At 37.4% G+C, this 545,364-nt stretch overlaps 21 protein-coding genes and 5 long non-coding RNA genes across 53 annotated transcripts; 15 read left to right on the top strand and 11 right to left on the bottom strand.

Moving 5' to 3' along the window:
• Positions 1 to 54,660: 54,660 nt before the first annotated feature.
• On the bottom strand, positions 54,661 to 93,225 carry LOC149692023 (uncharacterized). Of its 2 annotated transcripts, XR_016382577.1 has the most exons (8): positions 92,748 to 93,225; positions 80,876 to 81,061; positions 80,065 to 80,809; positions 71,421 to 71,601; positions 69,780 to 69,919; positions 67,928 to 68,254; positions 57,932 to 58,343; positions 54,661 to 56,394 (listed from the first exon to the last, which is right to left on the bottom strand). XR_016382577.1 is itself a non-coding variant. In XM_089867651.1 (6 exons), the coding sequence occupies exons 2-6, from the start codon at positions 81,020 to 81,022 to the stop codon at positions 67,989 to 67,991; spliced, it is 1,479 nt and encodes a 492-aa protein (XP_089723777.1). In that variant the 5' UTR covers positions 81,023 to 81,061; positions 92,748 to 93,225; the 3' UTR covers positions 67,743 to 67,988. The 2 variants fall into 2 exon arrangements, 1 of the variants encoding a protein (XP_089723777.1); XM_089867651.1 differs by lacking the exons at positions 54,661 to 56,394; positions 57,932 to 58,343 and having other exon boundaries at positions 67,743 to 68,254.
• A 39,347-nt stretch (positions 93,226 to 132,572) lies between these two features.
• On the top strand, positions 132,573 to 134,962 carry LOC149692021 (uncharacterized). Its single transcript, XM_089867650.1, has 5 exons — positions 132,573 to 133,191; positions 133,462 to 133,731; positions 133,805 to 133,985; positions 134,088 to 134,227; positions 134,554 to 134,962. Exons 1-5 carry the CDS (start codon positions 132,573 to 132,575, stop codon positions 134,832 to 134,834), a joined length of 1,491 nt encoding a protein of 496 aa, XP_089723776.1. The 3' UTR covers positions 134,835 to 134,962.
• On the bottom strand, positions 132,645 to 133,468 carry LOC149692022 (uncharacterized). The gene is made up of 3 exons (XR_016382595.1): positions 133,260 to 133,468; positions 132,861 to 133,187; positions 132,645 to 132,779 (listed from the first exon to the last, which is right to left on the bottom strand). It is a non-coding gene; the product is annotated as an uncharacterized LOC149692022 (long non-coding RNA).
• Positions 134,963 to 137,942: 2,980 nt separating the features above from the next.
• Positions 137,943 to 139,128, top strand: LOC149692020 (uncharacterized). 2 transcript variants are annotated; one of them, XR_016382597.1, is made up of 4 exons: positions 137,943 to 138,407; positions 138,497 to 138,737; positions 138,840 to 138,977; positions 139,039 to 139,128. It is a non-coding gene; the product is annotated as an uncharacterized LOC149692020 (long non-coding RNA). The 2 variants fall into 2 exon arrangements; XR_016382596.1 differs by having other exon boundaries at positions 138,840 to 139,106.
• A 1,113-nt stretch (positions 139,129 to 140,241) lies between these two features.
• On the top strand, positions 140,242 to 143,573 carry LOC149692019 (uncharacterized). Its single transcript, XM_089867636.1, has 2 exons — positions 140,242 to 140,937; positions 141,022 to 143,573. Exons 1-2 carry the CDS (start codon positions 140,931 to 140,933, stop codon positions 143,367 to 143,369), a joined length of 2,355 nt encoding a protein of 784 aa, XP_089723762.1. The 5' UTR covers positions 140,242 to 140,930; the 3' UTR covers positions 143,370 to 143,573.
• Positions 143,574 to 143,693: 120 nt separating this feature from the next.
• Positions 143,694 to 147,143, top strand: LOC149692018 (clathrin heavy chain 2-like). Of its 2 annotated transcripts, none has more exons than XM_089867667.1 (9): positions 143,694 to 143,874; positions 144,715 to 144,815; positions 144,896 to 145,020; positions 145,089 to 145,238; positions 145,301 to 145,416; positions 145,496 to 145,660; positions 145,735 to 145,851; positions 145,922 to 146,095; positions 146,153 to 147,143. In XM_089867667.1, exons 1-9 carry the CDS (start codon positions 143,821 to 143,823, stop codon positions 146,261 to 146,263), a joined length of 1,113 nt encoding a protein of 370 aa, XP_089723793.1. In that variant the 5' UTR covers positions 143,694 to 143,820; the 3' UTR covers positions 146,264 to 147,143. The 2 variants fall into 2 exon arrangements, with proteins under 2 accessions (XP_089723793.1, XP_089723792.1); XM_089867666.1 differs by having other exon boundaries at positions 145,086 to 145,238.
• On the bottom strand, positions 146,553 to 147,159 carry RpL27 (ribosomal protein L27). The gene has a single exon (XM_089867679.1). The coding sequence runs from the start codon at positions 147,041 to 147,043 to the stop codon at positions 146,633 to 146,635; it is 411 nt and encodes a 136-aa protein (XP_089723805.1). The 5' UTR covers positions 147,044 to 147,159; the 3' UTR covers positions 146,553 to 146,632.
• Positions 147,160 to 147,732: 573 nt separating this feature from the next.
• On the top strand, positions 147,733 to 149,200 carry Slimp (Seryl-tRNA synthetase-like insect mitochondrial protein). The gene has a single exon (XM_089867652.1). It carries the CDS (start codon positions 147,814 to 147,816, stop codon positions 149,191 to 149,193), a length of 1,380 nt encoding a protein of 459 aa, XP_089723778.1. The 5' UTR covers positions 147,733 to 147,813; the 3' UTR covers positions 149,194 to 149,200.
• A 116-nt stretch (positions 149,201 to 149,316) lies between these two features.
• Positions 149,317 to 152,115, bottom strand: blw (ATP synthase subunit alpha blw, mitochondrial). Its single transcript, XM_089867645.1, has 9 exons — positions 151,954 to 152,115; positions 151,494 to 151,572; positions 151,254 to 151,423; positions 151,024 to 151,197; positions 150,793 to 150,959; positions 150,565 to 150,713; positions 150,006 to 150,490; positions 149,782 to 149,926; positions 149,317 to 149,721 (listed from the first exon to the last, which is right to left on the bottom strand). Exons 1-9 carry the CDS (start codon positions 152,017 to 152,019, stop codon positions 149,486 to 149,488), a joined length of 1,671 nt encoding a protein of 556 aa, XP_089723771.1. The 5' UTR covers positions 152,020 to 152,115; the 3' UTR covers positions 149,317 to 149,485.
• A 999-nt stretch (positions 152,116 to 153,114) lies between these two features.
• LOC149692014 (uncharacterized) lies at positions 153,115 to 161,750 on the top strand. Of its 2 annotated transcripts, XM_089867620.1 has the most exons (13): positions 153,145 to 153,300; positions 153,390 to 153,498; positions 153,606 to 153,690; positions 153,748 to 158,434; positions 158,496 to 158,572; positions 158,635 to 158,699; positions 158,765 to 158,835; positions 158,915 to 158,978; positions 159,072 to 159,198; positions 159,271 to 159,512; positions 159,571 to 159,705; positions 159,773 to 159,877; positions 160,052 to 161,750. In XM_089867620.1, the coding sequence occupies exons 4-13, from the start codon at positions 153,819 to 153,821 to the stop codon at positions 160,331 to 160,333; spliced, it is 5,784 nt and encodes a 1,927-aa protein (XP_089723746.1). In that variant the 5' UTR covers positions 153,145 to 153,300; positions 153,390 to 153,498; positions 153,606 to 153,690; positions 153,748 to 153,818; the 3' UTR covers positions 160,334 to 161,750. The 2 variants fall into 2 exon arrangements, with proteins under 2 accessions (XP_089723745.1, XP_089723746.1); XM_089867619.1 differs by having other exon boundaries at positions 153,115 to 153,498.
• Positions 161,751 to 161,798: 48 nt separating this feature from the next.
• LOC149692013 (treslin-like) lies at positions 161,799 to 166,724 on the bottom strand. The gene is made up of 9 exons (XM_089867621.1): positions 166,569 to 166,724; positions 165,745 to 166,461; positions 165,427 to 165,683; positions 165,159 to 165,363; positions 164,511 to 165,093; positions 164,307 to 164,446; positions 164,138 to 164,238; positions 163,908 to 164,072; positions 161,799 to 163,846 (listed from the first exon to the last, which is right to left on the bottom strand). The coding sequence occupies exons 2-9, from the start codon at positions 166,438 to 166,440 to the stop codon at positions 161,899 to 161,901; spliced, it is 4,095 nt and encodes a 1,364-aa protein (XP_089723747.1). The 5' UTR covers positions 166,441 to 166,461; positions 166,569 to 166,724; the 3' UTR covers positions 161,799 to 161,898.
• Positions 166,725 to 166,857: 133 nt separating this feature from the next.
• PIG-L (phosphatidylinositol glycan anchor biosynthesis class L) lies at positions 166,858 to 168,960 on the top strand. Of its 2 annotated transcripts, XM_089867671.1 has the most exons (3): positions 166,858 to 167,232; positions 167,330 to 167,460; positions 168,489 to 168,960. In XM_089867671.1, the coding sequence occupies exons 2-3, from the start codon at positions 167,332 to 167,334 to the stop codon at positions 168,540 to 168,542; spliced, it is 183 nt and encodes a 60-aa protein (XP_089723797.1). In that variant the 5' UTR covers positions 166,858 to 167,232; positions 167,330 to 167,331; the 3' UTR covers positions 168,543 to 168,960. The 2 variants fall into 2 exon arrangements, with proteins under 2 accessions (XP_089723797.1, XP_089723796.1); XM_089867670.1 differs by lacking the exon at positions 166,858 to 167,232 and having other exon boundaries at positions 167,320 to 167,460; positions 167,624 to 168,960.
• A 213-nt stretch (positions 168,961 to 169,173) lies between these two features.
• Positions 169,174 to 179,623, top strand: LOC149692011 (NBAS subunit of NRZ tethering complex-like). Its single transcript, XM_089867616.1, has 41 exons — positions 169,174 to 169,279; positions 169,349 to 169,510; positions 169,585 to 169,718; positions 169,792 to 169,883; positions 169,945 to 170,302; positions 170,364 to 170,492; positions 170,559 to 170,678; positions 170,756 to 170,899; positions 170,957 to 171,129; positions 171,213 to 171,282; positions 171,365 to 171,490; positions 171,559 to 171,710; positions 171,781 to 171,900; positions 171,979 to 172,057; positions 172,121 to 172,362; positions 172,433 to 172,850; positions 172,915 to 173,088; positions 173,160 to 173,233; positions 173,449 to 173,508; positions 173,577 to 173,639; positions 173,698 to 173,820; positions 173,884 to 173,986; positions 174,050 to 174,255; positions 174,315 to 174,427; positions 174,501 to 174,580; positions 174,637 to 175,163; positions 175,767 to 175,887; positions 175,960 to 176,092; positions 176,170 to 176,414; positions 176,494 to 176,708; positions 176,784 to 176,891; positions 176,973 to 177,339; positions 177,402 to 177,503; positions 177,577 to 177,690; positions 177,752 to 177,828; positions 177,894 to 178,280; positions 178,351 to 178,543; positions 178,673 to 178,815; positions 178,875 to 179,068; positions 179,132 to 179,196; positions 179,272 to 179,623. The coding sequence occupies exons 2-41, from the start codon at positions 169,459 to 169,461 to the stop codon at positions 179,542 to 179,544; spliced, it is 6,669 nt and encodes a 2,222-aa protein (XP_089723742.1). The 5' UTR covers positions 169,174 to 169,279; positions 169,349 to 169,458; the 3' UTR covers positions 179,545 to 179,623.
• A 98-nt stretch (positions 179,624 to 179,721) lies between these two features.
• LOC149692010 (voltage-gated hydrogen channel 1-like) lies at positions 179,722 to 183,870 on the top strand. The gene is made up of 4 exons (XM_089867672.1): positions 179,722 to 180,289; positions 180,361 to 180,468; positions 180,541 to 180,778; positions 181,037 to 183,870. Exons 1-4 carry the CDS (start codon positions 180,131 to 180,133, stop codon positions 181,240 to 181,242), a joined length of 711 nt encoding a protein of 236 aa, XP_089723798.1. The 5' UTR covers positions 179,722 to 180,130; the 3' UTR covers positions 181,243 to 183,870.
• LOC149692009 (HEAT repeat-containing protein 6) lies at positions 181,579 to 187,139 on the bottom strand. The gene is made up of 21 exons (XM_089867626.1): positions 186,702 to 187,139; positions 186,523 to 186,633; positions 186,311 to 186,451; positions 186,132 to 186,247; positions 185,945 to 186,065; positions 185,778 to 185,873; positions 185,263 to 185,712; positions 185,065 to 185,190; positions 184,927 to 185,009; positions 184,735 to 184,864; positions 184,577 to 184,676; positions 184,254 to 184,509; positions 183,888 to 183,969; positions 183,587 to 183,811; positions 183,401 to 183,523; positions 183,209 to 183,333; positions 182,992 to 183,146; positions 182,295 to 182,449; positions 182,007 to 182,222; positions 181,815 to 181,953; positions 181,579 to 181,728 (listed from the first exon to the last, which is right to left on the bottom strand). The coding sequence occupies exons 1-21, from the start codon at positions 186,840 to 186,842 to the stop codon at positions 181,604 to 181,606; spliced, it is 3,216 nt and encodes a 1,071-aa protein (XP_089723752.1). The 5' UTR covers positions 186,843 to 187,139; the 3' UTR covers positions 181,579 to 181,603.
• A 32-nt stretch (positions 187,140 to 187,171) lies between these two features.
• LOC149692008 (uncharacterized) lies at positions 187,172 to 212,355 on the top strand. 3 transcript variants are annotated; one of them, XM_089867624.1, is made up of 22 exons: positions 187,172 to 187,774; positions 202,602 to 203,163; positions 203,559 to 203,754; positions 204,316 to 204,369; positions 206,301 to 206,399; positions 206,506 to 206,651; positions 206,714 to 206,774; positions 206,842 to 206,940; positions 207,000 to 207,107; positions 207,169 to 207,303; positions 207,367 to 207,424; positions 207,508 to 207,591; positions 207,662 to 207,818; positions 207,896 to 208,061; positions 208,380 to 208,658; positions 208,723 to 208,967; positions 209,030 to 209,150; positions 209,230 to 209,282; positions 209,583 to 209,854; positions 209,934 to 209,983; positions 210,425 to 210,537; positions 211,242 to 212,355. In XM_089867624.1, exons 1-22 carry the CDS (start codon positions 187,627 to 187,629, stop codon positions 211,456 to 211,458), a joined length of 3,423 nt encoding a protein of 1,140 aa, XP_089723750.1. In that variant the 5' UTR covers positions 187,172 to 187,626; the 3' UTR covers positions 211,459 to 212,355. The 3 variants fall into 3 exon arrangements, with proteins under 3 accessions (XP_089723750.1, XP_089723749.1, XP_089723751.1); XM_089867623.1 differs by having other exon boundaries at positions 187,173 to 187,774; positions 203,559 to 203,790; XM_089867625.1 differs by lacking the exon at positions 187,172 to 187,774 and adding an exon at positions 199,952 to 200,098 and having other exon boundaries at positions 203,559 to 203,790.
• Positions 211,603 to 215,773, bottom strand: LOC149692007 (E3 ubiquitin-protein ligase RNF10). The gene is made up of 14 exons (XM_089867642.1): positions 215,639 to 215,773; positions 215,418 to 215,575; positions 215,158 to 215,345; positions 215,035 to 215,090; positions 214,687 to 214,721; positions 214,099 to 214,426; positions 213,778 to 214,022; positions 213,541 to 213,706; positions 213,322 to 213,455; positions 213,051 to 213,168; positions 212,865 to 212,966; positions 212,629 to 212,789; positions 212,361 to 212,562; positions 211,603 to 212,250 (listed from the first exon to the last, which is right to left on the bottom strand). Exons 1-14 carry the CDS (start codon positions 215,730 to 215,732, stop codon positions 212,174 to 212,176), a joined length of 2,064 nt encoding a protein of 687 aa, XP_089723768.1. The 5' UTR covers positions 215,733 to 215,773; the 3' UTR covers positions 211,603 to 212,173.
• A 299-nt stretch (positions 215,774 to 216,072) lies between these two features.
• On the top strand, positions 216,073 to 218,775 carry LOC149692006 (CST complex subunit STN1-like). Of its 4 annotated transcripts, none has more exons than XM_089867678.1 (6): positions 216,073 to 216,209; positions 216,782 to 216,951; positions 217,064 to 217,150; positions 217,787 to 217,864; positions 217,942 to 218,088; positions 218,439 to 218,775. In XM_089867678.1, the coding sequence occupies exons 2-6, from the start codon at positions 216,897 to 216,899 to the stop codon at positions 218,504 to 218,506; spliced, it is 435 nt and encodes a 144-aa protein (XP_089723804.1). In that variant the 5' UTR covers positions 216,073 to 216,209; positions 216,782 to 216,896; the 3' UTR covers positions 218,507 to 218,775. The 4 variants fall into 4 exon arrangements, with proteins under 4 accessions (XP_089723804.1, XP_089723801.1, XP_089723802.1 ...); XM_089867675.1 differs by lacking the exon at positions 216,073 to 216,209 and adding an exon at positions 216,397 to 216,537; XM_089867676.1 differs by lacking the exon at positions 216,073 to 216,209 and adding an exon at positions 216,399 to 216,537 and having other exon boundaries at positions 216,791 to 216,951.
• On the bottom strand, positions 218,401 to 222,219 carry rho-4 (rhomboid-4). Its single transcript, XM_089867665.1, has 6 exons — positions 221,908 to 222,219; positions 221,778 to 221,801; positions 220,985 to 221,329; positions 220,053 to 220,195; positions 219,780 to 219,993; positions 218,401 to 219,291 (listed from the first exon to the last, which is right to left on the bottom strand). Exons 1-6 carry the CDS (start codon positions 221,989 to 221,991, stop codon positions 218,977 to 218,979), a joined length of 1,125 nt encoding a protein of 374 aa, XP_089723791.1. The 5' UTR covers positions 221,992 to 222,219; the 3' UTR covers positions 218,401 to 218,976.
• An 82-nt stretch (positions 222,220 to 222,301) lies between these two features.
• LOC149692002 (uncharacterized) lies at positions 222,302 to 226,650 on the top strand. Its single transcript, XR_016382598.1, has 2 exons — positions 222,302 to 222,719; positions 225,906 to 226,650. It is a non-coding gene; the product is annotated as an uncharacterized LOC149692002 (long non-coding RNA).
• Positions 222,735 to 224,731, top strand: LOC149692004 (uncharacterized). Its single transcript, XM_089867669.1, has 5 exons — positions 222,735 to 222,941; positions 223,005 to 223,121; positions 223,186 to 223,475; positions 223,537 to 223,713; positions 223,985 to 224,731. Exons 3-5 carry the CDS (start codon positions 223,193 to 223,195, stop codon positions 224,362 to 224,364), a joined length of 840 nt encoding a protein of 279 aa, XP_089723795.1. The 5' UTR covers positions 222,735 to 222,941; positions 223,005 to 223,121; positions 223,186 to 223,192; the 3' UTR covers positions 224,365 to 224,731.
• On the bottom strand, positions 224,580 to 225,837 carry LOC149692003 (uncharacterized). 5 transcript variants are annotated; one of them, XR_016382587.1, is made up of 3 exons: positions 225,621 to 225,837; positions 225,447 to 225,557; positions 224,580 to 225,368 (listed from the first exon to the last, which is right to left on the bottom strand). It is a non-coding gene; the product is annotated as an uncharacterized LOC149692003 (long non-coding RNA). The 5 variants fall into 5 exon arrangements; XR_016382588.1 differs by having other exon boundaries at positions 224,580 to 225,365; XR_016382586.1 differs by having other exon boundaries at positions 224,580 to 225,557.
• ais (DExD-box helicase 52) lies at positions 226,130 to 229,132 on the bottom strand. The gene is made up of 10 exons (XM_089867648.1): positions 228,924 to 229,132; positions 228,717 to 228,815; positions 228,466 to 228,651; positions 228,313 to 228,393; positions 228,098 to 228,257; positions 227,932 to 228,004; positions 227,265 to 227,468; positions 226,580 to 226,944; positions 226,424 to 226,499; positions 226,130 to 226,351 (listed from the first exon to the last, which is right to left on the bottom strand). The coding sequence occupies exons 1-10, from the start codon at positions 229,005 to 229,007 to the stop codon at positions 226,150 to 226,152; spliced, it is 1,530 nt and encodes a 509-aa protein (XP_089723774.1). The 5' UTR covers positions 229,008 to 229,132; the 3' UTR covers positions 226,130 to 226,149.
• Positions 229,133 to 229,536: 404 nt separating this feature from the next.
• Rbp6 (RNA-binding protein 6) lies at positions 229,537 to 440,421 on the bottom strand. Of its 10 annotated transcripts, none has more exons than XM_089867658.1 (17): positions 439,906 to 440,417; positions 439,182 to 439,222; positions 438,646 to 438,727; positions 434,840 to 434,924; positions 430,327 to 430,368; positions 364,918 to 365,010; positions 327,491 to 327,539; positions 252,457 to 252,538; positions 251,723 to 251,790; positions 249,983 to 250,015; positions 249,445 to 249,516; positions 242,961 to 243,215; positions 239,669 to 239,728; positions 238,216 to 238,269; positions 236,543 to 236,724; positions 235,880 to 235,958; positions 229,537 to 235,267 (listed from the first exon to the last, which is right to left on the bottom strand). In XM_089867658.1, the coding sequence occupies exons 1-16, from the start codon at positions 439,965 to 439,967 to the stop codon at positions 235,917 to 235,919; spliced, it is 1,302 nt and encodes a 433-aa protein (XP_089723784.1). In that variant the 5' UTR covers positions 439,968 to 440,417; the 3' UTR covers positions 229,537 to 235,267; positions 235,880 to 235,916. The 10 variants fall into 10 exon arrangements, 8 of the variants coding, with proteins under 8 accessions (XP_089723784.1, XP_089723782.1, XP_089723785.1 ...); XM_089867656.1 differs by having other exon boundaries at positions 251,702 to 251,790; positions 439,906 to 440,416; XM_089867659.1 differs by having other exon boundaries at positions 251,723 to 251,786; positions 252,456 to 252,538; positions 439,906 to 440,414.
• Positions 440,422 to 473,647: 33,226 nt separating this feature from the next.
• LOC149691999 (uncharacterized) lies at positions 473,648 to 504,909 on the top strand. Of its 5 annotated transcripts, XR_016382584.1 has the most exons (6): positions 473,648 to 476,501; positions 479,171 to 479,572; positions 492,689 to 493,161; positions 493,225 to 497,419; positions 503,772 to 504,175; positions 504,241 to 504,909. It is a non-coding gene; the product is annotated as an uncharacterized LOC149691999 (long non-coding RNA). The 5 variants fall into 5 exon arrangements; XR_016382583.1 differs by having other exon boundaries at positions 503,772 to 504,909; XR_016382585.1 differs by lacking the exons at positions 473,648 to 476,501; positions 479,171 to 479,572 and adding an exon at positions 479,730 to 480,535 and having other exon boundaries at positions 503,772 to 504,909.
• An 834-nt stretch (positions 504,910 to 505,743) lies between these two features.
• On the top strand, positions 505,744 to 511,194 carry LOC149691998 (uncharacterized). The gene has a single exon (XM_089867526.1). It carries the CDS (start codon positions 505,744 to 505,746, stop codon positions 511,192 to 511,194), a length of 5,451 nt encoding a protein of 1,816 aa, XP_089723652.1.
• The last annotated feature ends 34,170 nt before the right edge of the window (positions 511,195 to 545,364 follow it).

The following is a 545,364-nucleotide window of genomic DNA, read 5'->3' as shown; positions in this document are numbered from 1 at the left end:
TCGTTGGTTCCCTTTTCCGCAACTTCCTTCCTCTTGGGAAACATTCGTCTTCATTTTGCAGGAACCCAAACGAGACTCTCTTTACAACTACTCGCCGATTTTTTTTACTTGTACTATACACTTTTTAAGTTCCATTCACGTGCGAGAATTGTCAGCGTGTCTCGTGCATTTTGTGCAACTCAGAGGGTAGAAAACCCAGGGATGTTCGTACTTACCTCACTATTTGATGGTGAAACTGGTATTTGGTTTAGTGTTCATCTTGTTTTCTTTCGAACGAACTCTCAGTTGTCTTCGAGAGGAAGTCAGCTTTTCTATACCGATGAGTTAGGGATTAAGGTCATAAGTTAACTTCCTAACCCCTGAGGTCAACGATTTGACCCTCACCGTGAGTTTTCTTTTTGCAAAGATTTTTATCCTTGCAGAATTTTACAGAATCCGGTTTGCCGCGATAATTGATCAATTGTTTTATATCCAGAACTCTCAGAAGTACTCTTTACCTATTTAAATTGGCTGAGAACCATTAAGAAAGTTTTCCCCGTTGAACAATTAGACATTGGTAAAATGTTACAGAATATGCTAATAACGTGAAGAAGTCGTGATAACATATGTAAATGAGTCAAATATTGTTCTACACCTCGATGAAGTTGCTTTTATTTTTGTTAGTTCTTCATTTCTTCAAAAACAAAACCAAAAAAAATTATTCTCAATTGCTTTCTTAATTAGGGTTAATCGCTAATTGCTAATGTCTTTAGTATGGCGTAATTATCGAATTTCCTCACATCGCGTATCCAAATGGCCTGGACTTTAATTATTTGACCGTAAGTAAGCTTGCATCGCCTGCTTTTTTGGGCTGGAAATTTCGGGTCTCTAGCCGCGAACGTAAATAAACATCGATAAGGGAATTTCACGAAAGCTTTCCTCGGCAAATGAAGACAGATTAAGCGTCTATTACTATCGTAATTTAAACTAATTATCCCGGTATTAGATATATATATAATACGGATATTAAGTTTCAATAATTCATCGTTATATTTTCTCCTCTCCAACCATGTTTCATCCCGTCATAACCCTTTTATTCCGATAACCTCTCCCGGCTATATAGGCGAGAACTAGGATTTTCCATTTTCAGTTTAAATCCCAGCAGAATTCTTCGCAGAGTAACTGGAGCTTTATGTTACGGGATGTGGTTGGAATAGCTTTGAATTTTGGGAAATTTGGATCAGAAGTATACGTGTTGCGCGCAAATCTGATTTCAGGATAGTTTGAAATGTTTCAGCTAATCCGTAGGACTAATGGGTTTATTTTAAAGGGAAATTAACATGCTGTTGAACCGTTTCTTTAACCATGTACAGTCTTGTAAAAACTCATGGGCGCTTTGACTTAACAAGACGCAAGGAGAACTTAGTACATCAAGGTCATTCAAAACTTCATGGAACTGTTTAAGGCTATGAGAGTGATGATATTATAACTGTAGGCACATATATTTAAATGTTATTGTCAGCTGGGAATAGTGGCGCATTCCTGTAACCTCGCTTCTGGGGGGCTGGGTTAGGGGATCGCACCGCCAAGGCGAAGTCATGTTAGACCGGTGCATCTCTGTGTCATATCCGCGATACTGTTACGCTCATACTACCGGAGGAAATTTGACCTGAATAATCACATAAGTTTGAATCCATACTAAAATGGGTCTGCCAACCCGTCCAAAAATGATCGGTAACAAAGGTCCACGGTGTATAGTATGTTAGCGGCAGAGGTTGAGGCACAGGCAGTTGAGATGTCATCGGCGTTGAATTCAGGCACGCGAGACCCTAATCCCTTTATTTTGAAACCATGATGTTTTTCAAATAGTTCAAACGTGAAAATTTTGACGAGATAGGCAACATGATCAACGTTGAACCTAACCTAACCGAACTTAATTTAAACTTTAATCAAACATAAACACAAACTAACCGAAGTTAATTTAGACACTAATCAAACATAAACCTATTGAAACCAACAAACAGGAACATAACAGACGTTATCAGAAATTGATAAGGTCCTGTCGTAATCTTTTTGAAAATTGAAATTACTATTTCATCCTTCCTTTAAATGATAGTAACAATGATGGGAAGGCAATGACATTCAAATTTATTTCTATAATCATATTGAAGGCGTGGCTTGATAACACTAACGAATTTCCTTCCCTTAAGAATTAATAACTATACTCCTGAGAGAATAGGAAAGGGAAGGGAGATAGCGAAGAGAATTTGACACCTTTGACGCGAAATCTTCTTAAGTAAACTTTAATGAAGCGAATCGAGAAGAATGTAATGAAAAAATCAATTTATTCAACCGTTTTTTTTTTCTACCAAGAGAGTGATACAAGCTATACCGAACAAAAATGATACCACAATGGCCGAGCATCCACCATCCATGCACACCAAAATGGGGGATTGAATTTAAGTTATACCTTGGCCTGAAAGGCGGTACTGACGTATATACCTCTCTTTCTCACACACACACACACAGTCTGCGTAATTAAGCGAAAGCTCATTAAGGGTTCTCTTCGATTGTTCTCACGCGCTCTTCCTTCATCCCTGGCGCACGCGAATCTTCTAACATCTGGATTCTGATTGCCACCGTTCTCATCAAATTTGATAAGAAACTCCGCGACGTCCTCCCGCTGCAGCCCTCTGATGATGTATTATATATCTTAGTCTCTTCTCTTTGGGTCCTTTGTTCGATAAAAGAATGATACCAATTTGCCACTATCGCGTAATTAGTCGATAAGAATAACGATTTTCAACTCACTTTTTCTTTCGCCCTTTCTTTTTGCTTTTCCTCTCCCGGAAATGATGGAATTATAAGCTGTTTAGGATTTTCTAAGATTTGTTTGGCTACACTTTGTTTAACACAAAGAAATACCAAAGTATAACATTTAAATTTGTTTTAAGAATTTAAATGGCGATCTTCTAAGTACCTACATAAGTTCATAGGTTTGTCACTGGTTACTGAGAGCTTGTCATGAAGTGACGTAGGTCATAGATTCTCGTAAAGTGACGCCTGGTGAGGCGCTGTCAAAGACTTAGTACAGACTAAATAAGAAGATGGACTGCAAAAAAGTATAGGAAGTGTCATACATAGTCCCATGCAGGTTTGAGGTCTGTCTTTTTACGATGCTTCGATTAATTTTTAATTAAATAAAATAAAGTTTAAGTCAGACCGCCTTTTCTTGTTTGAACTAGGAAGATTTATTTATCCAGTTTTTCTGACCCAAAATCTTGTATTATAACGCATTGTTCTCTCGTTTATATTTTCTTACTAAGTGAAAATATTAGAGATTTAAGACGTTTGCCTATAGATTTTTCTATATTCTTCCCATCAAAACCAGAACAAATATTTTATAAGGCCTATATATTTCTTGAAGAATGGGATCGAGTCTTGACTTTAAACAGGCTTTGTCCGGTACTTCACACTATATAGCAGAAAGAGAGCTTGTGTGTTCAATTCCATCTATATTTGTTCAACACTTCAAATTTGGTTGAGAGTATATATACTCTGGGCGCGCAAATGGGAACTTATGGTTGGTTACTGAAAGGGCTTGCAGGATTAGGGTTAACGTTTGTTATATTGCCATAGCAAGCCAAACTTCCATCTAAAAAATAAATTGCAAGGAGATCTAAAACTTAAAGAACCCGAAATAAGGCAGTCACTTTGACTTAAACCAATCCTTTCGAAGGGGTTTTCATAGTAGGACAAATGAAGTTTAGATAATGAATGAAATAAAGAACATTTTAAAGTCCTTTTAAACTTCGTGCTACAGGTACATTTTTTTATACAGTATAACTAATCGAAAAGTGTGACTTTAAAACGTGTCGTTTTAATTATTCCGATCGAATGGCTTCGCGATTTGCTTAATTTTCATTAGGAAAGGACCTAAGACTCATTTCCGAGGCAGTGATTCTGAAAGAATCTTGGAAGTCCTTTTCCTCTCCGCCCTCTCTCTTTCTCTCTAGCTTCCTTTCTTGAGAAAAGATCGCGATCCTTAAAAGAAAACGCTCTCGTCGTGTCTGGCATATATATACCATCGGTCCCCGACGTCCGTATAGAGGTGTCGATTATGCGGAATAGGGTGTTCTTGTCGTAGCCAGGCTTCGCTTCGCCAGTTTCCCAACATCAGCGTTTCAATCACGCCCTAGAATCGATCTCGGTGTTAAGCCTAACCCCCGCTATATACCCCTAATTTTTTTTAAAAAAGGGACACCCTATACCCATTTTGACGAGAACTGGGTGCCATTTCGAGGGGAAAGACAAAAGAAGCGCTCCATTTCCCATCTCACCCGCGTCACCCATGGGGCGAACGGGCGGGTACTTTCTTCTAACGTCGCTTAACACCGTGGTTAGACAGCTTTTTATTACAACCTTCTTTACCTCCCCCTCCCCCAAGAGAGAGCACGATATTATTTTTATAATTTTTTCAAGCATCAAGAAATTTTAATACCGAATTATATTTTTAATAGGAGTTTGAAAAACTGTGGAGCTCGAGGTATACCTCCGAAGGGATTGGATGGAGGAGAGAATTCAGAACACAAAAGGATGAAGATGACAAAAAAATGGTTAGTTTTTTTTTATTTCATTTTACTTTGTTTTTAGTGCATATACTTTTTAATGGGGTATTAGTTTTATAATTGCGTATATGGTCTGAATTTTTTTATCTTTGCTGTTCATCATGTGACAAAAGATAATCCAAACCTAAAGTTCACATTCGTGTTGTAACATATGTATACTTAAATGATGTGAGGGGAAAATCGAAGCTTTAGTTTTGATAACAAACGAACCATTCTCTATCGGAAGGAACATGTAGTTTTTCATTTCCTTTAAAATCCCTTCAGGATATATACCAACGTCGTTAGTTCCGTTTTTGGCACCTACACACTTTTAGATAAATGACACATCCGTAGTTTCATTGCTGTGACATCACTGCTACCATTTTTAATATAAGCAGTACCAATTTTCGTCTATTCATCAAATTCAAAATATGTTTTAAAAGAGCTATAACCAAATTAGCGAAAATATTATCAATATTATAAATACTGGTTAGAGATTCTATATACAACTTTCATCTCGTACATGTAAACTTCTGGTACGTTTTTGGTGAATGATTTTACGCGATATAATTGGTCTTTGGAGAATTGCTAGCGCTTGCTTCCATCCCGCTCAGCCTCACCCATCCCAATCATAAATGGTTTCTTAGAAAAAACGGCCTAATCGATTTTTATATTTATTCGAGGGGCATGCCACTCAGTGTAATTGATGTAGCTTTGACTGTACTAGCGGAAAGCCCTGCCTTTTATAGTGCTGAAATTATTCCGCAACAGCTGTAGAGGGAATGTGAGAGTGATTAGCCCCTCGTATGTTTTTCCGCGTGAACGGCAAAGAGGGGACAGTTCAAACCCCCCCAACTCAGCTCGGGTTCAAATCAACCCCACCCACAAGAAACTTTTCGGTTATGCATATACTTCTTTCGAAAAATATATAAATTTACATACGGATTAAAAAACAAACAAGAAAGTCATTTTTGAAAGAAAGGCCTTCGACCCCCTCGTATATGGTTTTTCTCCTTCAGGGGTTTCCATCGATTTTTAAAAGAATTTTTTCGGATCGAAAGATGGAGAATATGTAAAAGAACAAGGAACCTTATAGTATTCGGATCCGAAACGAGCTGCAGTATAGGTCACGTTTTCGACCGCCTTTAGTTTTTGGTTAAAACTGCATGAACCGATTAGAGAAATAATCCTTTTCCCATCGCTGATTTTTTCCTTCTCTGCATTGATCATGGAATTTAACGGTCAACTAAGTCTATATTCTTTCGTATTGTTGACCGTGGTTAGACTGTACTAGCCGATATAAAGAGTGTTAAAGACAATAGGCAAATTTCGCTTACGCCTTGCAAAATCGAGCAGTGCTACCAGTTCGAAAAACGGTTGTGTCAATATGTTTATAGAAATATATTTAGCGATCCATTCAGGGAGGTTTTCTCAGCTGTGGTACATTATCCGGAGTACCCGGGAGTTCCAGCAACTTCAGTGGGTGCTCTCATACATCATACTCGATGTCACCTTAGATTTTAATTCAAATTTCAGGTCCTCTTATAACAAACAATAAGGGTTCCTTGAAAAAATAAAAAAGGGAAAATATACAGTAAATACCATCAAAAAATATTTAAAACTTCAAAGAATAAATATTTTAACGATAAAAGTTGAAATAAAATTTGCCTTAAAATGCGTGTCAGTTGCAGACGGAGTCGCTAGCTGTTATCCCGTCATTTCGTTTTCCAGACCTTAAAATGCGGATTTAATTAACTTTTGTCTATCCAATTATTTTTACCTTTGGTAAATGAAGTTTTGTCTCTTTCGCCGCGGGTAAACTTTGGCGTTTTTAGTCAATGATAAGCATGAACTATTTTAATAAACCTAATCCCAAAGCAGCTCGAGCGCTGCGCTGTCTTTGTCAGATTTTTCATTTTTCGCTTGTCTGAAAATTGTTTTAGCTCAAAAACGTGGCGCAATTTTTGCCGTTCGGTTAACTTTTTCGAGGAGAATTTTGTCCTTTTTTCCACTAGATTTTAGCTTATTAATCATTTTGAAATCTGGCAACGTCGCCTTATCTCTACAACTCCATCCATTATCAATTTAACATATCTTAGATCGTTGTTCGTCCTTGTTTGGAAGATCAGCGTGTCGAAAGCTCAAAGATGCGAGAAAATATTCCGCACTAAATTTCAAAAGGCATGGATGGGATGCTAACGTCTATTTGCACTAATATTTATGATAATTTAATGCGAAAATAGGATAAACTGACTTTGATAATGGGGACAACTAAAGTGGGAATCTGTGTATAGGAAGGGTGTACTTTTTCCATCAAAGTGAAACCCGGATTTTAATATAACACCTTTTTCTACGAACAAGATGTGATGTTTGAACTTTACGAAGCAACTTAATTTGATCACGTTAACAATTACTTATCAAAAGCTTTCTCTTCATAAATATCTGTTCATTGGGAAAATTTGTTTGAAATGTTGCTAGAGAAATAGTTTTCCATTGCATAAGGGCTTTTCATTGAGAGCATTTGTGAATGAGCTGTTCTAGTCCTCTATAGAAAGTTCAAAGTTTACCCCGACAGTGGAATGTTTTCAGAAACTAAAATTTTTCACATCTCCAAAATTTCAACGCGACAATACCTCGGCTGTAAAAAAAATCTTCCAGCGATGCAGATTAAAGATTACGAAAACAACATATATGAAAATGAGTAAAGAAGGGGACAAAAAGGGGTGGGGAGTCGATAGTCAATTACCAAAGGACGGAGGGTCCCCGGTATAGTGACGTAGTTGTAGTAGTAGTTTCGATTAATGACCTTTCTCATTACCGCGTCCGCATTTCCTGCCATTGACTCTAGCCACGCAGTTCCATAGCGCGCGAGCCATCGACAAGTTTATAAGGTCCCCGGTCACCGCGCGAGAAGAAATTGCTCCGACGATATACCGTCATTATATAGTCTAGCCATAGCTTTCTTTCTACCAAGCCTATTAATATTACCAGCTTCTATATGGAACTAGGGGATCTATGTTTGTCAGCCTCATAACTCATTGCCTTAATTGAAACCTTTTTTTTTTCTTCCTCCACCCTCCTGTGTCCTCTTGCCTCGTGCGCTTGCTTTCTGTGTACACGGCTATATACTTTTCTTTCGCTATTGCGCAAGGAATGTCTTCTATACGGACTAGAAACACTCTTGTATGATAGATTGAACGTTGTAGTTAATTTGCACCGTTTTGCATCTGGAACCTCTGTTCATCTGAGGTAAACCTAGCTAGCATATCAGGAGATTATAAACCAACACCGCCTCTCATGTTGTACCTAACGTAATCTTAGGTAAACTTTAATAACATGCTAATAAACCGTAGAGCATTCTATATTACAATGTCAGAGTTTAAAATTAATGTATTTACGCGCGAGATTTACACGTGTCTTTGCCTTGTACTTCATGGTAACAGAAGGGGATAATAGAAGAAGGATGACACTATGTATCTCTTAACACTTTAGTTATGTAACATAATTCTTCCCAGGTTCACCATTTTTGTTTGCTCTCCTGCTTATCAAAGTTCAGATGTTTGGTACTAAATCCCCAGCAATCAACCCACAAACCTCGTCTTGACGTGGATCAAAAATCCACAAGCGTATATGTGCCCAGACAAATAGTTAAGCGCTAATAGAATAAAGATTAGGGAACTATTTATAGCGAATAGGATTCGGTTTATAAACCTTGTTCCAAATGAAGAATTATGTTACAATTACCCCCCATGTGTGGTACACTTCTGATGATACCCAATTCAGTAGAAATCCTGGCATTCAATGAAGGAAAACTCAAGTCCCTTATAATAGAGTGTCGCTGACGTTTCTTCCGCGAGTCTTCGGCCAGTGACAAATTGCTCGGAAGCTTAGGTCGCCTCTAATAATGCCAGCGCACCCTGGAATATATATATTCTTCCCTTTTCGGACAACGTTATAAATCCGTAGTTGGCACGTTCCCCGGCAATCTTTTTTCCTTATTACCCCTTTTTCCTGGTTCCTCTTCCGCCAAAATATCCTTTTAGACAAGGTTTTAGACATAAGAGGGGGTTAGTTATGCTTGTTTTATGCTGCTGCCCTTAGACGAATACGATAATAATTATAATTTTATTTTTTATTATTTTCTTAATTTCCCACGCAGTTCTATAATTGTTGAGTCAGTCAAGATAAGCCGGGCCGGAAGGTTTTTAATTAATTTTTAAGTGGCACATTGTGACACTTAGTTAATCTTTGTAAACGATTGGTAATTATCCAAGATATACAAATTAGCGTCTCTTTATACCTATCGCCCATTTTAAAAACGTTTTAAACTATAAAGAATTCAAATAGAATGACTTAAATCTACAGTATGAAGAAGTGATTTATTTATTCTTTTTGAATTCATTTTTTCCTTTACTCCAGTGACGTATCCAATCTTGTTCCCAAGACGAATGTTTTTATTCGCACCACTAAACTCACTCTCACTTTTAAAATCAATAAATCCCCTTTTCCCCAATCTTTATATAATATATTAATTCAATGGGGACATAAGGAGTAAGAGAAATCGTACAAGAACCGGATCAGAAATCGTTTACGATTGGGATCCTTTACGCTAAGGCCCAATATAATACGAAGTAATTTATTTTCCACGGTTAAATAAATAAATTGAATTTTGTTTTACTTATAGTTTTAATACCAACGCATATCTTTACATTTTCGAATATTAATTCCAATAGATATCATTCCCTCTTCTCAAATTGTTTTTGTTTTTAAAAAAATAGACGTTTTTCGAAGTGATATCCTTCGTTGCTTGAAATGAAACTCACTATTTAGAGTGTGTTGTAAGTGATAGTAGTTGTTTACTGAACTAATTAATTCATAAGAATCCTCAAATACTTCACCACTGACGACAGCCAGTTCAGAAATTTTATTACCTAAGTCGTTAGACAATATTTGCACATCACCGGGTTGCAAAAATTGGGTAATTATATTTGTCTCTCTGTTTGACTTTTTTTATTTACATAAATAATATTCAATTTTGAAATTACGAATTCACGAAGAGAGACAAAATAATGTGTTAATTATGTTTCTGTCATCTTGTTTCTTCATATTATTTGAGCAGGAGAGAGAGAGAGGCGTTCGTAAGTCGGAATATCGACTATAGTAAAGTTTGTGTAAACAAAAGTCGACAGTTTTCTAATAAATCTTCGTCAAAAATATCCAATATTATTGGATGTGGGAAGACGGCGGTACGCAGGCTACTGCAGGCTACCACTATTCTTATGACGAAAAAGTAAAACATATATAGAGAAACCGTAAAAAAGGGAGATCATAGACTCCTTTTTTGAGGGAATTTCGTAGACTTTTTTACCCCTTTTCCAGAATCTCCCCATACCTCTTTTCCAACCCTAACTTCTACCCACCCACCCGAAAGCCAGATTCTTGTTTAAACAGTCGAAAAGCGGTAATCTATCTTCATTTCGCAGTCAAAATCGTCGATAGCCTCAAGCCTTTGACAGCCGCGTTAGTTCCCACGCCTTCCTTTTTTTTATACCGTCACCGGGAGCCACCGTCCCTGGGAGGAAGATGAGAAAGAAAAAAAAAATCGGAGACGAGGAAAAAGAATGGAGTTTTCTAGATGCTCAAACGTATATACACCGCGTTATATTGTAGGGATGATGGGCTTTTAGAAGTGGTGTACTTCGTCGTGTCCCCCAACGGGAAGACAGACACTTTGGGCGACAGTTGCCCTTCAACCATGGACTTTGTAAGTCTATAGAGGACCAGGAAAGAATTTTCTTGCGACCCAAGCTTATAGGGGAATGCATCTCATGCTTTAAACAGTGCTTTGAACGTTCAAACGACCTTGATATTCCATAAAATTACAGATTATCATTTAGATAGTGTATACAGAAAAGTGTTACCAGTCATAAGCGCAATCCAACCGCTATCTACAACAGACTGCGAAGCTTGTAGACATTCTGTTCGATTCAGATGATTCAGTTCCAAACCTGAGATGCTCCCACAAATTTCTGGTGGCAACCCTGGAACGTAGTGTGAAGTTTACAATGACCATGAGAATATCTTAACTAGTGCCACGGTTTTTGCATCGAAAGAGCAAACAGTTTTCCTATCCCCTGTAGGGTTTATGGGTTCCATTCTTAAACACCCTCGAAGTGGACCCCCTTGTCTCTCTCTTTTCCGGAGAGGAACTAACGCGACGTTTCGTGTTACATAATGTACCGTTCGAGAAGAACATCTCTCTGAGAAATCTGAAGAATTAATATATTCCATTAAATATAACGTCTTGTAGAATTTTTATTAAGTGATGTAATATGGCTGGCCCTCTCTTGTCATGATTCAGGATTTCAGATGTCTTAACGTGGTCCTTTTTTGGGTGGTATTATTTTATTTAGGAGGGACTAGTGTAGAGAAATTGTTTCAAAGTTATTTTTCCTACAATTAACAGAAATACGTAATTATGACAATTGCATCAACGAGCCTCGAGCTCGCTAATTACTCTCGAAATTGCGTAATATATAAGACTAAACTTTTACTGTTATACAGAGATGCCCAACGTGTATGGACAAAATCACACCACAAACGCCTAAACACGCCATACAACCATGTTTAGGTGGAAGCAAACACAATTTTTTTTCCGTATCGAAAAAAACAAGTTAAAATATTTATTGCGCGTTATATAGACGAAGTCTTGTTCGCGTGTAGTTTATCTTTATTAGAAGTTTGCGGGGGTCAAATTTGACGGAGTGTACGTACATCTTTATCCGAAGGCTGTAGTTGCAGTTATTTGACGATAAGGGAAGGGAGAGCCATCATTTATGGCCAATATAGTTAAGTTCTTAAAAATGACGTACAAGAATGTTTGGACATCACTATTGCGGCGGTGGCTCTTTATACTCTCTTCCTTTTCCACGAAACATCCCTTTTCTCTCTTTCTCCTACACTCGGGAAGATTTCTTTTCATGGCAGCTCCGATGTAATCTAAAAGGTTTAATCGATAGAAACAACAAAAGGAGCGGACCGCTTCGGCTGCTGGCTAGCTCTTTTATCCACGCCTGGTCGCGCCTTGCTCCAGCAACTCGTCCTCTTCCTTGGACGCGTGTTTCTCCCCTTTTATGATGGGTATAACCCTCTAAGTATAGCATCATCCCAAGGATTCAGTGGCATACGTCTCTCAATCCATCTTCAATAAAGTATCAAAACATCTTAGATTAAACCAAGGGATTAAATATTACATTCGTTGTCTTCTCGTATTGGGATGAACTCCAAACATTCCCTTCTCCACCCCCCATCTTCCTCCTTCTTTCTTAGTATCAAAGCAATGTTATTTATATATCTACTATAGAAACGGTTGGTTATCAGAAAGAAAAATATCTAACGTAACAATGTTGTTTTATCCTCTTTTTTTCTTCTTTGGGTTTTTCTTTAATTTAAAGGCCTTGAAGTTGCGATTCTTGATTGAATCTTGCCTTAATTTTTAAACTTGATGCTTAATTGTTTAGAAATTTTAATCAAGGAGTAAAGATAGCTGAGGAGATAGTTGAGTATATAAAATAATTTATTTCTGATAAATCTGCCATAAATTAAGGGGAATGTTCTTTGGGAAATTTCGAGTCGAAGGATGACGCCTTAATTAAATTAGAAATCATTGTCTTTCAGTTTCTTAATTAAATTTAAGGGGTCATCCGTAAAATACTATGGACAATCTTAACTTGAAAACAATGGCCGGACGCAAAAATAAAGATACCTAAATATATGGGAAGATTAACTAAACAATTTCGCTTAATTTTTATTAATGAAAATTGAAAAATTCTAGTGTGGTACTCAAAAAATGTAGGCGATAGCTTCTTAACTATTTCATTTATAATACCAAAGCGGCCTTTAAGGTATTTTAAAGCGCATTCTGGAATTTGAAGTCTTAATTCTTTCTCGTTGAATAACCAACTAATTAAATTAAAATTTTTTTGGAAAGCATATTTTTTTATTCGTCGTTTAGTTTTATAATACATTTAGGTTTTTTCAGCTTATAACTTTGCAAGCGTCGAATGAATATCGCTCCTCTTCCCTTTTTGAATGCAAATTCGTTGGTTTTAAAGCCATTATCAATTTAAGTTCATATACGGACATGCAGAGTCGTATAAAAGTTTCCAATTATTTTCCTTCCCGAGCTACGTAGGTACGTTAACTGTGTGTAAACGGAACTTGTTCATTTTCCAAAGTGAAAGGAGAAGACTGTTGGGGATAAAGGTATCTTGATTAATTAAATATCGATTTCTCTTTTCAATCCACGTTATAGAGAACTGCTATCCTCTTACCATCCTTCAAACGAAAAAAATAAGTCAATAATTTCATATATCCGTTAGAAAAAGAACTCTTTATTTTTCTTACGAAGCAATTTTTTTTTTCTCTTCTTTACTCCGACAGTGGGTATCGAAAAATCTGACGCGTTATTAAAAAAAGATTGCTTGCTACGTTTTTTTTCTTCACCCCTTTCCTTCCTCAAATTTGAATTTAATAATCAGAAAGAATGCTAGTCGTGGCCGCTGGTATTAATTTTGAGTAGAAAAAGCTGCGATCTAAAAAAATGACGTTTTACACTGGCTTCTTTTTTGTTTTTAAAGTTTTTTAACTGTAAAATTTCGCTTCGATGCTATCTACAAGTAATGTTAATGAGAAAAATAATTCATTTATACCAACTGGTCGGTAGGAGAAAGATCAGGGACTCTACGTTCTCGACAGGAGAGAGAAGGGTCTCGTAGCTGCTTCTTCAAGTTTCTTTCGTCTACCATGGAGATTTGAAATTACCCTAATTTATTAAAACGTTAATTAAATTACCAATTTGGACAGTAATTTCTAATTAGGTTTGTTTAGTACGACACTCTCTAATGAAATACTTTAATGGAGGTGCGTTTCCGAGTCAAACAAAGACGATTTTCGTCAACCCAGTTTGATATAACTTTGTCAAAACTTTCGTAGAACTGATCCCTGATGAGTCTGAACCGATAGATTTAAATATCAAGGAGTAATATGGTTGTAGATGTACCCTGTAGTTGTCCAACAAGGCATTTAACAATTCCTTAAGAAATAAGGCATGGGACGCGATATATTTATTGTTAATACGATTATAGATTTAAACTTAAATTCAGAGACCAAATTATTTAGAGGACAAGCTTGGAATTTTTACAGATCTCTTCACCGTAATCCTGTTGTAGTTGGAGCGCTCAATTATAACGCTCGACTTATACATACCTTCTCTCTTCCGCGGCGCTAAATATTAACTGTATAAATCTCCAACGTACCCTTTATCATCCGTATATTCGCAGTTCTCATTATTCTCTTTCACCCTCCAATCCCCCCGGCGAAGGCACGATTCCGTTTGTTTAACTTAACTTATATAGAAAGGGTGCGGAGAGGACCAAGAGGAATATAACGGCGTTGGCGTCGTCGTTTTCAGCTCCGGTTAACTTCAATTTAGTAAATCATATTGTTAGAAACGGATATTAACTGCGAATATGATAGATTTTGGCTTACTTGGATACAAGGGGGGAGATTTGATAAAAGACCGAATATATTTCTTTTTTTTTTTCATTACATGCACCATTCAAAATGATTCTCGGTATCGATTTAATTCATTATTAATTCCCTCTAAAGTTGTTAAACTTACGTCTTTCAAAGAGTGACTATAATTTTAGCTCTAATTTATGTTTGCACCAAGTAAATAAAGTTACAAAATATTAGCCTAAAAGGACAACATCGTAAACTTTAGAGTAGACGAGCAAGCAAGCACCACGTCTATTTATATATATATATATATATGTATATACACACTTGGGTATATATATTTTAATTAAAATTTTATATATGCAGCTAGTATATAGGAAATGTTTTGGGTTTTAAAAAGTAATAGCCGGAATCTAAATTCCCGTCATTCCATTACATAAATCTTCTCCCAGTATAGCGTATTTTTGAGTCTAAAGGTATAGAGGCAGGTGCATTTCACTTTTATCCAATGTCCCCTGTTCCCAAAGGATGCGTTTTCCATCCACCATTTTTACATCCCAAAACGACGTATCGTCCAAACGGAAAACAAACGACTTACAACGTCTGGCCTTTTAAAAATTGCCAAAAATTCTTCTTTTTAGGAATTAACAACTCTAATTAAAGCCCTCTCTTGTTGTTCGTAATCAGATATCCGTGAATGGGTGCACGCGCTCGAGATTCACTCCCCCTTCCTCACTTACTCCCACGGATCCTCTCATACAACTAAATCCTCCTCCTCCCTTGCACCCCTAACTTCCCATTTAGTCGGATGGATTAGGCGTTGATGCCCCCTCGCCGGATGGCTTGATAAGAGGTTTTAATTGGAAGCGTATAGCGTAATAGCGCAGAGAGAACGTATATGGCTTTACTAGGCCTTGGCCTAACGGTCGTTTCCCGTCTATCGTTTCTTAGTTGGGTAGAAGGGATGGCGAGACTTGTATGTCCGCGTCTAACACTCGTACATGTATCGTACTACACGACGTCGAATCATTATGCGGGCTTAAGCATGAAACATACATATATATACACATACACACACTCAGTCTCCCCTTCAAATCTAAGGTCTCGAAAATTTTTCCAAATTTCGGGTTGATGAGCCCGCTAATGAGCTGATTAATGGTGGGTGGGCTGGATGGATATGGGTATCCAGTTTGAGAGTTACCAGAGGCTAGCTGGCTTCCTTGGCTTAAAATATAAACGTGGGGTGTGGATTTTTGGGTTTCAATTACTGAGGAAGGTTCGGATCAGCTGTAAGAGGAGGTTGGGAAAATAAATTAATATCGTTTTCTCTATCCGACATTTAAATGACGTCATTAGTTTCCCCCGGTCAGCCACCTATAGTAGGTGGGAATGGGATGTGGGTGCATGAATTTTATTTCTGCACACCACGAAATTCCTCACAGATGAAATTCTACTCTACTTTATGTTCTAGATGTTCGACCGGTATAGTTCTTACTAATAGTTCTATATAGCTACTACATCTTAATTGTAACCATAATGCTTTTCAACTGCGTATGTCGGTACCAGTTTGAAACAGCAGTGCCAGGAGCGTCCTTACGCAATTTACGCTATTTTAGTTTTAATCAGGCAGTAGAGTGAGAATGCAATGTAGCTAATAGCCAATCCCAATGGTAAAAGTCAATAATACTTGGATTAGGAATAGAGAGATACACCTTGTTATGATGAAAGTAGTTCTGAAGTCTCGAAATGGGATTTGCGAAAGGTACATCATATAAATTCTCTCATTGCTGAATTTTGGATCAGAAATGAACTATTACGCTTAATTCTCTGCTGCCGTTTTCAACTTTAGTCTGCTAATGATACCTCGGTTTAATACCGACTGCGAAATTGTTGCATAATAATTTTCCAGGAAGGTTTCCGCGCGTTGATATTTTTAATCCTTCATTGCGTAGTAGGATGGTTCTAATCATTACCGAGTGATAAACACTACGATTAAAATTCGCCATTGCAGCCGAATAAATTTCCATTTTCAAATCGTTATAATTCGTTTCTCGAGTCTTCCTTCTAAAGTTCCTCGATAAATGTGTAAATTAAGTCGAAATCAGCAGACTGAAGTTGCAAATGGATTTATAGCCCTATCAAATAACCTTAATGGTCTTAATATTAAAAGGCTCGAATTTATTAATTTAATAAGTAGATATATTGATAAAGGTTTTAGTCACTTTTAATTCCTTTTCTGTCTGTCTGTCTCTAATAAAACTAACTGAACTGAACTGATATATATTTAAACCGCGTACAGTATTTATTTGTCGCTGTGAATAATACAAAATACGCAACTCTGAAACGACCCAGGAAGTTTAAAAGTTACCGTATATTTTTCAAAAGAGAAAACAACACTTTAGTTGAAATGTTGTGTTAAAACTAATTTTCCCTTTTGTAACATCCTGGCTTTTCTCTTATAAACTAAAGCTTTTGAAGTATAGATAATGGTCGACTGGCAATATCAAATGTCGTTATACCTTCCCTTTGAAGTCGAGTATACATATATACTTTGAAAAAATATCGCTCAAATAACAGTCGTGCCACGAACTTTGAATCCATTTGAGAGTTTGAAGTCTTCTATAATCCACATCACGTCACACTTGGCAATAAATACGCTCTAGTCACCGGGAGATAAACTTCATCCGTTGTAGATGGCTTTTTTCTATACACAACTACACAAAAAAGGAAGTAAAAACTCGCCTACGTTGCTCTTTTCCGGTATACCCTTACACGCCGACTTGTAGTATACTATAGTTTGGGATCTTGGAGATTTCAGCGGTACTTTATTTTCTGGTGTCCGATTTATGCCTCTCTGGGGAATGAGTTTTTCCCGAACCCTTTTTCTAAGAGGGTCGAACATTTTTATTCTTCTTACCTAGTTTTCCTGGGGTTTTAGTCTGACCGAGTTTTCTCAATAAACTCACAGATTTTTCTTGTAAATGTTAGAAATTTGACACAACAGCTAAAATTCTTATTAGCGATGTTTCAATTGTTTTTACTGAATGCAATTAGAAAATAATTTAATTTTAGTATAAAATCATAAATTACTTAGTTGAATTCGAAACCACGAAGTGATGGTGTAGATAATAATCAATTAGGCTGCATGACAACAAATTGAAAAATTAATTAAAAAAATCAGACGTGCTTTATTCGAAATCTCTTTCAAAAACAATTTAATTAAATTCGCCAAGAGTTTAAACACCTATCTAAAAAAAAAGCAGTTGAAGTGTTTTGTTTTTGGTACAAGTGTTGGATCGAGTCTCTACTCAATGGAGAGAGATGAGAATGCAGACGCTCTATACCCCTGGGTTTTGATTTCTCAGATTGCATTAATACGAGTAGCTTCTTCCGCGATCCCGGTTCTCGTTCTTTTTATTTTTTCATAACGGTATAACGGTTGTTTGACGCTTGTTTTCTTGGCTGCATAAGACGGATCGTGAACGGCAAGCCTGTATCCTTGCCCATGGGCATGAAAGATATCCCTGCCCAAAAGAGATAACGCGGCCAAATGTACATACCCTGTCTCGCCATCTTTCCGGGATGCTACGTTTTATCCCAACGTTAGACTTCGACAGAACCCAAAGTCAAATCCATTGTTTTCGGATAAGAGAGTTAGAAATATAGATGGCTTGCTTTTATGAATACTGTATTCAAATCGTGGGATGGATTAGATATTCTTTTCTCTTTTTTTTATTGCTATGGACCTATCCTCTTCCCCTCTGGCTAGCTGTCTCACGAACGAAAGACTACAGCACCACTACACAGGGTATTGACACTGGGCCATTAGCCCAGATCGCCATTCTCCGTGTCCTTCTCCTTATAAATGGTCCTAACCGGCCCTGTCATTCCTTTTTCTCATGAAACTGTGAAAGAATAGTGTTCGAAAAGATGCAGTTCTTCTCTGTTCGTCGAACTCTTTCGGTTTATCGTCTTTCAACTTCCATTCTTTGTTTATAACCTGACATTAAATGGCCTAATCTATGTATTTCGTCCAATACATTGGCCTATTTTCACGCGCAAAATAAGTCAGACAAAATTTGAACAAGCAGACGAAAAAACTAACAAATATTTGAATTACGTAATGAAAACTAAATTTCTCATATTGATTAAACCAGAAATTCATGATATAAATATAAAGGCATCTTCACTAGTGAATTCTCTTCAATATAAAGATAGTTTCATTAGTATAATTAGATCCGTTCCCAATTTTATTACGTAAATACTCCAAATTTTAATTAACTTCGACGAGACATTCTCGTACGTTTCACTGAAAAAAATGCTTGTACTTTTTTCTCCTTCCTCATTTTGGTCAAGAGGGAATTGAAGGTACCTGAAAAATCCCTAACAACTCTTAAAACCTATCCGGAGCTTGAATTCCGAGACTGCATGCTCGAAAAAAGGGGGACGTGCGATTCCAATTTTCGAGAGAGAAAGAGAGAAGAAAATAGGGTGCTTTAAAAGTGACACCAAAACCAAATTAAAAATTTTCCCCATCTCTTCCATTTTAGATTTAAAATCTCCGTGTACCACGAGCCGTCCTCCTGTTCATATTAATTAAAAAACTAATTAGGGAAAATTCTTGAGGATCTTATATACATGTCATTTGAAATAAAAGAAAATTTCCCGAAAACTTATGACCCCCGGGTGGATTTTTCGAACATTACATTCCGGTTCAAGCAATTTCTTCCTCTTTATTAAAGAATGGTAGAGTACACGTAATAAACCTAAAGCTATCAGAAAGGTCACGTGGCTCATTATAATTTCTAATTTACAACGATTTATTTGATCCTTTTTCAACTTAGCAGACCAACTATTAAGTCAGTTAATATTATTTTTTCCAAAGTTCACAGTAAAGATATTCACCTTAAATGAAAGATAAATTATAATCTTTGAAGTTAATCTATTCTCACCTCAAGTTAAACCTAAAATAAACAATACACCTGCCACTTGTCTACCAATACATCGTAAAGATATTCACCTTAAACTTTTAAGTTAATCTATTCTAAACTAAAATAAACAATAGGCCTTGGACTTGTCTACCAATACGGCTATTGTTCTTAAACCAATACAACTTTGAAATGAACAAATTGTGCTTACTTACAAGTTATGCAGTTTCACTCTTCCTTTTAAAAGGGACCTTTTTTGTTTAGCGAATGGGCGAGTCGTCGCGTGGGGAATAAGATATATTTCCAGAAGAGGCTTTCGCGCGTCTTTTCCTACGATTCTGTATTTCCTCTGTCCGCTTTCTTATGGCATGGTAGACCGGTAAGGAATGATGACGTAATTGATAGGCCCAAAAATGATTGATATCCCGGGCCTTTTCGTTATAGTATTTCTTTTCGTATATAAGTCAAAGATTCGAGCACCATCAACGATATTTTTATATGGGTCACCAAAGCTAAACGTTGCTTACTCCGCTCCCATCAAAAGCTACTTCTCTCGTTTTATTTCTCGATGTTTTTCTACTCTTCCTTCTACCTTCTCCCTCCCTTTATAGCCGTTAACCTCTAGCACTAACTCACTTTTTGCTGTTTGGTTGAGCTATCAATAATAATTTAGACTGTGGGGCTTTATTACGTTAGGATATATTGGGATCTATCTAGTGCCATTTTTAGGGCGTATTCTTTCTACCCACTTCACTATACGTTACTATATGTCGCTCCATACTCCGTTCGTTTTATACAGTATAACGTGTTTTTCGGGTAACGCCTAAAAAAAGCGTAATTTAACGTTTAAATTCGTCCCCACCCCCCAAAAATAGTACTATAATATAATACCATGCATGCTATTTTACGTATATACAGGGTGCTTCTGATGAGTCTGGCATTAATTAAGGGAGGTGTTCTTTAGTTCGATTTTGAGTCGAAAATGTAACTTCTATCTCCATTTTGCCGTCCGGGCCACTGTTTTCGAGTTAAGATTGATTTTAGTATTTTATGCATGACCCCTTAAATTTAATTAAGAAACTGATTTAGAATTGATTTCTAATTTAATTAAGGGGTCATCCCTAGAACACACAAATCATAACTCGAAAACAGTGACCCGGACGTAAAGAAATTACATTTTCGACTCAAAATCACCCATAGAACATCCCCCTTAAAGTTATACCAGACTTATCAGAAACACCCTGTATACTACGCCATGTAAAAATTTTGGACAGGAAACTCGTGCCACACGGAAATTAGTGACCTAATTTAATTTTGGATTATTACTGTCAAAAGTTCAGATGGATTACAAAGTTTTAAGTCCACTTATTAAATTTTTTTTGTATTCGTTAGAGCATTCTAATCTCTTTTATGTCAGAACGTGAACGAATTCCTTGAATGTTTTCTTCCGAATGCTAATTGTCTTGTAGGTGTTTAAGCCTAAATCCAGAGACCAGTAGCAGACGATGCTCATCTACTAGTGAAATTGCCTAAAAGAGAACTTGTGATGCGTTTTCCCGCATTTCTTATTTCTGATTATTCTAATCCCATGGTTTGAAAATGAATAATTGCACCTATGACATTTTTAAAGAATTTTCCTGTAATTCTTATACTGCTCCATTAAGAAAAAGGGACAAAGTCCTAAATATTGATTAGCCTGCCAAAAGCAACGTTCCTCCATACCCTACACTTCCTTATTCCCATTTGGCGCGAAAAAGAGTGCATAATTTTCCCATATTTTTCTTAGCATCTTTATTCGTTTTAATTCATAGCCCTAATTTATTTTTACATATAGAAAGAGTTGAAAAATTATTTAAGCTACAAACAAGGCTTAAGGCTTGCTTGGTCTGGCAATATACACAGCGCAGCTTAAGGAATGTTTTTAGCTTAGAATCTTTAGCTCAGATTATTCTTTTTTGGTCCATTAACCAGATTTATTTTCGGCCCAGTTGGAATTTAAATTATTTGAACTATTAATTCTTTTATAATCTCTTTCCGGGCGATGCTGTTGGTCCCTTTAGTGTCTAAAGGGGTTTAATCTTGAAAGACTTTCTTAGGCAAAAAGGAATAATAATTCTAACTAGCAGTTCGAGGATAGGAAGCCTTTGATGTGTCCGGCAATATCCGCAACGAAAAAAGACAATTAATGAATTGGAATTCATCTTCTAGACGGCCAGTCTGCGATTAGAAACATGAGATGATACCCCTGTCCCTCTTTCACTAATTTTGATCCTTTTAAGTTTATATTTTCTTTCTACTAGACTGAAATAACCCTATAGGATACTGTTATAAAAGAGAATGATTTTACAGCCTAAAGCTACTTCTACGATTAAGACTCCGGAAGGACCTTTTTATTTCGCTTACTCCGCACCTTTTATTTAAATCGAATTAGTTCCATCCTTCCTTTCTTTCTTTCCTTCTTTTAGTGAAATCAATAAATCCAATTTTATGTTACAACGACAGTGACATAGGAATGTCGGTAGTGGAATTATCTTTAAAGGGATGGTAAACACCTGAGCCTGAGCAGCTAATAGTTTAACTATTTAATGCGTTATTGTTTCACTTACCCTTTGAGATATCTCTAGTCGTGTCGTTTTATAGTTATATACAACTATAGTACCATCTTTAAATACTGTCGGTTGGTTATAACCCATGTTGAAGATAACCGGGATAACTATAAAACGAAATGGTCCATACGTGTTTAAGATCCTCGATTCTCGCTCGAACTATAAGAAAAGAAAAGTCCCCACTCAGACATTTAGATTACCATTTATTTTTTCGACTAAAGTCGGCGGCGACTTAATTGATCTTGACCGTAGGATATAGTTTTTTCTCCTCTCATTTTTATATAAAAAGGAGAGAGAGAGAGAGAGAGAGAGAGAGAGCGTGGTGCTACGAAAATGTGGGAAAAAGAAAGCGAGGAAAAATGTCGTTAACTAGGTCAAGCTGGCTTTCCTAATGTCTTTTACATGCTCGTAATCCTTAAAAGAGAATTATTTTTCCTTTTGCCTCACTGCCTAAATCCTCTCTTCTTATTGGACACTAAGCCATGATGTTCAATTTTGAGGAAGTTTCTTTCTCTATCCGTCTAACGATATTGATAAATCTTCTCTAATTAAGGTTAATTATGTGATTCGAAATCATGGGATTGTGCTTTACAATAAAGACACTTCATAATTTAATCTCTGCTCAGGTATGGAGTAAAAATCTATCCATGCGACAAAACGATTTTCGATCTGTGTTGCACTTCTTCAAATAATATCATGATCAATTGCTCGACTGTAATATGACTTTTTTCCTGAATCGGAACTCTACTCGATCTTGTAAAACCTTCCGCGCTTAGCTAAAATCCAGGCAACTATGGCATGCAACGGACAGGACAGTATAAGGGGTTCGCGCCATCCCGTTTGGCAGTCACGTCTTTTGGACGTTTTTCTAGTCCTCTTTTCCACAACCCCCTCCGGTTACGAGCTCAACGTTCAAATTCCAAATAGTCTTCCCTTAGCTCGGCACCAAGCTTCGGATAATGAGAGAGACGCTACCGCGAAAGAAAATCTCCGCATTTACAGTTTCGCCCCATCACTTCTCTTCGTAGGTTGGCGTTGCGCTCTCTCTCTCTCTCTCTCTCACTCTGTTTTCTTGGGGGGATGGTTTTTGGTCCTTAACTGTTGAATCTTAACGCCACGCTCCTTTAAAGCCCCTTAATACGTTTCCTAAATCCGGCGTACTCTCTTAATAGTTCTTTTTCTACCCAATGCAGTTTTTAGTTTCATACCGTTTTTTGATAATGATAACCTTCCGTGGTTTTCCTGAATCGCCCCGCCGCCTAAATGCCAGCCTTTTTCACGAGCTTCTATGTGCAGCGGGAAAAACACTTCTACAGGCGCTACGGAGAAATACATTAGAGGTTTGCCCCTGTAGGCACGCTTTCCTTGGAGTCAGGATGAAGACCGAATGTTTTGGTTGTATTATCTAGATACCCTTTGTTGTCACTAGATGGCGGTAGTTACCTTAAAACAAGCTGTTCTATGGCCATATTCTTCCCGCAGAAGACGTGTTTTTTTTTTCAATCTCTTTATACTCTCTTTAAATAGACACATTGTTTATTTATATTTTAACCGTCGTCCCACTTTCGTTACATTAAATCGTTGGGAACTAACCTGAACTAACTTAATTTAATAACAAGCTAGGCTGGCATCGGTATTCCGTAAATAAGACAATGAAAGAGTGTTTCCCCTTAAATTTAATTACTCGGAATTGAAATTTAATTTCAAATCCGCGACTTTGCAAAATTTCCCCCCATAAATTCTCGGGAACATATTGTTAAAATTGCACGCGTTATCCAATTATCTAATTTTGGAATTTGCTCTAATAACGAGGGCTCGACTGATTTTCGATTCGCCAAACAATTCACTTAATGAAAATATGAATAAGTTCCTACTAGCCTTTAACGCACAATGAATTATTTTATATCGTTGCTTAATGTTGCGATCTAATTTAATTATCAAAGTAATTAACTATACGTGTTTTGATAAAACCCCCGCGTACGACGGCCTCCCCTTCTCTCTCTCTCTCGTTGATCTCTTTAGCTTTAAGGAATGGTTGTTTGGAACTCAACTTTTGGCCTATTAATAGGTCCCCTTCATTAAGGAAGCATCAGGTATCGATTGTAATTTGGCTAGCATGCAGGTTTCTCTCTCTCCTTCGCCTAATCCGTATGATATCAGAAATTTGGCGTGGAAAACGGCTTTTCAAGCTCTGATAACGAGCTCGACTAGACCCGTAGCTGAATGTTTACCAATTACAAATGCCGTACATATTAAGTTAATTTAACGCTACCGAACCCGAAACCAGCTATTAGCCAATGGAAGTGGAAACCGTACCGTACACCCCATGGGTTAGTTAGCAAATACTCAATATATATATATATATTTAGGTTGTCTTAGGTCTAATGATGTAAATTATTATAATCAAACGCTTTTAAAGGGAAGATGAATACTTTGGGAACAATTTCGACTAATTACGCTTAATCATCGTTAATGAAACTGAGTCTATTCAACAACTTTTCATGATTAGTTTCGCGCGAAGTTTATTTCGATTTTATTATTCACCTTTGGTGTGATCTTAAAAGGAGTAAGATTTGTACCATACCTATACGGGGTGGCGTATCGGTTATCGCTTTCGTCTCGCAGCAAGAGGGTCCCGGGTTCGGTCCGGGCCGGTGGTAACTGATGAAAACGCCTTCTGCGTAGAGTTTGAAAGTTCTATCCTTTGTGAAGTTACCATCTAAAAACTTGCTGAGGTTAACGGTCGGTTAGCTGTGGCGTATGCACTTGCAACCGCCCTCTATACATTGTAAAAGAGACCTACCTGTAAATATTACGCACTCTTAGATGATTAATAAAATTAGGCTTAATTTTTACGTTTCGATAGTACAAGAAATGTATGTCAATCTCACTTTAATCTTGGATCACGCTACCGGCATGAAATCTATGACGCAAGCGTCGTGTATAAAATTTGATTTTAAGCGATCAAAATTATCGGCTATAAATTGACGCTTATTAGTTTTTGCATTCAACTAGAATTCTGTAGGCCCTATTTCCTTCCACACGTTGACTTAATACGCGTCATGAAAACGGAGCTAAATTTCGGGCGACAGGCTTTTATGAAATTTAATCGTTAAGTAGCCAGTGCGGAAACCTTTAGGGAGAAACTAAAACTTATATAGTGTTACGTGTAAAAGTCTAATCCAAACCGGGCCATTTTCCATTAAAATTTGAGATGTTAAAATTATAAGTCGAATCCACGTGCGCGAACACCAAGAAATGTAAAGGAACTTTATCGCGTTTTAATCTTAAATCTTATACGAATCTTATAGAATAGGAGAAAATTTCCAATTACAATTTATACATACTGGCAATATAAACCTATTTTCCTCCTCCTCCTTCCAATTCGAGTATACATTTTAAATTTTCCAACTCCAATTGGTTTTCCCCAGTCAAATTTATCCGTAGGCCTATAGCTCTATGAATCGAATTTATTTTGAAGTATAAGAGTATAGCAATTAAAAGGGAGGGGGAGGGGTTCCTGCAATCCCAAAGTCTTTTGAATTTTCCGGCTCTTGTTAAGTAATACCACCCGCTGGGAAGAGGAAGAGTCGGGACCAACAGGAGCTCATCACCCTGGAGCGAACAACGAAAAACCTATTAGCTACATCCGTTTTCACTATGGTACTGTTTGAACGCACCGCAGAAAGCCTAGCTCTTCGATGTAAAAAGGGGGTAGGCAACCCACAGTATAGAGACAATTTCAAATAAGAGGGCTGACCCAATTGCACTTTCTGAACCCAAAACGCCTAGACTGAGCGCAGGCATAGAAAAGCGAGATGGAAAGCAATGTTTTACACCGCACGGCAGCGAACCCCTTTCCTTCACTTCACGGGGGATGAACTCTTGGTTCCATCTTATTATACGATTTTGGAATATTATTCCGGAACGAATAACCGTTACGGAGTTTCTATTAAAATTTGACTTATCACTTCCTCGGAAACTCGGCGCCCTAGGCACTATTAATTTGTAACTTATAAAGGAGGGCTGGCTGGCTAAGGTAGAGTGTAGCCTTCGTGACTCTCGATTAGATTCAAGCCTTTCCTCCTTCTTCTATACCCATTTCCTCGTTAACTTAATCCCGTGAGGGAGGGTCCGAACTACTCGTTATTGCACCGAGTAGCTCGAAATTATTTCGGACGCCATGGCTCTGTTCTAGCTGTCGAACATTTTTGAACTTAGTCCTTTACTTTTAATTATTATTAACTAAGTTTAAGGTTAAAAGTTGAAGAAAGAGTTGTTAGTTATACTCGTGGAGGTGGCGGAAAAGTTTCGGACCATACATTTTCTCTTGCTCAAGATTAAGTCTAATTTTGGACAGAGTATGTAGGTCCTGAGTTGATTTCTGCTGGACATATTTAATTAATTTCGGGTCTACTATATTAGAGGCATAGAGCTCGGGCAGGCCCCGCGATAATCACATACACCTCCAGATAAAATGGTGACACGTTTCACGGGCTAGCTAAATAATATGTATACTGCTTATAACAAAGGCAAAAGTTCAGTAACTCATTTCCCTGTTATGCCTAACAGTATACTCGCTTACGCGGCTTCAATTTCTGTTCATTGTCCAATCTCTGACGTTTCTCTATCGCTACAAGCCTTGGCATAATTAACATATGAATAAAACACCTGAAATTCATGGGTTAAATTAATTAATTCATTAAACTACAACTCAGAAATACGCAAACATATCTTTAGTTAGTAGATAGAATATTGTTTAGGAGTTATGCTACAAAACCTAAATCATAAAATGAGTTACTTTCTGTTGATGACGTAGTTTCTACGTCAAGTTTTTTCTTTTTAAACTAAATGATGCAGAAATGTCTACAAATATGCACAGCCTCTATACGTAGGTGTTGTCTATGCACTAAACTGATTATAAATGTTTTGGCTAAGCTAGGTTAACGTCAACGTTGGAAATTTGTTTAAACCCGAGTTGAGATGCAGAGAATGCAATGCCCGTACATGGAGAGTAACTTTGGCCGAGGATAATTAATTAGGAATTAATGATTAAACGTATTCAAGCACTACGGTGTATATAATCGCGTTAGAGATGGAAGGAATAGCTACACTATATGATGGATGATGAGAGTGCCCTGGGTAAAACAGATTGAAAATGATACAGGGTCGTCGTATATAATCCGTTTCAATCCGATTGAGTTTGTAGCGATTTTTGGGGTACCATTAATAAAGGTATGAGAATTTGGGAAATAACACTTCGCCACAAAAAGGTTTATACAAATTAGTGCTGGTCCGGGTCATGTTAAAGGGGGAGAATTGAATTAAATAGGATTTGGTCAGTTTGTCTAGGGGAATTTTGAATAGGTTCATAATAAGAAACAGTATTGAGAGTTACCAAAAGCACGTTTAATCATTATTAAACACCAATTCATTAACGATAGCAAATTAATTAAATTCGGTCATGACCTTTTCACTAAGTACAAATAATATAAAACAAATAATCAAATATCATGCGCAATAGATTGGGATCAACATAAAAATTTAACGAAATAATAAAATAAAATAAAATAACGGCCAACGTTACGTGTCCTTTTGGCAGTAGTTCATTTTCGCGGCGGATGTCCGAAACACCACAGCATCGCGAGAGTCCGGTTCAAGAATTTTCGCTCGTCCGGCTCGAATTATGCGGAATTAATAATATCTGATGACGTCAGGAGGCGGGCGCCCAACGCGACGGATAAATTCAATCGCGAAATAGCCGTATCGGCTATCGAGCCTTTTTGGCTGGTGAGGGTTATAGGTTTACCCTCCAACGAAAGGACTTAGCGGTTTTCGCCTTCAACCGACATTAAGTTTTAGCGCGGAGTCGACACGGTACCATCTTCTCCGTAGGTAGATAAGGTAGGTTCTCCTCTCTGGTTAAAAGTTCTTTCTTTTTCGTCAACCATGAACTTCGAGGTTGGGCTTTCCCACGAGGGAACAGCTACTCTCGGCTTTTAAGTCCTTTGATCTACATGGCGCCTCAGGTTCGTTACCTTATATTTTAGTTCGGCGACATCGTTCCCGCACATGTGCCTTCCGATCTTTTTCGTTCTAGAACCCATTACGGCGGGCCAATACTTTCATTCGCGCACAAAGGATGACAGATACTATTTACAACTTAACGATAGGCAATATATATACACACACTATAACATATACAATATATACACAATGACCTTTATTTTTGGTAACTCTCGGTAAAAATATTCAGGTGGGGCACTTAAAGATAAAGATCGAGGAGTTTCGAGGAATACCAGATAAAAACTAGGGGGGTGCTTAGCGTGATTGGGAAGGCTTGGTAATTGCTTTGTAAATTCTCGTGGCCTTTGAGAATTTAAAGTTGTCGGTTCCTTTCTGACGATCTTTGACCAGCAATAGAATCGCGCAGAAAGGTTCCAAGAAAAAGATACAATTATAGGAATATGACTAAAGGGATCATGAAATGGTAGAAAATATCAGTTTTAGGGAAATGGCTAAGTTTTATCGTTACAACTCCCCCCGGACTGGCTTCGAACGTCCTCGGTCGACCAAATTAAAATTAATAAACAAGGAAAAAAAAATAAGTGAAATCAATGGCAGGGCAAAAAAAATTTCACGTAAACAACACTTTAGTACGATTAGAAAACATCATCTTTTAAAAGTAATAAGTACGAAAATTGGTAATAACAAAACAAATCAATTAAACTAAATAAATTGGGGGACACAAGAAATTTTAAACACGAAAACCAAAATTTTAAACACAAAAACAAAAATTTTAAACACAAAAAAAATAATTTAGTATGAACGAGATATCTCAATATGTACAAGTGCACTTTTCATTAAACTAACAAAATTATATTAACTGGGTAAAATTCATACACGAGCAGTGGCTCTTCCAGTTACGGGATCCCTGGGTCGCAAAACACGACCATTAAACTCATTTGGTTCCAAGTCATCACCCTGCTCACTATCATTAGGTTCCGCTGGGGATGGATCAAAATCACTCTCTTGAAGGATTAACTCCTGCCGCTCAGTGTACGGTTTTAATTGGGAAATGTGAAACGTGCCAAAAAGTACCTTTTTCGTTTTCATATTTTCTAACCGATACGTTCGTGGGCTTAGCTTTTTAGCTATTCTATAGGGTCCTTCATATTTTTCCGCCAATTTAGCAACAAAATTGTCGCCTGCGCTAGAGAGGTGATGGGTACGTTTTAATACTAAGTCTCCTTCCTCCAACTCAAAGTCTCTATGCCTCTTGTCATAGTTAGCTTTTTGTCTAACCTGAGCCTTCTTAATGTTTTCATAAGCAGTTTCCACGGCTTTTTGTACCTTTGGAAACAGAATGAGGCCATAGTCGCTCTCGTTGGCATCAACTAACAAATTAGTCGCGTTGTTGGGGGTGATTAAATTGCACACGGTGCGAATTTCGCGCCCAAACATCAATTCGGCCGGGCTAAAGCCGGTGGATTCATGGACCGCGCTTCGGATGGCCATCGCATATTGCTGAAGACCTTCGTCCCAGTCTTTATGGTTACTAGTGACGTAGGAAGCTATCATCGTTCCTAAAATCTGATTAAAACGTTCGGTCGGATTTTCTTGAGCATGATACAATGATGTATATTTCTGCTTTATTCCTAACCTTTTAAAAATGTCGCGGAAAAGTTTGCCGCAAAATTGTTTTCCGTTATCACTAGTTACAGACGAGGGCAAACCGAAACGGGTAAAAACGTCATCAATTAAATGTTTAATAATTGGTTTTGTGGTAGCAGAACGGAGGGGAAAAACTTCAACCCATTTCGTTAAATAATCCGCTACGACAAGGATATATTTATATCCGCGTTTGCTCCTACAGTACGGGCCTTTTAAATCTATTGAAATAGCAGAAAAGGGTTCAGTCACGTCACTGCTTTGCATTAATCCAGCCGGAAGTTGGCGGGGAGTTTTGTGTTTCTGGCAAACCGTACATGAACTACAATACTTTAAAATATCAAGGGTTATGCCTTCCCACGTGAACTGGCTCTGAACTCGTTTCATAGTTTTTCGAGAACCGAAATGGCCGGCGGACGGAATATCGTGGCTTAAATACAAAATACGCGCTTTCATCGCCTCGGGGACAAATATTTTAAATGACTCCCATCCGTGGGTGGTTTTTCTTGTGTCTTTGTACAAAATCTCATCACGAATATCACATAAAGGCGCTATTTTCTCAATCCAGTCCTTTAAGGATGAGTCATCGGGTAAGTGGCCGTCGCGTAAATAACTAAGTAGAGGACCAAGTTTGGGGTCCTTATTTTGCGCTTCAATCAATTCCTTAGTTTCGTATAACACTAAACGTCTGTCGGGGTTGACGTTTGAAATTGCGGCCACCTGGCCATCTGATAAGGAAACTGGTGAGACAGAGTCCTCCGGAATTCGGGATAGGGCGTCAGCCACCGAATTGTTTTTACCGGGGACGTGGTGAATATCAAAATCAAAAGTTTGTAAATGCGCATTCCACCGTGCGAACTTTCCCGTGGGGTCAGGAGCACGGTGAAGCCATTTTAGGGCGCTATGGTCAGTATAAATTTCAAATTTAGTTCCCTCGATATAGGGTCTAAAAGTATCCACTCCAAATTTCACGGCGAGACATTCTCTTTCCGTGGTGGAATACTTTCTTTGTGTATCATTGAGAGACTTACTCGCGTATTGTATCACGTGTTTTCGTCCGTCAATGATTTGAGATAAGACGGCCCCCAACCCCACGTTAGACGCATCGCAGTGTACAATAAAGGGGTAACGATAATCAGGGGCGCTGAGTATGGGGGCTGAGGACAAGTGATGTTTCAACGTATTGAAAGCGGATTCCTGCTGTGCGGTCCAGTGCCAAGCGACGTCGTTTTTCATCAATAAATTAAGGGGGCTGGCTATCTTCGAAAAATCTTTTATAAATCGTCTATAGTAAGACGCCATGCCCAGGAAACGACGAAGCTGTGTTAAGTTTTTAGGGGTTGGATAGTTGCGAATGGAATCCGTTTTCTCCGTATCTACTTGTATACCGTCGTAACTAACGACATGTCCCAATACGCGGCATTCCTGCCTACAAAATTGCGTTTTTGACGCCTTAACGGTTAGTCCTGACTTAAATAATCTTTGAAATACCTGACCTAAAGTAGCCAAATGGGTATCGAAATCAGACGATGCTATGATTAGGTCGTCTAAATAGGCGCATACGCCCGAATTAAATAAGTCCCCGAAAATATTGTTTACCATTCTCTGGAACGTGGCAGGGGCATTGGTCAGGCCAAACATTAATACTTTAGGCCTAAAAAGACCTCTATGTGTTACGAAGGCAGCTATGTCACGATGTGCCTCGTGAAGGGGTACCTGCCAATACCCGCTGCGCATGTCCAGAGTGGTTATATAGCGAGGCTTGCTGATAGATTCTAATATATCATCAATTCGGGGAAGGGGGTAAGCGTCCTTCCTTGTTACGGAATTTAGGTTGCGATAATCTTGGCATAGTCTTGGAGCTCTTGGGGGTTTACAAATTAAAACACTGGGTGCAGCCCAAGGACTATCAGAGGGTTCTATTAAATCTAGTCGCAACATATCATTGATAATTTCGTCGATTTGAGATCGTTTCGCGGGGGAATATCTATATGGGGCGGTAGCTAATGGCAAACTATTTCCAACGTCGATGTAATGCTCGACTTTGTTTGTTTTACCCGGGATTAAAGAAAATATGGACTTGTATTGATCAACTAAAGAACTTAATCGCGACTTTTTGTTGGCATCCAATGGAGCGTCGTCCAAAGCCTTATTTATACCCTCGAGGTCTATGTTATTGTCAATATTTTGTAAAGATAAATTAAAAATACTGCCTTTACGATCAACGGCAGTGGTAAAGCTTAACTTTTCCGTAGGTTTTCCGGGATAACAAAAGGTATTTCGACCATAGTCGATTACCATACCAACATAACCCAATAAATCACGTCCCAGTATGCATTGATACGGGATACCGGAAACGTACGCTGCTTCAAACTTTACTTGTTTTCCGGGTAAACAAAATGGAACGGTGACGGTTCCATGGGTGGCCAACAAAGTCGAATCGGGTTGATATAAAGCTAGATTGTAATTAGAGGTTAGATAACCTTGTCGTTCTAAAAGGGGTTTAAGGTCTTTATGAATTAAAGTGTTGGTGGAGCCAGAGTCAATTAAAGCCAAGCACGGTATTGTACCTAAAAATATTTGCAAAAAATCTCTACCCTCCGGCAAGGAGGGGGCCTCTGGCTGTGATTTTACCGTGCTTGGTTTGGGGGTTTTTAAGCTGGCGACATGGGCGGTCCCGAGACGACGACCCTTTCGCCGCTCGCGTCGCCTCTTTGCGCGTTTCCCGACCCCGATTCTTGATTCAAGAGATCAGGACAAAAGGGACGTACGTGGCCTACCTTTTGACAACCGTAACAAGTCACGTTAGGGTTGTAGTATGCACCAGAAGGGGGGTTAACTCTTTCGCGCGGAGGATTGCTCTGCTGGGAGTTATTTCGGACACTGGAATTATTCTGGCGAGGTTGAAAAACGGTACGGCTATTATTTATGGGCCTATTTGAAAAATTATTTGATCGAGTGTCAAAACTATTCGATCTAGAATTGAAATTATTGGGCCTACTATTATCACGGCCTGAGGCATTAGAAGGGCGCGACGAGTTGCCGGGACCACTGTTAGGTACCGAGACGCTATTTCTAACAATAGGAGGATTAGGGTTGATTTGGTCCCTACCTTCCCTTCGGACGATAGTTTCTACGCCCATAGCGTCGTCTAAGAGCTCTCGTACACTCGCGTAGTGATCCTTTACCACTATGTATTTTTGGATATTGTCCCTTAAATTGTGTCGGATCACTTTAATCTTTTTCTCTTCTGAAAAAGGCTTATTCAATTGACTAAACAGTTTCTGCATGTTTTCTACGAATTCACAAACGGATTCATGCTGTTTTTGTTTTCTATCATAAATTTTACTTTTGACGATTTCGTCTTGACCCTTTCTCTCAAACTTCGCTCTTAAGCTTTGTTCAAAATCTGAGTATGTAAGAAAGGGGGCGTTTTCTACGTAAAAGTCGAACGCGGGACCGTGAAGAGAGGGACAAATAAACCTTTGTAAAAATACTTCATCGGTTACGTTATGCGCATATCTTAGCTGTTTCGCTTTCTGTAAAAACTCTTTGGGTCCTGGATCTGTCGGATTCCCTGAGTATTTCAGAGTGGGCATGGGGGCGGAATAAACAAAAGGGGTAGCTTCCACATTTAAACTAGGAGTAGGAGTATTATTCACTACTGGATTTGGAATGGACGCCTGGGCTACGCCGCTACTGCCGCTATGACTAGCACTAGCTATTGATAATGCGCTCGGAGCAAATGTAATGGGTGTAGTGTTATGAGCAACAACACCGGTATTGGCCAAACCAGGATTAACTCCAGGAGTTGGTTGGGTAATATTTAATGGCTGAACTAACGAGGCACTAGAAACCTGAGGTGGACTCGCCACACTAGTTGAGGACGAAATAGGTGCCTGGGGCACTGTAGGGGTTATATTCTGATTTTGAGCATTTAGCAACTGAGTAACTAGATCACCAAGCCGTTTTTGTTCGGCAGCCTGCTGAGTTAACTGGGCCATGATAAGAGTTAAAACATCAGGCGGGGTAGCGTTAATATTTGCATTACCGCTCACACTAGCGTTTAGTGGTATGTTAGTGTTCACAGCGTGCGCTGTTGCAACCGTCGGGGTTGCCGTATTAATATTGACCGACGAACTCGGTGGAATATTTTGGACATTACTACCCGCTAGTAACGTGACATTACTTGTACTAGTACTAGGGATAGGGGAAGTACTTCTATTCGGCGAAGCACTTCTAGAAGAAGGATTGCTACGAGTTACTAAGCCCATGTTCGTATTTCGAATATTATAACGCTCGTTTCTAGATAATCGACATAAAAGCCTATCTTGGGCGCTAAACCGAGAATACGGACTGTAATTTTCCTCACTCATAAAAAAAATTCTTGGATACCAAAATAAAAGAACGACAAATAAAACAAATAAAAAAAACGGGGATAATTTCAAAAACCAATTAAAACTTGGAACCAAATATTAAAAATAAAATAATCAACTTTTCAAAGTAAATAATCTACAATACAACCTGGAAAAACCAATGCCTAAATCTCCAACCAACTAATCAACTAAATAAACAAACTAACAAACCTACAAGATTCAGATTGGCAACCAGGAAATAATGAGATAAATTCTTAATTCAGTTTCATACGTATCTTAACTTCAGTTTCATTAAAATTGTAATCCCGGCTGGGCCCCCAGTTTGTAGCGATTTTTGGGGTACCATTAATAAAGGTATGAGAATTTGGGAAATAACACTTCGCCACAAAAAGGTTTATACAAATTAGTGCTGGTCCGGGTCATGTTAAAGGGGGAGAATTGAATTAAATAGGATTTGGTCAGTTTGTCTAGGGGAATTTTGAATAGGTTCATAATAAGAAACAGTATTGAGAGTTACCAAAAGCACGTTTAATCATTATTAAACACCAATTCATTAACGATAGCAAATTAATTAAATTCGGTCATGACCTTTTCACTAAGTACAAATAATATAAAACAAATAATCAAATATCATGCGCAATAGATTGGGATCAACATAAAAATTTAACGAAATAATAAAATAAAATAAAATAACGGCCAACGTTACGTGTCCTTTTGGCAGTAGTTCATTTTCGCGGCGGATGTCCGAAACACCACAGCATCGCGAGAGTCCGGTTCAAGAATTTTCGCTCGTCCGGCTCGAATTATGCGGAATTAATAATATCTGATGACGTCAGGAGGCGGGCGCCCAACGCGACGGATAAATTCAATCGCGAAATAGCCGTATCGGCTATCGAGCCTTTTTGGCTGGTGAGGGTTATAGGTTTACCCTCCAACGAAAGGACTTAGCGGTTTTCGCCTTCAACCGACATTAAGTTTTAGCGCGGAGTCGACACGGTACCATCTTCTCCGTAGGTAGATAAGGTAGGTTCTCCTCTCTGGTTAAAAGTTCTTTCTTTTTCGTCAACCATGAACTTCGAGGTTGGGCTTTCCCACGAGGGAACAGCTACTCTCGGCTTTTAAGTCCTTTGATCTACATGGCGCCTCAGGTTCGTTACCTTATATTTTAGTTCGGCGACATCGTTCCCGCACATGTGCCTTCCGATCTTTTTCGTTCTAGAACCCATTACGGCGGGCCAATACTTTCATTCGCGCACAAAGGATGACAGATACTATTTACAACTTAACGATAGGCAATATATATACACACACTATAACATATACAATATATACACAATGACCTTTATTTTTGGTAACTCTCGGTAAAAATATTCAGGTGGGGCACTTAAAGATAAAGATCGAGGAGTTTCGAGGAATACCAGATAAAAACTAGGGGGGTGCTTAGCGTGATTGGGAAGGCTTGGTAATTGCTTTGTAAATTCTCGTGGCCTTTGAGAATTTAAAGTTGTCGGTTCCTTTCTGACGATCTTTGACCAGCAATAGAATCGCGCAGAAAGGTTCCAAGAAAAAGATACAATTATAGGAATATGACTAAAGGGATCATGAAATGGTAGAAAATATCAGTTTTAGGGAAATGGCTAAGTTTTATCGTTACAAGCCGACTAATCGACGGGTTAGTTAGTTCAATTCTGTTTAGACGAAAATTAACGTTAGACCTTTGACGTATCTAAGGAATTTAGACTCGATTTCTCTTATCTCAATCGCGGCGCAAGTTGATCCGATTATAAGCTTTTCAGCATACCATCAAGATATAATTAGGCGATTAAATTAGTTCAGTTGAATTAATTAATCTTTTAAGCCCATTTTGCAAACGAGATTTTTTCTTTTCGAAATTTCTGTCCTAACTAATATTGAAAGTGTCTTTCAAATTTAAGTTCATTTTTAACCCGTTAAATCTTTGCCACACCGCAATGTGCATGCGTGTTCCCGCGTCAGCAACCCATAAATTCGACAATCATAGACCATACCTTTATCTCAGAACCGTTTCACTTCGTGTAATGAACTTGATTATTGATGGGCAAATTTACAGCAATCTGACATTATGAATTACGAGACTGTTGGTCTTGATGTTAGCAAATCGTTATTAACCCGAGGAGTCAATCTCGATTCAATCGGAGCAGTGCTCGGTGGTAAATTGAGAACATTCAGTTAGCGGAAATAAATGAGTCTTACGGAGATCAAGCGAAGGGAATGGATATAATCCGTTAAAAAATACACTACCGCTAAACCCCTTTATACAGCGTTTAGTAAGTTTATTTTATTTATAGTTTATAGACGCGCGCGGGCTAGATTCTTTTTCTTGTCCATTATTTTTCAGTGGCGCGCGCGGGAGGTTTCTACAGAAAAGATGTTTTGCTTTTAAAAGCCTTCCATCTGTTACAAAAGCGTTACGCGCAATTACTCCCACCGTAGCGTGTCGTTCGTTTAAACCTTTTAGGCACACAAGGTGTGTTGCTGTTGGTGTTACCAACACTAGCCGAGCGGACCCAAGCTCTTTTGGAAACAAACTATACGTTTTTCCCGCCTTTTTCTTACTTCCAGAAACAGTCTCTTCCACAAGCGAGTCTCTTCGCGCCAATAAACAAGAAGTTGTCCGCTGAGAAATGAAGATTTAGCCTCCAAAACCATCCATTTCTTGCCCCAAGAGCTTACATTTCTTTTTCTTTTATCCTACCAAAGATTCTCACAGACTCTCTCATTTTTTAACAAAATATCCTTTTTTTGTAGATTCTTTTTAAGGAGAAACTTGAGAACTCTTTTCGTTATCTGCGGCTAGAGTGCCTTATTATTGGAATGTTTTTATCGATGGCAGAACGACAGAAATTGTCATATTTTCGGAGAGAGTGTATAGACGTTTCCAGAATTCGTCTCGAGGCCTAGTGGTTCTATTCGTTCCCCTCTAGGCTCTAGTAATTCATCGGCTCATCCGGTACTTCAGCGGAAACGTACTATACTACTAGACAAATAGAGAAAATGTTTTTTGGAGAAATGAGCTAGAAACCAGTGGAAACCGCGCCGGGGATGAGAGAGAAAGGGAATTTTCGAGGCTGAAGCGTGAAAATCTCGACTAGCAATTTGCCTTTTCTTAACCCTCCTCTTCTCTCTCCTTTAACACAATTTTCTCCAGTTCCCTCGAGACTCCTTCTCCAAAAATTCGAATCATTTCGTTAGAAGGAAAACTCTACGCTCGCGGCGATAATTTAGACCTAAAACAGAGCCATTTTGCCCGGGGTTTCACGAATAAATTCCAAAGTTTTATTAGAAACGAGAAGAAGGAGGCGAACGTTAAGTAAAGTTGGACAGTATAGCAAACTAGAGCGAAAGACTTACTAAACATTTTCCAGACAATTTTATACAGCTTAGATATTTACGTCGTAGGCTTATATTTTAAAGATTGGAATTTACTTTATCAAAATGTCAAGTGGTTGTAAAAATAAATAGTTTCTAATGCTATACAAATTTAAGTATAGTTTCCAACAAGTTAGAAAGTTGCTCCTTCTAACTTATTTTAATCAATGAATACAGGGCTTGGGAAGTAATCAACCCGCTAGGGTTTACTGAGGAAATTAACTTTGAACTCATAACATCATCATAGTTGAACACTTGGCCAAGTGTGTCTGTTTCAGACGTTTTAGTGTACTGACCTATATTCAGAGAGCATGCATGGCTGTCGTAAAATATAGTCTCGAAAGTTTTAAGACGTGAAAATTTTACCTGCGCGGTAAACGTCAGAGAGCTTTGAAAATTACAAGGTAGAGAACTGTAGCTTTACTCTTCCTATTCAACAGTAGACTACTTTTATCTCTATGCGATTTACCGTACTATATTAATTAGCTTCAGCTCTCGCTATGCTGAAAACTGTCCTTGAAATATCATAAATTAGGTTAATTTTTACGACAATTTTTCGCCTTTGTCGAAACTACGGCTTCAGTAGTAATATTTCTAAAGCTTCACGTTACCAGCAAGTTCTCATGTGAAACTGTTTTCGTGAGCGGTTCTACATTCTTAGGACCAAGCAAAGGCAAAATAGGAGATTGGGATGAAATTTAATATTAGCAGAAAGCTGAAAAATGTCACGTCCGATTTCAAGAAACTTCAATCCCTTGTCTCGCTCCAAGAAATATGAGAATGTTTTTCTGACAGCGTGTAGCGACTAGATTCCTCATCCAACGCGAGTCCCAAAATTTTTCAAAGAAAAAAACCCCCCATTGATAAAATGAATTGAGGAGAGAGTGTCGGTTGGTTCCAAGACCGAGAGAAACCGAATAATTTCCCGGAATTTCTTCTTCGTTTTCATCGAAATGACGGAAGTTAAAAGTTGTAAAAGAAACCGTTTTTAAGCCGTCGTAGTTTAGAGTTCACAGTATACGGTTGTACTCCGAAGAAGATCACTGTAAGCACTGGCTCGAATATCACTTATTGGGAATTTCAGAGGTTGAAGTAACGGTCTGGTTCATCTTGTTCAATTTCACCATCTATAACATTTCCGGGTAACTTCTTCGTTCTTCGTTGTGCATGTACACCGTCTTAAGGAAGAGTTTTTGAGGAAGAAGATGAAGGAAGAAGCGTACGCCCTTTGATAGTGGTCGTCCCAGTTTTATTGTTCCTTGTCAAATTTAGGTGAGAAGTGCCAGCGGTGGATTTTCCAATTTCTCGCTCGGTCCTCCCACTCTTTGAGAAGACAGCTACTTAAGACTCGAGGAGGCGTTTGGCTTAAAACTCAAACTTTGAGCTTTTTCGCTCCGTCGTCCACGAATCTCTTTTTTCAACTCTTTCTTTCTCTAATAGACGATGACGTCTGGCGAGTACACGTCGCCTAAGTGTTTTCTAACCTTTTAAAGGCTAGTTTTTGGTACTCCATATTCAAAAATTAGATTTTTCCATCGTTCATTCGTTCACTCGTTACTGTTAAAGCAAAGTTTATGAGTCCAAACAGAAATTTTCAAACTTTTAAACATTTTAGCGTCATTTTACGTGGTAGACTGGGCAAAAACGAAATAAAAACATTGGTGTTATTGGATGTAATGCAGTTTAGTAGGGCAAAGTCAAAATATGAGAAACTATCGAGACTGGTTTTGAAGTCGAGACGATATTTACGCAGTTGTTATTTACACGTATTTGGGGAAAAATATCTTGTTTATGGATGCAAGTGGAGGCGAAACATTGAAAAGTGAAACCGTATATAGTAAATTTAAGGTTTAGTAAGTCATGCTCCATTTCAATACGGATGAAAAATATCAAAATTAAAATGTAGAAACCGTTAAAAGCATCCTTTGTACTTACCTTGACGTAAATTTTGAATTAACTATTCAATCTGATCTTTGACATCTTGAAATTAAATATAAGAGCAGACGACGTGAATTGTATTTAGCATAAAATTGAAATTATTACCAAAGAAAGTCAGGAAACCTCGAGGCGAAAAACTTTCCATTGGAACCATACCTTTAAACCGCGCTTATTTCTCTTCCGTATCTGTTTCATCTCTTCCGTAGTTAGTAGATCCGTAGCGTAAAGTGAAAATGAAAGAATCCGCGAGTTTACTTCTGGATAGTTTCCTCGTCTGGAAATTTCTGTCAATAGAAAGAAGGTTCCCACTTTCTCAGTCTACCTTTCTTTCTTGTCTCTCTTTTCTTAATACACCTGGCCATCTCAATCGCCTAATGGCTAGTTCTTTTTCCAAATAAACTAACCGCGAGTCCATTACTTCTTTCCAGACTTTGAGGAAACCGAATCCTTTCCCCTATTATTATTTTTTATCACAGAATCCTTAATGACCAACAAGAACCACTAAGGGTATCACAAGCAATTTACGATGAAATCTCATTTCCGCTTGGCCAAAATTGAATTTTTGATCATGACCTTGATTTCTTTTGACGTTTCCTAACTTTTAAATATTGGTTATGGTTGACTTACAGCAACTATATTGTAACCTTCCGTAGTAATTAAGGGACCTCCTGGGTTTCTACTCCAGGGGTGTAAGGTTACATAGAGGATTAACACCCAGTGTTACCTCTGACCTTTCCCGTACTATATAAGTATCGACTGCTTATCATTATTAAGTCAGTCTTTCCTCACTACTAAGATGTAGTAATTCGCTCGAGCGAAGGGCTTTGCCCTAGTATTGGACTTCATCGTAATTAGTAATTGTTATTTAATTCTTTAGTTGTAATAAATACAAGTCGGTATTTAATTATCATTTAGTAATTAATTTAGTTTAATAAAAGTATGAATTAACCTAAGGAACAGTGTAGTTATTCTTAGTAGTAGCCAAGGCTTTTATGGCCACGTGGGGCGAGTTTAGTAATCTCGCAAGCGTGGTTACAATATGTCTCGAGTTAAGTCACTAACTGCAGGAAATGCTTAAAGAAAACCACGTAATAGAGGTTGCAAACTCTTTCCTAGAATTCCCTGCAAAATTTAGTCCTTCCGTTCCAGTAATTCGGTTGGTTTACCACTTTATCCATCAAAATGTGCTGAGCTCTAGAAAAAAGAACGATCTTCAAAGTTGAACACGAGAAAAATTATACACGTTTTTGCCCAACAACTTAAACTCTCTAATCTTAGAAAATCTAACCAATCGTTTTATGCTTATGATCGATTTTAAAAGGATAAAAATACATTTTTCTCTCTCACTCCAAAAAAAAAGAAAGGTTAAGAAAAAAATTGGAAAGTAAGAGGTATATGTAAAGAAATTTGTTCACTTTACGTTACGTATAGGTACTTGCCAGTATTCTTCTCTTTAAAAAAAATTAAGCGAAAAAGAGCTGGGTGGTTTAGTGGGCGGTGCTCGAATCTCGAGAAGAGAGAAAAGCGCCGGACATTTTCATGAATATTGAATGCGCTAATAACGGGGGAAGGGTGGCGGGAGCTGTGGGTGACATTTATCACGAAATGGCCTCGAGGGAGGAATGATGCGAATGTCTACACGCGTAGAAAGCTAAAGAAGGGAGTCGAATCGAAGAGCTAGAATACCCCGGCCACGAGAGGGATGAGAAGGAGGAATTTTCGAGACATTCGAGTAGTTGCGCGGCCCGCTCCCCTCCTCTTTATAAAAGTCAGAAGGAATGGAATAAAAGGGTATGGATCCGGAGAATTTCCAGAGCGAGTGTCAAAGTCTTCATTTAAAAAAAGAAAAAAAAAAAACAACCAGCGTAATATGACTGTTTGAAACTCTCTGACAGGAGTAATAGTATAAAAACTTTCAATATTATTAACAAAGTTTCCATTGGTGTGGTCAGTATAGCAAAGATCACTACCACTGAGCCATGTCGGATAGAGTTTAAATATTATATGCACATGTCATAAAGTGCATGATAAGCAATTATTAAGCGTAATAACTTGAAAACCCATGATAATTAAGAGTATAGTGCACTGAAGTGTGTTAGTACTAAATATCAGCGCCTAAATATCCTAACTACTTAGGTAACTGTTTATGATTAAAAGATGCTGATAAGAAGTAAATAATTCCGTTGTGTCTCACGAAATTCCCAGGGCCTAACTAGTATAGTAGAAGTTACAAAGGAAGGACGAAAGTATAACGAGATGAATTGTTGGAAAACTTACGAATCGTTTAATGCAATGCAACCAGCGATGTCAAAGCTGTATCAAAATGTATCGAGAACAACGGTTCCCTACCTTTTATCTATTGGTTCTGTTCTTATTGTCAAACTTAAGGGAACGAGGTTGTGGGCGGAAAAATCTTACAAATACAAACAAATGGTCGATTAGGAAAAGCCCCGTCACGGAATGAAATATCGAGCTGGGCTTCTCACGACACGAGCAGGAGCTGCACAGGGCGATCGGAGAAGAGCGGTAGAAAAGGGACTCATATTTTTGCTAGAAGCTAGAGGTCCCTGACTCCCCGCTTTTATTTGTCTCGCCACGGTGCCGTTTTGAATAATGAATCCGAATGAGTCTTCTCCCCAAAAACCTCTCCTTCCTCATCTCCTTGCCGCTTTAGATTGAATAGAAATCCATCCAGAAATCCCATTAATTCTCAATATCGCGTTTTGACGCTAATAAAAGACGTTTATTTTTATTTACGTAAATATCAAAGCATGTCGTTTTGATTAAGCCATATAACGTTATTTAAAATTATACTCTTTAAGAGGCTTGGAACGACTGGGATAATTCTGGTCCCGTTGGTTGCTTTCTGGTTGTCCAAGATGCTGAAAAAGTATAGAAGAACATCCATGTAAACATTTTCAAGAAATAGATGTGAAGTTTTATTAGGGTTAAAGTTTTTTAAAATGATATAGACCAAGGCTGCAAATTCAATTGGTATATGAGATTTCTATGCCAGTATTTCACGTAGGGATGTGTCATAGTAATACTGAATGATCTGAATAATGTTTGGCTAATAATATGGATCAGTATTTCGAAATTTAATTACCATTGAGCCAGAAAGGTATAGGTTTCTCCGCTTCAACCAATGAATGGACCCATTGTCTTCTCTCTCGGGTATTTTATAGGGCCTACTTGGCCCCGAACATATCGATAATTCCCATGGGATGAAGACTACCTGGGGGTGGCCAACTCAACGAGGTCTAAAAGGCTAAAAGGAAAGAGGTACCCACTACTCTCAGCAGCTTCGAGAGGAAGTAGCCGCGTGTGCTGGGGTTGGCGAGACGTCAAATGAACGCATTATCGATAGCCGTTAAAGTGACGGGAATTGGTCATTAAAGTGACGGCCAAAGGTATAATCTGGGCCCTCTTTTCTTACCCTAGCTGTTCGGGGACCCCAACCTTTACTTTCCTCCCGCAAATCACGCGCTCCCATCTTATAGACCATCGGTGTACCTAGTTGGATTTTCTCCCAAGATTGATTACCGCTTTTTCTTCTTCATCGTTGATGTTTTCTACAAGTCGAGAAGAGTGTTTATAGGTTTTCCGTCCGATGAATTCCTTTCTTAGACGTTTATACGCGCTTTTAACTACTTTTAATTGCGATAAGAATGTTTATTTAAGATGAGTCAAGCCGTCAACCCGATGGGAGCGGCTTAAGAAATTAAGAGAGAGAGACCTCTCATACCCCTTGAAAGTTTTCTTCCCTCTGGCAAGTTCACGGGGTTACGCTTGACTGCCCAAAGACAAAGCCCTACATCTACGGCTTTGACCGGGGAATAAGTTTTAGCCATGGTCCTCATGGGGCACCCAAGGTGATGCTGGGTTACTGACGGTCCGCGTCGACTACCTTTGTGGTTTATGTAGTTGCTTAAACCCTTTGAATAGTTTTTGACAGAAGGTAATAGGCCTGTCAAGTAAGCGGATGAAGACTCTAGTCTTAGCTCTCTAGGTTGCATAAGGCAAGATCAGTCAGTGATGTAAATTTGTCTTGATTAGCAATTTCGTTAATGTTTATGGATCACTTAAACTACGTCTTTTGATAATAGTAGGTCATTTTAATATGACCTGTTGATGAATTGGTACAAGGAAAGTAGTCCTTATAGTCCATATACGAGAAATAGACGAATCCTTAGAAAAACAAGATGGCCCAAGGGCTGGGCCTTAATAGTAATTTTACACGGCTCACGTGACCCCCCGTATAGTTGATCTCCAATAAATCGTACAACTAAAAACATTTCTGAAACGCAATCGTGTATCCCCTTAATTTCTAATAACGTCACATTTCAAATAATATTAATGAAACTAAATTGTGCACCCCACTAAAGTATAATTTTTCAAAACCATACGAATCAAATAATGTATCTAAAACCAAATCCTGGATCCCCTAAACCAGAAATCACTATGACCGTAAACCGTCCCCTCTATTTTACGAAACCTAACCTAACCTAACCTAACCATTCAGCATAATCTCTGATGTATCACGCGCATGGTGCCGTTTCTAAAATTTTAACGGAATAAAATTCCGTGTAAAATTAAAAAAGTGCAGTAGTGCACGAAAATTATCATCTTGTTTCCCTTCACTCAAAAAAGCCCGCGAGATTTAAACTACCTTTCTTTCCTCTCTCTCCGAGCGGGATGCCCCCTCTCCCTCTTCCCCCTCTCACTAATATACCAGGCAGGCAGTTCTCTCTCTACGCGGAGCTTCGTATCGCCACCGCGTACGCTAGCGATCTCTCTCTCTCATCGTAAGCGTACGTTTCGCGGACGCGACCGGTTTCCCTCTCTTATCGTAAGCGTTCGTTTCGCGGACGCGTCCGGCACAGGGACAGGGACAGGGACAGGGACAGGGGTTTTGGTGCCGTTTCTTAAATTTTAAACGGAAAAATTCCGTGTAAAATTAAAAAGGACCTCTTTTATTAGCCTTAATAGCTAGAAATCCATTATCGGGTAATTGCCCCGCTCGACTCTCTATACTCTTTCTTCTACAATTCCTCTCCTCCTTGCCCGAGTCCAGAACCTTATAGAGGAGTCGTTAGAGTGCAAAAAAACCTAATAACAGACTTCGATCACCCCGTTTTTGCTCCCCTTTTTTTCTGTCCTGGCTACTCCGAGCAACCACGGAGCAACTCGAATTCCACCAAGCGTAAAACGTCTCCCAGAAGGCTAGTTATATTGCATAGTACGTAAGCGCTAGAGGTTCTACGAATTGGTAGAAAATTATTGTCAGGGTGTGCACAGGGAATGACTTGGACGAGGTCAACTTATTGATAGAGAAAAAGGTTATATATTTAAAAGTCATCTTTTCCGTGGGTGGATGCTCAATTAGTATTATCCGCGTACGTGCGGGAAAATGAGTTTCGCTCTATTAGATAATGGCGTGAAATTCGATTGAAACTTTTGGCGGGAAGAGACTTATTATTTCCCGCGTTTTCTTTCTATATTTTTTTTTTCGTGGCAGCCAAAACGAACCTTTCAATTATTGGGAATCAGTATGTCGGGGGAATGTTGGTTTAATTCGAAAAGATCTTTTCCGGCTAATTAGCTCACCCTCTTGCTTTTTAACCCGCTTCTGCAGAGTGGATAGTAATTGTTTCAGACGATGAAGATCTTTTAAAGAATCCTTTTCAATTTTTCCCGCCTCCAGCTTCACCGTCTCTTTCTCTCTTGTTGGTGCCGTGGTTTAATTGAACCGATTTGATATTGATTTTGCACAACAGCTTTTGCTCCGGAAACTCTATACACTCTTAGCTCGCGCCATATTCATAGGGATCGACGTGCGAAGAGTGCGGGAACTTTTCGCCAGACATTTAGGCCTATATATCGCGCCTTTTTCGTCCCCCCCCCCCACAACTTAAACAGGCTGAGGAAAATTTAGGCCTATTGTTTCCTCAGCGCCAAAATTACTTTAAAGGGACGGTGGTGTCGATCGTGCATGCGCAAACAGCATTCCCCCAGACTTTAATTAAAGGTCCCTGAATGGTGCATGGTAGATCCTCCATCAGGTAAAGAAACAATAGGTTTGAGATTTTTCTTCCAGCTTCACTTCATAAACGAATTCTTGCCTATAGGCTTATATGCAAAGTTTCACTCACTAAACCTAGCCTAGGACCAGACAAAAAAAGAATTGAGGAATGGATTTTTTTTTTGATAAATTTCTTTGCAAGTTATAATGGCTTCTACAACGCGATGCCCCATGCAGCATGTTTGTTTTTAGAGAAAGTACTTTTTCTCTCTTCTATTATTTTCTCTGAATCCTTTTGAATCTTTTTAATACACTTAACGCGACGTCGAATGGAAAAAAGGGGAAAGTAGGCTTTCTTTTTATATATATAATAACACGAACCGCAATTTCTATAAATAAAACCTTCATTTCCATAAAGACTAAAAAACTTGGGGGGAAAAATAACTTTTTTTCTTCTCATTCTAACACTTTCAGTTGGCGCGCCGTGCGGTGATTTTCTTTTTACTTCGTCCGAGTCGTAACTAAAATATTTCCGAGGTTATTTCCTGCTCTCTTATTTCTTCGGATTACGCCTATACCGGTATACTGTATTAAGAATACGGAGCTATATACTCTTTTTTTCTGGGGTAGGCCTTCCCCCTGCACAAAAAACGAAACATTTTGGGCTGGCTTCTCCTTTCCTAGTGCGCCATTATGTCGAGCCTATTCTAAATAATCGCCTTCCTACGACGGAAATTGCGTTCAGCGCCAGAGACCCTATTTAAGGCGGAATTCTCCTAACACGCTCTCGCGTTATCTATATCTACGCCCCCGCATCCCTCATTCCCTTATATACTTCTTAAGAGTTTTCTTTACCGCTGAGAACAGCCCCTCTCCTTTTTTTAAACGTATCTTACAGATATGTTATTACCTACGAACCTCCTTCGAATCTTGCCACGTGCATCCTTTCAGATGAGTATTCATGTTGAAGAGTAAATGGAACAGTACGTTGTGCAAAGAAGTATATTATACTTCTCTTCAAGAGAAGTATACCTACCACAAATCTGGGTAATTGTAACCTGATTCTTCCCAACATCATTTTACATTTGGAGCAAGGTTACTAAACCGAATCACATGCATACGCGATAAATACTCTATTAGCGCTTAATTAACTATTGACCAAAACGCATGCGCTTGTGGATTTTTGTCCCACATCAAGACAATCAAGGCTTGTGGGTTGATTGCTGAGTATTTAGTACCAAACAGTTATAGAATTAACCCTAGCACGGTGCGATGCCCATCTAAATTAAGTTTGATGAGCGGGAGAGCAAACAAAAAAGGTTAGCCTGGGAAAAATCATGTTCTATAACTAAAGTTTTAAAAGGATACAAAGTGTCATCCTTCTTCTATTATCCCCTTTTGGTTACATTGATTGATATCAATCTTTTAAAGCAGAAATCTACCATAAAGAAATAAATTTAAAAGCAGAGATAATTGTAGTAAGAAAAGTAAAAAAAACGTGTGTTATCTTTCGACTCTCCCTTTAAATAATAATCATCCATAGTTTGGATCCTAAATATAGCATATTTTGAAACGATAATTTTTCTCTAAAATTATGATTGATTTTTCGAATAAGATTTGAGTATAATTTTAATATCGTAGCAGCAGACTAGACGACGCACCTATATTTATTTCTTAGTTATCTGAGAGTTTAGCATTTCCTCCTCATTTATCTCGAGTGTAACGGGCGTAAAATTCAACACGGTCTCCTCCTGTACGGACTGAAATAGAAACGGCTTGGCGAATATTTTCTCCATTAATTCGCGTTACACCGCAAAACGGACGGACATCTTCTTTTCCATCCACGAGAGAGAAGATGAAAGCCGCATCATCGTATATAAGAGGGGAAATTTTCAAGATTAATATAGAGAAGAGTGTTTATCCCGAACCAACTTATATACGGCCGAAATTAGTGTTTAATTAAAAGCGTACCACTATATACCAAGAATTTGTTGAAATCTTCCTAGAATATGGAACTTAATCTTTTGAACATTGTTATCAAACTCGAATTACGTCTAATTATATTATTCGCTTGGGACGATTCCTTGAATAAGTTAGCGCTTGAGCAGTAGCATAGGAAGATCCCTGGAAGATGGTTACACGCTGTTAGAGTAGTTAAAACAGGAAATTATTATCTCTCCTTCTCGACTGCATGTTTAAGGATGAAACTTGCTTGATGTCAGTAAATGATGTGATACAAGTTCTTTTCACCTTTTATTTTTATATCATCGCGGCGCAATAACAATTCCCATTGTCAACTCTATAATAAATTCTTGATTTAAGTTTGCCTGACGTTGCTAGAAATGATGTCCATTCAGGAAAACCCAGAGAATTATAGTCTAGACTTCCGTCTGGTCTTAAAACGAAAGGTAATTTAAACAAAAACAAAGATCTCAATTTTCTTCTTCAAAAACACACGATACTGTAAGTGATAAAACTTTCACTCTCCCTATCGCTGTTGAGAAAGTTAAATTGGGAGGTTTTATCTATGAGACGCAATTCATTTATCGGCTTAGATCAGGGGTCTTGCATTTCTAGCACAGCGAAGGGATTATACATAATTACTGCATAGTTCCCTCGAGAAACTCGCATCCGCGTTAAATTCAGTTTGTCATCGACGATTATGGCAAAATTTTAATAAATTCATATATACAGTCTAAGCCTCGCGCACCCACTTTTCATCTTTTGTAATCTTTTGAATGTTCCTTTCTCTAGCGATTTCGGGGAGCATTTTCGCTTGACCAAACAATTTTGATATTCTAAGATTGCACTTGATTGTCGACTTTCATTAAATATTTAGCCTATAGCTCCGTTTTGAGAGAGCTAGAACCCACCCTCTCTCTCTCTCTCTCTCTCTCTCTCTCTCTCTCTCTCTCTAGATGCTTTATTGTCACTTCAAAAGCGTTCCTTAGCTCTAATAGCTCCCAATGCCGAAACTACTCTCGTAGGATAACGAATGGGGGTCGAAAAGGGGGTAGGTAATTCCAAGAGTCGCGTTATACCGTCAACCCCTGACTAATTACTAACCGCGGTGGTACGTTAAACATAACATCCTCCAAAGCAAAGGCTCGCGCGTTCCTTGCCACCGTCCGTCAATCCATAATTCAAAGCATTAGCTTAGCTCCCTTTTGGTCAATTGGCAAAAATCACGCAACGACCATATGGAGAAATTAAACAAACATACTCTCACTGAGTGTGTATACTTCTATGCTTTTACTAGATCGATCAGGATAATGCTACTTCTGGGGCACTAGTTTTGTTTAGTTTTGTTTGCTTTTCTTAGTTACAGCGGCAATAAAGTTTGTTATTCATTTATGCCAAACAAATTATTGCATTTTATGTTGGGTATTGAATTGGGTTACTTCTGAATTTTGCCATGCAGAATTGCAAGTTTTTTAGCTTTATTTAACATTGAATCAAAGTTTCGTGTAACACGCTCTAATAACTTTATTACGAAGGGTCGGACATTTTATTAGGATTATCATTACGCAACATCTGAACTCAAAAATGGCTACAAAATCAAAATTAGAACATAGGAACTTTTGTTCCATTATATGCTGCATAAAACCAGTGGCTTCTTCGGATCTCTTCTTTACATTCAAGCTACAGATGTATATCTATAAAAGTTGTAGGAAGTTGGGACGTTATTAAGTGAATAGTTGCTCATTAAGACACATTGTCACAATCCTCAGCCATCTTGGAAGATGGCGACAAGAAAAATCTAATTTTTTAATCATTTTCAAACCAGTGTTATCAATGTAACGTCGAAAACCATTTCTACTAGTTTTCTATAAATGGTACATTTCATTCCACAATTTTACGCTTTGACCTTAAAGTTCAGAAACAGTTTCAAAGTGTCTCGTATATAAACGCGCATAAATATCCGACCCTTCGTTGAGAATCCATATTCGCCCTTTAACACAACATTTATATTATATTTACGTCCGCAAACAATTCACTAGATTTTGGAATCTCCCCTTTGGTCATCATTCGCGACCATTAAAAATAAAAATAAAACAATGAAGTAAATCTAGCTCTATCCGAGATTATGTTATAGGTTATTAGGGTGGAAACCTTTACCCTAGAATACTACTAGGGTATGTAGAAAGCGTGTTTTCCCTTAATGTAAACCCTAAAACGCGAGTCATTAAGAAGCGGAATCGTTAAGCGGAGAAATGGTAATATCACTCACTCACTCGCGCTCCGTGAAAGGGGCGAGTAACAACGTTTTGTTGGAACGCTATTATATCAAAAACTATATAACCCCCTTTGAAGTAAAAAAAACCTCGCTGTAATCGATATGTGGCTTTATTATAAAATGCTTTTTGGTCGCTGGAATTTAAGAGCGCCATACAAACAATTAAGGAAATAGTTTTAAAGAGAAACCGAACTGTATTTGAGTTTTATTAAAAATATAATTAGTAAGGTACGAATTTACGAGAGAATAATTATTGCAAATAATTAAATGCATTATCCACACTGCTGTTTACGAAAATCTCAAAGTGAATATAAGAGGAAAAAAATTAAGCGAGATAAAAAGAGAAGCCAACATATAGGCGTTAAAGTCTCAATGTATTTTCAATACGCCCCTGTAGAAATCTTCACCCGCAATGCATCGGTGCTCAACGAGTCGAACCAAAAAATAAAAAAAACCTCTGCTCAACAAAACTTTAAAATTATCTTAAAAAATGAGTTTAAATATATTAAACACTGACTCATTATATTATATTACATAAATAAGGCATCTGAATATAATTAAAAAAAATTATCGATATAAACTTAAAGTTTGTAGCTTTTGTAATTTTGAGTCTAGCTAGGGAATAATGTTTTTATTTAACATTTTATAATATAATACCGCTAAAAGTATGATTAGTTCTTCACTGAAGAAAAAGTAGCGAGGATTGTAGTATCGGTGGAGCGTTTTTTTTTTATTTTTCGTGTGTGTCCCAGGGCCAAAAACAATTTAGAGCCCCTTTCGAGCGAATTTCTTTCGCATAGAGCAACGGGCCGTTCGTGCAATGCGCTTTCCTATATTTCCTTTTCTTATCTAGACCCTCGGGGTATTTCTTCTGATTGCAGCTCTGGAAAAAGATGAAACGTATTATTTCCTATATATTTTTCTTAAGTATATCCACTTCCCCGAGTCCTATATCGCGCGTCTCTTCCAACTATACCTTAGCTTCTACTGTTCCCCGTACCAACTTCTTTATACGACAATTCTGTCGCCCCCCCTTTTTTTCTATTTTTTATTCCTCCGTCCTCTGGAATAAGTAAATTCTAGAACTACTTTTTCTTTATACCCTATCGAAGCCTGTAACTTGAAGTAAAGTCCCTTCCTAATGTGGATCCCATCCCATTTTTTCTTGATACATATATAAAACTTTGTTTAATTTTATGACAACGTTACGAACGAAGTAGGCTTCGCGCAAAATTCTAAATTGTTTTCGTTATTTCATATATTTTATTTCGTCGAGCCATCCATGCATTAACAAAATACATTTATTAAAATATAGATATCCTCGAGGTTTTTCTGCATATCTTTTAATATGGAAAAGCTCTAACATTTTATTTAACCAAATATCGTTCAATAAAAAAGAATGGCATTTCAGACGTTGGCCACTTTAATATCGTTCAGAAGAACTTGTTAGAAATTTAACCTGTACATTTGGAAAGCATGAGTAATATTTTTAGCGAAAGCCTTAAAAGATCTTATTTTCACACCGCTAAATCTGCAAGTCAGTACTGTAAATTTAATCATTTCCACACTTTCACTTCGGTTTATCGGTTTTAACAATTTTACACTGTGACGAGGTGGCTTTCTCGCTCAAGCTATATGGCTTAGCTAGGCGGGCTCGCTTGTAATAACTCATTTCACGCGAGTTCATCGTTCTGTTCTCGAAATTTCTTTATAACGTGGAAGACCTAATATCCCTGTAGGCAATCTAGCCCTAGAGATTTTTCGCTTCTTCTTCTTCCACACTCGGGAATATAAAAATGAAAAGGGTTGGCGTTTTCCATTTGGTTTCTTCACCCCACAATCTCGTAATAGATTGCGACAACCACGCCTTACAGTTTTCCAAGTGTTTTTAACGGCGGGATTATCCCGAGTTTTATTTCAATTTTCATTTGTAATTATTTTTACATTTTTTTCCAAGAATTATGATACGAAACTTTTGTAGTTTTCTTTCAGAGCATCGCATTTTTAGTGTTAAACTAAGGAAAATATAAAATAGTTAATCCATTTATTTAAAAAACCGCGTGTATTTCATTACGGTAGCTATCCTGGAGTGACAAAATGAAATTGGAATTTCAACTAAGCTCCACAATATTTTTTAGAATTAATACTTCTAATCATAAATTGAAGAAAAAAATTAGGAGCATCATGAATGAAGGAGAGTATGAAATCATGTTCCTATTTTCCAACACCCGTCAAGCTGCCTCTCAAACGCCAATTTTAAGAATTATTTTCATGTAGGAGTGAAAAATACTGACAGTGAGTGTCTTGGATGATCTGAACCGGGACATTTTTCATCCTCCGCGGAACAGGTATAGCCAAGAATGACATTTTGTGATGCTAGGCTAAGTTTCAGCAGTGTACCGGTACAATCCCCGATAATTTTTGTATACGTTGAAAAGTTGAGAACGAATGCTGAATTGTTAGAAACTTTGAATCTCAGCTTCACAGTAGGACGTATATATCGTTTCGATTTTGTATCTGTGGCTTTCCGTGACTCGATCCTCTTTCTTTTTCCCGCCATTTACCGACTCTTTGGCGCGATTTTTGCAAACGTCAGATCAGTTGCGGCTGAAGCGAATGGGTTATACTGTTGCTGCGGGTTTCCATTATAAATCAATTTTGAACGACTCCTTCCGCGTGTTAAGCCTTTTTTTCTCTTTTTAACTCGCTGATAGGAAAGTGCTTGGCATGGCGCGCTGGGTGTTATAGCTTCTCCTTAGTCATCTCCTTTTTTACAAAACTAAGAATCTTTCGCAGCCCTGGTTTTAATATTTGGAAGATGCAGTCCTTGCAAAGAGCCTCTAGCTACCACCATCTCTCTCCCACCCACCACCCTTATCAAGAGTAAATACAAAATTGAGGTCGTTTTAAAAATGCATTAAAAGTCCGTGTTGCTATAGAAATCAGGTTTTCTATAGATGTACAAACAGAAACTGTACATAGTGAAATCACTATGTACACTCACTCGAACTTTTGAATCCGGGCACTTATTTTTATCAACTCTTGCTCATAGCTGGTCCCCCTCAATCTCTCCTTTATAATAGTTTTCACCCTACCATCCATTTTTTCTCAATTTTTAAGATTTTATAAGCTGCTGAAGGATTTTTACGAACATCGGGTGCGCCCCCCATTTTTTGCTGTAGAGTGGTATAACTCGCCTCGATTTCAATAGAATACTTCTATGGAAAGCAGTAGCAGACTTGTTCTCGGCGTTAACATTCAATTCCCTTCCTTCTGAAGCAAAATAGCTCTAGTATAGACACGTGTTTTCGACTGAAATTGCCTGTAGAGTCCATATCACTCTAAAGTTTCCAGGAAACCAAAATTAAGCACGCTTTTAAATCTGGTAAGACGCTAGTACGCGTATTGAACTATTCATTTGGGATGTTATTCAGCTCCAAGTTCGCTCCCTTTTGCTTTGTATTTTATTCTAACCTTTAAAACTATAAAGTAGGGATACAGGTGCGTCCGATGGGACTGCGAAAAGAAACGAGAGTCATTCTCAGGAAATTTCGTTTTACTCGAAACTCGAAAGAAAGCCAAAGAAGAAAGTTTTCACTTAAATTGATACTACAATATTAGGCGGCGACAATAGTTTATATATAGCCATTTAAAGATAATTCTCCCTCGCCTTCGAACGCGGTAGAAAGTTATCTTGAACAATACTTTGATAGCAAAAGAGAAACTGGAAAGTTGGAAGACCGAGAAAGAGAAAAATACCTTTCCTATATGGAGGTATAAAGGTATAAACCGAACTTTTTTCTTCGGTATACCTTCTTTTTCTTAGAAAAAAAAGTACCACGGTCTTCTTTGCAATCTTAAGTGCTTTTCAAATGGATGATATACCCCAAAGGGCACCTTCAACCTTCCCAAAGCTCTTGGTATAGTATTGGTAGACTCGGCCGGAAGAACGTTCCGTTTAAAAACCTTTATCGCCACACCGCGGATTCGATCTATATTGCAGACCCCAGTGCTGTCTCAGAGTGAAATATTGCGAGAAATAAAAGAATGCTATTCTATATTGATAAGCCTGAATTTAGATTAAGTTTTAACCTTTAGTTCTTATTTGTGGATGTTTAGAGTTGAAACTAAACTTTAAGTAGCTTTGGAGGTTTTATTGGTATCAAACAGTTCGGTAAAATAATTGTTTATCGTATATGAAAACGTCTAAGATCTTTCAAGTTAGGCACGAGAAACAAAAATCATACGTGTTTTTCAATTTCTCATAAAAGTTCATGTCCAAGTTAGGCCTAAACTTAACGAAGTTGAAGTGCAATACTTCATCTTTTCGTCCAAAAATAAGCTTTATATTTATACCTACTAAAGCGTATTATGAAAATGGTTAAAAGTCATCAGAAAATCGTATTTTTATCATTTCAAAAGAGTCACTTTGCGCTGACCACGTAAAAGACCGCCTTCGTAATTCCCGCCAAAACTGTTCATTAAATATTATCTAAGACATATTGGTGCGCCCTCTATGTGATTACGTTGCGTAATAATTAATTGGGCATTTTAATTTCATTGTCTCGTGTGAAGCGCCGCTTTTTCTTTCCTCTCCGACCGCATTGACGAAGTTTTCTTGGTAAATTTTATCTTTCCAATTTAATAGGTCAAATAACAGATTATTTTAGTACGTTAATTATTATTAGGTTAATTATTTAATAATTTAATAATAATAATCTGTTTTAATTTATTTTCAGGAAAATGTATTCAAAGCTGGGGGGAAAGATATTTCGTCGATCGCGGAATATTTTCTCCGGATGGGCGTCAGACACGTGGCATCGAATCAACCGGAAGACCTACTAGGCCTAGTTCATTTTAAAAAGGGTAAGTTTTTTTATTTCCATATCATTTTAATTAGAGGTTTTTAATAACTCTATGGGGAAATTATTTGCTGTTTCTGATGGGTACCAAATTTATTAAGGAAAACAAATAATTCATTTAAGTCTAGTTAATTGAGTTAGGAAATTACGTGAGCCTAAGCAGATCTATAATGAATTTTAAATATTCATACCTACTGAGAGTTGCAAGGCTCTGGTCTCAAGAAAAAGGAAAAAAAAGCATTTCTTATTTATTTGTATCTCCACTCTGTGACGTCAGAATTTGTAAAAGATTTAGCCCATTCTGCTTCTCTTTCCAATGATGCTAAGTATACTTGAGTGTTGTGTCTTCAGTTTACTATGTATTGAGAGAGGACAGGGGCTGCAAACTCAAAGATTGTATAATACTATAAGAAATCAACACAGAAATCATAGCGTATTTTTTGACTTAACAAAAAAATTTAAAAATCGAGACATACTTTAGAAAATGAATCAAATTTAATAGCATGTTTTTCGACTATAATACCTATAACAAATATGTACAAAACGTACCCCAAACGAAATAGAAAGAAAATGAAACAGTTCCGGAACATTTTGGTGGGAGCAATTCGAAGAGCGACTATATTATATAAGTTTTGATATATATTTTTTATAAGTATATAACTTTTTTTTTTCTCTCCCTCAACAAACGTATTTTGATTCGTCCTTCGTGTATTTCCAATGCACCACATTTCACCACGCATCGTTGTTACTTACGTCTTTGGGTATATTGGGAAGGGGGTTTAGTTGGTTTTTGGGGTCGAGCGTGAAAGTGGTCCGACCAAATGTACCAATGGAGAAATTTTCCTCCTCATTCTCTGGGTTTGCTTTGTACCGGAGATAGTTTCGCGTATAGATGGGAGCTGGGTGAATAAGTTCGAGACATGGTGCCGCCATTCGAATCACTCGCGGATCTAAAGAACCATGAAAATCACGTATTCGCGAGAGGTCAGCCTGTTCAAGACCCTTTTCCAGTTATACAGAAAACCTTAGCTGCAATGGGCGGACTCCGGATGAAGGTCGAGCGAGGTATTATAAGTTAAACCTTGGGGAAGTGCCACGACATTGTGTCCTGACACATTTTAGCAGCGAAATACAATTGGTCACAAAATAGGAAACACTTAGGCTTCAATATTCATTAAAATACATTGGACACAGGCCAAGGGTGATAACTATTATGGCTCCTTTGTATTATTCATCTACAGTCAACGTATAAGCCCATCCCACATTTCAAAGGCGGCACATCCGTCGTATGCCAAGCTTGATTTGTGTGTATTTGTGACGTGATAGTGTCAACGACATTCCAGTCATAACTAATCGATTATCAAGCCTAGCAAACGACGGAATTGTTGCCATTTAAATGAATGTGTCTATAGTTCATCTTGAAATGACAACTGTAGCGATAGATCGCGTAAAGAAAGCTTTATTACTGGCAATACGAGGTGGATTAGACTATAATAATTAATAATCTGACAATTTTTAAAACCATAGTTAATATAAAATTAGTAGGTGTTAACTGAGATATCATTTCCCCAAAGTTTAACTTCAACACCTCGCCAAACTCTGCACGGAGAAGAAAAGGTTTCGTTTTGGTATAAAAGAAAACGAAATGCGCAGGACACGACTAACCCCATTGCAATAACCCCTCACTTCGCGCACCACCACACAGTCACACACAAAACCAACGGGCGTATATATATTTTTTTATGTATATATATATATTTATATCCTCGTCATCGTATGAAGAAGAAGAAGAAGTATATATACAGAAACGTAGTGGTGAGTTTTTCTTTAACGATTACGGTTCCGGGGGAACGCTCATTGCCTTCCTTTTCTTCGGGTAAACCTTTGGGGTAAACGCCATGTCAAACGGGGACACCGATCTACTCATGAAAAATTCATGAGATATACCCGAGATGTTTCGGCCAGAGACGGAAAAAATCGTTTCTAGAAGATGGCAACCATGAGAACCCAGCGCGCGCGTATAGTCTAGCATAGTAGAAAGATCGGAAATGTTCCCTTTATATGCATATTTTTTTTGGACGAAAACCTTCTTTTCCTTCCCATTTTTTTCTCTTTCTTGTTCGTTTTCACTCCTTTTTCAAATCCTCCTTCCTTTTTCCTTCCATCTGCATGGGGTGCGGGCTCGTGCTAGCTGCAATTGAACCTTGTAGAACCACTAGAGCCTCATGTCGATTTTTCTTTCTAAAGATTTTCAAAAAAATCCGCCCAAGGAAAAAAAATACATAGTATCAATACATTGGGCAAGAAAACACGTTCAGGGATCGGACACTTCGATCGAAGTCATGAAATATTAAAAATGTAATTTGAACCCCTCTTTGCAATAGTAGAAAATATTTTTGGGGAGATTTTAGACTTCAATGCAAATACTAGGAGATATTTTCAAATTTATAATTAATTTTAATCGGGATTTCGATATTAAGATACTATAGATAGATTTTAATTAAAGGGGGCAAAGAAAACTCCTTCCCCCTCTCTCTCTCTCGTGGGATAACTTCAGTGCAGTGTTGTCAGATCCCATGTGAGCCAAGTTGGTTATACTTATACTGATTCAAACTGAATTGCTAGCCTTGCTCTTGGCTTACCAACGGTCTGGCAACACTGGAGGAACCGCAAAATAAATCCCCAAAGAGAAAACAAACTATCACAGATAATGTTTGGAGATACCACTAAATTTCACGCAGTGTCCGATCCCTTGAAGGCAAAAAAAAAAGTTCGAATGGGAACTCATTGGTCTGAATTTTTCTTTAGTGTTATTATTATTGCCCATTTCCGAATGTTTCGGGGTGGTTCCCTCTGTGTTCGCATGATTTGAAGGAAAAAGAAATCGTTCTCGTATATTTATATTACTAAGATATGAAAGGTATACTGCAAGTTGTATCTGTAACCCCCGTCCCACTAGTTCTCATATCGAAATGGATTATTTATACGACACAAATGGCCGAACTCCGGTTGGGTCATGCGAAAAAAAGGGGTTGTAATGTATCCTTTTCGTATATTATAGCTCGTTTGTTGCCTCCCGGGACAACCGAACGTTGTGGTCAAATATGTTTTACTTTTTCGAAAAGAAAAAAAAAATATGTAATATAGATTTTTTTATTGAATTTCTTAGAACTAGCAAGAATGGTATAGATAAATCGTAATAGTGTACTTTAGTAAATATTGCGGACACGCCAGTGTACTGAATGGATTCGTTCATAGTATAATTCATTAATATTTAGTTCCCGGATAAGCAATATCGTGTTTTATTTATAATAAAGAGATACGGGAATCGGTTTTTGAAGATAGCAAGAAATACCAACTTTCTTAATTCAGTTAAGGCCCTTTCAGACGACTCAACTAAATGGCTCAAAAAGTTGAGTAAGCAAAAATTGGTCAGTGATAAATTTTTGATTTGGTGGTTTACTCAACTCAAGTTGACTCATCTAAATGAGTCAAAAACGTTATACCGTCTGAAAAGGCCTTAATATAACGTTTTATTCAGGGATGAACCTCTAAGATTAGGATAGTTACCTACATTTTTTTGAAGTATAAGAACTAAATTGAACTGAACCGTAAGAGCTAGGTCAACTGAAAAAATGATCCCCATATTATCCCTATCAATTTCGTATTATCCTATAACAATGCAAAGCCTTTAATAGCAAATTTTGGGATAAAAGAAAAGAGGGTTTTCTTCTGTTCTTCGTCAATCAGTCGAATCGAAAGAACGAAAATGACTTACCACTAATGAAAAAAGAAGTTTTCCGCCTTTCGCGCCACCGCCGCTGCCGCCTCCGTTCTTGGACCATGCAGCAAACGTGTCGGGAAACGTTAAAGATTGATCTCGAGACTAAGGTTCTTGGTTTGTGTCGGTTCCTTTCCTCTTTTTTTTCAACGTTCGTTCCTGGCTTCCTTCCTTCCTTAGTCGTATTATTTTTTCACCTCTTGTTCCTCCCAAGTTGTGTGTAAGACAGAGAAAGCGAGAATCAGAGGCTTGAAAACGAACAGGAGCAAGAAAAAGTCCCCAAATTTGCAGAAAAGGCATTCATCAAGGTTTCTTTCTTATTTTCGGCTTTATTTTTCTCTCTCTCTGTTCTTTTTTTTCTCCGTCTCTGGAATTATTTTCGCGGGTTCTTTCCCGGTACGGCGTACAACTGTGAGAAAAAAAAACACCAAAAAGAAAAAAAGAAATAATATAAAAGGTGGGAGTCTGCATTTCGTGCAAAGCGAAAAAAAGTCACGATAAAAAACGATTCGGAATAGCTCGAAAGAATCTCCGCACCTTAAAAGTAATTTTGTCCTCCTCCCCATGTAACCTTTTTCTGTACTTCTCACGGGGGTGTAGATACCTTTCTTACAGGGTTTTAGGGAGGTTTTGATTTTATTTTTTTTCTCTAGTTCTAGCTGGGATTGTGTCGCGAATGTTTAAGGTTTTGTAAGCACCACCTCCCATCGACTCTTCGGTTTGAGTCAACTCTTTTTCTTCTTCTTCTTCTATTTTCTCTTTTCTACTTATCCCACAACGGGAGAAACTCAAGATGATTGTGTTAATTAGATTTTGGGAAAACCCATCCGAAATTCTTTTGGCGCTAAACCCTTTCTTGTTAAGAACCTCAGCACCTTTAACCCTCTTTCCAAGAAACTTCTCATTGTTTTTATCGATTAAACGATTCGTTGATGTAAACGAGTTGTTACTGGATAGATTGGTTGGGGATTGCACAAATGAGAGATGAATTTTGCAAATGTCTGAATGGAGAATAAGACTTGAATTGAATTATCCGTAAAAGGCCCACTTGACTATTTGTTAAGTGCGAACAAGGAAGCCAATTTTATTTCAAATTTACGTGTTGATAAACTAATCAACAAAACCCTTGAGATTTTCGTAGTCCAACTCCATCTTTAGGGATGGAAAAAATTGTAAATGTCTTCCTGTAGGTCAATACCAAAATGATTGTATTTTAAATTTTTTAGCACTCGGTAGTACCTACTCAAAACGTTGAGCATTAACATTTAATCTGGCCAAAATCTAAATATCCAATTTTCCGTCGACTCTTGATGCGGAAACCCGGAAGGCAACGTTAGGATAAAACCCCTTTAACTTGAATTCAACTTATATTAAATTAAAATCCCCAACAAATCTTATTTCGTCGACCACCAGCCGCACCACCTGTTTAATATTTATTCAATCACGAACCAACTTTAACAAAAGAATTTCCCCAATAAGAAAAGGAAAAGAGTGTCTAGAGATAGAAGGGGAAAAATCCGTCTATTCTCCCGAGAAAAATTCACCCAAAGAGCGTATATTCTAATGAAGGGCTTACTGTAGTATTTTCCGAGTTGGAAAAGATGCATGAAGGTACCTTGAAAACGTAGGTAAGCTAAAAAGCCTCCGTATAAGAAAGAAGTCGGTCCAAAAAAGGCAAAAAGCCGTTTCCATTTATGCGTTCTATCCTATAGACTTATAGTCCTAGCACAAAATATAAACATTTAAATTCGCGTTTTTGTCCCGCCTTCTCCTTTTAAAAGGGTTAGAGACAGCACACAATTTCAAAAATTAAATTATACACTCCTATCTGAAAGAGTAAATCTCTCTTGATTCAGAATACATATTTATACAGTAAATCCTTAATTTATATTATTATTCTTTTATTAATTATTTAAAACCCGGCTTTCGAAAACTACTCACTGAAATATTTCCTAACGCTCCCCTAATGACGTCACCAGGAGAGCAAAATTTAACTTCAACGTTATGAGGTACTATCCAAATATCCGTGTTCTGTTTAATATTACGAAAAGAATGAGTTTCTTTAAGTCGTTTTATAACTCAGTAGATGTTTTACAACCAAAACTAGCCTCTTAAAAAGAAAAGTGGTACTACCCCTTTAAGGTTCTTTTTCGGCGCTTCCGAGGAAGCTGGGAGAAGGCGCTGGACATATTCCCTTATATTCCTACTTTTAGATCCGCACCCTTTGCATCTTTCCAACCCCCTCTTTCTTTTGAAAATCTAGCTTCCGTATCGTTCGGGATGCCTGAACTGGAGAATGTAATTTTCCAGCGTATAGAAACTGTACACAAGCAAGACTCGTAGAGCTAGAAAAGAGTAGATGGAAAGCGAAGCTAGGCCTAACGGATCAATACGCGCTTAGCTATATCTAGATCTTCGTTTCTTCTTCTTCTTCTTCGGGTTGAGAAGCTTCTTCCGTGGTATAAACGAAAAAGAAGGCGTGGATGGAAGATGGAGGGTGAAAAAAGAACTTTTTTTCCATCGTCTTTCGGACCTTCTTTTTCGCCTTTCTTTATCTCGCTTTCACAGCAAAGTTTCCGCGAGTTGGCGCGAAATCCGGCTGTTGGATGAGCGCGTGACCCGGTCGTCCAAAAATCTTTGATAGCTTTTACAGGAATCCTAGAGTTAGATGAGGCACTAGCTAGGATTGGGTCCCATTGGTACGTGTAATACTATCTCTACTGATCTATTATGAGTCTATAACAACTTGTAGGTTAAACCTCTATAGCTTTTGCTCTACTAGGGTTCAGGAAATTGTACCTTTTCATCTGTATAGAAAAAAAACTGGTCATTTTCATCTTCTCTTTTCTATGTTTTCTCTCACTTTTCTCTCTCTCTCTCTCCCTCCCTCCCTTGAATGTGCTTGGATGTGGATAAATGGCGTCTGCCCCGAAGCATTCTTGTACCCGTAGACTATTATTTTGACTGTTTCCACGACCCTGTGTAGCTTACACTATGTTTTATCACGATTATATGATGGTGCTGAGTTTGCTCGTTTTATGTTTTTATTCTTATATTTTTTACGGAGGAAATCGCGTTTTTGTTTGGGAAAGATTATCACTAGCTAATGGTATTAACCTCCAACAAAGATCTTTTCTTTTTTCGTTATCAAAATTTAGTAAACGTGGTAAATACTTTTATTTTAGTTGAACTAAAACCAAAAATGGGTCAACCAATAAATCCTAAAAATTTGACATGAAACCCTACTCGAACTTCTAATGATTTATACTAGAATTTTTGGAGTTAATTAAATTGGGTTTAATCAAGGAAGATTTGAGTGGTTTTCCCATTTAGTTTCGCAATTAAAACCTTTTCAATTTTAGATTAAGAACATTTTAATTTTGTAAAATGGAAAGTCGGAATATTCTACCCACTCCAGGGGCGGTCTACAATTAATAAATCCTTAATTTATTTTAAGCTTAACATTAATTGATTGCAATTAAGGTCTAATTTCGCTCTTAATTTACCAATACGATGTTACTAATTAAAGTATTTTTCTCTCTCATTTAGTGATACTAACTATACTTGAGTGTATGACGCCTTGTTGGGTAGCAGACTGAGTGGGAACTACAACTACAGTTTGGTAAGTCTCAATTTTGACTCGATAGTTTGCCTTTGGCTTATAGTCTTAGCGCTCTGGGGCTATTCCAATATTGCGTAAACACACTTTGCTATATAGCTCACCGGGCTTGTAACATTCGATTGAAACGCGTTTTCTGGTCATTGGTCAAACTCGGCCGGAGTTATCCAGTGTAAACAGACGTAAGGTAAATCTAGACATAACATACACGATGTTATCGATCACGGAAAATATGTTTGTTTTATAAACAAATATTTAATTTAACTATCGTATAATATCACTCGACTGCATGGTAGTATATACTCTACGTATACTTTATGGTAATAGTCATGGTTTGTATTAACATATCACGTGAAAGTATTGGTCAATGGTGGTATGAGCTTGGCGTTAGGTAAGAACTGAAACGGATACGTATTGACGTCGCGTGATGCTTTTGCACGAAACGTTCGCGCTCGTAAATGCACAAATTGGTCTCTAGTCGTCGTTCGAAAGATTTAAGGCGTTAACGCGACTTTTTGCAAAAATTAAGAAGTACTAGGCCTAATTTGCGACCGACTTAACGTGAAATTTCATTATTTACTCGACATCTACCGCATTTCGCGCAATTCCTTACTTTCCACGTGAATTGACGTCACTTTAATTGGACGAACGTTGCGGACGACAATGTGTGCATCCACCTTAAGAGAAACCCAAACATTACTTGGTCAATCGATGGAGAGAAACTAACCCCTTTTGGCCTTGGCTATAAGCGGCGACCCGCGGGAAACGAGGGTCATTCCTAAAACATCGAAACCTTTCTCCTTAAGTGCCTCATTTTAAATTCAGCCAAGTCCCCGCGTCGGAATCGACCCAAGCATTTCCATTGAAAAGTAACAAATTCCTTAGCCACCGCTCCACTCTGGCTACCAAGAGCAAGCGAAAGTGGCTCGTTTTCAATTAAATATACGGATACAAACATCCATATTTAAGCAGATATAGGAAGTCACATTTTTCTTTGGATATTATTAATTTATTCAAATAACAACCCAGGTTAGTTGGAGAAAGGTAAATACGGGATTTTTCAAAGGGAGGTTGAAATTGATATCGCTATATATAAATGAGTTAAAATTTAAAGTAACTTCGTAAGTACTTGGACTGATGTCCGATTTGAAGTGTCACGCGGAAAAATTTGGTATAGATGTTTTGAAAGGTATTTTTATCGGCGCTGCATTTACGAATTATCCCTTTTGAAGCGATTCAAATCCGTATCGAGGGAAAGGAAGGTAAACAAATCGTTACTTTCTGTTTATCCGCTTACTAAGCGATTCGGATGGAAAGTGAAAATCCGGGTCATTTGTTTTTCTCTTAAAATTTGTTTAGGTCACCTCGAAAACGATAAAAAAAAACAAAAATCGCTCTCGCTTTTCCAGCAAAGGGCAGACTTTAAATCGATTAACCTGGCTCGGTTATAACAGGCTTGGTGTTATTGGCAATTCTTTTTTTTACTTATTCGACCCTTTTTCCGCACACACGCTCCAAAAACAGCTCAAAAAGGAGGACGGTTTAAATAAAAAAAATCTTGGGCGTGATTTTGTATCGTTGGGCGTGAATAAAAAAAAAAGAAAAAGAAACAGATACAGGGTTGCAGGAAAAAGGGCGAACCCGAATTCCCAACCGACTCTAGATCGGTGAGAACTTTAGGCCTTTTCGGTGTAAGTCGTGCTCAACGTTCTATGGTATATTTAACACAGTGCGGAATTTAGGATGAAGTATCATGCATGCTAGGTGTTTCTCCTGGCTTTCGTAGGACAGGCCCTTCTAGGTTCGCGGCGTGGCATCTTCTTCCCCGGAAGAAAAATTGTCAGGTGCTTTTTTCGATATTCAGAAATCTTCGGGTCACCGCTTCGTATTAAAGCGAGAAGCGATTGTGTTTTCGCTCGCTCCAAGGATTGGGAAAATACGCGGGAGGATAGGAAGATGAAAAAATATATATATAAATCTATTTTTGCTTGCCAAAGAATGCTATACGAGATTGGTTCCCCCTTTTTTTTCACATTGGCTACCCTCTTCCAAGCTTCCCATCGTATCGGAGATCTCATAAGGGATATAGAAAAAGCTCTCTCGATAACCCTGTTCAAGATGCCGTCGCTAAGTAGGCGAAGAGCCACATCCCCATCCTCTTTACCCATCGTCCTTTCTCCTATCTCTCTCTCTCTCTCTCTCGCTACGAAATATGTAAGACGTTTCAAGTTGCTTAGAGAAGCGAGAGACGGCCGCGGCGATGCGACCGCTTCTCTTCTCTTCACTCTTTTGCTCTTTTTCGTCGTCGACCCGTTTTCCAACTGTTTCTCTTTCGCCTTCTACACCGGCTTTGGCATCATCCCCAAATTGTTCGATCTGGACGGTCTGGAATCGATTGGCGACCACGCAGTTGGTTGGGGTTTTAGTACTAGTTGACTTTTCCGTTATTAGTTTAAGGAAAAAGGGTTGGGTCTATTAAATTTTTGTCTTTGCTCGCTTTTTTCTTTTTGAGGGATACGAAAAATTGGAATAGGACCTCTTTATCTTGTCAAGAAAGAGAAGGATGATTCCACTTTCATCTTTTTATGCTTACTCAAATCATTCCAATGAAATGAGGAAATTTTGACTTCTTGCGAAACTCGGAGTATCGCGGCCAAAAATCAGAGTTCAGCGAAGTATAGTGCAAACTCCAAGTTTGTACAACAGTTCTGAAACTTTCTGCATCCGATTCATTAATCCTTTCGCTGGAATTTGGAATGAAAATCTCTTCGCCAATGCCCAATGCACACTCTACAAATATTAGTATCGCTTCTTGACGAGAATATTTAGATACGCATCTGTACGCGAAGTTCTAAAGTGCCGTATATACTAATTGTGCAAGGCTTTAATTTACGTCGTACCAACAAGAACATGCATGGTCTAGTCTTCTAATCGGGACCAAAATTTACGTCCTAGATTCCCGCAGGCTAGATCTACTATTCCCGCTGTTCGTTATGTTTCTCGCTCGCTGATGTCTGATGAGTTTTGGGACATAGCTAGAGTATGCCAGGCGTAACGGACGTCTAAATCCAGGACTTCATGCTCGAGTATATGAATTGAAGCCTAGTCCTAATTCGAGGCTTAAGCTTAGCTCCGCGTTGGTATTGTACTGTCGGGACAGCAGCCTTTCGTAATTAAAGAAGCGTAGAGAAAAAGCTATTCTCTATGGACTACTGGAGAATAAAAGGGGACGAAATCGTATCATAAATGAAGATCGTTAGAGGCAACGGGACACAAACACCAAATATAGGAGTCTCTCTCTTTCTCTCTCTGTCCCTCCCTCTTTTCTCTTTGCGTCTCGTTTTCCTTCATTTTCTAAATATTCCGGCTTGAAACTATAACCCCGTAAAGAATGTCGCTGGCTCTGGCGTCTCTCATTTAATACAGTCGGCTCGTTTCGTCCGTATTAAATGTCTTTATCACCGAGTAAAATCGCCCAATGGTCCTAGCTTCTGAAAGGCGTCCCCTTTAAGTGTATTTTTCTGGCCGCATCAAAGCGAACCGACTTAATGTTCATTCGTTTCGCCCGAATTACTGGGAAGCGCGCAATTTGAAATATATATATATAACAAAACACCGGTTCTATCCGTTACTCTTTCGTAATCTATAGCGGGGTTGGGGGTGCATGATTTTCTCTCCAAGTTATATAATAATTATTTCCGATTCGTTGATTTAGTCAAAATGAGCAAACCCCGGTCCGATTATATAAGTTTTCCGGACCTCTCTTCTCTCCAGGAACTAAGGTTACGGGGTTTATGTAGGAATTTTTGGGGTTTTCGGATTTCACGGACCACCACACCCAAGAGTTACGAGTTGCATGGTTGGTTATAGTACCAGTCATACGTTCTGAACCTCGCACTTAGTGTATAGTTAAACGAATAAGCACCACCAATCGGATCCTCAATTAAAAGGCTCTCGGAAGTTATTCAACATTATTACGAGGTACTTTTAGTTTTTCGTGACGTCGCGTCCTTACCTATTACCATACATTTCAAGGTTTGGTTTATCTGTCCTAGAATGGGTATATGCCTCAAAATTAATTCATTTGATTAACTTGCGCGATAAAAATGTGCAACTACTTAATTAAATGAATTATAAATTTAGCAATCATTTCACGTGGTATTAACGAGGATCTTATGCACTTCAAGAAATGAGATCATTTATTTTAATTGTGGCAGTAATTGGTCTTCCTATAGTTCGTCAACAAAATAGGTGTAGCCTCTCAAAAATTTATTTTAAATATTCGATTGAATTTGTGACCTCGATTGCAAGCTTTAACTGCTCACTTATAGATAAAATTGTCACACTAGACCGGAAATTATGAAGTATCAAAACTAAAATTTTCAGTGAAGCGGCTATAGCGTCGTATCATTTCGTATTACAGTACATACGCGTACTTGTAATTGGAGTCGCCTCAAACTCAATGAGGAGTTTCCCCATGCATTCCATTAATAATTAGTAAAAGCCTATGGGGGCCCCTTTTATCGTCAACCCATAACCCCTCCCCCCTCCTCTCCTTATCAAAGCAGTACACCGCTCTGATTTACCCTTTCGAAAGAGTCCATTTTGATTAATTTAGCAAATTCGTCTGGAAATATTCGAAGCGATACTAATCGGTGGGAAATAACGGGCAGACTCCCTTAAATTTATTTCGGTATAAAAAAGGATATAAAGCAGACTCGAATATTTTCAGAATTACTAGGTATAATAACCGTAGCGACTGTACTCTTCATTTTAATTCGAAACCCCCTCTCTTCCTATTATGTGTGGGGTTCAAGAAAAAGATATTAAATGTTCATGGAAAATAAACTAATGGAACTCAATCTACAATGGTTTGTAATATTACACACGTTCCACGGCTAACAAGAATTTTAATTATACTCGAAAAGGAGACTCTCGGATCACAAAGGCGTATGAAACAGAGAGTGAGAGAGAGGGGGGCGCGAGTCAAAATTTAAATTAAAAGACAGTGAAAATACCAAAAGAGGTCCTTGTCCCCGCGCTTTACAATCTTACAGATCAATTAACTTCGTTGCCATTTCGCGATACACAGATACACGTAAATTCAACATTAGCATTGAAAGTGGCTTAGACGTTTTGACAAATTTTCGAGGTGAATACTTTAAATTGTGCCGCACTCTGCCTCGTATAGCTTAAATTCTGAAATATGTTTGTGCTAGTGACAACTGAGTGGTGTTAGCCGGAGAACAAAGCCGCATTGTTGCGTAATATTGTTCAGAGTGGCCTTGTTGCGTAGTTCAACTTCTCGTACCAAAAATCTAATCGTGAGCTCGAGTTAGTTTCGATCTGTCATCTTTAGAATTATACAATTCCGAAAATTGAAACGCTGCTTATATTGTACCACTTTAATAGCGAATTCCACCGGGATGCTCTCTAAATGCAACTGTTAGGTCTCTATTTGCACCATCTTTCTTAGTCCTGCTCAAAAAGAAATTTTGGTCGAGAACGTGGAATCTAAGAGTTGCTTGATGATGCCCTATAGCCTTCCCAGTGGGTTATAAAAATTTGTTCTAGACTTACGTCTGTTGCTCTAAATATTAGAGTGTATAGCACCCAGGAGATATGATTAAAGTACCATCTCCATGAAAATATTCATGGCACCACAACTTTTCGGTAGGACTGATGCACCGATTCTTGAAATAGTTTCAACGCGTGTTCAAAACGAGCACGAAATTTTGTAAACGTCCCGATATTAGAGTAAATGATCACAATTGGATTCAACCAATTTTTCAGAAAGAGGTTGTAAAAATGTAACGAAGTACTTGAAGCGTAAAGTTAAACCACGCTTCTTGAGGTAACCCCGGTTTGATTGTTGAACAAGATGCTCGTTCGTTTTATCTTAGTTCCGTGGAAAAGGGGGATGGGTACTCTATATATATCCCTTGCTCATCTCAACAGCCTATATAATTAGTTTTCTTGTTTGTACCGAAAATGCCGTTATAGGCTTTTAAGCCCTCTAGAAAGTTATAAGCGCTGGTGCATGCTTGGTAAAGGAAGCGAGAGAGTGAGTCGCGTTGGGGTGCGGAGATACCTTTTAAAAGTTTGAATCGTAAAAGCGCTGCCTGATATGCTCTTAATCCTTTACGGACCAGGAACCTTGAGGCCTTGTTTTGATAGTTTTAGGAGAAACGGGATCGACTCTTCCTTTAGGAAACTTTACGCTAAAAGGTTTATGGCTTCCCTTATCCCCCGAAAATGCGTGGGCCTTTTAAAAGTCTGAATTTTGGTGTTGTCCATGATCCAACCATCTTAAGCCTAACTATGTCGCTATACGGTATACCCTGGATTAAGTACAGACACATAAAATGTTTTACCTTGGCACATCACTCTCTCGCTATGATGATTCATCCATTTTTATCATATCATGGCGTACAGTTAAAGCCGCCGGAATTTGTAACCTCTAATTCGTGATGCTATGTAAATGGCCGTGATTGAGACCGCCAGAAGTAGCACCCCAGATTGAGGGTTGCGGGCCGAAGCGCAGACCAATTGTCCGGAAGCCAAATCGGAGATGGGATGGTTAACTAGAGGTTGAGGGGACGAGCACCGAGTTTCTTTTGGCATGTTGACCACCGATTGTTGCTGGTCGTTGATCCAGTCGCGAAACCAGGATATCCGGCAATCGCAATGGAATGGATTATCTGAAATAATCATGGAAAAAAAAGTATTTGAGCCTAGTTACAATCGGAAAAGGGTGGAGATTTTGTTCGATGGCTGAAGGGGTATTCCCTACAGGAAAATGAATGCGAAATATATTGCCAAACTATAATTTGCACCATGGGATAAATTTGCGACGTTCTTTCTCGCCCGCAGTTTTAAATGGAAATTTGAAAATTTTTATTTCTGTGGAACTGGGAATAAGGCTTCCTCCCATTTACGATTACGACAGGAAAACTCCATTAAGAGGTTTTTGAGAGGAAAAAAAAGAGAAACAAAACTTTCAAAATGATTTTTATTTTAAGGAAAGAGTTAGGCCAGGATACCAATTGCACGACTAAAAATAGAAAAAGAATAGAAACCTTTTTTTTCTTCTGGTAGTTAATGGCGTACTTGTATATTTTTATCTCAAAGCCATGTACTCTCCCCCCCCCCCTCATAGAGTAACATAATTTCATTATTAAAAGACGTAAATAAATTGTTTATATATCACCAAAAAATCTTCTAGCCTTTATAAACAGGGCAAAAGTAGTGAAGGCGTAGTGGTACAGTATACAACCATTGCACAAGTTATATCTTTCGAGCCTATAGCTGTTATCAGATCGATTTATTTGACCTAAAGGGCGGATCTCGAGATCTAGCTGCGGCGGCAGAGGCCCTTCGTGGCACTTTAAAGGTAGATTCGGTATTTCTCTCGAGCTTCGAGCTTCTCCTCTTATTCTGGAATAGAGCACGTAATGCTTGGCCTAAACATAAATGACGAAACGTGCTCGCCATGACCATGCAACGCGGGCTCGAAATAAAGGAGAGCGATATAACTCAAGGTTTTCTATGTGTGCCATTTTTTATTTCTTTTTCTATTTCCCCCTCTTTCTCTTATATATAGCTATGTTCCTAACCAACCATTAAAATTAGGCATCCAACTACTTGAGAAATAGAGAAAAGATAAGGCTCTCATTTGAGTATAAAAATAGAATTCTGATTCTCTGGTATCGCTTTATAATATAAACTTCAGAGAGTTGTTGGACCCGAGGGGGTAGACATTTGAGAACTCAGGTGTACAATATGTCTTGAACTCAATGCATTGTCAAAGCTGAATTCTTTTGAACTCAGGTGTACACAGAGATCCAGAGCGTCTACCCCCTCGGTTGGACCGACTATGTCTGTAAAAACTCAGTCGTAGACCTCTTGTCTGAAGGGATGGTTTGAACAAAAGTGTCTTTTTTCAAATTTTGTCTTCATAAAGATGTAATTCTCAAGATTTTTCCATGCAAACTTAGTAAAGTGGCCTTTGTAAGCTACGGTTACTCGCATATCTTCTTGAAATATTCCTCTCAAGAATGGTAGTTCATTTTAATAATTCCTCAATTGAGCTTAATATACTTGCGGTAATGTCAAAGCTGGTCATTTTATTTTATATTAAAATCTATTGTGCTTGGAAACCGAAGTATACGAATCTTTTTTGTCTGTATATTTTATATATCGTAACGGAAGTGACATAGATCTTACCGTGTAGATCCAAGACTTGAATAGTGTCCAAGACGTTCATCAATGTCTCGTATTGAATAGTACCAAGCTTGTTCGAATGTAGATAGAGCCATTCAACGGCGTGTAAGTTATCCAATGATCCAGGCTCTAAACTTTCGATACTACATGGAAATATGAAAATAATGAACCGATATTTAATTATTAAAAATATACATTTTTTAACACATTGCTGAAGGATGAATTTTTTTGACACGCTTTGAAAAATATATTAGGAAATCCACCCCTTCTATAGAATCTCTTATTTTCTTTCGGAAAAATTGGATCATGAAGTACCCGGAGGCTTTTGGGAGTCTAAATAAGCTTTCCTCCTATAGCTTTTTTATACTACATTTGCCCTATACTGGACTTTGAGTGTTTTCTTTTTCGGCGGAGGCACATGTAGGCCTAGTTCTCTTTCAGCTATCCTCTCTGGGAAAAGATCGATGAAAGAGAAGTTTTGTCGCGCTCGTACGATAGGGTCTTAGCTATATATACGACAGTATCAAAAAGTAAGCCTCGTCCGATGCAAAAACATCAAAAACCGGGGTTATGCCTTATATACCTAGAAAGGGAAAAAGAGAGAAAGGGGAAATATAAAAGTATGAAATTTTTAGCCCTCTAGAAATCGCCAGGGAAAACTACCGCTTTTTCTGTTGTTTGCCCAAAACTTTCAGCTGGTGATTGTGTTGTGTAATCATTCTAATGTATGTTTGTAAGCTTTTAATACGATATAGTTTGTCCATTATTTAAAATTATATTTATATTTATTTATTACAGTGCCTACTAGTTCAACGTAAAAAAATAAATAAATCAATAAAGAATAGGCAAAAACATTTTCTCGTTCAATACATCCATAAATTCAAGTTATGATTGGAATGTTTTAGGGATGACCCCTTAATTAAATTACCATTATCTTTCAGTTTCCTAATTAAATTTAAGGGGTCATCTGCAAAATACTCAAACCAAAACAGTGGCCGGACGGAAAGATGTCATAAAACATTTTCAACTCAAAATCGCCCAAAGATTTATGGCAAACTTATTAGAAACCACACATTAATTTCGTACGTCACGCAAAACCTCAGAAACACTATAATTATCTTAAATCATCAAAATTATACTCTAAAATATAATCCTGCATGCCCTTTTTGAAATTTATATACATATTTAAATACGCTAGAGATGTAATATAAGGTTTTAAAGTATGGTATAAGTTAGTTTTAATTTCGTGCTCAGAAAGGAGCTAGTAATTTGAATATAAATGAGCGTGGGATTTTTTTTTCTTCTTCCCCCGCCAACCAATTTTGTCTTTTGTTCTTAGTGGGATCGCGCGCGCGCGCAAACTCGGACCAATTCAGCAGGCTATGAGTCCCTAGCACGCGCTTCTCACGCAGTCGGTGCGCTTTTGTGTTTTTGCATCGTTGACCATGCGTTAATAATAGGAAAGGAAGAAGTAAAATGGGCGCCAATGTAATACCAAAGTAGCTGCGGAGCTATAAAGAAAAAAATCTCCGACACGTAACAACTTTAATTTATTCCCTAAATCGTGCCCAAATTTGTTCACTATTAACGTGTCGATATACGCAAGTTTTTTCGATAAATCTTTTTCTCGTTAAAGTTTCTTACCTGTTTTTCTGTAAGTAGAGGTATTTAATATTGACGCCGAAAGGATAGAATGCGTCTTCTCCAACGTAGGATATATTATTTGATCTTAAATCTAGCTGTCGTAGTTTAGTTAAGTTACGTAAAGCCAGCGTTGGTACCGCCATTAATTGGTTATTCCCTAGTTTAAGCCATTCCAATGAACCTGCGGGCGATAAAAATGAAAATGGTATAAAACGTTAGGGTTTATGTTTAATTGGTATTTCCGTTTGATAAGTTATAAGATATTATGCTAAGTAGGAGTAAAATTATGTAATCTATTATAGAGGATCTAATTAGTCAAGGGTAATTTAACCTCAGTTAAATAATCTAGTTAGGTATGTATCTTTATACCATAAAATCCGTAATTTGATGTACATAAGAAGCTGACATATTTCCGGTTTTTAATTGGACATGATAACTTAACGGAGATATGGGCTCCCAAATATTGAGTGGCCCCTAAAAACAAAGGATATGGTCACACACGTGACCCTTTTTTAAATTAACCAAGCATTAAAAAAAAAATAAGAAAATTCAGAAAATGAAGAAGGAAAAACCGAACTTCAATTATACACTTAACTTTCACCAATTTCGACAATAATTCATACATATAAAATCATAATTTCCTTTTAATTTCACTTAGGACTAGTCGGTAATTCTTTTTCCTTTTCTTGTCGAAACCTTTTAATCACTTTTATCTCGAAATGCATGCGCAACTGCTTGTTATACGCGTATCTGAAGTTTATCTGTAACAGAAACGAGCTTCTTCGGAGCGAAACTAATATCCTCGTAATGGTTTCTGCTCGTCGTTAACGATAAGTTTATTTCCAGACCTTTTTTTAGATAAATATATATCCAGAACGTTGTCCTTTTTATCAGCTACACAGCTCTTAACCCTTTTTTTCCTTCTCAAAATGAGCTCCTAAATCATATAGTTTCTTGACCACTATGGTCCATTGTTTAAGTAGATAGGGGGGATGACAACGGTTCATCGTTGTTACAATACGTTTGGGAGAAAAACTTGGCCACTATCACGAGTTTTATCTATTAATATCCTACATAATTAGCCCATGATGCTCGACGAGAATCGCGGTGTCTCTTTTTCAAACTTGATAAAACAATAATATTGTAGACGGAGTACTTAAAGTACAGTTTTTGATGGGAGAAATAAAGAGTTGGGTACTCGTCTCAATTTGTGACAGTATTTGAAAGAAATTCGTATATAATTCGAAATCACGTTATCTTTGTTATAACAAATATAAACAATGCAAGCTTTTCTATATATCATATCCACCAATCTGAAATCACTGCCTATTTAAGTGAGCAGACCGAAATTTAGGCCAATAATATTGAAGGAAATAAACCTCTCTCTCTGAAATGGACAACGGTCACGGGACAAAGTCAGTCCGTTGTTTATCATTATACGGTGCAACAAGAGGTTTCGGTGTTCAGTCTCCGTTTGAAATTTCATTTCCATGTGGGTTCCTCTATGGATTTAATTTTACCGTTCTTTTTGGGGGGACCATGCTGGCTCTATCAGATGATCTCTCAGTAACTCTCCGGTGACAAGAATGATGAGAGGTTTTGAGGAGAGGTTAGCGGTACACTCGGGCACTGGTGGGTCCCGGGGCTTCAGATCGTTATATTTGGAAAAATGGTCTTTCTCGGATTCATGGCTGGTTAAGCGTCTCTTCTTTCCGAAATTTTCTATCCGAGAAACTTCATTGTTTCGCGGGTATGAACCCTTAATGTCCTACTGCCATCGGCATGAGAGATAGCGAACCACCAGCACCAGCGTCGCGAGTTCTTCTCTTCTTGAATAGTATAGGGGTGGGCTTAACTATATCTTCTTGCGGAAAGCTCCCGCAAAAAGCTGGGTTTATATCAACCCGAAATAAACGAGCTAGATCCAAACGTATATGGTATAGAGACGAAGAAAAAAACCCTTTATTACCGTTATTATCTTTGGACTAGCTTGCTGCTTGACGATTTTATATATAAAAAGAAAGGAATAAGTGATTTCATTTGAGATTTTATTTTATTTTTCGCTTGGAAGATGTTGAAATTTAAGGAAAAAAATATCTCTCTTTAATTTTTAATCATTTAAGAGAATCATAAGTCGTCATGTATCGATTATTTTATTGCGACGAAGGATTTAGAATAAATTAGCTTAATAGCACGTTCTCCTAAAAGGTTGTACAATTTTTCTTCCTATTTTTTAAATTAAAGATCAAATTTGGCGTATAAACACGTTTATACAAGAAAAATTTTCATCTAAGTTTTAGAAATTTTATAGGTTTACAAAAATAGATTGGGGCTTAAAATTAATGGATAATTCGTGTCCATTTTTGTTTAAATAGTCCTCGAAGCTGCTTTAGGAGTAAAGAAGAAACAACGCAATTTTTAGAAAGTACAAAAATCTCTTTGGTCATGTCCGCAAACCTTTAGGCCTAACCATCCTTGCCTTTAGGGATTTTCTTTTATCGAGATGGAAAACTTCCCCTGTCGCTAGTTTTAAGTCCAATTACCTTTTTATTTCAAGAGAAACGGGAGAAATGAAGACGGAAAAAGGGTTCGTTTCGAAGAATAATCAATAAAGAATTTGTCATTTAAAGAAATCGCAAATCCCGGAAATAAGAAAAAGTAAATAAGAAGAGAAAAAAAAATTGGTGGTACAGAAAAACCAATGAAGTGTTTAATTTTAACGAACTACATTTTTTATTTGTACCCCTCCGCGACGGCCATTTATCCATTCTTATCCTGCCAGGCACACTTTTTAATTAGTATGCCAATTTTATCTCTGAGGAGAAAAAAAAAGAGGCTTAATTCAATTTTAAACAGAACGATTCATTCCGAGAAGAGAGGAGAAAAAAAATCGATGCTTGCTTTTTGATATATTAGTCGAGCTAGTTCTAGGCCTAGCTCATATACCGTCTAGAAATTAAATTATGGTTGCCAAAATTAGAGCTTCCTAAGTTCGTAGTTTTTTGGCGAGTACAAAAAAAAGTTCCGATGGAAAATAAGCTAGTCTATCCACGTAACGTCTAAGAGTTCTACGGAATCCAAAGTATTAGTTTGCACTAAATGTTTCTCTTTAATGGAGAAAAATACAACGTGTATCTATCCGCCTAGCTTCGTCTGTACAGTAAACTAATACGCGTTAGTGTATGTAAGAAGTCGTCCAACGCGCCTTCCAGCGTTTCTTTTCGATTTCTCCTTCTTCGCAATTGTTTTACTAAAGTATTACGGGCAAAGTTTATCCAAGGAGATCTTTCTTGTCCAGTATTTCGGAATTTCTCTCTTTTTTTTCTCTCTCTTCTATTTTCGTGGAACCGTATAAGACCGTGAATTTATTCAACTTAATCATGAATATAAGGATTCTAAAATAAACCTGTAAAGTGATTCAATTAGTCTTTGCTTGAATATACTGTATTGCTTCGAGTTTCCTCGGAATTTCAGTTCGAGTACTTGTCTATTTGTTTTATTAATTCTGAATTGAGTAGTAAGTAGATTGACTCAACTGGGTGTATAATGAGGACGAATCACCCACTGAGATTTCTACTGCCTTTAAAGTTGGATATATACATTCATGGTTAACAAAAATAATTTCATGATATTACGAAAGAAAGAGGAATAAGTCTTAGTCTAGGCACCGACTTCTTTTCGCTATCGCTATTCTTCTCTGATCCAAATCGATTCTTATAATCAACTTTGTTTGTTTCTTTTCACAAAAGTCTTCTTGATAGATTAAAACCCTCTGATTGCTAGGTGTTTCGATAGACGAACGTATATGCCCTTTTCTTCTCTTGCCATGTTAAGCCTTTGTTTCGGAATATATTTCTTTTAATCTTGCGTACAATTCTGCACGTGAATACTACCTTCCTTTCAAGAGAGAGAGAGAGAGAGAGAGAGAGAGAGAGAGAGAGAGAGAGAGAGAGAGAGAGAGAGAGAGAAACAATCTCACGAGTCACGGCGCGCGGCCTGATTCTTCGACAAAAGGCTTCCCGGCTTTAATTATAAACATAATTGACATTTACCGGTGGAAAATTAATGCCTTTGTGGCTTCTATTCACTGAGGGGGAAATACCCCACGGTAAGGAGAGAGGGAACTATAGGAAACTTAAATGGAAGAAGCGGGGGAAGGCCTTCTAAAACACTCCATCTATTTTCAAGTGCGCCACCATTGATTTCGGGAGGTGGTACGTGCTTTGAATTTAATATCGCTATCGCGCTATTTTTAAGGCGTCTTTGAGCTAGCCCGTATGGCCCCAGCAGCACCAATTTAAAAAAAAATAGGGTTAGGTCTAGCGCGAGAATTCTCTCACTTCTTTGTTGCTGTTGTAAGTTATACTTTCGAGATCAGGAGCTGGGCAACCAACTGTTTTTTTAACGAATGCGGATTTCCTCTTTCTGTTAAGCTCTTGTGTTGTTACGTACGTGAGTGATGAAAAGTTTGTTGAGTTTCTTTGAGGGTAAAACGTAAATCATTGGAAAAGTTAAGATATGAAAGGTGACCGCTTGTTCACGATTTTATACGCAGTTATTTCAAAATACCACGAAGGGAATGCGAGTTATGTAAGCTCTGATAATAGGTGTTTGTGTAATAAGGGAGGTGCTATTAGGGAAAATGTACCACTGGCGTCATCTATGACGTTGTAGCATCACATGACGTCCCTCTCGCGAATCACGACGGCACGACTCTACCACGTGACCTTTCTCTCGCCAATCCATAGATAATAAACACACATATTATCTATGGCCAATCACGACGGCACGACTCTCTCTCTAATCTCACGTCTGCTTTTAACCTCAATATTTCTAATGAAAAACAAACGAAAAACTCTTTAACCATCTGTATATACGTGGGCAAATTTTAATCCCTTTTAAAGCTTGTTAATTAAGTTCTCTCTCGCAAATTTTAAAACCAAATTTCTTTCTAATCCCTTTAGTGTAATTTCCTTTGAGAGCATTACATTCTGGTCGTCTTATCAACCCCATTCAGATTCTTCTAGGAAAAGATGCACTCTCCTCCTGAAAATTATCTTCTTTTCTTCTTTTATAGAACCTCTATTTTCCCTTAAATATTGATTACTCGATTACCTGGCTGCCGACTTTATCTAGAGTACGCGCCAAAAAGGATGGCCTAGTAACACGCTTTCTCGAAAGTGTCTAAAAAAACATGACAAAAATAGCTTTTTTTCTTTCTTTACTCCGAAATTTTCCTGATTTTTAGGTCTGCGCCTATAGGTCTTTTTACATTATAAAAAAAACTGAGAAACTCGACTATACCAAATTTTTGATGCTGTTCGAAAGTATCTTTATCGATTTTGAACGAAACTTAGTGTGCAAAAAACCTCTTTATTTGTTAAAATAGTTTCATTTTTCTATCTTGAAACGTTGAAGAATATTTGATGATGTAAAAGGTACAGTTTTGTTTTCTTTTTCGATGGATTTTTGCTGTTTTCAGCCCTCTTGAAAAATATTTCGTGGATTTAAATATTTAACGTAGGGATTTTTGAAGTACCATTGGGTATAATTTTAGACTTTAGAGAGCTATTATTTTTTTGTTTCATGTTCAAGTTTTGATATTATTTTATTCGAAGCCGACATTTAGGGGTAAACTCCTCCATGTATTTGCTACGAGCCCCTGTAGAAATGTTTACTCTGCTGTACTTCAGTGTTCAGGGTAAGGCGATTTTGAGTAGAAAATATTTTATTACATTTTGCCGTCCGAGCCACTATTTTCAAGTTGATATTGGAGTATTTTATTAATTACCCCTTAAAATTAATTAAGAAACTGAAAAACAGTGATTTATAATTTATTTAAGGGGTCATCCCTAAAACACTCAAACCATAACTCCGAACCTAAATTTTCAATCCGGCTTTGAATGGTTCAGTCCTTAAGGGATATACCCTTATCCTTAGACCTAATTAATATTAATATGTATGTTCCATATATATCGTATAGTTAAGTCGGAGCTCCTGTTCTCCAATACGTATTCTCAATGCCAAGTAGATCAAATATTAAGTATTCAATAATTATACATCTACAATCAAAACCTCGGGATTTCCGAATATAAAAAAATGTTTACTGTCTAAGCATTATTAAGAGGGGATTATGCTCAAATTCTGACGTCAGTTCCATAAGCCTAGACCTGACTAAACTATAATTCGTAGACTTACAATGTAACAGAAGCCTATTTTGACGTGATACTTATACTAAAACAAAGCCGCTCCATAAATATAGGCTTAAGACTTGTAGAACGTACGTCCCTAAGCCTAATGTAGATAAGAATATAATTTGCGGAAATTTAGTTTTGTTGGAAAAAAATTATTAAAAAATGATTTCTTCCTTCCGAAAAACGAGCATTATTAACGTTAATAATCCCATATATTCAAACTAGCGCCAGGCGATTTTTCAATCGCTTTACAATAAAACCTCCCATCTAAATTAATTCTTATCTGGTACGCCCCGAAAGGTCATCGAAAGAAGCACGCAGGAAGAGAAGCTAGTTGTAGGAAGGAACTATTGGAGGGAAATAGTACAAGGCTTAGCGATGTATATAGTGTGGCTTTCGCCTCCGCCCCTGATAATTCTTCCAGATAAAAAGAGTCTCTCATTTATTGCCGTCTACCACTTCCACCAATATCCAACAAAAGAACTCTAGCTAACCGAGGCTTTATCTAAATTAAAACCCTCTGCTCGTAACTATCCAGAAGAGAAAGGGCTGCTGGAGAGATTCCCATCGTTTTTCCGCCAAACGTATATAGGAGAACCGGCAATTTTAAAAATAATAAGCTTCTTTTCTTCTCTTTATTATGTTTGTAACTTTATATAATCCAATTTATAATTAATCATATCCGTAAGGGGTATTGGATATAATACGTTGTATACGTGTGTGTTTGCGAGTTGGTTGATAAGGATGTCCACATTTCGGTAATCGATTGATTTATATATATGTATATATATATATATATATATATATATATATATAGATGATATCTGTAGCAGACGTTATTGGCAGTATTTACACACACCCCTCGCTACCAGTTCGCTATACACAGCGTTTTCTCCTTCCCATTTGTCGAAGGACTAATCATTTTTACAATTTCCGGGATGGGGAAGTGTTCGAACGAAATGATAGGTAGTTATTGCAGAAATTTGTTTTAACTCTCATCTATGTATACAAAGTCCTTTGGCATTTAGAAATAATCCTAGCTCGTTCTCTTCATTTCCGTTTTGATTGAATTTTGAGTAATTAATTATTCCAAAAAATTTATTTCTCCGTTTGCTTTTGTCTCGATTATTATTTATTATTATAGCAATAGCCGGATTTAAATTTAATTTGAAATATGTCTTTGTATTGTAATGTTAATTTAATTTAATCTAATCATTTTTTAATATCAAAATATTGCAACGACAATTGGTTTAGAACGTCACGTCTGAACTCATTTTAAGAAAGCTTTTGGTAGGATTTTTTTATTTTTGTAAGAAATTTTATTTTGGACATTCATTTAATTAAATTTAGTGCGCAATTATTTCCTGTTATTTTACGAAATTATTAAATTAAAATGCGAGATTGCGTTTTGCCGCTTAAAAGGTTTAGTAATTCGAGAAGTTCGTGCTAGAATCGTTTCTCTCGTTTTAGGTATACATATAGGGGCCGAGTTCGAGGGTTTAACGTTCAGCCCCACAAAAAATGGGAAAAGAATTATAAACGACCTCAACCCAAACGTAAAAACACGGCGGATATAGAAAAGAAAAGTGAAAAGAGAAATGTAGGTTATACCTATAGTTTTGTAACGCGTTTTACTTTTTGTACTCGTATTTTTGCTCGCGAAGAAAAAATGGATTCCTAACTACTTCGGAGTCTCTTATAGCGAAACGTCAACGTTGGAACATGGCCGATCACGCGAACCTCGTAGCTTTCCTTACTGCTCGATTTTTCCCGTTTTTTTACAGCTTTCCCAATAATATATCTTACTTCTTACAAAACTTCTAACGAGTTTTTGCTTACACCAAGCCACGCCACGCGACGCTAAAAAGCTCGAAGCATTTTTTGCGCCGTTTTTAGTCGAGGCAGTTCGCGTCTTTCTTTTTCCGAGAAAAGTGCTTTCGTCTTATAAACTTCCGGCAATAGCCGAGCTCTCGGACGCTATTGGTCAGACGCCCGCTTTTAAGGTCGAATTTACGAAGCTGTTAAAGAAGAGCGGGGCCCCTTTCTGGTCGCTTTTTGGCCAAAGTGCCCTCCGCTTTTCTGTCCTAATTTTTCACCGGTACCCAGAAATATAAAAATTTCTGCTTTTTTTATATCATTTTTGGGCCTTTTGCTCGGCATCCAGCTTTAGTTTTTAATAAACCAGGAGTTTTTCGTTCCGCAAAGGATTTTTTTTACACGAAGGTTTTCGATAGGAAAACACTTTTTTCATTGGCGTGGCTGTGCGGGCGATATATATAAAAAAACGTTGTTCGTGAACGGATATCGCCTTACATTAAGGGAAATGGATTTTTCTTGGTCAACTCCGCTTTTAAGAAAGCGGAAGCGACGCTAACCTCGCTATAACGAAGGAGATGCAGCCTTCAAACCTAGTTGAAGATCAAAGGGATAATAAGGAAGACGCCTCTTACCTTCGATTCCCCAGAAAACGGCCCAGTCAATACTATCTATGAGATTTCCTTCCAAATCTAGCGAATTGAGCGCCCTCAGGGCCCCGAATGTCCTAGCGGGCAGCTCTTGGAGCATGTTGCGCGCCAGGTTGAGCACGTCCAGACTGTCGCCCATGCCTCGAAACTCTTCGGGCAAGACGGCGTAGATCTGGTTTTCGTGGAGTTGCAACGTTTGCAAGACGGTTAAGTTTTTCAGCGCTTGCGATGGCACCGAAGTCAATTGGTTACCGCCTAAGTTCATGCGCGTCAAATTACCGCCGATGCCAACGAAGGCCAAGTCGTCGATGAACTTGACGCGATTGCCCAAGAGAGATAGTCGCAGGAGCGAGATTAGGCCTTTGAAGGCGCCGGCCTGGAGAATCTCGATGCGGTTGTAGTTCAAGTTCAACGCCACGAGCACGCGCAGAGAACGTAACGCTTTGGAAGGCACCTGAGTCAAGGAATTCTGGGACAAGTCCAGCGATTCCATTCTGTCCCCGAGACCCGAGAAGGTCATTTCTTCTAACGACGAAACGTTCGCGTAAGACACCGTCACGTGACGGATATCCATACCCTGGAAGAAAGAGTTCTCCAACGATTCCACCGGGACGTTTCGCGCTTTAAGGAACCACACCGTTTGTCCCAATTGGGAAACCACCGATAAGGGTTCGCGTAACAGGGCCAGCGTCCCACCTTCGCACGACACGTCCAATCCTTTCGGTCTCTCCTGAAATAAATAAAAGACATCATGGAAAAACCGCAAAATTTTGATCTTTAAAAGGTTTTCACCAACCTGACAGACGCAAGGTCGGATGTGAGACCGACTGGGACATCGGAACCATGGAACGACTCCGACGGGTGCGGGTAGAGGTGGGACGCCATCAACGAGGCTAGGTAGATAGAGTAACGCTTCAAGGAAAACCAGCAAAGGCGAGAGCATGTTCGGCAGGGTACGGCGTTGGTCCCAAGCCTAAGCGAGCTGACAAAAAAACCACCCAGTATAATTACATTTCCGCGTACGACTTAATAAATTGACGAAAGCTTTTAAGCTTAATTCCGTAAGAAACTCGGATACTTTCGCTGTAAATTACGCGAAAAAATCTAGAGGAAGTAGAGGGGGTTTAAAACTTTGGATTCCTGACACCACACGCGCACGCGAACGATAATCAACCATTAAAATGTCGTTAAAAAGTCTCGGGTAGGAGCTGGCCGATTTTCTTTTTGTCGGCATAACACCCTCTCCTCTCGTGTCCCTCCGCTTCATATATATTCAAATGACCATTAAGGCGAAAGCCCTTTAAAGCCGGCTTCAATTTGTCTCCATAAAATTTTGGTGGAAAAAACACGCCATCCGACGCCTTTTTTTCACACGCTCGACTTAATGCTCTAGATTTCCCGCGCTATTCTGTAATGTTGATAATGGCCGGGGAAATTTAAAACCGCTAATCCTTTCCCGAAGAATTCGCCAAACTACTCCCCACCTCCCATTCCCCATCCATCCCTGTCCCGTTTCAACCAGTCTTCCAAATTCCTACCCTAGTTTTCACCTCGAGAACTTTAGGGCATATACCTTCATCCCTCGCGTTTCTCTGGTTGCCCGCGGAAATCGATATTTCCTACGGTATGAGAAAGCTAGAAACCTCACTTTTCTCCGTCACCATCTAATAATAATATCAAATTTTATCGAAGTACCCTTCTTTCTGGCTTACAAATTATTAGAAATCGTATACCTCTAATATAACAGTGGAAAAAATAAAGACATAAAATGGTTTTTAGACGTTCGTAAAAGTCACGCTTGTATCTGAATGAAATCTTAATTCACTTTGTCTTTCATAGTAAGTGGGATCCAATTAGAGACGGGACAGATATGCACTTCCCGAAACCTTTGTTATTGTCTACTGTTTGTAAAATGTTTCCTATCCCTCCCGTTGCGCCTTTAAGGAAGAGCCAGAGCTATAGCTGCGAACTCCGGGATTAGTGTCTCTCGTTACAGGATACCTTACTCTCTGGTTCTCTTCGGTTCTCTTTCTCCTATGACCTTTTCATTCTTCGCTTCCCCGTTTCCTTATTCTGATTTGAGTGTTTATCGATAACCCGCGAAGACGCGCTCCTCTCCTCTCCTCTCATTTATTTTGACCTCTATTCAACAAATAATACGCCTTTTCCCGGCCACTAATTACGTCAAAAATGCGCCAGGGAACGGTCCTGAATTTTCGGAAAACCCCAAATATCCCGTAACTGGCTTAGCGAGTCTACCGTGCACCCTAAACTCGATCCTATATTCACGCGAGTATTCTAAAAGACTTACTGGGACTTTGGCGCTTATCTTTATACTTTAATACTATGCAAATATCGTTAGAGCTGCCCCCCTCCCCATATTTTAGAATTTTGAATAAATACTCAGCTTCTACAAAACCTTTGGGTTTAACTGTATATACGTCGTTTTGTTGCGTCGTTGCTTTAGTTTAAACTTATTCTAACGAGATTGTTAAATTAAATCCGATCTAATCTTCAACAAGATTAAATCCTATAATTGGAAAGAATATGTAACACTAAGTTACTTGATATATTATTCTGTTAGGCTTAACTTAGAAAAAACCAGTTAAGTGCTAAAAGAGGAATTTAGATCTCCCAATAGATCTTTTCGACGTAAAATAGTGGATAGGCAACCTTTAATATCGGGACATACAAGGGGGTTGATACATTGCCATCTCTGGCCAATCTCGTGATACAAAATACCTACAGCGCAGGCGCCAAAAAGCGATATGGAAGGTGGAGTTTTACCCCCTCCCCCGTGTCTTTCCCTCTTAGTTACATCAAAATGGTCTATTATAGGCATTTAGATTCAATATATGTCAACTATGAGAATTTACGACGTTCCACCTACGTCAGATGAAGTTATTTTCACATATAGAACCTTTGATATTTAACATGTTTATTTAATGCTATTTTTTATTATTTTTATATTATTTCATTATGCAAATAATATAAGTAACCTTCATAACTTCCTGAACTTCAAGATGAAATATTCATACCGCCTTCAATCATTTATGTTGAATGTCACGGAAACGCGGACGCAAATTTCCCCCCACCTCGTAAAAATTTAAAAATACTTGACGCTGGCTATTGTTTCTCTTTCCTACCACTTAACGAAGCCAAACCACTAGAGGGGTATTCAATTTTGAAGCTTTTAAAACATTGGCAAGCGTCACGGCACGAAATTCAATATTTTTTGGCGCGTTTAAATATTTACGTCTAGAAAACCGCCGCTAAAGTTTCCATGCTTCGCGACCATGCTTCTTGTTGAGGGTTTTCTTGGTCATCTAATATTAATGGGATCATTTCCAAAATGCCTGCTCGGTTTCTTATTTTCCTATATAATCCTTTTTTTTTGTTTTTGGTACCCTTCTTTTTAACTCTCTCATTGATTTCTCGGGTTTCTTCGTAACGATGTTTAAAGCTAGCACAACGTACTTATGTTAAAAAGAACAGGATGAAAAAAGTACATTTGCTCCAACAGGGTTCATACAAACCTGGAAAACAAGGAAAACACAGGGAAATAAATAGTTGACCAAAAAATTCAGGGAAATCAGGGAAATTTCTCAGGTTTGATTAAGTTTGCTCTGAAGAATTTGCTTCAACTATACAAAACCACTCTGTTTGTTATTACTTGACACGCGGAGGGCCCCGGGTTCGAGACCACGAGGGTGCAGAGAAATTCTTTTATGCTCGTTAGTTTAAATTCACAACTAAATTAGGTTAAAGAGTGTTCATCATCGTGTATCATGGCGCAGTTGTTAGCGCCATTGAATGCCGATGCCTAAAATATCAATCTTCGAAGATGGTGAGTACCCGAGGCTTCAGAGCGTATTGGCATTTGGAAATTTCACAGATATATATGGAAAACTCAGGGTAATATATGGGGAAAAACCCTGGAAAACTCGGGGAAATCAGTTTTCCCAAGGGTTATATGAACCCTGTCCAATCGCGCGTGCTGTTTTCTAACGCCTTCTCTCACCCTCATTCCTTTCTTCTCTCTCGAGCTTCTTTAGTCCGTAAATTAAAGTTTCGGATTTCCATTTCAACAATTTTTTTTAATCATTTTCTTGCCTTTTCTTAGTCTCGATGTCTTTCTCTAAATTATTCCTTATCTTTTTTCATTCCGTTTTTGGATGCAAAATATCAGATTACATTATTTTTAATTTTAGTATTACGATATTTTTTTAGTGGAAATTGTATAAGAGTATAGGATAATTTAAAGTGTTCCTTGGAATTACAGATTTAATTCACGTTTTGGAATTACAGATTTAATTCACGTTTTGGAATTACAGATTTAATTCACGTTTTGGAATTACAGATTTAATTCACGTTTTGGAATTACAGATTTAATTCACGTTTTGGAATTACAGATTTAATTCACGTTTTGGAATTACAGATTTAATTCACGTTTTGGAATTACAGATTTAATTCACGTTTTGGAATTACAGATTTAATTCACGTTTTGGAATTACAGATTTAATTCACGTTTTGGAATTACAGATTTAATTCACGTTTTGGAATTACAGATTTAATTCACGTTTTGGAATTACAGATTTAATTCACGTTTTGGAATTACAGATTTAATTCACGTTTTGGAATTACAGATTTAATTCACGTTTTGGAATTACAGATTTAATTCACGTTTCGGAATTACAAATGAAAATTGAATTCACGTTTCGCTTGATTTTTTATAGTTGCATCTCACTCCAATTTTCGTTGTTTTGAGGGAATTTGAATTGGGATTTAATAATCTCAGCATTCCTACTTTTAAAGTTCTTATTTACGTTCCAGTATAATTCCGGTATAATTGATTACATTTTAAAACTCTACATTCCTCGAAATTCAACATTTATACTTAGATAAATACCACACCCTTTAATAAATAATCAAACTCGCGGTTACTATTGTAGTTCTGATGTATGCAAACACGAATATCGATTCGTTTTATAATTTGAACAAGTTGGTTAACGATGAATAGGCCTATATGATTGATTTTTAGCTTTTATATACGAGGTCAAAAACGTGACGCGTCAGGAGCGGCGTACAACCTCGGAATTGATTATTTTAGGTACACATTTTTCTTTCGAAAGTGACGTGTTTGTTGATTCCCTTAAAACCGAGCTAACCTCTTTGACATTTCTGCGAAACAGTTTATTTACTATTTCTAAAATCAACTTTAAATCAATTCCTTAATAGCGTAACAATTTGAAAATCGATTATGTATCAAATATCAGATGTGTAAATTTATCCCTTGACGTATCTTAAATCGTATCGTAACTAAAACCCAAGGCTTAATATTAAGACAACACTAAACGTACGTTATATTATAATGTCTAGATAGTTTGACGTTCAAACAGGATTTTACTGTTATCACGCGAGTCTGGAGATTGTAACTTCGACGTCATTTGGGTGAAATAATACCACTACCAGTTCTGAGGTGATTATTTTAATCACCTTTTCAAATCCCTCTAGTCTCACTGGCTAGAATTACCCCGTAGACATGAACGATTGTTACTATATTATACTAAGTACTCGGAATGAAAGATATGTTTATTTTTGACGAATGTTTTCGCCGTTAAACCTAGATAATGGATATAAAGGATTTACGAGTTTGAAATGACGCTAGTCACGCGAATATTCCCTTAACTTATTGATATAATAAACAGAGTATCCTCTTAATACTTTAGTTATGTAACGTGATTCTTCCCAGGCTATCCCTTTTGTTTACTCTCCTGCATGCTCATAAAACTTCAGATATGCATCGCACCAGAATTCTATAACTGTTTGGTACTCAATCCTCAGTAATCAACCCACAAACCTTGATTGCCTTAACGTGGTATAAAAATCCACAAGCGCATGCGCGTTGGCAAAACGCTAATGATGAGGGAATTATTTATTGCGTATACATGTGATTCGGTTTAGCAACCTTGCTCCAAATGTAAAATGATGTAGGGAAGAATCATGTTATAATTACCGCCGCTCCTCTTTGAGATACACTTTTCTCTAAGAGAAGTATTATATACTTCTGGTTATATGTAATTATTCCAAGCCAAGTTGACAAATTTTTCTTCTATGTTAGTATGGAAGTCGTGTTATTTGAAAACAATTTTCTTAATTTTTGTTTATTATATTTTCCGTTTACGTTTGGATCAGTGTTATTTCTTTCTCTTGGGAAATCACGTGGCTGGATCCTATTTGTATTCTTACACGAGAAAATGTGTTATTTTTCTTGCTTTTGTTATAAGGGTGCGAGGGTGAAGAAGGGGACTTTGTCTGGCTGCATGGGGTTAGCGGTGTTTAAATAAAATATGAACTATATAGGATTTATTCTCTTATTAGAGAAAAGAAAAAGAGTGTAAAGAAGGCGTTAGGTAACGTTATTAGTGTTAGCAGGCTCGGGTACACGCACGCCACTATGCCCGCTTTAATATTTAATCTTGCAAGAAGGAACCCGGGCGGCAACTCTTTTTTTCTTTTTTGGTGTTGACGGTTTTTTTTTTTTTTTATTTTCGCTCCTTGGTCTTCATACCACCAACATTAACGTTGATAGAAAATCCAAGGAAACTGAGGAACATTCCCATAGTTGTTGTAAACATACCTAGTTCATGTTTTATTCATTTCCCGCAGTCAAATTATGAAACGGGATTGCAATGGCGTTTTTTAAAGGTTTCATAATGTTTTTGAGCAAATTTTTGGTTTATAATTTATAACTCTAATTTCATATTTAATCGTAAATAATCAGAATACCTACCTAAAACTCTCTGGGTAGGTAGAAATGTACAATTAATCTTAATTATTATTAAGATGTACTTTAAAAATGTACAATTAATCGTAATTATTATTAAGATGTACTTTAAAAATATACAATTAACCTTAATTATTATCAAGATGTACAATTAATCTTAACTATTTAAAACTAAACTTAAATACGGACATAAATGTCTTCCAGAACTGCAATTTAAACTCTAGAAAACTATAGAAACTCTTTCAGAATTTCTGAAAATCTCATAATTCAAGCTATATACGTAACTTAAAACTGCAATTTCAGTGCATTAAAGTGTCATTTCTTTCTCCATATTTTTATTCGTTCGCATTTTTTATTTTCATTTTTATATATATAACATCAGGCTCATCTTGGCTTCCGTTTTTGAAACGAACGGATATATCGGTATCCCCAAAAATAAATAAAAAGGGAAAACAACTTAAGAACGCAAAGTGCCTCCGGGATACCCTTGGCTTTACGTTTAAACCCGAAGAAAGTTCATGGTTCTTTAGTTTTCTATATGTATATACCGTGCTACATAGCGCGGACTTCCAAACTTTATCCGCCTGTAGACCGACCACTCCTTCGAATAAAGAATAAACTTGAAGGAAAGAAAAACGAGACTTTGAAAAGGGTTAAAAAAAAAGAAAAACACATACACAATATATCCTAGCTAGCAAAGTCTACTAAATTTCTATCAAAGAAGATTCGCCGTATATCTTTGCTTCCACTCTTGAATTTCATTTTCTTTTATCCTATGGCTTTCGGTTTCTTTTTAGATACATTCTCGTATATATAGAGAGGACGCTTTTATAATCCCTAAAGAGTTTCACAATATGGCCTATAGCCTTACATGACTAAAGTAAATAAGTAAAAAGTTAAATAGAATAAAGTAAAATAAAAGTTGCAGCTCTTCTCCATTATCAAGATTGAAACTGGTCTCCTTCACCAAATGGTTTAAAATAGACGCCTGGGCGAAAAAAAACCATCTTACTATACAGGGTGAACATTCCTGATAAGATAAGGTGTGGAAAGTGTCAAAGAACATGGGATGTACGGAGATATGTGCTACCAAACATTGATTGTCCCCTAAAACAACGAAATAGTCACACATGTATAACATGAGATATTTCATCTAACAGAAGTATACTATTAAATGAGTGAAGTTAATCACTCCATGCTGTGACTATGCCTATATCCTTGTTTTAGGGGCCAATTAATGTTTGGGAGCCCTTTTGCTCGTAAATAAATGTTGTAAACCTCATGTTCCTTGACACTTTCCACTCTGTTTGGCCCAAAAGAACACATAGACCATGATTTAATTTATGGCAAACTTATCAGTAACACCCTGTATAGAGCAACTCTTGAATTCTACAGGGACCAAAACTGAAGAGAAATTTAATTCGTAAATATTTGAGGAAAGAAATTAAGGGCTAGGGCCAAAGGTTTGTATGCTAATATTAAGCCTTTGTGCGAAAATCTATCGCATTCGCGTGTTTTTTATTTCGTTTCCCGTTTGATATTTAAGTATTGGATAAAAATTCAACAAAGACAGGAATTTTATTATGGATTATATTGGTTTAACCTTTTTCGGTTCTGAGAAAATCGGCCTTATTTTACCTATCTTAATGTTTATTTAACTCGACAAGGTAAATAGACTTAAAAAAATCTCCTAGAGTGTGTGTATTTTTCGAATTCAATCTCTAATGCATATAGTATTGGAATAGAGCTATAGTATATGCATATTCTTGTCTGAGACTGGTAGGAAATCGAGAAAACACTATCGTGTTTGCTTTATAGACCTTAAAAATTTAAACGGGAAGCTTTTAAAAAGTGTATTTTGGTTACAAAGTGTGTAAATGTTGGCAAATTTATTTTTGCAACTGTATTTTGAAATTTTAATGCTCTATAATATTAAGGTTTATTTTAATATCCGTCTATAATACTAAGATTTTTTTAATATCCGTCTAAAGTATTAAGATTTATTTTAATATCCGTCTAAAATATTAAGATTTATTTTAATATCCGTCTAAAATATTAAGATTTATTTTAATATCCGTCTAAAGTATTAAGATTTATTTTAATATCCGTCTAAAATATTAGGATTTATTTTAATATCCGTCTAAAATATTAAGATTTATTTTAATATCCGTCGAAAATATTAAGATTTATTTTAATATCCGACTAAAATATTAAGATTTATTTTAATATCCGTCTAAAATATTAAGATTTATTTTAATATCCGTCTAAAGTATTAAGATTTATTTTAATATCAGTCAAAAGTATTAAGGTTTATTTTAATATCCTTGATTATAAAATTACGCATTTTTAACCTAAAAATCTTCAACTAACACTTAATTAACAGTATATACAATTCCTCATCCTTATAAGTGTATACAGCATAGTATAAACCTTGGAGTCTCTGCTTGCATTACTCTTTCCTTCCCATTGTTTAAACTCAATTTGGGTTGCGAGACAGTAAAAATAAAGAGCAGCCGCTGTGTCGAGATTGATATTTTGAAATCTACTTTCTCGGTGAATAAGCATTAGAAAGAGCTGATAGAGGAGAAACGAAAACGATCCGACTTGCGTGAGAGGAAAATAAAACAAGAAAAATCATAAATACGAAATATTAACATCTACGTGTGTTAGCGTAACTGTAAAAACGAAAACCGCCCTACAGAAATTTTGATTAGCCACAACGTGAATCCTATAATACACCATTTCAATAAATTTAAAAGGGAAAGGCGCATGGGTAAAACCAAGGAATATGGAGATAGGGAAGTTTCGTGTAACGCTATAACTCCGGTCGCCCAAAAATCCCGTTTTCGGCGTGGATGTGCATGTGCGCATGCGCCGCACCTTTCTCGCGCATCGTGCTGAGGATAGGCGGCACTACCGGTTTCCTGCGCAGTTCAAACTAACGCCGAATATAAGTCACGTGACCTGCTACATTTCGTGAAGAGAGATTCCTATACTGACCAAACTTCCCTATCTCCATGTTCCTTGGTAAAACTCTGCCTAATTCCATCCCGCTTTTTGGCGCCTGCGCTGGATGCGTTTTGGACCTGAGATTGCGCAGAGACGGCAATGGATAAAACCCTTCAGGGATGACTACCCCCTTTTTACGTCGAAAGGGTCTATTGTACCAACTCTTTCTTTCGCTCCTTCTGGTTTTTCGTGTACCCGATGGGGGTCACACCCCACAAACACACTCAAGGCCCTTTCAAAACTCCGTTCTAATAAGCTACGTTGTAGTTATGCACCCACTTACGTAGCTAATAAAATGGAAAAATAGAAATGGGTCCCAAACGTTTGCCGTGACTCCGAAATGAAGTAATAAAGTCGGTATTCAAATCAGGCCCGTAGCCTTGATTCTTCTTAGGGCGCACGCCGTATGGGGTCAAATGGAGTAAGTTATAGGCAATTCGTTCGTCGAATGGTATTAGGCCTACGTACGTGTACAGATTGCGATAATCGTTTTTATTCGACTGCTCTTGGGCCCTTAGCTCGATAATCAACACGGTGCGGTGCCCACTTTTTCCCCCAAATAAACGAGCTGGCAAAATGTTGGTTGGTGAAGTAAAGAGGGGGGGGGGAAATCGAAGGGAGGGCGTAAAGAATACGACCCTGTTTCCCGCGAAGCATCAATCACGCTATACACCCGTGCCGATGACCCCCCCTCTCTCTCTCTCTCTCTCTCAAAGAGAGAAAAAAATACTCCACCTCTTTCTCTTTTTCCGATTTTCTCCCAAAGTTTTCTGGGCATTAAATCCTGCATGGGGCTCGCGCTGTATTCCGTCCGTTGTACAGCTCCGTGTAGCTCGAAAGAGCTACCTATGGTTAGAACTGTATTACCGGAAGTAAACAATAATGGTCCTTAACTAATGGTTATTTCGCCAAAGGTATACATGGCTTATGTAAATACGAACAGAGGTTGACTCTCCTGTTTAACACGGGACATAATTAATGCGTATTGTCATTGACCAATACGGAATTTACATTGCGATGGGCCTCGTCATAACTTAGTGGTTGACATTCCAAATTGGCAAATCGCACTCAGTAATTTTGACAGAAACGGTCGCGTCAAAGAGAATCACTAGCCATATACCTTAAGTAATGTACTTTCTTCAGACGAATATGTTGAGTCTTTTTCGGTCTTTTTCTTTTATTTCTTTCCTCCTTTAACCCCCTTAACTCTTTTTTTCGTTACCCTCAGGGCCTCGTGGGGACGGTTCTTGACTCGACAATCCCTTACGTTTGGTTTCCCTGATGTGCCGGGGTGTGTCCGGTTAAGACTAGCTTTCACTCACTTTCGCTCTGGCTTCTCTGCCTCTTCTTAAAACCCTAACCCGTCCATATACCATCAGAGGTCGTTCTGTTTCGCATCGTCGACTATCTTGCCCACCCCCTCGTATTTGACCAAACGGAACGTCTCTTTTTTTATTATTATATGTGCACCGGCAATTGTGGGTATTTTATAAAATGACAATTACTTCGACCCGGTTTTTACGCATTTTATTATTAATTTATAGGTTTAGCTAGTTATGACATTTTTTTTGTTCATTAACATTAATGAAGTTAATATCAAAAATCGTTTATTTTTGGAACCGCAGTCTAATGATCGACTAATGGATTAACGTTCGGAATATTTGATTTAATGGGAACGAAGCTTAACGGAACATTGGTTTAATTCCAAGGTCGAAGTTAATCTTTTACATAATATGTCTTCATTGTTGGAAAGAAACTGAACGGAATATGCACCCTTCCGATTTATATTAAATTTATACTCAAGTTCCGCGCAATTCGTGTTTGAAATTGTTTTTAGAAAAAAAGGAATTAAATTTTTGGATACATGACTTACTCTTAATGGATTTTAAGATAAATTTCCAGTTAAATTGTTAAATATAGTCTGAGCTGGTACTTTTGTTCCCGAATATCCGGCATAATTATTTCAAAAATACGATTAAGTTTCACTCGAGCCGTTAAGTTGAATAATTTAAGGCCTTTTTTTGTTGTATCTCCACTCCCCTTATAATAGCGCGGTGGCGTGGTTTTGGGAAATATATTTTTAAACCTTTAATGTATATAAATCTTTATTATAACGCCCACTTTAGTTTTGTCACGTACGAAGCTAACGCCTGTAGCAATAATTTTTGAAATTCGCGCTCGTGTTTGTAGGAAATGCCAACGTGTAGGGTGAAGCGGTCTCATGTATTTCCTACGAGCGCCTGTAGAAATGTTTTCCCTGCTACACATCGTATTAGATGTTTTTAACTTAATTTTGGAATTATTAAATTTTAACCTTAAATCATTTTGACTTTTTATAATATTTGTTTATATAAGTTTAAGCATTTTATATTTTTAATTCATTTTCAAGTCAAACTAAATTTCAAATTCCCATACAGCAAAATTTGTGATTCGTTTTGACAATTCTTTATTTTATTTAGCTTTCTTGTTAGTGGAAAATTTCTATAGTTTATAATTTATTTTCGTACTCCGCCGTCTTTTAAATCTCTGGAGGCAAAACTTAACTTTCCTTGAAAAGTTGTTAATATTGATTTAGGTATGGAAATTTAAAACCTTGAACGCGAAACGCGCCAGTTTCGGAAACGTTTCCGTTCACACTAGAAAATGCTAACAAAATTAGGAAAATAATAATGTTTTCCCTTGTAAATATACACGTATCGGGATTACAAACAATTAAGTGGAAACAAATGGTCTTACGCTCATTGGTGAATTTAAACTTTCTGTAGTGTAAACGGGACTCTGTTTTCTATTTATTCCAATTCATTCTTGAAGGTAAAGGCTAAACCGTTATTTAGTCGCGAAGAAATGTGATACAAAAAGCGTTAAAACTTACTAAAGTTGCACAGTCATGGACCTAAACGGTTAATAGTCCGAAGCAGCATGTACATACACAGCGTTGAAAACTTTCGAAATCACGTAACAGCGGGATACATATTGTAGAATGGGAAGAACACGTTGAATATTTTGCCTCTAAAGTGTCTTAAAATGTTAAGAAGGGTGAGAGAGAGAACTTTTGACGTTTAGTAATACGCGTAAAAAGCGAGAGAGTGGACTACGCGTGTTTGAATCACGCTTGGCCCTCTTAGCCGGCCGAGCGGCTTCTTTCGATTGAGCGTCGGAAACGGTAGTGAAGCCACCCACCTTTCTCAGTCCATTCCAGTCCCGCATCTTCGGGTCGAAATGGAGAAACGCCTCGGACATGGCGCGTCAGCTGGTGTTAGAAGGGCGAACTTTACTTCCGCGTTCAAAACGTTCTTTTAAGGTTTCCCGACAGTCGAAACGCGAGACTCTGCGCGCGCGAGGGAATTCAAGTAGATCTAAAAGAGGTATACAGAATGCCGTTTACCCAACCAAAAAGAAAAAAGTTTGTTTAAAGTGATATTCCAGACGCTTCAGCGAGTAGAAGGACCTAAACAGAAATAGAGATTTCATCTACCTTAACCTGAAAGAGAATGTGGAAAGAATTTCTCCCAATTTTCTAGTTCAGGACATAGTCTGAACTATTCATATATTTACATAGATGTCGGTGCCAATCTTAGAGGAGACTAAAATTTAATCTTCTATTGATTCTGTAACATTAATAAGTTAGACTTTGTTTAGTTCCATCATTTAATGATAGATATACTCAAATAATCACAATGAGACATACTTAAGTGATACAAATATTCCTGTAATTTTGATTATTGTATTTCAGCATCCCTTTATAACTCTTCTTTTAACGAAATTTAGAAGTTGAAGGGCTCCAGAAGACGAGAGGAACGGGGTTAAAAAAAACCAAAAGAAAACGTAAGAAATAGTGAAACTCGATTCGAGTCAGGTGTTTGGGACAGCGGTTAGCGACGTGTGAAACTAGTCAAAAAATATATTGCTCGGATGTCTTCTTCTCTTCTTCTTCTTCTTCCCTTCTCTTCTAGGGTACACATATATATATATATATATATATATATATATATATATATATCTTGGTCTATCTTTCGTATTTTACGGGGTTACAGTTTTTGGGGGTGCAAGGCGTTTTGCCATGGCTATAAAAGGATGACGTCTGAGTACTCCACATTTGGAAACGGATATTGTTTCTTTAATTCCACGAATCAATCACCAAATAGATGAAATGAAACGAAAGCAAAAAGGGCGCGCCCTAGTTATATACCTAGCTCTCTGTTTTTATCGGTATAGTGGACAAGGGTCGCTCCATTTGACACAAGTCGAAATCCAGGGAAAATTAATATTGCAGCAGTTGATAATAACAAGTTTGGACGAAGTGGTGCCCAAGGTCTTGTATTGAAGTATTACGTTTTTACGTGTTTTTCCTAAAAAAAATAACATAAACACTTACGTGTATGCATCCACTAACCTTTATTGAAAGTCAAGGAAACCTTTTCTTTATTTATTATTTTAGATAAATGGGCCTAGATATAGAAGCTTTATTATTAATGATCATTCAGTTTTATAGTCTGTAAATTGCTATCGCAATTTTAGGTAGTTTCCGGGATTGAGTTCAAGAGGGTTTTAGAGAGTCTAAATGGGTAAAGTCAGAAGTAAGATAAGGGACTAGAAGTATCGAGGTAATCAAATTCTTCATTTGGCGAAAGTGAATATTCGTAATATCACACCAACGGTTGGCCCTCTGGTAGCGGTTTCTGAATTTTCCCTCCAAAACGTGAGAAGCTCGTGGCGGTAGACGGCCGAACTAGATTCAAGCACGGGCGTCCGTGTTCTGCGGCTTAGTTTGAGGGGAAGGGGGTAGGATCAAATTTGTTCACTAGTGCCAGGATCTATTACCAAGGCTAGAGCACTTTACTTCTAGTCCCTTATCTTACTTCTGGTAAAGTATAATACACCGCACGCTTATTAAAAACCCGATAATGGTCCTTTATAGCTGGGTTTCCTTCCACGCAGCTGCGTGCTTTAAACGTAAACGTTCCCGGAGCGAAATTAACTTGCCCTTAATTCAATTAACGAGCAATTAGGGCCCTTCAAAAACCCACTCGTGCTGTACCCCTATTGCTGTAATACCTACCTTCGGGTTTGAGTAACACCCCAATTTGTTCGCTGACTGCCTCCGGGAAAGATTTTTAATTTAATTCAATATAAGTCATACGGAATCGTCATGGATAACTCGAATATATTTAAAAATAATTAAATTTGTGCTTAACCTTGACTAGAGACCGAAATGGCTCTCTCGGGATTTTTATATTTTAGTTTAGTTTTCTCTTCTCAAAGTAAAATCCAATATATTATTATCTTTTAATTTCTCTAAATAGTTTAAGCCAAAATAGTATTATATATGAGCATTGATTGTCCTATATTTTCCTATAAAAACACATTTTTTCTCCTAAAAAATCCTATAATTCTGGAGAAAAAAAATTATGAAAGCTTATCAGTCACTGTGAGTGAATTTTCCAATTTTCACTAAGCCTATATACCAAGAATTTTAATAAACAAATTTCATGGTTCTATGTGAAATACGATAAAAAAGTAGAATCAATATTTTTAACAATCAAAAGAAATATCTAACGTTTCTGCCACGATTGAGATGTACGTTGGAATTTAGGAAAAGCAGCTAGTTTTCTGTGATCTATCGTAATGTTTTGAAAATCCTCTCACTGTTGGATAGGATTTTTTTTAGTTCCTCTATACTCCTACCTTCTTTTCTTCTAAGTTCTTTCCTTGTTATCAGCGGATTTCGGGAGAGGTTTAGGCTTCGTAGCGTTGAAGAACTACGGAAGGGAGAAACTATTTTCCTTGAAGCGAAATATGAAGCTTTCTGGGGCAGACCTAATCCGTCAGGAATAACAAGACAGTGTCAACTCTGTTTTTTCTCAAACCGTATATATATACGCGCGCCGGCCACGTTGTTCGTTTTTTATGTCTTGCTTAATACTTATTTTTCTTCGACGCTCTTAAGCTATAACCATCGACTGTACCCTAACAACAAAAACCGCAACCCATATACCTGAAGAAGTATAAATAATTAAGAATGTGCTTCATACCCAGGGGAGGATTTTTTTATCACTGAAAATCCAATTTCTTAAAAAAGCGACTGGTTTTTCATAAACTTCACATGTTTCACTAGCATTTGCGAAAAGAGCAAATCGATAAGAGATTCTAAATTTTTAAGTGATTAATTTAATTATCATGTTTATTTGCGTAAAAACGGTTCAGGAATCCATTGGGGACAGTAATTTTTAATTTGAGCATGATTAAACCAGCAATACCTTCACCTTTCCAAAAATACCTAGCGAAACATCTGTTTTTTGTCCTTCAGAACATCGGTCCTATACATTATGCCCCACTATTCAGATTGGTATACTGTCTGCGTCTGTAGCTAGAGGCCAAATTATGAAGTATTTTCAACTTCCGTCATTATGCTTTGTGGGAGAGACAAAATGGGTACTGTTTCAATCATACAGTCTGCCACGTCCCTGAATTCCGATTGATCCCTCGTACTTAACAAGAGCATGAGGCTATCTGTAGCTTTTCCTAATTAAATCCTGAACCATGTATAGTCGATTCCATCCTCGTTCGACACGTATTTAATCTCCTATAAATACCCATAGTCTCTAGCTTCTTCCTATATACAAGATAGAGGCAAGAACACATATATAAAAAACTATGAGAAGAGTAAAAGAGTAAGAAATTACGACTCATTATAACGTTCCGTTCTCTCTCATTCCGGAGCAGATTTTTCCCTAAGGTATTCGCCCAGTACAGGGCCTCCGGTTTTCAATTAAGCGGCGCCAAGATACTAAGAGTCCGTCCCAAAATAAAACTCAGCGCAGGCCCTAGTTAGATATACGCTTCGATATAATGGTGAGCTTGCCCTACTCTCGAACTGAGATGGTCTACTATGTCCCGATAGGACACTATAGCGTTGCCTATCGTTTCTGGGGGAGTTTAGGACCCTCACGTACTCGGGGCTTTCTAGTTCACTACCACTACCTATACTATAGCGTACCAGCACTAAGAATAAAGTATGTGGCCGGGATTTTGGGACTCTCTTCCTCCCACCACTCTTCTCATCTTCCTTCGGAGGTTTCGCCAAACTAGATTACGCTATCCTCTTACTTCCCATCTCCATCCACCTTTTCTCTTTCCATCCAGGTCATTTCTGTAGAGTGTAGAGTTGGTCTCGACGCGTTGGCCTTGTTTCCGAACCTGGGAACGTAGACTGTTCTATAATCTTACAGGGACTCGAATCGACGAATACGTCGCTCTCGATTAGATAAAAGTCAGGTGTTTAAATACTTGTAACAAAATTCCAGTGTATTTAACTCTATAGTTATAGACTCCACCAAGGCTTAACGCGTTTATTTCCTCATGAACTTTGTTCGACTTTGTTCCATCTCGCAACTAACTGTTACGCAACGTCGAAGAGTGGAAGACCTTGATGAACTTCGTTCAACGCCATCTGATTTGAGTCCCTGTAATATTTAACTTCCTTCCCGAGAAGAAGGAACAAAGTGGGTTGGAAAAGGGGGGAAATAACTATAAGAGAAATGTGTAGGAGGGTGCTGGGCTATCGACTGTTATTTCGGTATAATCGGCCACCTCGCGTCTAGATAGTCTATCCTTCTTTCGGACTCACTCTATGAAGTCCCTAATGGTCGCGTAAATAGGAAGTCGTATTATAGTCGACCCTTTCACCCTGGACGACCACCGCTATTCCTTCTTTTGACCCGGCTATAGGTGTCACTAACGCTAACGACCGAGAAGACCTATATTTTCCAACGGTTGTATGTACAGTCAGTTCCATTCAGGCCAAAAATAAAATAAAATTGCTTGCTTTTTATAGCTATACGATCGTAATACAAAACCGGAAACATTTTTTTGTTTTGGAGCTTTTTTTCGGTAAAAGACAAAAATTAATGGTTTCACTATTGACTTTTGGTCGTTACGCAGTTTCCCATCATAAAGTACCACGAATATCATAGATACAGGGTGTAAAACACGTATATAAAACCATTTTACAAACATGACTATATGCGAGGCAATTTATCACATGCGGAAATTTCGTTTTTCTTTTGGTTGTGAAAATACGAAAGCAACACGTTTTTCATAGAATCACTTGGCAACATTTATTTGAGGAGTAGAATTTGTTTAAGAATTCTTTGGAATGCCTCCTGCACGTCACCAAGGAAGAAAGCGCGAAGTTCAGTGGGTAAACCTTGGGCACCATTTTGAATTTATAACTAAAGAAAAATCGACTCAGTTCAATTAAGTAGCAAAAACCTAATGTGAAAGTCTACGAATTATAGCACGTGCCAAGTTTGAAACTCGACTCGAGTTATAAGGTCCCGTCTTTCTCATATTGAAGACTGATGCCTATGTATGCGTGTATATTTGGGATGGTAAAGCCTGCTAGTGCCCATTATCTTAATCAAATCCGGAAGCCTTGGTCGACGTATTGGAAGGCTTAAGCGTCTTGACGCCTACTTTGGCCTGATTAGAGTCGGTTTATTAATGAGACGCAGTCAGTAACACATCCTCTTCGTAGCCTGCAAATGTTATACTTTACAAAGAGGGGATGCATCGTTTCCAGTTAAGGTTTGGGGGATAGATCTCCCCGCCGGATTCCCGAGTCGTATACCCTTCGAATTTGATGGAAAATCTCGAAGGAAGGAAGATCCTAACTTTTCCCCTTTCACGATATCCCTGAGGTATATTAAAAGGGATATAAGATTCGCCGAGCCCGGTCTTAGTTCCTCGAAAATTAGATTTCCCGTGGTTGAGAATTAGATTTTATAGGGCTTTCTAACGGCGTGGGTTTATACTGGTAAAACCATTCTTGTACTTTTAAGAAATGGCTTGCAAAATCTGTTTACTATGTAGTAATTCCCTTTAAGGAAACAGCGTGACGTCAAGAACGTACATTATTCGCCCACGTCGTTTTAAACACCTAATGTCCTCTGCAAAAGCAACACTTTCATAGGAGACACGGTTAATTGAAATCATACGGCTTGAAATGATATATATTCTTGCTTTAGAATATGTAACGTTTAACTTACCTGACTTCACGACTTATGATGAAAGATTGTCTAACATTATGTAAATTAGTGTAAATTGTAATCTCCTACGCACTTATTGTATCAGAGATCTATACTGGATATAGGTCTATAGAAAGTATAGATTTTTTTAAGTGAAATCAAATTTACATAAATTTTGAAGGCCTTTGCAATTGTTTTCTTTGTTTTGGAAGTGGAAAAGAGAAAAAGATATTTTATCCGGTTTGGGCCATTCAGCGAACCAACTCCTACACTTTGGAAGAATACGCTATTTTCACTCTCGTAAATTATTCATTGGCAGCTAATTTCTAATCTCGATATTAAAGGCAGTATATACCTTAGTCAGTTCTCTCTTCCAGCTCGAAATCAATCGAGAGCACGCTTCGGAAACTTTTACATAAATTTCCCCAAACTAAATTCGCTATAAATTTCAATCTGCTCTCGGAATAAGCTTGGAGGAATGGCCAAGTTTGGGCGTTGAGAGTGTGATAGGGTGGAAAGTAGAAGATGAGGTAGATGGGTACGAGGGTGTAGAAGCCCCTCCAGGGAATCTAAAAGGGGCGATCGATGCATTCGTAATATTCGCATCCCCTCGTCTAAAACTATAAATAGTCTTCAGTAACTGCGTATTCTGGCTTAGAGTAGACTCCTCTTTGAATTTTAAATGATAACCCGGACATTTATTGAGACAATTTTGCCTCTTATACGCTGCGAGCTCCGTATTCTCGTACAATATCTCGACTCTCTTAAGTTTCATTTTGAAGGATTCCATCTCACGTATCAAATCGAGAGAAGCGGCTCTACAGGAAGTAGACGAACATACATTTTATTAATAAAAGTTTTGTCGAGAAATTCAACGAAACTCCTGAGGATTTTAGACTCGGTTTAAGAGTTCCTCTTCTGAGAAGCTTGGGAATTGTACTTGGGGAAAATAATCCTCTAAGCTTTATACGTTCGTTGTTATTGAAGGAAACGATCGAATCGAAATGTCGCAATTTACTATACAAGAACATGAAAAATATTTTGAGAGTTAAAAGCGCTTCCATTATTTGGCTAACGAGGTTATTAAGTTTCATGCTGGTTTTCCGCGAAACTGAAAAATGTTTGGTATAAATATTTCTATTAAATTGACATTTGATTCAGCCCTATTAAATATCGGAAAGCAAATAGAGCTTTCGAATCATAATTTTTTTCCTCTTTTATTCTGGATGTCATTGAAATAGTTTCAAAAAATGTATATAAGGGTTCCTCGGGGAGTTCTGACCATATGTTTTAGTAAATATGATAACGTACAAGTTACGCCTAAAAATCTAGTAGTCAAAGTAATACGCATCTCAGGGGAAATGAATGACAGCAACTCGGTAGGCCTAAGCACTGTAGAAGTAATTCCCTCTAGATTTTACTCATTCTAACTTTGCTCGTAAAGGTGTAGTCGAGTTAGGTCAGATACGACTAGGCCTAGCTAGCTCTTCTATGCCTTTTGGTCAGCGATAAGATGGGACAGATGGGCCTGGGCGGAAGGGGTATTGGGTTGTTTGTTCATACGTGCTTCGCCTCTGTTAGATTACTTTCCCAAATTCCTTGGCCTCTAGACCTACAACATCATAGTTTTTATTTCTTCTTGTAGGCCTTGAGATTCCTCTCTCTTTCTCCCTCTCCCTGGGAGACTGGGACCTTTCTTATACCGATCATTTCTTATTTTTCCGGATGCTCGTGGCCTCGGTTTCGAATATAAGAATATAGGCCTAGCGGCCAAAGAGATAGTATATATATTTCTCCTTAAGGAAAAACTGAAACAGATTTTTACGTTTATCCCGGACGAAGATTGCTTTTGAGAATCGGTGATTCACCCTTTACTTTTTTTCTTTATTCTGTATCGTTTTTTCTTCTGTTTATTCGTAGTTTGCGCGGCTTGGGGGAAAACTATGTAGAGAAAAAGAGAGAGAGAGAGCTTCGAATTGGCCAACGTCGTTTTGAATAAGTCAAAATAGGCTTAGAAACGTAACGTTGAGCACTAGGTTCCTCACCATTTGCCGATCGAATACGAAATGTGGCCTGGAGTTGAATCGTGCGCTGAAAGAAATTGGATTGAGTTGAAAAAAAAACCAACCCAACAATACTTGGCTTTCCACTTCAAGTTTTATAATACGAAAAGAAAAGAGGGTGGGAAAAAATATGTAATTGAATAAAATAACCAAAATCTAGGTCATCTAAACAATGGGATTATTTTTAAGATTTAGTTTGTGCAACCCTTTTCAAAAATTATAACTACGTTAAGAAACTTCCGGTAATGAACTTGAATTACATAAGAATTCAATAAGCACATTTGCTTCTTCCAAAGGAACATAACCGCTGTTAAAATTTGGCACTTTCCGTAGAAACGCATCAGGTTATTTCATATCTCTTATTGCACCATTTCCTGCGCAAGCATTTCTGTTATTGTTCATTTCTAGAGCAGAGTTGAATTGTCCAGTTTGATGTGGAAACATTGGTCTATTGTTAATATTTGGTCTTCCTTAATGTACCCTGCAATCTTTATGAAACTCCTCAAAATAATTTTTGTTGTTTCATAATGCGGGTCCTTCGAAAGCTTGACACGTATACGGTGTAAGAGCCGGGTTCCTTGAAAACTATTAATTCAACAGACAGCTTGACAAAAACAGAGACAAAAGAGGGCTCGAGTTTGAAACGGCGGCAGCCAGAACCTTTTATTCTTTTTTGATAATACACAAAGAAGAGTGGGATGCCCCGGAAGAAAGGGGTAGTTGCCGTCGACTAAGATGGCCTGTAGCAAAGTTTTCTTTATAAATAGTCGTGTACAAGAGAAAAGAGAAAAGGTTTCCACATTTTGTTGCGAGGACAAACATTTAAAAAAGATAATTTCCTAGAAACCTATACACTCTCTGCCAGATGCAGCCTAATTTTGTTTTTTTTTATTTTGGGAACAAGTAAGATACAATGTGACGATATTAAAACAGTATAACTCACGACCTTTGACACGTGTATACCATTCACCGAAGACTTCTAGCTTTTTGTAAAAGTATTCTAAGAATTTCCATTTACACCATTAGTAATTAATCGAAAGTTCCCTCAATTCGGAAGCAGGGTGCGGGGGATTTAGGATTTGTCTGTCAAAAAAAAAATAAAATTCCTTGTTTCCCAAAAAGCCACGTACCTAACCGTTCAGTGGCGTTTTCCAAAACTTTTCAAGGTAAGAAATGAAGGAAAAAAGAAAGGAAGTACAAAGGAATGGGGTCTGCAAGCCCTGGACTTTGTCCCGACTTTTTGGTTTTGTGGAAGAAATTAGGAAAGTTCTCTTAATGAAGTCCCTTGGGGTTTTTTCGATACCGCCTTTTAAAAAAATGCCTTTCAAATGATGATGATTATGATGATGAGAAGAGTGTTGAAGAAAGAAAAAAAAAACGTGCCATATAATGTGTCCAATAAAAATGAAAAGGAAATTCCGCGTTTAAAAGAAATTTCTACCCTAAGGAGGAATATATATATAGGGAATACTTTCGAATGCTTTTTATTAGCCATACCAAGTGATCCCCGCGGACACCGTGACGCTATCAAAAGTGAAGTACCGCAATGGCCAGCTCGTAATATTTTCTCAAAGAACTAGAAAAATATTGTACGTCAAAATATTCTTGAACAAGTTTGCAAAATAATTCCAATTGTTTTCTTTAGTACTTATTTCCTAGTTTTCTTTGGTAGAATAGTAAATGGTTTTTTATTTGTGTGATTAACTTAGAGTTTAAGGACTTTTCATACTGGTTTTATGAAAAACGGAATGCGATTTTTAATGAGAAAATAGTGGTAACATTTAGACCATTATTTCTGTGGTAGATCAGTTTGTCAGCGTTTTACCCAATTAGTTAAGTACTTAATCCCTTTTTTAAAAAGCTCTAAGATGTAATATTTTGAAATAATTAACTTTTGTCTTTTTCTTTCTTTCTTTGCAGAAAGTCAAATTAAAAAGCTCTTCTCTCTTTGACGTAATCCCGGATGAGATCTTTCGGCGCATCTTGACTTTACACCCGACCGGGTTTCCTCAAGTTCCTCTGACAACCCACTTTCCGGAACGCTGTGTTGCTCGGAGCAACCGGATGGAGGGAGTATTGATCTTTACGAGTCTCTGTAACAAACGCCGTCTTTTGGACGTGGGTAAGTGCAAATGTTAATTAAAATAGTGCAATATTATTCCGCAGAGTTACGTTTAAAACACGAAACGTTTATTGCATGAGCAACCGGTATAGTCTTCTGCCTTTTATAATGAAATGTGGATCGGCGCGTTTACAAATTTATAATTGGATTAGACTCAGTATAGATGACACTAAAAGGATAAATCAGGACGGGAGATAACCCTTTACGATACAGGTGTTATTCATATGGTAGCATTTTGCATTACCTTGGGTGTTTTCCCCTGTTCAACACGAGCAAAATAGGGCTGTGTCAACGACAAAAATAGATCTTAAATGTGATGTTTCGGAAAAATCTCTTGCATTCATGACTTACTACACTTAAAATAGAGCGTTTTCATAAAAATATATTGTGACATAACCCATGATGCCTAAAGCAATAACCACAATTGCCGCGTACTACTTGGCACTTCTGCATGCACCTTTTACATTTTGGTCTCACGCCAAAACTTACCGCATTATAACTTCTATTAAGACCGCTTTCTGATTTTAACGCAACATTTGATGTTCCTAGAACTCAATTGTTTATAACTATGTACATTTCTGCCTCTAATTATAGAGCTTTGAAAAAAAGATTAAGTATGTCTATAGTCCTGTTAAAACCCTATTTACATTTCAAGTCGGATTTAATGGTGAAGAGGCGTATGTACATACACATAAAACCCTTCAAAATCGCTCTGCAAGGTGAAATCGATCCTTTATCGATTATTCCTGAAAGGTTTTCATACCGTTTAATAAACGTGAAAATATATTCGTCATAAACGACCTTAAATAGCAGCAGCTTTGAAGATGCCAAGAAGGGAGAAAATGGAATCCTCTTTGAGGTTTTATAGGGTTTATTTCGGTCTCAAAGTTGTAGAGTGGATAGAAAAAGCAAGTTTCTTTTCAACCAAATAGAAAAAAAAATAAAAAATTGGAAAAATAGTTTTCAATATTTTCATAAGACGGTTTTTTCCTTGGTTGAATCTTCAAAGTTAAGCCTTCTGAATGGTTGAGAGTTGACACCGTCTTTATGAATTTTATAACTGGGTAGCTTTATACGTGTTTAGGTTGTATTCCTAAGGGACGTATTGGAAATAAGTCTATGGTGTTAGCCTTAAGAAAGCGAAAATTGCATCGTGAATTTCGTAACCTTTTGAAATGTTAGAAAGTTTATCTTTTTAGGAAATCACAAAAGGATATTGTCAACAATTCACAAATTGGACCTAAACGTTCGCTTCTTAGGAGTAGCATGAGCTTTTTTACAATCCAGTATGGTCAAAGCCCTACCATAGACAACGCAAGCTAAAATGATTTCACGTACTCCAACCTCCAAACTCAAGTGTACAGGCAATTGAAAATAATTAGCCTCAGCCCCCGGGTCCTCAATCCCTAGCCAAAATCGTGAAATTGTGAATTTCTAGCTGATATCGGCAAGTTTTAGCTATTTCATTTTTAGAGAATGAAATCAATCGATATTACTGGCTGATATCGATTACCATATATTTTCGATAATGTTTTTTTCACTTTCTCTTTTCGTCTTTTAAGAAAAATGGTTTCTTTTTACGTATGGAGCACACAATCTTCATTTTCCCCCTCCAAAAAATCTTCCAACTGGAAACCTTTTAAAAAGAAATATAAGTAGAAAGTATAGTGGAATGATTTTTCAGTCTGTACTCTATTCTATATCGATTACCTTTGGGGCACATCAAATGCATTTTGCCGCGAGTTTCCTTATCCAGCCATTTCAATTTTGGTTCGAGTAATCCCCAACCGACTTTCTCCATCTGAACAAAGATAACATAAAATTTAATTAATTTCCGTTGTATATAGATGAATAGACATATGTTAGAAAAAGAACTAACTTCTTTTTTTTTTCATTACAAGCTATATAACAAAATTCACTTTTTAAAGAAGAAAAAGTATGGGATATTTCAATTTTGGAGCGATTTTTTTTATTTGATCCCTCGAGAAAATGGGTTGGGTATTTTCTTTTCTAAGTCTTTTATCCTTGGATTAAAATGGGATTTTGTCGTGGGTCTAATTACATTTTTCGAAATTATAAAATTATATATTATACCTTAAGTTTGTAAGATATGTTCCATAGGTTTGTCACTAGTTACAAACTGGAGCTTGTCATGGAGTGACGTAGGTCATAGGTAAGGCGCTGTCTAAGGCTTAGTACAGACTAAATAAAAAGATGGACTGCATCTCACTTGTCGTTCTCGAACTAGCTCAAGCTGTAAGTCTCTAGCACATTTACGAAGTATAGGTAGTGTTATACTTATAGAACATACCGTATAAGCTTATGCTTATATAGATATAATGTTTAGTGCGTGTTTAATCATTAATTTCCATTGTCTCCATCGGAGCCTCCGAAATGAACTCGGTCTCCATGGTTATAATTAACTTTTATAATAGACATATTATTAAATACGTTATGTTTTTCCGACAAAAATAGACACGTTTTTAAGTTTTTGTAAAACTATGCTGAAGAATGCGCAATTCCTTACACTATTAATGGTTATTTTCCCGGAGAGCTTTATCATTATATAAAATCCGTAAGAAAATATTAATGACTTTTGCAAGGCCTTAAAGAAAGATTATACTCTCGCTAGGTTTCCATTAAATTCGCCAGACGTTTATTTAAAATCTTCGCTGGCAATGTCTGCTATTTTTTAGACGAAAATATTTTTTTTTTCTTTTAACCATGTAATGGATGTCCTTAATGGATCTCCGGGGTATTCTCTATTTTTCGGCACCCAAATTTGTTTGAAACCATTGGTTTAGTTCACGTTGTGTGCAAACCAACCTTTCTCTCCATTTTACATCAAGTTGAATTTGAAGAAAACTGTGCAGTGTTAGTTGCAAAAGCTCATTACTCGAAGTGAAGCAATTATGGGAAAATGTATAAAGCAAATGGGACAAGTGTGTTAGTATATATTCACACCAAAAACAATACAATTATACTAAAATATAAGTTCAACGTACGCCCACTTTGTTAGTCAAAACCTCACTCTACACTACACCAATCCTCAAAAAGCAATAATGGATTAGAAACTAGGCTACATTATTAACGTACAATCCAACTTGTTTAAGCTTCTTGGTTTGGTATAGAAGAAAATTCTCAAAACAAAAGAAACTTTTTTTTTTCTTCTGGTATCCCAAAAAAAAATTGCCTTTGAGACCTTAGCGTCTTGTAAAACGTTAAAGAAATAGTCCTCAGTATATCTTTATTTGGGATAATAAAGGACATTTAACGCGATACGAACATTACGGTTTTCTCGTACCACTTCTAGAGAGTTCCAGCTGGTGTTTTTTTTTTACTAGATCTTGACACTTAGGGTTAACCCTGTCCCTACTCGCTGTTGGCTCCAAGGCTTAGCTTCATATTTTAAAAGAGAGATCATCCTTCTCTCATCAGGATGTATTTTTTCCCTTTTCTTTTTATTTCGTTCCTAGGCCAAAAAATCTGCTCTTTAAGGGCAAAAATGGGGTTATCCTTCCTTGTCCTTCTTTATAAACGCCATAAATGTGGCGGCGGCACAGCCTCACAGGCGTGTGTATTGAATTTAATCCATCAAGTAAAAGCGCCAACTGCAGGCTCGAGTCTGACGTTAGCTTCCTTTCCTATAAGCTGATTTTCACCCTACGTTCAAAAACTTGGGCTATTCCAGCAGGCAGGCTCTTCTTTTTAAGGGGCCAACGTCTTTTTTGAGCCTTTTAACATAACCAAACAAAAAAGATAGGGTTTTTTCTTCAACGTCTTATTTTAGATAAAAAGAAACGGAAGTTAAAGAAGTTCCTGCATGCAAACTGAGATTTTTTGGCTTGTTTTTTAAAACTAGATCATAGGTTTATAAGAAACGTTCCATAAAAATGACACTACATATACTTCGTAATGCTAGAGGCTTACTGAGACCTAGTTCGAGAACGACAAGTGAGAATTGAAGTCCTACACTCGGTGGTTATTTTTCCTATTTAGTCTCCATTACTAAGCCTTTGACTGCGCCTCACCAGGCATCGCTTTACCTCGAATATATGACCTATCGTCACTTCATGACAAGCTTCAGTTTGTAACCAGTGACAAACTTATGAAACATATCTTATGAACTTATGCTCTATTTATTTTTAAAAAGATAAAGATAAAGACGGGCTCTGTATTACGGTTTGAGGGTTGAGACAGCTAGGCGCTTTAGCAACCAACGTGAGTGAATGTAATTTATCTCTCTTCGAATTAAATTTCCTTTAAGACTTGGGAAAACTCTATTAAGATGAAAAATTGAGAAAACCCTTAAGTCTTATCTTATATAGATTAGAAGAAATGAATATCTTTCTGACGCAAAAAAATTAATGTAATAAAGGTTCAGGTTATATATAATTTCTTACGAGAACCCATCTGTAATACGAGAACGTACAGATTCTTACGTATGATTGCCAATATGGAGAGAAAGTGAAAAAAAGATTTTGGGGTAAAAAACCTGAGATCACGTCGAAAGTACAGACATTTATTCTTATCTTTGAATGCTATTTTATCTACTGAGCAGGAAAATGAACTTTTCTTAATGTGTTGTTAACCTTTGCTTCAACTAGAATTTATTTTAATTTTGAAAAGAAAATTAATTTACAATCAATAATAATGTTTTATGTTCATATGAAATTACATAGAAGAGAAAAATGCATTTCATATCCTGGAAAACAAATCAAAACTTATCTACTGGAATTCTATGGATACTTCATTTATCACCATTCATCTTGTTATTGGTGACTCACTGCATCATCCCTTTTATTTCATTAAGTTTCTAATAATGGTCTAGAATTCTGGATTCCCGGCGTATACATCACTCTTTTTATCAATCTTAATTGAGGCCCATTGAAAGAACTGTACCCGTAACGATTGTTTGATGTGTTTGGCAACGAACTCGGACTAACTCCAGCAGCATCCATATAGCCTAGCCCTAATTCTCTATATATCCTTGGGAATCTGATAGCAATTTACCGGGAGACGGAATGTCTGAGCAAAATTGGTTCCCGGGGGTTTTTGGCCTTCCAATTTTGGTCTCCTAAGAAACCTTCCTGCAACCGTTCTTTTCTGTAGACCTACAATATCTTCTTTTTCGATTCTTCCTCCTTCTAAATGCTGGTTAACCCTCGGCGCAGTCTATCTTATAAGATGGGAGCTAGAACATTGATTATAAATACCGGTGTTTCTCGTTTGAACAAAATCAATTCCCTTTGAGTCCACCGTGTTTTACTTCACCCAACTTCCTCTTACGCTGCCGGGATAGACTGAGATTTGTTTAACAAGATGTAGAACAAGCGGGCTCTGATCTAGTCTTTACTTTTGGTGTAGGCTCTCTCTCTACTGTCGACTCGCTTCCAAGCCAAGTCCTACTGTAGCTTCTAAGTTAAAGCGGTTTTTACCCTAAGCCAAATAAGAAGAAAAAAATTCTCCGAGGAGTTGTAGCGTCGATTCGGGCGAGGATAAACGATGAAAGTCTTGATATATATATATAGCTAAGAAAAAAACCCCGGGGTTAGGTATCGAGTACCGGGAGGGAAAGTTTTCGGGCCTTCCAAGCTTCGACAAGAAGTTCCCTAACCATGTCTGAAATTCAACATCTAAGTAAGCAAACGTGTGTACGGACCAGAGACTTTCTACCAACCGATTCGAGTACTGGGAATACACGTAATATCTACGATCGGTTTATTCAATTTTGTGAAGTATAAAGTGCATACAATAAAGTGCAGCGTTTTGGGCTGTATATGCTTATAATTAAAATTGCAGCTTTCCCTCTCAGAAATCTAGTTTTCTATCAAAGGATTTTTGTTAATTCTTGAAAACATAAAATTAGGAAGGTTTGTTTGATCTTGTAGAACTTTTGATGAAGATGATAGTATAACACTGAATCGTTGAGATGTCGGCCTGCAAAAGGAAGGGTTATAAATAATGTATGTACCTTTTTGCATAGCATATTTCTACCATTCTTATTTGTAGCTATAGGATATAGTTGTTGTCACTATTAGCCATAATTTTATCGAAAAAAAGAGAAGGAATTAAACTATACAGGAAGCAATAGACGAAAAGCATAATTAACAGCATCATTATTTTCTGTCAGATACGCCCGTCTTTTCCACTATATTATATATATAATTAGCGAAACCCTTGTTATCCTGATAAATTGTTGGAAGTAACAAGTTTTGGGGAACAAAAATTCTCTTTTCTCCAAAACTTCTCTCACGAGACAAGTGATATATACGTAATGGTGGTTGTTTCCGTTGTTTCATCGCGTTGATTGGGGGTTTTGTTTTACAGCTAGTGTTTCGCTCTACAAAGAGATTATTGTTAGATCTAACTTCATCGGCGTCAGGAGATGGGGGGTTCGAAATAATAATGGAAGTTTTGGCCCTTGCCGTAAAAGTCTACTAATTATAACTAGTCGAAAACGAGAGATCCGTATAAGTAGGGATTCTCGCCTCGAAACTAATTACTAGCCAACAGCGTTTTCCTATTGCTAAAACTAAGGGTTACAAATTGGCGAAAGGTCTAGAGGGTTTCCCCGCGCCCACCCTACTCTCACGCTATTCCCTGGAATCCCTTTTACCATCTAACAGCCCTGAAGGGATTGCTCTGGAAAGCGGGCCAAAAGTGGCTCGTTCCCAAATGCTCTCTGGCGAATTTCTCTAATTAAGACTTCCAATACGGTTGTTGCGTTTCATTTTACATCAACGCAGTTAGAACAAAACCCGCTTTCTCATCTTAACTCCCCCCCTCTTTTGCGGGATATTTCTTTTTTGGGCATCTTTTAACAATGCTCACGTCGTCTTCACGTCTTCTGTTTGCAATAGCGCCGGAGTAAACGGAGCTATCAAAAGCCCTCTTCGACAAAAGAGGAAACGCGAAAAGACGTCGACGCTCCTATCCATTGCTTTTCACGATCGTTTCAAACTTCATTCCGTATTCTCTCTTTTGAGAATCCCATCTTCCACCCCCCCTCTATTTTACTCTATTTAAATTTTTCACCGATTTTCTATCCTCACGGCTTTCGGAGAAGTTTGAGAAGATATGAGGGGGAAGCAGCTGCGATGAAAACGTCCAAAACCGTCCGTTGGGGCCCACTAACAATATTTTATCGAAAAGTATTTTTCAAAAACCTGGAAAGCTTGTTAGAATAAGCGCCGCAAGGGGGAAAATTTTTGTTTATTCGGATGGTCCAATGATTTCTCTAGTTTAATTTTGATATTGCGCTCTATTTTTCAAAAATTTAGAAGACAGTATCCAATTTTAGATAGAACAAGAGGAATGTAGTATTTACTTGGCTTATACAGGGTGTCTCTGATAAGCCTGCCATAAATTAAAGAGTGTTTCTTTTGGATAAAATGAGTGAAAATGCAGAACAACATGTTCTTTGACACCTCCCACTCAGTTTGACGCTAAGAACACACTCTTTAATTTTTTGCAAATTTGTCAGAAACAACCTGTATTTTATAGAGGTATCCGGATGATTAAATTCATTGTTGTCTTTGACCTTCGTACCTGACTACGATCGTAGATGATGTCATTTTTGCGTAAATGACCTTTCGGCGTATTTGGTAGACTATTAGAGATTTGCTCCATCAAGCACGGTGTCGTCGTTCGTCGTTTTCGCTGAGAGTTTAACAATGATGGAAACCGCAAAGTCTTCGAACTTAGCCAGTCGATAGTCGCGGGGTTGAATTGCCGAAAAGATTCACCTTATCTCCCGTGATATAAGACGTATAGCGAGGTCGTTTAGAAAACCTCTCCCATCTCAGCGGGAAACAGGGTGAAGAAAGAAACGGACCCTAGATGACCACCGTGTCCCAATTTGACACTACTAGTAGCTATCTATCAGGACTCGGTCTTTCCCGCGACTATCCACCATCCCACACAATTACGTACGTAGTATGGGAGACTGAAGGGAAAACCCCGAATAGCTTTTTGGAGAGCCGATATCCAACAGTTTCTTTTCTCAGGGAGCGAGATACAGGGTCAAGCTAAGATCGAAGTAAGGATAAGAACGGGGAAAACTTCTCCCAACTCTATGGTTTTAGGGAGTCTCGTTTCCTAGGTTGCCGAGATCATTCGACGTCCTCATTATTACCGTACGACCTCACTTTTACCCCGATAGCCAAGGCCCAACTTTGTACGATACTTTAGCTCTCCTGACTTGTCCTATACGATGAAAGTAGCCGGACACTACTTAGTGGGGTTGTTTCGAGGTCGTGAAGGAAAGGTAGGGGTGAAAATTCCCGCTCGCTGCCAATTTCATTCGACCTAACTTCTAAACCTAAAGTCTGAACTCTATCGACACGCGCTAGGAGGGCTTACCCTTAAAGCCATCTAGACCGTAGGGAAGGTTATAGCTTCTGTTATCGTGTATTTCTTTAAGGAAGTCTGTCAGTTAGCTTATGTTTTTCGGAATAGTCGTGTGGGACGATTTGTTTCCTTATTTTGGGCCAACTTATAAGGAAGACACGATGTTTATCGGGAGAGTGTTTCGTCTTCAACTTGTACTTCGTCTTCGTTTTCTTTCAGGTTCTTGTGAAAAAAATAGACGAAAAGCAATTTATCTCGCCCTCATTTAAAGGTTCTTGTCTTGTTTTCTGTTTCTTTTATCCTTATTTCGCGTGCTCGAACCCGATGATGTTAAACTAGATAACGTTCAACCGCAAGATGAACTGCTGAAACGTTTTATCCTTCTTTTGACCTTTGACCTTTATCCATTTGTTTGAAGACGCTATAAATTTATAAAATAAACTGGGAAATGTCAGACTGTCGGACGCCGTCTTTGTTTGGCTAGAAGGGTAGTTCCAAATCAGTATTATTGGTGCTCTTAATACAGACCTCAAAGTGCAGTAAAGAATGAGACAATAGTTGAAATGGAATCGTTATGTTTTTGACCTTCAGTTTATATCCATCATTCACGAGACCCTTTGAATTTGTTTTTCTTTTCCATTATTCCGACAAGTTACTCTTGAACTTCATCTAAATATATCTTTTGCGAAATTAACCCTCAGTTCCACTCAAAGTTAATAGCGCTGCCGTATTACCTATCAAGCTACTGACAAAAACGCTTTTAATGAGGTAATAAAGTAAGTTGAAAGTTTAGAAGATGAGGATAGTTAGTTACTCCTTGGTCAGCTATTTCGCGTCGCGCCATATTTGGTTGAAAGCGAAACTTGGTGTTATCCAAAAGAACGCTCGGTATATAGTGGAGTGTTACGGCCCTATAAATAGGGTATCATAAACATGTTACGGTGTTTTAGCTGGCTCCAAATAAGACGTCGTAGGTTTTTTACGTTCCTTCGGAAGTACAGTTATACGAGCCTCTTTGGGATAAACCAGAATGCCTTTTTATGGCTCTTTCTTGGCTTAGCGAGAAACACCTCCTAGAACAGAGCGGCTTAGAACTATAACCTTCCCTTCCACTCGATCCTAATATCGATTCGTATATATATATCGATGTCCATACTGAAGTTGCTGACCAGCATGTGCTAAAGGAACAATTAACCATAAGTGGGTCTTTGAGTTTAATCAAGGAGTTGTTGCAACTTGACATTTTTTGTAACTTCTTCTTCTGAGTTATTCTCACAACAGAGAGTGTACAAAACACGGTTTTTATACAACAGCCATTGTCGATAGTGTGTAATACTTAATGTTATTGTGTTATTTATGGTTTACACATGTCTACGAATAGGGGAGTTAAGTAAGGTGTACCAGCATTATAGGAAAAAGTTCCCGTCTCTAAAAATTCCCCTTATATTTTATAGATAATCGATAACCAATAAGATCAACAGGGCCTGCAGCGTAGCTTCTTTTATTCTTAGCCATCTAATAGAGTCATGGACGCAGTGTTTTATATCACTGAAGGCTTCCATTACACCTCTACTAACACCGGTTAGTACTTACTTTCTATGTTAAGATAGTTAAAACTAATATTCTCCCAAGTTAAAGTTAAATATTAGTTATAATGTTTCATTCTCCAAGTTTTTTTTTCCAAAAACAATTGGCGAAACTTTTTACCTAATTAGTTTAAGTTTTCTGGTGAATTATTTTGCAATCTTTTTTATTCCCGTAGTGCAGCCACGAGGTTTGACGCAACACCTTTATGTTATGTCAATTAAGGTTTGATTGAAAGTGGGTAGGGAGCAAAATCGCATTTGATTTTTCAAAAAAAAAAAAAAGAAACCTCGTTCGAAAATTTCCTATTAAAATTTATTCATACGAACAAAGCAGCGCGTAGAACGAAACTTCGCATTTGTTATTAATGAAGCTGCCACTCTTAACTATAGAACAGCGTAGGTAGTTCATAGTATGGTTGATGTGAAAGACTCGGGTAGCGGGTATAGTTTTTTTAAAACATTCACAGGCATATCCTATACGTCTGCTGAAATGAAACTCAAGTTTTAGAAACGTACATAAATATTCAACTAAACTTTTTTTCTTATTTATTTATTTTTTTGCGCTCGCGCTTTTGAAATGGCGCAATCATCACGGGTACATCAAAAGTCTGAAAGTTTTGCTGGACGTTTGTTAAATTGATATTTATATTGGACAAAAGGGACTGTACGTATATCGCATCCAGCTTTTGTAGTCTCGAATATAAAACCTCAAAAAATTCCAAAACATTTCCCTGCACGGCCGTTTTCCGTTTCACTTTTTGACTGTCTCAGTTTTTGGAAAGGCCTTTCTCTTTCTTGGCATCATTTGGAGAAAACCTTGGAAGAAACTATATAGGACTCGGTCTGTTTCACGTTTAGTATTCAATAAGTATACTAATATTCCGGTACTCTTGGCGCGACTGCGGTAATGTTTAATGCCTGGGCGAAACGTATTTCTGACGGGTTTTGTAATAGAACTTAGAAAGCCAAGTCCTTTCTGCGTTGGTTTGCAGACTGTATCTGGGACGCGTTTTGGGTTAGAGGAAACGAAGAATAACTACCGCTGGACGGAAGAGACGACTGTAGGGGTTACGAGAAGAGACATTTATTTATTAGGAAGCTCACAATGCCGCCCAAAGTTTTCTTAGGGAACCTCGCTTTTTCGAGTGATGAAGGAAAGATAGTAACTATGGGAATAGAGCCAGGGGAAGATAACTTTTTCTCTTCTTATTTCTCGTATTTTCCGCCCGTCTTTTACCCCATCCGGGTTATTTTTTCTTTCTTTCTTTCTTCATATTCTTCTACTTTCCCTCGTCCTTATTACGAATAAAAGCTAAAGCAAACGGACTTAGTCTTATCATGAGTAAATCAAGAAGAGAAAGCAACTCCACAGCCTCTCAACCAATCTCGCATCGCGCCTGAATCAGGAGAGTACGTTTCTTTGAGCAGTGAGAAATCGGAAGTAGAGATGGCAAGGAGAGGAAGTGTTAGATAGAGGCGAGAGAAAATTCGACCTTCGCGAGTTTGCAGCCCCAAACTCGACTGAAGTAATCTCAATAATAAGTACCAGATTGGACGCCGCACTTATTATTTTACAGGCCGGCCAATGGCATAATTAAGGTTTTTTTAGTCTTTTCATTCCAAAACCTAAATCAGTTCAACTTAAAAGACTGCCAGAGAAGAGAACTGAACTCGCTTTATTTATATACTCTTAGTTTTACTCGCTACAGTTGAGAGATTGCGTATTTTCCAAATGCAGTTTTTACTTCTTTACCCTCGTTTTGGTTGATGTTCTCGGTTTTGTTTAGTCCGTTGGAATACTCTAGCTCAAGAGTCTCAATTCACGTATGCGTATGCGTATACGAACTGGCTTAGCTCCAAATCCCATTGGGCTAAAACTTCTTGTTGGCTATATTATTCTTTTGTTGACGTTACTTTTATAGTTTCACGTGTAATAACTATAAAGGAAAATCCCAACTGTCTTCCAGAAAAGAAGGAAAAAACCTCCAAAGGCGAAATACGTTAAAAAATTCCTTTTCTTTGATGTTACGTTTTGAATCCTCGTATATTATCCTCTTGACATTTTTTTATCCCTAGTTTTTATATCGGCCTCCATCCCATTTTCGATGACATAAAAATCATAATTTTGTAAAGTACAACGTCTTTCAAGGGATGCTGAAAGAGAGATAGTAAATTGAAAATGATATTTATATGCAATTAATTTCATAATTTGATTTAAAAATCAAAACGCCTGTGGAAATGAAATACTTGAGCCTCATCACAAAGGTGTTAAGGAATCAAGCTTACTTAGAGTTTTCCACCTCTCTTTCGCTTTTATGGTTAACAATTGTTGCAAGCAACAAAAATATACCTCTTAGTGGCTTCAAAGTGACTCAAATTTCTTCTGAAAATCCCTTTTTTAATGGGACTGCTCCCATTCCACTTAAATGCTCTAATATTTACTTTTGTTGAAAACCCTTCCAAAATGGCAATGAAACCCAAAACCTTTACAGAATAATTTTAGTTTTTGTTATAGCAGTCACGCGATTTGAGGTAACGTGACCAAATTAAAACAGAAATTATTCAAATTATAATCATATGGTATAAAATGTGGGTGAAGGAGGCTATTTAGGGTAATATTTTAGATCAAACTATATAATTTTTGCATTATAAAAAAGGCGCCACACCCTCCCTTTAGGATATTCCATTAAAGTGAGGGTGAACAGCTATAATTATTATCATATAAATTAGTAGAAGCATCTATGGGAATACGTTCAGAATGTATATTACATTACTTGTCGAGGCGATCGTAGAAGAATCGATAATAAGCAAGGTTATTTTCATCTTCAAACCCTCCCTTGAAAGAAGTTTTATACCACGGTTCAACAGTCAATTTCTCCTGCAAGATTCGTGCGGTAAAACTTGACAATATTTCAAATTCAGACCTCGTATAAACCATTATCAACTTGGAGCTTAAAGATTGAAAGAAGAAGAAAAAAAAATAAAGAAGTCTTCCCCTTTAGCCGCCTAACTAGGCGGTTATTTTTAATAGAATAGGGCGCTATAGTACCATGGTAAAATACTTTTAGAGAGTCTAGGGACTCCGGAGCAAGCAAGGCTTTAAAAAGAAATCGCTCCAGGTTTTACTTTCCTTATTTTTTATTTTTTCATCGCTTCCTTTTTCCTTTTGGTAAATTGCCGCTAGGTTAAAGAAGAGGATTTATTTTATTAAAGGGTGAAAACGAAACTGAACTATAGCTGCAACAATAGCGTGAAAAGGCCCGCGAGCTGCAATTTTCTTCGTTGCTTACTCGAGCTAAAGGAGTGATTTACCTCGGGCTTGGCTCACTAATAATAATAAAGGACTGCGTGGCCTAGTTGATTTATATGAAAAAGTAAAAAAAAAAAAGAAAAAACATATAAAAATATTAAGAGCGGCAGAAAACCCACCCTTTTTATTAAGGGCGCCCTTTTTGAATAATTGAGACCCTTTTTTATGTTTTTTGGTTCTCCGGTTGGCCTTGGACCTTCATTGCACCTCATTTTCATTAGGCGAGTGTGAGTTTAGGTCGACTATCAAGGTTTATATATATAGACAAAGAATTAAACAAGGCGAGCCCAACGAATACTACTCCTTCATTAAGTAATTGTTTTAATCGTTAATTAAAATTGTTCGACGCCCATTTTATAGATGAATTCGGAAACAGAAATATTTAAGAGAACTTTACAGGGCAATCATCCATACCTAGGTGTTTTCCTACGCTCCAAGCCAATTGCAGTGTATGTTATTTCAGGATTGGTCTATTTGTTCAATAACTAAATGAAATCCCCCTTGGATGCCGGCTAACTTTATTCACGCTTAACGAACTTAGCAAAAACAACAGGTGGGAAACTCAAAATTGCAATGTTTATGCGCAATAAACGCGGAAACCCATCGAGCGTCAACGGTTTAGAAATTAAAAAAGAAAAGGATGAGCCTTTTGGCGTATCCACCCTTGCCTCCATTTTCGAATTAAGGAAGAGAAAAATACGTATATCCAATAATACGAAACCGTTTATTAGAGCATAATGAGCCTTTAATTAGAAAAGCCCGCCCGATGCGTCAGTCGCGAGACGGAATACGTTAGGGTCAACGAAGAAGGTGTGTTCCTCCGTTTACATAATGAGTTTTCCTTTACTTAATTACGAAGGGGAAGGGGATCGAGTTTGCCAAGGCTTAAAGGAAGGACTCGATGATTTTGTAAGGAATAACCCTCGTGTTTACCAGCCGCTCGTTATCTCTAATAATATCTTATATTTTGGGTGTTATATTTCATAATTTCTCCGCGTTGAAATGAGGAGTATACGCGAGTAACGTTACAGAGTTTAGTCTAGCTCTTCCGATAACGTTTCATCGGATGTTTTACGCCACAAGCAATTAAGTCCTTTCCGTTAACCATCAGTTGGGAGGGAAGAAACCGGGAAATTGCGCTCGAAACGTGCCAATATGAGCCCTGCAGATGAGTCTGAGACTCGAATACGATCCAATCGGGACAAGAGTAATGACCATCACTCATAATATGACGTTGGACGAGACAGAATTTACCTTTGACCTTTTGAACAAATTGGCCCATTATAGCTTCCCTATGGTCCTTCCAGGACTGTTGACACTTGTTACAGGGCAAATGGGCGATCGGATTACCTGTAGAGAGCTTTTGTGGGCTGTGGAGGATACTTAATGGTAATCTCTAAAATGCGCGAAACGCGCACGTTTAGAGATGAGGTCGTTATGTAGCCACCAAACTGTGATTAATACAGTACCGTTGGAATGCTTTCATCGGAGAAATGACGAAAGCAAGTTTGAAATGACTAACATTCCCTCCCATTCTGCGATTTAACTTTATCGTCTTTAGTTTGAAAACTAGATAGATTCAGATTAAACTGCACTTCGTTTTACAATTCCAAAAAAGCCGTGCTAAAAGTCTGAACTTTATTGCCTTCATAATTGCCATCTGCTATGAGAGAAACAGTTCGAAATATTTAGCAAATATTTAAACTCCCGTTTTCGAAAATTTCGCTTAAACAGTAATTTCTGTTGCATTTTAACGCGAAGCAACAACAGAACTCTCCTCTTTAAAGTTCCCTAATTGTCTAGAAGGCCATTTAAGCTAGATATAAACAGGGTAAAAACCGCGTTCCTGAATAACGAGACAAGTACACAATGGTCCTAAGGCAATTATAACGACTTGTTTTCTCCCGTCGCTGTTAACTGGCGTGTTCGTGCACTCCTCTCTGGAAATTGACCGCTGGTTCTTCCTTCGAATGGACAGCGGCTAGGCTATGACGGCGGTAAAGTTTAAAAGGGTTGAAAAATAATTTTAGTTTTTAAAGTGGGAAAATGAGAGAGTTGCCCGGAGATCGTGCGAGGAAATAGGGAAAGGAAGTTAAACCAATCGAAGAGAGAAAATTCTCCACCGGACCCGCCTTCTATAGAAGTAATTCTCCCTCGACGCGGCGCCTAGCGTTAACTATACGAAACGACGGTTTTGGGGGCGCCTATCTCCGAAAAGCTTCTCTAGTTTCTCTGGCAGATCCGTTAGGAGACTGTTGGCTTTCGGATCCCTTGTTTTATCAAAACGAGACCTAGAGACCTAGGTATAAGGTAGGCGCGAGAGTATAGTTGTCGCCACACCAAAACTATCAGTTTTTGTTTTCCCTTATAGCTGGCGCACATTTTCTCCTCGTCTCTCTCTCTCTCTTTTTTACTTAGTTTCTCTTTCAGTTTTCTCTATTTATAACTTTTCCCCCGGTTTTTTTTTTCTCGTTGTACCACCACTCGGGGAATGTCCGCCTCATCTGTCGCGTTTCTTCGAGCTACCGAATCCTGGAAGCTATGTCAAGTGAGGAAAATATATATCTATTTATATATCTGTGCTTTTTCCTATGAAACGTTCCTCTCTCTTCGCTTACAATCTTAAGGTGCATGCACAAAGATGAGAGAAATAGTTACAAACTAATGAGCAATCTTTCGTCTGATAGGGCATCGAAACCATTATGCTAATGAGACTCCCAATCTGGAGCCAAGTTTAAAAATACAAACAACTACCCACAACTTATCAGATTTTCTGCAATATTTGTGCAAGCCCCTTTAAAACTCATTTTCATGCAAGCACGTTATATTCGAATCTAGTTTTGTTTATTGTTTAAAGTTATTTTATTTTTAAGATTATATCCTTTTTAGATATAAAAACAGAGTGATTTTGGTTAGTATTTGAAATATCTAAGAACTTATGATATAGTTAACGCTAGCTAGTCCTCGACGTATATGCAATATTTGAAAAGTAAAACGGGCGCTAGACGTAGATGGTGTATATGATAAAGGGAAAAGAAGCCTTGTCAGCTTATTTTCTTTTGATGTAAAAACTCCTTCGTAGGCAAGATGGATAGGTTTTATCCGAAAGCACGCTTCTTTATAAAGTATAGACGGAGAGATGTAGGTATAGAGCCCGGGATTTAAATCTTGATCCTCACGTCATTAGTTTCTGCCCGCAAAAGGGATGGGTAGACTAACTTCGCTGCTTTTCCAATGGTTTTTACCGCCCCAGCTTTGAGATATAGATAAAGAATGAAAAATATCTGATACACTTGCTGCTTGTAAATGTATATGTTTTTTGAACCACCTAGAACTATTTGTAGGTGGGTGTTTTGGTAATTCTCTCTCTCTTTTTTTTGATGTTACGAAAAATTTGATTTCTTATCGAGAAGGAAAAACCGTGATATTTTTAACGCTTATCTACTGGATGATTTTTTATATAAATATATAGAAAACCATCATTATATTTTCAAAAATATTCCTCAGCCTTCCTAGCATTACTGTGAAACTTGCATATAAAGATCAGGAGTGCAATTAATACTAAAACCTTGTATATTTGATTTTAGTATCAAGGAAGAAATAGCAAAAATTTTGCATTTTTTTAGACCAAAATTAAGTTCGTCTAAAATTACCTCTGTCAACTTTTGTATATCAAGTTCATTTGCATACTTTTTTAAACCCTTCCCCCTTTGAATCCTAATCCTAAGTGATCCGACGTTATATTTAGCTTCGGGGTCAGCTCTAGGGGTTAAGGGGTGAAAGTCGAACTTGGGCTGAACATAAGAGGATTACCTCTTTAAGTAGAAAGTGCACTCTTTTTGGGATGGAACCCACCTACCTTTTCCTTACTGGTACTTTTTTTTTTGTCCTATTTTTCTCCGATCTACATCTCACCCCCATTAAAGAAACATATTATTCCAACCCGTCGTGCATAATGTTGCCAGTTTCGACAGTTTACCATAATCATGGAGAGAGTATCTAGAAAGCGTGCACCATGCAGACTCCGATCGAGGAAGGTTTCCTTTCTAAATAACGATCGTTTGCTGTGAGCGCGCGAGTTTTGCGTAATTTTGCAATCTTCTTATCTGTCTCTCGCTCTCTCTTTTGCTCTACAATCCTGAATCAGTTCAATTCACCCAATAAAACTATACCTTTTAAACCCTTTCTTTAGTCGTTTCTCAGGAAAGAGCTAAGCTTTTACGCGTGTCCATGCTCTAAAGACCGAATTTAGAATTGTGTTTATAGGCGTTAGAAATTTAGTGCTATCTCTTCAATAGTTCTAGTTATATTCGTGTTATAATAGAGTTTATTCACGGTTCAACTCGTTTCCCGCGCGAACAAAATTTCTCCGTTACTCCGTATCTTTAACGAAACTCCCTTCGGTAGTTTAGTTTACGCGATTGCGTAGGGAATCTTTAAACGTTTCTATCTCATTTTCTAAACGTAAATCGTCGAAATAAGGAAGGTATTTGGAACGAACGAAACGTATTAGGTTTATTTTAGGCCTACTTTATCAAGTTTTCACGGCTCCCCTATCTATTTTGAGCTTAGTCCCGGCGAGTTTTATGTAGTTTTCTCTTGGCGCTAAGCGAAAATGAACCACTTTTATAGACGTTTGAATTTGATCGATGATAGCGTTATACTTTTAAGCCTTGGCTATAGGCTTTATAATCGAGAGCGTGCATGCATGCGTTACATTGAGAGAGGGTGCAAATAGAAGCCCTATATCGGGGGACGAATAAAGAGGAGCAGGCTCTAAAGGGTTCATTCACCCGTAAACAATTTTCCTGCAGACCTTTTAAGACTTAACTTTGATCTTGACATACATATAGAAAAAATTCGCTTCATTAACCGTGCACCCTTCTGATTAATCCCGGGAAATCCATGAAGAATATTCAATTTGAGGCGGGGTATGGATGCCGACAGCTGTCTGCAAACCAGACAGTTTTCTTTGTACATGGCGTATCGAAGAAGCAGTACGTTTCTTTAATCATACAGCCCTCAAGTTTTTTCAAACACAGTAAAACCTTTTTAAATGAAAACGAAGAGTTGGTTCTTGGTTCTTCGATTTAAAAATCCGTAATGTTTTTAGAAAAATGTCAAAAATCTATTTTCTTTTATGTAGTTTTCAGACTAGGAGGATTCATACCATTTACACAAGGAGGTCAGGTTTCAGGTCTTGCATAAGGACGCCAGACTCCCTGGTGGAGTCAGAAGCCAGGCCTCCCTGTGTAAATGGTATCAATCCTCCTAGTCTGAAATATGCTATGTGCTAAATATGAGAGAGTAATTCATGTATTAGCTAGAACATTATCTTAATTCTACATAAGTACCCGACAAAGGGGGCGTGTTCGGCCTTAATTAGAAGCATTAATTTGTAAAGAAAATAATTTTCCTTCGCTATAAGGTTAGTACTGGACCTGGTAGGAAATATAATGAAGTATAAAGGGAAAAAGAGGCGAACTGAGATGAGTATATTTGGCGGGATAACCGGGGCTAGGAAAGAGAATCTACTCAGGCGCGCTGGCTCTTCGACGTTTTAGGGGCCAAAAAAAGTCTCTCTTTTATTCCCGAGGTCCTGGTTCTGGCAAGCTGTAATGACGAGCTGTCGCGTCCTGTCTCACCGTGTGAAAAGGGAAATGGCCAATTAGGAGGGATTTCTTTCGGGTGAACCGTCCCCGAATTAGCCACCGCGTGTGCGGAAAACTCTTCCTAATCATCGACCTTTATATATATATACTTTGCAACCCAGAAAGTACCCAAATAATACCTTTTTCTTATTAAAATATTGGTTCTTTCCAAGCCTGCAAAGAGGGCAAATAAGCGTATACTGATATTTAAACATTTTGAATGGTTTTTTTTTCTTCTTTTAAATTCTTAAGTAATTGAAATTCCAGAAAAAAGTATAGTTAAATCACGTTACCTATAATCACTAAAAGAATAAAACTGAAACTGAAAAAAGTCCGGCCCTCTTACAAGAAACCTTAGACTGATTCCTAGGTTTCAGTATTGATTTTTTAAGAGCATGTAGTCTGGTTTCAAACCTATTTCCTTTCTACACCACCCTTTTTCATTTTAATATAAAAATATTGTTATAACCTTGATCATGCACGATTCGATAATTTTTAAAATTTTTCAATCCCTCTCCAATTTCCATGAAACGCGGGTGAACTAGGTCTATGGTTCCCGCCAAAACTTCTGAACGTTAATAGGAATTCCCGCTTCATTAGGTTTTAAAAGCAAAGCCTCGAAAGGAATAAGGTTTGGGGGGGGGGGTTCAGGGAGGGAGGTAAAATTTACCTTTAAAAGCCTTAAAAAGTTTTAGTCTAGGTTTACTTCCTCATCCTCCTCTTATCAACTTTCTCATTTTGCGTAATCAGAAAATTTGGGGAAAACGAGTTGATGAATAGAGCTACCAGGCTCGTAATTGTGTTAGTGCTACGCTTGGCTCGTTCATCACTTGCCACTTAAAAAAGATCGAGACTAGAGAGAGAGAGAGAGAGAAGAGGATGGTCGGAGGATGGAAAAGCAGGGATGGAGGATGAGAGAGGAAGAGGTTGTGGAGAGAAAAAAAAGATCAAAGAGAATATACTTTCAAGGGGAAAAATTAAGGGGGGAGGGAAAGCCTTCGTTTTATATCGCTCCCGGGAAGCGAACGGAAAATTCTGTCCATTTAGTTTTGAACGAGAAAAATAGTCTCTCTCGGATCGTTCTGTTGCATACCGTCCGAGAGGTTGGATATTTGTTACAAACAGAGAAACCAATGCACAGGGGCGAGACCGAGACCACAATTGGGGAATTCTCCCACGTTCCAAGAAGCAACACCAGACGGAGATCGAGTTCATTACACACGGAAGGCTAACCAACTCGCACTGCCTCTGGTGGAGCTTTTGGGCTAGAGGGAGAATACCCCAGTGGCGGTCTCGCCCCTATGTGTTTATAATTTTCGAATTTGTTTATTGGCATATTTAAACTGTAAAATAATAGCCTCCATGGTGTGCTTAATGTGATAGTTTTTGTTTTACGTTACTAGATCTTATTATGGGTAAAAATTTACCGCTAATGCTGATTGCGGAATAGTATGATGGCATGCGAGTGTTGCGTGGCTCTTCATTCAATCTGTTAAAGATAAATATTACACTAAAAAACTATGGTTTCCAACCCCTCTATCTTGAGAATGCACGGTCGACAGGCACGGTTTGCCCATCGCACCATGGGATGGGGTCCCATTGGTAGTTTTGTTAAATTTTCCCGACCGAAAATTTTTCCCTCTCATTAATCATCTTTTCTTTATTATTCATCTCGCTTCGTTCATTGTCGCAAACGTAGAATCGCTATTTATTCATCCGCGAAAATTTTCGATGTGGGAATATTCTAATTGAGTCTTGTGTATATACGATAACGACGCGTTTCTCTATAATTTATTAATTCGTATTACGGACGGCAAAATTGAAAATTCATAAATAATAAAAGCCTTAATTGTTTATGTACCCCGCCGGAAACCTCCAAATAATTAATTTGGTTGTAGATATAGTTTGAATAGACAATATTGAAGCCCCTGTGATCAAAACGTTGTTTATAAATATTGAGTTTTGAAGGCTTGGCAACGGTTTGGAATTTTGCTACGAATTAATCTTTGTGAACTTTGATATCAAACTACGGCCAATGGGCGGGCCTGTAACTGTAAAACCGCTCTTGTACAAACACCGCGAAAAACGACTGTATACTTCCTCAAAGTCATAAGTTTATAAGATATGTTCCATAAGTATGACGCTTCCCATACTTCGTAATGCTAGAGACTTACAGCTCGAGATAGTTCGATAGCGACAAGCTAGAAATAACAACACTCGGCTAATTTTGCAGTCCATCTTCCTATTTAGTCTGTTCTAAGCCTTTGACAGCGTCGCTTTACGATAATCTATGACCTACGTCACATTATGACAAACACAAACTTATGGAACATATCTTATGAACTTATGTTAAAATCAATAGTGGATTGATAACATTTTAGAAACACCCTTTATACGGATTGCCTTGGTTTTAATATACTAAATGTGTCAAGTTAGGTAAATAATGTATACCCATAGGAATATTTGCTTTCCAACGTGTGTAACGATTATGGTGGCGGAGGGTTACAGGTCGCGTGAAATAACCTTGTCACGGAAAATAATTATACTAGAATCGTTTTGTTTCACGGCGCGTAGGGTTGAAACATTGGTTACTTACATTTTGAACACGCGATAAACAAGTTTTTTTTATTATAATTAACATAATAATATATGCCTAGATTTTTTGTTCTAGTTTCTAAAATTTTCCTTCACCTTACTAAAGGCCAAAGGCAATAAATTGGGTTTAAGTTAGGCTTAATAAATTAAATCATGCATTAAGGAACTATGCACTAATTTATGCTAGGATTATTAGAATGAACGTATAATTAAATACAGAAACTTTTCATGGTTATAAAGAGATCCACAAGTCCCTTTGCAGGGATGAAATTATTTGTTGCTCCATTGCCGAAGTAAGGAGCAACAAAGAGGTTATGCAATAGGGTGCCCGAGGTACTTGTGGAACTTTTATCTGGTGACTTTAGACAAGTCTGTAAGGAATCCGAATATTAAGGCAAAGCTTTAACCCTGTTTAGGAGGTCAATTGTTAAAACTCTGATGCAAATTGTTAAGCCTAAATAATTACAAACCAAGAGGATATACGTGTAATATAAATCGTAGTTGAAGTTAAAAGCTTTCTGGCTTTATAGAGTGAGTTTGTGGCGTCTCTGGTCCGGTTTTTGTTGTTCCGTTACCATGGAGACCACGCATCTAATGACCGGGAGAGAAATCGTCGCGCCTGTGCTTCGAAAATAAAAAAAAATCTGTTAATATTATGCAAAATCGTTTGCGTGTAGGGTTTATTATGGTTCCCCTAAATCGACTGCCCCGAACACGTTGCTTTTTTGTTGTTAACGAACTAATTCATTAAAGAGAGACTGAAATATCCAAGACTGACCGGTAATTAGGTTTAAAATAGGTCAATATATCGTAGCGACTTATTTAACCCATGTTAAACGTGCGCATGGCACTGATTTCACTGTCAACTTCTGTTCAAAATGTTTTGGACATTAACAGTTAGAGTTGGTGCGAAATAACATTAGTTTTATTTCATTGTCTCTTTAAAGAGTGAGAGAATAATTTTAAAACAGGATAGACTATAGTGTGGGGGAGTTGGAGCACGGTTGTACCTCGTTTATAATTCCCAACCATCCGAATTACCCATTTATTTTGACTTTACTGAGATAGGGCGCTTACTGGAGAACGTGCCTGACGTGCCACGAAGCCAATTCAAACCTCTAAAGGGGTTAACCAGGCGAGCCTTCTTTATTGTTGTTTCGCCTTGTAAGGTCGGTGGCGCCGAGCTTTTTTTTTATATCGTTGTTTTCGAGAGACAGGGTTGAGAGAAAGAGTTAAAGGAGTGACTTAATATCCGCGAAAATTCCTTTTTAGAAAATATTTTCGTACTGTTTTCAGTCGTTTCTTTTTACCGGACGATTTAACCGGTTCTAACTGGAGTCTTTCTCGGTGAAAAACGTTCACGTGTAATAAACTAAGACTCTCTTAGGAATCAGCTTGGAATTATTATCGTATATAGAGAAATGCGAGTCGTTACTTGGCGGTTGAGTTTGGAAAATTTATGGAGCGATGAGAGGAGGAATTCAAGACGTTATTCGCGGAAATATCCTTAACTAGTCTTCCAGAATTACCCGCAGACCAATCAAAAGAGGATGCCTTCTGTAACGTAATACCCTTAACACCCCTTTCGTTCATTTAACGCGAAACTGATGTTTAGGGAAAGACGCCATTCAGGGTCATTATGCTTAATGCATTTTCTACGAGCGCCTGTAGAAATGTTTCACCCGCTGAACATCAATCCCCAAAGGCAAGGCTCTCTAACTGTATTTCATATATATTATTGGAAACGTTGTTAAATATAATATTTAGCTTAATTGCAACTTTAAAGACACGAAAACAAGATTAAGAAAAAAATTATCCTCAGTCACCATGTAATGGTTAGAGGCTCTTTTTTTCTTTTGGTTCAGTATATCGGCCAGTCTCCGGTTTTCTCGAGTAATTTTTACCGTTTCCGCTCACGTCTGTGAGCTATTTCACTCTCTACTTTTTTTTTTGTCCGCGCTCGTGACTAGTGCCCCGGGTCACGCTGAGCCTCCTAACATCCAATCAGAGCACCCGACCAGATAAGAGAGGTCACGGAGACAAAGGCTGGGGTTTTGCGGCCGTTTTCTTCTTGACAGAACCCTAGCCTCTCTGTCTGTCTCGTCTCTTTATTTTTTTCTTCTCCTCGATTCATGGTTGGGAGATTATGAGCCCGGAACTCCAATCCTTTCTTTCTCTATGATTTTCTTCTTTTTACTCTAGTCGGGGACGGTTTCCTATCTCCCAAATTTTCTTTCTCTGTTTCTCGTTCGTCATCGCTTTCTTTACTCGTAAATCACGCTTTTCTCAGTTACGTTCCCATAGTCCATTTCTATTCCAAGCCTAAGCTACCCCGCTAGCCCCTTTATACTCTTCTTGAAAATGGTAAACGAGGCAAAGTTAACTCGAGAAACACGAAACCTTCGGAGAAAATGGCCCTAAGAAAGGAAGAAACATAAAGAAAGAATATTTGCGTCCGTTGAGGCGAAAGAAGCGGGCCTAATCTAAACAACGTTATCTCTCCGCAAACCCGGTTGTTAGATACGAGAAAATGGAGACAAATCTTTGCTCATGCCCTTATTCCAAACATTCATTCATTTGTTTCCTTTCTTTTCATTATGTAACCAAAATGACCTAAGTTAGACTACAAGGAGTCGTGTATACTGAACAATTTTTATGGAGACACTATTAAATAGGCTTAAAAAATTCGTAGACGTTCTCTCCATCACTTCTTTAATATTTTACATATTTAAGAACCGTAAGGTCAAATCTATACTTAACCAGATTGAATATTCACCTTATATAGTTAAATTTCCACCCATCAATTTTCAGTTGGTCGGAAAATTTTACCCAAGCGTATATTTGACGTAGATTTATACCAGCGCGGGCGATTGAAATATTGGCCTATAATTCTTGGAAAGACTTTTTGGCTCTCCTACAACATATTCTCCCGTCTTTCGAAAAAAACCCATTCAGGCTTGTAAAAAAACTATGTTGATGGAAGAGGGGTTAGATCTCTGTCCGTTTTGGTCGGTTGAACTTTTAAGGGCGTCCCATTGCGCGGACTGCGGCCTACCTCTTTTCTTTTCTTTATAGCCCCGCGCCATCGTATGGGTGCTTCACTGGAAATCATGCAATATTCAACGTGAAGCCTCTCTTTTCTCAGCCGCACGTTTTTCCGCCCATATCAGCTAGGACCTAAAACGGAAGAGAAAGCTTCCCATGTTCGGTTCCCCGACCGGATGAATTTTTTACCCATAGAAAAAGAAGGGCTTTAGAGAGGTAACGTTAAAGGAATGATATCCCCCCCTATCCATTTGCTATGGATGAGATTTTTCCAAGGCCCGACGTTAGCAGCGTGCCATATAAGATGTCATTTAAATACGAAGGGCGCTGCTTATGGGTTTGCTATGGTTTTACTCTGAAAAAACGCCAGCATTTAGAAGTTTTTCTATTATACGCATTTTTAGAAGTCCATTACGTGAAGTAAAACACGCAGGTCCCTCTCTAAATGGTGTCAGATTACTTTTTAGTATTCTACTTTTCCTTTCTCCAGTTTAATAATTGCACGTATAATTCGAGAACAATGTATAGGGACGTATACATTGTAACAATACATCAGTTCTTTATACTACTAATATAACAGCTCGATAAATAAATCTATAATAATTGCACGTATAATTCGAGAACAATGTATAGGGACGTATACATTGTAACAATACATCAGTTCTTTATACTACTAATATAACAGCTCGATAAATAAATCTAAACTTACTACAATAAGGTATCGCTGCCAGTATTTTCCCATAACACGTACGGAGCTGCTGTTACTTTAAACAAACATCTTCTGGCATTACTGTACAACCAATATTCTGTAATTATTGGTGAGTGTTTGGCCCATTTTCAATATTTAAAGCTAATGGTACGTACGAAAGGGAAATTCTGATTCCTTTTTTATAAAAAAAATCAGATGCAGGAAGGTAATTTTCATGTAATTTTCATCAAGCAAGCTTGCATCAAAACAGATTTTGTTTTTGCAGTTCTTTTTCTTTCTTCTCCCACATCTTCTTTTACTCGTCTCATTCAGTTTGTTTTACTTATTAATAGCGATACAAGGAAACAGGGGAAATCGAAAACCCTGCGGAGAATTGTGGTTAGATACTAGCAACTTTCATCATTACACGTATTGCCTCAATTTGGTTTAACTAAATAATATAATGCAGGCTTTGTAGCGTAATTACGCTAGAATACAAATAGATTTTATCTGTAATCATCTTCAGTTTGTTTTCAGTAAAAAAAAAATATATATTAAAAAGTTAACGCGGCTGTCTCTTAATGACCGCATGTATTAGTTAGGGTAGCTAGTGCATGGAATTATCTGATAGAAAAGAAAAGTTTGATTCCGTGTAGATGAACGGAAGGCGATAAGAGAAGTTTCATTAATTAGAGTTTGCAATCGGAGCATGCAGCACCAACCTTGGAATTAAATAAAAATGTTCATTTCCATCAAGGATTTTATCTTATTATTCAGAGAATCTATCGTTGCTCGAAATATATGAGAGGTTTTTGTTCCATTCGTATTTGTTAGGCCCAGGAAACTGTAGGGAACATTTTTTATTTAATAATGGGGATGCGTGCATAGTTACTTGAATTTCGTGGTTTGAAATAATTATCTTAAGTGTAAGCGGGTTGATGTCCATTGTGAAATTAGGCTTTGAAATATAAATGGGTTTAGCTCATTAAAAGATTCTAGACTGATAATATCTCGGATATTTGCTTCTACTAAATAACCATTTATTCGAGGAACCCTGAATCGTACAAGAAAGCTTTTTTCGAATTGGTAGCTTCACTCTGTACTACGAAATGACGTAAAATCGATAAACTCAAGCTATAATAAATTGCCAGGACCTTATTAGGGTGTTATTTCTATTGGGAAGGAAATAAAAAATGCTTGTTCCAAGTTTTGTAGTTTAATGCAAGCACCCACCGCACTTTGTTAACTAGTGTTTGAAAAGCGTTTGCGGCAACGCTTCACTTTTTCCGATGATTACGTATTGTTAAAGTTTCCAATATATATTGGTAAGATTTTTCAATGTAATTTACTCATATTTACTCCTACGTGGCGTAGATTTTCTCTTATTATAGACTTGGTATTACAATATTTGTTAAATGAAAATCTCTATCGCGATCAATCGGAACGTTTACTTTGTCTAAGGACCGACCAACGGTTTTCGATCCCTTGCAAGTTGCTCGTTCCATTAAAATGCAAAATCTAGATATCATTCCATTGAGAAATATCGACCGTTTGTGGTAATATCAAAAATCATTTAGTTCGTCCAAAATTCGTCCTTTATAGCCCGGGATTTTGAAAGCTCTATTTACTTTAAACCGTATTTGAACTAAAATTATTTTGAAAAATCTTTTCGCCCTGACTCTTTTTGCGTATAACAAACTCTTTCTTCAATTAAGCTTTTCGCTTCAATTACTTTGTTGATACGTCTTGTTAAATAAAAAAATTACGGGATTATAGGAGAGGTTTAAGGTGGTGGTTTCTTATCGGGACCTCCGGGTCCCATCTCCCCAAGTTAGCAAAGGCTCCAAAGCTCCAACTCGGCCCTTATCGTTTACAGAGAAGGGTTTATTTCCAGGTTCAGTAGAAGCCAAATTCCCTTCACCTTCCGTCGCTTGTCGGCACGAGCTTAAAACCCCAAACGTTGGAGCAAATTCATCGGGGGATTTTGGGGCTTGAATTCGACGCGAGTGGGCCCCCAAAGGGGAAGAGGGATCTTTATTCCCGCAAAGGGAAAAGGCTTTTACCGGGATTTGCATTAATAACGCTAGGGCCTCTTTGAAAGAGAGATGCCCAAGATGACAGGAGGGTGGATGAAGCCACGAGAAACGGAGATGGCCCGCTCAACTGAGAGAGATGTATATACATAGCAGAGTTCCTCCTTTACAGGTAGCCAGAAATCTTGAGAGAATTTAGGTTTCATGTTGAGCCGGATAGCAAACTTCCATGTAAGCTTATTGAGATGGGTTTCGAATCTCCACAAGTGGCTTATATTTGTACTTATTTCGCTGTTGGGCAGATCGTTTTCGAAGGATGTCTTAGACAGGATGTGTCTATGTTGTGATTTTTGTTTAACAAAGCTTTATTCCATATAATTTTCGAAGTGAAGGTTATCTTTTAAGACTAATTAATTTTATAATAGAATTTTCAGACTTTCAAAGTTGATCGTGTAAGGAAAAACTTCTTCAGTCTATTTCTCTGGATTTTAATCAAGATGAAAGCTTTATTACCCCGAGACGTTAAAGAAGGGAATGTCGACAGACTACCTTTATAGAGTTTTTAGAGAAGTCGCCGCCGCCTTTAACTTACTTTCACGAGTTTTAGTAAAGAACGAAGTAAAATAATAATAGCTGGAAGATGAGGGAAAAGTCCCTGATGGAATCTCAATTTAGGTTAATAGTTTTCGGGGGAAAAACCCGGGAGCTCTAGCAACTAATAATAAGTCTTTCGCTAATCTATTCATTAAGGTTTGGAGGCCCGCGTTTAATAGTCAAAACCCTTACTTCCTTCCTCAGTTTTGAAAGAAAAGCCGACGACGGCCCATCGCCAAATTTGTTAACGGTTCTCTCTCGCCAAGTCTCGGGTCTCACTCTCACCCTCTTCAAGAAGAACTCATCTCATTTTGACTCCTTCTACTCCCACGCGTTGCACTCCAGAGGCTACAATAACGGTTTTTCGAGTGGGTAAGAGCCTAAAAGGAGACGAAACGAAGAGCTAGGGATTGGGAAGCTTAAGAGCACCGTCCGTCGAGGGATGGAGATGACGGGGAGTTACTTTCCCCCACCCCGATAAGTCGTCCTTGTTGGCCGCCAAAATGTTCTTTCGCTCTAATTAATTAGCCCGGTAAATTCGTCGTTCGAGTTAAGCCGTCTTCGCTGATGCCATGCAGTTAAGCTCTTCGGCTTCTCGCGAAACACGAAATATGTTTAAGTTACTTTTTTCATCTCTCAAACAATCTCGCTTATTATACTTTTTAATGCACCTTACGTTTTATAGCGAATAATAATAGCCGGTACAAGTTAAGGTAGAATTTGGCGCTCTTTTAAACTTGAAAAACCTCGGTGAGAAATTGTTTTCGATTTGAAATTGCAAATTACTAGAGCCTATACCGCAGGGACATCTATAGGGACATTTCTTTGCAGCAAACTGTTGCTACCTTACATCAATGCACAAATATCTACAATATTCCAAGGATATATTGGGAACATTTTCCCGCCTATCTTTACTAATCTATAGATAGAAAGATGTGATACAGCAGAGTATACGTATAGAACTTGTGTTACAGTGTATTCTATTAATTTCTCGCGTGACTCTAACTTCTAAGGCAATTGCTTTAAACGGGGTTCCTTGGTAAATTTTCCCCCGCTTTTAGCTTTTTAGCCTAGCGATTCCTAATCGGATTAGCTAGACGGACGTTGTCTCGCACTCGAAGCCTAGACGCCCTTTAAAGTTTAGAGTGCATTTTAATCCACGAACAAAGGCTCAACTCGCCGCGGTTTTCATTCGTTTCGGCTGTTAATCCCTCTATACAGTGTTTCGCAAGTAAAATATATAGAATTTAATGCAAATCGTCGAGGTGAAGAGTTTCAATTTAAATGCCTCCATTTGTTCTAGAGTTAAATAATTTTTGTACTACGACCTTTACGCAAAGTTCAGTTACAATTTCGACTGTATTCGTGGAAAAATGGTGTACTGTTATCGTAAATCGCTCTGGAGCTTAGCCAAAAGGGTTAGAAAGAAATAGAGTTCTCGATTATTTCGAGATTGGGTAGTGTTTACTCTTTATTGAGTGATTCTTCATCCCATCTATCAGTGACCCTGAAATTAGGTTAAGGAACTGTATTTAATTTTATGTATTTTCTTTGCTCTTCCCTTCCAATTGAAAGCAGAACGTTTCGAAACGGCGATGATAAGAGAGTCCTGATTTTCGTACGACGCTAAAGATGCGAGCTCGGTTTTTGTCGAGCCATCCGCGTTGGATTTTGGCTGGCCTTCTCCTTCTTGTCTTTGAATTGGGTTTGCTTTCGTCGGTCGAAGCCAATAGAGGTTGTCCCGCTCGAACATTTATTCGACCATGCTTGTGTCAGGAGAAAAACAAAGGTTTGGATATTTCTTGCGAGCATACGAGTCTTTCGCAGCTGAGGGAAGCCCTGGAACAGTTCGGTCAAAAGAAGGAGACCATCCAATACTTAAAACTTCGAAATAACAACCTGAGCACGTTTCCGTCGTACCTTTTGGACGGCTTGGACATTCGACACGTCATCGCGCTTCACAGCAACATCTCCAGCATCGACGACACGGCTTTCCACGGTCTGGAAGACAAAATGGAGTCGCTCGACCTCTCCTCGAATTCCTTGGAGCAAGTGCCCTCGAAACCGCTGGAAATTCTATCGGCCCTTCTCTCGCTGAATCTCAACAGTAATCTAATCGAAATTTTGCAAGCCGGCGCCTTTAAAGGTCTCAGCTCGTTACTACGCCTCAGTCTCTACGGAAATCGAATCAAGTTCATTGATAATCTGGCCTTCGTCGGCATCGGCGGCAACTTAACCAGACTTAACCTAGGTACATTTTACGTATTAGATTATTAGTAACTTATCCTTCCTAAATTGCATTGCCGAAATTTCGCTTACTTAACTTGGAAAGTAAAGTTTTGCTAATGGCTGTCTGCAACGAAGGGAAAATGCACGATACGTATAAATGGATTGTAGCCCTGGTTATTATAGATTAGGATATCGATCATTTCGAGGGGATGGTGTTAAATGTATTTCCGTTTTGTCCATACTTGATTACTATCGCGTAACTAAACAATCTAATTACTATTGTTTTGTATAGGAGGTAACCAACTTAAGTCCGTGCCATCGCAACCGCTGAGAAACCTGACAATTTTACAAAGATTGCAACTGCAGGAGAATAATATCGTTGCCGTTCTACCCGAAGAATTCAAAGGCATGGGAGAAGGTTTGGACGTTTTAAACCTGGCCTCTAACCAACTGCGAGACCTACCCGCTAGAGCTTTTTCTAGCCTGAGGATGCTCAGCTCCCTAGATCTGGAGGGTAACCTCATTCAAATTATTCATCCCCAAGTTTTTTCGGGAATCGAAGGTAAAGTAATAAGTCGTGATCGGGTGATATTGATGGACTAATTATGTAACACGGCTATTGTATCAATTGGAAGGTACTTTGGAGTGGCTAAAATTAGGGGACAATCGTTTGAACGATGTGCCGACGTTAGCTTTATCTAATCTTACCAAATTACGACAGTTGGATTTGAGAGGAAATAACATCTCCGAAGTGCCTGTAACAGCTTTTAAGCCATACGGCAGCAGCCTCAAATTCATTTACCTACAGAAAAACTGGCAAGTTTTGCCATATATTTTTACTTTGAGCAAAAATGATTGAGCTTGGGTTTAAAATCTAAATAAAAGAGATCGTTTGCCCTTTTCTCCTTGATATTACAGCATCAAGACCATCGAGTCTGGTGCGTTGGATATTTTAAATTCCGTCGAGTGGATGTATCTACAGGAGAATCTGATGTCCAACGCTTATCACGAAACTTTCTTTCCTATTGTCAAAACACTTCAGGTTCTAGATCTTCACGGTAGGATCATTGAGTTTAAAAAATTGCACTGCAAGTGGCGGATATTTCTTCACCAAATGCTAGTGCTTATGCTTTGAAAAAATATTATACTACATTTTGTTCTGCATTAACCACTGCATTAAGTCGAAGAACAAAATGGTCAGGCATAATATTATTCAATCTCGCTGCCGCACGCCTGCGTTGTACTGCTTGTTGTAGAGACACTTGCATGCCCCGATGCTGATAGTTGGGTAGTCTCTTTGACCGTACGAATGTCATGTATGGAGGACGATTATTTTCTTCGTAACTGAGAAGTTCTCATCTGTTTTTGCGTCTCAATTTCGCAGCCAACCCGTTCCACTGCGATTGCGCAATCGTTTGGCTACGGGAATGGATGCAGGGCGAAGGCGCCGAAGTGCTGAACCTACCCAAGGAGACCAAGTGCAATTCGCCCCCAGAATTCAAACATTTGTCTGTCAGCGAAATTCCCGATACCCAACCATCATGCTTGTCGTCGGCGACGTCCGTTTTGACTAGGAGTCGGCGTTCCAAAGACTGGCTCTTGTTGTCCCTCTTTCTCGTTCTTACGACCGTTTTATTACCGTCGTCGCTGTTGTTTCCATTCTAATATATAAAAGTAAATCATTCGTTGTTCGTTTAAAATCGGAAAACGAAATCCCCTCGGAGTATTCCCTCAAAACTATATATATATACATTTTGTAAATACATATCATAATAAAAAAGAGAGATAAATATACGGGTTTTGTGGATAAGTGGCTAATGAAAAGAAATTACCGATGTCTGCTGGCACTGAATCACTTAGACAACGTCTATCTGATTAAACCTTGATCATTACCCGGACAAAATAGTCAGGAGAACTCTGGCGAGATTAAAAGTTATTATCGAATTATTGCGGACCGATTGAACCTGGAAACAATCGCTTCGGTAGCTTCGAAAAGAGCTCAGCCGAGGAGAGATATTTGATAGTTGGAATCCAGGGTTTTCGCTTAAAGCTAACGAGAGAGCTCCACGGCTGTAAAGCGTATCTATGACAGCGGGGGCTATTATTTAATTCCCGCCCGATAAACCGGGTCATTATTCTTCTAAAATAAAGCGAGCCAACCGCGTTATACCTTGCTTAGAATCGTTGAATTGTTATAATTTTAAACTAATTAAGGAACGGACTCCCCATTTTCGAGAAAGAATTAAAATAAAAGATAAAATATGGTAAGCCTTTTAACGTTTCTCGCGTAATCCTATTAATTCTTTACCGCGTATAAATCCGTTATCTTTAACGAATTGCGTCTTATTTCAGAATCGTGCCTGGGAATTCATTTTCACTGGTTTGTTTATAATACAGTCCGCTTCCGCTGTATATAAGATACAACTTGAGAGAGATAAAGAAAACGCGGTCGATTTGTTTTTGCGCGAGGTCAACGTTGAGCTAGTTCCTGGAGAGTTTGGTGTCAATGTGACCTGGAATAACCTGACTGAATCAACAACCAATAATCCAATTTTCTTAGTCGAATATAGGGACTTAAGAACCATGACGTATTCGAGACTTTTAACCGATAATTGTTACAAATACGTCTTTAATCTGACACCTGGAACCACGTATATTTTTTGCCTACATTTAGGGACTAAGTCTTTCCGACGGTTAATAGATGCTAACTGTCAGATCGTGACAACCCTTACCTCTATTGGCCATTCCTCCATCGAAAAATGGGTCATTTCTGCCGTGATATCTTCCGCGATTGGTCTGTTATTGGGATCTTTAATCGGTTACTTTTACAAACACTTTCGGATGTTGAAAGGACAGAAGGAGGATTCGCCGGATATTCCGCCAAGACCGTTCTGGACTCTCAATTTCCGGGCTCCATCGTATAAAATGAGTGCGAGTACCGGTTCTTACATCACGGTTCAAGATCAAACTATGCTTCGGAATAGAAAGAAATCACTCTTTGTTAAAAATGATCCTACGACTCAACGAATTTTATGGCAACATAAACCGACTGGTATCAGAAGATACTCTTTACCAGCTATCGGAGGAACCATGGACTCTACTAATATTTATATGGACGTCATACCTGATGGAAACGACTATGAATCGATAAAATTGGGGAGTCTGGCGAGTTACGCTTCAGTCATGGTCCCTGGGATTGAAGGACAGACGATGTTTAGAAGGATGACCTCTTTGAACAAAGCTGGAAAGGACCCATCATTAAACCGAAACGTGAAGAATTTAAGCGTAACGACCACACGGACGGATGACGTAGAAAATCAAAACGTTTGCGAAAGATTATGAAACAATAAATAAGTTTATAATATTTTAGTTTTGATTTTTATTTCAAATTTTATCAGCGGTGATATGAAGCGTAAGTACATAAATATATAAATGATAGGACAAAAATCCCCTTCGATCTCTTTCTTTTATTGCACTCGTCAAGCTTATCACAGTGATAATAAAAATACTTTGGTTTCAAATACCAGAATATTACGCCTCTATAGTTTTTATTTTTATAATTTCAAATAAATATATGAATTACTGAAAATATCGTTTCAAAATTGATCTCTATAACTTGGTGGTTTCGATCGGCATTAATTTTTTTTTCAGGCTATTTGTCATCGTATGATGTTTTCGTAAACTCGTTTCGGGTTTCCTTGTACATGTACAATCATTCATGGAATACGATTTAGGCCTATTTTTATTTTGCTCTTTATTATCCGATAGAAATTCATCGATCTGATGTTTCGAAAACTCTTCTAGAATTTGAAAAATCGAGGTAATTGGGACGAATTTTCCAGGCCCGATCGATTCGTAGATATGGTTAACGTTCCATTGGTTGCTGTCTATTATAGTTAGATAGCCCGGGACATCTATCGCTGGCAACTTTTCTTGGCTTCGAATCCTGAACTTTGTAACCAAAAACTCAATTTCGGGTTGGTTTTGGCAGCTCATATAGGTATTGTCGCTGTCGATTGAAGGGCGTCTAGGCGGAGTTATACTTGGTTTTTTGACTTTGGTCAATACCAGGTACACCGCCGATATTGCGAAGAATGCTAATACTACGGAACTACCTATTGCCACTAACGTAAAATTCGGAGATGATTCACTCGTCATCGTTTGCTTACTTGGACCGTTGGGCGCTCTAGACGCCAGACAGTTTTTGCCCAAAATATCGTAATCTAATAGATCAATACAAATGATCTTTACCGGATCAGAATTACTATCTGGGAACAAATAATCGTAGTAACCTTGAGCGTAGTTAACTATGTCGAACGTTAAGAATGAATTGTTCTGTAGTATCCATTCTTTGACTCTGACAGTCTTGTTTTGTTTAGAAGTATCATTAACGTTCCACTTAAATGTGGGTATGGTTGACCCAGTGCTGTTCTCTTCTATCGGTTTCTCGTTAATGGCAATGCTCAGTCGCTCGATGAACTCCTCGTTGAAACAGATATTTTCAGGTATATCTGTCGTTGGAATAAATATCGTGGATGTAGATGTAGTCGTTTCTGAATTAGGCGTCGTATTGGAAGTAGGTGTACTCTCCTTTGAAGAACTAGAAACTGTGCTTTCAGATGAGGAAACGGAAGTAGTGCTTTCAGTCGAAGAATCGGAAGTAGCGCTTTCAGACGATGGATCAAAAACTGTGCTTCCAGGTGCAGTACTATCAGTTGGTGTGAAAGTAGTTGAAATTGTAGTAGTAGTAGTGTTAGTTGGATATTCGCAAAATTCTGTTTGCATAAAAGGCGTTCTCCTAGTTCCATTTTGACACTGAACAGTGTCAAATGTAGTGCGATTTTTCAATGTATCGTAGTTGTCTTTAATCCATTGCGTTTCGCAAGAGCAAAGAAACTTGTTGCCTAAAATGACATGAATAATTGTCATTATCAGGAATCATTTAGTTTACATACATTAATGATAAACTTTATACCTGAAAGATTCAGTTGCGGTGGAAGTTTACTTCCGAAGGCACTTCGAGGAAAAGATTTAATGATATTTTCGTTTCTGTTTAAATCTAATTGAGTTAGACTCTCTGGAAACACTCCTACACCTATTTTAGCTATTTTATTACGGTACAGGTCTATTATTCGCAACGCGGAACATTCTTTGAAGAAGATGTCGGGGATTTTTGGTATTTCACTATTATCAGCGTTTAAAACTTCCAATCGGGGTAATTTCAGTTTACCGTTTAAGGTAAGTTGATTGTGCTTAACGGATAATTGAACTAATTTTTTCAAGTTGTTTAATTCCGGTGGCAATCTCGTCAAATTTAAATTTTCTAGAGCCAGAGTATTGAGCTGGACCAAAGCCGAAAACGCGTTTGTAAAAAACTTCCCAACATTGAAATCACTAATTTCCAATCGTATTAATTTTGTTATATTAAATACGAGTTCTTTCCGGTTCCAAATTTCAGACGCGTATTGTAATTGTCTTATGGTGAGAACTTTCAAATTCTCCGCTCTTGAAAGGTCATTTAAAATTTTAACTACGTTAGCCATCTTTAATTTCACTATATTTAACTCGGTAAGCAAATGGATAGGGTCAACTGACGTTACTTCATTCGACTGAACGTTTTCTTTGGATATGGATGGCAGTTTGATATTTTTTATATTTTGTTTTCCGAAGCCATTGCATTGTAATAAGACAGAAGTTTTCCCTTGACATACGCACTCGCAGCCACTTTTAATTACAGCGGAAAAACTTGGAATTTCGCAAATTTCACATGATGAGAACGCGTGCGTGCTTTTTATCGAGAGCACGAGGGTAAAAATTACCATTTGCTATTAAAAGAAATAATTTTCATCATTAGCGTTTCTATTTTTAGATTCCTCGTAGAGGTAGGGACTCTTTGCCGTATTCTTGATCATTAAACTTACCAAAATCATCTTTGCCATCTGCACTAATTATTTATAAATGACAACTAAACTCATCAAAGTTCGTCAAGTCTTTGGATAAGTATCATTTCGAGGGAGAGAGATAGAATCCTATACCTATAGAATCATAGATAATCTCTTTGGTTACCGGCGTTACGTACCGTATAGATCTTTTTATATACGTGTATGTAGATTATAATATCAAATATCAACTCTTAACGAGATAAAATTCCGTATGTTTGCCTATTTACTTCTCTACCACCTTCTCTTTTATCAAATACATATTTTTCGCTTTAATTCGAGGGTGAGTGGCTTTTGCCACTTCAGTAATCTTTAACCGTGAATTTTATGTTTGTTCTGATTAGGAGAATAGGAAGTATCACCCAAAACTTTGACAAAACTGCTAAAATCACTCCATTATTATGACTGGAACCCAATTACGATTGAAGAAAAGCCATTATCTGTTATGACTGTAAATTTACATTATGATTCCAATTTTTTTATTTGAGCACCGGTGTTTAGCGGTTTAACTACATAGACAAATTTGTAAATTACGAAAATAGAAACCAACACACAGGGGCGAGACCGCCATTGGGGTATTCTCCCTCTCGCCAAGAAGCTCCGCCAGAGGGATTGCGAGTTGGTTAGCCTCCGGCGTGTATGGAACTCGGGCTCCGTCCGTCTGGCGTTGGTTCTGGTCGCGAGGGAGAAAACCCCAATGGCGGTCTCGCCCCTGTGTGCTGGTTCCTCTGTATGTAATTTCCGAATTTGTCTATAGGTCTTCAGACGTCACATACCAATGCTACTTTGGATATTGAACTTCCGTTATGACTTTTACAATCCTTTCTATGAGAACGGGTTTTATTTTAGGTTATCTGGGTGAATTTAATTTCATTTTCTTATCTCTGTAAATTCCCCCTTTTTTCGTTGTCTAGTCAGCAACATGGAAATTAATCATCGGAAATTATTTACGTAAATACAAGTTGAAAGATAGGCAAGATGATTTTAGATAGTATATATTTAGCTTTTATTGAACAACACACCTTGACCTTTGTAGTAAAATAATTTCACAGGTACTACGTGCAAAGTTTAATGGCAAAACAATTAATCAAAAAATTAGAAAAAAAACTCATTTTCGCGGAACGTGTTGAGGAAAACTTTATGCGCTTCGAAAAAGGAGGGATTATTTGTAACCAATGGTATTTCACGAAATTCTAGAAAATATTGTTAGCGTAATCACATTCCAAATCCGAAACCAGTTTTGGTTTCACCCAAACAAGTCGTTGTAAGAGAATAACAACTGTACCTAATTGTATGCCTCATTACCCGCGAATAAAGTACCTACAGCACTGACAGAGAGAGCGTTTACATAAGTTATACCATTTGCTATGTTCGTAAAACGTTAATGATGTAAAATATATTCCAAAGAATACCTGGGTAATAAATTAAAGCTAGTTCGATGGCGAGATTTTGAGAAATTGAGGTTGAAAAAATTCCCCCTTCTACGTCTCAATTTTAAAGAAGTTTTAGCTCAATAGCTTTGAACAAACAACACTGAAAACGTCACACCTGCTGGGTTTACTACACGCCTTAGCGTAGATTTTTTCTACCCTCCTCCCATTTTAACCATCAAGGACATCAGCTTTGTTGAGGTCGTGCTTTTATACGCTTGTCAAGGAAGTTGAAATCTCCTTGTTGGAAAGTTTCCACGGGTTTCCCTGACCCATACAATTTCGGAATGTAACTCATTCGGCGTTCAGTTTCGACGCGTGTGGTACGACCGCGTTGTGTTGGGAAATATTACTGAGAACTAAAGAAAAGAAGTCGTTGCTACAGTTTTCATATGAAAGGTAATGTTATTATTCTTTTTCCCGTATAAATTCTTAATGTAATGTTTCTTAATGTAATGTTTAATTTGTTTATTTATTTGGTAGTTAAAATGATTTGGTCATCAATCGTAATTCTCTATTGCTGTCTTCCGCTAATCTCGCTGGGTCAAGACCAAAATATAAAGGTTTGGTTAACTACTCCCACGGATCGGAAGAACCTCTTGACGCGTCAACCAGACTTGAAGTGGACCCTTTCTGACCGAAGCTCCTCCGAACACGTTGTCGATATCGATGATTCCGCCTCCTACCAAGAGATCGATGGCTTGGGGGCAACTTTATCCGACGTTTCAGCCTGGTTGATTTCCCAGAAGATGGACAATGATAAGCGCCAGAAGCTTTTGATGTCCGTTTTCGACCGTCAGAAAGGAATAGGGCTGAACCTTTTACGGATAGCTATCGGACCGTCGTCGTTTTCCCGCAGCAACACGACCTACGCTGACGCGTGTTGCTCGTTAGATACATTTGACATCGCTCTCGACAGGGAGTATTTAATCCCCGCGCTTAAGGCAGCTCGAAGGATAAACGAAGATGTTCTCGTCTTCGCCATAGGATTTAGTCCGCCTCCCTGGATGAAAACTAGCGAATCGATAGTAGGTGGCCTACTAAAACCCGATCAATTCGGAAATTTGGCCACTTACTATACCCGTTTCGTAAGGGAATTCCAGAAGGAAAATGTTCCCATTTACGCTCTGATCGTTCAAAATGAACCGCAATTTCGTTCATGTTGCTACCCCTCCATGTGGATGGACGCGGATGACCAAGCTTATTTCATTAGTGACAAGCTTAGTGAGGTTTTCCGGAAGTACCGTATAGACACAAAGATCGTGGCCGCGGCTAATAACTGGGATACGCTGAACACTTACGGGGCTTCTGTTCTTCAAAACCCAGGTGCAAGGAAGGCCGTTTCGGGTTTAGCTTTCCAATGTTATCAAGGATCCGCTACGGAACAAAGCATTTTTCATGAAAAATTCCCGGAGAAGGAGCTTTACCTTATGGAGTGTACTGACGAGGTAGACGCGAATCAGAGCTTTGAGACGCAGTTTCGTCGAAACATGAATCGGGACGTTATCGGTCCGTTCCGAAATTACGCACGTGCTATCCTGAAGTTTAATTTGGTACTCGACCAACGCAATATCAAAAACTATAATGGGGGTTGTAAAACCTGTCTGGGTATAATCAAATTGGACACGCAAATAGGCGAGTTTGGTTTCACTTCTGCGTATTACGCCTACGGCCATTTGTCAAAATTTGTCCGAAAAGGAGCCAAAAGAATCCTCTCTTCTACGTCTACCTCGTACACCGTTGAAACGGTGGCGTTTCAAAACCCTGATGGCGAGAATGTTCTTTTGGTGTACAATAACTTGAGAGAATACCCTCTCATCTTCAAAGCTCAATGGAACGGACGATTCTTTGCATATTCACTTCCGCCTTACGGCGCGGCAACATTTGTATGGAATGGCAAAGCCAAACCCCGAAACGCTTATGAGAGAATAGAAGCTGAAAGTTATTACGAAGGCAAGTCAGTTTCTATAAGAAACTGCAATGACATTTCAGGATGTGGGAGTTCAGTGGGATCCACTGGTGGTGGTGCCTATTTGCTATACAAGAATTTGGACTTTGGATTGGGCGCCGACAGTGTCACTTTTCGAACTACCAGCAACGCATCGACGTTGGTAGAATTGAGAATCGATGACTTAATTGCATCGAAAAATATTATTGCTTTGATAGTAGCCGAAAAAAACGACCCCAGTCAGACATGGAAAACTAAATCAGTGGATATCAACAGTGTGCGAGGCAAGCATGATTTGTATGTCGTCTTCAAAGGAAACCAAAACGTGGCTCTTGAAATCAATTGGTTCGCTTTTAGCCACAAGAACAAAACATTATACGAAAGACCAGTAGATATTAGCCAGGATCATTTCTACAAAATTGTGGCCAGGCATAGCGATAAGGTCTTAGACGTGGACAGTCGAGACCGTAAGAGCAATACGCCTGTTCAACAGTGGGAATATTACCACGTCGATTGGCAGAAGTTTTCTTTCCAGAAATCGAGATTCGACAGTTGCTACAAGATATATTCTAAGAACAACGACTTGGTGCTTGAAGCCACTAGTGACGGTGACAATGAGCGTGTTCTGGTTAGGCAAAAGAGAGAAACTGGACAGTTAAATCAAACTTGGAAGATAATTCAGACTGATAGTAACTATTTCAAATTTGTTTCATGCGATAACAACTTGGTAATGGAAGTTGAGAGTTCTAAACGCGACAATGGTGCATTAATTCTATTAGCTAAGGAACAAAAGGTGAAGTTAGAGCAGATGTTTTCTTTGGTGTTAATTGAGCCTTTTCCTTTGGAAACGGATGTAACAGAATTTGAAAGACGCAGACCTTGAAAAAATGTCTTGTGAAAGACTTATTTATTTTTGTACAATCTTGGTTTATTTTATGAATTGTTTCACAATGTAATTTCATTAAACATGCATGTGTCATTGTACAAATAAAAAGAATTTTTTAATAACCCTTGGGGTTTCAAAACTTTTTAAGAATCCGAATTAGCAACATAATACTGTAATATGAAAATTTCAAAGTGTTTCCCGCCTATTTTATAAATTTCCCGCTTATAAGAATAGGACACTGATTGGACAAAAACAGACTGCATCAAAATACTAAGAATTCTTATAAAGAAAATTCTTAGTACTCTAGCGCACGCGCAGCACAATTCCCTTACTTGTAGTCTGCTTCTACCAAGCATAAAACCTTTCGGACAATCCTTAGATGGGTATCAACAAAAAGTAATTAAAATAATTAATTATGGGTAAATTTAATTAAATATGATAGTAAAAAATGACTTGCAAAGGACCTGTAAGTCCGCCGTTAATAGTAACAGAACTTCTACAGGTACGCATTATGTTTTTAGTAACCCGTTCTAATTGTTTTGACCGAGGCTTAACATTTTAATTATGCGGCTAAATTCAAGAATAGCTCCCGGTAACGGATTTTAAAAATTTTTTTTTCTTCTGAAAGAGAAAAATGCGACAAAAATTATGGTGCAAAAATTTTTTGGGGCAAACAATTATTAAGGAAGATACAGCTAGTTTTAATTTTAATTGCTCTGGACAGAAAACAGCACAATTTAAGCTATATTACCTTACTTTTATTACCTTTTCCAAAACGTTCATGTTTACAGTTGGTTAGGTTAGGTTTGGTTAGGTTAGGTTAGGTTTGGTTAGGTTAGGTTTGGTTAGGTTAGGTTAGGTTTGGTTAGGTTAGGTTAGGTTTGGTTAGGTTAGGTTTGGTTAGGTTAGGTTTGGTTTGGTTAGGTTAGGTTTGGTTAGGTTAGGTTAGGTGTGGTTAGGTTAGGTTAGGTTAGGTTAGGTTAGGTTAGGTTAGGTTAGGTTAGGTGTGGTTAGGTGTGGTTAGGTGTGGTTAGGTGTGGTTAGGTTAGGTTAGGTTAGGTTAGGTTCGGTTGGGTTAGGTTAGGTTTAGCCGAAAATAAGCAGTCGACATTTTTTATAGCATAAATTGTGCCATCTTCTACCCAGGGCAATTAAAATTAAAACTAGCTCTATCTTCCTTAATAATTGTTTGCCCCAAAAAATTTTTGCACCATAATTTTTGTCGCATTTTTCTCTTTCAGAAGAAAAAAAATTTTTTAAAATCCGTCACCGGGAGCTATTCTTGAAAACTCCCTAATTATGCTAATAAGAATTTAAATTATTAAATCGATTCCGTTTATAGTTGATAAATTTGGGAATTCCACTGGCCCACATCACTTGGCCAAGAGTGTCAATGATTTCAGATAAATGGATAAGTATTTGTCACAGTGGACATTCTAAAAGGTAGAAACTGATCTTCAATAATTCAATGGCTTCACATCATCACATGACATGTGTTATAAGCTTTTGCTCTGTTTGTTTAGTTTAACTTCGGGGCATAATACTGTGGTAACTGTATTGAATTTGCATCATTCTTTACCCGAAACATGGGAAACGAGTGCTACTTGTGCCAAAATGAATCCAGTCAAGCCAATAATTGCACTGCGTGGTAATATTTTGAAACTAGCCCATCTGGTTATAAGTTCTATAGGGCTACATTAATTTTACCCCAAGTAGCAGGCCAGCTATTCCAAATATTCAATTTGGAGACGAGAAAATGCTACCAAAAATACAAAATGTCAGCTCCTGTAGATTTTTGGACTTGGGTAGATCAAACAGTCATAGCAATTGTCACGGAATCAGCAGTACACCTTTGGGATACTAATTGTAACATCATTTACCCCCTTTAAAAAAAAAAAAAAAAAAAATGTGATATATCTTTGTTTTAGACGATGTTCCTAAAAGATTGTTTTATCGTGACCCGAGGTTAATCAATGCTCAAATAGTCAATTGCATAGTTGATTCTTCCTATAAATGGATAGCTGTATCGGGTTTATTTCTTGAAGTATTTTAAAATCAGAGCTATAAGCCTATAATTATATAAAAATCAATTAAAAGTTAGATTTTCCTTATTTTCAAATTAGGAAAACAGGGTTGCGGGAGTAGCTCAAGTGTATTCTGTTGATCAAAATCTAAGTCAAACATTTGAAGCCCATTGGGTTAAATTAATATCAGGAAAGTTGCAAGGAAATGCTAACCCAACTACCATTTTAGTTGTAGCCAATAGGTGCTGGGGAAAATCTGGAAAGGTGATATATTAATATGAAAAACAATCATCGTTAATTCAGAGGATTAAAAACTAAAGTCTTATTTGATTTATAAGCTTCATGTGGTGGAATTGGGTCCTCAAGTACCCGGTAATTTTGCTCTATCTGTTAGATCTGAAAGTTTAGAGTTTAATGACCCTTGGGATAGATATGATTTCCCAATTTCCATTCAGGTAAATTCTACATTTATAAAATTCAATGGTAAAACCAGGAAATATATTTTATATTGGTTTTAAATTAAAGGTAAGCCTGGCTATGGGATTGGTATACGTGGTCACCAAATTTGGTTATCTGTATATATGTGACTTTGAAACTGCCATGCCTCTATGTTGTTGTACTATATGCCCAGATATAGTCTTTAGTGCCGCTCTAAACCAAGAAACACAGGGAATAGTCGCTATTTCTAGAAATGGACAGGTAAATAATCATTATAGAGTTTGGGGCTTGATTTCAAAAGCATTTCAAACTCCGTAGGTTTTATCTGTGGATTTAAAAAGAGAGCATTTGATCAAGTATGTGGAGGAAGTGGTGAAAAAGCCTCATATTGCGGAACGGCTCAGCAAACTTTTTGTTACAAAGTCTTAGTTAGGAGTAATATATTTGTTCCGATTGCAATTTAGCATTTAAAAAAAAATTATTCTGATTCTTACTATATTTTAAATATTTAAGATAGTTTGTTTGTCTAACACCAATTGTGATATATTTTGAACACATTTATTATACACAGCTTTAGCTATAGATCTGATTTAAAGAAAGGCTGTACGGAATAATAATTACGATGCCTGATTAATTATATTTATAATAAAACTGTTCTAATTGTACACTTTTAAATGCATTGCATTTTTTGGTTTTGAAATAATGAAAACAAACAAAGTTTTTACCAAGTGAATTAAACATATTTTAATTCCAAGGCTGGTGCGAAGAGTTTTTTTTTTTATTTTTACATTTTAAGATTTAGAATCTTAACTTTTGGAAAAACCATTTATTTTTTCCCGTCTTGTATCTTTCTTCAAACTTGGACTTGACGTCTTGCCTGGCCTTCATCTTCTTGGAAGGGTCTTTTAGGATCTCCTTGTTGACGACGGACTTGTCGAAGAGGATATCCACCAAGTAACGGGTAGGCATCAAATGATTATAGTTTAGTACCTTGATGAAGGGCTTGATCTTGCTCATCTTGGCGATTTTCTTCTTTCCCATTCTCCTCGTTACTTTCCTGGGATATCTGTCGATGCCAGCGACCAAGGCATGTCCGTAAGGCTTATCCGTCGTACCTTCGTCGTTGTTTTTAACAATAACCGCTTTCCTTCCGGAATATTTACCGCTAAGGATTAAAACTACTTTGCCGGCTTTCATAATCTTCCCCATTTTAATTATTTTAATAGTTCGATCACTTGGTATTATGGATTGATTCGGATTAATAATTTTCCTCGCACACGGCGACGTCCACCACCATAAGCTAACGAAAGATTGGATGTGACGTCACAGTTTGTTTAAGAGACGCAGCACCGACCTCACAATACAGGACCGGAAATATACCCTACGTTTTGAACATGTAAGTCTTGTAAGATTAGTGTTAAGGCAATTTTTTAAGTAACAATTCCATAAAATATTTTATTTAAATTTAATCAAATTTTAAGGTAAAAATAATGAATTTTTAATGAATTCATAGTTTTAAAAATAATTTTGGCATTAAGATCAGTACTGAAAAATTCTTATTTCCTTTTCTGAAGTGCCTAAGCCAATAATATTTCAGCCGGTAGTTCGCGCCCTCTGTAAAACGATCGTCTGCTTAAGACTGGTACACGTGCTTTGAACTAACGTGGTTACGGTGGTTTTAGTTACAGGTTAACCATGTTATTGAAAAAAGTAACAATTACATCAAAAAAATTTATTTGAATTTAATCTAATTTTAAGGCATTAATACTGAATTTTTAATGAATTCATAGTTTTAAAAATAATTTTGGCATTAAGATCAGTACTGAAAAATTCTTATTTCCTTTTCTGAAGTGTCTAAGCCAATAATATTTCAGCCGGTAGTTCGCGCCCTCTGTAAAACGATCGTCTGCTTAAGACTGGTACACGTGCTTTGAAGTTTGAACTAACGTGGTTACGGTGGTTTTAGTTACAGGTTAACCATGTTATTGAAAATTCATCGTTTTAAGCCTTGTAATTCGATATTTACTTATAATTTGTATAAGAGGTTAAGTACGGCGCGATATCCTTTACTTTATTTACTCTCTGATATCGAAAATCGACCAAAAGGAGAATCATTTTCTTCTTTATATATTTCTGGCCGATATGGTGGCAAGCTTTACCCTACTGCCATTCCTCATATTGACCTTAAGTACTTTATATCCAATTTCGACGAAATATACGAAACTTGGAGGCGTCGCGACCCAAAAATAAAACTAACCGAAACTTTTAAAACCAAGATTAATCAATTAAGTGAAGTTAGTTTGTCTCTTGAGAAACTGACTGCGGAAACTAAACTTAAACCTCATACTAAAGAAAAGTTTGGGGTTGAAAGTCAAGAGAATGAAAATAAAATGAAGCAGTTATTGGAGGAGAAGTGGAACTTGGAAGAAGAAGTTATCCCCATTCTTCTCAATGCCCCCAATGAGATTCATCTTAGAGTAGATGAAGATAAAATATTGTATGAATTTGGTCCTAAACCTGATCTAGCTCAGCCTAAAAGCTGCGTTGCATTAGGCTTTTCAAACAGTTATCTGGAAATTACAACTGGTAGTCCAAATAGTTATTATTTAATCGGTAAACTTGCCAAGCTAGAGTTAGATATAATTAGGCACTTGGTGCTTAAATTGAAAAATGAGGGTCTAGAAATGGTTTCCCTTCCAAATTTTGCGAAGTCAGCCATTGTAGAGGCTTGTGGAAAAAGTCCCTTCAATCCAAATGACATGTTGCGTGTTAAAGAAAAAAAATTTAAATGGGGTAACTCATTGCACATTCCTGGAAGTGCCTCATTGGAAGCTTACGCGTCTTATTTTACCCGAACGCATCTAAATAGTAGTCAGCTTCCTCTAAAATTATTCAATATTGGAAGACATTACAATACGGAAAACATTGAATCAAATAGTATTCTTAAACCCTTTCAATCTAGTGAAATATTTGCATTCAACATTGACACAAATGAAAACCAATCGTTAGAGACATTTGATAAACTTTGTTTGGACATTCAGAATGTGTACGAAACATTACATGTTCCATTTAGGGTAAAACAATGTTCAGTTGTTGGTTTAAAAAATGTTGAAATGTTGAAAATTGAATTTGACCTTTGGTCACCTTTCCTTAATTCTTACATAAACTGTGGGTACTTGGCTTTGTACGGCAATTACCTTAGTCAGAGGCTGATGATTACTCACGAAAATGGTTTCCAAAATCATTGCGGTGGCTGTGTAGTCAATGTAACAGTTTTATTAGCATGTATGATAGAGAATTATCAAAACACCGATGGTGAAATTATTTTCCCCCAAGAATTAATAAAACTTTTGAAATGAGAGAGAAGCGTTGTTCGCAAGACACCAACATAATTTACAACTTTATTTAATATCCATCCATTCTATAAATCCACCAAAAATATACTAAATCTTGAATTAAATTACGAAGATGAACGGAACCAATTTAATTTAAATGTTTTATTTAGCATTTAAACTCTAGTGCCTTTTCTGACAAATCAATTTCAAAAGGGAGGTCTTATTATTATTAACTGTACAAAGTCCGATGATAATTTGAAATTTATTTTTCTTTCCACAGTAGAAGGGTCCCTAAACTAGTTCTTCTCGCACCACTTTACGCAGCATTGAAGGTAGCCAAGAAATCTGTAACAATCTTCTTTAATTTAGCATCAGTATCGTCACTGATCTTGCCTTCAGTAGCGATAGTAGACAATAAATCCTTATGGGAGGTGGTGACCAATTCCAAGAATTCCTTCTCAAATTGGTTGATCTTAGAGGGGTCCAATTTATCTAAATAACCTCGGACACCCGTGTAAATGACCGCAACTTGGTCTTCAATGGCCATGGGTTCTGAAAGAAATTTTTAATTAAGATTACTATAAGTTTTTCAAACAGACCCAAGAGTCATACTGTATTGTCCTTGTTTCAACAACTCGGTCAAACGAACACCCCTGTTCAAAAGTTGCTGCGTGGAAGCATCCAAATCAGAACCAAATTGGGCAAAAGCGGCAACTTCACGGTATTGGGCAAGTTCCAACTTCATGGAACCAGCCACCTAAGATAAAACACAAAGCCAGCCAAGAGTTAAGCCATCAAGCGGCTTTGTCTTACCATCAAGGTTGGGAGTTACCCACCTGTTTCATAGCTTTGGTTTGGGCAGCAGAGCCTACTCTGCTTACAGAGAGACCTACATTGATAGCTGGTCGAATACCTTTGTAGAACAATTCAGTTTCCAAGAAGATCTGTCCATCAGTGATGGAAATGACATTGGTAGGAATGTAAGCGGACACATCTCCAGCTTGGGTTTCAATAACTGGTAAAGCGGTCAATGAACCACCACCAAAGGTATCATTCATTTTGGCAGCGCGTTCTAATAAACGGGAGTGAAGATAGAAGACATCTCCTGGGTAGGCCTCGCGACCAGGAGGACGACGCAGCAACAGAGACATTTGACGATAAGCTACAGCTTGTTTGGACAAATCGTCAAAAATGATGAGGGCGTGCATTCCATTGTCTCTAAAGTATTCTCCCATGGCACAGCCAGAATAGGGAGCCAAGTATTGTAGGGGAGCGGCATCAGAAGCGGTGGCACTCACAACAATCGTGTATTTCATGGCATCTGTATATTGAAATCAATGTAAAAACAATCAATACCTAATAACTCCAAAAAAAAAAAAAAAAAAAAGTATTGACCTGAGTCAGTCAGCCTCTTTACAATCTGAGCCACGGTACTCCTCTTTTGTCCAATAGCAACATAGATGCAAAACAACTTTTTCTTTTCTTCACTACCTTCATTAAACCTTCTCTGGTTGATGATTGTATCAATAGCAATAGCGGTTTTTCTAAGTTTGAAGTTTGAAACTTGTTATCAGTACTTTTTTGGTCCAATTTTATGTTGAACACTTTGGAACACCATCATACCCAGTCTGCCTGTCACCAATAATCAATTCTCTTTGTCCTCGACCAATAGGTACCAAACTGTCTACAGCCTTAATACCAGTTAACATAGGCTCTCGGACAGAAATCCTGGGAATAATACCAGGAGCCTTAACTCCTACACGAGCCCTAGTTTTGCAACCCAATGCTCCCTGGGAATGGCTTTAATTAACATTTTTTTTTTCTAAGAATGTTTTTGGGGTTTATATTTCATACTTTTCCATCAATAGGGTTGCCCAAAGCATCTACAACGCGACCTAAGATTTCCATTCCTACAGGTACGTCTACAATAGCTCCGGTTCTTTTAACAATGTCACCTTCCTTGATGAGTTTGTCATTACCAAATACTACAATACCGACATTGTCAGGCTCCAAGTTCAAAGCCATGCCCTTGAAGGGAAAAACGTGTTAACTGGAAGAAAATTACTATATACAGTTAGAATTACCTTCAAACCACTGGAAAATTCCACCATCTCTTCAGCTTGAATATTTTTCAAGCCATAAACACGGGCAATACCATCACCAATTGATAGTACTCTACCGGTCTCTTCCAAATCAACCTTTGAGGTGTGTCCCAGAATTCGTTCTTCCAAGATGGAAGAAACTTCGGCGTTTCCTAATATTTGAGACGCAATTAATGACTGAACCCGACCTAAACCCCCCCCCCCCCCTCTTTTTTTATATACCAGGACCAGCTCCCAAAACCTTTGATGTTGAGAGTGATCTGATGGTGTATGATGGAGTCCCATTTAAAAAGCTTAGAACCTAGTGAATATAATTTTAAAATATAAGTCAACATAAAGTGACTCCGCCTTAATGGGTTAATTTTTTAATTAAAGTCAACATTATTTTCAGTAATAAGGGGCAAACTACTGGCACTCTGCCAAATTTATTAAACACCTTAAAAATTGTAATAAAAGATGAAATTATTGAGGAAGTTATGACCTAATGAATGATTTAGTTATTCGAGAGTTTACTTCTAAACCAAATTAGAACTTAAAACGCGAAGAATTAATGCAGATTTAGTTAACCTTTACAAATGAAATGACCGCCATTTGACCTACAAGGCCATGGACGACCAAGTCTTAACTAACTTTATTTTTCTCGACTTCTTTTCGTTAAACGTGCTTAATTAATTAAACTTACTTTTGGGGAAGTTCGGGGAAGCTGTCTAGCGAGAAGGTTCGCTAATCTTATCGGTACGAAAGCCATGTTAAACTAGTTTAAATTAATCCGAATTATTAAACCTGCTCACTTCACCGGCGCGACCTTTACTAGTCCACACCGCAAAACCAATCAGGGAAAGACAACACCGTAGGAGTAGGAGCTTCGGCTTAAAAATTTTTGCCGTGCTTATGCTATTGAAACCCCGTAGATTCGATCATCAGCCAATGAAAAGCGTCTATTTTAACTGGCAAGAGGGCGTACTTTACTGTCCTATTCTAATCATAGTATATCTATCTTTTTAACGTAGTTAAAAAAGTATAACTCGGTATAACTACTCTAAAAAAGAAAGAAACGTAATAAAACTTTTTACAAAGAATTTTATTCAAACATATTTATTATTTTTACATTTATAACACTTCGAGAGCAGCTTTTGCTCGTTCTATTTCGTGTAAAAACGAATAAAATTGAGCAAGTGTCAACTCCATTGTGACATTTTCCAGGCTGCCACTCCCCTTATCCAAAACTAGTTGCAGTTGCAGAAAGGTGCTTCCGACTTTTTTAATTTCGCTAGATGAGGCGACAACTCCGAATTTCCAATCCATATCCACTAAATTAGTAATTACAATATTTCCCACCGGTGATGCAGTATCTTGCCCCATAATTTATTTTGGGTTGGCTCCTCAGCCTCCGGAAATGCTAAGAGAAGCGGGGTTACAGTTGGAGGGTCACGAGGGTGGAAGTAGATTCAATGTCTGCAACACCTAAAATTTTGTGATGGTCATAATTATTCCAAAAAAATAATAACCAGTTTGCGACGTACCAAATTAATCTATTGAATTACTTAATGCGAGCCTTAAGAATGTCCAGATACTAGTTTACTATTGCGATTTTAATTAATGAACCCGGTCCATGTCATGGTCACAAGACGGTGGTGATGTTGATGCCTGCAGCGGCAGCCTGCGTTTTAGAAGTAATTTGCCGGATGTGAATGCGGAACTGAAAAAATACCAAATTTTTATATACTAAATATATATAAATATATAAAAAACGTTCAATATAATAATCATTGAACATGTTAAAACTTATTATTATTTATTAATAAATTACTAATTTGTGAATGCATAACTTTCAATTTTCAAGGACTACTTTTCCTCTCGATTCCGACTGGCGCGCCACATGTTGTTGAGTGGCAGAGTGCGAGTGCGAGATGGTGTAGCTGACTATAGCTTGGAAAGGCGCAATTTCGCTGTGGATTTGTTAAATAACAAAATTTAATAATTGCAGAAGTTATCATTAATTTACTGATTGGAAGAACCCTTGTTTATGGTACTAAAACATTAGTTAATTTAGAGTAAGCGTCCTTGTCATTTTGCAAGCGTTTCGCTTGAAGATTGTGTTGTTTATTTTTAATCGAGGCTTGTGCCTAAGCCTTGGCTTATTGGCCCATTGGTTTTTTTCATTTGGAAATCCCGCTGGTGTCCTGGTGATACCGTGATTGTGCTTTTCGCTTATTTTCTTTAAGCGGTGAGGAGATTGATAGTTATATCAACATTATTAATGCAAAGTTTTATTGAAATCAAAACATTTCCTTCATTAATTTTGCTTTGTTTTACCGCTCTTTTCATTAATAGTTTAAAGAGTATTAAGCCTTTGAAAACTGTCCTTGAGGATTTGAAGTGTCTTTCTGGTTTCTATGGAAAAAACACCTTTTCTTGGGTTAGATCTTTTAAATTGAAGCTAATCTCGTGTTACTTAAAAATTGCTTAATTTTAGATGCACCATGTAGTATTGAAGGATAAATTGCACTGACATTTTGGGTTGCAAATTGAATTATTTTTAACATAATGGAACACGATCAAGCTTCATCAACAACAGTGACCCAGTCAGGGGAAGTGATTATGGCTAAATACGACAACGCCCCTGGAGAGGAAACTATGGAGATTGAAGGAGGCCAACAAATGGAAGAACAGGTTCTAGGCTACTTGGAGGTACAACCGTCTCAACTCCAAGCAGTCCAAGAAGGAGGAACCATCTATTTCCAATCTGATGGGATTGAATTGAATGAACAGTTAATTCTCGCTCAAAGTGGGGAAGATGGAGAGATAATAGTTGTTATGAGAACGGATCAAGAAGGTGGTGGTGAAGGAGGTGACAGCTTGAGAGCCATGAAATTTGGGGATCTAGCTGGACTGGCTGAACAGATGGGTTTAGCTCCAGGAACTAAAATTTCCCTTCAAAGTCAAGATGGCAAAGAGGATGGAGAAGGAATAACTTATTTAACATACGAAGCTCCTGAGGGAGAATATGAACATCAAATACAAGATGAAGTTCAAAGCAATGAAAATATTCCCCAAAATTCTTATTTGCAAGAAGACCATGGTGAAATGACTGAAATTCCCGTTAGTGTATCTGAAGATGGAACACTGACGCCTCTAAGAATTATTGAAAAGCCAAGCAATGAGACGAACTCTGATGGAAATGAAACTTTAATTATTTCAGTGGATGAGAAGAATGCTTCTGAAAACTATTTACACGGTGAAATGACAGAAATTCCTGTTAGTGTTTCGGAAGATGGAACAATAACTCCCCTCAGAATTGTTGAAAAATCCGTCACTGAAAATAATTTAGAAAGAGAAGGAGAAGAATCACAATGTTACATAGCTGTAGGAGTCAATGGAGAACAGCTCAATAATGTTGAAGGGTTGAGTAATGCGGCTCTTTCGCAAGTTGTTGATGGAGAAAGGCACGTGGAATCTCCAATTGTGGTTCACTTATCATCCGCTGATGAATCTAGGAATGTTGCAGAGTCAGATTCCAAAACAACATCGGTGGAAATCTTGCATGATCCAGTTTCTATGAGTCACACCCAGTTGGAAGCAACTTCAAATGGAGAAAGTTCTTATCAGACAACCATTGTCACTGCTGACGGAGAGCATCAACAAGTTGAATATAGAATAGTTCAGGCTTCCGAAGTGCAGAGAGAACAAGTACAGTCATCATTGTCAGATGCTGAATGCTTTGGACAATGGTCTGCCATGGATTCCGGTGGTCAAGAGCTATCTAATGACATGATTGTCATTGAAAATCAAACTGATGAAAATATTAGGCAGGATGAGCAAAGCTCTATAAAGGTTACTCCTCAAGCAAAGGACTTGTCCAATAGTGTCGAAGAATCGCCAGTCAATGAGACCCTAAGAAGTATAGAGGAATTTTTAAGAACAGGGGATGAAAATAAAGAAGGTATCCAAGTGAAGAAGCTACCGGAAGTGTTGACGTCTGATGAGAATATTGCTGATGGTAAACCTGAATTGATGCAGCAAGAAGCGTCAAATTCCGTGACTATGGAAGATCAACAAGATTCTGCAATTCCTGTTGAAATATCACTTGTCAATGATGCTCAGGAGATTGAAGAAATGGAAGTTGTAGGAGAACTTCCTCAAAATACAACCAGTTATGTTGTTATCGATTTGGACAATAATCCACAGTTTTCAGATGCTATGGGTGATGGCATTCAGATGGAAAGTGTTAATTTTAAATCTGTCATAAATGAACATGGCCAAAGTGTTGGTATACTCGAAACTGCAAATGGGGACTTGGAAGTTATATTAGACTCTGATTCTTTAGTGCCTTCTACAAATTCACCCTTCACCAAATCAAACCAAAATGAAGAAATATCAGTAGTTTCTAATCATTCTTCTTTACAAGAAGTTTTAGCGCCGGAGATTCAAAAGGCGTTCCAAAAACTTTTAACTGCACCCGAGAAAAAGGCTTCTCCAGAACCAACTTCCTATTTAAGCAAGCCCAAAACCAATACTAAACTTCAATCAGAAGGTGACGCGTCAAAACGAGGAGATAAAAGTCCTACTAAAGCTCCTAAAGAAAGGAAACCTACAGTCTTTAACACTCCCCCTGAAGACCTCACCCTTAAAATTCCTACCAGGCAATATAGCAGAACTTATTCCAAGAAAAAATCTACACCTCCTCCAGTAGCTAGCACTAGTAAAGATGCTCCAACTTTAGAAGTCAAGGGCAGTGAATTCAACAGGAATGAAATAATTCTTGTTATAGAACCCAATGAAGAGGAAACGCGTGAGAAAGAAAAGGAGTTTGATGATGAGAAAAGAAGCAATGACTTGGAATTATTCCCTAAGAAACTTGAAATTGTGTGCGAAGATTTGGAAAATAAAGAGGAAAAGGCTGCATCCTCTGTAGACAATAGTGAAGTAGAAACAATTTCAAAATTGGACACACCAAAGTCATCAACTCCTGAAATTGACATTAATGTAACAACCGCGATTATGGATGTTGATTCAAAGGAAGCGGAATTTGCAAATCCAAGTGTCATCACCTCAATGTCTCTTGAACAGCCTGAGTCTGATTCAAAATCTAGTAATGAAAATTTAGCTGATACTTCTCCATTAGAGGAAAAAACATCAACAATTTTACCAGAATCCCTGGAAACTATCACAATGGTTCCTGAAAAGACTACAGTTTCCCTTGAAAACCCTGAGAAACTCTTGGAAACAGTGACAACTGACCAAGAAAAGGATTTGCTACATGATGAAGTAGCGGCTGAAAAGTCCGGAGTACCTGAAGAAAGTTCGGAGAACCCTGAAAAATTGGCGGCAGTTCCTCAAGAACTTTCAGTAGTTCCTCAAGAAGTGGTCGACCTTAAGGAAGCTGTGGAGACACCCATTGAGAATGTTTCCGTTTCTCCAGAAGACTCGTTGGACTCTCAGAAAGAAATTGCTGAACCTAAAGAGGATGTAACAATATCCCTTAAAGATGCTTCAGTACATGATGAAGGCCTTTCATTGTCCCAAGACTCTATTAATCCTTCTGAGGTTAGCAAAAGTAGCGCTGTTGACATGGAAGTTGATCAAACTGATGATGTAGAAATGCCAACTGACAATTCTGTTCTGGAAGTCAATGATGTATCTAAAACTGCACCGGAATTGGAATCTGCTGAGGAGGAATTGATTGTGAGGGAACCTTCACCGGTAATGGAAAAGTCAACAGAAAAGTCGCCAGAACATTCGGACATAGTAGAACTGACCAACATGGAACCTTCTACCTTGGAAACTTCTAAAGAAGTTACGGAAGAACAAGAGGGTTGGAATGAAAAAGGGGAGGAGAGTGAAAATGACAGAATGGAAAGCGAAGTTGAAAAAAGTGAAATTGATAATGACATTCAAGATAGTGTCCTGAGTGGTGGTAAATCAATCAGTGCTGATGAAGAGAACTCTCAATTTACTTTTGAAAGTATTCCGGATAAAGATATTGAAGAAATAACGAAAGAGACCATAGTTGTAGATGATAGTAATTTAGATAGCATTAAAATGACTACCAAAGAGGATGAGGTCAAAGAAAGGAGTCGCAGGAAGAGAAAGTCTAATCTTGTTTTGGAAAATGAAGAAGCCAAACAACCAAGAACCGGTGAACCAAGACAGAAAGTATCTACATCATCAACTCTGTCAGAAATTAAGGAAAAGGATATTAAGAGGAAGCTTTTCAATGAAAGTGCTGGCAAAAAAGTTGGTAGACCTAAGAAAAGCTCAACTGGTGGTAAAGCTTATCAAAGCCAAGATGAGCTCTTTGACGAGCTTTTGAAAGAATCTTTACCAGGCGCTGCCAAAAAACGGAGAGATAGTAAAGACTCAAGTCGCAAATCTAAAAATCTCAATTCTGATGTAAAAAGGAGACGAACTGTAACACCACGACTACCAAATGATTATGGCTCATCAGATGATGACATTGTTTTGAGTAATCAAAATCCATATTCCGAAAAGAAGTACAAGTCAGTCAGTCAAGGAAAACGTGGTCGTGGAAGACCTCGTCTTTTCAAAAATAGAGGCTCTTCCGATGAAGAAGAAGTGATGATGAGCAACCTAAGAATCTATTCTGAAGTCAAAGACCAAAAATCCAGCCACGGTGATTCTTCCAAGAGAGGTCGGGGAAGACCTAGAATAAGCAAAAACGTTTCAACCTCTAGCTATTCTAGGTTTGAACTAACTTCCAGGATAAGCAAATCAGAACCTACTAAAAGAGGACGCGGAAGACAAAAAACTGGTTCCTCTTACAAATCAAGAAGAGCGACGAAAGAATGCCAAATACATTACTGTTACCAGCAATCCAGTTCTGAAAAAGCCCACCAAATCTACACCTGTATAGAATGCCACTTTCGAACGTCTAGAATGAACAATATCGTCAGGCATTATAAAGACTGCGCACTTGATTTGTTTCCATTCAAGAGTAGTAGCATGGTAGAAAAGACGCCTAATCGCTTCAAACTTGACGGAGCGACTGGTAGCCAAAGCTTACCAGAGAACCGGTTTTTAAATAAAAGACTGGAAAACCCCAAGAAGCTATCGCCTTTCAAAAATGATAGTAGAAATATTAAAACGAGCAAATCAAAGAAAAGTGATGATCCAAATGCTAGCAAGGATGACAATTCCATTGGGTTAGGAAGTTATTTGCGGAAGCTATGTTTGAAACTAGCTAACTTTGTAATGCAATTGCAGAACTGACGATGCAGAAATGTCTGACGTCCTTCTAGATTCTGAAGAAGAGGATTCTTACGATATTGAAATGAAAAATAGTAAGTTTCCTTTCGACACCTCGCTTTGTTTAGTTCCCCTTTCTGACATTGAAAAATTTTAGCCTTTGGTTTTGCGGAAAACGACGTTGTATGGGCGGAATGGAGAACTCAACAATGGCCAGCTTTGGTAAAGTGGAAAAAAATCTTTCCAACGTCATAGAGATATTATTTCAATGTTTAGTTTAATTGCAGGTTAGAAAAATATACCCGAGACAGAAAAAAGTCTCTGTACTGTTCATTACAATTCCCATGTCATCAAAAGGGTAAGTATTTCGTTAAAGAAAAATATGGTAAAACCTGGACAATAAATAAAACAAAACGAAACATTAAAAATTCTTCTAGATTCACAATGAATGTCAAAAAAATTACGAATTTTGATGATGCTGCCAAAAATAAAGATTTTCTTGTAATAACATTGTCTTATTTTGTTAAAGCACCAACTATGAAAAAAGTGTTTCTTAATTTTAACAAAGGAAAAAATTCAATGTTTTAATTAAAGGAGAAGGGTTACGCTTTACCGAAACACGATCAGCTTGTAAAATCAGCTCAAATGGCTGAAGATTACTTAAGGAAAAAATGTCTGGGGCTCAAAATGAATCCAATTCAATTCTTTAATGATCCGGAAGGTAAACGTTAATTATTCAGAAGGGGATTAATACTTAAATAGTCAAATAAAACACAAATTTCTGTCGCATTAGCCGCTAAACAAATGCTGTCTGAGTTAGAAAAATCTTCTGAAAGTCAAGTTTATGACGCTGATAACAGTGATTCCCACCAAAATGACCCAATGACCCCGGTTACTGAGGTTAACTTAGACAGGATTACAAATCCGGCTCAAGAAGAGGAAGATAGCGAAATTAATGTTGAAATTGAAGATAAAGATGTGGCTGAAGTAGATGGAGAGAAACTCGCAAAGTTCATTTTAGATGGAAATGCTGATGTAAAAAAAACTCCTAACTGTCCAAGGCTCCAAGTATTAACGAAAAACTTCATTTCAGGAGCACCTTATAAATATTTTTGCCGGTATTGTAAGTAGTGAAAGGCACAGACTGTTCAACAGCGATTCAGAGTCTGATAGAAACAGTGTTAAAAGGGCATCTGATTATAAGGGATGGATTGCCGATGAAGGAAAAGTAATGTTTATCTAATTGCCAAAGTGTCTCCTTCGCTAAAGTTAACTTTTTCATATCTTTATTTCAGAAAGTAGAACTGACTCAGCATTGTATGGAACTTTTCAAAACCAAAATTGATTCTAATGAGGCCTATAATGTAGTAGGATACGCTTACGAAGTCATGGTCCCTGAGGTAAGATCTTATCACGAGTTAAGTGTTGCTACACTTGAAGAATTCTCTGATACATCTACCAATTTGTACAAACTCAAGATTTAGTTTTTCAGTTTTAAAATTCAGAATTTGTAGCAACTCTTTCGAGTTCTCGCCAGTGTCTAGAATAACCCCTAATAATTGACAATAATTTAGGGAATTTTGAAAGCGATATCAACATTACACAATGTATCATTAAAAGAAGCGGAGGAAATTTTTGCCAGAGATGATGTTGATAAAACGCAAAGCATTTTTTCTTCAACAACAATACTGGAGAATAAAGATGCTCAGGGTGTTGCGAGTGTTCAAGCTGATGTCCTCCTATCAGAAACTCTTCCCCCTGAATCAGTTGTTGAAAATAATCCTTTAAACACCTTTCCCTCAGCATCACCTCCTCGAGTGACGTGTCCAGAAGAGCAAACTGAATTACCCACATGAAAAAAAAAAAAAAAAAAAAATCGTCCTAATCGCGCATTGTCTGTAACCAACAAAAATCCAACCTCATTTGTTCTGACAAAAAAAAAATCATTCATTCATTCATTATTACAAATAAAATCATAAGTGACTTGATTGTTCTACGTTACACATTGTCACAGACAAAAAAAAAAACAAAGTAGATCTCATCAACCGACGACGGAAATATCAAATATGTTACTACTTGGTCTATTGTTTTTATTATCCAAAATTAATGTTTGTGCCAGTTTCGTTTCGTTTTTAATTTTTTATGTCATGCCGTTTTTTGGAACTCTGGAAATTCCTGTGCAATATTTAGGTAAAATTTACGTACTCTAAATATTTTTTTTCCGTGTGTATTATATTAGTTTTTCTTTTTATCAACCCCGTGTTTTTTGCAAAGCCGTTCGAAACTATTTAATTTTACGTTTATAAATTTTGATCTTTAATTAGTGAAAAAAAAAAATAAAAAATTCAAAAAAGTCTTAATTTCCCGCTTTTCAGTCCACCGTGACCTCACGCCCGTTTTCTCTACGCTCTTTTTCAAAATTGAAATTGTAGGGTTACTTTTATTTGTGTAATTTGTCTTAAGGTGGTTAATAAAAGCGGTAGACCAAAGAAAACTTGACCGATACAGTTTGTAGAGAGAAAGAGTTATTTTTCTTTCAAACGTTAGAAAATAGCTCTCCATCGCCAATTTTGGAAGTTAAATTTTTAATTAATATAAAGAGACAATATTATAAACAGTTTAACTCCAGAATGAACTGAACTGTGAACAAGAATCCAGATAAAAAACTGGATTTTCGACTGACAATTTCAATTGTTGGGGATATTATTAAGGACAGTGCTATTTTATCTCGTCAGAAAAAAAATGTTTTTAAATGTTTAGTTTTTGTTTCTCTTTCTTTTGCGTGCTCTGTTTAAAAAAAAATGATTCCGAGGCTTCGTTTAGAGGACTGGTGAAATATTTTTGGGGGTTTTTTTTTTCTTCAAAAATGGTTCCCACACACACAAACACACACACATAATGTAAATGTTTCTCTACCGTTCAGATAATCGTCAATCGTCAGATCATTTTTTAAAAAAAAGTAATAGGGTGGTGCAGTTTTTACACGTTTAAGTACATTTCTCAAATTCTCATGGCAAATTAATTAAAAGACAAAATACTGTATCCACTGAGTGACTTGGTTCGATAAGAAATTCAAAAAAACCTGTGTTTAGTCTTTGCAAATGAAACATCGGGATTAAGTGTGTTAAAAAAAATGAGAACTACTCTAAAAAATCATACTAGTTGATCATCACCCTCTTTTTCTAAAAATTATGGTTCATGAAACAAAAAAAAAAAAAATTGTAATCTTTGCTTTTTCCATTTATGATATTAATAAACACCATATTGTAACTATTGGTAAGTATGATTGGATGGAAAGTCGGTGATGGAAATGTTTCAATATGGTTTTTTTAAATATTAACTTTTATTATCATTTCTCCCTCAAAAATAGAACAAAGAAACAACTTTTATCCAAAGAGATAAGTTAAAAATTTGTAATAAATTATTCAAAATTCATTCCGATCTTTTTTTTACTGTTTAAAGGTAAATCTAAAATTGGAGACACTGTCAAATGAAGTAAACTTAACGCTGACGGAGATTTGAAAGAAGGAGCGTGAATTCTCTTCAAAGGCGGAGATACTACTAAGTTATTTTGTTCCCTACAGAGTGTTTGCTGGTTAGGAAGCTCATTTTTGGTATCCGTGTTGCGCGTTTGTTGATTCGAGTTCATTTCATTGATTGATGGCACTTTCTTGAAACTCATGGTCAAGGACTTGTTGGCTTTAGGTGAAGGAACGACTGTCCATTCTGTTTCTGTTTCTTTGTCATTGTCGATTTTACAGGAATAACTTAGACGCCTTTTTTTCAATTCCCTTTTCAAAGTTAAATCTTTTGGCGAAATGACTCCATTAGCATTTGGGCATTTGATAATTCCCGGACTTGAAATGGGCGTTGTTTCGTAAGATTTATATTCCTCAACAACTTTTGGAGTTAAGGTCTTCATTGGAGATTGGTGAAAGTGTGACCTCAACTCTCTTCTACTTTGAATTTCTTCAGGGGAAATGTGTAACTGAGAGTATAAGACAAGAGGAGTAGAGTAACCACTATCTTTTTTGTGAACTCGAGGGGACTTGCTCGGAGTTCGGGACAGCTTTCGTTTTTGACTCCTATTAGGTGTAGTTGGACAATGTAACTTTTGAGGAGTTAATACACTATTGTAAACAGTGTCCGAAAATGCGAGGCTTTTAGATGGCGTCTTTAATGGAGTTTTAGAACCTTGAGTGTCAACTCCTTTGTTTGGAGTACGCGTAATTGATTGAGGTTTTTGCGTGACTTTGTTATCACGTAATTCAGCGCTTTCATCTGAATTACAAACGTGATTCTCTTTTGTAGCACTAGGAGTGCCACTTAGATTCGATCTTGACCTAGTGTTTTTAGCCGGTGTTTCATCTAATGTCTTTGATTTCACTGGCGTTTTTCGTTTAGGACTACTGAGGTCATCTTTATCATTGGACACGCTTTTCATAGGTAGTGTTGAGGTATCCGTTACTTTGATGGGGCTTTGGCAAAATGAAAGATTTCGAACACAGTTGTTAGGAACGGGGCTAGGCTTTTTCATATATATACTAATTAATGGACTCTCAAGTCCGTAAAGCATTTGGGAATTTGATTCCCTCGCCTTGGGAACTTTTTCAGTATCAACTGAATGATTCATGATGGAAGAAATCCGTTTAGGTACGGGTGTGTTTGAGGGGGTATTATTTTCGGGCGTTTTTCCATGAACTGGACTTGTCATAAGATCTTGGAATAAAAAGGGTTCGAGTGATTTATTCACAGTCTTATTTGATTCCGGAGCTTTAACAGTTAGTGGTAAAAATGAATCCAGGAGACTCTTTCTCGTTGGTGTACGACCTTTAGTTTTGGGTGTACCTAATTTGGATCTACACGCTTTTCCACTTTTTGTAGGAGTCTTCTTTTTTTCACAGCTTGATTGAGTTAAAGGAGAACTTTTTCTCTTCGGTGTTAATGACTTTTTGGACCTTGGACTTTTCTGAAAGAGATTACGACAAACTTTCTTGACTTCGGACTGGCTCTCTTTTTTACGTTCGTTTTTCTTTAGGGAAGAAGATCTCAATCGCGATTTAACGCTGCGATGTTTGTATTTAGGAGTTCCTTTCTTTTTGGAGATTATTTTCTTTGCCACTTGAATTTGAATTTGAACTTGTGATCGTGTTTGAGCAAAAGAAGGATGTCTAACGACGCTCTTCCTCCTCCTATTGTCATTCTTTTGACTAGCAACACTAGTAGGTGAAGCACTACCTATAGAAGAGCGAGAGAGTTGTGACAGTGGTTGCTTATCTTCAGATTCAGAATGAGTGGTATCATCAAATAAAGGAATGCTTAATTCTTCTCCAATTTCTTCTACTAAATCCCTTAGAGTTTCGCCAAAACTATTTGAAAAGAAATTTTATAATTGATTCTCTTCAAAGTTCAATTCCATTAATTTTATACTTTTCTTTCACAACTTCGTGGAGAAACTTGTTTAGCTCTAATGGTCCTTCAACAAAGCAAAAAAATCGAAGAAGTGAAACTACAGTATCGATACAACTTTGCACCGTATTTTCCTTCTGCGGAAGTAACTGTAGTTCGAGTCTCAATAGTGTTTGCAAGAGAATCCTAGTAATTATACTAAGATATTAGAACTTAAAATTAATTTTGGCAAAAAATTCATCATTCTTTACTCTCTCGACTTTATCACTCTTTTGGAGGGTGTATGACATCTTTGAAACAGGATCTTTGAATCCACAAAGAAATTTTTCTCAACCAGGTCCTTTATATTTGCCTAAAACAACATTATAGTAAAGTGACTTTCATCATAATCATAACAGACTAATTCTAGGCAAATCTTACGTCGTTAGAGGTTGTTGATAAGAGAGACAGTGAACTAACTATGGTTTGAGCACACTGCAAAAGAGACCAAGTTCCATTTTCATTAGTAGCTTTAGTATACAAATCCTTTAAGTAAGCGATGACATTCTCCTCTTTGGAATCTAAGGATAAAAGTTTTTATTTTCACGAGTTGTTCCTTTCGCAACTCCAACAAATATTTTCTACCTTCAGTTATATTTAAAGTTGGTGTAAAATTTGCGTTATTTTTAAATGAATCCCTTTTTCTCGAAATTTCTGATGGCTTTTTTTGACTTTCCTTGGCGGGCAAACTTTTCATGGACAAACTTCTTTCCAACAAAAGGCAACTTCGTGACGATACATTTAAATTGCTGGAAGTGCTGCGTCTTTTTAAAGTGTGTTTGTCACTCGTTAATGGATCCATTTGAGGTAAAACATCTTCCTTGGGTATTTTCTTTTTGCTTGATGCTGAGGATGACGCACCCGCTTCATTCTTCTTACCAGTTAGGATAAAATTCTTGATCTTATTGAGTAGATCTTGATCTATTCGAGTGGTTTCTTCTATTTTTGCTGTTTCTCCTTCATTAATAGCCCATCTTTCTAAGCAACTCGTGTTAAATGAACCACTTGTTCTTTCCTTGGTGTGACCTGAATCTATTTGCAAATTTTGCGTATCTTCTACAACAGGAGGCAAGTTCTGTTCATAAGGAATAATAAAACTTGCTGCGGAAAGAGTTAATGGGCGTAATACACCCAATTTGGAACCATTTTCACTTTGACACTCTAAAACCTACGCAAAAGCAAAGTATTATGAGCAATGAAATTTTTGTTATTAATTTCATCTTTTCTTTATACAATTATCATATTCTGAGCCATGCTTTCCAGCATTAAGGCTGAAAATGGACTGTTATCTTCGGGTTTTGCTGGAGTAGCGGAGAAAGTGTAGCCAGTTTGGTAATTGAATAACAAAGGGCTATGTTTTATAGTGCATTGAATTTTTAAGCTTTTCCATTCTTTCATCTTGTCAAATAAGGTCATTGCTTGAAAATGTTCGTTTTTCCTGCCAAAAAAAACCTAAAATGTAAGATGGTTCCTGTAACGTAAAAGCAGTTATAAAGAGTACCATATTGCTGAAATAATCACTGAGCAATAAGAAGAATCATCCGTCATCTTCACAGGCAGCTGAATTATTTCATGTTTCTCCGTATTCTTCCTTTTTTGAAAACACCGATTTAACACTGTGGATAAAAGAACTGCAGCGTCTCTTTGAATAGTTATGGTCTTATTTCCAATTTTGGCGTTTTCCTTAGCTATGATATTCAATGGAATGAGACCAAATTTTGACGCTTGTTGTATCTCATAATTTTCGCATAGCTTGTACTGCAAGAATTGCAATTTAAATTCAATCCCATGAATGTTGAATTTATAAGAAGTTTCTTACTTTGTGGCAATATTCATGGACATTTTTATCCAACCAAAAAAGTTCAATTTTAGAGTCTTTCGTTAACATGGTGTAAAGTGAATTTGGGATTAGAAGCTCAAAAATGTTTTTTCTAGTATTCTTTACGTTTTTAAGCGAATACTTTTCTAATGGAGATATTACAAAGATATAGTTTTGTGATTTTTCTATACACATAGCTTGGTTTTTAAAACTTTTCTTAGATTCTACCACACGCCTCCTCGTTCTCATAGTCATAATGGGGGATGAGAAATCAGGCTTATCCCAATTATAATCAGTACACACTTGACCAAGTGCTTGTTTAAGCACATTTTTAACATGTTTCGGATCTGGATTGGTTTCAGGCTCAGCGTTTTCATCATTTTGGCGAATGTTGGTGTTAAGTAGATTAGACTTAGTGATCAGTTGTTCTTCAAATAACTCAAAACTACGTAGATTAAATTTTGTAAACAGTTGCTTATCCAAAACTTGTAGTTCTGGGCCTTCAGAATTAAAAATAGTGTGGCCCCACTGAAACTTTTCCGAGTCTTTTACTTCGTTTTCATTTTGTCCGAAAAATAAAAGCAACTGAAGGACAGATTGTCTAACTTGTCGAGTAATACGTTCATTGTCCACATGTTTAAAATTATTTACAAATGTTTGTTCATCAATAAGAATGACACACCGAGTAGAAGGCATTTTTAGAACAAATTAACTCCACTATTCCACAAAAATCACTTAATATTTGTTAACTTTTCAAAAGTAAAATGGCATACCACATTGGGAATGCATTGGGTAAACGTAAACAACGGTCGGTCACCACTCACCTTATCATAAAAAACTTCTTAAGCCTTTGCAACGATTCAAATTACAAACGAATCTCCCGCTAAATCTCCTCCTCAGTGGGCTAGACCTACGGCTAGACAGTAGACTACGGAAATGCAAGTAGACTTTTTCGATGTAAAAAGAGGGTAGGCAACCTACCATTGCCGTATGTGTGTACTCTCGCTCTACAAAAATCTACAGCGCAGGCGCCAAAAAGCGAGATGGAAGGCAAAGTTTCACCCCCGTGTCTTGCCCTCTTAGTTACATAGAAATGGTATATTGCAAAATCATCCCCCTTTGGAGTTTGAAGTTAATCTCATCAGTCAACTTCGTTATCTTCTTTCTTGTTTTACATGGAGTAGTTTTATTGGAGTGAGAATGAAAATTCATCAAAAGTGCATTACATTGTAGATGGGTCTTAACAAATATTGCTCCATAGTGGTGGCGGCCGATCTCTCTCGGACTCCCGCTGAGCCTGTATAGGGTAATGGCAGCCCTCTGCCTTCGACTGTATTAAGCTCTATGGGGAAATAACATGGGGTGCCATTAGTCTATGGGCGGTTTTGAATAGTGCTTGACTCTCTCATTCATAACATTATCAAATTCGTCACAGCTGTTAACTGCGGCAAATCCGTGATTGTTGTGGTCACTGTGGTGCCAGCAAAGGTCAGTGTGAGTGTGGTAGTGCCACGCGTCGTTATTAAGCAATCTGTGTGCTGGGTGTTGTGTTTGTAAAATGTTTTCTATATCTTAATAATTAAAGATATGGCGTGGACTGATGTTGAAAGTGAAAAAATTAGCGCAAACGAAGATAATAAAAATGCAGATGGAAATGAAAACATTTTATACGAAATTCTAATCTATTCGGAATGGGCTCAAGAACCAGAAACCATAGTAAGTAAACACACTAGTACAGTAGGTTCGATTGCTAATTTATGTTTGTTAAATTGTTATTGATATTTTGATAAGGCCTTAAGCCTTTGTTCTGACATTTCTTAAATTAACTTTGACCCCTCACCCCCGGCTCCGTTGGTGACCAAATATTCTATTTATTCAGCCATGCTGAGTGAGGAAAATATCGTTTAATGGTCCACTATTTGCCGGTATTAAGCTATCACAACTATAAAAGCAAAACTGTTGACTTAAAGAAATAAATTTCATTTACATTACCCCTGTGTGTGTGTGCTTAAAGACAATTGAGTTGGAAACATGTTTGTCACCATACTGAGCGGTTTTTTGATATTGTATGGACTGTCCCTTTTATTTTACTTCTTATTGACTCTATTTACATCGAGGAAAAGTTGTAAACAGATAAGAGGAGATTCGGCTTTGATTATAGTGGCGCATCCTGATGATGAGTGTATGTTTTTTGGTCCGGTGATTCGCTCTTTGGTAAAAACCATGGAGACAGTTTATATTTTATGTTTATCATCTGGAAACTTTTACGGTGATGGAAAGACGAGGAAGGCAGAGTTTAGGAGAAGTTGCGTGTTATTGGGAATTAATCCTTCGAATATATACTTGGTTGAACACACCCTGATGAGTGATAGTCCAACTTGCTTTTGGAAAAAAGAACTAGTCAGTCGTATAGTTAAACACTATGTTGAAACCTTTTCAGTTCAAGCCGTGATAACCTTCGACATTTACGGTGTCAGTGGACACGTTAATCATATTAGTTTGTATAATGGTTTAAGGCACATGTGTGCCAATGGCCACGTGGCTGTTGATTGTAAATTTTATATTTTGGAATCTGTTAATTTGTTAAGGAAATATATTGGATTACTCGACCTACCTTTATCCTATATATGGGCCTCGTACGCTTATGTCTGTAATATTCGAGATTTTATAACGGTACAAAGAGCAATGAGGGCTCATAGAAGCCAGCTCTTATGGTTCCGTTATCTTTATGTCCTGTTTTCCAGATATATGGTAATAAATACTCTGAAAGAGTTAAAACTGGAAACTTCCAGACTTAGGTACAAAAAGGAATAGTAAATATTTAAAACAAACATTCCTAATTTTGTTTGGAATAAAAGTACCCAAAAAGAGTATTGTTAAAACTCCAATTTGAAACTAATGCCAAAGATATACACATTCCTGTTTTTTACCAAAGGTCCAGTGTAACACTTTTTTCAGCGAAAATTATTATAAGCCATTGTACTGGCATAAATATTATTTCATTTTGTTAAAAAATATGTTTTTGAACAGTATCAAGTAGTTCAGTCTTCAGTGTTCTTCTGACATTGGTTATACTTAACGCGTTTCAAATTGTTTTAAGTCTCAAAACATTGTAAAATTATTTTTGAAAATTTTTTATGTTACTCTTGAGAGTTTTATGTACATTGTAAGTACTAAACTACAGATATTAAACCATATTTTTATTTACTGTATAAATTATCAATGTAAATGCTCGAAGGAGCTAGTACACGTAGTAGTACATTTGTTCAAATTTACGTAAGACTTACACGTGAAATTCTATTTTTCTTACAATAGGGCAGACTATTACGCGATAAAGAAGATGAAAATCAGGGTAGGCTTCTTTCTATACCAAAATCAACTGTACCTTCCCCTTAAATTTTTAACTATACATACCTATATTGGTTCTAGGGGTATTATGGGGCTGGTTTCCGTATTTTTCGGTTTCAAAGTCGATGCCCAGTAACCTCCAAAAGTATTACAATGCTCAAATGCCATGGCAACTGGCAGTTGGAGGGTAAGATACATTTTTCACAAAAAAAAAGGGGAGTGGAAAATGACTTGTATGGTTGCCATTATATTTCAGTGAAGGAAGAGTTGTGGCTATTGTTCAACATGATGTTGTTGAAATAAGGTTGGCCTGAATTACATTTTTTCCGCTACTTAGATACTTAACTAAATAAAACTAATTAACGTATGCTTAGATCTTCGCGCGAAGATTACGCTACTGTTATTGGGAAAGGCTCGAGTAATTATCTCTAAAACTATAGGCTCTCTTAATTTTCCAAGCTTATTCTTTTTTCCTATCATTTCTTACTCAAGTTCCTCGAGATCCGTGTCCTCAATGGAGGAAGACACAATGGTCTCCTGACTGTAGCTTATTGGCTGTAGCTAGTAGTAAAGGGAATATATATTTCTTTGATCTACTTGGCTCTAATATATTTACTATAACACTCGTAAGATTGAATCTAACCAATCTTTGAAAGTGTGACAAAGACTTCAAAACGAAGATTTCTTTACTCTCTCTAGAATCAAAATGAATCCATTAATAATGGATGCGATGTTAGCGATGCTATTGCAGGGATGGTATTTGCCAGTTCAAGAGTTAAAAATACTCAATGGTATTCACTCTTGTAAGACATGATTACTGTATAAAGAGAAACTTACACGACGTGTTTATAGGTCTTCGGAGTTCTTAGTAGTTACTTTCAAAGGAATGCTACATAGTTTTTTGGTTAGCTGCGACGGGTATCAAGAAAATCACGTCTTTTCCTTGGCAAACCAATATTTGCGCGGTGTTACTGGCATAGTGTTGCACCCTTCTAATAACTTATTAGTCGTATCTGGAATTAACACTAATATTAATCGTGCTAAGAACGAAACATTGGCTAAAGGAGTTCACTATGGAATAACCACATGGAGACTTTTATCGGATTATCCGCACTACAAACTCTCAACATCTATCGAAGGTGACGATGTTGATGGCAAAAATACGTTTTTAAGTCGGATTCCATTACCTTTTCGTTATAATTGCGATTCTGTAAGAAGCGATGAAATCATTTTATCCATCTTGCGATTTATTAATATATTTGTACTTGTAGAACTATGTTGTAAAGATGAGTTTATCACCTAATGGTCAAACATTGGCTGCTATACATTCTTCGGGTGCTCTTAGTTTTTGGAACTATCCTTCAATGAGATTACGCCGTTTATGGGAATTAGTTGATCAGGTTAATTGGAATTAAATGAAAGAAAATGCGTCTTTGAGGTTTTTTTAGTAACTCTATTCGATATAGCCGGGTTTTGATGCCTTGAATCCCCAAGTATGTGAACCGGGAGTTAAAAGAAAATCGCCAAAAATCGCCACTGATAATTTTAGGTCCCAAATTGCTGACTTAAATTGGTGGTCTGATGACGTGCGTTTATTAAAATTATTTTAATTGGAACGTTAATTTTGAGTGTTTTAGATTATATAATCATTCTGTTCATTTAGAAACTAATCGTAGCTAGATTTTCTGGAGCTGTAGTTGTGGCTTCTTCGGTCAGTTTGAGGAATTTATTAGGTCAGTCGCCTGAATGGTTTGAACCAGCACCGCAAGTCAGTTTAGCTCACGATAGAGGATTTTTAGGCTTAGAAGTAAGTGAAGAGCGCAAACTCCAATGGTTTGACGATGAACGAACACATTTTTAACAGTGTGAACAAGTTACTTTGTCAAAGAAAATTACCCCAAATTTATCGAAACAAGAAGAAAGTAGCGACGAAGAAGAAAATGCGCCTTTGCTCAAACAGAGCATTAGGTCCATGAAAACCGCGTTATATTATTTAACAGATAGTGAACGATTTCAACCACCCAAGAAGAAAACTAAGTATGGATGACATTTCACGAATCTTTACAGGAACGCGCGATGTATACTCGCGCTCTGTTTTTAACTTAGATAATTTTCTATAGGCTTATTACTAAAACATACAGGCTTTTGAGCCTAAAATCAACCACTCCTGATGAACTCTTTCTTAGAAAGGTGTGAAAAATTGCCCGTATTTTCAGTTCGACACACGCTAACACCACCTTGATATTCCTGTGTGGTTTCTATATTATTTTAGCTTGATAATGAAGAATACGGGGAAGCTTTAGCATTGGCTAAAGTCTATTCATTAGATTGTGATTTAGTGTATCAAAGGCAATGGAGAAAGAGTTCGGTTTCAGTCGCGTCTATTCAAGATTATTTGGTATTATTAAAAACGACGCGTGTTCAACGTACGACATTTGCTTAAACCTTGAATACAAAACTGTTTAGAGTAAGATAACAAAAAGAACATGGGTCCTGCATGAATGCATAGAAAGAGTTCCGGAAAATATTGACGCGGCTAGAGAACTCTTGCTCTATGGGTTGAGAGGCTGCGAATTGGAATCTGTGGTAGATATTGGATTGGGAAAGGATAAAGGGAGGTATGTTTAAAGATGTCCAACGTAATTTAAAGCTTGGGGTAGTCCGGAACTATAAGGTTAGTCTTTGTAGATTTGTAGCGGCTTCTTTACAACAAGCTTTCTCTTTTGACGAATCTGAAAATGAAGATGGTAAAGATGATAAGAGTAAAAAGAGACTTGAAGCGTTATTACGGAAAGTTGATTTTCAAAAGTATAATTGCACAATTATTTTATAAAGGACTTACATAGCGGACACTCGAAACTAAATTTTCTAATGTAATTACTGTAGCTTAACTTTGGAACAAAAACAACTTTGTCAATATCGTTTGACACTTCTAAGCTATCTCGATCGTTTAAACACATACGAGGTTTTTATCTTTTGTAATATAAATGTTAAATGTTTGTTACAAATATGACCAAATGTTTTATAGATTATTTTGGGAGGAGGGCAACGTGCTTCTGATCATTACAGCCACACGTTTTTCAAAACATTCAGAACACAATCTTGTTTAGAATCTTCAATAAATTTTGCCCAAAGAGGGGACTGGCGCGCGGTTTCTCACATGTTCACTTACCATGGCTCTGACACTCTTACGCACAGATTACCAATTATTTCAAACATTCCTGAAACAATATCGCCTTACGATTATAGAGATTTATTACCCGAAGCTGGGCAAGTTGCGATATTCTTCTTACTTCCTGAAGAAAAACGTTCTAAATCAGTTTATTTAAATGCCATTTAGTTTCAGACCCGACGAACCGGAAGTTTACCCTTGGGATGAAATAAGCGTTCGAGAGCCAGATTGGGTTGAAACTTACTATGAAAGTTTGAAAACTTCCGAAGATGATTTTGAAACTGATTTTTACGAGAGCAATGATAATATGCAAAAATACAAAGTGGTTTCTTTAACCACTGATTTGTTGACCAAATGGTACACGGAAAGAGCGTTGGAGATTGAAAAAATGAGTGATTTGGTTGACAATGCGCTAGAACTTGTAAAGTGTGGTAGAGAACGAAATGTTCAAGGATTGGAAAAATTACACGATGATTTAGTTTTGCTCGAAACATTGGTCTATGAATGTCATTTAGAAAGACCGATTAGTTACCAAAACCTACAAGAAATGAAAGATATTGAGAAGCTTAGACTTCTCATGTCGTCGGTAATAATGTTATTTAAATAATTTTTGAGCGTTCATTAAATTGCTATTGTTGGCTCTTCTAAAGAGTAAGAAGGAAAACTTCATCAAAAATGTTCGACAATGGCTTATCCCCTTCTTGAATAGAACTGATAAACATAATCCTGGATCAAAAGCGACTCTTCTTAGGGATTATGTCATGGGTTTGGCGAAGAGTGATATTTTACAGTGTAGATTGTTACTTGAAGCGTCAAGACCCGATGTATGCATTACATTAAGCGTTTTACATATGGTCAAATATTTATTTCCTTTTCATTTTTCATCGATACTTAGTGTCAAGACCCAGTTATTTCAAATATAGAGTTACTCATTACAGTAGCACTTGATTCAGTTTATTCGTGCGAAAAGTAAGCCAATTATAGCTAAATAACAAGGGCTGATCACGTCTGCGTAATCTTGTCCTACTTCGCGTCACACTCTGCGTAATTTAGGCTTCATATCAACGTCAAATCGATGTAGTCCACGTGATATTGTATCCAAAATTATGTAAACGATGTATAGGCAAACTCAAGGTGATCAGCCCCTCGGTATGGACTGATTAACAAATAGCGTAACATTTCAGAGATGACGAGCTTGAATCTTGTTGCGCTATTCTGGAATGCCTTCCTGATAGAAACGCGGAGTAAATGTTAACTTCCAAATATGATATTTATGTTCTTGATAAACTGATGATTTCTTTATAAACTTAAGAAATGACTCTGAGGAACTGAATGCTCTTCATAACAGAGTGGATGAACTTGAGAAACATCTAACGTATAAAGTTCCAAGTTTTTCAATGATACGCGTAGTTTGCATCGCATTTTCTTTACAGAGTCGCGAATATTCTTCTAAAACACGGATTACCTACTAGCCCCGCGTTTATAAAGAATTGCGAAGATAACACCGAGGAAATAAAAAAGCTCTTCATTGCTTTGTCAAATACAGCTTGTTCAAAGTGATTATTATTATTTAGGGATTTTTGTAGGTTCAACTGTTAATGGTTGCTTATACGTAACAGGAAGCCACCTTTAGAAGAAAAACGATGGAAGGAACTGTTGCAAAGTATATTAGAAATGAGAAATAAAGTTTTTGATAAAATATCTATTGATGATTGTTACGAAGTGAGCTCTTATTGTTAGGTCGTATTTCATGATTAACTTTTACTAAATTTTTATAACGTTTAGATTGTTATAAACGCTCTTCTGTGTTCGGGTAGCAAGAAAAATATTGAATTTTGTAGCGAGTTAATGGAGAGATCAGTGAAAAGTTCTTACTCATCGAATAAGAAAAAATTACCACTTTCCAAAGCAATTGACTTGGTCATAACTGCGGGTCAAAAGTATTTCAATATTTCTTCTTCCCTCGATGATCCGAGTATTGCATTAGCGAAGTAAGTTGATTAATTTCTAATTAAATCTTCGTTAGTTAAAAATCCATCTGTTCATTCAGATGCTGTTTTTCGTTGATTGAAGATCATAACCCTAATATTGAAGAAGAACTTGATCTAATTCTCTCTCTTTCCTTATTGAAAGATTTCAAAGTCAATATGATACCTTTGCAAGGTTGAACGTTATTATTAGTTTTTTTACATACAAGTATTGTTTGTACCTTCAACACTGCGATATTTGTTTTTAGTTCGTCTTTGTAAAGATCGCATGCAATTAATTTTGAAGGCAATTTCCGCAACACCTAATGCTTACAAAAACTCGCAAAAGGTATGGTAACTATTTTTCTCGTGAGACATTTGAAGGAGATAGTTTATTTTCAACAGCTTTTGAGACTGGCCACTTTGGTTCGAGTGAATGAAAGTGACAAGACAGAGCGAGAAGGAAAGGTTTTACGTTTAGTTGCTGAAGCCGCGTATCAGGCGGAGGATTTTAACCAATGTTACCAAGCCTGTCAACAATTAATAGAACTTCGATACGAAGATTCTTGGCCCATTTGTTATCAACTCGGGTCTTGCGCCGAGTTTAAAGACGTTTCCGCCAGAGGACAACTATTGTCTTTCGCTTTGATTTATTGTTCGGATGACTTGATAGCGACTTTGATTCCAGCCAGAAGGGAGTTGGAATTGGAGGAAATTAACTCGCAAATGAAGTTGTCCGTTGAAAATACCAGATCTTTATTTTCAAACAAGGAGGATGACGACTCGGACGAAGAAGAATCTGACAACGCAGTCCTCTCTAGTTTGAAACAAACGAAAGACAAAACCATGAAAGTTCTTCAAACAACTACCGAAACTACTAAAGCGGTATTGGCCACAGTTGGGAATCATAACTTTTGGAGGGACGCCGTCAAGTAAGTCTCGTGTTTTAAAATTAACATAAGTTTTAAAAGCTATTATATATGATTATAATTTGGGTTTTGTTACCCGCCAATGTGTAAAATCGTTATATATTTTAAGTTTCGGCATGCCCTTTTTTAAAGAAAATTTAATCAACGTAATTACCTATAACTACCTTGACACTCGCAAAATATTTTTCCAATAACCAGCTTGACATACTTGTTGGAGGGGTTATTTAGGACTTTCCCCCCTTTCTGGTGGGCTTTTACCACCGTCCTGCAAAGGTACGCCGCCCTATATGTGTCATGATTCATGAAAAATATCACATTTTTTACTGTTACCCCTCACGCTTTCATTTTATTTACAAAGAAAAAAAAAAAAAAACAAAAAACAATTTTGAAGTGTGAATTATTTTAAAATTTATGGCGCTATGATTTTAATAGGCATGGTTGGTTTATAATTTATCGTACATAAACGTGTCCCTTGATGTTGTTGTGATAGTGATCGAATTTTCGAAAGGCATTTATTTGTTTACTGTACATAATTTTGATTTGAAAACATTTTAACACTCGCTGAAAGATCATGATAAAATTGAGTTCGATTTAAAATTCGTCTAGATGGGTTGGATCTATATCGGAAGATAATGACGAACTTAATAACATTGAAAACAATAAAGAGTTCTCTAAGATAGGAATCGACGCCTTTCGCTGTGAGAATGAGGATTCTCACATTAGCAAAGTTAGTTAATTAGCTCCTATCTTGTTTTTAAGTTTCGTAATTTCTTGACCGATGGTTTCCCCCCCCTCGTAGTTCCACACTAATTATGATAAATATTCAATGCCTGATATCCCCAATCATCTTAAAATAAGTCGGGATATTTTTCGTGCTGCTATGATCGACGAAACTCTGGAGAAATCGGTATCTCAACAACTTACTTCAGAATGTAAAAATTTAATTTAACTGAAAAGTTTAAATGCTTTATATCGATAAGGAACAATTAATTTCTTGTATAACAAATAGTTATATTAGATATCGCGAAGCATATGATTCCCGAAGATACAGCTTTAGGTTTGGGCTATCTTCTATCATTAAAGCGGGCTAAGGATGCCGCAGTTCTATTTGATTCATTGCCTCAAAGCGTCGTGGTTTTGGAACTAGCTTCTTTTTACTTTTGTTTGGCATTCTTCTCTCAAACGCTTCAAAAATCGAAAGATTTGGTCATGGAGAAATTATTGAAAGAAGAACCAGATAGTTTAATAAGAAAGGTTAGATTGATTAATTAGACCCCCCCCCCCCCCCCGATACCAAGTATAATTATAATTAAAATTAATAATTACATTTTAGTGTACTAAAATGATATCTAAAATTGATCCAACTGATTTATCCGAAGACGCTTTAATGTGTCGTAAATTATTTTTGAAGTATCATAAATTACATTCGGAATACGTGCAAGCCGAGTTTTTAACCAAACTTAATAATGAAATGGATTATGATGTTGATGTTGAGAAATTTTTCAAAGATGACGAGTATAAACATCAAATCATTTTGAAACTCGCGAGGTATATCGTATAGTTTAGTTAAATTATTTATTTTCAATCTTCCAATACTCAAAAAGGTTTATTTACAACCTATAGTTTCTCCGAAGAACATTATTCAACAGCTAAATGTTTAGCTTTACGATACGAAGTTAATATGACACATTTCTACATTAAGAGGCTTTGTTTTCTGTTAGAAAAAACCGGGTGCGTCTTCTTTTTCATTGCGATGTTCTGTGTAATTGCTCGAAGTTAATTAATTATTACCTTCTTAAAAATGAATCGCAGTTCCATTTCTGAAATTGAGCGTAAACTCAAGGAACCTCAAATTAAAGAAACGCTCTACTCAGATCCTAAATTATTTAGTCAACTGATGGAAAATGACGTACTTCCATTAGTTAACGGATTAGATCATGGCAAGATGGTCTTTTATTATTCCCTACTTATGGATTCTGGAGATTTGGAAGATTCATACGGAAATAAACCCAGTTTCCATATAAAATTGCTTCAAAAATTAAAGCATATAAATAATTCAGCCGCTGTTAACTATGCAAAATTAATGAGTCCTTACAAATCTACCTCTGTGCTGGAAGAGGTGTTAAATAAGGAGAATATACACGCATTTTCGAAATTCGCTGATAGAATTCCTGTTAGCGTAAGTCTGTCAATGCGACATTGGTAGAACCATTTACCATATTTTACTTTGGGAATTAATAGGACTCTAGTGGCTTTAAATTCCATTCTTCAAGTTCTATATTCCGAATTTTTTGCGAAGCCGAGTTTTTTGCCTTTGAAATAGAAAAGCCCAACTGTTCAGCTGTTCGTATACTTTTCTTAGATCATTCTGTTTATTTGAATTCGAAGTTATATTAATTTTTGTTTTAATAATTAGAGAGAATGGATTCAACGGTATCAATCATCTAGCTCGTATTTCTGTAAAATGACCGCCAGTGATTACTTGCAATACGTGAATACAATTACCTTCAACATATTCGCTGTTACTAAAGTACGCATGTTAAAAGAACTTAATGAAGAATTTGAATTCATGGTATATTTTTATTTTTAAGCTACCCTTGGAGTGTAGAGTAGAAATTAATCGACGGGCTTTGAAATATTGCCTCGAAAAGGAATCCAACGATGAGAGGTTATAGCAAAGAAGCAATACCCACCATGTTGTTACTAACTAATCATGTTGTTACTTTGTTTCAGTTTGAAAGACGTGATCAACGAAATTAATCGAAATTTAAATCATTTGAAGAAATTAGATGATGAGATTGTTTTGTCGTTGCGCGAATCATCTGACAAAACGATTCAAGTTTACGCCATACAGTTTGACATGACGCGTTCCGTTCCCGAAAAGATAGAAGCCATGCTTATACAGGCTGTAATGGAATGTCTCCCGCTTCCAACTGTCCAAGATCTCTTGGCTTTAGCACCCATGGAATTGGGTTTAGATCCTGAGGAAATTTACACGAAATCTATAAAAACGGTTGTAAAATGTATTTCGCATCCTAATGAAAAACCTCCCGATTTCCTAATTGACAAAGATGCTGTCAAAATATTGCGAAATATTTTGGAATCCGTCGTTTTCGATAAGTAATTTAATTATAAAACTTGTGGTTATTAGTAGGATTCGTTTATTACACTACGTTTTTTGGTATTTTAGCGAAATTTTATCAGAGGATAGCATTTTGGATATTCTAAGACCATTTCTTAGTGATGAATCGTCACCAAGTGACAATAGAATAGCTATTTCCGTTTACTTAGAGCAGACTTTCATGCTTTCGGAAGAAGACTTGCAATCGATATTTTTGTATAAGTCCCAAGCTCTTTTGAAAGCCCATTTTCCAGATGTCCAGGTTAGTTCATAAATATCTTTCTATTATGATTCATTGGGAACTCTAATCGGTGGCCAGGAGTTATGGAATTCAGGGGGGGGGGGGTTAAATTTTCATTGACACTTGACAATTACATTTTTCCATATTTAGGTCTCGGAAAATGATGTCCAAAGCACAAACTCCTTAGCAGAATTATATAAAACTTTAATTCCTCGAGCTAAATCATCTAACCAGTTATTTTCTTTAGCCAAGTGGCTTTTATGGTGGCCGAGTATACCCAAGACAACTAGCCTGTATGCATTTAATATTTAGTAGGCTTTCAATTAAATTAATCGGAACTGTTAAACAATAGCGAGCCTAGTGATAATATATGGATTCCTCTTCTGAGCGCGCTCATAAACTATGCTGGACAAGACAAAAGAATGGATGAAGTCCTTAAACTTATTGAATTAATTTTTGAGTCCACCAAATTTAACTTGCAATGTATCAATGTCCTCTATGAAAGGATTTCGGTGGTGGGAAATATTTGTCACGCTTTGAAACTAGGTAAGAAAGTAAAGGGGAACTGAAAAGGACCCTTTACAACGATTTTTTTCTCTTTTACAAAAGTGGTTTTAGCTCAAGAACCAAAACTATATGGTGTAGTAAAGGAATTGGTCCGGTACAAAGATGAGGTAGTATTTACTTAAGCCCATTTTCGTGATATACGTATATAATTTTATGCCAAGCATGTATTGTTGTGTTTCTAGCTTATAGAAGGTTCTGATTTTGACTCTCAAGTTCTGAATTGGATTGTTAATCGTCGTTTGACGACAGTTTTTGTCTCTACTCCTCTGTACCAACATATTTCAAATTATTTATTGAATACTGCTTCAAAAGAGTCTTGTACTAAAGTAATTGGGGAATTGGAAGCCGCGGGTTTTAAAGAAGAAGCGAAAACCCTCAGGCAGATGTCAAAAAACCCTTCAAGCCTAACTACTGCAATATCAGCTTTGAGGCATTGGTTGCCTAAGAATGAATAATAAAAATATGTTTTGTATGATAATTTCGATAAGTTCTATGATTAAATTAAAGTTGAATAAAAAAATCTACAAAACAATATTATTGATTATTAATTATGTTAAGAATTTGCCAAGCTTATGAGTTTAATATTGAATGAAACGTTTTTATTTGGGGGGAGGTGGGTTGTTTTTCCAAATTTCGGGGGAATCCCGGTCTACACAGTGGGATGTCTTTCCAATTTCCGGGAAAACCCGGGTTACACAGCGGGATGTATTTCCAACTTCCGGGAAATTCCCAGTTCCCACTTCCTTGTCGTCTGCTATTTTGTAATCGCGCTTTTAAATTCATTAGCTAGTTTTCTAATTACGGATATTCTAAATGAAGGAACGTACGGGAATGTGAAGTTTATTTGGTACTTTGTATTTAGAAACAGGATAGATTTAATATTTTTGCAGCTCCTGTTAGGATTTGTTAGTAATGAATTCTTGGAATAAGCAAAAGGCCAAGGCTTAGGAACTTTAATGCAAAATTAGCTTAGGAGTGAGGAGATACGCCCACCATAAAGATAATTAAATTAGCAACGACAGTTTCAATTTATATTTAATCATGTCAAGAGAAGAAACCGAAGGTGCTTTGGAGAGGGAGGGTGACAATGGAGTCCAAACCGTCCATTTTAACCCGAATCATCCGGATATAGATGATATAAGACCTATGGTTACATGCAGGCAAAAAGTGGCTCATGTGCTTCACTCCCACAAGTTTCAGGTAAAGTTTGTTTTAATTAAAAATTACCGTTATATTTTCAGACAATGAGTCTAATTAGGTTTTATATAAAGCTTTGCGTAATTGGCCTTGTAATATTTGATTGCCTTCTGGTACTCTCTGAGCTTTTAATTGAAGTTCAGTATACTAATCATCATGATGAGGCACACACAGCCGCTCATGTATGTAATACTGTAGTTTTTGTAGGTAATAGTATTAGTAATTAACTAATAGTCGCGTAATACCGTACTTAGATTATTCATTACATCAGTATTGGGGTTCTAAGCATCTTCTTGGTAGAATTAGCTGTCAAACTCTACGCATTTCAATTGGAGTTTTTCAATCATAAGCTTGAACTCTTTGACGCTATTGTAGTCATATTGTCATTCGCCTTAGATGTCGCTTTTATAAACTCTACAAATCCAGCTGCTGGTAGTGGTAGTGGGTTAATTATCCTTTTAAGATTATGGAGAGTTGCTAGGATTCTTAATGGTGAGAAATACTTAATTATTTGTGGCTTATGCAATATAGAGTTATATTTGCTGAGGGGGGGGGTGAGACGTCATTGGTTTTTCAGCCAATGAAATTAACAAGCCAACAGATGGAGTCACCTTCTGGTGGCTATAGAGCTCATGTTAAATTCTGCCTCCAAAATGGCGAATGGGCGGAGTTTAATGTCACCCTCCCCGTAACCGATATAACTCTATAGATAAAGGAAGATAACAAACAAATTGAACTGTGAAATTTCAGGAGTTGTTCTAAGTGTAAAAACTCAAGCCGAACATAAATTTGCTAAGGAAAGGAAACTAAAAGAAGCCCTAGAACAAGAAGTCTTTCAGTGTAAAGACACAATAGCCAATTTGGAGTTACAAATTAGTAGTCTCCAGAAACTTTTGAAACAAAATGGAATACCTGTTCCAGGGTTTGAAATACCATTGAATATCGCTGATAAGTAATTAAGAAAATGCCTTTTTTAAACTATAGATCCAGAATAATGTTTTTTACAGAACAACTTAAAATTAATTATACGCTTCCAAATGATTGAAATCGAGTATTTTCAGATTTTTAATATACATTTTTGGATATACATATATATATATATTTATACTTTTTGAGAGGAGAAATAATGGCAAAAATATATAAATGGAACATTTTTTAATCAACATCTTAGGGTTTATAGAAAAAGTACAAAGCAATTAAAATTAACTTGATTGTGTTTTTGATCAACATATTAATTAAATTAACACACTTTAAAAACTTAATTAATTAATTAACTGAAACAAATGAATGTATTCCATTGCCAAAACAATTTTTTATTCAAATCTGAGATAACAAAGTGATATAAAAATTCTCTAGTATTAATATACAACCGGAATCATCACCCTTTGAATAAGAATGTTTAAAATTTTCAAAACATGTCTTATTTGCCTTTAAAATTTCAACTGAAAAGAGATTATTAATTAGTATTTTATAAACTATACAAAAATGAAGTGATAATTGGTAATTATTAATTAACTAAATAATTTACCTTTATCATCCGGAATTAGGGTATTATATTTTGTTATTAACTTTGAAATTAGTTCCTGATAGTTTATGATGAAATCATTTAATATAGCAATGTCACTCGGAGTTAAGAGACTTGTCATGTGTGAAAGACTCAAACAAAGCTATGTAAGAGAATATATTAATTAAAATACTGGATCAGTTAGGGATAAATTACCTGTATACATAAAGAATCTCTATGGTTAATTTCACGGTAATCAACACTTTCTTCAGTAACTACTAAAGCATCCAAAAGGCACGACCAAATACTATAAAATGAGTCCCCATACGGATCACGTTCCTTTATACTGCATAATGTAGTTATGGCGTTAATTTTAACTTTGAAATTTTTTGAGGAGTTTACTGTTTTAACTAAAACACTAAAAACGTCTTCCTATAATTTAATTAATAATTCAATTATAAAATAATTTATGTTATTAGTTTTGTTTGTGCGCGCAGCTGTTACCAATTTGAAAATATTGGATGCCACTAGCTCTTTATTTTGCAATACCATCCCTAATGCGTAGCATACATTCCATTGCACTTTCATCATTGATTTTCCTAAGCAAGATATAAGTAGCTTAACGGAATCATTTATGAAGTTTTGCATTGACGAGTTTTCTGATTGTTAAAAAAGATTTAAAATGGATTTAACAATTAATCAATTAACTACGTAATTGGCCTTATTCCTGATCAACGCCACCGAGGCATAGCGGCGATCTTTGGAACTATAATAATACGGTAGCCAATTACAGGTGGCGGTGGAGTCGATGGACTCTTTATTTTCTATGTTTTGTTGATCTTTCTGAATCATGTGAATAGCCAAGGCTTAACAAGCGATATGGTTTCAAAAGTATTAAAAGTTGATTTTACCTTTCTTATTCTGTCTAATATTATGAAATAAGACTTTCGGAGTAAGTTTTCATTCGATTTTGGTCTATTTGGAGATTATTAGGTTAATAATAATTAGTTAAAACATGTTTTTTGAAATTGAAGCGGTAGCGGTAATAATCAAAACATAGAAAATAACAGATCTCCATCAGAGTACATCGACTCCAGCGCCACCTCTGATTGGCTACCGTATTATTATAGTTCCAAAAGTCGCCGCTACGCCTCGGTGGCGTTGATCAGGAATAAGGCCAATTGCGGGAAATAAATAATACCCAGGGAATTTCCAGGAATATAATTTAACAAATTTCCAATTGCACGAACAATATTTGCTCTTATTTTAATGTTATCTTGCGTTTTTGAAGCTTTAAGAGCTGATGTTCCCAAAGAACATACAAATAAGCTAGGAAAGACGTCCAATATTTCTTCCCTAAACGATTTAAATTGGCATTAAGTACATAAAGTACTAATAAAGGGTATAAATTAATTAACCTTTTAATTAAGAGTGCGTCACTTAAATTTCCCAATGCCCAACTGGCTTTAAGACAAGTATTATAATTAGAGTCATCCAATAATTGTTTTATAACATCACCAACATCCATTAGAAATGTTACAGTCTAAAGATGTTCAATTAAACATCCGATATAAAATAAATTGTGTTAATTTGATGCAAATTCAAATTACATCATTCATGGATGAATAGAGTGTGTAAATTCCTAAACAACGAACTGCCGCTCCTCTAACATTGGCATTATCATCATTTACAAGTCCCAAGAGAACTGATACAGACAAAACTTGAAAATGACGCTGTTAAATTTGTTAAATTTAATTTACATGTTCTTAAAATGAACAATTATGATGATAACTAACGGGTAATAGTTGGAAGACCTCATTCCCTATATTAGAGAGGCAATCACAACCAAGGGCTCTTATAGAGTGATTGCTGGGATGTTGTAGTAATGAAGGAAATGGACCATTGAACATTTTGGTCCACATTTCTAAGCTTAATGCGATATTTGCACTCTTCTTCTCTTCGTCCGAGTCATTTTCATTTGATCTCTCGTCTAAGAAACACTTGCAAAGCGCCTCGAAGACCTGAATTATTCAAATTATTGTATTGTGAAGAAAAAATAAATAAATACATTGTAAAAAAAAAAATGGTAATACAAACTTTAACACCGTGAAATTGAATGGAATTATCAGAGTCTGTTACACAAATTGTAATAATTTCCATTATGACTGAAGGATCGTCCCTGATTGATTGATATTTTCTATATAGTATTACACCACTAACACTGGTCATGTAAGTAGTAATAGCTATACGGATATGCAAGAATCCAAAATGACCGCCACCACCAAGATGGCGACCATGACGTCAAATCAAAACTTAAAAGGTCAGGTAGATGCTCGAGCTTGACCTTTTGAGTGATTTTAAATTTTTGTTTAAGTTTTGGGGAGACGTCATGGTCGCCATATTGGATTCCTGCATATCTGTATAGGTATCACTACTCATCTGTACAATGGGTACTCAAATTACTTGATTTTAGAGTAAAAATTGGATGTAAAAGATGTCAAGACTTGCAAAATTTCTAACAAAATAGGAGTTGGAATTCTGCGCTCATCTTTTTGTGTAATTAAAGAATGTGAATAGGAAATTAGCCAGCAAGTTTTATTTGCTGGACGAGTGGCAGTTAGATTCCCTTGGAAGAAAAAGAGCTCCAGATTTCTAATTGGTTTATCAATTCTTGTTAAAGACCCCAATAAGGTCCAGCAAGCCACTTGCACCTGAACATCTATCAAAGTGGAATTGACCCTGTATTTTCTTAATTGATTGTTCAAATCACAGCAAGTGCCATGTACCTTTATTTTGGAGAACTTTCTCCATCTCACTTAAAAGACCCTCTAAAAGATCCTCACCCAAACGGTTGTATGAACAATTATCAATCAATATTGAAAAACACTAAATTTTAATGAAAATAATGATTTTTCTGTAGGTTTGTTTTCTTTATATAATCAACCTTTAAGATTTGTGCCAATAATGCAGACGAAACTTCTTTTGAAAGTGCTAATGAAAGGCATCTATGCAATTCACGGATTGTACCAGCCAATATTAAAGACTTTGGGATGAAGGAAGTGGTCGCTCTTGCACTGAGAAGTCAAATGTATTATTCTGCTCAATGGACAGATAAAAGTACTTCCAAACACTATACCTATTCCTTTCATCAGCCATTGCTAAATAGATTTTTGTTCCATCTAATATCTCGGTTAAGAAACCCAAAGCCGCGCCTCTCACCTATTTAATGTATGTTTAATAATTAATTAATTAATTTAGTTAATTACAAATATACCTGTGGGGAAGTATCTTTAAGGATGGTCCAAAGTGCACTATTATCATCTTTAAATTTATCATATTGGGTTGGATAATCGGGTACAAGTGACGTAAGATAACCAAACATTATTTTTTTATCAGTAGCCTAAGTTAAAAAGAACAAATTACTTCAAACTTAATATATGCCTACCTTAAACTAAATTTAATTTTTAATTACCCAATTAATAGCTTGCATAACTTTATAAGAGCAATAGCGAACTTTAGCTTGGTAATGGTTAATTTTAGCCGCGTGGCTTCTTTCCGAGTCTGAATATTCAGAGTCAGAACTGCTACTATACATCCAGGGTAATCGATTGAAAGTATAGTTTGAACCCCCGGAATCGTAAGAAATGTTAAGATTTTCAAGTTTTCCCTCAGTTTTAGTTTCTTTTTCATCGTTTTCATTATCAGCTGTATTCTTCTCAATCTTTTTCCCGGTGTTTTGCCTCTTTTTACGATTTTTTCTTTTGGACGAAGTTTGGTGTTGGACTTTTTCCATTGAAAAGGAATTAGTATTTACACTTTTGGAGGTAGTAGCTTGTGGTAAGACCACGTCAATGCTTATAGGGTAAAGACGCGAAAATTTTAGAGGGCTTTCAGCGTCTTTTAATCCAAATGATATAAGGCACTATTAAGTTTTTTCAAAGAATATGTTATTTAGCTATTTTAGAATTAATCCAAAATTAGCATTACTTTCATAATTCCTAACAATTCTCCAACATTATTGGAAGGCACATGTTTCCAGCCTATTATTATGTTTTTCAAACCATATAACGCTGCTAGTAAAGTCTGAATAGATTGTTTTGCTTAAATGCATGTTTTGTTTATAAATTATATTATTTGAAGATTTCGATCCTAACCTTAGTTCTTAAAATATTCTTGGGGTCATAAGGAGAGTTCAAAGTTTCCTTTAAAGTATCATAAAATGCAGTGAAACATGGGATTAAATGGTCTTCGGTTAAATATGGGTCTGTATTTTTTCTGAATGAGAATTCAAGAGTTTAACAAACCAATTAAATTAAATTCAATAATCTCTAAATTAATAACCTAAGGCAAATATTTTGTAGGCATTTAAGAGTTCCCAGATGAGATTCAGTATCATGTTGACATCTTTTCACTGTTCTGATTAGGAAACCATCTGCCCCAACTAGTAAATCCCAATACTGAAAAAGAGGGACTTCACTTATTAGCCCTCTAGATGGTTTTCTGTATCTGTAAACACCCACTTTTGATAATATCCCCACATTTTCATATAATAATACAGAGAGGACATTGAGTATTTCAAGTAATGCCCATTCACGACAAACTGTGAGACTTCGTAGTGAATAGTCCACCAATTTTTGTATACATTCGTTTGAAATATTCACCTTAATGATTGAATTTGTTTCTATTTAAATGTCATTGTAAAATAGGTGATGACCCTTGAACTTAAGATTACCTGCTCTTTAGATCTAAGTGTGTATATAAAATGATAAAACTTTAACAATAAATGCTCATTTCCAGATGGTTGTAATATATCACATATCAACAATATTAGTTCATTAACATTCTATAGGAATAATAATTAATATTTAAAATAGAAAATTTGACAGACCAAGGCTTAGCAGGAAAACATACTTCCAATTCTCTGAAACTCTGGCTTCTCGCATTTAATTCATCTAAAACCTTATTTAATTCACTACCCACATCTACATTATTTGAATCTTTTAAATCTTTAACTTTTTTAAATAGTTTTAAATAAAAATCACTATCCGACATTTTACACCACAACTATGGAGTCTGGTCAGACTCAGAAATAAGGCGGTGGCCCTGGGAATGTCAACTTTAAAAATAAACTGGATCCGTTTAAAAATTAAATGATTGGGGGACTACTGGCCTTTTGGTCACTTAATTAATTAAAAACCTTTCAAGGTTACCCATTTTGAGTGACCAGTGTCCAGTTTTTATTAATCAAAGTGCCATATATCTAGTTTGAAACAAATACTTATTTCTCAGCCTGATTGTATAGCATAAAAATCGTCTGCTTATGACCCTGCTAAGTGGACAGCTAATGCTACTCCAGTAGTTAGTTGTTGTACATCCTCCTTGGTGTGTCGCAGATGCAGTTTGTAAAATTCGTTTCGATGTTTCGCTATCATTATATTTTGCTTCATTTAAAGTTTTACCAGTTTAATTCAAAAAATAAGGTTCTACACGGGTAACTAATCTACAAAATCTCAATGTGAAAATGATAACGTAGAGATATCCAATAGAAAAAATATCGTTCAGTCCATTCGTATGTCGCTTTAAGCCTTGCCACCAGCTTTGATTTGCCCTGTGAATTTTTGGGGTTAAGCCGTTGCTCTTCTTGATGACCCCTGTGTGCGCCACTTCTGGATACACTTATAAACGCGTCCTTGTGCAGTGATTATTGGTTTAAAATTAATATTTCGGATATTCGTTGAAAAGTGATAAAGAATAGGAAACCTAAACTTGTGAAACTTTGTGTTAATAAGGTTATTAGCTTCACATTTTTTGTTACAACAAGTGCAATAATTTAAAAATGAGTGACCCCAACGGAGCTAAACCACCTCAATCGGGCATCAAAGCTCCATCTAAAATAGGAAAACCCTCATCACTACCATTGAGAAAAACCTCCTCAATAGCTGGTTCAACTTCTTCATTAGCCAGCTCAGTTGTCAATGCAAATGGTAAGCTTCTATTTTTATATACTGTTCATGCATGTTTATTTGTGTCAAGGTAAACCTTGGTTGTGTTGTCTTAAACAATAGTGTAAATTGTATTGGAAGCATTCCTCAGTGAATTAATAGGAATGCTAATTTTGTAAGGCATAATCTGACTACAGTTTAAAATTACCCTAATGGGTACATTGCTTCCAAATAAATTGTTTATTTTATGAGTACCTATAAATTTTGGTAATCAGCCAAGATAACTGTATAAATTTTGGAACTAGAACACATTGTATGAAAACTTTGAAAGTTAAAATAATCTACAAAAGATGGCAGTAGTTTCAGCTGTGGGCTGGTGTCTTTTGGCTTTAGTGAAATATTTTAAATTTGCTAAAGATAGCTTGATTGTTGAAAGACAATTATAGGAGTTACGATTTTGTCGTAATTTTATAATAGAGCCCCCATAATGGTGACCTAACCTAAGTGGAGGTACAGAAAAAAAAAATCACCCCTATTTTTACACTTACTATTGTTTGAAGCGCTGTAACACCTTTATTTACAGCACCTCCTGCATACCTTCTGTAAATACACAATTATAGTTTTAAAAACTCATTTTTCATTTAAAGGGGAAATAACCCCATAAGTTTCACAAACTTCAAATATTAATTTGCTTCCCATCATGGGGCACCTTGAATTAAAGTTGGTTTACAAATATAATCAGAAATGTTAACCAGGAAGCTACAAGATGTTACTAAAAGGGGCTGTCCGACCCCCTCTCCTTTTTCACCCACGTAGTTTCACCCAGTGTCCGAACAGCTCCTTAAATCTAATTTGCCATAACCCTCCTTTGAGCCTAAGGGTTTTTTAAAAGATAAACAATTAACCAACTCCGTTAGAATTAAAGTAAACATCTTCAGAAGATGAAATTAATTATAATATTGGCATCCTCAATTATAATAAAGATTTAAAGAAAATACTAAGGGTATAAGTCATTGAAAGCTTTCTTTTGGTTTATCCTTCGAATGAACGGGAATCACTTCCTACAGGAAAACGCGCGTCAAACGTATTTCGCGCTAAAGAAACCAAATCCACGCGTTTTTACCTTTTAGGGAAAGCGAGGATAAAGGGAGTGCCCCTTCACAAAAAAATCAAACATTTTTAAAGACAGTGAACCTCCAAAGAAAGAGCAAGATACAATTTAGTACTAGCTTAATTTTACCACGATTCGGTGTATCGGATTTCTCAGTTTTATTTTAGAAAAATAGAAAAATATTTTTAAATCTCAAATGTTAAACAACCATATGTATTTGGATAATAGTGGTAAGTTTTGAAATCCAAATATAAATATAACTTCCCAAGAATTTAGTTTATCGGTAATTTTTTAAATTAAAGAAAAAACTAAGGGGAAAGAAACAAAGATAGAAAGAAAGAAAATAAATATCAAATGATTTCACGGTTAATTAAATGTTGCCCTTTTGGTAAAAGGAGGTTCATAACGTGCTTGATACGTCTGAGAGACTGGCGGTGAGCTAATATACAATTGAACTCGAATAACCACAACCAATTTCTCTTTTCGTGCGTAAAGGGTGTTTATTAACAATCTCGGACTAGCAGGTGGTCATCCAAAGATTTATTCAGTCATTCGAAATTATAATATTGCCCGGGCCATTGTTTTCTTAAAAACCAGTTACAGATATACAAATTCATAGATAAGCAAGCGCATTTTGATTTGATAGATTTTTCAATAACGATATATAAACTTCCTTTAAATAATAATAATAAAGATAATTATACCTTATTATTAGGTGAAGGTTTTAAATTTTAGCAGGGCTCCCACCATGTCCCTGATAGTCCCTATTTTCCCACAAGGTCCTTAATCTACACTAAAATCGATATTTGGTCCTTAAATCGCCATATTTTCCAAAAATCCCAGATAAAAAGCATTTATTTAGTACGTGCCAGTTTAAGATTTTTTTTATGGATGTACTCATTTTGTTTTACCGGTGGTCCTATTTTTGTTCCCACTTTAAAATTTTTGGTCCCTATTTTACCCTATTTTTATCGTGAATAGTCCCTATTTATTTTTGATATTTTAGTGATAAAAGAGTTGGGATGGAATTTTCTAATTAATTATGTCAGTTAGTTAAGTAACATTATTGTAATATTTAAATATCAGATAGTAGTTCGGCGTCTAGATTCTTGGCACGTTCCTAACCAAACCAACCAAATGTCAAATCGGCTGACAAGCGTTTATACTGAGCACAAACGGTTGTTGAAATATTTAAAAGGTTTTTCCCCCTATATACCCGTTATGAAATCTTCCTATCGATGATAGATTGAAAGGTTTTTTTGTATTAAATAATTTCCCTCCTGTACACCTTGAGGCATTTAACTATCAAAGGACGTTAATCTCTATTGAACGTTGCTAATGAAATACCGTAGGTCTAATACACCTGCCGCGCCAAAAAAATAGACCTAGATAGCGATGGCGATCGTTTCGTCAGAAGAGAGCCAATTACTATTAAGCCAAGCTACAAATAATTCAGCTCGTGATCGTTTCTGGCAGGGCCCGAAAAACTATTGGAAATCGTGAGGTTTTTATTTTTTTTTTCACTGGGATAAAGTCGTGATTTATACTAGCAATTATTCCATGGGTTATTGAAAAAAATTATATTCTATCCCTACTGCGAAAATAATTCGGATTTAACCCTTTCTTTATCGGAAACAAATCTATAATATCTCCGGTGTACTAGAAAACACTCCCTCCAGTTGAACGTGAATGTCCAAGTTTGATTGCTTTAAAAGCTTTTAATATTCATAGTTTTAAAGGGAAATTGCGAAAGTGTTGTCTGATTTAATTATTCTCAAAGTTCTACGTGTATAACTGAACCATAAGTTCATAAGATATGTTCCATATGTTTGTCACTGGTTTATTTTCTGAGAGCTTGTAATTTTGAACTGACGTCATAGAAGCGACGCCGGGTGAGGCGCTGTCAAAGGCTTAGTATAGACTAAATAGGAAGATGGACTGTAAAATTAACAGAGTGTAGGACTTCAATTCTCGCTTGTCGTTCTAGAACTATAGCTCTCAGTAAGCCTCTAGCATTAAGTATAGGTAGGGTCATACTTATGGAACATGTCTTATAAACTGATTATATGTCTTTAAATTACAAATAAAGTGAAAATCTAGCCACCTCGTAAGTTTTCCTTGTTATGTATAACGTTTGTTAACCCAAACCAGGAAGATGATATCATATATACACCCGTTTGTTGAATTAGTCTTAATTTAGATATTTAAGTACCCTTTATAAGTTTAAGGAGATACGACACACGCGTGACGCGTTGGCGTATAAAGTGTTACGAATTATTACCCCCTTCCTTGCCATAAATGATTAAAAAAGAAATAAATAAAAATCTCTTGGCCATAGTTTCGAAATCGGCGGCGTTAATATATTCAGTCTTCCATCTGCCCGTTTTCTTATTCATAATGTTATCTCATCTTTCTTCGTCTCACTCATCCCATCTTCCCCTAAACCCCCTTTTTCTTAATTTTCCGAGTAGAGTTATAGAAAATTTTGAGTCGAGTTTTATTCAATCGATTCGTTCATCACAGTGTGAAGGAATTGATATTTACAGGGTGTTACGATTAGTCTGCCTTCCATAAATTATTGGTGATGTTCTTTGGATGCACGAGTTTGAGTCGAAAATGTAACTTCTATCTCCATTTGATTGCCCCAAGGGACAATGTTTTCAAGTTAAGATTGTCCAAAGCATTTTACTGATGACCCCTTAAGAAACTTAAAGACAATGATTTATAATTTAATTAAGGGGTCATAAATAAAACACTCTAATCTCAACGTCAAAAAAGGGAAATTGGCAAGATGGAGATAGAAGTTACATTTTCGACTCAAAATCGTCCGAAGAACCATCCCCCTTTCCTTAATTTGTGGTAGACTTGTCAAAAACACCCTGTATATGTATTGTACATATTTTGACGGAGATTTTTTTTGATATTTGCAAAGCTTTCCCCCCTTTCCTTAATTTGTGGTAGACTTGTCAAAAACACCCTGTATATGTATTGTACATATTTTGACGGAGATTTTTTTGATATTTGCAAAGCTTTCCCATCTTTATTATTATTATCTCTCAACTATAGGGATACACTATATATATACTATATCATCCCGGAATTTTATAGCACCCTTAAATCAAAAGTTATTACCCTACTTTTGGTTTTTATCTTTTTAATAATATTTGGGCTCGTCATTTCCATTACAAAGCAACTATAAATAATTGTTTCCAATTTGGCCTAAATCCTTAGTTGTTAATTTGACCCTTACGTAAGTGAGGTCGGGTCTGTTTTCCCAAACGTTTATTTTTCCAAAACCCCCTCTTTGTTTTTCCCCTCCAGTTTCGTTATTAATACGATGATCGTTCAACTAGGAATAATTTAGAAAAACAAAACTGGTATTTCCTTAGTGGGGTTTCGTAACGGTTATCGCTTTCGCCTCTCAGTAAGATGGACTCAGGTTCGATCCCGAAGTGTACTGGCTCTTCATAGGGAAAACCATCTTTGTTAAATTGTAGGCCTAATGGTCTGTGTTGATAACTAGCTCTGGAAACTTATTGATTATGTAATATAATGCAAATTTTGCTATGTTAAATAATGATATAATTTGGTGATTTGGTAAATGGCACTGATGAATTTGTCTTTTCAAAAAATCCATTAGACATGTAATACAATCCCCCATCGTCCGATTAGCTCTATGTTTACGTATGTTGGAACGTGATATACCGACTTTTTCCATAAACCATAGTTTTCAGGCAAGGAGCATTCATACCATTTACACGAGGAGGTGTATTTTTTTTTACTCCACCAGGGAGTCTGGTCCCCTTGCGTAAATGGTATGAATCCTATTAATCTGAAACATTGCTGGTGATTTGACATGCAGCTAGGGTTCCGTAACATTGAACAAAAATGCTACGTAGAATTTCCCATATATGCGGATGTGAAAAATAATAGGATCTTTTAGATACCTCTATTTAAACATCACGGCTGGAAACTGGCGCTATTTGGTCCAGACATCGTCGTTCTTTAAGATTACGAAGTCTCCCTCTGTAATTTACGGCATCCTATACGTAATAAAGAGGTAAGAAGAATGGGGAGAGTTAGAGGCGAGATGTGTCAAGAATATTATTATAAAAGATAGGCGCTAGATCCGCCGTAAATCTTTTAATAAGGCAATTTACATTTAAATGGAAATTATGGCATCCCCTCTAGCGACCATGTCGAGGTTGCATCTTTTTCCCTCAGTTTTAAGAAATTGTTTGTGACCCCCTAACCTTAAATTTGCGCTAAATGCAAACATTCAGACTGCTAATATCCCTTGCATTTGTACTTGACCTAGCCACCTTTTCGAGGAGTCGGATATTTGTGATTTTTTTACGCGAATTTTCATAGAGGTTTTTGAGATTCACTGTGAAAACTAACAGACTTCAAAAAAGGAGTATAAAATAATGTAAATTCGAAACTAACTATTCGTAAATTTTAACCAATGTCAGACCTCTCGTGTATTTTCAATCATTAAGGATTATGACGAGTTGGGAATTTTTACGTAGCTTAGAGTAGCCCCTTTGGATACCTTTGGATCGATAAGTGACCGAGTCAAGGCTGTATATACACTAGTTACTACTAGGGTTAGTCATTTATTCATAAAATGTGAAGGGTCCGGAGACTCCGAAATGGTCATTTAATATTATTATGGTAGACGCGGCGTAGCCATGAAAACAGTGTCCTGGGGAGCGGCTACAATTTTCTCCATTGTGGGGATGCCTTGCTATTACCGTTTCTACAGTGAGTTTAAACTTATCAGCTAGCGAATAGAATGTTGGCGCCTGTAATACTGTTTCACGCGAAGATAGCTAGCACTAAAACCTTAACTCAAACATAAGCATTAAACGCTTTAATTAACTTTGATGTTTATGATCTCATGTTGAACTTTAACCCTATTTTTACAAATCTGCCATAATCTAGAAACTTAGTTTTCCACGTGACATTAATTAAAATTGCGTTTTAATTTCCTACGCGCGAACAAAAACATTATTTAGGCAAGACAAAGCATCAAAAGAGACTGTTTAAAATGAGATATAACGAATCTAAAGGGGCCATGGAAGCTTTCGATTTGGGTAAGCCTCATTTTGGAAAATGCGCATCTAGAAATAAACCAGAACGCACGGCACTCTTCGTGGCACCAGCGTTCTAAGTTCGGTTAAAATCTAAACCGAATCTTAACAACGTCTGAAGTACCGTATACCATGAGATACTGTATTTCATACATAGAACGAATGATATGCACCAGCACACGCTAAAATGTTTTTATTAGATTCTGGGGGTCTTAAAATAAATCTCGGTAAGGTCACGGGGTCCATCTTGGGTATATAGCGTAAAAGAAATCGGGTTTAACAACTTTTCTCCAACCGTGGTATCGAATGACGAGATGTTATGTTGGGAGCGAAGTTTAGCGCGATAAGGGTGAACGCCTCTCTCTGTACGTTTCTTTTCTTACAATAATACGCTGATCCGTTGTTTTAATATTATACAGTCATTGTTGAAAACAAGTGACTCAGAGGTCCCAGAAATGACTTGGTTTTAATGATGAGTTTTTGGATAAATTTTGAAACACGTTCTTGTCAATCTCAGAACGATATATGCTATAATATGAGAGCTCTAGAGAGAGGTGAAGGTTGGAGTAAGATACGCTTCTAATTATCAACTGCATAACTAAACTGGATATGTTTTAACCCCTAAATATTGTTTGGTACCTTTCCAAATTATTGCTAATAAGCTTGTTAATTGCCACAATATTGATATTTTTGTTTCTTGCTACCCTAAAAAGATGCGCACTTTTAGCCACTCTTAAATTTTCAATAATTTGTCAAAAGTTGTAGTGTAGATCTCCTTGAGTGTTATCCGAAGTTTATTGCAATATTATGCAAAACATTTTAATTCTCCCTCATTAGTATTAAATTATGAATGATACGCTGTTCCGATTTTAAAGTATATTGTCATTTGATGCCGTAATGGAATGACAAGCTTATGGCATTGATATTTATTTAAACTTCTCTATTCTGGTTATGTTGTTAAGGAAGTAATATGTTGCGTAATTTAGAAAATGTTGTCACTGTACCAAACTCTCTCTTTTTTTATGTAAGAGTTGTTTGTTTTACCTCCCATATTTTCAATTAAGCAACGGTAAACCTTGAGTATTCATTTCCTATATACGATTGTAACCAGTTTTTCGCGCGCCGAGTCGCGCCCCTTTTTAGTTTAGTTTCAGTTATCTTTTTGTCAGTGGACGTTTTTCAAAAGATATAGAGAGAGATGTATTTCGAAATGCTTTAAGAGGGGAGTGAACACCACCACCCGTAATGTTACGTGCTATATATTCGTATAGTTATTACTACCTTATGCTCGTTTTTAGCGCGTCTTGAATGCCCCATTGTTACGTTATTTTCAATTGACGTTGCTAATATACAATGGCCAAGGAAGGGCCTTGTCATTTTAGCAAAAATGATTGGAGGAAGTCTGATTTCGCGATTTTTGTTTTACAGTCAGCGTGTAGTATACATAGTTTTCAGACTAGGATTGTTGATATCATTTACACCAGGGGGCCGGGCTATTTGGTACTGCACTTCGTCTGCCAAGTAGCCTGGCCTCCTGGTGTAAATGGTATCAATCCTCCTTGTGCGAAAACTTCCTCTATCATTTTATTTACTCCTTTCCGAAATAAATTTATTATCGAATGGGTTTTCCTAACTTTTGATTATGAAATCTGTATTTTCATTTTGTATATTTGATTTAAAATCGCTTGGAAATCCATGAATTCCAAAATTGTGGGTTGATTGCTTATGATTTAGGCCTTGTACCAAACAGTAACAGTTATATAGTGCGATGCCTACCTGAAGGTTGATGAGCAGGAGAGCAAGCAAGAAGGAGCATGAGCCTGGGAAGAATCATGTTACATAACTAAAGTATTAAGAGGATACAGAGTGTCACCCTTCTTCTATTACTCACTTCTGCCACTATTTATCAACTTTCGGCTCTTTATGGATGCGATAACCCAACTATGCCCCTATAGGTTATCGTCATAGTTGACATATTCCAGCGTATGTGAGTTAGGTTTTAAAGTATGACGAAATCCGACTTGCCCATTTTCCCTTGGACTTTGTAGGGTTAAAATATTTTTAATTAACATTCTAGAAGGTTAAATCCGGGGCCTTATAATGGCGGTTCCGCTTGCGAGCAGGTGTTTAATTGTATTTGGCGCGTTTTTTTGTGTATTTTAAAGAAATTATTACGTGAATATTCAATGGCACGAAAGGGTGAAATATACTGCGCCCACTATATCTCTTACACCGTTCCCTGCCTTCGTTTCCCCATTGATAAATATTAATTATTGGAGAGAGAGAAAAAACTAAACGGTATAATAAGAGCAATGGCGGTCGAGGCCATCAGATAGGCTGCAGAATCTCCGAATTAGAAAGTTTGACTGTAGATGTATTGTTTCTCTGCTGGGGTCAGCGCGTGAGGTTTCCTTGTTTTACGGCGAAATATTACGTTTTTCATAATGGATAATGATCTAAAATATCCATCGCAACAAGATGTACCTGAATTATAGGCAAACAACGTTCGATTTTATTGTTTTTTGCTTGAAATGCGACAGAAATGTCTCGTTGGAATTTTTTATCGGTTCAGTCTTATCACAAAAGTATGAGGGAGGAACTCCTTGCGCAGTACAATTGCTAGGTTTTTGTTTTGCGCAGTACATTTGCGAGGGTATATTGTGAGATTCTGTTTGTTATAGCAAAACTTTGAAAGTGTATTTGTTAGTTCGAAAAGATGCAATTGCCCTCTTACACTTAGCGTGAGAGTTAGAAGATTGTCCATGCTATGCCGCATTTTAGTCTTGTTGAAAACCTGCGCTATTGTAAAATAGCATTGTGCAAATCGTCTTGAGGTCATTTTGTTTTAGGTAAAAGTAACATCGCACAAAAGTGACGCATGTTTTAGAACTAGGAAGTGAAATTTTCATCTTGCTTTTCAAGATCGCCTTTACGAAAGACGGACCAAATGTAAACGATCCATCCGTCTCTCCAAACCCCTTCTTTTTTTTCTGACTAAGTAGAACTTATAAGCGTTCTAGAATTTTAAGTGCTTATTTTGGCAAAACATTACGAAACGATTATAGCTAGCGTGCTGAAGCCTTTTTTCAAGCCTTCATATATATATATATATATATATATTTTTTTAATTTTGTAATAATCGCTAGTCCAACCCCCTGTGTATTTTTTTCCCCTTTTGTTTTCGCATGCATAAAAAGGGATGATTTTCAACCAATTTCCCCCTTTTTGGACCGTAACTCGCCGTTTTCCTTTCCCAATGGGCCAAAGTAATGAAAACAAAAAAATCTCTTTCGCTTTTTTAAGGGGCGGGTTACATTAAAATCCTTAATATAATTTCTTATTCCGAATTAAAGGGGATCTAGAATAACAAAAGCTTTGTAAGAAATCGGATTTAGTTTAGAATCATGGAAGACGGGGAGGATCATGGTTAGTTCGATTTTTCTAGCTCCTTAATTTGTTAAAAGAATTGTTAAACGCGAATCCCAATTTGGATAACAATGTTTTAAACGCGGCACAATTAGGGCTTCGATAAATATAATACCAAGTAAGTCAAATTCGGTCGAGGTATTTCTTTAAAAAAGTTACGAAAGAACAATTATATTACTTATATAATTTGTTAATTAGGAATGTTTTGTATAATTTTTACGGTTAATTAATGTACAATTTAATTGTTAATTTGTTTATAGTTATATTGTTCTAATTCTTGCCAATTAATTGAATTTAATTGATGCACAATTTAATATATATCTTAATTTTTAATTTGTTTATTGTTATATTGTTCTAATTCTTGCCTTGAAATATTAATTAAAACTAATTAGATAATTATTCGTAACTTTCTTAAAAGTAATCATCCGATTTTGACTAAATAATTGTAAAATACTCGGTGCCATCACTATAGTACCCAAGCTATAAAATTCCCGAAACTTTTTTTATATACAATTCAATTTATACAAAATGTGCGGGCGCAATGTTTTTTTAAGCCTTTCTTTCTCTTCATCGATAATATCGTCTTATGATCATCTTAGGTTACGAAATGAGTGAGATACGTAATTAATTGGCTTCGTAGGTTTCGTATACATCGTACTTTTGCTACGGGTATATCGCCATGCACTACCATTCCATTTAAGGATGCGTGGCTAGCTTAGTTATAGGCGTCCCACCTTTTAAGAAACGTTTTGGAAAAGGAGCGAGCTTGTTGTACAGGGCAAACCATTTAGCCCGCTTGATTTTCTAGTTACTCTTCTGTTTTAAATCTCTCCACTAGCGTGATGATGAAATAGAAATATCTAGAAAGAAAAAAAAAGTCTTATATCGTTAGCGTGGGAAGAATTATTCAACTCTATGCGTAATGCAAGCCTTTATTATTTTTTATTTTAACTTAGGAAACCCTCGTTTATATCCGTATTGGTCGGTGTTTTGACTCTCTTTTAAGTTTCCGTATTTATCGGACCACGATCGAAAATTACTAATCCCTTAGGTTAGTTTATATGTCCGAAATGGGAAGTTGAAAAAGGAAGATTTAAGAGAAGGGTTAACGTAAGATTTATCATAGCATGCGTAGGAGAACTGGATGAATTGATTCTTAAGGTTCATTTTAGGGTTGTTTTCAAGGCGCTAGCTTTTAGCTCAAGTTCAAATGTTCATAATCGTAACTGACAACCGTGTATCCTTAGTTTTATTTGTTTTATAATTTACGTCAGTTGTGATTTTTAATTTAAAAAATGTAATTTGTTCGTAATGTTTGCGCCCGAACCCTTGTTCATGAATAATAAGAAATTTAAATTGTTTCATAGTGCTTTGCGGAGGAAAGATTACTTACTTTTAGCGGTCGTTAATTTATTCGCGTTTTGAGATTCGCTGTATTTTGGGAAAGTATTTTAAAATCAGGATTATTTCAAAAAATTATCTATTTGAACGTGATTCTGAAATATGCATGAGGAATTACGCTTTCTAGGTTTAATTTAGGGCTAATTACATTCCCATTACAACGGTACGTCACAGAGAGGCCTAACGCGTAGGATTCTATAACAAAACTAAGTTGAGCGGTTCTCCTTTAATATTGTAAATAGATATTTGGTTCCAAAAGAAAATTTTCAATATTTTGTAGCTTCTTTCAAGTAAAAGTGTAACATATTTAGTCTGGTCCTTACCTCTAAGTTAAATACTTTTAGATGCCTGTCCATCATTGAAATTCAAGTACTATTAAGTACTTCTTTCTCCTTTTTTTTTCTCTATACAAATTTTACATCCTATTCCACCACTCGAATCGTAATTACATATTATTTTCTTTTATCTATTATTCATCATAGACCTAGGGGCAACCCTTTACAAAAATGTTTTTCCATTGAAATATTCGACCTCGCCGCTAGCTATATACTAGTACTTTTATTAAAGTATACAAAACTTGGACCAGTTTTACGCGGTAAATCCTAGCTTTAGAGACCCAACCAGCTAAGCAACTTTTAACGAAGTTGGGAAAAAACATGACGTCAGTTCCCTTAATTTATTTTTTATACATCTGTTGCTTTATTAAGGATATTTTGTCCTTAGCAAGATGATAATTGTAATAAAAGGGTGTCTTTCTAAATTCTTTCGTTTGAAAAAGGCCCTGAAGGCAGAGTTTGGGCGTTTGGTACCCCGTGGGGCTGAATTTATCCGTTATATTTTAAAGTAATTATCAGGTTAAGAGTGCATTAGATAGAGTTGCTATTTAAATTCCAACAATCATCCTTTTTTTTCGCAGCCTTTTATTTCTTTCTTTATTTTAAGTCGTCGACTAGTCTCGAGTTCCCTCCCTCGATCTGTATGTTACGTATTTTACTACTTGGGCCGTCGGTTCGCCCCTCTCATGGGTACAATCTAAAATTCCCCCAGTAATTTCGTAGGAAAGTTGAAACAAACGGCGGGAGCACCGAGTTATAAGCGGGAGGAGTGTTTTTTCGGTGAAAAATGTTTCACTCATTCTGCCCCTCTCCGTGTTGTCGTCGCCAGTTCTAGCCGCTAGAGGCGCCCTATTCGAGCTATGGCTTTTGATTAAGTAACTTTATTATATCCCCCTCCTTTGCTAGGGTTATTTAGTAATTTGTAAAATGCCTATTTCCATCATACGGATGCCACCTTCGCCAATGCGCTACAGGCTGTTCAAAGAGACTTGCTTCGACGGTATTTTTGACCATTTATTTTATTATTATTATTCTAATTATTTTGCATTTTTATTTATTTATTATTTTAACAGACCCGCTTTTAAATTTAGATAGGTACGGTACCCCCTTTATAGATTCGATTAACGAGATAACGATAACATCTTTCGGAAATAGATTAATTTATTAAATCGGATATATATTTTATAGGAAGTAAAATTTAATTTTAATTTAACAAAATTATTATATTGTTTCCGGTGTTCTGTTCAACTTCACGCGCTTGACAAGCCAAAGTTTGTTCCTCTCTTCTTTTTTGTTTAAAAAGTTTAACGATACTTTAATATACGGAGTTTTACGTACTTTATTAGCGAGAGTGTAAATATACTTTAAATCTGTTAATAAGTAGGCGTTAATACTAACTAAACTCTTTGAACTTCAGAAAAAAACTTATTTATTTAAAAGTAAACCGTGTGGGAAATCGATTCGGTTAAAATTATTCCATTTTTTTTCTCTTATTTTAACAAAAAAAAGGAACATTTTAAAATATTTTTTGAAAGATGAGGCGGATCTTTATTTAAAACGGTTTTTAAATAACTGTTAGGGGTAGGTAACAAAAAAAAAGTGTTTGTTATAGAAAATATCTTATTTTTTCATTTTTTACTGAACTTAAAGGTAAGCTTCTTAAAAGTTTTCGTTTCTTAAACTTTCTTTAAGCTGTAGGACAACTCGCGGTGGATATACAAAAGTTGTTTTTTAAAAAAAAGAAATATTTTGTGTGGGATGGAATTTAACGAACAGAAAAAAAATAGGCGTTTCAAAAATCTTGACGTGTAGGTTATATATATATATTTTAACTTAAAAGGCTTAGCTAGTATAACCAGAAACAAGGGAAAAACAGGTTTGATTACTGATCTCCGTCCGCATCTTGTAAAAAGAGTATATTTTTTTATTCACCTTTATTTTTGCCCATATAATATTGCAGTGGGTTTCTAGAAAAATTAACTTGGCATGCGATATTAATTAAGAAACGGTATAGGGGAGGAGGAGAAAACAAGCGTTTAAGAGAGATAGAGATAGAAGACAAAAACGACCGTGAACGTAAGACTTTATCTCCATTAGTTAGCGGTTAGATTATTTTAAACAAAATTGCGCCCGAATCCGAAGGAATTAAAAGTGGGAGCTAACATTTCTTTCTTTTCGGTTACGCGTGTTTAGTTTATAAGTTAGCTAACACCTACACCTTTTATTGTTTTAACAACACGGAATATAGTAAATTTTACGCGTAATCATTCTCTCTGATTTTAATTTCATCCATCCTACTCTCACTATACAGGTACTCTTAAATTATTTGTTAATGTTAAGTCATAATCACGGTTTGTTTTTTTTTTTTGGCGATTCATTGCTTCGGTTTATTTTTGTCCAGGAGTACGTTTCTCTACGCGGCGTTTGAACTTTTCAAAGTGGATTGTTTTTTCGGGATATGCAATTCAATCTGTAGTTAGTTACTCTCTACCTTTAGTATCAAATTTTTGTCCCATTTAGTGAATTGGCAGTACGCAACTTATCTCTCACGTAACTCCACTCGGAGTTATGCCCAAATTGCCAAATCATTTTATTTATTAAGTCCTCAATATTACGCCACCGAATATTACAGCTAGCAAACGTTTAGATGAATCTATTTAAAAAAAAAACGAAGTCTATTTGACAAAACAATTGCGGTATTGTAAGCAACGCGAATAGTTTAGTCTCCGTGCATGTCATAAACGTCGAAGTGAAAATATTTAACAACTAGAGCTTTAAATTTATTTGGTGGAAGCCCACTTAGCTCCTGGGCAAATTAACTTCTGGTTATTTCGCAAGATTACCTTGTCCTCTAATAAATATTTCTTAATTATTTTTTCTTTTAATTCGGTTTTGGGCCCACACGTTTGTCCTTTAGGGTTTTATTTTGAAGATCACTATCTTTAAAGGGGGAAGGGGGGCTTGATTCTGATTCTAAACCGCACCAACCATGTGTAGGAGTTCAACAAGTTGACGTTATCGCTTATGACCGACCTATATAAAGTTTTGAGAAACCCCTTCTTTCTTTGCAAGTCGCAGTGGATAATATAAAGAATCCTTAAAAAAAAACCATGAATCTACGCGCGGCAAGATATACATCATTACTGCTAGTTACAAAGTAATTAGTCGCGTATGAACCTCCTTTTTTGTTTTGTGTTATGTCTCTCTATTTATCTGTTTGTACAATTTTTCCGACGCCTAAGCGTTTGGGTAATTATATCCAACCACCGCGTCGTATCGTAACGGACTTGGCTACCGAATTAAACCCCTATATAGACGTATGCACCCACGCCAATTTTAAATTTTATAATTATTAAGCCCGCTTTATTGTTATCGCCAGGAAGAGATAAAATAGGTCGATTTGTACGCGTTTTTAAGTGAAATTGTTTTCCCTGAAAAAGAGTTAAGGCTTGATTCTATAGGGGTCTTGTTTTCTCTTTTTTCTTCATGACGGAATTATTTAGATTCGTCTGAAGTGTTGACCGTCAACACTGATGACTTCATTATCGGTGACAGAGTGTTCGTCAATGGCACAAAGGCAGGTTACATTCAGTTTATTGGCGAGACTCAATTCGCCCCCGGAGAATGGGCGGGAGTCGTACTTGATGAGCCAGTGGGCAAGAATGACGGCGCTGTAGCCGGTGTCCGATACTTTCAATGCGAGCCCAAGAGGGGAGTTTTCGCTCGCCTACACAGGATAACCCGTTTTCCGATGGCCACCAACGGGGCATCCACGCCAAACTCGTCCAGTATGGTCAGGAGTAGTCGTCCTTCCAGCGTCACGTCGCCGGCCGGTAGCGTCAAGGGAACCCCGGCCTCCGTCCGTACCACCACGTCGACTACCACGACTACGACTCTCAGTCCATCCATTAAAGTGGGCGATCGAGTTATCGTTAGTTCCACCAGCGGGGTCAAAATGGGCACTCTCAGATTCTTGGGTCCTACTACATTCGCTCCGGGTAATTGGGCCGGGGTTGAACTCGATGACCCCGTTGGCAAGAATGACGGATCGGTAGCTGGAAAGAGGTACGGCAATCGACCACCGAAGTTCACTCGCAAGCAAAATCTTACTGAGGGTGTAAAGTTTAAGCTTGCTTGTGGATTTAAAGCGCCCTTTAACGCGCAATATGAACGTTGAACGGAAATCTGCTCTTGCGTGAAGGAGCGCGTGGTTTTCGAATGAACCCCTGTTGAAATGTTTAACCCGCAACGCCCTGTTGCTTGTATAAAAGCAAACATTCAGGTGTTTATTTATTTAATGTTTTGGTTACTGTTAATATCACTGTTTGGAAGACTAAAAGTTCCAACTATGTTATATTTATGAAGAGTTGATTTCCCTAAAGCGATTGCGCGTGTAAGGGCTGCCTATGATGCGACCGAAACATTACTATAAAATCACTTATTCCTCAAAACAACACCAGATATTTCGATTGTAAAATGAAACACGGTTTATTCGCTCCCCTTCACAAAATCTCTAAAATCGGAGGTGGTCGTACCTCAACGACGACCAGAGTGACATCGGTGACCCCTAACAACTCTCCGCTTCACCGAAGAACCGGCAGCCACGAATCTCTCAACAGCTCCATGAGCTCGGCTTCCAGCGCCTACGCTGGAAAAGTAAGGCTCGGGGTCAAAGCTTTAACTAACACTCAGGTACCTCCGCTGACCTTACTCATTAACGAACAAAATCCTTAACCGGAAATCCTCTAAACAGCGACGCTTACGTAAATTCCCGCCCAAAATCTAACCATAATAACTCGGTCTGTTCAGAAAACATAACATCATTTAATTCCTTTTTAATGTTTGTCAAAGCGACCCCGGCATCCATCTCCCGTATACTCCTTGATTTCCATCACCACACCGCCGAGTAATAAAGAAATGAATTCCCCTCCGAGCTTTTTAAAGTTTTTAATACCATTTGCAATGGGGTTTTAATTATAACGTTACGCTTTTTAATTGCCAAAATCATTAAACTTCGCGGCGCGAATTTTGGGCTCGCTGTTTTATGGTTTTAGAATTATTTAATACTTTAAAAGAAATCAGCGAAACCCTTGTTGCGGATATAATTTGTCATTAAAAGTCCCTTAATTGAAGTACATGACAGTTTTTCGTAGCGAGGGACGCTGTTTTCCCTTCAACCCAATAAGGTTGTCTTACGTTGTGAAAATCTTTATTTAGAAACCCCTTCGTCCAGCCACCACAAGTGCCACAGCTACCACAACCGCGTTGCAAGTAAGTATCATTGCTGGAACCCAGCCTGGTGCACCCCTTCTCTTAAATCGTGGCATATCAGTCGTTAAGGAAACTGCCGTAGTTCATTCGTAAAAAAACCATTATACTACAATTTTATTTAATTAATTTTCAGTTGAACTTATATAATTATATATATATATGTATATTCTAATCCGGTGATAATTTATTCGAGAAATATACGCTAGCAATCGCGATGGTTATTAACAACATTATTTCTAAAGTAAAGAAATAATATAGTTTAAAAAATGGTACAAATCATGTAATTTTTCAACAGGTTGGTGATTATATCCCGTATCAAAGGAAATATTAAGCGCATTGCAGTTATGTTTAAAAAAAAACGCGTAAAAAACACGATACAAACAAAATAATATAAAATAGATTAATCTTTCTTATTTTTAACATCTTTCTTATTTTCCAATTTCAAATAAACAACTATCTAGGTATAATAATTAGCTAATTAAATCTAACCATACTATTGTACCTGGACAATAACGATTAATGACTGTTAAACGTGCAATAAGAGATAATATTTTTTTTTATTACCAGAACATTGGAACAAAAAAAAAAGCCTGATTAATTTATTTTAAATTCACTTACTCTTTTTTTAATAATAACCTATCTAATTCTGCAATGAGCTTTATATCTCGTTAATTTAATTTAATTTAATTGGCTTAATTATAAACGCTTTTTGACTGCGCATCGATAATTTTTCTTATGGCTGCTAAAAATCTTTTCTTGCGCTTCTTTTTTTTTTAAACAACTTTTTTTGCCTTCGGAAATTTTATTCTGGCTAAAATGAGTTGAGTAATAATACAATGTAGGCCTGCGTATTAGTTAATGTCAAGAGGATCTACGAAGAACTGCAGATGGAGAAGATACATATTGACATTTACGCCGAAAATCAACCCTGAGGAAAATATATATTTAAACTTTTGGAAAATACTGGACTTTTTTAACGAAACTGTTCTTCCCTAATTATACTTTTCAATTACGCGTAAGCTTACCAGAATGGTTGCGAACAAAGACTTGTTTTTTTGTTTTTATTTTTTTTTTTAATTCATAAAAACATGATAGATATTTTTTTATATACTTAATTATTTTTGACCTTCGGGGAATAATGATGATGCCCTAATCTAGATTTGTTTGGGAAGCACAAAGAGGGATCTCAGTACCACTAAGCAAAAAAAAAATAAAATTTTGCTACCTTAGGCTGGCTCGCTAATTTCGTTACGTTTTTATTGCAAGTTTAAATAATATATAATTTTAATTTTTTTTATTACGGTTTTGTAGCTTAGCTCGCAACCAAGCTGTTTGCATCAACACGTTTAATGTATTTTGAACAAAAATTATGTTTTATGTTTGTATTTAAAGGCTTCCACAAGTCTCTTGTACGTACCCTTCCCCGCTGGCTTATCTTTTAGTTCTTGGAACATCCGCCATCATTGCAAGTGACTTGTGGGTACCTTTAATCACCCAGCTAGCGACGCGTTATTTAGATTTGTTTATATATATATATTTAAGGAAGTTGTTTACAAATGTAGTACTGCTATTTTTCTAACAATGTAAATAAATAATAAAAGGGGGTGACGGATTTTTTAAAAACAAAAATATTTTGTCAAGTTTTTTTAACAATAAAACGATAAAAGCTTTTTCGTTACCTTTTTGTTTTTCAATGTACATTTGCTTACACAGTTGTACACAAAAATGATAAATGCACATACAGAACTTATTAAATTGAAACATTATTGGTAAATACCTTATATCTTACACTTAATTGGTTTCGTTAATGAGCTGGCAGTTTTCTTAACACGTGTTATAATATTAAGAAATGAAATATCTCGCGTAAATAAAGGGGTAGGATATTTAACGCTTTAAGGATCATTTTAACGACAAGTTTTATTCGTATTCAGGTTGCTTTAAAAGAGAAAGAGGAACACATAGAACAACTTTTAAAAGAAAGAGATTTGGAGAGATCAGAAGTAGTTAGAGCAGCCGCCCAAGTTGAGGAGGTCAATTAATTAATTAATTAATTTAGTCATATTAATTAACTAAATAGTTTAGTCATATTAATTAACTAAATAGTTTAGTCATTGATCGACCTAATTAATTTCAAAGATTGAGGCGAAATTAGCCAGTGTCCAACAAGCCCGTAATAAATTGCACGATGAAAAAATTCAAGTTGAAGCCAATCTCAGAGATCAATTGGAATCTTTGGAACTTGAAAAGAACGAGTTACTTTTATTGCTTGAAGATGAGAAAAAGTGAATTTACTTTTAAAAATATTTGAAAACAACATTATAAAAAAATTATAAAATTATTTTAGGAAAATAGAAGATTTTCAGTTTCGTATTGAAGAAGAATCTATCATGAAGAGCGAACTTGAAGTTGGTTTTTAAATTATAATTATTGTCTCCGTTCAATTCATTATTGTTAAGAATGATTATCTTATAGAACCAAACTGAACAATATAAAAAATCTATTTCTGAGCTTCAACAAGCTTTAAAAGACGAACAAGATAAAACTTCAAGAATGTCGTCGGAGTCTGATCATGTAAAACTTTAATATTTCAGTCGTTAGTATTAGAGTTGACAGTTTTTCGCGTACTGTAGATTAAGGAAGCCGAAAAAATAATTAGCACTTACAAGGATAGTGTCGAAGTTCTTAGCAGTAAAGTCACCCAACTTGAAGACACTGTGAAAAGTTTAGAATCCAAAGAAGTACTTAATGTTTACTATAAAGCGATTTAAGAATATACTTTAATCTTAAATTTAATATTAGTTTGAAAACAACGAAAAAGTCAGTATTTTGGAATCGGAACTTCAAACGAAAGATGAGAAATTACTTCAAGTGGAATCGAATTTGGAAAGTCGAAAAAATGAACTCAGTAACTTGCAGTCAAGATTAGCTGAAATCGTCAGTGTATTTTGCGTTAATTTATTCAAATTATTATAACTAACATTATTTCTATTTGTAAAGCAATCCGAATTAGAAACGAGTAAAGAAAGACAGCAAAAACAATTGGAGGTTATTGATAGTAAGATCTAAATTTTATGTTCAAAGAAAGTATAGTTTTGAACTATCGCGTCAAACAATTGTTTCACGTTTCCCAATATATAGATCTTAACTTGAAAATCAGCAAGTCTGATTCATTTTCGGGAGGTTTAAACGAAGCTGTTCAAAATTTGAAACTAGATTCTCTTGGTAAAGTTTGAACTTCCACTTGCGCTTACTAAATTAGTAATACCAATAATAATAAACGTTGAATCACCAGAACTTGAAAGAAAACTAAAAGATTCCGAAGAAAGAGTTGAACAACTAACTTCTCAAAAAACGAAATTAGAACAGCAAATTGCGGAATTAATGCACGCAACAGGCGATAATGCGCAACAGTTGGTACAAATGAACAACGATCTACGTGAGAAAGAAAGGTTTGTAATAACGGTTTTTTTTTTCTACAACTTTGATGGTATTATCTTATAATGCGTGATATTTTTTATTCCAATAGAATTGCTGATGATTTAAAGCAACAGTTGTCTCTCAAATCTCAAGAACTTGAAAAACAGCTAGACATATTTAAATTATCAGAAGAACAAAAGACTAATGAAATTAAAAGATTGAATGAAAAATCTGAAGAAGATATAAACCGCGTGAAAGAATCTTTAAAAACCAAAGTATGATTTTAATTATTATTTTTCTTTTTAGCGTGTTGAATTAGCCTTATTCCTTATCAGCGCCACCTACCCATAGCGGCGACTTTGAGAACTACTGTAAGCGGCAAGCCAATCAGATGTCGCTAAAATCTGGTGACGTCACTGACTGGCACTCTCGGGTCTTACCAAAAATGACGTCACCAGATTTTAGCGACATCTGATTGACTTGCCGCTTACAGTAGTTCTCAAAGTCACCGCTATGGGTAGATGGCGCTGATCAGGAATAAGGCTAATTGATGAATTTATGTTTTTGCGTATATTTTTATACTTTTATGAAAGGATCTTGAAATTGAAAAGCTCAAGTCCAAAATAACTGAATTGAACAACATTATTAGCGAATTAGAAGCCAAACATAACAAGAAAGGCGGTGAAATAGGAGAAATAACCAAAAAATTTAATGAAAAAGAAGCCCAGATTTTGCAGCTTAACGCAAAAAATCAGGAATTGTCTCTTCAACTCGACAGCTCTTTGCAAACATCCAAGAAAGTTATCGAACTTGAGTCAAAGTTAGATAGTTTGCAACGAGACTGTGATGCAGCTAGAAAACAGAAAGAAGAGGTTTGTCGATATTAATTGTTTTACTTCATTATAGTAATTATTTATTAATGAAATGTTTCTTTAGATTTCAGCGCAAATGCTGACTTTACAGGATGATAAAAAGAAACTCGAAGATAATTTCAATCTTCTCAAAGATGAAAAAACCCAAAAGGAAAAAGCTCTAAATGAAAGAGAAACGCAATTAACCAATTTGAAGGAGGAAACGGAACGAATTAAAACCACCTTTTCTCAACACAAGGCGGAATTGGAGAAGAAATTATCTGAAACCGTTTTGATCACGAAGAACATGAACGAATTACATAGCCAATAGTACGTATTTACTGTTTTCTAGCTTTTTTTTATTAAAGTAATTGTTTTAACCCTTTGAACAGCGAAAGCGAACGCCTGGCAATGACTGAACTGCAATCGAAATTACAAAAATCTGAAGATGAAAATCTAGCTTTATCAAAGAAGCTTTTGACGTTTGAGAAAATAGTTGATGAAAAGAATGAAGTAATATAGCTATTTAAAATAATGTTAAATGTTATTCTTAAAGATTCTAATCGAAGTTGAATCATTTAATTTCCTTTAGCTAGAGTCTTTGGTTAAAAAAACCAAAGATGAAATGGATGAACTAGAGAAAAGGTGCAATCAATTTTTCAATTAAAATAATCTGTTTATTTTATTTCATAATTAGCCTTATTCCTGATCAGCGCCACCTACCCATAGCGGTGACTTTGAGAACTACTGTAAGCGGCAAGCCAATCAGATGTCGCTAAAATCTGGTGACGTCACTGACTGGCACTCTCGGGTCTTACCAAAAATGACGTCACCAGATTTTAGCGACATCTGATTGGCTTGCCGCTTACAGTAGTTCTCAAAGTCACCGCTATGGGTAGGTGGCGCTGATCAGGAATAAGGCTAATTTAACTAATTTTTTTGCAGGAAGGAAAACGATATTAAGTGCCTAAAGGAAGAGAAGAGCTCCATTGAGAACGTTTTGAGTAAAACCCAAAAGCAGTTGGAACAAAGTCAAGATGAAATTGATAATCACAAAGCGACTATCGCGCAATTAAAGAATAAAAGTAACGAAGATAACTTGCAGAAATTCAAAGCTTTAAATCAAAAATTGGAGGAAGAAAAGAAACACCTCGAAAATAAAGTTGTCGAGTTGCAGGTTTCGTTTGCCAGATCCCAAGCTAATGTAAATAATCCAGGTAATTAATTGTTTTATCATTCATTATTAATATTAGAAAGGTAGAATTTAGACTTAGAAAACGTAATTAAACCACGTAGATTTGGAACTGGTAGCTCTTAGAGAGGAAAAGGATTCTCTGACTGGCCAGGTTAGTAAAAAATTACGTTCTATCATACGTGTATTCTCTCCTTATAATTTTAGTCAGGAACATTATTTATATATCCGAAAACCAACCAAAGTTGAACGTCTCACTTCTTTTGCCTTTTTTTAAATTTTATTTGCAAACGCAAAATTCGCATTGCCGTCTTTCTTATCCATCTGTTTTATTTTATTTCAAACTAAAACTTAATTAATTAAACGTTACATCGCGCGTTTATGTATATATATTTTGTCGGCGCCTAAAACTAAAACTGATAGCACAATTTTATTTATTGGCTGCGTTTCTTAAGGAGCAAACTTCTTCAAATATTGCGTTACTCTCAAACGGCTTCCCACCGTTTTTAAATAAGCTGAGCACCATTTTCGGTTTTATAGTTTGTCTTTCAATTTTATTTTTCGCTTGGCTTCTCGTTTCTTTTAAAATATGTAGATTGAATTTTTAAACTCCGTCATCGTGGATATGCAACGAAAAAACGACGAGTTAAACAACAAAGTCAAAGTTTTAGAAAATGGCGATTCCCTGGATGCCACAGACTTGAATTTGTAAGTTAACGTAAACCATCCCTTTCACGGCTGGCTTCTTGCGCTTTTTATTATAGTTCATAAGTTGTATTATTTTTCGATCGTAATTAATTTTAAGGTAAATCTAGGCCTAGCTAAGGGCACTGAAACTAACTAATTTCAATTGGCCTTATTCCTGATCAGCGCCACCGAGGCGTAGCGGCGACTTTTGGAACTATAATAATACGCTAGCCAATCAGAGGTGGCGCTGGAGTCGATGGACTCTGATGGTGGTCTGTTATTTTCTATGTTTTGTTGATCTTTCTGAATCACGTGAATAGCCAAGGCTTAACAAGCGATATGGTTTCAAAAGTATTAAAAGTTGATTTTACCTTTCTTATTCTGTCTAATATTATGAAATAAGACTTTCGGAGTAAGTTTTCATTCGATTTTGGTCTATTTGGAGATTATTAGGTTAATAATAATTAGTTAAAACATGTTTTTGAAGTTGAAGCGGTAATAATCAAAACCGAGAAAATAACAGATCTCCATCAGAGTACGTAGACTCCAGCGCCACCTCTAATTGGCTAGCGTATTATTATAGTTCCAAAAGTCGCCGCTACGCCTCGGTGGCGCTGATCAGGAATAAGGCCAATTTGACGTGCTCTCAGCTAAACCTGTAGAGGACTACCGCGTTTACGTTGGAACTTATTTGAATCATTGCGTTTTTGTTTACGTTTTCCCAGAAATGGCATTAAGTCAGTGGTAGCTCCCCGTCTCTTCTGCGACATATGCGATAGGTTTGACCTTCACGATACGGAAGATTGTCCCACTCAGGCTGGAGAAGATGTGGAAACTCATTCCTCGCATCATGGTACCAGAAACGAAGAAAGGCCTTATTGCACTGTTTGCGAAGTTTTTGGACACTGGACGACTGATTGTGATGATAACGAAACTTTCTAAAAGTCATTTAATATCGCTACAAAACAAAAAAATCATATTCTGTGATGAATAGTAACAAGTAATATATAATATAAATGTTTGTTTCTAAAAAAAAAGACTTAGCCCCCCCCCCCGCCTTAATATGTAATAATAATAACAAATAGGTAATGTTAAACACTTTTTATTGTTAACCGCTATTTGATTACAATCAACTCTAAAAAATCAGAACCTCTCTAAAGTTTTACTTTTTATTGTTAATTATTAAATTTTATCGATAGCTTATTCGCTTAAGCGCCATCATATTTTATAACTTACGAGAGGGAATATTTTTAATCTATAAGATGGTTTAATTATTTTATTTTTTAATTACAAAGAGGTTCTTAATTCTTAATTATTCGGATTAGTTTGGTTTTGAATTAGAAAACAAAAATTTTGCAACGTTAATTAATTAATTTTGTTGAATAACTTAACTAATTTTAATTATAATATTAATATTAATCTAAAGAGAGTTAGAGGCAAATTAATTTTTATTATAATATTAATCTACAGAGAGTTAGAGGCAAATTAAAGTTCTTATCAGGCAATAGAATGAAAAACAAAACATTTCAGTGAAAGTTGAAAACCAACCAAGTTTATACAAGAGAAATTCAGAAAACAAAATATTTGTCATTGTTTGATTAATATTTGGGGATTTTCTTTTTAATTACGTTTGGCTAATCAAAAATTAAGAAATAATTCACTTGCTACGGTTCATAGTAGTTGTAAATAGAAGAGTGTTCTTGCTCTTCTTACGTTTCCCACGTTTACCTTTTTCTTCATTAGAAAGAAAAGGGTTAATTTATTGTTTGTCAGTTTTGTTATTTAAAAAAAAAAAAAACATTTATCCCATAAAATAAACTACAGTTAACTGTTATTTTACTTACCATCTTGATTATCCTCGACCTTTAAACTCATAACGTTCATAGCTTCTTGGATAGCGTCTCCGAAAGAAACGCTATATTCAGGAGCGGGAGCATCCTCATCAGAATTGACGGAAGTTGCAACAGCGGAGGCCAAAGTTGGTTCCTTTACTGCCTTTCCCCAAATTGGAGCGCTGTTTGGACGCGCTTTACCAGTTCGAAGCATCTTCAAATAGAATTGATGACGATTAATTTCTTTTCATTTCTTTCTCTCAGAGTAACAAATTCTAACTTGGGCGAAAGAAGTCTGATTATCAGCTTCGGGATCTGGAATATCGGGAGAAGGAGTTGGTGATGATAGTTCTCTACCAAGGGGAGGGTCTTCATCCGTGCTAACACTCTTGTACGCTGGGAAATGTTGCATGCTGTCTAATTTGTATCGCGCGGATGGAACTGCAAAGGGAAGACTTTATTTCAGTACCATGTTTCAAAGGTCAAGTTTCTTTAGTAATAGTCGTAACTAAGTACATTTTCCAATTTTTTTATTTTCTTCCAGTTCAATATGTCTCTCGCGTCTTCTTTCTTCTCTGGCTTTCCTGGTACGAGTTTTACGACGTTTCTCAATTTCCGCTAAGAATGTAGTTTAAAAATGATAAGAGTTAACTAACTCTACAAATACAACCCGACTCAAAAGTAATTTAGGGGTAGAGTTACGTTTGAAAAGAGATAAGGTAGCCATTGAAATCAAAGGCCTTTCAAAGTGCAACTCAACCATTTGGAATTGACAAGTAAGTGGCAAATGTTGTAAATATCTAAGACGTTTTCTCAGAGCCTAAAATTTAAAGGGGAAATCCAGGATTGAAAACTTCTTCGTGGTTTTTAACATGTCTTATTGTAATTTTGCGCAAGTGCACTTGATAAAAACACCTCAGGAGACACAGAACTGTTAAGTGTACTTGCGCATGAATATCTTAATACTAATTGCCTCGGTCATAGTTGCCCCTTCTAAATTGACAACTTCCGCAGTGATGGTGTTGGGGCAATTTTCTAATCCACCATATTCTTCAATTAGCATTCGGACATTTAATGAATTCATATAGATTTGTTGTCCATCAGAAGCTAGAAAAAGGTACCGTTAAGCTTTTCCAATTAAAGTAGTAAACTTCGGGAACTAAAACTCCTTTTAGCAAAATCAATTGTTAACCTTGATAAAAATAATAACAATTTTTCTGTTCCAAATGATTAAAATTAGCATTCTCTGGTTCGAGTAAGAGTAATTCTTCCGGTATGTCTTCAATCTCACTATCAGCTTCTACTAAGCCAAGTTCTGAGAAGGATTTAGAAAAATCCTCTCCCTTTGCGCACGCGTACTAAAAATAATCAAATTATTAAATAAAGGATTGTTTTTAATTAGACCTAGCTTTAGAAAGTATTTGGTTACTTCATCTTGAGTCTCAAAATGGGCCATTTCAGTTTTATTGGCGTTCGGATCAAGCGTAATGTTATTCATCAATTTATCTTTTCTTTCTTTCAGTAATTGTAAAGCTGATTCAATGAAACAAATCTCTGGATTGTTTTCCTCCTCTTTCAATTGCTCGTTTAGTTCTATAGTTTCGCGTTCTATAATAGCGAGAACTTCGTCTCTCGTAGCAATGAGCAATTTCTGAAAACAGGTGGTTTCCGAATCTGGAAGAATTGAAATGGAAGGTTTTTTTTATTTCTGGTTTTTAATAAGAAGTAGAACCGATGACTAATTGATTACCATCAGAAAGAGATAATGGGTCAATAGGGCAACTCTTCCATTTGCTAACTGGGATTGCAAATAGGGAGCCCTTTTCGCGTCTCACCAAAGACAAAGTAATTTTTTCTCCAATTATAGGAGCTGGTTTTGAAAGAGAGACGCTGCTTATAAGATCAGTTTTATGAATAGAATCGTAACAAATTGGGCATTTGTGCCAGCTTCTCTCCGAGAGTGCCAAATAATGTAATATGCAAATCCAACAAAAAACGTGTCCGCATCGAGTGATTTTTGCCACTTTAGCAGGGTATAGACAGATAGGACAAGAAGGAACTTCGTGGCAAGGTAGCAACTACGGGAAGTAAATTTATTTTATTAGTTAAATAATGAGGGTTATATCTTGACGAGATATTTCCCGCCAGGTGGCGCTAGTTCAAACGCGTGTATCAATCACGCGATAGGCGATATTATAAAGTACTGTCCATCAGAGGCGCCTATATAGATGCTTTTCAACCATTACACTTTAACAAGTTGAGCGAGAAAACCTATTTTATTTACTAGCGCCATTCTGATATGATTATTCTATATAACCCTAATAATTTTTTTTTATACCACTTGTTCCACACATGCCCAGTCTACTAAAACATCTACATGAAAAGAAAAACAGTTTAATTATGAGAAATTAATATAACTTCTAACAAAAGTTCATAAGATAAGTTCCATAAGTTTGTCACTGGCTAATGGGAGTATGTCATGAAGTGACATAGGTAAAACGTCATATTCTCCTAAAGTGACGCCTGGTGAGGCGCAAAGGCTTAGTACAGACTAAATAGGAAGATGGACTGCAAAATTAACCACCGAGTGTAGTCAATTCTCAAACTATCTCTCTAGCATTACAAAGTATATATAGTGTCACACTTATAGAACATATCTTATAAACCTACGCTTCTACTCTTATACCAGGATCAACAGTATGTACAGAGTAGTTTCCACCTTCCTTCACAATAAACTGGCAACTAGTTTAATGAAAAATCATTTAAAAAAACTCCCTTCGATCTTTTCTTGAAATATCTAATTACTAACTTTGCTTGCAAAAACTGTTCTTTATTGTATTTTGCAAACTTTATTCTCCCAAAATGATTTCCACCCCGATAGGTCTCTGAATTAAATTCTCTTTTTGCAAAGGTAAAATTTAAAAGATGGTTCAAATTGACTTTTTTTGAACCAGACTTAACCGTGACTCCCGCGTCAAGTAGATCATCTACTACTACCTATTTAGTTAAATTAAAATAAATAAATGAATAATAATTACGCAATGGAAGATGGTAATTAAGAACAATCACCTCACTCCCGTCTTTATCAAAGTTAACACTTCCTCTGGGTCTGGGACGTTTGTCATTAATAATTTTAGTTTTTTGTGGGTTTGGTTTCCTAGATGATTCGGAACGAGGGTAAGAACCCTCTCTCTTACGAGAATTTCTAGCAAATTTTGATACTCCATCTAAATTTAAGTATTAAGCTGATATATAACATGTAAAAGGGGCTATATTATGTTGATTTTTACCTTGTTTGAAGCGAGAGTCAGCTGTGGTAGATCTACAACTTTGTTGGGAGGTGCGGAGAGCCGGTTTCTTTTCCATATTTGATTCCTCTAGCATTAACTTTAACTCCAACTGGAGCTTCCAAGCAATTTTTAGAAGTCATGATATATGAATTTTATAAAGACATAATGGTACTTCAAATTCGGAAAAAAAACTCGGGGACGATAATTCGTTGCTCAAAAATTAAAAAGGTCTAAAAAGAAGTAATGAATTCTGGCTCAAGACAATTCTCCAAACTTAGGAAGGACTCGGATCACAAGAATTAATATTTCACGAATTGGAATAGATAACAGCGCAGTGACGATGAGTATAAAATGTTACTGCCCTTACAACCTAGGTAGTCGGCTTCAGTTACGTGTAGTCCGGGAAAGCTGTGGCTAACAATAAAGTGTAACAACTTTAAAACAAGGGGCTAGGAACAGTTATTAATCACCCTCGGTCGTCGTATTGACCCTTGGCACTATTCCTTTTGCGTCGTCTGCTAAAATTAAGGATTGTGTAAAATCAATATAACTTCGACCAAAGGTTCATAAGGTAAGTTCCATAAGTTTGTCACTGGCTAATGGGAGTATGTCTAGATTCTAGAAGTGACACAGGTTAAACTCATATTCTCCTAAAGCGACGCGTGGTGAGTGGTGAGGCGCAGCATAGCCCACTTGATCACGCTGGCTGCACGCGCTATAGAAGCCCGCTCAATCGACCCTAAAAATGAGAATAACATAGGTTCGGTCTAAAATTCAAACCCGTCTGGTTTTAACATGGGCCTCTATGGGAGGGGACCCGTTTTTTCAACGTTTTTGACAATATTAGTGCATCTACTGGTTCAAATCTCTTGAATTTTTAATGAGACGTGTATTGAAAGGTTTGATATTATCCTGTAAAATTTAAAGTCTTCAGCTATAATAGTTTTTTTTATAAAAAAATAAAAATCATCACGTAGTAGAGAAACTGAAGGGGCAAAATTCTCTACTATGTGAAGGTTTTTATTTTTTATAAAAAAAAAACTATTAAAGCTGAAGGCTTTAAATTAATAAACTAAGTACTGAATTTACAATTGTGACATTGGAAATTAATTTTTATTAAAAAATCTATTTATTTGCTTTGAGTTATTACAGATGATGTTATGCTCCATAAAGATTAACATTACGAGTTCGAATAGAAAATCCCTGACGTTGAAGATAGGGAGTTGCAGACTCATGTCAGTCAATAACCCTGTAAACCATGACTTATACTTTAGTTTTTTTGAGAGAACTAACAGAATGGAAGAACCTGAATCGTAAGTAACTATAATCACGAATATCCAAACAACATTGAGTTGATAATGGGAACTTTTGGAATGGAATCATGTGTTATATGAAAATAATTAAATGATTAAATTTTCATATCAGTTCAAGGGAATTTTGAAGGTCGAAACTTTCGAATCTCGGGAGTAGTTATAGGAAAGCAGGTTTTTAGAGCCTTAACCAAATTAAAAGGTAAACCATGGTCCATGGATGAAGGATGCGCGTGAGGAAATTTGTTTTCACTCTACAGGATAGGCAACTCCCTATCTCGAACGACAGAATATTCTGTATATACTCTGTTACAACGTCGGTTGTCAGCACGCGCAAAGCTATTTCTCTATGTAACGTAGCTTTGTACGTGCTGTCAAGAGACAAAAAACTTCAGGATCTTCAGGATTAAAAATATCCGCGAGTTTTTTAGCTCGAGTGCACGGACCTCTAGACCTTAGTTTCAAATGCGTGTAGTAGACTGTATGCAATTTCACACGTATTTGAAACTAAGGCCTAGAGGTCCGTGCACTCGAGCTAAAAAACTCGCGGATATTTTAAATCCTGAAGATCCTGAAGTTTTTTGTCTCTTGACAGCACGTACAAGGCTACGTTACATAGAGACCTAGCTTTGCGCGTGCTGACAACCGACGTTGTAACAGAGTATATACAGAATATTCTGTCGTTCGAGATAGGGAGTTGCCGATCCTGTAGAGTGAAAACAAATTTCCTCACGCGCAGCGGCGCATCCTTCATCCATGGGTAAACGAAGAATGATTAAAGTTCAATTCAGTGAATGAAAAGTCGTTCCAAATCGAAAATATTTACAAATTTATGTAGTTGATGATGGAACTGGAGTTATAAACTGTGTATTGTTTCCCTTTGGCAATGACCTGTTAACAGAAAACCAATTAGAATGTAACAAGTTCAATTAAAGATTATTTGATATTTGTAGTATGACGGTAATATAAAGTATCCTTTTAACAATTTTTAAGGCATGAAGAAATGTTACCTTGGTACAAACTTCGCATCTTGTCTGGAGACGTTAAATAACCCAGAGCTGAATGTTGGAGATTACGCGCATCTGTATGGGGTTACAAACATATATAATGGAGAAATTCAAATTAAAATCCATTTTTATAGTAAATAAACATTAGTTAGGGCTGCATGAGTACTACATTACATGGAGTATCTCATTCAAGTATTGAGTCAAATACTCCAATAGGGAGCTAACAACTGGCTAGGGGGAAGAGATAGTCTGACGTCACGCAGCCCCGCTCTGGTTGGCATTTTTGCGCGTAGAATACTGTTTCCAACCGTTAGGGGGATGAAACTATAGTAAGAGATAGAAGGGTGTGACGTTTCAGGGTCAGAACTGTTAGCTCCCTATAGCATTTGAGAGGAAATTTTGGCGGTACTCGTCCAGCACTAATATTAATTAAATTAACAAAACATTTGCTTCAAAGTAATATTTAACTTTATTTTAAAACAGATATCATCAAAGATACAAATACAGAAACCCAGACTATATTAGAAACATTGTGTATGAAAAATAATTAAAATTAAGTAACCAATTAATCAAGCTCATTGAAACTAAAAAAAATTAAATAGTAACAACGTGTAACATTTAGTATAAATTAAATTGTTCGGAATTATCTTCATAAAAAATTCAAAACTTAATATTTATCAAGTTTGCGAGAAAATCAAATTCCTCAAATTGGACGGATAGCAAAACATTTTTAACTTAGTTTTTATATATATAAAGACTATCACCAGAAGCTATCACCCTTTTCGTAAAATAAAATTGTGCAACTGCATCTTTATAAAAATTTTAAAATCTTACTAATTCATCGTTATTCACTATAAGCATACATTTTAAAATAATACTTTTATTTTCCAAAATACCCAAACTGGTATTAATTTATATCCTTTAAGGCTTTCATTGGCATATAATTGTACGTTAAATTTATTTATTTTATTAAAAATTAAAAAAAAACACCCATTAAAAACATATTTTTTCTCCCGCATTTTTAAACTTCTTGAACAGGATAAAAATCCGCGTAAGCCGCATTCCATATGACGGCAAAAGCCATTAACAAAATGTAAATGGCTAACATGACTCTCCCTAGAATTACTTCCCAACGATAGACCCTGATATTATGCAATGCTACTATTCCAACCAAAAGACCAGCCAAAGCTCCAGCAAAGTGAGCCGCGTAACTAGTCTTGTTTTTATCCCCGCCTTCATCAAAGTAACGGTAATACAATGCCACTCCAATATCCATTCCAGCAAATGATATTAAGGCAGTTAAACGGGCCCATGCAAATTCCATTTCTTTGAAGTTCTATTCAATTAGTTGAAGAGTATCATCAGAAGTATATAATACTTCTCTTCGAGAGAAGTGTACTGCACAAAGCGGGGTAAGTGTAACGTCACTCTTCCCAACATCAGATCATTTAGAGCAAGGTTACTAAACCGAATCACATACACGATAAATAGTTCCCTCATCATTACTCCATTAGCATTTAAATATTTGGCAAGACGCATGCATGCGCTTGTGCATTTTTGTCCCACGTCAAGACAATCAAGGTTTGTGGGATGATTGCTGGGGATTTAGTGCCAAACAACTATAGAATTCACCTTACGGTGCGATGCCCATCTGGAGTTTGATGAGCGGGAATGCAAACTAAAAGGGATCCCTCGCCTGGGAAGAATGACGTTACATAACTAAAGCATTAAGAGGATACAGAGTGTCATCCTTCTTCTATTATCCCCTTCTGGTATCATCTACAAATCAGATTATTAAAAAACATTAAAACGATAAAAACTTACAATGATGACATTGGCAAGATGAGCGGCGATTAGAGCGTAAACTCCTCCCGAAGCTCCAGCCAAATAAGTGTGGGGATCTGATAAGGATGATCCCAAGGAACCTGCCAAGACACCCGCTAAATAGACCAGCGCGATTCTCCACCATTTGTGCACCATTTCCAAAGGAATACCCAAAACCAGTTGAATGAGGATGTTAAAAATGATGTGAACTAGTCTATTTGTAAAGGCCAATTAAATATAAAAGAAACTGAGACAGTTTAAACTAATTTTTACCCCGCATGAATGAACATGTAAGTTAAATATCGCCAGGCTTCTTTTCTACGATGAGGGTTATATATAAGTTTACTGTCAATGGGCACTGGCTTTGTAGCTCCCACCTCTTTGAATTTGATACAGTAATATACAAATATTCCGATCTATAATTATTTCCAAAGTATTACTAACAATTCTACCCTAATTTTCTATAACAGGGTTCGTACAAAATTTTTGGAATGAAATTCCCTGACTTTTCCAGGTTTTCCCTGACTAAATTCCACAAATTTCCCTGACCATTTGCAATAACGTACATTCACTCAAATAATCTTTGCACGAGTTATTTTTATAAAAATTAGCCAATTAATTCGTTTAAATTTAATTTAAAGTAAATCATAAATAAGCTGAGCGAGCGAAGCGAGCTCCGCGAATTTGGGGCTTTGCTCAAATTTCAGACAAAAATGTTTCTGATCACCATTATACTTTAAATTTCCCTCCAATATATTTTTCCCTGACATTTCCCTGACTTTTTAGGTCAATTTTAAATTTCCCTGACTTTTTAGGCCCATTTTCAATTTCCCTGACTTTTCCAGGTTTTCCCTGACTAAATTCCACAAATTTCCCTGACCATTTGCAATAACGTACATTCACTCAAATAATCTTTGCACGAGTTATTTTTATAAAAATTAGCCAATTAATTCGTTTAAATTTAATTTAAAGTAAATCATAAATAAGCTGAGCGAGCTCCGCGAATTTGGGGCTTTGCTCAAATCTCAGACAAAAATGTTTCTGATCACCATTATACTTTAAATTTCCCTCCAATATATTTTTCCCTGACATTTCCCTGACTTTTTAGGTCAATTTTAAATTTCCCTGACTTTTTAGGCCCATTTTCAATTTCCCTGACTTTTCCAGGTTTTCCAGGTCGTGTACGAACCCTGTATAAAACCTACTTCAATTAAACTAAACAGAACCATGCACAATGGTGGTGGACAACACTTATATTCTTCTAAGTAATACCGAACCGTTGTCGCTCTCTGTTTCTTTGGGACCACCGTAAACGCGGCAAACCTGACCAAACGTTGGAATCTTGGTCTTGCAGCCCCTAACTCAGTAGCGTGAACCATTCTAAGAAACTCCTCATAGCTTAAGTTGTCATCGTTATCCCAATCCGCTCTTTCCAAAATTTCCTCAATAACTTCTTTAGGCATATCAGTATTAAGCTCAGGGCTGCGTCCCTCATGGAGCAACTGCTTAAACTTCTCTAAAGGTATCAGGCCATCTCCGTCGGTATCATACTAATTAAGATATATATGCGTTTTAAGACCTAAACTATGAAAAGTTTAAGTAACATAACATTACACCCTAAAAAAACGGCCTTTTTCTATATATGAAACGAAAAATATATAAAAAAATGATCTCTTGTTACAAAATAGTTAGAAAACGAGGACAACTGCGCCGCCATTGGCTAAGTGGCGTCTGCTAAATCGAACCACTTACTCCTACAGGATTGGTTGAATGCTCAGAGCGCTCAGAGGCTGAGAGGTAAGGTAGGGAGGGAGGGGTCAAAGGTTCGGTTTGGCAGAAATGGCGGTGCAGTAGTCTTGGTTTTTAAGACTAATTAAATGCTAATTATTTTGTAATAAAAGATAATTTATTTTTTAAATATTTTTCCGTTTTATATTTAGAAAAAGGCTGTTCTTTAAAGGCGTAATGAATAAACCACATTTTCATTCAGAAGCTTACTTTATCAAAAATGGATCTCCATTGCTGTCAAAATTCAAAAAGCGAAATCCAATTAATAAATCCCACAAACAAAATCATTAATAAACACTAAAACATTGATTTGCCACTGTCAGTTTTGGATTTCACTTACCCTGTTCATTTCAATCGTATCATATTCCTGCTTTGGAGGTCCTACGCTTTTACGATAGAAAAACTTTCCTTTATTTACCGACATTTTGTTAAACTTGAACAGAAATAATTAATCTAACTGCTTTACAAAATTTATCTAACAAAAGCAATCGAACAACACCTGTATTATCATCATACAATCAATTACCGTATCGAATTGACTCATGCCCCTTTTTCCAGGTGTTTCCAATGAGATAGAATATATATATTAAACCTAGAGTCACAACGTGAGATCTCGAGATCGACGTTTCGCGATACACTATTTGTTGAGCATGAATCTTTATCAAATACGGGTGGCGCCACCTATTTATCACTCGATGAACTTTTTTACTACCTTCTGCTGCTATAATCTGTGTAACAAGCTGTCAAGATAGTTTTTTAAATGTGTTAAATAAAATACGCGAGTTAAATGATAAAAACTAGTCCTTTTTAATCTAATAAATCGATGAAATAAAAATCATAACGATGTTTCTGATTGCAAATAAGCGAGTAAAAGTTTTAATTAGTTCCGCTAGAGGCTCACAGATGGCGCTGTCATGTTTTGATAAACTTGCTTGATAAAAACAATGTGTATCGCGGTAAGCCGATTTTAATTGTAACTCTATCTATCTCATTGGTTTCAACCGTTGGAATTTTCCAGGGAGTAGTTGGTAGGGAGTGATAATCGGTTTCATTACAAATGCATAGTATCACAGATGGATCTCCCATAATATTACTCCATGGTGGAAGTTTCAAGTGGTTCCAGGAAATAGAGAATGTTAGGTAACGCCATAGGTAAATTAGCCTTATTCCTGATCAGCGCCACTAGGGTAGTGGCGAATTTTCGAACTACTAACTGACCATAGCCAATCAGAGGGCGCCAAAAACGGAAAGAAATTCTTTTTTACATTTCTGCTTTTTTTTACGAGTTAGCGGGCAAAAATCGTCGGTAAACGAGTTTTACGCGTGATTATTTCGTCCTAGAAGAGAAAACATCTTTGAAATGTCTGCTTTAAGGTATTTTTCACGATTAAAAACGATTTCAAATGACTGAAAATAAACTTTCGCCTTTAAAAACAGGAAAAAAGCAAGTTAACACGTTAAGCCTTGGCTCAATATTGACAGTTGAGTTGTCACAGTTTCGACCATGGACATTAGAATACTATAATGGTTTCGAGAAGTGGTTGAGCAGAGAAAGTAAAAGAAAGCTCGTATTTTTTCTCATTCAAACAAGACGGTGAAATTTAATCCTCAAATTTAGTTAAGAAATGTCAAAAAGAAACGCCGAAGAGAGTGTGAGGCCTAAGAAGCGAAGTGGACTTGTTGCTTCAACGTGTTTCGCTGAAGAATCTTCGAGGCGCTTATTCTGTATATGTAAGCAACCAAAGGACGTTACGCAAAAGATGTTACAATGTGGGACGTGCTTGGAATGGTATCATCCAAAATGCGTAAATTTAGAGGAAGAAGTACGACTTAATTTAATGCAAGATGAATGGTTATGTCAAGCATGTATTGATGTAATGGCGGTTAATCCAAATATGTCAAAAGAAGGTAGGGCAATAAATACGCCTAAAAGGTAATTGGTCAATTGATTATGCAGTTTTTTAATTAGGTTTGCTTAGACTTCAAGGCCGAGTAACGCCTAAGAATGGTTGGGGTAAAAAATTAGAGCTGACCGACTTGTCTGATGGTATAGCGGAAACTCATGCTACAGCAAAGCGTGAGCAAAAGCAAGGGTTCATGCTTTATAAAGAGGACAAGATTTTAGGCATTGAATCAAATCTTCAAGGTTTGTATATAAAATAAAATGTGAAGTAATTTACCATAAATAATACATACACATGCTTGTTTATATACATTGTTTTCAGGCTAGGAGGGTTCATACCATTTACAGGAGACCAGGCTACTCCGAGGAAAAAGTAGTCTGCACTTTTCTTCTACATGTAACCTTGTGCCAATGATATGAACCCTTCTAGCGCCAATGATATGAACCCTTCTAGCCTGAAAATATTTAGCCCCAAAATTATGAATAATGTATATAACACGATTTTCTGATTTAGGAAACTTGCTTTACTTCCGTGCAACTTGTGATGCTGAGAGAAGACCAACTTCTTATAACTTATTTAGTTGTTTCGTTATTGATGAAGAGCCCAATAGACTCAAATGGATATCATGCTCATGCCCAGCCGGAACCAATGGTGATTGTAAACATTCTATCGCGTTACTTTATCAGTTATTGAACTGCGTAAGGGCAGGAGAAGAAACATTACCTCTACGAGGTGTTTGTACAACCCGCCTTCAAATGTGGCATATGAACAAACCAAGAACTGACGAGCCTCTATTGTTCAATGATTTAGAAATAGTGAAACACGATCCCGCTTACACTTACCAGCAAATATTTTATGACTCTCTTACCCTATTTTGCAATAGAATTATTTAATAAGCCTTCCACAACCTCTAAGTGATGGTTGGTGTTATGTGTTTGTTATATCTTTTAAGTCGGAGACAATTACAACACGTCAAGCTAATTCAAACTCTTGACAGTCAAGTTGGATTCACTATCTACAGTTGCAATGTAGATATTGAGAAGCTAGGAGCATTTGAAATATTCCAGCGCGAATTTTTGATATATTGATCCTATGAACAAAATAAATCTTTTCTGGTTATAAAATACTTCTTTAATGACTGTTTATATCAACTTTTGTCAACATATTTAAAGGTTTAACATATGGGTGCTCTGTTTTGACATTATTTTGTACATTAAATATAAATTAAATAAATGACCAAAACGCTTCATAAGAACGAAATCCCGTGTAGTATTTTACTGATTTATCACTATTAATAAACTTTGTTACTGTAAACTTCTCTTTACTACGCAATAACAATAACTCAAATTCATTTCTTAGGAGTTTTTGTTTACGTGGTGTATATGGTGTATAAGTGGATTTCAATGATATTCCACTACTTGCTTTTGATGATGACACTCTCAAATAACAGCTGCACCAACTTGGGGTTGAACTTCCGGAGTTGGTAGTGGTTCTTCAGGATGATTAGGATAGGTACGCAATTGATTAAGTTCCTCTGGATCAACATGTAATGCTCCCATTTCTTCCAACAACTGCGTTCTATCTTTTGGACTCATATGTCCAAATGCTTCTTTAGGAACCGTTTGGCTACGAGTAGGGGAATGCGGCATTGCATCCAAAACTTTTGTATTTTCAAATATTGATGGAATTGCGAATGGCTTGAGACGTTTACATTGAGAACCAATAGTTGGAAACTAGTCTGTCTGTAGAAAGTGTTTGGAGCAAATTCGTGAACTATTCAGGTCTAGTGGTTTAGTTCCTACCCCAGCTGCTATAGCGCCTAACCATTTCTGTCTCATAACTTTATCTCGAGGGTAGGCGTGGTAAGAAAGGTAACTTTGACTGTTTCTAAAGACTTCTATGACACAACGGTTGTTAATCTTGGAAATTTTGACTAATCTTGAGTTACAACTATTATATTTAAACTAAATCTTACGAATTGTACATTATATAATGCAATTTCTCCAAACTGTGGCAATATACTACACTGTCAGCAACTCAACTGTCAATATTGAGCCAAGGCTTAACGTGTTAACTTGCTTTTTTCCTGTTTTTAAAGGCGAAAGTTTATTTTCAGTCATTTGAAATCGTTTTTAATCGTGAAAAATACCTTAAAGCAGACATTTCAAAGATGTTTTCTCTTCTAGGACGAAATAATCACGCGTAAAACTCGTTTACCGACGATTTTTGCCCGCTAACTCGTAAAAAAAAGCAGAAATGTAAAAAAGAATTTCTTTCCGTTTTTGGCGCCCTCTGATTGGCTATGGTCAGTTAGTAGTTCGAAAATTCGCCACTACCCTAGTGGCGCTGATCAGGAATAAGGCTAATTTCCTGTGTCAGTGACTCGGTGTTGATCCTTGTAAGATCAACTAACCTTAAGCGCAATTATTTACAGAGCCAAAATACCATAAAGCCTAATTATTTTAAGGTCGAATAAATTACGCCAAGAAATTATAGAAGCGAGAAATTATAGAAAAGAGTGGGAGAAACTTCAAAGGAAATAAACTAGAATACATTACAACCTTGGAAGAAGTAGAATTTAAACATAGAATAAACAGTTTTCTACTCCTTTCAAGACTGGATTCCACTAGAAATTTCTAAAAATAATATAGAAAGAAATTCAAGTTTCAATCAGGATTTTATTCATCTTTTAATCTTTTAATTTTTGAATCATTCGTTCGTTTCTTCTTTCTCTTAAATTTCTCTTTAGGAATTGTTGAGATTGATTTTCTTTTTGGAGCTTGTTTCGCTAATTGTTTCTTTTCTCTTCTAGATGGTTTTTTCAAAGCCATCATATAATCCGGAACTTCACAGCCAGAATCTTTCATTACTTGAGCAATTCTATATAAAATAATAAATAAAATACGATCTTTGCTACAAAAAATTGCACTACATACACTTATTTATACGTACGTTCTTAAATTGGAAACATCATCTTCAGTGAAAAATGTTATGGCTTCTCCGGGTCTTCCAGCTCGACCAGTTCTCCCTGTAAATAAAAAATAAAAAATAAATATTTATTCTAAATTAATTAAAACTAATTAAAATTTGTAATAACTAATAAGTTACCAATTCTATGAATATAAGACACGGCACTTGGTGGAAAATCATAATTTACAACCAGATTAACACCTCGGAAATCAATCCCTCTTCCCATCAATTCGGTACATAATAGCACCCATATTTTCCCAGCTCTAAAACTTTTAACAACATTGTCCCTTTGCGTTTGAGTTCTTTCAGCGTGTATAACATCCACGTTTATTCCATCATACACAAGCTCCGCGTATAATTCCTTCACTCTCTCTTTTGATTGAACAAACACCAAAACAGGAGGGGAAATTCCTTTCTTGATTAAATCCCGGAAGGCCACCAATTTACCACTTTCATTTCCCACAAATATTAAATCTTGTTTGATTATGTTTACAGCGGAATTTCTATAAGAAAAAACAAAAGATTAGTCCTATCAAAAACGGATTTATGGGATAAGAACGTCGGAGTTAGCGAATTCACTCCCCATCCTCGCATACTTTATTGAGAAACTTCGTCTGCTTATATTTTGACTCCACCCACAAATTCTGTATATAGCTACTAATCTAGAGATCGAATTTGTGGGTGGAGTCAAAATATAAGCAGACGAAGTTTCTCAATAAAGTATGCGAGGATGGGGAGTGAATTCGCTAACTCCGACGTTCTTATCCCATAAATCCGTTTTTGGTCCTATTAACGAGTACTATTATTTAATTTTATTCCTCACCTAGCACCAACAGAAACAGTTACAACATTATCCATATTTAATTTACACCAATTCTCAACTTCCGAAGCAAATGTAGCGCTAAACATTGCCCTTTTTAATCCAGGTCCATTGCAAGATTTATATATAACCGCTAATTGATCTCTAAAACCTTGTTTGCCTGTCTCAAAAAGCTTATCAGATTCATCAACAATCAGCCATTTAACCCTGAAAATAAATATCAGGGATTCAATAACGCACCTTGCTTCTAAACAATGAGATAGAATATATATATATAAACCTAGAGTCACAACGCGGGATCTCGAGATCGACGATTCGCGATACACTTTTTGTCGAGCATGAATCTTTATCAAATACGGGTGGCGCCACCTATTAATCACTTGAAGAACTTTTTTATTACCGTCTGCTGTCAAAATAGTTTTTTAAACGTGTTAAATAAAATAAGCGAGTTAAATAATAAAAACTCTAGTCCTTTTTTAATCTAATAAATAGATGAAATAAAAATCCTAACGATGTTTCTGATTGCAAATAAACAAGTAAAAGTTGTAATTAGTTCCGTTAGGTGGCGCTGTCATATTTTGATAAACTTGCTTGATAAAAATAATGTGTATCGCGGTAAGCCGATTTGAATTGGAACTCTATCTATCTCATTGACAAAAAACAATCTTACGTGTTCAAAGAAACTAGCGGAGGCTCTTGATTAAGTAGAAATACTAATCTGTTCGGAGTTGTAACTAAAATATCTGTTGAAATACTCAAAAAACAATTGAGAAATGAAACACTGCAATAATATATTTCACTTCCTAGTTCTTAAATATTAATAGACATTCCTATACCTTGCTTTTTTGATATTGGTTTATTGGCATTGGCCTTTTTAATAACCAAACTGGATATTCCAGTCCCTTCGGAAAGTTTTTGGCATTCTCTTTGAATTTGTTTAGCTAATTCTCTTGTTGGTGCTACTATAACAGCTCTTATTCCACTTCTTTTTGGTTCCTAAACATTTTTAGTCTTAGCTCTATGTTGGAAAGATACACACGATGAAGAATACCTTCAGGCTATGCAAAATAGGAATCAAAAAAGCAGCTGTTTTCCCAGAACCTGTAGGAGCGCAAGCTAAGAGTTCTCGATTCTTATAATTAAAAAGAAGTGTTTAAAAATTTGGAAAGCTTAGCCTTTCAATTTACAGACTGGTGTATCGTACCTCTAACAAAACGGGTATCGCTTGCATTTGGATGGGGGTTAATGATTCATATCCCATTTCCTTGATATTATTAAGAATAGTTTCACTAACTCCGTATAAAGAATGAAGGTCCTTAAAACTCGAAACTGGGTCTGGTACATCGGTTCCCCAAACAAAAATCTTACTTTTCTTTCTAAATTCATTTAACTGAACATAACAAATGTATTTGAGAAATTACTATTTGACAACCACTGACAGAATATTTTGCAAACCTTCTCTTGTTTCATGTTGTTAGCTTTAAATTTTTTGCGACATGGTTCAATGGCTTCATCTTTACTGTTTTCAATACTTTGTGATTTCTCTGTAATCACCTAATTCCAATAAAATATAATGTGCACCAAAACACGTGGTGCTTAAAACATGTGGTGGTCCTGGCGGCATAATTTTTGCCAAGGCTTAGAACACCATTATTGACTTACCGTGTTTATTTTGGGCTTTCTTTTTACATTTGAATTGAAATTAGCCCCACTAGAAAGTTTCTTATAAAAGTAGCCAGCGTCCATGATCAGTAAACATAGAAAAATCAATGTTTCATATATATATATATATTTAAATTTAAATAGAAAGTGAAGGAGCAAAATTCGACAAGAACTTCCAAAATAAGCAAGCAAAGTAGCAGACGAAATCCCCTGTCTACTAAACAGGCTGAGAAATAAGTATTTTTTTTAGACTCGTCGAGTCATGGAGGAAAGAGTGGAGATGGAGTAAAAAATGATGGGCGATCCGTGGCAATGAAGTTCTTCTAGTACCTTATGCTTTGCTAAGCGAAAACTTTCTCATCGAGAACTGATTTTCCGTTAATTAAATTTTACTCTGACAATATAAAGTCGAAAATAAATATAATAAACTTACCACTTTTTTGAAATCCTCTACAACTAATAATCTGCATCCACACACACAAACATATATATATATAATCACAAGTTAATTTACTTATATTATGATATATTCTTATTCCAATAAAGTAATTCTGCAACAAAGCACTGATATTCCAATATATTATACTTCAAATAACCCAAAAAAAATTACGACTTTTTTTTTCAACCATAAAGGTATTTAATTATTTCCACTGAGCATGTGGGAATTACAGGACAGGTAACATTACAAACCGACAATGTATAACTATTATGATGGAGGGGTTTTGGTTTATCTTTTTGTTTGTTTCATGTTTTTTATTAAACATTTCCAATTTAATATTTCGGTCAGTAGCATAGAGATACAAGAGGAACAGTTGAATTTTCAGCGTTGAGTACGGCTCTATGGCAGAACCCCTTCGCACGCGTAATGGGGTGAATAATTGGTGGCGCCTCTACACGCGGCGAAGTAAACTAAAATATTACCAACTCCATGTTAACAATGGAAGTTAAACAGCGGTTACCGGGTTCTAATCCCGCTGGGGAGGTTTTTATTATTCAAGGGAAGGAGAAGTGTTAGTAGGATGTAGAGAACTAAATCATTTGCAAGTTGCAACGTTACAGTATTTGTTTAGTGTTAAAACTCAGTAACTCCTTCGCTCGTCAATAGGGTCGCCACGTACCATTCACCCTATCACATACGCGAAGGATGGGGGGGTTGAAATTTCCGTCACAAAAAGTCACGAGACCCGCCTCGAAATAGTTTGTCTAGGTTCTTAAAACATGTTCTAATGTCTATGGTCAGTAGTATATTATCGCGAGACTCCAGAGCCTCGAAATCAACACCTCGTGATCAGGCTTCGCGATATTACAGTTAATTTTCGCGGTGTTGCTTATCGGCTTGCTTTTTCTTTTTTTTTGGTTATAATAGTAAAAGAGCACCAAAATACAGAGAAGGCGAACACTTTTCTTTAAATGATTTCAACCGAATGACACGAAATAGAGGAAATAATATAGCGGCGAGTAACTAACGCTCTTAAAATACGAGTTGCGTTGGAATGTATAAGGACTCCGATATTTAAAAAGCTTTAGAAACGAATAAAAAGCCCTATGACTTCCGACAGATGACAAAATTAAATTAAAAAAAACCATTTAAAATTAATTTATATAGCTCAGTATCTTGATTCGAGGCGTCCCGAGTCTTACAATCATTTTATAATCTTGGGGATGTATATTTTAGGATCTCTGTCACATTTTACCATTATTTTTTTTTTTTTACTTTTTTGAAATAAAGTAAAAGTTTTTAAATTACCAGCGTCATGAAAGTTCGTGTTTTGGTTTTCTTAAGATGAAAGAGCCAACCAATTACTTCAAAGTCGAATCTCAAATTAAAAATGTTAAGAATTTTTAAAAGTTACGAGAAATCTTTCGAATAATACTATCTTTCTTAATATTGATTGATTTAATTTTGACGTAATTAGTTGCACATAAAAGCTCTCTCACTTATAATTATCTAAAATATAAATTAAAACGACATTTCACGACACTTAAGAAATATTTTTCTTTCCGAATAATCTTGTAAACTTTTTCGTTTTTCCATAATAACATTTTTTTTCTTCCAAGAAACCATTTTTTTTGTCAATTTAATTTTTTTATATATATTTATATAATCACCGATTACGTTATATATCCCAAAAACATTTTTTTTTATTTTCAATATTATACTAAGTGAAATTTTCTAGAGACCTTTTTTATACATTTTTTTTTCTTCTTCCCGATTGATGGGTATTGCAACAAGATGACGATTTTTTTTATACATTTGATCATCAAAACAATAATATTATAAAAAAGAATTCTAACTATGGCAGTTTTTTTATACAACTTTTCGTCAAATCGAACTAACCAAAAAAGCTTGCATATTTTACATATTACAAGATCATTTAAAAATTACGGAAAATTTGGTTCATTTCTTTCAATTTGGTTTCATTTTTCGTAGGACCTGGATTTCGATAAATTTTTATACGTATCTTTAAATATATTTTCGGTTCGTAATTAATTTAATTTAATTTAAACGCGGCCAATTAATTAATTAATCTCTTTAATTTATACGAATCGTATCACGCGCGTTCGAAACGTTACTTTACTAAATTATTTTACTTAGACGAAATTATCGAAAGCCCTAAAAAAACCCAAAATTTATTCATTAATTCGCAAAAATTAATAAGGGAGATATATCATTCTTTTAAAAAACTTACTCGTTTAAATAGGGTACATATTTTTCGTTGGGTTTCTAATTTGTTTTGGTTAGTGTTTTTTTTTTATTTTATGATTTTGTTTTTATTTATTTCCTCGTCGTATTTCAGTGATTGTTTAATATCTAAAGACCTCCGCGAATTTTCCGTAGCATTTGGAAACATTTTTTTTTATCAATTTGCTCATTCTTTGTTTATTTTTTATATAGATGTAAAAGCGTGTATAGGCATTTTTTGTTTTTTGGTTTTTTATTTTATTTTTAAATATTTTTAGTGCATATTCGTGAAAACGCCTTAACATTAGGCAATTTTCAAGTTTTGTTTTTGTTTTTTGTTTTTTATTTTATTGGGGGAGGGGTATTTCACATTTTTCTTTTGGGATATATTCTACTATTAATTACTTTTTATACTTTTGTGACCAATTTCCAATTATTTTTAAACTATTTGTTTGTATTTTTTTTTTGTTAAATTTTTGTATTTTTTTTATCTTTTTAAAAAAAGGCCACGCAAAGAGTTATTTTATTTATCATACACTATTGCTTAGGACCGAGGCCTGTTCGTGTACACATTTTTTTTTAATAGGCCACTCTTTTTGAGGCAAAAAGAATCCAGTAAAGATCACGTTATTTTTCTCTTTTTTTTTGTATTTTTCGTCTGCCTACTAATTCTTACATATATTTATAATATTTACACAGTTTTACACAGTTGGGTTTGTTTTCTTTGTAATTTTCTTTTATAATGGGCCTTCAAGTAGAGCGTTCATCAAAAAACCTCGCTTTTATATACCCGAAAACCTTTTAATAATAAAAAAGACATACGCGCCAGAACTTTTTTTGTTTTTGTTTTTGTATTGTTTTCACACACACAATAATAATAACAGTTGATACTTGATGTTTAAACCTTTGACACAGAAGCTCTGAATACTTTCCCCCCCAATAATTTGGTTTTTTTTCATTCAAATATTTCAAATATGTTTGCTTTTTTTTCAGAGCCTATATGACAATACACGAATTATTTTTGTAACGCAACACTTTTTTTTTATAGAATGAATAGGTTATATATATGTATATATATAATTTTTTTCTTTTACACTCAACTTTATATTTACAAATTTGTATTTTTAATTATTATTATTTATTTTTTTTTTGCTCGCCCAAAAATGAGCAACTATATTGCTTTCAGAACGTTTGGTAAATTTTTTTTTATTCACGATTAAATTTTTTAAATTTTTTTTTCGTTAATTATTTGCGATTTTTTTTCAATGGACTTTTACCGTAAATTATTTAATTACGGTATTATTATTTATTTATTTATTATTATCATTATTTATTATTTATTATTATAATAATCATCATTCTTATATTTATCGGTTTAATACATTTGTATTTTATTTATTTGTTTTTTTTTTTGGAAGATAGCGTGGTGGCCAAAAATTAAACTTTTGTTTTTAATTGTTTTAAAAATTAAAATTCTCCCCGATTTTTTTTACTTCTTCTTTACTTAATTTGTTATTATACACTGATATCGGAAGCAATATGGTTTCTTTGTTTAGTGATTAGGAACATCCTGAATATTTATCCTAAAGATTTGTGTTTATTTTTATAATTAATTACCTTTTTGATAACGTGAGGAAGGGCATTTTTTGTGTTTGTATTTTATCTTCGTTTTAACAATTCTAAAATCATGGGTCAACGTTTTTGATAAAAAACTGGTTATTATTTTCTTTCATTGTTTTAAAAAATGTAAAAGATTATTATTATTATTATTATTTGTCATTTATACGCTAATTAAAAGAGCATTAAATATAACGAAAAATAGCGTTTTTTATGTATGTTTTTCTCTTTTTTTTTGACTTATACTAATTCATCCGTTTTTAAATTGCAAATTTATCTAATTTTGGTATATAATTAAATTTTTTTTTTCATGTAAGATCGCACGCTTAGCATGGGCTTCGAGATAGGCACGTATAATACAATGATAATTTATGAACAATGACGATTAAATCATATTTTGATAAATAATTAAACAAAATCGGCTAAATATAAATCGCTTGCCTATTGAACAAGAAATTAAAATTAAAAAAATTAAACTAAAGAATGCGTACATTTTTCCCCGCTTCTTTTTTTAAAAAAGAAGTTGAAAAATTAAATAAAAAGAAAAAATTCTTCTTTTGTCTTCTTAAAAAGCGAGGATGAACCCGTTTGAACATCGATGGTTGATTTTATTTTTTTTTGTATTTTTTTTCTTATGTTTATATAATTATATTCCAACATCACTCGCATTTACTAATATCCGTACGAAGTTATTTGACTATCTTCTCGTATATTCAGTTCTGATTTATTATTTCAATAAATTTGATAAAAGTTCTTGTTAAGTTTTATCACTCCAGCCATTTAGCGCAATCGCGGGATTTTTTTTTTGTATTTTGTGTTTTATTTTTTTATTTTTTTTCACCAATAATATATATATATATATATTTATGTATTTATTTCGACATAGGAGTTTTTATAGGGGGGATTGGAAATAGAGTTTATTTTTATAAAGTATAGGACGTCGATATCAAATTTTTTTTATCTCATTTTCATTTTTCATTTCATATCAATAAGTAACAATTTATTTCGTTCGCGAAATTTTTATTAATTCATTTTATTAATATTATTTTCGTTTGTTTTTCTCTTCTTAAAGTACTTTTTTTTGTATTTTCTTTAAATTCTTGTCGGTTTGAAAATTTTGTAAAAATAATTAAAAATGTTTATATTTTCTTGAGGTGGGGGAAATGGGGATCGGTTATAGACGGAAAAATATGACTAATTAGTTGTTTTTAGGATGGTAAGGTTCTGGTAAAGGGGGAAAGGGGGAGGCCATAAACGGATCACATCAAACCTTAAATTTTTAACAAACGCGCGTTGCTGAAATTAGATTTTGATTGATTTATTAATGCTAATTATTATTAATTTTGGAATGAATGATGGGAGAAAGGGTGTGTGATGAAAATCAATTAAAACAAACGCCGTTAAAATTACTCGGATTATCGGATATTAAATATTAATTATTTCTTAAAATTAAAATTAAAAATAAATCACGTATATTGAAAAAAAAAAGGCAAATATATAATATATATTTTTTATATATATAAAAAGGGAGTTACGGTTTTAAAAATAACCGGTAAAATATGAATAATTTCTTAAATACATAATTAATTAATTAATATTATTTAATAAAGATTAGTTTTTAAATACGTTAAGGGCGTGTGGGGGAGAGGGTATTGAAGGATTTAAAATAAATCAAAGCTTTGTAATATCGCACGCGAGAGAAACAAAAAAATGGTAATAAAATAGCCGAGTGTTTATTTTCGGCAGAGTGAAAAAGAGTCATTTGTAGTATTTTTGTATTTTCTTTTTTTCTTTGTATTTTTTTTTTAGTTTTGACGGTAAAATGTTTTCCGGGGGAGGGGGACGATAATATATATATAAAAAATTAAAAAAAAAGGACACCGGGATTTTGTAGATACAATTTCACTGGTGTCCCTCAGGAAGCCATCGAAGGGACTTGTTTTTTTTCTTGGTTTATATATTTTTTTTATACAATAAACATAGGTGATTATGGCAGAACTCAGCCGAAAACTAGTCCTCCCTGAGTACAGCTGCCATATCCTGCCTGAGATGGGAAATTAACAAGAAAATGGAAGCCTTAAAAATAATGTTTTGGTAACCCGCTTGTTTATGTTATGTTATATCGTATTAAGTTGTCGAAATATGACACACGTGAATTCTCCTCTTTCTAGTTAACGACACAAATGAAGCTAATAGAATTACAATTAAATTTATTTAAAAAAAATAAAACCAGGGATAGATTTAATTTTAGAAGTATGAATGGAGAAAGGTTAGTATTTACTTCAGTCCGACTTATAGCCCAGTGGAGAGCCCCTCCCTCCAATACGTAACGAAAAGTTTAAATTATCTTATTGGCTCACTTAAACTACGTTATGATGACGTTTCTGACGGGGACGGCGAAAAATAAGTAATTCCATTTTACCTCTGTCGCTATGACCCGCCTTTCTTTGAGGCTCACCCAGTTTACTCTGTTCTCTATTCCTACTTCTAAAATTAAATCTATCCCTGATAAAACCCTAACATCGACACAAATGAAGCTTGTAAAGCTTCGTATTCATTTAGAATTATAATTTAATTTGTGAAATAAAACCCCTAACATCCCAGTTATAATTAAATTAAGTTTAACTAAAAGGTCAGGTCTAATGCAGCGTCTCACCTTATATTACAGGTCGCAGGCCACTTGTGATTTAGACTCAGTGGTAGCCATTAGTGAAAGCTGCAGCAATCAATGGTCCCTATTTGAAGAAAGTTTATAAAAAAAATTAATTAATATTATATTTTAAACAAAATTCCTTAAACTCAAATTTTGTTAGTACGGGACGAATCACTCTTAGAATTAAGATAACCTTTTTTAAGTATAACCTTTTTTCCCCCGCCGCTTCGAGGCGAAACTCCCAAATACCTAAATTACGTAGGCATGCCATGCAGCAAAGCACGGCGTCCCCATTTTAAATCAGTTAACGACTGATTATATTTTTAATTATCAGCATTAATATCATTTACGTATTTCTAAGGAGCTGTTTATATTCTAAATTTTCTTCGACCAAAATTAAAAAAAAATTATCTAAAAAAAATATATTAATTCTAAACCTTCCTCGAGCTCAAAACGTCAAACATTCCTAAAGTTAATTACAATTATAACTTAATTAGAGTTCTTAATAGGTAAAGCGTTCGAACGTTTGACGTTTTGAGCTCGAGTAAAGTTTGAATGGTTTTGTTTCCTAAGTTAATAAAGGAATTCGAACGCAATTTGTCCTATTTCGAGGGTTTTATGTTTAATTTTTTTCTTCGATATTAAAATCGAGCTGTAGCTCCTCACCCTGCTGACTGCGATCGGCGGAAAGCCAGATGGTTGGGGACTCGTAGCCTGAACGTAGCCTACATTATCCTGGCTGGAATTGTACAACTCAATAGGTCCGGGACTATTTGTGGCCGGGAAACCACGGCTGTTTGCCGGGGACGAGGGTGGGGCGAAGCCTTGTGGACCGTAGTTGTTCATCACTGAGTAATATATTCGAGGCAAGCAAAGTTTTACTGTCAACTAAGTAACCTTTAAAAGCCCAACGTGACGTCATAATGCCTCGCATTTTAAAGTAATAATTAAACAATTGCAACTGGAAATTTATCAATGTCTGAAATATTAAACGAGATAGAGGCCAATTGACTATACATAGTTTACAGTTTAGGGGGAATCACACCATTTAAACAGGGAAGCCGGGCTTCAGGTGTTACACAAGGAAGCCAGGCCTACTTGTGTAAATGGTATGAATCCTCCTAGTCTGTAAACTATGTATAGACCACCTTATCTTCAAAAACATACAGACAGAGACGTACAAATAATCGCAATCGCTTCCAATAAAATCACAAAACGTTACCTTGTAACCTCGATTTGCGATTGCGATTTAGGATTTGCAGTGATGACGTCACGATTGCGCCTTTCCTTAGTCTATTATTGTTAACCGAGTTATCAAGTGAACGGGATCATATTCTGTTACATTTTTTGACGGTTTTTGATATACGTAATTTCAAATCAGCACGCGCACGAGTCACGTTATTTTCAAATCAATATTAAGAATTACAATTCTAGGATTGGAAAAAAAAACTGAGGTATTGCTTCACGCGAACATCTCCACGAGAAGATGAATTCCCAAAAATTGCGTTTCTGTATCTGGGATTTGAACAAAATACGATCCCTCGTGTATAGGGAGGAGAAAAAATATAAAACGAAAACTAGTGGTCTAACGAATTTGCATGGATTTAAAAAATATATTTTTTTTTTCAGCTCTTAGGATAAAATTGATCCTAAATTAATCTTTGATAAAGCAGACTATTTTTTTAGTATAAAAAATTCGTTGCAAGCGTGTGTGGTTTATAAAAATCAAAATGCGTGCAAAACGGGAGCAAAAAATATATCTCGATTATTTTCAAAATATGAACAAAAAATTCATGCAATTACGTTGGACAAAAAAAAAACGCGACACAAAAATTTAAAAAAAAAAATATTTTGTACGTTTGTAAGAATTTGCCCAAGTTTTCGTATATAATTTTTGCAAAAATTGGCAAAGATAAATACAAAACGCTGTCAAATTCTCTTCAAACGTTCGACTGAGGCCAATTCATAAGAAAGGAAAATATATAACAAATCGGACAAAATTTTTTCACGGACGAGTGTTTGTACATTATGATCAGAGCTAGGCCTAGGCCAACTACTAAACAACCTCGTTTGAGCTCCAAATTTTAATTAAAAGTAAAAATATGCGTTCTTTTTTCAACTATAACTATCGATTCATTTTCTATCACATTGAATTGGTAATAGAAAACGTAGCTTACTGTCTTCCTAGATTTTTAATTTCAATTTTTAAAAAGGTAATCTATGAATTAGCCCCGTTTTTTGGATAAAAATAAAAAGAATATTTGATCGTAAAAATAAAAAACCTAATTTAAAAAAAAAAATCAAAAAATGTGAAGCCTTGGTCGCTTGGTTTTTAATACCTGAGAGAGCTTGTGTTAGTAGTGGAGGCGAAGTCTGTTGCCCATTTAGCTCGACTGCAATCAAAAGGGGAGGAGAAGATTATTAGTTTCGGTATGACCAATGGTCAAACATATCATGCCACAAAACACAAAATATCATCGTTATTTTTCGAAGAAAAAAAATGTAAAAAATGTAAAAAAATACCAAAATAAAAATCTACGTACTAAAAAAAACTTCGAAAAAACAAAAAAAAATGATAATGTATTATCAAGCGCATCTAATCAAATTGTAAAAGTGGTGAAAGATTATGTAAAAAACAACACGGTTAAAAGTGATTTTTTTTCTGGTTATAAAACTACGATCTACGGTTTCGATTTTAGAAGAAAAAAACGGTAGGTAAATTTCGCTTTCACGAGGGGCTATTCACTACACGATTTGGTTATATTAATTGAGAAATATCGCCGTTAAAACTGTTACAAAACGTCGATTTTTGTTTTAAAAAAATACGACGGCACTTTAAAAGTTTTGTTGGCAATAGATAAGTGAATGATAAAAAAAGTACAGAGAAAGCAAAAGAGATAAACGTTCGGTAGAGTATTCGGAGAAGAGCACAAAAAGCGTTCAAAAGTCTTGGTTTTCTTTTTTTTTACTACCATGCTATATACCGGTTTGGTAAAAATACTACTACGTTTTGTGTAAACCGTAAACTACTATAAAACTACGAACGGATGTTTACAACGCGACAAAACTACGGTTTGCGAGAGAAAAAAAAAGAAGATAGAGTACAAAAGGTATAAATCCCAACTACGTGTAAATTTCTACGAAAAATACTACGACAAAAATCACTACGACATATTTAAGTTTGTTTTTGTGGTATTACATTGCGTTTCAGTTTCGAAGACTACTATTAAAATACGCATCTAAAAACAGAATACATTTTTAAGAGAAAAAACAACGGTATAAATATTATAAATATTTATCAATAGAGATTACGAGATTTTGAAGCGAACTACTTTTCAAAACTACGGTAAATAGTATAGAGATAGAGACAGGTATTAATTAAGTTTTAAATTGAAAAAATGCATCTATGAGAATTTGGAAATTTTGTACGGTTCTACGAGAGATTTCTACTACAAAAAGTCTACCGGTTGAATTCGAATTGAATTTAGTAATTAAACACCGGATAATATCAATTGAATTGAATTGAACCAGTAACTTTACAAATGGGTGAAAACTACGAAGAGAAATCAGTTAGTTTATGGAAACAACACATCGAATTGGAGGTGGTAATGCGGTGGATTTTCTAAGTTTTTCACTCAAATTGTTCATTTACGAATTTTGAGAAAAAAATAAAAGGTTCTACTTCTATTAGAGAGATGAGCACAGTGGTTGGTAAATAGAGAGAGGGTATTGTTTTGCCCTAAATTCTGGCAACGTTTTGGTTTTTCCTCCATTTTGGGGGATAAAACTTACCACTGGCAAGGAGACTATCAGCGCACAGAGATCGGAGAATCACCTCGGATAATTGAGTAGCTTAAATAATAGGATGGGATCCAAGGGGACACTATTATTATCCATTTTGATATACTAAAGATTTTATAGATTTTTTGTTTTTTGGTTTTCAACGTACGACTCTAAAGTTAGGCCAAATTTACCTAAATTACCTTACCCTGTACTTCAAAAAATATTTTATACATAATGGGAAACGATTAAACTACACATCTTACGGAAAATTTTTCAACCACTGAGCTTTTAAAAAACCCGTTTCTTTTTTTGGTATAAATCTAATTAAAAATGAGAGATGGGAAGAGTGGTCAAAATTGGTTGTAAAACTTGGAAAAAAATCACGGTTTTTTTAGGGTTTTGTTTTGTTCACCGTAGTTCAAGCTCCAAATTTGAAGATTATTTTATATTATGATATATTTCGTAATCTGATTCATAAAATCTTTGAAAATAATTCTTTAAGTTTAAACTAAATGTAAAAACCGTGATTTTTCACGAGTTCTATCCTTATTATCCGTGATATAATGGACTAGAGAAATGGACCGTAAACAGGTAATATTTATTTTTTTTAGGATATTTGGATTTGTTATTTTTTTCAATTTGTTAAATTTGAGTCTCTCGAAAACCAGGCGAGAGAGAATTTATGTGTTATTATTTTCTCTTCGGAAATAAATTAATACTTCCGAGATTAAATTAACATTTACACAATGTACAATTTTTTAAGTTTTTTTTTACGATTTTTTAAGATTTTTTTTCACCCATTTTTTTTTGGTTATTTTGTATTTTCGCAGTCTTCAAATTTCTTTTATACACATTTTTAAATATTTCGTAGCAACATCGTTATATATATTTTTTTGTTTTTCTTTCGCAGCCCGTTCTTTTTAATTTATAATTCGAACCAAAAAACCCTTATCGTCTCGTTTGTTTTATCTTCATAGATTAATGAATAATCGTAGGTATATTTATGTTAAGAACAGCGTGTGAGTGTAACCCGCGTAACCTAAAAAGACATTGTTTTCTTGTATTTTTTTACGCAATGAGGTACAAAAACTGATTCTAATTTAGCGCGTGTAGAACTTGCGAGAAAGAAATCAGAGATCTTGAATATATAATTTTGATCACGAGATTTTTTTATTTTTTATAAATTAATTTAATAATAAAAAATATTATTAAATTAATTATTTTATAAATAATAATTCATTTCGGCATTTTTATTTTAAAATAAATAACTTTAAATTTATTAATCAATTTATGTTAATACTCGATTAGTATTTATTTAAACGTAATTAAAATTAACCTCTCGTGATCAAAATAAAATGATCAAATCCCAATTCATTTCTTCTTTCAAACTAATGCTCTTGTATTGTTAGTTAAATTTGACAATAATTTTTATCCTTTCTATTTTCGTCCGTTATTTGTTATTATTTTTCTGAATTTAATAATTATTTATATTTTAAGCAACGTGACGCGAACGCGCGTTAAACCGTTATTTATTATTTTGAATTTATCGTATAAATTCTCAATCGAAGAGAATGGCGTACCGTATAATGGCAAGAATTAAACTTTAAAAATAGAAATATAAAATATATCTCAAATAACAGGGAATATTAATTAATATAAAATAGTTGATATTTTTTTGTTTTTTTTTCATTATCTTCAAATTTTTTCGTTATTTATTTATCTTTTTTTTAGCGTTTGAATTTATTTATTTTGTTTTTAAATAGACGGAGTTTCGATTGAATATTTTATGTTAATTAGCTTTAATACTCGCCATATTTTAATTAAATTATAAATACGTCGCTTTATGGAAAAATTACATAACGTATTTTGAATTGAATTTTATAATAGGATTCGGGATAAAATAATAAATGTTATGGATGGATTTATAATAGCGTTGAAATTATTTATTTTTTGATAAATCGCGAGCGTTAACGATTAGCGAATAAATTTTTTTATTTATTTTTAAATACAATTCGATATAATTAATTTCCAAAAGCGAGGTATTTATATTTTTTATACTTTAATTACCCATAATCTAACGTAATTAGTTTAATTTCGCAACGAATCTAAACTGAAGGCTAAATATTAAGCTGGTGACTCATTCCTCAAATTTTTGCGTTACGTTAATTACGATACTGTCATTAATATTATCCTGATAATATTTTTATAATTATTATTATTAAAGTTTATAATAGTTTAATAATGTTATTATTATATAGAAAGATTTTTTCGGAATACACTTGTTTTGTTAGTTATCTTTGGATGTTTTTTTCGTATGTTTCGGTTATTATTTTAATAATTTATTAGTAATTAGTAGTAGTAAAGTTACGATATAGAAGATAGTGCTAAGATATTAGGTCTAAAATACCAATTCTACCCTACGAAATAGATTGACGACATTTACGAAAGTCTAATAAAAGCGTAGTAATAAAACAGTGGCGTACTCAATAGGCCCCTATCAACCAAATTTTGCCCATCACTTAGAGATTCGAATTTACCCGCTGTTGGTGTATCGCGGGTTAAACATTTCTACAGGCGCTCATAGGAAATGCGTGTATCTCATTCACCCTGTAAGAGGGCTTTTATGAAAACACCTTCATTTCTCTATGATTGTTTTCGCCTTGATTTAAGCGTTCGAAACGTTATCGAATCTAAGGGATTTGAATGTACGCGACAGTTTTAAAGATACCCGGATCCAATTGGATGAAAAACCCCACACACCGAATATAATTACTTATTTTGTTATCATTATAATGTACGTGATACTTCTAGAAGTCAAATATAAAATTGCTTTTTTCCTTTCATTGCTTTTTTTACTTATTAAGATATAGAAGTGTGTTTTTATCAATAACTTCGATTATAGATTTTGTTTTTAAACTACCTAATGTGATTTATCCCAAGGTAGGGTCAAGGAAGGTCAAACGTATGTACGGGTATCTTAAGGGGTCTAAGGATCTCGATGAAACTGATGGGGGTTATCTTAATTTCTAGAATACCAAAATGGGAACGTTCACTCAAACCTTTTGCAAGATGTTTACGTGACAATCTTTTGTTCGTTATCGTGATTCATTAACGCCATGCCAGAAAAGGCTTAACGTTACGCATTGTCATTTCTAACTGCCAGTAGCGTAAGGATTGGCTGTCACAGGATGGTAGAGTATGCAACGCGTAGTGGCATGTTTGGTAAACGCTCCCTTTGTATTCGTTGGTTCGAAATCGAATGTCGGATGAAAAATTGGGTACGATAGCTTTTTGGTCTTACCTGCGTGGGCCCGACAGGTAGGTTGGACGAAATGCTCCCTCGGTATGGTAGCGTTAGAAATGGGTTGGGCCGCCGCTGCCGCCACAGCCGCCGCCGCGTTGACCCCGGGGTCATTAGGGGCGACGCTAGTTAGGTGGTGGTTAGCCAGAGTGGCCGGATGATAAGCTTCGGCGTAATAAGCGTGCCGATCAACGGGAGCCCCGGTCGGGGGTGCGGCCGCCGCCGCGGGAATGTAGCCGTACCCAGTCGTGAAGCCTGTGGTAAGAAAATGCCAGGGGGAAGGACAGAGTTGTCTTTTTTTTTCTTCATATTTTTGTTTAAAGAAGGGCCTATACTCTCTACACAGCCGATTCGATCCAGGTATAATTTTATATTTTAAAATTTTAACTTTAAAAATCATCAGAAAATATAATTTAAAATCTCGGGACTGTCTTTTTTAAAATTTCTCATTTGAAATAAATCGTGAAATAATAAATTCGCAAAATAATAATTAACGATTAAACTGATTACGTTTGCCTTCCCCGTGTAGCAGGCTTCACTGGCTTCACGTCTTTTGCGGGTATTTAATATTCTTTCGCGTGTCGGGCCCCCATTCATATTTACGCATCTCGATATTCGATTTCTTTCTAAAGGTTTAACTTCTGATATGTTTCCCCTCGATAAAATTAAAAAACAGGCGTCTCTTTTTTAAATACAAATTTACGTTATATATATATATATAAATATTTACGTCACTCCCGCCGCTCAAAAGAATATAAAACGCCAAAGAAATTTTTTTGAGATTTTTGAGGGTCGGAAAAATTCATGCTAATATATCAAATTCTTTTTAAAAGTGAAAATATTTAAAAAAAGGTTCCGAATAAACTTTTTAATAGGGGATTAAGTAAAGATTGGACTTAAAAATAAAATAGATAATTATTAAAGAGATTGTTAATATTAATAAAAAATGTCATGCTGCGTAAAATGAAAATTCAAATGGAAAAAACGTAATAATATATACGAAAAGCCACATTGAAACAAAAGGTGAACGTTAATTTTTTTATGGTTATTTTAAAAAAACGAGGCAAAAAAAAATATTAATAAAAAGACAGAGCAAGAAAAATCTGAAAAAGACAGTCCCAATTAAAATAAAAGACCTTTTTAGATTTTTATGGAGAAAGAAAATAGGATGTACAGAGAGATAGAATGATAGAAAAAGAGGTGAGGAAAAGTATATTTGGAAAAACACATTGATCAAGTTAGTTTTACGCGACGTAGAGAGAGAAAAAAAACACAAATATTTAAGGAGAAAATGAAAATAAGTGTTTTCTGTTTCGTCTGAAGGTGTTTGTATCATTTCCTTCAAACCTAATTGATTGTAAAACCAATTTAGAATCTATAGAAATGATTCTATAGTCGGTTATACCTTTGATATGTCAGGATAAACTACGGTGGTGGTTGTTTAATTATTTTGGGATCATTAAAAAGATTTCGTGAAATATATGGATGTACTAATTAATTAATCCTTATATGATCATCACCAAATGGAATGTCTCAATTTTATCAAAATAATAATCGTATCGAGCATATTTGATAAATCTGATTAATTAGTATTATGATAAGTGCTACGGCGTTTAATAATTATCGAACTGCCTTCTAAAAAAATTGGCATCTTCGTTTGTGGTAATAAACAAACTACGATTTACTTTATATTTTATCTAAAAAGGCCACTCTGTATTATCTACCATTTAAAAATGTTTCACTACGACTATTTTTAAGACGCGCTTTCTGTAACATTCTTAAAAATACTCTCTATATGATATTTAAAAATTTTTAGCCAATTGTTTTATATATATTATATATATATATATATTGGTGGCCCCTTGTACTATACTTATATATAGTTCTACTAAATTTGTAATTTGTAATTTTTAATTTTTAATTAAAAAGCGAGAGAAAGAAAATGCTTTTGGTGTCCAAAATATCAATTCTCCTAAATTTTACGGAGAGTACAGGGGGTTTGGCTAAAATACTATAAAAAAGAGTCAAAACTAAGGACAAAAATATACATTAAGGGGGGAGAGATGAATATTGTACAACTAAGCATAGCAGATAAATGTGGTTGGTTTGAAAAAAAAAAGGTTTTCGTTATCGCTAAATCGAAAGAAAACCTTTTGTCGGATTACAAAAACCTCATGCCCCATCCCATATAAGTAATAGATAAAGGCCAATTCACCCCATTAAAAGATTTAGGCTTAGCATTTTTACGAAGTCACGGTTTTCATGAGAGATATTAAACCATTTTGAACATCGATTAAAACCTTCAGAATGAAAGCTTCAATGAAGTTTCATACAACACCCCTCCCGCCCGTGGATGTTATGTTAATGTTTAGTAATATTTCAAGCCACACTATTCGTGTTAAAAGTATATATAGAGAGAGATTGAGCACATTGAAACTTGAATTAACATGCACTAATCTTTTGAAATGTCTAAAATAAAACCCATAATGCCATGCAGATCTAAATATTAACCGAAAAAGCGAAATTAAGCAATTTTTCTTATGGCGGGCTCGCAATTGCGCAACGGAGGAGCGAAAGTGGATTAAAAAAGGAGGGAAATTCTTGCAACCAAGAGACGATTGCTTATTTTGGATAAATGGTTTGTAATTTGGCACAAATGAGTTGCGCAATGGCGATACCATCGCTTAATTACCGAGTTATTGTTTTTGTTTTGCGAATTAATAATATCGATTTGGTTTTGATTTCCAAATAATTTTTAGTCGACGCGGAATTTCTACATACTGCTGAAGAAACCGTGGAAATTATTAAATGAAACAAAGCTTTAACAGAAATGGTTTTGATATTAATTGATCTACATTAACTATTTAACTAACTAATTAATTAGCGTAATTATCTAAATCTACACCCGGTTATAATAAATTATAAATGAAACAAACTGGATGATTTTTATCCGTATAATAATTGGAAAAAAAAATAAGAAAAAAAATATTAAACAAACATGTTTTTCTTTACTTAGAAAACTAAAATTAAAACTAGTAACTTATATAATAAAGTTTGTGGTTCGATTTCCCCTGATTATATTGACTAATTAACAATCTAAAAAAAATAATTACTAACAATAGAAACGATTAATTATAATGGTAAAATTCGATGGCTCGGATTTTAAGTGTATTTTGTGATATTTTGATTCGGGACTTTTATATTATGATATTTGTTTGTTTGTATATATTCGGCTTCGGTCGAAGGTCCCCGTACGATCAGGCATTATTTTCATCTGCCGTCCTTACCGCAAATGTTTGTAAGAAGCACCGCTGTAAACAACGAAAAGAATAAATGGTCTGAAAATGAAACGTCTTCCCTTAATTACACATCGCGGGGCCAATTTTATAATTAAGACTGAAGAAAAGAATTAAATTTAAAAATTAATTATGATTCTTACAGATCCTCAAATGAGCTTTAAAATTATCCTAAATTCGTCAAAATCGAACGGTAACTAAGAATATTATGAATTTTCGAAGAATCATTATTTTGTAATTCGATTTTGAAATATTTAGAATAGCTCGTTTAGATTTGTTAGAATCTATAATTAGTTTTTCTATAATCACGTACGCGATTTGAACGGGGCTATCTAATTTCATTAACGCGCCTACAATTAATTGTTTAATTAAATAAGCCTAACACTTAAGGAGCGTATATCAAATCCACTTATCCTTCAGCAGTACGAGTTTCAAAACACGAGGGAAAAAGAGGTTTAAAAAAAAATGAAAAAGATTAAAAATTTTAAAAGCAAAAATATTGGGCTTCTTGCTTAGCAAGTAAAATTTATTAAATTTTTTTTTCAATCAAAAAACATTGTTTTTAATTTAAATATATATAATATATTTTATTCCGTATGGAAATTTCTTTTCTTTTCTTTTTTTTTTTTCAATAAATATATCACTAATTTAAGCTGGTCGTTTGCAAAAATTTTGCTTTTCCATAATTAACCAAATTTTGTCATATAGATTTTAAAATCTTAAAAAAAAAACAATTTTGAAAAGAGAAAAAAGGTCAAGCGCACTTATTCTGTTGATATTAAGGTATTTAAAATATTTAAAAAAATTGAGTATGTCCAAAATAGAAGACATAATTGTTCCACAACTGCCACGATTTTTTTTTGTTTTTTTTTCAAAAGAAAATTAAAAAAAAAAAAAAAAAAAGGCAGGAAAAAAAACGGTTCATTTCGGTGTCTGTTTTTAATCTCTCCTTTGAAAAAAATCGGAGAAAATTGGCGCGAACCCTTTTCTTTTAGTAGACTGTTTTTGATTTTACAGTGGCTATGCTTAGTTGTTCCTTTTTCTTATTACCCTGTATCTTTTGTTTTTAAATCCAGTGTTACCGTGTCGCCATTTTGGATTAGTTAATAAAAAAAAAATTAAAAATATCGTAATTTGGTTCGTGCGTCGTAAAAATGGTCTTAGGAGCACGTCAGAATCCCCATTCCGCTCTCGCATACGACAGCGCAGGGCCACATATCTAAACAAAAAAAAAGTTGGACAATAGTTTTCCTTTCTCTCGTTTTTTTATTTATTTATTTATTAATTTTTCGACGATTTGTTTATTTATTTTTTGATCTACTAGCGCAAAAATATTCTCTACTAATAGGCCTATAAACTACTAAGGCTTTCCTTGTGTAACTAAAAGTAAACCAAGAGCTAAAAATTGTATTTCTATTTTGTTCATCATAAGGAGTGTGGTAAAGATTTTAATACGTAATTATTTTAAGTCGTTCAATTAGGCTTAGTACGCGTTTCAAATATTATGAAAAGCAAGCGTTATGGAGTCCCAAACTGGCCGGAAAACAGTGAACTCCTCCTAAGCCTAATTATTAAATTAAAACCACACTCATTCTGATTATAAATTGAATTAGAAATTTTATTTTTAGCTCAAAGTTTACCCCTTTTTTTTCTAAAAAAAAACGCGCGATTTCACCGACTAGAATCTACCCGTAAAATACTTAAACTACATTTATGTTTTTAAAAGGTTTTATGTCCGAAAAAAACCCTCTATCAGGTCTAAAAATGCTATTAAAAATATCTACACGTATAGAAAATATTCCAAGGCAGTTTTGTTATTTTCTCGTTCATCACCGGTGTATAATACTCCTAAACTCTAAATATTGATTGCTATAAAATATTATTGCTAACTATTACCTAATTATGGATGGATTTAGTTACGTATCTAATTGGTTTACCGCGAGCCGCAATGTCACAAAAAAATTAGGGTGCATCGTGTTAATTAAAGGGATTGTTTTTGGCACTGTTTTTCGAAAAAATAAAAATTTGTATATATAAATTAAAAAAAATCAGATCGGTTTTCCTTTGTTTTCTTTGCATATTTTCGAAATTGAGGAAAGAGAGGGGGCATCAAAAAATTAACGCGATTTTTAAACGATATTAACGATAAAAATTAACAATATTTACATAAAAATATCGTTTTTTGACGCAAAACGATGTCTTGGATAAAATATAATACAAAACTACCAACATAACGAATTCCGGGGAGAGCTTAATTGTTTTTGATGTTTTTGTTTTTGTCTTCAACGTAATTAAAAAAGTTCTACCCCGCAAAAGAATTAATTTTTAGTAAAAAATGTTCGAAGTTTGAGTTCGAGAGCTCGAATTAAACGAAGATTTAACTTCCAAATGATTCCCGTGGAAGATTTCTCGCGCGAATTGGGCCCATAGGAGAAAAATAATATTACAGAACGCGGTTTCCAAAAAAAAAAATTAATAATAAAAAAAAATGTTTTTTCCAGGAGAAAAAATTATTGGAAAATATTTCTTGATTGTTGTTTTGTTTTCTAAAGAAGGATTTTGATCTGTGTCGTTTGAACTCTAAATTTTAACCTTTGACGCCGAATTTGTGTTTTGTATTTACGTGGAAATATATACGCGCTGTTACGAACGGATAGGCGCACAAAATACGAAGGATAATGGATAGATTAAGGGATGTATCGCGAAAAATGACCGAGGCCCGTTTTTCTAAAACTCTGGGATTAACGACTCGTCATTTTCATTCCAAAAAGGGGAAGCGTACGTTTTAAGACGATGATATTATAAGAGATAGATAGTGATAGATTAAGAATAAAAAGCAAATATAGCGGCGTGTGATTAAATTGATTAAGAGATAGATTAGAGAGAGAGATTTTTAAGCGTGATTAACTTTTTTTTTGTTTGTAGGTTTTTTCGTTTCTGGTAAATATTTTCTCGTTAAAGGTTAAAAAGTGACTCAGAGACACAGGTCGCCGAGAGTGGGCCTGTTCGCCTTCTTAAGTAACATCCACGGGTAGACGCTAGTAGGAGGTAATAACGAACTTTCCCTTTGAGCGTCCCACAAAATGACGGGTGGCGCGCCGTTCAAATCTGCATGGCATGCAGGTTGTAGACATTCAAGTGCTCCAAAGGATATGGAATGCAGATCTGCTGCATGTTTAAGTTCATACCTGCGAATGGATAGCCGAAGCCCGGGTAGCCAGGATAGCCTCCACGACCGTAGCTGTACGCTGGGAATCCCGCTGCACCGCCGCCGTCACGTCACGTCGTACCAACCAATTCAGTCACAGTTCACGTCGTCGTCGTATCGATCCAGACGGTTCAAAGCGATCACGAAACGGTTCAGAGATTCGCGTCGATGAAAATATTTTCGAAGACACGGTCAAATATAAAGATGAAATTCAGATTAGTTCAAAATTAACTTTCGTATAGAATCCCATGCTCCTCCCAACCCAAGACTGGAAGATTCGCAATCACCGCATGCCATTCTTCCAGCTTTAATCATTTAAAACGCGAGTGATTCGTATAGTTTTCTATACCTTAAGCGTTAATAATAAAAAATAAAAAGAAAGCGAAAAACCAAAAAATTGTTTACAGCTCTAAAATATGGGATAAAGCGTATAAGAATTATGGTTACATTTCACGAACTACTAATGTTCTTTTCTTTCGATATTTACGAAATGGAAAATCGTAAGAAATGAAACTTACCGTCGGTTAGCGCTCCTAGTGGCCATACCAAATCTATAGTCGAATTGAGGATGGAAAAGAAAAGAAAAAAAATGTTCAATTTAAAATAGATTTTATAACGTGACTCGTAGGAATAGTTTCTAAATTGGCCTAAAAATCAATGATGTTACTAAATCTAAGGAATCAGGAGAAACTTTTAATTTTTTCCAGGCGAACGAACGTTCGATGGTAAAGCGAGTGGGGTTTAGGCTACTATTTTAAAGTATTTTCAAAGAAACTTCTGCCATAAAATAAGACCGACCGAGGCTTAGAAATTTGTCATTTTGATTTTACGATGATAAACGATCGAAAGAAAATTAAAAGAACCAAAGTCCCCATCAATATTCGTATATAGTATATGGAACAGGGATTTTTTTCTTCTCCTTTCATCCCATTGCTTGCAAAGGTACAGCGAAATTACGAAGTTTCTGGAAATTTTTCGTTTTGTCGAATGTTGTACCTATAGGTAGTTTGGGTTAGGAGACGTAGGATTAATGACCAAAAAGCTTACGATTCCATTAGCAAAAGGCAGTTTGCTTCTTTTCCAACTCTCTATTCCCCCGAACTATAGTAGACTTACTAAGTTTCCTAAGGCTTTCTTTTCCCCGCGTCTTATTTCCAGGTGTTGTCAGAAGAATCGTAATGTTCTTCTCTCTCCGCGAAAAAGCCAGTGTGTACAAAAAAGGAGAACTATGGGGGCCAAACCCATATATTTCACTTTACCATCGAAGGATATAGGAATAATACAAAAAATGTAGAATTTTTTTGCCTTTTTTTTCTTATACTATATATAATATATATACTTTTTCTGGAAGATGATATTTTTAGCTTAAATATATATATTTTTTTACGTTTCGATAAATTTTCTTCTCTTTTCCAGAAGGTTTATATACATAGTTATATATACTTTATAGTTTTGTATAAGTTGTAGGAAATAAAATATAAAACTAATGGGTGAAAAACGGATCAGGAAAAGATGAAAGGTGCTTAATCCGAATACAGTTAATAACCAGTTTAAAATAAAAACGGAACATATATATTATTATATACTATACTTCCAACTATTATTCTTACTTGGAAATATATTATATTAAATGTTAATATACACTCGTGTATTAGTAAATGTTATTCCATTTTCAAAAACTGGTGGTAAATTTGGGAATATGGAAAATCGTGTTATCACGGACTAAGGAGTTTCCTGGTCAGAAGACCAGTGAATTTAAAGAGCGGAGAAGCCTTTTTCTAGACTTAGTAAATGTGAAACTCTTATTTCTTAATTATACCATTTATAATAAATTCAAAGTCCGAGTGTTAATGTCGATTTTCCAAGAGTTGTTCGAAGGTAGAGTGAAAAACGAAAAATCATGGAAGATAATACTTAGTTTTCAGACACGAAGGATTGATATAATTTACACCAAGAGACCGACCAAGTAGCCTGGTCTCCTGATGTAAAAGGTATCAATTCTCTTAGTCTGAAAACTATGTATTAAAAGTCTATTTATCGTTTTCTGTTGACGATTTCTTATTTATTTACAATTTATTTTAATTCATTTTCACTCTACCAATAAATGTTCTACGGTTACTATTAGGATATATAAATAGGTAGAAAAGGTTGGTATATATAGATCAATAGGAAATATATAGAGAGAGAGATAGAGAAAGACTAAGAATTAAGTTGCCACCACTAAAAACCAAACATGCCATAAATGTCTTGCCCTGCACCTCTGGCTCGTGCTGTATTGTTTGGCATCATGACTTCTTTGGGCTGAGCCTTTTTGCATTCCACCTGCCACATGGGGGGAAAGAGAAAAAGAAAAGGCACAAAATAAAGATGACGCGGATGCTACGCGACAAACGCTACATTTAGGCCTACGCTAAGGGGAGGGGCAAGGGCAAGGGGGGAGAAACTAAGCTGACGCGCACTCATTGTACGCTATACGACCACTCGCGACTGCTGGATTATCTCGCCAGGGCTTACGGAGACTGACGGCGACCATAATAATCCTTCCGACCTTTCCATACAGTACTTAGTCAACGAAAAAAACCTCTACAAAAGAGCCTAAATCGCCAAGGATTACCGATAAGAATGCTTCAAATATATATTATTTACCGAGGGAATACTAGTATTTTTTTTTCTTGTAAACAATAAGTACACCGGTACTACTAAAACCCGAAACTAGAGCACGATTAATTTCAGAAAATTCATAAAGATAGTAACGATTTTAACCGAACCTCAATAAAATTTAAATATAAATATTTTATGCTATAAACGAGACCCTAGTACGCGTTACTAACAACGTATTCCTACGACCGTCTGTATAGCTCTTCGTTGATGCTAAGAAAAAAGCTTCCATTTAGAGGTAATCCCGATTAATTCGCGATATGTTCAAAACTAAGGTTTTAAAAACTAACGGAAAAAATTATTGGTTAAATACACCTCGCGTATAATACTTACCATTTTATTATTGATTTCGTGGAAGTGGATTTCACATACTTTATCTACAACGTCTTCATTTTCAAACGTTACAAAACCAAACCCTGAAAAACATAGAAAAAAAGGTCGATATTTAGTTATTTTTTCTTTTTTTAAAATAGTAATAAGAAAATCATTTTTCATCGGTCGAATTTTTTGGAAGGAGGTCGACATAAATATCTATTAAGTTTTTATCCGGGATACATTTTCCTCCCTTGACTAGAATTAAATCGATTCTTAATCGATTAGAGATGAGGGAAAGTTACTAAAAATTGACGTAAAATTTTTAAGAAGAAAGTAAGAAAATAAGAGAAAGAGTTTTCTGGAACTTTGAGACACGCGGAAGAAATAGGCGGGGGAAATGGAAAGAATCGAAGCTAGCAAGCCTATAGTACCGATAAATCTTTGGCTCGAGCAAATACTTAATCTCGCGTCTATTAACTTAAAGCCGGAGCAAAAACGATAAATATTGTTTGACATTTAGATTCCGAAGAAAGTTTTCTTCTTAAAGGATGAAGAAGAAGTAAAAACTGTAGAGAAATCGAAGGAAAATGTTCCCTACTGGGGTTGTAGGGAGAGATGGAAAGAGAGTCGGGGGAGCTGTTACCGAAAAAGAATCGTCGCCATCAGAATTTCGGCATCAGCATCTAAAGTCCGAAGAAGCTAGGAGAAGGAAGGGGGTGTAATAAATGGGGCTACGCAAAAGTGTCAACGGCAGAAAATTTTAAGAAAGAGAAAAATCGGAAGAAGAAAGTGCCGTCCGTTTTCAAGCCCACTCCCCATGCAAGGCGCTCTATCACCTCTTCTGTCTAGTAATCAATCAAGATTCGGACCATCTTTCCGATACAGACAACGATCAATAACTTCTCGGCTAACTAGGTTTCAGTCCCCTTCTTCCGCGTGATAGGACATGATAAGGAAAAAAAGTCTTGACATTTTCGACTGACCCAGATAATATTTTAATCACCATAATGAAATTTACAATTTGGATAAAGTGGAAATCTCAATTTTTAGAGCCAACCATACTTACTATAATAAGTTACGAACTACTTTCTGAAACTTTCATGTCCATAGAGTGTTATCAGTGTTGGATTATATTGTTAAGCTACGTTCACAAGATTTCAAATCGTGCAGAATTAACTAATGAACGCAATATTTAACTTTTAAGAAACTGTTTATTTTTAGGAGCGAACTGCATGGGTGTCCCTAATATTTTAATTCCACCGAAGGAAGCATATACATTATCCTTCGATCATCGTCTTGTCAATTAGACCTCTCTCTATTTGTTACGCGTAACATATCTATCGAAAAATATATTGATTCAGTATAGACTATAGAAGATCGTCCACGGGTAAATAATACTTTGCTAGGCCTAATCAAAGGTTGGATGGGAACTAGAAAAGAGATGGAAGACTTAAGAAGGAAGGAGTCTGTGTGTGTACGCGAGAAGAGGGAGAGGCGGCTTTCGAGTTCCGTCACAATGGGTGATGGATTAGGACGGATAAGAGTGACGCCTCGGGTCTAATGACGGGCCCCACGGTTTTTGGATGGCAACGCCTAATCCTCGATATCCCCGTACTAAGGTACCAAACTAGTATACCTACATGTGGGACATGGGACTATACCCATGGTGGAATATAGAAAGAACTCTACTCTTCTTGGGTCGAAGGAAGAATGAAAACTGGCGCGAGAATTACGGTCAGCTTTCCACGGACGAATAGAAGCTTGGCGTATTGAGTATATAATATAGGATTCGGACTTCAGCCTATCCTATCGATGGGCGCATCGCTTCCAGCATTTTAAACCTTTTATTCCCAACTAGGCACCTTTTCCTTCTGAGAAAAGCGGCTGGAGCTGACTTTTACGTTTAACGTTGCATCCGCTGCCGTAGAAACCGTATCGAAAACACAGCGATGACGGATCCAAAGGATCTCGTAACTTTGTAGCGCTGACTAAAGCGAGATTTAGCTCGTATTCTCGCTTCTTGGTTAAACTGTCGCGGTGGATCAAAGACGAAGGTGGGGTATTATATATAGATGGTCGGTATACTGTCACAATTAACCGTCTGACTTGGGCTGGATCGGTAAAGACTAGGAAGGCCACCCGGCGCGCTTCCAATTAGTTGGCGGAAGACGACTGGGATGTTGAGCTGTATGGGAGGAAGTGGAGAAGCTAGGATGAAAGGAACGGATAGTTGTTCCTCCCAGGGATGTATGGTGAAAGAGAGTGGTGGTGGTGGTTGGCTGGCAAGCGGGCATCATCTATGATATCGCCGATAGCAATAAGAAACCGAAGCAATTCAGAGTGTTTGATGAACTCTTTTACTTATAGCATTCGTGACTCGTCCTACGGATGTATGTCGCTTGTTATTAAGGTCTCGGGTCTACTTGGTCGACTCGGAAACGAATAACGAATGGACTCGGATAAATGACCAAGGCTTAACATCGATATTTAGGATTTGACAAGGAAAAGGCGTACTAAAGCCTCGTACCATCTACTAGCAATAATATTCAGGCTAGGTTTAACACTAATACTCATATTTGAATTATTTATCTACAAAACTAGGCCTAGTTCCGCCTTTTCTAACTGTAAAATCGAGTTATATTTACACGGACAGATAATCAAGTACTTTAAAGTTCAGTAGAAGATGATTATACTACTGTACAACACTTCCTCTTTAGACATCGTCGCTTCCTATTCTTTAAGTAATCAGCGTATTAAGTCTGGCCTTTTCTCCGGCTAAAGAAATCACTTTTCTCGAGACTCGAATACAAATTGAGTATAAAGGGGTAAGGTGTTAAAGCGAGATATAGCCAAGAACCGGGGGATGAGGGAATTGGCAAAGTAAAACGAAAAGAGAGCTAGAGCTATAGGATAGGGCAACGGGGGAAATGAAGTTAACTAATTAGTACTTTTAAAGCGCGGTCCTGCGTTTCTTTTGAAAAGAAAAAGAGCCGCGTTCGCTGCACGTCGAGAAACGAGCTTCCCGCTGATTCCAATAGATTGGCCTTTTAAAAGGAAAAATCTCCGCCCGCTACGTTAATTATTCAAATTTTTTGAAGTCTTAAAAAAATTAGAAAGGAAAAGGAAAACAAGAAATCTTTGAAAATTTAACGATAAAACGTGCTCTAAATATAAGAGATAACATTTTTTTAATTATCGATAAGTTGTTTTATTAGATAAAGTGCAAAACTATTTTGAAAAGTATTTAATGGCAATAAAAATCAAAATCCTTAAATTAAAAAATTCTGAATACCATTTTTAAATTGACCCTTTATATTTATGAAACTAAAAACCCAGGCAAAAAAGTCTTCATCACTGATTTATTAAAATACAATCAATTTAACATCTAATTTTCTAAGAAAAAACCACTCCTAATAAACCTTTAGACAAGTCCCTAGCGAGTTTTCTCAAATTAAGGATTTTTCTATCGGGTCCCTGACTAAGCAATAGTCGAAGAATAAGAGTCAGCGTAAATTAGAATGGCACTCTAAACCCTATACAACATAGAACCTAAAACGAAATTGGAGAAGTCGAGCGAGAGACGATGATAGAGCTTTCTTTTAGTCAAGGGATAAAGGTTATTGGAAAAAGAGAAAGTACCCAAACGAGGCTTAGCGACTCTAAATATCAGTCGACGTGAGCCACCAGCCAGGAAGGTGACGTTGGAAAATTAGAGGAAACGGGTGGGGAGGGGGGAGTGGGATGATGTGGAAGGGGATGCGGTTAATGAAATCTCTTCCTCGTCGAGTTTTAATGAGCTAATTGAAACGAAACTGAACACGGACGCTCCGGAAATCAACGGTTAATGTCGTTGACGTTGAAACCCATCCCTCTCTTTCTCTTACTCTTACTCTCAATCTTCTCCTCTTCTACGCCGCGTGCGTGTCCAAAGTCCCAGCTAAGCCTAAACCCTAGTATCAAGAATGGGGCCTCCCGCGGGATCGAGACGCGACTAAAGTTAGCGTTTCTCATAGATTTAGTAACCGCAAAACTATCTGGTCTGTGGTTTCGCGAATAGAGGGATAGGCTCTCTGACCGCGTCTCATACAGCACGTTCTCCGTTTCTAACAAGGTTATCGTCATCTTTACCAGTTTAGCTTAAAGACTAAGGGAAATCTAAACCTCTCGTAAGACGAAGGAGGCTTCCTCGGTCTTAACGAAATACGTTTACTTAGAGCCCTCCTCTCTTATACCAACCCGACCGGGATCGGGACGTAAGCCTCGTTTAATTAAGACCTAGCTCGTTAACGGCGGTTTTGACCGTTCATCGGGAGTTTTAGGAGAAACTCCGAAAGCGCTTCAACTTTTGGGAAGGCGCGCGTACCCGACCATCTCCTCCTCCCCGTGGAGGCAATAATTTGGTTATGACTTTTTCGGTGGCGGCGACGCGCTCCTTTTCGAGACAATGAGATAATGCGCGGATTTATGGCCCCTCTTCGATAAAGATGAGGAAGAGGGGGCAGTTTTGGGGTCGCGTACTTCAAGGGAACGGGGAAGAAGGAAAATATAATTACCAGCCTTTATTTTAATAGAACGATATCGTTTCGAATGTCATCTTGTTGAAGTTGATACGTCAAGGAGCCCGGAAGGGAATTAAGTAGAGGGGTTTGTGACGCGGCCTGGGGCGGGAGGGGTTGTTACCTCCTCACCGCATATTTTAATCGCGTTACCATTACGTATATACAATATTAACAAGAACCCATACAGGACCCGAGGACGTAAATTCATAGATAGAATTGGGCTGTCCAAACATTTCCGGTTCTTGAAGTATCGCTGTCATACTGGCAAACACGTAACGACCCAATGCAAAAGAATGAGCTCATGGAAACCTTATATAGCTATTATATAGCTATTTGTACATTGTCGGGTCTATTACGGGTTCCTAATAATATCAAGCAGAATGGTGTCGCCACCGCAACATAGGGATATTCTCTCATTGTTAACAAATAGGTCAGTCGAACTTAATTTAGCAGATTCATCGAAAAGAATCGCGAATTCAAAACAAACATCCTATAACCCCTCTTATCTGACGTTGCCGAAGACTGATCGAGCCTTCCAATTCGATTCTTCTTGATACGTGTGCTCAGTTACGAAAAACAAAAAAGTGGGAGGACAGCTTAGGAAAAGAAGGAAAAGAATTTCTCCAATTGGATAAAGACGTAATTATTTTAATCGACTTCTTATAAATGATACGACCGGGACCAAAAGGGCGGAATAAGAACGAAGACGGATTTATAATAATCATTGATGGAAGAAACCCAGAAAGAAACATCAATTCGAATCTGAGCAATGGCCGTAAATACTAGTACTTTCGACGGTTCGTTCGTTCAACTTACCGAACCCAATGAAATTACTTTCGGAGGAATGGAAAAAAGCCTATGGGTTAGAGAAAGAGAGCTTCGTAGACACGGACTCAAAAAGTTTAACGGATTGAAGGAGAGATACAGAGTGCTTTTGGGAAGAAATTCAGGCATATTCCCTTAAGAGATAGCCTCGCGAGTCAGATAGTGATGGCATACGGGGTCTAAGACTAGTCCGTATTTCTTTAACAAGCGTCGCGAAGGACTATAAGGTTAACGGGGCGAGGTGGATTTGTTATAGGGTGCGGCGTCGCGGAGACTCCTTTAAGCCTACGTCATACATCACCAGGTTTTTATCAGGGAAAAACTCGCAAAGTTTCCCACCCATAAACCGTCCTTTTTTGACTCGCAAATCCGAGCTGATCTAGAGCCCATCCTGGTCCTGGCCTTTCCGAGATGAAAAACTTTCCACTCTTTTCCACCTAACAAACCTAAAATATGACGTCATTATACCTTTAAGGCTCCGCACCCAGTCGCCCACTAACATTTCCGTAACCTATTTGATGGGCGGTGAGCAAAGAGTGTATGTACCATGCACATTGTACCAGACAAAAAAGAAAAAGAGAAAAAAAAGCTAAAAAAGAGGAAATACCAATATCGATGATTGACGCCGATGCGAGTAGACAAGGCTTAAGGGAATCTTTCGAGTAGAACAAGAGTATATACGAATCAGAATGGTAGAGTGGTAGAAGGAACGGACGTAGCCCGCATTTTTAAAGGGTCTTTCAAAATAGTCTTTGTTTTCTTCCATAAAATCACCGCGCGGTAAATCGAAATAAGAAATTCGCTTTTTTCCATCGCGTATTGGAAAAACAACTCGGAGAAAAGAAAGAAACAAGGCGTACCGCGCGTGATAGACGGACGTTACTTTCTCCTACCATGCCCTAATAATAAGAGAACGTGTCTGAGGAATTGGATCGAAATATTTGTCATTTGTCAGCCTCGTTCACCGCGACGCTGAAAGTAGAAGCCTGACTGACAAGCCACGTACGTTACCCTAAGCCTTATCTGAAGAAATAACATAACCTGCCCGGTGTTTCGAGGAATTCTACTAAGGTAGGATGAAAGGAAACAACTTTGCATTCGGCGCAACACCACGAACGTCAGCTCCCAAGAAATGAGTTGAAACCCCCCACGCACGCCACTTTGTTTTAAATAGTCAGTCACTTTTTCTCATTTCGCGGTTACGATTTCCCCATTTTTGAGAACCCAATCAATTTCAAAAATAAGAAATAGTGGACTGAAACCGTAAACAACCTTATTTTGGAAGAAGAAAAAAAACCTTTATGATGACAAAAGTATGAGCTGAGATGTTGAGTAAAAAGTGGTAATAAATTTTAAAAATTTTATTTTCTCCATCTAGCTTTCCTTTATAAACTATAATACTTTATACCATTTGGGTCCCAAGATAGCGAGCGAGACTAGCGTTAAAAATAATATCCAGCTCTTCTTAACTCTTTCTTCCGAGGCTAAAAATACCTGAGAAACTTTATTGAGCTTTGTATTATACCTATATTTGTCTCAACGCAAAGAACTCTTCCCTTTCTCTCTCTCTCTCTCTCTCTCTCTCTCTACTTTTTCTCCTAATATTGAATGATTCTCCCATAATCTAGAAACTGTTTTTCGAGAGAAAAAAATCCTCTTTGGTAGCGAAGGAAAAAAAATAGAAAATACAAAAAAATTCAGTTCTCAATCTTCAAACCCCCCCCTTCCCCCAGTTTTTTAAGATGAGAAGCAAAAGAGGGGAGGCAAGGAGAATCAATATAAAAAAGGAAGAAAAAGAGGGGAGTAGAAACGACTGACATGAAGGATTACTGCAAAAGAGAGAGGAGAGGAACCACCACCACCACCATCACGCGCGTGGACTTGGAAGTTGAAGAAGAGAAATAAAATGGAGGATCGTATATATTACTATAAAACCTATAAACTGTACTTGTATATTATACATTATCTTCCTTTCCTTCATCCCTCCCTCCCTCCCCTTTTGCCAAAGGGAAAGAAAAAAGAAAAACACTGTTTGGTTTGACAGCGCAATTACTCCGAAGCAAAATTCTGACGGCAGTTGGAGAAGGAGTAAAAGAGAGCTAGCTAGCTAGGCCTAACACTCGGATATGTATCACGGAGGCTAACGCGATTCCTAAGCCTAACATAACAGTACGATACGATATAAGAAGGGGGGGGGCGGAAGGAGGTTTATAACAAAGCTTCTCTTTCGGCCCTTAGGTGAATAATGATAGGGCCAGTAAGTCAGTTGATTTTTCTCTTTTCTTGTTTTTCACCGTGTATAGTGACTGACCTATTCTCGATCTGAAGTCCTATACCCCATCTCTTCTCGTGTTCCGTTACAAAACGGGAGTGCGACAAACGCTGGAAATGATACCACCCTCTAAGATACGGCCCAGCAAAACTCAATACTAAGCTTGGTATAAAATAAACTAGTTCTTCTTGGGTTGGGATCTAGTATACCTGCAGGGTTGGACTGTGTTTATCCCTATGGGTGTATTAGGATGACTTGGTTCAATAGGGATAGGTGCATATAGGAAAAAACAATATATAGGGTCTGTTCCAATAGACTAAAACGAAAATACGTTGATTTATGTATCCAAAGTTCGAAACGGATGGCGAAAGCTGGCCAGGAGGTTTTATACTTTTTTAAGTTCAAAATGTGCAAGGAACTAAACTGAATAAGGCCATGTAAGAGAATGGATGCGAAAAGGCTTAAAAGGGATTTGAATTCAGCCATTCAAACCTTTAACTCTATTCGACTTTACCTAGTGGATGAAATACGTAGCGAAAGAAGTACGTTTACCATAATATTTCATGCTGCTATATACGTATTATATATTATATATAAATAGAAAAATGGCTGAAATGGAAAATCTCATTTCAACGAAATAGATTTTATTTCATTCCTTTTTTATTTTTGCTTTCTCTCTCTCTCTTTCATAAAACCAATAATACCAATTTCATTTTGTGTTCGGAACGGATTTAAGATATAATTTTTGCTAGGAATGCGGCAGGGACGAGTATATTCCATTCAAGGTATTTGAGTTACTTCCTACAAAGGCGGAAGATGTAAATTTTCTATCACAGCGTAACTTCCACGCATTTTTTCATTTCCTACGTTGATTGAAATAAATTGAAAGTATACTGTAGCCAACCGACTTTCTAGACGGTCATTTCAAGCTAAGCCTAATAGATTATAAAGATCGTCGAGCGTGAATAGTGACCGTGTGATGATAAAAGAAAACGCGCGGACATCGTTCGGTCGTTGGGTAGTGGCGGCGGCAGCGATAAAGGCGGACACGACTCATTAAGAAACGAATCTTTCTCTCTCGCTCTCCTTCTCTAATCTTTGAGGCCGCGTTCGACGGAAGTTTCCGAAACGTATTACTTCCGTAAAGAAAACCGTGGTAAGAAAGGAAAGAGAGGATGGTATACATACTAGCTCTCTTTTCTCCTTGGTTCGTTCAGGGGAAGAAAATAAATGCGAGACGGGAAAGGGTGAAACAGCGAGGAACCATGGCCAACCCATCCCAAAGTCATCACTGGGTGTTTGGGGGTTTTCCCCCAGCCAGATCATAGGAACCAAGTCTCTTTTAGGATTCAGGATGAAGGGAGGAAGTGAGAAGGAGAAGGATGAAAAAAATCCTGTGTTTCACGTGTTAAACAAGCCAATGAAGGAGGGAGGATGTGGAGAAAGATGTGTTGTTTTTTCTTTCTTTCTATTTCGTCATCAAGAAATAACCCCCCCCCCAAAAGAGGAACAAAGCCAACCAGGTTCCAATCATCTCAGTACAGACTGTTTGGTCTAAAGTTAAGGAAATGAATAAGGAAATATTAAAAGCCTTGATACGTCTGGTGTAGAAAATGTATTTAGTAAATCTTTGCCGCTCTAAAGTTTTGGGCTTTGATTATGGAATAAACATGCTATTAAAAATGCAGACTACAACTTAAACTGTATTTTGTACAGACTATGGAACAATCAATAGCTTAAATGGCATAAGAAATCGATTCCCGAATCCAATAACTTTCTCGTAACGAACCCAAATCATTCTTCATTCCCCAAAACGTTTGCAGTCCGCGCACTTTTTGCTATATAAAAAGTCATCCAGTTAGAAGAATTCTATTCGAAACGAGGCAACGAACGCTACGCTAATATGCAAATTTGGGGATCAGAAAGAAATTTCTTCTTTACCTTAATAAAGAGGAAGCAGGTATATAGCAATTTTGACGTAGAAGTGGAATTTTTTTTTATCTTACGATCGGATTATGGACCGGAGAAGATCGTGTTTTATAGGATTATCGAAGAAATGAGAAAAAGTGAGATGGTGGGATAATAAGGAACGGTCGATAAAGAAACGAGGTAATACGTCAAGCCCTTCATTTTAGTCTTAAAAAAAAAAGCAACGAAGAAAACTTGTAACCTGAAGGTAATTCTCTCTTGAAACGCTTACATCATAAATATCTTATTTATCCTTTTTTTTTGTCACAACAACGATTTTCTTTTTGAAACAAGAGCGTTTTGGGAATTATACACTCACTCACGACATACACACTACGTAATCAGCAACAGCGTTTTCTCCTTTAGGGTATGTTTAGTCATTTCAGAAACGAATATTTTGAAAGAAGAGTGTAAGAGTGTATACTGGAAGAAAAGAGGAGAAAAATGCTAATTTGGTAGCGAGCCACCAAAAGACGTCACGCAGTTCCTTAATTTGACGACACAATTGGGACTTTGAACTAAAACCCAGCGTGTTTACCCCCGAATAATGAATATAAACGATAAGAGAAATTAGCTAGTGTTAAGTAAAGCGGAGAAAGTTCAAGTCGTAAAAATTATGTTTTAAAATAAATTTCTAAGATTAAAAGAAACCCCCAAGGGATTTAAGATATTTTTCTTGTAAGGTTTGGAATCGTTCAATCTACGAGAAATCTATAGTACATTTCTCCAAGTTAATTAAAGTAGATTAGGCTATAAGATAGGTCAACATTATCTTTTTTTTCGTTATGTACAATTACAGACACTATAAACTACCCAATGACGGTTAGAGAAGTATTTTTCTATTTATTCTTCCTTCCCTAATTCCCTTGAAAAATAAAAAATAATTGATTTAGAAACAAGAGAATTAAGACTTTGTAAAAATAATAAAAAAAAAGAGTGCTAGAGTACAGAAGGAAGGTGGTGGGGGTTTGGGGTCGGAAGATGTTTCCTTCACGCCTACTTATAAAAAAGCTATTTATTCTTAAAGAGAAGCGAAGATGGAAGCGAAGGCGGCAACTAATGAAATTACTGTCATTCTTACAGAGAGTAAAACTAAAAGAGACTAGCTATTTGTGGACTTTATTAACGCTATCTTCCGAGACTTTTGGCTGTTGTCTTAAGCATTGCCCCTTCCCACCCCCACCCTTCTTTCTCTCGAAACCTTACCCTTTTCTTAGCTCTCTTTTTTTTACTACATCGAAAAAAATGGGCAAAAGGCTAAAAGGAGAAGCCAAGAGCGCGAGATATAAGACGACAGTATACCACCACCATCACCACCACTACCACCGCGATCTTCCCAAAACGATTTCTACTTCTAAAGAGCAAAAAAATTGAGGGAAGCTACGACGTACTTTGAACGTTGTATTAGCAGTTTTATACTCTATCCTCTCTTTCTCTCTCTCCCTTACGGCCTTCACCCCTGCACCTCCTTTGAAAATTCCCTGGCCTGGTTTGCGATTAATTGCGACCGTTTTACTCGAATGCTTCTCCACTACTATATACATCCACATCCACTTTCTTATCTCATTCTTTCCTTCCCATCCTCTAATTTTTTTTACGCGGCAAACAGAGAACAGAGAAGAGTAGCCTAGGTTCTGAGAACGTATCAGACCATTTTTGTAAAGGGAACGACCAAGAATTCGACAATTTAGAATTTGGCAAAGAGTTGACTGGATGGAGAAAATGGCAGGGACAGTGATAAAAACTTTTTAACGCGAAAGGTTAAGGTTCTTTAATAACGGTACCCCGCGGAAATGACTTAACATTTCGAGGAACAAAATATGTTACACGTCTCTTGAAAAATTCCAATTACGAGACATTTCGGGTGACTTCATTTAAAGGCTATATGCCTATGCGAGATTTACATATTTTCCTTTCCTTTAACCGACTTTGCGATTCGTATAAATATCATTTTAATATATCTGTCAAATTAGCGAAAAATCAAAGAGTATGTAAGTTCAAAATTAGAATTATAAACCGAAATATGTTCGACTTCTACGTCTTCAATTAATTTTAAATGCGTTACCGATCATTAAACAGTTTTACAGGGTGGTTTACCCGGAATGCACCATAGCACCTTATCTAAAACACGCTGTAGATACGGAAAACAATGACCCTTGCGAAGCGTAAAAAAACTAAAAATAGGAACAGAAATTCTGACAAACAAGAACCGTCCGAAATGATGCGATTTAGTTTCCCTTCAAACTTCTGTTTAAACCAAGGCTTCGCAAACACAACAATGACGGGTCAAATATATATATATATACACTCGAAATAGGTAATCTAATAAAGGCCAAGTATCTGAAAGCACGAACTGACTGAATTTCTTTATATTCTACACATTGGGTGTGTATTCTCCAGGGTATTACCATAAAAACAATGCCTTTTCTTTAAATGGAATACAAGATTTACGTTAAAACTAGGCAGAGATTTTGTTGCGGCAGGTGTTCGACTCGGAATCAGAGGGTGGGAGAGAGTAAGAGAGTGAGTCTAGAGTTCAAAAGATCAAGGGAAAACTAACTTACACAATTTCCTATCATCTACCGTGACTTGCCAAGTTTCGGTATAGCACCCTCTCAAGCAGTTTAAAAGCTAAGAAATCAACTGGTTAAGTAAAAATGCACCTGCTATTTTTAATATCCTTCAACAAAGCAAAGGGGGATGGTATGGTAAACCTGGGAGATATACTTTAGCTCATTTTCGGGGAGTTATCGCGTTCCAAATTGACAACCTCGAGAAGGTAAAGGGGCACGTTTGTTTAATCCGTGATCGAACGGATAGCTACTTGAGAACAAGAGTCAAGTAACTTTTCAGACTTTATTTAAATAGAAAAGAATTTCAAGATGCATGGGTTTTCGGAACACAAGGAGGTACACTTCAACTCGGAATATTAAGTTTATTTTCTATTCATATATTATTAGATCGTCTTTTTTAAAATACTTGAGCGTGACTTGATTCCAATATTGATCGATGAGCTTTGAACCATATACGATATATATATATCGAAATCTATGATTTAATTCATAATCTTTTCACCAAGAAAGACCAAGTCTTAGATACCAAAATTATTCACCCTTATACATAGCTTACAGACTAGGAGGATTCATACCATTTACACAAGGAGGCCAGGCTTCAGGTGTGAATGGTATGAATTCTCATTGTCTGTAAACTATGTATATTAATTAGTTCTTTCTATCAGGGCCAAAACGGAGCATATTTAAATGAAATTAACCAAATTTTGCTGACCACTGTTTGCACTTTAAATAATAAACACAGTTATTTTAAAAAATAACCATAAACCAAGTTACGTTGTTTTCATTCTCAAATACTGGTTCATACATTAATAATTTAAAATATTAAAATAACGAGGTAGCTCCTTACATTCAGAAACGCACCTGCGTATAAGCAAACTTTAAGTTTACATTATGGGAAAAATGGGCGTATTTTCGCGACGAAGCGAATTAATTTATCAAAATCATTACGAACCATATGGACTAGGTTTAGCGTGCGTTCAGTTAAATATACACGAGCTCATCTCAAGCGTACATCACGTAACATACTGTATACTTGAAAGAATTTAATTCAAATCAGAAGCCGAAGGATCCGGGCCGTACCGGATCCCTAGGGACGTTTAACTTACATCCCATCGTCTTTAGAAGTTTGAAAGCCCCTTTTAAACGTAAAAATGGCCCCAAGGCGTGTATAACTCTCTCGTTTAAGATCAGTTTAGAAATTTCATACGAGCTCGTAAACGTATATATTTATAACTTGACGTTGATATTCGCAGAATTTCGCTATTATAGCCCCCTTAAGCGGAAGATATTATAACGCGAATCTGAAGACTAGGGGCAGCTGTCAAAGCTACGCTGACGCAAACTTATCCACGAAACGCGCAATCTGAAGATTTTCCCCGCCTTCTTTTTCTGTCTATCTGTAGGGCCCAATACCGAAACAAGGAGACCACTGTTCAGGTCCGTGTCAAAAATTTTGGCGCGGAAAAAAAATCTGGCGAATATCTAGGCCTAACGGGTATAAGATAGGAATGGAGAGAGATAGATAGAAGGCCCAAAAACTGCAAAAATGATGACTCTGCAAAATTCCAATCTCTTGTTTCGCGCCATTTTTGTCGGTTAGTCGCGGCGCGAGACAGGGATAGCGGATTGCTCGATCGGAAAACGCGCCATAGTCGTCAAAAATTCGCTGGCCTCTACGATAGCTTAAGAGTGGATGAGAAAGAAGGGGAATGGGGCGCGGACCAATAACTGCGGAATGCCGCGCTTGTGCTATAACCGTATACCGTCCCGAAAATCACGAGGAACTAAAGGGGAGTGATTGGGGAATCCTCTCCCCAAGAAAAGAAGATGAGGATGAGAAAACTGTGCACAGACTCCGAAAGAGAATGGAAGAAGAAGCTGGGCGAAAGGGATAGAGGGAAGTCGCCATTATAACTACCCCCTACACATCGTTCCATTCTTAGCCTTATTCACAATGACGCGTACGTCCCATCGTCCTAAATATCGGACGGAGAACGAGCGCGGGTAGTTTTCTCCTTTCTTCCTTCCATCTTCCCTTTTCCTCCTCCTAGCCCTTCCTTTACCGAAAAACGAAAAGGAATTCCTTAAATCTGGTGCCAAGATTGCGGTCATAAAAATAACGTGTCAATAAAGGAAGACAGCTAGCTGCCTTAGTATAGGAGGCAGAAATTCCCCCTACGCGTTCCGACTTGAATGTCGAAGGACACCACCTTCACCCCTACTCCAAGCGGCGGGACCTACGACTAACACTTAAAATCATCAGACATTCTTCGATTAAGAATTCTAAGCATTCGTTCTCCTTTTCTTTTAACGAGTCTAACGACGATTTAATACTATGGGTATAAAAGGAAAGAAAGGAATTGAAAAACGTGTCTTGAACGGGGTAACTTACATTCGAGAAAGTTTTAAAAAGGGGCGTCCTAGCTTGCGGTGCTCAACCGACTTAAGAACTATAAAAAAGATTCGTATTTATATGCAAATGATTTCGCAGGGACTTTATTTCCAGGTATAATAACTTGGAGAGTATAAATAACGCGGATTAAACAGACTAGGCCTAAGGAAGTGAGTGAGATAAAAGAAATCCAAGAGAATAAGCCCAACTATAGAGGAAGAGACATCTGGAACCAGTAAAAACTTCTCTACCAATTGCATCTTGGAAACTACTTAAGTTATAATGAAAATTTCTCCTCAGCGTAACCGGGAGATATTTGCTAACCTCATTTCCTTTCTTGTCTTCCTGATTCTCTAAACCATTAAAAATACCAGTACAGCCACGAAATTATTCAATTACCTCGCAAATGTTTGGCTGAAAGATAAAACACCTTCGTAATGCTAGAGACTTACAGCTCGAGCTAGTTCAAGAACGACAAGCGAAAATTAACTACATTCGGTTAATTTTGCAGACCATCTTCCTATTTAGTCTGTACTAAGCCTTTGACAGCGCCCCACCAGGCGTCGCTTTACGAGAATCTATGATCTACGTCACTTCATGACAAGCTCCAGTTTGTAACCAGTGACAAACTTATGGAACATAAACCAACGTCTTTCGCAGAGGCAATATTCATGATAGAATTATGGATATTCGGGCACTAGAGTAGTGGGTTTTGTCTTAAGAAAATGAACCCAAATATTAAACCTGGCCATTAGAACGACAATTTATATAGTATTTCGGATGAATGACTAAAGAAAATTCGGCTCTCCTTCTCGATAGAGAAATAAAATTCAATTAAAAAACCCTTTCTTTACGACAGACGAGGTCAAAACGAAGGAGAAAAAATTGTACCCTTAAGGCGGGCCTACTTCTTGAAAACTTTCAAAGATAATTATTAAGAATGAGGGATTGTAATGATGACTTTGATGGGTAAGGTATAACAAGAATAACTCTAAAAAATACTTCCTAGAAGGTTTCGCCCATAGGAGTGGCCTGTCTTTTTTTATAAGCACGGTGAATTTTTTTCTTATCCCCGAGGCTTAACGGAGGGACGTGTTGGCCGGCTTGTATTTAATGATAATCAGTAAAGGTTAGCTATTAAGATAATAGGGTTAAATCCATTATGGTTTTACGAGAAAAAAAAGTGCCTTCATATTTTTACGTTTTCATCTCGTAGGTAGAAAATTTGGCTTATGTCATTAAGCTTATTATGGACGTTGTTTAAAATTAGCGCCGCTACCCAAATAACGCAATATTTCATTAAATTAAGTAAATAACGCGATTAAAATGTATCATTTTCCGTTATTTTTATGTATGGTGCAAGGCTTAATGGTTTTATTACGAAAATACCGGGGTTAGGGGTGTAATATATTTTCTACAAGCTCCTGTAAAAACGTTTTCGTTTCTGGACGCCAGTGTTCGTGAAGAAGCACGATTACGGGCCTACGTTTTATTTAATCTTTCCATCAAAATATTTCATTTCCACTTTTCAAATATAAAGAACTATTTAGTAACTTTTCTCATCAGAATTTTCTATATATAATTAAATCCCTGATTGTGTCGTTAATAACGTATTTAAATACTCCAATGATATTTCGACAGAATCAGCTAGGTTAAATTGTCGACTTAAACAAATCTTGGAGCTGAGATAAGGGGTTGGCTGGATAGCTTTGTACTTGCCGACGTGTTCTAACTTTACTAGATTCTCAAATTAAAACTAATATTTCTCGTAGCAACAAACAACTTTAGAGGTTTAAAATGTGATTTAAAGGATATTAGAATCGCATTTTCCAATATATAACGAATTCCGTTCCCTCTCCGAGCTAAATTACTCGTTGTCGCAAAGGCGCAATCAACTTTGCTTTCCTAAATATTTTGAGAGAATGTACAAGAGGGCGAGTAAAGTCAATGTTTACAGTGGATAAGCCAAGGCTTAAGATCCTTCGGGCCCGGGTACGAAAATTATAAAAGCAAAATGGAGATTTTGGTATAACACCCCAGAGGCAAAACACACCACAGTCTATTGTATCGCGCTTTCCTCGCTCACACATACGCTATACACCAAAACGAATATAAAGGAGCGTGGATTAATATCTAGGTCCCAGTTTTCCCGAGCGCCTTGAAAAGTCACCTGCGAGAATCGGAAACCTTCCGAGCCCTAATCGGGAAATCTGTTTTTGACAGCAACAAACCCCCTCCTCCCTTCTACTTTCCGCCCTTTTACCACCACCATTATATCTGAAGCGACCTTCCCCCACCCCCGCGTTGATTTTAAAAGGGTTTCCTATGAAATGGCGCCAAAAAGTTTCGCTTGAAAAGATAAATAATGGGCTGAAGAGTTGAGACAATAAGCTTCTACTATACCCCTTTTCCCGCGTTATCTGTTGGCGCCTTTATTTTAGAACTCCATATAACCCCTTCCCATTCTGTTGATGGGAAAACGATGTTACGTTACCGGTACGGAAAGGAGTGTACCGAAGTGTAATCAAAGATTTATTTAAAACTACGTTGTACCTAACGGTAAGAGAACAGCTTTGGCCTTCGAATGTTTGTCGTGGTTTTCCCTCATTATTTAAATATTATTTATTTTCTACAGAATTTTACAGCGGGGATTGGGAAAAATTGTTTTCTATTGTCTTGACTTCCTAACTTGTTTCATCTGATATCGACGGGAGGTCCCCGAAGTTTCTAACGACTATCTGATTAAAAAAGGCTTAAATATTATACTACGTACAACTTAGAAGTACATTGCTTGATCGAACAAATTTCGAAGATTTTACCAAGATTCCATCATCAAATTGATTGAGCTACGTGTTCAGTAAGGCTTGTAGGTATTTCAAAAACGATAATTCATATTAAATATAACATTCCCGGTCTTAAATATAACAGAAAGAATATTCTGTTGTCTCCATTTTACGCACTAAACGAACTATAAATCTTGAAATTTACTTCACTCGAATAAATAAATATGCAGAGCGTGAAACCCGGAAAGTCGTCAACGATACTGGAGTTTCAAAAGTGGTGAACGTCTTTGGTTAAACTTGTCACTAAGATTTTCGGCGAAACTTTTGTAAGCAACAGATAAGTCGAGGCCAACGGAAAAGTAATTGTCGAAAGAGTTTGAGAGCGACAGAGAGAGAGAGAGAGAAAGAGAAAGAGAAAACTTCTTTTAAATATTTCCATTTCTCCAGAGGGGTTTTCCATAAAATTCTATATTCCTTAGGATCGACATTTTTCCCCGGTTCCTCTTATCTAAAAGTTTCTTCTCCGTTCTGGGTCCTTGGATAGAATTTACGTTATACGTTTAACGCTTAAGCAAAGCTTTTTCAAAGCAAAACTGGCGTCACCCTGCTCATCCCAGAGGCGTATAGTATGTAAGAAGTGGCTGGTTTTATTTTCCAAAAAAATAAGAGATAAGACCCAGTTTGGTTATGGTGGAAAAAAAAAGGGAAAAGTTGACTCGAAGATTCGGTCAATGAGAACCAAATAAGAGGGGCAGGGTAAGGGCGGAAGCGGGGCTCTAGCTGTTTCCGGTTCATTCGAGTAAAGCCATCGGAAGTTGGCGCTGCGTGCCTACAAGCAAACGCTGGTTTCTCTCCAAATTTCTATTTTTTCTCTCTCTCTCCCTTTTGCTTCTTTTCGAAATCGTATTCCGAGCGTCCAGGCGAAACGAACTAGCGAAAGAAAGGTTTTTGGACCCCTAAGCTAGCTAGCTAAGTCCAACACCAACCCAAACTAACGCGAAATGTTAAGGACACAAAAGAAGTCTGGTCTACCAACCATCCTTCGCTTCCCCTAAACCTCCACACAATTTCAAACTGTACACTCTCCTTCTAGTTTTATCTAGCCCGAAGCCTTTTGAGTTGGTCTTAGCGAAGAAACCCGAGATTGTATTGAGGGTAAAAGAGTTAGAACTGGCTTTGACCATTATTGTTTAAACTAGAACACCCTTTTTTATGTCGACACGGAACAAAAAGTGTCGCTACGCCGAGTTTATTTGAAAGAATTCAGGAAATGAGACACGGCTATAAGCCTTGGTTCGAGAGAAGTAGTCTTAGAGTGAAGGAGTATACCAAAAAACACCCCCGAGGGTCTACTAACATCTTCGCGCATTTCTCGGTACGTTCTTCCATCGCGATATATGGTTCCACTTTAAAAGCGACCCAACATCTCGAATCGAGGTTTATACGCGCGCGAAACTTTTCGTTGGGTGGAAAACTTTATTCCTTCCTTATACCGTAAGGAAAAAATAAAATAAAACATGTCTGATTTTTCTTCTTCTTTTTCTTATTCTTTACTCTTTTACTCGCAATAAGACAAATCTTGGAAGCAAATAAGGGCAAACTGCCGAAGAAATTGGCAACACTATGTTAGCTATTCACGAAACAACGGAAAGCTCTTTCGAGTTGGCGAAGGGTTAGGGATCAACTAGGGAACCGTTCGAAACGATGCTAAAAAGAAGAGGTTGATCGGAGGAAGGGGTTAAGAAACAAAATGGTCAGTTATTTTATAGAGAACAAGGATCAGCGGAGCTTGAATGAGTTAGTTAGTTAGTAAGGAACTTAGGGAAAAGAGGAAATAGTATCCAGTTCAACTAAGGAAAAGGAATAAAAGAGAAATTGAAAATGAAAGCTTACGCTTAATTTATCTATGTTGGCTTTTATAAATGAAAGAAAAAAATGAAAAAGGCATCGGAGTGAAATATCCTACTACAAGGTGGTCGTAAGGGTTCCGACTATATATTTTCGCCGTACGCGCTTTCCGAAAACTGATTATAATTGGGTCCAGTTAAAAGCTCAAACCCTCTTTCCCTAACAACGTGGATAACAAAGATAGTGTAGGGTTAAAACGGTTGCGTGATACGGGAGAGAAGCTAGGTCGGGTTCCTATTATACGAGAGGAGAGTGACCATAAATTTCGGAATTTCCTGGCATTTCATTTCAAAAGCGCTTGTCTCATTTTCCGTCGTTTTCTCGAGTTCACAATTGGAGAAGGAGCTAAGGGTGGGCCCGCGCCTCCTCCTCCTCCTCCTCCTTGCCGCCAACGTCGCCAGAGCGCCTAATAAGCTTCCAAAATTAATGAGTCCGACTTCCGCGTTTCGCTTTCGCGCTAGTTATATACCTCGAGAGAAACGAGTAAGCGAGCTAGGCCTAAATTATGTCAGGATCCATGAAAATCTAAGGAAGTCGGCCACTAAGCCCTATTCTATTCCTCATCTGGATAGTTCTAGGCTAGGGGGGCGAAATCGTCCTTATATAGCCCAGCTAGGAAGGAAAAGCCGCGACGGGCTCGGTGTGGCAGGCTAATTGGCCACCGCCAACAAAGGCGTTCTAGGGATACGGCACTCAACGCCGACTTAATTCGATTCCGCCATGGCCAACTCGAGCGAAGCCTAGTACAGCTTGCGGATCCCCTTCGTGTACGCGGGACTTTAAAGGGGAGAAGGAACGGGCCAGAGGCGGGAGAGTGTATCAAATAGTCGCTCGTCCGGGACTCTTTTCTAATTATAGCCGCGGCACAGCCAGCGCGCCAGGCCAAATGAATTTATTTCGCATTACCGATCGAATTCATCATTCCGGAGAATTCGCTTCGTCGCTAAATCGCTCCCAAGGGAGTCTACTAGCTATGGCTCTACTCCGAAAACTCGGTTTGAAGCTTGGCACGCGGCGAGTTTCTAGTCCAACCTCCCCGTTTCGAAAAGTATCGAGTTTAATGGTTGGCCGAGTATACACTTCATTCAATCTCCCTCCTCACCTTTTACTCCAAATTGTCCCTTATTGGGACATTTTGCCGCTTCCTTAATAGCCAACCAGAGTTTCCTTCCGAATAAAGCTCCGCGGTAAACATTTTGGTGTAAAATCCCTCGCGGGCTACTCTTTCCTCCATACTCCTAATAATAACAATTCATTTTAAACACCGACAAACTTTCCCAGGTCCCTTCAAACGCGTCTAGATATATATAGTTCAAAACGTTTAGAGTTCTGCTCAAGTCCCTCGACCCCCGTGAAAAATTACGTAGACTGCCACTATCTTCCCATGAAGAAAGTATAGTTATTTTTCGAACAGGATAAAAATAAGTGTAGCTAGCCGGCCGGCCGCGTGCAGGAAAAGAAGGAAATTTTCTGACGGAAATGGATCTACGGTTTATTGGTCAGTTATATTGCCGGAGTGAATCCGAAAGTAAAATGAACTACGAGTATACCGAAGGGTGCTGCTAGGTTGGACGGACGGACGTACGACTTGGACAGGTTGTAGAAAAGACAGCCATGATGGGATTGGATATAGAGGAATATATGGAGAAGGAGAAGAGCGCGTGCATTTTCTCGCATCTTCCGCGCCACGAGCTTCATCAATCTCCATCGGACGGGATCGCCTGTCGATCGGGCAAATCCTCCGCTACAAATTATCGGTCACGGGAAAGGATAATACCCCTATCCCCTTCGTACCCCCAACCCAGAGTTATCTTGGAAGGAGAGCGCCACTCCTACTCCCAACACGGGCCTATGGCTCTATATAGATTCTCGATAGACGTAATGGATAGGACGAGAAAAGTTCGCCGCAGTCGCCAAAATTCCTAATAGGACTTGATCTATTCCCGACGAAGGAAGAATATCGACAATTTTCCCTCCTAAAGAAACTTCGCCCGGGAACGCGGCGGACTCTATCTTTAGAGGAAAACCCGAAATTATAGTCTAGAATCTCGCAGCTACGCTTCCTTTCTCAATATATTAACTTGTATAAAAAAAAGGATATTCTAAGGCCTAGCTCGAAGATACGGAAACTGGAATATGACTAGAGGGTGGGACCAAGCGCGCGAAAACTTCGTGGAAGGAAAAGTGTCAGGAGACGAAGCGCGTTTATGTCACTTTAGTTTTCCTCCCTCTTCCTTTCTTTCTGAATATTCGCGTGCGACCAGCCAAGGTGGTGCTACGCATGAAGCTTCGCGTGAAGAACTCACACCAATCATTATCGAAAGAAATTTTTTTTCTCTCCCCCCCCCCATATATAAAACAATCAATTTCGCTTAGCTTCACTTTCCTTACTCATAGCTAAAACTTTTCTCCGGAAAAGTATATGGGGAAAAGTTTAAAAGGTCAATTTAGCGTCTTGGGACCTGACCTTATTCTATTACACTATTACTTAAAAGCTCATTTCCAAACGTTTCAAATTATAACGATAAATATCATACCTCCTTCCGATTGACACACAGTTATGTAACAAAATATATATAATCCATTGTAAAGAAAACTTACCTAAAAAGAGAGAAAAAAGATAACAATATTATTATTTGCGCAATTTTTTTTATAAAAAGTAAAATAAGTATATGAGTAGGTGTGATAATAGTTAGACATAATGATGTCATAGGCCTAAATTTTAAGGGATAAAGGCAAAGTTTGAAGTAAGTATAGCTTCACTAACAAAACTTTCTATCGTGAATACGGCAATAAGTCATACAAATCGTGTTCTTGCACTTCGCGAGGTGTACTTCTGCATACGTGAAAAGTAAAAGACGATATATTTCTTTTATATGGATTTGAAAAAGCCTCTCCAGAGTAGGTCGAAGCTGAACTCGAAAGCTTTTAAGCCCACCCCTACCGTCAACCCTCCATTTTAAAATTTGGCGCGGCTATAGGGTGAAGGAGAATCCACGCGCCACCAAATAGAACTTATAGAAGGTGGCGTAAAAGAGGTTAAATCGATTCGTAGGAAAAAGGACTGGGAAGAGGAGCAAACTTTGTAGGGTGGTACACTATCGTGTTTTTACGAGGAAGAGAGAGAATTTCCGGCAAAAACCCAAAGAATGAAAATAAGCCTTCTCGGTTTTTCTCGCCTTAGTTTAGGCAAGAGCTAAGGAGTAAACAAGATACTAAAGGCGTATGAAACTTTTCTTCATCTTACACGACGAGTATTTAATTAAATAAATTCAATGACATCATTTTTAAATTTTTAATGTCAATACTGAAACGCTAAAGATTGATCAAATTATCTCAGTTGAAACGCACACCAAAGCCTGCCGGCAAAGGAGGCTCTGATTAATAGTTTTCAAGAAGGTATTGGAAAATACAAGGCCGAGGGTTAAGAGGCAGAATGAGAGAAAATGAAGAATGAAAAGACCGAAAACAAGACCATGATTCCAACAGTTACCAGGACAACGAATACGTTCTAGAAGGATGCTAATAATGGAATCTCCGTACGAAGGAAACTATTCTCCACTTCTATACCGTGTATCCAATAACGTTTACGTAAGTCTCTGAGAGAGAGAGAGAGAGAGAGAGAGAGAGAGAGAGAGAGAGAGAGAGAGAGAGAGAGAGAGAGAGAGAGAGCAATGGCATTAGGTAATAAGAGTCACAAACAAGACGAATCGTTGTGTTATTACCAATCAGTTCCCTTTAACACTAAATGAGAGCGAAATCGACCAGCGATTTGCTCTGGATGAAATGGAAACAGGGGTTTCGTTCTGATTGTAAGGTTTCTACTACGCGTAGAGCTTTCAAAATTATAAAGACTTCACCACATGGCAAAGCCCGGATAAAAACTTAATTGAAAAACATTTTATTTAATCAAAAGAGGAAATTTCCTTAACAAAAACAAAATTTAGTTGGAAATTTCTCTCCTTTCCTACTACACATCCACCTTAAGGTTTTACTTTTTTGTGTTAGCTGCGTGGCTCCGGAATTAATTCAATTTAATCATTCTTTTTCTTTCGTAACTACACACCCCAAAAACTCGATTTTCTTTTCTTTGCTCTCGTTTTCATTCGCCGAGCCGCCAATGCATGCAGCCAGCGCGCGCTTTTCTCGAGGTCGACTGAAATGAAAACAAAATTCTAGCAAAAGAGAGCGACCCCTATAGTCACCCCATCTTAAGACTCCCGGGGTTTTCCCAGCATCCACCACGCGACGTACCACGCTTGTTTTTTCCTCTATCTCACTCAACCTCGTGCTGGAATAGCGGAAAAGAAAGAAGCCAAACGCGTGTAGTTAGGAGAAAGACTGAGGAAAAGTTGATGAATAGAGTTAGCGAGGATGAAAACGGAGCTCTTCCCGCGAAAAACCCGGGGCCAAGACGGCCCGCGGGTCCAGGAAAAAGCTACGGTGTATAATATGCGCCATTTCGACGAGCAAAGTACCCTCCTTTCGCTTCGTACCTACAATCAACTACGGTTAAAGTGGGGGGAACTCCGTCGCGTGAACCAATTCGAAAAGTACCTTATCGAAAACTCCGAGGACAAAATACACCGTCGAGGGTCGAGAAGATATCGACTGAAATTCGGCGCCAAGACGCTGCTGTGTGTGCCCGAAGAGAAGATTATACGCCTATATCGAAGAAACGGGTCGGTCTCGATATAAGAGACAATACCCCAGGATAAATGAGAAAGATGTAGTCAACGTAAAACGCGGGACCGGGTAGACGAAAGGAATGGGGGCGAGTCTTTTCTTAAAGTAGAGAAACTGTTTAGAACGAAAAATGACTTTCCCCTGGGGCCAACACCTCCCCAATACCCTCCCTCTCCCATCTTCAACTTCTTAACAAGAATTCTTCTATCGATGAATTGATTTTTTTCTTTTCGTTTTCCCATTCGCCATGTCACGCTGAGCTCCTGTTTTTCCTGTTCTGTTTCTTTTTTTCTTTCTTTAACTTGGGCAAAACTGATGCACTTTTTTTCTATTCTTTTCTCAAATTATGTTTAACGCTAGAGATGGTACGGGTGTGTGTGTGTGTGTGAGAGACAAGTGGATGAATCGTTTCGCTCAAATCGTTTCAAAACTATATATTCTTTTTTTTGTGTTTTTTTCTTCCACTTTTCTCGTCCTTCAATTTAGAATGTTTCTTTTTAAATCGATATCTCTTTGAATCTGTACCAGACGAAATCTAACGATGCGCTCGGACAGTTTTCAATTACGCGGGAAAATACGCTGTAATGGACCTAGCTGGTATGAACGACTCGAATATTATTTTTACAGTATGTAAAATATTTTGAAAGATTGATATATTACGAGTTTCAATTTTCAATCATTTTGTACTAAATCCAGAGCTAAAACCTAAGCTGAGAAAAAAACTAAGGGAAAATTAAAAACATCCTTCATAATTTAGAATAAATTGAAAAACGGGCGGAGTTAGTTTAAAAGTTTCGAGGCAAAGATAAGAAATATTAATCCTCGATTAAAAAGGAGAAGGAAGGGGTGAAATGGGCTCCTTGACTGGCCTCCATAGGAAGGGGTATATAACTCTCAAGAAAAAAAAAGACTAAAAGACTGAATGAGAGGCCAAATTTTAAAGCATTTCGACTTTTTAATAGACTTTAAGGCAACGGGGATAACTACCCCGAAATTGAGAGTATATAGTAGTATACGATAAAACTGGTAAGATCACGAAGTAGAAAAGAAAGCCCAGATGGGGGCTGGAAGAAGGGAGAATGCATGGCGGGAAAAACTTAGCGCGTCATAACTCACAATGATTACCGTTATAGCCCGAAAGATCTAGCTCACGCCATACCACCACTATAGAGAACGATATGAACTTTTTTTTACACCAGAGCCTACTTTAGTCCGGGGTATATACCCCACCCCGTTTTCATCCTGGGGTCTTAAGGCTTTTGGAAAAGTTAACTCTCGGAGCTTTGACGTACGCGTCTATAAAAACTTCTTCCTCCTTTTTTTACTCCTTAGGAAGAAGAAGAAGAATAGAAACGGGTAGCGAGAGAGGAGAGAAAGAAAAGGTTTTTCTTCTTGTACGACCAAACGAAATAGACCCCCGTGTTGGAGTGTATCCATCCGCGTCGTTATGATGGGGGGCTCCTCATCACTGAAAGCTATCAGAAGGGTGATTCCGCGCCCGCCGAAAAGGAGAAAAAAATGACGGAAAATTTCCTATAAAGCCGCCGATGTTGTATTATTGAGCCCCTCACTAAGTTGGGATATAAAAGATGGTCGTAAAGACGCTACCGCCATCTGCAGCGGCATTCGCCCACCCTACGCCCCACGCTCTTGCCCAACCAACCAACGTTTCTTTATAGCTCGACGGGCCACTATTTGCTAGGGTGTCATGAGGAGGGTTCAACGAGGAGACCGACACTTGTGGCATTAGGCACTTCTTCCTAAAAAACAAATTCAAATGCTATCAATTTAAAATACCTTATCCATAATCATAAACTCGTACAAATCCTTGTTGCCTGATATCATATATTCAAAACTATTCAATTTAAAGTTCCTATCCAGACCTATTACATTAAGTAATTCCGAGTGTCGGTCCCCTTGGTGTACTGTACGTACTTCGACCACCTCGCAAGCCTCCCCCTCCCCCTCCCCCTATTTTCGAGCTATACCATAACTACGAAGCCAATAAATCGCGTGACCTATAACGGTTTCTTTCTTTTTTTTCATCTTTTCATCGTCGATGTATTTTTTTCCTCTTCCTAGCAAATTAACTCTAGCCATAGAGGGACCAAGCCTGGGAAAGCGTGACCATCCATGGGAAACGAACAGAAAAAAAGCAAAGGGGGTGCTAGCTAAAGATGGTGTTATAGAAATAGATTTGTCCGTCATATAGTTAAAAAAAGCTATTTTGTTTTATAGTACACCAAGCCTCCTTCGGAAAAAAAGGAAATAACATTTGTTTCTCATCATTATCGTGGTATAAGGTCAGAAATATTTATCAAACGCAAGTCGCTAATGTTCATCTGTTCATGTATTTAAAGATCATTGAGCGTACCAGGTCATAAAAAATGGGGTGTTCGGGTCTAGAAAAGCTTTTAAGAGAAGCCAGCTTTAAGGGGCAAAATCGTCAATGTATTTTCTACCAGCGCCTGTAGAAATGTTTAACCCGCAGCACACCAGTGTTCAGGGAGAAGCCGCCATTCAGGCGAGGAGCTAAAAACTTGTAATATCAATTTTCCCAGCTCTTAAGCCAAATTATAAGAATAGATTTAATTTATCCATACTATGCTATGTTTACCGTACTTTTTAATTAAATGGTGATTAAAGATAAAGGGGTGATTAAAAACGATATAGTCTTTATATAATGGGATGAAAATAACCCTTCTTTTAGAGAGAGAACTAGAGAGAGAGAGATGCAACAACTAAGAGGCGCGAAGATGGCTTCTTTTAATTACCGAAATTAATTACAAAAACAAAAAAGGGAGCCTAAAATAAACAAAGCCCTCGCTCTCTCTCTCTCTTTATAAGATGAAAAGATGAACGCCTCTTTAAACTAAGATTAATGAATGTAATCCTGTCAAATTTCGTATAGGGTATAGAGAAAGAATGATTTCTGCAAAATTATTTGAAACTAAATTTGGCGCCTTTCTTTAATAAAAGGGTAAAAATAAAATGTCTCATGGGAGAAATTCGATGAACCTATAAACGATACTTCACCCCTTTCTAAGGTTTAAAAAAATACCTTAAATGTTTGTTACAAAAAACAAATTTTATATCGACTGATGAGAGGAGAGGGAGATAGATGAAAAAAATGGTAATAATAAAAGGATAAGTTCTTTTTTTCATCTTCGGTATTTAAATTTTTTTTAGTAAGATGATTTATTGCTTTTGAATTTGATTTTTGCTCATAAAACACGCTACTAAGCTTGCGTTAATCCTAGCTAAAAAAATACTCCTTACCTCCACCCATTCTAAATTAAAAACGGTGGGGAGATTTTTTTTCTATAACAAGTTTAAAAATTCATCCACCCAAAGAAGCGAAAAAATGAGCTAACACCGAAAGCTATTAATTACCAAAAAAGTTAAAAAGGCAAAAATCCAATATATTTAAGGGGTAGAAAGAGCTTGGGGTTCTCCCTCTCTCTCCTCTTCCAGTCGAATCTTCCCTAAAGAAATATAAGGAATAAGTTTTCCTTTTTTTATACACATATATGTGTATGTTATATAGAAGAAAAAAGTCATGGCGTCAGCTAAAGCAAACTAAAAGGGTATAGGGGAGGCCAGGAGAGATTTCTAAGCTAAGCCTTTGGTATCGCATTACGAACCTTTCTAGTATCCCTCATCCGTCTTTCCAAAGCTTTTTGCCGCGAGTTGGGCCCCCCCAACCAAACCGCGTTAAGACAAAAAATAAAAAAACGAAACACTTTATATATAAAATATACTTTGAAATGGATAAGAGGGAGATGTTTTTACCCTCTAAAAAGGTTGGTAAAATATTAAAATCAAGGTTTAGTTTAGTTTTTCCTTATAATATTAATGGCTTGCTTCCTTGTTCGAAAGTTACCTAATTAGGGAAATTTTAACATTTTCAAATCGCCGCTTGAAAAGATATAAGTATAGAAAATTGATGGAGGAGGCGCAAAATCAGTACGGAAAACCTTATCCTTTAGAAGAGAAAGTGAAGATGGCAAACATTCTAAAGGGCAGAAAGCTATTCGACGTCAAGTCTATCCACGCATGAATGATGGGTGCATGGGCTCCCTAACGCTCACCGAGTGAGATAAACATCGGCAGCCATTACTTCCAAATCCTAGAAGTAGAACCCGTACCCTACCACTATACTAAACGTTATACCGACTACGTACCCACCAATTTCTTCGCGGCAAAACGGCCAAAGAGGTTGCGGAAGATGGTACCATACACGAGGAAGGAGGAAGGGGGATAGAAAAAAATCCGTAAAGGAAAGAGTAAATTCGAGACAGCCCGCGAGAGGCTGGTGTTGGTTTTGTCATCAGGGCAGGAAATGGAGTTTCAGTGTTTTTCTTTTTGGTTTTTGCCCCTTTTCCTCCGTGAGCCATAAGCAAAGTCAGTGATTGGCCAAATAAAGCCAACGTCCTCACCCAAAGTGGACTGTGCCAGGTAGCTGACAACGCGATGAAATCCAGAACACTCAACGATATATAAAGTTCTTTATCTGACCAAAAAAAATATAGCCAGAAAATTGAAGCAATTTTTTGTCATATTCGCCAATTAGACCTATCAAAAATTAGATCAAATCTTGGCGTGGTCTTTTACAGGTGAGGTTAAGTTTTTCCCTTGATCTCACTTCAAATTTCGATAGCCAAGGTACACACATATCTCGGTAGTCAAGATGTACAAAATTAGGACTTAAACTAAATAAATACAGTGCACGATAAATTAATAAAAATGATAGGCTTAATTCGCTCGTATATCGAATCTTATTCCTAGAGAGTAGATCATATTCCAGACTACAATAACAAACCCCAAAGCAAATATGGCTAAGGAGGAAGAGGGAGACTGGTTACTTCCCCAAGAGATATTGGAGTAATAGAGGAAATTAATAGGCAACCAGTTTGGTAAGGCTGAATTGTTGGATATTTTTTAAACAAAAACGTTGGTGATAAAAAAAACCAAAAGCAGAGTTAAGGACTCGAGACCAAATTATCTCTTCTTTTCTTATTATTTTCTAGTTAGAGCTCTCTTTTCGTATATTTGGGTTGCTTTTTTCTGTTGGCGCCAAATCGAATATAGCCCGCGCTTAGGCAAGACGAGTGTGTAGGAGAGAGAGAGAGAAAGAGAAGGAATGGAAAGAGACTCGCCTCATCAATTCTACTTCCCTTTTCGCGGATTGCTTAGATTGGACCATTTTCCTTCTTTTTTTCTCTCTCGGCTCCTTTTTATCCAAACGTATCCTGCACCCTAACCCTTCCCCGCATCGCAACCTCCAGCATTCTCTCTTGCAGTCCCGAAAACCTTTCACCTCTTATTTTTGTTTCTTTTTCCTTCGTCTTTAACATTCACTCTAACAACTCAGGACGCAACCCTCAACACACGACCAAAAGACTGTATTACGCGGAAAAGTTAGATGTATGTCCGCAAACGTCAGGATCAGTTCACATTTCGAAGAATGACAACGAACAAAAACATTTAATTTATTCCAGGGACCTGAAGCGTGACCGAAAATTGTATTGTACTCTGAGTTCAGTTTGCACACAAATTGCGTAATTCGTGATACAGAGCAAACCCTACAATCGCAATTTAAAAATCATTCTGTAAGTGACGTGTGACACGTGGCTTCAAAGGAGAGGTTAATGTGATTGGGATCTGTTCAGATTTAAACATAAATGAAATTTTGTTAAGTAATAAAGTTAAAATTTCTTAAAATGCGAACTGAACTCAAAATGTAAAGGAATTTTGGGTTGAAAGCGTTTTTTTTTTCAGACTCAACATTCTCTCTTCTGAGAGTTTTGCCTCGTAAGGATTGTTTTGGAAAAAAGGGATGGTACCGTATGGGTAAGGCATCCAGGCTCAAGCAGCGTATTTCATCCTGATTTAAAAGGCATCCCTGGTTGAGAGAGCAACGCCGTCTATCGCCATTAGAAGGGACATACCCGCGGGAGTTAAGCTTTCACTGATTTCGCGCTCGAGTAGATTTTGCCAGAGGCTCGCTTTACCGCTCTTTTTTTCTCTAATCATATACAGGCACTGAGTGGGAAAGGTCAGAAAAGGCAGGGTTGAACTTCGACCTAGTTTACCATATTTTTAGAAAAATAAAAATAGTACACGTCTACTATCAAAATCATTCACTATAAAGATAAACTGAAAGTTAATATAATTTTACGAGTCAACAGAAAAGAAATGAATTACTTTTCTATTTGTGTCGTGTCAAATATTCATAGTAGTAGGTCAAAAGTTCCGCTTTTAAAATAGATTACTTTTGCACCCTATACAATGTAAATTCTAATAATAAAAATGTATTTATTTATAGAAACAAGGGGTCGACTAGCACGCGTGATATGAGCTAGATCTTTACGGTAAAATGAATATAAAGGTTATAAAAATAACGAGTCAAGTGCAAATAGTACCAGAGAGAGAGAGAGAGAGAGAGAAAGAGAAAAAAACGCGTCAAATTCATTTATAATCGTCAAAAAAACCCCGTCGGTTTCGTGATAAAACCTCATTTCCATATCACACACACAAGCTCTCCCACGCGTCTAAAAGTGAAAACTCCGGGTTTGGGAAATTTGCACGCGCCACAGTTATATCCTGTATGTCAGACGTACTAGCAGACTAGCGAAAAACATTCTTGCCAAAATCGTTCGAACTCGGCATCACACACGAGCTCGTTCGCGCCAAAATAAAACTAGAAACTAAGTAGAGATTTAAAATAAGAAGAAAGGAATGAAAGAAAGAAGACGAAGATGGAGAAAAAGAAAATATATATTGGGGGTGGCGCGCGAGAGAACCCCAGATTCCCTCACCCATATAAAGGGGTTCTTTGACAATTCGCGAACATTTTTGCGAGAGTCGGCTAAAAACGGCTCGCTCGCTTCTCTAGAGGGAGGAATGGAAGGTTTCTTCCTTTTTGCTATAGGAAGAAAAAGAAGATCTGGCAAAGGCCTAGGCCTAGGCCTAGCAGATGAGGGAGTCTGAGAAGCGGAGAAGAAGAAGGAAGTAGGAGGAAAAATCCCCTTGACTAAGCATATTTCTTTCTTCCGCTTACTTTCATCCGAATATAACACCATCAAGGGGTCCGATCGCTCTTTCTCTTTAAGTACTAAGAAAAAATGGCGGGAGGGGGCTGAAGATGCGGGAGGAAACAAGGGGAGAGAAATTCTGACAGCCACAAAAAACTTTATCTTTTAAAGGTTTTTCTTCTCACCCCCCATAACACTCTAGAATAGCTTCCTTCTTACTTTCAACGAAAAAAAATATTGCGAAACAACAGTCGAAAAACATTTGAAAGATTCGGGTTGTTAGGCTTAACAAGGTGTGCATTATACCACCGCGATCAGAAAGTTTGAGATTCTGGTCGTTTCAACATAAATTCTAATGTTAGAGGTCAAAACTACGTAACGAAGTTCATGTAGAGACAAAGGTTCCATGGGTTTACTAAGGTTAGATGTTACTATCTTCACAAGGTCCAATTATAATCCTAAATTAACATTGTCCTTTAATAATTCAAGTCAAATCGAAATGCCAGGTTTTTGCACTCTCATATAATTATAATCGCAGTCAGAGACAAGTCGGTGCCAACATTTATACTCTAAAATCCCCCCACACACCCTTGACGGTTATTTTAAAACCAGCTAGATGAAATCGTGGAATCCTTAAGTCGTGCCAGTTTTCATTTGAATAAAAAAAAATTCACTGATATGAAAAAATAAAAAAGGAATGAAGATTTCTAGTTTCTAGTACACGAACTCCTTTCTATTTAAATTTTGGCTTCATTAACATCAAACTAGATAATTAATTTAATTTTTGACAGAACCTTTTAAGAAATTTTCGTCTCCAGAAAAAACGATTCTTATCTCAAACTCGGCAGCTTCCAAAATCGAGAAGGAAGACTTTAAAAGAAAGAAAAACACCTTGGAATTTTCCAAAGAGACCGTGCATGTCTGTCTCGAGTTAGCTCGGGTATTTTACGCGCTCGGGGTAATTAAACGAGGTAGAATATAAACGGGGGGATACGGAGGAAATATATATATAGGTATATATTGAAAAAGCAGCGCGCGCTCACGAGAAGAACCGGGATACGGAACTAATACCCGAATAGGTCGACTAAGTAAATTGCTCCCTCAAGAGTGAAATTTATGGATCAACTCGTCCAAATTCATTAATTATATTTTCTTACCTCCCACACATCGTTACAAGTTAAAGAGTTGGGCGGATAGATTACGAGTATATTAGGAAAGTCAGGGTTTCGTTCGGATATCAACTTCCGCACTTATCATTTCATAATAAACATGAAGGGAAAATCCATGCTTGCCAGAATTTTGGTTTCTACGTCGTGCAAGCATATTTTAAAATATTATTCCTAAGCCTTTGTCTATCCTGGAATGTGCATTTTTAAACAAATAAAATTTCCAAACAGAATTCACCTTCATTCTTACGTAATTCCATTTATAACCGGATGTATTATGGTGTTACATACATCGGTAACTTAAGGACGGTAAATTACCAACTCACATCTCTACCAGCAGGTCAAATCTCACCTCCACACAGCTTAATTCTTAACTAATTCCATTAACTTCCTTATGTATTATGGCGTTATATAAACCGGTAACTTAAGAACGTTCGGTAAATTACCGACGTCCGTAAATTACCAACTCACATCTCTACCAGCAGGTCAGTTCTGTATAATCGTAAAACCCTCCTAGCCACCACCTCCATCCAAAACTTGACTCTTAAAGATAAATAGTAGCCTTATTTGAGAAGCGTCCAGCTAGGCCCATTCTAAAAAATGACCCCCTGTATAACGTTTTTCCCTCTCCCGGCATGAAAAAAAAGGTGTCAAAACGGCGAATGAAAAATGGAAGTTCGCGACTCTGGTAATACGCGTTTTTTGTCGAGGAGGTATCGACTTTTTTTCGTCGTCTCTCTCTCCCCCATGTATGCTCCTCTTAGCCGCGCCACACAACGTTACGAAGCGAAAAAAAGACCTAGAAAAATTGGAGAAGCGAGGATCAAGGGGACAAAAATTAATAATAAAAAAGCTCTAGGGGTAGAGAGAGAGAAAGAGAGTGAGAGAAGGTCGGGGGAAAAAGAGCTTGAACGTAAAGAGAAGCGGGCAAAAAACTAAGATGTCAAGAAGAGCTATTCCAAGCTGAATGACGTTTTTTAAAGACGTATGAAGGAGCGAAGGGAGAGTTTCCTTTTTAATAATTGTACCTTCAATTTCATGTTTCGCAATATCTATTAGAGAGTTAGGAGGGTAGGGTAAAAAAATGCTTTAAATCAAACGTCATACCATAGACAATTTTTATTGGCTGATATGTCAAAAGGATATTGCGTCTGTCGAAGAATGTACGGTACGCGTCGTAAAAAGAAAGGGTATGGTTTTTTTTTAATCGAAGAAGCAATCATCTCTTTATTCCTTAAGAAGATATTTTGAGCCAATGAAGACAAAGGCGGAATTATTGTAATATTATCCACATCTTTACCTTACATCTCAATTGGTTCAATCTTAAGGATATATATGTCAAGATATAAAAAAAGGAGAAAAGAAAAAACGTCTCCCATCTTTGGCCTTCCATCTCAATCGATATGTCAAAATTTTATAGGGGAGATATCTTTCTTAAAATTAATTTAAAAAGTTGACGCGAAAGTTACACGATTTTTTTTCTTATAAAAAAAAGTATCTTTATAATTTGTAAAAATTGGGATGAACCAATCCAATTCCACACGATATTTTGAAAGAATTTTATCTCCATGATAGTACAGTAAAAACTGCTGTCAAAACTAGGCCTAATATTTTATATTATTTAAAAAGAATTAAAATCATTAAAGTAAACGTACTCTCATTCCCAACAAGCGAAAATAGAGCAGTCTAGCTTAGTGTTTCCTTAAAAAAAGGTATATTGGTTTATTACCAAATAATTTTTGAGGGTCAAACTAGACTAAAGTGGAAGTTGAGTATAAGATAAACGATAAAAGTATCGTTTCTTATATGATGTAGCTTACGTAAGAGTAAATAAAAGAAAAAAGAGTATAAGGACAGTATAAAGAAAGTATAAGAAACTCTTGATAAAAGACGGTAGCTCCTAAAATCGGCATTAGGCGCTCCCTGAGAAAGCTTTTGGAGAAGTGTGTGAATGCGTATATAAAGCCTACACTTTTTGGAAGAGAACTATTAGTCATTGGAAGCTCTCAACACCAGCTGCCCCAAGTCCGAAGCTCTATATACTCTTCCAAGATCTCTCCCCCACCTCCCACCCCCTTATCCCACCTAGTTCCCAAAACTAAACGTTTATCCATAGTTTGGGGGGGAAATAAGGAGGCTTTTCTGTACTATAGAGTTCAAACTAGAGTCGCTGGAGGGCAGTAGAAGGATATCTATCGAGCCTTTTAGTACATATATATATATATATATATATATATATATATATATATATATATATATATATATATATATATATAGAAACGGAGGAAGATGGGTGACCTTTAGCGAGGCAATGACTTTAGGTAGAGAAACACGCGCCTCATATAGTATCCATAAAGGGGCGCCCAATAGGGGAGGGGGTATCTCGAGCTCACGATGATTAGGACGAAACAATGGGATAGGGACTCGAGCGGAACTATACAGGCAGCTCGACAATGGAGGAAATGCTATATAAGACGACTAGACTCTACTCTCCAAGCATTCCCCTTGACTTATCTTCCCCCTTTTCATCTAATTGGCTGTCAAATTCAGAACCTCAAGAACTATCTCTTATTTCAACCCTAAATCTTAATTTACGAATATTGACATATTTTGCTACAATAATAGAGTATTATACTTTTAAGAACTTGAAAATGAGACATAGTTAAGTCAGACGATAATTCTGGAAAATTAGAGGAAATAATCTATCTTCGAAATTAATATAATTATTGATTTGTTGAATGTAATATACCCACAGAAGAACCCCCGTTAACGAAACATTTCAATTCCAGCTAAATTAAGGCAAATTTGCGCATATTGAAAAGGGGTTGATTGAGTAAGTTTTAACGCGCTTCATTAGCTCATAACAATAGTCCATCAATTGAAGTAAAGCAGTCTACCCATATTTGTTGACGGATATTCATAAGCGACGGAATATATAATATTTCTTTACTTACCAATGCGTTAACCAGGTTAACTATGAAGGTTAAATACGGTATCATAACGCAATGTGATAATTAAAACTGTTGAATTTAATCGTTGTTTGAAGAAAGCACATTTAAGATAAAAGCATCTAACAGACTCGACTGCTTTTCTTTAACTGATTGAATGCCCTTCACTCGACATTGATAAATAAAAAACGTTAGGTCTATTAATTGATATAAAAATTATAGATAAAAACATTAGGTCTATTTTTAATAGCTAGTTTTTTCCCGCGTGTCACATTGGAAACACCTACAGATAAGCTTTTTTAAAAAACTGATCTAGAAATTAAAATTTATAGGCTAAAATAAAGTAGGTTTTAACGGCTATACTTCGGGTAATAGACTCCAACATGAAGTGATATTAAGTTTATAAGGGGTTAGAAAAATCAACACACTTTAACAACTTTTGCAAATTAAATTGACGCAATGATTCAATGAAGGTCGCGATATTTACCTTCCCCCTTTCGCGCCACTAATCAAACATTCAAGCTTGACTATTCAAACTGCGTATTATAATATTCGGAACCCAAACATCCAGTTCGCCTTTAAATAATACCCATATTCTGAACCTTCCACTCCGCCTCCCTCCCTCCCTCCCCCCTTAATCCTAAATAATTCTCGTTTAGTCTATTATGTCCGGTAAACATTCCACGGCCCCGAAAGGCCGGCGTGAGAATCGAATGTCTGGTATGCTAGGTCAGGGAAATGAGAGAGAGAGAGGCTACGGTACCGTTGGAATTCAAAATTCAACCTATAGAGGTTATGGAAAACAGAGAAAGATAGGGATGGTGCTGCTGTATGTATATCCATCGTTTCATTACAGAGGTCTCGACCCCCCCCCCCACTTTCCTCCGGGTTCCTCCCCCCCAACGGCCTCCCAGCTTTCCATCTTCTAAACTCTCGGTTCTAAACATACACCGCATCCTTCTCTTAATGGGTCACTGTAGTTTTGGTTCCGAAAACGAGGCGCGAGATTTTGGGCTAACTCTAGCATTGAAGGAAGCTCAAGGCATAGCGTGTTGGAAGCTTTGGGAATTAAAAGGGGGCTGGAAATAACAAACGGCAAAATAGGCGAAAGAGAGCTTGACTGCCCGACTTCTCTCTCTTTCTCTCTTTCCTCATCCGCTCTCAGTCTAATTGCGAATGAGAATAAACCACGAGTCTACCAACACTGTTTACTCTTAACAAATTTCGCCTTCTCTCCTCCGACCCTTCATTTACGTTAGGTTTTCCCGAAAAGTTACAAAATTGTCACGCCCCATTCATTTTGGTAAAGTATACCGGTTTAACGAAGCGTGGATACGTTTCCAGTTCGCGTTAACTGCGTGCGAAACCAATTCGTGAAAACCCCGTGAATTACGTTTATGCCGGAATATAGCGTCGTTTAGTTAGGCCTAAATCTAACGTCAACTTTATTAATCGACTAGTGACGGATTTTCCCTGTATTAAGAGAGAATAGTTATCATCAAGCTAATTCTAGAATTTTAAAAACAAAATACCGGCCAAAAAGCAATTAAATTTTCGGACGGCAGGGACCTAATTATCAGGAAATGTCGTAGCTTCTACACGGGATTCAGGTGTTCTAATTTTATAACAAAACGCGCGTCATGATCATTGGAAAATGCTGCTACTTTTCTAACGTCATTAAAACCCCGGTCGGTTAGAATATTCATTATACCATACGGTAATTGGAAAATTTTCCTGACACAAATCGCTATTTTTGTATAGACTAATATATCGTATTAATAATTGAAACAAATAAACGAGACTTACGAGGGCGGAAATATCGTATATATTATTATTTCAAATATTTCAAATGCACGAGGCCCTAATAAGTTTTAAAATTCACCTCCCATTTCGAAATATGGAATAAATAAAGAACAATTAGAAGATATCGAAATTATGTTCTAAATTTAGAGCGCTCAACATGTCGCGAAGCTTACAAAACGAAAGAGGGTGTTGAAATCGTCGTTTCTAGTGCGAAATTAAACAAACCCTCGTCATTGAAACAACAAACACAAATTTATCCAATGCTTTTCAAATCGGCGACGTTGTTTTAAAAGCGAATGTAACCATAGGCTAGGCTTAAACCAATTCTTCTTCCAAGAGCAACGCTTATACATTGAATAATGAACGGAAAATTTTGATAATGAATGAGAAACGCTTTTGTATATTTGGAAAAGAGTGGTGAGGATGGGTGGAGAGAGAGGCCAAGGCACACATATAGGATGAAGATTAGAGCTTTATTATTCATATACGAACTTGACTAATTACCCAAAATCCGTTGTCGCCATGGCCAAAGGGGAATGTAACGAGGGGGTTTTGGCAAACTTCAACCAACGCGTAAACGATGAAAATTCATGACCGAGTAAGAGGAAGGGGACGAAAGATGAGAGAGAAGTCTAGCCCCTAGCCAATGCCTATAAGGTTAACGGTCAGTTACCAGTTTACCATTACCATGCACCCAAACTCAAACAGCAGTCCGCGCCCATATGTCCGAAAAATCTTTTTCCTTCGTAATTATATTCGATTCAACAGTACGAGTGGTTTCGAGAAGGAATAAAGAGGGAAAGGGAATAATTATCCCGACAAATCCCGATGTGCTCAACACTCCAAGACGCTTGTCGTCGATTCCAAGAAAGCAGCCTTTGTTGGATAAATTAATTTGAAGATTTTTGAAAAGGTACCGTCAGGGTTAAGGATTGGGCACGATCCAATCGAGAAATTAATTACTCTTATTATTAAGAAAGGATTCTTTAACCGACTTCGCGGGGAAACTCTGTGCGATAATAATAATGAAGGGTATACGAAACCCATATAGAGACACGGTAAACATGATCCTTGGAACTTGGCATAATGGGGAAAGGAGATACTTAAAGTTTGCTCTATATAGTCACGAACCAGAGATATGAAGTGTACGCTGTTACCAATGCAATTACGAAATTATTTGGTACTTGTGTTGCACTCGAATGAAACCATTTTGAGTAATTAGTTGAAGAGTTAACTAAATTCTGACTGCAACATCAAATTACTACATGAGATCTAATTATGAATTGAAACAGAGACGTAAATTAAGAGACGTCAATGGATGCTATCGTTGCTTTGTTAATTTTTTTCTTTAGGTTAACTAATTCACACGGTATAACGAATACACTCAAGCCTGTAGAAATTCGGAGAAATACACATCAAGTTCGAAAACAAAACCAAATAAAAAAAAGGTGGACGGATGGAGGAGTAAGTTTCATTTGGTTGATCTAGTTCGGTACAATGGTATTACCGATAAGAGAAAATAGATCCCGAGAAAAGATCGGGAGGCTTTTTTCCCCCTCTTTTTTTATCCTTCATCCTGAAGGAGCTTAAATCCGGAGGATTACTAGAGTGGATAAATTCCCCCAAAGGAGCGAGAGATGAGAGAGAGGGGGGGGGATGGCGAACAAGAACGAGAGCGCATCCAGGCCACGTATGCTCTTCTAGATCCTCTATATTCTTTCCCCCCTTTCTCATCTCATATTTTTTTGCACTATTCAGTCCCTATACTCGGATGGAGTATTATTTTCATCATCCTCGCGTATATACGTAGAAAAGAAAGACGCGAGCGGCGATGGGTATAAGAAGGGATGCCGAAGATGACCCCGATAGTTCCATTGTTTAGCTATCTCTCTCTACTTTTCTTTCTCGCTCGCTTTTAGTTCGCCCTTGTCATATCACGCTCTCTCGAACAAGCGCTTTTCCTTGTACGCCGGAAAAAGGTCTCAATTCACACCCGCGCGAATCTTTAAGGAAAAGGCCCGAACGGACGCCATGGAGTAAAAGGAAGAGAAGGAAAAAAAATGCAATACTCTTTACTCTGTTGCCATGAAAAAAAAATATAAAAAAAATATTGAGACCAGCCCCGCGTGGAGTATATCGTTGAAAATTCGGAACACGAGCTGTCTCTTTAATTTGAAGAAAGTACAGGTATTATTTTTCACACTAGAAATATTATATAGAACTCTGGGGGCTGTGGGGTGTATGAACCGAGGCTTAGATCGGATCGGAACTCGTTTCCGCCTAGATGGAATGAAAGAATCGAGGAGAGAGCTTTAGAGGAGAAATGGGATGAGTTCGATGAGATAAGATCGCACGGTCGCGATATTAGCTACGGGAAAAAGTTATACAGTATATAAGTGATTTCGATTTTTACAACTCCACGCACGATTTCGATATTAATATAGAAAGACCAAGTGGGCTTTCTTCTAAGATTTTTAAAGCTTTCACGACCTATCTTATTTCTTATAACTTTCATCCATGAAAACTGTTATTAAAACTACCTCGTAACGCAGTAGTAAATAACTAAAAACGTAATAAACAAATTTTTCTGTTCAACAATAGGGCTACCTTAGGAATAAAAAATAAATAAATAAATAAATAAAACGATCCTATAACAGAGTAGGGTAAATTTTAGTTTATTTTTATAGGCGGCAGTTTCGTAAACATTTATATACAGAAATGATATTGGAATTTCTACCATACGGCAACCCTTCTCCCCATGGGGGTACTAGGCAGCTTTTAAAAATATCCGGTTTCCGTTTATCCCTCCCGTCATACTTTAAGATCCGCAAAAATCGAATTTGGAGGAAACGGGGACGGAGCCTAAGAGAAAAGGGCCTCGTAATACAGTTTAGGAAGAGCCAGAAAAAGAGGAGAGGAAAGTCAGAGAGTGAGAGTATGGGGATAAAACCTACCTTTCACACCCTGGCAGTTTTTAAGCCAGGGAGAGAGAAAGAGCGCGAGCGAGGATGGGAAGAAAAATCTCAACACCTCTCTAGCAATCCCCCACACCAAAAACTAAAACCGCTTCTCCACTCGCCTCCCAATACTTATAACATAACGGTTCTGAATCCGAGGGGAAAAAGGCTCAGTTTTGCTTCGATGTGTACCGTGCCTGATAAAACTAGTCATTTTTCAAAAATAGGCTTTTTTAGCTTTTCCTGTTGACTTTAGAAGCTAGAAGGAAAAGCCTAGCGTTAAAAAAAAAGTCAGTATAAGGGGCGCGAACTAGCGATGCTCCCTTGATAACGCTAATGAATGATTGGCCCGCTTGGGTTAAGAAGCAAGGCGGATAAGGGGAACGAACTTACGGAGGGTACGGTTGGGCAAACGCCCCCCTCCTCATCTTTTCTTAGCCTTAACTCCAATAACGAAATATATTGTCCCAGGAAATTTCATCCTTCACGTATACCTAAGAGTAAAAACTAAAGAAAGAATAATTCATAATGGCTGTAGTTCAGTTCAGTTCAGTTCATGCTGATTTACGATTGTGCCAAGGGTTGACGCAAAATTAGATGCCTCTTGACATAGAAATATTTATACATAGGAAGATACAATGTTGTATAATCTTGTTTGTTTTAGAGAGATGGGAAGCTCTATATTGAATTACAATTACGCACTACCAAGAATATCAGCAAATAAAGGGGGAAATTTTGGAGAATCGCAAACAACTATACATAATTCAAACCGAAATGAAGCGAGTGGTTATTTAGAGTTAATTAAACTTGATTCATAGTCTCCTTATAATTAAACCATACGTATTATTTAAATAAGCGGAGAAGAAGCAGACAGAAGTTAATTAAAATGTATAGTACATCAACTCGCACCTTTCCCTCTCTCTCTAAGTCATGACATACCACAATCCTTCTTAAAACTAATTTATATTTGAATAAAGGATAAAGGAGAGAGAGAGAGTGAAGACTAAAGCGCTTTATTATGAGTAAAGAAACGTAAGCCCACATCCCCAAAAATGGTCATATTATAAACCGCACCGCGAGTCTCTAGAGTCGAAACACCTCAAGCCAAGAGGGAGAAGCGACGTTTTAAAATATTCAAAAGGAAAATGAATTTTTAATTCACGCGCAGCCAAAATGTCGCGAGGGGGAATAAATTATGGAGAGAGGTATACACCGGATACCCTTTTCCAACGGTGTTACAGTTATACCTTGTTCGTCCGCCTTTCTACGTATTATCATTAGAGAAAAAGGGTGAAATGTCTAAAGGTAGCAAAAGGATTAGTTCAAAATGGCCCGTACCTTCGACGTTAAAGCATTTCGACACCACACAAGGGTTGGGAAAGAAGGAGAGAGAGAGTGAGTTCGAATGGGCTTAGCCGCAGCGATGCCGCGGTTTGGAAGGATTTAGGCCTAGGCTATGAAAGGGAGATGAAAGAGGTATACCTTCTAAAGCTCCTCGGGCAGCGGATTAAAAGGGAATTTTTTTTTATTACGTTTTATTACTCCAATTAAGATTTAAGAGTGGAGAAGACTATTAAATGGTCGTTGCGAATATATTTACTAGGTCTAAAAAGGGCTTTCAAAAGTGGCTGTTGGCTTCCGCTGGATTTAAAACGCGACGGTATATCGCGTAGACGGACAAGCTATTTTTACGAGGCGATGGATAAAGCTTTTATTCAGACCCTTTTACTCGCAAAAGCTAATAGCCTAGGCTACCATACCATGCCCTTATTTTTCTCGATAACGTAAAAGGGGTTGATGTAAACACCGCCTTCGTAAACGGCCGCGGGTCAGATTATCCTAACACTAAAACTCTTTTTCCTACCATACCCTCTCCTCTCCTCTACTCGTTATTCTTTCTCCTAACCCTATAACGTACATAAGGCCTACCACTCCGGGGACTTCCTACAAAGATAGGAACGGTTCTTGGGAGGATAAGGAAGGTCTAAAATTTTTCTTCTCTCATGGAGGAGAAGTTAATCTCCCTTAGTCCTAGCCAAGAAAATGGAAGTAGAAGGCTCGCCGGATAAATAATAATAAAAAGTCTTGTATACCGCATTTCAGATCCGTATAGACAACGGTTGTAGAACTCGATTAGGCTTAAACAAAATTTATACATTTTAGGCCTAAATTGGAACTGTGGAAGATTGTCAAGCTTCCATTTAACTGGTTCGGGAGGGGGGCTAAGTCCTAAACGTCAATTTAGCGTGAACGAATGCAATAAAAGAGTAAGAAGAAGAAGAATAGATAGCGATAATTAACAAGTAGAGGTTATGATCCGTTTTCATTGTCATTATACGCGGTTTCGTCTCGCGAAGTTCTGTCTTTTAAAGGTAATTTCGTGACTGAGAAACATTAGTTCTTAGGGTTGAGCGCTGCTCTTTTTCTACTATTCGGCGGAACAAAGATATAATTGTTCCTTTTTAAGTAATGGGATACTGGATGGGAAACTATATATTGTCTAAGAAAACCCCTACTCAGCAAAATTCTCCGCTACGTAATTAGCCCTTTTTTGCGATTGAAGCGGTAGGTATCCATATTGAAACAGAGAGATGTGGCAAAAAAATAAAAAACTGGTAGGCCTATACTGTTACAATTAAAGCCTAACCAAATATTCTTTTTTTAAATTTCTAACGGTCTTAAGGCAGAATTTAACTATTTCTCCCTCTCTTTTGGAAGTAGAATTTAAGTATTTAAAATAACTTGAAATGTTGTGGGCCTATTTGTAACTAACAACATTCTTCGTGAGAATTTCCTGTAAAAACTTCATAATCACACGATCTACTACGAGATAAGGGGTCCTCGGTTAACTTCTCTCCCTAAAATGGACCGGGGAAGAAGGGTTGATTTAAAATAGGAGCGATTTAAAGCATAAATGATATCAAGAAGCCCTTAGTTTTCTGGTTTTATAGTTCGGGGGGTCCTTACGTCTATAAATAGTAGTCCACGCGAGACTCGAGAGGTCAACGAAGCGTTTAAATGGTCTCGCCTCTCTCTCTCTCTCTCTCACTCACTATACACCCCTTTTTTGGTTTTCTAAATCTCTTTCCAAATAGAACATCACTGCGAGATGTTTATTTGATGATATTTTTGGACAGTCAGCAAAAAAAAAAAAAAAAAAAAAAAAATAAGTAAAAAAAATGCAGTGAGAGTAAGAGAGAAGCTAAGAAACTTGAAAATAAAAAATCTCAAAATGTATAAAAAAAGGAAACGGTAGCGAATAACGGTTTAACGCTCAATGTACTTTCGGTGAGGCTATAAAAGTTAGTCTTCCTTCTGGCTGTAAAACATCTTCAAAAGATTTATGCGACATTCGAGGGAATCTAGACACTTTCTACTATTTATTTATTATTATTATTATTATTTTTTTTTTTTTCAATTTTTATTATTATTTTTTTCTTTCATCTCCCGTTGCTTCCATTTCGCATAATTTAATCTAATATCCATCCTTATGCGTAAGAGGGCATAAACGTATAATGTTTGCTATAATATTTCTTAAGCTATCTTAGGAAATATTATATTTATAGAGATTTGCATCGCGTTCAAATTTCTAACTGTTAAAAACCAAGTTGTATGGTGTAGAGTGTTCTTTCTCACAGGCCAAAAATCAGAGACTAAAACCCACTCTAATTTTAACTGTACCTTTGAATATTACCGAATTATTATATCAATCAAGGCTCCTATGGGGAATTCAATGTTAATTAAATTTTTTCTAAAAGCTTTCATTTCATTATTATTATTTTGCAACTTCATCAGATCCCAGAGGATTGTTATTTTAAAAATATTTTGCGTTTAGTCACGTGATAGCCAATAAAAAAAGAGGGTTTCCTCGTGGAGTAGGGTATTTAATTTCCCACAAAAAAATTTGAATTAAATATTAAAGTCTATAAACTTTTCAGGATTTAAAACCTATTCGCTAGCTCATTCGTTAAAGATTCGAGCGTTTCTTTCAAACTGAAAAAGTAAAAAGAAATAAAAAAAATCGCTGCAGGCGCGTCAAAGTCAATCAAAATCATTTTTCAAAAAGATATATAGTATAAAAATATATATATTTATATATATATAAAATATCTTTGAAAAGTCTTTAATAAAGGTTTGGTGAACGAAAAGAACTGTATATAAGAGAAAATTTTTCGCTTTGCCATACAGAAAACCACGAAAAACGTCGAATCGGCAGATTTTAAGCTAAAGAGAGAAAGAGAGAAATATATTTATACTAGAAGACTAGCTAGCATCTCGGAATACGAAGCCCGGGAGCTACGAAATAATTACTCTCTCTGCCTGCCAATCTTGGTAACGTTTGGTCAGGGTCGCTTCTGGGTTCTTATATATTTTTTTTCTTTAACTTTCCTAGAGCTCTGAAGTAGAAATTCTTTGAAAAAGTTTTTTAAAAAAGGGGATCATATTTGAGAAAGAAAAATGAATAGAAACGCCACGTTGATGGAAAATTCGCCCCTAAAACTTCAAAATGATCATTAACGTCAATGTTAAGAAACATATTTTTAGCGAAAGAAACATTTTAACGAAAAATATATTGGAAATTTTCCATAACATCGCCTTTTGGAGAAGCCTGCATTTAGGGGCAAAGTTCTCAATGTATTTTCTACGAGCGCCTGTAGAAATGTTTCACCCTCTATACACCAGTGAGCTCAATGCGTTACAGAACACGAGATAACTACTAAAGTTAGGCTAAGACAAGGTCCTCAGTCAATTATGAACTATAATTATACGCTTAGCTAATTTAAAATGGACATCTGGACACAGGAGCTTTTGGTATATCTGAGATCCAATTCCACAGGTATTATTTAGGCTTTACTAACATTTGCGCTCGATGCCAATTGACAAGGGGAATAAGACGCAATATCTTAATTGCTTATTTCGTTAAAGAGAAACAGAAAATCAACTGTATTTACAAAACAGAAGAACAACAACAACGCTAGACTCTCAGGAGCATCGAAAGATGGCGAAAATGTCGCCAAATTCAGTCATCTTAAATATATACTAGAGATAGATTGAAAAAAAGAAAAAAGAAAATAGAAAAAACAAAAATGAGGTGAAGGGGGTTAGGAATGGAGACTCTAGAAAAGAGAGAATTGTTGAAGGTAGAGTAGGGTAGACTAGGGGGAATGAAAACCTCGCGGCTAAATCGATATCTCCTTCTCTCCACGAAGAGGGTCGCGAAGGAAACTAAAGGGAAAGAGCCAAAGAGGCCAAGCATCGTAGCGAAGCCGGCATCGTTTGATTTGAGTAGCTCTGTAACCATAGTGATGCTTTTCCTCCGGCTGAAACTGGGGGATGAGAGCGGGCTACGTAGATCGAGAGCGGGAGAAGCGGCGGAGACATTGGAACGACAAAGCGCCGCTAGAAATAGCCTTAGCTGATTAGCCAAGCTAGAGCTTTCCCGCCCCCCCCCCCAGAATTTCCCTCCCTACGCAATTATATACGGTGTTTGTGTAGGGAAAGGGGTTAACGGCTTTCTACCCCCTTCAGCTTCTAGTAAACCCCAATATTTCCCCACACACCTTTGGGATAAGGCCCGCGAGAAAAGGTAAAACGGAATTTCCTATATTACGGTGTTGGAGAGGTAAAAGAGGAGGGTGAAACGGCGCGCATATTTAATTCAAGAATTCATTTATGAGGGGAACCCCCGGAAAAGACGCGTGTCTTTTAACGCGTTTAACACGTTTAAGAGTCGAGCTCCGAGCTCCGGAGTTTCGGTTCGGGGGGAAAAGGAAGGATATTTCTAACCGCGAGCCCAAAGTAAGAAGAGATTGGACTGGTGGCTAACCGGGTGCTGCTGAAGGAAGTCTGACGCTCGCTCGATGGCTTGGACCGTTGGACGTTAATCGCGTTTGCCTACTCGGCGAACGAAAAGGTGAAAGCCGCAGAGTTGACCCCAAATCTGATTTTAGAACGTCAAAATCTTCTATTATTAAAAGCCTGGATGTAAACAGCGAAAGAGTTTTCGTTTTATCACGATAATTTTATACGTGCTTGCGTTTTTGACAAGCCGATGTTTCCTATAGTAGAGGAACGATTAGGCTCTCAATTCCAGACGATTAAACTTTACACGATTTAGGTCTATTTTTCATGGAACATAGGTTTTTTTCCTTACAAAAAAAAAAACGACACTGCAGAATGAGAAACTTTGTAACAAAAACAAAAGAAGCGATTATTTGAATTTACTGAGGGTAGCTTAGTACCATTCTCTGTTCAATATAGCTTAATGATTACCGAAATATAAAAAATGCAACTTAATTAGAAAAGACACTCTCTCGGGCATAAAGAATCGGAAAGAGAGAGAAAAAAGAGTTCATTTATTTAGGGTAAAGGGACCTCTAGTAACTAAAACTCTTTAGTTCAGGGGAGAAGAAAGGGTAAAAGAGCTACAAAAAAAGGGAACTAAGGATACACTTAGGTCCCTTAGTATTAAAAGATCATAAATGAGCCAGTCTTCTACAGGAATTAGTCCACAGAAAAGAAGAAGCTAGTCTAAAATAGCAAGGAATGCAGGTTCGAAATAAATATGTTGATAAAGACCGCTATCAAGTTCGCTCTCCTAAACACTAACACGTTTCATTTTATTTGAAGGAAAATTTGTAAAACAACCTTTGGGATACAAGGCTTAGGGAAAAAAATCAATGACCAAGCGGAAAAACGCGTGTAATACCAGGATTATTAGCGATTAAAATCCAATCGATCTCTTATGGGTTTCTTTATTCCGTGCTAAGCCTATTTTATCCAATAATAAAGAAAGAAGTTGAGAAAAATGATGCCTAATTCCATAATTACAGATCCCTGATCGGGGAGAACGTCACGTCACTACCGGTTAGGGCTTGGAATTTATATACAATACCGTACAAACAATAAACCAAACGATTCAATTACTTCTCGCTCCCTAGATAACGGGAGGAAAAAGAGGTCTGTTAAAAAGGAGCGGTAGATGTCTTGAATTCCCCTATACTCCCCGGCGACCACAGATATACTTGGCTGAGCAGAAAGAATTAAAAGAGACTGAAATAGGCAACGTAAAAGCCCTCGCGGATGCATTAAACACTATCGATTTTTAGGGAAGAAAAAAACCCAGGGTGGGGGGGGGGGGTTTGGTCACCCCTCAATCAGCTTCCCCTCAGCCATGGCAGGGGCTTCTTCTATCCCCCCTACTCACCCTTATATGGATCCGTCCTTGTCTTTTTTTCGCTTAGCCAAGCAGCTAGCTCCGCGCATTTCTATTCCAAATGGAAGAAGAAGAAGAAGAAGGAAGCTATTCCATCCCATCTTAAGAACACGGAACTATATTTTTATCTACGGAACGAATGCGTTAGATGTCACTTCACAAGTATTTCCCTTTACTGCACTTTACTAATGTCAGATGTTGACTATAGAGAGAGAGAGAGCTAGAGAAAACCCGAGGAGGGTAAAAATCTTTCGCGCTTAAAGAAGGAAAAAAAGAGAGGGCGGGGGAAGAGAAGGATTGAACTGGAGACAACATTAAGGAAAAACTCCTAGTCAAAAGTAGCTAAAAACTCCGTGAACGGGAAAAAAGAGCGGGATATATACGAAAACGGAGAAAGGGGGGATATTTTTCCTCTAGCCCAGAACCTCTAGGAGCACTGGATACCACGTATAAAACTACTAAACATTAAGAAAAGCCCTACTCGGCGCCCGAGTTGCAGAGATAATAAATACGAAACTAGCTAAGGTTTTTTCCTTCCCTCCATCTTCCTACCATCTCCATCTCTCTCTCTCTCTCTCTCTCCTCTTCATCCCTAGAAGTCCTATCCGATTTTTTCCGCTTCTACCATCTCTTTTTTTGGGGGGCGGACTCGGGAAGAAAGTTTCGTGAGATAACAGCTTGAAATGTTTCTAGATACATTAGAAGGAAGTGTCTTTTTACTTCCCTAATTTGCATATTACTCTCACCCACGCGTTTCCTTCCTCCTTCTCCATCTTTCTCTTTTCTTCCCGCCTCTCTCTCTCTTCTTTACTCCTCTTTCGCTACTTTACTTTTCCTGGCTTGGCGTCTTGTCACCGTTAAAGGTGGTAGGTACTTGGACGGACTTTCCATCCAAGGATTCCCGACGGGAGAAGAGAACCGAACGACAGAGGGCCGCACACGCGCGCCCCAGCCAGCTCTGCTTAAACGAAATTTCATATACCGTCGCTGATGGTTCTGTACCAATCCTTAAAGGGGACGTGAGCTATAATTTTGCATAAACCGTTTTTCCACGTTTTCTTTTTTTTTCTTTTTACATTCTTTACCCTACAGGCAGGCTGTAGTTTTCTTGGGTTTCGTACGACAGCAAGCGCAGGTTAAAGGTTAGGCGTCTGTAGTTCAAAGGTCACGTGACATTCCCCCCAAAAGCAACTCATAATAAGGTTCGTAATTAGTAAAGTCCTTCATTAATTCATCCGCGCTCTTTTCGTATTGGAGCTTATCTGAACTGAGCTGAACTAAGTAACAGAGATAAAAAAATATCACAGATTTCTAAAAGGGAAGCCAATATTTACGATTCTATCTGTGAAACATATAAATACACCATTCCCTTTTGTTTCAAAAACCTTAAAATTCTTCTTAGAAACTCAACCTCCAGCTAAAAAGTAGATAGAATATCAGCGTTGTATTAAAAATACCAACAATAAGAAGAAGAAAAAAAACACATCATTTTTGAAGAATAAGCAATATATAATGTACATCGAGGAAGTAAACAAAGATTATACCCAAAGGAAAACGTTGAGAGAGCAGAGCAGCCAAGATAAAAAAAATACTACTCTGTCTTTTATACTAGATTTTGAAAATAAAACCGTTTAGGATGATTCCCTAGTCTATTTACATTTATTTTTTCTTATATAAGGATTTTTATTTTAAGTTCAGGAGGGAAGAGAAGTGATACGATATAAAATATTAAGCTTCGGAATATTTTAAAAGTATAAGTAAATATTTATTCCACGAATATTTTAACGCATTCGTGAGGATTATTGAGCTTGGGATCGGGGAGCAACGGAGCGCGAGGAGAATGGCTTAAAGCGCGTAGAAAGAGCCTCATGAATATTACATGTAAAAGCCAATGATTTAAACTATGGTATAAGATCTTGCCCGCCGCGTGTTTAATTATTTACTTCCCTAGAAAAGCATCGTTTCTCTTCCCCTCCCCATCATCCCATCGCTTTTCTCCTCTCTCTCGCCAGCTCTCGAGCTTCCGACTCGCTCATCTCTCTCTCCAGCTTCCCCTTCTCCATCCCTCCTATCTAACCAAAATCAATTATTAAGCTCCCGCCATTCAGAATTAATTAAAGGGAATCATTGGAAATGCTAAATCCGTAATTGTGTTAAAACGCTTCCTGCCTTTCCCAAGTTTGCTTCAATACTAAATTCTATTTATTTATTTTTTTTACTCAAACATTGCGTTGATACAGCAACCAAATTAATAATAAAGAATTTGCGTGAGCCTAAAAAGTTTACTGGCGCCTGTCAAGATGCTTTCTAAGACTCAAATTTTGATTTAGGGATTTTTTTATATACCTAAATGTTTAAGATCTATAAGGGCTTTTATATTTCAATTTTTTTTTTTAATATTACGGGGACAAAATTTCAAGTAGGATTTATTTATTTATACGTATTACTAAAAGACTTCCGTAACTGTATAAGTATCGATGTTGAAAGCTCTTCTCTTCAACAACGATATAAAAAACCTTTTACACCTTACTTCAAGAAAGAAAAGGTATGGATGGAGGGGGGATTAAGGTAGAGACAGGAGTGAAAGAAAAAAAAAATCGCAGGTGGAAGAATTCACAGATAAAATGACACAAAAAAACCTCGATTCGCGGTTAGGGGGCTTTAAACGTCTTCCTACACTTTCCACAATGTCAATAGCGCGACACAAAACTATACTTATGGTATCAAGTAGGTAAAATGTAATAAAATAGATACTTTTTTCGACAAGAAATTAAGGGGGAAAAAATATTGCGATAAATACAATAATAATGGATTGAAACGCCGAGAGAAAATGTGTAAGGAATAATTATTATATCTAGATAGTCAGTAGTGATAACTATACAGATAGTCAAAAATTCAAGATGCCCAATCCATCTACACCAAATATCAGTCAGCTCTGGCAGCCATTTTGAATTTCTTTCTAACTGTATAGTCCTCACTACTATAGTCTTTTGTAAATGGCGATGTTTACTGTTTAAGTGATGTAATAATACCGAATAATAATCGTTGAAACACTCCCCAAAGAAGTATTTGAATTGATCTTCGCAAATTACTTCCAAATCGAAGCCTTTCTTTCTTCTTCACTTTACCTTGCTTCTTTTAAATAAGTAGTTACGATATAAAAAAAAAACCTCTTTTATGCAAAAAGACGGAAAAAGAAAGTAGGGTGTTAGGCATTTCGGAAATAATACTCGCCAAGATCAAGACAGCCTTGAGCAAAACTAAAGTAGAAAGAGAATTTAGCCGTCAATTTTCTCTTCGCATTTATATTCATTTTTTGGCGAGAGGGCATTTCCAATAGGTAGGAGAAATAGAAGTAAAGAAGGAGAGGATAGAGGAGTAAAACGAGAGAGAGAGTGAGCGAGAGCATAAAGAAAAAAATGTGATCTGTTTTGGAAAGGAACCGGAGAGAATAACGCGTTCCTAGCTGCGCGTGGGATAAATTTCCTATATATCTTTGCCCTGGAGGGAGCCAAGGCCCGACCGACTCTCCAAGTTCTAACTAGGAAGCTCACGTGACGGGGCGTTCGAACACGTTTCACGTGTCAAGCCCAGCATAGTGTTCGGACTGTCAACAAACGCCAAAAACCTAAAAATGACTTTTTCGCCCAGAGCATGCAGAGGGAAAGAAGAGGGAGAAGAAGAAAAAATGAAAAAGAGTGAAATAAAAAAAAGTCTCTCTCAGAGTACTCGCGCTTATAGATTCGGTTTCTTCAATAAAATATATAGATCTATAGGTTATAATAAGAAAAAAAACCCAAGCGAGTTGCTGTTGAAACTGTATTTGACAACGTACGTCCGGCGTATATTCAAGTACCCAGTATTTACTTATTTGAAAGCAAGGTTTCTTTATATCAATTGAGAAGTGGTTTCTGTTTCTCTTGAACTTAAGCCCCGCGTGTTTCATACATAATGAATGCTTAAAATTCAGTTTTCCATTTTGGCTAAAAACTAATTTTCATTAATGTCATAAAGCCAGCCCAAAAAGTAAACCAATTAAAATTAAGCACCGAAATCTTCTAGTTGCTGCCCAGTTCACTTTATAATATAAATTCCCTCAAAAAAAAAATTAGCCGAGCTGTGCAGCTTTAAAAACCAGAGGAAAGGTATATGGAGGGGCATAACAAAGAAAAATTACAATACCGGTTCCCTGTTAGCTAAAGCTTTTTCTCAGCGGTTTTAAACTAAATTTTCCTAAAATAAAATTTAAAACTACCCTATCCTAGCCTTAGTTTTTTAGCCAGAAGGCTCCTCGTAAGGGTTTAGCTCTGATATTATGAGAGAGAGTAAAAAAAAGACTAAACTTAAAGGAAGGTTTAGGCTAAAAGACATATTACGGTCCAAAGAAGAAGACGCGAAAAAATTTCCCGCGTTGGAAGAAAATTGCGCGCCAGCTGTACGCTTCATTTGCATCAGGAGACATTAAACCCAAATCCGCTTCATCGTTCGTTGGAAGAGCCTCGTTAGGCCCTTCCACCCCCTTTAACTCGAACTATCCAGGCTTCCTTCATCCCACTTCGTTCTTTCCTCTTTTACAGAGAAACGGTAGCGTGGCCGGGCCTTGGCACTAACTTTTCATACTCTAGGAATAATCTCTCTTATAGGACGACGAGAGATTGCGCAACGGGATTCGCGCGTAATGATTATTAGGGAGCCCACACCGCCAAAGTCCGATGGATCCGTTCGCGAACTGTAGTTGAATGAAGAAACAAACGGGGAAGGCGCCCCCTAAGGGTAACGGGGTTACTTGATATAACCCCATTGTAGCCTCGCACTCCATTCAACTTTTCCGAATAGATTTTCTTTCCTCTTTACGCTTTTATTATCTAAAACCGTACGTGCCCCCATTATGGTTGAGTTCTAAAACAACAGCGCGCGCGGCTCGACCTTCATATTTAAATTACGTCTAATTTAACCTTCCAAAACTCTTAACAACGGCGGTTCCTTTCCTCGCGGGCATGGGAAAATGGTGATGAAGACCATTTCAACCGAGTTATTTCATTGAAATTTATCGGGGAGGTCGCCCACCTACCGCCCTCGACGAACGATAAGGCCGCCCCCCTTCCTTAAGTATAAATTATTAAATTTGACGATGGTTCAATTTTAAGAAAATGAACGTCGTTCACGGGGAGTGGAATAAATCTAGACGTCTTTTTGTTTTAAAGACGTTCTATTAATACTAAGCGATTTTACTATCGCTATCGCGAGAACAGACATTTCCATTGATGGGTTTTGGACATACACTACGAGCGTGCGTCGTTTGGTTTCTAATGTAAAATTTAGGGCGCAAGAACGTGAGTTTCATGGAAAATATTCCCTAGCTCATTTCAAGCCTCTGACTTTCAAATATTTTTGGATATGTTAGTTTTGTCAAAGGCGGTATTCAAATTACAGTAGAAAAAGCCCACTAACTCCGATTTCAGACTGAACTTAATGCATACAACGTGTTAGGGAAGGACAGCCTCACTACCTAACCTATCCTATCCACGAATATATAAAATCTCCATTCTTGAAACTAGCCGGACCATGTATGGAACAAAAAAATGTATATTAATTTAAGCCATAAAGCGAGTGTGCCAGCAATAAATTGTGAAAATGACGTGTCCCTACGAAAATTCGTAATAAGGGTCCACCTACCCTCTAAACCCGTCCCCGAAGCCTTTGAAACATTTAAGAGCTTTCTCCTAGATTTCTATTTCACTCGACTCTTTGGGGCTCACTCGCCAGGGGTCGCGTAGCATTCAATTTACATTTTGGGGGAAAAGAATGAGGGTAAAGGGGTGTGGGAAACGACACGCGCTGCTCGTATATTTCCAGGGCGCGAGCAAAAATGCTTTATGCGATTCACGGTCGCAGCCTTAGAGAAAAAGAGGTCGATCCACTAGAGTAGTAATAAGGCCCGGGTTCGTCGCGGAAATACATTTAGAGCCAACGAATAAACTTTTCTGACGGATTTATAACTAGAAACTTTCCTTTTTGCCTCTGTACTCTTTTTCGAGAAACTATTTCCACGATAATACTCTGTACTCTTTTTCGAGAAACTATTTCCACGATAATAAAGCTAAAGAACATCTTGATTAGTTCGAAACTAATCTCCGGTTGAAACAAAACACAAATACTCTTTTATATTTTCTTTCTGCGGTAGCAGATTCGACGATTTTGAGGTTTCGGACTATCTCGGAATACAAATTAGACTTACCGCGCGACTTATAAAAATAACTAGAATTCCCCGTCAAACTATAAATAGGAGTTGAAAACCGCCCTAATTAGAGAAGCAACTCAGACGTGCCTAATTGCCAAAAGTCTTTTTTTATACCTATAGGCTTTGCGCCACTCCACTCTGAGCCTCGACACGAGTGCAAAGATGTAAAGAGAGCTATGCACCTAAACCTTGGCTGAAATCTATAATATAAAATGTCATCAAAAATTTACCCTAAGATGTTTAGAGAAGGAAAACTAAACAGATAAGTCATTGTCGCTTTGAGGTAATCCCAACAGTCATAGAAAATTACAATGATAATGGGGATCGACTAATCTGCTGAATGTCTGAACGTCTGAACTGCTGAAAATAGTAGAATTCCTACTATAAAATTCTCCCATCCTCCCAAACCGTAAACTGTCTGAACATTTTTGACTATTTTGCTGAAATGCCGAATTCTGAACACTGAACATTGAAATAAAAGTAAGAGACCGTCTGAACCTTTTTGACTATTTTGCTGAAATGCCGAATTCTGAACCGAAATTAATGTAAGATAGAGACCGTCTGAACTTTTTGGACTATTTTGCTGAAATGCTGAATTCTGAACCGTGAATTTTGAAATTAATGTAAGATAGAGACCGTCTGAACTTTTTTGACTATTTTGCTGAAATGCCGAATTCTGAACCGTAAATTTTGAAATTAATGTAAGATAGAGACCGTCTGAACTTTTTTGACTATTTTGCTGAAATGCCGAATTCTGAACCGAAATTAATGTAAGATAGAGACCGTCTGAACTTTTTTGACTATTTTGCTGATATGCCGAATTCTGAACCGAAATTAATGTAAGATAGAGACCGTCTGAACTTTTTTGACTATTTTGCTGAAATGCCGAATTCTGAACCGAAATTAATGTAAGATAGAGACCGTCTGAACTTTTTTGACTATTTTGCTGAAATGCCGAATTCTGAACCGAAATTAATGTAAGATAGAGACCGTCTGAACTTTTTTGACTATTTTGCTGAAATGCCGAATTCTGAACCGAAATTAATGTTAGATAGAGACCGTCTGAACTTTTTTGACTATTTTGCTGAAATGCTGAATTCTGAACCGAAATTAATGTAAGATAGAGACCGTCTGAACATTTTTGACTATTTTGCTGAAATGCCGAATTCTGAACCGTAAATTTTGAAATTAATGTAAGATAGAGACCGTCTGAACTTTTTTGACTATTTTGCTGAAATGCCGAATTCTGAACCGAAATTAATGTAAGATAGAGACCGTCTGAACTTTTTTGACTATTTTGCTGAAATGCTGAATTCTGAACCGTGAATTTTGAAATTAATGTAAGATAGAGACCGTCTGATTTTTTTTGACTATTTTGCTGAAATGCTGAATTCTGAACCGTGAATTTTGAAATTAATGTAAGATAGAGACCGTCTGAACTTTTTTGACTATTTTGCTGAAATGCCGAATTCTGAACCGAAATTAATGTAAGATAGAGACCGTCTGAACTTTTTTGACTATTTTGCTGAAATGCCGAATTCTGAACCGAAATTAATGTAAGATAGAGACCGTCTGAACTTTTTTGACTATTTAGCTGAAATGCCGAAATCTGAACCGAAATTAATGTAAGATAGAGACCGTCTGAACGTTTTTGACTATTTTGCTGAAATGCCGAATTCTGAACCGAAATTAATGTAAGATAGAGACCGTATGAACTTTTTTGACTATTTTGCTGAAATGCCGAATTCTGAACCGAAATTAATGTTAGATAGAGACCGTCTGAACTTTTTTGACTATTTTGCTGAAATGCTGAATTCTGAACCGTGAATTTTGAAATTAATGTAAGATAGAGACCGTCTGAACTTTTTTGACTATTTTGCTGAAATGCCGAATTCTGAACCGTAAATTTTGAAATTAATGTAAGATAGAGACCGTCTGAACTTTTTTGACTATTTTGCTGAAATGCCGAATTCTGAACCGAAATTAATGTAAGATAGAGACCGTCTGAACTTTTTTGACTATTTTGCTGAAATGCCGAATTCTGAACCGAAATAAATGTAAGATAGAGACCGTCTGAACTTTTTTGACTATTTTGCTGAAATGCCGAATTCTGAACCGAAATTAATGTAAGATAGAGACCGTCTGAACTTTTTTGACTATTTTGCTGAAATGCCGAATTCTGAACCGAAATTAATGTAAGATAGAGACCGTCTGAACTTTTTTGACTATTTTGCTGAAATGCCGAATTCTGAACCGAAATTAATGTAAGATAGAGACCGTCTGAACTTTTTTGACTATTTTGCTGAAATGCCGAATTCTGAACCGAAATTAATGTTAGATAGAGACCGTCTGAACTTTTTTGACTATTTTGCTGAAATGCCGAATTCTGAACCGAAATTAATGTTAGATAGAGACCGTCTGAACTTTTTTGACTATTTTGCTGAAATGCTGAATTCTGAACCGAAATTAATGTAAGATAGAGACCGTCTGAACATTTTTGACTATTTTGCTGAAATGCCGAATTCTGAACCGAAATTAATGTAAGATAGAGACCGTCTGAACTTTTTTGACTATTTTGCTGAAATGCCGAATTCTGAACCGAAATTAATGTAAGATAGAGACCGTCTGAACTTTTTTGACTATTTTGCTGAAATGCCGAATTCTGAACCGAAATTAATGTAAGATAGAGACCGTCTGAACTTTTTTGACTATTTTGCTGAAATGCTGAATTCTGAACCGTGAATTTTGAAATTAATGTAAGATAGAGACCGTCTGAACTTTTTTTGACTATTTTGCTGAAATGCTGAATTCTGAACCGTGAATTTTGAAATTAATGTAAGATAGAGACCGTCTGAACTTTTTTGACTATTTTGCTGAAATGCCGAATTCTGAACCGAAATTAATGTTAGATAGAGACCGTCTTAACTTTTTGACTATTTTGCTGAAATGCTGAATTCTGAACCGTGAATTTTGAAATTAATGTAAGATAGAGACCGTCTGAACCCTTTTGACTATTTTGCTGAAATGCCGAATTCTGAACCGAAATTAATGTAAGATAGAGACCGTCTGAACTTTTTTGACTATTTTGCTGAAATGCCGAATTCTGAACCGTAAATTTTGAAATTAATGTAAGATAGAGACCGTCTGAACTTTTTTGACTATTTTGCTGAAATGCCGAATTCTGAACCGAAATAAATGTAAGATAGAGACCGTCTGAACTTTTTTGACTATTTTGCTGAAATGCCGAATTCTGAACCGAAATTAATGTAAGATAGAGACCGTCTGAACTTTTTTGACTATTTTGCTGAAATGCCGAATTCTGAACCGAAATTAATGTAAGATAGAGACCGTCTGAACTTTTTTGACTATTTTGCTGAAATGCCGAATTCTGAACCGAAATTAATGTAAGATAGAGACCGTCTGAACTTTTTTGACTATTTTGCTGAAATGCCGAATTCTGAACCGAAATTAATGTTAGATAGAGACCGTCTGAACTTTTTTGACTATTTTGCTGAAATGCCGAATTCTGAACCGAAATTAATGTTAGATAGAGACCGTCTGAACTTTTTTGACTATTTTGCTGAAATGCTGAATTCTGAACCGAAATTAATGTAAGATAGAGACCGTCTGAACATTTTTGACTATTTTGCTGAAATGCCGAATTCTGAACCGAAATTAATGTAAGATAGAGACCGTCTGAACTTTTTTGACTATTTTGCTGAAATGCCGAATTCTGAACCGAAATTAATGTAAGATAGAGACCGTCTGAACTTTTTTGACTATTTTGCTGAAATGCCGAATTCTGAACCGAAATTAATGTAAGATAGAGACCGTCTGAACTTTTTTGACTATTTTGCTGAAATGCTGAATTCTGAACCGTGAATTTTGAAATTAATGTAAGATAGAGACCGTCTGAACTTTTTTTGACTATTTTGCTGAAATGCTGAATTCTGAACCGTGAATTTTGAAATTAATGTAAGATAGAGACCGTCTGAACTTTTTTGACTATTTTGCTGAAATGCCGAATTCTGAACCGAAATTAATGTAAGATAGAGACCGTCTGAACTTTTATGACTATTTTACTGAAATGCCGAATTCTGAACCGAAATTAATGTTAGATAGAGACCGTCTGAACTTTTTTGACTATTTTGCTGAAATGCTGAATTCTGAACCGTGAATTTTGAAATTAATGTAAGATAGAGACCGTCTGAACTTTTTGACTATTTTGCTGAAATGCTGAATTCTGAACCGTGAATTTTGAAATTAATGTAAGATAGAGACCGTCTGAACTTTTTTGACTATTTTGCTGAAATGCCGAATTCTGAACCGAAATTAATGTAAGATAGAGATAGTCTGAACTTTTTTGACTATTTTGCTGAAATGCCGAATTCTGAACCGAAATTAATGTAAGATAGAGACCGTCTGAACTTTTTTGACTATTTTGCTGAAATGCCGAATTCTGAACCGAAATTAATCTAAGATAGAGACCGTCTGAACTTTTTTGACTATTTTGCTGAAATGCCGAATTCTGAACCGAAATTAATGTAAGATAGGGACCGTCTGAACTTTTTTGACTATTTTGCTCTATCTAACATTAATTTCGGTTCAGAATTCGGCATTTCAGCAAAATAGTCAAAAAAGTTCAGACGGTCTCTATCTTACATTAATTTCGGTTCAGAATTCGGCATTTCAGCAAAATAGTCAAAAAAGTTCAGACGGTCTCTATCTTACATTAATTTCGGTTCAGAATTCGGCATTTCAGCAAAATAGTCAAAAAAGTTCAGAGGGTCTTTATCTTACATTAATTTTGGTTCAGAATTCGGCATTTCAGCAAAATAGTCAAAAAAGTTCAGACGGTCTCTATCTTACATTAATTTCAAAATTCACGGTTCAGAATTCAGCATTTCAGCAAAATAGTCAAAAAAGTTCAGACGGTCTCTATCTTACATTAATTTCAAAATTCACGGTTCAGAATTCAGCATTTCAGCAAAATAGTCAAAAAAGTTCAGACGGTCTCTATCATACATTAATTTCGGTTCAGAATTCGGCATTTCAGCAAAATAGTCAAAAGGGTTCAGACGGTCTCTATCTTACATTAATTTCAAAATTCACGGTTCAGAATTCAGCATTTCAGCAAAATAGTCAAAAAGTTAAGACGGTCTCTATCTAACATTAATTTCGGTTCAGAATTCGGCATTTCAGCAAAATAGTCAAAAAAGTTCAGACGGTCTCTATCATACATTAATTTCGGTTCAGAATTCGGCATTTCAGCAAAATAGTCAAAAAAGTTCAGACGGTCTCTATCTTACATTAATTTCAAATTTCACGGTTCAGAATTCAGCATTTCAGCAAAATAGTCAAAAAAGTTCAGACGGTCTCTATCTTACATTAATTTCAAAATTCACGGTTCAGAATTCAGCATTTCAGCAAAATAGTCAAAAAAGTTCAGACGGTCTCTATCATACATTAATTTCGGTTCAGAATTCGGCATTTCAGCAAAATAGTCAAAAAAGTTCAGACGGTCTCTATCTTACATTAATTTCAAATTTCACGGTTCAGAATTCAGCATTTCAGCAAAATAGTCAAAAAAGTTCAGACGGTCTCTATCTTACATTAATTTCAAAATTCACGGTTCAGAATTCAGCATTTCAGCAAAATAGTCAAAAAAGTTCAGACGGTCTCTATCTAACATTAATTTCGGTTCAGAATTCGGCATTTCAGCAAAATAGTCAAAAAAGTTCATACGGTCTCTATCTTACATTAATTTCGGTTCAGAATTCGGCATTTCAGCAAAATAGTCAAAAACGTTCAGACGGTCTCTATCTTACATTAATTTCGGTTCAGATTTCGGCATTTCAGCTAAATAGTCAAAAAAGTTCAGACGGTCTCTATCTTACATTAATTTCGGTTCAGAATTCGGCATTTCAGCAAAATAGTCAAAAAAGTTCAGACGGTCTCTATCTTACATTAATTTCAAAATTTACGGTTCAGAATTCGGCATTTCAGCAAAATAGTCAAAAAAGTTCAGACGGTCTCTATCTTACATTAATTTCAAAATTCACGGTTCAGAATTCAGCATTTCAGCAAAATAGTCAAAAAAGTTCAGACGGTCTCTATCTAACATTAATTTCGGTTCAGAATTCGGCATTTCAGCAAAATAGTCAAAAAAGTTCATACGGTCTCTATCTTACATTAATTTCGGTTCAGAATTCGGCATTTCAGCAAAATAGTCAAAAACGTTCAGACGGTCTCTATCTTACATTAATTTCGGTTCAGATTTCGGCATTTCAGCTAAATAGTCAAAAAAGTTCAGACGGTCTCTATCTTACATTAATTTCGGTTCAGAATTCGGCATTTCAGCAAAATAGTCAAAAAAGTTCAGACGGTCTCTATCTTACATTAATTTCGGTTCAGAATTCGGCATTTCAGCAAAATAGTCAAAAAAGTTCAGACGGTCTCTATCTTACATTAATTTCGGTTCAGAATTCGGCATTTCAGCAAAATAGTCAAAAAAGTTCAGACGGTCTCTATCTTACATTAATTTCAAAATTCACGGTTCAGAATTCAGCATTTCAGCAAAATAGTCAAAAAAGTTCAGACGGTCTCTATCTTACATTAATTTCGGTTCAGAATTCGGCATTTCAGCAAAATAGTCAAAAAAGTTCAGACGGTCTCTATCTTACATTAATTTCGGTTCAGAATTCGGCATTTCAGCAAAATAGTCAAAAAAGTTCAGACGGTCTCTATCTTACATTAATTTCAAAATTCACGGTTCAGAATTAAGCATTTCAGCAAAATAGTCAAAAAAGTTCAGACGGTCTCTATCTTACATTAATTTCAAAATTCACGGTTCAGAATTCAGCATTTCAGCAAAATAGTCAAAAAAGTTCAGACGGTCTCTATCTTACATTAATTTCAAAATTCACTGTTCAGAATTTAGCATTTCAGCAAAATAGTCAAAAAAGTTCAGACGGTCTCTATCTTACATTAATTTCGGTTCAGAATTCGGCATTTCAGCAAAATAGTCAAAAAAGTTCAGACGGTCTCTATCTTACATTAATTTCGGTTCAGAATTCGGCATTTCAGCAAAATAGTCAAAAAAGTTCAGACGGTCTCTATCTTACATTAATTTCGGTTCAGAATTCGGCATTTCAGCAAAATAGTCAAAAAAGTTCAGACGGTCTCTATCTTACATTAATTTCGGTTCAGAATTCGGCATTTCAGCAAAATAGTCAAAAAAGTTCAGACGGTCTCTATCTTACATTAATTTCGGTTCAGAATTCGGCATTTCAGCAAAATAGTCAAAAAAGTTCAGACGGTCTCTATCTTACATTAATTTCAAAATTCACGGTTCAGAATTCAGCATTTCAGCAAAATAGTCAAAAAAGTTCAGACGGTCTCTATCTTACATTAATTTCGGTTCAGAATTCGGCATTTCAGCAAAATAGTCAAAAAAGTTCAGACGGTCTCTATCTTACATTAATTTCGGTTCAGAATTCGGCATTTCAGCAAAATAGTCAAAAAAGTTCAGACGGTCTCTATCTTACATTAATTTCAAAATTCACGGTTCAGAATTCAGCATTTCAGCAAAATAGTCAAAAAAGTTCAGACGGTCTCTATCTTACATTAATTTCAAAATTCACGGTTCAGAATTCAGCATTTCAGCAAAATAGTCAAAAAAATTCAGACGGTCTCTATCTTACATTAATTTCAAAATTCACTGTTCAGAATTTAGCATTTCAGCAAAATAGTCAAAAAAGTTCAGACGGTCTCTATCTTACATTAATTTCGGTTCAGAATTCGGCATTTCAGCAAAATAGTCAAAAAAGTTCAGACGGTCTCTATCTTACATTAATTTCGGTTCAGAATTCGGCATTTCAGCAAAATAGTCAAAAAAGTTCAGACGGTCTCTATCTTACATTAATTTCGGTTCAGAATTCGGCATTTCAGCAAAATAGTCAAAAAAGTTCAGACGGTCTCTATCTTACATTAATTTCGGTTCAGATTTCGGCATTTCAGCAAAATAGTCAAAAAAGTTCAGACGGTCTCTATCTTACATTAATTTCGGTTCAGATTTCGGCATTTCAGCAAAATAGTCAAAAAAGTTCAGACGGTCTCTATCTTACATTAATTTCAAAATTCACGGTTCAGAATTCAGCATTTCAGCAAAATAGTCAAAAAAGTTCAGACGGTCTCTGTCTTACATTAATTTCAAAGTTAGCGGTTCAGAATTCAGCATTTCAGCAAAATAGTCAAAAAAGTTCAGACGGTCTCTATCTTACATTAATTTCAAAGTTCACGGTTCAGAGTTCAGCATTTCAGCAAAATAGTCAAAAAGGTTCAGACGGTCCCTTACTTTTATTTCAATGTTCAGTGTTCAGAATTCGGCATTTCAGCAAAATAGTCAAAAAGGTTCAGACAGTTTACGGTTTGGTAGGATGGGAGAATTTTATAGTAGGAATTCTACTATTTTCAGCAGTTCAGACGTTCAGACATTCAGCAGATTAGTCGGTCCCATGATAATGGGCTAAGTAAAAATAAACTATCGGTTATACAAAAAACCCCTGATGAAATGTTCCAACTGCTGTACACCGGCGTCCGGGGTGAAGCACCTATCTAGGGGAAAATCTTAAAAACTTTAGACCAGTCTTAGATATTGTCGGACCCTCTCCGTGTGACTGACAATTTTAAGAACCTAATATAAAGCATCCACAAGTTATTTTGTGCGAAGTATAGGGTAGTATAACGACGAATAAAAAATACCAGAAAGGTTAAAAAATAAAACCACTCTCAACTTGGCCAACTCGAGCCCCTGAATCGTTTTGTACAAGAGAGTGAGAGAGGGAAGAGGAGAGAAAGAAGAGTGAGGAAAAGTAGAGACCCAGAGAGAGAAAGAGAGAGAGAGGAAAAAAATCATTGCGAGAGGGACTTGCGAATTTGGCATTGGATTGAGTGGCCGTGATTGCTAAAAGCCAGTTCTGAATACAGTCCCTCTTTCGTCCATACTAGGAAGTATAGACAGAAATGGTGAGGGGGCGGAAGGGAGAAAAGTCGTCGAAAAAAGCCTTCCGCAAACGTTTCGCTGCCTATATTGCCACAGAGGAAGTGAGGGATTTTTTTATAGGAGTGAAATGAGGGAATTTATGGTGGAAGATTCCAAGGGATGAAAAAAAGGGGATGGCTCGCGAGGGATGGAAAGTAACGGACGTTGGTAAAAAAGAGAGCTTTAGAAAGTGTAGCGATTCGTCGGTATTCAAAGGAGATGAACTGTGTCATTCGCGTAAGCTCAGGACCGAGAAAACGGGCAAACTGAGGGACCCTGCATAAAGTTTGTCAGTCTACTACAGCGAATTCAATTAGACAGGAAAAAGAGGATTCCACACACTATGTGCACGCTAAAAATGTTAAAGAATAGAAGAAATGTAGGGCTTTGGATAGACTAGAGGTGCAATCAAATTAGGCTTAACTGGTACTGATTGTCAACTTATCTTTTCCCCTAACTAAATCCTAAGTTTGCCGTGAAACATCTCGTCTATTATTCAAATCCTCAATTGCGCATATAGTAAACTTTTTAAATAAACGTTAGCAAAATAATGCATGAGAGAAAAGGAAAGAAGGGTGATCTTTAGTGTCGCTCCCTTTTGCAGGCAAAACGTATAGAATTATTTATTGGCATAGCCAAATACTGTACAGGGGTGGGTGTATATATATATATATAGCTTACATGGAGGGCAGTTATATAAATGAGGCTTGGGAATATAGATCAGAAAAGGGGATGCAATACAGTATAGTCCCCGTGAAATGTTACGCTCTTCCATAGATCAATCTAGGGAACTGATAACCCCCATTTTCTCTTATCGTCGATAGAAATTGCCAAGCTTAAATAGGGGCCTACAAAGATTGCGACAAAGAAAAACTTTTTCTTAAAAAATCCCCGACACAGCTAGCAGCTAGAACCGATCGACGTATAAGGAAAAATTGGCAAATCGTTGTCTTCTTCCATAGCGCTTCTTCGCGGAATTGTTTCGTCCTGGTAACATCAATAAATATATACAGGGTGTAACAAATACTCGGAAGTTGAAATACCCTGCAATACCCATATTGTAATTTTATGATTTCATAATTCTCACCATTTCAAACAAATCAAACTTAAACGTTATACCTAAACCTTCAATGATTGAAATATTTTGAATTGAAAATATTTCACACCCTGTACATTGAAAAAAATCGAAGTATACTTTTGTTTCAAAACATTTCGAGAAGGAGGGGGAGGGAACAATTCGCTTCCCCTTCTAGCAAACTTTTCTAATCTAGTTTGCATGTAAGCCCAAAGAGTTTCGTTGGCTGTTGTATTTCACAACTTATAGGAGGAAGAGAAGCAAGCAACCTTCTCTCCCAACTCTTTTTCTTTTAGAGTTTTAGATCGCTATAGCTCCCAATAGACCATTTTTGTGACCCCCCTCCTTATCCTTCGTCTAAAAATGGTTCCTTTTTTGTTCAGGGGTGTATACGAGCCTACGAAACGAAACTGTTTCTCCTCATGGACCTCTTCTTTCTCGCGTGTAAGAAAATAGAGTTGGCAATTGGAAAATCGCGATATCACTTCTCTTTATTTTGTCGAGGATATATAAGGAAAAAGTTAAATAGTCTCTGAGGAAAGAAAGGAACAAAAAAGGGTTAAGGGGAGCGACTCGACAAAAATAAAGAGGAAGGGTTATTTTTTTAGTACTGATACTCGACGCTAGCTCTTTTTTTATTATTATTACTATTACTACATTCATAAGTTCATAAGATATGTTCCATAAGTTTGTCACTGGTTTCAAACTGGAGCTTGTCATGAAGTGACGTAGGTCATAGATTCGAGGTAAAGCGACGCCTGGTGAGGCGCTGTCAATGGCTTAGTACAGACATAATAGGAATAGTCAATTCTCGCTTGTCGTTCTCAAACTAGCTAACTTACAGTAAGTCTCTAGCATTACGGCGTATAGGAAGGGTCATACTTATGGAACATATCTTATGCTACTATTATAGCGAGCGGCGTTATATTCCGGGAAGCGAAAAGAAAATATTTTGTCGTGCGTTTATACCATCAAAATATAAAGAAAATATCTCCTTTGGGATAAGGAAATTTGAATATTTATTTACGCGATGGAAAAATTGATTGTAAATAGTATACGCGTTTTAAACAGAAGGTACTTAAATGATAATATTGATAGCGTGACGTACATTCATTTGATTTAGCCTCTTCTCAAGAGGGGGGAAGGGGGACTTGTGTTAGCAATATTTACTTATTAAATATTTATCTCACGACTGAAACCTTTTAGATTTTTTGTTCAATTATTACAGATAACTTTAGTTAAAGCTAAAACAAAACAAACCTTTTTGATTTATCTATGAGAGAATTTGAAAATGTTTTAACTTCCACTCATAGTAAAGTCCTACTGAAAGGATGAAGTAAAGAGTTTCAAACTTAAAAGTGTCTAATTATTCAAATTATATTTTTCTAGATTGGTTTGTTTCGTCAAATATTCCAACCAATACACGCTTAATTATTTAAAAGAACAACGATTCCTATTCTAGGTTTACACCCAAACTAAACTAAAATCGACAAATTTTATTGGCTATTCGTAATCCCAGTTTCTTTCCAAGAAAAAAACACAATATTCAAATCGGAACAAATTAAGCGATTCGATTGAGTTTCAAACTTAAAACTTTCAAAAGAGAAACTTCTCTGTCTATATCGAAATAAGCCTTACTAAAAATAGAAGACATTCAATGAAATGTTCCCGATTGCGAGAGAAGGACAGTATATACACTGAAAAGGAAACTATAACGTTCATTCGGAAAACGGCTCGACTCGACTCTACATTACATTTACAATGGGAGATGCGGGTTCTAAAAATCCGATTATAGATAAACGTACAACTGTACCGAAAGAAAGAGAGAGAAGCGATAGATAGAGTGGAAACTAAGATAGCGAAATAAGGGAGAGAGGGTGTAGGGAAGGTGAGAAAAATCTGTATTAAATTCGGCTTCGCTGAGACAGCACGTTCGCACCATTAGGTTCGGCTCCGAGACATTAACGGCTAAATCGCCTTGATAGATCGCCAGATTTATTCTTTCGCCCTGGGATGAGAGTAAGAAAGAGACCGGGGGAGGAAGGGAGGAAGAAGGGTCGACGAGGAGAAGTATCACCCTTCTCTTCCTGAAGAAAAAAACCTCTCTCTTTCTCTCTACACTCTAGGAATCGTACAGTCGCCATTAAAGCTTTTTGTTACGTTATAAGGAAAAAGAAAGGAACTGAAAAAAAAAAAAAAAATGGGGGCTTGATACTCGCTTCTCCGTTTGGTAGCTCATTACATCCAGAGGCGAAATAGATTCTTTCTTTCTCCTCTCCCTCTTTCTCCTACTTTTCGAGTCAACTCCTGATTTCGTTACGATACTCTCTAGGTCCCCAAAAATTCGACTACATCATTGTTTTCTAAGCTCGCGCGCCAAAGAGAAAAAAAAGGCAGGGACAAAATACCCCTGGCCGATCAAAAACGCTTTCTCTCTCTCTATATTGTCTTCCCGATTGTTTAATGTAGAATCAAAAGAAGATTTTCGCAGGAAACTCTCAAGAAAAGTATAACAGAGCTAGTTAAAATAAGTGAAATAAGTCTTGTGTTTGTTTTGACACTACTGTTACGTTTCTTACTCGGGGTTCTAGAGAGACTGAAGTGGAAACTAGGTCCCTAATCGGGTTTAAAAAGGTTGATGACAGTGTCGATAAGAAGCGTCGTCCATGGAAGTTCTGGTGGATATCAATCAGAGATTTTATACTAACTGAAATTTTATTTCCTGTATTTCTGATGGGCACCGATTTTAAACTATTTTAAATTAATAATTGGAACGAATCACTTCAATTGTAAATTCAACTACATCTTTGTGTTTTGGTTTTTGGGTTACGTGTCTTTCATAAATTTAGACCAAAAATAAATCCAAAGTGAAACTAATTGAAATGAACCACTTCAATTGTAAATTAAAATTTTAAACTATTTTAATTAATTAGTCTTAGTTTGTGTTTTCGGGTTACTTTTCCTTCATGAATTTAGAACAAAAAGAAACGCAAATATTTTTAAAAGTGAAACATTGAAAACCGTCACCTGAGAACTTAGAACTCCTTATCCGTATTCTCTCCTCGTACACACGCATACATCCATCCTCCTATCTACTATTTTTTCCCACACTCGAGGAGACTGAGATTTGATTCCAAAAAAGGAAAAATAAATTTTGGCACTTATGCTAAAAAGGAAACCGGAAGAAACTCTACGAACGAAATATCTTTCTTTCCCTACATACATGCATACAAAAAAATATTCGAGAGGTTGAAGCGAGAGAGAGAGAGAGAGAGAGAGAGAGAGAGAGAGAGAGAGAGAGAGAGAGAGGGAGGGAGGAAGGGGAATGTGCAAAAGTCCTATTTGCAATTTTAAATTCCTCGCTGTAAAATAGATAGGAAAAAAGGGATAAGAAATCGCGTGTATTTCTTATACATATCCTTTTGCATATAAAATCCTCTATAAGAAACGACGTGGCTTGTTATATTACGTTATCGTTTAATCTATTATTATTTTATTTTTCCTTAGTCTCATCTTGAAACGTAAAATTTTACAGACTATATTAAAACGGATGCCGGTATAGTTTGTTATTTAAAAACCCTAAACAAAGAAATAGATAGATAAAAAACAAAACCCTGTCTAAACGCGAGACAACCTCATATTTTCCAGTATTAATATGAATATATAGAAGCTATTGAAAAACAGGGAAAACAAAAATATATTAAAATATAAAAACAACTTTCATATCGTCAAGTGAAAACTATTTTCAAGTAGACAGGGCCTAACGACGTTTCATAAAAGCTATAGCTCTGGGAGTTAACTTTTACATTAGGGAGAAAATTTAGCTTGACAGAGCGGCTAATCGAGTCCTTTAGCTAGGCCTCATCCTGGATGGGAGTCAAGCTAGCTCGGAAAAGAGAGATACGGGAGAAAGAGAGGTGGTCTTCTCCTCTTTAGTGACCAAAAAGACGAGAATATAATAAAAAGAGCCAATTTCGCGGCGTCTTTACTCGAGATTGCCAAAATTCTCAAAAAAGAAAAGGCAATGAAAAAAAAAAGAAGGTTAAGAAGAGACCTCCTCCTTCACCAACGTCGCCGACGCTTAATGTACTCTTGTTTATAAAAATAAGCGCTTCCTTCTTCAACGGCTTATCATTCCTGCAGGGGAAAACATACCCCAACGCGTCGAGTCACCTTAAACCGTACTACTTTCCTTCTTTCGAGATTTACTATGGAGAATAACTCCGCTCTTAGTTTTATCAGTGTAGTGTTTTCCGACCCATTCCACACACGGACCATTTTCGCGAAGTTGGTGCGGGCCTTTGAGTAGTATCCTAATTTTAGGGGCTGTACAAGTAAGGGTAATATACAGCAATAGCTTTTTACAGAAATAGTAGGTTGATGGGGATGAAGAAGAGATACCGGGTTGTTAGCGTCTTTGCCTAGACGGCATTATTCTCGAGGGACGTTTTTAAAGAACTTTCACAGCGCAACGCACGCAGCTAGCGGGCAGGTATTTAGCCTCCCACCCTGGTTGGTGTCCCAGCTCCTATCCAACCCCGGAATACCCGTACTCCTTCAACAGATGACGCTGTTTATCGCCTTCCATTAATTCGCCATTTGCCTGCCAAGCTTTTATACCCTCGTTATCAGCGCCAGGGCTTTCACTCCTTGCTTTACCATGCAGACTGTAGCAGTGAAATTTTGCCATTCTCGTATATACTTTTCTTTATAAGTAGGGGTACTTCTACAACCACGGATTGATATATTAAGGACGCCTAATACCGTACCGTACCACGTATCGCCGAAAGCTGATGCACGGCGGCAAACTAGTGGATTTTTATGGCGAAAATAATTTGATAATACGGAAAAATTTGCGCCTTTTCCGGCTCTTTCTATATCAAAAACTTACGGGCGACCTGGGACGGGAAAAAAGATCGCTTTCCATCAAAGACTTTACACATTTTTTAAAAGGCGGTCGAACGAACAGGAAAATTTGAAATTTAAAAGGGAGAGCTAGGCGTGATGGAGTATGGGTAATGGTACTACACGTTCCAATCGCTGGGGATAAGATCCTTTACTTCTTTTGTACATTAATGCCTAGATTTAGTGACAGTTAAGAGGAATAAATAAACATCTTGTTGAAGCAGGTTAATAACAGATCCAGAACAGTGATAGTAGTGCTAGAATTATTTATACTCCTGGTTTATCCAAGAAGTTTTATTCCTCCATGCTAATATCCATTTTCTTATGCGCAAAACGATTACGAGGAACTTTTCCAATACTTAAAAGAGAACCCGCAACGATCTTTGATTTTGACAAAACCCTTCGTTTTAGTACACGAAAAAAAAAGAGAAGAGAGGGGGGGGCTTCCAAATGTGTCAACGGCGGAAGTGGTGTCACGGCAATACCGCAACATTTGACATTGACATTTTGACGGTAGTGCTGGAATTGAGAAACCGACTTGGGGTCGCGCCGTGGCGGAAGAAGTAAAGTATAGCGTGAAACCGAGACAAAAATGCGCTGACGTTGAAAATGCTTAAGTTTTCCCGCAGCTAGAGTTGGTAGACCTACATGTTTAAACCTCCTCCAATGTTTGAATGAACACTTTGACGTTAACACGTGACGTTCGATAGTAAGTGAAGCGAGTAAGAAAAATTTCGCAGCCGCGTGCCAAAAATTCCTGAAAATCCGCCCGAACACGACGACAAAAAAAAAATGGTTACAAACGCGAAATTAATTAAACTCAAATGTAAGTACTATGCAGAAACGCGTATAGACACTTTATATCCCTCGTTTACATATCCTAAACGAAACATGGTCGGTCGGTACTAAAGAAATAATTTGTAATACTTAGATAAAATATTTAGTAAAAGATTAATCCATTTTCCCCTCCCAAAACCCTAACGAAAGGTCATGTACCATGAATTAAATCGAGACTCTCATGAACCATAGCCTATTTCTGTGAAGTTAATCATTTGTGTTATTTTTCCAGTTTTAAACATAGTTGGATCGTCTTCACTAACTACTGAAAGTTTGAACGCGAAAGCAGGATTAAACCTTGCTCATATACTTTTGGCGCAATAACTGATTTACTTCGAGTAATGGTTTCAACACAACCTAAATTGAAGATTAAAGAATGATTGAATAGATTCATGTACGTACACATAGAGAAGTCTCACGCGATATTATTTTATCCCCACTTAAGCCACGCGGGGTAGGACTGGGTTGGGAGTAGATGGAATAGTGGGTATAGAACCATTATCATAACACGAGGAGGGAATAGGAGAAAAGAATGTAGCTTAATAAGGCTTAACTGTCAGTTAAGTTTTGTAGCAGCGACGTTTGCTAGAGCTGTTTAAGAAGTCCGATCACAGTGTACTAAGAGAGCACGATCGTGCGTGCATGTTATCACGCATGCAATGTTGTGTTTATAAAAGGAGAGAAAAATCCCCCTTTTCCCCATACTATACCTTTCCCAATAGAAAACTCCGGGTTTCTCGACCCATAAAGGGCATAGAAAAAAAAACCTTTTTCACACGTTCTAGGGAGGAAAAATTTATTAAATATGAATGAATCGGTCGGATATTACTTACTCTACGTACGAAATACGTGTACAAGCCGAGTCTTAGGGTATTTTTTACATAGTTATTAACGTTTAGGGAGCAAATTCCAATAAGTCGCATCATATGCCGGTATGTTGGTGTTAGATATGCACGGCGTTAACAAGCGGTTAAACGCCGACAAGTCACGCGATATGGATTTATGGGTTTATTTTTCATGTAAGACTAATTTCGCCTGTCTTTAGTTTATTCAGTAAAATTGAGTTTTCTACAGCTGCCAAATGCCATAGAAGAAAACGAATTTTCGAGTCGTTTTGGAGGCACTAAATTTGTTTACTGAAGGGGCCCTAGAAGCTCCAAACTAAAAGCTATTCCGAATTCTTCTTTGACGATGTATTTGCAACTAGATTCGTTTTCGTTTAAATCAAAATGAATCAATTTCTATATTGTTCAGCTTAAATCTGAAGACTCAAGTACAAGCGATAAATAACTTCGTAACGCCACATCGCGTAATCCACATTTACTAGTGAAGGAACTCAACATTCCGTCTTGACAGTCTAATTAAGAGTAAATACGTTAGACTGGAAATAAAATTTGACGACGGCTTCTTCTTCCACTAACTTACACTAACTTTAACAGGCAGTTGACCCAGAAAAAACGAAATAAAAATAAAAATAACTTTAAAAAAATGTTGCGCAATGAACTAAAGAAAAAATTATATATAGGGAGCGATAAATAGAGTTACAATGGCTGTGTAGTCTCGGTTTGTCGTATAAGAATGGTCTAAAATTAGAGTCGGGTGGTTATATAGTTTAAAGGGTGCTAGTGGATATGTTAGTAATGGCTTCTCTCTCTCTCCCTCCCTCTCTCTCTTCTCACTCTTTGGAAGAGCTGGCGAGAATGTGTTTGACAGGGAGAGAAGACTGCCAATGATTAACGAGGCGCTTTATTTCATTTTCTTCACTCGTGTACGGCGGACCAAGTGCGACAAACTGCGATGTACAAGCTACTGTTTAGGGTCTATCTTCGGATGCATGTTAGCTAGGGGCTACTGTAGAATCATCCACGCTTCGCGGCCTCACAAATATAACTAGACGTTTCCCTTATACGCCATGACGAGCAATTTCCAAACCTCATTTTATAGAAATGGGGAACGAAGCTATATAGAAGACAAAATCTTGCTGGTGGTTATAGAATACATTCCATTTATAACACTGTCCGGGCGACCTGGACACGAGGGAAGATATGGTCTTATAGTTCGTGAGCAGTAGACTATTTCTCTCTACCCATAATATCATTTTAGTCAATATGAGGAAGGAGAGTGTAGAGTTGGGAAATGAGGGAGTTTCAGAAAAACCTCATCATGGCGAAAGAGCAGAAGTGGGAGATGGTGGAAAACTTCGCATTGATCGAATTTGAAGAAATTAAAAAAAAAGATGGTTCCCAAAACAACCTGCCATACACTTTATTGGCTCAATGGTCTAAGCGGTTTTTTCACGAAATAGATATAGTTAACCCAAGCCGCTGTCTGATGAAATTGTTATTTAGATTCAATTACTCGTCGTCTTGGCAACCTCAATCCTAATAATAAAGTTACAGAGAGTCCTTTGATTGGTTAGGGCCTTAACTCGCGAACGTCAGAGCAGTGATAACGTATCGTTCTAAAGAACTAAATGGATTCCACTCAAGAAGGCAACTTAACTCAATCTCGGTTCACCGAGAAAAGGCCCGCAAGTATTTATAAGAAGATCGAGCGCGCGCGAAAAGAGTGTCATCTCGCTTAAAGCGTGTTCTTATCTCAGTTGGGCAAGTTTATTAGTTTATAAAGCGAGCAGTCCGTGACGTCAATCTACACCCTACTTACCCCTCAGTCTCTTACGTATAAAGTTAGGCTTAATATAGTAGACGCGTATCTGGCTTGTCATAAACAAGGGTCCCCGGCAAAACGGCAGTGGCTATATTAAAGATAGCTTCTTCCCCCCTACTTAAAAGAGAGTTTCAAAACGGGTCGAGAGATATAAGGTAGCTTCGGTAAGCAAATAGTCCCGAGTACTTGATGCCGGCCTGGGATACGAAGATGGAAGGAGGAAAAGGGTGGAATGAACGAACGCGGCGCGCGACCAGAGATCCCGAAACGAGAGAAGGAAGAGGTTGGAAAAGTGGAGAAGGAAAATGGGGTAAGGACTCACGCGCGGCCACTTAGGAAACCCCGGGAAAAGCCTTATCTCGCCCTACCACGCTCGCTTAAGAAGATCCTATGGGACCTTACGGGCGAGAAGGCGTTTAGAGAGAAACGACAGTGCCACACCATTCCCAGATTTCTAGCCACTTATAAAGGACAAGACGTCGTCTTACATGGTATACCGAAACGTAAGGTCCAAACTGGATAGCAACAACCATCAAGATTTTTTTTTTTTTAGAAAAATTAACGGTTAAGGGAATTCGTCCAGCGACACTACTTTCTGCACCCTTACAAAAAATGTTTCCTCTATGGGTATGGGTTTTGTCACGACGTAATTATTGGAGCGTTGGACGGACCAATGGGGATATTTGTACCGTTCCTATGGAAAGTGTATAACATTGTGTTCGAATTTTGAAAGTAAAAGTGTAAAGAACATATCTCTATTTAGCGTCTCAATAATGAATAACGTGGCAGGACCTTCAGATTTTACTTCGAAACAATCTTAACTATATAAAGTGGGGGAAGTAAAAATTGTCTTTCTGGCAGTAAATGCAGAAACGAGGAAAGACAGTCATATCGAGGTACAATATGCCATAGAAATTGTTGGGAATGAAGCAATACGTAGGCGGTATATAGTATTTTCTAAGTGTATACGATTCGTGAAAACAGCCACAGTTTGCAATAAAAACATTTCCAAGAATTCCGATATTCAACATATCTACGTATCTTTGACTCTGTGGTATATTCCGAATGCATTTCGCATGTACAGTAAAAGACAGAAGTTTCTCTATCTTTCGGACTGAAAGAAAAGGGAGCGGATCGTATAAGAAAAATGCGCGAGAAAAAAAATATATAGTGATGCAATTTCCAGCCTTTACGCCCTAGCTTGGCGGAACCCTTAGTAGACCTTTGGGGTAGAAGCCCTATAATATAAGGAAGGAATCTATACGCGAAGAAAAACTCGCGCCAGATGAAAGGAGAGACGACTCTCGGTAATTCTAGGGTTTCCTTCGAGACTACTTCTCCGAATAGCACGTGGGGCACGGGGTGAAGTAGTAGAGTTAAGGGTAGAGCCAAGGCGAGGAGTATAACTACCGAAATATAGAACAATCTCGAACTGGCGGAAAGGGCGTGATAAAAGGAGACCGGGCCATCGTTCCGCGACATTCGTATAGTGTCACAGACTGCCAGGTGACGTAAAAATGGCCCCAGGGTTCCTTCTCCTCCTCTCTTCTCCGCACTTGGCATCGAACGCTTCACAGAAAAAACACTCTCGACAAAGAAAAACGTAATCGGAAAGAGCGAGAAAGTCTCGGGTTTCGTTTTGGGGTGCTCAGAACGCTCACGCAGCCAATAATGCGGTACCCACCAACGAGTGTTTCTCGACTGAAGCAAAAATACAAGCCTAAGAAAGTGGGTTGGACCCCAGAAAACTAACGGTACCGATCGAGCATTTCGCGGAGTGCCCATGCAGTTTAAGGACAGCGCCGTATCTACCATATGAACGGCTATCGGAAAAACACCGGCCTATATTATAATGTACGTGTACTTATATGGGGAACGAAGGGCAGCGCGGGAGATAGAAGTCTCTCTCACGAAAGTTCGCAGTTTTCGTTAATAAACAACGAACTTAGAAAAGATACAGACACTCAAAAACAGATACTAGGCCTATACAGGATTCCCATCAAGTGAAACTATCGAGAATTTATGATATCTATCGCCTGATAAAGAGTTTTAAATTATTTTCCCTTAAACTAAATATTATCAAGATAAATTCGGTAGAAAAAAGTTCGAAAATATTTTGGGTTCGCGAACCCTGGAAGCCTTCTTTATTCTGAACACCAACGCTTAGCAGTTAAAACAGTTCTACAGGCGAATATATATCAAACTTTGCTCCTGAATATATGCCAGCCCTTGTACAACGCTGCTCAGAAGATAAGCCACACTTCCAGGATTCTGTTTGGGACGAAGTAGTAGTACAACGTAAATCTATTCTCAGTAACCTTAATAGCTCACCTAGTTTGACTATCTCCAAGTTTCTTAACCCTCAAGAAGTAATAAAAAACCAAATCAAAACAATGGGGAATTCCAGTGAAGAATAGAAGAAATAACAACACGAAGATAAAAAACACACACAAGGAAAGCCTTGCGGGAAGCGGCGGTGCTTTAATCGCTTCGCCAATTTCAGTCTTTACTCGCCATGGCATACAAGATTGGAATGATGAAAGGGGAGGAACTAAATAAAGGGGTTTCGTATAACGTGAAAAACACGCCGACAAAATTCTCGGAATCTCTACGGTTCTGATTTTTCCCTCTCGTTTTATATCAGAATCAAGATGGCGTCACCCTTCTGTTGTTTCTAAAAAGCTAGACCGTACACTCACCCCTTTCCCTCTTTATAGATTTTTTTTCTCTAAAATCGACGCCTTGGAGGAGATTCAGGAAAAGAAATAAAAAAAAAGGAAAATTCTTTTGTCCAAGAGAAGAAAGCCGAAAGGCATCAATCAGAGCACATTCTTTCACCCAATCCCGCACCCTTCGTTGAACAGTTCTTCCCTTCAATCCCAGAGCCTGCATTCAGAGCTTGCGCCTTACCACGGGCACAGGCTCTGGGTAGAAAAAAAAATCAAACAGGCCTACTTTTCTATTCAAAATGGGGAAGGTTGCCGGTTTTTTATTCTTTTCCATTCTCCAATGGATCGAACGAAACCTTACTCTTTCTAGAGTAAGCGGGAAGGGTCATGTACGGAATACGAAAACTTTTAGGCCTAACCAAGGCCTACTTCGAAAATGGTTGAAATCTCAGAATTTTACTGAGGCATCAAAATTGAAAAAACAAGTGTACGCGGTGGTGTATAAAAAAGTTTTTGTTCTTACCTCTATGTCGGTTGGTCTGTTTGTCAAACATTAGCATTGCATCTTCTATCTGAAATATATAAGAAACATTGTTAGATGTTGTGTTAAGCTCGCGCAAACATAACTTAAATTCGCTTTTGACTTGAGTGACAAACTGGAATTTCATACAAATTTTCACGTTGATATTAAGGATACATTAGAGTATGCAAGAAACAGCGATTTCAAAAGGTTTGGATATTTCAAATTAAAAATAATGCGCAAAGGCCTAAAACAAATATTTCCCCTTCGTTTATTCAGCTTTTTATTCGAATTTAGTTCATTCATCCCAAAGTAATTCTAATTAACAGGATATCAAGCAATTTTTAAGTCTAGACATACAATTAATAAATGGAGTTGGTATAATTTGTTACGGAAAAGTTCGGCGTAGATCTATGCAAATTTTTAAAAGAGGAAAGAGCACAATATACAGTATACGAAAACAAAAAACGTTCCCCAGCGTGATCAACGACTACTTAAAATAATTCTGAAAAGCCAATAATTAGTCCAGTATATGTATTTTGAGGTATACTGCCGGGCTCCGTTCTTGTGAAAATTTGAATGAACCCCTAACCCACCTTATATTAAGTTACTAGAGATTCTAGCCAGGCGCGGAGTTACCGAAGCTTCTTCCCCTCTTGCACTGCACGGCCTTCCGCAATTAAATTTCCCTTTTACATTAAACATTCCGTTCGTACAACTAGGCTTAGCAAAATGAAGGGTGTACGAGCTAGGATAAGCCTACAGCCCCGTTGTGGAAAGAAAAGGAAGAGATGTAAAAGTCGCGGGTTTTCCTCGCTAAATAATTCATCAGGAGCAGTCCGGGGCATTTTCCATAACTCCCCTAAAAGTCAACGCGCCCCGTATTATACACACCGAATCGGGAGCTCAGCTTTTCCAAATTTTATGACTTTTCATCGCAAAACCGCACTACGATTACTCCGACCTGAGTTTTCTCTATGGGGATAGGCTAACCCATTTACTTCAGTGGATGAAATTTACGAGCGTATTTGGGTTGACGCCCGCCCGCTCGCCCGGGCCTCGACCGCATCAAAATTCTGTAAACTATTATCCAGAGCGAGAATCTGCCGCTTAAAAAAACAATAAGCAAAATTGGTCGGAATTCGCTGCTCCATGCATGCACGCCGCCATTTTCCAACAACCATTCTTCTCCCCCATTCTCTATCCCGTATATCGCGTCATTCTTTAGTGAACTATACACCACACTGTCCTATCCCTTAAAATATCGGAATTTTATGATTAAAATGGGACAAGCGAAGCGAAATAATTCATCCCAGAAGCCAAGAGAAAAGTTTCCGCGTTGTTTCGTATTAAGAAAATATTGCAGATGGTTTAATAAAATTATCTTTTAAACAATTTAATTTCACCTTGTGTTTAAATTTATGTAGACAGTCAGTAATAAAATATCAGTGAATAAATAAATGATATTTTATCAAAACTAAGATAACATTATGGAGGGGAAGGTCACTACCGAATTTTAATTGTTTTTTATATTTAATAATTAGAATATGTCGAAACAAAAGGTTTACAAACGTCTAATAATGGAAGTGTTTCACCCCTCGGTTATAACACGTATAAAAATCTTCATATAATGTATTGGTAAAAGGCGACGTGGTTTTCTTTACTAAATTACGTAGAACACACTCTCGTAAAAACAACCTTATTTTGGATTCCATCCAATTTCTTTAATATACGACTTTTTTATCATTTACTAATTTTACAGTGTTTTCGACTCTCTTGGGGTTACGAAAAAAACTGCATTTTAACTTTGTATATCCCACTTTTAAAGATACGAGCTTGGTTTCATTCCCAGTACGACAAACACTAATTTAGCTCTTTAGAGCTCAATTTAGTGGTTCTTAAATTGTTTCTTCAAGGCTTTTAAATGTTACGTAACGTCATGGTTGTTTTACTTTATTAATAGTTTGTTATAAATATATGGGATTATATTTCCTTTAATCAGGAGTACAGGGAGGAGATGTAGAGAAAGAGGATGAGGATGGAAAGCATCCTTGTACGTAATATGACATATCAGCGGAGAAAAAGAGCTGATAGGAGCTTCTAAATCCGTATAGCGGCGCCATCCTTTAGTCATACAGGCCAATTATATGTCGCTGATGGCTGAGCAACCATCCACAGTATAAATATATACCCCACGTTCCTAAACTTCTTCCCCTCCTCCTTCTCGATGTTTGTAGAAGATGGGGAAAGATGACTGCTCGGATGTATAATTAAAAGCTAATACGCCCGTATCCCGGGTACCATATAACCTTTCTCCGTGTCCATATATATACTCCAGTCTCCAGGATTCGCTTGGAAAAGAACAGGGAGTAATAATACCAAGAGGGGAGAGAATGGCGTATAGTGAAGCAGAAGTGCATCAGCTCTTGAAGTGTGTAGCAACCAGAACTGTGCTGTTTATAGATATAGCCCAAACTGTTTTATAAAAAAATTTGTTCAAGGAGAAAAGTTCCGTTATGGAAATGAAATCGAGAATTCAGTTTCCAAGGTATGACGTCATGAAACGTCATATTTGTTTATTCACCTTCCCATTCCATATGCTCACGGAATGCACTATGAAATCACCTTAGAGTACACTGGATGAATTTGAAGAAGTTGCGACACTTTTCAGTAAAGTATATAGCGTTACTAACTTGCATTGGTTACTTGTTGTAATAAGCGTTGTATACTTCTAGGATCTAACTATCTCATACACTTTTGGTATGGGTATAGTAGTATATAGTGGAGGAAGAAAAATAAGATGAGAGAGAGGTGGATGTGGTGGTGGTGGTGGTAGAGAGAGATACTCTCTGGAAGAAAAACGGAAAGATTCCTAACCGTGATTGCTTGTTCGCGTTCTCGGGTTACTGGGCGCTCGATTTCGGCTGAGGGTACAGACGTTGAAGAAAACAGGAAAAGACGGAGAGGAGAAAACGCTAAAGGCAGACAACTATTGGCCAAGGCCTAGAGTAGTCTAGGGGGAAGGCAGGAAGAAGATGAAAATATAGTAGAGAAGTTGGGGAAACGAGAGACGGGAGTGAAGAGGGAAAAATCGGAGAAACTAACTTGGGTAATGAGAGTATACACAATTGTTATTTTGTTGTTCCTTCTAGACTAAACTTTGTTAGTGGAAAAGTATCAATATAACACGCGATAAAAAAAAGAATGCAAAGAGGCCCGCATTTTTGTTACAAAGTTCCCGAGAGCAAAAATAAATATCTTGACAACGAAAACTTCTACCTTAGTTGACGGATTTCTTTTTCAATTTAGATTGTGTTTACAACAAGACAAACATTTAAACTCACGCATTTAAATACTCTTTTTAAAGGTCAACGTTGAAAAATGCTCGCAAGCCAAAGCCTTGAATTCATTTCTATATAGGAAGGACGCCTTTAAAAAAATAGACCATCGATCCGACCGATATGAATTCACTTACTACGTTAAATACTTATGATTTGTAAGTGTTAGATATTGTTCCGATAAGGATAGACGTTTTAGTGATATTTTCGAGGAGGTAACAAAGTATAAAAAAGGATGGAAAAATGGAACTCTCTTGAAGTTTTCTTCATGATCAGTTTACAGAGCATAGAAAGCTGAGGCGGATTGGTAGACAACGTTAAGTTCAATAAAGGGGAAAAGTAATCGTGGCAAAGTAATACTGATACTGAACACGAGTGTATAAAGGTATAATCAAATAAAATATAACGCAATCGATAAATATCATACATCTATATATTGGCCAAAAATACTTAAAGGATTATAGAAAGAGGTCGCAATGGGAAAGGGCAATAGAGTCTTTACAAAAAAAAGATGCATTAATATACTGTAAAATCGTACATAAAATATACCTAACGATAAACAAGAATTACGTTGTATCATTAAAACATATGCAAAACTCCATTAATTACGCACTCATTAAAATCCCTCTTAAATCACCTCGTAATCTAATAGATATTTTCTATATTCGTATCTTTTTTTCAAAGGTAACTAGATATTTCATTAGCGCGTGCACTCGTGAGGAGAAAATAAAAAATGGCGCTAATTGCTTAAAACCTTATATCATAAGTCCGCCTGCACATCAATTTAAATTTTCTCAAGGTCTTATAAAGCTAAGTAAATCCTCTTTCGCGCATTGGTGTATATAAGATGAAGGAGCGAGAAGAGCTAGAAGAAAAAGAAATAAGCGAGAAGAAGGAGAAGATGAAGAAGAAAAAAAAAGAAAAACCAAAAAGGTCTCAGCCCATAAATCTTAAAGTCATTTCGACTCGAGCCAAGAATTACGGCATCGCGCGGCGGAGAAAAGCCGTACTGGATAATTAGTAACACCAACCTACGCTTTCTCATAAATAATTAAGTCATTGTATTCCTAAGGAAACAATGAAAAACGGGGAGGGGAGGGGGGTTAACACCTTACCCGTTCCCCCCCTCCTTTTCATTCTCGAATCCTAGTTTACAATTCCTTGCCAAAGCTAAAGTCTCATGCACGCACTGTAAAGAAATCTGTTAAGATTATATTACTAGACTGAACTCCACACTATACCCCTGTCGATCTAAGAGAAGTCTGTTTATACCCCTCGACGTATTTTTAAGAATAAACTATAAATAGCTATGCTTTCTCATAGTTCTGGAAAGCAATTCTGCATGGGGGAGAGGGGCTAGAAGAAATTCCAACGTGCCTAGGGTTCGAAAACGTTTGATTGACGTTCGAAAGAAAATATATATAAAAAAACAATACTTCATACATCTATACCAACAGCCAACGAGACGTTATATAACGGTCCTAGGACTGGTTAGAAAGACTATGAAGCATCGGAAACTTGATAAAATATTTGATTAATTAATTGTTTGGTGAATTACCATTATAACATCTAAAACAAAATGATACTACATATTTTAACGTGTCCTACATATTTTAATGTACACGTGTGGAGGATACGTCATTCAATAAAAAGCATCTATACACTCAGGTTGCAGAGGTAGTATCCGACCCCACGATGGTATAAGTACAGCGCAGCATGTTAAAGAGAAAGTTCACTATATGAAAATCTGATAGGGGAAAATGGAGGAGGAAGTGGGAATATACGCTATATAGTCCTATTGCGCGGGAGTTTGAATCTACGCTATTTTATGAAGACGAATAGTGGGAAATGCGATATATCACTCACCGGGCCAGTAATCTTATAGGCCATAAAGCGCTATATATTATATTTACACACAACCTAGCTGAAAAAAAAAGAAAAGAATAGAACGGAAAGAAATTTAAAACAAAAAAGTAAAGGGGATGTGGAAAGAAAAAGAAAGAGTTTCTTTAGAGCCGGGGTCTCAGGTTCGTACCAAAGTTCTTCAAGATCAAAGGTACTCTCCTAAATAAAAAATGCATTGGGTTTAAGATGACGCGTACAGTAAACTGAGCACGGAATGAACTGAAAAGCTCTTTTTTATCACTGGGTTTGGATAGAAGAATAGAACGTGGTGGGTGAGATGTACATCTATTTCTATTTCTACGACTAGCTCCTTCGTTTCTTTCAATGGAAAACAGTCTCCCCTTTCTCTTTTCCTCCGCACCAATTCGATACGTGTCCCTATAGCAACAGCGTGGGTAGAAAGCGATAAGGTATATACTACCACCACCACCACCACCACCATTCTCTCCTCTCGTTCTCCTATGGATCGTCTATTTATCGATCTGACACTATTTCCTTAAGACCGTACAGCTAGCCTCTATTCTTCCTTATTTCACTCCCTCTCCCCTTTTCCAGCACTTTCGTCTCAGTCTCAGACTCGTTTCCTCTTTGGCGTCGCTTCGGTATGCACGAGGCAAGCCAAGCACGTGCGATTTCTTTTCGATCTTCTTACTATCTTGGACGTACAACTCTGGTTATAACTTTCAAAAGAATGGCCAAGGCTTAGGCGGAAATATAGACTATGATATAACCAAACGTCTATTAAAGTTTGCTTTCATCATTATCTCTGCCTACAAATTGATTCAACGACCCAAAGTTTATCGGTTATATTGTTGCAGTCATTCATTCTTTCGTAAAGCAGTTAAATTACGGTAGAATTCAATCTTAATACCAATTGAAATTAAGAAACAAACACTATCTATCGCTTTTAAGTCCTAAATTTATACTATCCCCTAAATAATTTTAACGAATAATGCGGGTATCCGGTGAAAGGGTTATTGTCTAAAAATAAAACAAAATAACTTAAGAAAAGTCTAATTTAAGCCCAAATTTAACCCAGAAAAGTAATGTTGGCAAATGAATTTCAAGAACTTTATACAGGGGAAAAGAAGAAATGATCATTCTTTTCTTCCATGGGTTCCGAGTTCCGACAAAGAACGCGGTAGAAAGCCTAATTAGGCAAAATATTTTTCCAGCTCGTCGACTAGAGCGACAATGAGGACTAAAGGGTGATGAGAGAAAACCCGTTGAGGATGGAAAAGAGGAGAAGAAAACCGCCGCCGTTCGCTGGTTCAAAAGAGCGGAATAAAAGGTCGTGTTTTTGCCATGGCGCCCTAATCTCGAGGAAATCTTTTGAGGGGAAAAACCGGAAAAATGAGTACAAAGTCACGTGCGAGATTTTATTCGCTTTATAAACCTCTCCTTCTTCTCTTCCTTCTTCCTTTTTCTCTTATCCCTAAAAGCGACCCCAAAATCTAACTTCTCTTTTCTTCAACCTCGACTAACACTAACTTCCCAACCTAACCTAAAAAGAGGGTCAACAAAAATTTTAATTGGAAAGACAGTTCCCCAAACCCAAACTCCATCGTCATCAATTGTAAACGCAATACTACAAAGCTTACTAATGGTTCATTGTTAAGGTTCTTCTTAGCCACCACTCTCACCTTCCGGCCTTTCACTTCGATACATCCAATGACCTAAACAAGGTAACGATTTGACAGAGAAAGAAAGTCAAGACCTCCAACACGCTCAGTGGCTTTTTCCATCTCAGCCCTGTCCGCGTACTTAGCGCTAAAATTTAGGGGAACATAAAAAGTGTGTGTCCTTCGATACTATTTGCAAGCTAAGAAAGGGTCGATACTTCCATGGCGAACAATTGGTTTTCACGAGGAAATGATGCTCAACTTACAGACTGATTTTTTTCATACACCTACGTATAGGTCCAGGTACTCTTTTAGGCCTATAAAAATCGTGGAGTAGAAGGAAGCTCTTACATTATTTAACTGAAACGTTGCGGAAAAGTACCGACACCTTTCCAAAAAGAGAAAACTTAGGGGCAGGATAAAAAACTGATGGAGATGGTAACCATGGTTACAGCACGATTTTTCCTTCTCCAATTTCTCGCCAATACTCGACCTTATTTCTATTTTTTTTCTTCCTCTCTCGTTACCCACCCTTAACTTATACAAGTACAACACACAAAAAGTGTTTACTAAGGTTTATTTTTACTTAAAGTAGGACTAAAATTATTAGTTTCCATAGTATTGTTTAATATCAGTATCCCAACGCTAAGCCTAATCCAAGTTCTTAGAAAAAGGAAGCCTACAATGCACTCGTGTGATTGATTTAAGGAAGTAAGGGTTATTATTAAGGGATGGAATTGTTCTGTATAAAAAATACAGATATGAAAACTATAGGGAGATATTCTTGAATATCTCAATTTATTTTTCTTTTTTTATTTACTTGAGCAAGAAGAAAATGGCAATAAAAACTGTCAAACCATGAACGACAACTCTCACTGGGGTTAAAGAAACGTGAGTTGAGGTTAGATAAAAAAATTGGTGAGCTGCGACAACAGCGAGATCGTTTTGAATAAATAAATAAATGAGAGACCGCGATTCAGACGATGGCTTGTTAAATATGCATCAAAATCCAACCCTTCCAACGATTCTGCACGTGGTATAATCTCATTTTTAGATCGACATGAAACGAAGGATACTATATGCATAGTTGAATAATTCATAACATTTCGAGAAGAAACGTACTTGGACTACGTAACAATACGAAAAGGTCAAGTTACATTTTTAATCAATCATGATCCGATATAGTATACCATAAGGTGAATGAAATTATTAAGGAATTAATATTTTAGATCACGTTCATTGTAAAACTTCACTTTGGATATCAGTCATGGTGCGATTTACTTTAAATAATATATGATTTACGTGGAAAACTTTTTAATTTCCGAACAATGATGAATATCCCATAATTCAACCTTAAAACTACAGCTGAGCACGATGGTAAATGTCATAATAAAAACATGACTGTAGTAATTTATTTGTCTAGGAAAATTTCAATAGCAAAGCTTGAACTTTGCTATACATGTATAGTGCTCTGGGTTTTTATTTTTCCATATTTTTCACGCATGCGCGGAATCTCAAAGAAAAAAAAACCCAAAATATAAATACGCCATTTTTTCACAAAAAAAAAGAAGTAAAGAGATGGTCAGAGGGGTTGATAACAAAAAGTTTTTAGAACCCGAAGATGGACGGTCGTCTACACCTTATATTTCTCCCAGAGGTTTTTCTTTACACCCATATTCCGTACCAAACCTAGAATTCAGCAGTTACGAAGCAGGGCCTAACTCAAACTTCAAAGTATTTGAAAGTAAAAAATTAGGACAGAATTCTGCCCGTGAAACAGTTTGAAGGAACGTGCTCCATGATTTATTCTCAACGCCATCGCAATGTAACCACCACGCACCACAGTGTGACTTTAAAACTTTTTAAAAAAGAGGCTAGAAGATGGGTCTGGGTGGCTGCATGGTTAGCTGTTTGATATTCGAAGCAAAAGAAGTAGGAAGATGGGTATAGGGGTTACGCGTGGCAGGCCTATAGCTGTTTGAAGAACGACTCTAAGGCTGCGTATGCCTTTTGAAGAATCGCTTGTCACTTTGCAACATGGAGCGATGCTTTAGCCAAAAAGAAACGGCCAAGGCCTAAAGTAGACACGTTGCTGCTAGGATCGAAACACAATAGGAAAAAGGGTCCAATACCGTCTCTTCCACCTACTCTGGCACTGGACCAACGCCTTTTTCATATCGCAATATGAAAATCCTCAAAAGGGGAAGGTAGGACCACTGGTAATATTTGAAACCGGGGACCGTTTTTCCAAATTTATAGCTTGAAAAATTGGAAATATTGGCGGTTAGAAAAAGAAAATACGTATTTTTTTGTTAAGCCTTAGCTAGCTAAGGTGCTGGTACCCAGGGATAAACAAGGGCAAAGTGGCCAAGCAAAGGGAAAGAAAGGGGTTATTGGGCAAAGGGAAAAAATCCTCCATATCGAGTATAAAAAATTGCAACGACGATTTATTTCTACCTTTCCTATTCCAGCCTTTCTTTTTTCGCTTCGAAAGTTTTTATCTCGCGAAAAACACGAATAGAAAAGTCAGATTGTTTTTACAATATTTCATATTTTTTTGGCATAGCAATGGCCGTCGGTTGAGAGATAAGAAAATGTGCCAGCTTTTTACGTTTAATTCAAGTTTATTCAGACCTATACCCCAAAAATACCTTTAAGCCAAGACGAGGCTCCGAAACGCTTCCACCATGCACTGTCTTAGCCAAAGTTATAGTAACTAATTACTGGTCTACCAAATTGCCCGTAAGGTAGATTAGTACAAAATCCGACCAAATAAACTCAGCGAATCACGTGTCAGTCCTTTTTCCATGCATGGTCCGTGGTTAAGGAAGCTTCAATCACGGTAAGTAATAGCCGGTCGGGTCAAATTTGACCGTTCGTAAGACGGGGAATTAGCCAAAGGAAATCGGATGGCTCTGCTTGCTCTTCTGGATGTTCGTAGTAGTAGTAGTAAACACAATTAACGATTCGGGTTCCGAGCTTTTCGCATCGGTAAACAGAGCTAGCGATAGGCCTATTGCAAAAACTAAAAGGAAAAAGCTAGAGCATGGCATGGTGAACGTATATATACTCTTCCTCGCCAGCGATCGCCTGACTGCTCCAGTCACGATCGAGACAGCCTGTGTCATTCACGAAAAGAGGGCCATTTATTTTTACGTTTATTTTCTGGTAAAATGGGACGGCTCGTTAGAATGCCCGAGATATTCCAGTAAAAACATTACGGGGGTTACGAAATGTCAAATAACGGGTTGCTAAGCAACGGCGTCACCTAATTATCAAGCCTCAAATCATTAATCGTATATTCCGTTAATGCAGTTTGAAATCAAATAATGAAATTTTGACCATGGTTGTAAAAAACGCTGTCACTTTACATTGTTATATTAATTGTCACGATCTTGTCTCTTATACGCTACAGTCAATTTCAAACTAACGTTATTTTCCTCCAGCTGTCCTCGATCGAGTTCAATTTGACGCCCGAGGTTGATAACTCTCTTAAAGCATCTAGTTTAAAGTCATTTAAGCCTAGAATAAGGCTTAACTTTTAATCGAGAGGGAGAACAGAGGCGGGGAAACGGTTCAGCAAAGAGAGGAGTCAGAAGACTTTAAAGTTTCGGGCAAGGGTTCGGGTGGGAGCAAATTACAAGTATCCAAAACTAAAGGGGTCCTAATTGAAGGAAGCCCTAGCCCATTAAACGGTAAGTGATTACTCGAGCCAACTATCAGAATTTACGCGCCTCATCCTTCTAGGCAGTATACTATACGTAATTCGCAAACTACATTAGGATGATGAAAAGGGTACGGAAAGATTCGCGCTACGCAGTTTAAATTTAAAATAGGGGAACTCCGAATGTTTTCCTTTAGCTTAAAACTGTTTTAAACGAATCCCGTTGAAAGATATTTTCGGTAGACAAAACTGTACGTCTATTAGGGAAGCCAGCGTACGTCGGAAAATTTCTGCAAAGTTTCGAGACGAGGCCAAAACAAATCCGTATACACGTATATTTATCTCGGAAACTAGGAAAAGTAATAAGCGAATGGATACGTCGTTCCGAGGAAGAGAGAGTATAACTCCCGACCCCCATCCCCGGGTTGAGTTGGGTTGGGTTGAGGCGGGAGTTTATCTTTCAATTTAAATTATATCCGGAAAGTAGGGAAAGGACATTTTTCTATAGGACAAGCTAGCCAAAAGGATAGGGACCCCGGAAAAGAAAAGAGGTAGGAAGATGGGAGATACTGAGACAAATTACGGAGACTCGCGGCTGGCTGTCCTTTCTCTTCCAGCAACCGCCAGTTTATAAACGAAAGTCGGAGAGTGGGCGGAAGGTTGGACTGAACAGGGTCGCTTAGTTTTCGGCCCCTTACAAAAGAGAGAGAAAGACAGTCGTAGTGCAGTCCTGCAGCGTGCATGGACCTAGCTGGTGGCATTGAGTTATGGAGGGAATCCATTGGATGCCAGCTTCTATACTGTAAAACTACCACGCTATTCCATGGGTTACGTTGTCGTTAAGTCAAGGGGTCCAACAATCTTCCAGTAATTCTTAAAATCATTCGCAAAATTCTATTTCTAATATACAATTCCCCCGCGAAGTATTGATAATTCAAATGAAATCATTTCATAAATTGGTATAAAAGTTATGTAGTTAATTTCATTTGAATTTTTTCATGACGTGTCCATCCCCTTGGGACGACAAGACGCAAAAGAGGGCGTTGGTATACAGGGATCTTTTACTTACAGTCTGAACATGTTCGACTGGTTGGGGACCATTTTCTTGGAAACCTTAACACCCACTGCCAACTTAGAATGTCGATGAACAGTATCGTCAATGGTTTAAGAGTATATATATAAGGAAAGGTTTCGGACATCTTTGGATGAAAGAAGAAGAAAACGGAGTAAATAACGTCGGCTCTCTGGGATTTTAGAGATCAAAATCGAAAAGAGAGAGAGAGAGAGTTAGGAGGATGTTCTTTTTAGGTCCAAACTAAATTAGCCTTCCATTTGTATTCAATGTAGAATTCTCGAAGATTTTTAAAGTGATAGAGCGGAATATATTACTAGTCTCAAAATTTCTCTTTATTTGTAAAGAACGTATCCCTGTCGGACCATTTCTCAGAGAGTTCCAACCTAAAAGGGATTGTCAATGCTTTCTAGGGCCAGACTCAGAGATTCTGAGGTTTTCACCTCGTCTACACTTCATCACCTATATCTATCTTCAAGTATAGCCGGAGAGAATCCAAGAAAAATAAGAGCAAAGGGATTTGCAAATGTAAATTTGTTTAAAGAAAACCCTATGAGGAAATCCCGTTACTCGAGAGAGATGGATGTACAGAGACACTGTCGATATGGCGAAGAAAAGAGACAATTTTGATAAATTTTTTTAGCCATAACTTTACTGATTCGGACTACCAAAGAGTTTGAAAATTAACTCCAAAAGCCGAAAGTGAAACATTGTAATAAAATTAAGGTTTCGAGATATCCGGAATGCCATCTTACCAGAGGTACATTATTGGATATTAAGTCTGATTTATAAAAGAAATATATGGAAATACAGCCAATATTAAGTTTTTCCCTTGTAGATTTCGTGCTGAACATAAATACAAAACGCCTCCTGAGCTTTTATTCTAATAAAATCCAATATGCTGATTAGAATTATCTGATTTAGTTTTTCCTTATCCTCTGTGGTATTTGAAGATCACGAAATATACTAATAATAAATTTCGCTTTTATTTTTTAGACTGGTTATAGACTTAAATAGCCAGGTATTCTTCATAGATGAATTCGGGCCATTGAGGAGTCGAAGTAAAGGCAAAAAAATATTGGAAAAAGTTAACATTGTAACAAAGAGGTCGATAAAAGTTCTGGCATGAGAAGGGAGTATTTAACACGCCCTCTACAGTAAAACTAGTGAAACTTACAGAGCTTATAAATAAAAGAAACTATAAACTGAATAGAAATCTTCGTCTCTTATACGCAGCACGTTCGTAAATAAAACAAAGGACGAAGGGAAGAAAAGCAAATTACCGATCGATTTCGTGGGAGCCAAAGCACGACATTGCGATTTTCGGGTCCCTCCCTCACTCGTAATATCGACGACTCTCCTATATTGTATAGGAAATAATCCCTTTCATTCTGCCAAGAAAATTGAACTGAAACTATATAATACATACGATATCCTTAGCCCAACTCTTAACTCAATGACTACATGTGATACGTAATTCATTCAATATTTTCGAGGAGACGGAGTACATTCATGGTTTTCTGGGAAGCAAACGAAGCAGAGAGGTAAAGGGGATCTATAGGAGACTGTATGGGAGAGTGGGGTGAGAGAGTGAGGTGAATGGAGAGAGAGAGAGAGAGAGAATGCGTTTATATTTACCTAAGGCCTAATCGCGTGATAAACACTATTAGCTATCGCAATGAGAAGGGCATGTCTCACCCCCACCCTCGATAGAAATGTCGCCGGCTATTAGCAAAAAGAAAACTAGGTAATGCACTTAAAACGTCATATTACGAAAATTCGATGGCTACGAACGCCAAGGGCGGCGTCTTCCTTCCTTTCTTTATCCGTTCGCTATACACCCACGCCTCAATCCAGATGCGAGTGGAAAATAATTTGCGGAATAAACATGAAAGAATTAGGCTTAGCTACATCGTGCACGTCCATGGACGGTTTCACCTGACTGTCCTCATTACGTTAACACATAGCACCGAAAACCCCCTATTTTCTATTTTAATTCCCAGTCTACACCATCAAAACGATTACATTAATAATTGCAGCGTTTAATCCTGAATTTAACAACCTCCAAGCATGTTTTTTTAATAGATGAAGGTTTTCCCACAACAAAACAGAAACGTTATAACTTGAAATATGCCAAGTGCGAACGAAACTTATATAGGTGGCGTGGGTGGGCGAAAGGATGGGCGGAGAAGAAGGTTCGAGGAGGAGGAGAAGGGAGAAAAAAAAGAGTTCTTTTCTGGCAGTTTCTCATAAGAGCTTCGAACCGTGTCGCCCGCCTGAATGAGCGCGATAGTTGGCCAGCTCAGTCAGCTCAACATCAGACGCGATACAAGGAAGATGGAAGAGCATTACCCAACGGAGAAAAGAGAAAGAAGCAAAAATAAAAGAAACGGAAAAATAGACCTAGGCATACCCAAGATTCGATCAGAAAATTTTGCCAATATTTGGATCATGCAAAAAGTAGTAGGTCTTTCCCAGAAGAACGCTGAACGCCAGCAGCTTACGAAGACCCAAAACGTGGGAACTCCAGAATAAAAAGAAGTTCTCTTCACGGAAGATCGCACGAGCGAAAAAGTTTGTTAACAAACATTAAAGACTAACAAGAACATCCCAGGAGAATTTTGTCATCTTGAAACCCCATATACTTAAAGCCTTATACCTAAAACTCTAAAACAATTTTGTAATAAATCATTCTGTTTAAAAATTAACTTAGCTTAGAGTAAAATGACGCGGTTTTACATTAAATATTCATGGCGATAAAAAAGAAAAGAGGCGCGAAAAGATGATGGCTAATTTGAGCCATTTAATTGTTTACATAAAAAGGCTTAAGAAATACGCCGCCTAATTATAGGCGGCGGAAGCGTTCTGAGCAAATAATATGAATATTAAAAAGCCGCCTCGACTTCATAATTTGAATAATTGATCATTAGGGGATGGATGTCTTTTACGTTACGTTTCGCTAGCTGGAGATGGCAAAGGCTTAGGAAAAACCAGGGTTGTCTGAGAGTTAAAGTAAATAAGAATTTATTAGGTCTAATGATTTGGGACACAAACGGAAAAGAAAAAAAAATCATATAGGCCTAATTTTTTCTTTATTTCTTTTTTATTTTTGGTGAAAAAGAAATCAAGTATAGCATGGGTGTAACGGGCGAGAGGGTAGAATGAAAATGATATATTGTATAGAGTGGGTCACAATATCCTTCCGGGTAAAGTGGGGGGGGGAGGAAAATGAGTTAATGGTTATTTAATGTTTCTGAGATTCTGAGTGAGAGAGAGAGTTATATAGATGAAGGGAGTCGAGGGAAAATAGATTATCACAGGACTCGGCGCGTTAATCTGGTGCGCAAATATTTTCCCGGCGTCTACAACGCGCACTTTTTATACACTTTCGAGGGGCTAACAAGAAAGGAGAGAGAATACTTTCCCGCTAAAACGAAAAGATTTTCTGAATAAAAAAAAAGGTGAGGAAATATTTTGTCTAAACATATCAGATGAGAGTCATCCGACTTGTTAAGGAGTGAGAAGCGACGACGAATTTATAAAATATTAAGAAGTTGCATTGATTTAAGGGTTATTAATGACTAGCTAAATATAGTTAAACTAACTATAAATTGTTCAATATAAATTATATTAAATTGCGAACATAATGTAGTCATTGGAATGAAAAAATATCTAATAGGATGAAGAAATATTGAATTTTTTTAAAAAGATAAGAATAATATCTAATATATTTGGAGAAAAAAAACAAGAGACTTAAGCTGTTTATTCCATAGTCAAATATTATCTAATATAGTCCCTGTAGGTTGCAACATCTGTGGCGCATTGTTGTGCTAGGGTGAAGATTAACTAGCAGCCTATTTAATATACCTTAATTAAACTCCCGGAACAATGTATTTTAAAAGGTGCAGCTAATTTATGATAGCTGTTGCTATACGCTGGGAATCTTATGAATATATAATAAACGTCTCAACCTGTCGTTTTGAAGGCGAAATATTTATGAACCATCATATTTTCTACTTTTTTTTTTTTCAAGAATGGCAAGGCATATTTTTTTTTGTTAAAGCTAAACTGGTCCGAGTTATCATCGTTTTAGGATACAAGGTTGCATCGTCTCACGTCGTGATGCACCTTACTTCTAGTTCTAATCGGGCTTTTGGCGTCTTAAGTTACAAGGGAGCGTTGGTGGGGAGGGGGGGGGGGCAACACAGTCACGGAACTTCGTGAAGGGTACCCCCTTAAATGAACACAATAAAATCCGTGTTACGGCATAGCTTATGGCATGGAGTATGTCTGCCATTGAATTTTCGAAAACGTAAAGAAAGAAAATTTATATCAAGTTTTAGATTTTACCAGTGGATTAGATGGAGGTTCCCACACACAGATATATTACCAAAAAATATCGCTAAACCTATTTCAGACATTATGGAAACATAATGGTCGAAATAAAGGGGTTTCTATAGCTGTTCTAGAATCTCTATCGATTGTGAAGATCGGATGGTTGCTTGCTTGGTAAAACAGAGCTATTTCCACAAAAAACCGAAATATTTTCTCAAGGTTATTATGGTTTTGTTCGTATACATTTTTTTTAAAAGAAACTATAACAATTGTATCATGGTTTTTGTGAATATTCTGTGACGTGATGAGTTAACTATGCTTAATAATGTTTTTAAGGAATCTCAATTGTTTTTTGCCATGGATAATCATTAGCAAAAAAATGGAACATTTGTTACCATTCATATTTTGATTTATGTATTAAATATTAATACGCGATAGAATTTCTTTCGTAGTTTAAGTTAAAAGGAAAATAATATTACCCATTCTTTGGAACAGAGAAAAGCGAACAAAACCCTTTAAAAAGGTATAGAAAATGAGAAACATTAGGACTGGGTCTCTGGTAAAAACGGCGGCTTGGCCGGTGGTTAGGTAATAGATCACAGAGCTATCACGAGCTACGATATAGGAAGGAGGGTGATGTGTACTGGGAAACCAAAAACCGAGTAAAGGTTATAGTGGGGAGGCCCTCTTCTAGAGGTTACCACCTCGTAAGTCATAAAAACTTCTCTCACTCTCACCATCCCCTCCCTCCCGGCCTCCATCTCATTCCAGAAAGGTGGGAAAGATCATTTTAGGCGCGCGCATTGTACGGGTTCAGTAACGCCAGAACCCCATATTCACCTTCACCCCTAGCTTAATAGAACGATAAAAATCACGACGCGAAAAGCTAAAAATCCTAAGCCATTGCACGCTTTTTGGAGAGAGAGCCGTATAGAAGAGGAAGGGGTTTTAAAGAAAAAAAAATAACCGCTTTTCTTCGCAGGTGATTTCGTCTGTTATTTGGCCAGTAAAACGCGAGTAAAACACCCCTTTCTCCCAAATATCCCCCTTAAATTCCTCTGACCCGAAAGAAGCTCATTATGTGAAGTAAAATATTAGGGCTATGATGTTTAAAACCCAAGTGACTGTATATTTATTTAAGGCGTGACTATTTAATGAAAGCAACTTGTGTTGAAACCTACATCGTGTCAAAAGCTACAAATAGACAACAATTGAGTAAAGCTTTTAGGAAGGGACTAGTTGTTTTACTTCAAAATAATGACCTTTTGGGAAAGGTATTAAAATGTTTTTTAAATAAAAGGTCATCGAGGTAACTAGGGGTCACAGAGTCACTGAACGTCTTCAGGGTAAACCGTTAAAGGTTAAATTTAGGCTTAAAAGCGCGAGGTCATTTCATAAGATATTTTTTTATGCATCTTGACAAATTGCAAAGATAGCGCAGCGCGTGTGGTTCTAGATGATGTAAGTGTTCTGATAAAGGGGAATTCAAGCTCAATCTCCAAACCTAGCGTTGACTCAATCCTATATTATTCCACCTAAAAAGTAGGATAAGGTAAAGCTTAAAGGGGCTTTATGTCTGGTTATTAGGCCTAACTTTTTACCTCAAGACCGTTAACGTAATAGTTCTCGTCTAACAGACGACGGTCAGGGTCTTTAAGGCTTAAAGGAGAGAAGAAAAGGTAAAGGGGGATATTGTGAAAGGCGTTGGTGTATGTACTATGGGGTACCGGTATACCGACGGGTGTCCCACTTAGCGCAAATGATCATGAGTCGTCGTCCCACCGCCCGTCATGTCATTTAGAGCCAGGAGACCCTCTTCAGAATGTACATTTGGACCCAAACGGATAATACCTCGCTAGCGGTCCCATATCCCATCTTCCCTTTATATATTCTCCTTGGGAAAATGGATATCAGTTGGGATGAAGTGACATACAGGGTGTGACATATTCTTCTTGACCAAATACAACAAGAAATTGTTTAATGAAGAATAAGGTTGTACTTTTACTGTTTTAATAAATAAACAAAACGCTTTTCAACATGAAAACAGTCAAAAGTATCGGACTAAAACTGAAAAAAAGAATAGTGATTTCTAAAGGAAAAAGAGGAAACAAAACCATACTCCGTCATTATTTCTCATTATTTGAACTTAATAATAAAGAATTTATAAAGAATCAAAATGTCTAATTGATAAAGAATACCTCTGGTAAATTTTGAACCATGTACTGGGTATGTGTAACACGAAACACCCTGTATGCAATAAGAGTTTCGATGGGATCAGCTAGCTACCTACGAGTTCGAATACTACTCTTCGACCAAACCTTTACAGGACCACATCGGATAAAAAAATCTAAGTAAGAATTCTTAACATACAGGAGACGGCGGGTAAATGACTCTCTGTTTCCGAGACAACCAATGACTCGAGAAAGCCAAATACCGAAATACAGAGCTGACTGTAATCAAACGGGGCTCATAGATTAGTCCCCTTTTGCGGGAAAATATACGAGTCCTGTACTTCGGGGCTTCGCTTTGACTATTTTTAGACCAGACACTAAACTAGTGACGCGAATCGTCCGCGTCACCCGTTGGGATCCAATAAGCTAATCGCCTTATAGGCCTACTTTATATATACTAATAGAGTTTTTTTAGACCTAATATAGTATAGATTGTTATTCAGAGCATCGAAGCGGGAAAAACTATTAGGCGAGTTTTATGACTTTGTGATAAGTGTAACTTCCCACATCAAGGAACAAAGCTAGGCCCTAATGCGTGGTGCTGCATAATTTCGCCTAAATGATCCTATATACGTCATAATTGGCCTAATGCGAAATGGTTGTAAGAAATCAAAAAATTGGCTCCAATATACGATAGATAAATCATAAGTTCATAAGATATGTTCCATAAGTTACTGAGAGTTTGTCATGAAGTGATGTAGGTCATAGATTCGAGGTAAAGCGACGCCTGGTGAGGCTACAGACTAAATAGGAAGATGGACTGCAAAATTAACCACCGAGTGTAGTCAATTCTCGCTTGTCGTTCTCGAACTAGCTAGCTCGAGCTGTAAGTCTCTAGCATTACGAAGTATAAGTAATGTCATACTTATGGAACATATCTTATAAACTTATGATAAATGTAGGTGGTAACCCGGCCCCATCACACCTGTATACGAAACGAAGAACGAATGAACGATCGAAAAGTAATTTTTAAATTCGCCAGCGTCAGCTTTAAATTTTTCTAGTTCGTTCAAAACCTTTAGGGGTTCTTTTTTCTCATTCATATCTTTTTTTCTTCTGTGGAATTGGTAGCCCTAGCCCTGGTAGGTGATGGGCGCCTACTTTTTAACTCGCTTTCCAATTTCTCTCGCTTTCATGGCATTGGTAAAAAAAGGACTTTTAATATTCATAAGAGCAGGCCGTAACCATGAGGGAGAAACCAACGTCACGCGGAAAGCTTATAGATTGAGGTTTTGAAAATAAGCCATTTAAAACGAAAGAAATAAGGGGGAAAATGCAGGGTTGGAGGAGAAGGTTTTTTTTCCTTCTCAAGTATTCTAGAGTTAAAGGCAGGCCGCGGCAGCAACAGTCACCGTGATTGGGTGGCGAGAAAAACGGAATCTTAAGAAATAAAAAATATTCTCGAATGTTATTCCTTCCTGGTGAAATTTGCAGACCCGAACCTATTTAGCAATTTAAATCCGACCAAGCTAAATTCGCGTTTATCAGAAACTAGGGAATATCGCCTCTCTAACTTTTACTTTCCTTTCATCATTTTTGGTACGGTGATGAAATCCCTAAATAGTCAAATAAAATTTAAAGAAATTTATCACAATTTCCAGGCATTATTTCCAATAGTGTTCTATATTTAAATTACGTTAGAAATTTATAGCTTTCTATAAGACCAAATGCTTTTAAACGCTTCACTGCTAGTTATAATATCGTACGTAATAAATAGTCTCGTTGTTAGGCCTAATATTTAACCAAGGCTTAGTAATGCCCATACAAAGACGAGGGAGTCAACAAATATATCTGTAACGTAAACAATGCGTACATTAGCCACATATTATACCGTGTTTACAGGATAATCAAAATCAATATTGCCCTCAATTTGGCGATTTAAATTTTAAAATTTTCGCATAATCAACTGGTAAGGTCCCAAATCGATTATACTCGCGGCATGTATATACAGGGTGTTTGTGAAAGGTCCATCAATAATGAAAGGGCGTATTTATTGGGCCATTTTGAGTCGAAAATGTTCTATGACATTTTTCCGTTCGGGCCACTGTTTTCAAGTTATGATTGGAGTAATTTACGGATGACCCCTTAAATTTAATTAAGAAATTGAAAGACAGCGCTAATTTAATGAAGGGGTCATCCCTAAAATATTCAAATCATAACTCGAAAACCGTGGCTCGGACGGCAAAATGTCATAGAACATTTTCGACTCAAAATGGCCCAATAAATACGCCCTTTCATTATTGATGGACTTTTCACAAACACCCTGTATACTATAATATTTAGAGATTTATCTATCCACCTCGCGTTAAATTAATAACCCCTTCCCCTTTATGACGTCGAAATTCAGTATGTACATCTAAACCATTATCTAGATTGCATTTCTGAATCCTTTTCGACGTTCGAATCTTCGAAAACCAGGGAGGAGGGGGCTAGAGCTCCATTATATAAGTGTCCAATTTCAAAAGAACCAATATCCCAAAAAAGGTTAAGATTCCATGGGCCTAGCTCCATTCCTGATCACAGCAGAAGCAAACCCTTTCGCGCACCGATGAAAATAACCCTAATAGCCACCTATAACTTAGGAAATAGCCAGTTTCAAAAAGGAGGGCATGCGTGGGCCTTATAAAAGGCAAAGAAGGGGGGGGGGCTTAGAGATAGCGAACCCCCTAATGACATCCCATCGAAGTCTCGGCGACATCTATTAAGATCGAAATCGTTTTCGATCCAGTTTAAAGCAACCTAGAAGGATATCCCTATAACCAATTTGATTCAGGGTACGGGCGTGATTGTCCCCGCCTTCTATCAGCCTCCGATTTTAACTAAAGATCAACATAGACAAAGCCGGGGACACGAATATACCCTGGTCTTCAATTCAAACCCAACCGGTAATGGAAGGAGCGCCATTTTCGATGAGTTTTAAAGTCCAGGCATTTGCTTTCTTAGTAGAATATAGACGCGCAATATAAGGGGGGCATACCCCTGTTATAATAGGTCCACGGTAATAACTAAAGTTACTAAGAATCCCCAACCTTCCCTCCTCTAGTGGACCGTTTTTACTTTAAAAAGTCTAAAGTAATGGGTGAACTAACACTCAGGCCCGTGTCGCGACTTGGAATTGAAGCTATAGCGTGGTGGGATGATGTAAAGAGGGAGGTGGGCAAGAATTTATACAGTTCAAAGAAGCGTAATGTTCTTAACATTGACTCCAAACACGGTCGATCTTCTAGCTCTATAGAGAAGGAACGCCGTCGAGTTTTGGAGAGTATGTTTCGAAGGAAGCCATGTATGCACCGCGAGTCTCTTATCTATAGAAAGTTTTTCTTCACGGTGCATTGGCCGCCTTAATTGGCATTGCCAGAGAGTGATTGGCTGCTCCATTATAACCCTAAAACTTTCTCCTCGTTCGCTTCCTTCGCTATATACGAACGCTAAAGGCTATAAGACTTCTCTCTTTCTTTTTTCCTTCAAAACTTTGCTACCAGGAATATATTCGATAATAACATAAGTTTATTACAAACATCCGTAAGTCTACGTCAAGCAATTACAGAATTACAACCCCCTTTACTTCACTAAATAACACTAATTTCCCCTCCCCGACAGAAACACCACCTAAATAATACTAAGATTTTGTTATAGATTTATGGTTAGATACTTATGGGCAGACGCCTAACTCGGAAACTACGTTTCTCTCGCGTAGTCTCTCCCTTTTCGATTTAGGGCAATTTTTTTATATTTATATGAAAAATAGTACACGACGTTACCGCTAAAAATAGTTTTAAGAAAGTTTAAGCAGTAAGTGCATTAAAATTATATACAAGTTAAGAAAAGAAAATACTTTAATTGACAAGCAAAAAATTGTTTTAAAAATAAACCTTGTCTTTAGGACAAGCCAGAATATAGGGGTAACGATCCTAATGCATTTTCAACGAGCGCCTGTAGAAATGTTTAACCCGCAATACGCGCGTGTTCTGGGAAAAAACCACATTTAGGGGCAATTGAAAAATTATTTCTACATTTTAAAATCAAACTTAACAGTGTGTTTATAATTTATATTATATAATATAATTTGGTTAAATACTAAACTATTTACTTTAAAGATAATTGTAACTGTTTATCAAGTAATGCGCTAGATCGTTAGAGAAGAAATAAAATAAAACAAAATCCCTTCAAATAATCCCGAAGTTGTTAAGGAAATTAATATACTGAAGTCGGAACTAGAGTGGAAATATACGATTCTAGAAAACAGTTTTCAGAGCAGGGGAAGAGGAAAGTTCAATTAAAAATGGGGTTTGGGAACGTTTTCCGTCCAGATTTCTTTCTCTCTCTCTCTCCCCATACTTCCCCTCTTTAGCTTAAGCTTGAAAGTTGAGGGGAATAATTACATCCAATAGAAGGTGGGAGGGGATAGGAAGGTATTAAGCTTAACGTTGGGGGAGAAAAAAAAATAAAGCTAAAAAATTGGGGGCTGGACAATTGAGGCAGAAACCTAATAGGAAATCGAATTTGAAATCCATTTAAAAAAATCAAAGTGAATTCGGATGCGAGAGCGGGAGAAAGAGAGAGAGAGAAAGAAAGAGTTAGAAGAGACGAAGAAGAGAAAGAACCGCTACGGATAAAAGGACATTTCCAATCAGATCAACCTATACCAAGACGGAAAGGGGACTGGAAATAAGAAAAATAAAAAATAAAGAGAAACTCATTTCGAAACTAGAAAAATAGGGCTTGTTCCGAGCAACCAAAGGCGGTTCTGATAAAGAATATACGAGGGTTTAGGACGGCTACAGATCTAAAGAGAAAGGAACGCCGATCGACTATTAAGGAACCTTTATCCTCAAGTTTTTTTCTTTTATTTTCCTATTTTTTTTCTATTGTCTTTTAATGTCAAAACCTCAGTAACATCCCTTTCCATTTCTTTTCATCTCTAAGCTGCCACATTTTTTATTTAATTTTTTTTCTTCTTGAAATTGGAAGTTTTCTATTAAAATATCCGGCTAAATTTTTACAACAAAAAAATCGAAGAAAGAAGTTTCATTAAATTCAAATGCAAATCATTATTGCTGTAAATCAAGCGGAAAAATTGATTGCACGCGATCCGGGTTTTATATTTCAAAAACGTTTTCCCTTTTTTTTTCTAGTTTTAAAATTAAAACAGACCTGGCTGGTATTTTAATTTAAAAATAATTTAATAAAACCCATTAATTATTTTTATTCCCATATCGAGACAGTTTTATTTTTTAATTTTATTTTTTAAAGTAAAAACTGCGTATCAAAACACGCGCGAGACATTTCGAATTATTATTTTCTTTAATACAGTTTTAGCATGCGCTTCGTGTAACTCTAATAGCGGAATTAAAAAGCCATTTAAAAGGTTTATTTTTTATTTTCAAATCTCGGGTTTCGGAAAGGGGGTATAAGTTTTATTTTTAAAAAACTATTGAAAATTTTTACTAAAACAAAGTTTAGTTTCACGAAAACTTAAAACTTTGCTTCTAAAAATGAACAGATATGGTCGGCAGTAGTGAAATCTAAAATAAGAATTGCAAAAATAGAAATGGCGAAGGTTTTGGGGTGAAGGAAGGAAGGGGGGGGGGTTGTAATATTTTATGCTTAAGCACGGTTTCCATTGTTTCAAAGCTTGTACGAAGCCTTGATGTGTCTAACAAATCAAAACCTAGCTAGCCTTGTTCACGCTCGACCGACACGCTGGGGGGGGGGAATATTACCTTTAGAACGTAAATTATGTTAGAGAAATTTATCAAAGGCACGCGTGAAAAGGGGACTTATACGTTCAACTTTTAAAAGTCAATGATGGAAGTTAGGGTATCGTGCATTAAGAAACCTATAGTATGTAGTTTCGTTGGTATTAACTCACAGTAACTGAACTAACTATGGATACGTCGTACGTAGAATAGAAAAAAAAGTTATTTTAAAGTTTTAGAGAGAGAAAGAGAGACTTTGAGAGAGAGAGAGAGAGAGAAAAGAGAAAACGCGTGCGGTGTTCCGCGAGGGAGGAAAAATGAAAAACAGGGACACAGTATCAGTGTACTGAAGGAAAACGTTGAATTTCAGTTTTAAGAGAAGGAAAAATGTGGATGGGGGAGTGGAAACACACAGAAAGAGAAGAGCTTTCAGGGCAATCCCGGCGTACATAACCAGTTAATAACGGAGAGGTAAGCACGGTCTATGCAAAACCAAGGCCCGAACCGGCACTAGCTCCTAATTCGATTGAAGCGCAGTAAGCCTGAAAACTGCAGATAAAATAAGTTGCTCGCTTAAAAACGGAAGAGGAGAGAAGGAGGGTCTTGGATAACCTGGTTGTAAAAGAGAGAACGGGGGAAAGGGGAGGAAGGATAGAGAAATATACGCGTGGCCGAGGCTTAACGGAATCCTTCTCTGTTTAATAAGACTGAGCTTATAATCGCGTGAAATCTAATATATTCAAAAGGAAACGAGAAATTGGAGACTGGGGATGCGACCGGTGCAAGAAAGAGAGAGAGAGAGAGAGAGAGAGAGAGAGAGAGAGAGAGAGAAAGAGAGAGAGAGAGAGAGAGAGAGAGAGAGAGAGAGAGAGAGATGAAGAAGGACAAGGAGCAAAAAAAAAATGAAATGAAAAGAAAAGAGAACAAAAAAATCATCTCAAACGCTACGAATATCATCTTACCGTAAGTAATACTCAGAAAAGGGAAAATTAAAAATGTTTCCAATTTTACTTTCTATTTATAGCTATAAGCATGCACTCATTGTAATCTCACGCAACAGAAATAGACTTTGGGAATATATTCAACTATAGCAGTATCATTTACCGTCCAAAAATGCCTAAGTTTTAGTCGAATCGTCTTTAAATAATAATAAAAAATTTATAAACACCAAACACTATCTTTTAAGAAGATGAAATAGATGAGAAAGTTGATATTTTCATAAGTGACAATGTCGTATTTTCTTCTAATAAAGAAAACTTTCACTGCAGTTTCCGGATCTTTGCAAAAATTTCATTCACCCTTTTCCTTAAGATGACCTTTCTTTCGAATATTTCACTCCTCAATTTAAAGCAAATACAAAATTGTAAAAGGGGAAAAACTCCATTACGCCATCTCTATGTTTAACCAGAAGCAAGCCTAGACTACGCCAAAAACCCTAAAGAAAATAGAGGCACGTGGTCGCAGTTTAGGTAAAGAAAAAAGCCAAATTTTCCACAAGGAGAATCAAGAGGAGAAAAAGAAAAACGGCTCCTTGATTTCAATAACCTTTTTTAAAGGCTTAACACGAAATGGATAAAAACAAGAAAAATCTAACTCTTCTTCCCCATCTCTCGCAGAATCCCAAAAGCAACGCTGAATAAATTTTACTTTAGGACCGCGCCATGGAAACATTTTCATCAAAAAAGGTGATCAATACTCCATGAATATTGACGGTACTATAATATCGCGACTATTTAATCCCAAGAGGAATATAGACAAGAATAATCACGGAGAGAGAGTGAGTCGGTTCGTCGGAGACGGTGGCGGTCTGTCCAATATAGGAGGAGGAGGAATCTGATGGTAATCATCATAAATGGATTGACCTTATCTCACGAATGGGTAACATGGAAGAGACGGAGAAATCCCTCAGGAGTGAAAGGGTTATTATGGCGAACTAATTTGATGCTACGTTATATTGCCAAGAAATAATATATCTCTCGATTACGGGGAATGATAACGACCAACAAAGATTATGCATTCTCATAAACCCTCAAAAATAATAATAACAATAAACAACTTCATTTTTGTTATGTATGCGATGTAAAGAAAAAACAAACAAACTGGTCTACTATTAGGTCTATTCTCTTACCTCGTCTATGTAAGTATACTGTATAAAATTAAATAAAATAGTAATTTACGTAACAAGTCAATGGTCGTGATAAAATTAAAATAATTCTTATTTAAATTAATTAAATTAAATTAAGTAACTGTAAAATAAATTAAGGAAATCACACGCATTAACGAAATGAAATGAAAAAACACGTTTCCTCAATCACGTTGTGCAAAAAAAAAAGAACAAACGAAAACAGGAAGCGGAGTTTTCAAAAAAAGAATATAACAGTATAACGACTCGGAATTGTATTCAAATGCAGCTTGCAAATAAAGCTGGAATTTTTTTTCTATTTCATTTTTGCTTCTACTATAGTATACATTTCTCCTTTCCTCGATCCGAGAGTAGGTTAGAATAAGAGGAAGAGGAGAAAATGAAAAGAAGAAGAAGATGAGGATGCGGCGGGATGCTCCAAAAAAAAAGGAAAATATATCCTAGCAAAAAGGAGCTTTTAGCTTGGATGAGTAATGCCTTACTCCCTTATATAAAAGCGGGGATGGGTTAAGCTTATATAAGAAAGTGCGCCCAGTACGGTACGGAGCTTGCAAAAGGGGAAAAAAATACTTTTTCTTGTGTGTGTGTGTGTGTGTGTGTGTCTAAGAGCGAAAGAGAAATGCAGAAAAGGCGTCAGAGTCGTGTTGTTAATGTATACAGCATTGGTTAGCAATTCGAGTTATATTTCAATAACATACAGTACTTTGCGTGACGTCCCAAATCCTTTGGGATAGTTTCCCTTTGTACCATGGTTATTTTTAGATCAGATGTAAGTTAGTAAAGACTATTTTTTTAAATAGCTAACCCATACTTTACGCGGAATTCTGATGAAAAAAATGCTAAAATCCTTGCAAGAAAAACGCCGCGGGGAAAATTTTACGCGTCCAGATCAAAACCAAGTCTAGGTTACAAACGCAAGGAGAAAAGCCTTGATTAGACTAGAAAGGTGAGTGCATAGGTGTAGCCATTTTCAGGCGCTAGTGTATCCTGAGGCAAGATTCTATCAAAAGGGATAGATATCCCTTTAACTTCGCAACCCCTATACGGAAACGAAACCGCAGGCCCTTTTCAGTTCGGATTTAGACAATGTTGCTTAGCTAAGCCTAAATGGGCACCCCCAATTTTCCTACTTTACTCTACACGAATATACTTTGGAAACTCGATTTTTAGCTCCGAAACTAGAAGTGAGAATCTTTATATCTAAAGTTGTCCTAAAGCTAATACGAGTCAAGGTGAGTTTCTCGAAATTTTAAAGGTATTACCTTATAATTAAATTGAGGATCATAAAAAGGTGAAAGTAACTTTCCGAAATGGGGCGTAGTACATTGGGTTCCATGGGCCATTTTGTGTCGAAATGTAACTTCTATGACATTTTGCCACAAGGGACACCCTTCTTAAACTTATGTAAGAAAACAACTCTAAGTTAATTAAAGGGTCATCAGTTAAACATAACTTGTTCAGGATGGCCCTTAGGGCAAGTGTCATAGAAATTACATTTTTGACTCAAAATGTCCCACAGAACCCAGTATACTTAGGTCATATCTTTTCGAACCACGCTGCATGGCATTAAAACCTGCACCTTTTTATTAATTCTACTAAAACTTGTTAATATAACAAGTTCAATTAATTTCCATTTTATATTGCCTGTAACAATTTCGATGAAAAATATCAAACTGATTTTCTAATAAAGTTACGAAAGGGTGGAATGAACTGACACAACTCCTTCAATCAAAAATCCTGCAGCGAGGGAAGTTAAGGCTGCGCAACTTTACTAGGGTGTGTGTTTAATGGGACTTACAAAGGGGGATGAAACTAAAAAGGTATAAAGAGTTTTTCGTACGAAAGCTTAGGAAATCGTTTTAGAAAGCTGGTCGACCGAAGCCACAACGCCAGGCCTTTGCTTCTCGGGCCTCTCTTTACGAGACCGTGGAGATTAGGAAAAGAGAAGGAGGGTCCCGCGAAAGATCGTGCCCGGAATGAGTTAACCCCCTAGATAGATAGATATATAAAAAATCCTCTCTCAACTCTAGCCGTAGTCTGTATCGAGATAAAAAAGGACCAAGACAAAAAATCTATAAAACAATTCCTTCGGACTGTAAAACAATGAAAATTTCGATGAATCCCACCCTCCTCCCTTTCTCTCTCTCTCTCGCTCCTTTCCTTCGTTCCAATCTAACGACTTTACAGTATCAATCATGGGCTAGTCTTGTACTTCGTTTAAAAAAGGAAGAGGATAAGGGGACGGCTATTTAAGATTCCATACACGATGAAAAGATGAACAAAGATACGTTAAGGGAACTTGATTAAAGAGGGTAAAATGTACTTTGAATTACACACATTCTTACCCTCCACTCTATTCGATTATTCTCTAAGAACAAAGTTTTGGTTTAAAGAAGAATAGAAAAGAAGAAAAAAAATGGGGCGTTTGAACTACTAGATAAATGTTAACTCTCCACCGCTGAGAATGCGGCCTAGAGAGTGATAGACTCGTTCTCTCTCTCTGTAAATCACCAAGGAAAATAGAAGGGGCAGAATGTTTCAGAATTTTAATGTCCCAAACGAAGTTTGTACAGTTCCCCGAATAGTCCAGGAATTTCAAATGTTTATAAGGATTGCCTTTACGTACATTCAAGGGATTTGGAAAAGTTTCCACTCTGCGCTCCCCCCCTTCCCTTCCCCAGTCAAGTAAAATCTCCATTTTCCTCCTTCCTCTTACAACCAACCTCGGACTATAGAGTTCTTTGACGAAATGGTTAAGGAACTCTCATTTCAAAGAAGCACGCAAAAACCTAACTAAACCTTATATTTTTTTGCCAATATTTGAACCTGTAACGTTTATTTTTCGTTTGTAATTTCATATCGTCATTCGTTTTTACTTTGACTAGTTTAAAGCTAACCACACCTTGAAGAAACCCTGTTGAAACCTCGACCACTTCCCATCTGAACCGTGTCCTCGTATAATTGAGTCTCCGTGTTTTACGATAAACCATTTGGACCAGAAAGAAAAATGTCATAACCAAGGTCTAAAAATTAGATTCTCGAGATGATGGGAAATGACTATGTTACAATGATCGGAGGAGGTTGTAGAAAGTCTAAAAAAATTCTTGCCAAGAGTACGTAACTGTACTGTAGGGATGAGTTAAATTTTTAAACCACTTTCAAAATTTAGGGGTTTTTTCGTACACTAAAAAAAGGAAAAAGAAAAAACGTAACACGATAAACCTTAATGAAAAAAGATAAAAATCTCGGGTTGGATTTCTTCTTTTTCTAAAAATAAATTACATATTGGAGAGGTATGGTAGAGTCTTCGAAAGAGAGATAGAGAGAGAGAGAAAAAAATTATTTTTTACAGCTTGAAATAAAAACTTGGAAACATATTATGAAGAAACGAAACTGGACGAGTGCCCTAGCTACCCTACTAAAGTTATAACTTTACTGTTCAGGACATTTAGACTTAATTAGATTTTCTTGTTCTTCCTTAAAGTCTTAAGTTCCGCTTGGTTGGTCTTTAAAATTTAAACGAAGCGCTTGTTAAGTAAGTTGTACTTTTTGTACGGTTATACTCAAATTTTACGAGATCTAATCAGTTCATAAAATGGAACGAGTACCTATATATATATTTTAGATCATATTTAAAGCCGCACGATAAAAATCACACGAATTATAAAGATTATATCTTTCCGCTCTTCTAATTTTCTTCCTTGGTAAACTTCTGCAGGCTCCAAAAACCGTTCGTAACAGGATTTTATGATCAATAATATTACTTATCTATGAACTTATAATAAAAAAAAAGAAAAACCTCTTCAGAAAAATCGATATTTTGCTTTTAATAACCGAGTCTAGGAAACGAACAAAGCCACACCCTCGATAAAAAAGGAGAAATAAAGAATTTTTTTGGGGTTCTTTTTTTTAAAGTAAAGTATCCCGTCTACCAACTATTTTTCCATTTTTCCAGAAGAGTGAAGGAACGAAAAGAAAGATAAACTTTTTGGACCCAACCACGGCAACGCATCGGAATAAAAAAAAAATAAGTTTAAAATATAGAAGAAATAGAAAAAAATATTATACTTTTGAACGCGAGGATTTTATTTTTTTATAGATAAATTTTTTGTCAGATAGTGGTAGCTGCATGGTGGATAGGATATAAGGATTGGATAGGAGAAACGTCGTGGGATATTTCACGATAGTCTCGCTTCTATTGGGTAAAATATTTTCTCTCCGTCGCTATCCTCTACGAGAAGCTAGTTTGATAAATGACCTAACTGTTTCTATCTAAAAATGCCTCCTCTTTTCTAGAACTACGACGTATAAGACCTTTATTTTTACGCCCAGCTCCTGGAGCAAAGAAAAAAACCAAAAAAAGAGAGAAAAACATTATACCGGTACGTTGACTTATAGGGACTATTTCTATATAAGAAACGGGCTATGTTGTGGTTGAATGTTTTCATTTACAAAAGTGGTAACATGATTGAAGGCGGAGTCATTTTGGACTTTGTTTCCGTTGGAAAGATCTATTTCGGGTTCGGCGCCCACAAGCGTCAGACCCAGAAACTGCTACCATTAAGAGGAACCTTGGGAAAGATATAGTATAGGAGGAAATAAGAATAAAAACCTCTTTTTGCCCCCAACGTAACATCGCGTGCCTTTGGAATTCGGCTAAGCCCCGTAAGGTGCGGAAGTCCAACGTGGAAGGTGACTAAGGATAAGGCCGTATTCCACGCATTCCTTGGAGCATAGCCCCTGCCCTTGGTTCCAGTCACCTGTAAGGTCGTTTGGTCTAAATGCTGAACGGATCTTTTTCCTTCACTTCATCCCACTCCGTTTTTACGAGATGGTACGTTACATTCCGTACAGGGCAAAAGAATGTGACAATTACGAAGCAATTGTATTACTCGGGTTTTAGAACGCATGCCCGGAACGGTTAACTTTGCAGCCGTTATAGGGGGTGAGAGCTATACTACTTACGACTCGGGAGTCACTTTAAGGGGTTCTCCCCCCCTCTCTCTCTCCAGGATATCAACCTTTCTAGCCTATATCCACCCCCACGCATAAAAGTATATCCGAGCGCAATTTAACCATTATAAAACACTTACGAGTTTATTTTCACAGACCCTCCGAAATAGGTATGTATACGCAATATCGACTTTGTTTATCAAAATATGTCAAGGTAACTTAATCGAGAATTATGCTGTGTTCATTGGCAATAATATTCAAAACCTAAGTAAGTCTGCACCAAAAATAGGTCAGATTTTCCACCATCTTTGTACACAGAACATGTCTTATGTCTATTGTCATAATTTCATGAAGTGACGTAGGTGGTGATAAAAGAGAAATTTCAAATTGCAAAACTTTTCTTGAACAGGGATGTATGGATTGTAAACAATTGTGAATTATCTAAATTTTCCCATACCATTAAATGCTTTAAAATGATAATCAAACCATTTACCCAGAAACAAAGCGATTATACCGATTTAAAAGGTATAATTAGAAAGATTTTTAGTTTTGCGGGTTCCTCTAAGGGGAAATCAAATTTCTGTTTTAGCAAATCTCGCAACGCCAGCAGTGATACTTTGAAAATTTTAATCCTTTATAGAAGTTCTAAGACATTAAAGAACTTATATAAATATATATATATATATAGATGGATATAAGATTCGAGTCGACGTATCGAGATTGAATTCTCATTAAATCCCTCACTCCTTAAATATCTACGGGCGTTCAAATATATTATATAAAGTTTTAATTCCTCGCGCAGCATTAAAGCTTATAGCAAAATTTCACTCTTAAGTTAAGACTGTGGAAGATCGAAAGAGAATTAAGTCGAGACCGCGCCTTTCCCAACCAAACCCCAACCCGGGGAATGATGAAGGTATGAAAAGGGCCGGTTACGCCAGTTAAAAGGGGAGAAAACGGGACGGGGGGATCAATTATTAAAAGGCTTTGTTAAATATATAGGGCCCGATAGGAATTAAAAGCAACGTCTTAAATTGCTAGAGAATAAATTAATGCTTAACGAGAAGCAGCGGAGCTTCAGGAGAAAAGACCAGCTTTTCGTTCTCGCTAGAGGGCCAAAGACCGATTTGGTCCAAATTTACTCTCCCTCGCCTCGAAAATTACATTTTAAAGAAGAAGGGGATTTAGCTAGATCGAGGACACCCCCCGAATTTGACTTACAGATTACGAGTTAATGTTCGTTATAATCGAGGATTAAAATATCGTAACTTTTTAAAAACATTATTTGACGATGGAAACTAAATTTCTTTAAATCACCGCCGTGTTATTTTAGTACCTTACTTAAATGACCATTTTTCACATCTATTTACTTCTAATAATACATTTTTCTCGGTTAAATATACCTCAACTGAGCTTCAAGAAAACTGTAATCCATACTGCGATGAAGGTATAATTTTGCATTCCCGGAGTTCTCTGGTTTCATGGAATAATTAACGTAAAGCGTTTGAAGAAATTTTGCAAAAATTTAAGAGGGTGGACAATAAACGTAAATGACGAAAAAAAAGGGAAACGCTAGTTAATTAGCGATCAGGCGTTGATGACGTTAGGGAAGAGGAAGATGATATGAGTCGGGGATAATCGCCTAGTAATCTATGCAAAGTTCCGCTGCCGTTGACGGCTCTCTCTGCCCATTTGCCCCGGTGTATAAACGAGAACGGATATTTATAGGACGAGGGGGAGAACCCAACAGCGCGCTTAAGGAAAGCCCATCCTAGCCCCGCTCGCGTTATAACCTCGTCTATACGGGATAAGCCGTTTTCCACCGCCAAGGTTCGAAGATCGACGGAGCCCAGCGAATCTAGTTCTACAGTTCTATCTGAGTATAGGGTTAAAGGGGAACGACGAGTAGAAAGCGCCACGCCATTCAATTAGGGCTTTACCTTATTCCTAGAACGAGGGCTTACGCTTTCACGATTTCAGATTCGAGGGGCGCTGAGAGATTTCTCCGAAGAGGCGTAAAACCTTGGCGTATAAAACTCTCGCTTTTCCTCTAGAGTCTAGCTAGAACCCCTAGAAAGCGAGCTTATATAAAGCTTATAGAGTCGTATACAAAGTTACGTATAAACGGTCTAACGATTATTAAAGTAAAAGTCGTAAATATTAAGAAAACGTAAAAGACGCTTCCTTCCGACCGAGTCCGAAAACATAGTTTGGACGTCGAGACGAATTTCGACTTCTTGCCTGTCTTAGACCTAAGGAGATATATATATTTAAACTTTCCAGGCTAAGTTTTCGGAGAAGGGGAAAAGTTTGTTCGAATTAAGTGAAGGAAGATAGGAGGGAAGGAGGCTTTAAAGGAGAAGAGAGGCGTCTTGGAAAACGCTTCAATTCGTAATTAGCCGCGCCTAGAGACCGTTAAAGCGGATAATGCGCCCGAGTAACAGATGCTTTCCTCAGTTTTAAACACGAAGACTGCATACAAGGGTCCTGTATAAACTGGAATGCCAAAAGATTGCCCCCTCCCCTTCCCTTCTCCCTTTAACCCCCACGCGACTTTTCAAACTTGGCCTAGTGCAACAGAAAATGAACAACAACAAGAAGAAAAACGACTGAGATTACAACACGTCTTAACACGGCTAATCTTATCGACCCTTTTCTCTCTATCCAAACTTTTCCTATTGAAAAGCTAATATCTCACGTAAATAAAACAACTTCCTTATAGTCTATCAACATCACGTGTTTATTTACTACGCCTGAACATTGGGCCTTGGACCGTAACAAACCTCTGAGAAACACGGTCGAACTTAAGACTTAGAAATGAGCAGACCTATTTTCAGTATACACCTGTAAAAGTGTTCGAACCTGCCATACACTCTTGCATAGGGAGAAGTTTCCCACCAGGAAAAGTTAATTTTTCTTTTAAAATAAGTTTCAAACCTACTTTACGACCGCGCAAATTAAATGGGTTCAATATCCGTTTGCGTATAATTTAAGTTTCCGACTTATTAGCGGGCAATTTCGTTTAAAACAATTACGACATAAAACTACGAAAGTTTTATCTAAAAGTTATATAATTTAAAGGGAAAGTTTGCGACAAAAAGCAAAGTTTTAATAGATGGGTCCTAACGGAAGGAAGGTTTTTCCTCCTCTTTCCATACCCAAACATGTCCAGTTGGAAACGAACACTACTTTGTCTAGACCTGTACGTAAATCCATAGCTTTTTGAACTTTTTTTTCCATTTTTCTCCTCGATTTTTATTCAATATTAGGCTGGAATAGAGAAAGAGGGTGGTGGTCTTCCAAAAAGATACGATTGGTAAATGTCCCTGAATCGAGCGAGCGAGGGCCATGCAGCAGAGCACCGAGGTCGAAACGATGGCGTGCAAACGACTCTTCCGTTTTTGACTCCACGCGCGACTCTACCCTGTATGAATTCCTCTCTACTTCCCCTCTTCCCAAAGAAGAATTTCCTATTTCTAATAGAAAATGACATTTTCGGTCGACAGGAACTCTAAAATTGAAAAAGTGATCCCCCTTTCTACATTTTTTATTTTTTTCTAGCTTGCCTACGAAGCTAAGGTTCGATTCGTTGAAAACTACTTAAATATTTTCCAATTACCTTACCATAGGAGAGTAATTCAATAGTTAAAATAACCTAAAGGATATGAAGTAAATACATTATTCGAGAGCTATGCCATTTATAGATCATTCCAGTAAATATTCCAAGGGAAACCAACAGACAGGCGGGAGGTCACCCTCTTAGGTTACTTTCCTATCGCCAAGAGGTAACACCAGACGGAGTCGGTGTTCACTACACGCGGTAGGCTAGCAGACTCGCACTGCCTCTAGCGATGATTCTTGGCGCGAGAGAAATATCCCAAGAAAAGGGCCACGCCCCTGTGGTGCTTGCTTCTCGTCTAGAATTTTTGGCATGGTCTATTTAAGGAATATTATTGTCTCCACAATTTCGATCGACTTTCAATTTCTTTTTAATATATACATTATTGTTACGTAACGTTGAAGTTCTATCTATTGGAGTCAAAAATGTGCAGGGAAAGGCTTCAATACAAGGATTGAAAAATACCTAGACTACTTATATTTCGTTTTTGAAGAAAGGTAGTCATTTAAAGCCAGAAACGTCGTAACCATAATAAATAAATAAAATCAAAAAGAGCCAATTCTATAACCAATAAGACAATATTTCAACGGTTGGTACCTTATCCAATAAGGTTATAGTTTTTCGTCTAACTAAAATAACCCCCTTCAAATCTAAAACGCCATCTAGGTTCACCAACGATATATATCCGAAAACTACATAGGCCGAATTGGTACGAGAGGGCTCTAGCTCTTCTCCGGCGGCCACCATCATGAGTGGGAGCTTATGGGAAGGAGGGTAAAGGGTTAGGGATAGAGTTCTCAATTTAAGGGTCGCGTCCCGAGAAAGGAAGAAAAAAACAAGTTGTTCTAGAGCGAGATTTGTGCGGAAGAACGTGAGCGGAAAGCCTAAAACTAAGATTCTGCAGCAGCGAGCTATAGGACCTTAGGATATCGGGCCATCTCTTCCCCGAGCCGCCCCCCTGCCCCATTTAGGCTGCCCTCCCTGGTTGCGCGTACCAATGGAACTGGGGCAAAGGGTAGGCGAAAGGATATTCCCGATGCGAAGGACCAAAGGGGATTTTCTTTTCCTCTCTCTCTCTCTCGCTCTCTCGTGGCAGTCTCGTTTCTGAGTGAGAGGTTATTATAGGAAACCTCCGGATCGAACCCATTCCCATTGAGGAATAAGTTTCGAATCTAACGTAAACACGAGCGAGCACCCATACATCTTTTTCCTACAGTCCCTACTTCTAAGCTCGTCGAGTTAGGCATAGAAGAGGAAAAACAGGATCCATAAAAAACCTTAACAACTTACAAAAAGTAAGAGTACATGCCTGATGGGGAAGAGGGAGAGAGAGAAGATCTGTATTTTTCTTGGAACATTGGGTTTGTTTGTTTCGACAACTTTAAGAATGAAATTCACCATTCTTCAAAATAAGCATTTTGTTTAACAAGGGAATCTTAGTCTTTATCCATCGAGCTTTAAAAATAAAAGCCTTTTTTTTTTAATTCAAAATGAAAATATAGTTTTGTTATCGGTTAGAAAACTTTAGATACGTAACTATATATGAGAAAATGCAGTTAAATTATTGGCTGTCGGAACTAATTACCCAATGTAAACCTGCATGCAGCCTACGTATCAAAATTTGATTAATCACGTGGGCGCCATACCCTTAAAAGTAATTTTCAGCCTAAATAACTTTAAACTACAATAATTCATATTTTATATATTATATATTTAAGCCTATATCAATTTCGAATAATTTAATTTACTGAAATTATACGTAGGATATTATTTTCTAAAGATTATGTGTCATTTATAAATGGAAGGAGAATAGAGTATCATCATCTGAAAGTGTTATCCTCTATATATTTCTTTTATACGACCTATCAAAGTCGCGTTTTATATGGCTAGATTCGTTCTCCTCACTCCTAAGTTTGACCCTACAGGGGCCAAATATAAAAGAAATGATCTTCAATCTGGCCAAGCTTCTCGGTGCACTGATACTCCCGTCTCTCCCGGTCCGAAATTGCTTTTGAGAGAAGAAAATAAATGGAGCCAGACACCCTCCGAGAAGATATAAAAATTATCCCTTAAGAAAAACATAACCCTTTTCCTATATATGTGAGCCTGGAAAATTTACGAAGAAATGAAATGAAACGGCAGCTGGTTCTTCTAGCTCTGAACGGACGCTGGTTGGTTGCCCGAAACTGTCCTATCGTGATAAAAACTATCTGGCAGAAAATATTATGGAATAAAGAAATATATAACTAATACTTCTCTAACCTTGCTAAATGAAATTTCGAGACAGGGTTTTTACGACATACCTAGACACCTGGAAACAATGTTTTAACCCTTAAATTTTTCACAGCAAGTTTAATTTGAATATTTAAATGAAAGTTTCTCGAGAGTATAGCCTAAATGGTGATCTTTAGGGATGCCCCGTCAGCATCCACTCGTTATATAAAATATAATTAACTAACGACGGGTCAAAGTGTAAAACTTAATCAAACCTTCAAGGAAACACGAGAAATTGCTTTAAAAAGGGAACTTTTCGGGAAATTGTTCATATTTTGAATTGTGAGGTAATTAAAATCTCTCACAACACAGTAAAAAAGATCGCTGAAAATTGCATCTTTACAAAGTTATAGATATCACACTTAATTACGCTTAATTGCTTAAAACTGGACACTCACGAATAACATCTACAAATACAAAATTCAGGGATGAAATTCAAAGAATGGCGCGCAAACTCAGAGAGAAACCGGGAGTACCCAAAGTAGATGGCGTCATATTTTCCAGTTCGCCACTCGCGGCATAAACCATAGCGCGAATTTTTAAAATATTAAAAGTATGAAAAATGCTAGACTTACCCGGCCAAATTGCTGAAAATAGTTCTTGACGTCTTCCAACGTCGTAGGCGCCGACAATCCTCCAACAAAAACTTTTTTTGTCCTTGTGACCATCTGGAAATTTCAAAGAAAAGAAAAGGTTTTTTTAGAAAAATTGAAAATTAACACTGTTAAAATTAAGGAAGGGGGTGGGAGTTGAAAACAATTAAGAAACTTTATTTCAAGAGTGTTTTCCCGGGGAATGACGGAAAGTCCATTAATTTCTTTCCGTGTCTCGATGGACTTCATTCGTGGGAGTGGTTCACCAAATCTACAAGACGTTTCCTTTCTTATTTAGGCTTAGCCTAAAAACCTCTCTCTCTCTCTCTAGAGATATTGAGGGAGAAAATGGGGACGTATAACCGAAAGGAGAAAAACGATGGAACTTTTTGGTAACATCATTCATCTTAGAGAAGAGCATCTTAAGGGGCGTTGCCCCTCATCTACGTCAAATAGCAATTTTTCCGAAATTAAATATTACGATATTTCTTCCATCCATAAAATATAACTGTACCATCAGGGAACAAAATATAACTACCCTAAAAATAGATAGAAAGTTTTTACTTTCTTTAATCTTAAATCGATTACAACACCTTTCTGAAAAGGACGCTATGAATGTACGCATAAGTTTATTAGATAGGCCTACGTTCCACAAGTATGACACTACTAACACTTCGTAATGTTAGAGACTTACTGGGAGCTAGTTCGAGAACTACAAGCAAGAATTGACTAAATTCGGTTAAATTGCAGTCCTATTTTGTCTGTACTAAGCCTTTGACAGCGCCTTACCAGGCGTCGCTTTACCTCGAATCTATGACCTACGTCACTTCATGACAAGCTCCAGTTTGTAACCAGTGACAAACTTATGGAACATAACTTATAATGCACGTGATAGCTACGAATTGATAACGAGGTAGATGATGAATTTAAAGACTTTTTTTGGATTAGAACTGTTTAAATTTACTAAAAATGGTCGGGCCACTGTCACTATCGAAGTAATTGAAAAATCAGGCGGAAGTAACAAAACAAAACCCAAAAAACCTACGCTGTATTGCGCTGCTCGTTAGGTTCAACACCCAGATACCTGAATATAGATTTTTAACACCCTTTATGCAACCTTTTTGGCGTAAAGGAAGATAGAAAGAAGCTTTAGGCCTAACTCGTCTCTTATGCGGAGCCATATTGAATAAAATAACCACACCATATAGTCTATAAATTCTTAATGCCGAAATCTTTTTTATGTGTGTACGATATTTGGGTGTGGTACCCCGCGATGCGCTAGAAATTAGAAAAGCGAGGACCCCTTCCTTTTTTATACCTATACTTATATACATATATGTACTCGTGGGTTTGAAGTCTGTATGGTATATAGCAAAAGAGAATAGAAGGGGGTGTAGCTATTTCCGATCTTTTGTGTCAGAGAGAATAAAGGGGGGAAGGGGTACAGGGGGTAAAAACGACGATACTGGTAGAGTATACCCGTCTCACGAAACCCCCTCTAACCCTAGACCCAGACCCAATACGTAATGATTTTTTTCTAACGAGAATGTTCTCACCATATACGTACGCATCAAAAGATTTTTTTCTTCCCATCTTATACCTTTTGTTTTAGAAAGTAAGTGCAAAGGGAGAAGCGAAGTTTTCAAAGCCGTCGGAACGGAACATTATCGTTGGCGTCTTTTAAGCCTATTAATTATAATCCGCCTAATGGCCTCCCCTTTCTTCTGATAATAGGAATTCAAAGGAAAGTTTATGCCCCTTCCAATCCTCCACCCTTAACGTAAGAATAGCCATGGTACGCTAAGCCTAACGAAAAGGAGAATAAATTTCTTAGGACTCGGTTTGCTTTCTCGAACGATGGTAGAGGGAGAGAAGGGTAAGGAGGTTGAAAGAAATCAGCTGTTTTTGACAATTCGTATAATAAAGACCAGAGTTTTCAAAAACTATTAAAACGCGATTTCAAAGGTCTACCATGCGAAAAAAAGCAGCTATAAACGATGCAGTTTGAATAATATCATTGGTTAAAAAGGGACAATTGTTAAAGGCTTACCGGTATCGCGACGGCGCAGCTGTTGTTTACCAATTGATAAATTTCCATTTCTTTCCCCTTAAAATTTAACACGGATTTGGGACAATTTCCTTAATTAATTTAATTTAATTTCGACGTAAATTAAACTTGATACAAACAAAAGCCGACGCTAACGACCGAGAATCTAAATAAGCTCGCGATAAAGAAAATTCAACTTATTTGCGCTTAAAAAACGTTCCAACTGAGTATGCTGACACCCGAAAAGTTATTTTTTTTCTTCTCAGGTATCGTTAAAAGACGGCGGGCAAAAATAAGTATAAAACTAACACTCCAAATTTGGTTGGGTTTGCCGAACTTGTTCCCCAAGCCAGCCAGACTTATAACGCTGCGCTAGAGTAATGATGTTCAAAAATTTCAAGGGGAAAACCAAGCGGGAAAGATAACTGAGGTTGAGTTGAAACGACAATACGTAATCTAGTATGAAGCCACCTATTCCCTTTCAATGAATGGTTACAGAATATAAAAGCACCATTAGGGGAAGGTAAAATTAAGACAGGTACGCGGTTTGATTTCCAAACGAAACGGGGTTCGTTGGTTTGCCCCGCGAGCTTTGTCTACCTGCTTCAAAATCCATAGAGTGGGAGTAAAAATATTGTAAACTGCGAAGCTAGACTTGACTTTTTTTAACGTTCTCCCTATCTCCCCCATTTCTTGAATTTGTCTCGAGGCGTTTTGGTGGAGATCTCTAAAGGATCTTCTTGAAGAAAATATTTTTTTCTTTACCTAAAATCTAACCCACCCACTCCCCACCTAAAAAAAGGCCCCTCTTTTTGATATAACATTATGGTATATTTGGTCGAATCCCACACTAACAACTCTTGAATATTAACCCAAAGAGCTCAAAATGACCAAAGTATTGACGACATACTAATTTTTTTAAAACTAGTATTCATTCAACGATACTATACTTAAGTATCCTTAATTCATTCTGAAAATTTTAAACCTCAACCTCATGATCACACACTACACTGTTAAATTGGCAAGAGACGACTGGGGGCGGTTACTCGGGGTTTAACTTTAAGGTAACCTTGACGTTAAGCCTACTCGTAACGCTTAATGAAGTCTATTTAACTTGGCAACAATTTTCAGCATCTTCCCACCTTAGTAAATTATTTCTTGGCGCCCCCTTATAAAGCCAAGCTTTTTAAACTTTACGATTCGTTTACCTTAATCAAAAATTCAAAACTTTTCTCTTGTTATTTGATAATCACAGCTGCTCGATTGTTTCCTTTTCCAATTGTGGCAAGCGAAAAATGCTTCATCGATTGGTTCCGCGTGGTAGTGGTAGGGAAACAATCCATTCTTCATTTATTAAAAGAATACAAATCTAATATTTGCCTTTCAACTTTACAATACAAGATATTTCGAAGCTCTTTTTAGTTTCGCGACTTTTTTCTCTAACACCACAGCTTAAGAAATATAAATCACCAATATACCCAGAGGGAGCCCTTGCTGGTTAAATATTTGAAATATTTTATATTTATTATTAATTTTTTAAGTTGCACAGCGAATGGTTTATGTATTTTATTTTTTTTATTAAATATTAAATTATTCATTTTTTAATCCCGCAGTCACGTGATAAGCCATGCTGTACTCAGTATATAGTGTTAAACAATTATCTTACGCTGTTTCCTATTGGCTACTAGAAATCTACCACCATGGAGCAATATTAAATGAGACATAGATGAATTTGATGCAATATTACAGGGACTTTTGTTTTCAATCCAAGAAAATTACTCCAATGGAAAACGGAATTAATACTGAAATTTTTGTGGCTCATTTATCCAAATGGTTCTAATTTCGGGGTGGCGGCAAATTCAAAGTGTGAACTGAATTACAAATAAATGTTTTACCAAATTTATAGTAGTGTCATCCCCCTCTGTGAAAACTAACCTCACACTGATTAAATTACGTTACAATTTTAAACTTTTGTTCATATAATAAACATCCTCGAAAAAGTTTTTCTAGGTATAATAGTCTAGCGAAAAAAAGTAGCTTCACTAGCGATTGACCAAGCGTTAACTGAAAATTTCATTCAGTGTGGGATAACAAACTAAACCTCCCCATCCTCCACCACTTCACCTAACTCCATGTGTAAAATATACGACTAGATAAAAAAACCTGTACGCAAACTTTTCTATTCACACTTGGCGACGCTCGGAGCATTTCCCTAGCGACAAAGTTAATTCGGCAGTGCCCTTTCTTTTTCGTTTTCGGTGTACGGAATAATACTCCAAAAGATAAAATAAAATAACAAAATAACAAAAAAAAAGTTTAATTTCCCGGTGTCTCTTTCATTCTTTGCTGGTTTTCTCCTCTTTCCGGTTGTTTCTTTTATACATGCGAGCATAAGTTCATAAGATATGTTCCTTCCATAAGTTTGTCAGTGGTTACAAACTGGAGCTTGTCATGAAGTGATTGAAGTAGGTCATAGATTCGAGGTAAAGCGACGCCTGGTGGGGCGCTATCAAAGGCTTAGTACAGACTAAATAGGACTGCAATGCTAACCGAGTGTAGTCAATTCTCGCGTCGTTCTCGAGTCGAACTAGCTCTCAGTAAGTTATATAGGTAGTGTCATACTTATGAAACATATCTTATAAACTTATGATATATATATATATAATTTTGGAGGCGCAGGCATACGGCGTAAAATCGTGGACTCCTAATTTTAACTTTTGCATAATTGCGTTGGAAACAATTATTTCGTTTTCTCTCTTTTTATACTGCAAAGAGAGCCAGGGTTATATCACCGAGCATCTCCTCCCATTTCCCTCTCTCTCTCTCTCCGAATGTTACCCCCCCCCTCCGTTACACTTCGAGGTTACATTCGTTTTCTGAGAGCGCGGTTTTAATTTTCTAAAGTGGAAAAGTCGTTTATCTTAATTGTGTAAAATTGGAGATGATTAAAATAATTACGTGTCCCTCCAGTTAAGTCCGCGCTGATTTAATGTAGCATCCTTTAAATTTTTCTCTCAGCCGGGATTAACAGAAAATTAGAAATTATACGAACTTAAAATTAACAAATCGTGAGTTTGCGAAGTGGAAATTTGTCTCGAGTTTGACAACAGCGAGTAAAGATTATAGGCTCTATCCGCCTTTGTCATATTTATACTCTATTTTTGTACAAGAGATTTTCAACAATACAGCTTCCTCCGCCCCCCCCCCAAGAACCTATATAACAACTGAGAATATTCATGATAACATTGGGATTAAGTGTCGTTATCTCACGTTTTCTTCCCCCCTATCAAATCCCTCGATTCCTTCAAGCATCAACAACATATTGGCAAGTATATATCAACAAACATCAAATACACAAGTTCATGGAATACGTTCTCAGGTGTTATATGGGTTCTTAACATCCTCAGCTATAAACTAAAATTATTTCAGTTAACCTTCATTTAAAAAAAGTATAATAATTCCCATAATAACTGGAGGTGCTTTAATTATTAATGAAGCATAACCCTTCAGACAATATTAGAGTCAGCAAAGTATGGGTGTAGCCATTCCATTCGAATTAGGCCCACAGTTAATCTAAGCATTTGTGAAAGGGGTTAACATACGAACTAAGGAAAAACCTTGAAAACAAGATGCTTAAGAAATGAGAGAACAAAAAAATAAAAAGAAACAAAATAGAACTTTCATGTTTTGAAAGATGCTGAAGAAGAAGTTGGCTATTATAAGTCGGGGCGGAATTCGCTTTCATCAAGCGAATTTAGTAAATAAATGACTCTTAATCGTCGGGGTTGACCACATCCGTTTTATACTTGAAACAAACGAGCGTGTCTAGCGATATTACGAAGATTTAAAACGTAGAATCCATATGACATGCATTTTGGGGAAGTAAAGATAGGAAGAAGAGACCCCGCTCTCACCCATCCTAGAAAATCTTACGAGATGGCTGGCGTGGTTAGATTAAAAGTTATAATACATCCCCCTTAAAAGTTACGTCTCTGCATGGTCTCCGTGGGCGCAATTAAAAGAACATTAAGAATTATAAGTACCGGTTCACCCCATACAAGCCCCGCGAGCAGAAAATATATAGAACTTTCACCCCTTGTGGCCTGGGACGTATATGGTACGTACAATGTGGATGGATGAACGTATACAGGGTGTTTGGACCGAAGTAAGTACGCTGCAGTGCCCTCTGTGGGCGATGTTTTTGAGTGGAAAATGTTCTATGACACACACAAGTTATGATTTATTAAAGTGTTTTACGGATGTCCCCTTTAATTTAAATAAGAAATTGATAGATAATACTAATTTAATTAGGGGGTTATAGAAATTATTACATTTTCGACTCAAAATTTATTTCCCACAGAACCCACTGTAGCGTACTTCGGTCATACCAACCCTTTTTGCAACACCCTGTACACCACAGAGAAAAGCGAGTCTCGCTAATGATTTTAAAACATAAATTGTACACTGGAGCTAATTACAATTTAGGCTTAGTTTCCGTATCGTCATTAACCATTAGACTATAGCTCGAGCTCTAGAGTTCGTCTTCGTTGATCCGGAATTTACAAAACAAATGCACCGCCACCTACGAAAAAACACCGATTTTTTGTTGTAGTTTTTCCACGCACAGATCCTCGACGAAAATTAACATATTGACTACCGGATTCTAAAAACTAGAAATAGTAATGAAAAGAAAGCGTGATTGAGGAGGAGAAGGAGGAGAGCCTAAATAGGTAATTACGTTAGATTTGACGTCATTTGGTTAAGTTAACTCTCTGGTTCGACGAAAGACCCACACTCGAAATTAGACTTCCGCGTTCGAGGATTCGAGCTTCTATACAGAATTGAATTTATCGGCCTTGAGAATGAATAAATATTTTAAGCGTAGTTGTAGTAGATGTAGTAACAAGAGTGAGTTTAAATACAAGTGACGATGTACGGACTGGGGTGCATGGGGGTATATGTTTCCCGTCAACGTAAGATTGTGTCAGTGATTTGAAAAGTGTATTAAAATGAATGTAGGACATATTCACTTGAAGTCAAAGACGTGTAACTAATTCTTGATTTGACTGGTGTTCATTTCATAGTGTTTCAATATTTATTATACAAGGGATTACTTTGGTTCTACCACTCTCTTTTTTTAATACCCTGTATATGTAACTCATTCAATTTCAGATCAAAAATTCAATGCCTAAATAATGCAGATTCAAGTTCTGCAAGTACAGAAACTGTTTACACTAATTGTAATCACTGAAACACACGTCGTATGACAAGTACTACATATAAAGAACATTGTAATACAATTCCAAACACCTACGCGAAATGTTTGAACAAGCTGCTTGGCGGGATTTGCTTTTCGAAAGTGCCGAGTCTTAAATTTCCAAACTTCCATTGTTCAAAAACGAACTTATTATTTTTTTCGTTGCCACTGACTTAATTTACTCTCGCTCGATGAATTTTCATTGGCGTCAATTTCGAAACAGGCTCTGACGCAACAATAAAACTAAAAAGAGACGAGACCTAAACTCGATGAAAGGAAGAGAAATTGTGGGAGCGCCCGAGCTTTATATTTACCAAACAAGTCGTTACGAAATAAAATTTTCTTCCCTCTTTTATATTATATTATACGCGGTATAATAAATTCAGAAAACCGAAATGACTCCCAACATTATCTAATTAAGTTTTATAAGATTTATAAATACAGCGGGCGCAATAAAAGCGGAGACTATAATTAAAATTAAAATATTAATTAAATTAATTAGATCAAGACGGGTGGTAATAAAATAATTTTAGGCAGCAAAACTAGTTTCGGTAAAATTTTATGGTCAATACGGGTTTAAAGCCCCCTTTTACGATTTGCAATATGAATTATATGGACGAAATAATATTAATAAAAATATAATATCAAAATTTTTGGGGAATATAAATACGTTTGATAGAGACGCGAGTTCGAGTGCGGTATAGAAGCTCGCTTTAAGGAGTTTTCGAGAAACTGTCAAACAGGTCTCCACCACGGTGACACCAAGAAAAATACAGAGACTTTTACCTCACGGAAAAGAATATTTGAATGATTTTGACAGTCTAGTTATATTAGTCTACAATTTATAAGTGGGTAACTGCAGTCTGGGAAAGAAAAGGTGCGTTCAGACTGTCTCAATTTAGGTCCCAACCAAAACCAACGAAGTTTACTATGTTTAGCTTAATTTATAAAGGTAGTACCTCATTACAGACATATTTATAAATTCATTTTGACTTATATTTTCTATTTTGATACTGACAAGGGCATTGAATCCTATAATCGAAATCGCGATTAAAACGAAACGATACTAAAACTTGTCTACCACATTTGATCGATTATCGAGCGAGCCATAGAAGTATCGCGATTTGAGACTGAAATAAAGAAACATTGCTAGGCCTCTGTCACCCGAATATTACAGGTGTATCCTACTAAGAGAACAGTGACAGTAATTGCATCCGGGGAATTCATCAGAATTTCAAGTAAAACTGTACGATTCTTCGTTCGTACAACATAATCTTATACAATTTCTTTACACAAAGCTGGTATATACTTAGGGGTTGTGAAAGGCGTGATATAAAAAAGACGTCCCTAAAAACGCGTCTTATAAACAGGGAATTTGACAAGATGCTTGGAGCTTTTGGACCAGAAAAAATCCCCGGGACGTTTAAAAAAGAAACACGATCGATTCCGAATAATGGAAGAGCTAGTGTACGCCATACCATAAGTTCATAAGATATGTTCCTTCCATAAGTTTACAAACTGGAGCTTGTCATGAAGTGACGTAGGTCATAGTTCGAGGTAAAGCAACGCCTGGTGAGGAGCTGTCAAAGGCTTAGTACAAACTAAATAGGAAGATGGACTGCTAAACCCAGTGAGTCGTTCTCGAACTAGCTCTCAGTAAGTCTCTAGCATTAGGTTCATACTTATGGAACATATCTTATAAACTTATGCTGATACGTAGAGAAAAAATAATAAAAAATAAAGAAACGTCTGGGGGTGAAACTCCACTCACTGGCGTACATCTACTCGCTCATTCGAACGTCATCTTATGACAGTTTAGTAATAACACCACCGCCTTAACGAAACACCCTGCTCGAAACTCACTATTCACTACAGGTACCTTGAGAAAAAACGCATTCGTGTTTTCACCAACCGCGTTCCTTGTGTGATAACCGAATTATGTATGGGTTGAGTTAAACCCGATAAAACTGCTCGATCGCGTCAGACAACAACGTCAGAGAAAAACAATAACAGTTCTCCGTTAATGGTACACGCGTTCAATTTAAAAGCAAATTTTTGTTGCATTATGGTAACGCGCGAGTGAAAGAACATTGGTTACATTTAACAGGCACGCGACGCTCTAAATGCAGGTACATTGTAAAGACTCGCTATGAAGATTATGCGACTGTTTAACGCATTGTTTTGACAACCAAATAATGACAAGGCTTAGTTTAAAAGTTCCTTTTAACACCACGCAGGATTTCGAAAATTCTACGCGTGTCAGTTTATCTCCGAGTTTACTGATTTCTTCAAAAATTGGGCTACATCGTAAAATAGATTCCAATCCCCGAGTTCGTTGATGGCTTTAAATTTTACAAATCTGCTGAGACAGTCAAGGAAGGATGAACTCTTTGTCTAGAGGAGAAGTGTATATAAGTGTCTCGTCTCCTGCAAACATCTCTCGGATATTCCGAGTTCTAAAGCATTTGAGTTCCTCATACGTACTCATGACTCGAATGTTTCTGAGACGTTTTTCGGAGAATTCTCAAACCCCTTACTTATAACTAAGAGAATAGAATGAAAAGGGGAAAAAGGGATGTGAAAATAAGAAGAAGCCGAGCTGTCAGATGTCAATTAACGCTCATGTACGCTTTGGCACCATCAAGAACGAGCTAAGAGTATACATACACAGCGCACACGTTAGGTAAACAATCCTGCAGTGCACTCGGTTATACTCCTAGAATAATGCTTCGGATTCCACGGTGCAACAACAGCGTTTCGGTTTTCGGGTTTTTCTTTAGGAGTTTCGTCATTCCATTCCTCCAAGACGCTTGGGATTGGGAACGGATGCGAAAAGGGAGCCATTGATAGGCCTAGCTAAAGGCCAAATCCTCTTATACCACTATATCCCAAAGATAACACTTCTGGCTTCAGATAGCGTTAGGTTTCGAGAGCCACGTGCACAGCGCGCGCCTAGCCTATGCCTATCCTTCCCTTCCCTTAGATTTCCAATATCCTTAACTTCCTTCACTCGGATTAGAGTTTCGTAACACCCTCTGTGCCGAAGATGGTAAAAAATTGGCAAGGGTACAAAAAATATCGACAAAATAACTATAAATAAGTTCTTAGCGTAGGAAAAACTTCGCTTCTGTAGGGCTGTGAGAAAGAGGAAACGATATTTAATAGGACAGAGCTCCCAAAACTGCATGTACAGTATATTTACCAAGGATTCGTGACTAAAGCTATCGGAGCCATAGCGGTATCATCCAGGGATTGGAAATTACTTTTTCCCATATATATAAAAGATACACTATAGCTGCATGGTTTAAAAATATTTTACTAAAGTTTATCTCAGGTTGATGGTTCAACGTTTCTTCCTAACCATTCTCAGTGCGATATAGTACCGAACAAATTGTACACTGATACTGAAACACTCTCCACTCCTCTCTTCTAATAATTCTTCCGCTATCATCTCAACTTCTTACTTAGAAGAGTAAATTTTTGGAAAAAATTAAAACACCGGTCGAGAAATCCTTGAATTCTTAAGTTTGGCAGGTGCAAACGCGTCGGAGGAAAAGGGGGAAAAATGATTAAAAAGAAGAACTCACGCTCGCCTTCTTTTTACTTCATTTCGTGTTTTAAATTTTTGACTCATTTCGTTATATACCTCGGAAAAAATCCTTTTTGTTTTATTTATCGCTTCCCAAATTTCCTCGGTACGATTCGGGTCAGAACTTTAACTTCCTTTTATGGGAAACCAATTAGCATGATTTTTCGTACACGTTTGTTCGAGGTTACGCGCCTGTGCAAACAATAACCAAGGAACACGTCTGGTCGTATGTAATAACTAGTTTCGGTTCTTATTTCATTCTCTCCTCAAAGGGTCTTCGTCAAGGCCTCAATTACTGTCCGATTACCATTTCTCTTTTTTATAAACAGACACGAAGTTTAAAAGAGAGTAAGTAAAACACCTGTGCGGCTGACTCATTTCATGTAGCAGAGAGAAAGAGAGGGAGAGACTCAAGGCTGGATGATGTAGAGTGTGTAGACGGAACAAAAGAAATAAAGTTTCAAATATAAAAACTAATCTAACAATACAAAGCCCGCGGCAATTTGATTTAAACTAAACGTACACCTACAATTGCCGTAACAGCTTTTATGTCATTTACAACGAAAATTATACAATGTAGTTATTATCATGGAATTTTTCCACGTGCATGCGGTAATAGCTATTTTGTTTTTAAAAAGATTTGTTGTATAAAGGGTTAAAGTTTCACGCGCAAGTGATAATTAAACTTTAACTCTCAGTGGAGGGACAAAGAATCTTGGTATTTTAAAACTATTACGACAAAATGGAGACTGGACAAATGACTCGAATCTCGAAGTTATTCAACGGCGGGGTCAATTTTTACGATACAAAAGTTATTTGGGGAATTAAAAGGGAAGTACATTTCCGCTTGAGTTTCACATCCCCATCACCATCACCACCACCCGAAAGGACCGGACCGGGTCCTCTTTCCAATACCATTTTCCCTCCTCGTTGTAAATTAAAGCTTATAGGAAACCAATTGGAAATGGCCGCTCTATAACCCTCTTAATACGAAATAGTGGGGACATTTTTCCTTCCCTCTTCGGATTACATCGCTCTTATTTCCGGCATCGCAGCACCACCACCAGCACCAGCACCAAGCCGCGCGCTCCTCTAAATAGAGAGGACTGCACTGGATTGAGGCAAAACGTGATGTGATGTTGCCCCGTAAAAAAGAGAGAGAAGCGAAAAAAGAAAAACGTATATTTTCCCGCCATAAACTTATTACTATAGAAGCCAAAGCCCCATCGGGAGTTCTATATTTCACAGTACATGTAAAAAGGATAAGAACGTATAGGGCTGATGATCACGTGGAATTTCTAATACTTTTCCATTCCCTAGTTTCTATCTTCTTTTTTTATTCTCTCTCTCTATCCGGAAGCGTCTGATACACGTACTTATACACGTAAGCCTTCCCTTCCAACACCCATTTCGATTGAAAAAAACTAAACAAAATCGGGCAATTTCGTCAAGGCAACCTCTAAGTAAGCGATAGGCTCGGCTCGATTCGGCTTATACTGGTACTTCCATCCATTCCGTAAACTTAAGTATGGGGAATTCAAACCCTTCATCCTAGCTCTATGCCCATCTTTTCCCGGGCAAGGGTCGCGAAAAAGCGGCGGGGGTGTGTGTGGGTTTGGGGACGCGCGGTTACAGATATATATATATACCATGTCTCAGCCTCTCCGCTTCTCGGGTCCGAAACATTTGTCAAGATGGGAGAGAGAAGATGCGTGGCATGGCCAGGCGCATGCACCATCACTAACAGAAGTAGGTGGCGGTAGAAGAAGGAATAAGGAGTAGAAGAAAAAACAAAAAAAGCAAGAAAAGAAAAACTGTGGAAGAGCAAGAGCAGATAGAAGATTCGGAGAAGGAAGAAGGATGCTTGGAAGGGAATGGAGGTTGCGTTAAAATGCAGGAGTCAGCCGTAATGACGTTGTCCCTTTTTTTCATCCCCTCCTTCCCCTCGATGCACGCCGACCCCGTAGAGCTCTAAGACCACGTCGTATACCAGTAGAGAGAGAAAAGGCCACGACATCTCCTGGATGGCGTCTTCCCCGCAAGACCTTTTTTTTCTTCTCTTTTTTCCAGGCCTCATCCGGACCCAGAGGGTGCGGAGAGAGGGATGAAGGGGATGGCACGTATCCCGCGTATAAAATTCCGATCTATAAGGAACCCCGGGAGAAGTTTTCCGGCTTTTACAGAGATCTATAACCCCTTAAGAAACTTTAGAGAAGCCGATAATTTTCGGTGGAGCCAGGATCGTCCCCGCCCCATACTCTATGCACCTCCATGACCCTCTTTCACATCCCAGAGCCTCATTCTACAGATTTCGCGCTCGCTCTTTCTTCAATGATTAGACCTAAAGTCCCCTGATAAGGAACTCTCTCGGATGCCTGAATGCCGGAGGTAAAAGATAGAAACTTATCACGTCCTACGCAGTTGTCATTTCCACCTAAATCTCGAATGTATATCTCGGCCGCTAAACGAACTCGATTCGATTGGTCTTATATCCGGCGTTCATTTCTAAAAGAACTTGGGTCCGGATCAGCGAAGGTGCTATACTAAAATATAATTTACGATTTCACGGAACTTAGAGAATCAGCGTGAATTGGTTACGGAAGTGTGTGTGGAAGGGAAGGGTTAGAAGTCCACTCTTATTAGATTCAAAGTAAACGATCAACTTTAGAAAGTTGTACAGAACGCCTGTATAAATGTTTTCCCCTCAGCATAGGAGTGGTATAGCAAAAGCCTGCATGTTGGGGCTAAAAAAATGTATCTCTACCAAAAGACGACGGTCACGTGGTGTACTTGATATTCGAAAAATTTTTCACCTGATCTTATGAACGTCTGGTATCGCGAAATCAATAAGGGATGGGCTTAATAGGGCGTAAGATCCGAGGAAAATGTAATAAAAACTTTTCTAGAGAGAAGATTCCAGGATGGAGACTCGGGAAGAGGAATTAGGCGGAAGTTACTTCCACCCTGCATTTTTGTTGAGATTTTTTTTAAATGGGGAAAGCTTAGGGAAACAGCTGGACACTTTTCCCGGCACCAAAATATGGAAATCCGATTTTAAAATTCAAAAAACAACTATCCCGCCCCGCTGTTGTGTATGGAAGTTTTTTTTTAAAAAGTGGGTGAGAGGAAGAAGAAGGGATCTTATATCCCTCCTTGGAGAAATGGATGAAGAAAAAAATGTACATACATTTTAAAATCTATCTTTAGAAAAACTGGGCTAAAGATGGCAGCATAGCCACAACTTCTATCTCAATCTTTATCCTAAGGTTACTTCCTTTTGTCCATTACATGAAGTAAACCTAATTTGACAGAGTACAATAAAGATGGACCACAGTTGTCGAGTATAGGATCATATTCAGTTCAAAGTTAACTGTTAATCCTTAAGACGAAAATTGAACACGAGTTTTTAAATTCTGTTGTGAATGTACAAATAGACCAAAAAAGATTATCACTGTATAATAGGCCAAAAGGTTTTTTGGATACTAATAACTGATAAGAATTCTTGTATAAATATAGCTCACATAAGCCCATGCGGCATTCTCCGTTTTACCTACCGATCAGTCTGCATTCTGTTCCTTTAACTTTAAACGACTTGTTAATTATTCAACAATAAAGAAGTTTTATGCTTAGTTAATATTGTGTTTTAACTTGGAAATTATTACATTAAAACCCAACACGCAAACACAACAAATTCGTAAAATCACAATGAGAAGATTTCCCATGGGTTTTCACGTCACGAATTCTTGTTCTTCCGTGACAATGAAAACCAGGTGCGATTAAAAACAATAATTAGAAAAACAAAAGGCCAAAGAACTTTAGTTCGGAGTGTCTTAAGTTCTTTATGCAATATACTTCTAATTTTTTTATTTATTTTTACCAATTCTTCTTTTGCGCCTTTTCAACTTCAGGACCATATGCACAGGCGTCAAATATACATTACTGGTACAAGTCTTTCCGATATACCCAACCAAAAACGAAGAAAATAGAGGGGGGGGGGTCGAAAAAACTGAAATTTTTTACTTTTGAGTTCGATATTAGAAAGCTTATACAGTTCAGGGTGGAAGATCTAAAGGGTCACACGGTGTCAAAGGATCTAAAAAAATATATATATGAAATCTCTGGCTTGGTCCATGGAAACTTAAGGAACGGCAGACGATCCAGAAAAAGGAAGAAGAAAAAATATGGATCAGTTTGTAAGAAGTTCTAATCGATATATAAGAAAACTTTTGTTATATTTTTTCTTATACTTTAAAGAAAACAAAAATGAAAGAGGCCGTTGAAGAATTTCTCAAAAAATAATACATGAAAATATAAATAAAATGGAAACAATGCAAGAAAAGTTTTCCAAAGTATCGAAACTCTTCTCTCTCTGATTTTTCAAAACGAGATTAACTAAAATGTCTTTAAAATGTGTCAGATGTTCAGGAGACCCTCCATTTCAACTATGTCAAATAAGAAGAAATAAGTATCGCCAGGAAGAAAGATTTAGGGCCAATAATCGACTGAATTTTGCCAAATTACAACCATGAACTCCGGCCGAATTTCCATTGATTGAAATCAGGCATATAATACATTCAAACCACAAAATCCCAACAACAATAATTTCCACGTTTTCGTTCGTTTCCTGAAATAGAGGGCACGAAAGAGGTTAAAATTTAAATTCCTCAAGAGGGAAACGGCTGGCTCGTATAAGCCAGGCTTGCACCATCCATTTTATAACTTTACAGCCATGGAGAAGCTAGATCGTATTACGTCCCAAGCAGGGATCATCACGAGAAGAGAGTATTACCAAAGCAAAAGAGGAGGGGAAGCTTGGACGGACCTCGTTTGCATTTTTAATTGCGAATAAACCCCGGTTATAAAGGGAAAACCCTCCCCCACCCTTTGAAAGAATCTAAGATCCTAGTAGGATAGATGATGAGGGAAAATAGGGCTAGAAGAGAAGGAGAGGGAAAAGAGTGAGAGGAGATGGAGATGGAGGGGGCAAGCTAATATACATAACCGCCTGTTATTGATGAACTCCAGCCTTAGTTTAGCTTTAACACGACTAGGCCTAGTGTAGGGATATCTATCTATAACCAACCGAGGCTAAGAATCGGAGTAACCCAAAACCCCCTTTTAAAAGCGGCCAACTTATATTACCTTGCTTCGTTACCACCGACCAAGGCTTACAACTCCCAGATCTCTTCTCTAACCAACCCTCTCCGGCTCCCCTTATACACACTCCCAACTCCTCCACGTTACAAATCTTAATTAGGAAGACTAGTTCGCATGTATTCTACCCTTTATTACCCTAGAATTAAATCCCAGTCTGGAATAATAATGCGGGAGTAGAAATGGAGTGAAAAAAATGGAACAATAGTAGAAGGTCAGAACTAGAGGTTAATTGGTACTAGTTTTAAAAGGAGGGAACACGCACGTTTCGTAATAAACAAAAAAGGAGGAAAACGGCTATATTTACGAAAATAATCTTGAACAATTTAGGACTTCTTTCAAATTTAGTTTGCGAAGAAATTTACATGTTTTACTTCAAATGATTTCCTTCTGAAAAGATTTATCTTAATATCGAGCGAAAGCGAACGGGTTTAGACATATATTTTTTCATTCTCTCTCCCTCTCTTTTGAGTCTAAGATCTCTAATTAGCGTTACGAACAGTGGAGGTCAAAGCCTTCATACATCATTTCTTTCTTTCTTTTTTTTTCATTCTTCTGGTTGGTATCCATGGGTGGGAATGATGATGCTCTTTTTAGGTTAGGGGCATGGGCAAAACACAATGGAGGCGCTTATCTAACCGCGACAACACCTAAAAACCATAATTCTAGCCCCCCCCAGCTTCCTTTCCATCATAACCAAAATATGTTAATGAAGTCTATGGATCAAGGTCATAGTGTAGTTTTGACGTGATATTTACGTAGTTTTGACGTGATATTTACATCAAGTCATTTCATTATAATAAGTGTTGTTGTCAATCTACATTTATAAATAATAATAATAAGTCTATTAATATTGTTGTTCGAAAGTGTTATTTACCATTCTTAATGTTATTCAAAACATAAATTAAACAGGTAACTAATTACGGGCAGCTTACAATTCACTGATGAAGTAATCGAAATATTTATTATATTACAAGGATATAAATTATAAAAGCCCATAATTTAAAGTTTAATTATTTAAAATATACTGTACAGCTTATTTCCCAATTTCGTACGTGTAGCTGTGAAAATATAAATAGCATATATTATTTAAAATTAAACTTTTTATCAGAAAAAAAACTGTCCTTCCAAAAATATTTATTCATTTTAATGTCTGATATAGCATCTATAACCTTTTCTGATTGTGTTACGACATTACTAACTTCATGTAACCAAAAATCATGTAACCTACTTCCAATAGAGTGTATAGCTAAAATTTAACTGTCAATTTTCACGCGAGAAATAGATAAATTCTTAAAACAAATTAGGGGTTTACAAAAAAAAAAGAAATAAACCTTTAACCTGTCAAATAACGTGTTTTATAACCTCTCACCCTCCCTTTAACTATAATTAAGTCGTCGAAATTAAAGGTTGGAGATAGATTAAAGATATATCTCCATTTAACAAGTTTTTATTATCTCTCCATCAGGGTGATAATCTATTCGTAGTCTAGATGAGACTCCCCTATATGTATAGATTACCAACAGTGGTTTTTCAAGTATTTTTCTAGGTCTTAATCGAGACAGTATACGTTGGCGGTCTCCCTTTTTAATGACTAGTTTTAATAAGTAGACGCTGCAGCCAGCGACACCTGAAACGATTCCAACCCAATTATTTTCTAACAAATTTTAATTGATAGTCGCGAAACGCCAACTTTTCCTATGAGAATCGAAAAGACACCCCGAAGTCATTTTTCCTTGATTCAATCTTAATTAGTAAAAACAAATATTATAAAACCACGCTCTCCAAATTATACAGCGGGATGTTATTTAATACCTTTATTTGCTTAAGCGTAAATATTTTAAATCGCAAATGTTTGCGTAGTCGATTCAATCTAATTATTAAGCAAATTTAAAGCTTTGAATTTTAATATTTTTTAGCGGTGAATTTTATAAAGCTCGTTAAATATTAGTTTGCAGAATTTAATTATAATTTAATGCATTTTTCAAGTTTTATTAGTAAAGGTACATATAACTTTTATACGAAGTGGCAATATTCGAAATGAAAACTATCACGTACAATTTTCTCGAGTCTTGACAAATCTCGTGAAATTTTGTGAAATCACGTGAAGTTTTCCTCTTTTTTTTTGTTCAAATTGTGGTGAAAGTACTTTATTAAATTATGACCTTTTCCCGAACACAATATAATCTCGAATAGACTTATAGGCATAATTCATTTGAAATTGCGTCCGTTTTAACTTAACACGCGATTGAGAAGGTGCAGTATATGGTGTTGGAAAAGGGGTTAAACCGCCTCACGAGAAAAATTCGCCAAAATCTCATTTCCCGTATATAAGTAAAAAGTTAAGAAAGCAATTTTATATTAGTTAGGTATGGGTACAATATATCAAATAATGGGACCAATTCTCTACAACACTATACTCGTGTAGAGGGTGTTTCATTCGGACTAATAATTATCGTTGAATTTGAAACAATATTGTATACATTTAAATAAGCTGCTTGTTTCTTTGTACGTTTCTTCTTTATGCATGGCTACAATTCTTCGCCGAACTTGACCACAACTGCATGGTTCATATCAGTAACACAAGGGAAAGGTTCTATAATTCGTCAAAGTTGGGTCAGCGAACCTCTGGCCAATTAAAACGTGTAGCATTTTAGCTTCATGATTAACTAATTAGCATCGTTGTTATTAAATTTGAACATTGTATAAAAAAAGGTTTGTTTCTAAAAATAAATCATGGGGATAATTCATATGTGTTGCCACAAAGACTATTTTTAGACCAATTTTAGTTCATACAGAGATAGAGCTAAAGTAATATTTTAGAAGCATATTTGAGAATGTTAATTTTAGGTCAAGGAAATTCGAAACACCCTGTACAAAGAACGTTTTAAAACAGAAAGAGAGTACTTTTCATTCTTTATGATTGGACCCCCTTCGGAATAGAGGGAGAGGGGGAGTTGAATAGCTGGTATTGGATTAGGCTTAACTGAAACTGCATTCGAAGGAAATCAAATTTTCTAGGCAAGTATAAGAGAGAACTTTAAGAGAGAAACCGTGGTTTTAAAGCAAGCTCTCTTTTTCCTTTTCCTTGGGAAATCGGATATTGTAAGAATATTTTGCCCCCTCTCGCTCTCTTCTTCCATCCCCCCTGCAGTTTCTTTTCTTTTTGGTATTCTTAAGAAAAGAAGTGAAGCAAATTTAGGCTTATATTTCGTCGAAAGAATTCACTTACACGCGAAGGAAGAAGAAGAAGGGTGAGGGAAGATGGAGAAACCACTTTAACTACAAATTTAATACCGAGTTGTTTCAACTCCCTCGCCTTCCTCCTCCATTCGGTAGGTTGGTTCTCCGTGTTCTAAGGCTAATACGTAATTCACGAGCTCTAACCTCGTAGTGCATAGAATGGATTTTAAGTCTATAATCCCTATTCCCCATTGTTTCGACGTTACCTTCCCTGAATTTGATAGTTTACGACTATAAAACCCGGATTAGGTGCAATGGGGAACTTGCTTAAGACCTGACCATTGATAAACGATGTAACCTAATAATCGAGGAAGCTTCGGGGGTCGATTCCATAGACCTTATAACCAACCATCCTGTTCGGTGTGCAACGTCAAGATCAATCTTCGAAAATTGAGTTCTTATTTTTGGTACAATTTGCGTGTTATTATTCGGATCTTGTACTTGAGGTCACGAGGTGCAGTTCCAACTAAATACGTATTAATTCATTTCGTTCGAACTAGCTAAGCCTAAATCAAAATATTTTCTCATAAGAAATTAACCTGAAATAAATGCTTGAGACGTTTCAAGCTGGTATAGACCAGAATAATCACACACAAGTTGATTTTCATACTTCAATTTCAAAATTAGGCTTAAAGATTAAAACTTTATCGTGAAATTTAACCTGTACTTAAGTTTAAAACGTCTATAGTGCTTATTTGTGTACCGATATTGTCGTTTTCTGTCTCATATGTTTTTGATATTTATCGAAAAGAAGCTTAAATCGAATTAAATATGAAATATTTTCGAAAACATGTTATTGGATAATTTCAAGAATATATAAAGGTTTCTTTCTTTCGACCATGAGAAGATTATACATAGATACAAAGCAAAACGAGAAAATAATAGCAATAAAAATTGTCGAAGAATAAACAGTACAGAGTATATTATATGACTGTCAGACACAAATTTATCTCTATTACATTCCATAAAATTTCATCTTTTTATATTTGTCTCGATGCATCAGAGGAGCTATGGGTTATCTTCGAATTTGGTTCGCTCATATTATTTTTACAACCGTCGTCGTGGTGGTGGTACATAAATTATGAGCTTTGATGTATTATTAATTTCAATCGGTAACTAGAAAATAAACCGAGCCTTATCACCCTCCAACTAACCCAAAATCCCTTATCTAATATTTTAGATATCATTTGTTTAATTATGACAACTTCACAAAAAGGTCTAAGTTTTCAAGAATCAGAAAGATATTAGATAAAACTTTTCTAATATACAAACTTTCAATTTATATTGATGGAACTAATTAGAAACTCATATAGTGAAGTAATAAAGCTCCTTGTGTAAATGGAATGAATCATTCTAGTCTGAAACTATGTATAAACGACTCAGCGCAAAAGTACGAGCTCAAGAAACCTAATAGGGAGATGCCTATTCTCATGTTTTATCTATATAAATACTTGGCCTAACTTATGAAACGGGGGACGATGCAATTCATCCGTTGTTATTACATAAAAAACTGATATATCAGCCATTATTTAAATTAAATAAATAAATAAATACCAACATATTGTATAGTGGTATTTTGGAAAAATTTGCCAAACCGAACGACGTTGATAAAAACGCCTAAATTCCAAAATTTCACCCATAACAATAGGGAGGATGTTGGGGTGGTCTTCCCCTATTCCCCCAATTACGTTGATATTGTCCTTGAACTATTTACTTTTTTTTGCTTGATCCCTCTCTAAACAATAATAAACATCCTCTGTTCAAAAAATACAGCATGCCACGTACAAATAACCATATAGAAAAAATATATATTAAACAAAAGGTCTGAGAGGACCATAGATGGATGGATATAAATTTCATCATGAGTTTTCGAATGGGATTAACATTATAAGGTGAGTATTTCCCATCTATTTTTTTGCACCCCCAACTATTGGCCAAAACATATTCCGGTTTTTCTATGATATATCCTCGGTTCGTCCATTGCTGTTTTTATTTCAGACTATCCACTATACAGTCTTCTTTTCTCTTTTATTCATTTTTCCTGTAACGGATACGCTTGACAGCTTTTCAATGAAAAATACTGTATATTTCGCTATATACGACCCTCCAATCCATTGCCAGTGCAGCCAAATATATATATTATAGGAAAAAAGTAAAATAGATATGGGCTATTTCGATTGAATTTTCTGTACAATCGAACCAAGGCCTCGCGTATACTTTAAATGCACAGTATATATTTATACGAGTTGGAATGTGTAGGCCTAAATAGTATATGGGAACAAATTTTCATCGAAATAGTCTATTTCATGCTGAACGCAAAACCAAACCACTCTCGTGAAATTAGGTGAACTCGAAAACGAAGTCAGAGAAATCTTTATGAAGACTTTGAAAATTCAATTAAAGTCGTCGTTCAACGACTGACAGACATCAGGTGTACATCCCCCCCCCCTCGCATTGCAAATATAACCAAAGTTAAATCGAAAAATTCCATTTATTTTCTTTCTTTCTTTTCGATTTTGTAATTTATTCTCAATGCCAAAGAATATTATTTAAACCATTATCATTGAGGGGGCGGCAAAAAGACCGGAATTTTATTACTACGTAACAAAAGTCTATCATTTTGAAGTATTCCATTTATAAAGCAGTCTGAACAGAGGGGAAGTTTTCCTCCAATAAATATACACTTCTGATAATACTAAGGCTTCGATATAATGGTTTATTTTTCTTTTACGTTACGACCTCGTGCTCGTGGTAGTATAAGAATAATTTAGAAATTAGGTGTTAAGGGGGAGGATTTTATCTTTTTTTTTTTTTTTTTTTAAACTTTTCAAGCCTCCTTGCGTTTTCCATAACCTGGCTATTACCCGTAAGATAATAAGGTATAAAGGTGTATACCTCTAAAACTTGGGTAATATATACAGAAGGGATTATAAAAGAAAGAAGAAAAAAGGGTCGTTTCCTTTAAAATACTGATAAATACTTAAGTATTCCTATCAGGTACCCCCCTTACGATAAGAGACACTAGAACTTATTTCATTTTCTTCGCTAATGGAACTTTATAAGATTTTAAAGAAATTCTTTGAATAATATTAAAACTTCTTGAATCAAAATACCAGTAAAGTTCACTTCGGGTCCATGTAGTGTTTTTAAGCCAATAATCTCTTGAAAGTTTTAAAATATTCACGTGCAACCATTTTAAGACGCAATACCTTATACACTAATCCGTGTAAAATATAAACAAGATACAAATATAAATAATTTCGCAGAGAAAATGCTAGTAAACAATAATTTAAACTGATTTCCTCTTTAGATAAAATCCTCAAATTCAATTCGATAACGGGTTTAGTTAGGGTTAACATTAATCGAGTTATAGGGTATATTATTTTTAATAATGATAAATATTAACCAGTTTATAAAAGATAAAGAAAATTAAAGAGAAATAAGTAGATAGGTCAGCATAGAATGATTAAAAATTTCCCTGGACAATATTACGTCCGTTTCTCGTGCTAGGCCTATATCCGGAAAGGAGAATTTACGTGGTGGAAAATTTTAACGCCCTCCTCTATTTCCTAAGCCTTGGCTAGATCTTTTTTCCCTTTTCCGCTCTCTAATCAAATGAAGGTATAAGGTTTTCCATCCGTAGATTTCTCTCGAAATAAAGCTACTCGTATCTCTCCGGGCGAAACTCCTCTAATTGTTAATCTCCGAAGAGGAGAGAGAGAGAGAGAGAGAGAGAGAGAGAGAGAGAGAATTAAGGCTCGCTAGGCCTAGCTCGCTCTTTAGTTTCTGTACTGTAGTCAGTACCTTTTTCCTATATTGGGGGGGGGGGCGGGTCGAAAGGGGAGCTTAGTGGGGAAGCCTCATTACGATTGTTGGCCTTACAGTGGGCGACGTTTTTTCTCTTCTTGGTCGTCCCTTTACCATCAGACGGTTCGCCTTTACCGGGGGGCCTTTAAAAGCCCAAATGGGAAGTTTCTTCGCCGGGTATTAAAAGGGCCAGTACGTGCCCGTCCGGAATAGCACGATCTTATTCTGAAATATCAGAAGGAAGAGAGAGAGAGAGAGAGCGGAAAGCTAGGAACAACGTGAAGCGAGAGAGAAATAGAGAGAAAGAGAGAGAAAAAAAGAAAACTAGGTACAGGGACTAACAATTTAATAATTCCTTCGTGCCTACAAAGGGGAAGGTTGCGCCTGTATAAAACTGTCATTTTCAATTATTCATGATTGAAATAGCTTTTCGGTGCCTATACGTACAAAAGCCCATAAGGTGGATTCCGTAGGATCGTTTCAAATATACAGAAGGTACTTTGCTCATACAGATAGATATTCAAATAATAATATTAGTGAATATTATGCCACTAGCATTTATTGCGTTTTAAAAAATTAATAATATTTGTTTTATTATAAATGTTATGGCCCCTGTAAAAATGTTCAAACCTCGGTGCATTGGTGTTCAGGGAAAAGCCCGCATACAGGAGTTGTCAAGCTAAAGAATATTGGAACTGACCTATATTTTTATAAATAATACAGTTTTCTAAGGAAAGAAATATATTTTACAATATTGTAATCACATTTCTTGAAGAACAGACTTTTTCTTTCAAGTAAAAACACTAATTCTAAGCGTCGATAATTCATTTGAAGTTTCAATCATGAAATTATAAATATTAATATTAATATTCAATAAAAATAAGCATTTTATACACCCTTTAAGAGCTTAATTCGTTGGTGGCGGCGTGGTGTAGTTGGTGCTGTTAAGCGCAGTCTAGGGACATTGGAAAAGTACCCGACGATACATACATAAATGGAGGAGGTCGGGCCAAACCTTTTTAGGCGAAATTAATATTTACCCCCTATAGAAGATCAGGAGGCGTCGTATAGGTATAGTATAGGGTTTGGTCCATTAGCAATAAGATATTAAGGGAAAAGCCGACTAGCTCCGACTCGGAATATATCTTTATAAACAAGCTCCCGGCGTTACGGTCCGTATAGTAGCTATAGCTTTCACCTCAACATTACCAAGGTATGGGTTCTCCCTCTTCCGGGTCGGGGTGATAGGAGAAAAGCCAAAAGAGAAATTACTAGACTTTACTAACCGCGTCAGCATTAAGCCGGAGACTAATGTCCGCAAAATTTTTGGATGGAGGGCAGTTAGAAAAATGGGAGGAAGGGGGGTCTGGAAACTCCATTCCCGCTGATTAACTTATTATTAGACTTATAATAATATTTTAAAACAAGCCGATGTCAGCGAGAAAGTTTCGATTCTCGCAAAATATAAACTGTTTAAAAAAAACCTCGTCCTTTGTCCCTTCTTGTTTGTTTATATAGAAAAATAGTTTACCTTGAATATTTAATTTTTCTCTTTTTTTTTTAAATTTATTTTTGGCGGAAGAAACTCGCGGTTAAAGTATATAGCGTAAAATTTTAATTGGGACAGCTTGTGAAAATTAAGAAAGAAAAAAATAGAGGTTTTTTTATAATCAAAGCCGATCATCCGGATTTTAAGGATGTACGACATAGACGTTTACATTTTGAATTGAAGTAAGAAGGCCGGAAACTACAGGCCTTGAGAATTACCCGCGTTATAGAGCATTTTAAAGATAATAATACCTTCTTCAGTTTATATTTAACAGACAATCAGATCTTAATATAATTATAAATCTAAACCCGCAGCTAACTGACTCCCATTGTCACTACTATCTAGTACCATTGAAGAGGGTACTGGTCACCCTAGTGGCTTCATGACCCTTTCCCTCAGGCCTTATTAAACAAATAAATATTCATTATCATTTATATGAAAATTCGACAGACTTGTACGTGACACAAACTGTTTACCTATTTAAAACATCTTTCAATAATTAAACTTACAGTTTTATAACTTAATGAAACAATAGAATTCATTCAATTGGTGGGTTCGAATAAATATCCTAAGGTTTATTTAATTTTTAATTTCCAGTTAGTCACTCTAGGCCTAGTTGGAGAGTAAATTGAGAAGAGCTATAAAAGGGATGAGAAGCGAAGGAGAGGAGCGAAGAAATTATGCAAATAGAAAGATAAAATATGCAATTCCTTTTAATTATTTTCCCCTCAAATATTACGGGAAATTATCCGTCGTTGAGCGCTCTATAGGGACGACAAAAACCCGCTCTTCTCTTTAGTTTCTTATTCCGAGTCGAGCGGGCGATACCTTTTACATTATTCATTGGCGCCACCAAAAACCGAAGAACTCCCTAGCAGAGCAGCTAGGGTGTTGGGAAAACTTATCTAAGCGAGAAGGGGGAGGGAGGGAGATCTTTGCATAAATAAATACATTGTGACACTCCAAACAACCATCTTCCGAGCTTCAACGCTTTTCTCAGTCTTTATTAGTTTTGGGATCTTCTCGCTAGACTTGACTCATTTTCCCCCTACTTGCAGTCTGGCTTCTGAGAAACTAAACAATCTTCCTTTTTTTCTCTTAGCTTAATGGTTCAAAATTAAACCGGACAATCGAGTATTCTTATTCGATTCTATTTTAATCCTAATGATTTCCTCTCTTAATTTAGCGAATATTTTACTGTATTTTTTCTTCTTACTGCCCAGGCATCTTCATTTAATTTAATTTACTATATCAATACTGTAGACGAAGAGAGTTCAAAATCTGTTCGTATAGTTTATGCACTTTGAGATATACGCTATAACTAACGAAATTTTGGTTCAAATCCTTTGTCATTTTGAACATTACATAATGAAGAACCATACAAACATCTGCTTACATTACGGTGTAAATCGGTGAACATTGTGGTCTACTTTTGACCAATTAGAATAGTAAGTAAATATTAAAACCGAAGTGTAATTAGAACGAAAGAAATGTTTAAACGAATAATTTATGAGCGAGTGAAACTCTAAATGGAATGAATGAATGAGTATTAACTAACTCAACAAACTAAATTCTAGTTTAGAGTTATATCTATTGATAGGAAATATAGTAATAAAAGGAAACGTCTTTCCAAGATAACTTTAGTTGAATAATAGTTTCCGACAGTTTAGTAATTTCTACAAGAGCTTAATATAATTTCTATTCAAAATCAAACAATCCTGATGGGCAGTCAGTGCACGGCAACTGCAGTTGTAACTAATCTCCGCGAATCAGTTCAAATCAAGGGGGTTTCAAATTTGGATTTTGATAAAAGACCTTTCATTTGGCCATTATCCAACGTCATCTGGGTTTTGGCGCGAGCGGGGGTCTAAATGGCGCCTAGTCTTATAATTTAAAGGCTCGAGGTAATTAGGCCTATTTATAGAGTTTGACTAATACAAACTCATTGATTATCGATGCTCGTTCCGTATATATATATAAATTTAATGACCAAAATTGGGATTAATTATGTCCAAGAGGAAATTTGACGTAGAGAGTAGATTAAAGGTATAGGGGTGGCCAATGAGAGAAGGAAGGGTGTGTAAAAGAGCCCTAGGAAGATATAGTTTATCGTTATATTCTCTAACTGCAGCGATCTTATCATTAAATGAAAAGGCCTTGGTAAACAAACGATCGGGCAAGGCCCGCTATAGATACGGGGCGAGGGGGGAACTCTGAACCCGTAAACGTTAAGATATCGAGGCATTTGTGACCCCGTTCGCTCCGCCCCTTTGTAACTATAACTTTTAGAGACAGACGTTTCGATGATGGTATAACGGGCGTATTTCATTAACGTTCAAGAAGATTATACTCAAATCCTCGGAAAATCAAACAAACCCAGAGAGACCTGTATCGAATGACGTCTGAGACCCTTAACCCTTTTACAAAATTCAATAGGAAATAGGATTAAGCTAATTACATATTCCACTATTTAGAGTTGCTGTATAACAACACACACTAAAAATAAACAATGATAGAATAGTCTCATTCAATTTCTCGGAATTCGGAAATATAGCTATAAGTATCCCCTATGGCTGAATTCATAAACTGGGCCAAACTTTATACGTGTAACATCATTTGAAGCCCTGAATATTGAATTCGAAATGCAATAAATTCTAATTAAATGCATTTAAATTTAAATTTTTCAAAAAAAATAAACATCCCCAGCTTCTTAATGAAGCCATTACTGAATCATATAGGCAAGCGAGTTTCCCCCAAGAAGATTAATGTAAATAAATGAATAAGGTATAAAAAAATTCAACGCATTTAAATTAAAAATTAAGTCTTCGCCGCCAAAAATGAAACCTCAAAAATGAAATAATGAAAAAAGCATAAATTAATAGCAGAAACCTTATATACGTAACGTCGTCTGCAGTGTCCTTTTATCAGGACAGTATTTACAGATGTTTTTGCGAGTTAACTGAACTGAATCGACCCCCCATCATACCAAAGGCGATATTGGTTGGTCTATAAGGATCTTGAACCCGAAGGAAAAATTTTAAATGGCACAACACCGTGTGTTTTTGATATTTTGGAACTACCATTTTCTGACCGTACGTACTCTTATAATAGGCGTTTAGGGCCTGGGGTTCAAAGGAAGTCGAAGAAGCCTTTTATTGAAAAAAAAGGGCTGTTGGGACAACGGACAGAGACTCTGTTTCTCTCTCTCTCTCCATTTCGATATTGTCGTTAAATCGAAAGATAGAAAGAAGGCATTTTACTTGGGAAAAGCACCAAGGAAAGGAAAGGAAAAAAATACCGTTATCTTCGTTTCTGTAGGGTATTTTCGTGGTTTATTCTGTTTTGGAAGCTTAAACGCGCTGCTACCGAAAATAATCGAGGGGCATTACGGGGAAACGTTCAACATACAAACTTTCTTAGGCCATTTAAAGTTTTCTTTATTCCGTATATCTATTGAATGAATGGTCTCTGACTCCTCTTTACTTCCAACGGAGCACCCGAAAGATTCAACGACGAAAAATAAATATTAGTTAAGGTCTAAAATACCCCAATGGAAAAAAAAGTCAAAAGTACCAGTAACTTATATACGAATGATAAAAATATAAGAAGGGATTTAATAAAAGTATGAAATTCCTTTTTTAACAATAAGTCTAGACTGTTATAGCATAAATTCCACCGGAATTTATATAAAATTTAAAGGGGTGCTGCTGTATCGCCTATCGGGAGGAATTATTTTCCATTCTCCCATCTTGAAAATTGGACTAGATGATCCTCGTTAAAAGTTAAGGGAAGATGAAATATTTTTAGTTTTTTTTATGATTTAAATGATATATATATATTCAGTATGAAACGATATAGGTCAGTTCAAGAAATTGTCACTATTTACAAGCTTGCTTATTTCCATATCAACCTTTGCGCCCAGAAAATAATTTATTTTGGAATCACGAACCTATATATCATTTCATCATCCCTTTGAAGGCAATGATATCAAATAAGGATGAGATTTATATATATATATATAGAGAGAGAGAGAGAGAGAGAGAGAGAGAGAGAGAGAGAGAGAGAGAGCGAGAAAGAGAAAGAGAGAGAGTTAAAAAAATGGGAAGTATAAAAAAGATAAATCCGAATTAAGACAATTTACGAGTCTACAAAATACGACTTCTGAAAGTGATTCCTTGAATAAATTTCTTTTCGCTGATGTTTTTCTCTCTCTCTCGCTCTCTCTCTCTCACTCTCTCTCTCTCTCTCTCTCTCTCTCTCTCTCAATCTGTTTGGAAGGCGTCCAAGACATAAAGAACAGAATATAAAGTATAAAAGAGTTAAAGGAAAGGAAGAGAATAAAAAATTACAATGTAGAAGTAATATTAAGCGAATCTCATTGACGGTACTTCATTGGTCTTGGAAACATATGGATGGTTGTTAATGCGGGTACGGACCCGTATCTTGAATGAACCTTGGTGAAACAAAAAAAAAAAAAAACTACCAAGTCACCTAGCTACTACTTCAATCATAATCAAACATACACACACAAACGCCCAAAACTTTACTCGACGCTCGCCGCGTAATCGAGCAAGGACAAAGAGAAATCGCATTAACAACACACGTAATGGTAATATATATACTCGATGGTAATAGCTTAAGTAGCGTCGTAACAGCAAGTATGAGGAGATAAGATGAACGTACCATTTAGTATAAAAGACTTGACATTAGAATGGATCTAGCTAATGCTAAAGATACAACATAGCAAGCGGCCTGCTTAGGTAAAAGGTGATATGCATTCTTATTGACGAAGTCTGTTCAAAAACAAAGGGTTAATTGGGGTCAAAATTTCATAAGGCAGAACAAAAAGAAACAAATATTGTACATGGGCACATAAACTCGTGTCTATAGTGTCTGTTTTTATAACGTGACGTACATTGGCGGAACATTTGAATGCCAAAACATTTATTCATACATTTCCAATAATGTTAAGGACCCCACTTTGGGTAAGATGTGTTAAGTTACTTGGTTTTAGCAACGAGAACAACACGGTAGTGTCGGATTATTTCACAACAGGAAACTCGCTTTATCTCGAATGAGTTCCTAGGGTACGAAATTGTAACATTGCAAACCTACAGATATTACGTTACTAACACTAATAGGTGGTTTGAAAATCAAACTGAAAGAATGCTAATTTACCTAAAATTATACGCGCTTTCAGGGGTTGCCGCTAGGCATGGTAGAATGTAGCGTGTTAAAACAGCGTGACGAAACCGATCCGAAATTGTCATTTAGATTTTTCCACGTAACAATCGAGAAGCCACAGCTTCCGCAAGGCGGAGATTTTTTAAGTTTTATTTTTTTTATTTATTTCATTTGGCTAGCACCCTAACAAATCCCGCATCCTTTTCGAGAAGATAAGAGTGGCTTCTGTGGCCTTGCTACGGAGTATGAAACTATGTAAGACCATAAGATATATTCCATAAGTTTGTCACTGCTTGTCATGTAGTGATGTAGGTCATAAATTCTAGTAAAGCGACGCCTGGTGAGACGCTGTCAAAGGCTTAGTAATGCAGACTAAATAGGAAGATGGACTGTATCAATTCTTGCATGTCGTTCTAGAACTACCTCTCAGTAAGTCTCTAGCATTACGAAGTATAGTTATTGTCATACTTATGGAACATATCTTATAAACTTATGATAAGACACACATACGGTACACAACTTAAGGGAATATAAACCTACTTACCCTAACACTGATCGTTAAGCTTTATCTCACTAGCTTTACCTCCCTTACAACACACAACCCTCCTTTTAAATTTGAAATTAACGCCGTTAAACTTTAATCGTCTTTAATATAAACGAGTTTTAAAAATAGGGATTTTTACAGCATCAGCCCATCCTCTGCTGGAATGTCTGTTCTCTGTATATGGCTCGCGGGGTTATAAACTTGATAATTTAGAAGTTAGTCCCAGGCGAAACTGCGCGCGGGTACAGTCGACTATATTGTAATGGGCAATTAAGAAAGACAGATTCTCGAATTCTAAATGGAGTTTAAGACGCAAAACAAAGGAGAAGGATAATTGCAAAACGACTGCGAGAAAATGGAGAAGACATCTTGAAGAATTAAGTACACAACGTGGTAAATATATACTATACCCCAAGCTGGATTTTCAACTCTCAAAACAAACAAACTTCATAAACCTTCTCAGTTGAAATTAACAAAAGATCTTCTCACTGAATCATTTGGTTCACGAAAGGGTGCACTTTTTTCCTATCTGCAATATTTCCAAACATTATCATTTTCTCCAAAAGTATGCAATCGCAAAATGGCTAAAACTCCTTCAAACTACATGATTCTGCTTCATGATTCTATAAGAGTATCGTCTGCTAGAGAATCTATCGACCTTTTTCTAAACTTTTCGATATTCAAATCGTGACCTCACACCTGACTTTACCCAAATTACACTTCTGCCAAAATTATTCACCTATTAGTCCTAAATAAATATCTAGAACATAAATCGAGTAGAGAGATAGAGAAAAAAATACAATTTTAAAATTTTCTTATCAATAAACGTAACATACGCCACAGCGACTTTCAAAGGAATTAAACTAACAAGTACTTCAGTTTCAATATCCCTTGACAAAAATACGATTTTCACTCAAGAGCGAGAAAAAAATTAAGACTTGTGGTGGGTGAAGATGATGAGCGAGAAAAAATTGGTTCTTAGCCGAGTTGAATGAGACTTTAAAAAAATTATTATTATATACAGGGTGTTTCTGCAAAGTCTGCCATAAATTAAGAGGGATGTTCTTTGGGAAATCAATTTTGAGCGGAAAATGAAATTTCTATCTCCATTTTGATATCCAGGCCACTGTTTTCGACTTATGATTTGAGTGTTTTAGGGATGACCCCTTAATTAAATTAGAAATCACTGCCTTTCAGTTTCTTAGTTAAATTTAAGGGGTCATCCGTAAAATACTTTGAATGCAATCTTAACTAGAAAACAGTGTACCTTACGACAAACAAAATGGAGATAGAAGTTACATTTTCGACCCAAAAATCGTGCACACAAAGAACACGTACCCCCTTAATTTATGTCAGACTTATTAGAAACACCCTGTATACACGTATAAGACGCGGGTATCAAGGTCTGTAAAAACGCACATGCGCCGGAAGTGAAAAATGCTTTCCGAAAAATTCTATCTTTCCACACTTTTGCCTTCCTGTACGCTCGTGCTGTGTGAGAAGGGATATAATCCTGCCTAGCTGCTTGCTAGCCAAGCCAAGAGGATGATGGTGTGGGAAGAACGAAAAAGAAAAGGATCGTGCTTTTTTCTCCGTTACACCAGTTTCGGAATCAAGTGTGGAGGGAGGTGGGGAGGAAAGAACTTGAATATAGAGAAGAGAGAAGAGAACAAGGAGGATGGGTGGGTGGCTTCTTCATTTACGCGAGAGCACGGAATTCTTACATTTTTTTTTTAGTTTAGTTTTCTCGCTCCGACAACGTCTTTTTCTTTTTTATCCTAAATTTTTTCCACCCATGTTTCGACTATAAACCTTAGGCTACCCCATCTTCATCTCATTTCGAGGATACAGCAAAGTTTTAATCTCAAACAAGCGGATTTGCGTGAGAGACGATTTAGAGAAGGCACAAATCTCATGGCGAAAAATATTCAGAAGAATGTATTGTACTGTTTTGCGTTTTATTTTATTATTTTTTTTTTAGTACCAGACTATGCAGTGATTTCGTCATAGACTAGCTTGCTTATGACTTGACGGCGGGAATGTAAAATTTGTAAGCACACGCGGTTCCAGACGAACAAATTTGAAGAACTGAGTCCCATAATACGAGCTAGGGTTATGGGTAGACCCGGCCCGGTAAAAAAAACTGACTGTAAAAAAGCATTAAAAACTTGATGATATTTTCGACACGCGTGGTACACGTTTCTGCAGTAAATTAACAATAATCTCACTTAAAAGAAGTTCATTACCACTTCACGGGAATCTAAGAGCATAAAATTGAGAATTTTTGTTGAAAATGTCACCGCGTCGTAGTCGTCATTTACTATTTCTGGATTCGACATTATACGCATGCAGTCGTATCTCGAAGGGCGAACCGAGGGAGAAAGAGAGAGAGGGAGAGAGAAAAAATAGTTTAATTTAAAATAAGGAAAAAATTATTAAAGCGAGAGGCTTCGTTTCGGCACTCATCTCTATCCCAGAGTTTTTTGATAACTCGCGGTTGCTTGGGGAGAAAAACAACGCTTTTCATTCTGAAGAGCTATGGAGCTCCATACAGCAGTAGGGCCTTTTTGACTTTTTCTTTTAAAAACGACAGCCACGCGGCCCTCGTCTCGGCAACTATACTCTTTCTCTCTCCTTCTTTTCTCAATCTCCATCTTCCATCCTCTAACCTTCCTCCCGGTTCTTGGCCCTCTAAATAAAGACTCGGAGGCATTTTTCTCGAGGGAGGCTCTCTTATTTTTAGAATGAAATACTCGCGATTTTTACGAGTCTCTCGTTTCCTTCTTTTTCCCGCGTAGATGCCTCACTCAATATGCACTGGCAAAGCGTACACCTGTTTTCTTAAGCCAAGAGGAGGGTGAGGGTGGTGATGGTGGAAGATGCTGCATACACTGTTGTTTTTTATACATATATATACATCCCCCTCCTTATTATTATCTTCTTATTTTAGTTTCGTTTTCGAAAGAAAACTATTGGAACATTTCGAAGAAAACCGTAAAAATACTTCGAAGTAGAATATTTCTTCAATTCTTGTAAGAGTGTGTGAGAGGGAGAGAGATATTACACAGTACACGCTTCAAAGTGCTAGCCAGGAGGACTTTATAAACTTTTTAAGATTGGATTAAAATAGATAAAAAAAATTAAATTACATGGCAAACACAGACTTCTCTATATTCTTTCTCGATTAAAAAGCAAAAGAGCATCTCATTATATTTAGGGTTAGGAGTTGAAGAGAGAAATAGCGTGTCGTACGTAGACTGCATGAGGGATTTATTTATAGACACGAGTCCAACTGTATACTCCAAGCTCACAGACTCATAGGGTGCATGCTTGTCTCGCATCTCGTAATCACTCGTTACATACGCGCGCACGATAGTGGGGAGAAAGAGAGAGGATGAGGATGAAGATACGGGATTCCCCCTTGCCCTTTTCTAAGAGCGGCGCGGTCCTAATGGCTACCACCACTATAACTCCCTCTCTCTCTTTCTCTTCCCTTCATCCCGCACGAGCACGCAGCCTGCAGTCTGGATGACGTTGAGACTGGCGTCATGAGCATCCCAAAGAGGAAGAAGAGCGTCATCTCTCCATCCTCTTTGGAGGGACGAAGATGAACCAAAAACTAAAAAGATGCTAAGAGACTGAATATAATCGAGACGACGAATTCCGAGTGCACGGAGAAAAGAAAAGAAAAGAACAGTATGAGCTATTCTCTCCTAGCTCTCCTCTTTATTTAGACTTACTCAAAAGGACATTCCAATTATAAATAAAACAATAAGGGTACCCTCTTTTCCCGTTTCGATTGAGAAACTTATACCCCGTTCCCCGTGACCTTAACTCCTTCCATTCGCTAAGAGGACTGACTAGTGACTAGCCAGACTAGGAGCAAAATAATAGCCCCAGACGGATTTGGAGGAACACAAAAAAGGCCCAAGTATTTACATACGAAAAGTATATTTGCATTCGGGCCGTGTTTACATTTGTGGCATAAAACTGTTATTTTTTGTCCACGGTCAACCCAAAGGGACTATATCAACATACCTATCCGCTATATTAGAAATATATGTCATTGTTTATCTTTTTATTTTTAGAGGGATTTTCTCCTTATCATATTTTCGAATACACGATGAAGAGGTTATATAATGGAAAGCAATTTTGGTTCCATAATTTTCAAAAATGAAACTATACGATGGGGTAAGTTTAAAAATAATAATAATAATAAAGCCCGAGGATGTTTACAATAGCAAGTGATTTTCGTAAATTTTCCTTATATTGATTCTGTTATTTTTCATACGCTTTTAAACTTAAATACGGTGACTTAATGAAATAAAAAAAGAATTGGAAAAACTATTAGATTTTGTCACAAAAATCACCAGCCGGGTATTGAGAGGGTGGTAGGGCGTGAGACGGGGTGTCGGAATCCGATAGAAAATAGCCGGGGACGAGCGTACATGGTCATAGTCGTTCCGTGGTCTCTTCGGAATCCCGCAATGGGTCCGCGCCTGATAAGTATAGAACAGTACGAAGGAGGGATGGGGGTATAGGGCGCGTGACCCGAACGGACAATGAGAGAAAAAGTCGACAACGATTTCCGATTCTGCGATGGGCTCGGCCGACGTACAGGAATCAATAGGGGAATGGGTGGTGGCAGGTGGCATCGCAAAATGCCACGCCACGGACTCGGGAATCCGTTCGTTCGGACGTAACGGACGAGTGGTCCGAAAAATGCCTCCCCTGTGGTTCGTCTTTTCCTTTTTGAACAGGCCCGTCCTTACCACCGGCCCTAACTCTCTTAACCCTAAACCTAACACTCGCTATCTCTCAAGGGGAAGCGAGGGAGGGGTTATTCCCTTCAAAATAGCCAAATAAGTCTTTGAAATTGATTCGGAGCGATCCCCCAGGCTAAGCCTGGCTGATTCCGGGCTCGCTCTCCCCTTTTCCAATATTGTATTTTCTTATACAAGTCGAATCATTGATGGGTAAACTACCAATCTACCATCCGCCAACCTAAGCGTGCATGCAGCTAGTAGAAGCATTTCCCCCTCAGTCAACTTTTAATTAAAACGAATAAATTTGAAAAGCAAATGTTTGAGGATGTTTGTTGACTTTCTATTTTCAATTTCGGAGGGTTTTATTCGAACACGATGGATAGAAAAAAAGCTTTAAAAGCAGACGACATTAAAGGACAAGCCGTTTTCCGGAGGGCGTTGTCTGAGGTACTTTTTACACGTTTCAAAAATGACAACTTTCCAGGTTGGTAACTTCTTTCGCTGCATCTCAAAATGATTTAAAATAAGGTAGGATTGATTTTAAAAAAATGTGAAATTAAAAGCTCAATTTGGAAAATTTGCCAATGGAAGGAAATTATGAGATAAAAAATTGGAAGCTGTTACAAATGAAGATAATATCGTTATAAATTTTACCTCCAGGAGCTAATATAAGGGGTACCTAATCATCGAATCGCTTTGACTAAGAATCAGAACGTAATTCCGATGAGGATGAAAATGCAATGGAACGCGAAGGGATGGCTGAAGAGAAAGAGAGGATGAGAGAGAATACACCAAGACCTGAGGGATAGACGAAGGAGGAGGCACTCTAGATTGGAGAAGGGACCCCAAAGGGATACTCGCTTCCATTCTCGACAATCCCGAATTCCCCGTGGATTTGAATTGGGATCGTTCATAAAGGCCGAACTACACATTTTCACGCGCGTCAAGTTTAACACAAATAGGAAAGGTTCAAAAGTTGTAAAATTTTACGTTGAAATCAAATTAAATACCAAGATATAGGCATTCATTAACTTAAAAAAGTATAAGTTACTTCTTTTGTAAAAAGAATTAATAACATTTGTGTTGGTGAATCTTCGGAGAAAAACATTACTGCTCCTTTTCTCGTGGTAGAGTTAGGAGAGGATGAGGATCAAAGAACGGCTAAAGTTGAAAGCAATAAGAAAGCGAGAGACTCAGGCTGGCTGGGTTCGTTGTAAAAGCGAGTCTTGAGGGTCTCTATAGACCGCTCAGCTATTAGGACAGACACAAGAAGGGGAATGAAGAAAAATCGTTGTTTGGAGCACGTTTTGTGTGTTTCGCCTTTTCTTATTCGCATGCCAGGGAAGAGGCTGAGTATATATATGTAGGGAGGCAGGGGAGCCAGGCCAGCGCTCGGCATTTCGTCGAGGGATGCCTAGTTAAAGGATTACGTCGGGGACCATCCACCAACGCGCCATTCCCGTAATAATACAGGAAGATACGCGGCACCAACCGCCACTAGGCCAACTCCTAGACAACGTCGATATATTACGCTTCAACGAACGCGAACTGGATATAGAGAAAGGACCCAGGCAAGCGAGCGGACCGGGGAATTAGGAGAAATCCACAAGTCTACATATATAATCCCTTCCAGCTATCCGCCTGCTAATAGTTTAAGCGTCCAATAAACCGAATAGCATTAGTAGATTGGCGTTTCAATTTTTAAAAAACCGTCCCGTACTGGTATACACATCTACAGTTTCTTCGGGCCTATATTTTTAACCCTTTCAAGGGGGCCCAAAATATGACTGAAAAAACAACATCACGCGTCTCTGTTGTTTAATAAAGATTTTGCTGAATAAACTGACCCTTGAAAGATTTGGGCCAGATTAAGTCACAATTGGACAAGTTGTTTTGAAAGGGTTTAAACACCTGCTATTTTGTTCCGTCGTTTCAAAGAAAGATGCTATAGCCTCTCCGAGAGAGAAAAAATAAGAAGTCAAAGAGCAATGGGCGAATAAAAAGTGTTTGTTTCTTTATTTTTTAATATCAAATATTCATGTTGGGAACTGCTTGACTTTTCAAATATACAATAAAAAGATGGGAAAAAGGACCCATTTTTTAATATCAAACAAGACGAGGAGCTGGGAAGAGGAAGAAGAAGAAGAAGAAGAAAAAAAAATCCGTATATAAAGGGGTCCGAATAAACAGGAATGAGGAGTAGGATACCGAAAAACTGAATAGACTTTTTCATTTCTGTTTAGTCGAGAAAAAGGCGGGAGATGGTCCTCCACTCCCCATACACACACTGAAAAAGTAATAAAACTCTCACTGCCCCTTAACCCCCCCCCCCTTCGTTTATATTTCTATCGCATACCTTTTTCCTATTCCGAAGCTAGGATATTTCTTTTTATTCCTTCCTCTCTAAAAACTTTAAGAAAAGCGAGCGAGCGTTCGACGAGCGAAATTTTTACGAAGGTCTTGAAGCACCGTTTCCCGATTTACAAAAACTAACCTTTTTCCCAAGGAGGACTGATTTTGAGAGAGAGGATTGCCCTAAAGGTGACAGTGCAACTTCGAGTAGGTCATATTTGGGTCATGGACATAAGCAACTCCCGACTCGGAAATGGTGGATAATCTAAAATTATACTAATTTCTCCGTTTCAAGAAACATAATTGTATCCTATCGTAATTCGTGCAATGTCCGTATGAAGTATATTTTGTCCAAGGCTTAGGTTATGTCTAGGTTTTCTCCAAATATCGGGAGCGAACAAATATCAGCAGTAGTAGCGAGGCGCTCTTTTATAGAAGGGTATTTTAGCCGCCGCACACTATGGGTCTCTTCCCATTCAAGGCAATTCGGGCCAAAACTTTTAAGCCTCAAAGCTAACACACAATGACTTTGCCGAGTTTGCTCGAAAGCTTCAAAGTGATTGAACGTTCAACGCTTACGTCGAAGGCTTTAAAAAGAAACGGCCGGCGTTTAGTGGCCCTGGAAACCTTTCGTAGCAAACGATAAAATTTAAAATTGAACGGGAGCTAGATGGAAGAGCTTACGATCCTATAGGATCCAGGAATTTCATTCGAGGTATACGATGTTTATTTGACCTAACACTGGCCTGTATAGTTTACCGAAATGTCAGCGACGTTCCAACCTTTCCCCCCTCCCTAAACTAATGGAATAATTCTACAGGAATTTCGCCGAGCTAAGTAGATTAAGGGCATACCTCGACGAAACTTCGCGATATAATTAACCCAAATATCCCCCTTTCTATATTTAGCTAATTTTTTAAAGCTATTTTCTAATATAATGTTCAAACGCCAATTAAAATTTGATCTTATCCGCAATATTTAATGGCAGTGTTTAAGTAGTTTACCCCTAAAAGGAAGATTTCCTCCGAGCAGGAATGTATTGCTCGTGAAACACTTCTACAGGCGCACAATAGAAAGTATGTAAAAAGTGAAAACCCTGTAATACGACTTCTCCTCGGAACAGAGATATTTTAGAGTAAAAACATTGAAGGGGAGTAACAGAGGGGGGTCAAACTCGCCCTTTTAACCCCGAAGTATCCCACTAGATCCCGCCGCCTGCAGTTTGGAAAACATATCGAGTCTTAGGTGATATTTTGGCAGTTAACCCTTTTCGCCATCCTGATTTTTATACGCCAAGATATAGAGGTTGGATGGCAAATATTCTTAGCCTCTGGGTTAGATTAAGGGGACACATTTTTAGAACTAGGCCTAAAAGTAGTACGGAGAAAACAGAGAGCTAGGGGGGGGGGAAGGTGAATATATACATTTTTAGCGAGAACGACAACACACTAAACCCACGCAACCTATACGGGACTTCACACACTCCTCGTAAAAATAACGGCGGGGCAAGCCAGCACTTCCACTTCCAGCATCTTACTTTGCACGTTAAAAGTTCACCCGGTATACCACCCGTACATATACGTTCGATAAGGTGGTATACTGTTCGTGTAATGTACAGTTACGGTACAGTACATAAAATATAGTAAGGGGGTGGAGAGACGTCTATGGAATGCGGGCTCGTGCGAACGAGGCTTAACGGAGCTAGGTCTAGGAGAGCGCAGGGAGGATGATGGAGACTGCCAGAGAGCACAGAGAGGGTTACAGTGCATGTAGGGTGGGTTATACCCTATTCGAGCGGATTCCAGTGGTGCGCTAGTCCGTAATCTCTAAAATGCCAGTCGTAACTATAAACTAGGTTCCGTTCTATGGATCCGCCAAGTCGATTTTACAGGTTCGAAGTCTAGCTGCCCCTTTCTCCAAAAGAGAGAGAGAGAAAAGAAAAGAAAAGAAAAGAGAGAAGCTTTTCTCGATGCCGATATTATATTGGCTTCCCGGGGCATATCTACCTATAGTGGGGGTAAGGGACGGTGCGTCTTGGTTGTGGCCTCAGCGTTCCATGGTGCATCGGGTGAGAAAACGGAATGATGGTACATAGGGGGGGACAGAGGAGCGAAAGATATCTTCTCCTCCGTATTCCACGCGCGTGTATCGACACCAGAAGGAAATCAAAAACGAGCCACCAATAGAAAAAGAAGCGAGGAAAAAATAAGAAAAGGGTCTACTACACCAGCAGCATAGGGTTTCGACCGAGGCCCGATTTTCGTATGTTCGTAAGTACAGTAAAGGGGGCATTGGAAAAGGTCTAAAAGGTTTCAGGGTTCAAGACGAAGATTGCGCATTGAAGAATCGAACACTCTACTGCGCGTACCGTAGTATATACGTATAAACCCCAAGCTCTCTCTCTCCTAGTTACCGATAAAATACTTCACAGCTAAAGGGAGAAGGAAATAGATGGTATACAAAAGTTTCCGGAGAAGCTCTATCGACATATACTCGGAATGGTATATGGAAGAGGTTCTGAGAAAAAAAAGAAAATATTTTAGTAGTATAGTTGAGTGCAAGAGCCATCCATTCCTTAATATCTATACAGTTTCTTAGAAGGAATATAAGAAAAGGATATTCAAACGTTCCCGGTTGGGAAAAAACATCAAGGCTCAGTTAGGCCAAGTTTTAGAGGATGTAATCGTAATATGAACTATAGTCACCCTTAAAAATGGAGTGCTTGAAACAAAACATTACTTAAACAAGATCAACAAGGCACATTGTATAAATTTAGGGTTTCGGTTGGGTTACACCAAAAGGTACTTAACACTACGCATTTCCATGATAGATCCAAAGTCATTATCTTTTTAAGGGTTTAAAAAAAATACACGTAAACAAACTTTAACGCATTGATAACTCGACTCAAAAAAGGCGGGGAAATAAAAATAAAACGCCGGAGTCTTCTCTTTAATCTCTTTAAAGAATTTTGCAAAGGCTAATTTCTTATACAGGGACACAGAAAAGAAGAAGACTATCTGGGTGGTCGACTCTCTGTCACCCCCCCCCCCGCAACGCCACCCTCTGAAACGTCTTCGTATCTCTTTCGCGGGATGTCTCCCACTAAATAAAAGAAATTTCCAGCAGTAACCACGTTTCCGAAGAAAAAAAGAAATAGTGGAAAAGGCGTTTGAACGCAGCGGCCCAAGAAGAAAAAAAAAGTATGGGGAGGCAAGACAGAGAGCCACCGCCCACCCTGCTGGACGGACGGACGAGAGGGAGAAAGGTGGTGGAAGGGGGACTAAGTGGAAATCGATACCTTGACATATCGTTATGGCCGATGACATAGGCAAGAATTAATGAGGACCGTCGAGGGAACAATAGCGCTAGCACGCGGACCTCCGAAATGAAAAAGCGTCCAGTGTCCGGCACGCTTTATTAACTACCAGACTTCGCGACAATCGCCACCATTTATACCAAAACCCCGAACCAACCTTCCTAACACTACCAAGTAAAATTGACGAATACAGCGCCTTCCTCTTTACGTTTCACCAAGAACTTGCCATACAACCGAAGGCGTACTCCATTCGTCTAACGTTACAAAACCCAAACGAAACCACGGTACGTAACGCAACTTTTGAGTTGACACACGATGACGTACAGTCCTGACGAGGGTGCCGCGGTAGCTTTTTTAAAAAAAAAATTTGACAAACTTCTGACACCAAGAAGAAGGAACAGTTTTAGGACTCCCACTCCTTTAAGGTTCACATAATGTACCCTCTTCCCCCACTCCCCAACAACGATGGTATCCATTCTTTTTCTCTTAAAAAATGCGAGATACAATATATATTATGACGGGTTTTTCAACTTCCGTCAGGAGCTGCTAGGAATCGCATGAGCGTTCTTCATCGTATAACTATTCTTTTGCAACGTGGATAAAAAAGAAGAAATGGTTTTGGCGGGGGAAGGAGGAGGAGGGTTGTATTAAGTCACGGTCGGCCACGTCTTGGCGTCAAAGGCCAGATACTTCTATTTCTCTCTCGTCGACTGTTATATACACCAGGAATACACCTCCCCTATCTATAACGCTCTAAACACCCAGCACCATGGGCCAGACCACACGCTTCAGCCCTTCTTCTAAGTTTTTAAAGTAGTTTAAATCACGCATGAGCCTCAACGAGATAGCGTATAGCTCAGAAAAAGCTCTTGTTATATAATAAAACGCTTTGGTTACGATACTTGGGCGTATTGTACGTATGAAACGGTAAGGGAGGGTGTCAGGGATAGGGGTGCATAGCCTAGCCTGGCTTTGTGTTTATACTTTACGATCCTAAGCAGAAAGAAAAGGCTCTCGAGTGCACGAGCAAGGTCTGCGAGGTTGACTGAAGATTTTTAAGGTTAAAAATCGACCAAAAGAAAAGGTCCGGATAATATGTATTTTTTTCAAAAGAATTTGCATGGTTACACCTTTTGACTCGAGGTTGATTTTAATTATGAAAATTTAAGGCCCATGCAGCCAGAACCAGACTGCTGCGGGGTGGATATGCGGACACTAAATTTAGAAATGAGTTTCCGTTTTAATTCCGGACATTACTTCTTTGCATTAGTTAAATTAGACACAAGAGACCATTCTAATTTCGAATGCACAGCGCAGACCTTTTATACCTTCATGCAGCGAACCGAAGCAGTTATATTAACGGGGCAGGGAGTATTTTTCCCAGCCAAATGTATATACCATTCCACAGAAATTCTTTTTAAAAATACTCTCGCTTTCGTCAGCTTGTATAAGGAGAATATCTCTACACATAAAGCCACGTTATTCACAGCCCAAATGCAAACCGAATTCATCTACACATTCGGAAAAAGAAAATCCGCTTCATGGGAATTCATTTGGAAGACAGTTTTCTTTAAACCAACCTCGAAAAGTGCATGTTCTGAAGTTGCCAAAACACAAGAAAACTATTTTCACACTCTGTACCCATATTCTAATTGACATTCCAATTATTTTTGTGAAAAGAACACAATTTTGGAAGAGTTATACAGTTCCGTGAATGTATAGCATCTACCCTAGAAGGTCGGTGAAATCCCTTAGGTGGAATATATAAAGCGAAAAGAATAGATTATATAAAAAAATGTCTCGTCCCAACGTAGTTCATTTTTGAAAGATGAAGGGTAAGTTTTTTGCCTATGGCATAACCGGTGAAAAGAGGAATACACACACGCCCTTCTATATATAAATCTGTTCGTGAAGAATTCGAGAATGATGTTCGAAAGCTCCAAGGGAGAAAAGCGAGGTAGGCAAGGTTATTAGCGGTAGCACCCTCTAGAGCCTAGAACTCAATTAATTGTGTCGCGATGGAAAAACCTTTTGGGTTTGTACCATATATGAGCCCATCTTTCGTCTTTTTCCCAAGCTGGAGGCTGCGAGGCACGTCGAAAAGTTCACCTAGGGCTATATGGAAAACTCTCTCTCTCTCTCCTTCTGCATGTCTTTTTCTCTTTTCGACGCTCGGCGTGCAAGGGTGTTTCCTCGCATAAACTTTTTAACGCGAAGGGCGGTGTCTACTTCTTTTTTTAGGCCTTGGCATTAAGTCTTTAATGCATCGTCGAATTCGTACAGTATATTTCTCCACTGCACCCAAACCGCCTAATAATGTACGCGGGAACGGGGAATAGGCGTTTTTTGCCTGTTTTAAACCGCAAGAAATGAAAAAAATAAAAAATAAAAAGATATTCTGATTCGGTATGGTACGCTGTTTTCCGCTTGCAAATATCAAACGCGGATATACGCGAATGTCTGAATTTGTATAAAAATGTATGTTAATGTGGGATCGCAAATATTCAGATGAATAATGAAATAAATTCAAATATTCTCTCTATGAAATACGTAATAAATTTAAAGAATTTTTGTCTACTTTGAATCAATATGATAGTGAAATATCTAAATAATCTTTTAGAAGTCAATGGCATAGTGAAATACAAGGGATATTAAATTAAAAATGAAAGATATAGAGTAACTATACCGAAAGAGTTAAATATAAATAGAAAAAAATTTACTGGAGACTTCATTCGTGAAAAACTGAAAAAAGACACTATCTAATAAAAATTCAATGTAAGGAATTAACTCATTCATTTTTAAGTTTACACTATAAGCAATTTATAAATTCAAAAACTCCGGTCTATATATCATTTTTTTTAAAGTTATCGATTGGTTCTACAATATTGCAAACTTGAGTTTAAAAAATAGTGAAAAAGAAAATTGTGTGCGAGCTAGGCTAGGGCTACTGGTGTTTAATTCCAGTAATGTTTTCGCAAAGTTTCGAATTACAAAAAAAAAAGACCGGCCTGGCTACAGCCCCTACACCGAATTAAAACAGAAAGGGTATGTATGCGAGATGGAGGTCTGGCGACAGAAAAAAATACTGTCAGAGCAGAGAGAATGAGAGAGAGAAAGAGGGAGAGAGAGAGAGAGAGAGAGAGAGAGAGAGAGAGAGAGAGAGAGAGAGAGAGAGAGAGAGAGAGAGGGAGAAAGATAGGGACGTCTATTTCAATTTAGTCCGAGTGCTCATCCTTTTTAGAACAAAAGCGAAAGGAAGCGGATAAAGATTTGATTTGTACTATATGTACAGTTGAATACTAGGAGTAGAAAAAAAATGTAGTAGTGCACATTCTATATTAACCCGATGTAATGGTGAACACCGCAGTCCCTTTCATTGGCACAATGCCTGACCAGACTACGTATACAGAACCAAAAGAAAAAATTGCTTTGTTTTTTAATTTCGATTTTTTTCTTCAGTTATAACCATACAGACGAACTCTTACGTTCCGAAAGTTAAGAGTGCAAATAACTAGTTTTCTAAGGTTCTCAATTTTTAGCACAGTACTTTAGATTTCAATATGTTTTTGAATTTTTCCTTTTTCAGTTTTATATTAAGGTTTTTGAAATGACTTTCGAATAAGTTTCTCGATTGAAAAGTCGAACTCAAAGAGCAGTAGTTTGGCATTTTATAAATTTAAGAACTCCATACCTACCTCCATACATATGTATATATTCAATAGAATAATATTTGAATTTTAAAAAGGTTTTCTATAAATATATCTTAAGCATTTTCTGAAGTTTTCCCTAGTGAAGTTCACCACCATCTATGGCTCAAAACGAAAAACCACAATTAAGGTATTACAGGCCAAAAACGTTGGTGAAGCTTCAAACCCTTTAGAACCATCGTAAAACTACACTATTCAGTTCCGAGTGTGTTGTCAGACAGACTATATAAAACGAAACAATTCTGAACAGCGCGGGAAAAGGACGAACGAACATTACTCGTTATGTTTGTATTCAAAAGAAGAAAAATAACGCTCGGAAAAATGCATTTTTACTACCGTTTTGTCTTGTCTGGAGACTCTAGACACGCGGTGGCGCGAAAAGTTTTAAAAACCGGCTTCAAGTCTGCTCCATATCACACCACGCCTTTAATACTTTATTATTATTAAAAACATTGCTAGAAATATTTTTAACGTAAACAAACACTCAGCTTCAAATTTAGTCATAGAAACATTTTTTTTAATAAAGTTCTTTTAACGCGTTATTAGTTACGTAAGTTTGGTATTAAATTACTTTTCTATTACGCATATGTAAACCGCCTTTATAATTAAATCAAAGAAAACTCAGACGAAATATATAGCTGCATGCATGGAACTAATAGACCATTTCGATGTAACTACAATGAGAGGGTAAAACTTTGCCTTCCACCTCGCTTTTTGGCGTGTCATGAGAGTGCCTATAACCCTTTTTACGTCGAAAAGGTCTATTCAATAAACAGACCTTTAATTTTCAAGTGAGCATTGAATAAATTCAATTAAAACAACTATAGTATAGACATACGGCTGGTGTAATTTCAGAAATACCTAAAGTTGAAGTAAATAATTTGCACGCGATGTAAAAGGGAATAGCTTTAGATCGCGTGATCAGGGGATCTGTATTTTACTTCGAGTAAATTCACTTCCGGCAACGTATTTTTTTTTAATAATATACGGTTAAATATAGCGTTTTCACGCTTATTTCCCGCATTTACTAAAGGACCTAAGGGAGAGAGCGCGCGCGAGCAAAGGGAGGCAATATAGACTAGAGGTTTATGTGTGTCTACATAATAGGGTTTCGTAGGAATATATTTCGAAGGATTCGATTCAAGCAGACTCAATTTGTTCGAGTCGAGCGCCCCGGGGCCTTACGCGTACTGAAGTAATAGGGAGAGAGAGGACCTCGCGTGCATCTACCGACTCTAATTGAGGAACACGCGATTACTATCTTCCTAACAACCCGAATCAGAGACATAGACACTGCACGAATCAAAAATAATAATAAAAGAAAAAAAATCCAAAGCTCAATTCACGATTACGGTTAGGGTAAAAGTTTTAGCTGAGCTTTAAAGGGAAAGGTTCACCCTTCTTTTTCAATCATGAAAGGGAGCTTCAAAATGTTACTAAAACAAAAGTCAAGTCGATAAATAAGAAAAGTTTCGTCTAATTATTCAAAAAACCTATCGGAACTAAAAACATTTTAATTGACGTTTTTGTATTTTTAATTTCGGTGGTGTCATTGAGGGTTTGTGTGAATTAATGCGCTGGTTTAGCGTTTAAGTGCAAAGCGAAACTATGTTTTCGTATAGTAAACATTCCATAGAGTTGCATAGTTGTTTAAAATGAGTAAACAACGTTCCCTAGCTGTTTAAAATGAGTAAACAACGTTCCCTAGCTGTTTAAAATGAGTAAACAACGTAACATAGTTGTTTAAAATGAGTAAACAGCGTTCCATAGCTGTTTAAAATGAGTAAACAACGTAACATAGTTGTTTAAAATGAGTAAACAACGTAACATAGTTGTTTAAAATGAGTAAACAACGTAACATAGTTGTTTAAAATGAGTAAACAAAGTCAACTTAAGAAACAACAACAACAAATATCAATAGTTTCTGAAAAGTATCTGGTAAACTTTCAATTTACAGCGCGATTTGCACGAAATCATCGAATAACCATGGCATGTACACCAAAAAAAAATAGCACCCCAATTTTGCACCAGCCTATTCCTTTACAGTCCATAAACCATAACCCGAGGGCAGAAAATTACGTCGGTTAAAAAAATCAAAGAAAAAATAGATAATTGTTTCCCGTAACGCGTAGATAGGGTTATTTAATGGTGTCAAAATGTTATTGTACTCGTCGTCTCTAAAATACAACATGCAGACTTCAAAACTACGAAAGTTCGTGATCGAGTAACTCGAAATATATGGGTCATGAACGCCACAAAACAATGGATCTGGCTGCGGCTACAAGACAAAAAAATATATACTAACAAGTTCGCCTAGATTAAAAAGAACAATTTCTCCAAAACGTTCATTCAAAGATAATTCATTTTTTAAAAAATTTATATCCATTATAGCCAAAAAGGGGGTCACTAGCCTCTCTGAGATTAATATTCGAGTCTGTAACAAAACCTTTCCACAGAGGGAGGGTGGGTGCAGCCAAAATACCCCATTACCCCACGGAATCCCTATTTCCGCCCTTCCTGCCCCCCCCCCCAAAGTCCCAAACAAAATTTGAAAGCCATACGTGGCTGGCCGTGGTAAAAAAATGAAGGGGCGCGCAATATACACGCATGCTCCAGATGCTCCCAGGCCATAGGGTGTATACTGACATATCTTTCTCCCTCGCCGTCGGAAGTGCCAAAAACTGAGAGGGGATGTTATAAGGACCACTTCCCGTGGGCCGTCCCGTAACGTCTGATTCCGAGTGGAACCTCATAGACCAATATAGCCTAGACCTTTTTTTAATCAAAAGGATGCCCTATACAATTTAGCCCAAAAAGTTTCTCGAATTAAGCTTTGCCACATCTCGTTATACATCAACCATCGGTCCATCTGGAAACGTATACTTGGAAATTCTCATTTGGTCTTAAAAAGTATTTTTAATTGAATAAAATTGTCGTTGTATATTAAATTACGTACTTCCGAAGAGCTCGCATATACGCCTCATAACTAAGAGTTCTTCTAATATAAGAAATTCCTTGTACATAAACCAGGTGGCCCTCTTATTTCTGTTATGTTTTTAATTTTTTTTTTCTTTTTTCTTTTTGGTGAAACAAAATTTTTACAAACGTTAATACAAGCTCTATTACTCGAACTATAAAGACAAGAGTTAAACTCAGTCAAGAGTAAGTTACGACCTTGAATTTAAGGGGAATGAAGAGATTTTTTAGGGTATTTTTTCTTCTTCTTCATCCAAGAACGTCTGGATGGTGAAACGAGCTGGTGGTAATCTAAACAATCTCACCCACTTGACGAAAAACTAAAGGTATTTTTCACTCTGGTTCTGTGTGTTAGGAGGTTACGTAACATTCCTAACAAATGTAGTTTTTGAAGATAAAAAAGGGGTTTAGGGGGAGCTGTAAATCAAGTGAAATACCAACACCGCAAGAGTTTGTCTATAGCGATACAGGCAGTGGAACGTAAAAGAGCTAGCCTAGGTAATAGGTGAAAATTAGAGCGGAAGAAGACGGAAAACCAAAGTAAAAGCGATTTCAAAAGACTAGTCAAAGAGATAAAGCTGCCGTGTGAAAAGGACAAGTTGATTTTGGCTGGGAACCGTGATTTCCGACGCAGTGGAAATACATACGAGAAAGAGAAATATAACATCGTAGCATCGCACCCGGAGTATTTCTTGCCAAAGATTATCTAACCGGATGGAGCGTGCAATTCGATTCGGACGGGAAACGTCAGAAGCCGAGTGAGTGAGGTACTGGTTTAGCATTTGATAGACTTTAGGCCTAAGCTGCACTAACGACTAGTATGAAGTGGTATATTTTTTGACCTACTGCGTTGCAAGCCAGAATATTCCCAAAATATCTCTGATGAAGACTTGTGACGTCAATACATCAAAACGGGATAAGGGAGAGGGGGAATCTGTGACGCCATAATACACTTACGTCACTAAAATTCCATATCATTCCGAGAAAGAGGCAGTTAATTTCTCTATAAGACTGTATTAATTTTAAATTTGCTTTCAATATTTTTACTAACACCAACCCCAGAGGGAAATCCTCTTCACTTAGGTTTAACTTTGTAATCAAGGATACGTGAAATAACATTTTGTGACCTTTCAATCACCTTTATCCCATCAAAAACCTAGAATAATCTGGGACAAGTGAAATGTTGCATTTGTGTGAGTTGGTCAAAAATCAAAATGTAATATTATCACCCAAACACCTGGTTACAGTCGCATGGAAACGAACGCAAATTTGAAAGTATAAAAGAATTAACACTACTCTTCAATAACTGTCGTCAAACAAAGCTGGATTGTCTCTAAGATATGACGTTAATAGGACAGAAAAATAAGCTACGTCATCTTCAAGAAGATGAAATTACCTTATTGATAAGAACAGTCGTCACGTCTCAAAAAGAAAATTTAACCTACAACCGTCATTTCTGCTATAACTTCCTCTCTCGTAATCATGATGGGTGCATACGGCATGCAGACTTCCCTAAAATGTTTGTTCCTGTTTGTCCAATTCTCACGCGCGCGGGCGACAGCTAGTTTTCTTCCAAAGTCTGAAGAATATGGGTCGCCATGAAGAAAAAGAAATAATCTGCCTGTTTTTAAAAGCTCACATACGGAACGTATACACTACAGTCATCTAGAGAGATGATGAATCCGGAATTTCGAGGTATGATATATGTCCCGTAAACAATAGACTATGATAGATTACCTCGAGGGCGGCTAGACTCACCCTCCCTCCAACATTATACAAAGAAACGACCAAAGAAAAAGAAAAGAAAAAAACAACAACAAAACATGCCGAAAAATAACTCTTCCTTTTTTTCTTATCGAGGGATTTTTGTAGGTTGTAGACAGAATAGAGAATAGGGACCGCAACCATCGCGGAGGAACCCACATCGAAGATTTTATTGGACATACTAGTGTCTTTAATGTGGATGCTGGAATCTCCAACCTACAGCATTATTAATTCGCGATTCTACCACTCTGGCTTGCATCCAAATGATGAGATCGGTTTTTTTCTCATATATATTTTGTGGCGAACAATCTCTTCCTCATACTCATTCCAAAGAGAGAGAGAGAGAGAGAGAGAGAGAGAGAGAGAGAGAGAGAGAGAGAGAGGATATTATACTATATACTTGAATATGAAAAAGTGACCAAAAAAATAAAGATTTTAGAGAGTTCAGAAGTTGAGAAAAACCTGCCTATAGCTCTATGTTTATTTTAAGTCTGTGAGGGTTATGACCTTGCTCGCAATAAGCAAATCAAAGGGCAAGGCCCATGTCCTAGAGTTTCGACCCTGTAGACCATGATTGTCCACGAAAAAAAAAAAAAATAAAAAACAGCACTTGTTACTGTGGTAAAAAAAAAATTTAAAATTTTGGGATCTCCCTTAAAGTTGGCTCTACCTTTTTTTTTTTTTTTTTAAGAAATATCTCTCCTCATTCGTACCACCACCACCCCTTCTTTTTGGGCTGCGCGGCTTGACGGATGAAGTTTGTATAATACGGCTGGAAGGAAAAGCTATTTCGGGATTAGGCGGGCTTTTTTCGCTCAGCGATATACGCTGCATGGGATCCAAGGGAGTGAAGGAATGCCGAGTTCTCCGTCGCATCGGTGGTCCATTACACTTGGCAGAATTTAAATTCCCATTCTATATAAGACTCCCCCTCCATGCATGGTATACAGACAGACGCTGTTGCCCGCTTATTGTCACAAGTTATAAAAGTCTAAAAATATATAAAAGTTGACATTACGCTTTCGGGTCAAATATGAACGTAAACAATGAGGCGAAACTAAACCAAATCTAAATTAAAATGATACGCAGTGATGGATTCAGAACTCAAAATAATGACGCTTGTACAATTTGAACGGTCGTATCGTTCAGACAAGAGAGAACAGTACAATCGTAAAGGAGACCCAAAACTGGGCAAGACAGGTGAGATATGGGTACAAAAAGTATAAAACTTCGTTAACCACACGCGGCATAATTCGCGCATTGATTGATTAAGCGTAATAACTGAGAATAATCATAATTCAGAGCGACATTCGCAAGCTCTGCCTTGAATTTGATCATCGGCGTCGTAAATTTCAAAGTCCCTTCATTGAATATGGTTGTATAAAGGTTTTAACCGCGATGGAAGCTATATTCCCTTGACGACGTCGGAGGAGGAGGAAGCGGTCAAATAGGCGCTCGCCGACTAAACTTAAATATTTAACGATCTCGTCTAATAAAGGAGCGTATGTATATTCGACTGAAAGAAGGTATATACGAAATAAGGCTAAAACATTAAACGCTATTTATTAAAGGCGTTATAGGTCTTTTAATTAGCTCTTTTAGTGAGAAAGCGATCTATGCGGAGCTGCATCGGGTTTAGTCATTGAGGCCAACCAGAAGGAAAAGGCTAATAAGTATAATCCGGAACGAGCCAAGAACCTGGATGCTCCTTATATATATATATATATATATATATATATATATACAACAGTCGATAAAGGTTCGGGACAAGTTTCTCCCAAATTAGCCCCAGGATGTTTAACGACTCCGAAACTTCCAAAGATATTTGGAAAAGACTCTTTACCTCAATAATTAGCCAAACACGTTACGAAGCGTGATGGCTATAGCGAGTTAGGGGTTGCGGGCGGGTGCAAAAGGGTTAAAGGCATCAGTAAGACGTCGAGCTCTGCAGCTAAGGCTGAAACTTTATACCGCGGATATTAGCTCTCTCGAGATATTTAGTACAGTACTTGTTATTCTCGGTACCGAACGTTATTCTACACGAATTTCGCGATCGCCCAAGAAGGGATCCGAGAGAGGAGAGGAGAGAGAATGGACAACCTTATAGATGAGGGTATAACGCGACGTAATACGCTTTAATGTTGGTTTTCTTCTAATGATCCCGGAGTTCAAAGCGTAGCTCTGAATTTGCTAAAGTTGGCAGCGAGTAAAGAGTTTTCCCGCGCCTGAACTTGACAAGGCTAGGATTTTGCTAACGACAATTTCTGGTTACGTCGCCAGCCAAATTCTTTTTTTTTTTTGTCCAACCCAACGAACCGACAAAAATGTAACGTACAAGCCACTATATTCAATCTCGGCATCATGCCCTGTGCAGTGGAGAAATAATTATTTTATTCTGAGAGTATGATGACATTTTAGGGCCCGCTATTTATTAATCCAAGCTAGGCTGCAGTCGTTTCGGGCGCGAGTAGCGGGCCATATTCGGAAACAAGGGATTGCGGAAATAAATGAGGAAGATTTATCCGGGCCTATTATCCGGGAAGAGTGCTGGGATCCCGCCTAAAATTTGTTTGTAGAGAAACTATTTGGGATCTTTTCCAGAGGGAGCTACTGTCGGACGATATTAGGCTGGCCCTTTATAAGAAAGAAATCCGGGTCGAAGAGACAGGGGGGTTCCCAAATTAGAGGATAGAATGGAATAACGACTTCAACCACCCTCTTTTACTCCGATCTTTCCGAAAATTCGGTCATTTCGAGGCTTTAGGAGTCGAATAACGGAGCGCTCCGGCGTTTTGTAGCCGAAGCAGCGCGAGACATTAATTTAATTATAAGTTGTTAGGCGTAATTTAGAAGGGGCTCTCTTTTGACCGGGTTGTAAGGATAGACGAACCCTCCATCCCCACCCTTTTCTCGCGCTCTTATTTTAAACGTTATATCCAAAGGAGGGGGTAAATTTAGTTCCTTTAATCAAATGAGATGGCGTTTGTTACCTAGTCGAAGCTTTTACGGCTTCATTCGATAAATTTTAGCGCCAACCTCCGAGAAAGGAAGAGCAGAGGCTAGCCAAGCATTTTTGCCCCGCGTGCTTGGTGGACGAAAGAGGAAAGTGGATGGAGCGGGAGACTAGCCTAGCCTAGCCGGGATGATCGTTAAAGAAGATAAGGAAGAGCGAGAGGAGAAAAGAGAGAGAGGATAGATTCTCTTTTACGCTTTACGCCATTTAAATATAAAAGCCCACGCGCGGGTGTTGCGTAGAATGAGATATAGTGTAGAGTTCTAGGCGCGGGACAAACCAAGCTAGCTAGTCTTGACAGCTTTTACGAGGGTTTCCCGTTGTCGAAAGACACGGTAGCGTAAATACAGTATAGCTAGCAAAAGGAAAGAGCCGTACATAGTCAGTGTTCAAAGGAGAGAGAGAGAGAGTGGAAACCCATGGCTAAATAAACGAAAACCCGTAGCTTGAATGAAAAGAATGGCGGATACGACATTCTCCCGGAAGTTGGCACCCCCTGCCAACTTGGTCTTCTAAAGGAAAAGCCAACTAACAAGGGCGTCTATCAGTATCATCGTTGACCGAGCTAAATAACGAAAACGCGTGCTAGGCAAAGGACAAAGCAACGGTATTAAGTCGTGTGCATGGACTCGCCATATAAAAACCTTTGCTAAGCCACGCGGACTAGCGCCAGCAGAGGTCGGAACGAAAGTAAGGGAGGATTAAGTGGGGGAGGGAAAATATAATTGCGGAAGAATCAGCATCGAAAAACGATCTGGAGTTAGCTCGAAGGGAAGGCAGCCGTTTTTCCAAAAAGAGCATTTACTTAATCCTAATTGAAAATGATCTATGGCGTGGAAGCAACGCTTGAGGCCACATAGTAAGGAGAGGGGGTGAGGGTGAGGGGTGTTTCGTCTACTCCGTAGAACGTGTTGGGAAGATAAATGCCTAACGAAAGAAGGGGAGAAAGTCGGACGGTGCCCCCTCTAATTCGCGAACCCCTCTTACAGAATAGAGCAATAATAAGAGGCTGTACTAGTTCTATTTCGAGAGTTTTCCCTCTCTCTCTCTCTTTCTCCCTCTTCAATGTCCGGTAGCGTATATTTCCAGAGAGATGTTGAGGGATCAGATTTGTGGATGCTCACTCCCCGTAAATATCCTCTTCTCCCTCCCTCTCTCTTCTCCCTATTTCATCTTCTCTTATGTACTTTCTCTCTTTCTCGCTCCCCCTTTCGCTTTCGCAGCTGTTTCCAGAATCTCGCGCTAAAATGTCACCTTCGCGCGCGATTCTAGGTCTATTTCTCTCGGGAATATTTTCTCCAATTTTCCTTTCAGTTTTCCACACACAAGACCCAAAACAAGGAATCCCCCGTTTCGACTAGGTTGTTTAAAAGGCTACCTTCTTCATTCTTCATATCCCCCCACCCCCGGGTGTATATTTCTTCAATAATACTGGTCCAAAGGTGTAACTAAGAAACGCGCAAAATAAACACAATTTTGCTTGAGGAAAATTCCCAAACAGTTTTGAATGAACGAGGCCGCTTTTACCAATTACCCCTTACATAAGGCAACCCCTTTTCTCTCACCGTTTTCCGTCCGCCTAAAGATTCTTCCACCGCACTACGTTACCACGTTTGCTCTACCATTAATATCGAAATTGATACCCGGAGCTGTTTTGGGTTATACTATATATTATATAAAGGATCCCGCTCGCTTCGTAAGAGTAATATTTACTAATTTTCGCGCAAAAGTCTCGATTCATCTCATCCAACTTCTACATGAGAAATCTCGTACAGTTTAGAAGTTCGTGATTTAAAGTTGAAGAGGCGTTGGTCTTCCCATGGAGGAAAATAGAAAGGAGACGAAAAGACAGGGCCGGCTCTACTATGCAGGCATTTGATGCCAACCTTCCACAGCATGCGGAGGATTGGGGGGGGGGAAGGTGGCTTGGAAATGTCTTGCCCCCAGCCTGGTAAAATATAGTCACGTGAAAAACAACCTCGTAGCGCCAGGATACTCCCCCACTTGCGGGTGGAAAGACTGTCGGATGTATATAGAGAAAGAGATAACCCGCTTTTCCTCTCCTTCTATTGTTCCTCCATGCGGTCTTACCGAATCATCAGAGAGCAGTAAATTTTAGAGTATCGAGATATTGAGCGCGTTACTTTGTGTTACGTACTTTGGATTGTACATAGACCGATTTCCCGCGAGATTGCGAACCGCCTTAACTATACGAGGAATTCCATTCGGGGAATTATTACGAGGCTAGACTCGACAACAATAAAAAAGGAACGCGCTAGGTTAACCTCGCCTAGGCCTATATGGAGAAACCAGGGGCTTACGTATAAGCTTATATAGAATATATATATATATACACCATCGAGAAAAATATATATAAAACAAAAAGAAGCGTTTTCTCGCGGGGTGTACAACGGTGAACACAAAAAAAAGGAGCCTTCTCATTGTGTGTATTATTGCGTGCCAAACACATTTCTTTTTTCACCCGTACCCCACCCATACATCGATTTTATCATCTGGGTACTCACTAGTGGTGCGGGTACTTTTTTTTTCTAACACCCTGATACCTCAAAATGTCAAACACTAGCGGGCATACTTTCAGTCCCCCTTAAAAATGTTCTAAAAATATCACGCGTCATCGAATGATTTTCAAACAACGTATACCCCTCCCTTTGAACAATACTTAAAATCACCAGGGATCTACGAATGAAACTGTAACTTTACGAAGCGTCCCTAATAAAAATAAATATTAAATAAAAACTCCTTCAAGTTAAAGGGATAACCCCCTTTTTATAAAAATAAAATTCGGCATCATTCAACGCTAGCTCGACGTCGTTTCTAAAGAAATCGATATTTTATTATTTTCTTTTTTCTTTTGCAAAGCTAATTAAACTAAAAACCCCCTCCCCACACACATTTTATTATACACTAATTATATAATATAGTTGAATAACCTTTCTTCAAATTTAATGTTGTTTTTCGAAGTATTAAACTTAATTTACTTTTATAAGCTAGTGATTACGATAAAACATGGAGAAGTAGAATTGTTATAAATAGCTGTAAAAAACGAAGAACAAAAAATGCATATAAAATTAATGCTAATTAGGGAAAATTGTATGTGAACACTGGTATCTCTACTTCATCAAAATTTCCCCATTATCATATAATATATCCGCCTTTTTTCTTTTAATACAATTTCGTTGTTTACAAACCGGTGTTTGAGATCTGTTCCGTTTTTATTTAATTTCAAGATAGCGAAATAATTTTTAAAAAATATTCTAAATATAAAACATTTAACCCGTTCGTTGTAAAATTAACCATGATACAATATGGCATAAGGCACAATCAGACTGGAACCGTACGTCCGCATTTAAATACCAATACTCCCCCTTATAAACCAGTCCTAGGCATATATAAATATAACAATTCAGGTCTAAGATAATTGCATTAACAAAAAAAAATCGTTAGACTTGACTGTAATTATTTAAATTGAAATCAACAATCAAACATTGCCAGCATAAGAGGAAGAGATAGTTTTTGTACTAACAAACTGGCTAGACCGTCTCCAGCAGACCAGGCATGCAGGGGTATGGAAAACCGTATCCAAAATTAAAATAATGATTTGTTTTGTTCCTTTTTTATATACGATTTTTATCGAGCTATAATTATTATGAATTCCTTTTAAAATATTATACGTTATCTAGAATCAGATCAAGTTTCGATATCAATGATATATTTTGGAAAGAAAGGCTGAATAAAAAGTGTACGACCGCTCGATTATGGAAAAGAAAATTTCAAATGTGTATAACTGACCGAGATATAGATAGCGTTTGGTAGAATCCATTAAAAATAATGCTTTGAAATCTATTAGTTCAACGCCTTAAGGTATTTTAGAGAGAGAGAAGAAAAAATCGTGAGTCTCTAATCGCAATTTTTAATACCTAAATCATCGTATCTATTATACTTTTACCGTGAAATAGATACAATGTTTTTGATATAAACTTTTGGGGTAAAATCGATTGAGATCCAACCATATCTTTTTTCTTTGTTGTAGTTTTTGGTTGAAAAAGGCGGGACGTAAAATAGGCTTAGCTTTGGTTTCAAGTTGTGACGTGTTACGACGTCATTCCCTTAGAGATACAGACGATGTTCCCGCCTTTTAACATGCAGAGTGACTTAACCCGCGTGATAGTTATTCCAGAGAAAAAATTCATCTCGTGATATCTCAAAAAGAAAAATTCCTATGGCGCGCGTGATGAACGGATTTAGGCCTACATTATGTAAAAAAAAAGGGTGGTGTAGTGTTGGCGGGAGAATTTTTTTTCCAAGTGTAATCATGGCAACGCACCCAATTTTGATAACGATTTAACTCGTCATCGATAACAATAGTTTGATATAGGGGTGTTTAGTATCGGATGTACTGTCAACTAAGCTGGTTATAAAGCCAAGAAAAAATAAAAAAGGAACCAGGATTTTCAATGACTGAAGAATCTTAGCAGTAAGAGATACAAAAAAAAAAGAATCAAGAGCCAGCCGCGATGCTATGGGCCTCTCCTCGTGAATTAAGAATTTTTTAACCTCTTCTTTTCGCGGCTTGGGTATGCGGTATAAGTATTGTATACTCTGGAAAGAAAATATACCGGGCTTATCGAAAGAATCTTTTTTTTAAACCGTACTTAAGTTCAGAGTACTAAAAAAAATAGAATATATTGTAGAAAAATTCTACAGGTAAAGTATATAGGGTAATTAGGGGATTCTCAAATACAACTCGCTCTCTCTCTCTCTCTTACCCTCTCTCTTCTCCTGGCTCTCTTTAGGCTTCCGAGGACCGTGAAAAAAAGCGAAAGTTATGAAGAAAAAGGTTTAGAAAAACTCTAAGAGCGATTATAATTTTTTACCCTTTTGTGTAAGCTCTGCCTAAAGGTATAGTTTAATAAATTTGCACGCATTTTAAGTTTTTACTGTTACTTCAAATGGCTTGGTTCAATCGTTAAGCAAAACAATTAAGGCCTGGTTTAACTTATATTAAAAAAAATTAAATTTTTAAGAGAAAATTTGATTAAGTAATCTATTCAAATTTTGCTTTTATAATAACTGCAATCAGATTATAAAAGTATCCCAAATTTCCGGGGTAGTATATGACACTTTGCCTTTAACCATTTTCTACAGCAGGATGCACAAAGAAAAATAAATAAGAAAGAAGAAAAATACTGTTTTCCACTAGAGAGTTTTAGATTTCACTACAAAAAGTTTCTTTTTATTTTTTTTAGTAAGAGAGAGGGAGAGAGCGGCTAAACGCAAAAACGTACTTTGTGTCTGTTGGATAATTAGGATTTCTCCTATTCGGCCTTTCCCTACCTTAAATTCTTCAAAAGATCTTATTCTTTACCTTATACCATGAATTAATTTCATTCTCTAATGAATAAACCAAAACTTTAATCGTCTATTAAGAAATTTATCAAAATATCAAACTGCCTTTAAATTTTAAATTAATAAAGAAGACATAAACATGTTTCTTCGATACTTTCTTTCAATATCAAAACTACCCTTTCAATATTCTTCGCATAAATGAATAAACTCATGAATCCCATATACATTTCTTTGGGTTTTGAAACCAAAATTAAAGTGGGAATTAGAAAAAAATATATGTATATATATAATATAAAATAAAACAAACATGTACAGTTTTCATTTCCCCACTAAACCATCCCTTTAATATTAGAAGAAAAAAAAAAAGAAAAGAAAATTAAGATTAATAATAATTTTCTTTAATAACGAACCTACACAAGAAACGTAAACAAAACCAGTTTCGTAACAAACACGCCCACTTAATTCTTATTTGGAGAAGAGGTTAGGGTTAGAAAGGCTTGTAAAGATTTTATAAAAAGATTATATTTTAGCGTTTAATATCGTATGAGATTTCTCTAATTAGAGGAATAATCACGTTTCAACTAACAAAGAAAATGAGACGCGTAATAATATCCTCTTGTCTTTGTTTTCAAAATTAAATTGACCGATTTAATGTTACGCCAAATCGACCTTGCGTCGCCCGAATATATATATTTACTGTCAGGGTATAATTTACCTGCAACATAAGTTTATAAGATATGTTGGCCATAAGTTTGTGCTTGCCATGAAATGACGTTGGTCATAGATTCGAGGTAAAGCGACATACGCCTGGTGAGGCGCTGTCAAAGGCTTAGTACAACCAAAATAGGAAGATGAACTGCAAAATTAACCACCGAGTATGTAGTCAATTCTCGCTTGTCCTTCTCATACATTACGATGTATTAAGTGTCATACTTATGGAACGTATCTTATAAACTTATGCCTGGACGTTTTGAGCTCGGGGTAAATATTATTGTACATTAGCGTTGACATTTAAATTATAAAAACTAATGGAAAATGAATGCATTTTTCAGTTTCGGAAATCTAAATTTAGCATTTCGATTGTACGTTTGTAACATTTGGAAACTATAACGTGACGCAAAACGCAATTGAATTTATGAATTGAAATAAGAACAATATATTATTTGAATAGACCTTTATATTTTAGAAAGCGTGTTTTCCTACATGGTGACGAAATAGGGGCAAGTCTTCAACAGTAGTTGGAAAACACTCCCATTGATTTGAAGCAAAGGCTTAAAATTTATTTTCAATGGATTTCACCCCTTGAACACGAATGCTTTGAGAGATGAACATTTATCAGTGTAATTATGGTTGTTTAAAATAGAAACATTGGATGTCACGGAGTTGATTTAGTCAAATTATTTCAATAGCTATGTTTAGCATAAAATTCAAATTAAAGCAAATCCTGCCAACTAATTAGTTTAAACATATCCTGGGTGGAGTTTGTCGGTATATACTTAATATAATATTGGGGTTATACGTCGCTCGCTCTGAATCGTTCCCCAGCTCCGCTCTTTGTGAAACGTGACATTTTAACGTAAATAAAAAGGTCAAAGTTCGAGGAGGTTTACCAATATCGAACCTCAAAAGTTGCCTCTCTTTCCCCAACTATACTATATTTACGCCATAGCCTAGAAAGTCGGTTAAGATGTGAAAGTAGATTTTCGCAGGCAAGTAGTGCTTGATGTTGGGAGGCGTGCCTACAATCAAAATGGTATATATATACAGGGTGTTTCTGATAAGTCTGCCTCTATAAATCAAGGGGGATATTCTTTGGGTGCACGACTTTGAGTCGAAAATTTCATAACTTCTATGTCCATTTTGCCACAAGTGCCACTGTTTTCAAGTTAAGATTGATATGAGTATTTTACGGATGACCCCCTTAAATTTAATAAAGAAACTGATTAAGACAATAATTTCTAATTTAATTAAGGGGTCACCCCTAAAACACCCCATGAAATCATAACTCTAAAACAGTGTCCCTTGTGGCAAACAAAATGGAGATAGAAGTTACAATTTCGACTCAAAATCGTTGGCCCAAAATCCAAATAACATCCCCAGGCTTCATTTATGGCAACAGAATTATCAGAAACCCCCTGTATATAAGAGACCCTAACGACTAAGAAATTCCTAGCTTGGTCCTCTCTTTTTTTCTTTATTCCTACCAACATAAGAGAAAGGAAGAAAAAAATGGAAACTAAGATTTTTTTCTCAACGACAACGTACTTTATTTTTTTTTTCGGTTGGCGCGGGGGCAGCGCACCCCTGGGGACCTCTTCTTCCCTCACAGGCAATCAAGCTTCACGAGGACTTTCTATTATTCCCGCGGCACACTGATACTGGTACGCGCCAGTGGAGACCCAAGAATAAGAAGGGAAGACGGATTTTAAGAAGAACAAAAAAAAAAAAAAAGTAACAAGCGCACGATATAAAAATATCTTTAGCGGTAGAATTTATTCTACTTCCTATATTTTAATAAAAACAAAGACCAAAAAAAAAATTGGGCAAGAAGGTCGAGAACGACAAACGATCGTTAAGCATCTCCTCCCCCCTTCTATCCTTTTAAATATGGCCGACACAAAAAAGGTACACGCGATTTCATATATAGTTACAAGTTTATAACACGATTATCGAGCCAGAATATGAAATTTTCTTCAGTGCTTAGTTTGATTGCACTTTTGTGTTTTGCTAAGCATTAAAGATTTTTTCTTCTTTTTTTTTTTTAAAGAGTGTGCAGTAATTAATCTTGGAAAACGAGCTGCTGAGCGGAGCGGTATGATTATATTTGTCTTGCTTATATTCAGAGTATATTAGCTATATGAATTCATTCCTAATAAAGCTACATGTAGTCCACATATTTCACAGGGTCTATACATAGCGTATTTATTATGTTCCGCGCCTTTATGTTTGAGTTTACACAAGGTTATGACACGTGACTATATAGTCAATTCAAACCTAAATTAAATGTATACCGAATCTAAATCAATGCCAATATTGCACCCTTTCGAATCATTTAACTAACACAGTAATAAAGAGCAACCGAAACCACGTCTTGCTATTTTCAATACAACAAATAATTTTATACGTTAGGTAATATTTGCTTGTTTTAGGGGCACCAACTGGCATAATCTTGAAAAACTAATTTCACCAACTGTCATAACCTCAAAACTAATTTCACCAACTGCCATAACCTCGAAATTAATTTCACCAACTGCCATAACCTCGAAACTAATTTCACCAACTGCCATAACCTCGAAACTAATTTTACCAACTGCAGCCATAAAATCGAAAAAAACTAATCTCACCAACTGCAGCCATAACCTCTAAAAATAATTTCACCAACTGCAGCCATAAAATCGAAAACTAATTTCACCAACTGCAGCCATAACCTCGAAACTAATTTCGCCAACTGCCATAACCTCGTCAACGGTTACGTACAACAAAAATATTAGTCAGCAGTAAAATATACTAGTTTCTTACAACATTTTGATATAAGTTCTAATTATAAGTGAGCGACGCCGCGGGTAACAGCCTAGTGTTGTTATATAAGGACAATTAAGGAATAATAAATAATAACATTCATATTTAATTCAGTCCGACACAGAATGCACCAGCACCGCCATCACCACGAGTCAAACGCAAAGTATTTTATTTATGCGATTAATTATGAACGAAAGCTCTTGTTAAATTAAGGAAGGATTTAATCGCGAGGCGCAACGCGAATTAAATTTCTCATTTAAGGCGAAATATTCGCGTACACTTCCTCGTTGTCGGTTCGAAAAAAATGCTCAATTTTTGGCGAGTCACGATAGAAATGGATGACTTTTAAAAAATAAATATATTTTAACGGAATTTCTAGTCTAGGGCGGTAAAATACCGACGTGTCAGCGGAAACCGAATTAAACGTACATGGGCAACGCGATAAATTACAATAACGTGTACACCAACCGCGTTTAAACTATGCTTAGACGCTATTATGAATACAAGGAAGTCTATTATAACCAGAATACGCTCATTACACTCAATAATATTGCGTAATAAGTAAAGCTAGACGCGTATTACTAAGACTTAATAATAAAAAAATAATAAAAAATAAGGGCCCAAACGTAATATTCACCAGTCAATTAAATAAATTCATCCTCTTTCCTTAATACTTATATAATATTAAGCTATCAACTAGAAAAATATATATATACGAAGCCGCTTTACCTATACATAAATTATACCTAAGGCATAATATTCCGTTCAAAGTTTGGTCATCATAATGTAGACAGGACAGGGACATATTAGTCTCGTACACATTGACCTCGCTAGCTATATCTCGACCTATATTTGCACCCCCACCCCCATCCACCTTTCTCCCGGGCCACCCTTCCTTCTATCGCATGTTTGGTAACGAAAGGCGATTATGTAAAACACGGACCATCAACGAAATCACGTGGTCAGTCACCCTCCCGATGGAAAAGGGAGAAAACAGGTAATAGGAGAAAAGGTAATGGGAGGAGAGCGTGGGCTGGGGGGTCGACCGTGCGGCCGATCAATTAATAGACTTTTCAGGTACATTAAGTAATTAACGTAGAAGGTAAAGAGGGAGTTGGGTGGGTGGGTTGGTTGGCGCGAGCAGAGTTGTTTGCAAGGTTTGCAACCTATGACGACGACAGAGTTGTCCGTTCTCGCTGTAATTCGTATTAATCATGTATATATATATATATATACCTATACAGTTTTCGCTCCCTTTTATCTATAAAAACAAATTTATACTGTCGAAACCGATATGTAAATTAAGGGCTTTCCACTAAGAGTTATAGACCAAAACCTCGCCCATTGGGAATTTTACGAGTTTTCGACTTATTATTTGCGGTACCAGTTATAGGTTTAAAGTGTATAACCTCTAATTTTAACAATCCCCTAAAATTATTAATGGTATGTATATAAGCACTAATTTCAAACTTCGTTGGTATATATCATATAAATATATATTTTCCTAGAATTAATTGGGCGTGATATTTTGAAAATTATAAACTTCAAAGTTATAATTTTATGTCTACAGTCTCATTTCATCGAAGAAAACCAAAGTTTTAAAGTGACTTTATAAGTTTACAATATTAAGCCATCAATCCTACGTAAACTTTGGGAAAGACCTAACGATCTCTAAACTCTAATGGTCCTTAATTAAATTACATTAAATCTAAAACTTTGCCGGATTTTCCTTCCATAAGTGTAATGTGACATTTTTGGACATTATGAAAGACCAAGGACCAAACTTGTCGCGGGGTCTAAGGAAAGGGTCTGGTGACGTACTCGAGTTTATACTATCTGCAGGAAGTATCTCACCACCGCCACCACCACCCACTGTCCAATCAAAGGCGTAGAAAGAGGCCCATGCAGTGATGGTGACGATGGGGGTTTTGAGTCTTTAATGTCGTGTATAGACCCTTTATCTAGGAGAGCGTAAGAGACCAATTTAAAGCGACGACGCCGACGACACTCGAGGAAGAGGTCGCTCAACCCTGTTTGGAAAAGGCCAGGCAATTTCCAGGCGGGGCACCGGCCATAGGGTGCCCACCCGAAGGTACCCCACCCCTTTCAAGAGCGCCCTTTACTAGAGACTACCAGGTAAGGTTGTCACCTACCCTTCAGGATCTTTCTCTTTTAAAGTAGCCTCGCTTGGTCCTGGCTAACTCATTGGGTTTGCTGAAAACCAGGGTTTTTGGCAAAATGGTTCGTGAAATCTATTATAACTTAATTTATAGAAAATATTTATTTTAAGGCTCCTAAACTTCGTAATAACAAAAACGGATTTATGGGATAAGAACGTCGGATCATAGCTTTAGCCTCTAGTACCATCCTCGCATACTTTATTGAGAAACTTCGTCTGCTTATATTTTGACTCCACCCACAAATTCGATCTCTAGAAGTAGCTATATACAGAATTTGTGAGTGGAGTCAAAATATAAGCAGACGAAGTTTCTCAATAAAGTATGCGAGGATGGGGAGTGAATTCGCTAACTCCGACGTTCTTATCCCATAAATCCGTTTTTGGTAATAACTAAAGTCTGGCACTTTAAAACCTTACAACCAAGTGAAGAAATATAAATATTTCGTATAGCATGACGCACGTGAGAGAGAAAACGGGGCATCGCATCTGAACGCAAAATGGTGGTGAAGGCCAGCGTATTTACGAGGGCCATATTCTCGCCAACCATCTCTTCCAGTAACTTTGTGTCATAGCTTCCCTCTCCAGGCTGGCTCGCGAGTAATGACACTATTATCCAACACGTCGTCCAAATAAATTGTATCAGGCTGTCAGCGCGACTGTTCTGGCTCGAAAAACGGTAGTAGTCCCTCCCGTATCGGGAAAAATAGTGAGAAAACGTAACGAAGGAAGAAAAGCTAGACCAAGCGAGTGAGCTCCTCTGATAAACCAAACCGGGGGAAAAGGAGGAGATGGGAAAAATCCCTACACTATTTATCGGCCATCTTCGAAAACGAGAATTCTAACACTCTCAATGTTGATAAGAATCGACGGGGAATAAAACCGTTTCCAATTCGAAATAGTTGCTCGAACGGTAGGTAAACTGTTTCGAGATACTCGAGAGAAAGCTAAATAAAAAGGTAGCGAGATGGTGGCGGAAGGAGGAGAGAAGCTAAAACAAGATAAGAGGTAGCCGAAGAAAATTTAAACAGGGGGGCCTCCTCCTTTTACCTGGATATAAATTTTACTCCTAGACAAAACGAAGTGTGTTACGTAACTTGTTTTCAAGTTCTTCTTTAGACAAACCTTCCACGCAGACAATGCGCGTGTCCCTGGAATTGGTTGGGTTTTATCTATATCGTAAAACCCGCCAACAACTAAGTTACGAACCATTGTTAGAAAGAAGCCTTGGTCTTTTTCTTTTCACTTTAAACTCATTAAATAACTTTAACTCATACCTGTCCAGAAATACAACGCGATAGGGATTCGCGCGAGAATTATCTCTACAAAATAAGGTACTACTGTAGTGGCTACTTCTCCCTAATATTCCTACATCACTTCATTAATAAATTCACAAAGTTTAACAATTGTTTTTACAGAGGGGAAAATCTTGGCTAGGACGAAGTAGGTAGAGTATAAAGGTGAAAGAGGATGATTTTGAAATTTATAGATCCTCTTGAAACCTTTTATATTTTATTTCTTTTAAAAGTATCGAAAGAGCCTAGCTGTATAAAGGCTCTTCACTAGAGCAATTTATTAGGGCAAGATACTACTAGACTTAGGGATGGCGAGCTCCTTCACGGAGGAGCTAGTTTTCGCTTCGATTCAAAATCCTTTTCGAAGATTTCGACTTATAACCGAGCATCTTTTCCCTCCCCCCACCCGTTCATTTCTCGTATACAATATACAATCCACCTCAAAGTGAAACCGCCTTTCACTCGTCTCTCGCTTTCGAGTGAGTTGAGAAACGAGGAAAATTAATAAGTATCAAAAGGTTCCTCATCGCAACAAACCCCCCTTGGCCCCCAGCCGGTCGCCGCGCGTTTTCCAAAATTTATGCTAAAGTGATTATTGCCTTCAACCAAGAAGGTGTAGTATGGTGAACCTCCCCACTCTTCTCTTACTGAGTGAGTGAGTGAGTGGAAAAGCTCTTTAATAAAGTTTCAAACGTAGAAAACAATGGCGGAGGGATTGAATGGGATTTTCAAAATAAACAATATAAACATGCGATCGAGTACTCACCTTAGGATGCGCCCGTTTCGGAAAAGCTATCTTAGGATCAATCTGAAGTGTTGCCAAAAAATAATGCGCGTCGATATTCAAACCAATCGAATATATGAAAGAAATTGAAATGAAATTGAATTAGAAAACATTTCTCAGTCACTATAAGTGTAATTAAAATCATAACAAAAACAATTAATTTAAATATTTTCAAGACTGGTATATAATATCCGTAGGGCGTAGTTAAAATTTTAAACACGAATATCGCTTTTTAATTAACCTTCTTCTTTCTCTTAATTACTTGGAAGCGATATAAGCTTAATAAATTGAATAAAATAAAAATTAATAGTTTTGTTGTACACCTTAAAGGCTCAATTAAAAATTTAAAGTGCATGATTTTATAATGTATACGACAATTTAAAATATTTCATAACTGAACCCGAAGGGTACCTATACTGATTATATTATTTTTATGTAGATTTGAAAGAAAATTCATAATATTTTCGTTCTCAATGAAATTAATTTATCAATGTAGTAATTTAAACTAATTAAGTTTAAATTAATACATAAAATATTGTGTTCAATTACATATTTAGGAATTCAATTCGCATCATAAACTAAATTCATAAGATAAATTCTGAAATTTATAAAAATGAGCCTAAGGATTTCAATTTTTTTTCTTTTTGAACTCCTAAATACATTGAACCATCTGGGCCACACGGCACAGCGTTGAGTTACATCATTAAGTGTATAACATATACGAGAGCGTATCTTCACCATCGTAATAAAAATATCTGCGCAAATTCCGCGCCTTCAGCTATATACACTTAGGTATAAGAGATGCAAGACATTATATAAGCCATCCAATAAGATGACCACCTCCGATAAGAATAGTTTCATTTTTCTTACAAGAAATACTAGCAGCGTTAGTCAGTTTTTTAGGGTTTATTTTTTCGCTTCTTATCAGATAGTAAATTACGCTCTCTTAAATACGATCAAAAGTATAGTATCCGAAGTAAAACACTTCCACATCAGTCAGATTAATTACACATATTAATTAATTTCTAATCTACTCTGTCAAACGCACCACTATATTGAAACGCAAGCATGCACGAGGTCTACAGTTATGAGGACACTTATGGTTTGGCGTCTGGACTGTTTATTAAGGCGATGAATGTCAATAATTAGATGTTCATATCGTCAGTAGACCAAAATTGGACAACCAATTAAGTTTTCACTAAAGGGGGTAGAGAAAACTCCGCCCCTCTTTTACAGCTTCAACTTCAGAACTGTGTTGTCAGGCCTTAATTATGTGAACCATGTTAAGTCAAGTACTGATTCAAACTGATTCACTATAGTCAGACGCTCTAATGGTTTGGCAATACTGGGTTAAGCCAATCTACTGGGCGACAAAGTTTGAGGGAATACGACACATTTCGGTCCTACTATATCCAAGGCCTAGACAGTCCCGTGTCCATCGGATATGACTTGACCGGACCATCACCCCTTCCGTGACCTCCCAAGTAAACCTGATTTCCTTCCCCTGGTAATAAGCATAAAATATTGCAACCTTTAAACCAACCTAACCTAACTAATCTTTCTGTTAATTCTTGGTTCAATAATAAACCTTCTTCAGAGAAAACTATATATAGCAATTAAGACAGAACTAATTTACTACATCAAATTAATGGATTTCTATTGTACTATCTATGGCGTGTACTCTAAGAATTCGAGATTATAACGTAAGTTTATACCTATAAGATCGCATTATCTAAGCTTAGCTTAACCAAGGGTGGCCGTACCTAAAAATAAGGACGAAAAAAATATATTCTTCAACATCGGGATGGGATATCGAGTGAAGGGGGTTATGTTAGAAAAACAACCCCGGGGCCCGGGCTTCTGATATGGGGGCGGATTGAATTAATAAATAACAAAGTGGGCCCCTATCCTAGTGTTATTAGTATAAGGCTAATACCGTACCACAGCCACCCAGCACCGGGACAGACAGTATACCAACTATACGATGGAAAGAAGCGAAGAGAAGACGAAGAGAAGAAAAAAATGTCATCCTGGTAGCGGCATTATATATTATCGGAAGAATAAGACGAAGAAGAGGAGGGGAAACAGGGGGGATATTTTAAGCAAGGTTGGCGTTTAGCTCCTTTCCATATACTAAGAATTAATAAAGTCATCTCCGGAATATTGAACTTTGACCTTAAACAAGCTTGGCCTTGGCAATTTGTAAGACCATAAAATAAGGATGTCTAATTTGGGAATTCATAATATTACTTTTCCATTGGAAAATAAGATATGATAAATATCTTTGAATAATTAATTAATCATAGCATTGGAACTCGAGTGCGTTCGAGATCTTTCTACACGAGCGTGAAGTGGCGCAATGGTCTAGTACTGATTGACCATGTATGTTTCCAATTTATAATCAAATTGATAACATTCTTATAAACGAAGTTTGATTTGTTTAAATTGGGTCCTTTAACATTCACATGTCAATTGAATAATTTCACTATAGAAGTATATATATATAGAAAAGCGCGAGCGGCCACCGAGATATATTGGACGTTTTCGGCCTAAGCCAACAGCGGTATATAAGATATATAAGACGGTACGTATTTTCTGGCAACAGGACAAGCATCCAGTAGCCCGATAGGATACTATCCGAGTATCCCGCCTTTCTCGGACGCTGCCAGCTTAAACGGGGATGGAAACAGCTGGGCGAAAAATCGATACTCGACCCGACCGGCAGCCTTCCACTCGCTATACATACACCACGCGTGTGGCTAGCTATAGGAAGATCTACGCGACGCTGCTGAGGCCTAGGCCTTTCGCGCCCGTATATAATCTAAAACTTGCCGTATACGTTGCCGCTACCGCGTATATTGTATATCCCAGCCTTATATACGCCGTGGCCCCCGTATTATAAGAGTACTTACAGCGGGCCGAGTTTTAAAAGCGGCCCCAGTGAAAATTTTCTACTTAAGACGATACTTAAGGAAGAGGCTGGAATAATGTGTCCAAAATCGGCCTGAAAGAGCCTTGGAAAAAGAGTCTACACTAATGTTGAAAAATACAGCGCGGTCTTCTCCTTTCTCCGGAGAAGGAGAAGCTGAAAGGAAGAAGAGAGTGGCGATGCCGAGTTCATTTGAAGTGACGTAATCGTCATCAACAATAACAATAACTAAAATATGACGCACCATAATATTGCGGCAATAATATTCATTAATAAGATTTCAAAATAATCCGTAAAATCTTGTAAATTAGTCTTTATATAATTAGTCATCTTAATTAACCCGACAAGAATGTAATAGGTCCTGAGAATAAAGTGAACGACGTCAGAAAAAAATAATAGGCATTAACTGCTCATTTATTATTAACTAATTACTTATTTTTATCCATAAAGCAAATTATTCTAGTAAAATATCAGCTCTGTAACTCAAGAAATAGTCAGCGTTGCCTAACTAATTTAAATTCCAGGTATTTCAATAACCTATTCCAAAAATTAACTAACGATTGGAAAACTCCAAGCCACTTTGAGAATAACTTGGCATCACCACTCGATGGGGCATTTTGAGGCTTGTGGGGGTGGGTGTAAGGTTAGACAGACGACCGTTTTTGGAGTCTCTCGGAACATTGGCTTCCTCCTTGGGTATAATATAGGGAGAGAAGCCTAGCCTAACCCCCGCAGGATTGTTTGAGCAACAAACATGTTTTTTTAACATAGACGGCGTAATCGGGTAATCGTCGTATATACGGATGAAGCCCAAATTTCGGGACAGAGAAGCGAGAGAGGGGGAGGGTTGGGGTACCTTACTCCCCCCTTCTACGAGGAAAGAGACAAATATATGTACTCCTGGAATTGGGAAAAGGGTCTACGGTCGACCAGGGTATGTGTGTGTAAGAAGGGGTGGGGTTCAAATGGGGATTGCTCTTTATTTAGTTCGCGTCGGAGGGATCAGTTCCAGCCTCTCGACATCCCTACCCTAACCCCTCATCCCCTTATCCTCCTCGTCTTCTCTTATTCTTCATTGGTTTTTAAACACACTTAACGGAGGAAGCTATTCGATTTATTTTATGTCGTTTTTCGATGACTCTTCTTACTTATACGTACATACATAGTTTCAAATTAAGGAAACCAAAATGTATATTATTTTAAATTGATTCTATTTTGATATGCGTTTACAAAGTGGTGCGTTTGCTCTTGGACTAAGGGCTTGTTTTGCAGAGTTTTGTAGCTTTAAATTATGTAGTATTATGTAACCCCCAATCCATTGTTTCCTATGACTCTAGAGAACTGATGAAAATAAGCAAACACCGCGTCTTGTTGTAAAGCAACATTATAATTTTACGATAACTCTCTAATCAAGTCAACTTATATAGTGGATACTACTAGCCAATAGAAGGTATTTCACGAGTATTTAGAAAAAACCAGAGGTTTGGGTTCGAATCAGGCGTTAAGCGCACTTTTCCGTACAGTATTTCTTAGACAATAATTAAAAGAAAGTTCATCATATCTTACCTTTTTCCCATCTAGTTCGTGGGGTCCGTTAGCTAAAACTTTATCTACGCTAGCTGGGTCGGAAAACGTTACGAAACCAAATCCTCTGTAAATACAAAATAAAGAGATAACAACGTTAATTTAATTTAATTAAACATAAATACAAATACATCTTGATAAATATTTGAAAATGTTTGTTTAAGCGCCTTTTGTAAATGTTAAAACACCTGCGTTCTATACCATACACACACTCTGTATTTAAACGGAGCGCATTCGAATTAGATAAAACGAAATGAAAATTCCTAAAATCCCCAAATATGTAAGAGCGACACGTAAGCTGGTAAAAAGTAATTTTGTATTCTCGGCGGATTTTAATAAAACGGTTCGGGAGGAAAGGAGATTCCATAATATATATTATAGAGTAGCGAGTGAGCGAGTGAAATATTTAAAACAAAATACGGGGGCTATTTATACACAGACAGGTAAGCATTTGCCCTCCCCTGCAGTTGGCCGCCGTATAACCAGACTTTCCTAAATTTAATTGCAGCCTCCTCATCCTTCTCCAGCATCCATATACGCTCTGCCTCTTCCCTATTGCTCTTGAGCCTCCCGGATGGTCTAGCCTTCGTTCGTACATCAGGAGAAGCGAATTGAAGTGGGGGCGGCGGCTTACACCCCCTCTGCCCGTTTTCTACCCCCTTCAACCAAATTCCCACTGAATTTATGACTCAATTTAAAGAGCCGCTCTCGCCCCCTTCAAGGTATTGTAGGAGCCAAAAGCACCAGCGAATCGCGTATTCCAAAATTTTGAGCGAAATCGCCGCGAGCCTTTGAAAGCTTGCAGTAGCTTCGAATTTTCTCTCTCTCACACACACCGAAAATGAAATGGCGGAGCTTATATAAACTTTGGGGAAAAGGGGTTTACAAAACTAGTGGCGGTAGCAGCATCGGCTAAAGAGATTTGGTGCATGAAAAGAGGGAAGCTAGCCCAAGGAGTGTTTCTCAACAAAAAAAAAAGTAAAAAAATCAAATCAGAATTGAAAGAAAGATGATGGAAAGAAAAAGGAGATTGGAGATCTATGAAGTGAAAGAAAAAAAATTAATTTCAAACTCTGTTTGATGGTCTGATTGAGCGAATTAAGTCTAGTTAAAAAAAAATAATAAAATAAAATCCATTTTACCCAACTCCGTATTTAAATCACGTTCTCTCTATTAAGTTCTCTTCCCAATTAGTAGAAAACTATTTTTTACCAATTTTAAAATAACGTCGTATAAAATTGGAGAATATATAAGAGTAATGATCTACCGCTAATGAAGCTAAAAATGTCGATCAATTTTTCGCCCAAAAATACCCGTCGGCGACAAATCTCCGGCCGCACCGCGAGAAAACCACTATGAATTTTAACGACAAATTTTACCATACAGATTATAGCGCGTGATGCAACTAGGAAGGAAGAAGACATTATAGATAAACCGCTCGACCCAACCGCCGCGTAATTCTAGAGTGCTCGGGTATAAATTAACGCGCGCGCGAATTTTACGCTTTGATTAATAGCGTTTCGACGGGATTAAAATAAATATTATGAAAGAGAGAGATTGAAAGGGAAAAAAAGGGATAAAAATTAATAAAACATAATTTTCCACGAAATCAGTGTTTTGGGATGGGATTAAAGATTTAAACGACGTGCGGTTTTAGATTTCTTCGCGTACCTAACTTGTAATTTGAGGTTTCGTATACTATAAAATATTAAATAAGAAAATAATAGCGACGGTATAAGCAATGTCCGAGATACACGCGAAAAAGAAGTAAAAACAATTTTCCGAAAAGGTAGGGCCTTCAAATTTGGGTTAGTAAACGGTTATATAGGGGTGGAGACCCGGAATAAAAAGAGTTAAGGGAGAGGAAAAATGGGGGAAAGAATTTTTTATCCATTGTGCAAAAGAAAATACTCTTTTTTTTACGAGGGGCAATCAAAATGCAACTTATTCCTACGATATTATAGCGTGTAGGAAATTTCTTTTTACATATACATATAATGTTATATAATAAGCCCGAGTTTACGTATATAATAGTATATATATACGAGGGAAAGTCTAGAGAAGAAGAAGGGAGCTTCGCCTCTTGGCCCCATCCTCCTACTCCCGGGGCTCAACTCAGGCCTCTTTCCCTCGCCTCCTCCTCTCCACCCTTCCTTTCCCCCTTCTTGGGAGTCTAGGAGAAATCAATGCTAGGAAGAGCGCGAGAGAGAGAACCATCTTTCGCCTAAATTCCAGCCTCGCGACCCCGCTCAACGATTTTCGGGAGAGTTACCCGCCAAGAGAGAAGAGTGGGTGGAGAAATTGGGGGTCGCGGACCCTGGAAGGGAAATAGGAGGATAGCGGAGCGCGGGGAGAGGAAGAGGAAGCCGGGTATTCCATCCTGGATAAGGGGGAAGTGAGCTTTGCGAGCGAGCGAGAGAGAGAGAATAGAGTGAGAGAGAGCGGGCTCGAAGCCGGGACTAGGAGTCTCTCTACCAGAGGGGAGGGATGAAGTTAAAAAACGGGGGTTTTCTTATATAGGGAAAGATTTTGCACCATTGAATATTGCAGCGGCAGAGACTGGGTTTTTAAGCCTCTTTCGAACTTCCCGATTCCCGAAACGCGTTTTCACACCAACCACAACCATACCGCAAGTATAACATTTCAGAACGCTGACCCGGACCGATCGCGCGTGGTACAGCGAGAGCTACAAAACGGGCCCACGCCTAGAAATAAAAGGAAAAGAAAACTACCGGCTTCTCTTAGTCTCGCACAGTCAATCTCACGTCAGCTTTAAAAAAAAACCCTCGCGGCGAGAAAGAGAAAGCTAGATTCGACGAGTCTACGAACGAGATGAGTTCTCTCAAGTTGGAAACAATGGTGAACTTAGTCTGAAAACTCGACGAAAAGGCCCGAGCATCTTTTTTATATTTTTCCTCCTCCAACGCGCGCCTCTAGTCGGCGACGGCGGCCAAGGCCTTTTTGCACAAACTCTAGACTAGAGAATAGCAGACGCTCCTTTACATTCAAAACGCGTGGAGGCCTTTTAAACTTTCGCGGTCGTCAACTGTATATTTTTATACACACTCGGAAAAAGACAGTCTATAAGCTTACGCCCGACGCTCTAGAACGCACGTTCTATGAAAACGGATTATTTTTCATACCACCCGCGAAGGTGGCTAGTTTTTTTAGACAACAAAGATTTCTCCATCAATGATGGAATGTCTAGTAGCCAGAAACTAGAGATTATGCGGCTTTAAATAATAATAAAAAATTTATAATATCTTTATATCTTTAAATATTAATCCCAGTTACTGGGGTACCTGTTCAGGATATATATTATTCTTAGTGGCATTTATTAATAACAATGTTAAAATAACGCTTAATTTATTTCTTTACCGATATCATCTTAAAGAAAGAAAGAAAGAATCGTATAAAGATAAGATTGCAAAAGGCCAGGGTAATAATTAAAGTAAACAAAACTGAATTTCCAAGACGCATTCTGGTGTCTTATCGTAGCGGCTCTCACGGCTCTACTATACAGTACACTAAAACGCAACGCAACTGTAGGGAGTTAAGATTAATAAGATTTCCCCCTCCTTTATTACGAAGAAAAGACCCAAGATAGTGCGTGGAAAAGAGAGAAAATTCAAAGGCACTTCATTGAGGCGCGTAATAAGATAAAAAACTGAATGAAGATATTTATATTAATCCCCACTCCCCTGCCCTCGCCCTTATCCGCTCCCCCTACTATAAACGAAACGGTAATAATATTATAAAGAATAGGCCAATAAACTCGATAAACTCACCTCGATCGTCGCGTTGTAGGATCTTTCATCACCATGACTTCGGTGATTTCTCCAAATTTGCTAAAATATTCCCTAAGGCCTTCTGTAAATTGGAAAAGAGAAACGACGGGAATTAGAATGGAAAATTAATTTATTTTCTAGCCGCGTATAAATTTAACAACGAAAGCGTGCGAGTAATAGACTTAGTTTAATTTAAATTTACGTAATTGCGAAGGGAATAAATCGTATTCCCTCCTTCGTTTTACGTTATTTAAGACCAAAACTCCGACGAGATTTGAGGTTTGAAAGAATATTTAAAGAAGAAACACAACCTGATATATTTAAATGAGAGAAAAGTCTGTTGGCGAACAAATTTATTTATTTATTTATTCGTTTGTTCCGAATTTTAATTTAATAAACCGTTTCTTTGAAGTAATAATAATATAACGTCGATTAAGGGGATGAATCCCAAAATAGACTTTCGGGGGAGTTTTAGTCTTAAAGATTAGATTAGACTTGATGGTAAGATTTAGAAACTGTTGATTTTGTGTACTAACCTGGGGCAGTCTGCCAGCTTAGCCCGCCTATAAACATTTTTCTGAAATGGAAGAAAAAAAGAAAGGGAGAAGTTTGGTTAGGTTTTCTACGCTTTCAAACCAATTGGGGAAAACACTTTCAATTATGAAACATTAAGAATTTAAAAAGGTGGGGAATGCAAAACTCGATTTCGAAGCGACCACGAAAACAAAATGACCCGTCAACGAAGAAAAATATGAAAAAACCGACAGAAACGTAATAATTGACGTCAATTTTTCCTTTTCTCTGTCTTTTAATTTTAGTGGGTGGGCAAAAATCCTTTTTGACATTTGAAGGGAAAAAACCGTTCACGCGCACTGATTTATAATTATAGAAATGAAATGACACATTACGCGAAACACTTCTCTCGTTCTTATTGATGGCAGGTAACGAAAAAAAATAAAGAAGGTAAAAAAAATCAAATTCGAGCGCACATCATCGTGAAACGGACGTCGAGGTATAACTTGTGGGAAAAGAGGCGAGGTTTTTCTTTTTTCGTAATTCGCGCGTGGAAAAATCGGGGGCCCCGCGTCTTTCGGAGTTCCGGGTTTAGCCGTGGACTCAGTTTCTCCAGAGAAGCGGAGTTTTGACCGCGACGACAAACGGCCGAAGATTTAGCGCGGGCGGCGGTCGAGTAAAAGGCCCATTTTTCGAGGAGTTCGGATAGAAAACGGCAAAGGAGAAAAAGATGGTTTCAAAACCTACCCTGGATCATGGGGAGCTTCACTGGGACTACCCGAACTACTTTGTTGACTCTCGGACTCCATAGGGAATAGGTTAATATATTATATTATTATTATTTTGACGTAAAAATCTACTAAGTAACCCGAAACACTACAGCTACTACTCTAAAAACCGACAGCAGCGGTTCAGACCGGCACGTGTGTTCGGCGCGCTCTAAAACCCGAACGAAGAGAGTTCCACGGGAGGGTTAGCCCGGCCAGAGCCGAAATCGCGCCAAAGGGGGGGAAAGCAGAACCGAGTGCGCCAAAATGTTACGGAACCGAGCTCTCCGAGTGATTGATGGCCTCCGGCGAGCCCGACCATTGGACGAGAGACAGACGCAGGCGCCCTCGAGACCGATTCTTCTACGTCACCGCGACGTCAGACGGGAAAACGCCCTCGCCGCTCGCCATCCGCGGCGCTGCTTACCGAAGAACTCGGAGAGAAAATTTTCTCTCTCCCTCTCTTCAGTTTCTCCCAAGCTGGCAAAGAGTAAGGGCAACTGTCTTCCCCTCTTCATTTCCCCTCCCGTGGAATCGGGATCGGCGCGGGGGTGAAAAAATAGGTATGACGCTTGATAGAATGGGAGTAAAAGGATGGAGAAGACCCCCCTTCTCCTCCTCTATCTAACTATCCCTTTTTTTAGCCTCCCTCTATTCTCCTTTTTCCACAGGCTGGAAAATTTCGGGATGGAGAGTCCAGGCAGGCGCCTGCTCTCCCAAATCGTGATAAATGATCGGAGAATAGTAAATAAAGTTACGCCAATTTTTTTTGGTTCAAATCACAATGAAAAACAATAAAACGATTTCGTAAGTTGGCTTACGTAATATTCGCATTCGTCTCTCTCACTCTTGGTGTAAAATTACGCCTACCACTCTCTCTCTCTCGCTTCTCGGAATTAAAATGCGGAAATTTTTCCAAATCGCGAATATTAATGAAGCGTAATTCCCCTCCTAGATTAATGTAAATATTTGCCAGACTTTTAAATAATTCCGTAAACGTCAAATACGCCTATATAATATTTAATATCGAAAAGGTAGAAAGGCTCTTACGTAATAACACCCACACACACCAACGCTCGCCTTAAACGAGCCGCTATCGACTTTCCGAATATCTTCGATCTTTTAGAGAAGCAAAGAGAATTCGATTTTCCTTCGAAAAATCCTAGATGGCAATACCCACCAGGACCATAAAAAATGGAGCATTCATAAAGAATCGAAGCGTAAAATATAATAGAAAGGATAATTAGGTCTTCTAAAATTTAAATCTCAAACTTAATTGAATAATTAAATGCACTCATTATCATCTCTAATTTTTTTTCTTGGAAAGTCAAAGAGAGTACGCGTGGAAAAATCGTCTGCTATGACCACGAGGAAACTCGCGGTTGTAGGTAACTAACGCCCTCTAGATTTATCAGGGAAAATCGGGTGATTAAAGCAAAATTGGCAATTTTACGCTCCCTTTGAAGTTATGGAATGAATATTTATGAGTGAAACCTAATTTTATTTGCTAATACGCGAAACAAATTTTCCGGAATAAATTAGATCAAAATATCTCTTTTAAAAATAAAAGAAAGGTTTCCTATAGTGTGAAGATTAATAGCCTAAAAATATGTTCGCCAAATTTTGGCCAGTAAAGATATTCTTCTTCGGCCCACCACCAAAAATTCCTTAAAAGGGGAGGAACAGGATACTCCGGGTAAACAATATTTGCATTCTCAGCAGATGTTTAGGAACGCATCCTACCTCCCTACTTCCTCCGTTATACCCTCTCTCCATCCCTGGCTGCAGTTTCCTCCCGCCGCCAAATCTGCATGAGCTTCTCATTTAAGAGTAAGGCCTCACTGTCAAGAAAAATATTTAAAATTTTGGCTTTTAAACATTCTTCTACAAGTATACACGATGCATGCGGAGATGGCGAGGAGTACTAGCCTTCACCTTTCCTCACTCGTCTCTCCAGCATCTTCCAACATCAGAGCAGCAACATCCCCGTTGTCGCGTCTTTATAGGCATGGGAAAGGGGGGGGGGGTGTCGAAATCTCGTGGGGAATTTAAGCCTAAGTGAAACCGGTCCCTTTTACCATTTTTCAAAAAAGATGTAACTCGAATAAGAATTTTGCCTTCCCATTTTTTCCATGTCTCTCTCTTTCTCTCCTCTCTCTCTCCCTAAACACTCTTATATTATTGCTACAGGAACGCCAAAAACCCGTGGAAAATATTCTTATACCCCCTCCAAGCAACGCTAGCTGGTCGCTAGAGACACCGTGACATCTAGTTAAGTATTATGACCACGATATTTTTCAGCCTGCTCTTTTGTAGCAACTGAGAAAGAGAGAGAGAGAGAGAGAAAATAGAAATGCGTCGGAAAAAGAACACATAACCGTTGAATATTGTTTTCCATATGAATACTTCAAGGATTTTTGAAGTAAAAATATCAAAAATAACTGCGTCGCCTGTATAAATGTTCGAGCAGGATTGTTTACAGGGAAGCCACTAATTAGGGGCAAGCTCTTACATTGGAATAACATAGTGCCCCTGTAGAAATGTTTCACCCGCTTCACACCAGTGCTCAGGGTGGAGCCACAACACAGGGGCATTTTTATAAATTTTATGTATTTATATAATTGAAAGTAGCATAAGATATACGCTTCCATCTTTTCCTAACATAATATTACTTCCAGAAGTTCATTATCTGAGGTAATGGTTTTTCTTATAAACGCTTACAGTTTATTTAATTAATAATTAAGTTATAAGGTTAAATATTATATTTCTAAGTTATCTATTTATATAACTGATATTAGTTTTAAAATATGTATATTTAAACCATGCATTATCGTCACACTAAAATTTTCTTAATTACCTTTGCTTTTTAATTCAATTACGCACATTTCTGATACCGTAATTGAATCATTATTCATTTTAAATAATTAATGAGAAGTAGATCCCGGATTTTTCTTAATATAATACCAAGGCGTTATATTTACTTCAATTAATGGACATTTGATAAATATCTCCAGTATTTAAATATCAACTCCAGCATGATACTTTCGGATATTATCTTCTTTAGAAGTTTATAATACAAAGCTTAAGAGTAGGGTGTCAAAACAAAAAGAAAAAGAAAAAAAACTAACTCTCACCCGCCTTAAATTAATTAAACGATTCATTAATCCGGAGTTATAATTAAAATTAACCGGTGACGTCAGCAGCTACTCGACCCCATTCTCGGCTGGCTCCCTCGCTATTTTTTTATATATATAAAGAAGAAGAATAATTACCAACACGAATTCATCTAATAACTTGGCAATTTACACGGTTGGGTATCGTCTCCAGCTTTCTCATATCATTTTTTTTAAATAATATGAAAACCCTTCCCTAGCTCTTTTGAAAGTTAAAATAGTTTTTAGGAGGGTTACGAAGTCCTCGTCATTTACTAAATTGAGTCAATTTTTCTTCGGAAGGAATCAGTGAGAGTGTAGTCATATAAGTAACGCCGGAAGTTCATTAATTGAAGTTAATGCGAGTGGAAAATTTATCAGGTTATAAATTTTTCAGTTGATCATAATTTTTCCCACGTATTCGTTGACCGTTAATCTATGCTTATTAAAGGGATAGTAGCAAATAAATCTTTCATTAAATTTTGTATAAAATTGCTTTTTTTTAAGAAAGCATTTGAAGTTACAGATAATTCCACCAGAAGGCGACACTGTTATGACGTCATCACCAAGTTAAACAGCAGCTACTTCTACATTTTATTTGCAGTTTTAAAAATACTTTCGACCTCCAAATTACTATTTGAATTAAGAGATTAGACTTAATTTCCATATTTTAAAATATTTGAAAGAATCGAAATGAAACTATATGAAATATCCCTATTAGCTTTTGTTTTCAATTCAATATACAACAAAGTTAAGAAAAAGTTGGGAAAAATGACCTACTAAATCAAAATGTCACAAACAAGAGTGCAATCACTATCAGATTCCTGGTACACCTATTACGAATTAAGAGTAATCATTTTGGCACTTTCGAAGGAATGGCTTTAAAAAGATTTAATATAGTAATAGCCACAGCTAAAACTCTGAGTTACGAGCCCCTCGATCTTAAGCCTTGTCTTACGAATATTTAACTTCAATTTATTCACTTCTGTCGGGAATAAAACAGGGAGGAAAACGTAAAATTGGCAAAAGGGCGGATATAAACTCGTCATGGAAATGAAGCAGCTCGTTTTTAAGGACTGACTACAAACACATAATATCTAAAAATAAAAAAGAAAGAAAAAGGCTTAGGAGGAAAATTTTTGGTAGTACTACGTTGTTCAGTCCATGAACCGACTTCTAAATGAGAAGGGGTGCAGAAAATTTGGAGGTTATAATGAAAAAAAGACGAGGATATACGTAACTCCTCCATATATATATACACGGCGTTGTTAGATTATGCTCCTTCAACGAAACTGACAGATTATGTTACCGCCAGGGAGTTACGAGGCGAAGTTGCATGGTTTAAAAAGCGAGTAATAATAATACCAAGATTCCCCCCTTCCGCACTAGCTACTATTTAACATGCTAGGCATGCAGATAAGCGAACTATATTTAGGAACACCCAGGACTGATGGCTGTACAAGCTGCAAGGTATACTGTATGTACCTTATAATGTTAGCTAGGCACAGTATATATATGGTTATAATTGAGCCTCAACGCCCGACTCTGCTTGCTGTACATGCAAAGATTATCAGGAAGCGGACCTTGGTATAAAATATGACTTTTTAACGAAGTTTTATTATACTTTAGATTGACGGTTGTAAAAAAAAATATGCTGATAAAGCCGTAATAGTACAGTTGATTTTTGATTATATTGAAGTAAGTATTGATATAAATAATGAATTATACGTCTATTATGATTTGGTTCTGAGTGAGGCGGAAAATAAAGTAACATACATTTTATTTTTAATAAAAAATTATGGAGTTCTCCTAAGTATATATACAATTCTCTATAATTTAAACCAACACTTAAATGCGTTGTATTGATCTTAACTTTCAACGCATTTGGGCCTAAACTGTCAAATAATCGCGTCACAAATTATTGATTCAAACTCCTCCCACACGAGAACAAAATAATAAATTTTGAGTGAAACGTTAATTCACCTCGTGCTCGGATATAGTGACAATTCAAAAACCTGCAAAGAATACATCTAACAGCGCTTAAATTCATTTCCTCTTTCAACTCTATTCGCCTTGGGTTCTTATTATTAAACTATAGGTCTTCAATGGAGACAAACAGGATGTTTTTGATAAGTCTGCCATTAAATTAAGGGGGATGTTCTTTGAGCGATTTGATTCGAAAATGTTCTATAATTAAATTTTACCGTCTTCGAATTAATATTGGAGTGCTTTACGGATTACCCCTTAAATTTAATTAAGAAACTGATTTCAAGACAATAATTTCCAATTTAATTAAGGGGTCATCCATAAAACACTCAATTCATAACTCGAAAACAGTGACCCGGAGGGCAAAATTTAATTTTACAACATTTTAAACTCAAAATTGATTTCCCAAAGAAAAAAAAAATCACCCTTAATTTATGGCAGACTTATCAGAAACACCCTTTATATACACATATATAAAACTATAATATTAGTGGATAGCGAAAACATATATACAGTTATGGGCGACAGGCTTCTTTCTCTCTCACTCACTCTCACTCTGCTCCAAAAGTTTAATTTGCATATTTTATATTATTTTTATCGATGGATAGAACGGACCCCCGTCCATACTTTAATGTATTCATATTGAACGAGTATAAATTGATAGGGCTCTATGGATCGTTTTTTATCTACCCCCTTCCCTCCCCCCATTGCTCATGCCTCTTCAATCTACGAAACCGTAGCTAAAAACCACATATAACCACCGTATATGCTTCAAGTATTAATTTTTTGAGGGAAAAAGTTTGGCACGGTGCGGTGCGGTGTATTTTTCAATCGATTTTTTTTATTATTTTATCTCTGAACATTATTTGATTTTATCTTAAAGATAAGAAGGTTTGGAGAAAAAAATTATTCGAGGTAAGTTATAGTATAAATAGCCTATAACCAAAATCATAATTATTTTAATGGCTATAAATTAAAGTGATTGAGTTAAAAAAATTATGTATAAAATCAAATTTAATTTAATTCATACCGCGAATTCTTATCATTTTTTTATTTCCAAGTGTTCAAAGGAATAATTAAACAAAGCTCGAGGTAAGTTATAGTATAAATAGCCTATAACCAAAATCATAATTATTTTAATGGATATAAATTAAAGTGATTGAGTTAAAAAAATTATGTATAAAATCAAATTTAATTTAATTCATACCGCGAATTCTTATCATTTTTTTATTTCCAAGTGTTCAAAGGAATAATTAAACAAAGCTCGTGGTAATAATAATATAAAGAAAATGTAAAGCTTCAATTTCGTAAACCACGTACAGTTCCTGAGGTACCTCGTGTTCAGTTTATTTCATTTAATTCCAACGTAGTTCATTTTAACCTTAGAACTCGCACCTTATTCCCCTAATGTTTCATTATTAACCAAGTGTAAGTGAACAAGGGCAATGTAGGAGTGACGTATCATATACTTAATTCCATTCTCAGAATGAATGAAAAATATTCCAGATTATACAACGTTTTGAATTGAAAATTCAACACAATTTAAGGATGTAATTAAGTAAGGGACACCGTCTCCTTTTTTCTTTTCTATATAATATTTCTGGTTGGATTGTTGCGTTTATCGGAGGTTTCAAAAGCATTATGTAAATTTATATCAGACCATGGGGAACTCTTACTCTCACATACACAAGCAGGTTACAGTAAAAAAAACTGGAGGAAAAAAAAGTAGAATCGTCTCTAACGGTAAGCCTAGTGTCAAAGAATTTCCAAAGTTTTTTCTCCTTTCGCACTTTCTAAAAATCTCATCACGATGCAAATAGTATTCGACCCCTTCTCCTTTTCCTCCTCTCCTACCCTTTATCATGTTTTCCTTTAGAATAAGGCCAGGGATGGAGAGAGAGAGAGAGAGAGTGAGAGAGAGGAAGTGGCTGGACCAGAGCGGTGGAGGAAAAAAAATACAAATTTACTTTTTCCGATAGAATGAGGTTTGATTTGCTTCGAAGTGTGTTATAGAGATTCGATAGAGAAGCTGAAAAAAAATTTCACGTTTTTTTTTTTTCAAGAGAGAATTTCACTACTAGGAATTTTCTCATTACTAGGAGAGATAAATTCCATGGAGTGAGAGAGAGAGAGAGAGAGAGAGAGAGAGAGAGAGAGAGAGAGAGAGAGAGAGTGTAAAAATCTCGGATCGTCGTTTTTAAAAAAAAAAGGTTTGTAAAAATTTAGGATCATTTTGCATTTTTACTTTAGTAAAGGTAGTTTAAAAGGGAAATGTAAAAAAAAGCTACTATTCGAGTCCAAGCTAATGTGTTAATATGGTCACCTTAAATATGCCTTAATTTAACGTATGTGACAATGGACTGTACCACCCCCTCCCTTTTTTTGTAAAAGGAAGTTCAACCTTAATATTTTTTATGGAAATATCTCTTGGAAAATAACTCTAAAGCGACTCCCTTGAAAGAGGTAAAATTAATTTCATTGGAAACCAGAGAATCTAATTTTTAACCAGCTATTCCATGCAGTGGTTTAACGTACAAGAGACTAAAGTAAAGCGGAGATAATGTTGGTAGACAAAACCTAGTACAACATTATCTACGTGAAAAACTAATTCACTTGATCAAAAGTGGTTTAAAATTATTACTTATTCATGTATAAGCGTGCTTAAAGTCGAATCGCCAGTTTTTGGTAACTGCTAACTGCACGAACAAAATATCTCATCGTATGTTGACAAAGACTATGAACAAATTGAAGCATCTCGCTCAAAAAAAAGGTCTACCTTATGACCTTGTATTTCACCTCAGGGCTATAACTATGTCTGGAAAACAGAGTCGAACATATAGGCGAGATTAACTAAACTGAATTAAACCTTATTACTTTAGCAGTTAGGGGATCTGGCAGGGGTATAGTGTTGTTACTCAACAAACCCATCGAAAAGGTATTAAAAGATCGAAGAAGCCTTCGGGGGGGGGGAATAAGGGGAGGAAAGGAGACTAATTGTCTTTGTTTGTAAGATGAGATAAAACTTTCTAAGGCCTCGTGTATATACCAGTGGGGCTCTTCCCTCTTCTTCTTCCCCCCCCCTTCCCAATCGTCGGGATTAGAGATTAAAGAAGGGAGTGCGAGAAAATAGAGGAAGCTACCTTAGAGATGGGGTCACGATGGGGGCAAAAAGAACGAGGAATTTCTTCCTAATTGGATTAAGGCGATATATATATAGGTCTACAAGACTGAGGGGGGACTAGTGTATATATCATCCATCGGTCTCCTTGCCAACTCATCGTTTCTCTCCAACTAATAGTTCCAAATGAATGAACAGGCATGGTTGTTGGAGAGATACGGAGAAGGCCAATGATGATTTGTAAGCGAAAACTGTATCAGTAAACGTACACTAGCGTGATTTGCCTGGCGTTCACTTCCCCGGGCCAGCCGAAACCTCGACGAAATGATAATGTACAACCCCACTTGGGGGGTCCCGTATCATAGCAGAAGCGACCGGTAAACGCGCCCCCGGTTAAACATTACAAAGTCCATTAAGAATAATTACGCGTAACGCTTTTGATTAAAATTTGACAATAGGACATACAATAATATACGCTCGAGTGCGAGAAGGCGACTTTGAATATGAATTTGGGAAATATATACGAACGATATTCAATTAGATTTAAACAGAAGGCAGAGAGTTTGGGTTTGGGAAAGTATAATCTCTCTTCGATCTCGTATATGAATATGTATCGCGTTTCATAATGAATGACGTCATGGGGATAAATTTAAAGGTACTTATAAGGTATCGCTTATGGTGTTAACTTTTAAACTACCTTCGATCAATAAAGCCTTAGAAATTTCAACGTTTCTGTTTTTCAAGTGTTGCGTAAATACAACAATACAGCAATTTATAATTTTTCAAAACAATCCACAATTTCGAAAACTGACTTAAGTGTTTAGCATCGTTCCAAAAAGAACTACAATACTTGCACTGTTTTCTACTTATTTCCCTGGTAAACAACATCCACAAATATACGTCATAACAACAATATTTATAAAATGTTATCAACGAACCAATTTCTGTTAAAATTACTTCAGAGGAAACACGAATCACTTCGCAAAAGTTCCACATCATCACCACTGCCATAATTTGAACTTGATTTTACAAACTAACATTAAGGCTTTTGATTATTATAAATTATATACCGATATATACTTCGGAGTAAAAAAAATCATATTACAATGCTAATGATCATAATATCGATCGCCGAAAACGTTCCCTTCCCTTATACGTATAGTGAAGTGTAGCCGTGCACGATGCGCCACCAACCAATATTATATTCTTTATAGGTTTAGGCTTGGAAAACTTCCGCCTGACTCGTCTATGGATCCCATATATATACTGTATATGGCGTAGACTGTGGAAAAGGGAGAAGGAAGAGGATAGATTGGATACGTAGTGGCTGACAGTGTGGTAGAGCCCGTATCGTTATCTAGGGCGAGGACACAGTATAGGTCGATCACCAGAGATGAATAGGAGGGCTAAATTGAATCTTTCCGCTAAATCTCGGCTTCTCTATAGAAACGCGGACTGGATTCTTCCTCCCACACTCATCCCGCGCACATCTTCTATAGAAAAAGCGTCCAGGGAACTTAGCTCGGTGGAAGCTTCCATAGATTGTATGTGTATTAGAAAGAAAGCGAGAGAGAGAAAGACGAATAAAGATATATATTCCACTGCCAGGACGGTTTCCAGTTCTTATTCCATGGCGTAGAGTCTATGTCTTTGTTGTTTGGGGAATTCTACTCTAGATATCGGTCCCAGAGAAAAAAAGAGACCACGAACCTTTCGCGGATAGGAGACGGACGGCTCGGATCTATGGTATATATTATGGAATGGGAGGTGAGTTAGGCCTTATACAACCGGCATGTCCCAAGTTCAGAATTTGAAATGGATATAAATCTATAGGGCACCACCCAATAATCTACTGAAGATCCAAAATACTACTTCGCGAGAGCGAAAAAATCCGCTTCTTTCAAAATATCCAAGGGTTTCTTTGCGCTTCTTTTAATATAAACCCATGGAAAACTTTTTCTTTTTTTAAATTATTTTTGGAGAGAAACTAAAAAAGTATTTTACCCCTTAACTCTGTTTATAGGTAAATATTTCCAATGTCAATATATTTCTCTTATCAACAAAAATATAGAAATTATGTTCTTCTGATTGTTTTAATCTACATTTCTCCAAGTGTTTATCTTTCATTCTAATCCAAAAAATGGAATCAACACTAATTTCACGCAATATTGTAAAATTCCATAATTTTTGTGGGATGTTGAAGCTCTCTTACCACGAGTACGATCTGGCGTATAGCTTATTTACAGTACAATGAGTACATGGTTTAATAAACGAGACCGAAGACCCAAACGGTGGCCACCCGAAAACAACTCGTCCAAGCGTATAACGTCGTTAATATAGAGATAGTATATACCCGTTGGAAATATAGCGTCACACCACAGAAGAACCACAGCCTGTTTCGCCCCTATTTACCGGGAAACCATAACCTTAGGTGGCTTGGATGAAAGGTGTGGTGGAAACGAGGAAACCGCCAAAAGTGACCGCTAGCCAATCAAGAGTAAAGGCCGAACCGAAGGGGTCCCCGCGATTTCAAAAGAATGTTACTCAATAGAAAGCTATCTATTAGGGGTTTCGTCCTCTCATCAGCACCCAAGCCAAGGCCTAAGTGGGTATCACGTTCTATCAGTGATGGCTAGAGGGAATGTAGGAGCTGGCGAACAGGGGTTTTGTGGCGTTCCAAAGTAGAAATCTCCCAGAATTTCGTTGTCAAGAGAAGTGAAGGAAGAAGCTGGGGCTTTTAAAAGAGACACGAGGGGTGCAGGGTGACTCCCGCCTGTGATATGGGCCTAATAGTGGCAGAATGAAAGAACTCGCGAGACAGGTTACTGATCCGCTCGTTCAGCGAAGTTATATCCAATCTTAATCAGTTTCCCGCCATCCTGTACTTTTCAACCCCTACTTCCATACTCCCTCATCCCATCCCATCTTCACGTCAGATTGCATTTCGCAGCCGCAAGACAGACTTACGATTAAAAGTTGGTGTATGGAGGAATGGAATGATTCTCCAGGAATAAAAAAAACGGGAATGGAAAATTTCGAATGCAGCATTTATTCCAACATTACGAGCTCATTTTTTTGGCTCACGTGCAAGAAAACGTTCCCTCCCCTCTCTCTCACTCTCGAGATCCCGAAAATTATTTTTCGCAACGCGTTCACGCTATGGTCTGATGATGACGAAGCTAGATTTGGCTTTAAGACAGTCATACAGACACGCCAGTTATATAATTTGGGATTTTTTTTTAATACAACGAAGGGCTGTTAATCCGGGCTCCTAATTTAAGCTATGCTATTACGGTTAATGATGTTTTCTAGCTTTAAATACAAAAATATTTTACGGAAATTACAGCTTGGAAACAAATGTCTTAAATATTTTGTGGTGCTCGCCTGAAATTTCGCGACATTTTATAATATTCTTTGGCTTTTCTTACAAACATTCCGGATTTAAATGCGGATTCTTCAGGTTGGAAACCATTAATATCCGAGGCCTTCATTATTTTTAGGAATTCCTCTAATTTCAACTTCAATTTTTCCAGACAAATCAATAGATTCAATTGTAAACAAGTAAGTAAATAAAAGTTAGAAAGAATTTCGCCGCATATTTTAGGTATCTTTCATACCTTATCGAATGCGAACACGTCTAGTTAACCTCAGCAATCGTCAAGCCCACCACCATCCATCCGATTAACAGCGCAACAATTCAATTAGGGAACGCGAACCCAACAACATTGGTTATACTACGTTTCTTACCCTCTAAAAGATGGGTGGCTATATCGGGGAAGTGACTAAAGTAAAGTCAGGATTTCTTTCAGCCTTAGCTAGATCAGCGTCTAAAGAACATACATAACACGTGGGGAGCGCCTAGAACTAGACTACGTATCGAATCGCGATGGCATCACCCTGCTTTTGACAGTATTACAACTAAGAGGGAAAATAAGACAATCTGCCCCGAGTCTTATCCAAAAACTCCCTCGTAGGAAACACGAAAAAGGAAGACGCCCATATTCGATAGCGCGAGAAATTCGGGAATTGAAAAGATAGGTAACGATGGGAGGAGATTTGTCCTCCTAAAAAATATCGGACTACTACGATGCACATTTGAAAAAGAGGATGAAGATCAGCTAAAAAAAAAATCAAGGCCTGGGGCAATAAGGAAGCGCAAGAGGATCGTCAACTACAATCCCTCCCCTACCATGTATTTTCCTACATCCACGATTCTCTTTTTTATTCAATCCGGAAACGAATTAGTTAGAAGAGTGGACCCATTTTATGGAAATTGGCACGGGGACTATTTTTTTTCTTCCTTTCGTTTTAATTTGGCGTCGAAGCGTACTACAACTAGGAAATTCGCGCGCTGATTTATAGCCCTAAATGGATTTTGCAAGCGGGTCTCCCCCTTTCTCTCCGAATCCGATCGTACAGAATCTCTCTCGCTCTCTCTTCTCTAACTCGGATTTACAAATAACTACGTTAGAAAGAAATCGCTTACTCCTACAAAATTCCGTCTGGATTATTCAACTCTTACTGCAAAAAGGTTGTAAGTCTCAAAAGTCATGATTCGGGGAACTAGATGTATTTCTGTTATGGAAGTTCAGTACAGATTTCAATTGGTCAATATCGTTTGCTTTTCTTTTCATCACGAAGTAAATTATCCGTTAATGGAAGGCAAGTAGAGAATTAGCATTGTATTTCAGTTTCTTATTTAAATTTAAGGAGTCGTGTGTAAAATACTCCAATCTTAATTTGAAAATAGTGGCCCTTGTTGCAAAATGTCATAAAATTTACATTTTCGACTCAAAATAGCTCAAAGAACATCCCCCTTAATTTTTAGCAGACTGCCAGAGTTATCAGAAACATCCTTACTTAAACAGTAGAATGAACAAAATTTAGCAAATTGATCACAAATCTGGAGAAATACATAAGAGAAGAAAACCTTCCAGGGGCTCTTTCTCGAGCAGAAAATTCGAAAGTTTCTAGGTTTTAGCTTTAAGATTGCATATCAATATATAAGAAACGAAACTGGAGCGAAAATTTCTCAGGGCGTGACTCGCTTAGTTTAAGACCAATCCCTATATCGTAATGTTTAAATGGATGAGTTTTACAACACCATTATACCTACAGAAAACGTCGTAAAACGGAATCGAATATATAGTTTTCGAGTAACTGATCAAATGTTTAACGACCAGTATCCTAGATTGGAATTTTCGAGACCATTACACGTACCATTACATTTGGGTGTGGGCGCGAAAAAATATATATAAATCAGTACGTAATTTCGGTGTACATCTCTTCGAAGGGTCAAATAAAATATAATACCCTTGACGCCAGCAATTTAGTTTTGTTCTTTATTTTAATAATTTGCGTAAATCAATTACGTTTACAACAAATGCTTATTTTTGTTCTTCTTATTTGTGAAATTGTTTAATAATAGACAATAAAGTAAGAAAAGGCGGGAAAGCGTCCGTGTAGTTTAAGCCGATCCTCTTTGCCAGTTCATTCATAAATTGAATTAAATTAGTTTTGCAATAACAATTAAATATGCATCGAATTAATTCAAGGAAACGAAACGGTTTGAACAGCGTGTCTGTAAATTAATTATTTAACAGGAAATATTTTTATTTCAGTCGCTCTTTATAAGCTAGGTGGGTAATTTCAGATTTATAAGAGCATGCAGTTTGTCGCGTGATTATCAGAGCGATGAGCGAATGGAAAAGTGAAAGGGATAGGTTTAGGAAACTATACTGGTTATGTTTACGATAAATAACCTTCCACGTTTAAACCACAGGGGAAATCATTTGCCTTTTTGTTCGAGCTAGGGAAGTGTGGCTGTCCCTTAATTGGAGATTAGTAGTAGAAAAGGGGAAAGAGAGAGAGAGAGAGATCGCTCGGTGGTGGTGGTCGCTGTGATCCTTGGCGCCGCAGACGAGCTAATTATGAATATTAATTCGCATTACCGGGCAGGCAAATGCCTTGTCAAAAGTCGCCGAAAACTCTACGGGTACACCTAGATTATAAGCGTACACACCTCGACCGACTCGGTTATAATCCCCTAACCAGCAGTCCTCTTTTCCCCCCTCATCTCCCGTCGTTTCCTATATCTTTTTCCTTTTACAAGGGCGGGCGGGACTTAATGAAGGACATTTTCCCACAAATTTCGAGCGTCCTCAACGCGCTCTTTAATAAAAGATGTATTTCGCGACACCACGTAGGCCTAGCATGCCGTTTCCAAAAATAACCCACCAAAAACCGCTCTGCATGGCGAATTGATATAAAACTTTTTAAAAGTATTATACCTCAAATGAAAACTTTTCAAAAACGCGATTTTAATTGGCTTAAAACTTTCCTACAACCATAAAGGGCCTCCGTATTACAAATTCTCAAAAAACTGCACTTCAACTTTGGGAATAGGTGTTAAAATGTGATCCTATTAAGAACGTTTGAAAGAAGTTAGAAAACTTAGGTGAACTGAGATGGAATTCATGATTAATTTTTGGAAGAATGCTATAGTTCCATAGGTCATGCGAATTTCTTTTCAAATATCAAACGTTGTTGCACGTGAAAGGTGAGTTAATTAAAATGGACAGTTATCGCTCAAATAACGGACTGTACAATATTTAAGCGAGAAAAGATAATGTATATTTAATCTGTAAGGATTTTAAAAAATTAATTAATCCCCCTCATTACTCTCATCGATGTATCTTGAATGGTAAGATTTAAAACATACACGCGAAGGTGAAGCATAAGCGAGCTGCCGCAGGGAAATTTATTATCGGCTTTAGAAACAACGCGCTGGAGAAACCGTTAGGATTTTCGAAAATAGTAAATAATGGGTTTGGGCGTTCGTTCGTTCGTTGGCTCGGGTATAAGATGGTTTGTATACGAAACTTAGCTCTAAAATAAGGAGGATCGAGCAAAAGGGAAACCTTAAATTACGGATCGTGGAATACTGAGGCGTCCGGGGCTTTTAACCGGTATAGAGAAAGGGCTGGCTGGCTGGCATACTCGATACGTATAATACATTAAGGTTATGGGTAATGATAGAAGACTTTACATCCATAGGCTGCCCGCCAGAGAAGCCTCCCAGGTGATGCTCACGAGAAATTCTTTGGATTAGAAGCGAAGCAGGGATTAAACTGGCGCTTAAATCCTCTTGAATAATTGATAAGAATTTTCTTGGCCCTATGGTAGCGTGATATATACTTTCTCGATCGTTTTCGAACCAACACTCCTTCATTCCCCATTGGCCGCTTAACTACTATAGGTGGTTCTAACGTGAATTTATTCAATTCACGCTTTACGATTCAAACAAACATTTTAAAATACATTCTCAACGTTTTGTACTCTAATAGCAAACTTGCTGCAGTGAGCATGTATAAGAAAGAGCCCTTCTTTCAAAACAGGTACCGAGGACTGTTTACGGTCAGTTGGGATCACGAGAAGTCTGGCTCCTCGCCGAGGAAGGTGCGCGTGAGAGAGATAGCGGGCTGTGCCGTTATATTTACCTTCCCTCTTTGACTATCCTTCGTAAACGTGCTGAATGCTTGATGGTGGTAATCAAATATACTTCGAAAGAAGTAGGCAGTAAGAACTATTTGATGACCTATTTCTATGACCAATATTGTTAAGTGAATTATATATATTCATAGTTGTACAACGTCCACAGACAAAGCTTGAAATATTAACGTAAACACGAGTGGGCTGCGGCTTGAAACTGCTTAAGTCTCGGATTATTAAAGTTTTCCAACTTGCTGGCTTTGATCTTTTTTAAATCTAAGCAGGGTCGTTTGTAGGAAAAGCGAACTGACAACGTCTTAGGGAAACCTGGGAAGTCTATATAAGAGTATCACGTCTATACCTTCTTATTCGTCGAAGCCGGGGGGGGGGGAGGCGCCAAGGGAATTATTAGAGGGAGCCTCCTTTAATAATCTCTAGAAGACCAGCTTTGCTTTAGCAGTCCGCTCCGATGGATGATTTAGGGACGATGAGGTTCCAAAGTGGATTTAATATTTTCAACAGGAGGGAGTCAATTTCGAAGATAATCTCTACTAATATTTATATTTAGGGTCAAATTTTATAGATAACTCATGCTAAGGTAGGTCAAAAATAGCTGGGTTTACCATCAGGAAGGTTAAATCAAAATATGTCTTGACTAACAGTGTTTAATCTACAACAATCTATATGGTTTAAATATTAAAATTAATGGTTTTCCATGAACCTTTTAGCTATGGATTTTTACGAATCTCTGTTTAAGATACCATATAGTGTTCATGCGCTTGGTCACGTATGGTTGTAAATTAATATTCTCCATGGTCCCAACATTACCACGAAATTAAGGAAAAGCGTTAGAAAATAATAAGCGTGATATTTATATTCTTGAATTATACGCTACTTAACGAGCATCCCGAAATGACCCTCAAAAATGAACAAAATATATTAGAGCTTTGAAACGGCAATCAACTTGGCCCAAGCAAACCTAGTGTACGTATAAACTTTTAGGCGCACGGTTAACCCCCATTGGTCAAACTCAAAACAAAAGGCGAAGAGAGGAAGATAATTAGTAAGGGGAAAAGGAGGTCGGAAGCGGCTAGGATTTTTGACAGATAATTTGGCGAAACGCGCTAAAAATCCTCCGGGTACTTGTAATTAGATTTAACGGTACGGGGAACAAACGACGCTTTTCATTACTTTGAAAGTGTACGGGAGCGAAAAGTCACAAATCATAGCGGACAACCTTCTTTTATCCTAACCACCACGGTTACGGTATACAAAGCTCAGAAATCGGAGACTCACCGTCGAGGTTAAAAGGTCAAAAATCAGACGTAACTATACGGTAGACGGTCCAGAAAATCTCAGACACTAATCCGAAAAAAATTAACGCCCCGCGTCAAGTTAGTTGTCAAGGATAAGTCAACCGCTCCGATTAATTAAAAAATAACCTAGAAGATCTCGAGATTATGCCAAATAAAAGCAACGTTGCCTTCGAAATTGGCGTCAAAACTATCCAGTAAACATATAGATTACTTTGACGAACCCAAAGATACGTGGTGGGTAAAAGAGCGGATGCGAGTTTGACTGCAAGGCCCGTTGTACTTCAAATTTAGAGAAAATATACCAACAGAATGAAAGTTTCCAATGCAAAAACAGCGATGAGGTAAGATGGAGGCGTTTGGTAGGCGTTTGTTAAGTGCTGCCGCGTAGCGCCCTAGTATTGTATGAGAACTATCTTATATTTTTAAAACAGAGGGGGCGTCCTTTACGATTTCGTACTGTACGACCCGACCTAAACGCTGAGGATGCTGGAAGGACTTCGGTGCCGTTCCGTAGGTGGGGTTACATAGACAACGTCATAGGTATGGGGGTTTCCACTCCATCACTCTCTCTCCTTCAAGACAAAAGTAGAACTATCTTTCATTATTGTCAGAAAGCAAATATCTTCTGACACCAAACAAGTTAGAAGTTTTCAATGGCGTCATTGAAATGATTACCTCATAGCTCATTTACAGTGATTGCACCCAAGTATATGGATAATGTCAGGTGACAGTGAAATTTGGTGCGTAAAAATCTACATCATTTAATCCTTTTTAAAAGGGAAATGGGCTATTTAACGAGCGTGACATTTTTAGACGGGTGGAGGAAACCGAGGCCCCCCCCCTCTCTATCCGATATAATTTTCAACGCCGTATAATACTGGTCACGAAGGGAGTTTTTAACGAGATATTTTGTAACGAATATATATTTATATTCTTAATCAAATATAAGTTGTTTGAAACTATCTGAAAATATAAAATAGCGCATATTCTCGTGGCCAAAAGTGTCCTATTATTGTTTATTTTGATTTACGATAGGGTAAGGGAAATAGTAACTCTACGAGTTCTAGGGCGCGGGAAAGCGTCATTCTTTAACTCTTTTTAAGATTTCGTAAAAGATAACCTTGATGGGTAAAGGTGCGGCGACCTGCTGGCCAGGGGTCGCGTCTAAGCCCATTAGGCGGCGACGAGTGTTCTTTTTATGAGACTGAACTCGTATCTTAGAGGGGCACTTAAGGGCACGAGGGATTGCAATAAGGGTAACTGTGTTGTCAAGCCAATGCTAATTTTAGTTATATACCAATACCAATACCAGAGTCTTAAATCTCTTAATGTATAATTGTGACACTTTTATTGAACCTTGACCGTGAACTATGTATAACCATAGTAGGTATCTTTTAAGAAAACCTTTCTTATTGAACCTTTGCTTCACTTTTCAAAAGTAGAAGCAACCCGCTAATTAAACCCAGGTGTGCGCGATGGCGACTCGGCCATAAAAGTTCAAAGCTTGTGCGCGATGGAAATCGTGGGCATTAAAATCTAATTAAGCCCAAAGATGCGCGGTGGTGATTTTACCATGTAGGATGTGCGGATCCAACGGGGTGCATGGGAAACTTTAATACAGCCAATCATGGATGGCTTTGGGTCACGTGACCATCGAGCATGACCCTCGTGGTCATACTAGAACCATGCCCCATTGAATTCTATTGGGCCTACCTTTGGTACCTACAAGAGGTCAGGTATAAAACCAAAGGACAAGGACCTAAGAGATATACTTTTTTGAGTCCTGACCGACTGATCAGACTTGGAGCCACCACTGAAGTTGGAGAAAAACCGCTAACCTTCAAGAGTTCCTGAACTCTGGCACCCCGCTCTCTTCAAGACCGACTCACGGTAATGTGAAAACCTTAACTATCGGAACTTGCTAACGCGGCTCGAAATGAACGCGCTTTCAAACCTTAAAGGCCTTATGAGCCTGTTTAATTTTTAAAGGCCTTATGCGCCTAAATTATTTTAAAAGGCCTAATGCGCCTAAATTATTTTAAAAGGCCTAATGCGCCTATTATTTTCAAAGGCCTAATGCGCCTATTATTTTCAAAGGCCTAATGTGCCTATTATTTTTCACGGCCTAATGTGCCAATTATTTTACACGGCCTAATGTGCCTATTATTTTATACGGCCTAATGTGCCTATTATTTTATACGGCCTAATGTGCCTATTATTTTATACGGCCTAATGTGCCTATTATTTTATACGGCCTAATGTGCCTATTATTTTATACGGCCTAATGTGCCTATTATTTTATACGGCCTAATGTGCCTGTTATTTTATTATTGTCATATCAATTTGTTGGTTCAAATCATTTAAAAATATTGACTCTGGTAATTAAATATATTGGTTAATTGGCAACACAATTTAAGTTCCCTTGTCTTAACCTAAGCTTACACATCTAATGCATGAAAACCCCTAGACAAACTGACGTTACTTGTTTTAGTTTTTATCTCGCTCAACCCAATAGTGCAATTGACGCGAGCTACCCGGACCACCTAGTTTAATATTAGTAGCGCTCGTTAAACTAAGCTTAAATATAAAGCTAAGTAATATTATAAGTGAAAGTACATTAAACTTAATTAAATTCGCTACAAATTGGGGGTCCGTCCGGGATCTTAATTAATCTTATTAATTAATCTATTGCATGATAATATTTATTTATTTTTTTTTTTCACTTAAGACTAGTTTTAATGAACATATATAGTCGTTTTGATGACATAGATATAGCTATTTGTCGTAGTTCTCGTGCTTCTCGATATATTAATCGAACTGAGCGAATAGATCAAATTAATTCTGAAGCCATGGCTATGTTTCGTACCCCACCAGGCTCTAGAAGCGGTTCGCCAACTCCATCAATGGGCAATAATGACCCGTTAATTAATTTAAATGCTAACACAAATAGTACTGCTGGTATAAGTAATCCTCAGGGTAACTCTGGTGTTCAGGTTAATGTTGGTACTCCAGTTATGCCGTCAGGTGGGGCTGCTGCCACTCCTTTGAATCCTGCTTTATCTGTAGTTAATGGGGCGGCTAATGGTAGTGGAAGTGTAACTATTCCTGCTACGCTGTTACAAAATTTAATAGATCAGTTGACTCAGGTAACTAGTCAACAACAGCAGATGCAAATTGCCTTAAATCAAATGCAAGCTAATTTATCGCCAAATAACCAAACATCCAACGTAAATAATAACGTAGCTTTTTCGGTTCCAAATGCCATGCCTATTCAAAATTCCCCTTTGGCACCCGTTGCGCCTGTCGTAAATAACTCTACCGTTCCTAGTCTACCCGTACCAGGTAACCATAGTACAACGGGAGCAAACCCCATTATACCGAATAGTAATGCACCGGCCCTCGTTTCCTCAAACAACCCCTTCGGCTCTTTGAACCCTCCTTCTCAGGCTAGCGTAGTAAGTCAAAATACAAATACTAGTGGGATGAATGCGGCTAGTTCCTCTCACCAATTACTTTCGGGAGTACCGTTTTTATACTCAAACCCCCTGCCTACGCCCTGTTATCATGGGAGACCCACCGACCCTGGGCCGAAGGATTTTCTTCGGAAAGTAAAGCAAATGCGTTTGACAAACAAAGTACCCGATGACATATTTTTAGATCAGTGGATGCCGTCTTTATTTGATGGTCCGGCATTGGATTGGTTTTATGATAACCAACCATTTAGGTCTTATAATGAGTTTGAAGCTTCATTCACTTCTCGCTTTCAGCGAAAATCGAATGATGATGTCATTAGGGATCGGATTCATGATCGCGTGCAGAGACACCAGGAAACGGTGTACGAATATGCGGATGCCTTACAGAAATTAATTAGGCAACTTCACAGTCCAATGTCGGATGAAGAAGAAGTCCGCATAACATTGCGTAACATTAGGGAAGATATCCATCCCTATTTAACCACCAAAGATTTTAGTAATGTTAGGGATTTATTGGATGACGCTGCTGCGGTAGAACGATCAGTAAATAAGAAAAATCGTTCTGAAACCAAAATTGCCCCTAACAGTAATGCTACCCAAGTTAGGGATAGGCAAAATTTTAAAGGGTCTACCGGAAACGGAAGCTATCGAGGCCCGACAAACAATAGTAATCGTGGATCAACAAATGAAAATACCCAAGCGCGTAGTTTTCCGCCACCCCAGACAAATGTAGGTGCACCCAAGAATCCGCCACATAACCCTAATTCGCAACGCAGTAGGTCCTACTATAATCCAGACTACACTTGTCATCACTGCAATAGGGTAGGGCATACTAGACCCTTTTGTCCTTACAAAAATCAGCCGCCGAAGGGAAACGACGGAGCGGGCGGGTCCAGTGCACCCGCGGCGCCGCCCGCGAACAATTCCCAATAGATCAAAATGTAGATAGCACGGGGCCATTTTCTGTTAAACCAGCGCAACTTCTTAAAGTGGGAAACCAAGATTTTCTCAATATTTACTTAGGATCCACCCCGTGTCTAGCCCTACTTGATAATGGGTCCACCAATACTCTAATACATAGTCAGTTAAAACCAATTTTAGAAAGCCAAGGTTATATAACCAAAAATCAAAATTTGGCGTTGCGTCAGAGCGATAATACCTTATTAGCCACTTCGGGGTCCGTTACTGTTCCTATTTGTTTGCCCCGAAAACAGGTGGAGTTTGAAGCCGTTTATGTATCTAATTTAGTACATCCCTGCATTTTAGGGAGAGATTTTATTGGCCATGTTGGTCTGGTAGTGGACTTCGGGAAAAATAACTACTGTTTATCCGATAGTCTATCTTTTAAGTTACCTTTACTTACTTGTAAGGGTCAACCCCACTTGTCTACCTTAGCTTTGGAAGACATAGATACCGACGGCATAAATAAAGCCTTATCAAACGCTCCTTTAGAAGACCAACAACGCCAATCCTTGGAATCCCTAGTCCATAGATATCAAAATATATTTACAACCAAACCGGGCCGTACTAACATTATCGAACATTATATCGATGTAGGAGATAGTCTCCCCATTTCAAAAGCACCTTATAGATTTGCTCCTGCAAAACGTGCCATTATAGACGACATTCTCGATGAGATGTTGGAACAAGATCTAATAGAACCAAGTTGTAGCCCCTGGGCTAGTCCCGTGTTATTGGTTGGAAAGAAAGATGATATTTTGGATTTTGAAAAGGAAGATTTCTTTCAAAGAGAAAAGGATAAAAGTCATTGGCGTATGTGCAATGATTATAGGGGGCTCAATTCTGTAACTCGTCGGGATGCATACCCCCTCCCTAGGATCGACGATATCTTAGAATCGATAACTAAACCGAAATTTATAACTACCCTCGATATGAGGAGTGGATATTGGCAGGTGCCATTACATGAAGCGCATCGCGATTACGCCGCTTTTGTGTGCCATAGAGGTTTATTCCGACCGAAGGTTTTGATGTTCGGGTTAACAAATGCGCCCGCTACCTTCCAGCGCATGGTAAATAGTTTATTCTTGGATATGGCGACATCCGGAGTATGTGCTTACTTGGATGATCTAATCATTGCTTCTAGCGACTTCCCCACTCACCTCAAAGTTCTCGAGGAGGTTTTTAACAGGTTAATGAAAGCCGGTCTGACCATTAAAGCGTCGAAAACGCAATTTTGTAAACAAAAAGCCAAAATTTTGGGACATATAGTTTCCCACGAGGGACTTATGGTAGACCCAGATAAAACGGAAGTTATGAAAAACTTTCCGATACCGAAAAACATAAGACAGCTTCGCCGATTTCTAGGCATGGCGTCTTATTATCGCCGTTTTGTTAAAAACTTTTCGAGAGTGGCGAGCCCGCTGAATGATTTGCTGCACAAAGACGTCCAGTGGCGATGGACGGAGAAACAAGATGTCGCGTTTAACACCCTTAAAGATAATTTATGTTTAGCCCCGATTTTAAGTACTCCTGATTACAATTATCCGTTCATAATTCATACCGATGCCTCTAATGTAGGTTTAGGAGCTGTTTTGTCCCAAGTAATTAATGGCAAAAAGCATGTTATTCAATATGCAAGCAAATCATTAAGCACAGCCGAACGTCGTTACTCTACGACCGAACGTGAAGTTTTAGGAGTAGTCTTCGCGGTTGAAAAATTTCGACCATATATAGAAGGGACTAAGTTTGAGGTCTATACTGACCATAGCGCTATACGCTGGCTTCACCGAGCACCAGACCCAACTGGGAAATTCTCTCGGTGGAATACCAGACTTCAGGCGTTCGACTTCAATGTAATTCATGTACCGGGGAGGGACAATGCCGTAGCGGATGCCCTCTCGCGTATCTACGAAAACGAAGGTCAGAATGGGGAAGTAGGGGAACCCTTACAGGAAGGCAAGATATCCAGTATTTCGGGTGTCACGCAGCAAATAATCTTTGATAAAAATTTAATAATAGAAAGTCAAGTTGCAGATCCTAAAATAGGACCCCTTAGGTTATTCGTAGAAAAGGGTATTTTACCCACTGATAAAGACTTACTTGTCTATGTTGAAAAAGCAGCTCCTCATTGTGAAATGAGAGAAAATATTTTATATAAAGATTTTGGAAAAATGCTTAGTAATGGGTGGGATAGTTTCCGAATCTTGGTACCCCCCTCTCTTAAGCCCCATGTCTTACATATTTGCCATGACCTCCCGTCCTCAGGGCATTTTGGAACCAAAAAGACCTTAAACAGGGTAAGAAGCCAATTTTATTGGGATGGTCTCACCCTTGATGTAATAAAGTACTGCAAAAGTTGCATCATCTGTCAAAAAAACAAGGTGTCTCCTCAGCTACCCGCCGGTCTAATGAAGCCGAGCGATATAGCTGAGCCGTTTGAGGTAATATCTATTGATATTAAAGGACCTTTTGTACGAAGTAAACGGGGATTCAAATATATTTTAGTAATTACCGACTCCCTCACTAAGTGGGTAGAGATATTTCCCCTTCGTCAGGCCACTACGAGGCCAATTATTAAACACCTTGTCGACGATGTGTTTGCCAGGTTTGGTTTGCCATCAACCGTTGTTTCGGACAATGGTAAGCAATTCACGGGCAAACTTATGAGCAATGTCCTAAAAACTTTGGGGATTAAGCAGAGGTTTACTTCGGTGTATTCACCACAAAGTAATCCTACTGAACGAACCAATCGTACAATCGGTACTATGTTGTCCTCATTTGTGGGGGACAATCAGAAGGAGTGGGATTTGGGGCTGCAACAGTTCGCTATGGCGATCAGGAGTGCAGTACAGGAGTCAACTGGATTTAGCCCCTCCATGTTGATGTTTGGGCGGGAAATTAAGACCGCCGCCAATGTGATTTTGAATAAAGATCCTAATGATTATCTTAATGAAGATATTCAAAAATGTTATGGTCTCAGAGTTATACCTAAGGTACAAAAAGCCATTGAGATAGCTCGAACCAATATTAACAAGGCTCAACTGAAGCAAAAGTCCTATTATGATAAGCATCATAGGCATATGGAGTTGGCGGAGGGCGATCTAGTGTTAAAAAAAATCGCATTTTATCTCCAAGGCGGCTGAAGATTTCGCCGCTAAGTTAGCTGACCGATATGAGGGTCCTTTCCGTGTTTTTCAGAAGCTTAGCTCCCATAGTTACAAGCTTGCAACTATGGATGGTAAAAAGGTGCTATATGGGACTTATCACGTCTCCCAGCTTAAGCCTTATCATGAAAGAACGGAAAACAAACTTAAGGATAGTGATTACTTTCACGAGAACTTAGGCAAAGGCGATGTTAATTTGGTACCACTTGTAACGTGTGGTGGGCGCACATTGCGTCCACGGGATCCCGTTACAGGAAGAGTAATACACTAATGCTGTTTACTCTTGTTTTTTTTTTGTTGTTTGTTTGGTTGAATTATTTTTCACCATTCTTCATAGGCCTTATATTAAACTTCGAAGTGCACTTGTAAATTAATGATACTAGTATTTTTTTTATATAGGTAGTGTATGTTTGTTAGATGTATAGTTGTATATAGTTAATGTATATTTTGTAGATGTATAATTGTATATTTTGTGAATAGCTTTATGTTACTCGACTGTTTTAATTTCGTTTCAATTAACGCGGAGATTGAAAAGGGTCTCAGTGGACTTCGACAATAGTCGGGGGAGAATGTAACGAATATATATTTATATTCTTAATCAAATATAAGTTGTTTGAAACTATCTGAAAATATAAAATAGCGCATATTCTCGTGGCCAAAAGTGTCCTATTATTGTTTATTTTGATTTACGATAGGGTAAGGGAAATAGTAACTCTACGAGTTCTAGGGCGCGGGAAAGCGTCATTCTTTAACTCTTTTTAAGATTTCGTAAAAGATAACCTTGATGGGTAAAGGTGCGGCGACCTGCTGGCCAGGGGTCGCGTCTAAGCCCATTAGGCGGCGACGAGTGTTCTTTTTATGAGACTGAACTCGTATCTTAGAGGGGCACTTAAGGGCACGAGGGATTGCAATAAGGGTAACTGTGTTGTCAAGCCAATGCTAATTTTAGTTATATACCAATACCAATACCAGAGTCTTAAATCTCTTAATGTATAATTGTGACACTTTTATTGAACCTTGACCGTGAACTATGTATAACCATAGTAGGTATCTTTTAAGAAAACCTTTCTTATTGAACCTTTGCTTCACTTTTCAAAAGTAGAAGCAACCCGCTAATTAAACCCAGGTGTGCGCGATGGCGACTCGGCCATAAAAGTTCAAAGCTTGTGCGCGATGGAAATCGTGGGCATTAAAATCTAATTAAGCCCAAAGATGCGCGGTGGTGATTTTACCATGTAGGATGTGCGGATCCAACGGGGTGCATGGGAAACTTTAATACAGCCAATCATGGATGGCTTTGGGTCACGTGACCATCGAGCATGACCCTCGTGGTCATACTAGAACCATGCCCCATTGAATTCTATTGGGCCTACCTTTGGTACCTACAAGAGGTCAGGTATAAAACCAAAGGACAAGGACCTAAGAGATATACTTTTTTGAGTCCTGACCGACTGATCAGACTTGGAGCCACCACTGAAGTTGGAGAAAAACCGCTAACCTTCAAGAGTTCCTGAACTCTGGCACCCCGCTCTCTTCAAGACCGACTCACGGTAATGTGAAAACCTTAACTATCGGAACTTGCTAACGCGGCTCGAAATGAACGCGCTTTCAAACCTTAAAGGCCTTATGAGCCTGTTTAATTTTTAAAGGCCTTATGCGCCTAAATTATTTTAAAAGGCCTAATGCGCCTAAATTATTTTAAAAGGCCTAATGCGCCTATTATTTTCAAAGGCCTAATGCGCCTATTATTTTCAAAGGCCTAATGTGCCTATTATTTTTCACGGCCTAATGTGCCAATTATTTTACACGGCCTAATGTGCCTATTATTTTATACGGCCTAATGTGCCTATTATTTTATACGGCCTAATGTGCCTATTATTTTATACGGCCTAATGTGCCTATTATTTTATACGGCCTAATGTGCCTATTATTTTATACGGCCTAATGTGCCTATTATTTTATACGGCCTAATGTGCCTGTTATTTTATTATTGTCATATCAATTTGTTGGTTCAAATCATTTAAAAATATTGACTCTGGTAATTAAATATATTGGTTAATTGGCAACACAATTTAAGTTCCCTTGTCTTAACCTAAGCTTACACATCTAATGCATGAAAACCCCTAGACAAACTGACGTTACTTGTTTTAGTTTTTATCTCGCTCAACCCAATAGTGCAATTGACGCGAGCTACCCGGACCACCTAGTTTAATATTAGTAGCGCTCGTTAAACTAAGCTTAAATATAAAGCTAAGTAATATTATAAGTGAAAGTACATTAAACTTAATTAAATTCGCTACAATTTTAAGGCCGAGAGTAATAACTTTCAAACAGGTTCGGATTAAAAATTAAAAAAAGGTACGTTCTACGTTGGAAAGTGATGACACGGTGGAAGAAAAGGGGATTGCGCTCGCCTTGCTCGTCCTCGTCGTTGTAAAAGTCATTTTCAATTTCAAAGCCACACCCTAGTTAACTCATCTCACTATACTTGGCGTATGATGAGAGACCATGAAAAGTTAGGGACCAAGTATTTAGCATCGTTCGAAAGGAACGAATTAGAGCTATCACATACTCAAATAACATTTTCGGTATGCTATACATCTTAGAAATGCAACATAAGATATTGAGAGGAGGAATTCATAACAGTGACTCTTGTATGTCATTTTGTTTATTTTACTTTTCCAGCCCCGGTTAAGTATTGGTAAATGTAAAGGTTAACTAGTTTTTATTTTTGAAGTTTAACACGGTTTTTCTGTATACAGGAGGTTTATCAGAAACACCCTGTATACGCGTCGCAACGAAAATCAAACTATTGGTTTATTTATAAAGATTAATTAAAGCGGACAAATGTAAATATATCAAATGACTTTCACTACACCAGATTGTATTTCTTTCATTTATAGTTCCTCGACTTTGTATACTATACGGTTTGGTAAACAAAAAAAAATCTCGTGTTTCCGGGAGTTTTTAACGAGCCGAGTGACTCGAGACTCTTATTTGATTTCGAGGAATTTTAGGGAAACAAGACTAATTTCTCGCCTGACAGTTTGAGAGAGAAATAAAGCCTTCCGCTCACTTAAAATAAGTGAAAGAGACAATAGACGTTCAGGTTGTGGTATATCGTTACTAAGACAAACAAGCGATTTCTCGGGCAAACCGCAAACCGCTTCGAAACGTGCCAAGAGAACCGCCGCTAGCTAACTTCTACCGTACTTTTTTACCCCCAACACACAACCCTCGTGACGTTTTTCTTTTGTGGTATACTCTGTTATAAGATGAACCTAATTACTTCGCGCCTTTTTACTCAAAGAAAATATACGAGCACAACGCCACCGCTATGACTTCCATCGTCTTCCTCTTTCCCCTTTAAGGCCCTGTTCGGACAAAACCCCGTGTAACGTGATTTAGTTTAGCTTAGGAACATTGTTGCGAGAATTATATTTTCGTTTGCAAGTGCCATTTAGCATTGCAAACAAAACGTACTTTTTTAATTTTCACAGAATTATTTATAGAGCTAATATTATTTTTCTTAATAACCCGAAAACCTCTCTATTTAATTAAATGGATTATAAAGACAAAAGAATTTTAGTAGATGACCTATTTACTCATACACTTGTACCTGCTAAATTCGGTGCTAGTTAAATGCATACGCAAGTGGCTCCAACGCCACGTGTTTTCCGTAGCAGACGATTTTCAAATACTTAAAATTAATAAATATGAATGGGAGTTGAGTATTATATTAGATCTTTTCCTGTAAAAATTGTGGTCTGGTAAACAAACCACTTGCAGATACAATTTGTTCTGCCCTCCAATCAATATGTCCCATAAACACGTAAAATAATGATACAATCACGAAAAACATCTCCACAGTTACATGTAAAAGCCTGCATGGTAAACAAAATTAGGAAGAAAGATACTTTGTTTCAATATGGGGTGCGAACGATCCTATATTAGGGAGTCTGAGAAAAAAAAAGGAACGAGAGAAAAAAAAACCCCAAAAAAATCTGAGATTCCCAGGAAAGAGGAGTACAATGCGAGGGACTATTTGGGTCTCGTGCCTTGTCAACACGTAAAGGAGAGACTGATTAAGCGTCCGCGAAGTCACCCCGTCGGTGATAAATGACCGAGCAAAAGGTATATGTATACAAACACACACACGGTTCTAGATATAAGCTTAAAGAAGACAGCGACGCATGCAGCCAGCCAAAGGAAGAATCTTCGTGTGGATGCTGCGGATGGACCCTCCCTAAAAGAACGTCGTCGTCGTCGTCGTCATAAATGCGGTTACCCTAAAAAACTTTGAGAATTCTTCTTGCATGGTTCGGTATAGCCAGGCGAGTCTCATAGCGCGCCTGGTTTTAAAAACTGTAACGCTTCACGCAAAAATATATTAATCATAAAAGAGAAACCATTAGAAATAAATAATGATCGTCACTTACAAAAATTCGGTACAGGAAAAAATTTTGGTACTGTAAAAAAATAAAAACAACCCCCGTGTCTTATATTTAGAATGGCTGGTCTTTAATTAAAGACAGAGAAGCGGAATTTAGTCCTTGGATATTTTCGCACCAGCGAATTCCGCAATGCAATGCAATGCAATGCAATTGCAATTTAACGCGCGGGTTAGATTACGAAGATGATATAAAACTATAGCTACTATGTTTATGTACATACAGAAAAACATTTTTTTATGTTGTCATTATCAACAATTTTTCAGGGAGGAACGCTTCCTTAATCGAATTATCTTTCTTATATCTGGTACATTTTATTTTTTTGTTTTTTCATTTTGTCGTTGTTCCCCGGGTGATTACCGGTCATCAAAAACAAACCTCACGTCCCCACAAAAAGGTCGAAAGGTCAAATGATATAAACAACGCGTTGCCTTTATACCTCTAAGAAGAAGAAGAAAGACGACGAAAGAAAAGAATGTTGGGGCAAAACAACGAAAACGAAACACAAAAAAACACAGTTTGATATAGAATCGCTACTGACCACGTTAGAATAGGTCTGATCTGGTATCAGACAGGGTAGTAGTCAGTCAGTCGAACCTTTTAGGTACCCGGGGACGTAGTATAGTGGCCTATTTGTCTTTTTTCGCATTTGACTTAACCTCTCGCTTCGCTTAGTATCCGGAAACAATTTCGATTCCCATCCTCCCCCTTCCTGTTCGTTCCCCCCCCTCCGACGCCCCCTCAAACCGTGTCTCTTTTGATCCGCATTCTTCCCCGCAAACCCCAGTCCAAACCACCCCCGTAAACGTCCTCTCGCCTATACTCTGTCCACAAGCCATCACCGAATGGAACCAAAAGGTGGAATAAGAGATATCCGGTACACGGAAGTTCATTTCATGAAGTTGACAATACAGTGTTTTTTCATCAGCAAAAGTTTTGATTTGGGTTTCTATCCAAAAATTTAAATTTTCTCCCTGCATTTAATATTTGTGGTTGCCATGTCACAAATATTTTGAAAAACAATATCAGAACATATTTTAAATTATGGTGTAAGGCATTTCAGTATTCAAACCCATTGAACACCTCTAATGTTCAATCATTTGCGACAAGATGTTTGGCTCTTTATATTTAAATATTTGTTGATGAAAAATGGCCTTCTCTTCTCTTGCTGTTTAAAATTTCGCTTTATGTATGCCCCCCACAACAAATCACTATTTAAATAAATAGTTAGTGGTTTGTTATGGGGGACATCTATAAAGCGCAGTTTTTTAACAGCAAGAAGAGGGCATTTTCCATCAACAAATAGACTTTTGGTATATTGGAAAACAGCATTTGCTATCATTTCAATTCAGCGATGCCTAGTGGAGTATCTATAGAAAAGGAGTGAGTAGGTGACTTTACGGTGTATGTGGAATCGAAGAGGGAAGCTGAGGAGCATCAGAGACGAGAGAAGCTCGGGAGCGAGCCAGTAACTTTATACGCTGTTTCCTCTAACATCAGCTTTTTGCTTCGGCAGCTCTAATGACATAAATGATTCCCCGTGGCGAAGGGAGGGAGAGAGAGAGAGAGAGAATTCTCTTTATCAGAACCGTCCGCTTCATTAGTCAGGGCCACCGTCCGTCTCTCCTCCTACTACCACCACCACCACCACCACGCATCGCACGCACCTCCTACACTATTCTCTTTAAATTCAGCACCCCCTCGTTTTACCCCCTCTTTATTTGTTCCTATCCCCCCGCTTTCTACGAAACGGTACATACATTTACGGCCTACTTAGTCCAAAATGCGACAGGGGCATAAAAAATAAAGAGGGATGGAAGAGGAGAGAGAGGAAGAGGATTCAATATCGAAAAGCGCTTCCATTATGGCAAAATACAGGCCTATTGCTACGTCAGACTCTTATAGAAACCGCTGTAAAGGTCTAATGTATCGTCTTAAATATCGTCCAAGAAAGTTTAACCGAATATTTACGGTCATTGTTTAAAGATGACCCGAATCGTTTCCGAACGAAGGGAAATTATATAGTGTTACGCCAAGTATAAACGAAGCAGAGTGAAAAGAAAGGGCGGAGTAATACCCCATGTAAATCTTCCATAGATACTAAACTAGTTTTATTCATTTTCAAGTTTGCTTATGTAAAAATATCGATTTCGCGTTTAAATTCGTTCTCATCCCTTGTATATACATATATATATATATATATACTTTCAGTTTTTTAATATTAAATTTAAATACCGCGCTACGTTAAACTTTAATCTCGTTCGTTCGCTCAGTTTTCTTTGCAACGAATATCGATTGTTAATTTGATCTTCATAAAACCGTTGCTTTTACTTTAATTCGCAATCTCTCGCTACGAATCAACTTGGTTTTTAATTATATCACTGGCGTTTAAGCTTTTAATTCTTCATTATCTTATAATTTCTAATAACTTTTTATTATTTACGGGAATTGAAGCGTATAAAAAGGGGATTCGTTCCTTCGTTCAGCGATGGAAAGAAAAGCTAATTACGGCTAATGACTGGAGTTCTTTTATTTTTCTCGCTCCCTACACGCAGCTCAGCTCGAAGAACAAAAATCTATTCTATCCAATAATTTCTTTCGGTTAAGTTAGTGGCTCAGTCGTTTATTTCCTAATCTCTATTTTCATTGTATTCTGGTAGCTGGTTCCTTCTCCTCTCTATCATTAGGTCTATTCATTCGGCAAGCGGCGAAGAGGAAAAGGGAGACTGAACCCGGAGGAGGAAATGAGGATGGTAGGGAAGAAACTAATTTAAGTAAGAAACTCCGTTAAGGTATAGTCGGAACGGCGCGACTTGGAGTATAAAAAAAATTTCTCATCCTCATCACGAACCCCTCCTCCTCCCCGATCCCTGCCTCTCTTTTCGTCTCCTTTTCCTTTATGTTTCGTCGTTCATACTGGCGGTAGTATCCGATGTTGGGTCCCCTTATCTCTTCTCGGATTAATATTTGCGAGGGCTTAATATCGCGCTGGCGCTGGTTAAGCGCGGGAAAACTCGTAAACCGCGAGTGACGCCCGCTGCACCGCCGCTAGTATCCGCTCGGGGTACGTATACATATACGTAAGAGAGCGATGGCCTCTTTCTGGTCCCGTTCTCCTCTCGTTTCCCCGACGCGACAATAGGGGCGCTCATTAGTCGTAAGCGACGAAACAATGGCGGCACTTGTCGCGGTGCTTCGCTAAATGATGGAAACGAGAGAGCCCGATTAGCCAGGGGACTTCCGTGGCGGAGAAACTGGGCCCTATACCATCAGCCATCTACCCCCGACAAATATGAAACCTTGGAGTTTGCCTAGGTAAATTTACAAGTTCATTAGAGGTTTGTTCGCATCTTTCTCGCCTAGCTACTACAAACCGTTCCCATCCTCCTTTACAGATAGGCAAGCTATAAATCAAAAGACGCGGACGACCCTTCGTCGTCTTTAACGGGCCACCTGGATCCTGATGGAAGGCTTGGGAAATCAACAGTCAAGGCGAATAGATATACTTAATGCGAATGCATCTCTTCAAACGTTCGCTCAGAGTTGTCTCCGCGAATTAGCGGCCGTAGCTGGCGTATTAAACTTGTTTAAGCCTATCAGGTAACATTCCGCGAGAACGAGCTTCCCTGTCATCATCCCCACCGTGTCCTTCTCCTTTGGCGACGGTGCTGATGGTAGTAGCCCGCTAGGAGGTGCGGGTATATGACGGGGAGGGAGGGGGTGTGTGGAAGAGTTATCATTTCGGTCGGTATCGCGTTTCGTCTCCATCCTCCATTCTCTTCCTCAAAGTTGCTCCGAATCTCTCTCTTCATCCCCTTTCCCCTAACGGACGTTAGGTACACGCGCGCGGAAACCATGAGAACTCGCGGTGCTTCGACCATCCGAAACACGTGACTGGATATTAGCGAGAATATCTCTGGACTGAAGGAAGGAAGGAAGAAGCGTCAGAGACAAAAGGGACCCTCGGACAAAAGCGCGCGTTAGCGAGCGAGAGAAGACCCGCCTTCGTTGCCCCATCGCGAGAATAGGGCTTCCCTTTAGCTCCGAGCCGAGATACGACGAAAAGGGGCATACGGGGGGATATATTCATCCCGCACTCATTAAGGTGTGAAAAATCATTAGAGCAATTATTGCTAATGACGCGACAAAATTTAGCAAGTTTCTCGGGCACTACTAATTCGCCTTCGATATATTTTTAGGGGAGATGGGTTGCTTTTTCCCCCATCTATACTTTACACCCTGTCATCGTCAGTTTTCCATATTTTAGGGATATTTACAAAAATCCATCATATCCCTAACTCTCGTGTATAATCGCATTTACCGAATTTAAATATTAATACGGTATACTTGACCCTTAGTGATTAAACACTCTTTTTGCTATAGAGTAGTTTAAAATAATATTTAAACACATTTTCATTACACAAATATTATGATTATCAAATACAAAGGCATCGGGATGCTGCTCCTGGAGCATTGGTGTTTGACCGTAAAACATCAATACAGGCTGAAAAAGGCAATGCTAATTTCCATAGCCCCTGTAAATTGTTTTAGCCGTAATACAGAGAAACCATTCATTTTTTCAATTTAATAAAAAAAAAGTTTGTAAATATGAAAAATAAAAAGAAATTGGCAAAGTACTCTTAATAAAATATTAATTTACGTAAAAAATTTCAACACCTGACTTTTAAATACCTATATAAACAATGAAGAGCTTAATATCATATCATTGTTTATACACCAGCAAAGTAAGCAAGATCAAAGTAAGCCGATACGGAGAAAGACACGCGATATCTAGTGGAGAAAGAGGGGGAAGATCTCTCTTTATAAAATATGCACCAAAGCAGGCACTTAGGGTAAACTGCTCTGGTGAAGCCAGCTCGCGCCCTATGCATAATTGAATAGGAGCAGTGTTGCCGGCCAAAAATCTATTAATCATTCAAACGGTAAACACGTAAGAGGTAAGAAAGGAGTAGAGCTAGCAGTGGTGGTGGTTGCTTTCCGCTTTCTCTTGGAATACAGTTTGCGGTCTCTCCTTATAAGATCTCTAGGGAATCGCGTTGATTCCAAAAGACGAGTTTTAAAGAAAGAGAGAAAGAGAGCATGTTGGTACAGTCGAGGAGATCAAGTTGAAATTAAACCGCGGGCGAAGTTAAACTCCCTCTTATCTCTTCCAAACCTAACTTAGAAATAAGCTGGAGCCTTACTTCGTACACATTGACGTTTCAACCTGATTCCAACTACATTTAGAGGATGCGAGAAGAACTGAATTTTTAAACGATATTTTAAAACGTCGCCTTTATAAATTAATTTAGCCTCAGAACTAAGCGGCTTTAAATCAATAGTAAAATGGCCCTTTTCGCTTCCGTCGGGGTAAGGGGAAGATGAGAGGGGGGGGGGTTGCTTAATTAGATTCTGACGCGGTTTTAATTATTTAAAAGAAGTACTACGAAATTGAAGAAGAGAGAACGCAACGTCGGCTTTTGTCTTGACGAAAACGGTGTTTAATTTTTAACGAAAAGAGTACATTCTGCATGGGGGGAACCTTAAAGTATTATTTTATTTATCCACAAGTTGGGAAAGCCGCTAGAGGTCTAACTCCGTCGCTTAATTAAGATTAAATTTTATTTGCATTTTTATTTTATTTATCTTTTTTTCCTTACCCGCTAATGACAAGCAGGAGCCTATGTAAATTTTTAACGAATTTCCTCCCTCCCCATATAAAAAAATAAGTAAATAAATAAATAATAAATTCGCACGCTTTGGCAAACAAAATACTGATTTCAATTAATTTAATATGCATGAAGCTAAAGGGTTTTTTAGATTAATATAAATTATACCTCAAGTATAAGTCATTTAAAATTTAAAAATAGTTATAAACTTTGACACTTTGCCGCTGCTTTGCCAAAATTTTAATATTAAGTATATCACAATCTCATTTACTTCTCTTTAAGTTATAATGAAGCCAAAAATAAAACGGTTAAGAGAAAAAGGGGGCCAAGATTATAAAAAGAAAATTATAATAAAGTCAAAAGAGAATGGCCGAGAGTAACCTGTTATTTGTCGATCCCTCTAGCTTTTCTATTACGACCAAAAAAGAAAAAAAGGTATGTCTTAACAAGAACTGACGGGTATTAGCGAATAAAAAAAAAAGAATCCTTATTGGTTGAGCATAAATTGCTTTTTTCCTTTGGATAAATACGGTCGTCAAATTAAAGTCAGGTCTAACGTGACACAAGCGAAAATTTCGCCCCTTATTGGATGGATACTCCACCCTATGATCGAAAACCTTTCCTTATACCGAACCTCTGCGCTAATCTTAAACATTAAGACAAAGTCAAAAGTACACCCAATCCCTTCCCCTCTTTTAACCGATAATGAAGGCTGTAAATAGTCGATGGAAATAGCTCGTGATAAATTTGTAGATTTTTTTTCCACCACCATCAAAATGGAGGCGATGAGGTTAAGCCCGGACCTATAATCAGGACCCGGAGTATAGTAAACTGAAGTTTTCTTATCAAATGAATGGATTTATTAATGAAGAATGATTACAAGTTTTCTACCAGCTACATAACTTCGGATTAAGAGGCTTTTTCGTCCCATAATCGGTCTTATGCAAAATTCTATTTTAACACCGAGTTCTGGCCGTAATCAGAGCGATCGGAACAAGATTTTTTTTTCTTTCTTAGGCGTATATAACCCTCTCAGGACGTATTCCCCTTATCCCGCCGGTCTCACTCCTTACCCCAAGGTGGTTATTATTTGCCTTTGTCAAATGCGACCCCGGAGGGTTAAAAAAGAGAAAGAGAGAAGCGTGGATAAAAAAGCCTAACCCCCATATCTAAAACCCTAAAGAAGGTTCCAATTGAGGAACTAAGCGAAAGAGAAGGCGGAAAAGAGGATTAATCTACACCATCCGTAAAAGAAAGAGCCTAATACATTGTTCGCGTCGATTCTGGTAAGAGTCTGGTCTAACCTATCCTTTATAGCGGGGCGAGGCTGATCCGTTTTTGCTTTTTTTTAGACTTATACCCAGGCCAACCCATATATAGCAGGCGTGGGATCTCTCTAGAGAATACTATATAGCTCTTCTTCTTATTCTTGTTCTCCGTCGGCCATTGTTATGCTAGGGCGTTTGGGACGCCATCTATTAGACAATCCTGAAAATGATTCATTATCAAATATGTTCAGCCTCCTCTTCAGACTCGGATAGAAGAAGAATAAGGAGAAGAAGAAAAAGTACGAGGAGGGTGGGGATAAAGAGGATAGAAAAAAAGCAAGACTAAGGAAAAATTACTTTACCCTAAAGAAAAGAACACCCTCTTAGGAGAAAAGAGGATGGTGCGCGATGGAGAAAAAAAGAAAAAATTGGGAGATAAAAACGATCCCTATGCTGGGTTGCTTCGCAAGGGAGAGAGAGAGCTATGGAGTAGAGGGATGGAAAGGTTTATCAGCCCTGGAAGAAAGTGTAAGAAATAGAAGAATTGAATTCTCTCGCGAATATTTATGTATCGTTATCTTTAAATAAGGCATGCAGGGATAGATTTAATTTTAGAAGTAGGAATGGAGAACAGAGTAATGTGGGCGCGCGTCAAAGTTCCGGACCCCCTTCAACGGGACGGAGGGGTATGAAAAAAGAGGCGGGTCATAGCGACAGAGGTAAAAAGGAACTGCATATTTTTCGCCGTCCCCGTCAGCAACGTCATCAAAACGTAGTTTAAGTGAGCCAATAAGATAATTTAAACTTCTCGCTACGTGTTGGAGGGAGGGGCTCTATACTGGGCTATGAGTCGGACTAAAGTTAATACTAACCGTTCTCCATTCCTACTTCTAAAATTAAATCTATCCATAAAGGTAAAGAGTACATGACGGTTGCCCGTGAGATATGACAATCGCTATAGCGGGATTATGTAATGAAAGTAGTTGTTTAACCCAATATTCACAGAAATATTCCGTCAGTTCACGAGAAAACTAGAGGTGAAGGGTGCGCAAAATTGGAGGGTGAGCCCCTTGTCGCGTTCTTCTAATAGATGACCTTAATTAAGAACAGGGGGTAAGGAAAGGGGTAACGGAGCTAGCTAGAGTGAAAGAAGGGGAGGGAGGGGGGAAAAAGAGCCAAGGCTTAAGAGTTTCTTTCTTCCACGTAAAAGAGGGGAGAAGACGAATATTCACGGCGCGCGCGGGTATTTTCTCTTTAATTACAGTAGAATTAGCATAGTCTCGAGGGGTTTTAGAACAGTCCCTTGCCCTCGCTAACCCGTATCCCAAAAACCCTAAATTCTAACTCTTCCACCGTCGTCCCGTAGCGTATACTGCAGCAGCTCCAGTAAAGGATTACTTTTAAATACGTCGATGTGGTTAGAAGTTGAGCGCCATGATTTAGTGAGGCAATTTCGAAAGAACAAGCTTGGACTTTAAGCGGTAATTTCGCGGATTAATCTACGCCAGGGTACTCTTACTTCTCTTCTTTTCCTCCTTCCTCTCCTCTCCTCTCACTCCTAGCCCCGAAATTATTGACTTAGGCCTATCTACAGGGATTTAGAGCGAATAAAATTGAATGGGGATATTGGGGAACGCCAATTAAAAATGGTCGATAATTATTTCCAATTATTTCTTACGAAAAAAAGAAAAGAGTAAGATTCTTAATTTTGCCCCTTTATTAAATTTTAATCACGGCGTCTTTAAAGAAGATTAATGTTTGAAACGGTCGCTAAAATTGATGAAATTTCTGACTCAGAGCCCTTAATTGTAGAGGTGCAAATAAGGTATAAGAAAACTGATATGAAGGTATATAAAGCCGATAAGTGTTTCTAATTACAAAAAAAAGAACTAAATTCATTAAAATTTCCATCAAACTTATAATGGAGGATGATATAGTTAAATTTTTAATGGTTCCTTTGCTTTAACACGCTCGTAAATAATAAGAACCTAAATTAAAAATATATAAAATGAAGGTTTTAATTTTTCTTTTGTTTTATCGAAGGTAATTGGTACGTTTATATAAAATCGGGTACAGAAAAAAAAAACTCAAAACCGTTTTTTTTTTTCATACCATGGCAAACAATACTCGGCTTCGGGAAAGGAGTGAGAAAAAAAACCTCCGAACGAAATTAGGCTCATTTGAATTTCATTAATTTCTAGCAGGCAAAAATGTCATTGATTAAGGTGGCTGTAAAAAAAAGGTTTTTCGGCTAAAAGCTACGGATGGATGCGATGAAGGGAAAGACGGGGAGGTCCAGCCAGTACTTAGGAAAAGAAAATTTTTGCTCGGGTGTAGATTAGAGGCCAAACTAACGATACTTTTATGAAGGCAAAGATGAATTAGGGTGTGGAAAGGAAAAGCTGGAAGCCCGATAAGGATGGGTTCGCCAGAAATAGTGGAAAGGCAAAAGAGTACGTACGTAGCACTCGGAGAAGCTTTAGCAATCAACCCCCCACCTCCTCGATCCCTAACTTCCAAGCTCCGGACACAAAACTCTTTAATTAGCGAAAGAACGTCCACCCACACACCCAAGGCCTAGCTAGCAGCTCTTTCAAAATAGAGCTGGCGTTCTTCGACGCGAATCTGATAAAAGTCCGTAAATTTTCGCCTTTTTAATTCGAGAGGTTGGGACATTTGAAAGGCGAAGTAAAAAAAATGCTCTTCGGGCGTGGATTAAGCCATCTCAGTCTTTAATTTAAGAATAATCCATTAAAATGCTACAGATATTAAACTTAACGATCGCGTCGTCGGATTGAAAGGGTTCAGAGATTCTCGGGATTATTAAAGAAAGAGTTATGGTTAGTTTAGAAATAGAAAAAAATGGGCGGTGTTTGTATGCAAAAAAAGGTTTGGAAAGAGGTCGGACACGAAGATTGAATTGGTATTACTACTTTCAACAGCTAATACGCTTCCCTTCAACATAATGAAAACACAGGATTAAGGAAAATTAAATCTCCGGAGATTCCTTAATTCTAGAAATTAATTAAAATCTTCAAAATTTCCCATTAAATTTATTTTTATTTTAAGGCTTCAATTTTCACTTTTACTAAAATTAGTAAAAATTTCCAAACCCAATTAAATTAAGGATTAAAAATAAATAAATATAACGATTTTTCTAAATTTTCTTTCCGATTCATCTTTTCCCGCAAAATTAGGTTTCATCCAGGAAATGTCGATACGTAAAAAGGGATCAAAGGTCGACGAAAGATGAAGCTAAACAAGAGCCAATTAGGGAAACACGAGGCGGGAAAAGGAAGGGAGAGTTATAACGGAAAATAGTTTAAAGCCTTTAGCGATATTTCTGCCCATAAATTTCGACCCTTATCGCTTTTGCGTGTAACTCCGGGAAAAATAAACCTGATAGAGAGTAAGAGAGAAAGAGGAAGAAGAGGTTATGGAGAACTAAATGTAAAAGGCCACGCGGTGCGGTGGAACTCCCCAAACCCGATTGGCCTTTTAAAGTTCCTTTTATTTACTAGGGAATTTGAATATCATCGAAGCGCTAGACTACAACCAACGAACGAGAGAGACAGACCATGAATTTACTTAAATATCTCGTAAGTATTGTACTTAAAATAACAGGAAAGTTTAGAGGTGACACCTTGAATTGCTAGTGTGACTAGACGAAACTCATAGCCTTTATGGTCCAAGTGTCGCGAACTTTAGTTCATAATTACAGATAAATATTACACAGTACAATATTATACAATCACACAATTTCCTGATAATACCATGGGTTCTTGTCACTGGTTACAAACTGGAGCTTGTCATGAAGTGACGTAGGTCATAGATTCGAGGTAAAGCGACGACGCCTGGTGAGGCGCTGTCAAAGGCTTAGTACAGACTAAATAGGAAGAAGGACTACAAAAAACGAGGGTAGTCATCTAGCTCTCAGTAAGTCTCTAGCATTACGAAGTATAGGTAGTGTCATAGTTCTGGAACAAATCTTAAAAAGCTAGGTATGTTCTAAATTAATAATGCTATTACAAAATGGTAAAAGCAAAATATTCATAGGCGAGCTAGACCAATTTATTCTTGTTATTCCGTGGAGACCCAATATTATTCGTTAGTTAGAAAAGCTCGTCCGAGTCAGATAGGAGAGGAGAATTGGATAAGAGAACGATAGTTCTACGGTTCTACCGCTATACAACACACGCATACGTATAAGAGTTTAGAGAACTCGGTGGGGAGTATTTAGACCCGGGTCGTTCCATGACCGAAAGAGCATTTATTTAAACTGGAGTAGAAAGGGTCAGTTTTATACCTATACATCTCCCCGCATGCACCGTCTCGCAGCCTCCGCTTTATTGGTAATTACAAATCAGAGCAACTTGTAATACAATAGAAGAGCAGCCAGAGATGTGGCTAGCGGGAAGGAGAAATAGGCTTAGAAAAGAACAGGGAGAGAGAAGAGACGGGGTCCGGAAAGGTTCGGAATTTAAATCCCCGGCAGTTCATTCCGGCGTGCACGTGAAAGAGTTAAAATTAAATCTGAGAAGTGGGATGAGTAGTACAAAGAGGTAAACTATATCCCACGTTCTTCTTGTTTTCCTTACCGTATTTCGGGGAAATAAGGTATATCTCTTTCTACCATATATATGCTTACGCAAGGAGGAGGGAAGTCTTCTCTCTTTCACGCTCGCTCGCAGCCTAAAGTCCCATTCACATTATTTACGCTCATTGTTTTCGGTTTTGGTCTGGACATAAATAGCCGTTTCCAATAGTTACTTGATACCGTTTTTAGAAATCTCAATAATTTCTATTATAAGTTATTAGTATCACCAGCAACGGTCCCTCTTACGATCATTTTGACAAAATAACAACTGCTTTACTAGCAAATAAACCTTCATTAATATATTTCATTGAGTGTCATACTTGTTGAATTTGTGGTTACTTTACAGTAACTTAACTATGAAAATTTAAGCTTAACTATGAAAATTTAAGCTAAGTCTTAAGTAAAGCGGTTTGGGTTCAGCTTCAGTTATCAGTCCGAATCAATCAGTCACGCGCCTGTAGAAACGTTTTACCCGCGGCACATAAATGTCCAAAGTGAAGTCACCATGATGACTGAAACAATATTTATCGCTTTTCAAAACAAGAAAGATTTTGCGAACTGTGTTGGAAATGGATGTACGGAATAACAACTCACCGTGAGAAGGAGACTTAATTCAATATGCTTGGGGTTTCTGCATGTTATAGTTGTTGTAGGCGGCGAAAAGAGACTATTAAAGATAGTCTAATCCTTTCCGTGGCCCCTTACCCTCTGGGTTTTGAAAATTCGTAAGGGCCAAGGTATGCCTTTGCCTTAGGGGAATTATGGCGATATTTAAATTATCACAGACGACTCGGGAGTTTTATATACGCTTCTCAAAAGTTATATTCGCGCCGTACCGACGACGCTTATTTTAAAATGGGAAATTGAAAATTTAACGCGAAAGGCGAAAATTTTTAAAGCCGAGGTGTTATTTCTCATCGAAAAATAAGAAAAGGTCGGCGTCGTTTAATTACTAAACTATTAAGAAGCTAGACGCCTTTTTAATAACGAAATTTTCAACGCTTAAATATGTAACAGTCTAAGATTTCGAAAGATTGTAAAGTTTTACTTGAAACCCAGGCTCTTTATCGCGTTATTAATACGGTTAATAAAATTACAGACCTGCATGGTGGTATAAAGCGTTACTTTGAAAACTTACCTATTGCTTGTTAAATAAAGTTATATTTTAAATTTTAAAGTTATTTAATATTTCTAATAATGAAATTTGCGTACTTTCATTGATAATATTATGAAAGCTTGGAGGAATATTTATGGGGACCGTTAAATATTATACATAAAAGGTACTTTGAATATAAGTATAGATTATTTCTTAAGGAGAAATTTAGATTTAAAAATTATGAATTGTTGTGGTGCTAAAAATGCGTCCAGAATTCACTACTGAATGTGGAAACCTTACAGTACATGGGTAAAAAGTGTCAAAGGTTTAGAAATATTGGAAATTCAGCGAAAAAGCGTCCGAACATGTACCTAGTTATATTTAACTCTTAAACTCTCTGAGAATGAACCCAACTAATGCGAGTATTTATGATATCTTCTCATAAAACTGGTGCAGAGCGTTAAATTCTGGGGTCTAAAGAGATACCATAAAGGATGGTAGATTATGAAGAAGAGATAGAGAGGGAGCGAGATTGTGGCGTAAAAACGCGAATGTAGGTGATTCTCTCGATTCTGTTGGCGCCATTGTTCCCGGAAAGAAGTCGGAATTAAAAGGAGCTAAAGTGACAAGTTGCCAGCAGCGAAACCTACATCCCCATCCCACTCGTCATTGCCACATATTTCTGGCTTTTTTCCCCATCCTCCCCCGCTTTTAAAAAGGTGGAAGGACCGGCGTGAAAACTCAGGGCCTGCAAAAATCCTTTTGTGTCGGGCAAGCGTACGTAATTCGCTTCGCAATGCTATCGAGCGAACTGGGAAGCGATAGCGCGCGGGCAACTTCGGACGTTTCCTAAAGCCGACTAGCTCTTTTCCATCTCCATACACCTCCCTCCTCCTTCTCCTTTTCCGTTGTCTCTTTTGTACCCGGCGTGGCCTTTATCGCAAACACGGCTAGATAAATGATTCAGACTTTCCGCTTTTCTAGCTCAACATCATCAAGATATACGCGTTGCCCTATTATAAGGGGTCTAAAAAAGAAAAAAAGAAGAAAAGGATCGGAGCGAGCGCAAAAAAAGACGCCGCTTCTCTCCTCTTCCTATATAGTCGTCTTTAACCCTGGTGGATACGGGCTATAAGGCATTCAAGAGGAGAAACTTCGATCAACTCTCGCGGGCACCGTGTTCTAGAAGAACGTACCCAAACTGTAGTCCTTATTCCCCCAAAGGGATGGTGACGGCGACAAAAAATAATACATTTCCCCTATATACTACAGGTATAAAGCCACATTTGTTTCAACAGCACGAGAAACCTCGGAGAAATCGCGGATTTAGGTCTTCGATGCAATAAAAAAAATTAAATATTAAGTTTAAGTTGTTGTGAATCCCAAAATTTATTCACAGGGGATATTAGGGGAAATCAAAATTTGCTCCAGACGCGTACGAATAATGCAAATAATAAAAGTTACGTCTCAAACTAAAGAAAAAGAAACGCAACATTTTATCTTCATCCTCTCTTGAACCTCTCTCTCTCTCTCTCTACCAAACAGAAATCTAGGTACGGCGAGGGGGGGGGAGTAGAGAAAGGAGTAGGAAACGTTCGATAAAATTGGATTTGAATTAAAGCACGGTTGGATCAATACTGCATGGCTGACTATTCCGAATTTCGCCTTCCTTTTCTTTTCTCTTTCAGTATAAACGAAAAGAGTCGAAAGTCTAAAATGCCTTCCCCATGCAGCAGCCAAAGGACAGTTATTCTTCAATGTATGTTTTTTCTTCTTTCTTTTATTCGAATGGGTCCTTCCCATACATCAGACGTTTTTAACTCGTCACGAGGAAGAAGGATGGATGTTGTACGCATCTTAGAGCTCGGATCGCGCTCCAATGACTCTAGATGGACGGGTTAGACAGTGCGCATATATACTGGGTGTATAATCGAGAAAAAATAACGGAGGCTTATGTTTTTAATCGGTGAGCGATTGCCTCGAATCTAAAAAGAATTGGCAGGGGGTGAAATCGAATTGGATCCTAAAAAGAATGAAGCTTCGATATCGGCTATATCATAAGTTTATTAGATATGTTCCATAAGTATAACACTACGCATACTTCGTTATGCTAGAGACTTACAGCTCGAGCTAGTACGAGAACGACAGAAGCGAGAACTGACTACACTCGGTTTATTTTGTAGTCCATCTTCCTATTTAGTCTGTACTAAGCCTTTGACAGCGCCTCACCAGGCTATGACGTTCCACCTACGTTACTTCATGACAAGCTCTCAGTAACCAGCGACAAACTTATGGAACATAATGCCAAGTATCGGTTAAAATTATATTTGCAAGGTGGTGGAAAGTGTTTTGTCGGTCACAACTCGCAAGTCGATCAAGTTAAGATAGATTTGGGTAATTTTCGTTATTAAACACGCTATAAATAAAATAATTCAATCCTTTTCAACTCAGTCAAATGGTACTTGCATATAAAACACGCGGATTGAAGAGTCTCTTAAATATTTAACCGTATTAAAATATACAGTAAGCTACTGCAAGAGTTCAAACTTGCGTAGGTAGCAGGGAGAAAGTACATGGTCTTTAGTTCCGCTCTCGCCTGGCGAATATAGTCGCGCTTATGATATAATATGGTAAAAGCCGACAACTAGGCGTGCATGACGAAGTAATAAGTCTAAATCTGGGTTCCATACGCTAGGCTAGTACAAGAAAGCTCTGGAAATAACACCAGGACTTTGAGGTCTACCGCCAGCACCATGCAGCGAGAAGAGTGAGAGTCGACTATAGCCGCATCCAGTTCCTACGTCTTATATATTCCAGGAATAGGTATTATTCTCACGGGTACTATAATCGGGGAAACCTTCTTCGGGCCCATGCAGCTTTCCCTTAAATCTGTTTGACAAAGTTTACCTGATTTCGAGAGGACCCAAGGGTTAACTCTCTAAACGATACGTATAAAGCTAGGGTCGTTAAGAAAGCTTGGTATATTCAGCCTTCGCGTTTCCCAGGCTAAGCTAAAACCAGGCGAATTATAGCTATCTCGATTCTTAGCTAGCAAGTGGTCACGTTCAACTTGAAATAAGTTTATAAGAAGTAAAAACTATAGTACCAAGAGATGAATACGGAGCAGGAAAAGAGATAGGAGAGAGTCTGTCAGAGCTCAAAGAAATGACGTGAACTTTGTTTAGTTTTTTGTACTACGTATCAGGTTCCAAAATAATGTTAGAGTTTTTTTACGTTACATATGAGAAAAACTTCGCTAACCTCGTCAAAATCTGCCATTGTCGATTGCTATTCAAACAACAGAACTATCGCGTTTAAGTTTGGGTTACGTTGCTAACTTTGGCTGAAATGCAGTACGAAACAGAATTTCCCTCGATATAAATAAAGACCGTTTCGCATTCGCTCGTCTCCTTACGTCCGTTTCTTCTTTCTATAGTTGCCGTTTTAACTCATTTATACAAAAAGGAATTCTACTCTAGGAACTCGACTTCGTTAAGTAACAGTCGTTAAGGATAGACAGACATGAGAAAGAGAAAAGACACGCACCGGGCGGCGAGATGAGCGAGGGATAAAAAAAAAAAAACGAAAAACGAGACCGAAAAAGTTCAACTCGCGCGTCTGAAGCGGGAATAAAAAAGATTGTATCGTTTCTAAAAAGGTTGCCAAGGTAAACGGGTCGGGGATCTTATAAAAACTACCTGCATGGAGGTTTAACGAGCGTTTCACGTGAAATAGACAAGGAAAATTCACCAAGTAGCTACCTATAGCTACCACGCGTTCGGGGTAACTTTACAGAGATCACGAGGTCACTTTTATCATTCCTAATCGTACATTATATTTGTAATTGCGCAGTCACAGAAATATAAGGCTATACTCATTCGCTGGACAGAATCCAGACTTTCAGGATCCAAGGAAACTTTCTTTTCTATCACGACGACGTCGTCTATTATCCAATAATTTAATTTTCTACTTCAATAGGTAAAAGCGTTTATCAGCTTTGATCGAATTTGTAGGAGATTTTCGCGGCCCCAAAAGTTTCGAACTGTCCAAAAATCGCGACTTTCATTAGGGTTAATTCGACCAAACGAGAGATAAATGATTAAAAGGCTTCCCAAAAAGAAGCTCACGGTGTCATTTAGAAATGACGAGCTATATATTTTACTTTAGACCTGTGACCCTTTGTCCAAACTACCCTGACCATCAGCTCCGACCCTCCGCACTACTAAACTTTTGAAATCTACTATAACAACAAGGATATAGTTTAATAACACCACCTAGAAGAGCGCGGCGTAGGAGTCGGGCTTAAAACGGTGATGGTGATGGTGGTGGTGATGGTGGTGGTACTGGGATTCCTTTACAAACGAGGTGCCATCTCGATGGCGACGGCTCCGTGATCAACGAGCTCGAAAAGCGGAAAAATTCGAGACAAAATACTCCGGCAAAAGTTCAACAGCGAGAAAGAGAGAAAGCTAGAGAAGCTCGAGCCAAGAAGAAGAAGGCGAAGGCTATATTGCCTGCCGAGGAAGTAAAGAAGGAAGGATGGAAAAAGGCCGGAGTGGGCGTAGCGGGTGGGCAATCGGAGTAGAAAGGAGAACGGGCTCTAAGCGAGATTTATGCCAACGATCGTTTTCAAAATTCCCCTTATTAGGAAGTTAACGTATTACGGAAAAGAACCGAGTGTATGTGTGTATGAGCAGCTTGATATAAGGGATATATTTGCCGCTCGCTCGGCTACGCCGTTCATTCGTACGTTTCGTTTCGCTTCGCTTCTAGAGTGCTCTTTCATTAATCTTCGTCGAGCAAACTCTGTCCTCAACTTCTGTCCTTACAGAGAGAGGGTCTCCCGCTCTCTCGTTTTCTCCCAATGAAAAGAGACGCTCCTGGTACGGATTAAAAATGACAAAGAACGACAAATTCGGACGGGGACGAAAAACAAGAAATAAAACAGTCGGTCCGGCCTTAACTGATTGTTTCGCAGTCTCGAGCAGCGCGGCTATATATACGATTACGACGACGACGACGGACCCCGCCCCGTCCCTTCGGACCCGATTAAAAAAATGGACAAGGGGTCCCTCTCGTGACCATCAACCCAGATTATCGTCTCTTTTCAGCCTACGTTTTATTATTATTAATAAGACGAAACCCTTCGTTCAAGGCTTCACCGGTCCTGAAGTATAAACGCGTGCTATGTCATTGTCTCCGTTGTCTGTCTGAACAAAACTGGATACGGTGACCCATACCATAAATGTACATAGTTTATTTCCCCCAACGGCAATGTATTAATAAAAGAGAAATTTTGTATAAAGTTAATTATTTAGGAAGTATACCAGTACAGTATTCTAGCACCGGACAAGTATATATAAGAAACTTCTGGAAGATCGGTTTTCAAGAGAAAGACTGAGTTCAGAGCTCGATACTCGAGAAAAGTATAAGGATCTCGTAAAGGGAAAGCAAAAATGAGATTAAGAGGGTGGTACACTACCTAAGTCTCTTCTATCAAAAGTTGAAGACAATTAACGCCTCTTATTATATGGTTGGGAGAAGACGAAGGAGTCTTTGGCCGAATTGAGAAGACGCCAGCGCGAAATCCAATCAGCCCGGCTCGCCTCTCTCTCTCTCTCTCTCTCTCTCTCTCTCTCTCTCTCTCTCTCTCTCTCTCTCTCTCTCTCTCTCGCTCTTCGTTTTGCCGCTAATAACCCGTTTCCCTTTTAAGGTTACCGGACTTATTGTCTCGAGAAAAGTATAGAAGACGAAGGAAGAAAGTGTAGCTATAGGCCAAACCTATAAGGAAATGGCGGGAAGGAAAGGAAAAGGTCGATTGATAGAAGCGGACCAACTATAGAGGCTGGCAATTTGGCACGGTGAATAATGGGTAGCGCGCTGCTCTTTGACACGCTAGAACTGCTGTCAGGCTTGGCTTGTCGCGGGTGAGAACCAACGGCCGACTTTAAGGAGAACCTATAGAAGTCTAGAGCTAGAGAAAAGGCGAACCAGTCTCTTCCGCGTCAAAACACACTCGCAGTCCTGCAGGCCAGGCTGCCCTATAGCTATTGCTGCTTCCTTCTCAAACCCCCAGGATTTCTCTTACTTTGCACGAGCGGGGTTAGTTCGCACCCGCCTTCCTAGGGCTTTCATCAAGTACCCTCTTAATAAACTAAGCTAATTTACAACGGAACTCCGGTATTTCCAACTTCAAACGATCTACTCAGTATAGTCAGGCTCCTAATTTCAAGATTTAATCTAAGAGGAGTGTTTTAGAGCAATCCTGGGGTGGAGTTTGAAAGAAGGATTGTAGTACACGTGCGAACGAAACAGAGGTACATGATTATTTCTTTCGGGTGCAGCTATAGGATTCCGCTCTGTGGTGCATGTGTTTGGACTCAGAAAAGGTTTCACCGTCCGTAACGTTTCTGCCCTACATAAGTTTTCAAAATGGAACTCGGCGCTATACCAGGGAGGATGTTTTGTCACTAACTCTGTACTCACTCACAAAACACGTCATACACACATACCGTCTATCCCCCCCCCCCAAAAAAAGGACCATGTATCCTTTCCTTCAGTCTTTGCGAGAAGTCAGAATGAGAGTGTAATCACAGAGGAGAGAAAAAACAAAACCCGCCTAAAAGTTAAAAAAGCGAATCGGCGATTTCGAAACGCGCTTGTCGCTAACCCCTCAAAGTCTTCGAATAAAAAAAAACCTTGGTCTTTTTCGATCCTCATTCATTCGAAAACGAGGCTTCACTCGTATTAACTACAGATCCATCAGCGCCACTTGGACTAACGCGAAATCTAAGACTTAAACCAAACTAAAATCTTTACCTCCCGTCTTCAACTTGGTTTTTCCGTACAAAAAAGCCTTTAAGTTTTTTTTTCTTTTTCTTTGCACCTAGTGAGAGGCTGCAATCTATAAGGAGAAATTTTAGATAAAAAAGGAACCATTAGCGATCCGGAACCAACCGGACTTCCATTAACAATTTTAAAGACAAAGAGACGTAGCTATATAGTTCTTCTTTTCTTTATTATTTACTAACGGTCAACTTGACTTTAGTACCTTATCCCTTAGTCCCTTCTCATTCTTTACGCTTTTAAAGAAAGAGGCTTATATCCAGCACTCTTCTTTTTCAAAACGTTCTACGTAGAACGATTAAAACATTGGATCCAAATCATCAAAAGAACAAATGTTTGGCTGAATTTTCTCGATAAACGAGTAAGAAAGTAAAATGTACTAGCATATTTTAACTAAATTAACACCTCTGCTTTTTGAGATATGGTAAACTCAGGTAATTGTAGAGATACTGCGATATCTAGAGTTTGGTGAAGTATACCTTTTGAAGTTTCGTCCTTAGAAAAATAGATACGTTTGAAGCTCAAACCTTGAAGTTTCATATTTGAGCGATATCCTCTAAGCAAATGATCCTCGCTATTTGTTATCTATCTTATCTTTAACCAGTTTATGTCCATTTTTGACACAAAAAGCCTCTACTTTTTTTGGCGTAACAATATATTTTGCCTTTAGATAGTGACGGAGTAAAACAAAGAATATTCTACGTTCAAATCCGTGTATTAACAATCGTAGGATCAATTTCTACCTCTCACGATCCCTTCGAATCCTACGGTCAGGGATGAAGTATAGAGGATGGACGAGATGCGAAGGAGGAATGGTAGGAGCTCTCTAAGCTGAGGCATTGTGCGCGATTACAATTGGAAAAGTTGGCTCGATTCGGATTTTTATATATTAGGTGCCAGTTGAGAACGGGTAGGGATGAAGGAGGTGAGAAGAAGGAAAGGCTGAAAAAAAGGGGGAATAGAAAAAGAAATAGAAGAGACCAGAAATTGAAACGAAAAAGCGTATATCTTCGAAATTGAGGGGAAACCCCTAAAGATTTCCTAGCTATTTCCGTTTATTTTTTTATTTTTCCCCCTCACTCTTTTCTCCGACCCAACTCGCTTCTTTTCTATTCAGTTTGAAATAAACTTTTCTATTTGCTGATAGAATTAATCTCGCCTTTCCTAAAAAATCCAGTTTATCGAAAGAAAAAATAAGAAATAAGGCCTTTCCTTAAAAAATAACAATATCGATTTGTTCCTCCATTGTTTATCTATATTTGCTACACCCCCGAATCATTTCATAACCAATAACAAACCAAGGGCATACGTATGTTAAGTTTCTGCAAACTGATTTAAAAAAGAGAAGACTATGTTATGTTCCAGATTATAATTTTTACACATCATTTGCTGTACACGGAATTTGATCTCATTAAAACAAGTGATGGAAGACAGCGGAGTGATAAACAATATAAACGATCCCTAGATAATAGTAGGTATAAAAGTAGTTTTGCATTACGGAGGTGGGGATAGGAGCTTTTGGATCTAGAGAAATCCAAAAAGAAGATAAAAAAGAGAAGTATTGTGATGGTAATTTCTTGGTCCAAATCTTAAATAACGAATCGAAACTCGAAGAAAGCGTGAGAGAGAGGGGATCGAGAAAACGGTAATAGTCCCCCTGTTGGAAAATAAAAGAAACTCTGAAACGAAATAGCTTTAGTCGCGCTGGATGGCGATCGAGAGAAACTCTACGAATGGGGTAAGAGGATCCGATTTCTTTACGAGCGTTGAGGGACCGCGAGACGAAGAAGAAAGAGAAAGGGAAGCCAAGGATTGTAAAAGACGTCGGAGCGACTAACAAAGCGAACTTTTCCACGCTCTATATATCCGAATCCCGATTGGAACCTTCGAAGAATGTAAGAACTCCGAGTCGAGGCGATTAATCAGCGAGCGCCGCGCCAACCAACTATACCATTCAAACCCCTCAAACAGAAGGAGAAAAGTTTCCCTTTTAACTCAAGTTCTTACCACATTCCCAAAATATTTGTTTGTTACACTATAATATCCAGGATAAGTATATTGAAAAATGAAAATAAATGAATAAGCCTTATTCACTTCAAGACTGTGATGGTTTCTTTGAGTCAGTTTTAATAAGTTGATATTCGTTTTTCCAAAAGATGCAATATGCCTTGACACTCTTGTTGATACTATTTTTTGGGAATCTACGCAAGCGAGGCTATACGGTTTCACGCGCTCGCTTTTATGCTCGGCTATCTTCTCCTTTCCGCGACGCAATTCCTACGTGTTCTACTTCTTTCACAATCACGCAGTCACACTCTCTCCGGCAACCATCAAATCACTCTTCAACGAGATAAAGAGACTCCATTAAGTGAACATTTTAAGAAAAGGAATTCGGCTCCCGGTCTCCCGTACACGCCGCTCGTATAATAAGAAAAGGGCGGGAGAGAAAATAGGCTTAGGATATACCATTTCTTTTGTTTGTTTGTCTTGGATGCGGTATTAGCATCTCGTCCACACTGATGGAGGAAAACTAATTCCGCAGATGGTTGTTCCTATTATTTACCAGTTAGTTCCGCCTTTCAATGCTTTGAGATTCAGAGAGAATGGATTAATTAACCAGCTATCATTCACGAGTTAAATAGGTCAGATTAATTCCAAACTATAGCCGTCAAAATTAACCAAGGCTTACACCTTAAGTCTGAGAGAATTAACACGGATTATAATTTTGTAATGGGTGACATAAACTACTTTTAACAGCTGTTTAACAATACTATTCTGTGTAAATCGAAAGAAACCTTTTCAAACATGACTTAAACTGTTCCGAATCGCTTCAAAAATGACGATGTCACAAACTAACAGAGAAAGGCATTGATTGACATTTTTACGCTAGAAATGAGTAAGAACCAACATAATATTTTGAAAGGTTTGTGGATGCATGGGTAATTGCAATCTTCGAAGGTTCTTAAGTACAGACATTTACTCAACAATCGCATCCCTTTTAAGATTGAAAGACAAGAACACGGTTAAAAGAAATTCGCGGAAACTCTGCCAATTTACAGGCGTACAATTGTATTTTGCTAAGTCATCCCTTGTGCACAACGAAGCGACAATCAGAGTGAGGATTGCCTTGTTACGCTTAAAGCGAAAAAGAGCGGTATAGACGCGCTAGGTTTAATGTTGAACAGCGCGTAGCTAATGGGCATGTTGCATGTATCGACGTTATTATTAATACATTGTGTAAAAACACTAACCCTTAACCTACTTCCATATCTTATTAAGCCTAAAACAAATCCAGGGTTAGGCCTAAACTCCAAGATTATCAAAGACGATAAGAATTCAGTGGAAACGTGGGTGGGTAAATTATTGCAACTCTCGCCCAGTAATACAAAGGTGTTTATTGTTAAAGCACAGTTGGCATCAAAAGCCTTCCTGATTTTTATCATTTTGATTTTAGTACATCTTCTCTTACTTATTTTTTAAGATGTTTTTCTTACTCCCGGTTTCTCCGCTCGACTTTAAGAATAAAGCTTTATAATTTTAGCCTAACCGAGAATTACTTCAAGTGTTAAAGTTCGGCTGATGCGGTTTTTATATCACGAACAAACTCGATTAGTTTAATTTTGATGTACAGAGAAAATTTTGAAAGAAGTTGAGAAATTAGTTCCTTGATTAGTGGCGTTACGGATTTAAAGGACTGTAATTGTATTTCGGCAAGCATAAATAGCGAAGGCACCTTTTTGACTAATGATTGTTAAAATTTATTTGGCAAAATAACCGGAAAAAAGTTGGCTCTGGTTAATTAGTTTTGGGGAAATTTAATTAATGAATTAACTGAAAAGAAGAAGTATTTAAATTTATATTATGTATACCGAGGAGATAATTATTCTTAGATCACCTTAAGTGTTACGTGTAATCATTTTAGCACTTGAGGTAGAGTTGCAATTAACAAAAATTGCAAAAGAAAATGGGGGTTTGTTATAATTTTAATTTTTAAATAAACTCGTTTCTTAGTATCTATCCCCAAAACCAGTTTAAAAATACATTTTAACGCGTTTTAATACTTCTTTAATTTTGTACAAACCGCAAATCTGGCAAAACGTGTCAAGAGAGGGAAGATTAAGAAAATTAGAAAGTTGTCTCGTGAAATTCTTAACGTATTTAAACTGTTTCTTGTAGAAAAAAAATACAGTACTCAAGTCGCTTAAAAGGTTAAGGCAGATGACTGAGCAACGTCAAGCGTCAAAAAATAAAAAAGCGTAAAAAGAGAAATTAAAAGAACAGAAACGATCCGAGGCTTAAGGATCCGAGGATTGTACAAGAACGAGCTGATGGAGGACGGGTTCTGGAGGCGCGGCGAAGGAAAAGGTGCGAATAAAGTATTTCCTTCTTTTTTAGAATTCGAGCGAACTCTCTAAACACAACCTGGTTCCGCGTGTTCCAAGTTCGGGCTTCCGAGATTCTCCAGTAAAAAAATAGAAATTTTATAAGCGACGGCATATAAGCAGCGTGTGTGTACTCTGCCAAAACGGATCCATCTTAGTCAGAACAGTTTCGTACAGAAAAAAAAACTCATCTAATAAGAGGCCAAATTGTTCGACAAGTAGTAAATCGTCACCCTCCGCGCGAAACTAATCCCGCTTTTCAGGAAGGTATAGAAAAATTGAAATGTTTTTGGAGAAAAACTAAATTCAAGGCCTTTTTCTTTACTCTAGCTATAATGCCAAATAGAAAGTTTCTTCGCAGTAAGGGTACAATTTGCTATAAGTTGGAATGCATTTTATTTGGAAACAGGCTATTTAAATCGTAGTATCAGTTATAAGATGCCAAGTTTCAGGTATTAGCGTATCCAAGTTCACCTGTGATCGGCAAATTTGTACAATTAGAAAACCACAAACACTTAATGTCTCTGACCCCCTACAAAGAAAGAAAAAGGATCACACACGATCCTTAAAACAATAAAAATGCAATTAAACAAGTCTAAACGACATCAGATAAATTTGAATCCCCAACAAACAAAAAAAGAAATACAATTTAAAAATAAAATAGCGGTGGAGGTAGAGAAAAAAACTAAGGGGTAAAGAGATCTAAATAAACACAGAAACAATAGAAAGGAGTATCGCCGCGGCAGCGAAAAGATAAGACCAATAAAAAGCCCGCAGCATTCTTCGCGAATCATTAGTCCAATTTAGTCAGATGGATAAAAACTGTAGTCCTGAGATGAATAGGTCTAGGGCCTTAGGTATATCTTGTTCTTGGGGCTGTCCCTGAAGATATAAATTCGACGGCAGACCTCTGCAAATTAGCTGGAACAAAGCTCCGAAATACGTAGAGCGCGGAAAACTATTTAGGAAAAATTGCATAATGCCAGAATGTGGCCAGCCGAAGATAGAACATCCCTACAAATAATGAATTGCCCGGAACGCATTATGATGCTTAACAGTTGGCGTGAAAAAGGAGGTGAAGGAGGAAAAAAAAGAAGAAGACGAGAGAAGAAGAAGCCAATGGATCGGACATTACACAATTATGTTTGCATTTTTTGAAGGATTCCGGAAATGAAATTAAGCTAATCCTTTGCAGAAATATTAGAACTAATTGTCTAATTCCTCTCCAGTTAAAACTGTAGACCATTTGGTGTAAAAGCTAGCTTCAGATCTACTACGGGATAACGACAAATTAATAAAAAGCAATAGTTGAATCTGATACAAAAATTTGAACATTTCAGTGTAAAGACGTAAACCGCAGTCAAGTACTGCAACTATTTCCCCACTGAGAAAAAGTTTAAAAATTCATAATTCCTCGGGATAGGAAGAGGATTTTGACAAATATCCGACGTCTCGTTTGAAGATGAATTCATGGATGATAAAGACACAACAGAGCCAACTATCCTCATAAGGAGAGAGACAACCCAAGAATCTTTACAACAAGAAGGAATGGTTTCGGAATTATTAACTAGCTTTAAAAGCATGGGGAGACGCGAGCGATGGGGTGAGGGGTCGAAATTCTCACCCATTTAACTAGTCTAAAAAGACGGAAGTGAATGCCTAAACTTAAAATAATACTTCTCTCATAGACGGCGTGTCTTTTCTTTTGAGTTAAAAGGGTGGAGCCCTCTCCAACTCCGTTCTTAACCGCGATAAAAACTCTCAGGGTGTATTCTTAGACTTTTCGAAAGATTGGTAGACGTCCAACCGTGTCTACGATGACGTAAATTGAATATCTAAGACTTGGAGGAATGGGTTAAGGGAAAGGGATGTGACCAAAATATTATATCGATATAAAAACTTAAAATTAACAAGTTTATAATAGCTGAACGCGGTTGTTGTTGCGGAGAAACGCTAAGAACGTGGACAGGAGTTTCGAGACAAATATCAAACACGACACTTGAAAGCAAGAACAGCTCGGTTATTTTAACATTAATGAAGGTGCGTTCAATAGGGATAGGTTAAAAGATGCTTTCCATAAACTGGCTAACATCCAAATTGAGATGCTCTATTTTTCCCTAGCTCTTCAGACGTCACGAAAATAAAAAAGGGTTAGATAAAAAACAAGTTTCATAACTTTTTAAATACTTCCAAGGTTAAAGTCAACCTTCAAGATTAAGCGCGAGTCCGAGAACATTTTTAAATATGGGATATTCGTTTAAAATCTTAGTTGTCATTACATCACATTCCTACTTCTCTAACACGAACATTATCGCTGAAGTCCCAGCCAACACAAACTTTCCCCATGCAGACTTACTTAGTTAAAAGCAACTCAAAACTATCAATTGAATGACAGCTTTAAAACAAAATATATAGTAGTAACTTTCAAGGTTTGAAACAACGTAGCTAACAATAAATATATAAAAACACTGTTCTTTTTGTTCTTTGAATAACTCTTCTAAAAAAAGATATGAAAAAAATGTTCGCCTAGCGTCGGGGAAAAAGGTTGAAAGTCACGAAAGATTAAAATGAATCAACTTCTTGTCGATCTCGCCAAGGAATAAGGGTCTAAGAGAAAAAATGGGGCGCAGTAATTTTTCCTTCTTACAGCTAGGGCGCGGATGATAAAACTAAGATGAAAAAGTACAAGATTAAAAAAAAATATTCTTTGATGATAAATGATTCTGGGCATAGTTTCGACTTCATTTCACGCAACATTAACGTCACGTATCGTAACGCGCAATTAATGAATATCATTTCTTCTTGGCCGTCTAAATCTACCTTACATTTTTTTATATAAATTTGACGCCTTCGAATTACATACTCTGTCCCTGTACGGATCTTTAAAATGACTAAGGATTATACGTAGAAGATTAATAACTTAGGGGCCTGTCAATCATTCGGGTTTCTTTTTATCCAAGCTCGATGCGCGCGGTGAATTTATTTCTAGACCGCTTTGGAATTAAATCTATAACCCCGAAGTGTAACTGTATTAAAGATCAACAAGCTGAGGAATTGTACAAGTAATAAGATACGTCGTAAGACTATAAGTATGGATTTAACCATAAGTTTATGTAAGATTTGTTCCATAAGTTTGTCACTGGTTACTAAGAGATTGTCATGAAGTGACGACACTGAAACGTAAGGCTTAGTACAGACTAAATAGGAAAAAGATGGACTTCAAAATTAACCGAGTGAAGTCAATTCTCGCTTGTCGTTCTCGAACTATAGCTCTTCGTAAGTCCATAGCATTGCGAATCACAGGTAGTGTCATACTTATGGAACATATCTCATAAACGTATGATTCCACGTATGAACTTGTAATCTCTTCTCGTAAAAACGATTCAAAATAAGTCCAAATCAAAACTAATCGTTGAAAGTTGTGAATTTTGTTTAAAAAACCTAAAGTTACATTTCACACCAATTCAAAAAAACAAAAACGTAACGTACAATGTACAACGAAGGCTTCTGATGATTATATACCCTATTTCCATCTATCTTACGAGGAGCCAAACGATCAACCGATATATTAGTCTTCTTAAAAAAGTAATCATTGTCAAAGAAAGAAAAGAAAGAAAGAAGGAAGGAGAGAGGAGAGAGAGAGAAGTTTTTAAAACTTATTATCATCGTTCACTTTAAGAGAAAAAGACGGTAGTGAGGGAGAGAAGGGATGGAAGAGATTTGAAGAAGTAGAATAAGAAAAGGGATTTTTCTTCCTCTTTATTTTTTCTTTTAAAAAAAGGGGGGAGGGAGAGAGAAGGGAGGCTGAAGAGCGAGGAACAATTGGAAGGAATCATTTCGAATCTCCCTCTTCTCATCCGATTCAGTCGAGCGAATAGATTTCGATTTCTCTTTAACCGTAATCTCGAAAATTCTCTCGGGATCCACCCAAAGACCTTATAGCCGCTAACACCAGCCTAGCTAGAATCCTACAGAGGTATACACGGGAAACTTCAGGACTCGCAGAAAGAGAGAAAAAGATTTTTGGAGCATTATCCGAGTAATCGGTTCCCAACGCGTCCGGGTCAAGTACTCGGACTATTTTTTCCTTTTTTTTTAGTTCTATTCCGACTCTCGTACACTTTCCAGTACCGTCCGCTAGCGTCGCTTCGGGCGATGTGATACAGAGGTGAAGGGTATAAAAAAATAAGACGAGGGGACGAAAAAAAGAAACAAAAAGATGACGTACGATTCCAGGGTCAATAGGTGAGAATGATAGCCCGGCTCAGGGAATAAACCGGAGATATTCCCCGCGTATAGCGCTGTAGAAGCCGACCCAGATAAGCATTTCTTTCTTTCTTTCTGTCTTTTTCGACCGTTACGCTACTTTATTTTCAACTGGCGTCACCCTACGGCCAATGATACCCTCCAGGTATAGTTCGTAATGCAAAGAGAATGAAGGTAATAGTAATAAATATGCTGGCAAACAAGACGAGGAAACCCATAACAATTAACCCCAAATGCAATCTGAGAAGATATGTAGAGAGTAAGTTTATAAGATAGTCTATTTAGTCTGCACTAAGCCTTTGACAGCGCCTCATCAGGGGTCGCTTTACAAGACCTACGTTACTTCATGACAAGCTCCAGTTTGTAACCAGTGAAAAACTCATGGAACATATCTTATGAACTTATGGTAGAGGTCATGTTCTTTTCCAATCACATTAAATTTGTTGGTGGAATAAAATAATTTCATACATAAACATTTTCAAATACATCAAAAATGCGCATTACCATTACACTATAAATTAAGGGCCTATGGCTAAAAGAGGCCAAAAACCAGTTCGGGTACCCATTGCTCCTACTACAATTTGATATCCGAACAAAAAACGCGAGTCACTGTTTTGCTGGTATGATGGGAACAAAACAATATATTCCACAGGGTGCCCTTTACGGTTAAGTAACGTAACGTCTCCGAAAACACGTTTCTAAATATCGAATTCGAATTGTCTAGGGAAAAATGTGGATTCGTAACCACGCTCTATAGCTAGCGGCTACGTTATACGTCATATCGAGAAAGGACTGGGCCTATTTATCAAAACGAATTTTTGAAACCTTTATGCCAATATATATATATATAGGGGATACTTCTTTACGAATCAGTTAACTCATTCTTAGCGAAATCGCCAAGCCATCAAAATTTTCGGCTTAACTAAGCTAGTTTCTGACGGGCCAAGACTTTGCATTACGCAAGATCATTCGACGTACAAATTGTAAGTTCAGGGGGAAAAGGAAATAACTCCAATAGAGTTGGGATTTTCAAACCGAGAATAAATGTCAAAGTTCATCTTACAATGAACTCAGTGTATGAAGAAGTTTGTTTTACATTTCTGGGCGCCATTTCATTTTACAGGATGGTGGCGGATTGGAAAAATCTCTTTCGATGTGTGGCTACTACTTAAGAGTAATGTCCCTGCAAAATTTCAGCCTTCTAGGTAAAGCGGTTTGGTCTGAGAGTTGATTATTAGTCAATATGTCAGTCAATCAGAACTTTGAATTACATGAAAATATACTTAATTCTCTAAATCACAATATGTGAAGCTCCCCAGACGGGTTTCAAAGACCCTTGGTAAATGTAGTAGAGTATCGCGTTCGAAGTTCGAGATACGTAGATTTTGCCTTCGGGTCCTTTAATTGTTTAGCGTTTAAAATGGAATGATCGTCGTAGACTTTCGCGATGGTGTCTTTAGAATGCGCGATTAAAACGCGAAAAGCACGAGGGCGCGCTTGTTGACACAACAGTAACATTGAATCAAAGTGAAAACGCTTGATTGAACTTACCCAGCCGACTCCTCGCCGCTGTCCATTGATGCTTCGCCAGAATCCATAATTTCAGTCATGGTTAATCAATATTGCATAATCCGGGGGGACAACAAATTCCAGTAAGATAACGAATGACGTATTAAAGTAACCTGTATGAAGACATAAACGAAGCAAAAATTAGTTTTTATTAAGCATATCCATCGTTCAAACACTATCTATAAATAAACGGGGTTGAAGTAAGAGCAGCTTAAAACGTGTTGCGTCTTGAGTTTGCCAAAATACTACACAACCCCATGGTCGCGAAGAAAATATTCTTAACGATGAAATGTTGCGATAAACTAAATTAGTTTTTTAAAGGGAGCATAAAATTAAAAAAAAATTATAGTCCATTATACCACAATAAAAAAGGAAATATTTCAAATTATTTTAAACCGTAATTACAATTAATCTTAAATTTAGTAAAATACTCAAATCAGAAGCTCAATATGTCATAGAAGAAACTTTTCGACTCAAAATCGATCAAAGAACATCCCCCTTAATTTATGAGAGACTTATCAGAAACACCGGCCTGCATATTTGTTTGAACAACACGAGTTGGAAAATTTACTATACAGATAATATTAAATTTTTCGTAGGTGTATATAACGTCCCTCGCAATTACCTTTATTTTTAGAAATTTCATAAATGCATGAGGCTATAAGATTTTTAGAGTAACCCTGAACCACGTCGTCTCTCTGCATGAGTCTGATCCCGAGACCTTTTCAGGCGGACACGTATAGCTCACCCAAAAATAATTAGAATGCTTAGCTCTCGCGTAACTTCAATTAAAGTAACTTGAATTCTCCAAGCGTAAAATCTGCGAAACTTCATTAGGATGTTTCGCTATTTATTTTTTACTTTTTGAGCGTTCCGGGTCGATACTTCGCAGAACGCTTCCACATTTTTTTTTACTTCCCCTTCCGATTGAAATCGTTTTTCGCTTGTACTAAACTTTTGTTGAAAACTACTATAATTAGTCGCGCAAATTAATGGTCGGTATATACGAGTGAATTCCCGGCCATGACTGCATCCTATAACCTAAAGGGCTTCCTTGTTCCTTAGGAATAAAACACCCTTGCCAACTCAGCTATCTCGTCATCGTTAAATCTTTTAAAGAAATCGGATAGGAATCGCTTAGCTTTGCCACAAAAAAAACGTATATCAAATGGCACACCGTGTGCATACCTTAAAATCCTCCGCGGCGAATAGAAAAAAAAATAGTATATAGAGTCACGAAGAAGAAGAAAATATTTCTCTCGTTAAGCTAAGATCAAGCGCGTTTTAACAAGAGAGAGGACAAGTTTACAAGTCTCATGAAGATAGGGTGTCTAAAAATATATATAAGTTTAGGTTAAAGGTAGGTAGGTAAATTCCCCCAAATGATTCAAGGGGATGGTTTGAAACTAAAATAATAATGTCAATAATGAGATGACGCTAAGACGTTGAGTACAACACCTGACATAAAACCAAGAGTACGTCCTCTATCCTTAACTTATAATTACATTCGTTTAATTTTGTCCCCAATGCTTGGTAAGAACAAAAAGTGATACCTAGTTTATAGGGAGAAGGTCTAAGATGGCTAAGTATTCGCGCGCCATAGTCCCAGTCCCCCTTTCAAAATACAAGGGGGGGACGTAAAAGGAGGTCGGGCTATTTCGCCTCTCCTCAGTCGGAAAATACGTAATTTTCGTCATTCGCGTCGCGCTGACGTGAGTTTTCAAGATAGTTGTAATTTAGAGGCGGGGATTAACTCCGGACCTACGTTTGGACTGGAGATAAAGCTGGAATACCTTCTCCCTAATAAACTAGATATCACTTCTTGGTTAGAAACCATACCCTAAAATGGAAACTTGTGTATTTGTCGCCAGAACTGTCTTACTATGAAGCAGGGTGGGATCTTGAACTGTTTTCTTAAAATTCTTTTGGAAGTGTAAGATATTTTGATTATTGCGAAATATACAGTATTTGCAATTGTGTCCGTCAAAAACGTGAGCGGATTCCGTTGCGAAGGAAGGTGGGGTTTTCGAAAAAGGGCGCATAGTGAATGTTTTTTTTTTCTTGTAGCAAGTTATAGTAGACTCTTAGGTCGCTCCTGGTCTACCATTTTTAGAATGTTGTTGTCGAGGATAGAAGATTCCAAGCCGCCGAAACAACCCCTCTATTTCCTGAGGGACGTTTCGGTAATTTTTTTCTATACATCCTTGGCTTTCCTTTTTGTTATTTAGCTCGGGCTTGTTTCGTTTGGAAAACTGTCGATGCGAATAGAGGATTTTTTTCTTTCTCTTTCTCCTCATCCTCCTATCCTCCTGGAGCTCCTTTCTTTAGAAAGAAACTCCGGGAAAAAAATAGGGATTGGAAGAGGTTGGGGTAAGAAGTAAGAAAAAAAGACGCGGGTTCCTGTACATCGTGTCACGGTTGATCTGACGAGAGTCTTCTCTTCCATCCCTATCTTCTCCAGCTCGGTCGCGGTGCTGGTGACGAAACGCAGCCCGCGTTTTTAGATTCGACAACCAGCAGCCAGCGAGCGAACGATGCTTATTTTAGGACACCAGTTCTCTTATCTTTCTCTATATATATATTCCCTACCGCCGTTTACTTATAACACACGTTCTACTATTGTCGAAAACGAAAAACAACACGGTATACCGGCCTCCATCTCGCTTCTCCAACCCCAATGCCATTATTTTCTCTACAGTATTAACAGCGAGGTAGGTGGGATTGGTACAGGGGCCGGTGTCTCTTGTCAAAAAATAGTTATAAATGACTAACGGTTAACGCGTAAGCTACTTTCGCAGAGGTTTTTTTTTATAAACTAAATTTAGTGGAGTACGCCGTATACTAAGTCGAGCTAACGTTAGGGTAATGATATAATTCATACGTGGAAAATTAACACTTTGGCACTCTACCATAAAAACTAAACCGACTTAAAAATGGATTTAGAAATTTTAAGGATCCCCGCGGCGTCTGCACCACGGTAATCCGCTAAAAACAAGCGCATCCGGTTTTATAAATTATACTGGAGAATAATGAGTGACGCATTCCTGTTGGTTGTCTAACGCAAATTGCGAAAACATTCTTTAATACAGAGTTTGAAAAATTAGGCCTAAAACCGTTCCCTTGTTCTTGTTAAGCCTAATTGCGTATGAAAATGGAGAAGTACAATGGGTATTTTGGCGCCATACTTTTGCAAGATCTCACGTCTATGGCGCTACACGTTTTAATTCGCTATTTCGGTCTATTTCTTCAACTCTATTGCACATAAATTGTGTGACACATATTCCAAATATACGCAAGAAAACAGACACACTTGCAGTATGGACTTCTACGAGGAAAGGTTTAAACGCGTCCTGAATAAATCCAAATTATGGTTAGAAAACTTGTCATTACGTCACTTATGATATATTTTAAATAATCGATGCACCCTAATATACTCGGAGACGAAAAAGTCATTCTAGATAAGTATAAAGTTAGTTTTCCCAACCCTCCCACTCAAATATCCAAGGTTTAATAACATTTTCCGTGTAACTGACATTAAGTGAAAGACCTTCCGACGAGCGAACGACGAAGGTACCAGAGAGAGAGAGTTTCGTGCACGCGTTGAATCTCGCCTCAATTTCCATATTGAAAGAGTCAAATTCGTCTAAAAAGATACCGGGGATTTGACGGGTAATACCGTGTTGACTCTAACCCGTGAACGAAGGGAAAACGGGGAGATATCAAAAAGCCTTTCAAGGATAAGTCTTGCGAAAATTTGCGATTTTAGTTGATCATACCAGGAATTTAGAATGGAGCAGCAACTTGCACCACAATTGGGTAGTAACTAAGAAATTTAGAGTTTTCATCATGATACCTTTGAAAAGAGCAAACAATGAGTCTCTTCGATGTAAAAAACGGGGTAGGCAACCAACCCTCGGTATCGAGACATACAGGGTCTTGACCCATATCCGTCTCTGCGCACTCTATGGACCCAAGTCACCCAAAGCGCCTAGAGCGCAGACTCCGGAAAGCAAGATGGAAGGCAATGTTTCACTAATGTGTCTTTCCCTCTGAGTTACATCGAAGAGGCTTATTTCGTCAACACAAATCAATTTTGTTTTAGTTTTCAATATTGGACGACTTTTAATGTTTGGCAATCATTTTGAGACCGAGGTCTTACGAATTTATACACGAGACTTATTCTTCAAGACGGTTATGATAAAACCACCCTTTTCAATCATGGTTTCCAGGTAATTCCCTAGAACCACGCGAATGCGATTTAAGTAAATGGGTATAAACCTGCAGGAAGAGGAAGATGGACTTGATTTTTTGGTCATCGCGTGCGACCTATCATCAGGTGGTACTGACGAACCTCACCGCCCACTAAGCTATAGTCCTCACTCTCTCTCTCTCTATTTAGAAAGAAGCTTTTACCATCTATACCGTATCCCTCCCTCTTCTTGTCCCCCTAGAGCGAGCCAAATGACTGGCCGATAATTTAAAAGCTATCAAAAGCACTCTTCATTGATGAACTGTCATTTTTTATAAGGGTTTTTTGCCTGATCGGGCCCGAGATAGTCAACACGGCGAAGCGGCGTTTGATGTTAGCCCCGAATCCAAAGAAGAACGAAAAAAGGAAGAAAAAACACTGAGAAGAAGAAAAATTCCTCCCCGAAATTATAAAGAAAGCCTTATGGATCGTGTCGTTAGGAAAATTACATTTTCTCTCCCATTTTTACCATATTGTAACAAAGAGAAGAAAAAAAAGAGTCAAGGTTTTCATACAAGAAAAGTGTCTTTAAATTTTATCATCGGCTTAAAAATCAAATTTCCTTCGAATTAGGAGAAGCTCCTTAAGTCTATTTAAGTATATTTTAAATTGATCTACAAATAGTTTGTTAATTGAAGTATAGTAGATTATACTAAGTCTTATAGTTAGATTTTATCGTAAGTTCATAAGACATGTTCCATAAGTTTGTCATTGGTTACACACTGGAGTTTGTCATGAAGTGAGGGAGGTAGCTCATAGATGATTTGATATGTATTCTTTAATTTTAATTCAGGGGTTCAACATTGAATGTTCGCGTGAGATTAGGTCGTTTCCCAAAACACTAAACGTGGTCAAGTGAAAATTATTCTCTCTTGCAAGTTGCAACGCATCACAGACGCGCCTGTAGAGATGCTTTACTACAAAACACCAAAGTCCAGGGAGTAGCAATCTTACAGGATATTCAAAATATACAAGATTTTTGTGACGACAAACGCGATTTAAGTAAATAAAGTCATAAACCAGAATAATCTCAACCATTAAACTCCAAAAATCACATTATAAACGTGTCCAATATATGAGGCGAAAATAGACCAAATATCGAAGTACAACAACCGACCGAGTCAAGCGGAAATGGTTTAATCTGGAAACAAATGCTTTTTCTCCGAAATCTCAATTTGTTTTTCCATAAATGTATATGTAAGTTTTTGTCGTCAACATTTGCCAGCCAACAAACTAAGGAATAATTTCTCTAAAAATAACAGGAACAGAAAAAAATGTATACACGATATAGTTCTTGGATAAGAAAGGCATATATAGGTTTGATGCGACGACGCTAGTTTGATATATTCCTGGCTCTAATGGATCTCCCGGTTGAACCACCCCTGACGCCACCTAATGGTTTATTAACTGTATTTTGATTTACCAGCTGTATCGCGTCTAAAAGACTGTATCAAGACAATCGATAACGCCACCCGCGGAAGCAAAACTGACAATTACGGGACCAGATTTACCTCCCTTTTTACGGAAGTAAAAGAAAAAAAAAAACGAAAACAAAATTTAAATTTATTATAAAAGGATAATTTCCTGCGTGTGACAATTTAGGTCTAGTCGTCCCAACAAAAATGGAGAGAAAATGGTTCAATCTCCATGTATATAAATATAAAATTTTAATTTTCAACTTTTAAAAGAGTTACTGCAATAAAAGTTGTTTTTAAACTTTATAAAATTTACATTAATATTATAAAGTTAACTTTTTATCGGGTTAATGTTCGAAAAATATATGCAAACTTCACGATTTTTAGTTTTACGTTTGATTCTAAAATATAATTATGCAACTTGAACGCTGACTTTAATTCAAAGGCTTACGTTTCTCAAAAGGTTTTATTGCTCGATTAAATATCTTTATGAAACATTTAGATGAAGGGAAATTAATCAATGTGAAAACCTGTAGTTTCGTTATAGGTTTTATACAACTTAATTAATGTATTTCTTGTGTAGTAATTAATGTATTTCTTGTGTAGTAATTAATGTATTTCCTTTGTATTTAATGTATTGTTTTGCAACTTAATGTATTTCTTGTATTTGATGTATTTCTGTTGTGACTTGGTTTAAAACTTAATAATTTTGTTAACTTTGTACGTAAAAAAGAAAAAGAAAAAAAAGCTTGATCGAGGTCCTTTTGTGAGGGGGAGAGATCGCTGGCGCCAAGATTCCGCGATACGAGCCACCGCGTTCCTCCGGAATGCACACCTTGGCACTAGAGGTGAATGAAAGGGGTAAAGCCTCAGCGATCTCTCCATGCCCATATAAGGAAATTTTTTGAAAGTCGTTGGGTTTAGGGGACCATTATTGGTCAGCACTAAACCACGCTTTTTGAATGAATGAATGAAAAAAAAAGAGAAGAGAGACTCTCGCAGTCGCCAATTTTTCAGATCGCTCTTGGCTCCCTATGAGTTAAGACGGCTCACGTAAAATAAAATAAAAAATAAAAAGTAACAATAAAAAGGTGTACGTTTTACTTAGAAAAAAATAAGTTAACCCTAACATGAATTTTTCAGTCGGTTCAAGTTAGAAGTGAAAGAAAATAAATTAAAAATTAAGCTCTCCCAACAAAAAAAAAGAACTAAGCTATGCGGTCATTTCATGGTGCCGAAACCCGGGACTTAAATTGATTAATTAAATTAATTAATTAACGAACCGCGAAGTAAAAAAAAATATAAAAAAAAAAATTCTAAAAAAAAAACAATTCTTAAAATAAAATAAACATGGCGACGCCGACCGGCATTAACCAGCAATCGGTACCACCTTCACCAGAAGAAGTTGCGCAAGCCATAAAAAATGCTTCAGACTTAAAGAAGCTGAAAGCTTTAAGAAAACCAGTAAGAAGTAATACCACATCAGCAATCAACACCTTGGAGACGCTAATGCTAGACGACCCGCTAAACTCTGACGATATTGAAGACCAGTTGGAAATTTTGGCGATTAAGGAAGCGAGCCTGATGGATTTGGATTCGAAAATCCTGGATGTTATGCCCGATAACGACGCTGAACTGAAAGCAGAAGGAACGTCTCAAGAAAAATATAAAGATGATATCGCTAACGTCAGGATTCGAGTAAAAAGAAAACTAAAAAGAGCTGGAATTAATTTGGAATCCCTACCAGTAACTGGTTCATCAGCAAATTCAACCGCTTCAGAGCCACAAGGTAACCTGAACATTGCGGCTCAACACGCGAGACTTCCACCTTTAATCATCAACAAGTTTGGAGGAGATGTCACTGAATTTAATGGCTTCTGGAGTCTATTCGAAACAACAGTGGACTCTAATACATCGTTGTCTAAGGTACAAAAATTTACATACTTAAAATCATATTTAGAAAAAGAGGCCCTTCAGAAACTGTCTGGAATGAAACCATCCGATAAGAACTATGATGAGGCAGTTAAGATATTAAAACATAATTTTGGAAGAGACGAATTAGTCACTAATTCCCATATGCAAAAATTATTAACCTTAGAACCTGTACGTAGCTCTAGTGATTTAAATAGTCTTAAAAAAATGTATGATACATGCGAGACGCATATTCGTAGTTTAAGGTCTCTAGGACATGATACCGCTGTGAACGGTGCCTTTTTATGCCCAAAACTCTTGGGCTGTTTACCAAAAGATATAAGATTGCAATATACTAAAGAACGAGGTAGAGCGGGTGAATTTGATGTTGACGCCTTGATCGATTATTTACGCGTGGAAGTTGAGAGTAGAGTAACTTGTGAAATGCTCGGTGACAATAGCAGTCAACAAAGGGTTGAATCATCGTCGTATGATAAAACCATTAAATTCAATAATAAACCAAGGCCACCTAGGTTTGAAAATAATTTCAATAAACCAAAAAATCAAAACGGAAGCGCGTCGGTTTTCCACGCGTCTACCAGAATGCGAAACATATTTTGCATTTTTTGCCGTGTCGACTCGCACGCGACGTCTTATTGCCCCCAATTCACCCTCGAGGAGAAAAAGAAAATGATTTCGGACGCAAATCGGTGCTGTATTTGTACGCGTTTCGGTCACGAGTCGAAAAATTGTCCCTCCCCGTATAATTCGTGTCGGCTTTGCGGGAAAAAACACAACGTTGCTATCTGCGATAGAAATGAAACCCATAAATCCAAGGGTCAAAAGAAACAAGAAAATAAACAGCAAGAGACAAGACAAGAGGATTCCGGCGAAACATTAAGCGTTGAAACAAATTTAGTAACCTGTTCTAAGACCGTCCTATTACAAACGGCTCATGCTTTGGCAACAAACCTCGAGCATGGAAATGAAGAAGAAGTTCGCTGCCTCTTGGATCCAGGAAGCCAAGCGTCCTTCGTAGAGGAAGAAATATCAAAACGGCTAAACTTACCTATAATTGGAGAATGCCCTATAGAACTCAATCTTTTCTCGGAAAAAAGATCCAAAGAACAAGTGCGAAAACTAGTTAAATTATCACTAAGAAATACAGAAAAAACAGGAGAATTGATTGAAATTGTCGCCATCGAAGTTCCCTACATTTGCCAAGCAGTAACTATGGTAGGCTGCGAAAATATTAAAAAAGAAATGAGAAAAAGGGGCATGCAAATCGCCGATAAAACGTGTGACACTGCGCCTTTAAAATCAAGCGCAGGGGTCCTAATCGGAGGCGATGTGTATTGGGAATTCGTAACGGGACGCATTGAAAGATTCACGCCAAGGCTAGTAGCTGTTGAAACAACCCTGGGGTGGGTTATTCAAGGACCTGCGCAAATTGGCCGAGTTGCGGTCGGTACCTACGCGGTAAACGTCATGAACTTAAGCCTAGACGAAAATACAATATCAAAGACCTTACAATCCTTTTGGAACTTGGAAAGTATGGGAATAAAAGAAAAACAAGAAGCAGAGCCCTCGGCTAGTGAAACACTAGACAAATTCAAAAGAGAAATTAAAATTGAAGACGGAAGATACAGTGTTACCTTCCCCTGGAACACGAACAAAAACAATTTGCCAGATAATCACGCCGTAGCAACAAAAAGAATGGAAGGCTTGGTTAGAAGATTTAACAGGAACCCAGAATTATATCAAGAATATAAGAACATTATCGAAGATCAAATCAAGCAAGGAATTGCAGAAATAGTAGAAAAACCAGAAATAAAGCCCGTCGGAACCTATTACATACCACACCAAGCGGTGGTAAGGGAGTCCAGTACCACTACCAAAACAAGAGTGGTGTTTGACGCTTCTTCCAAAGAAAAAGGAGCGCCATCCCTCAATGATTGTATGGAATCAGGACCAAACCTCAACCCTGATCTTAACAAGATGATACTCAAGTTTCGCGGGCATAAAGTTGCGGTGACAGCAGACATTGCTAAGGCTTTCCTCCAGGTGGCGTTACAGCCGCAAGAAAGAGATTCCGTCCGATTCCTCTGGACGGTGGAAAATGAAGAGGGGGAAATTCAAAAGAACAAATATCAGGTGGTCAGGATGGCGCGCGTGCCCTTCGGGGTAACGGCCAGCCCTTTCCTACTCGCAGCGACCGTGAAATTTCACATTGAGCCGTACAAAAAGACGGAGCCTGATGTTTACACAATTTTAAACGAACAACTTTACGTTGACGATTTGGCTAGTGGCGAAGACAACACGGAAGCCGCGTATGAACTTTCCGTCAAAGCATCGACAATTTTAAAAGAAGCAAAAATGGAGCTACGAAAGTGGCAGACTAACGATGAAAAATTAAGATTAAAATGGGATGAAGAACCTGCTGATTCAAATGCAGGTTTGAAATTCGAAGGGGATAGGAATCCTACTCCACAGAAAATCTTGGGAATAAAATGGGATCCCGAAAATGACACTTTGTCAATTGACTTGGATAAACTAATTGTAATTGTGGAAGAAATTCAAAACACAAAGAGATTCGTACTTAGTACTGTAGCTCAAGTATTTGACCCGGTGGGAATACTTTCACCATTCGTCATCAGGGCCAAATTCATATTTCAAGCTCTATGGGAGCGGGGACTAGGTTGGGACGATACCCTCCCAGAAAATTTGAGTCACCAGTTTAAACAATGGTGCGAAGAAATGAAGGAATTAAAGGATTTAACCATTCCAAGATGCTATTATAGCGAACAAGTACAAAACATCAATGAAAAGGAACTTCATTGTTTCAGCGACGCGAGCCAGAAAGCTTACAGCGCCGTCGTTTATTTACGATACGTAACATTATCGGGAAAGATAAAAGTGGTTTTCGTTACCTCCAAAACAAGAGTAGCGCCGCTTAAGAAAATTACGCTCCCAAGGCTAGAACTTATGGGATGCCTACTAGGCGCTCGGCTGGTCACGAATGTGGAACAGACATTTAACGAAAACATAAAATTGGTTATGTGGACGGACTCTATGATTGCCCTGCATTGGGTGAAAGGACCATCCAAAAACTGGAAACCCTTTGTACAGAACCGTGTGGCAGAAATCCAGCAGCTAATTGATCCAAAAAACGTTAATCATTGCCCCGGAATCGAGAATCCGGCAGACATTCCATCTAGAGGGGCTAAACCCAAAGAAATGAAAGACAATCCGCTATGGTTTGGAGGCCCAACTTGGCTAGCAAAAGAAGAGTCTCACTGGCCATCTGCATGCGTTAGCGATGTAAAATTAGAAGAAATAGAAACAGAGAAAAGAAAGGTGGTTTTGACGATCAGTATTGACGAGAAAAGAGGAATACAGTACGTAGTGGACCTTCAAAGATACAGTTCCATAAATAAAGCCTTCAGAATAGTAGCTTGGATAAACAGATTCAAAGAAAAATGCTTGGGCAAAGACACAAAAGTTGGTCCTATTACCGCTGAGGAAATGTGGCAATCTGAAGCAAGATTTATCAAAGACATTCAAGAAAACGATTTTTCTCAAGAAATAAAGAATTTAAAAGAAAAGAAGCCATTGCCGAAAAGTTCGGACATCGCTTCGCTCAAACCCTTTCTTAATGAAGATGGCGTTCTCTGCGTTGGTGGAAGATTAGAAGAAGGAAATTTGAGTTACGAAACAAAACATCCAATTATATTAAAGAAAAATCAAGAACTCTCAAAACTTCTTATGATGAGAAGCCACGAGGAAGTCATGCACTGTGGAATTCAAGCCACTACAACCCAATCACGAGAACGTTACTGGATTATAGCTGGGAGACAATTAGCGCGAAACGTCGTCAAAAATTGCTACAAATGCAAACGAACCAACGCAAAAGCTGGTCAAGAAGAAACAGGATTACTCCCGAAAGATCGTATCGTCGAGTCAGAACCGTTCGCTGTGGTCGGTATAGATTATGCCGGCCCGCTAATTGTCAAAATAGGAAAAGAAGAAGAAAAATGTTACATTTGTTTGTATACATGCGCGGTTACACGAGCTATCCATCTCGAACTCGTTCCCGCTTTAACCACTTATGAGTTCTTAATGTCGCTGAGGAGAATGATTTCGCGACGCGGCTTACCCTCGGTCATATACTCCGACAACGCAAAAACGTTTAAAAGAGCAGATAAGGACTTGTGCAAAATTTGGGAAAGCATCCATTGTGATCAAGTTCGACAGTATTTTGGCAATAAAGGCATCATTTGGAAATTCATTATTGAAAAAACCCCTTGGGCAGGGGGCTTCTACGAAAGAATGGTGAAAACAACAAAAAGTATTTTAAGAAAAACACTAGGAAAGGCCTTGCTGACTTATCAGGAAATGGAAACTGTGGTCATCGAGACTGAGGCAGTCATAAATTCGAGGCCTATTAGTTACGTTTTCAATGATGCCAATGAGCCAGAACCATTGTCGCCATCCCACATGTTGATTGGCAAAAGAATAACACGCTTACCCGCTCAAAAAGTAAAAGAAAGCCAATTACCAAAAACTCAATCGGAATTTACCAAGCGTTATCGGTATCGCTCCACCGTAATGGAGAGACTATGGAAAAGATGGCGGGATGAATACCTCCTAGAATTAAGAAACGCGCACCACATTAAACTTGCCAAACAAAATGGAAAGGTTAGTGTCGGTGACGTCATGATCATACATGAAGAGAAAGTTCCCAGACACTACTGGAAGTTAGGTGTTGTGACAGAAGTACATGACGGGCGCGACGGAAAAGTTAGGTCGTGTTCGGTTAGAATGCCGAATAACCATGTAATTAAGCGTCCCATTCAGTTGCTTTACGCTCTAGAAATTAATGCTAACTAAAAAAAAACTAAAAAAAAAATAATTTGGTAATACTAACGTATTACGCGGGGCAGTGTGAAAACCTGTAGTTTCGTTATAGGTTTTATACAACTTAATTAATGTATTTCTTGTGTAGTAATTAATGTATTTCTTGTGTAGTAATTAATGTATTTCCTTTGTATTTAATGTATTGTTTTGCAACTTAATGTATTTCTTGTATTTGATGTATTTCTGTTGTGACTTGGTTTAAAACTTAATAATTTTGTTAACTTTGTACGTAAAAAAGAAAAAGAAAAAAAAGCTTGATCGAGGTCCTTTTGTGAGGGGGAGAGATCGCTGGCGCCAAGATTCCGCGATACGAGCCACCGCGTTCCTCCGGAATGCACACCTTGGCACTAGAGGTGAATGAAAGGGGTAAAGCCTCAGCGATCTCTCCATGCCCATATAAGGAAATTTTTTGAAAGTCGTTGGGTTTAGGGGACCATTATTGGTCAGCACTAAACCACGCTTTTTGAATGAATGAATGAAAAAAAAAGAGAAGAGAGACTCTCGCAGTCGCCAATTTTTCAGATCGCTCTTGGCTCCCTATGAGTTAAGACGGCTCACGTAAAATAAAATAAAAAATAAAAAGTAACAATAAAAAGGTGTACGTTTTACTTAGAAAAAAATAAGTTAACCCTAACATGAATTTTTCAGTCGGTTCAAGTTAGAAGTGAAAGAAAATAAATTAAAAATTAAGCTCTCCCAACAAAAAAAAAGAACTAAGCTATGCGGTCATTTCAATCAATAACATACGAAAAATTCCAAAAATCTAAATATTATTCATTTCTTAAAAATTATGCAGTTTTCAAACAAATTCTAAAGGTTTGTTTCAGAAAGAAACATTTTATACAGTATACTACGTAAGCGAAGTTCATTTAAATTTCAGGTATTGATTATTTATTATATTTAATTTACATTTGTTTTATTTTTGCGAGTTTCAGATCGACATTTTGCCGTCCAGGCCACTGTTTTCTATTTATGATTGGAGTGTTTTAGGGATGACCCCTTAATTAAATTAGCAATCATTGTCTAAATCAGTTTCTTAATTAAATTTAAGGGGTCTTCCGGAAAATATTCAAATCAATCTTAACTCGAAAACAGTGGCCTGGAATGCAAAATGTCACAGAACATTTTCGACTCAAAATGGCAGTAAAAACTTCCCCCTTAATTTTTAGCAGACTTATCAGAAACACCCTGTATACTACGGTAAAAGCAATAGAAGATCCCTAGACTTCCATTGCACTGTCAACTGCATCTGGTGTAAATTTCTCGCAATTTCAATTTCAACGTGAAAAGAAATTTATCTCAATCTTTTTGTTCAGCGAGTGAGCCCTACTCGAGCCTATGCCTATGGCGCGTATCTTCCACTATCCTTAACCCTTTTTTCCCCAACAAAAAGGAAGGAATAGCGTGAATCAGGAATAAAAAAAAAACAAGAATGGCCGAGCATCGGGCCGTGACGTAAACTCCCCGTCGAACTATCGAGCAGCGCGAAAAAAACAAAGATACACTGTTTCTCGTTATATTACGCCAATAATTGTTTTTTTTTATATTACGTATTTTATTGGCCCGTGCCCAAAATAATGGTAACGGTAGACTCTTATTTCGAATAGAGTGTATTGGAAAAATTGGCGTGGGTGAATTGAGGGAGTAAAAATAAACCCTCGCATCGCACCATCGGAGGAATTTGAGAAAGAGAGAGAGAGAAAAAATAAAAAAGATGAAGGGGGAAATATCTGAAATATTTATCAATCTCGAGCTGGCATAATTACGAAATAATAACCTTAGAATATTTGGCAGTCCGATTACACTCCGCTTGAAATAATTAAAGAGATATCAATCAGCGAACTAATTAAAAAGCCGTTCCATTCGTTCCTTTTGACATATACGTAAGTGCCGCAGCCAGCCATGGCTCCCATTGGTCCGTCCTGTACAGAGTGTTTCTGAAAGTTTTATCAGAAATTAAGGGGAATATTCTTTGGGCGATTTCGAGTCGAAAATGTAACTTCTATTTCAATTTTTTAAACCATTTTCAAGTTATACTTGGAGCGTTTTACTGATTATTAGTTAAATTATCATTGTCTTTGAGTTTCTTAATTAAATTTAAGGGGTAATCCGTAAACAACTCCAATCTTAGCTTGAAAACAGTGATCGCCCAGTGTGTCAAAAAGTTCATGGAACATTTTCGACTCTAAATCGCCCTTTATAATTTCTGACTAGACGTTTGAGAAACACCCTGTATATCTGTCTATAAAAGTACGCTAATGACGTAAAGATCTTCGAGTCATTTGAGGACCATCGTCCCGGGACGGTAAACCCCGAAAGAAATTAGACTCTCAGTAAGAAAAATTAGGGTATACGTTAGGCTTAGTATGGGGGAAAATTCTAGAGGCGCGCCAGGACATAAAACATTCATTAATCGTTCGGAGTCGTCCTAGTCTATTTTAATTCCATCTCCTTATCTCCCAGCAGCGAGCGAGCGCGGAGTTTGGAAGAAAAATGAAAAGGAGTCGAAAATTGGCTGGAAACAGATGGCAAAAGATAGGCCCGAGATTGTTAAAAAGAAGGAGGTCGCGAGATCTCCTAGCGCTATTTACGGTTAGCGCGAGAAGTCGATATAGCTTTTGGCCGAAGATTTAGCGAGAGAGTATGAGAGGGGAAAGGGGGTATAAGGGATGGATCCCATCAGCGCCCGAAAAACCTGACAAACAAAACGACACGCCGGATAACGGTGGCGACAGGTTCTAGGAGACTGATCCTAGCATCCTACCCTCGGCGTACAGAAGGCAAGCAGCTATAGCGAAAAAAACATCGTTGCGAGAGAGAGAAGAGAGTGGCCCGCGTAACAAATGTAACCTCTAATTGGAATGAAAGCTAGAAAGATTTTTTTTGGTACCCTCTTCCGCAACTATACCATGTTTTTTCTACCCTTCATATCTCTTAGCCATCCACCTTAGCTTCTTTCAAAAAACTATGACGTAGTTTAAAGCTATATTTCTTTTTGCCTATCTTATAATATGCGAGCTAGTGATACACGCCATTTTAATTTGACGTTATAACGTGGCGAGGAGGTGTTTATAAACCGAGCTATCGATCAGTCATTAAATATTTTGTCAAATCCCGCGACTATAGTTCTGTTTTAGAGCCGCTAAACATTGACATAGTTAAGTACGTATCCCATAGGGCACCATCAAAAGACCTTATTGGTCTATGCCAGGGTGACAATCCGCTTTCGACCATGACCTTGATGGAGCAAACCCTGAACGCCATGGAGAAACAAATAAGGAGATTTAAAGTTATAAACTTCTCTAAAATTATGCATCATCAAACTGGCATCCTACGCGTGAGCGGGTATGGATGGAAGATTAGACAAAAGTGACTTAGTATTAAGAAGACAGAATTTCACGACGTAGAAATCTTCCATAAAAGAGAATATGACTAAGGGGGATAAGCGCTAAGATGTTGGTATGGGTATAGAAAGCTATAGGGAAGAGAGGGGAAGTATAACCGAAATCCCTTCGCAGATGTTACCATGTCTAAAAATATCCCGATCGTCTGATAAGAAGCCCTAGCCGAGCCGAATTGTATAAATATACACGGACAAGTGTATTTCGTGGTAGAGGAAAGATTGCGAAGGAAGAGCTCTAGAAGAAGAAGAAGAAGCCGGGGTAGATTGGGAGCGAACAAAAGCATCCTTGGATGATGGGAAGAGAAGAGGCGAGGCGAAGCTGAAGAGCAAGTGCAAAAATGTTTTAGAAGTCTCTATATTTATTGCAAACGCTACACACACTCGGGGAGACGACGATGTAAAAATAGATTCTCTCATCTCTCCCTCCTCATAATTGTCGAGCGTGGTTTGTTTTTATACATAGCGGTCGCTGCTTTTGAAGTCCGCTAGTTTTTAAGGGTAGAAACACACGCGGGAAAAAGGAGCTAGAGCTCGAGTGATCATTATTATCAAGTCAACCGTTATTGGGAACAACGAGGAGAAGCTCGTATACCCTCCAAACAGCCCAATGTTTTCGCTACATTTTTTTCTTTCTTTAAAATAAAACTTATTTCGTAATCTAAGAAAGACTCTTGAAATTTTTAAGACAGTCAACAAGAAAAAGAGAAGAAATGGAAGAGGCAAGTTGGTGATCATAACGAGGTCTGTGAAAGTGGCAGGCCGCTCTTCTGTTAATGCTCAAATTGATCAACGGTGTCTACTTATTTCTGGCTTTCCATCGGACTCTTGATTCCGAAGACCATACAGAAGACTCTTAAATGGACAAATAGCTTAAATCAAATGGCTCTTTGGTAACGAGAAACCAATAGGAGGCCAGATCAATAAGCATATGATGTTCACCAACTTTTAGTTCGCGTAAGGAACAGAATCTCGTTCTTGATCTAACAATTAATGAGAACTAAATTCTCTAAACTTCACAGAGAATTCGTTCAATTTACATAAAAGTTGTCAATATTGAAAATATAAATAATATTTAACATAATCACTCGCTCTCCTACTATGAAGTATCTAATACATAAGGGATGATTTATTTCTGAAGCAAAGTGCCGCTCTGGGACGTTCTCTTCTCGAAGAAATTGTTCACCGTTATCTCAAGAAAAAATATATTACTATATCGAGCCACGCATATACCCCAGTTTTCTTAATATCCTTATGATATATTTAGAATATTCAAATTGGCAACAAAGTTTAATAATTCGACATTGAAAACTGCTTCTGCAACTGTTCAATATACATACAAGGGGGTGGATTGGTAACAACGCGGCACGCCAGACCCGTCAAGAAAAGGGGGGAAACCGTTTCGAGTCAATATTTGTTCGTTTGAAATCTTGTTTACCCACAGGCACTGAGGGAAAGGAGGCCCGGGCCCCGCCAGAGTATCTTTCTATACATAAAAGTATACGGTATGTATATATTTGGATAGATCAAGGCCTTGCCAATTTGGTTCCGATCGCGCGAACTTGGACATATAGTCCCAGGAAAACGGAAGAGTTTTTCCTTGACGAAAGTGTCGCCGCGAAAGGCCAAAGCGTCATTAATGGACACGTGACACGTTTTCGCCATTAAAGATTGCGCTTTCCAACTAGGATCTCGAGTCTGCGACTTATCCAATTGCACGCCCCGATACCCTAGTATAGTTCGCTCCAGAGATTTTAGCCTCTTTTCTACTTATGCCGATGCTAAAGACTAACTTTTCTTGTTTATAGGTAGATCTTGAAACTCTCGCAGTTTTTTTACAACGCACCTTGGGAGGAGCGACTTGAAGATGGATAAACACTCTAGAACTATTTCATGATAGAGAAAAAACTTACTACGGTGTAAATAAACATCTAGATTGGATCTTTTTATCACCTAATTTTTGTCATCATATTTAGACCAGTATATCCATGACAATGAAACTTAACCAAGTGGTCATTTTAAGGACTTATCGCGTTTTCTACACTTACGGAATCATCTAAATTTTGATAGTTGTCTTCAATACATTTACATTTATCTATTGGTACTAAAGATCAAATAAAACTGACTTACTCATAACAATTATTTTTGTAAATTAAAAATATAGACTTTCAAGAGGTTATTTTTGTTTTTGCGGTGTGTGGTTATGTAATAACCGACGGAGTAATGTTCTAATACCCAGTTACTTAGTTATTTATAAAATACACGTAACTGAAATAATTTAAAAATTTATATTTAAGAATTTGATAAAAATTATTGAAAATATCTTATCTATTTTTTTTTCGGAAAATTGTGAATAAAAGAAAGGGCGCGAAAATCTCGGTCTAACAAAACGATCACGTTATGCGAGTATATTTCTCCGCGAGTTCTTTCGTTTAAAGGCGAAAAAAGCATCTGAATAATGCAGAACGAACATTTGTACGAACAGAACAGCACAGCGTGGTTTGAACAAAACGTTGCGGGGCAATAACGGGGAGTCATCAAGCGCGGCGAACAGCGCGTGTCGTGAGAAGATCTCATTTCGACTCACACGACATTATCACCTTTTTATTAAATAAGGCACCCATTTGCCAAGTACGTAGAGCCGGATTTTACGTGCCCAACCTCGCTCAATCTATTTCACCCCCTCCGTTTCTCTATACACACACATATTCTCGCGTACACACACACATACACACACACACACTAGCCGCGCGCGAGCGGGAAGGAAGAAGTAAAAAAAAAATGACTCCATTTCTTTCCCACACGAATAGCGTAAATTTACACGCTTCACGCGTCGATATACAACCAGAGCCAAATTTATTACCTTTCCAGGACGCCTTCCTACTCCTTTCTACCAAATTTCCGCGGCGTGTTTAGAGAATATACCCGGAAAACGCGCCGCATTCGCCATCTACTTGGCCTAAATCCGCCTGAACCTAGCGCCAAATTTCAAACGGAAGTGCCTCTAAGATCGTTATCTTCTACGGCGTGCGCGCTTTTAAAGCTAATTAACAGCTTTAGCAAATCAATTCGTGACAAATTATCTATTTCCAAGACAGATATGTTACCAAAATTCTAAATCAAGAAGTTCAACATCTGGATAATTAGTTAATTGTTTTGCGATAATTTTACTTTACAAATAATGAATGGTCTTCTGATACTCTTAGATAGATTAGTAATAATTCTAAAGCGTCAGAAGCCATAGGTAAAAAAGAAAAAGTTAAAATCTCCAGAAATTTCCTTATTATCCCCTGTAAGATGGCTTCTCCGTGTTCAAAGGTGCGAAGCGGATGGTAGGTACACTTCTCCTGCATTGGTTTTTGTAAAAATTTTACTTTCATATAAGCTATGATAAACATATTTTTCTTTTAAAGTAATCAAGTTATTTTCCTAAGTAATCTGGAGGGAACTGAATACAAAGGTTCACAAAAAAACTTGAAAAAAAAACCGTAATTTTGTCTCTTTGGTAAAACTCAAACCAAAAATATTATAAAATCCGATTTCACTGCATTCCACGCCATTACTCTTTTAACCTTTGAATAATAATTTTTTTTATATTTTAAATGGTTGTTTCTCGTCGTACGCGTTACGTTTTGACGCCACTATTTATAGTCTAGCCTTATCGGGCTATAGCGAAGGAGAATAAGAAGTAGGTTTAGGCCTAAAATGGATCTTTTTCCTTTTTTTGTTGAAAAAAATGCTTTCACGGGTTAGAGCTTGAAAAAAGGGCAGCGGCCCACCCAGTGTTGCTTTTGTAAAGTCTACGGTGATTTATTTGCATGGGGGGCGGTTCGCGGAGAAAGAATAGAAAAATTGTGGAGCCAAGAAAGATGGTGCAGCTTGGGTGGAAGAAGGAACGAAAGAAGGATGAAGAAGAAGAGAAAGGAGGCGCAAGAGCAGCACCACGCCGGACTTTTCTAGTTCTTAACTTCATCTTCTATCCTGTCCTTAACGAAATTTTCCAAAGGAGGTGAATGATAGCCCGTCACCACCCTTTTGGGTCGCCAAAAAAGGGGTATGTACCTATAGGTTAGGTTAAATTTTTAGATTGCATGAGCGCAAAGACAATGGGAGTTTTCTAATTATTCAACGCTGTTTTTTTTTTTACTTAATAAATCAGTGGCAAACAGTGGTACAGGGTGCTACGTTCATGAAATATGAGAAACTCCGTAAATCTCTAGAACAATTTCACTCCCAGGTGTGTTTAGAAGACGACCAGGAATATTTGACCTGAGAGAACGATAAGAAATTTTGCTATAGCAACGACTTACAACCAAAACCAGAGGGGACCTTGAGTGGCACCATATATCCTCCTGTGCCATTTTGGTGCAATCTCTTTTAGGGAACTCTTCTAGAAGGTGACTTTAAAGGGGCACGAAAACTGAGTGCAGCGTGTGAGGGTTTGTTCTTTGATGCAGTTCCGCATGTACCCACCAGATCTCGCCGTTGTTAGCCCCAAAGTTTTAACCCTTTCTGATTTTCCGCCGAGATATGATGTTTTTTGAAAAATATGTCTATCTCCTTAAGTCCGGGGTCAAGACTTAAGTATATTCAACGCCTTTTCACGAAACAATTCATACAAACGACCATCATACGAATTTATACATCCTATACTCTTACTGAAAAAAAAATACAATAAATTACAATTTCTAAAGTTCAGAATAAAAATAAATGGATCATTTTTCTCCATTAAAGATAAATTTTTGCTACAGTACTTTAGAACATAGGCGCATATAAAATACATGCATGTAAAACTTAAAAACAAAAATCCTTCGCAAAGTGAAGTTACAAATGAAAACTGTGCCAATGTCCATCAACATATCACTATGATAGAAATCAAGCTTAGAACCAGAAAAATTCACTCTCCGCGAGATGACAGTATACCGGTTCGAAGGTTATAGTTTCTAGTATAAATTGAACCGGTGATAACTATGAACTAAAAGTTAGTAGGAACTTTAGAATAGATCGTCGCTATCGAGAACCGAGTAAGTTAGGTGACTGTATCGAAAAGGGGGAAATGGAAAATCGAGAACTGAACGGGACAGAGAAATCGGAAAGCGTATCGGGTTAACAGCGCGAATTAGATGTAATGGAAGAGAAACAGAGATAGGAGAAAGACAGAGAGGAAACTAAAGTAAAAGAGGGAATAACTAAGCCTAACCTATAGAATAGAAAGACAGAGAAGAGATCATAAAGAGGAGAGAGAGCGACCGGGTAACTCGAGGCGAAATCATTTTTCAGCGAACCAATGACGCGCTATGTGTGAACTCCGCTATCGTTTCTTTTCAGAGTATACCGTCCGGAGTTCAATCTTTCAGCCATTACTATCATAATCATCGTCCAAATAAGTAACGTCCGAACTCTATAAACGGACGTAATAATGGTCCCTGCGGCCTCTGTATAGCCTTTTAATTTTGCACTTTATATATACCACACAAATTTGCAAACTGACATGGTTCAAGTGCCGAACAGTTATGAGACCACGTCATTTTATTAACCAAAGCTTGCAGCATAGAAAAAGACGAAAAAAAAAAGGTTATCGTGGTTTCTAGTATCGTCTCACTGATTTTCCTGTTAAGTCCCTATTAAAATAAAGTATCTCGGAATTTTGCATCCAATGAAAGACTTCTGATAACGACATTTCTACTCTTTTCTCTGGAATCTAGGCCTAGTTTCCTTTTTTGTTGGAAGGGCTAACCTATAGTTTTTGCGAGATACGGAGCGTGTACGGTTTTTCTCTTTTTTTCCCCTAAAAAGGGGTTAAAAAAAATAAAAATGAATCGCCACCTTTTTCTCCAATATAAGATACGCCCACGTTAAAAAAGATGACCGGCTAACTTTGGGACTTATCGCCGAGGCAAGTTAAAGAAGTATAGCACTACACAGTTATGGTGTTGGGAAAGAGTAGTGAGAGGGGTGAAACGAAGCAATAACTGTTAAATATAAGAAACGAATTTAGAACCATCAGTGTGTAACGACCTAACCTTTAACGGACGCCAGGTGTAACAGATGTTTTTAAAGGACAAGTAACGGTAAAAAATTATTTTAAAAGATTAAAACTTAAAAAAAAAAAGATATTACAGTTTTTCTTATGAAATGGTTGAAATATACCCTAGAGTTCAACAAAAAAGGAATGAAAGAGAATCAGAACTTCTAGTTATTTGTAGTGATTGTTGTTCCTCGGTTTTTGTATATCTGTTTCCGGTTTGTAACACCCATCCCTCCATTCGAGGGGGAAAGATTGGTATACTGCAAGCGGTTGATGCAGACATAAGCTTTGATCTAGAGAGTATCAACAGGAAGTAATAGGAGCGACACAGGGAATCTCCTCTTCCTGAGTTAGGATGGTAATTCGACATGAGGCCGGCTACTCTTGAAAGCCCAGTACGCTTGGGCCATGGTGACGTCAATAAAAGGATATAAGTACATCGCGTCACTATGTACGTCATTCTCTGTGTCGCTTATATGTTTTCTGGGATGCTGTCATCTTAAACTAATGTTTAGAATAGTGCAAGTTGCGTGGTGAACTTATTTGAAAGACAATTTGTAGGCCCTTTGACGAATGATTTTCTCTCTGGTTCAGCTTCTCATGAGGTTTTTCCTTTAAATGACAAACCCGCAAAAGTATTCGGGGAAAATTTTTGGTTTGAACTGCAGCTCTTTCGAGTGACGTAGCTCAATTTTGAGTGACTTTTGATATTGTAACTAGCGCGCGCATTGCCCCAAGATAGTAATGCCAAGTCAGATTTGTACAAAAGCGTCGCGGAGGCGAAAATTTTCACCTGATTCGGCATTATGAAAGAACTTAAAAAACAGCCTCGGTTCGATTCGGTTGTAGCCGGAATTGGTCCGGAGATAATACGTTAAGGAGAGCGCGCGCGGCAAAAGTGCAGTGCAGAGATGGAACTCGGTTTTGTTCTTGGTCAAGCTAAAGGGCGAACCACGAGGCGAGTGACTGGAGTCAGCGAGAGAGACGGGACAGGGGGAAAATAGCTGAGTTATCTGGCTCCTATCTCCCGCAATGATCACTCTAGCTTAGTGTAGAGTATATAAGGGAATAAGGGAGAGAGAATTCCCAAAGCGTGGGCAAGCGGGGTCCCCGATACAAATCTTTTTGTCCGTCGAGGTCGCTTGCCTCAATCCGCTCGCGTATATAGAGAAGCAAACCCGAAGCGAATGAAATCGCTGATTTGACAATTCTGAGGCGACCTGCCAACAAACTAATGGGGAATATTCGACGAACTGCGTGGGATTGCCTACTATCGCTAAATCACGATTCTACAAAGCTAATTTCGATTTGCGCGTAATATAGACTTACATATGCAAAGAACTAAGATATACAATGTATTAATATTTCCATAGAAATGAGAAAAGAATAGGGTATAAAGGTAAGGTTGCCACACTTGTTCGGGTTTCGTTTGTAGACCAAGTATCTCGAATTTTACATGATTTTCTTTAACTTAACCAATTTTCCCGCATTTATTTTAGAATATTATTAATCTTCTTTGTATAATAATATAAAATATTCAAATTATGATCATTGTAGTTTGTAACTTGAAAAACTAGAAAAAGGAGGTACTGTCGAATAAAATTATAAAAGTATTTCAAACTCATTTCAAATATGACAAGAAATCTTCAAAGTTGTCATTTGCATATTAACGCTTAATACTATAGATATACATAATGACGTAAGGATTAAATAAGGTTTTAAAAACCTATTGAACCAAATATAAAAGTATGTAAAACGTAACATATCGGAAAGACACACAGAAAATAAATTGAAAAATCGTGTCACAGATCCGGGATAATCATAAATTACGGAGCTATCTTATCATTTTGAAAAGAAAGGGGACAGGAAAATAAAAAATGGATTGGTTTCTACCGTTCCAAAAAAAAACTTTTTTTACTGTACAGTTTCCTTCTCCGTGCTTATCCCGAGAAAAAGATATATATACGAACGAGTAATATACAAAAAGAAATCTAGGCAATCTGTCAGTGAAGGGAAAATGTGGTAGGCAAAGTTCCGAATTGATCTAGCAGGGACACGGGGGTCCAATTAGATGGACCTTCAATATATATAGAGAGAGCCTTCGCGTTTCTCCCACACACACCACAGTCCCATAGCTTTCTAAGCCTTGGCGACATTGAAACTAGTGGAATAGGGAAGAGAGAGAAAGAAAAAAGTGATCAGAAGCGGCATGGGAGACTTATAGTACGAGAAGCTGATGGAGCAAATGTCTTCCGCGAATGTAGTACCACCACCAGTACCAGTGCCCACCGGAATGGATTCGGGGGGAAGCCAGGGTGACGCGCCATAGATCATCGCTTATCTAGCAATGTCTGATTTACTAGGCCGACAACAACGGTCAGCGGCGTTAGAGCGCCGAACGCCCGGAAATCGATGCTTGCCCTGATGGATAGTCCCCAACAGACCCCGATGGACCCCGGTTCACTCCATTTCAAACCCCTTTTCCAAAAGGGGGGAGTGGGTAGGTGGGTGGAGAGGTTGATAATGCTCCCTTCTCGTCGCCCTGGACGGACCCAAGCCTGGTCGTCCTAACTAGGGCGCGATATACTAAATCTATAACGCTAATTTATTTACGCGAAAGTTATCCGGCCGTTTAAGAACGTGTATTTTATATTTATTCTACATATATCTCGGCGTATACATAGGAACGTTAAGTTGGAAAGACCCGGATTCAAAAGGGGATTTTCCCGCAAACAGAGGCGCTCCCCGAATTACAGTCCGATGGGAGTTAGACGGCGCTAAGCCATTTTGGTAGATTAGATTCGCGTTTAACCAGAAGTTTATGAGATTCTCGAAGTATATAACCTGAAAGATACCGCTTCAAATTGGTTTTAACAAATGAAATTCATCCAAAACAACGGAGAAGTATACGTAACGTTCACAAAAGCCCTTTCCCCATAGGAAGCGTTCCTTACTACTTCGAGAGCTTAGCAAGCATCTGTTTTAACGTTGAAATAAGGTTAGTTCAAATCCGATCAAGCGCTATACTAGTTAATTCTAAATTCTGTTTGACAAAAATTGAATTTGTTACGATGGATCAACACCAAAACCCATAATAGTAAAAAAAAAAACCAGCGTATACACAAAATTTACAAAACCCTTTTTTTCTGAAATAATTTAATTTAATACACGCGAAAACCTTGCCATATAATTATTATTGGTCGTATCGTCGATTCATCTAATTAAGAGACGTTACTTCCTAATTAATTAATTAATTAGAGTTGAAAAAATTAGTAGGGAATAAAAAAAGGATCCACCAAAAATTAATAGCCATTCTATAGCTAATAGATAAAATTAAGTAGTTCTAATAGCCATCTCTCATTTACATCTCAAATTAAATTAGGCAGCGCATGAAAGATAAACGTGAGGGAGAGCTCAAAGATTAAAAAAAAATGTCGCCTCATTTTGGCAGAGATAAAACCCGAACCCAGGGATGGGAGGAAGAAAAAAAGGAACAAGTCGTTTCTTTGAAACTTCACGTTGTCACGAGCTAAAGATAGATCTAATAATGAATTTAATCGTGGCGGCAGCGTTGTCTTCCAAATTGTCGATGGCTCTTTATGGATTGTATCGGAAGTTCATAACCTAAATTCAATTACTGCAGTCGCCTTTTCTGCATAGTGTATAAGTTTTTAATTAATCAATTGAACATTACAGGCAAAACATGGAAGTAACTCAGGGAATTTTTGAGGTGCGATATAGGAGGAGCAAGTAAAATATCCCTTTATTAACGTCACCCAGGAGTTTGATAAATTTTCAATAAGATTTTGCGTCTGTAGATGCGATTACTCCGTTGGAAACCAATTCTTAACAAGCAGAGCCACATAATTAGCAATGTGCAATCAAGGCAAGATCACGGTATTTTCTACTTCGAGTAATAGACTTCTGATAATAATGATAAGTTTTGCGAGAGAGATAGAGACGTCGAATGACGTACAATTTTGGTAAAGCGCTATACATCATGACTGTGGATATTTAAGTCCCTAATTTAGGCTTAATTCTCAAAGAGACTTCTCTGTAAGTTGACAATGACTAGTGTATACAATAGAGTCTAGAGAATTAGAGCCTTGGGATGAAAAAAATAATCTTACAAGTTCATTCCCCCACCCTTTTTTTGCCTCGCTGGTAAAGAAAGAAAAGAAAGATAGTTTAGGAAAGAAATAAAAAAAACACACACACACAGTCAAAACGGCCTAATGAGATTCCCTTAATTTCGAGTTCGTTATTGCCAAAGAGAAAACCGGCCTAGATGATGAGAGAGAAAGAAGATACAAGTTAGTCTTCATTTTCTTTTCTTTTTTTTTTGCAAAGCTTTTCTTATATCAAGAAGTGAAACAAAAAAATAAATCCGTGTTTTACACTAACGAACTCTAACTCAAAACGAGGAAATTATGTACCGTGGTAATAGAGGGGATTTTCAATTCTGTTATTCTCTCCTAAATTAGGTTACTTTCAACCGGGGTTAACATTTATTTTAGTCCTGAATTTCTCGACGTAAACAATTCTTGGGAAAAGGAAAAACCTTGGCTTCTATCAAAATTATTTCATGGTTTAATTTGAATAGTTCATTTTGATTTTGACTTAATTGCGAAGTCATTTTAATATCCATCAATATGCAAAACGGGAAATGGGGTGGTCTCTCTTTGTTCGACAAGAAGCAACAAGCAACAATACACTTTGACATTCATCTACCGTATCGAAATAGATTTTTTTAGAAAAAAATCGCATGCATTCTCCTTTTTACTTTGACAAATTATATCAAAGCGAATTCTGAATTCTCATACCGAGAAACTGAATTGAATTGAATTGGAATGAAATATAGAATTGAGGTAATTTTGGAAGAGAGATCTGATGTTGATGCGAGTGTGGGAGAAAAAAAATAAAAAATAAACCGCGGTATTATTGGATGCTGGGATAGAAAAAGAATGGAATGCGCCAACACAGGCGCGCGTAGACCTTTCATTCGTAAGAAAACAGCAGAAAGGAGAGAATTATTTTTAGTAAAAAAACTATCAGTCGAGGGAAAACAGAAGGGAAGGAGAAGAAGAAAAAGATATATATTAGAGTGGCTCAACGATTATACTTTATAAATAACATCCTCCCGACATTCTGGAACTGTTTCTTTTCGTAAGCACGCGCTCGTACAACCAGCCATGCCGTGCCACCAAATTGACACGCGGCTGACGTCAAGTATAGAAGAAAAAAAGAAGAACAGCAACTTCATAAGCATTTCATAATTGAAATAACTTGGCAATCACAACCGAAAAGGTATTTCTTAAAGGTCAACCCACTAAACTTAAAAGTATAACTGTTGGGTACGAATGCAAATCAAACCACCCTAGGGCTCTTTTCCGCCATACCCCGAATCCTTAAAAGTTATAGAAGAATCTTCCAATAAAATGAACCCTCAAATATGTTAAATGGTTATCGGTATCAAAGCAGACTAAATGGAGACTTTGGTGTTTGGTTATACCATAAATTAATAAGATATGTTCCGTAAGTTCGTAATGCTAGAGACTTACAGCTCGAGCTAGTTCGAGAACGACAAGCGAGAGAATTGATTACAGTAAGTTTTGCAGTCCATCTTGCTATTTAGTTTGTACTAAGCCTTTAACAGCGCCTCACCAGGTGTCGCTTTACGAGAATCTATGACGTTTCACCTACTTCACTTCAGCTCTCAGTAAAGTGACAAACTTATGCAAGCATATCTTATATGGTAAACACGTATAATTGAAGAATGTTTTAAGTAGAATCAGTTCGAGGAATGCTGTTTCGAAGCAGAAGATTCAATTGAATATTCCTTGACCATAGTTGAAGCGAATAAAATCAGGTTAGCGCTACATTTTAGAGAACCGACCAATTTAATATGGACCTACAAAACAATTTATTTCATAACAGGATTTTCAAAGTACTGTTTTCTGTGAAGGGTATGTAAATAAGTTGCTCTTGGAGGGTTTAATGAAGGAGGAGGTAAGCCTATTAACCTGGTTAAACTAACATAGATGTAAAATGCAGGCGAAAGGTCCTTGGAGGAGTCGGGAGTCCAAATACGAAGGTACGAGCGAAGAAGCCGAATAAAGGCGTTAAGAGATGAAATTGTGAGAAAAAGAAGACCTTGGCGCGAGAGAGTATATATAACTAAAAACTGGTCCTAACTCCGCAGTCGTCTCGAGTTGAGTTTATGATATATCTTAGGTAACAACTGAGAAAGGTTTTGGAATTGGAGTGGGTGGTCCGTGGCAGCTATATAGAGCAAGGTGCTTGCTCGCTCGTTGCGAGAGGTTGTTGTCCCTACCTAGGCGGCGTTGAGGAGAAAGACGTACGAAAAGAGAGGGAATAGAGAATAGACAGATAGAGGAATACAGAGAGAGAGAGAGAGAAACGTAACGGTTGGCATAGAAGAGGAAGCTTAGAGATACCCCACTAGAGGGGTTTCTCGGGGCCTTATTTCGAAGTCAGCGAAATGCCAATTCTAGTAGGAAACGCGCGGGGCTTCTTTTCATCCCACATCTCTCTCTCTTTCTCTCTCTCATCTGGCGTAGACTCCTTTAAAAGGGTGTCGCGTTTCGTTTCATCCTCATATTTCACTCGCAACATTTATATATCTAAGCGTTATTAAATTCAGACACTTCAAGTTTTTTTATTTTTTAGAAACAACCGAGTCCAGACGAGACTTATACTGTGTTTGGAGATTTATCTTTTAAGCAATGAACCTTTGAAGTTTTAAGATTCTGAATATACAGGATGCTATAAGGCTTGTTGTTTATTAGACCCATATACATCTATACAGGGTGTTTCTGATAAGAATGCCATAAATTAAAGGGTGAAACGTTTTTTGGGTGAAACTAAGTGGAAAGTGGTATCAAAGAATATGGAGTCAACGGAGGTGTGGGCTTCCAAGCGTTGATTGTCTCCTATACATGTGAAGTAGGAGATATCAGCTTGCCTATCTTGTTTGGAAGCATTAGACAATTTCAATAGCCTTCAATCTAAGAACGTTATTGAACATTTATCTTGCAGAAGTGTACTATTGGTTGTTAAGTTGTAATTGGTGCTGGGAGATCTTGAAACTCAGTGACACTTTGGACTAGCTTCACTTTACCAGAGTACGCGCAATTCTACTCGTTTAATAGTACACTTCTGCCAAATAAAGGTTAAGTAACGGTGTTAGATTGCAGACTGATGTGTCTCATTCGCTGTTTTGGAGGTAAATTTTTGGGAGACCATATAAATGTTGTAGACCCCATGATCTTTGACGCTTTCCACTCAGTTTCACTCAAAGGACACACCCTTGATTTATGGTAGATTTATCAGAAACACTCTGTACAGTAGATGGAAACATTCTAATTTTTTTTTTTCACAACAATGCAATGTCAAATCTGAATGAAATGGTGGTAAATGAAGTATTCAAATCTATCTGTCGTAAGCGAAACATTTTTAGCTAAGTTCCGGCCTACACTTTTATGAAATCAAGTAATATTACTCAGGTGGGTACTGAGGTATAGGAGAAACAATCTTGTTTAATATAATACCCTGTATATTTTATATAGAGGTTTTGGAAGAATATTAGAGGTAAGAATATAATATAAAACGAGCCTTTCCACGCAGGCTTTGAGTTAGAGAAAGCGTCCGTAAACATTAGATTTATAGAGAAAACAGGGCCGCTGTGTCCGGAGTTATAAAAGGAGCACCCAAAATATACCGGTGACAGCTCGCCCACTATGAAAAGACTCTTTCCTCGCCGGTGAAAACTTTCATTTCCCTAAACCTAGCTAAACCTGAAGGCAACGAAATAAAAGGGGGAAGCCCGCGGCCAATACACGGAAGATCTTTTAGACGGTTTCTTGTCATTGTTATCCAAAGAATGATCGTAAAAAGGGCCCCTCGCGGACACGGCGCGTGCGGTCAAGATCCTTTACTTATCCCTCCCTCCGCCCTTGTCTCGCCACTGCCCACGTTTGGCCCTGGCCGGCCAAAGAGCAGCTGGGAATACCGTTAAATTGGATTTATGCACGACCCTCGCCATCAAAACTTAACTCGCTTGGGGAAAGAAAAAAAAAAAGCTAGCCAAACCATTCTTAAGGTATATAGTGGACACCAGGTGTCGCTAGCTTATAAAGAAATAAAAATAAGGGCGCCGCCATCTTGTTTTAAGCCTAAAATATAAAAACTCGCGTGGTTTTCGAAAAAAAAATATATTGTAAAATCAGTAAAAAAACAAATATCGAAAACTAGGAAGGGATATTTGGATCGATAAATTGAGGGTTTTTACGCTTTTAGTAGTGATGGAAGCAAATGGAATGATAACAAAAATAAAACTTACAGTTGATCAGAGAAGCGGCCGATGGGTTGGTTGAATTCTCTTCGATTCGTTTCTCCACAGTTCTTCGAACTCCCAAGATAAAATAGGAAACCGAACTGATTTTTACGCTCCACCAAAACTAATAGAGAGAGAAATCATACCGTTAGGGGGATCTGAGAAGACGATTTCAGGAGCGCGCTGCTAGGAAAAAAAAATTATCAATATGCCGCCCTAGATCTAAATTAGCCCGGGCTTTTTAAAAGAGTACAGAGGGAGATGGAAGTTGGCGTGGTACGTCCGAAAGAGAGAGAACGGAGTGGAAACGATAACGGCGCAACCAACTCTAGACCTTTAAACGAATAGTTTAGAGCAGGGTTATAGAATTTCTCTCCCCCGCACTAGTGGCAATGGTTCCTCCTTTACTCTTTCTCTTTTTTTTTATCCGGGATTTCTTTTTTTTCTTTTTCGTCCACCAAACATTGGAAATCAATGGAGACCGTGTAGAGGTCGCTCTAGCGTGAAAGTAACCGGGTACGAGAGGGCGCCGCGATCGCTACCCACACCAGCAGCCATAAAGGAGAGGTTACGCGGGCGCCAATGGAATGGAGAACGCCAGTCCTAGCTGCTCCCAAGGCTAGGAGAAATAGGCTATGGAGGCAAAAGGGTTTCGAGGAAAAATCCCTTCATTGATTAAGTAATCTTTGGCAATACCCGTTATAGTCAGCCGTACCCGTTTGCCGTTTCACTCTCTCTCGGGCCAAACGGGGCTCTAAATTCTGTACTGTGATTTCTCATAAGAAAAGGCCCAAATTCTACGATGTATTCCCTAAACATGTACAGAGATGATTTTCATTTTAAATATTCACTGTACACGGGAATTCCTCAATATCACACATGAACAATTAATTTTAATTTAATTCGAAACAAAATTTAGTCTTTTCAGTACTGTTATCATCCACTTTATAAATTCCAAACTATAACTCAAGCTAATTTGTATCAAGATCCAGCCAAGGTTTAAGAGCGATATTTTTGGGCCAATACATCGAAAGGTCAAATGAAGAGAGATTCTTTGCATTCCGTCTAATAGGTTTTATAAAAGATCGTTAAAGGAAAGAGCATATATACATATATCAGTATAGCGAAATGGGATCACCTTTCCGAGGAAAATTCTACATGAGAGTCATGTCGCGAATGCAACGTGCTTAGGAAGATATTTACGCGGCTTGAGCCAGAGGCAATCAGAGTAAGAGCTCTTCCTTTTCCTTCTTAGCCAGGAAATGGGGGATGGAGAGAGGGAGTGCAACCTTCTGACAAATCACTAAGAAACCTTGATAGCACCGAGTGTATATACCTTTGGCTTTTACATTTAAAATGTTTCCACTATCTTATTGGATTTTTGTTTTGTTTCTATCTCCCCCCCCCCCTAGTCCTTAGCTGTCCAAAGTAATATTGGAAGACAGTCGTTCGTTTTAAGGAGAAAAAACAAGAGGTTGACCACTCCGTCATTTCTTAGGTATCGAGTAGAGTGATGGTGGAAGAAAGTGGTTGCCACCTTTGTAATATTACTCCAAGGAAAGCCATTTTCTTCAGATCAGCACTGCGAAGAACTTTAGAAACCATTTTCTAATAATAATAAGTAAATAATTAAAAGGTTACAAGCCTTGAATTAAGACTGCGGTCAATCGGGGCAAAGGTCATTCATAGGCCACGTAAAGAAATAAAATTGAGGACGTTGTCTGCAACGGGGAGCGTCTGACCGCGTGGAACCACGTGTTTTTGTAAAGGTAACTAGCGCCAAATTTAGCAAATATAAGGGTATCATGGTGTCATTTAGGGTTAGTTGATCCACTAAAAATCTAAGCCTTATAACTTCGCAAAATTATTTTCAAATCATATTATGTTTAAAAGAAATTCGCTTATAGTGGTTAACTCCTTGAAAACCATCAGGAAAGAAGAAAAACCATACACACGTTCGTAAGAACAATGACATTTATGCACAAAACTCTGAGGTTTTTTTTCTTTTCTTTCTTTTTTGACAAAACGATTTTGTTGTTTTCTTATACGGTCCTAAGATGGCAATAAAAATATCCCTACTCTGTTTTCAATGTTATTTAAATACAAAGGTTATATAATATGGGAATAAAGTTCGAAAGGTAACGTGTTGTTATTATGGAGAAAACGGTAACGTTCTCCCACTCCGTATCGGAAAGCACGATTCTCCTTTCTCATTCGGCGTTAAAAGAAAAACCGTGTTATATTGCCTTCCTTTCACATTAATTCCGTGTAATATTTATGACAATATAGAATAATCGACTTCGTAAGTGGTTATAAATAAAATATCCTAAAAATAACCAGAACCACTAAAAATTATTACTATCTTATCTTCATAATTATTAGACCAAGGGTTAGACCTCAGATAATTAGCGTTAAAATTCAGCTGCTATGGAAGCATATGGCCACGGGACACCTTGTTTTGTCGGTAACTAGCAATTATAACTAATTATGTGCTTCAACGAAAAATTGGCTATTTATACTTAATTTTGATGAAAGAATGAATTTTTAAATAAAAGTCGAAAAATTAATTTGGATATTCCCCTGTCGTTGGGCTTCTCCCTGAGCTTTGGTGTGCAGCGGGTGAAACATTTCTACAGGCGCCGCCTTAAAATACATTGCGGATTTTGCCCCTGTTTGCTGGCTTCTCCAATGAGCTTTATAAGGGTTTAGAGAGAGGGAAAAGTCGGCTAATGCTAACGGAAACCTTTAATGGGAATGGGGTCCTCAATGTTGACTTCACTAGGAAGCTATTAATACCATGGCGTTATTCAATATTATTTACCATCTGGTAAATACCACTTCAGAACACTGCCTTTTGCCAAAGAGAATTAAAAAAAAAGGGAGTAGAAACTTAAATAAAGATTTAGCTATAAAAAAACCACGTAATCAGAAGTAACAGGTAAAATGGAGTTCCGGTTAGATTTGTCATGTGACCGGAAATTAACTTGGCCAGTTATTCCAGAAGAGCGGGTGTTCTGCATTACCAAAAGCAGTAGCTTCCGCTCCTTTTATTAATTCTCTCTCTATTCCACTCAAACTAGAAATATATTCTGGGTATCTAAGCGGCAAGTACCTCTCTCCCAATTTCTAATTTCTTGACTCTATAAGTACTCAATATTCTAGTATCTTAATAATCGATGTCACGATATATTCTTTATGTCAAAATACCTGTATGACGTGAAAAGGGCAGGTTTTTTTCCTCTAATAATATAGAAAGGGGTTTCATACGAAAACAAGATTCATTTCATCGAGTCACGATCCTAGACAGAGCGAACGATACTCCATATTCAAATGATCAATTTCTGTAGGGTTTTAATCATGTCTTTTTATTTCCTCCTCGAGGCAAATTTCAATCTTCCCTTACCCCCTTTTCACTCTATTCAGGATTCTTCGCTATCTAGCTTTAAACATATCAGTCGTACCCCCTCTGTACCTTTTTTTTTTACACTGAACATCACTGGCGCGTGCGGTCGGACGGATGTACAAGAGAGAGGGGGTAGAAAAGATAAAAACTTTAGCTTAGTATAATGACGGTCCCGGATTTCAAAGGCCTAACTCTGGTTCAAGGTGGATTTTTTTGAAATACTTGGGGATCGAGGACTGAGTACTAATTTTTGCGTCTTCACTTGGGTTCGAAAAAAGAGACAAGTGTCACAGTCAGAATCACGTGACAGCTGGATTTGTGGTATCGTTCAGACAGAAAATTTGACCCCCTCCCTACCTCCAGACAGTTTATGTGTCCAATATTGGAGTTCAGTACTTTTACTTGATTTATATCTGGCTGTATGTTTAAAAACAAAAATTCTGAATGAATTTTTATTTCGAAATCGAGACAGGTTTATCTATATACAATTACTTTGATGTTGTCACGCGAGCAACTTATTGGAGTTTGATACAAACTAATCTCTCGTTCGATCCTCAAAAATTTAACATTATCACCCACGTCAGTTGGCAAGAAGGGTAGATTTTGAGTAAGGGAGGGCGTATAGAAAAAGTACTAAGACTGAGTGCGTGTGACGTTCCAAAAAATCGGAGAAACACAAGAAAGGCGGATCCTGTCGAAGACGTTCTAGGCGGGGTTATTCCGTCTCCTTTTTTCCTCTCTCTCTCTCTTTCTACTTTCTTTATGCCCCTGATAACCGAAGGTCTTCCGTACACATTTGGTATAAAATCTAGGGGGTCCAATTCAATCGAAAAGCATCGGTAGACGAGAGCTAGCGCCCGATAGAAAGAAGAACCGCCTTCGCGCCCACCAAAACCCGTGTCGTCCTGATTGGGTGACCCTTTCAAATGACCCCTTATAGAGGATATCTCTCTAGAGTCTAGATACTACAGATCCAAGCTCGGTACTCGGTTGAAAGGTGGATGGAGAAGGGTAAGGGGGTAAGTGCAAAGTGGAAGAGGAAGTGAGCACCACCAAAGACAGGGTCTTGAACGGAACAACGGGGTCCGAAACGCGGACACGCTTTTAAGGCCATCTATTGAAAGAGAATGGAGGCGTGATACTTGTCGACGCCCGTCACCAAAGGGACCCGATGTATCTGGCAGTTCTGGAAAAGGAGAAGGGGGCTACGCTTTGACGCACGGATACATTTTTAAAGTGACTGTGACAATCCATTTTTACGAGACCATACCAGAAGTTCAGTTCTTAAATTACCAAATGTGTTAGTATGCGTTGATAAAACAGTATTGCACCCTAAACGTTCCTTAAAATAGCAACCAAAACCATGACTTCGAAATTTTCTACGTTAACTGTATTTCATTATTTTTGTATATTGAGGATTCAATCCCAAATTGCCTGTTAATTAAAAATGTTTCAAAGCTTTTTGTCTGACCCTTGTATAAAATCAGCCATTGTGTAAATTATCACTGGATAGGAGAGAAATGGGGCTCTCACATCAAGGCTTTTCTCAGAACACGTTACAAGCTCCGAATAATTCCCACATCACAATGTTGTCCAATGTTTTCTGTCATTTTCAAACCCAACTTTCTAGAGTTACGCGTCCCATCTTCTAGGGTGATAGCATCGCTTGGACAATGCCCATAATATAAGCATCCGCAGAAGATTATATACTACAAGATTATGCTAATCCCAGTACATAGTTTGCAATAAAGTCAAATCGTGTACTGAAAGAAATAAAATGAACTACACTAGATAACGAGGGAGTTTATGGGGCGGATAATCCGTGGTCTAAGCAAAAGAGAACCGACTCTCACCCTTCTTAATGAGAAAATGAATGTTCAAATAGAAAGCACGTCGTTGTCGGTTTGCCTCAACCTTTCGTAAAAAAGAAAAACACGGAAGAACGTGTTATTACCGTGCGTGTTTAACGTGACTGGCCTACTAAATCACGTAACGAATGTAGAATTCCTTTCCTATATATAACCCCCTTGACAATGACAACCAAAGGTTTGACCGCATTTCAAACCAAAAAGGGGGAGTTCAGTTCCATAAACCTCATTGCTTGAATAACAATATTAACCGTACATTAAAGGTCTATAAATTAATCAATTCATTGGTAAACTACAGCTGAGAGGAAAGCACTTATTGTAAACAAACTTTGTACTTTCAAAGAATTATGCAATAAACATTTAAAATGATCAATCTCTACATCCAATTAAAATTTGTCTACGTCAAAATTTCGAAAAGCCTGAAAATAACCTACGAAACCAGAGATAAAAATTCAAAAGTTTCATTACAATAATTTGTAAAGAAATTCTCTTTTAGATTAATTGCTTTGGAAGATTTTTGTGATATTGTTTTGAAAGGCAAAATTTGCCCGAGGCCTCAGTGAGTGGAAGCTATATTTAACAGAACTTGATGTGAATAAAAAGAAAATTTGCCTTCCCAATGAATGGGGAAAATTTTCAAATGAAGCAAACCGTCAAAAATGGAAGGCCGTGGTGAAACAAATCCCTTAAGACAAAGGCCCTAGCTGGTCAAAAAACGAACATGTCCATACAAAAATGAAACTAAGGAAGTCAGAAATAGAAGCGCGGTAACTATACTGACTCCTTCGTATATGGAATGAGTTTGTTTCGATAAAACGTTGCTCGGGAAAAAGCCGCCCACATTGGCCCCAAAAAAAAATGATAAAGGAAGGAATGGAAAGGTATATATACTTTATTCGCTTCTAAAACAGCCGTCGCAGCTGACGGCTTCGTACAAAAGACATTCTATACCCCTTTCCCTAGGCCGGACGTCGAAGAAGCCAAAGCCAAAAAGGGGTATAGATTCGAGGCGCGTAGAAAGAATCAGCAAACCCCCTCCCCTCCGCCCCCCGTTCAGCTTTTGCCCCAAAGATAAATGGCCCGCGTGTCCTACTTAATTTTCATGGGCCCTTTTCTAACGAGTCCTGAGCGACGGCTCAGTTAGGGCACTGACGCGGAAGAGGATGGGGTGCGCGAAGGATTGTGGGTAGGGAGGTGGATGAGGAAAAGAGTAAAAGATCGGAGCGAGAGAGAGCGAGAGGTAGAAATCGAGAGGGAAGCTTGGGCATCAAAAGAATTAGCGTTACCCTAGAAAGAGAAACAGATACTCGCAGTAGAGGGGGTGGGGGTGCGAGGGAAAGTTGTATATCGGATCTAGTACACCCTTTTACTCCCAGATCCTATTCAGTTTGGGTGCGCTCGGGAAAACTTTCTCGATCCCCTTTTTCGTTTTAGAAATATCGTCGCGCTAAAGTTTCATTAATTAAAGGCAATGCCCGAGGCTGAAGCGTTTTCTCTTCGCGCACTCTCGCGTTCTCTGGCTGACTCGCTTTGTAATAAGTTTCAATTTATCCCTAAAGGCGAGTTTTCGTTTTCTGAAGAACCCCTGTCTATTCCGCTCGCTCTCTCTCTCCGGTAGACCAACTCTATTCCTTGCCGTGCACTCCAAACTTTATATAAACTGATCGACCATTTCATTCAAACTTCCGAACGAATTCCTATCACCTTTCGTAGCATTCGTAACTTCCAATTTTATCAAAACAGTCAAGCTTGACGTATATCTTTTCACCAAAATATACCTTGGAATAACCCATTCCAGTCATCCTTGTAAAACTTCCAGATCTCTTACTACATGCTCAAAGTCTTCGAAACTATAAGAGTGTCATCGTCTTTATAGTTTTAGATGGGTGTGCATCTTAATTATTTTAGAGTTTTGACCTTCCACTAATTAAAGAGCTTTCGATAATTGAAAGAAAACATCCTAAGGGTTGATTTTTTAGTAGTTTGGTTTTCCGGTAAAACTAACCCGACCCTTTTAACTTTCCGTTACTAATTGCAGTTCCAAATGAATTTACTACATTATTGCATGAATGAAGTCGCATAGGGGAACACTATGACCTCTGGTTCCTGACTGCATTTTTGGTTAGGGGATTTCTATGGAAGAGTGAGTTTGGCACCAGGCGTTTTACATGAAATTAGGACCGGTTTTGTTTAGAGGCTACCAGAAGTTTGTACACGATAACTTTACAGTACAATCACATATTCTTGGCAGAACTGAATAATTTCTTACTTGTAGGATAAAGGGTTTAGAATAGAATATATAGACCTACATAAGCGTAACTACGAAATATCAATCACCGATTTAAATCAAGCCGTCCTAACGTATTATATCTCGCAAAAGAGGAACAGCACAGCACGCGGCGCGTGAGTCCGATAGGGGCCGGGAAAAGCTTAATTATATATCGGTTACCACTCGGCGTTCACCAAGCTATACTGCAACCTTCTCCTTCACTCCTTTAGTCCCCTTTAAATTTTGGGTATAGAATGGGGCCGGGGCAAATGAAGGCGATAGTGGCGAGGCAAGCGACCCCCCCCCCTTTTATCATACTCGATAATAAGATAATACTCGGTAACGAATTCTTTCATAGCCCCGGACTTAATTCCACCCCCTCGACGTCTGGTGCCCGGTTAAAACAAAATTCGGTAGCCAAGGCTTACGAAATTGTTTTAATCAATATTAAAAATCAACTTAGCCAAGAATCCCCCCTTTACGAGAGTAAGGAACGAAGGTTCAGGTGGGGGGAATCGGGAGAGAAAGGGTTAGGATTGAAGAGATGGTGCGGCTGGAGGGATAGGGGTCAGTGAAAGGGTTCGCCCTTGATTAATAGGGAAACTTTGAGGCATTAATCTGCTAATCGCTGATTTAGTTGCCAGGCTTGGCATCGATCTATCGGAGAAACTCGCTTCGCTCCATTAAGCGTTCTAATGCCCAATTCCCCGGCATTTTTTAGCCTTAAAACTATTCGGTCTATACTTGGAAATGGTTATTCCGGACCTCTATAATATATCTATATGTATTTTCCTTCTGTTTTGGTAGCGGCCTTAAAAGAAGTTTTAAGAACAGAAGCTAGTCCTAATTATTTCACTCTTAAATTAACGACCTTAAAATGATTTTTCCCACTCCCAAAAGTGCCAAAAACATTTTTTTTTAATTCTTAGGTAATTATGAAATACCATATATCACGGTTGATAGCTTTTATTTTGTATTTAAGACATTTTAAACTTTAGAAACGAGTTTAGGGTTTTGACTTAAAACCCTGGTTGTGGGCTTCTCCCTGGACATTAATGCGCTGCGGGTTAAACATTTCTACAGGCGCTCGTAAGAAAAGCATTAAGAGTTTTCACCCTATATGTCGGCTTCCCACTTGCACCTAACAAAACACCCAAAATAATTTTCTGTTAAGGATTTCGGCTCTTTGTCATCTCCTTTCGCTAAGATCTTAATGCAAACAAATCTTACTGGCGCTTAATTCCAAGAAAAGCTAATCCTTAAACGTTACAATATTTATGCCAAACGGAGGATTGTAGTTATATGTGTGTTTTAATGGGATTTTCTTCTCCTCTTTTCTAAGAAAATCTGAAGAAACACTCAAACGCGCAATTTTTACAGAAATATAACTATACCAAGAAATTACCAAAATAAATACTTTTCTCTAAACTGTATTTTTTGAAGTTTAATTTCACGAGGAATATTTATTTTAGCAAAGACGATTTTAACAAAATTTAAATTGTTGGTTCCACTTACAACTTAAGATTAACTTAAGTATCCCTTGAAATCCAAGACTCTTTTCTAGAAAGATTAACGCCTGATTATATCCGTATCTTCAGAGTCAAGAGACACACAGTCGTAAGTAAGACAATCTCCTTAAGTTTGTTGTACTAAGACTTTGGGTAAACAAGTTAGTTTACGCCGAGTCGCGCCAAGAAAAGAAAGGCAGAATTCCGATGAAACAATCAACGAGACGTTTTTCGAAATAAACTACGGGATATAAAGTGGGGCAGTGAGCGGCTCTAGAGAGAGAGAGAAAGAGAGGACACGGAAAAGTAGCTTGGGGGCGGATAAAATCTGCGGTGGAAGCGAGGAAATTTAGTAAAGTCTGGTATATGGTTGGAAACACGTTATAAACAGCGCTTGGAGGAAATAGGTGATGGAGTGGTAATTATGGTGGGCCATCTGAGGCAATGTAAGTCTCCCAGAGGACCTTGCGCACGCCCCTCCCTTAGGTGAGGGATTGTTAAGTGCTGCCTCATAGCGTCATTTAAAAATCGAAGCTAGTTCTTATGAATTACGATTTTGTATCATACGACCATACCGAAACGCTAAGGACGCTGAGATTACTTCGCTGCCGTTCCGTAGATGGAGATACAGAGGCAAGGTTATAGGTATGGATGTTACCACTCCATCTCACCTCTTTCCTCTAAGTTATACGCAGCATATAGTGTCGAAAGGAGGGCCGGGAGGATTGGACAAGAAGATTCGAGGGAAAACGGACGAAAGTTACAAAAAAAGGGGGCCAGGCGAAAAAAGGAATGTAGTGACCATTACGCGAAATTACGTTAGGTCCTTCATTAATCATTCCTATCACAGTGACAAGATACCCCGCAGCTAACTCCCAACCCCTCTCCTTCCTCCACCGTACTCTCAACTCTTTCTATTTCTCTTTTACGCCGAAATAGTTTCCTAAACTGAAGCATAATAGCCTTATGGGACTCACATTCATTGCACAGTTGTGGCTGACATAAAGGAAAATACTTGTCTATTTTTCTTCAATTTGTGGGGTCCCATATAATATTATATTTACAAGGTACAAACTTTCTCTTCATACGCTGGTACGGACCTCTTCCCTAACCCCCATGCAGTCGCCATTTTTATACACCTTCGAGTATTCCAATAGACAGACTCGCGACGTATCTATTCTCAACACGATAAAGCTCTCCTTTGAATAAACAAATTTAGGTTGAAAAATATTCCCAAAGCTGCGAGTAGTTTTTCTACCAAGCCTGGGCCTTTTTTGCATATCTCAATCAAGAGGAAGTTGGAGTTGGATTTCTTAAGAATCATGGAGCACCAAATAATTAATAATATGTATCATAAGTAACATAATAATAAGTATGACACTTTCTATTGTCATAAGGCTAGATTTCATAAGGAAAAAATTACAGTAAGTCATGAATCTATTACGTCCCGATTTAGATGTGTCTACTATTAGTTTAGGTAACAGTTTTTTCAATTTTGTCTAAGGTAGACCCATATTGATGTAGAACATTATAGAGATTATATTAAGTTAAATTTTTATGATCGAAGCCCGGGGAATTTTATAAATCAATAATATAATTAAATTGAAATAAGTTGTAATTTCAATATTCAAAACAGGATTGTGGCATAAATATCTATCTATTTGAGAGTATTTAATAAAAGCTTTAATTATATTCCAGATGGAGTTCCAAATTCAATCAATTTCCATAAGTGCATCGAGGCATTCTAAATCCGAAAGACTTTTCGAAAGTATAGGTGTGTCACATATAATCTTTTGCAGCATTAAAATTACATAAAAATATTCCAAATATAAAGTAATCAAATAGGAACTTTAAAAAATTTCACCAAAAAAATAAAAAGTGCAACCTAAAAGTCTCGCGTAATATATTTGGTGCGCCAATATTTCAAGAATATTTGAATGTTCAATATCAAATAATAAAAATAATATATACGAGGGGTAGAAATGTATTATTTTCTCTCTCTTTCTCAGAGAGAGAGAGAGAGAGCGAGCGAGCGAGAGAGAAAGAATAAAGAAAAATATAAACGAGAAGGAGGTAGGATTATCCTTCGGATAAAAAACAACGAAGAGGGCAAAGAAAATTGCGAAAAACATTTGGGATCATGCATTATTTTCAATAGGCGTTACTGAGAGAGGAAGCTCGTGAAAAAGAATGGCAAAAAGGAGAAACCAACCGGGAAAGGGGAAAAAAAGTCAACCTTTAAACGAATCAATTCTTAGAAGGCAATTTCTTTTACTCCCCTATTTTCTCCTCTACTACGGAGCTGCTTGGCAAACAAAGTAAAAGCTTCTATACCGGTGTCACCGAATGGTTTAGCTAATCGAATTCAGAAGCTTATGGGGGCTTAAGTTTACACCCCTTTAAAGAAAAGGTCGAAGAACGCTAGGTTTGTCCTTTCTCTTTAGAAAGAGGTAAAGTAGTTCAGTTTAGTTCTGTTCCATTACTATACAACACACGTATACAATAACACGAGCAATGAGGTTAACTCAAAGGTTCCTATGATTTAGAAAACACTAAAAAACAGGCAGATAAGTTAATATCTAAAAAATATTATATTAGAAACTTTCTACTTCTTTTACTACAAATGTAATTATTGAACTCTAATATCTAAACCAGACTGTACATAGGACGCAAAGGGATATAAGCGTTTTTCCCACGCTACACCTTCCTCTGTACGAAAGAGATCTGGCTCTTTCGTACCAAGGTTTTTCCTCCCTTACCAATCTAATATATTTTTATCCTCTTACATTATCGAGTAGAGTATAAATAAAAAAAACACAAATTTATCGCTGTCCATAACGTTGGCAAACCCGTGTTATAGAAGGAACACCTACGAGTAAGATGGAAAGAGAGGAGGAAGAGTGGAAGGAGGAAGGAGAAAAGACAAGTACGTATACAATATGGGCAAGGCTTTCCACTCATCATTTATACTAAAGGGGGGGGAATTGGCTATACTATATCGACAGGAAAACGTCAACGTCTTTACAGCGCCAGCCAAAATATGACGAAGGGTTTTGGGAGCCAACTTTTTTTACCCTCTACTCCTTCTTACACTCTACCCGCGTTTGAGGCGAAAGAAGCTGCCGAAAGAAGGAAAAGGGGTCCGTATCGTGACGCCAATGCAAACAATGTATTCGTACGTTAAAGGTCAATCTCGGACGTTAGAAGAATAAAAGAGGGGGAAACTATATAGGGTATACCTTTCTGGATCGGTTGCCTTCGTTTCACCCAACCATAAGTTCATAAGAGATCTTCCATAAGTTTGTCACTGGTTACAAATTAGAGCTTGTCATGAAGTGACGTAGGTCATAGATTCGAAGTAAAGCGATGCCTGGTGAGGCGCTGTCAAAGGCTTAGAACAGACTAAATAGGACCTAGATGGACTTCGAAATTAACCGAGTGTATAGTCAATTCTCGAGTCGTTCTCGAACTAGCTCGAGCTGTAAGTCTCTAGCATTACGAAGTAAAGGAAGTGTGATGGATACTTATGGAACATATCTTATAAACTTAGGCCCTAGCCCAGTCGCTGAAAAACATATGTCATTCTTTCATTGAACTGTTGATAAACTCTGTAACGCGAAAAATATGAATTTTGACCTCTACATCCGTTAGGTTAAGAACTCAGAGATCCCTTCCGTGTAAACTAAATAAGATTTCAAAGTACAAAGGTTTAAAGTCATGAGTTACGTACTTTTGTTTAGCAGATTAAAAGGCTATGTTCTAGACCATTTTATTACACAGAATGTTTAAGCAAGTGACCTTTGACACTTGTAAAAGAACTAGAGGTTAGAAAACACTATCACTATAGGAGATATGACCATTCCGAAAAACAAACGACCGAGTATAAATCTTGAATGGCGTGCTTAAAGATCGAGGACGATTCGCAATTGTGTCAAAAGCACGTAAAAATTTAAACTATATAAATACTTGAATAATTTAAATCAAACTTATAAGAGCCTCTCTGAAGATAATGTGTTTGGTTGTTTCTTATACCCGCATATTTATTTATCAAATACATATTATTAGTCACCAAATATATATTATACGTTTCGATAAATTTTTAGTCCATCAGAGAGAGAGTATAGAAACAAGAGAAAAAGCAATTATAAGATCAATATTACTTTGTGGGATAGACAGAGAGAATGGAAAAGAAGAAGAAGAAGAAGAAAAAGGCCTAAATCCATTTCGCGAGCGCGGAAACAGTTACGAAGAGAATGTTGCGGACGCCGAGAAAGAATAGAGAGGCCGCAACAAAGCCGTTTGGCGTTGTAGTGATGGATCGGAAAGATCTAGAACTCCAAGCTAGAGCGAATAAACTTTGGGACCGAATGCTGCCTGGCTACCATATAAGAAAAGAAACGGAAAATTCCCTCTCTTGGTCCAAACAAAGAATAGGAAAACGAAATGTTCTATACTGTTTATAGAAGACCCAAAGAATGAGGAAGAGAAGAAGAAGAAAAAAAAATAAACCGTTTTGCTTATCCCGATAGAAAAGCTACATTATTATCGAAGAAGCTTGGGCGTATTGGTGTGGCAAACTTTAATCCCTACCCCAAGAAAAGAGAAATCATGAGTTAATAATAGCGTAGACTATCAATTAACAGCATTTAATTGACGAATGGAGAATGAAAGTTCGGGTTCTCGAGCAAGGAACGCAATTTTTACGGTGAAGTTGAAGGCCAGAATGTTATCTGACCTCAGACCACCTAACCATCGACAGGCAAAGCTGTCTTAAACCCTCACTCGTCTACCGAACGCAATCTCGTGCCGAATTTTACTATTTTACCAGGGTTTGGTGATAAAATTGCGTTCCTCTAAGCAAACCTAGCTCCCTATTCAGTTGCCTGTCCATGGTTAGGCCTGTGGTCTGAGATCTGACTTAAGATGTTTGACTTCCTGTTTGCGGGGGTGCCTCTACGGTATGAAATAAAAATGTAAACACCTTATAAGACTTGAAAAAAAAACCGAACAAATTCTAAACCCGAAATAAGAACAAAAGTTTTCTTGGCTTTGTTCTTTTTGTTTGTTACTAGCGAAAAGGCGAATGGGTGTGTGTGTGTGGCGACTATATACGTAATAGTTTCATCTTATATATAAGGACTAGGAAATTATATAAGAAATTTGCCGGAGATTGGATTATGTTCGGGCGTACGCGTGGCTCGTATTTTATCCGCGGTTCCTAGAGACGCGCGATTATTAGGTTCTTGACAACGCCACTATTCACGTATAATGGATCCAGGGCTGGGGCGTTCTTCTCTGGTAGTTATTTATACAAACGGTGTACGTACGCCACCATCATGCAGGGGGCCTAGGATTCCCAGAAAATAATTTAACCCTTATAGGCCTAACCCCCTCCCCCCCCCCAAAAAAAAAGAATCATTCCCTTTCATTCGCGTATATATAACCAATGTCCGGTTATTATCTATTTCGTCAACGACCGCTAGGACACGGGCAATATTGCCGACCAATGTCGCGGAAGCTAGGAAGGACAAGGAGCGTTTGCTCATTTTCTATCGGACGCGCTCCGTCTTCTCGGACATTGCTCGGGTAATAATTCTCTACGGCCAACCACTTTTTCTCTACTTATATATAGTACGCGTTGAGCTTTTTATCAAGGGAAAAAGACGGACAATGGGATATTGTCTCCATCCATCATTGTCCAACCGAAGTCGCGCAATAAAAGCTGGGTGAAATGGTCACGTGATGGTCTAACTCGGTTGCGGCTAGTCTAGGGCGCCGTTAAGACTAGCACCCATAGGGAAAAGCCCAACCGTACATTTTGTCCCTAACAAATCTCCCAATGGGAGTGAGTGTCCCAATTTGTTCCTATTATACCGCATCCCTTCTTAGCGCAAAAACATTACGGTGCACCTATAGGGCTCCCTCTTGAACAGGGATGGTTAAACAGAGTGATCTTTATAAATTCTTGCAGTATGCAGAAACAACTTGCAACTTATGAAAATATAACACAAATTTCTTCACATTAGTATTTTGACCACCGACGTTCAGTGATCTAGATAACCAAAGCATCCAAATTGACTGGGGTCAAAGCCCGGGAACTTTGTAACGGTGTCAACTGTCCCTCTCCACGATTCTGTACCCAATGATTTTTCTTTAAGCACAATGTCGGTACTTAGATATCAAGCAGTTCAGTGAGTTCACCATTTCACGAAAACCCGGACGCCCACTTTCGAACATCGTCAATTTCTACGAAATAACCCGCACTTTATAGCAAAAATTCAATTTTGATTCGAGAAACTCGTAAAAAGAGAGTTATAGCGAGTTATAGACTCTCCAACCTTAACAAAAAAAAACCGCTTAAAAGCGTTTTTCGGAGATTTACAAGGGTTTTAAAACTATAGGCTTCCATTTCCTCGGCAGTAATATATATAAAAGGGTAAGAAATGATAAAGTTTTTCCACCATTCGAGGTATAGGACGCGATTCTCACCCCCAAAAATTTATCGTTTCCAAAATAGCCCAAGACCATTGTACAAACGAGAAACAAAAGCCGAGTTATCCAACCTTGCGGTACGTATTAAAAAAAATAATAAAAAAGCCTCAAAAAATTACCGCCAGGCAGCGTAAAAATCGTTTCATCGTTATATAAAGACGCCGATGTTCCCAATTCCCCTTCAATATCAAAGAAATCGATGATTCATAGCCTTTTAACGTTATAGAAGTTACTGGTCAAACTAAAGGGACACATTTTTCCGGCCCACTTCGTCCGAGAACTATTTTTTTCCCCATGCAGCTTGCACGCCAAAAGTAGCTCGCTCGGTAACACCCAGAAATAGTAATACCGTGTCCGGCTATAGCCTATTTCGGGACAAATGGTCATTGGCGTTATGAGCTTCAATATATCTATTTATTTTTTTTTTCTCCAGTATACTGAAGTCAGAACATAACGTACAACGTTTGGTCCGAGAGTAGACTTTAAAAGGGATACTTAAGGATAACAAGAATTTCTTAATACGAAGACTTTTCAACCTTGACATAAGGTAGAGAGATTCCCAGTTCGATGTCGAATAACATATTCGAAACTTGGATAGGCCTAGTCTAAATTCATTAACAATTTAGCAAATAATTAGGACAATATGAATTAAACATTTAGCGTAATCACAAGAGTCTTTCTCTAGCGCGTGAATTGTTAAAACGTTCTGATTTGTCACGTATATTTTCCCTAAAACATTTCTTAGTCAAAATGAAACTTGATTTGACGCGACAACTTTATTGATATTTATATCACGTTCCCAGGCTCAGTAGCTCAGTA

The sequence above is a fragment of the Phalangium opilio genome, unplaced genomic scaffold, assembly GCF_054372755.1.
Source record: "Phalangium opilio isolate 3A_F unplaced genomic scaffold, DU_Popi_V2 ptg000024l_1, whole genome shotgun sequence".
NCBI lineage: Eukaryota > Metazoa > Arthropoda > Arachnida > Opiliones > Phalangiidae > Phalangium > Phalangium opilio.
The sequence above is the reverse complement of the archived record's forward strand: the minus strand, read 5'-3'. Positions and strand labels throughout refer to the sequence as shown.

What these genes read in the sequence shown, in the direction of transcription:
- blw (XM_089867645.1), bottom strand. Translation starts at nt 152,019, where the DNA reads ATGGCTTTCGTACCGATAAGATTAGCGAACCTTCTCGCTAGACAGCTT. An exon ending in ATTGGTGACAGGCAGACTGG is followed by an intron (nt 150,714 to 150,792) that starts GTATGATGGTGT and finishes CTTCAAACTTAG; the next exon opens with AAAAACCGCTATTGCTATTG. An exon ending in GTTGAAACAAGGACAATACA is followed by an intron (nt 149,722 to 149,781) that starts GTATGACTCTTG and finishes AATTTCTTTCAG; the next exon opens with AACCCATGGCCATTGAAGAC.
- ais (XM_089867648.1), bottom strand. Translation starts at nt 229,007, where the DNA reads ATGGACGCTGGCTACTTTTATAAGAAACTTTCTAGTGGGGCTAATTTC. An exon ending in ACAACATGAAACAAGAGAAG is followed by an intron (nt 228,652 to 228,716) that starts GTTTGCAAAATA and finishes TGTTATGTTCAG; the next exon opens with TTAAATGAATTTAGAAAGAA. An exon ending in CCGCTAGTTTCTTTGAACAC is followed by an intron (nt 227,469 to 227,931) that starts GTAAGATTGTTT and finishes ATTTATTTTCAG; the next exon opens with GGTTAAATGGCTGATTGTTG.
- LOC149691998 (XM_089867526.1), top strand. Translation starts at nt 505,744, where the DNA reads ATGGCGACGCCGACCGGCATTAACCAGCAATCGGTACCACCTTCACCA.
- RpL27 (XM_089867679.1), bottom strand. Translation starts at nt 147,043, where the DNA reads ATGGGGAAGATTATGAAAGCCGGCAAAGTAGTTTTAATCCTTAGCGGT.
- LOC149692013 (XM_089867621.1), bottom strand. Translation starts at nt 166,440, where the DNA reads ATGCCTTCTACTCGGTGTGTCATTCTTATTGATGAACAAACATTTGTA. An exon ending in GTGATTATTTCAGCAATATG is followed by an intron (nt 165,364 to 165,426) that starts GTACTCTTTATA and finishes TTTTTTTGGCAG; the next exon opens with GAAAAACGAACATTTTCAAG. An exon ending in TATCAACAACCTCTAACGAC is followed by an intron (nt 164,239 to 164,306) that starts GTAAGATTTGCC and finishes ATGTTGTTTTAG; the next exon opens with GCAAATATAAAGGACCTGGT.
- rho-4 (XM_089867665.1), bottom strand. Translation starts at nt 221,991, where the DNA reads ATGTCGGTAAATAAAGGAAAGTTTTTCTATCGTAAAAGCGTAGGACCT. An exon ending in TTCTGTTTAGTTTAATTGAA is followed by an intron (nt 220,196 to 220,984) that starts GTAGGTTTTATA and finishes AAATAATTATAG; the next exon opens with ATCGGAATATTTGTATATTA. An exon ending in TACATGTTCATTCATGCGGG is followed by an intron (nt 219,994 to 220,052) that starts GTAAAAATTAGT and finishes CTTTACAAATAG; the next exon opens with ACTAGTTCACATCATTTTTA.
- LOC149692021 (XM_089867650.1), top strand. Translation starts at nt 132,573, where the DNA reads ATGCGAGCTCGGTTTTTGTCGAGCCATCCGCGTTGGATTTTGGCTGGC. An exon ending in CTTAACCAGACTTAACCTAG is followed by an intron (nt 133,192 to 133,461) that starts GTACATTTTACG and finishes TGTTTTGTATAG; the next exon opens with GAGGTAACCAACTTAAGTCC. An exon ending in AGTTTTTTCGGGAATCGAAG is followed by an intron (nt 133,732 to 133,804) that starts GTAAAGTAATAA and finishes ATCAATTGGAAG; the next exon opens with GTACTTTGGAGTGGCTAAAA.
- LOC149692008 (XM_089867623.1), top strand. Translation starts at nt 187,627, where the DNA reads ATGAGTGACCCCAACGGAGCTAAACCACCTCAATCGGGCATCAAAGCT. An exon ending in CTCAGTTGTCAATGCAAATG is followed by an intron (nt 187,775 to 202,601) that starts GTAAGCTTCTAT and finishes GGAATTATTTAG; the next exon opens with ATTCGTCTGAAGTGTTGACC. An exon ending in GGATCGGTAGCTGGAAAGAG is followed by an intron (nt 203,164 to 203,558) that starts GTACGGCAATCG and finishes AAACAACACCAG; the next exon opens with ATATTTCGATTGTAAAATGA.
- LOC149692006 (XM_089867678.1), top strand. Translation starts at nt 216,897, where the DNA reads ATGACTTATACTTTAGTTTTTTTGAGAGAACTAACAGAATGGAAGAAC. An exon ending in AGAATGGAAGAACCTGAATC is followed by an intron (nt 216,952 to 217,063) that starts GTAAGTAACTAT and finishes TTTTCATATCAG; the next exon opens with TTCAAGGGAATTTTGAAGGT. An exon ending in AGCCTTAACCAAATTAAAAG is followed by an intron (nt 217,151 to 217,786) that starts GTAAACCATGGT and finishes AAATTTATGTAG; the next exon opens with TTGATGATGGAACTGGAGTT.
- LOC149692023 (XM_089867651.1), bottom strand. Translation starts at nt 81,022, where the DNA reads ATGCTCTCGCCTTTGCTGGTTTTCCTTGAAGCGTTACTCTATCTACCT. An exon ending in TCCGACCTTGCGTCTGTCAG is followed by an intron (nt 80,810 to 80,875) that starts GTTGGTGAAAAC and finishes TATTTATTTCAG; the next exon opens with GAGAGACCGAAAGGATTGGA. An exon ending in CGTTTTCTGGGGAATCGAAG is followed by an intron (nt 71,602 to 80,064) that starts GTAAGAGGCGTC and finishes TATCGCCCGCAG; the next exon opens with GTTCATTGGAATGGCTTAAA.
- Rbp6 (XM_089867656.1), bottom strand. Translation starts at nt 439,967, where the DNA reads ATGGAGTCCGAGAGTCAACAAAGTAGTTCGGGTAGTCCCAGTGAAGCT. An exon ending in CACGAAATCAATAATAAAAT is followed by an intron (nt 251,791 to 252,456) that starts GGTAAGTATTAT and finishes TCCCCCCATGTG; the next exon opens with GCAGGTGGAATGCAAAAAGG. An exon ending in CGCCGATCGCAGTCAGCAGG is followed by an intron (nt 235,959 to 236,542) that starts GTGAGGAGCTAC and finishes TTCTTCAAATAG; the next exon opens with GGACCATTGATTGCTGCAGC.
- Slimp (XM_089867652.1), top strand. Translation starts at nt 147,814, where the DNA reads ATGTTATTGAAAATTCATCGTTTTAAGCCTTGTAATTCGATATTTACT.
- LOC149692004 (XM_089867669.1), top strand. Translation starts at nt 223,193, where the DNA reads ATGTCAAAAAGAAACGCCGAAGAGAGTGTGAGGCCTAAGAAGCGAAGT. An exon ending in TCCAAATATGTCAAAAGAAG is followed by an intron (nt 223,476 to 223,536) that starts GTAGGGCAATAA and finishes TTTTTTAATTAG; the next exon opens with GTTTGCTTAGACTTCAAGGC. An exon ending in CATTGAATCAAATCTTCAAG is followed by an intron (nt 223,714 to 223,984) that starts GTTTGTATATAA and finishes TTTCTGATTTAG; the next exon opens with GAAACTTGCTTTACTTCCGT.
- LOC149692011 (XM_089867616.1), top strand. Translation starts at nt 169,459, where the DNA reads ATGCTTAGATCTTCGCGCGAAGATTACGCTACTGTTATTGGGAAAGGC. An exon ending in ATATATTTACTATAACACTC is followed by an intron (nt 169,719 to 169,791) that starts GTAAGATTGAAT and finishes TACTCTCTCTAG; the next exon opens with AATCAAAATGAATCCATTAA. An exon ending in CTATTGATGATTGTTACGAA is followed by an intron (nt 173,987 to 174,049) that starts GTGAGCTCTTAT and finishes TATAACGTTTAG; the next exon opens with ATTGTTATAAACGCTCTTCT.
- LOC149692009 (XM_089867626.1), bottom strand. Translation starts at nt 186,842, where the DNA reads ATGTCGGATAGTGATTTTTATTTAAAACTATTTAAAAAAGTTAAAGAT. An exon ending in AGAATATTTTAAGAACTAAG is followed by an intron (nt 185,874 to 185,944) that starts GTTAGGATCGAA and finishes CAATCTATTCAG; the next exon opens with ACTTTACTAGCAGCGTTATA. An exon ending in CCTAATTCCGGATGATAAAG is followed by an intron (nt 181,729 to 181,814) that starts GTAAATTATTTA and finishes ATCTCTTTTCAG; the next exon opens with TTGAAATTTTAAAGGCAAAT.
- LOC149692010 (XM_089867672.1), top strand. Translation starts at nt 180,131, where the DNA reads ATGTCAAGAGAAGAAACCGAAGGTGCTTTGGAGAGGGAGGGTGACAAT. An exon ending in AGGCACACACAGCCGCTCAT is followed by an intron (nt 180,469 to 180,540) that starts GTATGTAATACT and finishes TACCGTACTTAG; the next exon opens with ATTATTCATTACATCAGTAT. An exon ending in AGTTGCTAGGATTCTTAATG is followed by an intron (nt 180,779 to 181,036) that starts GTGAGAAATACT and finishes GTGAAATTTCAG; the next exon opens with GAGTTGTTCTAAGTGTAAAA.
- LOC149692018 (XM_089867666.1), top strand. Translation starts at nt 143,821, where the DNA reads ATGACTTGCAAAGGACCTGTAAGTCCGCCGTTAATAGTAACAGAACTT. An exon ending in TAGTAACAGAACTTCTACAG is followed by an intron (nt 143,875 to 144,714) that starts GTACGCATTATG and finishes TTCCGTTTATAG; the next exon opens with TTGATAAATTTGGGAATTCC. An exon ending in ATTTCCCAATTTCCATTCAG is followed by an intron (nt 145,852 to 145,921) that starts GTAAATTCTACA and finishes TTTAAATTAAAG; the next exon opens with GTAAGCCTGGCTATGGGATT.
- PIG-L (XM_089867670.1), top strand. Translation starts at nt 167,776, where the DNA reads ATGTTTGTCACCATACTGAGCGGTTTTTTGATATTGTATGGACTGTCC.
- LOC149692014 (XM_089867619.1), top strand. Translation starts at nt 153,819, where the DNA reads ATGGAACACGATCAAGCTTCATCAACAACAGTGACCCAGTCAGGGGAA. An exon ending in AAGGATGACAATTCCATTGG is followed by an intron (nt 158,435 to 158,495) that starts GTTAGGAAGTTA and finishes ATGCAATTGCAG; the next exon opens with AACTGACGATGCAGAAATGT. An exon ending in TTTTAGATGGAAATGCTGAT is followed by an intron (nt 159,513 to 159,570) that starts GTAAAAAAAACT and finishes ACTTCATTTCAG; the next exon opens with GAGCACCTTATAAATATTTT.
- LOC149692007 (XM_089867642.1), bottom strand. Translation starts at nt 215,732, where the DNA reads ATGCTAGAGGAATCAAATATGGAAAAGAAACCGGCTCTCCGCACCTCC. An exon ending in GGGCATGTGTGGAACAAGTG is followed by an intron (nt 214,427 to 214,686) that starts GTATAAAAAAAA and finishes TACTTCCCGTAG; the next exon opens with TTGCTACCTTGCCACGAAGT. An exon ending in CCCATTATCTCTTTCTGATG is followed by an intron (nt 214,023 to 214,098) that starts GTAATCAATTAG and finishes CAATTCTTCCAG; the next exon opens with ATTCGGAAACCACCTGTTTT.